This window comes from Oncorhynchus mykiss, chromosome 26 (genome assembly GCF_057628025.1).
Source record: "Oncorhynchus mykiss isolate SJ-2025 chromosome 26, ASM5762802v1, whole genome shotgun sequence".
NCBI lineage: Eukaryota > Metazoa > Chordata > Actinopteri > Salmoniformes > Salmonidae > Oncorhynchus > Oncorhynchus mykiss.
The window spans coordinates 4,888,846-5,362,248 of record NC_143047.1 but is presented as its reverse complement, the minus strand read 5'-3'; the positions used below and the strand labels follow the sequence as shown (position 1 = coordinate 5,362,248).

General features: G+C 41.8%; 2 protein-coding genes across 2 annotated transcripts in view; both read right to left on the bottom strand.

The window, feature by feature from the left end:
- Positions 1 to 17,767: 17,767 nt before the first annotated feature.
- Positions 17,768 to 418,002, bottom strand: LOC110506270 (protein kinase C-binding protein NELL1). Its single transcript, XM_021585706.3, has 20 exons — positions 417,828 to 418,002; positions 416,996 to 417,124; positions 354,430 to 354,580; positions 314,518 to 314,688; positions 268,316 to 268,412; positions 252,356 to 252,428; positions 251,334 to 251,416; positions 243,437 to 243,571; positions 228,966 to 229,068; positions 222,455 to 222,528; positions 216,437 to 216,536; positions 211,630 to 211,758; positions 126,866 to 126,991; positions 109,532 to 109,654; positions 70,834 to 70,929; positions 54,598 to 54,738; positions 36,729 to 36,922; positions 24,588 to 24,764; positions 21,846 to 22,070; positions 17,768 to 21,385 (listed from the first exon to the last, which is right to left on the bottom strand). The coding sequence occupies exons 1-20, from the start codon at positions 417,874 to 417,876 to the stop codon at positions 21,335 to 21,337; spliced, it is 2,427 nt and encodes an 808-aa protein (XP_021441381.3). The 5' UTR covers positions 417,877 to 418,002; the 3' UTR covers positions 17,768 to 21,334.
- Positions 418,003 to 470,863: 52,861 nt separating this feature from the next.
- The window catches only part of LOC110506269 (photoreceptor cilium actin regulator-like), a 6,670-nt gene continuing 4,130 nt past the window's right edge, over positions 470,864 to 473,403 (bottom strand). Inside the window, exon 2 of the mRNA XM_021585705.3 lies at positions 470,864 to 471,244. Coding sequence (XP_021441380.3) covers positions 471,124 to 471,244 — 121 coding nt within the window. The 3' untranslated portion in view covers positions 470,864 to 471,123. The remainder of the gene's footprint in view (positions 471,245 to 473,403) is intronic.

Below are 473,403 nucleotides of genomic sequence, written 5' to 3'. Positions count from 1 at the left end.
TTCCTAGCTACCCATTCTGAAACTAGCTGCAACTCTATGTTGTGTGTTGCAGTTATTTCAGTTGCTGTAGTAGCTGATGTGTATAGTGTTAAGTTATCCATAGACACTCTGGCTTTACTCATACATAGACACTCTGGCTATACTCAAAGTCAGTGGAATGTCGTTAGTAAAAAATTTAAAAAGCAAGGCGCCTAAACAGCTACCCTGGGAAATTCCTGATTCTAACTGGATTATATTTGAGAGGCTTCCACTAAAGAACACCCTCTGTGTTCTGTTAGACAAGTAACTCTTTATCCACATTATAGTAGGGGGTGTAAAGCCATAACACATACGTTTTTCCAGCAGCAGACTGTGATCGATAATGTCAAATGCTGCACTGAAGTCTAACAAGACAGCCCCCACAATCATTTTGTCATCAATTCTCAGCCAATCATCACTCATTTGTGTAAGTGCTGTGCTTGTTGAGTGTCCTTCCCCATAATCACGTTGAAATTCTGTTGTCAGTTTGTTTACTGTGAAATAGCATTGTATCTGGTCAAACACAATTTTTTCCACAAGTTTACTAAGGGTTGGTAACAGGCTGATTGGTCGGCTATTTGAGCCAGTAAAGGGAGCTTTACTATTTTTGAGGAGCGGAATGACTTTAGCTTCCCTCCAGGCCTGAGGGCACATGCTCTCGAGTAGGCTTAGATTGAAGATGTGACAAATTGGAGTGGCAATATCAGCTGCTGTTATCCTCAGTAATTTTCCATCCAGATTGTCATCCAGTGGCTTGTCATTGTTGATAGACAATCATTTTTTCAACTCTTCCACATTGACTTTACGTAATTCAAAAGTACAATTCTAGTCTTTCAAAATTTGGTGCTATACACTTGGATGTCTAGTGTCAGCGTTTGTTACCGGCATGTCATCCCTAATTTTGCTTATCTTGCCAATGAAAAAGTCATTCAAGTAGTTTGCAATCTCAGTGGGCTTTGTGATGAATGAGCCATCTGATTCAATGAATGAAGGAGCCGAGCTGGCTTTTTTCCCCAAAATGTAATTTAAGTTGCCCCAAAGCTTTGTACTATCATTCTTTGTATAATTTATCTTTGTTTCTTGATGATCTTTATGACCTTCCTGTGACATCGGGTGGTGTAGGTGTCCTGGAGGGCAGGTAGTTTGCCCCCGGTGATGCGTTGTTGAGACCTCACTACCCTCTGGAGAGCCTTACAGTTGTGGGCGGAGCAGTTGCCGTACCAGGCGGTGATAAAGCCCAACAGGATGCTCTCGATTGTGCATCTGTAGAAGTTTGTGAGTGCTTTTGGTGACAAGCCAAATTTCTTCAGCCTCCTGAGGTTGAAGAGGCGCTGCTGCGCCTTCTTTACGACGCTGTCTGTGTGGGTGAACCAATTCAGTTTGTCCGTGATGTGTACGCCGAGGAACTTAAAACGTACTACCCTCTCCACTACTGTCCCATCGATGTCGATAGGGGGGTGCTCCCTCTGCTGTTTCCTGAAGTCCACAATCATCTCCTTTGTTTTGTTGACGTTGAGTGTGAGGTTATTTTCCTGACACCACACTCCGAGGGCCATCACCTCCTCCCTAAGGGTTTGGAGGGCACTATGGTGTTAAATGCTGAGCTGTAAATGCTGAGCTGTAGTCGATGAACAGCATTCTCACATAGGTATTCCTCTTGTCCAGATGGGTTAGGGCAGTGTGCAGTGTGGTTGAGATTGCATCGTCTGTGGACCTATTTGGGAGGTAAAGCAAATTGGAGTGGGTCTAGGGTGTCAGGTAGGGTGGAGGTGATATGGTCCTTGACTAGTCTCTCAAAGCACTTCATGATGACCGAAGTGAGTGCTACGGGGCGGTAGTCGTTTAGCTCAGTTACCTTAGCCCTCTTGGGAACAGGGACAATGGTGGCCCTCTTGAAGCATGTGGGAACAGCAGACTGGGATAAGGATTGATTGAAATTGTCCGTAAACACACCAGCCAGCTGGTCTGCGCATGCTCTGAGGGCGCGGCTGGGGATGCCGTCTGGAACTGCAGCCTTGTGAGGGTTAACACGTTTAAATGTTTTACTCACGTCGGTTGCGGGCCGTGTCAGTGGCACTGTATTGTCCTCAAAGCGGGCAAAAAAGTTATTTAGTCTGACTGGGAGCAAGACATCCTGGTCCGAGACGGGGCTGGTTTTCTTTTTGTAATATGTGATTGACTGTAGACCCTGCCACATACCTCTTGTGTCTGAGCCAGTGAATTGTGACTCTATTTTGTCTCTATTTAAAAAATATATATATATTTTCAATGACGGCCTAGGAACAGTGGGTTAACTGCCTGTTCAGGGACAGAAAGACAGATTAGTACCTTGTCAGCTCGGGGGTTTGAACTTGCTACCTATACTTGACGCTGAGCTTGTTTGATTGCCTTGAGGAGGGAATAGCTACACTGTTTGTATTCGGTCATGTTTCCGGTCACCCTTCCCTGGTTAAAAGCAGTGGTTCGAGCTTTCTAATGAACTCGCTCACTGAATCAGCATATTCGTCAATGTTGTTGTTTGACGCAATGCGGAACATATCCCAGTCCACGTGACCGAAGCAGTCTTGAAGCATGGAATCAGATTTGTCCGTTGAACAGACCTGAGCACGGGAGCTTCTTGTTTTAGTTTCTGTTTGTAGGCAGGGAGCAACAAAATGGAGTCATGGTCAGCTTTTCCGAAAGGTGGGCGGGGGAGAGCCTTATATGCGTCGCAGAAGTTAGAATAGCAATGATCCAAGGTTTTACCAGCCTGGTTGTGCAATCGATATGCTGATACAATTTAGGGAGTCTTGTTTTCAGATTAGCCTTGTTAAAATCCCCAGCTACAATGAATGCAGCCTCAGGATATGTGGTTTCCAGTTTGCAAAGAGTCAAATAATGTTCGTCCAGGGCCATCGATGTGTCTGCTTGGGGGGGATTATATACGGCTGTGATTATAATCGAAGAGAATTCCCTTGGTAGATAATGGTGTCGACATTTGATTGTGAGGAATTCTAAATCAGGTGAACAGAAGGACTTGAGTTCCTGTATGTTGTTGTGATCATACCACGTCTCGTTAATCATAAGGCATACGCCCCCGGCCCCTCTTCTCACCAGAAAGATGTTTGTTTCTGTCGGCGCGATGCGTGGAGAAACCAGCTGGCTGCACCAATTCCGTTAGCGTCTCTCGAGTGAGCCATGTTTCCGTGAAGCAAAGAACGTTACAGTCTCTGATATCCCTCTAGAATGCTACCCTTGCTCTGATTTCATCAACCCTGTTGTCAAGAGACTGGACATTGGCGAGTAATATGCTAGGGAGTGGTGCGCGATGTGCCCGTCTCCGGAGCCTGACCAGAAGACCGCTTCGTTTCCCTCTTTTACAACTTCGTTGTTTTGGGTCGCAGGCTGGGATCCATTCCGTTGTCCTGGGTGGAAGGCAGAACACAGGATCCGCTTCGGGAAAGTCATATTCCTGGTCGTACTAAAGGTGAGTTGACGTTGCTCTTATATTCAGTAGTTCTTTCCAACTGTATTTAATGAAACCTAAGATTACCTGGGGTACCAATGTAAGAAATAACACGTAAAAAAACAAAATACTGCATAGTTTCCTAGGAACGCGAAGCGAGGCGGCCATCTCTGTCGGCGCTGGAAGTGAACCTTGTTGTTTGTTGGTGTGTTTGTTGGTGATGTGGACACCAAGGAACTTGAAACTCTCAACCCGCTCCGCTTCAGTCCTGTTGATGTGAATGGCGGCATGTTCGACCCTCCTTTCCTCTAGTTCACGATCAGCTCCTTTGTCTTACAGGTGACAGTTTTGATGCTCATCACTGTATCATGTATAAAAAGGTTGGCTGCACTTCACTAAAGACCCATAGATCTCTACATTACTCCCTTTTGTTAACAAGGCTCTACTTCATAAATGTCCATCTTATCTAACTTTGCTGTTGAAGTATACACACCTGAGTTGCCTGTTGCCTGTTCACATGATTGGTTAATGCTTGAGGTTCCTAGGGTCTCCACTGAGCTAGGTAAACCTCCTTTTTAGTTTTAATGCACCGTATTATTGGAACAAAATTCTAAATACATTTCATCTTGATGTTCTGGTGCCGTTCAGGCAACTTAAAATATTGATTGAGGATTTATTTGTGGATGTTTTTGTGCTTACCATGGCTGTTTTTGTATTCTAATTTTTGAACATCTACTCATTTTTTTTTAAACAATTTTCTACAATGCAGAATAATAGTGAAGATACCAAAACTATGAAATAACACATATGGAATCATCTAGTAACCAAAAAAGTGTTAAACAAATCAAGATAGGCCTCAGGCACCCCCATCTGGCGTTGTGTAGAGCACCTATTGTGCTCCTGTGGAATTGTTCCACAGCTGCTTTCACTTTGTCCACAGTGGGCTTCATGACCTGCAGAGCGTCTCTTACAATCAGGTTGATTGTGTGGGCAAGACATGGATGATGAGTACATTTTAAGATTTTCATGGCTTTGGTTATGTTAGCTGCATTGTCGCTAACACAACAGACCACTTTTCCATCTACTTGCCATTCTCTGGCCACTCTCAACAGTTCCTCTGCCAAGTTCTCTTAGGTGTGTCTGTCGCTGAACTCAAAGCAGTCCAGAAGAGAGGTAGACATCAAAAACATCTTCAATGAAGTGACATGTAACCGAAATGTAAGAAGAAGTTACCCTTGACGTCCAGCAGTCAGTGGTAAGGCAAACTGCAGTAGCTTTTTGGACTCTTTCCCGCACTGATGCCCATGTGCTCTCGTACAGTTGTGGAATAAGTGATTTTGAAAGGGTTTTCCTGCTTAGAATTGTGTACATTGGATTTAGATTCTTGCTATAATTTCTAAATCCTCTGTCCTCCACTATCAAATACAGCTGGAAATCGGTGGCAATCATTTTAGCCAATGCAATATCAATTTGGCCTTGTTTTTCTACAGACATAGACTTTGGCATAAACTGATCCATAGAAGACTGCGTTGCTGTGGTTCGCAGAGTAGATCTACTAGACTGAGTGGATTACATCTCCACGTGTGGAAGTGCTGGCTCCACCACATTCACTAGCAGGCCCGCTAGTTTCTCGAAACTCCGCTACAGCTAGCTTCACAGTTGGGTGCACAGTTGGGTGCGCATATGCCGGGGTGGGTTGTGCGTAGAACCCTCTTTATATGAGATTTTGTGCTCTAACACTGTGCTCTAACATGGTCTACATTATTAAAATGCATCCAAATGCTACTGTGCTTCCGACTCATTTTCCAGCTGCTGTTTTCCCAGCTGTCCTTCCTCTCTCTCCTCAGCTGCTAAGTGTGTGACTGTGAGTGAGTTGGCTCGGCCCTCCATCACGCATCTCTGGTTCATTGGTTGACACTGCATTTCTGATTGACAGGAACAACAGGTAGTCTGAGCAGATAGACAGAACGAATGTATGTGCGCTTGAGCATTTAGGTCTATATTATTATTATTATTATATATTATTTTTTTCGTCCTTTGAATTAGTTAATTATATTCATTTAAATATTTGGAATGTTCATATCTTATTTAAAAAAAAATGTTTTTAAAAATAGATTTGGCTCTTCTGATATGCGAGCCAGCTCCCAACGTTCACCTATAAGAGCCAGCTCTTAGAGCCGACTCGTTCGCGAATGACCCATCACTAACATTAACATTATGCCTAATTGCAGTTGCTGTACTCATAATATACAGGAGAACGATCGCCTTATGGCGAGGAAAGCTGTGCTGCAAGCCCAGCTTCAGACGCAATCGTTAGGAAAGGGTAATTTAAGTGTTGGGAATGTTGAAAACGCACCTGTGCCAACAGTAAATACCGATAGTAGTATAAATCCCCTCGCACAGTCCCCACAGCCAGACAATTTTCTCATGGCTTCAGGAGGGAATTGCTGTAGGAATGCTCAACCGGTGTCGCTCATTCAGCCAACAGAAACATTCAACCGGTTCTCTCCATTAAGCAACGATTCGGAGTCAGAGGACGAGCCTTCTCTGGTCTCTCCTCCCTTTACGGGGTCTGAGACGCCGAAGCCTCCCACCATTAGCTCTGACAAATTGAAAACACTAGTCATTGACGACTCCATTACCCGCAGTATTAGACTTAAAACGAATCATCCAGCGATCATACACTGTTTACCAGGGGGCAGGGCTAAAGATGTTAAGGCTAATCTGAAGATGGTGCTGTGCTGGCTAAGGCTAAAACTGGCAAGTATAGGGATATTTTAATCCATGTCGGAACCAACGATGTTAGGATGAAACTGTCAGAGGTCACCAAGCGCAACATAGCTTCAGCGTGTAAATCAGCTAGATAGATGTGTCGGCATCAAGTAATTGTCTCTGTCCCCCTCCCAGTTAGGGTGAGTGATGAGCTCTACCTTGAGTCTCACAACTCAATCGCTGGTTGAAAACTGTTTTCTGCCCCTCACAAAAGATAGAATTTGCAGATAATTGGCCCTCTTTCTGGGACTCACCCACAAACAGGACCAAGCCTAACCTGCTGAGGAGTGACGGACTCCATCCTAGCTGGAGGGGATGCTCTCATCTTAACTGCGACCATAGACAGGGCTCTAACACCCCTAGCTACACAATGAGATAGGGTACAGGCCAGGCAGCAGGCTGTTAGCCAGCCTGCCAGCATAGTGGAGTCTGCCACTAGCACAGTCAGTGTAGTCAGCTCAGCTATCCCCATTGAGGCATTGTCTGTGCCTCGATCTAGGTTGGGCAAAACAAGATGGCGGTGTTCGCCTTAGCAATCTCACTGAGATCTGACTGACTTAAGCCTGATGAATTTACTGTGTTAAATGAGGCCTCACCTCCTGGTTACACTAGTGACCATATCCCGCTCGCATCCCGCAAAGGCGGAGGTGTTGCTAATATTCATGATAGCAAATTTCAATTTACAGAAAAAAAAACTGCGTTTTCATCTTTTGAGCTTCTAGTCATGAAATCTATACAGCCTACTCAACCACTTTTTATAGCCACTGTTTTATACAGGCCTCCTGGACCATATACAGCGTTCCTCACTGAGTTCCCTGAATTGCTTTCAGACCTTGTAGTCATGGCAGATAATATTCACATTTTTGGTGACTTTAATATTCACATGGAAAAGTCCACAGACCCACTCCAAAAGTTTTTCGGAGCCGTCATCGATCGGCATGTCTCAGGACCTATTCACTGCCACAGTCATACTCTGGACCTATTTTTGTCCCGTGGAATAAATGTTGTGGATCTCAATGTTTTTCCTTATAATCCTGGACTATCGGACCACCATCTTATTACGTTTGCAATCGCAACAAATAATCTGCTCAGACCCCAACCAAGGATCAACAAAACCCAAAGACTCCTAGATGCCCTTCCAGACTCCCTCCACCTACCCAAGAACGTCAGAGTACAAAAATCTGTTAATATCGAAGAGCCCTCACTGCTGCTTGATGATCCTATCTTTCCAACTTAATTGAGGAAAATAAGAACAATCCAACATTTATTTTTGATACTGTTGCAAAGTTAACTAAAAAGCAACATTCCCCAAGAGAGGATGGCTTTCACATCAGCAGTGATGAATTCATGAACAACTTTGACAAAAAGGATCATGATCATTAGAAAGCGAATTACGGACTCCTCTTTAAATCTGCGTATTCCTCCAAAGTTCAGTTGTCCTGAGTCTGCACAACACTGCCAGGACCTAGGATCAAGGGAGACACTCAAGTTTTTTAGTACTATATCTCTTGACACACTGATGAAAATAGTCATGGCCTCTAAACCTTCAAGCTGCATACTGGACCCTACTCCAACTAAACTACTGAAAGAGCTGCTTCCTGTGCTTGGCCCTCCTATGTTGAACATAATAAACGTCTCTCTATCCACCGGATGTTTACCAAACTCACTAAAAGTGGCAGTAATAAAGCCTCTCTTGAAAAAGCCAAAACTTGACCCAGAAAATATAAAAACTGTCGGCCTATATCTAATCTCCCATTCCCTCAAAACAATTTTTAAACAACTGTTGCGCAGCAACTCACTGCCTTCCTGAAGACAAAACAATGCATACGAAATGCTTCAGTCTGGTTTAAGATCTCATCATAGCACTGAGAATGCACTCGTGAAGGTGGTAAATTACCTTTTAATGGAGTCAGACCGAGGCTCTGCATCTGTCCTCGTGCTCCTAGACCTTAATGTTGCTTTCGATTCCATCGATCAGTACATTATTTTGGAGAGATTGAAAACCCAAATTGGTCTACATGGGCAAGTTCTGGCCTGTTTTAGATCTTATCTGTCGGAAAGATATGAGTTTGTCTCTGTAGATGGTTTGTCCTCTGACAAATCAACTGTAAAAGTCGGCATTCCTCAAGGCTCCGTTTTAGGACCACTATTGTTTTCACTATATATTTTACCTCTTGGGGATGTCATTCGAAAACATTAACTTTCACTGCTATGTGGATGATGCACAGCTGTACATTTCTATGAAACATGGTGAACCCCAAAATTGCCCTCCCTGGAAGCCTGTTTTTCAGACATAAGGAAGTGGATGGCGGCAAATGTTCTACTTTTAAACTTGGACAAAACAGAGATGCTAGTTCTAGGACCCAAGAAACAAAGATATCTTCTCTTGAATCTGACAATTAATCTTGATGGTTGTACAGTTGTCTCAAATAAAACTGTGAAGGACCTCTGCATTACTCTGGAGCCTGATCTCTCTTTTGACGAACATATCAAGACTGTTTCAAGGACTGCTTTTTTCCACCTACGTAACATTGCAAAAATCAGAAACTTTCTGTCCAAAAATTATGCAGAAAAATGAATCCATGCTTTTGTCACTTCTAGATTAAACGACTGCAATGTTCTACTTTCGGCTACCCGGAAAAGGACGAAATAAACTTCAGTTAGTGCTAAACACAGCTGCTAAAATCTTGACTAGAACCAAAAAATTTGATCATATTACTCCAGTGCTAGCTTCTCTACACTGGCTTCCTGTTAAGGCTAGGGCTGATTTCAAGGTTTTATACAGCTAACCTACAAAGCATTACATAGGCTTGCTCCTAACTATCTTTCTGATTTGGTCCTGCCATACATACCTATTACACGTACAAGACGCATGCCTCCTTACTGTCACTTGAATTTCTAAGCAAACAGCTAGATGCAGTGCTTTCTCCTATGGAGCTCCATTTTTATGGAATGGTCTGCCTATCCATGTGAGATACGCAGACTTGGTCTCGGTTCCTCTCTAGGTTTCTTCCTAGGTTCCGGCCTTTCCAGGGAGTTTTTCCTAGACACCTGCATTGCTTGCTGTTTGGGGTTTTAGGCTGGGTTTCTGTACAGCACTTTGTGACATCAGCTGATGTAAGAAGTGCTTTATAAATACATTTGATTGATTGATTGATGTGGCATTGGTTTCAAATACTTAAAATCTCAAATCAACCATAAATTGTAAAAATTCATATACAACATTGATTTAATGAGTAAAACTAAAATATTGTCCTATGTACATTGTATAATTTATTGACAGTCCCTGATTAGCCCCATAGAGTGATCCAACATCGAACCATCTATGCCACCGTCACACTCTGGCTGATGCTTATTCAACAAAGTTGGCTAGCTTGCTAGCTACTTCCAGGCACGTGAGAGAATTCTAAATTGTATATTTTTAAAAAGTGAGGCATTAAAAGAAGAACACAAGGGGTTTGCTTTTTATATACTTTTTCTAGTAGGAATTTAATCAAGAACAACATTGTTTACAAGTTTACACTTTCTTTTTCTTTAATCAATCTCATGGATTTAAATAAGTTCACGTGGAGTAATTCAGTCCATGGAAACATTGTGCGGACGCGAATGTTCCGTTTGCATGGTGGATTTTAGCGTTGTACGACTTTTTGTATCACTGCAGAGCCTCCTGCAGTTGGATGAAGTTCCACCGTGACGCTGATCTGTGTTCAGTTTCGTGTTTTCCACGTTTAATGATTAAGAGCAGCTTCTCCCCGAAGCAAGTTTCTCTCTTGTTGAGGTGATGGGACATGTGACAACTGTTAAAACGGTTAATTTAATAACACATAAAGAAACAATAGAAAATGTATAGCTTTCTCACACCGTTGACTAAAAATGCTCAGGTCTTAAGGTGTGGAATGGAGAATCATTATTATTATTCACATAGTCTTACTCTTTTTACAGAATCCTCACCTTACACAACATTTACAGCAAAATAGAACACACCCAAACAATATAAGTAATAGTAGTCATGAAAACATGGCTAATGAGGATTATAATGATGATAAAAAACAAACAAATCTCATAATTTCAGTGTGTAACAACATTTACACACCGACTTAGAAATAGTTTTACAGTAGTCATTCAATAACTAACCAATCAAAAGGACAATCTTACAATCTTGGGGGCCATATTTGAACATAAGCAACCTGTTAAATTTAAACAGTTTCTCCGGCTTAAAAGGCATATCAGCCAATTCAAATCGTAGATGTACTTGTACATGACATAACGCTAAAATGTAGCTTGTCCCATTAGATGACATGGCACGTGTTAGCCCTATGTTAACCTCACCAGTTGGCAGTGATTATACCCTGGAACTACTTTTTCATCTGCCTATCAAAGATCTTAGACTTTATATCCACCAACTCAACGGTATTTCTTGAAATAGGTCAACCCTGCCGCTAGAGGGATATTTTAAACCTACAAATTCAAGGTTTACTTTTACTCCGTAACAAAATGTAATGTGTCAATATTGCATTGATGCATCCTTGACTAGGTTACTAGCTACTACTAACATTCAGATGACTTTGTCAAATAAAATCTATCTATTTAAAAATGACTGAAGACAGAAACAGATCATTTGTTTCCATTTCAACATATTTATTATTGAAACCAAAGTGCTGTAAAATATATAAATTAAAGCAAATAGCTTAGTACACACAAACATTTCATATGTTCAAATCAAAAGGCTAATGCACAGAAAAAGTCAGGTGCTTCACAAATTCAGAACCGCTGGACAGCAACATAATAAACTAAAGCACTGATCATTGGGAATGAGATCAGAATGACTGCTATGGCTTGATCCATTCATTTAAATAGGTAGCCTACGAAACAAAAACAAATCAAAAGGCCTGATTAACATGAAATCAATAACCCAGCTACATCTCGAGTCCCCGATGCCGACACATACAGAAATCAAAAGATTATTTAGTATTTCGTGTAGAAGCTCTGACAAAGGCCAAGAAGTCGAGAAACACTTTTCAGTGAGAAAACAGAACCACTTTGGGCAACAACTTTCTTTCAAAAAAATCTGTGTCCTACGATGCAATACTCATGATCATTTAAAGGAGAACCAAAACTACTTAGCCTACATTTGAACACCACCTCAGAAGCTTTGGGCATCTTCCCAACAAAGTCACCTAGTATTGGTACTTTAAGGGAATTAGGGACTATCACTCGAAGCCCACCTTTTCCAATGCATTATGGAAAAGTGTGCATCGAATTCTACTACAGTAGACGAGGAGCTAAAATGAGTATAACATCCTGGAATTTAGAAAAAAATTAAATCTCTCATATTAAACATTCTATTTTCACATACTGAGAATGTGTCATGCTTAACTGTGTTGTTTCCCGCTATTTGTTCATTTCGGTAGCGCATCCCCATATCTAATTGAACTGTTCTTGTCAAAGCTGGAATGTGTAAGACATCTGTGCATTTAAAGTAAACTTGATTTTTTAAATGACGCTTACTATTAAACGGCCACTCAAACGGCCTACTAAACAACTGAGACATAAACTGAACAAGTTCCACAGACGTGACTAATATAAATTTAATAATGTTGTCCATGAACAAAGGGGGGGGGGGGTCAAAATCAAAGTAACAGTCAGTATCTGGCGTGGCCACCAGCTGCATTAAGTACTGCAGTGCATTTCCTCCTCATGGACTGCACCAGATTTGCCAGTTTTTGCTGTGAGATGTTACCCCATTCTTCCACAAAGACACCTACAAGTTCCCGGACATTTCTGGGGGGAATGACCCTCACCCTCCGATCCAACAGGTCCCAGATATTGAGATTGAGATCCGTGCTCTTTGCTGGCCATGGCAGAACACTGACATTCCTGTCTTGCAGGATATCACGCACAGAACTAGCAGTACAGTTGGTGGCATTGTCATGCTGGAGGTTCATGTGAGGATGAACCTGCAGGAAGGGTACCACATGAGGGAGGAGGATGTCTTCACTGTAACGCACAGCATTGAGATTGCCTGCAATGACAACAAACTCAGTCCGATAATGCTGTGACACACCGCCCCAGACCATGATGGACCATCCACCTCCTGCTCCAGAGTACAGGCCTCGGTGTAACGCTCATTCCTTCGACGATACACGAATCCAACCATCACCCCTGGTGAGACAATACCACAACTCATCAGTGAAGAGCACTTTTTGCCAGTCCTGTCTGGTCCAGCAACGGTGGGTTTGTGCCCATAGGCAACATTGTTGCCAGTGATGTCTGGTGAGGACCTGCCTTACAACAGGCCCACAAGCCCTCAGTCCAGCCTCTCTCAGCCTATTGCGGACAGTCTGAGCACTGATGGAGGGATTGAGCATTCCTGGTGTAACTCGGTCAGTTGTTGTTGCCATCCTGTACCTGTGATGTTCGGATGTACCAATCCTGTGCAGGTGTTGTTACATGTGGTCTGCCACTACGAGGATGATCAGCTGTCCGTCCTGTCTCCCTGTAGCGCTGTCTTAGGCGTCTCACAGTACGGACATGGCAATTTATTGCCTTGGCCACATCTGCAGTCCTCGTGCCTCCTTGCAGTATGCTTGAGGCACGTTCACACAGATGAGCAGGGACCATGGGTATCTTTCTTTTGGTGTTTTTCAGAGTCAGTAGAAAGGCCTCATTAGTGTCCTACATTTTCATAACTGTGACCTTAATTGCCTACCATCTGTAAGCTGTTAGTGTCTCAATGACCATTCCACAGGTGCATGTTCATTAATTGTTTATGTTTCATTGAACAAGCATGGGAAACAGTGTTTAACCCCTTTACAATGAAGATCTGTGATGTTATTTGGATTTTTACAAATTATCTTCCAAGACAGGGTCCTGAAACTGTTTATTTAGGACACAAGTATGGGTATTTGGACAGGGCCAGTGTGTTTGTGTACAAGACTGAAAGAGGTAGCTCTTTATTAAAGTAGTTATTAATCTTAATTTTCAAGCTGTGAGATTCGAACCCTTGCCACAATCTGCAAGAATTACATAGACTAGGCACTTCACACAGAGAGCAATTTGACCAGTCACTCAACTACACATGATAGTTGCTTTAATGATGTTGCTGAACTGAAGTATGTTAAGGACGCTTCTATGAAGTGTTGGAACACGTCCAACTATGTCAATGATTTTAATTGGCTGATCTGTCACGTGCAAGTAAAACGATTGACATTTTTAGCCTGAGAAACGTTTAAAATTGAAATGGTTGCTTATGTTCGTAAGTATTGCCCCTTGGTTTTGAGTGGCAATTTGTTATTATTATTTATTTATTTTACAAATGTTCACTTTCCAAGTTTCCACATTTCTTTGTGTATTCCTTTCGCAGATTACATTTTAATTTGTACCAGAGGCCAGGACTGGTCTGATTGGGATTATGAGGTGGTTTATAATATTCACAAAGCTTTCTATCACAAACAAGACACCCAGTGCAAATTAATACCAACAACAAAATAAAAATAAAAACATAGAAATCGTGGTTGATACAAAGGGTACCATTTTGCAAACGTCAAACAACGATCAAGTTAGTGTCAAAGTGTGACTGTGACATTGTCATCAAATGTATTTCAAAACCATTGTTCTGCGACGTTTGTGGTGATTGTTCGTTCATCATGCAGATGCAATGGCGCACACAGTATCTGTAAGGCGGGCGCCATTTTGACAAAAGCACTGTTTTTTTACTCTGCTAAAATGTCACCAATAATTGTGCATCTCGTTATAGCGCAAATACAAGCAGAAGTCCACATCCATGATAAATATAGCTTCATGTGTACTCCTTGTAGAACCTAAATGACATCAGGGAGATCAGTGCCCATATGTAACGCTATAGATTGGATCTCTAGGATAAGACAACACATCCATTGCATCACTATACAGCAGGGCTGACCACAGATCAGGTGGGACAAACACATTGTGTGCTCAATCAGGATCAGTATTTCACAATAACACATGATGATGACAATAATGATATTGGATAGCAACTTCTTTGGCTCTTTTCAAAGAGCTCAAAAAGCTTTCTATTGTGAAGATGGAAAATGGGAGAAAAAGGGACCGAGAATGGGCAGAGGTATGAAAAATGTGGTTGTGAAGAAGAGAGGACAGAGTGAGGGTGTTGGAGGGTAGGTAAGAAAGAGAAAGACGGGGGGTGAGAGGAAAGAGTGAGACACTGTTACAGAGGGTGAATAGTAGGGATGGGGGGAAAAATCAATACGGTAGAGCAAGGCTATCCAACCTCATTCCTGGAGAGATACCCTCCTGTAGGTTTTCACTCCAACGCTAGTTGTAACTAACCTTATTCAGTTTATCAAACAGCAAATTATTAGAATTAGGTGTGCTAGATTAGGTTTGGAGTGAAAACCTACAGGATGGCAGCTCTCCAGGAACAGGGTTAGAGAGCCCTGCAGCACAGTATTGCAGTATTACTTTTGATGATATTATATAGTTTCTATGTATTGATTATTTTGCTAGGTAGTTAACGTTAGCTAGCAATAGTCGGCTGTACCTGCCACCAAAATCTGGCATTTTTCATTTATTTTTAAATGGTGATCCAAAATGTTTTCAGCACTTTTGTTTCTGTGACTGATCAAAACTTGTTTTCTCATGGCTCTTTCTTGTCCCTCTGCAAAAGCCAACGTCAGCAATAAGCCTATGTTTGCAATAAGTATCAGTATCAAATTGCAATTCATACAGAATCGTGATACATCGTGATACATATGGAATCACAATACATATCGAATTGGCACCTAAGCATCGTGATAATATCGTATTGTGAGGTTCCTGGCAATTCACAGCCCTAGTGAATAAAAAGAAAGAGAGAGGGAGGGGGATGAGAAAAGAGAGAGCTGCTGATTAGCAGCTCTCTCTCTCGCTTTCTCTCGCCCGATCGGAATACCTCACCATCAAATAACGACTGCATTACCTCTCAAGAGAATTTTCTTCGATCATTGTCATGACCATCTATATTCCCCCCAAGCCAACAACGCTACACCTCTCAATGAACTACACTGGAATTTTTGCCAAATGGAAACCGAATATCCTGAAGCCACATTTATTGTAGCTGGGGACTTTAATAAAGAAAATCTGAAGAAAGCGCAACCGAAGTTCTTGCAACACATCTTCTGTGCTACTTGCTCATCGAGCACGCTTGAAGATTGCTACTCCCTGATCTGAGATGGCTACAAGGCCCTCCCCCACCGTCCTTTTGGCAAACGAGATCATGCCTCAATTTTGCTCCTCCCCTCCTATAGGCAGAAACTTAAACTGTAACGACTGTTCAACATTGGTCTGACCAATCAGAATCTATGCTTCAGTTTTGTTTTGATCACGCAGACTGGGAAATGTTCCTGGTTGCCTCCGAGAATAGTAAAATTGTATACACGAACTTAGTGACTGAGTTCACCAGGAAGTGCATAGAGGATGTTGTTCCCACTATTAGAACTTATCCAAACCAAAACACGTGGATAGATGGCAGCATTCATGCAAAACTGTGACTGGGAACATGGACATGTACAAACAGACCAGCTATGCCCTCCGCAAGGGAAGGCCAATATAATCATCAAGGACTTCAGAGCCACGGCCTGTTCACCCAGTTACCATCTAGAAGGTGGATACAGTACAGGTGCATCAAAGCTGGGACAGAGAGACTGAAAAACAGCTTCTATCTCCAGGCCATCAGACTGTTAAATAGTCACCACAAGCCGCACAGTACCACCCGGTAATCTACCCTGCAACTTAGATATTGCTGCCCTATGTACGTAGCCATTGAACACAGGTCAATTGAACAATGTTTACATACCATTTTGTCCACGTCATACCAGTACCAGTCAAAAGTTTGGACACACCTACTCAAAGGGTTTATCTTTATTTTTATGTTTTTCCACATTGTAGAATAATAGTGAAGACATCAAAACTATGAAATAACACATGGAACCAATAAAGTGTGAAACATATCAAAGAGATTTGAGATTCTTCAAAGTAGACACTCTTGGCATTCTCTCAACCAGCTTCATGAGGAATGCTTTTTCAACAGCCTTGAAGGAGTTCTCGCATATGCTGAGCACTTGTTGGCTGCTTTTCCATCACTCTGCAGTCCAACTCATCCCAAACCATCTCAATTGGGTTGAGGTCGGGTGATTGTGGAAGCCAGGTCATCTGATGCAGCACTCCATCACTCTCCTTTTTGGTCAAATAGCCCTTACACAGTCTGGAGGTGTGTTGGGTCATTGTCCTGTTGAAAAACAAATGATAGTCCCACTAAGCACAAAACTGCGGTAGCTGTGCTGGTTAAGTGTGCCTTGAATTCTAAATAAATCACAGACTGCGTCACCAGCAAAGCACCCCCACACCATCACACCTCCTCCTCCATGCTTCACGGTTGGAACCAAACGTGCAGAGATTATCCGTTCACCTACTCTGAGTCTCACAAAGACACAGCGGTTGGAACCAAAAATTGCAAATTTGGACTCATCATACCAAAGGACAGATTTCCTAATGTCCATTGGTTGGGTTTCTTGGCCCAAGCAAGTCTCTTCTTCTTATTGGTCCTTTTGTAGTGGTTTCTTTGCATCAATTTGACTATGAAGGCATGCTTTACGCAGTCTCCTCTGAACAGTTGATGTTGAGATGTGTATGTTACTTGAACTATGTGAAGCATTTATTTGGCCTGCAATTTCTGAGGCTGGTAACTCTAATGAATTTTTCCTCTGCAACAGAGGTAACTCTGGATCTTCCTTTCTTGTGGCTGCCCTCATGAGAGCCAGATTCGTCATATTGCATATAGCTTCAAAGTTCTTCAAATTTTGCAGATTGGCTGACCTCCATTTCTTAAAGTAATGATGGACTGTCGTTTCTCTTTGATTATTTGAGCTGTTCTTGCGATAATATGTACTTGGTCTTTCATCAAATAGGGCTATCTTCTGTATACCCCCTACCTTGTCACAACACAACTGATTGGCTCAAACAAGGCACATCTGTTAATTTAAATGCATTCCAGGTGACTACCTCATGAAGCTGGTTGAGAGAATGGCAAGAGTGTGCAAAGCTGTCATCAAGGCAAATGTTGGCTACTTTGAAGAATCTCAAGTATAAAATATATTTTTTGGTTGAACACTTTTTTGGTTACTACATGATTCCATGTGTTATTTCATAGTTTTGTATGTAGAAAATAGTAAAAATAAAGAAAAAACTTTGAATGAGTAGGTGTGTCCAAACATTTAACTGGTACTGAACATTTATATACTGCATTATAGACAAGGCTCATCCTATATAACTACTTCTGTACACATCTTTTCTATTAATATACTGTCCATACTGTCTATACACAACACACTGCAACCTTAAAGGTCCTCAATGATTTCACTATTGCCCTTGATTCTAAGCAATGTTGTCCTGCTATTTTTATTGACTTTACGAAAGCTTTTGATATGGTAGACCAGGTATTCCCAAACTAGGGTACGCACAATGCCGTCGGGGGTACGGCAAACAAAAATGTGAATCACATTTTATATATTTTTTAATAGTTTTTGACTTCTCTTTCTTCACATTTTCAAACAGTCCATTTATATTTTCCAATGGGGCTATACATTTGAGTGAGTTTTTTTTCTCGCCTGAGTAGCCTCGTTTTCACTGCCAAAACCATTAAACTATCTAATGTTCAGCGAAATAACAACACAATGTCAAATACAGGTAGCCTAGTCAAATAATTAACATGCAATCACATTAAACATTACTCACTCGCGGGAAATCCCCTAATGGACCGTATGTAGCCAAACATAGCTGCTGCTCATGTTGGTATCTGTACTGATGGCGCAAAAGCCATGACAGGGAGACATAGTGGAGTGGTAAGCCGCATGCAAGCAGTTGCTCCCGACACCACTTGGGTACACTGCAGCATCCACCACCAAGGGAATGCCTGACAGCTTGAAAGACGTTTTGGACACTACAGTGAAAATGGTTAACTTTGTTAAAGCAAGGCCCCTGAACTCTCGTGTATTTTCTGCAATATGTAATGATATGGGCAGTGACCATGTAACGCTTTTACAACATACAGAAGTGCGCTGGTTATCAAGGGGCAAAGTATTTAAACATTTTTTGTAATTGAGAGACGAGCTTAAAGTTTTCTTTACTGACCATAATTTTTTACTTGTCTGACCGCTTACATGATGACGAGTTTCTCACACGCCTGGCCTATCTGGGTGATGTTTTTTTCTCACCTGAATGATCTGAAAATAGGATTACAGGGACTCTCCGCAACTATATTCAACGTACGGGACAAAATTAAGACTCTGATTAAGAAGTTGGAGCTCTTCTCTGTCTGCATTAACAAGGAAAACACACATTGTATGATTTTTTGTGTGCAAATGAACTCTAGCTTACGGCCAATGTCAAATCAGGTCTGGCAAGTAAGTTAAGAACAATTTCTTATTTACAATGACAGCCTACTGGGGAATATTGGGTTAACTGCCTTGTTCAGGGGTAGAACAACAGATTTTTTACCTTGTCAGTTTTCGGATACTGGCCCAACGCTGTAACCACTTGGCTACCTGCCCCCCGGATGACACAAACAACTGGATTCGTTATCCCTTTCATGCTCTGCCTCCAGTCCTAAATTTAATTTAATCAGAAGCCACTGCCAACTGCGGTAGACCATTCCATTCTTGTCAGTCGGCTAAGGAGTATTGATGTCTCTGAGGTACTTTGACCTGGTTTTGCTAACTATCTCTCTCTTTGCCTGTCACCAAAGTAGTACCCCATGGCTCAATCCTAGGCCCCACGCTCTTCTCAATTTACATAAACAACATAGCTCAGGCAGTAGGAAGCTCCCTCATCCCTTTATATGCAGATAATACAGTCTTGTACTCAGCTGGCCCCTCCACGGATGTTGTGTTAAACACTCTACAACAAAGCTTTCTTAATGTCTAACAAGCTTTCTCTACCCTTAACCTTGTTCTGAACACCTCCAAAACAAAGGTCATGTGGTTTGGTAAGAAGAATGCCTCTCCCCCCATAGGTGTGGTTACTACCTCTGAGGGTTTAGAGCTTGAGGTAGTCACCTCATACAAGTACTTGAGATTCTGACTAGACAGTGCACTGTCCTTCTCTCAACACATATCAAATCTGCAGGCTAAGGTTAAATCTAGACGTAGTTTGCTCTATTGTAAATGCTCCTCATTCACCACCGCTGCCAAACTAACCCTGATTCAGATGACTATCCAACCCATGCTAGATTACAAAAAACGTAATTTATAGATTGGCCGGTAAGGGTGCTCTCGAGCGGCTAGATGTTCTTTACCATTCGGCCATCAGATTTGCCAACAATGCTCCTTATAGGACACATCACTGCACTCTATACTCCTCTGTAAACTGGTCATCTGTGTATACATGTCGCAAGACCCACTGGTTGATGCATATTTATAAAACCCTCTTAGGCCTCACTCCCCTCCTATCTGAGATACCTACTGAAGCCCTCATCCTCCACATACAACACCCGTTCTGCTAGTCATATTCGATTAAACGGCCCCAAAACAAACACATCCCACAATCGCTCCTATTTTCAGTTCGCTGCAGCTAGCGACTGGAACTAGCTGCAACAAACACTCAAACTGGACAGTTTTATCTCCATGTCTTCATTCAAAGACTTAATCATGGACACTCTTACTGACAGTTGTGGCTGCTTCTCATGATGTGTTGTTGTCTCTACCTTCTTGCCCTTTGTGCTGTTGTCTGTGCCCAATAATGTTTGTACCAGGTTTTGTGCTGCTACCATGTTGTTGTCATGTCATGTTGCTACCATGCTGTATTATCACGTGTTGCTGCCATGCTATGTTGTTGTCTTAGGTCTCTCTTTATGTAGTGTTGTGGTGTCTCTCGTGTCGTGATGTGTGTTTTGTCCTATATTTTTATTTTATTTTAAATGTTTAGTCCCAGCCCCCCATCCACGCATGCTTTTGGTAGGCCATCATTGTAAATAAGAATTTGGTCTTCATTGACTTGCCTAGTTAAATAAAGGTTAAATAACATTACAAAAAAAAAGTTTATTTTCCAGACTCTGACATTGCACGTTCTGATATTTCTTAATTTCTTTATTTTAATATTGGGGGATTTGTCTGTGTTATCATGTATTACTGCACTGTTGGAGCAAGAAACATAAGCATTTCACTGCACCTGCGATAACATCTGCAAAATATGTGTATGCGACCAATATAATTTTATTTGAGGAAAAAATTGCGCTGGTAGCCACTAGATGCAGTTGTAATAAACAGAGAAGTTTATGTTTTCTTCCTACGAATGCTATGACCCCATCAAACATCCGATTCTCAGGACCACTCATGTGTCTTCTGTTTCCCTCCACAATGCCCATGTCACACAGGACTCATTAGAACAGATTGGTCAGGACCAGGCAGTAAATCAGACTGGGGGAAAAAGAACATTAACATGAATATGTTTTCTACACAGAAGATCATACAACATTTTTGCCTGATGATCTTCTGAACTTCCCAACACATATCAGATGCATTTCAGTCACTTCAAACCATACTTCCTTCACATTGAAATACTTTCAAAAGTACTGTCAGGCTGATTTCTAATAGACTGTCATAGCGACAATTAAAAAAACACTGTCCCTTGATTACATAATTTTCTTACATTGTGGAGTTGCAATTTATTTTTAATCAACATGGGGTTGTGAGCCAAAAAAGTTTGGGAACCCCTGGTATACCCACACGCAGGCACACAAACATACAGAACCCACTGATAAGGGTGCAAGTAGGGGGTGAGTGAGGGAAAGGTTATATGTGGGTTGGTCTCCTCCTGTAGTTGTGTAGCAGACAGATACACCATCTCTCAATTTGTCAGTGATATAGTGTTGCTTGAAGAACCAGTATGGACACACAGCTCTAGCCACTGCCCTAACCCAGGCAGAGTGTGTGCGTACATATGTGCGTGTTTGTGAGCATGTGTGGTAAAAGGTCCAAAGGTAGGGTCTTCAAACAGTGTGGCCAGTCTAGGATCTGAAGAAAGGAGCTATTGGAGAGGAGGAGAAGAGTATGGCTACCGAAAGAGGAGTGTTTAGTTGTTCTGAAGACAATCCAGCTCCACCGAGCAGCACACACTTCCATTCTGACCACGGCAGCGAATAAAAAGGGGAATATGAAGAAAAAAAAAGAGAAACAGGTAGTTAGTTCCATTCTTTTTCTGCATGTTTGCGTATGCTACCATGTGTGAGTAATGCAAGGTGAGGTCAGGGCCGGGATTCAACAAACGTTAAAAGGGCACTTACACTATAGAACCGACATGTGCAGCACTTACCATGAATGGTGCATTATCGGCTGTATAGTATGCTGCCCTATAATGCGCCTTGCATTGAATCCCGGCCTAGGTTAGGGTTGCATACTTTGTTCTTGCAGGTGACACAGCTGTGTGTGTTAGTGTTCCTGTACATACTGCACTTGCAGGAGGTGCAGGAAAAGCTTGCCATTCACTGTGTGAGTGTGTGTGTACATATGTATGTGCTTTTGCGTGCTCCTGTGTGTGTATGTGTGTCTGTGTCAGGTAAGAGATGAGTTGTTATTGTTGTCACCTTGCATTTGCAGGTGGTGCAGGGTGACCCTGGCATGAGCCATGTGGCACTGCTGAGGCGGGTGATCCCAGCGGGGTCCTGGCAGGTCTGCATGATGTCATAGGCAATATTGTCTGCCAGACAGGGGTCAGTGACGCAGTGCGGGCAACATTCGCCCTCCGCCAAGGCAGAGTACTTGCACGCCAACACTGGACACGCCAGGGGCCAGCAGTCCACCTCTCCCTCCTAGACAGACAGACAGACAGACAGACAGACAGACAGACAGACAGACAGACAGACAGACAGACAGAGAGAGAGAGAGAGAGAGAGAGAGGGAGAGAGAGAGGGAGAGGGAGAGGGAGAGGGAGAGGGAGAGGGAGAGGGAGAGGGAGAGGGAGAGAGAGAGAGAGAGATTGGAGGAGAATGGAAGAAAAACAATGGACAATTGTTTAGAACAGTCCCGCTGGTCCCTGAGATGACTACTATGGGGTATTGTAAGACCATATTGGACGGATAAAGCTAGAAGTACAGAGACAAGTGTCTAAGCAGCTCTCTGATGTGAATCACCTGATGGCTGACATAGTGGGATCAATACTATGGCTTTGATCACCGACATATACTTAAGCAATAAGGCCCAAGGGGGTGTGGTATATGTCCAATATACCATGACTAAGGGCTGTTCTTATGCAATACGCAACGCGGAGTGCCTGTATACAGCCCTTACCCATGGTATATTGGCCATATAGAACAAACTTCTGAGGTGCCTTATTGCTATTATAAACCGGTTACCAATGTAATTAGAGCAGAAAAAAATAAATGTCAGCCAACCAGCATTCAGAGCTCGAATCACCCAGTTTATAATATCAATTTAATATCACAGGCTCACACTGTAGATTCCCTGTCTCTCTTGTTGTGAGTCTCTTGAAGGTTTGGCCATAGCCTACAGTAGTGATACCTGCGTCTAAGGCCTTAGAATGTCTTTCTTCCTTTCTGATGACACTTGAAGGCTGGCTGGGCAAATTAGAGTGGTTGTCGGTGCCATGCTGATTCTGGGATCTGTGTTTTCACGGCAGCATCGCTTAGCTAATTGCACAGCTGTCAGAGCCCGCTAATTATCAGGTCCACCAGAATAAGGTAATGCACATGCACACACACACGCAAAGATGTCACAAACATTCACAAACGCAGGTGCACACACGCACGCACACACACAAAGCCTAGGCCACCAAAAATATAATTGTATTTCATATCGAGATGGTAACATCTGCTTTTTCTTCGGTTATCAGGCTCCTTTACAGCCCGTCTCATTAGCATGCAAGGATCTGCTTTGTTTCCTGGTAGCCATAATAATTAGCTGGGTGGTGCTCATGAAAGACACGCAATCAAGATCAGAGGAGTATTAGCTGATATATAAAACGACGCAAGTTTCGAGACTTGGAGCTGTACAGCTAAAGTGATTGCACAGATTTCTTGCCACTGCCTAAATGTTGAATATTTGGGGCATACAATCATCGCAGCTCTGCAGATTTTGTTGAGAGGATACAGAATCGATTGACCATTTGTTTTGGTATTGCCCTCCGGTAGCCCTGTTTCTGGTCTCAGGTTCAGGGATGACTGAAATAGCATAACATTAATCTAAAATTTGCCCCTAGAAATAGCATTATTGGGAGATCTGGAGAGACCTGGTCCGTCAATTACTAGCATTCTAATACTCTTAGTGAAAGTATTTATCTTCAACTCACAATCTGTGGATTCTATTCAAATCAAATAAATTCTTATAAGTCACATGCGCCGAATACAACTGGTGAAATGCTTACTTATTCGATTAGCTGAGGGTTTGGATGTGGAATTGGAGACAATTGGGAGTGGAGTTGTTGGGCTGGAATAGAATGACGGTCAAAGATAAAATAAAATAAAAATAAGTCAAAATAAAACAAAACAAAATGTAAGTTTGAATGACTGAGGGCCAGCATTGTTACAGCTAATGCCTGTTTGCCTGAGGCTGATGCCGCACAGGTGTTTGTACACATGCATATACACACGCTCTCATTCAAACGCACACATGTGCACTTACACACACACACATGTAAATAGTGTCAGACATGCACTTTTGCATTGTTGTTTTCTGTTTTCCTTTGTCTTTCTCTTTTGTTTATTTTGTTGGTGGCATTGGGGACGGGGCCTTGGGGGGGTGAGGGGCAAGAACATTTTTTATGACCAATTTTGGGGGGCCGGGGGCCATTGGGGGGTCTCGGATGGTTGAGGGGCAGCTCTCGCGGAACTGTGTGTGTTGTGGGGGGGCTGGTAGCCTGGCGGTTGGGAGCTTGGGAGATTGGGCCGGTGGCTAATAGTTTGCTGGTTTTTGACCTTGTGGAGAATCTGTCTCCGTATCCTTGAGCAGGGCGTTGACCCTGGTTGCTTCTGTGGGTATTTCTGGATGGGAGTCTGTTAGATAACTTAATGTAATGTAAATGTTGAGCGTCTTCACTGCAAGTAGATTGTATGTTTTAATATGGAAAAGAAAATATCAGAGGAGACGGGTGCGTGTGTGAACAAGAGAGTGTTTGTGTATAACAAAGTTCACAAGAAGCATACCAATGTGTGTGTGTGTGTGTGTGTGTGCGCATGTCTGTGTGTCTGTATGTGAATTCAAGCATGTGTATATGGATGCAAATGCCTGTGTGTGTGTGTGTGTGTGTGTGTGTGTGTGTGTGTGTGTCTGTGTGTGTGTGTGTGTGTGTGTGTGTGTGTGTGTGTAGATACCAGGCAGCGACACTGCTGGCAGCTGTAGATCCAGGAGTCTTTGCTGTTGTACAGTGTGTGTCCACTCTGGTGCAGACATTGGCTGGACTTTCTGGAGTCACACTCAGGACAGCAGAACAGGTCTGCCTCAGGGTCCACACAGTCACACTCTCTCCTCCTGCAGAAGGTGCGCCCGTCCTGGGGACAAAGTAAATGCATAGGAATACAAAGGAATGTCAAGGCCATGGCCTGGGTCGGTCCAGCAGTCTATGCCGATGACTTTGGATCATGTACTATGTACGCTGTGAGAATGGGTTTGACCCCAATTTTTTAAAAATCTAAATAGTTCTATAAGCAAATAATCCTCATTCCCAGCAGGTCTGGAACTTTGAGGCCTTTCTTCCAAATGTCTAATGAACTATTATAATCAGGCCAGTTACATCCACCCACCCACAAAGTTTGTAAGACTGCAGTTATGTTGTACAAATCGTAATCTTGGCTGGTTTTGCTTGTAAATACTTATACAGTTTGATTACTGACATTTTAATATTTTTCTAGTGATTGCTTAAGTGCACATACAAACACAGACACACAGACATGCACACACATTGGTATGCCTCCTACCCTAACTAACTGCCTACAGTCGTATTTAAACAGTTACACTCACTCTTCCTACAGAAGGTTATGACCTTTATAGAGGAAAATACACTTCATTGAGCAAGGCCATTTCCAACAATACTGATTACAATTTGTCATTGACGTTTTAAGAGGAGTGTTTTTAGGAGGTTATGGTTTTGTGTTGGATATCTGATCAAGGCCATGGGCGCAACTCTTTCTACAGAGATCCCAGGCTCTTTATCAGTGAAAACGTGATCCATTTTACCTGCCATACTGAGCCCTTGCTAGCTTGGTAATGAGCACAACAACCTTATATAATTTAAAAAGGCAAGTCAGTTAAGAACAAATTCTTATTTACAATGATGGCCTACCACAGCCAAACCCAGGCGACACTGGGCCAATTGTGCACTATGGGACTCCCAATCACTGCCAGACGTGTTACAGCCAGGATTTGAAACCAGGGACTGTACTGACACCTCTTGCACTGACTTGCAGTGCCCTAGACCTCAGCGCCACTCAGGAGCCCTCCTGAAAAGTCTGTGGCAAAATGCATAAATGTACTTTCATAATAAGTAGCCAATATTTTATCGGCATGTATTGTCTCACCACAGTAGCTAGTAACTCTCGTGGTGCTAATATCTAAGAGCTTTATTAGCGTTAGCCTTTTAATGTTATGGCTACGGATATGAGTAGCACCGCTAATTTTAACTATGGGTGGCTGACTAATGCCATGCAATATCATTCCCATTGTGTGCATTGTAACAATGTTTTGGAATAGCCTTGAAATTAGGCATTTTACAGCAATATGCTGCATTGTTTTATTGACCAAATAAATGCAGAGTTTGTAATGTTAAAAATGCACAGCTTTCAATAATGCAAACAACCTCCAATTCAATACAGAATAATATATTTTGGGGCAACCACCCTAAAAATCAGCCTTTCTAGGAGTTAAATAGTCCTAGTCTTTACCTGAGAAACGACTTAAGGTTGACTGGAATACCTCTGTGTGTAATGTAGTTTTATTCAGCTTGACATTATTCTCACTGCCTTAGACAATTCCAATTAATATCTGAGATTTTTCCCGGCAGGGTTTCCAATGCAAGGTTTACATGCTCATGCCTATAGCGATTGACAGCTAAGCTGCAAAAATGTTTACCTTGTTCCCAATGTGATTGATAACAATGTAAAATTGTAAACAATGGAAGGTACAAATATATACTTTGTGGTAGGCATATACTTAATACTAAAGCCTGGCAAGTGTAATGATAGGTCTATAATTAGCATTAGCTTGCACAATTCTGATAAAATCTCACTAGTTCATGTTTACTTGATTAGTTACCCAGTGAGCAAAGTTACCTTGGAAAGACATCTAAAATACATATTTTCCAGATGTTGAAAACTGTAAGGGTTTTCCTCCTCCTCTTCGTCTGAGGAGGAGAGGCGAGAAGGATCGGAGGACAAAATGCAGTGTGGTTAGAGTTCATGGATTTTAATATGAGAAACTAAACATGAACACAATTACAAATCAACAAACGTGGCAAAACCCGAAACAGTTCTATCTGGTGCAGAGAACACAAGGACAGGAAACAACCACCAGCCGACTGGCGGCTCTGGCGGATCATGGCCGACTGGCGCCTCTGGAGGATCCTGGCCGACTGGCGGCTCTGGCGGATCCTGGCCGACTGGCGGATCACACAAAAAAAGCTACCTAAATAAGGTTCCCAATCAGAGACAATGACTAACACCTTCCTCTGATTGAGAACCATATCAGGCCATACATAGAAACGGACAAACTAGACACACAACATAGAATGCCCACCCAGCTCACGTCCTGACCAACACTAAAACAAGGAAAACACAAAAGAACTATGGTCAGAACGTGACAGTACCCCCCCCCCCCCCTCTCTGGCGGCTCCTGGGAGACTGGCGGCTCTGGCGGATCCTGGGAGACTGGCGGCTCTGGCGGCTCCTGGGAGACTGCCGGATCCTGGGAGACTGGCGGCTCTGGCGGATCCTTGCAGACTGGCGGCTCTGGCGGATCCTTGCAGACTGGCGGCTCTGGCGGATCCTTGCAGACTGGCGGCTCTGGCCGACTGGCGGCTCTGGCGGATCCTGGCCGACTGGCAGATGCTCGCAGACTGGCAGCTCTGGCGGCTCTAGCAGCTCTGCACAGGCGGGAGACTCTAGCAGCTCTGCACAGGCGGGAGACTCTAGCAGCTCTGGACAGGCGGGAGACTCTAGCAGCTCTGGACAGGCGGGAGACTCTAGCAGCTCTGGACAGGCGGGAGACTCTAGCAGCGCTGGACAGGCGGGAGACTCTAGCAGCGCTGGACAGGCGGGAGACTCTAGCAGCGCTGGACAGGCGGGAGACTCTAGCAGCGCTGGACAGGCGGGAGACTCTAGCAGCGCTGGACAGGCGGGAGACTCTAGCAGCGCTGGACAGGCGGGAGACTCTAGCAGCGCTGGACAGGCGGGAGACTCTAGCAGCGCTGGACAGGCGGGAGACTCTAGCAGCGCTGGACAGGCGGGAGACTCTAGCAGCGCTGGACAGGCGGGAGACTCTAGCAGCGCTGGACAGGCGGGAGACTCTAGCAGCGCTGGACAGGCGGGAGACTCTAGCAGCGCTGGACAGGCGGGAGACTCTAGCAGCGCTGGACAGGCGGGAGACTCTAGCAGCGCTGGACAGGCGGGAGACTCTAGCAGCGCTGGACAGGCGGGAGACTCTAGCAGCGCTGGACAGGCGGGAGACTCTAGCAGCGCTGGACAGGCGGGAGACTCTAGCAGCGCTGGACAGGCGGGAGACTCTAGCAGCGCTGGACAGGCGGGAGACTCTAGCAGCGCTGGACAGGCGGGAGACTCTAGCAGCGCTGGACAGGCGGGAGACTCTAGCAGCGCTGGACAGGCGGGAGACTCTAGCAGCGCTGGACAGGCGGGAGACTCTAGCAGCGCTGGACAGGCGGGAGACTCTAGCAGCGCTGGACAGGCGGGAGACTCTAGCAGCTCTGGACAGGCGGCAGACTATGGCAGCGCTGGAGAGGAGGAAGGCTCTGGCAGCACTGGACAGGCAGGAGCACCTCTAGGGCTGAGACGGAAAGACAGCCTGGTGCGGGGGGCTGCCACCGGAGGGCTGGTGCGTGGAGGTGGCAATGGATAGACTGGACCGTGCAGGCGCACTGCAGCTTTTGAGCACCGAGCCTGCCCAACCTTACCTGGTTTAATGCTCCCGGTCGCCCTGCCAGTGTGGCGAGGTGGAATAGCCTGCACTGGGCTGTGCAGGCGAACCGGGGACACCATGCGTAAGGCTGGTGCCATCTACGCCGGCCCAAGGAAACGCACTGGAGACCAGATGCGTAGAGCCGGTTTCATGGCACCTGGCTCGATGCCCACTCTAGCCTGGCCGATGCGAGCAGCTGATATGTACCGCACCGGGCTATGCACCCGCACTGGGGACACCGTACGCTCCACAGCATAACACGGTGCCTGCCCGGTCTCTCTCGCCCTCCGTTAAGCACAGGAAGTTGGCGCAGGTCTCCTACCTGGCTTCGCCACACTTCCTGTGTGCCCCCTCCAAGACATTTTTGGGGCTGACTCTTTGGCTTCCATCCGCGCCGCCGTGCTGCCTACTCATACCAGCGCCTCTCCGTCTTCACTGCCTCTAGCTCTTCTTTGGGGCGGCGATATTCTCCTGGCTGTGCCCAGGGTCCTTTCCCGTCTAGGATCTCCTCCCAAGTCCATGTCACTAAATAGAGCTGCCTCTCCTGCTGCTGCCTGTTACCACGCCGCTTGATCCTTGGTAGGTGGGTGGTTCTGTAAGGGTTTTCCTCCTCCTCTTCGTCTGAGGAGGAGAGGCGAGAAGGATCGGAAGATCAAAATGCAGCGTGGTTAGTGTTCATGGTTTTTAATATGAGAAACTAAACATGAACACAATTACAAAACAACAAACGTGGCAAAACCCGAAACAGTCCTACCTGATGCAGAGAACACAAAGACAGGAAACAACCACCAACAAACCCCAACACAAAACAAGCTACCTAAATATGGTTCCCAATCAGAGACAATGACTAACACCTTCCTCTGATTGAGAACCATATCAGGCCATACATAGAAACGGACAAACTAGACACACAACATAGAATGCCCACCCAGCTCACGTCCTGACCAACACTAAAACAAGGAAAACACAAAAGAACTATGGTCAGAACGTGACAAAACAGGTTCATTTTCGTTTCTTAATGTAAGTTGAATATATATTTTTTTTTTTTTCTCCCAAAATGTTATTCCAATTTAAATAAAATAGGGCTAACTGAAGATTGCTTTATACAATATTTATTCTTTCTCCCAACTGTCACATGCACTTAAGTTTACCTTTTCAAAAGCTTTAGAACTGGTAGTAATCATGTTCAAAGGTTTTGGACCAACAGAAAAAATGACAGTAACAGTTACAGAAGCATGTGATATGTGCTTGTTTATCTACCTTAGTTGAATGCACTGACTGTAAGTTGCTCGGGATAAGAGCGTCTGCATGAAGGCGAAACTGTAAATGTAGAAGTCAACACTTGCAAATCACACTGGTTATTATTCTAATGAGTTGGTAAAGCTCTTAGTTCTGGTGCCGATCCTCATTCTTTCTTCTCTTAACACGTAGAATTTACCCAGAATTGGTCAGAATTTACCCAGAATTGAGCATCTGACCAATTAAACAAGACTTAAGTTCTGGTTTAACCGAAATTACTTATCAGCTATATAGAAATCTGGTGCCTGATGCCACAGTTGATGGATGACATGGCACGAAACCATTGGTTGATGAATGCAACCTCTGGGCAGGGGGACACAACCCACATGTGGTTGGTCCAGACCATCTGAACTAATCATAGACATCTATGTTTCACAAGTTTGTACAGCACAGTAGAGTACAGAACAGTCGAGTTTAGTTCAGTACAGTAGAGTATAGTACAACAGAGTACATTATACTGTACTGTACTCTACTTTTCTTTACTGTATTGCATTGTGATGTACTCTGCTGTGCTCAACTGTATTGTGTACTGTGCTGCCCAAACTTGTGAAACATTAATTTCTATGATTGGTTCAAATTTGGTCCAGACCAGATCTGAACCAATTATAGACGTCTATGTTTGGGCCTGTGGACGTTGAAATCAAAACCGGTCCGGACCAAATCTAAACCAAACATAGGTTCAGATTTGGTCCGGACGTCTGTGAACATTTTAAATCAAGGCCAGGGCAGACAGACCAAATTTCACACGAAAAATAACATTCATGGACATTCGTGCCGGACTGTGCTCAATGGGCAGTTAGCATATCAGTAGCACATCAGTTGCATGTCACACACAAGTGAGATCTTTGTGCTGGAGACCATTTTCAGATCAGGTGTTGGAGCCTTATAAAGAAATCCAGGCTGTGAGACCCACTACACAAATCAGGTGTTGAAAGTCGTGCAGAGAGCTGGGCTTTGGCTACAAGATCTACTGCAGAGACACAGAACCTGACAAATGCTGCAGCACAGATACCTGAGGCTAAACAGAGACAGCAGCCGAGGTACATGGACCTCGCTCGCAGTCCTCCCTTCATCCCTCTCTTTTCCTCTGTTTGTTGCCTGTACTTTTTGTCTCAAGTTATATAATATAAATTATTATTATTATGTCAAACTGTGTACTCCTCCTCTCTCTCCATTCGCATCTTTCAGTGTTACGTCATCTTCTTCTCCCTCTGTATTTCTCGGTGTCATACAACTTCTCCCCCCTCCCTCTATCTCGTGCTCAGTTGTAGTTCTATCTCACTGTCACTCCTACTCCTTGCTCTCTCCTTCAGTGACAATACTGCAGGTGTTTTTGATCTGAGCTGTGACATCCTCATCCACAATCAGATAGTACTTCTCAGGCTGGGATTAAATCCAAGGCTTGTTATGGAACTGCGCACTGGACAGCTGACAATTTGACTTTTTAAAAGGAATTCACACTTGAGCCGACAGGCGCAGCGTTTACCATGCAATCTCTGCAAACTCTGGAAATTGTGTTGCTAGACAACGCACTTTGGAATGAATCCCGGCCTAAGTCTCAGGGCATGATACAGACGATTTTATGAGAAGACCGATTTTCGGGATGTCTCAGCATCTGACAAACGTCAATCTAGCTCTGTCACCTTTCAACAAAAACGTGGAAGTGCGGCAGATGCGGAGGATTGAGATGAACCCAATGCAAAAAAACATATCTCTAGCTTAAGCTGACAGATTTTTATGGGGATTTCGTATTATGCTAATTAGATTTCCATGCGTGTGCAGACATCGACCTTAGCTAGTTTGCTACCTAGCCTAATTGAGCAGTCCTAATTTTGCCACTCTTCTTTAGATTTAGTATTATTCATTTTAACTGAAATCTCATTAAGTATCAGTTACATTTTTGTCATCTGAATAGATTTAGTCTAGTTATTGTCGAAGCAAAATTTGTCAACTAAAGGCCCTTTCATTTTAGTCACATTTAACTTATAGTAAACATCAATAATTGACTTCCATGAGCACAAACATACATAGCCTTGTCCTGCATCACATCCTATTCTCTTCCTAACAGCAGAAATATGACAAACATATATAAGAATAATATTATACAAGACATATCTGGCCATTGTTTTCCAAAAGTAGAATGGGAGCTGATGACTTTGAATGGAAGCTAATGACTGTTCTACCCATTGATGTGGTCGATTCACTAAACCTCGAGTCCGAATCAAGTCCCAAGCCCCCTGTCCTCGAGTCCAAGTCAAGTCACGCATCCCTATGGTTGAAGTCCAAGTCCCAGTGCTCGAGTCCTGGTCCAAGTGCTCAAGTCTGAGTCACTGGCTCCACATGAACTCAATAACGTTATTTACCCAGTCAGATATAGCATAGTGGCAAGAGAAATTGAGTCAATTAATTGTTTTCTATGCCTTTTCCCTTTTTATGTGCAACCAAATGTTTGCATATAGGCTACTGATGTTACCAGGGTCACATTCAGTTGAAAAACATTCTTGAACGTTGCAGATAGAAATCCCATGAATAGAGACGATGTTATTCCTTATTCATCATGTCAGAGGCATGTTTGTTTTATATAGCATATTACTACCTGAACATTCCAAGCCGTTGCCTCCCGCCGAACGCGTTCCACGTTGTTAGCTATAGACAGCTAATGAGGAAACATGACTGAATAGTGTAGCCTAAACAAATGATTAATGGTCCGGTCGGCAAGTAGCCAAGTTTTAGAACGGCCCACGATATGTTTTATGAAAGCACAATAAAATCAAAAACTTAGCGCCGATATTATGGGTCCTAACTTTTGAACGGTAGCCAAAAGGCTAGAATCAAGCCATTTTCTGTGAGGAAAAAAGAGGGAGACTTGGCAACGGTGGCTACATAGTCTGTATATGAAATGCAGTGTGAAAAGTGGGAGGGTTGAGCGTGACTATAAATTCAAAGGCAGACTACTTTTCTATAGTCTACACTAAGTAGAGAAAAACATAGCTAGACTGCTGTTTTATTATTAAACTCAATTCTGCTATTGTTTTTTATTTCCTAATGCAGCTTGTGTTTCTTAACCATGCAAATGCTAGCAAACTAGAAGGCTGGTGTGACTGGTTAGCTAAGGTGAAGCAAGGACCGCCTGAGTGATGTGTATAATTGGAGGCGGAGCCGAGTCTGTCAGCCCACACTCCTTGTATCAATCCAATTTATTTATAAAGCCCTTTTTACATCAGCAGATATCACCACTTCATTGCTCCAGACCAGTGCAAGGGGGAGTTAGAGCACTGATTATGCTTTTGGGTCCTACTGTTTCTCTGACTGACAATGAATGGGCAACATAAACCTACGACTTCAGTATTACTTACTAAAACTGTTGTTACACTAAGGTTTTTATTATTTTATTTTATTAGGATTATTTTGCTATTGCTGTAGTACTGTAGCCCACTCCTGACCAGTCACATTGTACAGTGCCTGAGTGGTGCAATGGTCTAAGACACTGCATAGAAGTGCAAGCTTGGTTGCTACAGATACTAGTTCAATACCCGTTCCGGCCTCGACTGGGAGACCCATGAGATGACAGTAGGTTTTTGATTTCCCTCCATCTAAAAACAGAAATAAAGAATTCTTAATAACAAAACAGATGTATTTACAAATTAGTAACAATGTCTCACCCCATGTTCAAGAATGGCCTTTATCGCGCTCATTTTACATTATCTGAAAACAAAATCATGTACAAAATAGTTATTTTTTTAAACAAAGCGATTATTAATAATTTAGAATTATATAAAAGCCCCTTGGATATTCTCACAGATATATTATTAACCCTGTTATTAGCAGGACAATATATATTGGTCATGGTTCCCGAGTGGCGCACAATGGGATTGCCTTGCAATTCTCCAGCTGTCTCCACTGAAAGCGCATGACGTTCCAGGCACGAGGGCAGGGGCCACAGGATGGGCCGTAGAGCCGCGCACAGAAGACGGACCTAGTCCATGGGGAAGGGAGGAGGAGGAAGGGAGAGGGGGGCTGGACCCCCAACCCGCCACACTGGGTAGCACAGAGCAATACTAAGGGGCGCACTAATAATGGAAACATTCCCGCTGTTCTTAGTGCCAGTCTGCACGTTCAAAATAAACAATGTAACTAATAATGCCATCTTTATTCTTACATTAATAAAATAATGATAAAAATAATCTTTCAAAATTATGATGTTTATTTAGTTATGGATCCATAATGAATTACTATGGGAATCAATATCACTGAATTACAGAAATATTGGAACAAAGTTGTCTAATGAAGGTAAACAAATTGTTGCTTACTGGAAAATACTCTTTCAAACACAGATGGTCACGTCGTACAGCGCCATTATGGCTATTAGCAGGTAGCTGGACAATAGACTTGCCTTGAAGGAGGGTAGGGGGAGAATTCTAGCGTCAAATGTATTTCTTAGTTAGGTTGGCCGTGATTGGTTGCAATTTCAGGTTAGTCCAACAGAAATAACCGAAATAACCCTCAAAATATCGTTATATATCATCAAGTTGATGGCACAGTCATATAGCCCGGCACCTACATTAAGCTGAGTAACACACTCATTCATTGCTTTGGATCAAAATAAATAACTACCAACATTCTTTCTGATAATCTTTAATAAATAAATGTTTTGGTTATCCTGACCTGGACACCATGTACAGTATTATAATAGCCCATTATGGGCTACTAACAGGGCAATATACAATACCTTTACCAACACCTCTCTGTATTTTGATACTTTGTGCTTCAAATCCTATTGCTTCTAACTTCAATATGCTACTTAAATAAATAAGACCTACACCACTTTTAACAGCACATTACTCAACACGAGTGAGACTCATGTCGCCTATGGTAGGCCTACAGTATATAGAAAATTAGGACGTGACTCACCGCCAATATTTACATATAGAGGATTGAAGGATTCTAAATTAAAACCGAAAGCCGCCTCATCGGTCTCCCGGTGGCGGCCGGCAAGGATATCAAACTGCACTAGGGACCCTACTCCCGACGGTCACGTTGTACAGCGCCATATTTTCCCTTCCACCCTAATGGAAACCCAGAGGGTTTTTTCATTTTTTCTTGGAATAGAAACACCATAATATTAATCAAATTAATTAAGCAACATTTCTTAAAATCAGTCCCATATAGTATGTTCTTACAAAAAAGGTTTTAAATTCTTTAGTACAGCCACAATTGAAGGCTTGTAAATGCTTCTCAAAGATGCCCTCTGGTGTTCAAACTAGCACTAACTAGCATTAATTGTACCAGTGGTTGGCACTTAAAGCTGTGCTGCAGTACATTGCAACTTTTAAAGGACGAACCACGGGCTCTGTTTGTTGGGTGTGAGGTGTCCTTTCCACTGATCAACATGACTGCGCTGTGCATCTGTGCTGCTAATATTAATTGTGCTTATCACTGAAAAGCTCCAAATCGCTACAAAAATGATTGTCCAGTCCATTTAGTAGTCAGATTTTAGTCGCATAGTAAATTTAGTCTCGTTTCAGTTAACTGAAATTAATGTATTATTTGTTGTTGTTTAGTTATATTTTTTTCTGGGTCTATTTAGTCAGTTAGAGTCTTGTCAATTGCCACTGAAAAATAGGTGTTTGACAAATATTTTTGTCACTATTTTTATTGACGAAATTAACACTGTAATTGAGGCTGCAGTGCAGGCGCTTTCTAATCCTACAGTTACAAATAACAACAACTCCATTCAGAATATTTAGGAGCGGCCTATCTGTTGGCTCTTGGTCGTTGTAGCCTATCCTTCTCCTTGAACTTTTCATTCCGTCATTTTAATTCCATCTTCAATTGATTAGATATTTCCTAACTATTGCCACACACAGAGGCTCTATGACTATAGCCTATTGCCTGATTTATGACTGGCCAACAACGACAACAAGCCACATGTGCCACTGTCGTGAAAAGCAAGAGCATCAGCAGAAATAATAAAAAACCTCACTCTCTACTGCAGCAGTCCCGTTCAGGTCTGTATGGGTCCTTCCAGACAAGTCAGTTACAATTACGCATACCCGAGAATCGTGACAACCATATCAGATCCAACCCAGACCCGTGACATTATTTAGAATTCTGGTCCGGACCCGCTCGTGAACTCCTCTACAGTACACGCCTCCCAACTGTACTGGGACCTGATAAAACCAGGGTGTCAAACTAATTTAGCAAACAATAGACCTCGATCCATCACTTTTGGAATTGTTTATGCTTCCTGACTGTCTAGTTTTTAGCTGACTGTTAGCAAGCTGGACAGAGTAAAGACACTATAAATGTAGGTCTATCTTCATTTCTTCTCAGTTCCGATTTTGTTGTAGTCATTTTAATGTTGATTAAGATTGTCATCGTCCCTCACCTGAAAAAACAACAGCAAAGAGTTTGAGTGTATGTGTGTGTGTGACAGAGTAGAAGTGTGTGTCGTTCTCTGTGTTCTTTCTCTGTCTTGACTTTATGAGGCAAATGTGTGTGATGTTACAGTGGGAACCCAGATGTGAGTGTGTATGCAGATAGTTGTGAGTGTGTATGCAGATAGTTGTTTCATCTATGTGACTGTGGATGTCTTTCTATATTTTCTTGCTTTGTTCCTGTTTACTACGTAGTAACCACTAACAAAGTAGTTGTGAGGTGGAGATGGGTGTATGTCAGAAAAGCTATATGTTGTATGTGTGTGTACACATGCATGCATGTGTTTGTGTTAACACAGTGATGTGTTAATGTGTGTTAATGTGAGTGCATTCTTGGATGAGCGTTGGCTCACATGTAGGTATGGTGTGTGTGCAGGAGCAGAGGGAGAAGTGTGTGTGTGTGTGTGTGTGTTAGCCCTATAGCTTGCAGAAGCAGAGGGAGCAGAATGTGTTTTGGGAAAGGGGAAAGGGGGATACCTAGACCAGTAGTACAACTGAATGCCTTCAACTGAAATGTGTTCTTCACATTCAACCCAATCCCTCTGAATCAGAGAGGTGTGGGGGGCTGCCTTAATGTGTGTGTGTTAGCCCTACCTTGCAGGAGCAGAGGGAGCAGCGGTCCAGGCTGAGGTTCCACTCCTGTCCGTTGTGCTTGAGGCCCTCCTCGTGAAGACAGTCTCCACTGCAAGCCGGTCCAGATGTGCACATACAGTCAAACCCACCCGGAAGGTTCACACACACACTGTCGTTCCAGCAGGTGTGTGTCTGTGTGGCACACTCATCAACGTCTGAAACGGAGAATAGCTGTTTTACCTATCAAAAACAAGAATGTGTGACTTTTTCGCTACACCATTTCCCCCTTTACTTTATCTCCTACCTGTTCTTCCAGTGTTTAGTTTAGCTGTTGCAAATGCAACACAGGAGTGTGCCCAGAGACCGAGCATATCAACATGGATTAAACCCTGCAACAATATTACAATATACGGAATGCACCTGAAATCTTCAAAGAAAAAAAAAAAGTGAAAATGTATTTTTTTTACCACCTTAACTACTAATTGCATTTTACCCAGTGACACCAGCGGCAGAGAGAAGAGAGAAAAAAGTACGCTCTGACCGGAACTTTTGTAAGTGGGACACATTATTTGCACAAACTAAATTAAATGATATTGACATCAGGGAGAGACACATACTGTAAAACATTTCATGGTGTTTCAACTAATTATTATTAAATAACTGCTTCCACAGCCTTTTTTTGTTTACTACATTTTTCTGTCAGTGTCAAACCTGAATTTAAATGTTTAAGTTGGTCCAAACTTAGCTCCAATTTAAAATGGCATGTTTTCTCAATTTATTTCATGTCTATTCAACTAGAAAAATTATGATTATTTCTTAACGAAAAAAGCCTGTTGAACTAGTTACTAAATAAATGATTAATTATACATGTCATACTAAAATTAACTTCAAATTCAAATAATCAAAAGAAAGCAGACAAATGACAAAACAGATCAAATATTTTTTTCATCAACTTGTATTTTGCAACATGCCATTAATAATTATCAGGCAACACTATAAGAAAAATATTCTCAGGATGATAAAAAGTCAGGTGCTTCAATAAATAAATGTACAGTTCATTTTGCTATCAGCTAAAATCACATTCAAATAACATGGCCGCAAAACATTCTAGTATTAGGCTAGACTTAACCTAATGAGTCCCACTCCGGTGTAATTTTGGAGTTCCCTCTGGGACTGGGGCTTTTTTGAAACAAAAATGTATGTAGAGTCATAATGGTTTGAGCTACAAACTATTAAAAGCTATCTAGGAAAAGCTAAGACTCCCGTGAACATGCACATGTGTAACATGTTTTGCTCTATAAGGCTCACAAGCTACACAAGAGTCATTAGGAGCTAAGGGGTTATTCTACATATATAATTTGAAATCCCAGAACATGTCTATAATACTGTAATAAGCTCACATAGCGGTCACAAACTCCAAACAGTTGTCACTGACTATTGGATATTCATTTTCTTGTACTTATAGCATCCACATAAGTTATTTTATTTTAGGTTTTTTGCTTTGGCAGACTTTTTAAAGTTAAATTTGTCAATAAAACTCATGAATGTAACTTTTATCCTCTTAAATGTAATGTCCCTTAATTAGGGGACCTTCAATACATTTTTTATTCAATGTCATCTAAAATAAGAAAACGCAGTGAGAGCTGGGGATCTTTGTTTTCCAGCCGTGTCATACTATCTTTGGTGTGACATGGTACCATATATGGGCATATGCCATTAAAGGGGGGGAAGGATCTGAACGAAAGTTTACTTAATTTCTACCCGCATGTCACATGTGCAACCAGAGGGGAAATACTCTGGACCACCTTTACTCCACACACAGAGACGCATACAAAGCTTTCCCTCACCCTCCATTTGGCAAATCTGACCGTAATTATATCCTCCTGATTCCTGCTTACAAGCAAAATCAAAATCAGGAAGTACCAGTGACTCGTTCAATATGCAAGTGGTCAGATGATGCGAATGCTACGCTACAGGACAGTTTTGCAGGACAGTTTTGCTAGCACAGATATGTTCCGGGATTCATCCAACCAGCTTCAATAAGTGCATCGACGACGTCATCCCCAAAGTGACCGTATGTACATTTCCCAACCAGAAGCCATGGATTACAGGCAACATCCGCACTGAGCTAAAGGATAGAGCTGCTGCTTTCAAGGAGCTGGACACTAATTCGGACGCTTATAAGAAATCACGCTGTGCCCTCAGACGAACCATCATATAGGCAAAGCGTTAATACAGGACTAAGACTGAATCCTACTACACCGGCTCTGGCAGGGATTGAAAACTATTACTGACTACAAAGGGAAACCCAGCTGTAAGCTGCCCAGTTACGCGAGCCTGTCAGAAGAGATAAATGCCTTTTATGCTCGCTTTGAGATAAGCAACAGTGAAGCATGCATGAGAGCACCAGATGTTCCAGACTGTGTGATCGCACTCTCCTTAGCCGATGTCAGCAAGACCTTTAAACAAGTCAACATTCACAAAGCTGCGGGGTCAGACAGATTACCAGGACGTGTACTCAAAGCATGCGTGCACCAACTGGAAAGTGTCTTAATATAATTTTTGCAGTGTAAACAATGGGAAGATGTGGTGTTTCTTAAAACTGCATTGCTGGTTAAGGGCTTGTAAGTAAGCTTTTTAAGATTAGGTCACACCTGTTGTATTCAGCGCATGTGACAAATAACAGACCCTTGGTCTCGACCCCGCCCTGTGCGACTGGGTCCTGGACTTTCTGACGGGCCGCCCCCAGGTGGTGAAGGTAGGAGACAACATCTCCACCCCTCTGATCCTCAGCACTGGCACAAGGGTGCGTTCTCAGCCCTCTCCTGTACTCCCGGTTCGCCCATGACTGCGTGGCCATGCACGCTTCCAACTCAATCATCAAGTTTTCTGACGACACTACAGTGGTAGGCTTGATTACCAACATCGACGAGACGGCCGACAGGGAGCAGGTGAGGGCCCTAGGAGTGTGGTGTCAGGAAAATAAACTCTCAGATGGACTACATAGACTAGGAAACAGCAGAGGGAGCCCCATCACGGACAAACTGAAATGGTCCACCCACACAGACAGCATGGTGAAGAAGACGCAATAGCGCCTCTAGAACATCAGGAGGCTGAAGATATTTGGCCGTTCACCTAAAACGTGCACACTCTTTTACAGATGCACAATCAAGAGCATCTTGTCGGGCTGTATCACCGCCTGGTCCGGCAACTGCACAGCACTCAACCGCAAGGCTCTCCAGAGGGTAGTGTGGTCTGCACAACGCATCACTGGGGGCAAACTACCTGCCGTCCAGGACACCTACAGCACCCGATGTCACAGGAAGGCCAAAACTATCATCAAGGACAACAACCACCCGAGCCAGTGCCTGTTCACCCCTTATCATCCAGAAGGCAAGGTCAGTACAGGTGCATCAAAGCCAGGACCTAGAGACTGAAAAATAGCTTCTATCTCAAGGCCATCAGACTGTTAAACAGCCATCACCAACACAGAGAGGCTGCTGTCAACATACAGACTCAAATCTCTGGCCACTTTAATAAAGGTATCACTAGTCACCTTAAATAACACCCCTTTAATAATGTTTACATATCCTACATTACTCATCTCATATGTACAGTTGAAGTCGAAAGTTTACATACATCTGAGCCAAATACATTTAAACTCTGTTTTTCACAACTCCTGACATTTAATTCTAGTAAAACTTCCCTGTCTTAGGTCAGTTAGGATAACCACTTTATTAATAATAGTAGAGACAATTATTTATTTCAGCTTTTATTTATTTCATCACATTCCCAGTGGGTCAGAAGTTTATATACAATCAATTAGTATTTGGTAGCATTGCCTTTAAATTGTTTAACTTGGGTCAAATATTTTGGGGAGCCTTCCACAAGCTTCCCACAAAAAGTTGGATGAATTTTGGCCCACTCCTCCTGACAGAGCTGGTGAAACTGAGTCAGGTTTGTTGGCCTCCTTGCTCGCACAAGCTTTTTTAGTTCTGCCCACAAATGTTCTATAGGATTGAGGTCAGGGCTTTGTGATGGTCACTCCAATACCTTGAATTTGTTGTCCTTAAGCCTTTTTGCCACAACTTTGGAAGTCTGCTTGGGGTCATTGTCCATTTGGAAGACCCATTTGCGACAAAGCTTTAACTTCCTGACTAATGTCTTGAGATGTTGCTTCAATATATCCACATCATTTTCCTACCTCATGATGCCATCTATTTTGTGAAGTGCACTAGTCTCTCCTGCAGCAACGCACCCCCACAACATGATGCTGCCACCCCCGTACTTCACGGTTGGGATGGTATTCTTCGGCTTGCAAGCCTCCTCCCTTTTTCCTCGAAACATAACGATGGTCATTATGGCCAAACAGTTCTATTTTTGTTTCATCAGACCAAAGGACATTTCTCCAAAAAGTAAGATCTTTGTCCCCATGTGCAGATGCAAATTGTAGCCCGGCTTTTTTATGGCGGTTTTGGAGCAGTGGCTTCTTCCTTGCTGAGCGCCCTTTCAGGTTATGTTGATATAGGACTTGTTTTACTGTGGATATAGATACTTTTGTGCCTGTTTCCTCCAGCATCTTCAGAAGGTCCGTTGCTGTTGTACTGGGATTGATTTGCACTTTTCACATCAAAGTACGTTAATCTCTAGGAGACAGAACGCACCTCCTTTCTGAGCGGTTTGATGACTGCGTGGTCCCATGGTATTTATACTTGCATACTATTGTTTGTACAGATGAACGTGGTACCTTCAGGCATTTGGGAATTGCTCGCAAGAATGAACCAGACTTGTGGAGGTCTACAATCCTTTTTCTGAGGTCTTGGCTGATTTCTTTTGATTTCCCCATGATGTCAAGCAAAGAGGCACTGAGTTTGAAGGTAGGCCTTGAAATACATCCACAGGTACACCTCCAATTGACTCAAATTGTGTCAATTAGGCAATCAGAAGCTTCTAAAGCCATGTCATCAGTTTCTGGAGTTTTCCAAGCTGTTTAAAGTCACAGTCAACTCTGTGTATGTAAACTTCTGACCCACTGGAATTGTGATACAGTGAATTATATGTGAAATAATCTATCTGTAAACAATTGTTGGAAAAATTACTTGTGTCATGCGGAATGTAGATGTCCTAACCGACTTGCCAAAATTGTAGTTTGTTAACTAGAAATTTGTGGTGGTTTGAATTTTTTTAAATGAATACAACCTAAGTGTATGTAAACTTACAACTTCAACTGTATATACTGCTCTATACCATCTACTGCATCTTACCTATGCCTGTCATGTCACTTTAAATAATGGCACTTTAATCATGTTTACATGTCCTACATCACTCATCTGATATTTATATACTGCTATATACCATCTACTGCATCTTGCCTATGCCACACGGCCATTGCTCATCCATATATTTATATTCAAATATTCTTAATCATCCCTTACATTTGTGTATAAGGTAGTTGTGAATTTGTTTGATTGCACTTGCATTAACATCTGCTAACCATGTGTATGTGACCTAAAATTTTTTTTGATTTGTGTGATAATTGTAACGCTTTTGGTCATGTATCAAGTGTTTGCAGAAAGGAGAAACTGTGATGTCCAAGTTGTGGAAAAGATCATAGTATGTATTATAAAGGTGATGAATATGTGACATGTTGAAATTGCGGTGGGAACCATGAAGTAACGTCTTTCGAATGCCCCACAAGGGGGAAAGAAAATGAGGTGGCCAAAGTCAAGGCTGTACAGAGCATTTCATATGCAGCAGCTGTGAAATGGTTTGAGGGTTTGAATGATGCACCAGAGGAGTTCATGATGGTGGATAGGCCTACATTACAGGCTGCAGAGGTTGCCTTTCACCAGCAGGATCCTAATATTTTAAAGGTTCTTAACCTTAGGTGGACTTTGTGTCCTTTATTGCTATGGTAATTAATGGCACTGCCAAGGTGGAGAGAAGGTCCTGGAAGATAGAAATCATAGTGGATGTGGCGGAGCGGTTCCTGGGGCTGAAAGATTTCTCAGCGAAGGAGTTACATGGAATATTGGCATGTGTGGACAATTAAAAGAAGGAAGAAGTGGGAGTTTTGTTTGTTTTGGCAATGTACTATTTTCATTGGGGTTTGCACTGGGGGACAGGGTCTGGCTCTCGACCCGAAACCTGCCCCTCCGCCTGCCCTGTCGGAAGCTGGGGCCGCAGTGTGTGGGGCCATTCAAAGTCCTGAGGAGAATAAACGAGGTGTGTTACAGTTTACAACTTCCTAGGTATTACCGTATTAACCCCTCGTTTCATGTTTCTCTCCTCAGGCCGGTGGTGGCTGGTCCCCTGCAAGAAGGTGAGGTGCCTGAGGTCCCTCCGTCCCCTCTGGACATTGAGGGGTCCCTGCCGTACACAGTCCGTGGCATTCTGGATTCGAGACGCTGGGTGAGGGGCCTACAGTACCTCGTGGACTGGGTGGGGTACGGTCCGGAGGAGAGATGCTGGGTTCCGGTGGGGGACATTTTGGACCCTTCTCTCCTGAGACATTTCCAATGCCTCCACCCGGATCGCCAGGCACCTCGTCCTCCGGGTCGTCCTCGAGGCCGGTGGCGGCGCACTGCGGGAGCAGCGTGTCAGGGGGGGGGGTACTGTCACGACTTCCGCCGAAGTTGGCTCCCCTGCCTGTTCGGGCGGTGCTCGGCGGTCGTCGTCACCGTCCTACTAGCCGCTACCGATCCCTTTTTCGTTTGTCTGTTGGTTTTGTCTTATTAGTTTCACCTGTGTGTATTCTGGTTTAATTAGCTTCCCTATATGTAGTAGTTTGACCCGCCTTTGTTTTGTGCGGGATTGTCTTTTGTTACGTGTGTAGATATTAGGTCGTGGTGTATTTTATTTTCTATACTGGACACCCTGTGGTTTTGGGGTTGTCTGGTATAGTGTCCTGCTGTGTTGGGCTTATCAGTTTGGTGTGCAATAGTGAAACACTTTACTCGATTACTCTCTCTCTGCGTCTGATTCCTGCACACACACCTAGTCCCGCGTGACAGACAATGTAGTTCATTCTGAATTTAACAGCATAAACCTAGACAAACAACTGTTTGGTCTTCTGAAATATATTCTTTAAGATCAACAACAGTAAAGACGTTCTTCTATGATGTGTGGCAAGAGCTCCCTTTACAGTTAAAAGCAGTTGATTATGTAAATTGTCCTCAGTAACTAGAATTCCTAGATTCATAACTGTTTGCATGCAAAGTAACAATGCTGGAACCTTGTGGTCCAGTAATTACTCAAAATGTAAATCATGTAAACATGCAGGCAGATGCATATCAGGACAAAAATCAATGAACATTACCCGTAATAACTCATATTGGGCAATTGAGCAATTGGGCAAATGTTCAATGGCTACAAAAAAATTTAAAAGTAGCCTGACTTTTAAGGTCTCACAACCTGTAAATGGTTTGTTGTTCAACATTACTTAGTGCACCACCACTAACACAATAAAGTGGAACAGACAACATTTTAAATACTTTGAATTTATGAAATAGACAATCATAATATCAAAGATATCAAATTCACAGTTATGCTACAAAACAAACTTCATAAGAGGTTTTAAAACTAGGTTCTATTTGACAAAAAAAATCCATGATGTACACAAAGGCATTGTTGGCAGAATAGATAGATGCAGTTCAATGCATAATTAATATAATGCACCAATACATTTCTTGGTATACCAAAAAATATTGCTATCAAGTTGTAATTCACAGCTGGCCTAACATTAGTACATCCTCCACCGATTCTGGAAGCACTGTTTCAGTTTCAAAGGCTGGGAATTTCACTAAACTCAAACTAGCAATGATCAAGTCAGTCATAAACTGGCTAATAGGCTAGAGTATCTCTTTATGTAGCTCTTTATTTCGCAACTTAAAAACACGGAGCCTCAAGTTAGCTAGCTACCCAGCTAGCACAGTTGATCTGGGCCGATTCTGTCTGAGAGTCGGGGCACTCGGCTGAGAGTCACACTCGGCCGACGTCAAGTGGCCTGAGTTTGGGCCGCCTTCGTCAGTATTACTTATGAGTGGGATGAAGGGATTGAGCTCGGGCCGATTCTGGTGTGAGTTATCTGGCCCAAATGTATCACTTGGGCCTCGGCCGATTCCGGTGAGAGTTATCTGGCCCAAATGTATTACTTGGGGCTCGGGCCAATTGGGGCTACTCTCTGGCAGATGATTACACAGGCTGATTTATATAATTTCATTATTTATAAATTTTTCCCATATTTTTCTCATTGTTTCTGTGATCCAAAAATAAAATTAACATTTAAATGAAATTGTGTAGTATTTTTATATTTTAATATTTTGATACTTTGTGCAAGGCAATTGATGAGCATTAAAAACTTTGTGGATGGAAGCTCCTGAGTGGCGGGCTAGGCACATGCATGCTGACACGGTCACCAGGTGTATGGTGTTTCTTCCGACAAAAAATGTTTATTTGTGGATGGGTATAATTTGTATGTATAAAATGTATAATAGTCATATTTAAAATGACCAAATTGGGTAATTTGTATACATTTATTTAAATTAGCATCTGGCCTTTTCTGGGGGGATTCTGGTAAGATGCTTTCAAAGTCGGCTGAATTCTGGTCAATGGAAATGGCCTGATGTACTTGGGCCGATTCAGGGTAGACATTCATTTTGATTCCAGGCTGATTCAATCAGTTCCGGGCCCCCCAGGAAGAGGGCCACTTCTGGGCCGATTCCTCATTGCTAGCTGGGTAGCTGCTGGGAGGCATGCCATGTAATTGGATGCAGATGTCATTTGGTTAGCTAGCAAAAATGTTGAATTGCTTTGCTAGCTAGCTATGTTGAACGACCGTTATCCAGTTAGTATATCTCGTGTTCGTACATTTACTGTGTCTATGTACTCCAATTTCAGAGCACTCTCGTCTGAGTGTGCTAGGGCGCAGAATAACAGATGAATTTACGAACACTCAACACTCACTGAATATGACCGGTGTCAGTAAACGTTGGCAAAAAAAAGTATCAGATACGAACGCTCTAGATAACATGTAAACAGCCTAACCAGCTTGGCTAGGGTGAGTAAAATGGCCAGTGAGGTGTTCTCTCATTTGTTTCTGGAAGTAGCTAGCAAGCAAGCCAATGTTAGCTTGGATGCTTGACTCCGTTGTGAGGTCAAAATGTTTGGATCAAACCTACTCATCGGCCAGAGCGAATTTAGAATGTGCGCTCTGAATGCAAAACGCTCTTAATTTACAAATGGACAATCTGACAGCGCAGTTGCAGTCACCAACACTCTGGATAACCTAACAGCCTAACCTGCTCTGCTAGGGTGAGTAATGTTCAGTGAGCTGTACTCTCTCACTTAGATGTTTGGAAGTAGTTAGCAAGTTAGCTTGGGTGCTTGACTGTAGCCTAACCGACACATACACACATAAGACAATATTGTTCGTAATTAGGGGGCATCAGCCAGCACTGCATTTGTGTATTGGTCAATTTCAATTGTACTGCATTTGTGAAGTCCATACGGAAAGGTCATGGACGTCAGTGCAATTGATAAAGAGGGGGAGGAGAGAGAGAAAGAAAAAGAGAGGCACACAGACACGCATACATACACAGTGGAGAGAATTTTCTCCGTATTATCATAATCTTCATGCACAATCTGTTTATTAAAACCACCCCTCCCTGAAGCATATGGTTAATACATGTTTATTCAGATTCAGCTTGGCCAGGCTCCCAGTGTATAATTAAACCACAAGCACGCCCACAAACAAATGTACTTCTGCATCCTAAATAGCACCCTATTCCCTATATAATACACTACTTTTGAGAATAGGGTGCCATTTAGGATGCATCCTGACCTAGGAGGAAATGTTATACACTCAGTCTGGGAGAAGAGAGGTGATAAGAGAAGTGGTGTAACGTAAGCAGATCCATACTGTCATGTACTGTCATGTTGTGTCTTGTCTCTGTCCTTTCCCTTCACCCTGTCTCCCTCTGCTGGTCGTTGTTAGGTTACCTTTTCTCCTCCTCTTTCCCCCAGCTGTGCCTTGTCTCCTCCTAACTACCCATTCACCCCGTTTCCCACCTGTTCCCTTTTTCCCTCTGATTAGGTCCCTATATCTCTCTCTGTTTTTGTTCCTGTCCTTGTCGGATTCTTGTTTGTTGTGTTTCATGCCTGAACCAGACTGTCGTCATGTTTGCTGTAACCTTGTCTTGTCCTGTCGGAATCTGCCGGTCCGTCTGAGCCTACCTATGTTTGGTAATTAAAGAAGCTCTGTCTAAGTTAATTCGCTTTTGGGTCCTCATTCACGCACCGTAACAGAAGAATCCGACCAAGAATGGACCCAGCGACTTCGGATCCTCTCCACTCAGCCGTCGGGATCCAGGGAGCGATGCTAGGCAGACACGAGCAGGAAGTGTCTGCTGCTCGACATGCCGTTGAGACCCTGGCCACCCAAGTCTCCAACCTCACAGAACAGGTTCACCATCTCCGCCTCGATCCACCGGCCACTTCCAGGGCTTTCGAATCTCCGGAGCCCAGAATCAATAACCCGCCGTGTTACTCTGGGGAGCCCACTGAATGCCGCTCGTTCCTCACCCAGTGTGATATTGTGTTTTCTCTCCAGCCCAACACTTACTCCAGGAGCACTGCTCGTGTCGCCTACGTCATATCTCTCCTTATTGGACGGGCTCGTGAGTGGGGCACGGCAATCTGGGAGGCAAGGGCTGAGTGTACTAACCAGTATCAGGACTTTAAGGAGGAGATGATACGGGTTTTTGATCGATCTGTTTTTGGGGAGGAGGCTTCCAGGGCCCTGTCTTCCCTATGTCAAGGCAATCGATCCATAACAGACTACTCTATTGAGTTTCGCACTCTTGCTGTCTCCAGTGGCTGGAACGAGCCGGCCTTGCTCGCTCCTCTTCTGGAGGGTCTCCGCGCAGAGGTAAAGGATGAGATTCTCTCCCGGGAGGTTCCTTCCAGCGTGGATTCCTTGATTGAACTCGCTATTCGCATTGAGCGACGGGTTGATCTTCGTCACCGAGCTCGTGGAAAGGAGCTCGCGCTCTCCGTCGCCCCCCTCTCCGCATCACTACCATCTTCCTCTGCCGGCTCGGGTGCTGAGCCCATGCAGCTGGGAGGTATCCGCATCTCGACTAAGGAGAGGGAACGGAGAATCACCAACCGCCTCTGTCTCTATTGCGGTTCCGCTGGTCATTTTGTCACTTCATGTCCAGTAAAAGGCCAGAGCTCGTCAGTAAGCGGAGGGCTACTGGTGAGCGCTACTACTCCTGTCTCTCCTTCAAGATCCTGCACTACCTTGTCGGTCCATCTACGCTGGACCGGTTCGTCAGCTTCCTGCAGTGCCTTAATAGACTCTGGGGCGGAGGGCTGTTTTATGGACGAGACCTGGGCTCGGGAACATGACATTCCTCTCAGACAGTTAAAGGAGCCCACGGCCTTGTTCGCCCTGGATGGTAGTCCTCTCCCCAGGATTCAGCGTGAGACGCTACCTTTAACCCTCACTGTTTCTGGTAATCATAGCGAAACCATTTATTTTTTAATTTTTCGTTCACCTTTTACACCTGTTGTTTTGGGCCATCCCTGGCTAGTTTGTCATAATCCTTCCATTAATTGGTCTAGTAATTCTATCCTCTCCTGGAACGTCTCTTGTCATGTGAAATGTTTAATGTCTGCTATCCCTCCTGTTTCCTCTGTCTCTTCTTCACAGGAGGAGCCTGGTGATTTGACAGGGGTGCCGGAGGAATATCACGATCTGCGCACGGTGTTCAGTCGGTCCAGGGCCACCTCTCTTCCTCCACACCGGTCGTATGATTGTAGTATTGATCTCCTTCCGGGAACCACCCCCCCCCGGGGTAGACTATACTCTCTGTCGGCTCCCGAACGTAAGGCTCTCGAAGATTATTTGTCTGTAGCTCTTGACGCCGGTACCATAGTCCCCTCCTCCTCTCCCGCCGGAGCGGGGGTTTTTTTTGTCAAGAAGAAGGACGGGTCTCTGCGCCCCTGCATAGATTATCGAGGGCTGAATGACATAACAGTGAAGAATCGTTATCCGCTTCCTCTTATGTCTTCAGCCTTCGAGATCCTGCAGGGAGCCAGGTTTTTCACTAAGTTGGACCTTCGTAACGCTTACCATCTCGTGCGCATCAGGGAGGGGGACGAGTGGAAGACGGCGTTTAACACTCCGTTAGGGCACTTTGAATACCGGGTTCTTCCTTTCGGCCTCGCTAACGCTCCAGCTGTCTTTCAGGCATTAGTCAATGATGTCCTGAGAGACATGCTGAACATCTTTGTTTTCGTTTACCTTGACGATATCCTGATTTTTTCACCGTCACTCCAGATTCATGTTCAGCACGTTCGACGTGTCCTCCAGCGCCTTTTAGAGAAATGTCTTTTTGTGAAGGCTGAGAAGTGCACTTTTCATGCCTCCTCCGTCACATTTCTCGGTTCTGTTATTTCCGCTGAAGGCATTAAGATGGATCCCGCTAAGGTCCAAGCTGTCATTGATTGGCCCGTCCCTAAGTCACGCGTCGAGCTGCAGCGCTTTCTCGGCTTCGCGAACTTCTATCATCGTTTCATCCGTAATTTCGGTCAGGTGGCAGCTCCTCTCACAGCCCTTACTTCTGTCAAGACGTGCTTTAAGTGGTCCGTTTCCGCCCAGGGAGCTTTTGATCTCCTCAAGAATCGTTTTACATCCGCTCCTATCCTTGTTACACCTGACGTCTCTAGACAGTTCGTTGTCGAGGTTGACGCGTCAGAGGTGGGCGTGGGAGCCATTCTTTCTCAGCGCTCCCTCTCTGACGACAAGGTCCACCCATGCGCGTATTTTTCTCATCGCCTGTCGCCGTCGGAACGTAACTATGATGTGGGTAACCGCGAACTGCTCGCCATCCGGTTAGCCCTAGGCGAATGGCGACAGTGGTTGGAGGGGGCGACCGTTCCTTTTGTCGTTTGGACTGACCATAGGAACCTTGAGTACATCCGTTCTGCCAAACGACTTAATGCGCGTCAGGCGCGTTGGGCGCTGTTTTTCGCTCGTTTCGAGTTCGTGATTTCTTATCGTCCGGGCTCTAAGAACACCAAGCCTGATGCTTTGTCTCGTCTCTTCAGTTCTTCAGTAGCCTCCACTGACCCCGAGGGGATTCTCCCTGAGGGGCGTGTTGTCGGGTTGACTGTCTGGGGAATTGAGAGGCAGGTAAAACAAGCGCTCACTCACACTCCGTCGCCGCGCGCTTGTCCTAGGAACCTTCTTTTCGTTCCCGTTCCTACTCGTCTGGCCGTTCTTCAGTGGGCTCACTCTGCCAAGTTAGCCGGCCACCCTGGCGTTCGGGGTACGCTTGCTTCCATTCGCCAGCGTTTTTGGTGGCCCACCCGGGAGCATGACACGCTTCGTTTCGTGGCTGCTTGTTCGGTCTGCGCGCAGACTAAGTCTGGTAACTCTCCTCCTGCCGGCCGTCTCAGGCCGCTTCCTATTCCCTCTCGACCGTGGTCTCACATCGCCTTAGATTTTGTCACCGGACTGCCTTCGTCAGCGGGGAGGACTGTTATTCTTACGGTTGTCGATAGGTTCTCTAAGGCGGCTCATTTCATTCCCCTTGCTAAGCTTCCTTCTGCTAAAGAGACGGCACAAATCATCATCGAGAATGTTTTCAGAATTCATGGCCTTCCGTCAGACGTCGTTTCGGACAGAGGTCCGCAATTCACGTCTCAATTTTGGAGGGAGTTTTGCCGTTTGATTGGGGCTTCCGTCAGTCTCTCTTCCGGCTTTCACCCCCAGTCTAACGGTCAAGCAGAACGGGCCAATCAGACTATTGGTCGCATCTTACGCAGTCTTTCTTTTCGTAACCCTGCGTCTTGGTCAGAACAGCTCCCCTGGGCAGAATACGCCCACAACTCGCTTCCTTCGTCTGCGACCGGGCTATCTCCTTTTCAGAGTAGCCTCGGGTACCAGCCTCCGCTGTTCTCATCTCAGTTCGCCGAGTCCAGCGTCCCCTCCGCTCAGGCTTTTGTCCAACGTTGCGAGCGCACCTGGAAGAGGGTCAGGTCTGCACTTTGCCGTTATAGGACGCAGACTGTGAGGGCTGCTAATAAGCGTAGAACTAAGAGTCCTAGATATTGTCGCGGTCAGAGAGTTTGGCTCTCCACTCAGAACCTTCCCCTTAAGACGGCTTCTCGCAAGTTGACCCCGCGGTTCATTGGTCCGTTCCGTATTTCTCGGGTCATTAATCCTGTCGCAGTTCGACTTCTTCTTCCGCGATACCTTCGTCGCGTCCACCCGGTCTTCCATGTCTCCTGCATCAAGCCCGTCCTTCGCGCCCCCGCTCGTCTTTCCCCCCCCCCCCCATCCTTGTCGAGGGCGCACCCATCTACAGGGTCCGTAGAATTTTGGACATGCGTCCTCGGGGCCGTGGTCACCAGTACCTCGTAGATTGGGAGGGGTACGGTCCTGAGGAGAGGAGTTGGGTTCCCTCTCGGGACGTGCTGGACCGTGCGCTGATCGAGGATTTCCTCCGTTGCCGCCAGGTTTCCTCCTCGAGTGCGCCAGGAGGCGCTCGGTGAGTGGGGGGGTACTGTCATGTACTGTCATGTTGTGTCTTGTCTCTGTCCTTTCCCTTCACCCTGTCTCCCTCTGCTGGTCGTTGTTAGGTTACCTTTTCTCCTCCTCTTTCCCCCAGCTGTGCCTTGTCTCCTCCTAACTACCCATTCACCCCGTTTCCCACCTGTTCCCTTTTTCCCTCTGATTAGGTCCCTATATCTCTCTCTGTTTTTGTTCCTGTCCTTGTCGGATTCTTGTTTGTTGTGTTTCATGCCTGAACCAGACTGTCGTCATGTTTGCTGTAACCTTGTCTTGTCCTGTCGGAATCTGCCGGTCCGTCTGAGCCTACCTATGTTTGGTAATTAAAGAAGCTCTGTCTAAGTTAATTCGCTTTTGGGTCCTCATTCACGCACCGTAACACATACATACAGAGTTCGGCAGACCCAGCTGAGGACTTTATTATGTGGTACATTGTGGTTTAGCTGGTAGAGCATGGAGCTTGCAACATCAGGATTGTAAGTTCAAGTCTCGTTGTGGTGGCCATCTATATATGCACACACTGTAAGTCACATTGGATAAAAGGCATATATGATTTATTTATTCACTTAAATTTGTTTGAACTATTAATTTTCAGGGAAACCCATATAATAATCAAATAACTCATTTAACAACAGTTGTAAACTGCCCTATCAGTACGTGGGAACCCAGGTGTAATTTGTTTTGTAAGGTATTCCATAACTGTGGTGCATTAAAACTAAAGGGGGATTTACCAAACTTTGTGGAGACAAGCGTGACTCAAGAGTTAACCAACCCTGCGAACGGGTTTGAAATCTCATATTTTGATATTTCAACAGGGAAGTGAGGTGTATGGTGGTAAGCTTGTGGAGCAGAGCTTCGTAAACAAGAAGGGAGTAATGAACTGATCTTCTGGACTTTAGTGAGGTCCAGCCGACCTTCCGAAACAGGGTGCAGTGATGAGTATTAAAACTGTCACCTGTAACAAAGTGAAGACACTATGGTAGACGACATCCAAAGGTTAAAGAGTAGAGGCTGCTGCATTCTGGTAAATGGCGTCACCATAGTCAAGAACTGGCAGGAAAGTTGACTATACAATCTCCATCCTGCTGTTCATGGAGAGGCAAGATCTATTTCTAAAAAATAAACCCACTTTAAATCTTAGCTTTTTAAGTAGCTCATCAGTATGTTTTTTATATGTTAGATCTTTATCAATTTGAACGCCCAGATATTATCAGCTTGAACCTGCTCAATGAGAGAACCATCCATTGAGTGAATGTAGCCCATCAGATATTTTTCTATGAATTAAAGAACATTTTTAGTTTTACCAGCATTATGTACAAGTTTTAAATCAACAAGGGCTATTTTGTAATGTAACAAAATCAGATTGCAGTTCTATCATAGCTTGATAAACAGTCGGTGCAATGATATACATGACTGTATCGTATGCATACACATGAATATTACAGGATTTAACCAATCAGAGTCTAAACCCTGTTTAAGCCGAGGGTGGGGGAGTTCTAAGAAGCTATTGTTGTCACATGTGCTCCCTCTCCTGCCTCTAGGCCACCAGGCTGCTTGTTAGGGCACACACCTGTCACCAGTGTCAGGCGCATAATGACATTCACCTGGACTCCATTACCTGCCCTATATATGGCACTCCCTATGGTTTCTTCCCCATTCATTAATGTTTCTGTTCATGTTCCATGTTGGTGTGCTGTTTGTATTACGTGTTTGTTTCAGTTATTTATTAAAAGTATTCACTCCCTGAACTTGCTTCCCGACTCTCAGCATACATCGTTACTGTCACGTTCGTCATAACGAGGAGACCAATGCGAGACCAATGCGTTTTAATGAAAAATAAACACTGAACAAACTATAAAAAACAACAAAACGAACGTGAAGCTATGAGACACAAGTACTGACGGGCAACTACACATAGACAATAACCCACGAAATACCCAAGGAATACGGCTACCTAACTATGGTCCCAGATCAGAGACAATGATAAACAGCTGCCTCTGATTGGGAACCAATCTAAGGCAACCATAGACATATAAACAACTAGATATACAACAACCCCTAGACCTACAAAAAACCCTAGACAATACAAAAACTACACAAACCACCCTCGTCACATCCTGACCTAACCAAAATAATAAAGAAAACAAAGATAACTAAGGTCAGGGCGTGACAGTTACAATTGTTTTAAAAAGGTCATACCAAGGATAATTTTGCTATTTGATATAATTTTAAGACCCCTGGAAGTATCAAAAAAAGAAATAATGTATTTGCCAAATTTTGGGGGGGCCTTACTGCTATTAGCCCATACAAATGCACCGAATAACAGATAGTCCCAAAATATATATCTGAGCGATTCAAGAAAGATCAGGAAACATGTTATATTATGTATTTAACCCCTTATTTTTGGCACTTGATTGTCTAAGCCCCCCCCCCCCGGCTTAGACTATCTGTTGGAATTGTTTTAAGGTCATACCAAGGATCATTTAGCGATTTGATTTTGTTCAGGAAACATGTTTATATATATTTTTTTTATGTTTGAGCATGCACCTCCACATGGGCGATGGGTACAGTACATTATACAGAGAGTATAATATGACTCAACAGTCACTGTTCTCTGCTATTAATTTCAAAAATAGAGAATGGACATTGGAATATTTACTCTGCCTATCATAGAATATACTATACTCCCTACTGTATCTATATGGGTGACGCATACATCTCAAACAGTAAGAAACAAAGTTCCCCTCTCAGGAAAAATTGTTATTCTAATATAAACTAAAGAGATATTCTGTACTAATTAACAGCATTCCATAGTACATTTTAGAGGGAGTGATGTTCTCCTGTGTATTCCTGACCATTGTATCTCTCCATGATCGATGCATCGCTACATCCTGAGGTATAGGGAGACATCATGCTCTTCTCATTGTAACAGAGATTGTGATTCACTATGTCAGCTGCTGCAATGCACTAAACAGTATTTTACATTGATTTCTATAGGCATGAATATTGTACAGTATGTTGTACTGTCATTGATTGTTACTCCGTGTCTACTATTTCTTTATGACTGCTGTGCAAATCAGATTCCATTCATTCATTAATTTATTCAGACTACACAACAAAATGCTGCAACATGCAGCAGAAAAAAAGCTGTATAGCCATGTTATCAGCCCCCTCCCCTGTAATATGTGACAATTAGCTTTTATCAAAAGCGACTTACAGCTTTACCAACTGAGCTACAGAAGACTAAGATGGACAGGAGCAGTAGCGATGGAGACGACCAACAGAAGTGGAATATAAGGGCTGCATACTAACCGATGCAGGAGCTCCCGTGGATCAGGTAGGAGCCATTGTCATGGAAACCGTTCCTGCACTCACAGTGGTACCAGCCCGGCAGGTTGACACAGCGGGAGTGATTGTGGCACTGGATCAGGCCCTCCGCACACTCGTCAATGTCTGGGGGAAACACACAGTATATCTGATGCCATCAACATTATTTTTCACAAAGATCCTATGAATTACTTAATTTTTATGTAATTCTATAACATGTGCACTTAAGGCAATCCTAACTGACTCCTGATTGTTACAATTCAGGGCAGGTGGGGCAGAACCTGTTTTGAGCCCCACCTTTTAAGCTAAAAAATATATTGTTGGGTTGCATGTTTTGCATGTTATTTTGGCATTAATACGTGTCACAAATCAGTTTCGCAAACAATGTAAAAAAAATAATAAAATGTCTTTCTTGAGTAAGGCAGCTTCAAAATCCAGCTATTTCATTCTAGCTCAGTGGAAAATATGGAGAATATGGAGAAAATATGGAGCGTTGGAGTTGGTAATGTTCTCTAGTTATGCCGTGATTGGCTCTGTGTTCTGTCACTCGCGGGGGCACTACATCACCACATAATCAAATCAAATTTTATTTGTCACTTGCGCTGAATACAAAAGGTAGACCTTACAGTGAAATGCTTACTTACGAGCCCTTAATAACAACCAACAATGCAGTTAAGAAAATGCCTAAAAAAAGTAAGCGATAAGAATAACGAATAATTAAAGAGCAGCAGTAAATAACAATTGAGGTAATATCTACAGGGGGAGTTCAAAAATTCAAGCCCCTTGGGTGCTGCCAAAGATTTACATTAGAAATGCCCATCCAAGAAGACTCAAGGTCATTGGCCAAAGATTAAATTATGTTAAATCACGCTATATCTACCGTAGCTTTGATCTACCGTAGCTTTTATTGGACTGTCAACATCATACTTTCAAAATCTTAGCTAGCAAGCAAGACAAACAGTTATCATCATGAATCAAGTCAACAATCTACTGGAAAATCCTTTTCAATCCTCGTCATATCAAGAGAAATGATAGATAAAACGTATTGGTGCTGTTTGGTCATTGGACTTAAGCATGACAAAACAAGTTGGTAATCTCAAATTCAACAATGAGTGGTTTGGAAGGAATCAGTGGCTAACTGCAAGCATTGCAAAGCAATCACTAGCCTGCTATTCAGTGGAGTGGGAGTTTGGTCCAAGTCTGTGTTTAATGGTCTCTTTTCCAAGCTTAAAAGGATAAACATTCACATGCAACACCATGGGCCAGAAAAGGTTGAATACATAGGCCATGCTGTCAATCCAGCATGACTTCAAAATAACTGGAAACTTAAAACTGAAAAATCTCAGACTTTCAGTCAGGAATTCAGTCCACTTTCTAGTGGGCTGACCTGAATTTCACTGATGTCATGATCTCCTTCTTAGCATACGTCATCGCTGCAGGGAATAATCAGATGGACCCTGACAAGGTGAGAGAGGTGGTGGATTGGCCTCAACCCACATCCAGAGTGCAGTTGGGGTTATCTTGGGGTTTGCTAACTTCTACCGTCGTTTCGTCCGGGGTTACACCATCGGACCACAAGATCATCCTCCCTAGCGGCTGATATCATCTGGGGAATAGATAGTCTGGCCATCGGACCCCAAGATCATCCTCCCTAGCGGCTGATATCATCTGGGGAATAGATAGTCTGGTCTGCAAGGTGCATTGTTTCCAGCCGGACCATGGGGGGGCTAACCGGATGTTTGTCTCGGACTCTGCCCATGCTCTGGTCCTGAAATGGGCACATTCCTCGAGGCTCACTTGTCATCCTGGCTCCCGTCAGACCTTGGATTTCATCCAACAACACTTGGTAGCCCACCATGGTTCCTGACGTTTCCGCGTTCATTACCCCCTGCACTGTGTGCTCAGAACAAGACTCCGCGGCAAGCTCTGGCTGGCCTCCTTTAACCACTCCCTGTTTCTCACTGCCCCTCGTCATATATCCTTGGACTTCATCACGGGTCTCCCTCCGTCAGATAGCAACACCACCATCCTTATGGTGGTGAATAGGTTTTCCAAAGCTGCCCATTTTATCCCCCTTTCTAAGTTGCCCTCAGCTAAGAAGACGGCACAATTTATGGTGCAGCATGCCTTCCGGATCCATGGACTTCCAGTCGACATTGTCTCCGATCATGGTCCTCAGTTCTCATTCCGGTTTTGGAAGGCGTTCTGCATCCTCACTGGGTTGTCGGCTAGCATGTCCTCTGGTTCTTTTTTTTGTGTTTTTGTTTGTTTTAATTTTTTCCCCTTTTTCTCCCCAATTTCGTGGTATCCAATTGTTGTAGTAGCTACTATCTTGTCTCACCGCTACAACTCCCGTATGGGCTCGGGAGAGACGAAGGTTGAAAGTCATGCGTCCTCCGATACACAACCCAACCAGCCGCACTGCTTCTTAACACAGCGCGCCTCCAACCCGGAAGCCAGCCGCACCAATGTGTCCGAGGATACACCGTGCACCTGGCAACCTTGGTTAGCGCGCACTGCGCCCGGCCCGCCACAGGAGTCGCTGGTGCGCGATGAGACAAGGACATCCCTACCGACCAAGCCCTCCATAACCCGGATGACGCTAGGCCAATTGTGCGTCGCCCCACGGACCTCCCGGTCGCGGCCGGTTACGACAGAGCCTGGCGCGAACCCAGGGACTCTGATGGCACAGCTGGCGCTGCAGTACAGCGCCCTTAACCACTGCGCCACCCAGAAGGTGTCCTCTGGTTTTCAACCACAGTCTAACGGCCAGTCGGAGCGAGCTAATCAGGACCTGTAGACGACTCTACATTGCCTCGTTTCCACCAATCCCACCACCTGGATCCAGCAACTTGTGTGGGTGGAATATGCCCACAACACCCTTCCCTGTTCTGCTACTGGTCTCTCGCCTTTTGAGTGTTTCCTGCGATATCAGACCCTGCTCTTCCCGGAGCAAGAGTAAGAGGTCAGCAGCTGGACCCTTTTTTCCCACTACCGTCTTGGGCAGAGGGTATGGCTTTCCACTCGGGATCTGACCCTCCAGGTGGAGTCCTGCAACCCCCCCCCCCCCCCCCCCCGTTTAATCAGCCCTTTCCCTATCTCTAAGGTCCTTAGCCCCTTTGCTGTTCGCCTTCTGTTGCCCTGCATCCTCCGTATACGTACATCCCACTTTCGATGTATCTAGAATTAAACTCCTGTCTCACAGCCCTTTTTCTCCTGTTTCCAGGCCCTTCCCTCTCCCTGTCTCATCGATGGCCATTTGGCATACACAGCGACATGCCTCCTGGGTGTTCAACCTCAAGCCAGCGGATTCCAGTACCTGGTTGACAGGAGAAGAGGCCTTTGGTCCCTGCCAGGAATATCCTGGACCCAGCCCTCATCATAGAAAATTCTAAAAATAAAGAAACTCTTGAATGAATAGGTGTCGAAACTTTTGACTGGTACTGTATGTTTTTTAAAAAGGCAGTAAATAAGGCTGAATTAACTGTTTCTCTGGCAGACAAGGCTCCACTGATATCCAGGTGTAGCGGTGGTAAGGATTCACTCCATGATGCTGAAAAGAAAGCTCTGCTTTTGGGACAGCTTCATGTAGGACTTAACAATTTCTGGGCACTGTTTGTTACCGTTATAGTGCAATTCATGTATTGTTGTGTTGTGTAGTGGCTTTGCTGGCATGGATATACTGTATATATATTCCCACCAAGATTTACGTTCGAAAATCACGACTGGTTACAATACAGTGACTTGCGAAAATATTCGGCCCCCTTGAACTTTGCGACCTTTTGCCACATTTCAGGCTTCAAACATAAAGATATAAAACTGTATTTTTTTGTGAAGAATCAACAACAAGTGGGACACAATCATGAAGTGGAACGACATTTATTGGATATTTCAAACTTTTTTTAACAAATCAAAAACTGAAAAATTGGGCGTGCAAAATTATTCAGCCCCTTTACTTTCAGTGCAGAAAACTCTCTCCAGAAGTTCAGTGAGGATCTCTAAATGATCCAATGTTGACCTAAATGACTAATGATGATGATTACACACAGGTGTATTGTATTTAAGTCTCCGTATAAATGCACCTGCACTGTGATAGTCTCAGAGGTCCGTTAAAAGCGCAGAGAGCATCATGAAGAACAAGGAACACACCAGGCAGGTCCGAGATACTGTTGTGAAGAAGTTTAAAGCCGGATTTGGATACAAAAAGATTTCCCAAGCTTTAAACATCCCAAGGAGCACTGTGCAAGCGATAATATTGAAATGGAAGGAGTATCAGACCACTGCAAATCTACCAAGACCTGGCCGTCCCTCTAAACTTTCAGCTCATACAAGGAGAAGACTGATCAGAGATGCAGCCAAGAGGCCCATGATCACTCTGGATGAACTGCAGAGATCTACAGCTGAGGTGGGAGACTCTGTCTATAGGACAACAATCAGTTGTATATTGCACAAATCTGGCCTTTATGGAAGAGTGGCAAGAAGAAAGCCATTTCTTAAAGATATCCATAAAAAGTGTTGTTTAAAGTTTGCCACAAGCCACCTGGGAGACACACCAAACATGTGGAAGAAGGTGCTCTGGTCAGATGAAACCGAAATTGAACTTTTTGGCAACAATGCAATACGTTATGTTTGGCGTAAAAGCAACACAGCTGAACACACCATCCCCACTGTCAAACATGGTGGTGGCAGCATCATGGTTTGGGCCTGCTTTTCTTCAGCAGGGACAGGGAAGATGGTTAAAATTGATGGGAAGATGGATTGAGCCAAATACAGGACCATTCTGGAAGAAAACCTGATGGAGTCTGCAAAAGACCTGAGACTGGGATGGAGATTTGTCTTCCAACAAGACAATGATCCAAAACATAAAGCAAAATCTACAATGGAATGGTTCAAAAATAAACATATCCAGGTGTTAGAAGTCCAGACCTGAATCCAATCGAGAATCTGTGGAAAGAACTGAAAACTGCTGTTCACAAATGCTCTCCATCCAACCTCACTGAGCTCGAGCTGTTTTGCAAGGAGGAATGGGAAAAAATGTCAGTCTCTCGATGTGCAAAACTGATAGAGACATACCCCAAGCGACTTACAGCTGTAATCGCAGCAAAAGGTGGCGCTACAAAGTATTAACTTAAGGGGGCTGAATAATTTTTGCACGCCCAATTTTTCAGTTTTTGATTTGTTAAAGTTTGAAATATCCAAAAAATGTCGTTCCACTTCATGATTGTGTCCCACTTGTTGTTGATTCTTCACAAAAAATACAGATTTATATCTTTATGTTTGAAGCCTGAAATGTGGCAAAAGGTCGCAAAGTTCAAGGGGGCCGAATACTTTGGCAAGGCACTGTAGATGTGTACTACTGGATTGTCAATATATGTATAGGCCTGTTATCACCAAATAATTCTCAAAAATAGAAAATAGCATTTTAAAAATCATCTGCAAAAGTTTCCGTAGGAACTACACAGTGTTTATGCTAGCTACACCCAGCTCTGCTGTGATGGTGTATGGGGCTGTCCCATTTGTATCTCCTGTCCCATTTGAGCTACAGTCATGACATTTTATATCTCTTCACGAGTAATCTAATGTAGCAGGTGTAAAAGAAACACCTGAAACTAGATCCCCTATATGCTGGTCTTGATGAGAAGGAAAATAACTTTCAGGGGAGGTTCTCTTCTGCACTGTTTAACCAATCCAGGAAATGTGGAGGAGGAGTTAAGATGGAGTATCTCCTTGTGAACATCCAAAAGCAGAAGTCACATCACAGGCTCTCTTTCCATTTCCCCTGAAAACCGGAACAGAGTCTACCTCATGAGCAACAAGTTTCCCATAAGAACCTATAAGCTCGGCGCATTACATTTTCCGCAAATTATACATTTTGTCCCCCACCAAACTTTGAACAATAATATCTCCTTTCCCTTTGGAGCTACAGTCATTAAATATTTTATCTCTGTCATTAATCCAAGCAACATACATTTGAAAAGTTGTAACTAATTTGCCCTAGGGTGGGCACTGGATCATTTGTGGAAGACAATTCTTTCCACAACACTACGATCATGTCACCTCAAGAGCTTCATTAAGTGAATGAATAGACAGGAAACATACACGTTGGCACTTTATCACACAATCTCTCTCTCTCCATTTCAATAGCCTCACAGGGAAAAATAATCTCTACATTACCATGTTATGAGAAAAAAAATGCTACATAATATACAGACAGCACCGTCATGGTACAGTATGTGTGCCGAGTGTGTGTACACAGGAGTACGCATTGGGGAATCACTTTGCTACACAGCTTTGAGTGATTCTGATCCAATCTTTGACTGAATATAAACAAATCAAACAGGAGGTAGGTGTAGCCTTATAACACTGTGGATGATTATTTAAATGTTATGGTCGCAAAGGCTATTGCAAGACAGAATCAGTTATTAGAACAGAAAGGATGTCATATTTAATGTCAAAGGACAACTATGAGTATCTGGGATTCAAAATATGCAATATTGTTACACTTGTAATGAATGTGTCAATTTGTATTTTTTTCAACAGAATGCTACTATAGGTTTTATATGCATTTACTGTACACGTCTAATGCTTTTGATTTAAGTGACATGCTATATTTTTTAAAGAATTATGAATAAGTTCTACAGCATAACATAAGTTATTATTTTGTTTTTTCATTAAACTTTTATTTTAATCAGGAGAGCCCATTGAGATAAGGGTCTCATTTTCAATGGTGCCCTATGGACAACAAATTCAAACAAAAAAATGTTTTAAACATACCAATAATAATACAGGTTACATTTTTTTTTACTTGACCACAATCCGTTTTTATAATTGAATCAAAACAATGCAATTCTCATTTAAGAAATTCAACAGAACGGGTTTGGTAATGTTTTTATATTTCAACAACAAAGTTAGGTAAGTCGGAAGCTTGTTTAGTAGAGCTTTGTAAACAAAAGGGAGTAGTGAATTGATCTACGGGACTTTAATGAGGACCAGCTAACCTTTTTATACAGGATGCAGTTATTCATATTAAAACAAATCATTTGTGATAAAGCAAAGGGCACTATGGTAGACGGCATCCAAAGTTTTAAGAGTAGTGGCTGCTGCATTCTAGTAAATTGTATTACCATTGTACAGTCAACTTTCCTGCTAGGTTTTGAGCATCTGCTTCCTGCTGTGTAGAGTGAGGCAATATCTATAAAAAGAAGTTGACTTTAACCATTTACACTGGTGGGAATAGACCTATATGGATAGGGCTACATTTTAATGTTTCTTACAGAAAATTATGAAAAACATATGCATAACCATGGTAGCAAATGAAAGGGAAAAGTTTGGAGATAATGCGGAAATTAGACCAAAAGGTGAAAACACAACAGTTCACCTGACAAGACGGAATCTAAAACATGAAACACTTGATTTTATGTGCGTTTTATATTTACTGTACTTCTCGCCACATTTGTTGATAAGGACATCTGACAATACTCTGGATGCATATGACTATTCCTGGAAAATGTAGGGTAGGTGTAGCATAAGACAAGAAAATTACAAAGGTTTGAGTGAGAGGACTAACTGGTGTCTCCAAGTTGCCACACACCTCTCCAAAATGTGCACAGTTCCTGAGCAATTTTAATGCACTTTTATGACCCAAAGAATAGTCTTCAACTATAAGGGATGGATCAAAATTTCCGGAATGGGTATTTGAGAATACACGGAGCTGGTAAAAATATGTTGAAAATTAATTCTGAAAAATTCTAAATAAATGATATTTAATTACCATAAAAATTCCATGAAAACTGAATAAATATGTAGGCTATAGCAGCCTATAGGTAAATAGTGGTTTGTTCCTTGTCTTCTCTCTCTTTGGCGGTGATGTGAATGATGAATGATGAATAACTGTAGTTGTGTGTGCAGAGGCCTGTCGGTTGAGCAATTCAAATCCGACGTAACAAGAACAGCCACAGAGAGAACTCTACCAGGGGTCGCTAAAATGATTGTCCTCAAAACAGTGTTATCGACTTGGGGCTCATGTTGGCCTATGACACACTTGAACTCGCCCTACTCTCTGATTGCTTAACTTACTGAAATGTACCACCTCTATTGCGTATGCAAACAAACTGATCCAACACATGAACCTTATCATCACACCAACAATCTAGGATCCAAATTCACTGCATGCCTGCCTTGATGTTCATGAAACTCCACGGGATCCCTCTTGCGCAGTGGAGCCCAGAACGATGTGACCACATGGTTACTGTGCTCTCCTTACACCACCACGAATCGAAGGGCGTTCAAATCACTTAAAAGAATCCTCATCATGATCTGTTGCCTAGTCCAACTCGTCACTTATTATTACAAATCGAAGATTATCACTTCTCACAATTGTGCTCGTTTGGTGAAGTTAGATCAAAACAGAATCAATATTTCGCAACATCCCAATGATGAATTCATATTTTACATAACTGAAATGGATATAATAGCATAAAGGCTAGCCTACTGTAACAACACCTCCTCAGTCATTTAACAGTGTGTGCAACTAAGCAGGACATACGCTTTGATTAAAACAAAATAGGGCGACAAGAAAGGCTAATAGTTTAACAACATCTCCTTTAATTTGCCCATGAAACAGTAATCCAGGAAGATCTAAATGTGTATTCCCATGAAACTGATTGAGATTGGTAATGCAGTTTGGACATTTCACCGGTAGCACATGAAGAATTCACGATTGACAGTGATGATGGCCTATTTTGAAATTAGGTATGTCAGACTTGGTGTTTGAGGGTGATAAAAATATAATTTTTTCTTCTGACAGTATGTGTGGGCTTAGGAAGACGTTTCAATTGGAGGATGCATTTTATGCAATGCCTATTCTACAATGATATTCAATAGGCTACATCTGTCGGTGTATACATTGATTGAGAAATAAGGACATCATTTAAATGTGTTGCACTCCCTCACCTAAAAAAAATAGCACTACCCCACTGCACATTGCAATTGATATTCCAACCCTGAGCACCAGCCTGCTCTGCTCCTGTGATGAAAATGTTTTTTATTCTGCCTAACCAATACTGTGCTGTGTTGGCCTACAGTGGCAGTTCAGGAAGAGTCAAATATTTGTTGTTGATTAATTAAGGACTAGTTTAAAAAAAATATATATATTGCATGCGGACCAGCCTATAGCCTATGTTCTGTTCAGTTTGAGAGGGTGAGCAGGTAGATGAGAAGGAGAGGAGGACCGAAGGTCAACTTTGATAGCTTGCTACTACTATACTAAACAAAAATATAAACGCAACATGTAAAGTCTTGGTCCCATGTTTCATGAGCTGAAGTAAAAGATCCCAGAAATGTCCAATACACACAAAAAGCTTTATTTATCTCAAATTTTCTGCACACATTTGTTTACATCCCTGTTCGTGAGCATTTTTCCTTTGCCAAGATAAACCATCCACCCGACAGTTGTGGCATGTCAAGAAGCTGATTAAACAGCATGCTCATTACACAGGTGCACTTTGTGCTGGGGACAATAAAAGGCCACTCTAAAATGTGTAGTTTTGCCACAGTGCAACTTTCAGCACCATCAGCTGTCCATTTCTGATTGATTGTGCCGCAAATGCTGCTTCAAGTTTCAGCACCACATTGTAGGTTACTCAAATCTGTCACATTGTTAGGTCTGTCGCTGTTAGGTCCACCAGAGCTGTAGCCAGATAATTTAATGTTAATTTATCTACCATAAGCTGCCTCCAACGTAATTTTAGAAAATTTACATCCAACCAGTCTAACAACCACAAACCACATGTAACCATGCCAGCCCAGGACCTCCACATCCGGTTACTTCAACTGCCTGGATCGTCTGAGACCAGCCACCCTGACAACTGATGAAGATGATGAGTATTTCTCTCTGTAATAAAGCCCTTTCGTGGGGAAAAACTCATTCTGATTGGCTGGGCCTGGCTCCCAAGTGGGTGGGCCTATGCCTTCCCAGGCCCATCCATGGTTGCGCCCCTGCCCAGTATTGTGAAATCCATTGATTAGAGCCTAATTTATTTATTTGAGTTGACTGATTTCCTTATATGAGGGAAATCTTTACATTTTTGCATGTTGCATTTCTATTTTTGTTCAGTATATAATTTATTTTAATAAAAACAATATGTTTCTTGTCCATGGTGCATTTATCAGAGTTATTGACCTAACAACGAGACAGATTTGAGTAACTTGTGGTGCTGAAACTTGAAGCAGCAGTCACGCCACAATCAATTGGAAATGGACAGCTGATGGTGCTGAAAGTAGGCAAATTTCAGTAGGCATAATTTGTTTCAACACCTGTGATCCCACAACCTTCTTGTACGCAGCCCTGTGTGCAATCAAAATTCCTGTAAGCATTCCATGTAATGGGGTCGCCCAGGGAGCCACAAAGGCTATAACCACCAGTTTACAGAATGAAATGCAGTTTCTAAAATAGCATATCTAAGGATCTGGTCTGTCCAAAAAGTGAGGGGGGAACGCTAAGGATGTTCTCTACTATCCACTTTATATTTTAATATTGTTTTGGGTATATTGGAGGGTCAAGTTTTTTTTCTCAAGCATTCAGGGAGAGTTTAGGTTAAATATATTTTGCTGAAGGGAGGGCCATCCATTTTCATTTCAGACATCCAATTTTCTCCATGTAACCCTTATTATAAATAACTTTCACTCCCTAAGGTACTTTTTTGTTGTTGGAATAACTAGAGGAAGCACACTTACAGTTGTTTGGTTTGGAACACAACCCTGCATCCCGCCATTACACAATTACTACTGTTTACGCAATCCCAAAATGGTCCATTAAAAATCGCAATCTAGGTCATGTTGGCATAATTTGAAAGCCTGTTCTATTGCTTACATGACTAGCTAAGTTATAAAATAGGATCTTACAGTGTTTGGCTTTGACAAGGCAATTCAGAGAAACAGACCGTAATTTTGGAGCGCATAGAAAGGAGTGATGAGCGCAAGTTTTTTAACAATAAACATAGGTTCATTCTGATCAAAACAACCCAGGGTATGACGACATGTAATCTTGTAACTGTACATCCAACATAGTGATCTTAAAAGCTTAAAAGCTTTTTATAATCCTGAACGTCTTGTCTTTCAAAAATACATTTGGTCATCTTAATTTACAGTGACAATGATCAGACAACAAAAAATATGCAAAGTTACCCAATTAGCGGGAGGGATGGGGACAACTTCTTGTCGGGATTGGTGTTGAACCTCAGAACGACTGTCAGTCAAAAACCATACAGTGCAAAGCTGAACTCTAACGCATGTCTGGTATGACCTACGTATGTACAGCCACTATGTTCCAATTTAGGTGCTTAATAGTGCCCAAATCGGCCATTTTTTACCTGTATACAGGTACGAGTGGAAAGGGTTGAATCTTAGCTTTTTAACAAGCTCATGAGTATGCTTTTTTAAAACGTTAAATCCTTGTCAATTCAAATGCTCAGATATTTATAGGCGGGAACCCAATCGATGAGAGAATCCTTCAATGAATAAATATGTAGTCCATCTAAAACATTTTTGCAAGAATTACAGGACATTTTAATGTGGTGAGAACTGAATATATGTTTTAAACCAACCAGGGCTTTTTGTAAGGCAACCAAGTCAGATTGCAGCTCTAACAACGGCTGGTCTACAGTTGGGGCAATGGCATAGATAACAGTATTGTCAGCATAAAGACTAATTACAAGTTAACAGATATATAAATAATATTGGTCTAACATAGTAAAGAGAAAAGGACCCAATATCAACCCCTGTGTTACACATTTCATGATATCCAGGAAACTAGACTTAACACCATCTGAAATCAGTGTCCTGTCTGACAGATAGTTCTCAAACCACTTAAAAGAAGCCTTATCCAGGCCTATTTCAGTCAACCTTGGAATGAGAGGCAGCACAATTATGTGCATTATCTAAGCAGTTTAACACATCTGAAACAAGCCTACCAGCTGAAATGGTGAAATGTCCAGGCCTAAAACCTTATTGGTGCACATTAAGAATAAAGTTTGAGGTGAAAAAAGTTATTGGCTGAAAGTTGGCCGGGGATTATACAACTTTGGAATGGCAAGATAATTTGGAAATTGTATGGTAGCTATCTACAGCGCCAGAAACTATTCAGACCTCTTGAATTTTTCCACATTTTGTTGGGTAACAAATTGGGATTAAAATGTATTTAATGTCTTTTTTTCCTTATTCGAGCTACACCAAACAATCTGTCAAAGTGGAAGAAAAAATCTAAAGAAAAGTTCAGATTAATGACAAATAAAACACTAATACACAGTATCTTGATTAGATAAGTATTCAAACCCCTGAATCAGTATGTGTTAGAATCACCTTTGGCAGCAATTACAGCTCTGAGTCTTTTTAGATACGTCTCTAAGAGCTTTGCACACCTGGATTGTACAATATTTTCCCATTATTCTTTTTAAAACGCATCAAGCTATGTTAAGTTGATCATTGCTAGACAGCCGTTTTCAAGTCTTGTCAAAGATTTTCAGGACGGTTTAAGTTAAAACTGTAACTAGGCCACTCAGGAACATTCAATGTTGTCTTGGTAAGCAACTCCAGTATATATATTTGGCCTTGAGTTTTAGGTTATTGTCCTGCTCAAAGGTGAATTTGTCACCCAGTGTCTGTTGGAAAGCAGACTGAACCAGGTTGTCCTCTAGGATCTTGCCTGTGCTTAGCTCCCAAAATGAATCCCTAGTCCTTGCCGATCATGAGCATATCCATGACATGATCGGGGCGGCAGGTTGCCCGGTGGTTAGAGCGTTGGACTAGTAACCGAAAGGTTGCAAGATCGAATCCCCGAGCTGACAAGATAAAAAATATGTTGTTCTGCCCCTGAACAAGACAGTTAACCCACTGTCATTGAAAATAAGAATTTGTTCTTAACTGACTTGCCTAGTTAAATAAAGATAAAATAAAATAAATGATGCAGCCACAATCATGCTTTAAAATATGAAGAGTGGTGCTCAGTGATGTGTTACATTTGGCTTCACATATCTTAATTGTAAAGGGTTTAAACACTGTTTCCCATGCTTGTTCAATGAACCATAAACAATTAATGAACATGCATGCACCTGTGGAATGGTCGTTAACCTTTCTGACACAGGCATTCCGCTAGCGACCCACCTGCTCTGACAGCTGATGCTTAAAGTTAGTGAGGGAGATATGAGTCTCTAGCTTCAGTGATTTTTGCAATTCGTTCCAGTCATTGGCAGCAGAGAACTGGATGGAAAGGTGGCCAATGGAGGAATAGGCTTTGGGGATGACCAGTGAAATATACCTGCTGGAGCGCGTGCTATGGGTGGGTACTGCTATGGTGACCAGTGAGCTGAGATAAGGCGGGGTTTTACCTAGCAAAGACTTATAGTTGACCTGGAAACAGTGGGTTTGGTGACAAATATGGAGCAAGGGCCAGCCAACGAGAGCACACAGGTCACAGTGGTGGGTAGTATATGGGGCTTGGGTGACAAAACAGATTGCACTGTGATAGACTACATCCAGTTTGCTGAGTAGAGTGTTGAAGGCTACTTTGTAAATGACATCGCCGAAGTCAAGGATCGGTAGGATACTCAGACTTACGAGGGTATGTTTGGCAGCATGAGTGAAGGATGCTTTGTTGCGAAATAGGAAGCCAATTCTAGATTTAATTTTGGATTGGAGATGGTTAATGTGAGTCTGGAAGGAGAGTTTACAGTCTAACCAGACGGAAGAAGTCTGTTGAAGCCCCCTCGGACGGTTAGGTCGGCAACACATTTCCATAACAGACTGACCAAGTGAATCCAGGTAAACGCTATGCTCCCTTATTGATATCACCTGTTAAATCCTCTTAAATTAGTGTAGATGAATAGGAGGAGACATGTTAAGAAGCATTTTTAAGCCTTTAGACAATTGAGACATGGATTGTTAAGTGTGGCATTCAGAGGGTGAACAGGCAAGATAAAAGATTTAAGTGCCTTTGAAAGGGGTATGGTAGTAGGAGCCAGGCGCACCAGTTTGAGTATGTCAAGAACAGCACCGCTGCTGTTTTTTTAATGCTCAACAGTCTCCCATGAGTATCAAGAGTGCTCCATTCAAAAGACAACCAGTCAACTGCCAAAAGCATTGGAGTCAACATGGGCCAGCATCTCTGTGGAACGCTTTCAACACCTTGTAGTGTCCAAATTGAAGCTGTTCTGATGGCAAAATGGGGTGCAACTCAGTATTAGGAAGGTGTTTTGTACACTTAGTGTATGTAATGCATTGTCATACAAAGTTTAAAGATAACATATTTACTTTGTAAACCATACAAAAACCATGTCTCTGTTGCTAACAAACAGTCATGGGTGGTAACTACAATTCACTAGAAAGGAACTCTGGGAAATATGCAAATAAGGTAGACTCAATTCTCAAGTTGAATTACAAGTTCAGTCAACCTAAAATTCAAAGTTGAGTGAACATACAATTCGACTTCAGAATGTACAGTTGAAGTCAGAAGTTTACATACACTTAGGCTGGAGTCATTAAAACTTGTTTTTCAACCACTCCACAAATTTCTTGTTGACAAACTATAGTTTTGGCAAGTCGGTTAGGATATCTACTTTGTGCATGACACAAGTTAATTTTCCAACAATTGTTTACAGACAGATTACTTCACTTATAATTCACTGTATCACAATTCCAGTGGGTCAGAAGTTTAAATACTGTACACTAAGTTGACTGTGCCTTTAAACAACTTGGAAAATTCCAGAAAATGATGCCATGGCTTTAGAAGCTTCTGATAGGCTAATTGACATAATTTGAGTCAATTGGAGGTGTACCTGTGGATGTATTTCAAGGCCTAACTTCAAACTCAGTGCCTCTTTGCTTGACATCATGGGAAAATCAAAAGAAATCAGCCAAGGCCCCAGAAGAAAAAAAAATTGTAGACCTCCACAAGTCTGGCTCATCATCAACGCCTGAAGGTATCACGTTCATCTATACAAACAATAGCATGCAAGTATAAACACCAAGAGACCACGCAGCATCATACCGCTCAGGAAGAAGGCGCGTTCTGTCTCCTAGAGATTTGGTGCGAAAAGTGGTGCGAATAGTGCAAATCAATCCCAAAACAACAGCAAAGGACCTTGTGAAGATGCTGGAGGAGACAGGTACAAAAGTATCTATAGTCACAGTAAAACGAGTCCTATATCGACAAAACCTGAAAGGCCGCTCAGCAAGGAAGAAGCCACTGCTCCAAAACCGCCATAAAAAAGCCGGACTACAATTTGCATCTGCACATGGGAACAAAGATCATAATTTTCTGGTCTGATGAAACAAAAATAGAACTGTTTGGCCATAATGACCATTGTTATGTTTCGAGGAAAAAGGGGGAGGGTTACAAGCCGAAGAACACCATCCCAACCATAAAGCAAGGGGGTGGCATCATCATGTTGTCGGGGTGCTTTGCATCAGGAGGGACTGGTGCACTTCACAAAATAGATGGCATCATTAATAATTGAACATGATGTGGATAATTGAAGCAACCTCTCAAGACATCAGTCACGAAGCTTGGTCGCAAATGGGTCTTCAAAATGAACAATGATCCCAAGCATACTTCCAAAGTTGTGGCAAAATGGCTTAAGGACAACAAAGTCAAGGTATTGGAGTGGCCATCACAAAGCCCTGACCTCAATCTTGTAGAAAATTTGTGGGCAGAACTGAAAAAGCGTGTGCGAGCAAGGAGGCCTACAAACCTGACTCAGTTACTCCAGCTCTGTCAGGAGGAAGGGGCCAAAATTCACCCAAATTATTGTGGGAAGCTTGTGGACGGCTACCCAAAATGTTTGACCCAAGTTAAACAATTTAAAGGCAATGCTACCCAATATTAATTGAGTGTATGTAAACTTCTGACCCACTGGGAATGTGATGAAAGAAATAAAAGATTAAATAATTAATTCTGTCTTCTATTATTCTGACATTTCACAGTCTTAAAACAAAAGGTGGTGATCCTAACTGACCTAAGACAGGGAATTTTACTAGGATTAAATGTCAGGAAGTGTGAAAAACTGAATTTAAATGTATTTGGCTAAGTTGTATGTAAACTTCCGACTTCAACTTTATGTAGGTTCAGCTATATGCCCAAATGTTGAGCAAACTCACAATCCTATTGCATCTGGTTGCCATACATTCAATCAACATATATTTTTTAACAGTGTGGTACTACAGTCATACCTGTCCCACAGTGACGTCCCGTAAAGCCTGGGGGGCAGATGCAGGTGTTGGGCGACACACAGGTACCTCCGCTCCTACACCCCTCCTCGCAGAATGCTGGAAAGAGAGAGAGAGACAGACAAAGTAGAGAGAGAGACAGAGAATGTAGAGAGAGAGACAGAAAGAGAAACAGAGAGAAGCAGTGAGAGAAAGTGAGGGAGAAAACAGGGAGAAAAGGGAGAAAAACAGGGAGAAACAGCCAGTGCAAGAGTTTAATTCTCACACATCAATATCACAAACACAATCCTACTCCTACTGTTCTATTTAACAGCTTTGGTTTTTGTGGCTCAAATGACCAGTCCCTCACTGTGCATTACCTCCACCACACACAACCGTATTCTCAAACTTTAAATGGGTAAGAAGCCCAGCTCGCCGGCTTGGCCCCGGGCATGGAATGTGAGCCGCCTAGTGGGCCACTTTTGCCAAGCAGAACTGCCGCACGCAAGCACAGGTGTAAACACATTCTAAAAATAATGCCCTCCAGCATTTTCCAAGGTCACCATAACTCTCCATGGGGAGGAATAGTTTTAACTTCTATGCATTATCAGTAAGGGGTGAGGCTTTGTGGTTCCGACTTTGTGTGTGTGTTGTCATGTATGTGTGTGAGAGAAAACGTGTATGCGTGTGCGCATGTGCATCATGTGTGTGTGGATGTGATCTTCACAACCCCCCAGGTGATGGATTGCAAAAGCACAATGTTGAACTAACTGTGACTTGTGCTGTGATTGTACAAGACGTGATCGCTCGTTCTCATTTTTGTATGGTTGGCCTTAGTAGAAAAGTTTGACAGTGTGCAGGTCTCCATTTCTTTCAGTAAGTTTAATTAATGACATGATTTTAAGGATGAGTCTAAATTGGCAAAAACTTTTATTTATAGTGTTGTATGTGTGTTTTACTTTGTGTGTGTGTGTGTGTGCGTGTGTGTGTGTGTGTGGGTGTGTGTGTGTGTGTGTGTGTGTGTGTGTGTGTGAGAGAGAGAGAGGCCAACACACTACACATAGGTCCCCTCGCTTTGGTTTATGAGTCCAATAAACATCCATTTGCTCACATAATGATCTCACTGGTCTCGGTATAAAAGCATGCTAAATATACAAACTGATACATAAGTGCAATAAATAACCACGCAGCACCGTGCCAAAACCCATTAGTGCTGTTAATTTGACTGGATCCCCTTATAAAGAAGTTATTTCAGGCACCTTATTTCAGGCACCTCATTAAGAGCCTGATTGTACTAATACACCTCACAATTAAAGAATGAATTAGACTGAGTCAATATAAGTGTATCTTCTTCTCTAATTACCATTTTATTGCAATCAGCATAAAGGATAAAGGGGGTGTAAGGGAGAGATTCTCCTCCACAGCAGCTCCAGTGGCCTTCAGCTCAACCATCCCAATGCCTAACTGAGACTGTTGCTGATTCACTACTTTTGGAGACATTCTTATAACCACAAATTGGCTATTTGACTTTCGATTAGAGTCCTAGATTGCCTTCCAGCACCGGGTGGTATAGGAATCATCCTGGCTCCTTGTTAACTGGCCCGTTCATGCTTGTTGAGCATCCAAGGATCCATTTGGGATGCGGGAACATCGAAGACTAAAGGAAATTCCTGTAATTTCAGGTTCCTCCAAATCCACCAAATGAATAACAGCATTACGATTCCACGCTAGGAAATTGAATTGACTTAATTAGTGCTGGGATGACTGTCGCACATCCCTTTAATGTGCTGTATTAAGAGATCGTCAGCCCTCTTCATAACGATCCTTCTCTAATTGGGGGCACAAATCTCATTAGGGGGACGAACGGAGCGAGCAAAGCCAAGCGTGACCGACTCCTCTGTTCAAATAAAATATGTCGGAGGAGAGCAGGGAGAGCATGGTCACATGTTATAGAGTGTTCCTGGATTCATTATCATGAATACAGTCATCAGTGCTAATGGAGGCGGTCATTTAGATAATGGACGTTAAGCACCTTACTCTTAGCCTACATGCTTTGGCGGGTGACACCTCAGTAGTGGTGTTGTCAGGAGGAGACCTACATGGTCTGAATACCTACAGTACCAGTCAAAAGTATGGATACACCTAGTCATTCAAGGGTTTTTCTTTATTTGTACTATTTTCTGCATGGTAGAATAACTACAAAACTATGAAACAACACATATGGAATTATCTAGTAAGCAAAAAAGTGTTAAACAAATCAAAATATATTTTCTATTTGAGATTCTTCAAAGTAGCCACCCTTTGCCTTGATGACAGCTTTGCAAACTCTTGGCATTCTCTCAACCAGTCACCTGGAATGCAGTTCAAGTAAATTTGTGGAATTTCATAATGCATTTGAGGCAATCAGTTGTGTTGTGACAAGGTAGGGGTGGTATACAGAAGATAGCCCTATTTGGTAAAAGACCAGTCCATATTATGACAAGAACAGCTCATATAAGCAAAGAGAAACGACAGTCCATCATTACTTTAAGACATGAAGGTCAGCCAATACGGAACATTTCAAGAACGTTGAAAGTTTCTTCAAGTGCAGTCGCAAAAAAACATCAAGCGCTATGCCGAAACTAGCTGTCATGAGGACCACCACAGGAAAGGAAGACCAGGAGTTACCTCTGCTGCAGAGGATAAGTTCATTAGAGTTAACTGCACCTCAGATTTTCCCAAATAAATGCTTCACAGACACATCTCAACATCAACTGTTCAGAGGAGACTGAGTGAATCAGGCCTTCATGGTCGAATTGCTGCAAAGGAACCACTACTAAAGGACACCAATAATAAGAAGGGACTTGCTTGGGCCAAGAAACACCAGAAATCGACATTAGACTGATGGAAATCAGTCCGTTGGTTCAATGAGTCCAAATTAGATTTTTGGTTCCAACCGCCGTGTCTTTATGAGATGCAGAGTAGGTGAATGGATGATCTCTGCATGTGTGGTTCCCACTGTGAAGCATGGAGGAGGAGGTATGATGGTGCTTTGCTGGTGACACTGTCTATGATTCATTTAGAATTCAAGGCACACTTAACCAGCATGGCTACCACAGCATTTCTGCAGTATTGCACCATGCCACCTGGTTTGCGCTTAGTGGGGCTATCATTTATTTTCAACAGGACAATGACCCAAAACACACCTCCAGGCTGTGTAAGGGCTATTTGACCAAGCAGGGGAGTGATGGAGTGCTGCATCAGATGACCTGGCCTCCACAATCACGCGATAGTTACAGTGAAGCATACAAAGACATTCTAGACGATTCTGTGCTTCAAACTTTGTGGCAACACTTTGGGGAAGGCCCTTTAATGTTTCAGCATGATAATGCCCCCGTGCACAAAGCGAGGTCCACACAGAAAGGATTTGTTGAGATCAGTGTGGAAGAACTTCACTGGCCTGCATAGAGCCCTGACCTCAACCCCATCGAATACCTTTGGTATGAATTGGAACGCCGACTGTCGGCCTATTTGCCCAGCATCAGTGCCCAACCTCACCAATGTGTGGCTAAATGGAAGCAAGTCCCCGCAGCAATGTTCCAACATCTAGTGTAAAGCCCTCCCAGAAGAGTGGAGGCTGTTTTGGCAGCTACGAGGCAACTAACTCCATGTTAATGCCCATGATTTTGAATGAGATTTTTGACAAGCAGGTGTCCCACATACTTTTGGTCATGCAGTGTATTTGATTTAGAATTTTAAGACCCCTTGAAGTATCAAAATAAAATATTGTGTGTAAAAACTGTATTTGACCTTACTGCTATTAGCCCATACAAACATATAGGACAACACTCACTACATGGAACAACATCCCCCCCCCCCCCCCCAAAAAAAAGGACGTTCGTTCTGAAGTGTCTGTCCTGTATCTGAGAGACAAAAGAGAGATCAGGAAACATTTAAGTATTTAACCCATTATTTTTTTGTACTTTTATAAATGTATTCAAATGCTATGGGGGGACCTTCAGATGAGTCTTGTGAGGCCTGTCGGCATCCTAGAGCAAAACAACTGACATGTATGTGTTCGTGAGAGTCTCATCTTTCCACAGATAGGACATAATATGCCAAACTGTTTGGACTCTAAAGACAATTTTTGTGAGAAGACCAATTTTCGGGTTGTCACATGGTGTGAAAAACACAGATCTAACTCTGTCACCTTTCACTGGAGACGCAGAAGTGTGATTTAAGAGGATATCTCTGGCTTAAACTGGCGGCATCATACGAGACAACCGGGTCAAATCGGTCTTATGTTGCAAAATTTGAAATTGTGTTTTTTGCATTGGATAAAATTATAGACTCAGAGCTACAAAACGGTATAGCATACACTACAGTTGAGGAACAATGGGAAAGTAACTTTGCTTTGAAAGTTGATAAACTTGTAAACTCACTTTTGAGAAAATGGCCTGGAGAGCTCTTCTTTGTCTACACCCATTCAGCATTGCTCACATCCTCTTAAGCTTTAGCCCCGCCCATCTCTTTAAGGGTTGATCTGAGCATTCTGTACTAACAGCAGCAGTCAAGCACCCAAGCTATTTTACTAGCTACTTCCATACATAAATGAGCTCACTGAACATTAGTCGCCCTAGGAGAGCTGGTTAGGCTATTATGTTATCCAGAGCATTGTTGACTGCAACTGTGCTGTCAGATTGTCCGTTAGTAAATTCATAGCGTTTCTGGCCGATGAGTAGGGTTAATCCGAACGTTCTGACCTCACAACGGCAGTCAAGCACCTAAATTAACTTGCTAACATTGGCTAGCTTGCTATCTATTTCCAGTCACATAATGAGAGAACACCCCACTCTAACCACTCTAACCATTTTACGAACTGCTGCTGGCAACAATTAAATTACACTTTTTTGCCGACGTTTACTGACACCGGCCATATTCAACGGGTGTTGAGCGTTTGATGAATTTACAGTTATTCTACGCTCTGGCACACTTAGACGAGAGTCTTTTGTTAAAACATGTAGCTAGCTAGCTAGGTAAACAATGAACCATAATCCCAACTAATGACGTTACTACCCTGCATGCATCTGCAGGTAGCTAAGCAACCAGGTTCAATATTAGCTAGCTGACATTAGGCTATAACTAGTCAAGCAAATGTCTCTGAGATAAATGTTATGTTAGATAGTGAGACAGCCAGCTAACGTTAACTAGCTAACAGTACACTAACTTGAAATGAAACCACTTTCTGTCAAAATTAGAAAGGTGTAATATGTGACTCGATTCAGGAAACCAGGTTTAAGTCGCAAGTCACGACTTCACAGGAGAGCTATCATTTTGCAACATGTTCATAAGTGTAGGGGTATTGTCAATAGTAATCTTGTGCACATTTACCTGAATTCTACTATTAGCTCTGCAACTTTAAATCCAAATCAGGAAGCCTATTGTGGCTAGCTCATCAAGTTATATAGATTGTGTTACCATGGATACTCAATTTTGTCTGTTACATACCCTGAATACAACAGGTGTAGTAGACCTTACAGTGAAATGCTTACTTATAAGCCCTTAACCAACAATGCAGTTTTAGTAGGTGATCTAAATCTTGATTGACTTCCACGATCAGTTTAAGAATATATTTCTTGAGCTCTACTTGACTGGGCTGATCAGGAAACCCATTTGGATTCATGTAAAAGCCCAGCCAGAGCCCATACTTGAACCTGATAGAACAGCTCTGGAGAGACTTGAAAATAGCTGTGCATCCAACCTGAGCTTGAGAGAATCTGCAGAGAAAAAAGTGTAGAAACTCCCCAAATATGTGACAAGCTTGTAGCGTCATACCCAAGAAGACTCAAGGCTGTAGTCGCTGCCAAATGTGCTTCAACAAAGTACTGAGTAAAGGGTCTGAATATTTATGGGAATGTGATTTATCTGTTTTTTTATTATAAATTATCCAAAAAAAAATCTAAAAAGCTGTTTCTGCTTTGTAATTATGGAGTATTGTGTGTAGATTGATGAAGGGGAAAAAACAACTTAATCAATTTTAGAATAAGGCTGTAACGTAATACATTTTTGAAAAAGTCAAGGGGTCTGAATACTTTCGAAGGCACTGCATGCAGAGAAAGAGAGCACAGAGAAGGCTATTGAATAAAACACGTCTCCGGATTACATCTTCAAACTAAGGGCATCCATGGCATCCGTGACAGAGACGGAAAATGTAAAAAAAAACACTTTTTAAATTCGAGCCGGCCAGTCACGATTGTTAAGATCTTTTTTTTTGCCCTAGGTGTTCCTTCATTACCTATATTATTCAGAGCTTTACTCTACTTTCTGCATCCCAGAACCTTGTTTGGAACTTGATTTTTCTCATCCATTTTTACCTCTCTGGCTGATAAACATGCCTCTATCAAGGGACTGAGTACCTACTTTTTGTATATAAAGCGGCTCTTCAGAGATTCCCCCACTACCTTAGCTCACGTATTAACTGGAGAGCCATACATTTTCAGATCCTCTCTCTGGACTGGTTGGGTCTCTACTTACCTGCGGAAAAATGCTTATAGATTTTATGCTCTTAGCTCACGCAATAGCCTTCAGGCCACCTTGAAATTTAATTTGATGTTCTCCATTGGACAGTTTAGTTTGAGTTTAAGGGAGTTGATATGTGAGAGTTGTATTTGTTTAGATTAATATTTACTGTATGTTCATAGGGCTCTCTTGCAAATGATGCCCACCCTGTGTAATTAAAAGTAACATAAAATGTTTTTGTTATTCACCCAATGTTCGTGGGTCTGATGGGTTTTTAAAACAATTTACGTAAAAATAGTTGACACTTAGATGTTGACATCAATTACAAGCAATATAGACAGCATACATGGTTAATATATGCCATTTACCTCTGCTTGATCACATTTATTTTTTTTGTATTTTTTTTAAATAAAATGTGATTTTTGTAAACAAATTATAATTGTCTCAAATAGAACCCCGTTCTATTTTAAAGTTCGGCAACTCCAACTCTCCTTGACACGCACACATTTATTTAGAAAGTTTTCAGATTTTACTCACTGTTTAAGTTTTAGTTTGATAAAAACATTCCTATTTTGTTTTTGTATGATTTAGTTTTAGTGTTATTAGTGCCCTATAAAATCAGTTGTCTAATTCTGTTTATTTTTTTCCCAAATTTCATTTTCCAAGTTTTTGCTCTTAAAAACCTGTTAAGGCAGACATATGCCCCCTTTGGAGAGATTGGGTACCCCTAGTAAACTGAAAAATTGCTAATATATGCAAATAAAAATTATTATTGGATAGAAAACACTCTAAAGATTCTAAAACCGTTGGAATTATGTCTGTAAGTATAGCAGAACTCACAGGGCAGGCATTCTTCCAAACTAGTTTTTGTGGCCATGAAAGTTGGAGCAACTTTGACGTCATGGCCCCCACCCTTCCCAACCGGTTATGATTCTGGGGAGACGTTCTATCTCTTCCGCTAGATGTCCTCTTTCAGTAGAGCTTTGAATCGTTAAAATCCCGCGAGAATTGACCCTATGGGAGTGAAATTAGTGCGTGCCACGAGGGAATAGGCTGTGCGTAGGGGCGCGAATTGGTCCCAGCCATTCCTTTGTTCCAGCACTCAAGAGAAGGGCAGACGATGGCCGATTGAATTGAAGTTTGTTTTGCGTGTCTAAAACATCATAAAGCTTGCTTCTGCACTTAGTTTGACCTGTTTAGTCGACATATAATATGTAATTTTGAAGTTTTGATGCACAACTTTTCCGGACCATAGGACGTTTTGGGTGCATTTCAGCTGATGTTATTAGCAGTAGCTAATACAAAGACGCAAGACTTGAAACCAAACAATGTTTTGGGTAAGTATGAAGCCTTCCAGAACATTCTGAACGAAGACCATCGAACGTAAGGGAATATTCATGCTTAAATCTGTGTTTCTGTTGACTCCAACATTAAAATGAAAAAGAAAAAAAAAAAAAAAAGAAAAAAGAAATGTAGCTTGGAACTGAGCGCCGTCTCAGAATATTGAATAGTGTGCGATTTCTGTAACGTTAAAAATAAATCTAACAAAGCGGTTGCATAAAGAAGCAGTGTATCTTTCTAACTATATGTAGAACATGTATATTTAGTCAAAGTTTATGATGTCTATTTACGTTATCTTGCCGCGCTACCTAGATTTCCTGCGGGCATTTGAGTAATTTCTGAACGTGAACTCACTGTAAATGGACATTTATGGATATAAATGGCATATTATTGAAAAAAAAAATATGTACTGTGTAACATGTCATATTACTGTCATCTGATGAAGATTTTCAAAAGGTTAGTGAGCGATTTATTTTTTAATCCTGCGTTTGTTGATTGCATGTTTTGGCTATTCAAATGAGCTGTGTCTGGTGGTGGTTTTACATATATATGTGCTATGTTTTCGCCGTAAAACATTTTAGAAATCTGACTTGCTGGCTAGATGAACAAGGTGTTTATCTTTCATTTGAGCTATTGGACTTGTTAATGTGTGGAGGTTAAATATTTTTAAGAATATTTTTGCGTTCCATGCGCCACCGTTTCAGCTGATCGTGGGAGGGTTGACTCCCAATTGGGAACCAATATCGTAGACAGGTTAAAGATCATTTTTATTTATTTATAGAAAACCCCCTAAATGTAATGTTCTAAGTCCACAACAATGCTTAAACCACATCAGGAAATGTTTAACGTCTCTGAAAAATCTAAGAGATCTACATTTTTCACTCACCTGAGCACCAGCATTGAAACTTGTTTGGCTACCATTTTTTCTGTAACACACATGTAGTTGCAGAGTTTGCAATTACACTAGTTTGATGCAAAAACTCCTGATATCATTATACCTGGTAGGAATAGGCTACATTGTAGTTAACATTTAATTGATAAGGTTTTTGGTTATGCTTTTCCATCTACCAGAAGACTGTTATCATTATCATCATTATCATCGTCGCTAATGGCTACACAAAGTGGTAGAATAACAAGCACACACACACAGACAGGGGCATTCCTGCATTGCCTCTTCAGAAAGTTTAAGAAAAATATGAATCAATGATGCATTTTGATTGTCTTTTGATAATCTTGGGCATATTAATACATTTTCTAATAAGTTCAACACATTTAGTGGATTTCCTACTATGTACAATACATTTGTTTTTGATTGTTTATGCAAACTAGTCACTTGTGAAATGCACTCATTCAAAATAACCTCCCAGTTCTCCAGCTCACTAGCTAGCTAACTACTACTTTGTGTCCAGTGGGGTTGTTACCGCTAAGGCAACAAGGGGATAAGGGGGTGACAGTCACTGGTTAAGGCAGTGACCCGCTTCCCTGTTCTGACTCCTCCACTCTATCTCAACTGGCGCAGGTACTTGTACAGACGTGTAGCTGGAACATTGGTACATAGTGGGATGCAACCCATCTGTCTAGACTGAAATAGTAGATAATTAGTCATAGTGATACACAAGATAGGCCTATTTGAAATATCACCATCTCCTGGCAGCATTTACCTACAGCCCAAGATGGATTACAAAGGAAGATCCAACTGTGATCTGCCCAACGATGCCTCTCTACCAGACAAACAATGCATTTTGTGCACGCTTTGACAACAACAACGTCGAGTCGGGTGTTAGGGCCATCACCGACCCAGAGGACTGGGTGATCTCGCTATCTGAGGCCGACGTGAGAATGGTGAAACGGGCATCGTCCTCTTCGTCTGAGGAGGAGTAAGGATCGGACCAAAGCGCAGTGTGGTAAGTGTTCATGATGATTTTTAATTAAAACTCAGAACACTAAATAGAAAATAACAACGTGAATTTACAAAACCGAAACAGTACCATGTGGCCCAAACAATAATTTTGCACGCCCAATTTTTCAGTTTTTGATTTGTTAAAAAAGTTAGAAATATCCAATCAATGTCGTTCCACTTCATGATTGTGTCCCACTTGTTGTTGATTCTTCACAAAAAAATACAGTTTTATATCTTTATGTTTGAAGCCTGAAATGTGGCAAAAGGTCGCAAAGTTCAAGGGGGCCGAATACTTTCGCAAGGCACTGTATAAGGCTTTTATAATAAAAGGTGCATTTTTCAGAAAATTATCTTCCCCAAACTTGAAACTCATGTGCTGCTTATGTATGACAGTTAGGCTCAACACTCTACAGCCTTTCGTAAAGCAGATTCATGTGCTTAATAAAAAAATAATAATATAATTTTTTTTCGTGCCTTATGCTGGGCATCATTCTCAAGAGATAATATATAATTCACCTGTGATAGGCTAATAGTCACCCATCAGACTATTCTTGATTTAATCTAGTCTTTACATATACAGTGCATTCGGGAAAAGTAAAAGTATTCAGACCCCTTGACTTTTTCCACTTTGTTATGACAGCCTTATTATGAAATTGATTTACAAAATAAATAATTCTCTCATCAATCTACACATATTACCTCATAGCGCTCAGTACCTCAGACTGGGGAGAAAGTTTACCTTCCAACAGGACAGTTCTTGGTCATCTCCCTGACCAAGGCCCTTCTCCCCCAATTGCTCAGTTTGGCCGGCGGCCAGCTCTAGAAAGAGTCTAGAATGAGTCTTGGTGGTTCCAAACTTCTTCCAATTAAGAATGATGGAGAACACTGTGTTCTTGGGGACCTTCAATGGAGCAGAATTTATTTGCCACCCTTCACCAGTTATGTCTCGGAGCTCTACAGACAATTCCTTTGCCCTCATGGCTTGGTGTTTGCTCTGACATGCACTGTTAACTGTTGGACCTTATATAGACAGGTGTGTGCCTTTCCAAATCATGTTTAATCAATTAAATTTACAACAGGTGGACTCCACTCAAGTTGTAGGAACATCTCAAGGATGATCAATGGAAAAAAGGATGCACCTGAGCTCAATTGAGTCACATAGCAAAGGGGTTGAATACCTATTTAAATAAGGTATCGGTTTTTTATTTGTAATACATTTGCAAACATTTCTAAAAACCTGTTTTTTTGCTTTGTCTTTATGGGGTATTGTGTATAGATTGATGTGGAATTGTTTTTATTTAATCCATTTTAGAATAAGGCTGCAACGTAACAAAATGTGGAAAATTTCAAGGGGTCTGAATACTTGTTTTTTTATTATTTTAGTTTGTTACTTTTTATAATTTTTTAAACTTTAGTTTATTTAGTAAACATTTTCTTAACTCTTTCTTGAACAGCGTTGTTGGTTAAGGGCTTGTAAGTAAGCATTTCACGGAATGGTCTCCACTTGTATTCGGCACATGTGACAAATGGAATTTGATTTGATTTTGATTTGTTTTGAGATTACATTTGCATTGATGTCAGAGTGGCATCAGGGTGTGTTTTTGAATTCAGACCTCGGTCGTCGACACAGAATCGGATGTTGCCAACCTTCTTCTTAACAAGGACAACCAGAGCAGCCCAGGGAGATGTGGATGGTTGAATACAGTCTTTAACCATTATCTTCACCTCCTCAATCACAACCTTCTTCATTGGGGATACTCAATAAGCCTTTTCTCTGATTGGCTGTTCATCTGTGGTTTGGATCGTGTGGGTTGCCTCCCGTGTTTGTCCCAGTCAGTCTGTACAGACCTTTGAACATTGGTACAGGAGATTATGTAAGGCTTCCTTAGTGGATGTGTCTGCATCAACCCTTTCCACAAGAGCCTTGATGTGGCTGTCCCTCAGATGGTCACTGTGGGGTGCTGCAAGATATAGCCCTACCACTGATGATCCTTCACAGCTGGGCTCGTCCCATCCGACCATGCCCTGGAGAAAAGGATGGTACTCCTGCCGTCCTTGATGTCATGCTCCATACATGCCTATGCAGACCCAGCACAATGGGAAGGCTAGGTGTGACTTGTGCAGTACAAAAGGTGTCCTCTTGGAAAGTGTAGAGCATCTTGGTATGTTCACAGGCAGAATGGCTTTGTCCTTCTGCCAAGACAAACGATTGCTCAAAGCGTAGGTTCAAATCAAAGTTTGTTTGTCACGTGCGCCGAATACAACAGGTGTAGACCTTACAGTGAAATGCTTACTTACAGGCAATAACCAATAGTGCAAAAAAGGTATTAGGTGATCAACAAATAAGTAAAGAAATAAAAACATCTGTAAAAACACAGTGAAAAACAGTAGCGAGACTATATGCAGCAGCGAGGCTATACAAGTAGCGATGATACATACAGACACCGGTTAGTCAGGCTGATTGAGGTAGTATGTACATGTAGATGTGGTTAAAGTGACTATGCATATATGATGAACAGAGAGTAGCAGTAGCGTAAAAGAGGGGTTGGAGGGTGGTGGGTGGCGGGACACAATGCAGATAGCCCGGTTAACCAATGTGCGGGAGCACTGGTCGGGTCAATTGAGGTAGTACGTACATGAATGTATGGTTAAAGTGACTATGCATACAGTATATGATAAACAGAGAGTAGCAGCAGCGTAAAAGAGGGGTTGGGGGGGGCACATTGCAAATAGTCTGGGTAGCCATTTGATTACCTATTCAGGAGTCTTATGGCTTGGGGTAAAAACTGTTGAGAAGCTTTTTTTGTCCTAGACTTGGCACTCTGGTACCGCTTGCCATGTGGTAGTAGAGAGAACAGTCTATGACTGGGCTGTCTGGGGTCTTTGACAATTTTAGGGCCTTCCTCTGACACCACCTGGTGTAGAGGTCCTGGATGGCAGGTAGCTTAGCCCCAGTGATGGGCCGTACGCACTACCCTTTGTAGTGCCTTGCGGTCGGAGGCCGAGTTCAGAGATTATTGGGGTTTCTTTATAAAGGGATTCTTGCAACAGAAGGAACAAACACCCTGTGTCCAACAATGTCTTGCACTTCACCCCCCGCACCATCACGGGTACTACGATCTTGGTCAGCGGTCATCTTCCCTGGTTATAGAGCGTTCAGGCAAAACTGTATTCAGATGGACTTTGGATCTTGCGCCTTTGCCTCCATCTGGTGGCCACATTTCCTGGTCCTTAGCATTCACCCGGTTCCAGTAGATGGTCTGGCCTGACTAGTCAGCTTCTATGAGGGTCCCAATCTGCACAAGCTCATCAACTGTGTGGGCTGTCCCTCTGAGACTGCTGACCAATTTCAAGTTACCATTTCCAAGTATCAGATTGACTATTTCCTCTTCAGTGTGACCAGGCTTCCAACGCATACACATAGCTCTGCAGTGAAAAGTTATGTCTTGAATGCGCTCTTTTTGATCTTGAATCCTGTCTTGAAGCCTCTTCTCCCCCTCTGCCTCATAGATTTTGGAGAAAAATGTCCAGAGGAATGCAGGCTTGAACCTCCACCAGATATCTTTACTTACTTGTTACTTATATTTCTAATTCTTATCTGTATTTTTTTAAACTGCATTGTTGGTTAGGGGCTCGTAAGTAAACATTTCACTGTAAGGTCTACTACACCTGTTGTATTCGGCGCATGTGACTAATACAATTGAATATGATTTTATCCCTGATGTCCTTACACAGCTCTCTGGTCTTGGCCATTGTGGAGAGGTTGGAGTCTGTTTGATTGAGTGTGTGGACAGGTGTCTTTTATACAGGTAATGAGTGGAGAACAGGAAGGATTCTTAAAGAAAAACTAACATGTCTGTGAGAGCCGGAATTCTTACTGGTTGGTAGGTGATCAAATTCTTATGTCATGCAATAAAATGCAAATGAATGACTTAAAAATCATACAATGTGATTTTCTGGATTTTTGTTTTAGATTCCGTCTCTCACAGTTGAAGTGTACCTATGATAAAAATTACAGACCTCTACATGCTTTGTAAGAAGGAAAACCTGCAAAATCGGCAGTGTATCAAATACTTAGACTACTTAGACCACTGTAGAACAGATATAGCCCTTGGTTCATTCCAGACCTGACTGCCCTTGACCAGCACAAAAACATCCTGTGGCGAACTGCAATGGCATCGAATAGTCCCCGCGATATGCACCTGTTCAAGGAAGTCAGGAACCAATACAGTCAGAAAAGGCTAGATTTTTCAAACAGAAATTTGCATCCTGTAGCTTTAACTCCAAAACGTTTTGGGACACAGTAAAGTCCTTGGAGAACAAGAGTACCAGCTGCCCACTGCACTGAGGCTAGGTGACACGGTCACCACCGATAAATCCATGATAATCAAAAATTTCAGCTTGCATTTCTCTACGGTTGGCCATGCTTTCCTCCTGGCTACCCCAACCCCGAAAATCACATTGTATGATTTTTAAGTAATTAATTTGTATTTTATTGCATGACATAAGTATTTGATCACTTACCAACCAGTAAGAATTCCGGCTCTCACAGACCTGTTAGTTTTTCTTTAAGAAGCTCTCCTGTTCTCCACTCATTACCTGTATTAACTGCACCTGAACTCATTACCTGTCGGTCTTGCTGTGGGTGATTCCCTGATCCACCTCTATGCAGACGACACCATTCTGTATACCTCTGGCCCTTCTTTGGACACTGTGTTAACTAACCTCCAAAAGAGCTTAAATGCCATACAGCACTCCTTCTGTGGCCTCCAACATCTCTTAAACGCTAGCAAAACCAAATGCATGCTTTTCAACTGTTCGCTGCCCGCACCCGCCCGCCCGACTAGCATCACTACTCTGGACGGTTCTGACCTAGAATACGTGGACAACTACAAATACCTAGGTATCTGGCTAGACTGTAAACTCTCATTCCAGACTCATATCAAACATCTCCAATCCAAAATCAAATCAAGAATCGTCTTTCTATTTCGCAACAAAGCCTCCTTCAGTCACGCCGCCAAACATACCCTAGTAAAACTGACTATCCTTCCGATCCTTGACTTCGGCGATGTCATCTACAAAATAGCTTCCAATACTCTACTCAGCAAATTGGATGCAGTCTATCACAGTGCCATCCGTTTTGTTACCAAAGCACCTTATACCACCCACCACTGCGACCTGTATGCTCTAGTCGGCTGGCCCTAGCTACATATTCGTCGCCAGACCCACTGGCTCCAGGTCAACTACAAATCTATGCTAGGTAAAGCCCTGCCTTATCTCAGCTCACTGGTCACGATAACAACACCCACCCATAGCATGCGCTCCAGCAGGTATATCTCACTGGTCATCCCCAAAGCCAACACCCCCTTTGACCGCCTTTCCTTCCAGTACTTTGCTGCCAGTCACGGGAACGAACTGCAAAAATCGCAAAAAAGCTGGAGACTTACATTTCCCTCACTAACTTTAAACATCAGCTATCTGAGCAGCTAACTGATCGCTGCAGCTGTACATAGTCCATCTGTAAATTTCCCACCCAATCTACCTACCTCATCCCCATATTGTTGTTATTTACTTTGCTGCTCGTTTGCACACCAGTATCACTACTTACACACCATCATCTACTCATCTATCACTCCAGTGTTAATCTGCTAAATTGTAATTACTTTGCTGCTATGGCCTATTTATTGCCATTTGCACACACTGTATATATACTTTTTTTTCAATTGTGTTGACTGTACGCTTGTTTATTCAATGTAACTCTGATGTTATTGCTGTTTCTGTCGCACTGCTTTGCTTTATCTTGGCCAGGTCGCAGTTGTAAATGAGACTCACCATGCCAAACAATCAAACATTGACTGCCTGATTTTTGTCATAGCACCATCAAAGGCATTTTGCAAGCATTGGCATTTACAGTCAATATACCGGAGAACATCTTATTGCCTAACAGCATTGAAATGTAACACCCAAAAATATCTTTCCACAGCCTTTAAGCGTGAAGCCAAATTATTTTATCCAACATTGTCATCTTTGTGGATCGGTTGCCTCGGGGACGGAACTGAGGCTACCTCAGAATGGGCACGGAGGTGGTTCATCCTGAGAATCTCCCATCTTCTTCATCCTGAGAATCTCCCACACACGGTGCATCAAAAGTTGCTGTTAGATCCCGTACTGGACTTCTTCTGGTCACAAAGGGACCAGACATGAAATCTAAAAGAAGCCCCTCTTCCTGCTCAAGGGGAGAATCCTCCCTCTCACGATGCATATCAACACAAGTTGTAGAAGCAGCCATGGATAAGCAATCATATATATATTTGTCCTTTTGCGGTCACCATTTTCTGTAACACATATGCATAAACCAAAAAAATACAGTTTATAACTGTGGCAATGAATGCCACAAAATCCACCTTTTTAACACACAGGGTATATTTTGCCTGGCAGCAAACATTTACTACAGGCTGGGATGCGTCCACTACCACATCTTCACTACCATCACTTGTTTTCTATTTTTTTTATAAACAAAATATCTTGCATAACCAAGCTTCACCTGCATAGTTATTTGCTCTTTATCAAAAAACAACAGGATTGGCAGACTTTCTTATTTTTCTCCATTAACCCAGCGGGTCAGACGCCAGGCACCAATCACACCAGTAATTCTATTCAGGCATTTAACCTGAACATCCGTCGTCACCCCTGAGATGACTCCTTTGAGTGGTGCTCGACTCCAAAGTTCAAAACACAAAACTTCTGTTTTCTGGATTCTTTTGACACTCACTACAATCTTCCTCTGTTCTTCAGAAATACAATGAATCAAAATAAGACCCCTCCTGGTTACTGACAGACAGACAATTTTCCCAGAGCATACTTCACCATTTTCGACAACTCAAAGAGATCTTCCACATATGCGTCCTTACTCAACAAACACATCCCAACAAGAAGTGATTCATTATCATTCATACACGTATCCACTCCAATTTCCTTTTTGTTCCAGTTTTCGATACTAATGTTGTTCAGTCAGATCATTTGTCTTCACCAAATTTGCTTGACACGCTGCTTGAATCGAACTGTTCATCCGCTTCCACCATATTTCTCCCCACGCAACCAGCTCTCTCAAAATTGGCTTGCAGACAAATTAATTTGGCACTTTTTGCTTGGCCACGCCTCCGACCGCACCCATACCTATAGCATGCTACAAAGGTCGAGACTGTGGTGGAGCTAATACATGGTCCACCAGGCACACTACCACAGCACAAACATGTGCATAGCCACTACAGTTGTCACAATTCAGATCCACACGTGTTTCCTGAACTCCGTAGATAGTAACGAAATGGTACACGTAGTTGATGACCGTGCAGCTGCCTTTACTGGATGACATGCCTTCATCAATCAAGTACTTGACTTGTTGTGGTATTCCTTCACAGCAGATACCAAACAAGCCACATTTGCGAGGAGTTAAAAAATAGATGGGACCTGGCTGCTCAGGGTCAGAAGAATAGTGCACCAGCAAACAACAAAAAATTACATTTGAGAAATGAAAATGAGTTGTCACCCCCCAGCCGTCCAGTCTCCATTGTCTGGACCTGTTCACTTTTCTATGAAATACAATAGATGGCCATAATCACCCCCAGAGACACCTGGCTAACTTGATGGGTAATGTTATCATCTGGTGAAGTGGTCTTTTGTTTAGACATGTAGCTAACATGCTAGCTGAATAATCCCAACCCATACAGTAGCAATACACACAGATTGTGATAGCTAGCCACCATGCATGTAATTATGGAGTATGAATCTGCAGTTAGCTAAAGCTAATGAACTTGGTTTAATGTTAGCTATGTTAGTTAGCTACAGTGGTTGCTGCGGGACTTGGAGGTAATTTGTGGTTTAGTACGGTACCCTGCGTCACTACTTCATTGCTCCAGTCCAGAACAAGGGGGAGTTAGAGCATTGATTATTCTTTTGGTTCCAAATGAATGGGCGACATAAACCAAATAGAAACTGATAATTGTGCACAACTTCAAAATTGAATTTCAGTAAACTGAATGATGAGGATGAAGAAGGTGATTGAATTTAGAACAATAGTGTAAGAATTGCTTTTCCTCTGTCCTGCACACCTGGAAAAATACACTTATTTTTTTGTTAATCCTCATCAGTATTACTTACTAAAACTTTTGTTATACTAAGGTTTTTATTCTAAGAGAAACTTATAGTACAATTAGGGGGTGGAAATGTAAGGATTATTTTGCTCTTACTGTAGTACTGTAGCCTACTCCCAACCAGTCATGTTGTACTGTGCCCAAGTAGAGCATCGGTCTAAGACACTGCATCACAGTGCAAACTGTGTTGCTACAGATGTAGGACAAAACACACATCACTACAAGAGAGACACCTTATCATTACAAAAAGAGAGACCTGAGACAACACAGCATGGCAGCAACACATGACAACAAAATGGTAGCAACACAACATGGCAGCAGCACTATATGGTCGCAACACAAACATGGTACAAAAATAGTTGGGCACAGACAACAGCACAAAGGGCAAAAAGGTAAAGACAACAATACATCACACGAAGCAGCACGTGTCATTAAGAGTGTCCGTGATTGTGTCTACGAAGGTAGAGCTGGAGATAAAATTGCCCAGTTTGAGTGCTTTTTAAATTAGATCTAGTAGCTAACTGCAGCGAACTGAAAAGAGGAGTGACCCAGAGATGTGTGTACTTTGGGGAACTTTAACAGAAAGACTGGCAGAATGGGTGTTGTATGTGCAGGATGAGGGCTGCAGTAGATAGGAGGGGAGTGAGGCCTATACAGAGAATATCAGTTTCCAGAAGAGTATAGAGTGCAGGGATGTGTCCTATAAGGAACATTGGTGGCAAATCTGATGGCCGGATGGTACAGAACATCTAGCTGCTCGAGAGCACCCTTACAGGCCATTCTATAAATTATGTCTCCGTAATCTAGCATGGGTAGAATTGTCATCTGAATCAGGTTTCGTTAAGGCAGCTTTGGTGAAAGAGGAGTGATTATGATAAAGGAAACCAAGTCTAGATTTAACCTTAGCCTGCAGCTTGGATATGTGCTGAGAGAAGGACAGTGTACTATCTTGCCATACTCCCAAGTACTTGTATGAGGTGACTACCTCAAGCTCTAAACCCTCAGAGGTAGTAACCACACCAATGGGGAGAGTGACATGAGAAAGCTTGTTGGACATTAAAAGCTTGTTGGACATTAAGAAAGCTTTGTTGTAGACCGTTTAACAAAAGATCCAGAAAGGGGCCAGCTGAGCATAAGACTATCATCTGCATATAAGTGGATGAGAGAGCCTGGATAAATGGATGAGAGAGCCTGGATGAGAGAGCCTTCCTACTGCTGGAGCTATGTTGTTGATGTAAATTGAGAAGAGCGTGGGTTCTAAGATCGAGCCTTGGGGTACTCCCTTGGTGACAGGCATTGGCTGAGACAGCAGATTTTCTGACTTTATACACTGCAATCTTTGAGAGAGGTATTTAGCAAACCAGGCCTTATAGAAACCAATACTCCTTAGCCGACCCACAAGAATAGAATGTTCTACCGTATCAAAAGCTCAATAAAAACAACAGATCAAGATTGCTTAGAATCAAGGGCAATGGTGACATCATTTATGATGCTTAATGTTGCATTGACACATCCAAGTGGAAACCAGATTGCATACCAGAGAGAATACTATAGATATCAAGAAAGCCAGTCATTTGATCATTGATACATTTTTCCAAAACTTTAGATAAACAGGGCAAGATATAAACTGGCATAACAGTTAGGATCAGCCGTGATGCTTGGGGCGGTCGTAGACCCAAATGGAGTGAGTGTCTCATCTTTCCACAGATTGGTTTTGACACTACAGATGTTTTTGTGAGAAGACAGATTTTCGGGATGTCTCACGGTCTACCAAACACCGCTGTAGCTCAGCTACCTTCCACCTCAGATGCGTAAGGCCGACCTAGGTGGATGCAGTGACCCTATCCTACTTTACTGAGGACTGAGAGAGATTCAAATAAAATTGTATTGGTCACATGCATCAAGTACAACAGGTGTACAGTTGTTCTTCCTTTAAAAGTTGTGGTGTGCTATGGAATGGAATGGCACGTTAGAGTGCATGACATCATAGTATTTTAATGTCAGCCATTGTTGCCATCAATGATAGTTCGTCCACCAGAGGTAATCTTTGAGAAGGTAAGTTATTGACATGACATGGAGCTGTAGGCCTAAGAGTCCTGTTTACTGTTGCTGCTTTAGGGTAACTTATTTATTGGCATAAAGGCCTACTTCAATATACAGTATATCAATCAATCATTCATTTTATTTGTGCATGTCTTCACACAGACATGGCATATAAGGGTGCAGTGAGATACCCTATGGGTTGGACGATACTTTTTTCTCGTCAATCATCATGAAAAAACATATACTTAAAAACTGAAAGTCAACCAATGTCAGCCTTTAAATGCTTTAGTATCCAAATGTTGGAAGTGCGTGTGGACAGCGGAGAGAAACAAAATGGTGCAGTTTGAGGCCGTGTGGAGGCGCTGGAGATGTGAGCAGGAGGGTCCTGGCAGGTGTCGTTTGTATGTGTATGTTTTGTATTGTCTAAAATCATAAAATATATATTTTTTTAATTGGTAAAATTACAAGCTTGCAACACATCTGATTATTCATTGTAAATAGGATTTATTTGATTTATTTTGTTTACGTTCTTCATTGTAACGTCACAAATAATTGAACACACACATGCAGATTAAGTTGGTCAAAACATTTCCCTATTAAAGACTGTCAGAAAGAATGTTGGTACTTACATATTTTGATCCAAAGCCATGAATGAGTGAGTCACCTCAGCTTAATGCTGACAAATAGCTACATAATAGGCTAAGCCGAAACAAATATATTAAATTAACTAAAGAAACTAGTACATTTTATAAATAAATGAAGTAGCTCAGGTCTTGAAAATATGGGCAACCTTTTCCCCCTCGCTGGACTCTTTCATTCAGTTTCTTCCTCACACCTCACAAAGAAGGACTCCGTGTTTCAGCAACTCACTTTATATAGAGGGGCTATCACTCTTTCACACTGTGGTAAATAAAGCCAGTTTGTTATTTTGAATGAATTCGTTCTGTTTTTAGATGGAGAGAAACCAAAAGCCCACCGTGCCTATTTTTCGAAAATCGCCAGTCCACTTTTCAAGTGTAATTGCGCCATTGTATTTACCCAAGTTCTCTCTCAATTAATTTTTTTGCCTGATGCAGGACTCTAGTGCCAGAGAAGAAGACTCTTGGACTCAAACATTCACTCCTCCATTAATTGATGAAAAGATAGTCAATTTGTGCCACAGTTTAGACTACCCATAGATAGGCGTTCTAACTCCTCCCTTGTCATAGTGTGGTGCAATCTTCCACCATCTACCCCAAATGGTTGCGGTACAAAACTTTAAATTGAGGAACCACTGTATCTCTCCTTCGGCAGTGAACTACTCTGGCCCGCTGGCCTCAGCTCCACTGGTGAGAGAGACTGGGACAACTATCCTCCAACCACTTACCCCATCCTAACCAAATCCCACTAAGAAGCAACAACAACATACAATGAATTTGCCCTGTTACATTATTCATAGCCTAGGAAAGTGCCGTCGTGTGTGTAACACAATTTTAAGACAGCAGGTCTAATGTACGAATCCATGGTCAATACTGTCCCGGCATTGTCTACATTTGGATGCTAACAGATAGCAACCAGATAGTCCATTGTCTACTGGTTGGTGAAGCTTGCTGTAATTTTGTGGTTGTGAAAGCCTGTGTCGGTGTAACAACTCACATTTTCTCTTCAATGAATAAGATCATATCATTCTCAAAGTCCTGTGCATGTGTTAAACGTTGTATTTGCCTGAGTGGAGTAAGGAAGCTATTCATATTAACCTGTGGAGACTGTCACCTCAATCACTGTGTATCACATTATATTCTGCCTTTATATTTTAACTGGTAAGTACCTAATTTCCAACTTATTTAGTCTAGTAAATAAAACCTTGAATGTATTATTTGTGGAATTGAGTTAATTTGCGAGCAATTTGGTTCTTGAAGTACCAGAGCTTGACGTCTGTTCAGAATGAGAATATAGTAAATTGATTAAAACTATTTTCGAAATAGGATTAATGATATAATGGTTAATGTTAACTACTGATGTAGTTAATTCAATAATTAATCTATGTCCAACCCTTAATGGTGCCCCTCTTAATCAAATAATTCAGATCAATTTATTGTGCATTCGGAAACATTCAGACCCCTTCCCTTTTTTCATCTACCACTTGGACAGCTCATGTCTTCCCTCTGGTGGCGAAAAGTTGATTGATCCTATGGCATTCTGCTTTTTCTTATGAAGCAAACTGACCTCTTTCCACACTTAATCAGCGTTACAATTGGAGTACATTACTTAAATGATTAAGCTACCAATTGGTAGTGTATGTATGATCACAGTTTAACCATCTATGCCCATTTTTGACAATTTACAAAACAATTATATAGTGCAGCTTGTTTGAACATTGACTCTAAAGACTGATCCTGTGTATCATAATGATCAATCACTGTTTTCAAACTGTTATTGTTGATCCATTACTCTTTCTTTGTTTATTCATAGGTGGTTAATTGTTAATTAATTACTTTGCATGTACTGCTTGATTTATTGATTCTTCATCAACACATCAATATTTTAACCATTTTAAAACAGCATGACCATTCCACTAATGGGGCAAAGGACATTTAAACACGTTTTCTGGACAATGTATCAAACTGAAGGACTCATGACATGTTGATCTAATCTTGAAGCATACTGCAAAAAACAATATCTTTTCCTATGCCATTAAAATGGTTATAATGGGTATTTTGCTGTAACATCAAAATGTATAGATTTTACCTGGGTATGTTTGTTAACTAAAGGCTACCCATTACATTGTAGGCACTGTTAAACTGTGTGTATAGAAGGAACATTCTGTGAACACTTATAAGGAAATCTCAGATGTATCTCACTGAACCTAAAGCAAAAAAATACAATAATTATTTTAATATATATTTTTTATACCTAAAAGAGTACTAAAATGAAACTCAAATAGTTAAATGATCCATAGTATGACCCTCTTATACTGAACAAAAAATATCAAATTCAAAATGAAAAGTGTTGGTCCCATTTTTCATGAGCTGAAATAAAAGATCCCAGAAATGTTCCATGTGCACAAAAAGCATATTTATCTAAAACTGTGAGCACAAATTAGTTTACATCCCTGTTATTAAGAATTTCTCCTTGGCCAAGATAATCCATTCATCTGAAAGGTGTGGCATATCAAATTGGAGTGGGTCTAGGGTTTCTGGGATAATGGTGCTGATGTGAGCCACGGCCAGCTTTTCAAAGCACTTCATGGCTACAGACGTGAGTGTTATGGGTCGGTAGTCATTTAGGCAGGTTACCTTGGTGTTCTTGGGAACAGGGATCATGGTGGTCTGCTTGAAGCATGTTTGTATTACAGACTCGGTCAGGGACAGGTTGAAAATGACAGTGAAGACACTTGCCAGTTGGTCAGCGCATGCTCGGAGTACACGTCCTGGTATTCCGTCTGGCCCTGCGGCCTTGTGAATGTTGACCTGTTTAAAGATCTTACTCACATCGGCTACGGAGAGCATGATCACACAGTCATCCAGAACAGCTGATGCTCTCATGCATGCTTCAGTGTTGCTTGCCTCGAAGAGAGCATAAAAGTTATTTAGCTCGTCTGGTAGGCTTGTGTAACTGGGCAGCTCGCGGCTGTGCTTCCATTTGTAATAGTTTGCAAGCCATGCCACGTCCGGGTTAGAGTCCCACTCCTTGAAAGCAGCATCTCTACCATTTAGCTCAGTGCAGAAGTTGCCTATAATCCATGGCTTCTGTTTGGGGCATGTACTGTACATCCAGTCACTGTGGAGACGACAACATCGATGCACTTATTGATGAAGCCAGTGACTGATGTGATGTACTCCTCAATGCCATCAGAAGAATCGCAGAACATATTCCAGTATCTGCTAGCAAAACAGTCCTGTAGATTAGCATCTGAGTCGTCTGACCATTTCCTTATTGAGTGAGTCACTGGTACTTCCTGCTTTAGTTTTTGCTAGTAAACAGGAATCAGGAGGATAGAGTTATGGTCAGATTTTCCAAATGGAGGGCGAGGGAGAGCTTTGTATGCGTGTCTGTGTGTGGAGTAAAGGTGGTATAGTGTTTTTCCCCCTTTGCTTGCACATTTAACATGCTGGTAGAAGGTTAAACGGATTTAAGTTTCCCTGCATTAAAGTCCCCGGCGAATAGGAGCGCCGCCTCTCGATGAGCATTTTCCTGTTTCCTTATGGCTCGTTGAGTGCCGTCTTAGTGCCAGCATCGGTTTGTGATGAAAACTCTCTTGGTAAATAGTGTGATCTACAGCTCATCATGAGATACTACCTCAGGAGAGCACAACCTTGAGACTTAATATTAGATTTTGTGCACCAGCTGTTACTTACAAATAGACACAGACTGCCACCCCTTGTCTTACCGGAGGTAGCTGTTCTATCTTGCCGATGTACCGAAAACCCCGGCAGCTGTATGTTCCCGAGAAAGCAGTATATCCTTTGAGGTGAGAAGTTATTTTCCGTCATAAGAGATGGTAGCAGCAACATTATGTACAAAATAAGTTAAAAGCAATGCAAAAAAAATGAACAATATAAGTAGTACAGTTGGTTAGGAGCACATAAAACGGCAGCCATCCCCTCCGACGCCTTTCTTTGACCAGCCACCCGGACAGCTGATGAAACTGAGGAGTATTGCTGTCTGTAATAAGGCCATTTTGTGGGGGAAAAAAAACATTTCTGATAGGCTGGGCATGGCTCCCCAGTGGGTGTGCCTGCCCAGTCATGTGAAATCCATAGATTAGGGCCTAATTAATTTATTTCAATTTATTGATTTCCTAATATTACCTATAACTCATTAAAATCTTTTAAATTGTTGCATGTTGCGTTATATTTTTGTTCAGTATAAAACAATTCCATAGCACCCCCCCCCAACATCTTACTCTCAATATTCAGGCAATCACACACACACATGCACAAAAGCACACACACACAAACGAAGCTCCTCTGATGCCGACTGAGTCCCAAATATTGCCGTATTCCCTAAATAGTGCACTATTTTTGACCAAAGCCCGATGGGCCCTGGTCCAAAGTAGTGCACTATATATGGAATACGATCCCATTTGGGAAGCAACTGCCATTCTGTAAGGAATAGGATCTGAGACGATGACTGCAGACACTTTCTTCTTTGCTCCACCGCAGCTAAATCCAAGAGCAGGATGAGGCTAAAAATAATTGCTTTGATAATTAGTACCACCTACAAAAACACATTTTATTTTTGAATTTTACAATTAATCATGCATGCTTTTTCCTCCTATGACCTTAAATGTTGAAAAAATATCAATATGGCCTCCAGCGCGGATGTGAACAGCACAACTTAGTGTTTTCCTATCTAGCACTTGCAGGGAAATGAGAACAGCATCATCTCCTATTCCGACACTCCACCTCTTCCTCCCTCACTCCATTTCCCCCAATGCAGCGAACATCATTACACTCAGTATCACACCACTAAGGCACGCGGTTAGACTATTCCAACACAGTCGCACATTGTTAGCAAAAATGGATGAGAAAAGAGCAGGCATCTCCCATTGTTCTCTAAGCCAGTGTTTAGGCCCCGCTGAAATCCTCTCTTTTTAAAAACCTATTTTGTGTACAACAAACCGGTCCTACAGAAAGAGAAAAAAGACCATTAACAAGATTAGGGAGCTCATTTTGCAGCTGACAAAAGGATTTACAATGTTGAACTATAATCTTTAGCTGGGCTCTGATTGAACTTCAGTGGCCCGTCTATTGTTGTGTGCTGGGGTTTTAAACAATGGTACACTTGCTGCTCCTCTGAGGATAACATGACAATGGAGAGAAGGAAGAAGAAAGAGTAAGGGAGAGATAGACAGACGGCGGAATAGAGACAGTAAGAGGATGGAAATAAAGAAAGGGTGATAAACTCCTCTCTGTCTAACATTTTCATTTGAGGAAATTATAGTTTCCAGAGACATACAGTAATGAATGCATGCGTTTATTTTACTTTTTCACAGTGGGAATCATACCCACAACCCTCACATTGCAAGCACCATGCTCTACCAACTGAGCCACACAGTACCAGTTTAAGCTTCTAATTTCTATGCATGTGGTGTCCTCTTGACCCTTTCAGGATCAATAACAGTAAACTATCTCCTGTGGTGGAGGCCAAGCTTTATGTGACCCAGCAATCATCTCAGTGACAGTGGGTATGAGGGGGAGGAGCAATTTGTGTTTATGCACAGACCAGCTGGCTGGTGTGTTTACAGGCATACTCAATCTCTCCCTATCCCAGTCTGCTGTCCCCACATGCTTCAAGAGGGCCACCATTGTTCTTGTACCCGAGATGGCAAAGGTAACTAAACTTAATGACTATCGCCCCGTAGCAATTACCTCTGTCATCATGAAGTGCTTTGAGAGAACAGTCAAGGATCATATCACCTCTACTTTACCTGCCACCCTAGACCCACTTCAATTTGCTTACCGCCCCAATAGATCCACAGACCATGCAATCGCCATCACTCTACCCTATCCTATCTGGACAAGAGGAATACCTATGAAATAATGCTGTTTATTGACTATAGCTCAGAGTTCAACACTATAGTAACCTACAAACTCATCATTAAGCTTGAGGCCTTGGGTCTGAACCCCGCCCTATGCAACTGGGTCCTGGACCTCCTGACAGGCCGCCCCCAGGTGGTGAAGGTAGGAAACATCACCTCCACTCCGCTGATCATTAAAACTGGGGCTCCACAAGGGTGCGTGCTCAGCCTCCTCCTGTACTCACTTTCTGTGTGAGAGTAGCAGGTGTAAGTATGAGGGGGCCATCTGGATCTGTAGAGACTGGAACCAGATGTCTGGCATTGATGATGGCAACCACTTCTGCCATCAGAGTAATGAGTCTTTCGTGACTTGAATGACCCTGTTGGAGGAACATAGAATCCAGGATTTTCCTTGCTATGCCAATCATCCTCTCCCAGGCACCACCCGTGTGAGTGGCATGAGGTGGGTTGAATATCCAGATGCAGCCCTGTTCTGCCAGGTAGGTATCCATGGAGTCATCATTGATTTTCAAGGGTTACTAAAGTTCCTTGCAGGCCCCAATGAAGTTGGTCCCAAGGTCGGAACGAATATGCTTTGCTGGGTCTCGGATCGAGATGAAACGCCTCAGGGTGTTGATAAAGCTTGATGTATCAAGTGACTCAAGGACTTCGATATGAAATGGCTCTCATGCTCATACAGGTGAATATGACAGCCCACCACTTTCTGTGGGCGAGGCCTCCTCTTGTCCGGCGAGAGGCGACTGTCAATGGACCCAAAACGGCCAGACCGACATGGGTGAACGGAGGTTCGGTGGAGAGACGATCAGCAGGAAGGCTGGCCATCTTATGTGCCTAAGAAGGACTGATGCTGTTCACGCACCTTTTACCACAAACTATCCAAACACTGGCTGTACGAATGCCTCTGTGAAAAGCCATCCCTGGTGTTGGGTCGTGGTAATGCCTCATCAGTAAAACTGCAACGTGATGCTTCCCCGGGATGATCAGGGGGTTATTCTCGTCATGTCTGAGTTTTGCTTCTGTAATGCTACCCCCCAACTCTCAGAAGGCAATCTTTATCGATGAATGGATCTAAGGCTCTCAGAGAGCTTTCTTTGGGAATTGTTTCCTGGTTCCTGATTCACTCAAACTATCTTGGATAGGTTTCCTCTTGGACTGTCCATATAATTATATCCTTTGACTGAGAAAATATGTCTGCTGTGCATGCTGTCTGACAGTAGTGCCAGCCCTTACAGTTGCTGTTTTTTTCTGCTGTAGGGTTGTTGAAGAGAAAAGCGTTTTTCCGGGAGTGGCGTCAGTTTTTCTTTATCCATATCCCTAGACCTTCATGTAGGCCCTAGGGATATGAAGGTTACATAGCTCTTTCAAAAACTCTCTCCATGCAACCCATGGCTCCTCCATTTCTGGAGGCAGGGAGGAATCCAATTCGCTGTTGGGCATTGTGATCTCCCTGACAACAGACTTGCTTTGAATGGTGATAGGGGCCACAAATCCAAGTGGGTCATACAGACTGTTCACAGTTGACAGCTCTCATCGGCCTGTGAAGGGCTTCTCATCTTCGGCTACCTTGAAGGTGAAAGTGTCGGTCCTGAGGTCCCAGTTAAGACCCAAGCTGCGCTGCATAGGCAGATTGTCTGACCCTATGTCGGGATCTTTGAGGTCATTTGAGTGATCTTGAGATAGAAATGCTTCCGTTACCTCCTTCTTGTTCGATGCAATCTTGTGTAACCTCAGATTAGAGTTGGCGAGAATCTTGTGTTCTCTTGAGCAGTGTGACTGCATCTTGGACTGTAGGAAATTACTTTAAGCCATCGTCAACATAAAAGTCATGTTCCACAAACTGTCCGACATCAGGATCGTAGTCTGGTTCTCCTTTTTGAACTGACTGTTTGAGGCCGTAGATATCCACTGCTGGAGAAGGACTGTTACCGAAGACATCATGCGATAGTCGTTGTCTTTAGATAAGCCGTTGTCCTGGAACCCCAGGAATCTCAGGAAGTTACGGTCTTCTTCTTTCACCAGAAAACACTGGAACATTTGTTGGATATCCACTGTCACAGCGACAGTTTCCCTACAGAAGGTTGAGGGATACTCCATCATATTTGGCACTAGAGTCAAAAACCACACTGATTTGACCAGGCTTCTTTGGGTGATAGACACCAATGTAGGTAGGTACCAGTGTTGTTATTCTTCTTTCAGGGGCGGAGCCACATCAGCATGACCATACTCAAAAATCTTCTCCATATAAGAGACAAAGCGAACCTTATGGACTTATAATATCTCTTCCAAGAAGGAGCATGATGGGAGCCTTGGGTTCGAGTTCTGGGATGAGGTGAGCAAGGGGTTTCAGGTGAGCATGGTGGACGGCTGCGTCTGGAGTTGGGATCTCAGATCGGTTGTTTGAGATCTCATTACACTCGATGAGAGTTGGCAGCTCAAGACTAACTTGCCCATCCATAGATTCTACCTTGTGCTCTTCGTCCTACTATCTCCATCACTCCGGCGCAGGTCTTAAGAGAGTAGGGAGAGCTGGGGCCTTGTACCCTGAAGATATCGAAGAACTCAGAACGAACCAATCTGTTGCTTTGCTCGTCGAGGATGGCATAGAATTTCACTGCTCTATCTCGGTAGCCTGTTGGGTAGATTTTGATGAGGCAGATCTTAGAGCAAGACCTGTCGGTGAGGTTTCCACTGCAGACTTGGGTACACTGAGACATTTCATCGGAAGGAGGTGTGAGCTATTCAGGGAGGTCTCGTTCGGCCTTGGCGGATCGAAGCTCCATCAGCAGGTCGCCCAACTCCCTCAGCTTTGGCTAATTCTTGTTGGAGTTCTTGGGGAAACTCTATCACTTCTGGCGAACTGTAGCATTCCTCAAGATTATCCCAAACCATCCTCAGACCTTGTTCTGGATGGTTTACATGAATGGGACGGATTATTTTATATCTTCACTAGACTCTTCCAAGCCACTTAACTAGAAGATCCATTTTGTCACCGTAGGTTAAGTCTAAGCCTCTGATGGCGTTGTGAAAGCCCTGTAGCTCTCCGGTTGGTCATAAAATTGGAGTAGACCCATGGTGATGAGCTCGCAACGAGCAAAGTAACTCACAAAGTTGGAAATGTATGGGTTCCCACTTTGGGTGTCTTCCCATGTACGCTTGTAATGTGGAGCAGGTGGATGACTTCCGTCATTGTGCATACTTCTTTGGGTCCCGCTGCTGTTCTGGCCTTCTTGAAGGGAAATTCTTGAAGGGCCTTGACTCCGGATTAGGGAAGTGGCGGTCTACAGCGGTAGTGGTGTCAACAGGTGGAGAACTGATCTCAGGCTTGAGACATTGCAATAGGGTCTTACGTGCGGGCTCTGGCCTGGTATATCCCTGTATTGTCTCGCCATCAGAGGACAGCTCTACTCCTGTCATTGGTTTGGGAGTGTCGTAGGATTTAGCTTGCTCTATGAGATACTCCTTAGTTCGCTGTGTGGGGTCGAGTTGGGTGGAGTCGAGCGTGAGTCTCCAACTACTTTTCCGACTGCCGAAATCAGCAGCAGCTTCTAGAGCCTCAGCCACTTCCTTTTCCTCTTTCAGCACATCCATAGATGCTTCTAATTGTGCTTTTTCTATTTTCATTCTCCTTTCTTTCTCCGCAAAGGAGAGGTGAACTTTTGCAGCTTCTCCTTTTGCCCTTGCAATGGGGGCTGCAGCTCCTATAGGTGAGCTGCTTGAATGGTAGGATGAGGCTGAAGCACGAGATCTGGTCTTGAAGGTGGATGCCTACTCCTCAGCCACAGTGTGTTGGAGGTTGTCTGTACTCTGACGCAATTGTTGTTGGCTTCTCTTGGCGTTGTGATGGGTTAGCAGTGTCTGTTGCTTGATCCAAATTGTGGTCCTGCCCGCTAGAGAGCTGTCATTTCACTATACTGTCCTCCGTATGTGTTACTGCATATTTTGACAGCAAGATAAATGCCTTCACATCAATAATCCTCAAAGCATGATCTCCATGTTCACAAGATTTATTGATTTGAAACAGCGTGAAACTGAAACAAAGGCCATAATTAACTAGATATGAACGTAACCTGATATTTTGTACACACTAACAACAAGCAAAAGCTAGGCTAACATACTGTAGCAATTAAGCTAGTGCTGTCCATCTATTCCACAAAGTAAACATACACATCCAAATTCCACAAATAATGCTCTGAAAGGAAAGATATATACTCACCGACTAAGCTTCCTAAGGCATACAATGTAAAGGATGGATGGAGATTGTAAGCAGACAACTGAAACAGAGCACTCTGAGCTCGACATGAGGCAATGGGTCAATTTTCTAGGTAAAGGAAAATACTCCAGATCAACACTAGGGGGAGCCAAATTCAAGGTAAGTAAAGGCTGCAGCTGTAAGAGCTGCAGATAAGTATAAGAATGAGATGGAACTGAATGCTTTTTACCAACTCAGTTCATGGACCACATACATCTCCATCTGTACAGAGCTGTCCTGGTCTGATCCTAGACATTATAGATGAAATGGAGGGACATAATTATGTCATATAGTGCAAATATGTTATTTGAATGAGATACAGTATGCATATATATTATAGGTAAATGTGAAATGTAGTATTGCACAATAGAAAATTGAATGGAATCATGGATACATAATGACACCTCTGGCTCCCATAATATGTCCACGTCTCCTCTATGACATTCATAGCTGTTCAAAATCGTTGTACTCATAGAAATAGAACCTAGCTTCTCAACAGCGTGCGCCACTACGCAAAATATGTGCTTTGTTTGTAACAAAACACAGGCAGGCCACAGTTTGTTAAGATCATCTGCTCAAACATTTGCCTACGAAACAAAACTGTGCATAATTCAAGAAGATCTAAATGCATATTCCCATAAACTACTTGGCATGCAGTGGATTAAGTTGGTACATACATGGTGCAGAATGTTATACGGTTTGGGAAAAGGCATCATGGAGAGGCTTGATCGGGTCACGCAGCCTCTGCCTTCTGAAATAGTATTCCATTGTACTCCAAAAGTGGATGAGTATTCTCTTTTTAGTTAACCACTTTACCTCCTCTATTCATACACCTCCATTGTTAGACACAGGGACGAGGCTTAGCTAGCTACAGTACTACTAGCTTACCTCTTTGTTAGCATTAGCAAGGATGTTATGTTAGCTGCATTACTACCAGTTTACCTCTATTGCATTAACATTAACAGGGGCAGCAGGTAGCCTAGCAGTTAAGAGCATCATGCCAGTAGCCAAAAGGGTGCTGGTTCAAATCCCAGAGCTCGCAAGGTTGGAATAAATCTGCCGTTCTGCCCTTGAGCAAGGCAGTTAACCCCCAACAACTTCTCCCTGGGTGCCAATGACGTAAAATGCGGAATACACATTTTGGTTGAATGTATTTAATTGTGCATCTGACTAGGTACTCCCTTTCCCTAGTTACATGCTGACCTCTTTTGTATTAGCAGGGACATTATGCTAGCTAGAATTCCTACCAGCTTAAATCTTCTGAACCAGGGAAACTCTGAATACACATTGACGTGTCACCATCAAGAAGTGCTACCAGTAACGCCACAAATGTTGCGGCTCATGCAGTGCAAGGGAAACAACTACTTCTAGGTCTCAGAGCGGGATATGTCTACTAATACTCCGATAATCATTTCACATCAGCTACCCAGTGACAGATAGCATTAGCAGGGACAGACTCGGGACCTAGCCCAGATCTGTGACTCATTTCTTAATTTCTAAGAGCACAGTGATGATGTATGTTCAGACTGAGGAGAGACGATTGGCCAACGATAGGGGCATCACACATTAATGAATTTCCGGAGGGACAGTGAAATTGGGGAATAATTCCTACAAGTCTGTTTCCATAGAATATGAATAGTCTAGGGAAGATGTAGCAATAGTTACATAATAATACAATACATTTGAAGAATATTTGACTTGATTTATTGTGAATACGAACATGGATATTGATCAGTTAGTGTGTGGTTGGAACGCTCTTTCTTTGAGCTGGTTGGAGTGCATTTCATATTCAAGTCATTGTTTTATGCATTTTTCTCTGATCAACAAACCATTTTCCCCCAGTTGGATCATTTGCATATTACTCATGACTTCCAGAGTGAAAAATGTGGAGGTGGCAGTAAAGCTGTTCGATGGCACTTTTTTAATCTTTTTTTATTTTTTCTGGGGCTGCTGTATGTCTGTTGTTGGAGACAATCCAGCATAGAAACAGTCTGGAAAGCACTTTGCAAATTGCATTGATCTCTCCGTAGACCTACCTTCCACCTGCCTCCCATCCTAATGCCTCTCAATTACAGAAGGACACGGTGAGGCGGTGGCAAGACGACAGGTGTGATACACGAACACACACACACACACACACACACACGTCTCACTCCCAAATAAAGAGAATTCCCTATATTCTACACTCTAATTACACACTGGTCGTCACGAGGGACAGACAGCGAGACAGTACTAGAGTGATAGAGTGAGGGAGTAGAGGAAGAGAAGACGTGTTCCTTTTCCTGGGAGACAGAATAAGATTAATAGGCCGAGTTTAGGAGAGGAGAATACAGAAAAAGGGAACAGGATGAGAAGAAGAGAGGAGAGGTGTTTTCCTTGCCTGAGACTCATGGTCGCCAGTTTATAAAAACACCCATACATTGCATTCAGAAAGTATACAGAACCCTTCCCCGTTTCCGCATTTTGTTACATTAAAATTGATTGAATTAAAAAAATTCTCATACACACAATATCCAATAATGACAAAGCAAAATCAGGTTTATAGACATTTTAAAAACAGAATTACCTTATTCAGAACCTTTGCTATGAGACACAATTATTATTATTTTTTAAAACTTTTATTTAACTAGGCAAGTCAGTTAAGAACATATTCTTATTTACAATGACAGCCTACCAGGGAAAAGTGGGTTAACTGCCTTGTTCAGAGGCAGAATTACAGATATTTACCTTGTCAGCTCTGGGATTCGAGCCAACAACCTTCCAGTTACTGGCCCAACACTCTCACCACTAGGCTACCTGCCGCCCTGAAATGTTTGAGATGTTTCTACAACTTGATTGGATGAGGTGAGGTCAGGATAGGTGAATCAAAGCTGGGACTGAGAGACTGAAAAACAGCTTCTATCTCAAGGTCATTAGACTGTTAAATAGCTATCACTAGCCGGCCTCCTCCAAGTACACAGCTCTGAACTTAGTCACTGTCACTAGCCTGTTACCTGAGAGGCTGCTGCCCTATGTACATACACATGGAACACTGGTCCCTTTAATAATGTGACACTGGTCACTTTAAATGGCTGGGGGCAGTATTGAGTAGCTTTGATGAATAAGGTGCCCAGAGCTGCCCAGAGTAAACTGCCTGCTACTCAGTCCCAGTTGCATATTATTAGTATATTTGGATAGAAAACACTCTGAAGTTTCTAAAACTGTTTGAATGATGTCTGTGAGTATAAAATAACTCATATGTCAGGCAAAAAAACAGAGAAAAAATCCAACCAGGAAGTGGGAAATCAGAGGTTGGTCGTTTTTCAACTCATTCTCTATTGAAGATACAGTGGGATATTGGTTATGTTGCACTTCCTAAGGCTTCCACTAGATGTCAACAGTCTTTAGAAACTTGTTTGAGGCTTCTGCTGTAAAGGAGGGGCTCATAAAAGCTCTTTGAGTCAGTGGTCTGGCAGAGTGCCACAAGCTCCTGACGCTCGTTCATGTGAGAGTTAGCTCGTGTTCCATTGCTTTTCTACAGACAAAGGAATTCTCCTTTATTGAAGATTTACATTATTGAAGATTTATGTTAAACACTTCCAAAATATTGATACTATACATCGTTTGACATGTTTCTACAGACTGTAACGGAACTTTTTGACATTTCGCCTGCTCCTGGTGAACGCGCTTCGTGAGGTTGGATTTGTTTACAAAACGCACTATCAAAAGTAGCTATTTGGACATTATCGAACAAAACAAACATTTATTGTGGAACTGGGATTCCTGGGAGTGCATTCTGATGAAGATCATCAAAGGTAAGTGAATATTTATAATGTTATTTCTGACTTCTGTTGATGGCACAATATGGCGGATATCTTTTTGGCTTGTTTGGTCTCTGAGCACTGTACTCAGATTATTGCATAGTTTGCCTTTTCCGTAAAGCTTTTTTGAAATCTGAGAGTGGTTGCATGAAGGAGAAGTGTATCTAAAGTTCCATGCATAACACTTGTATTTTCATCAACATGTATTATGAGAATTTCTGTAAATTGATGTGGCTCTCTGCAAAATCACCGGATGTTTTTGGAACTACGGAACATAACGCGCCAATGTTTACTGAGATTTTTTGATATAAATATGAACTTTATCAAACAAAACATACATGTATTGTGTAACATGAAGTCCTATGAGTGTCATCTGATGAAGATCAGCAAAAGTTAGTGATTAATTCTATCTCTATTTCTGATTTTTGTGACTCCTCTCTTTGGCTGGAAAAATGGCTGTGTTTTTCTGTGACTTGGCTCTGACCTAACATAATCGTTTGTGGTGCTTTCGCCGTAAAGCCTATTTGAAATCGGACACTGTGGTGGGATTAAAAAGAAGTGTATCTTTAAAATGGTGTGAAATACTTCTATTTTTCAGGAATTTTAATTATGGGATTTCTGTTGTTTTGAATTTGGCGCCCTGCACTTTCACTGGCTGTTGTCATATCGATCCCGCTAGCGGGATCTCAGCCCTAAGAAGTTTTAGTAATGTTTACATATTGTTTTACCCATTTTAAATGTATAGTTTGTATTCTAGATTATATGCACAATAATCGTTGAATAGGATGGCCTTCTCTAGAATACAGTATATACATATGAAATATAACAGTAGGTAAAACATTATTAAAGTGACCAGTATTCCATGTGTATGTACCTACACAACATATTCTATCCACATACTGTCCATAATGTCTATACATCAATATACAGTCGTGGCCATAAGTTTTGAGAATGACACAAATATTAATTTCCACAGTCTGCTGCCTCAGTTTGTATGATGACAATTTGCATATACTCCAGAATGTTATGAAGAGTGATCAGAGGAATTGCAATTATTTGCAAAGTCCCTCTTTGCCATGCAAATAAACTGAATCCCCCCAAAACATTTCCACTGCATTTCAGCCCTGCCACAAAAGGACCAGCTGACATCATGTCAGTGATTCTCTCGTTAACACAGGTGTGAGTTTTGAAGAGGACAAGGTTGTAGATCACTGTGTCAGGCTGATTGAGTTCGAATAACAGACTGGAAGCTTCAAACGGAGGGTGGTGCTTGGAATCATTGTTCTTCCTCTGTCAACCATGGTTACCTGCAAGGAAACACACGCCATCATCATTGCTTTGCACAAAAAGGGCTTCACAGGCAAGGATATTGCTGCCAGTAAGACTGCACCTAAATCAACCATTTATCAGACCATCAAGAATTTCAAGGAGAGCGGTTCAATTGTTGTGAAGAAGGCTTCAGGGCGTCCAAGAAAGTCCAGCAAGCGCCAGGACCGTCTCCTAAAGTTGATTCAGCTGCAGGATTGGGGCACCACCAGTACAGAGCTTGCTCAGGAATGGCAGCACGCAGGTGTGAGTGTATCTGCATGCACAGTGATGCGAAGACTTTTGGAAGATGGCCTGGTGTCAAGGGCAGAAAAGAAGCCAATTCTCTCCAGGAAAAACATCAGGGACAGACTGATATTCTGCAAAAGGTACAGGGTTTGGACTTCTGAGGACTGGGGTAAAGTCATTTTCTCTGATGAATCCCCTTTCCGATTGTTTGGGGCATCCGGAAAAAAGCTTGTCTGGAGAAGACAAGGGGAGCGCTACCATCAGTCATGCCAACAGTAAAGCATCCTGAGACCATTCATGTGTGGGGTTGCTTCTCAGCCAAGGTAGTGGGCTCACTCACAATTTTGACTAAGAACACAGCCATGAATAAAGAATGGTACCAACACATCCTCCGAGAGCAACTTCTCCCAACCATCCAGGAATAGTTTGGTGATGAACAATGCCTTATCCATCATGATGGAGCACCTTGCCATAAGGCAAAAGGGATAACTAAGTGGCTTGGGGAACAAAACATCGATATTTTGGTTCCATGGAAACTCCCCAGACCTTAATCCCATTGAGAACTTGTGGTCAATCCTCAAGAGGCGGGTGGACAAACAAAACCCCACAAATTCTGACAAACTCCAAGCATTGATTATGCAAGAATGAGCTGCCATCAGTCAGGTTGTGAACCAGAAGTTAATTGACAGCATGCCAGGGCGGAATGCAGAGGTCTTGAAAAAGAAGGGTCAACACTGCAAATATTGACTCTGCATCAACATCATGTAATTGTCAATAAAAGCCACTTATGAAATACTTGTAATTATACTTCCGTATTCCATAGCAAAATTCGACAAAAATATCTAAAGACACTGAAGCAGCAAATTTTGTGGAAATTAATATTTGTGCTATTCTCAAAACTTTTGGCCACAACTGTAGATATATATACAGTACCAGTCAAAAGTTTTGAAAACACTTACTCATTCAAGGGTTTTTCTTAATTGTTACTATTTTCTACATTGTAGAATAGTAGTGAAGACATCAAAACTATGAAATAACACATATGGAATCATGTAGAAAGCAACAAAAACAAATCTAAATATATTTAAGATTTGAGATTCTTCAAAGTAGCATCACTTTGCCTTGATGACAGCGTCGCACACTCTTCTCTCAACCAGCTAAGAGGTGTGCCAAATTAATTTGTGTAATTTCTTTCCTTCTTAATGCGTTTGAGACATTCAGTTTTTGTGACAAGGTAGGAGTGCTATACAGAAGATAGCCCTATTTGGTAAAAGACCAAGTCCATATTATGGCAAGAACAGTTCATATAAGCAAAGAGAAATGACAGTCCATCATTAGGTAGACATGAAGGTCAGTTAATCTGGAATTTTGTTTTTATTCAAGTGCAGACGCAAAAACCATAAAGCGCTATGATGAAACTGTCTCTCATGAGGACCGCCACAGGAAAAGAAGACCCAGAGTTTGCTTTGCTGCAGAGGGTAAGTTTATTAGCCTACAGGCCATAAATAGCAAGTACAAGTTCAAAACAGTTGAAGTCGAAGGTTTACATACACTTAGGTTGGAGCCAGTAAAACTTGTTTTTCAACTACTCCACATATTCTTGTTAACGAACTACAGTTTTAGCAATTCGGTTAGGACATCTACTTTGTACATGACACAATTAATTTTTTCAACAATTGTTTACAAACAGCTTATTTCAGTTATAATTCACCCTATCACAATTCCGGTGGGTCAGAAGTATACATACACTAAGTTGACTGTTCCTTTTAATATTAAACTTCTTGGAAAATTACCTGAAAGTGATGCCATGGCTTTAGAAGCTTCTGATATGCTAATTGACATAACTTGAGTCAATTGGAGGTGTACCTGTTTATGTATTTCAAGGCCTATCTTCAAACTCAGTGCCTCTTTGCTTGACATCATGGGAAAGTCAAAATAAATCAGTCAAGACCACATTTTAGACCCCAACAAGTCTGGTTAATCATTGGGAGCAATTTCCAAAAGCCTGGAGGTACCATGTTCATCTGAACAAACATTAGTATGGGACCACACAGCCGTCATACCACTCAGGAAGGAGACGCGTTGTGTCTCCTAGAGGTGAACGTACTTTGGTGCGAAAAGTGCAAATCAATCCCCATCCCATAAATCCCATCAATCCCACAACAGCAAAGGACCTTGTGAAGATGCTGGAGAAAACAGGTACAAAAGTATCTATATCCACAGTAAAATTAGTCCTACAATGTAGAAAATAGTAAAAATAAAGAAAAACCCTTGAATGAGTAGATATGTCCAAACTTTTGACGTGTGCTGTATATATAAAACAAAAGCTAGACAATCAGGGAGCATTGAAATTCCAAAAGAGATGGATAGAGGAAATTTTCTTGCACATTTTGATGGTGAGTAAATATAATACATTTTAAGTGTGGCCCTCCGAACCTCGGTCGAAGACTGAATCCGGCCTGCTGGGCAAAATGAGTTTGACACCACTGGTGTAGAGGGTTAGAAAGGGGCAAGGAGGTGAATGTGTTTCCTCTGCAGATGAAGAGAGAAGAGGAAAAAGGGAGGGGGCTGTGGATGTCCAGAGTATGGGGTAAGAGTACCGATGGAGCTCAAGAGGGTTTGAGAGAGGTATAAGAGGAAGAGGCATGGAGGATGAGGTCTTACCTGTGCAGATTGAGCCATTCCCTACGTAACCAGGCTTACAGGTGCACAGGTGGCCTCTGATGGTGTTGGTGCAGATGGCATTGTCGTCACAGGAGCTCTGCCCACTTGCACACTCGTCATGTTCTGAGGGAGAGATGCAGCAGGATCAGACTGTGTGGTAGTGTCTGTCTGTCTGTCTGTGAGCGTATAGACTACTTGGTTGTGTGAGAGTGTATTTGTATCATGAATGCATGTTTGTGTCATATGTGTTTGTTTGTGTCTATGTTTGCATGCCGAGTGTGCACGTGCATCCCTCCTGTAGGGTCAACGTCATATTTTCATTCAACAGTGTACTTTATATCTGAGCTGCTGTACCGATGGTCTGGTTTGAGCATTCAGCCTCACATAATAGGGAGTGGATTTGCACCACAGGCAGTGTATGATCAAACATGATCTGTAGCCGCTCATCGCTGCAAAAAAACAGCATCTCATTTACTCGCCTACTTCTGGTTATCCATGACAGGTTGTAACACAAACACAGCCAAAAGATATATTGAATGCAGTTAACGATTCAAACTTCGCCACACACTTGATCTTAAGCTGTGTACAAATCAACCGTGGTAAACTGTATGCGTTCCGGTTGAAATTCATTAAATTCAACTGGAGGCAATCCATAATGCTGCTTCTCATCTGCCGGACTAGGCTCCGGTAAGTGTAGTATGTTGCATGCCTTTGATTTTTTTCAATTCGTATGTTGCTTTGCCTTGCGGTCTCTGAAAAGGAAGTGGATTAACCAACGGAGATGGTGCAAATGTGTAGTTTAACTACAGTATTGTTGATATGACTCTCCTGTGAAGATCTGAAGGATCAGGTTACAGTGGTTCCGCTATAAAGCGCCTTTTCTCTCCTGCAGAGGGGGAGAGGGTGGTGAGGTTGTCCATTTTATGATGGTCATACCTGCAGGAACTCTCTCTCTCCCACTCTGCAGAAATGGAAGTGAAAAATATCTTTGTTACAACAGAGAGATTTTGTAGTACTGTGAAATCCAAGCTCGGATAATGAAACAATATTTCAGTTATCCAAACCGTTGGAATGGTCCGTGCTTACTTTTAAATGATGAACCACTGTTGACATCATTTAGCTAATAAAACGTTAACATTTTTTAGGAAGTTTAATTTATTATTAAATTAGACACTTATCGGACAACTTCAGTAGGCAGCTAACTAGATAGATTATTTAACTTCTTTGGGCTCATTGGGACACTAGCGTCCCACCTCGACAACATCCGGTGAAATTGCAGAGCACTAAATTCAAATTCAGATTTCAAAAAGGCCTTACGGCGAAAGCATACCATGATATTATCTGAGGACAGCGCCCCGCATACAAAAGCATACAAACATTTTCCAACCAAGAAGAGGCAGAACTAGTGATAAAATAAATCATTTACCTTTGAAGATCTTCCTCTGTTGGCAATCCAAAGGGTCCCAGCTACACAATAAATGGTTGTTTTGTTCGATAAAGTCCCTCTATGTCCCCAAAACTCAGTTTTGTTGGCGCGCTTTGTTCAGTAATCCACTTGCTCAAAGGCGGTCAAAACATGCAGACGAATACATCCTAATAGTACGGGTAAAGTTCATCAAAACATGTCAAACGATGTTTATAATTTTTATTTTTTTATTTTACTTTTATTTATACAAGTTTTTTCTCATTGAGATATTATCTCTTTTCCAAGAGAGACCTGAGAAACAGCTGGCCTAAAAACAACTACACTCTTCTATGATATATACATCGATCAATATACATCGACCACCAACGAAACTAGATCATCACATTTTAAAATGTTCAGGAGAGAATTCCAGGACAACGGTGCTAAGTATCTAAAACTATTTCTACCATGACCTATTCTAATTTTTGGTACTGTTAGAAGCAAATCAGAATGGGACAGGATGACCCCCAGTCTTCTCTTTAAGTTATTAAGGGATGATGATGTCGTGGAAATGTGAAGATACGATAGCTAGCCATTTTCTGTGCTAATATCTCTGGCTGTGGTAACAAGCTAGCTAACTTCAGCCTCACAACCATGCCTGCGACGCTAGTTTAAAGTGAGCTAACTAGCTACCTTAGACAAATAAGTCTGGACTGTCTCTGACACTGTTTCACTTGTTAGCTAAGGTTAGCTAAGTTAACTGGCTAGCTAAATTACCATAGCTAGATTTGACTTTTCTCCATCTGGGTTAATTTAGCCAAGCTATTTGGCAGGACTACCTCATGCTTGTATAGTGATTGATCGATTTAGCTAGCGTTACTTTACTGGCTTTCAACTTTGAACCTAAGTTTGAGGGTAAGTAAAACTGCGAAAGTCCTTTGTGTGTGTGGGGACAGAGCTCTGTGGAATAAAACAGATTTTCATTGACCCTGTGTAAAACAGCATCTACTTATCCCACATTGTCATTGATAACCAATAGTACAAACTTGAAACTTGAAAGACTTAACTTCACCAGAGGCTCTTAGAACCATGCAGCCACTTTGGGACAAAATACATTATATGCACAGCTACCATAGATAGTCTGGCCTTCATTTTACCATACTTGCATCATTAGTCATTTACAAAGATATTCTGTCATAGTGACCAATCTGAAACATCACAGGCTAGGAGCAGCTCATGGGCAAAGTTCCTTGCTCAAGTGCACAACAGTAGTAGGTAGTATACAGAGATATTGTCGCAGGTAACCTTCTGGCTGCCAGATCACTTCCTGCAGATTTCCCCAGAAGCAGCTTGGGAGTTTGAACTGATAACGCACTGGTTATCAGCCTGCCTTTCTAACCTCAAAGCTACTGCTGCCCAAATTAATTTAGCTTTATCCTTACTCCCTTGGCTTTGTTAAAACATTTAACCTATTTTATCATCCCTTCCCTCTTCAACGTTTGTAATTTAGAAATGTTGGTGAACCTGTCCCTTAAAATCTCTAGCGCTAGCGGTTAAGCCTAGCAATTAAGAGTGTTGGGCTGGTAACCGAAAGGTTCCTGGTTCAAATCCCAGAGCCAGCAAGGTTGAAAAATCTGCTGTTTTTCTCTTGAGTAAGGCAGTTAACCCCCATCAACAACTGCTACCCGGATGCCGAAGATGTGGAGGTCGATTAAGGCAGCCCCCCGCACCTCACTGATTCAAAGGGGTTGGGTTAAATGCGGAAGATGCATTCCGTTGTGCAACTGATTAGGTTTCCCTTTACCCTCTTGTAGCGAAAGCGATGGACCAGGAAGCGCTCTTGCTTTCAGACAACCCGACTATAGCCTGAAGTTAAAGAAAAACAGAAAAGCCTTATATGCAGTCAGTATTCTGTAAACGCCACCTTTTTTACACACGAAAGGAGGTCCTTGGGACACACATGTGAATACATAGGACTGTGGACACAGCAAGCAACACACCAAGCTTGAGCAGTAGCCTGGTCTTGCCAGATATATGTTGAAATACTTGTGTATTTTGCAAACTGATTGTTATAAGGTATTTTGCGGAGTACATTAACTTCTTATGGCTGTGGGGGCAGTATTGAGTAGCTTGGATGAATAAGGTGCCTAAAGTAAACAGCCTGCTCCTCAGTCTCAGTTGCTAATATATGCATATTATTATTAGTATTGGATAGAAAACACTCTAAAGTTTCTAAAACTGTTTGAATGATGTCTGTGAGTATAACAAAAGTCATATGATGGTAGGCAAAATCCTGAGTTGAAATCAAAACAGGAAGTCAGAAATCTGAGCTTTGTATGTATTCACCAGAGTCCCCAATGAAATCCCCTTGAGATATGAATGATGTTGCACTGCCTAGGGGTTCCACTAGATGTCAACCGTCAATAGAAATTATAATGAGACTTCTATGGTGTTGTGGGAGTGAATGAGAGCAGAATATATCAGGTGTCCACCATTTTGTGATCGCGCTTATTCCTCATGGTATTCACTTGCGTTCCATTGCTCACGAAGACAAGAAGGAGTACTCCGGTTGGAACTTTATTGAAACAATATGTTAAAAACATCCTAATGATTGATTCTGTACTTAGTTTGAAATGTTTCTTCGACCGGTAATATAACTTTTTGAAGTTTTTGTCTGATTTAACGCTGACCAGAATGAGAGTTTGGATATGTATACCAAACGCACTAACAAAAGAAGGTATTTGGACATAAATAAGGGATTTTTTCAAACAAAACAAATATTTATTGTGGACCTGGGATTCCTGGAGTGCTTTCTGATGTAGATCATCACAGGTAAGGGAATATTTATCATGTAATTTCTTGTTTATGTTGACGTCAACATGGCGGCTATTGTGACAAATATTTTTGAGCGCCGTCTCAGATTATTGCATGGCTGGCTTATTCCGTAAAGTTTTTTTGAAATCAGACACAGCGGTTGCACTAAGGAGAGGTATATATATAATTTAATGTGTATATTATCATCGACATTTATGAGGAGTATTTCTGCTGAATTATGTGGCTATGCAAAATCACTGGACTTTTTTGGAACTATTGAACGTAACGCGCCAATGTAAACTCATATTTTGATAAATATGAACTTTATCAAACATAACATACATGTATTGTGTAACATGAAGTCCTATTAGTGTCATCTGATGAAGATCATCAAAGGTTAGTGATTAATTGTATCTCTATTTTCTGCTTTTTGAAACTCCTCTCTTTGGCTGGAAAAAAATGGCTGTGTTTTTCTGTGGCTATGTGGTGACCTAACATAATCATTTGTGGTGCTTTTGCTGTAACATTGACAACGAGAATAGCTTTAAAATGGTATGAGATACATGTATGTTCGAGGAATGTTAATTATGAGATTTTGATGTTTTGAAAATGGTGCACTTACACTTTGACTGGCTGTTGTCAAATCGCTCCCATTAACGGGATTGCAGCCAAAATAAGTTAAGGAGACAGCTCAGTGGACCAGACAATCTAGTTTCTGGATACTCCAGGCATGGTGGGTTACATTTTTTATTAACTAGCCTGGCTGATGTGACCCACATGACTCTAGGCTATGACCACACTGGTCTGGAAAGAAGGCTGTGTGTTTTAATTCAATATTTGCACGTAAATTGTGCAACAGTGTTTGATTGGTTCTCTCAAATGTTTTTTTCATTGGGGTTGAGACCTCCCATTGAAGTAGAAGGGGGCGGCACTTGGGGGCTGAGTGTGTCTGTGCATGTGGGTGTTTGAGTGAGAAAGACACAGATGAGAGCATATCAGTAAAAGCACAGCCCCCTTTATTATTGACCCATTGTGCTGACAATTCGATAGTTAAGTGTTAGCCAGACTAATGATTAACTGCAATTTGAAAAGTAATTGTTTGTCTGCTTTACTACAGATTGCTCAGGACGTCTTTATTTTCAACTCGGACTGCTTGGGGAAACTCATTGAGAACTGGATTGCGGTCATAAAGGACACAAACCTTTGGTCTGCCAGCCGAGAAAAGCAGGCCAAGGACTTCTATTCGAAGTGCATGTATAGTTTGAAATGACCCTGCTAGTGGTGCCTCAGATGCTCATTCATTTTTAGCCTGAAACAATATGTTATTCACTAAACATTCTTCTCTCCAGATAGAAAAGGTGACATCGCTTTAAAATTTCTGCCAATGGTCCTCCCAACACCAGTCTACAAGATTGGTATGAAGACATTCCGACATTCCGACCCAGCTTCGAAGAGACCAGAATGTCCTTCATTGACTTTCAGCCTGTAAGTTTAAATAGTTGATAGGCATAGGATGTAACAGTTGTCTTCCTCCTCCTCTGACGAAGAGGAAAATAATTACCCACAACTCAAAAGTGAAACCAGGCTACCTAATTATGGTTCTCAATCAGGGACAACAATATACAGCTGCCTCTGATTGAGAACCATACCAGGCCAAACACAGAAATCCCAAAATGATAGAAAAAGGAACATAGACTGCCCACCCCAACTCACGCCTGACCTTACTAAAAAAAAGACAAAACAAAGGAACTAAGGTCAGAACGTGACAGTACCCCCAAAGGTGCGGACTCCGGCCGCAAAACCAGAACCTATAGAGGAGGGTCTGGGTGGGCGTCTGTCAGCGGTGGCGGCTCTGGCGCAGGACGTGGACCCCACTCCACCATAGTTTTTGTCCGCCTCTTCACCTGACTCCGTGGCCTCTTTAGAGTGGCGACCCTCGCCGCCGACCTCGGACTGGGGACCCTAGCCCTGGGTCCCAAATGGACGGGAGATTCCGGCAGCACCGGACGGACGGGAGATTCCGGCAGCACCGGACGGGCGGGAGACTCTGGCAGCTCCGGAGTGACGGGCGATTCTGGCAGCTCCTGACTGACGAGCGGCTCTGGCAGCTCCTGACTGACGGGCGGCTCTGGCAGCTCCTGGCTGACGGGCGGCTCTGGCAGCTCCTGGCTGACGGGCAGCTCTGGCAGCTCCTGACTGACGGGCGGCTCTGACAGCTCAGGACAGACGGGCGGGTCTAGCAGCTCAGGACAGACGGGCGGCTCTGGCACCTCAGGACAGATGGGAGCACCTGTAGGGAGGAGACGGAGAGACAGCCTGGTGCGGGGGACTGCCCAACCTGCCCAACCCTACCTGGCTGAATGCTCCCCGTAGCCAGGCCAGTGCGGCTAGGTGGAGTAGCCCGCACTGGGCTGTGCTGGCGAACCGGGCACACCATATTTAGGGCTGGTGCCATGTACCCCGGCCCGAGGAGACGCACTGGAGACCAGATGCGCTGAGCAGGCTTCATGGCACCTGGCTCGATTCCCGCTCTAGCCCGGCAGATATGAGGCGCTGCTATGTACCGCACCGGGCTATGCCTGCGCACCGGGGACACCGTGCGCCTCACGGCATAACACGGTGCCTGCCCGGTCCACCTCTCTCCACGGTAAGCACGGGGAGTTGGCTCAGGTTTCTTACCTGACTTAGCCACACTCCCCGTGTGCCTCCTCCCAATACATTTTTGGGGCTGCCTCTCGGGCTTCCAGCCACGCTGCCGTGCTGCCTACTCATACCCCCGCTGCCTCCAGCTCTGCCTTGGGGCGGTGATACTCTACAGCCTGTGCCCAGGGTCCCTTGCCGTCCAGAATCTCCTCCCATGTCCAGGAGTCCTGAGATCGCTGCTGCTGCCCGTTACCACGCTGCTTGGTCCTTTGGTGGTGCGTGATTCTGTAATAGTTGTCTTCCTCCTCCTCTGACGAAGAGGAGTAGTAGGAAGGATCGGAGGACCAATGCGCAGTGTTGTAAGTGTCCATAACGATACTGCCTCTGATTGAGAACCATACCAGGCCAAACACAGAAATCCCAAATTCTAGAAAAAGGAACATAGACTGCCCACCCCAACTCACGCCCTGACCATACTTAAACAAAGACAAAACAAAGGAACTTAGGTCAGAACGTGACATCGGAAGACTGATTGGGAAATTAGATGATAGCATTTGTAAACCTTGAATGAAAGGAACAGCATTCCAAAATATGTTATTCATAACTGCACACTCCAAGACATTGTTGTGTGAATGAACCTGTGAGCCCCAGCCCCAAATTAATGGAAGATGTAGGCATCAAACATGTTAATATTGATGTGTAAAGGGCTACGTAGTATACAAAATAAATTGTGTGTGATGGCATTGTCAGCGTACCTCCATCCTTTGTACAAGTTCTCATATTCAGTACTTGCGCCAGGTGGACTCTAACCAGACCCTAACCATTTGTGTTAGCTCTTGGGGACTGCCCACAGGTGTTTACAGTCAATTGTGGACAAGCATTGGAGAAAAGTACATTGCTTGGGGCACCGGATATGTGCTTCAAAAGCAGCCGGGTCAAGTGTTCAACCCAAGGTGCTGGGTTAGAAGCACAACCCAACCCTACTGGGTTGAATTAACCCAATGCTGTGTTTGACCAATATTGACCAAGCGCTGGGTTGTCGAAATGACCCAAATTGGGTAACAATAATTCATTTTGGAAAAATAATTTGAACCTTTTCATGTGACTTCCAAATATCTCTAAAGGTCGCCCCAGCATGGGTTTTTTTATGCATGTTATGTCAGAATGCGCTCACTGTTCCAAAATGTGATTGTTACGCAACAGCCAATCCGCACTGCCCTCAAACGCTGCCTGTTTTTATTTATAGGCTGTTTGAACTTATTATTTTATTTTCTAACAACAGTTTGAATTGAGGTGTGTTCTGCCTCCTCATTAATTCACATACAAGTAGGCTATTTCGCTTTTGTGGACAATGTATTTTTTAGGCATTACTGAGCAGGACAAACTTCCCCAAGCACTTCCCCATTGTTTCCAAAGTAAGTGGCTTATTACGTTATAATAGTTCATGTATGTCATGTCGCTGTATGTATGGGGCATAATATATTTGTGTGTATTCCTTATAACTGCGGACACGTGAGGTAACGTTACTAATTCCATAACTTTTATGGTGTTATACTCCAATTGTGCTTATGTATTTAGTTACATTCTTCTATTAGCTCTGTAAAACAATGCTAATTGCATCAGAAAAGTATTAGCTTGTGTTGTCTTTGGAAGCTACCCTAGCATTATGACCATAGTTTGTTTTCATTTGGTCTCTTTAGCATAGCTCTGTTCTGCCCTGCCCCCTTGTGGAGCTCAACAGTTATTGTTTCTTACTGTTATATAACTCAGATTTGTAACGGCTTTCTTCTGTGGACGAAGGATCGGAGGACCAAAATGCAGCGTGGTTAGTGCTCAACATGTTTAATAAGGACAATAAACGTGAACACTACAAAATACAAAACAACAAATGTGAAAAAAACGAAACAGTCCTATCTGGTGCATAGACACAAAGACAGAAGACAACCACCCACAAAACAACCAAAGAACATGGCTGCCTAAATATGGTTCCCAATCAGAGACAGCGATAAACACCTGCCTCTAATTGAGAACCAATCTAGGCAACCATAGACTTAGATTATCACCTAGACTAGAAAAACACCCCATAAAAATACAAAACCCCTAGACCAGAGAACACATAAATCCCCCGTCACACGCTGACCTAACCAAAATAATACAGAAAACAAAGATAACTAAGGCCAGGGTGTGACAATATTTGTGATTTTTATAACAGTGTTATTATGATACTTCTTTGTAATATTGTTTTATTGCTATATCCTGATATTGTATTCTAATTACTAATAATTACATTTGTGACCCGATTCAGAAAACTAGTCACGACTTCACAAGAGAGCTATTTGAATGTATATATATTTTTTAATCAAAATGCATTTTTTTGGACAGAAATGCCTTCCTGAACATGTATACTTTCACGTGCCTTAATATCAAACTTGTATGCCATCTGTAAATACAAATACAATTGTTAAATTACAAGCCTAGTTGGTTTAGCCACAGAAAAAGAGAGCAACATTCCTGCTAGCCATGATCGGCTAAGATAATGAGTGGGCTGGACATGCCGAGAGATGAGTTTGGATTAGTCTACCATATAGCACACATCTGTCTATTAGAGCTGGTCAGGATGTTTAAAAGATCATGTTGAACACGACTTTAAAACATATTTTTATCGCGTAGTAAAACTGCATAAACCTAATGTCAAGTTAAAGTGTACTGTTAGCTTGCTAATGTTAGCTGGCTGGCTCACTAGCTAACGTTATGTGTATACTCTCCACTTTCTGGAGGACCGAGTTATGAATCAGTGGAATTTGAGTATGATAGCTAGGAAGATGGAGAAAACGCCAGTCTGGATTACATCGTAAAACTAATGCAACCATGCATGGCATGAGACAGGAGACACGTCCAACCATGATGTATACTGGTAAGATTTCCACATATTATGATATTAACAAAAGACTCAACTCTAATTTTGACAAAGTATTTTCATTTCAAGTTACACTGGCTGGCTCGCTAACTAACATTACGTCATGCGTTGGGATTCACTGTTTACCTAGGTAGCTACAGTGCCTTGCGAAAGTATTCGCCCCCCTTGAACTTTGCGACCTTTTGCCACATTTCAGGCTTCAAACATAAAGATATAGAACTGTATTTTTTTGTGAAGAATCAACAACAAGAGCCCATGATCACTCTGGATGAACTGCTGAGATCTACAGCTGAGGTGGGAGACTCTGTCCATAGGACAACAATCAGTCATATATTGCACAAATCTGGCCTTTATGGAAGAGTGGCAAGAAGAAAGCCATTTCTTAAAGATATCCATAAAAAGTGTTGTTTAAAGTTTGCCACAAGCCACCTGGGAGACACACCAAACATGTGGAAGAAGGTGCTCTGGTCAGATGAAACCAAAATTGAACTTTTTGGCAACAATGCAAAACGTTATGTTTGGCATAAAAGCAACACACCATCCCCACTGTCAAACATGGTGGTGGCAGCATCATGGTTTGGGCCTGCTTTTCTTCAGCAGGGACAGGGAAGATGGTTAAAATTGATGGGAAGATGGATGGAGCCAAATACAGGACCATTCTGGAAGAAAACCTGATGGAGTCTGCAAAAGACCTGAGACTGGGACGGAGATTTGTCTTCCAACAAGACAATGATCCAAAACATAAAGCAAAATCTACAATGGAATGGTTCAAAAATAAACATTTTCAGGTGTTAGAATGGCCAAGTCAAAGTCCAGACCTGAACCCAATCGAGAATATGTGGAAAGAACTGAAAACTGGTGTTCACAAATGCTCTCCATCCAACCTCACTGAGCTCGAGCTGTTTTGCAAGGAGGAATGGGAAAAAATGTCAGTCTCTCGATGTGCAAAACTGATAGAGACATACCCCAAGCGACTTACAGCTGTAATCGCAGCAAAAGGTGGCGCTACAAAGTATTAACTTAAGGGGGCTGAATAATTTTGCACGCCCAATTTTTCAGTTTTTGATTTGTTAAAAAAGTTTGAAATATCCAATAAATGTCGTTCCACTTCATGATTGTGTCCCACTTGTTGTTGATTCTTCACAAAAAAATACAGTTTTATATCTTTATGTTTGAAGCCTGAAATGTGGCAAAAGTTCGCAAAGTTCAAGGGGGGCGAATACTTTCGCAAGGCACTGTATCTAGCTACACTTCTTACAAGAGACTCTCGTCTTAGTGTGTCAGAGCGCAGAATAACTCATGAATTTTTGAACCCTCAACACCTGTTGAATATGTCCGGTGTCAGCAAACGTAGGCAAGAATGCGTAATTCAATTGTTGCCAGCAGCACAGTTACAGTCACCAATGTTCTGGATAACATGAAAAAAGCCTAACCAGCTCTGCAAGGGCGGGTAAAATGGTCAGTGTAGGCTGTTCTCTCATTATGTGTCTGGAAGTAGCTAGCCAATGATAGCCAGTTAGCTTGAGTTCTTGACTCTAGTTGTGAGGTCGGAGCTTTCGGAACAACCATACTTATTGGCCAGAGCGTCCAGTGTGCACTCTGAACGAGAAACCACAGAGCTGTTCTCTCTGTCTTAGATGTCTGTAAGTAGCTGGCAAGTTAGCACAGAACGGTTGGATCAACCTTAAAGAGATGGGTGAGGCTAAGGCTTCACCCAATAGTACCAAAACATTGAAAGACAGTTTTCTTAAAAGTGAGTTTACAAGTTGATCAACTTTCAAAGCAGAATTACTTTCCAATTGTTTCCTCAAATACAGGGTATGATATACGATGTTGAGTCTCTACTTTTATCCAATGTAAAAAACTGAAATAAAAAATGTTGCTACATAATTCCGAATCCAGGTGGTGTGTCACATTTTATTCTGTACATTCAGAAACCACACACACAAACAGTATTGAACATTATTTGCCAATATCATTACTGGAACTGGACATCTTTTGTATGCTAGCGTACACCCAACAATTTTACTGGATGAAAACACAGCAAGAAAACACATAGGCCTCTATGGAATAGTAGTCTATTTTAGTGAATTATTGGTGGTGGTTGAACATCAGCAACAAAAACTTGTTTTAGAGGGGAAAAAAACTGCAAGAAAAGACTGACAACTTATGAATATGCATAACCCATATCCATGCAGTGATTGAACAACAACTGTATTTCCACCTCTAAAGGCATAGTATCATGGCAGGTCACCGGTCAAGTCACCTGTCCAGTCAGTCAGTCAGTGATTGAACAACAACTGTATTTCCACCTCTAAAGGCATAGTATCATGGCAGGTCACCGGTCAAGTCACCTGTCCAGTCAGTCAGTCAGTGATTGAACAACAACTGTATTTCCACCTCTAAAGGCATAGTATCATGGCAGGTCACCGGTCAAGTCACCTGTCCAGTCAGTCAGTCAGTGATTGAACAACAACTGTATTTCCACCTCTAAAGGCATAGTATCATGGCAGGTCACCGGTCAAGTCACCTGTCCAGTCAGTCAGTCAGTGATTGCTGCAGATGTGCTCAATAGTGCTTGAGCATATGGTACTCCCCAAAGCATGGTGAAAGGCAGAGGTGTGTCACAAGCTGAACACATGTACTTTGTAAACCTCCTGTGCTTCCTTCTCCTGGTGCCAGACAGGCAGATTTTGCAGTGCCTCCGTGTGTGACTACCTTGAACAGCAGTTTGAGGGACTTCACAGGGAAAATGCAGTGCAGTGAGGAGTAGGGGAGTGTCAGCAGCAGGGCGCCCCCCCAGCTTGAAGCACTCTGCTTTGCATTCCAGACTGGGACTCATCAAAGCAAACAGCAGGGCCAGGAGGGGTGAAATGGCTGGCGGCCTTCCAGCTACCAAAGATCTCCTTCACTTCAGCCACTGTCGGTCTGTCACCATCAACACCAGCATCTTCAAAGGGACCTGGGACTTTGTCAGTGGGCAAGGGGTCCTCAGATTCAGGGTTCTCAATGGCTACACGGGGGGGCAGCTCCTCATTGTCACTGTCACTGTCAGAAACTGATTCCTGATTTTCATACTCAGACTTATTGTCAGAATTTATATCAATCTCAAGAATATACACATTTGCGAGCTGTCTCCTTCTGAAAGACATTGCTAATGCTACAGCTTAGCCCACTAGCTACATACATAAACAACAACACTGAATGGCTCAGAGTGGGAGTCAGAGGTTATGTGATTGACTGCGTGCGCGCACCACTTGTATCAATAAATCATTATCAGAAAATGTTTTGTGTGGTAATTATTTATTTATTAACTGTTTTATTCACATGTTTTCAAGTACTGGTGACAAATCATGTATTCGTGGATATATTATAATGGACACAAATCATGTGTTTAAAATACTTCTTTGAAGATTGTACTGATTATGATGATCTAAGCTAATTCCACCTATGTGTGGAGCCATGTTTGTTGACATTCTGAGTTTCACTTAAAGTCTGTTGGACCAAAGATGTTATAACAAAAGGAGGTGAGGGAGGGTTCACTCATTTTTCAAGTAAACTTCTGGAAGTGAATGATGGGATGTGAACGATAGTAGACGACACACCACCTTCAATATGCAATACCGCAACAGACCAAACTCATCTTGTCTCCTCTTATTATCTATCGTTGGTTGATGCGAAAAAACAAACATGGCGGTGTGCACAAACTACCCATCTTCGGATTACTTTAGATTTCTAGTGTTTTTCTCAATTATTTAGATCAATTTTGAGCTCACCAATGATGTGATGAATTATAAATCGTAATTGCTATTAGCCAATTCATTTGTGGTTTCTGTCAGCCGAGAGTTATCGAAATATGACCGCTTATGTCACATCAGTCTTTCCTCAGTTAGCGCCAGGACAAATGTAGCCTACATTTTCCAGTTGGGATGATTGTGTTATGCTGTAGCTCTTCTGTAAATGTCTGAACACTGCATCCAAAAATAAACTGGTCACATTCAGGACATAACTTTGAAAGGACTGTATTTGTGCAAAATGTTTCTGTGAAAAAAAAACAGTGTGGCCAGCTCAAATGCATCAATCGAAACTGGATGTTCTAAATATGCATTTGAATCACACCGGTTTGAGCGTATGCTGCAAGGACCACTGTAGAATGATCCCACCCATTTGTTGGTACTTGTGAAAAGGTTAATTGCCATATTAGGCATAACTCAATGTCTACCTTTTAAAATAAGAAGTACAGTTGAAATCGGAAGTTTACATACACTTTAGCCAAATACATTTAAACTCATTTTTTTCACAATTCCTGACATTTAATCCCAGTAAAAAAAATCCCTGTTTTAGGTCAATTAGGATCACAACTTTATTTTAAGAATGTGAAATGTCAGAATAATAGTGGAGAGAACGATTTATGTCAGTTTATATTTCTTTCGTCATATTCCCAGTGGGTCTGAAGTTTACATACACTCAATTAGTATTTGGTAGCATTGCCTTTAAATTGGGTCAAAACGTTTCAGGTAGCCTTCCACACGCTTCCCACAAAAAGTTTGGGGAATTTTGGACCATTCCTCCTGACAGAGCTGGTGTAACTGAGTCAGGTTTGTTGGCCTCCTTGCTCGCACACACTTTTTCAGTTCTGCCCACAAATTAGGATTGAGGTCAGGGCTTTGTGATGGCCACCCCAATACCTTGACTTTGCTGTCCTTAAGCCATTTTGCCACAACTTTGGAAGTATGCTTGCGGGCATTGTCCATTTGCGACCAAGATTTAACTTCTTGACTGATATTTATATAATTTTCTTTCCTTATGATGTAATCTATTTTGTGAAGTGCCCCAGTCCTTCCTGCAGCAATGCACCCCCACAACATGATGCTGCCACCCTGGTGCTTCACGGTTGGGATGGTGTTTTATGGCTTGCAAGCCTCCCCCAAACATAACAATGGTTATTATGGCCAAACAGTTCTATTTTTGTTTCATAAGACCAGGGGACATTTGTCCAAAAAGTACAATCTTTGTCCCCATGTGCAAACCGTAGTCTGGTTTTTTTTTATGGTGGTTTTGGAGTAGTGGCTTCTTCCTTGCTGAGCGGCCTTTCAGGTTATGTCAATATAGGATTCATTTTACTGTGGATATAGATACTATTGTACCTGTTTCTTCCAGCATCTTCACAAGGTCCTTTTCTGTTGTTTGAACAGATGAACGTGGTACCTTCAGGCCTTTGGAAATTGCTCCCAGGGATGAAGCAGATTGTTTTTCTGAGGTCTTGGCTGGTTTCTTTTGATTTTCCCATGATTTCAAGCAAAGAGGCACTGAGTTTGAAGGTCGGCCTTGAAATACATCCATAGGTACACTTCCAATTGACTCAAATGATGTCAATTAGCCTATCAGAAACTTCAAAAGCTATGACATCATTTTGTGGAATTTTCCAAGTTGTTTAAAGGCACAGTCAACTTAGTGTATGTAAACTTCTGACCCACTGCATTTGTGATACAGTGAATTATAAGTGAAATAATCTGTCTATAAACTATTGTTGGAAAAATTACTTGTGTCATGCGCAAAGTAAATGTCCTAACAGACTTCCCAAAACTTTAACAAGACATTTGTGGAGTGGATGAAAAATTATTTTTAATGACTCCAGCCTAAGTGTATGTAAACTTCTGACTTCAACTCTATGTCCCTAAGGGAATAAGGTGCCATCTGGGGATTATTCTATGGGTGCATGCCAACTGGCACCCTATTCCCTACAGTATGTAGTGCCCCATAGGGCCCTGGTCAAAAAGTAGTGCACTAGGGAATAAGGTGCCATTTTCCAAGGCTGTAACAGTGCAAAGAGCGATTAGTTACCGCCATTGATTTGTCCGATTTCCGCCATTGAATTGTCTGACTGGAAAATCACTAATATTTTGGGAAATTCACATTTCCAAATGGCCCCACCTCCTCTGTCATTTCCTACATCCAGCATATCATTCCTCCTGTCCCTAGCATAAGTTGATAACATACTGGGGAAGCTATTTGTTTCAGAGTAGATTGAATTTGACCTCGGAGAGAGTAACTTGTCATTTTCTGTTCATGTGGTTTAACCAACTTAATGGACAGGAAATTAAAAGTAACTCTCTCTGAGGTCAAATTCCCCATACCCTGAAACAAATAACTTACACATCCACATTCCTGCTTTCCCTAGCAGAATTGGCTTACATTCTGACATGCTGAATGTAGGAAATGACAGAGGAGGTGGTGCCATTTGGACATGTGAATTTCCCAAAATACAAGTGATTTTCCAATAAGACAAATCAATGGTGGTAATCAGTTGGTCTTTGCGTTATTACAGCCTCGAAAACACTGTTGCTGATGAGCTATTCTGTTGATAATCTGCACACCATTATCTGCACAGTCTGTATCCCAAATGGTTACCTTATTCTCTAGTGCACTACTTTTGAAAAGAGCCCTTTGGTCCAAAGTAGTGCACTACACACCATAGGGAATATGGTGCCATTTGGCATGCAGACAGAATAATCCACCACAACAAAACCTAATTGGAGGCATTGCATACCAGGAGGAATGTGTTTGATTTCACAAAATCAGAGAGTATCGGAAGTAAACACAAGCTTGGCTTGTTTGAATCAGATTGAGAGCCCCAGCCAATGTCAACAGACAGTAGAGGTGTACACATTTCAAAAGGCCCAATCTATGATATGGTTTCACCTCACAGACTGTCAATCCTTGCATCTATAGCTCGGTCGATCTCATTTATAGAGATTACATTTCTCCAGCCCCACTCCTCAGATGTACAGCAAACAAAGTGGTGTGGGGGCCGGCCTCCATTTAGTTGTTTTTCAAATTCAGGGTTGTGTCTTAAACTTAATTTGCTAGTTTATCTGATACAAGCATTGTATCTCCAACACTCAGCAGCCTTGTGATAAAATCCCCCGCACCCTTCCTCTTGTGTCTTTCCCACCTTTGTAAAACGGTTTCTTGAAATCTCTTGACCTGACAGCCATAGTTTAACTACAGTGTGGAGCTGCGTCCGGACCCCTCTCCAGCTGAAGGAGAGTGTGTGTGGCTCCAGAGTACACAGATCTACCTGGGGTCAAATGGCTCTCACAATCACTTATGGTTTTCTGAGAGGCAGAGAGAGAAGGATGCTCAAGTCACCATGAGCTGCAATGTGTTGCTTCTCTCAGCCAGCACTGAGTAAAACTATAAAACTCTATGTATCAAGCTTCTCAGAATGTTGATGTAGGTTCGGCCCCCGGGTCCATCTTAATCCTTGTAATCTAAAAGTCTAAACTGATCCTAAATCAGCACTCCTTCTCTGAGAAACATTGTACTGCCCCTGATCTGTAGTTTTGTACAAAACTCAGATTAAACAAACTGACAACCCGTGAGAAGTGAGTGCACTCTGTTTACCAAGACACAATACTTGCCAACCTTGAGATCTCAAAATGATCAATAATTCTCAGGAAGTTAGGTACGAGGTGGTATGGAAAAACAGGAAGTGTTTGTGTGTTGGCCTACCCACATGTTCAAAGTTTTTGTGTATGCATATTTGACCTACCTGTGCAGGAGTAGTCATCCACTCTGATGAAGGCAGGTAGACAGTCACAGCGATGGCTGCCGGGGACATTCACACATGCTGTGTTAGCCTGGCAGTAGTGCCTCTGGACAGCACACTCATCAATATCTGAGAGAGAAGAACCCACACAGAGTAATTGTCAATCAAATATTTGTATATATATTATTTAATGGGTAGTGACCGTTGGAGGGTAGAGAGGGGGACAGAGAGTAGGGGCCAAGGAGGAATATAGAACTCTGTCACCAGTGGGTATGTGTGGTTTGGAGCCTGCAGCACTACAGTACCACTATACCAGACTCCGGCACAGGAGTTGTCAATATCTGAGGAAACACACAGAGCCTTATGGCCGAAATGAAGCGCTGTCGACACTATCCCTCTATGACTGTTCAATAAAAATACCAAAAAAGTGGAATTTCATCCCTGGGAGAGAAAGCGGCAGCGTCCCAAATGACACCCTCTTCCCTTTATAGTGCACTACTTTAGACCAGAGCCCTATGGGCCATTATCAAAAGTAGTGCACTATAAAGGGTGCTGTGGCATTACCCAGTTGGGTTTATTTTACCTTCATACAATGTAAAAGGCGGCAGGTAGCCTCGAGGTTAGAGAGTGATTATTTATAAACACTCTGAGCACGTGGAAAGGCACTAGTCTATATAAAATTATTATTATTGGAGTCATCAATATCTGAAGGAGTTTACAGTCATCCTATAATGGGAAAGTTTCAAGTGTCATGAAGAATATTGAATTTAGCACCAACAAATTGTATTGGTCACATGCATCGAATACAACAGGTGTAGACTTTACAGTCAAAGGCTTACATACTAGCCCATTCCCAACAATGAAGAGTTAAAAAGGAAGACAAATATTTGCTGAATAAAAATGGAAATAATAACACAATAAAAAAAGAACGCTATATACAAGGAGTACCAGTACTGAGTCAATTTGCAGGGGTACGAGGTAGTTGAGATAATTTACGTAATTTACAGTAGATGTGGGTAGGGGTAAAAGTGACTAGGCAATCAGGATATACACTGTGTACAAAACCTTAAAACTGATTCGGGATCGGTGTCCCTTCCATGGGATGGTTGAGCTAATGTAGGCTAATGCGATTAGCATGAAGTTGTAAGTAACAAGAACATTTCCCAGGATATAGACATATCTGATACTGGCAGAAAGATTAAATTATTGTTAATCTAACTGCACTTTCCAATTTACAGTAGCTATTACAATGAAAGACTACCATGCTATTGTTTGAGGAGAGTGCATAATTTTGAATATGAAAAGTTATTAATAAACATATTAGGCACATTTGACCTGTCTTGATACGACATTTTGAACAGAAATGCCATGGTTCACTGGACTTTGCACAAAATCTAAATTGCACCTGGGACGGGAATAATACATTATGGCATTTCTCTTACATTTTAAAGATGATGGTTCAAAAAAATTGAAAATAACAGTTTTTTCTTTGTATTATCTTTTACAGATCTATTCTGTTTTTTTCTCCTACATCCCTTTCACATTTCCACAAAGTTCAACGTGGTTTTTTTTACAAAAGGTACCAAGAAGGTGCATATCCTTGCTTCAGGGTCTGAGCTACAGGCAGTTAGATTTGGATATGTCATTTTAGGTAAAAATTTTTAAAAAGGGACGACAGACTGAGCAGGTGAATTCAGGTGAAAGCTATGATCGCTTATTGATGTCACTTGTTAAATACACTTCAATCACTGTAGATGAAGGGGAGGAGAAAGGTTCAATAATTATTTTAAAGCCTTGAGACAATTGAGACATGGATGTGTGCCATTCAGGAGATGAATAGGCAAGACAAAATACTTAAGTGCCTTTGAACGGGGTATGGTAGTAGGTGCTAGGCGCACCGGTTTGCATCAAGAACTGCAAAGCTGCTGGGTTTTTCATGCTCAACAGTTTAATGTGTGTATCAAGAATGGTCCACCACCCAAAGGATACCCATCCAACTTGACACAACTGTGGGAAGCATTGGAGTCAACATGGGCCAGCATCCCTCTGAAATGCTTTTGACACGTTGTAGAGTCCATGGCCCGACGAATTGAGGCTGTTCTGAGGGCAAAAGGGAAGGGGGGAGTGCAACTCCAACCAATATACTCAGTCAGTTATGAAAACTAAGGCAACCCCTATTACTAGCCTATTCAACCTCTTTTTCGTATATTTTGAGATCCCCAAAGATTGGAAAGCTGCTGCGGTCATCCTCCACTTTAAAGGGAGATACACTCTAGACCCAAACTGTTATATACCTATATCCATCCTGCCCTGCCTTTCTAAAATCTTTGAAAGCCAAGTTAATAAACAGATCACCAAATTAAATCTAGAATCGGCTTCCTATTTCTCAACAAAGCATCCTTCACTCATGCCGCCAAACATACCCTCGTAAAACTGCCTATCCTACCGATCCTTGACTTCGGCAATGTAATTTACAAAATAGTAAAATAGTCCCCAACACTCTACTCAGCAAACTGGATGTATCACAGTGCCATCCGTTTTATCACCAAAGCCCCATATACTACCCACCACTGTGACCTGTATGCTCTTGTTGGCTGGCCCTCACAACATATCTGTCGCCAAACCCACTGGCTCCAGATCATCTATAAGTCTTCGCTAGGTAAAGCCCTGCCTTATCTCAGCTCACTGGTCACCATAGCAACACCCACCCATAGCACGCGCTCCAGCAGGTATATTGCACTGGTCATCCCCAAAGCCAACACTTCCTTTCAGTTTTCTGATGCCAATGACTAGAACAAATTGCAAAGATCTCTGAAGCTGGAGTCTTATACTGTATCTCCCTCTCTACCTTTAAGCATCAGCTGTCAGAGCAGCTTACCAATTACTGTACCTGTACACAGCCAATCTGTAAATAGCACACGCAACTACCTCATCCCCATATTATTACTCACCCTCTTGCTCTTTTGCACCTCAGTATCTCTATTTGCACATCATCATCTGCACATCTAGATTTACAGATTTGAATGGTTGGAGAAAACGGAGGATGGAACAACAACATTGTAGTTACTCCACAATGTTACCTGACAAAGTGAAAATAAGGAAGCATGTACAGAATAAAAATATTCCAAAACATTCATCAAACTTAAAGTAATATTGCAAAAAATGTGGCAAAGAAATTAACTTTTTTTCCCGAATACAAAGTGTTATGTTTGAGGAATATAAAGTACAACACATTGCAGAGTACCATTTTCCATATTTTCAAGCATAGAGGTGGCTGTATCATGTTATGGGTATGCTTGTAATTGTTAAGTACTGTGGAGTTTTTCATGAAAAGAAAAACATAATTGATCTAAGCACAGGCAAAATCCTAGAGAAAATCTGGTTCAGTCTGCTTTCCACCAGACGCTGGGTGAGGAATTCACCTCTCAGCAGGACAATTTTGAAAAGAATAATGGTCAAATGTTGCACAATCCAGGTGTGGAAAACTCTTAGAGAATTACCCAGAAAGACTCACAGCTGTAATCACTGGCAAAGGTGCTTCTACAAAGTATTGACTCAGTGAAGTGAATACTTATGTAAAAATAAATATTTCTGTATTTCATTATCAATAAATTAGCAAACATTTCTAAAAACATATTTTCACTTTGTCACTATGGGGTATTGTGTGTAGAACGGTGAGAGAAAAAATCTATTTAATCAGTTTTGAATGCAGTCTAACATAACAAAATGTGGAATAAGTCAAATAGTATCAATACTGTCTTAAGGCACTATGTACCAATGTTTAAGTTAAAGGTGGGCTGCATTGTACAATCTGTACTGTATGGGGGCCCTATACAGAAGTCAGAAATGGTACAATGCTGTATTAAGTAAGTAGCCTTGCACAAACCTTGGCTTGTGCGAGCCAAAATGGTTAATGAGAGCAGGATCTCTTGTTTCTGTAGCCTGAGGCAGCTTGATGTACAATTACACCCCTAGACAGGATGCTAGTGTATCGCAGGGCCTTAACCCCAATCCATCTCCTCAATGGTGAGTGCCAAGCATTCGGTCCCATTTTTACAGAAATAGGAAAAGAGGCAGAGGGAGAGAGAGAGAAGGGGGTGGAGAAAGAGGGGGGGTGGGATGAAAGGCACACACCAATCCCGGGAAGGTTTTAGACAACAATATCCAGGTAATACTGTATCATTGTAGATTACAACCAGGCTATGCACATCATTTTCCCTCTGTTAATGTACGTACAAAGTAATCTTTATAAGCATTAAAACACAGATTGAGTTAAGGGAGCTATCAGAGGAGCTGGATGACTAGTGACGAAATGAAATTGGACATACACGAGAGGAGGAGAGTCGTACAGCTGTGTGTGTATGTGTGTGTCATATAGCAGTTTATGAGCACTAGAGCTGTCTCCTCCAGGATGACAGCTTTCCCACTACTTAAGGGACTCGGTATAATTCCTACACTTAAGGGATCTGCTCCTAGGTGTATTTCCATATCTTATCCCCCAATCTAAATAATATATTTGAGGTCGGGTCTCTCACCGCTCTCACTGCTACGATTTCCTCTCAAAGTATGAATTTATGTATGCAATTAACTTACCTCAAGATGCCTAGAGGTTTCAAGTAGTGCATAATGAGTCTGTGGGTAAGATGTACAGTATGAATAGGTTTAAAAATGTATATAATGTACAGTATTGCACCCTACTTTACTAAAATGTACTCTACTCAAGACTTCTTTTCAACATTCATTCAGAACGTCTGGAAAAATATGTATTTTAAACTTAATTTTGCTTCCTGGGACTATTCTAATTCACCCCTCACCTCTGTTTTGTCAGGTTTAATTTCAAATCGAAAGGGGATCTCTTTAAAACTCTTACATTTGTCACTTTTGTCACTCACTTTGTCAAACTCCCTCTCTCACCTTGTCTCTGTCTCTCACTTTGTCTTTGTCTCTGTTCCTCTCACTTTGTCCCCCCCCTCTCTCTTTGTCAATCTCTCTTTCTCACTTTGACGATCTCACTTTGTCAATCTCCCTCTCTCACCTTGTCTCTGTCTCTCATTTTGTCTTTGTCCCTCCCACTTTTGTGCCTCTCACTTTGTCTCCCGTCACTGTCGATCTCTCTTTCTCTCTCACTTTCTGTCTGTCTGTCTGTCTGTCTGTCTGTCTGTCTGTCTGTCTGTCTGTCTGTCTGTCTGTCTGTCTGTCTGTCTGTCTGTCTCTCTCTCTCTGACTGTTTCTCTCTCTGTCTCGCTCTCTCTCTCTCTCTGTCTCTCTCTCTCTGTCTCTCTCTCTCTCTGTCTCTCTCTCTCTCTGTCTCTCTATCGCTCTGTCTCTCTATCTCTCACTTTCTCTCTCTCTCTCTCTCTCTCTCTCACTTTGTCTCTCTCTCACACACTTTGTCAATCTCCCTCTCTCACCTTGTATCTGTCTCCCTCTCCCACCATGTCTCTGTCTCTCATTTTGTCTTTGTCTTTGTCCCTCTCACTTTGTCTCTTCCACTTTGTCAATCTCCCTCTCTCGCCTTGTCTCTGTCTCTCTCTCACAGTCTTTGTTTCTGTCCCTCTCACTTTGTCAATTCAATTCAATTTAATTTGCTTTATTGGCATGACAACAGTAACAACAATAACCATACATTGAACAACAGCAATAAGCATATAGTAGAGGACATGTGCAGGTTGATTGGTCTGTCAGACACTGTCCCTCATTTTATGGCAGGCAGCAATGTAGTGCTTTGCCAACCCACAGCTCTCTGCGTCCTCTCCCAACAGGATGGGTAGCATAATCTCATTAGAGAGGTCTTTGAAGCCTAGAATAAAGGTTTCACATTTGGGGAAATTACCCTAATTGTTTTATATTTTTTACATTTTGTCAGGAAATGCAGCTCTTTCTCAGGTTCTGCTGTTGTGTAGTGGTTGCACAGCCTTTCCTCTACAGGGAGCCAGGTTTTCCTTTGTCTACCCTTCTCAATGGCAAGGCTGTGCTCACTGACCCTGTACTTTTCAAGGTTTTTCTTAGATTTTGATCAGTAACCGTGGTCAAATATTTAGCAACGGTGTACTGTCGATTTATGGTCTGATAGCACTACATTTTGCTTTCTGCTTGTAATTGTGTTTCCCAAAAAGCAATGTAGTTTTGTTTTGACTGTCGTCCCACGTACCCTAGAGAGGTTAATATCCAAAACCCCACTGCCCTAACCCATCTGGTAAAGAGGAATACCTACATGAGAATGCTGTTCATCGACTACAGCTCAGCATTTAACACCATAGTACCCTCCAAACTCGTCATCAAGCTCGAGACCCTGGGTCTCGACCCCGCCCTGTGCAACTGGGTACTGGCCTTCCTGACGGGCCGCCCCCAGGTGGTGGGAGTAGGTAACGACATCTCCACCCCGCTGATCCTCAACACTGGGGCCCCACAAGGGTGCGTTCTGAGCCCTCTCCTGTACTCCCTGTTCACCCACGACTGTGTGGCCATGCACGCCTCCAACTCAATCATCAAGTTTGCAGACGACACTACAGTGGTAGGCTTGATTACCAACAACAACGAGACGGCCTACAGGGAGGAGGTGAGGGCCCTCGGAGTGTGGTGTCAAGAAAATAACCTCACACTCAACGTCAACAAAACAAAGGAGGTGATCGTGGACGTCAGGAAGCAGCAGAGGGAGCACCCCCCAATCCACATCGACGGGACAGTAGTGGATAGGGTAGTAAGTTTTAAGTTCCTCGGCGTACACATCACAGACAAACTGGATTGGTCCACCCACACAGACATCGTTGTGAAGAAGGTGTAGCAGCGCCTCTTCAACCTCAGGAGGTTGAAGAAATGTGGCTTGTCACCAAAAGCACTCACAAACTTTTACAGATGCACAATCGAGAGTATCCTGTCGGGCTGTATCACCGTCTGGTACGGCAACCGCTCCGCCCACAACCGTAGGGCTCTCCAGAGGGTAGTGAGGTCTACACAACACATCACCGTGGGCAAACTACCTTCCCTCCAGGACACCTACACCACCCGATGTCACAGGAAGGCCATAAAGATCATCAAGGACAACAACCACCCGAGCCACTGCCTGTTCACCCCGCTATCATCAAGAAGGCGAGGTCAGTACAGGTGCATCAAAGCAGGGACCGAGAGACTGAAAAACATCTTCTATCTCAAGGCCATCAGACTGTTAAACAGCCACCACTAACATTGAGTGACTGCTGCCAACATTCTGACTCAACTCCAGCCACTTTAATAATGGGAAATGATCTAAAAAATGTATCACTAGCCACTTTAAACTATGGCACTTTTATGTTTACATACCCGACATTACTCATCTCATATGTATATACTGTACTCGATACCATCTACTGCATCTTGCCTATGCCGTTCTGTACCATCACCCATTCATATATCTTTATGTACATATTGTTTATCTGTTTACACTTGTGTGTATAAGGTAGCAGTTGTGGAGTTGTTAGGTTAGATTACTCGTTGGTTACTACTGCATTGTCGGGACTAGAAGCACAAGCATTTCGATACACTCGCATTAACATCTGCTTAACAATGACAATTTTTATTTTTTGATGCAAGCCAGCAGGGTGGTATGCTGCTGGCATACCTCTCCGTCCATCCCTTTCCGTCCGTCCCCATCTGTCCCCCTCCATCCGTCCCTCTCTGTCCATCCCTCTCTCTGTCTGTTTCTCTCTGTCTGTCTATCTCTCGCTGTCTGTCTCACTTTGTCCCTCTATCTCGGTCTCACTTTGTCTTTGTCTCTCTCACTTTGTCTTTGTCTCTGTCTCTCTCACTTTATCCCCCCTCTCTGTTTGCCTGCCTGTCTCTCTCTCTCTGTCCATTTCTCTCTCTCAATCTGTCTCTCTCTGTATTTCTCCCTACCTCTCTCCGTCTTTCTCGCTACCTCTCTCCGTCTTTCTCGCTACCTCTCTCCGTCTTTCTCGCTCCGTCTCCGTCTCTCTGTCTGTTTGTCCGTCTCTCTCTCTCTCTGTCTGTTTGTCCGTCTCTCTCTCTCTCTCTCTCTCTCTCTCGCTTGCTCTCTGCTTGTGATGTAGGTCAGAAATAGGGGAGTAGGTGGCTAAAAATAATTTTGTGCTCCACTGCCGAGATCTGCTTGGGCTCTGGGAAGGCATATATGTGCCTGTATGTGTGTTTGTAGATGTCTATGTGTGTGCTAGCTTTTAAGGCGCTGAGGTTAGTGGAAATCTACCTTTATCTAACAGAATCATTGTTCCCTTTGGTTAACTGAGGCAGAGAAGACTGACAGTTTTTTGCTTTAATGAATTATGGTTGTCTGATTGTTTGGGCTGGCGATGGTAATATTTGCTCCAAAGGGTCTGGGAAAAAGTGATGCCACATGCTGGGAAGGGCCAGGTCAGGCTTGATCATTTCTTTTCAATCCAATCCCCAGATTGAAAGTTGGAGTGGAAAACCTATTGCAATCAGCGGTGGAGGTGGAGAGAGGGGCTGGTGTGTCCACACACACACACACACACACACACACACACACACACACACAGTAGCACACAATATGAGCAAAAATGAGCTATATTGTACGCAAAAATGTTTTTACATTGTATTATTATATACTAATAGAATTGCTCAGAAAAATAGATTTGGTTTAACAAGTAATAGTATTATTTTTTATGAGTTGGAAAACACAATGCGTGGATGTTCGACCATTCATCCATAGAGAATTCATCCAGATCCTTGATATCCTTCACTTCTGGACTCCCCTTTTCAATAACCCTTTCTTTGTAGATTTTGTTTTGTGCTTGGTGTTATTGTCTTGCTGGAAGACCTACTTGCGGCCAAGTTTCAACCTCCTGGCAGAGGAAACCAGGTTTTTAGCAAATATTTTACAGTAGGTATGGGGATATTTTCTGCTTATGCATTTGGTTTGGCATCGAAATAAGAAGGAGACCAAGGATCTGGAATGATTTTGTATGGAGGAATTTTCTAAGATCCCTCACAATGTCTTCTCAACTCAAAAAACATTTGAGAAAAAGGCTCAGTGCCATTATCCTCACAAGGTGAGGTATTAAAAGTGATTGAAAAAGGACTGTCAATCATTTTGCATTACTAGGTATAGCCTAATGTTAGCTAGCTAGATAATATTGAACCTAATTGGTTAGCTTTAGCTACCTGAAGATTCAAACTACAGACTTTCATGCAGAGTGGATAGCTATCACAATCCATGTGTACTCTAGCTATGGGTTTTGATTATGGTTCATTGTTTAGCTAGCTAGCTAGCTACATGTCTAAACAAAATACTGCACTTTTCCAGATTATTACATGATACATCAAGTTAGCCAGGTGTGTCTGGGGGTGATTACATGTCAATAGGGATGCATTCACATAGCTAGATGTGGCTGGGGAGTGGTTATATAATTTATTTCACATGACCCAAATTAGACAAGTGTGTCTGGGTAAGCATATTCTAATAATTATAAAATATTTGGACAATATTTTTATCTGGACACTTTGTGTTTTGATATTGCTACTATGCAAGTAACCATTTCACTGTACTGTTTACACCTTCTGTATCCTGTGAATGTGACAAATACATTTGTATTTGATTTGACACAGTGACGGCAATGTGAAGCACAACATGACCTGCACCAAAGTCAGATTAGGACATAGGCCAAGGACTATAGATAGTGTATTTTTACTTAGAGTGTTTCCTTATTCTAGGCTACTACCTATATTTGTAAACAACAGCTGGTGCACAAAATCTAATAGTAACCAAGTTTCAAGGTTTTGCTCGCCAGAGGCAAAGTATATGATGATAAGCTTTAGACCACACTATTTACCAAGAGTTTTCATCTATATTCTTTGGATCTGTCTATTTACCACCACAAACCGATGCTGGCACTAAGACCGCACTCAATGAGCTGAATACGGCCATTAGCAAACAGGAATACCCTAATCAAGAGGCAGTGCTCCTAGTGGCCGGGGACTTTAATGCAGGGAAACTTAAATCCATTTAAACTAATTTCTACCAGCATGTTAAATGTGCAACCAAAGTGAAAAAAACTCTAGACCACCTTTACTCCACACACAGAGACATGTACAAAGCACTCCCTCGACTTCCATTTGGCAAATCTGACCATAATTATATCCTCTTGACTCCTGCTTACAAGCAAAAACTAAAGCAGGGAGCACCAGTGACTCGGTTAACAAAGAAGTGGTTAGATGACGCAGATGCTAAGATACAGGAATGTTTTGCTAGCACAGACTGGAATAAGTTCTGGGATTCATCCGATGACATTGAGTAGTTTACCACCTCAGTCACTGTATGTGACTGTATGTACATACCCCAACCAGATTCAACACATTACAGGCAACCTCCGTACTGTGCCTAAGAGTAGAGCTGCGGCTTTCAAGCGTATAGGAAATCCCACCATACCCTCCTTGAACCATCAAACAGGCAAAGCATCAATACAGGACTAAGATTGAATCATACTACACAGGCTCTGATGCTTGTTGGATGAGGCAGGGCTTGCAAACTATTACAGACTACAAAGGGAAGAACAGCAGCGAGCTACCCAGTAACACGAGCCAATTAAACAAACTAAATTACTTCTATGCTCGCTTCGAGGCAAGCAACACTGAAGCATGCATGAGAGCAACAACTGTTCCGGACGACTGTGTGATCAGGCTCTCCGTAGACGATATGAGTAAGACCTTTAAACAGGTCAACATTCACAAGGCCACAGGGCTATATGGATTACCAGGACGTGTACTTGTAATTGTTAAAGACTCCAGCCACCCGAGTCATAGACTGTTCTGTTCTCACTGCTACCGCAGCACCAAGTCTAGGTCCAAAAAGCCATATGACTCCTGAACATCTAATCAAAGTGCTATCCAGACACCTCGTTTATGCTAATGCTACCCTCTGTTCACTATCTATGCATAGTCACTTTAACTCTACCTACATGTACATATTACCTCAATTACCTTGACTAACCTGTGCCCCCGCACATTGTCTCTGTATATAGCCTCTCCACTGTTATTTTACTGATGCTCTTTATTAATTATCAATTGTATCGACTTCAATTCTTACACACACACACACACACACACACACACACACACACACACACACACACACACACACACACACAGGGATGTCACTAGAGGTTTGTGGATAGGGGGGATAAGCCTCTTTTAGGGAGGTCTAGGCATACTCCCCCAGGATTTTTTTCAAGCCCCCAAAACGTCTTTTCATCATGTATTTTTAGAGTAACAACGGGTGTAAAATCTATCAAAATAAGGTTATTTTTGGTCAATGTTGGCTAAAGTATACCTGTCACATAGTTTGTGTTAGACACTGATCTAATATGACTTGGTTGAATTCTATCCAAATAAAGAACGGAAAGTCCACTCTGTCCCCATCCATCCAACACCAACAAAAGGCACAAACATGGCTGTACTATGTAGCCAAAATACTTTTGGGATTTTATTTGGAGAAGGAGAGAGAGAGATTACCAAACCTTCCATAACAATGCCATTACCTACAGAGAGATTAATCTGGAGAAGAGTCCCCTAAGCAAGCTGGTCCTGGGACTCTGTTCACAAACACACCCCACAGAGCCCCAGGACAGCAACACATTTAGACCCAACCGAATCATGAGAAAACAAAAAGATAATTACTTGACACATTGGAAAGAATTAACAAAAAAACAGAGCAAACTAGAATGCTATTAGGCCCTAAACAGAGAGTACACAGTGGCAGAATACCTGACCACTGTGACTGACCCAAACTTACGGAAAGCTTTGACTATGTACAGACTCAATAAGCAGAGCCTTGCTATTGAGAAAGGCAGCGGTAGGCAGACCTGGCTCTCAAGAGAAGACAGGCTATGTGCACGCTGCCCACAAAATGAGGTGGAAACTGATCTGCACTTCCTAATCTCCTGCCCAATGTATGACCATATTAGAGACACATATTTCCCTCAGATTACACAGATCACAAAGAATTCGAAAACACACCCGGCTTTGATAAACTCCCTATCTACTGGGTGAAACACCACAGTGTGCCATCACAGCAGCACGATTTGTGACCTGTTGCCACAAGAAAAGGTCAACCAGTGAAGAACAAACATCATTGTAAATACAACCCATATTTATGCTTATTTATTTTCCCTTTTGTACTTTAATAAGTGGACATGGCTGGAAGACTTGCAAGCCTTTTCTGAACCATTGTCTTACGCAACCAGGAGTGCAGAGGATGCCTTGCACTACATGACCTTTCACAAGAGCAGCTGCTCCCAGGAAATGTGAGGGCAGCCGAAGGAAACATATCATCATTCAGGAGGTTATGCACAGCAAGCATATCTTTGGGAGGACATCCAGCCTCTCTTTTCCGGGTAAGAAAGTTTCTGGCCACCAACATCTCTTCTGTTTTAACATTAGTTACCCTTAGTGCTTGGCAAACTCAGTTTAGCATGCTGTATCTATGAAGTTTTTTGAGTTGGGGCTGCATGCCTGTCTGACTTTGAGCAGACCTGTATCTGCAGTAGAGCATCACTGGTCAAGCTCACAAACCATCCTGTCCTAGCAGGGGAGCAACAACTCTCTTTTCATTGTTTGGGAACATGAAAATTCTGTGGTTAAACCCAAGGAGGTCTCCACCACAAAATCTCCCATTTTTCTTTGTTTGCGCTTTCTTGTTGCATCTGCCTCTGGAATTCTGTGAATGTCACAGAGTGCTTTGGTTCTGTCATAAAGTTCTGTGGCAAATGCATCTGTGTGTTTGCCTATCAGTGTCACATACAGCTTGTTTGCCGAAACGAGCTTCTGCCAGGTCTACCGTCTCTTTCTGGAGGAACTTGTGTGGTCCCACAGTTACAGAAAGAAGGGACTGAAACATCAGTAGCAAATACATAGTGGAGAACTGATGAAGCTTTGTTCTCAGACCAACAGCCATGAGGGATCCAATGGCAGATAGACAATCAAAAATAGCAGTTAAAGTGTCCAGGACTGCATTTATGGACCGCAGCTGGCATGCCCAGCGAGTGTTTGAAAGCTGTACAAGTTCAGCTGATGCTAAGTTTGGACTCAGCTTCAGTGATTTTTGCAGTTCGTTCCAGTCATTGGCAGCAGAGAACTGTAAGGAAAGAAGGCCAAAGGGGGAATTGGCTTTGGGGGTGACCAGTGAAATATACCTGCTGGAGCGCGTGCTATGGGTGGATGCTGCTATGGTGGCCAGTGAGCTGAGATAAGATGGGGCTTTACCTAGCAAAGACTTATAGATGACCTGGAGCCAGTAGTTTTGGTGACGAATATGAAGCGAGGGCCAGCCAACAAGAGCATACAGGTCGCAGTGGTGGGTAGTATATGTCGCCTTGGTGACAAAACGGATGGCACTGTGATAGACTGCATCCAATTTACTGAGTACAGTGTTGGAGGCTATTTTGTAAATGACATCGCCAAAGTCAAGGATCGGTAGGACAGTCAGTTTTACGGGTATGTTTGGCAGCATGAGTGAAGGATGCTTTGTTGCGAAATAGGAAGCCGATTCAAAATTTTATTTTGGATTAGAGAAGCTTAGTGTGAGTCTGGAAGGAGAGTTTACGGTCTAACCAGACACCTAGGTATTTGTAGTTGTCCACATATTCTAAGTCAGAACCGTCCAGCGTAGAATGTTTTATTGATTTTCTCACTGAGGTAATGGAACATCATGCCACTGTAAGAAAGAGTACAGTTAGGGCTCGTCCATCTCCATGGATTGATGATGAACTGGGTGAGGCTTTTCTCAAAGAAATATGGCAAAAGTCTTAGCAGCCAAATCTAAACTATAAATTGATTAACAGAATTATAGAACACTATGTAAATATGCAGTTAAATCGAATCGTTTTATTGATTCTAAAAATGATTCTAAAAAGGTATGAATACAGTTAAGGGCTTACTTGGCACATCTATCTCATCACGCCCATCTAGTGTGGAGGTTGGTGGGAGAACAATAACAAAACCAGCTGATATTGCCAATCAAACACCCATTCTTCCAAACAAACTATTGTCCAATGGATTGACAATCATATTATGAGCAAAACCTGCTCTTTCAGTCTACAAATGGCATCAGTACAGGAGGTGTTAAACCTATTGAAGTCATTACCGGATGGTAAATCTACAGGTTATGATAATATGGAAAAAATTTTACTTCGCTATGCTGCTCGCCAGATTGCAGCTCCACTGAAATACATATTTAATTGGTCACTGGAAAAGGGGATGTTTGCAAATGTATGGAAGCATGCTAAACTGTATCCTGTTCCCGAAAGACAGCAAAGAACCCATTACTCCTGCCAAAAGTCAACCAATTAGTCTACTCCCTTCACTCAATAAGATATTAGAGGGTATTGTGAGTAGACAAATATGGGAGTAAATAGAAAAGAATGATCTGATTACAGCCAATCAGCATGCTTATCGCAAAAACCATTCCACTACCACTGCATTGGTTGATATGACTGACCAGTGGCTCAATGCTAATGGCAGGTTTGTGGGTGTACTATTTTTAGATTTAATTGCAGCATTTGATTTAGTGGATCATTAAATTATTTTGACAAATTTAAAGCATTATGGTTTCAAAGAAGGTGCATTGAATCAGTCATATCTAACTGACAGGAAACAGTCCACCTATATCAATGGTTCATTTTCTTCCACTTATGCTTTAACTGTGGAATACTGCAGGGCAGCTGCCTTGGGCCACTTCTGTACTTAATATATACCAACGACCTTCCTTATGCCTTAGCTGAAACTCAAGCTACTATATTTGCAGATGATACTACCATTTATACAGTAAGACAATCGGTTCAACAGGTACAGCAAGCTCTATAGTAGATTTGGAAAATATCAGGGAGTGGGTTTGCCGCAACAAACTTGTTTTAAAGACCAAGAAAACCAAAGTTATGTTGGTCTGTTCCACCAGGAAAAGGCCAACATAGCATGGGATAGATACAATTAAGTACGGGAGGAGTACAAATTAAGGAAGTGGCAGAAACCAAACTACTGGGAGTGCAGCTAGACAACTGCTTATCGTGGTCGTCTCAAATAATTAATCTATGTAATAAAAAAAATCATACAGCATGCATGATCAGAAGTATAGCTAAATATTTACCAGGAAAGATTCTTAAGGAAATAACACAAGCATTAATTGAGAGTCAGGTGAACGACTGGGGAAATGCATCAGCAAGTGAAATTAGGAGGCTGCAGATTGAACAGAACAAAGCAGCAAGGATTGTTTTCAGGTGGAGATACGGTTCTTCTGTTATGCACAATCAAAACTCTACATGAGTTTTTGCTAAAAACTCTACATGGAAAGCAGAAAGCTATATTTTTGTGGACAGAGTCTACCCAATTGTATTTCTCAAACCAGCATTGCTGAAATGACCTTTTCTGTGTACCAAAACTTTAGTGTGGGAAGCTAATCAGCTTCACTTGTCTGGGCCCAGTGTCTTTGTCACCTAAATCGCTCTCATTTCTGGAAGGAGTTGCTGCAGCGGCTTGGTTACTTTCTTTCTCTGGATCTGTTTGTTGTCCCTCTCGCTCTGGATCTTTTTCATGTCCCTATTTCTCTGGGCATGCTTGCTCTCTCTCACTTATACAGCTCACATGTTGATCTCTGCCTTGCACAGAAGCCTCTCTTTCTGCATGGCCCTTTAAGATATAATGAAAATCATTTATTTATGTCTAACAAAAGTAAGACATATGCTGTCATATGCTGTCATAAGCTTAAACATTACTCACTTTTTTATCACTAACCTTCATCAGACATGCTCCCTCAGCCCTGTCAGCCTCCAGCCTCTTTCCCTCATTCTTGTCGGCTGTCTTTCGACATGTATTGTTAGTAAACTAATATTTAAAATAACTCAAGGCTTAATAGCTGATTAATCAGTTTAAGTTTTAATTTGTTTATTTGAACAGGTAAAATCTTAATTACTCACTGGATTGGACTTCGGCAGAGCTGCTGGCACTGCCTCTCTTGAAGAATGTCTGTATATCCATCCATCTAACATTAGTCGTTAGCTAGCCTACAGTTGAGAAATTGAGGATAATACAATGACATTGTGATCAACACTATGTCACCTTTTCTACACATGACCTACTGATAATTATTTTTCGATGGCCTACTGAATGAAAGTAATTGAGTATGAAAAGATATATGCATGATGTTACGTCATCTGTCTCATTTATAGCCGGGCACAGAGAGCAAAACTACATGAAACACAACGTTAATTAGATATCATTGCCACATAACTTATGTTGAATTTAAAAGACACCGTTAACGTTACCGTTAGCTAGCTCGCAACATCTGTTACGCTGTAACTTACAGGCAGCCTCACATAAAAACATATTGGTTAACAAAGCTTTGATTATGACCAGTCTATAGTAGTGAATACTCTCTCTCTCTCTCTCTGTTCTAACTTACCACTAAAGCCCCCCTAAAATAGGCCTAGCAACGTCCGGGCACACACGTACACACAGGTTTTCAAACTTAAGAACCCAGTTTCTACATTTGAATATAAAAATTGATTTTATCAAACAAAACTTTGCTACATTTTATTTAGCAATCTCGGATAGACAGTGAGTGCAAGGTAAAATATCTCCTGTGATACCTGTAAACTAGTATCGCCCCCCTTTTGAAAAGCCTGCCTTCGAGAGTGGGAATAAGGAAGTATGGATCCCTTCTTTACAAAGCCAGGAAAAATTATTCAATCTATATATCCTGCATTTCGGAATTTGGGATCTATTGTCCCACAACTGTCCCAGAGTCTGATTGGGCTATTTCTTCCTCAACAAGCTGACCAATAGGATAGGTCTACTTTTCTGCTGTCAGGGATAATAGATTGACATAGGCTCATAGGCAGCGTGTCTATAAAGCTAGGGGAAGCTAAGCTTTCCCTAAGTAAATTTAATTAAATTGCCGAAATTATATATTCTAAATAGCCTTCTTCTGTTAATACAGAAATAAATAAATTCATAAAAATAGGCTACTAAAAGATAATTAGCTTCCCCTGCCTTAAAAAATGTAAGAAATGATGTTGTTTTATATCACATCACCTACAGTCGGAAGGTAATGCAGGCCACGCAATTTGGGCAGCACGCTGCAAATACCAAACAGATCATTTTTGAGCTGCGACTGTCAGTGAAGTAGAGAGGCACAGCCAGGCATATCACAATATTTAAAAATTCAATCATGGGAAAACATAGCTAGGGAAGCAAATGGCTAATGCTCTAATGAGGAGACAATGAAAAGACTAGTCTGTCTTTTAGTTGAACGAACAACAGTAGGCCTATAGCCTATCTTATTGGCACCAGCAGAGAGCATCGTCCATATCCCCAGTGAGTGCGCACTGCACATATTCACTCTTTATCATCTTTGGATCAGTGCCACAGTTTGTTTTTGGACAATAATTTCATCCTCCAGTTCAGATGGACGTCATATTCTACTTGTGTCTTCCGTTCTCGTAGGCCTATTACATGGAAAAACATTGTTTTTATTGATTGTTTGTCCGTGTCAGCAGAGTAAACTACTGTGTAATTTGTCATATTAAAAAAGATCCTGCTAATGTCTCCAGTCATATGAAGGTTAGTAGAATTGCATAAAATGCATTTTTCTCTTGCAAAGAAATAATAAATATATCTGATATAGCCTATAGCCCAGGCCACGACACTATACACACTTTTTATGTGAACAGTGATTGAGTTATATTATTAGCCTAACTTATGATTTTCTTTCCAGGTAGGCCAGTTCTGGTTCTAAAGTATAGAAAATAGCAGATCCATACCACATTGGGTGAGGCGGGATGCAGGAGAGTATGTTGAAACTGAGGTTAAAAATAAATAAAAATATATATATACGAAATATATACACGAGGAAAAAAATATATATACAAAGACAAAGACAAAGACATCTGACTGCTACGCCATCTTGGTTGTACAATCCAATCTACTCATTACATTACGTTTAGTAGGCTATAAAAACATTTATTTGCTTCCCCAAACTTGAAACACACACTTCGCCTAATCATTGGCTACCGATTTTGCTGTTTGTTACTTGTCTTATTGGATGAGGAAAAGTAAATGTGGACAGTTATTCTAACATCTTCAAAGTGTGCGGAAAGGACACACATCATTGCATCTTTGACTTGCATGTTATGTTAAGAACAATTACCACAATCGAAATGTGAAATGCAAATTGTAACTTTTTTCTTCTCAATTCCTATGGCTGGATGCTGCTCGGGCCTGATGGATGTTTCCCAGCCTTGTCATCTGTCCCTATCCGAATGGCCTGTGCTACCTGGAACTTGCCTGCCAAGGAAGTCGTCTCCATCTGCTTCTCTTCCACCAAATTGTAATGAAGTAGACAGAAGATTGTTCCAACCTCCGCTGGTCCCATGTCACAAGTCGTGGAAACTGAAGGCAGCAGCATGCTAATAAGCAGATGGGAGTGACAGAGAGGAACGGAGCAGATTTGCATAATGAATAGCTGCACTGGTGCCAGATCTACCTGCGCCTTCCTCGCTGGGATTGCCTTTGTCTGTGACGGTGGGGATGACCACAAACTTCGCTGACTCCAGCAGCGGCTTCATCGTCGAGTTCGGCTCCTTTCCCTCTCTCTGGATCTGATGTGGCACTGCCTGCTGTGGGAGGTCTGGACCTAGCAGCATCCGTCTGCTATCTTGTTTCTCGTGAAAGATTCAACTAATTGTGTCAGGGGTAGGAATGAGTGGAGTTCTTCATTCCCTTCTCCAGCCTTTGTATTGGGCAGTTCAGTGGTGGGTAATCAAATTATATTTGAACAAATGTTATTAGTCACATGCGCCGAACATAACAGGTATAGATCTTACAGTGAACTGCTTACTTACAAGCCCTTAAACGACAGTGCAGTTTCAAAAAATAGGGATAAGAATAAGAGATAAAAGTAACAAGCAATTAAAGAGCAGCAGTAAAAATAACAGTATATACAGAGGGGTGCCGGTACAGAGTCAATGCACCAGTTAGTTGAGGTAGTATGTACAGTTGAAGTCCTTTTGTTCACCTGACCTAGAATTCCTTACAACCAAATGCCTACCACGTTATCTCCCAATATAATTCTCTTAGATTATAGTCACAGCCATGCATAAGTGCATAAGGAAGTACATTGGAGATGTTGTACCCACTGTGGCTATTAAAACCTACACTAACCAGAAACTGTGGCTAGATGGCGGCATTCGCGCAAAACTGCAAGAGAGAACCACCGCATTCAAACATGAAAAGATGGCGGGGAAAATGGCCGAAAATAACCAGTGTAGTTATTCCCTCCGCAAGGAAATCAAACAAGCGAAATGTCGGTATAGGCACAAAGTGGAGTCGCAATTCAACGGCTCAGACATGAGACGTATGTGGCATAGTTTACAGGCAATTATGAACTACAAAAAGAAGACCAGCGACATCACAGACACTGATGTCTGGTCTCTAGACAAACTAAACACTTTCTTTGCCCGCTTTGAGGATAATATAGTGCCACCGCCGAGGCCCTCTACCATGGACTGCAGGCCCCCCCTCTCCTCTGTGGCCGACGTTAGTAAGACATTTAAACGTGTAAATCCTTGCACGGCTGCTGGCCCAGACGGCATCTCTAGCCGCGTCCTCAGAGCATGCACAGACCAGATAGTGTGGTCTACAGCTTATAATAAGGTACTCTACATCAGACGAGCAACACCTCAAGAATTCTTTAATATTAGACATTGCGCACCAGCTGTTATTGACACATATACACACATCCCCATCCCTCGTCTTACCAGACGTAGCTTCTCTGTCCTACTGACACATGGAAAATCCCACCAGCTCTATTTTATCTGTGTCGTTGTTCAGCCACGACACGGTGAAACATAAGATATTACAGTGTTTCATGTCCTGTTGTTTTGATAGCCTTGATCGTTTATCATCAGTTTTGTTTTCCAATGATTGCATGTTGGCCAATAGAACGGATGGTAGAAGCGGTTTATTCACTCACCTATGAATTCTTAGAAGGCAGCCTGAACTCTGACCCCTTTTTCTCCATGTTTTCTTCATGCAAATGATGGGGATTTGGGCCCGCATATTCTTTGCTTCAGACTCATTAAAGAAAAAATCTTCATCCAGTTCGAGGTGAATAATTGCTGTTCTGATGTTCACTAATGTTGGGAAACTGTTCTGATGTATTCTCAATGACCGAATACAGACCTTCCTCGCACAACATACACTGTCAGCAAAAAAAAACAAATGGACTCTCTACCCAAACACAGAACAGAACAGATACACACATTACACACACTAATAAAACTGTATGTTCATCAGAAAAGCAGAGGAAAAGTATTTGCATGTTTTGTTCATTTTAAGAATGATTTTTAGTCCATTGATTAAATTACAAAACCCTCCAAAGCAGTGTTGGGGGTAAAGTATGACATCATAAAATGTATTTACTTGAACAATATGTATTAAAAGGAACAATAAAAGAACAGAGTTTTTTGCACCTTTGACACAACTACAACAACATAACCAACAAAAACTCCTGCAGCTCTGTCGGACGCTGGGTAGGTACACATAGCTAATCTCTTGGCAGTAGTACTGTTGAATACTTCATCACTGACCTCAACCCAGAGTCTCTTAGAGAGTTCACAGTCATTCCACTGACAAAACTATCAGATCAGAGCAAAATCACACTCTACTTGAAAGGAGCTTTACTCAATCAAGAGGCATCAAAGCCAAAGGAACTGAATAATATTAAGAAATGCTATAGATGGAATGAGAGGAGTGTGGAAATCTACCAAAAAACAATTAGGTAAAAACAAATTCAATCCCTTCTAGACAATTTTCTTGGACAACATTTTTCACTGTAACAGTGAACGTGTAAACCTGACTGTAGAAAACCTAAACAGTATATTTGACCTCTCAACTTCCCTATCAAATCAAAAAATGTCAAGCAGACAACCTAATAAAATTAACAACAATGGCAAATGGTTTGATGAAGAATGCAAAAACCTAAGAAAGAAATTGAGAAACCTATCCAATCAAAAACAGAGGCCCAGAAAACCTGAGCCTACAGCTTCACTATGGTGAGTCACTAAAGCAATACGGAAATACACTACAGAAAAAGAAGAAACAGCACGTCAGAAATCAGCTCAATGTAATTGAAGAATCCATAGAATCTAACCACTTCTGGGAAAATTGTAAAACTCTAAACAAACAACAAAACAAAGAGTTATCTATCCAAAATGGTGATGTATGGATAAACCACTTCTCCAACCTTTTGGCTCTATAACAAAGAACAAACAGCAAAAACATGTACATGAGCAGATACAAATCATAGAGTCAACTATTAAAGACTACCAGACCCACTGAATTCTCCAATTACATTGAATGAACTACAGGACGAAATACAAACCCTCCAACCCAAAAAGGCCTGTGGTGTTGATGGTATCCTAAATTAAATTATAACATATACAGACCACAAATTCCAAATGGCTAAACTCTTTAACATCATCCTCAGCTCTGGCAACTTCCCCAATATTTGGAACCAAGGACTGATCACCCCAATCCACAAAAGTGGAGACAAATTTGACCCCAATAACTACTGTGGGATATGCATCAACAGCAACCTTGGGAAAATCCTCTGCATTATCATTAACAGCAGACTCGGGCATTTCCTCAGCGAAAACAATGTACTGAGCAAATGTTAAATTGGCTTTTTACCTAATTACTGTACAACAGACCACATAATCACCCTACACACCTTAATTGATAAACAAACCAAAACAAAGGCAAAGTCTTCTCACGCTTTGTTGATTTAAAAAAAGCTTTAGACTTAATTTGACACGAGGACCTGCTATACAAATTGTAGGAAAGTGGTGTTGGGGGAAAAACATAAGACATAAAATCCCTTTACACAAACAACAAGAGTGCGGTTAAAATTGGAAAAAAAACCATTACTTTCCACAGGGCTAGGGATGAGACAGGGATGCAGGTTAAGCCCCACCCTCTTCAACATATGTGACCCGATTCAGGAAACTAGGTGTATGTCGCAAGTCACGACTTCACATGAGAGAGGTTTGAACGTAAAACATTTTTTTTATATCAAAATCTGTTTTTTGGCAGAAATGCCTTCTCGAACATGTGCCTTAATATCAAACTTGTATGCCATCTGTAAATACGAAAACAATTGTTCAAGTATGAGCCTAGTTCGTTTAACCACAGACAAAGTGAGCAACCTTCCTGGTAGCCATGATTGGCTGAGATAATGAGTGGGCTGGATTTGTCAAGAGATGAGATTAGATTGGTCTACCATATAGCACACGTCTCTCTATTGGAGTTGGTCATTATGCCTAGGTAATCGTGTCAAACGTTGCTTTTTTAAAAATGTATTACATGGTAAAACTGCATAAACCTAATGTAAAGTTAAAGTGTACTGTTAGCTAGCTAATGTTAGCTGGCTGGCCCTCTAGCTAACGTTATGTGTATGCTCTCCACTTCCTGGAGGACCGAGTTTTGAAATCAGTGGAATTTGAGTATGATAGCTAAGGAGATGGAGACAACACCCGTCTAGATTCCATCGTCAAGGGCACCATGCATGGCATCAGACAGGAGGCACGTCCAACCATAATGTAAACTGGTAAGATAGTCTAGCTAGCTACATTTTCTATTATTACACATTTCTAATTTTGACAGGAAGTGGCTGGTTCGCTAGCTAACGTTGTGTATGATCTTATTCTTCATATCTCACACACATTTCTCACACACATTTGCTTGACTAGTTATAGCCATAGAACCTGGTTGGTTAGCTACATGCAGATTCATGCAGGGTAGTAATGTCATGAGTTGTGATTATGGTCCAGTGTTTAGCTATCTAGCTAAATGTCTTAACAAAAGAATCCACTCTAATTTTGACAAAGTATTTTAATTTCAAGTTAGTGAACTAGCTAGCTAACATTAGCTGGCTGGCTCGCTAACTAAAGTTACATCATCCGTTGGGATTCATTGTTTACCAAGCTAGTTACATTTCTGAACAAAACACTCTCGTCTTAGTGTGCCAGAGCGCAGAATAAGTGATGAATTTTTGAATGCTCAACACCCTTTGAAAATGTCCTGTGTCTGTAAACATCGACAACAAAGTGTAATTAAATTGTTGCCAGCAGCACTGTTACAGTCACCAAAACTCTGGACAACCTGTAAACTGCCTAACCAGCTTTGCTAGGGGGTGTGAAATGGTCAGAGTCAGGTGTTCTCTCATTATGTGTCTGGAAATAGCTAGCCAATGTTAGCTTGGGTGCTTGACTGTTGTTGTGAGGTCAGAGCTTTCGGAACAACCCTACTTATTGGCCAGAACATCCAGTGTTCGCTCTGAACGCGAAAGGCTCTGAATTTACGTACTGACAATCTGACAGCACAGTCACCAACGCTCTGGATAACATACTGTAACAGCCTAACCAGCTCTGCTAGGGCGAGTACTGTTCAGTGAGCTGTTTTCTCTCTCTTAGATGTCTGGAAGTAGCTAGCAAGTTAGTACAGAACGCATGGATCAACCCTTAAAGAGATGAGTGGGGCTAAGGCTTAAGAGGGTGAGAACAATGCTGAATGGGTATAGACAAAGATGGGCTCTCCAATAGTAGTACCAAAACATTGAAAAGCGGTTTTCTTAAAAGAGAGTTTAGAAGTTGATCAACTTTCAAAGCAGAATTACTTTCCCATTGTAGTGTATGATATACCATTTTGTAGCTTTGAGTCTCTAATTTAATCCAATGTAAAAAACAGAACTTAAAATGCTGCTACAGAAATATAGGTTGTATTTACAATGGTGTTTGTTCTTCACTGGTTGCCCTTTTCTTGTGGCAACAGGTCACAAATCTTGCTGCTGTGATTGCAAATTGTGGAATTTCATCCTTTCACAATGTCGAGATATTCACAAAAACTGTATCCATGTGCATACTATCCTATAAAACTCCCCTGCAGAGAGGAACTATGACATCGGTGATCGGGAGTTCCCGGTGGTGTAGGGGGCATTAGAGGAGTGGAGACACTGGCTGGAGGGTGCCAAGGACCTGTTTCTCATCCTCATCGACCATTGGAACTTGGAGTACATATGGAGAGAGAGGCGGCTGAACCCGTGCCAAGCAAGGTGGGCCCTTTTCTTTACTAGTGGGCCCTTTTCTTCATACCGCCCAGGTTCAAAGAACATCAAAGTCGATAACCTGTCCCAACTCCACGATTCGGGAGAGGTTCTTGTCCTGAGTGGTCCCGTCATACCGCCCTCCTGACTCGTTGCTCAGGATGTCTCCCACTACGTCAAGTCCTGCTCGCATGTGCCCAAACCAAGTTTTCCTGGAACACACCAACTGGAAAACTCCTTCCCCTCCCCATGCCTCAGTGCCCTTGGACCGATCTGTCGATAGATTTTGTCACCGATCTTCCCCTGTCTGATGGTTTCACCACTGTTATGGTTGTTGTTGACAGATTCTACAAATCCTTCTTTTTTATCCATCTCTCTGGTCTCCTTACTGATCTCCAGGTGCTATGGCCATCCGGGGGATCTTGTCTCCGACCGTGGTCCCCAATTCACGTCACATGAATGGAGAGACTTCATGGAGAAGCTGGGGCTCACGTTCAGTCTCACATCCGGGTACTGGCCTCAGTCCAACAGGCAAGTGGAGAGGACCAATCAGGAGCTGGAGAAGTTCCTGAGGAGTCACTGTCAGGACCGGCAGAGGGAGTGGGCCTGGATTCTTCCCTGAGATGAGTACCCCCAGAACTCACATCCACCTGGTTGTCTCTATTCCAGTGGATCCTGGGGTACCCTGGATCTGTGGACCCCGAGCCAGACCGAAGTCCCTGCAGTGGATGAGTGGTTCCGGCAGGCAGAGAAGATTTGGGACTCCAATGCGCCGTCTGGTGCCAAAAGGAGCAGGCGGACCGCCACCACAGTAAGGCACCCATTTTCCATCCTGGTGATCACGTCCGGCTAACCACCAGGAACCTCCCGCTCTGCCTGAGCAACCGGTTAGTGGGGCCATTCAAAGTTCAAAGTTCAAACTTACCGATTACAGCTTCCCAATGACTACGAGATCTCACCTTCTTTTCACGTTTCCCTCCTCAGGCCGGTGGTTCCTGGTCCCCTGGCTGATGCCGTCCCCCATGACAACCCTCAGCCTCCCCTGGACATTGAGGGTAGTCCCGCCTATGCCGTCAGATCCCCCCTGAACTCTTGACGTCACGGGGGTCGAATCCTTAGGCACATCTGGACTTCATCACCTCACTGACTACTTCCCCCTTTATATAGTGCTCTGTTGTCAGGCAATATTGTTTGTATCCATGTTTAGACACTTTCTTGTTTTGTATTGTTCAATGTTCATCATTAAACTCACAAACTGCACTTGCTTCCTGGCTCCCTGTCATCTACGTTACAGTCCCAGGATTGATGCTTTTTTGGTCAATGGGAAAAGGTGAGCTTCAACCAATTGTAGCTTATTTCAATACATTATATATTCAATGGGAAAAGAAGTGTCAGATCCTTGATGTTTATATCAATATTTTTGCCGTCAATGGGAAAAGACGGGTGTCAACCAAAGCATGCTTATGTCAATATATTGCATTCAATGGGAAAAGATGAGCATCACAAGGTTGCATTCAATGGGGTAAAATTTTACTCATACTATTGATGCCTAGAGTCTAGATGCCTAAGTGAATGCATTGCATTCAATGGGGAGAGATTAGCATCCCAATAAGGATGCCTATGGTACTTGACACTGTCCTTCTCCATCCTTTCTCTCTTTCTCCCTTCCTTCTCTTTCCCACTCCCTTCATCTTGTCACTCTTTCTCCCTCCTCTCTCACTCCTCATTCCTTTCTCTCTCTCTCTCCCTCCCCCCTCCATTCTTTCTCCCTTATTTACCGTCTCCCCTTCCCCCTCATCTCTAGCTCTCCTACCTCCACAGACAGGATAATGACTAGTGAGTATGCCTGTTGTGGTGATTGTATTACCGCCACAGCGGTGGTCATGAACTCAGTCACCCTTTGGTGACGGTTCTCTCCAAGTGTTGATGCTGCTGATGGTCATTAGTCGTTTACCAAACTTGCTAACTGCCTGGTACTCAGCACTCTATTGTCTCTCTAGTCACTCTGACATCAAAGCAAATGTAATCCAAATCTACTCAAACACTTCATGAGAGCCCATGTTGCGCAACATCTATATAGGCTTTGCAATTGCGCAAGAAAAGGGATGACCTCTATAAAAAAGAGGAGGATCCAATCAGCTTTCTATAGGCTAGGCCTATATTTATTTCTCAACTTTCCTAATATTAAGCACATTGCTTTTCTTTACAACAGGAGTGTAGCCTACCTGCCTGGCATGAAAATGAACCACGGGAAAGGATACTCCATATGCTATTTCAGTGCATAGATGACATGTATTTTTTCCCCTGCCCCTGTTTCGAGACAGGTGCGTGATAATGGTCCATTTTACATCAAAACAAATTTGAAACATACAGTACCAGTCAAAAGTTTGGACACACCTACTCATTCAATGGTTTTTCTTTATTTGTACTGTTTTCTACATTGTTGAGGATATGGCAGACAAACGCCCCCTTTGGAGAGATTGGGTACCCCTAGTAAACTGGAAAAAAAATCTTTCAAAAATTGTTAATATATGCAAATAAAAATTATTATTGGATAGAAAACACTCTAAAGATTCTAAAACCGTTGGAATTATGTCTGTAAGTATAGCAGAACTCACAGGGCAGGCATTCTTCCAAACTAGTTTCTGTGGCCATGAAAGTTGGAGCAACTTTGACGTCATGCCCCCACCCCTCCCAACCAGCTATGATTCTGGGGACACTTTCTATCTCTTCCGCTAGATGTCCTCTTTCATTAGAGCTTCAAACCGTTCAAATCGCGCGAGAATTGACCCTATGGGAGTGAAATTAGTGCGTGCCACGAGAGAATAGGCTGTGCGTATGGGCGCGAATTGGTCACAGTCATTCCTTTGTTTCCAGCACTGAAGAGAAGGGCAGACGATGGGCGATTGAATTGAAGTTTGTTTTGCACGTCTAAAACATCATAAAGCTTGCTTCTGCACTTAGTTTGACCTGTTTAGTCGACATATAATGTGTAATTTTGAAGTTTTGATGCGCAACTTATCCGGACCAGAGGACGTTTTGGGTGCATTTCAGCTGATGTTATTAGCAGTAGCTAATACAAAGACGCAAGACTTGAAACCAAACGATGTATTGGGTAAGTATGAAGCCTTCTAAGACATTCTGAACGAAGACCATCGAAGGTAAGGGAATATTTATGCTTAAATCTGTGTTTCTGTTGACTCCAACATTACGTGGAAATGTAGCTTGGAACTGAGCGCTGTCTCACAATATGGAATAGTGTGCGATTTCTGTAACGTTAAAAATAAATCTAACACAGCGGTTGCATAAAGAAGCAGTGTATCTTTCTAACTATATGTAGAACATGTATATTTAGTCAAAGTTTATGATGTCTATTTTACGTTATCTTGCCGCGCTACATAGATTTCCTGCGGGCGTTTTTGAGTAATTTCTGAAGGTGAACTCACTGTAAATGGACATTTATGGATATAAATGGCATATTATTGAAAAAAAAAAATATGTACTGTGTAATATGTCATATTACTGTCATCTGATGAAGATTTTCAAAAGGTTAGTGAGCGATTTATTTTTTAATCCTGCGTTTGTTGATTGCATGTTTTGGCTATTGAAATGAGCTGTGTCTGGTGGTGGTTTTACATATATATGTGCTATGTTTTCGCCGTAAAACATTTTAGAAATCTGACTTGCTGGCTAAATGAACAAGATGTTTATCTTTAATTTGAGCTATTGGACTTGTTAATGTGTGGAGGTTAAATATTTTTAAGAATATTTTTGCGTTCCATGCGCCACCGTTCCAGCTGCACGTGGGAGGGTTGATTCCCAATTGGGAACCAGTATCGTAGACAGGTTAATAGTGAAGACATTCAAACTATGAGATAACACATTTGGAATCATGTATTAACCAAAAAAGTGTAAACAAATCTTAATATATTTTATATTTGAGATTCTTCAAAGTAGTCAACTTTGCACTAATCACAACATTGCACACTCTTGGCATTCTCTCAACCAGCTTCACCTGGAATGCTTTTCCAACAGTCTTGAAGGAGTTCCCAGATATGCTGAGAACTTGTTGGCTGCTTTTCCTTCACTCTGCGGTCCAACTCATCCCAAACCATCTCAATTGGGTTGAGGTCGGGTGATTGCGGATGCCAGGTCGTCTGATGCAGCACTTCATCACTCTCCTGCTTGGTCAAATAGAACATTTCACAGCCTGGAGGTGTGTTGGGTCATTGTCCTGTTGGAAAACAAATGATAGTTCCACTAAGCGCAATCCAGATGTGATGGCGTATCGCTGCAGAATGCTGTAAGCCTTGAATTCTAAATTAAGGGTCACCTCCATGCTTCACGGTGGGAACCACACATGCAGAGATCATCCATTCACCTACTCAGCGTCTCACAAAGACACGGCGGTTGGAACCAAAAATAAAACAAATTGGACTCATCCGACCAAAGGACAGCTCTCTAATGTCCATTGCTTGTGTTGCTTGGTCAAGCAAGTCTCTTCTTATTATTGGTGTCCTTTAGTAGTGGTTTCTTTGCAGAATTTCGAAAGTTGATGTTGAAATGTGTCTGTTACTTGACCTCTGTGAAGCATTAATTTGGGCTGCAATTTCTGAGGCTGGTAACTCTAATAAACTTAGCCTCTGCAGCTGGGTCTTCCTTTCCTGTGGCGATCCTCATGAGAGCCAGTTTCATCAAAGCACTTCATGGTTTTTGCAACTGCACTTGAAGAAAGTTATTTTTATTCTATTGTGAGATGGGTTTTTTAATTGAACCTTTATTTAAGAACAAATTCTTATTTACAATGACTGCCTTGTCCAGGGGCAGAACAACATGTTTTTACTTTGTCAGCTTAGGGATTCGATCCAGCAAACTTTCAGTTACTGGCCCAACACTGTAACCACCTAGTGGCAATAAATAATAAAGTGGCAATATTTCGAGAATAAAGTCGAAATTTCATTTCATTAATAAAGTGGTATTTTCGAGAATAAAATGTAAATTACATTTAGTGAATAAAGTGTCTAATACTTTTGAGAATAAAGTTTTTTGTTGGGTGTGTTCACGTAGCCTACTAGCCTATGTTCGTTAGAAGAATAGTTGCCATAAGGAAGAAATACTACTGTTAATAAAACACCATCGATAAGGTAGTTAATAGTTGCCATTAAGCACATATTCTTTGCAAGGTGTTCATCTAGGCTACGCAGAAGAAAGATGTAGCGAATTAGGAGAACAGACTGACAGGGACTCTTTGCGTTCAGTGACAGTGACAAAAAAGTTTAGTGTTTGTGCTCATAACGCACCATGGCCGTTACATGAATGTATGAGACTATATGTAACGGATGTGAAATGGCTAGCTAGTTAGCGGTGCGCGCTAGTGGCATTTCAATCGGTGACGTCACTTGCTCTGAGACTTTGAAGTAGTTGTTCCCCTTGCAAGTTATTTGACCATTAGAATAATAACCGTAAGTGTGCAGTGACGTGTGCACTGTTTGAATGAGTATATTCGATCAGATTGATGACCATTTGTTTGTTTTGCCCCTACTTTTTACTGCCCACACACACAACCCACCTGTCTCTTCCTATGTATGCAACCACACTAGAGAGGGACCTCCTTCTGATAATAATCTGTGGCACTGCCTTTTTCCAGGTCCTAATACTTATAATAATATGCTTATTATCTGCTAAAAGAGAAAGGATTTCCTTGTTGCTAAAGCCAATTCTAAAGTATAGTTTCACCATTTAATCTACTTGCAGGTATTTCAACGATGGCATGCACAGCAACTGAGAGCCAGGGAGACATGCACTTAACCAAATCCCTATGTTAATCTCAAAATATACTTATTTCTCCAAATTAAATTTAGAATTTATTCTTGGAAGTTTGCCACTTTATTCTTGAACTATTACCAATTTATTCTCAGAAAATTGCCACTTTATTCTCAAAACATTGCCACATTCTGAAAATATTGCCACATTATTCACGAAATATAATTTCTAAGTTGTTCTCGAAATATTTCAATTATATTCTTGAAATATTGCCACTTTGTTATGTACCATTGTGCAAAAAGATAATAGTCCAAGTCCCACCTTCCGTCACAGTTTTTTTCTTCTTTTTTTCCCACTTGGCCTTACTGTACTACTCTTCCATAAGCAGCAGCATGTGTGATTAATCAAACAAAGTGAGTGCAAAAAAGGGTTAATGCAGATAGTTTGTGAAGCTATTCAGTGAACTATTTAGCAGTGTTATAGCTTGAGTGTAGAAGCTGTTCAGGGTCCTGCTGGTTCCAGACTTGGTGCATCGGTAACACTTGCCGTGCTGTAGCAGAGAGAACAGTCTATGGCTTGGGTGGCTGGAGTCTTTAACCATTTTTAGGGCCTTCCCCTAATATCGCCTGGTATAGAGGTCCTGGATGCCAGCGAGCTTGGCCCCAGTGATGCATTGGACCCTACTCACTAACCTCGGTAGAACCTTATAGTCAGATGCCAAGCAGTTGCCATACCAAGCGGTGATGCAGTCAGTCAAGATGCTCTCAATGGTGCAGCTGTCTAACTTTTTGAGAATCTAAGGGCATTTGCCAAATCTTTTCAGCCTCCTGAGGGGGAAGAGGTAATGTCTTGCAATCTTCACGACTGTGTTGGTGTGTTTGGACCATGATAGATCCTTAGTGATGTGGAAACCGTGGCAATTGAGACTCTCGATCCGCTCTACTACAGCCCCATCGATGTGAATGGAGGTGTGCTCAGCCCTCCATTTCCTGTAATCCACTATCAGCTCCTTTGTCTTGCTGACATTGAGGGAGAGGTTATTGACCTGGCACCACAATGCCAGTTCTCTGATCTCCTCCCTATAGGCTGTCTCGTTGTCATTGCTGATCAGGCCTACCACCGTTGTGTCATCAGCAAACTTAATGATGGTGTTGCAGTCGTGGGTCAACAAGGAGTACAGGAGGGGACTAAGCACGCAATGCATTGACAAAAGCATCAACAGGCTGACACTCATCTTTTCCCATTGACTGCACATTTACTGACATAAGCATCAATTGGTTGACGCTCATCTCTTCCCATTTGCACTGCAAAGCCTGCTGGGAGCATGGCCAATTGACAATATTGATGTCAATTGGTTGAAGCCTACCTTTTTGCAAAAACATCACAAGATGATGCTTTGATTCAAAAATGGTCTGATTGAGCCGAGAACGGTGTAAGAATGCATCATTATTTCCCATTGTTATTTCTCTCAAGTGAGGAGTTTGCCAGCCCGAGCATATGTTGACTGTGTGTGTGTGTGAGTGTGTGTGTGTGTGTGTGTGTGTGTGTGTGTGTGTGTGTGTGTGTGTGTGTGTGTAAATGCTCATTCTAAATATACTGTAGGTGCCTAATGAGGGCGGGGTCTTAGAGAAAGCACTCAGGTCTAAATTCTCTAACAGGTACATATCATAACTATTAGAGGATTTAGACCTGAGTGCTCCCTCAAAGCCCCCACCCTCATTAGGCACATACAGTATATTTAGAATTAGCATTTACACGCACACACAGACACACACACTCAGTAGTCCAGCAAAATGGATGAATAGAGAGATGAGAGAGAATGAGAGGGGGAGGGAAAGGGGAAAGAAATTGAGGAGGAGAGGTGAGGAGGACAAAGCCAATGGGAAGAGAGGACAGTTGAATGAATCATGTTCTTTTTATCTTCTATGTTGTGTGGATACGTGTATGTGTGTGTGTGTGTCTGTGAATGTGTTTGTGTGTGTGTGTGTGTGTCCTGGGCATTTTATAGGGAAGCAGCAGCAGATGGTTGGCCTAACTAAGGGTACTCTGGTTTCTTGAAAGGGGGATCCATTTCCAAACCTACACTAGAGAGGGACCTTCTCGGGGTGGTGAGTGTACATCCTGATTCACACTGAACCTCTTCCCCTAATTAAGGCTGGCCCTCTATGGATCCACCTGAGCTGAGAGCAGCAATGAGATGAGAGAATGAGTGGAGGTGAGAGAGAAGCAAGTTGCCTAAATGTAACATTTTCAGGGTTCTTGTGTCATTGAAGTATTCATTTTGACGAGCCTGAAGTCATAATTAGGCATTCCTGCCAGAATCAGTCAAATTCGACGTCTGAGGTAAGTAGGACACACACTAAATAAGGCAGTGACATAATGATGTCTTACGCACATTTCACATTTTCATTATGACACACACTTCTGTAGGAAATTAAATACACCCACACGCCGCATCTCAAGTGCACACTCATTCCCAAGACAGCCATCATTGTTAAGTAATCAACCCGGTATCATTTACAGCCACAAATAATCAATTTAGCACAACATGACACAAGACAAATTGACACCGCTTAGCACTGTTACGAGGTATCCAAAAAGATCACACGCTACTAGAAGGAACATCTCCTGCTGTCAAAATGTGCCAGTTTTAGACTCGTTCCAGAAAAGATGGCAACAGATATGGTGACAGATATTCAGTCGTCTCATATCAGTCAGTCAGACGAAAGTCCTAACTTGGGTGCTAAGTGCTAATGGTACGATTGACGGCGAACCTGCACTCTGCCAGCTGCTATTTACGCCCCCAAAAAGCACTCCCTGGAAAATTCCAGGCCTCGTAATTCATATCATCATCAGTTCCGAGCTGGTACATCCACTTTTCCAGGGGACCTGGGGTGTGGCGTGAGCGTGGTTTAAGTCTAGATGGAGAGATTTATCTGCTTTTAAAAACAAGTGCTAGGGTGAAGATATTGTGGTAAACCAAGTAAATGTACAGTATAGGGCCTTATACAAACTGTTGTATTTTATGCCAAATTCGGAATCGTTTTTTTAGCCAAATTCCATTTTATCGGTTTTATTTTCCCAGATTTTATATAGTTTCACTCTCAAAAATCACACTTTAAAAAAAATATAAAAACTAACACAATTGGATGTTCAAAGTCCACAACACTGCTTAATTCACATATCTTTTCATTCCAGTCTCCACATTTATCTCCTCACATTCCCTCTCCAAACTCTAATTCATTCCATATGCATTTTCTGCTCCAGGTATCTAAATAGTTTATTCCTCAGTTTAATCTTCAAGGTATTTTAACCATTATATTTTATAATATACAGTGGGGAGAACAAGTATTTGATACACTGCCGATTTTGCAGGTTTTCCTACTTACTAATCATGTAGAGGTCTGTAATTTTTATCATAGGTAGACTTCAACTGTGAGAGACGGAATCTAAAACAAAAATCCAGAAAATCACATTGTATGATTTTTAAGTAATTCATTTGCATTTTATTGCATGACATAAGTATTTGATCACCTACAAACCAGTAAGAATTCCGGCTCTCACAGACCTGTTTGTTTTTCTTTAAGATCCCCTCCTCTCCTCCACTCATTACCTGTATTACCTGCACCTGTTTGAACTCGTTACCTGTATAAAATACATCTGTCCACACACAAAAACAAACAGACTCCAACCTCTCCACAATGGCCAAGACCAGAGAGCTGTGTAAGGACATCAGGGATACAATTCTAGACCTGCACAAGGTTGGGATGGGCTACAGGACAATAGGCAGGCAGCTTGGTGAGAAGGCAACAACTGTTGGTGCAATTATTAGAAAACAGAAGAGGTTCAAGACAACTGTTAATCACCCTCGGTCTGGGGCTCCATGCAAGATCTCACCTCGTGGGGCATCAATGATCATGAGGAAGGTGAGGGATCAGCCCAGAACTACACGGCAGGACCTGATCAATGACCTGAAGAGAGCTGGGACCACAGTCTCAAAGAAAACCATTAGTAACACACTACGCCGTTATGGATTAAAATCCTGCAGCTCACGCAAGGTCCCCTTGCTCAAGCCAGCGCATGTCCAGGCCCGTCTGAAGTTTGCCAATGACCATCTGGATGATCCAGAGGAGGAATGGGAGAAGGTCATGTGGTCTGATGAGACAAAAATATAGCTTTTTGGTCTAAACTCCACTCGCCGTGTTTGGGGGAAGAAGAAGGATGAGTACAACCCCAAGAACACCATCCCAACCGTGAAGCATGTAGGTGGAAACATCATTCTTTGGGGATGCTTTTCTTTAAAGGGGACAGGACGACTGCACCGTTTTGAGGGGAGGATGGATGGGGCCATGTATCGCGAGATCTTGGCCAACAACCTCCTTCCCTCAGTAAGAGTATTGAAGATGGGTCGTGGCTGGGTCTTCCAGCATGACAACGATCTGAAACACACAGCCAGGGCAACTAAGGAGTGGTTCCGTAAGAAGCATCTCAAGGTCCTGGAGTGGCTTAGCCAGTCTCCAGACATGAACCCAATAGAACATCTTTGGAGGGAGCTGAATGTCCGTATTGCCCAGCAACAGCCCCAAAACCTAAAGGATCTTTGTAAGTAGGAAACACTGCCGATTTTACAGGTTGTCAAGTCTCCCCACTGTATCTACTGTGCATAATATGTTACTTTTACACACATTTTTGTTCCCTTTATTTTCTCTCCACCATCTCTCCTCTCTCCACATCTACTCCATCATTGCTGTACAGTCTCTCCCAGTCTCTTTCAAAAAACGTTCCTCAAACATTTACATTGTTTTCCGCTTTAATATCAGTATCTCCAAGGTTTCTCCTAGTCTTTTCTCCAGTCTCTCTTCACAGTTTCCACATCTATTATACCTCCATAGTACTGTATCTCTTACATACTATTTTCCATACTGTCTGATTCCAACAGTGTCCTGTATCTCTGCGTGTTCTAGTCTCAGCCTCTCTGCCCTCATCTCTCTCTCATCACATCCACCTATCAGCCCCTGATAAACTGTGACATGCTGAACCACACTTAGAATTTATACACATTCCAGACGCTGCGAGCGCGTGACATTCAGTGCAGTTTGAAGGACAACTGAGGAAATGAGAAGGATATAATGGAACATGCCAGAAGCCTAAACAGCAGTCAGAGGCACTCTTTTAATGTGATCTGCTTGAGCGCTTCAATATTAAGAGCAATTAAAAAAAAGTGGCAGTGACTGCACGAGGCGTCACATGCCTGATAGCACCAAAATAGCTGCACATCCACATCCTACACAAACAGCAAAAAAGGAACTGACAATCGCAGATAAGCTCTTTTCCAGAAATCCTGGTAGGAAAATTCCCAGTTCCTGCTCATATCAGCCCCAGCATCTTTCCACAGCCCTGCTCCTGCCTTGTGCCATGCTCTGCTCTCCCAGGTCCTTCTCCCCAGCCCTGTTCCAGTGTAAGAAACCTAACAACCATCGGAGAGATGCCAAATACTGGACTGAGCAGAGTACTGTGTAAGCTTCCTCCGGTATGGTCTGTCGTCTGAGATCAAGATACACCCAAAACACAACCACGGCATACGCAAAAATAGATACAGCCTTGTGCCCTAGCCCCTCTCCAAACCCCAGAGGTGAGCCCAAGTTTTCCCCTGTGAGACAGCTATATTTGGAAAAGGCTGGGAGGAGACGTGGGAGCGTATCCAGTGGGGCACTGGGTCAGCCATTCATCTCATATTTTTTTCCATGTTCCACTTGGCACACTATCAGCTGCAGGAGAGAGTGTGGGAGTGTGCACAGGATCCATTGTGAGCAGGTGTGTGTGAATGTGAAGCAGGTGTTAGTGTGAGAGAGAACGATGGAGGCAGAGAGAGAGAGTGTGTGTGTGTGTGTGTGTCATATGTCATTACTGCGCTGTACCCATCTGTACCTTGGTATAAGGATACAGAGCTCAAGGGAGGGACAACAACTCACATTTACAATGGGGGAAAGGAGAGAGAGAGAAAGAAATAGAGAGGGAGAGAGAGAGTGTGTTTGAGTTTGGAGAGAGAGGGAGAGCGAGAGAGAGAGAATGGAAAGCGAGAAAGAGGGAGATAAAGAGAGAGAGTGTGAGAATGGAGAGACACAGAGAGAGCAGAGCCGTGCACATACCTTTCAGGGGGCAGCTGCTCAAAATACCCCCTTCCCTCCCAAATAAAAGATGAAAAAAGAACATAGACTTTCGTAAATCATAACTAGAGCTCTAGAGATTCATAACATACCAACTGCCCGTATACCCAAAATCTCAACATTTATAGTTATATTTATTTTCTGCAGAAGCAACACATTCACTCATTACACATGGTAGTGCCAGTGATTCCTAAGCCTACTAAGAGACGACGAGCAATGATTGTTGATGACTGATTAACTAACTGCACGCCGCTCTGGATAATCTGCTAAATGACAACAACAATTTTCTGAGATTCAAGAAATTATGAAATTAGCTAGTTTGATGTGCAATTTGTCACATTTACATTTTCTAAGTAAAATGACAAAGGAATTCATAAAAATAATTAAATCCACCGATCCGCAGTGGGCACTTTTTCATAAGAGCGCAAAAGAGCCTGAAAGTGAGAATGGAGAGACAGAGGAAGTGAGAGAGAGAGAGCACGAGACAGAAACAGAGACACAGAAACAGTGAGCAATTAGAGTGACAGAGTAGATATCTAAGCAAGAACCTCCAGGAGAATACTCCTTCCCCGTGTGGATCAAACTCCTAGTGGGAGAGACACTGCCTAGTGAGAGAGACATTGTGATTAAGTGAAAGTATGATGCCACTTTAATTATCTATTAGAATAGCGTTCTGCTGCTGAAAATGTTTCATCATATTAAAAGACTGATTCTAAATTGTGCATGGGGCAGGATTCATTTGGCGCTATTCTCTATTCACTGATCTAATTTGGTTTCCCTCCCTCCTTTCTCCATTCGCCGATGTCTCCAAGGGAAAGAAGTGGCACTTAAAAAACATCTTTATCTCTCTGTCCCAACTACGGCGGAGCGAGGAAAAAACTAAAACTCTCCTTCTGTTAAAAAACATGCTTCTGTTAAAAAACTATCCAAACAATAAAATGGTTACTTTTAGCCTCTATCGCTAAACTGTATTTGAACAGAGAGAGAGTGAGAGAGAGAGAAAAAAAATCTGAACTCAGGACAGGGCTACTGTATGACTTTTGACAGGAGAGATGCCTTTTTAACTTTGAAACTAGAATAGTCCCAGTGACAGTTTCACCGCTATGAATTGCCGTTTTAAAGGGCGACAAGACATCCTGATTTGGCCTCGTTTTAGATTTGGTTCATTAAGAAATGCTAGCAGCCATGACTGAATTCAAATGTGAGTAGGTTTCGTTGTGTTTTGATGTTAATGTCTCAGGTGGGAAGAGTTATCCAAGTAATTTAGCCAATTAGCTTAGCAACTGTGGCAAATGTGGTTTGGCTTTGGATAGCCTATGTCTGGGGATAGTTAGGGACCGTCAATAAATAACACAATGTAAATGGGACAATATTTCCATGTTGCACATATTTTAGTTGTCCCATTAAATAATTGCAATATTTGTATATGAATTTCAAAAATGTCTAGTTGGTTTGAGGTTTTTAAGTAATCGGAATTTGGAGCTATTGATCTTTTAAAGGGGAATGGAAACACTTTAGGAAGTAAATCTAAGCAAAGAGATGTATCCAATCCACTAATCCTAAACATGTGCATTTATCATAAAAACAAATTTATATTTAGTATTTTGATCGTCAACTAGGTTTATTTGAGCTATAGTCAGTGCCATTTTAAATTGCCATAGTAACGACTGACGCCAGTACGTCACTGGCAGAAATCAGAAAATTGTCTGTGGTATTAAGTTTTCGCACGGAGAGTGAATCAAAGAGAGTGAGGTTAGGTGTGGACAACGGAGATAGGAATTCAAACATGAACTGTATAGCGCCGGGCTGTATGAATTGGCATTAAAAAAAATCCATCTCCCCAAGGATCCACAACTTTTGAAGAAGTGGCTCTATGTCCCGAAGAGAAAGGACGTTCCAGCTCAAGCTAGCAGGATCTGCAGACAGCACTCCGGGGAGGCAGACGTCGCGATAAAAGGCACTTTCGATGCGGCAACCGGGAGTTTCCGAATGGAAAGGAGTCATAGGCCTACGTTGAAGCCCTCTGCTTGCGCCTCTATTTTGAATTTTGAGGGTTATGGAGTAGGGGTTACTGACCGACCATCATCAACATCGCTGACTTCGGAGTCAAGCAAAAGCCAGACTGAACGGAGGAGGCAACACGAGTGAATGGAGCCGTACAAATGTGCGCAACCGCAACATTCAAACGAGGCTACAAAGAAATCTAATGCGTATGAGTTTACGTTACCAGTCATGAGTCATGACTGTTGTTGACTAGGCTAGCATTGGACACTGGACAACGTTGTTGCAACTCTAGTTGAAGGTAACTAGCTAATTGCGTCTGAAGTGTTTTGTGTAACACCCCCCACCAGCAAATAACACTAACAAGCAGATCAACTGCAAAATTGCAACACAGTTTCTCTGTGTAGCTAGCTTCCACCTCAGATAGTCAAGTGCCCTAATACATTTTGTTGACAGATTTGTTTTTGGAATGCTTAGCTAGACTCATTTAGCTAGACTGACATTGACATAGCTAATGTTTGCTGAAAAATTAATGTCCTTGTATTTACTGTATGTGTATGTGTGTGTTGACAAAGTGTACAAGACAGGTTGCTTGTTAATGCCAACTGATATATTTGGGTTCAGTTGTCTTAACACAACGTTTGTTGGTTTTAAGGATGAAATCTTCATCCCTGAAAAGGTTGTCATCCCGGAGGAGACTGTGCAAGAGGAGGTACATGCAAATTCATGTTATTTCTAAGGCTATTGTTTATTACAAGACACAATCTGTCATCCCTGAGGCCATTTTGGATATAGAAAGGACAATATACTGTATATGCACCCGAATGGCGCAGCAATCTAAGGCACTGCATCTCAGTGCAAAAGGTGTCACTGAAGTCCCTGGTTTGAATCCAGGCTGCATCACATCTGTCTGGGATTGGGAGTCCCATAGGGCGGTGCACAATTGGCCCAGCGTCATCCAGTTTATTTAGGCTTCCCTAGTTAAATAAAGGTTAAATAAAAACATATGCAGTGATTCTTGAATCTGACTATAGCCTAATAGATGCCTTAATTGTTTTCTACCAACAGGAAATAACAGTTAGTCAGTGGTGTAAAGTACTTAAGTAAAAATACTTTAAAGTACCATATAAGTCGTTTTTTGAAGTATCTGTACTTTACTTTACATTTATATTTTGCTTAACTTTTACTTTTACTTCAATACATTCCTAAATAAAATAATGTACTTTTTACTCCCTACATTTTCCATGACACCCAGAAGTACTTGTTACATTTTGAATGATTAACAAGATAGGAAAATGGTCCAATTCACGCACTTATCAAGAGAAAATCCCTGGTCATCCCTACTGCCTCTGATCTGGTGGACTTACTAAATACAAATGCATCTTTTATAAATTATGTCTGAGTGTTGGAGTGTGCCCCTGGCGATCCATAAGTGTTTATAACAAGAAAATGGTGCTATCGGCTTTGCTTAATATAAGGAATTTGACATTACATTTGATACTTAAGTACATTTAGAACCAAATACTTTAAAACTTTTACCCAAGTAGTATTTTACTGGGTGAATTCCACTTTTACTTGAGTAACTTTCTATTAAGGTATCTATACTTTTACTTAAGTATGACAATTGGGTACTTTTTGCACCACTGAGGTTAGTTCAGCATGCCAAGCTGACCCCTGGGTGCAGTGTTATGTGCTGGAGAAGAGGTCAACTGGGACCATCACTAAAGATCTCAGGGTCTTTACAACAATATTATGCAAGTATAAACACCTTGTGACCACGCAGCCGTCATACCGCTCAGGAAGGAGATGTGTTCTGTCTCCTAGAGATAAACACAATTTGGTGCAAAAAGTGCAAATCAATTCCAGAACAACAGCAAAGGACCTTGTGAAGATGCTGGAGGAAACAGGTACAAAAGTATCTATATCCACATAACATGAAAGGCCGCTCAGTAAGGAAGAAGCCAATGCTCAAAAACCGCCATAAAAAAGACAGACTACAGTTTGCAACTGCACATGGAGACAAAGATTGTACTTTTTGGAGAAATGTCCTTTGGTATGATGAAACAAAAATATAACTTTGTGGCCATAATGACCATTGTTATGCTTGGAGGAAAAGGGGAGGCTTGCAAGTCAAAGAACACCATCCCAACCGTGAAGCACGAGGTGGCATCATCATGTTGTGGGGGTGCTTTGCTGCAGGAGGGACTGGTGCACTTCACAAAATAGATGGCATCATGAGAAAAGAAAATTAGTTGAATATATTGAAGCAACATCTCAAGACATCAGTTAAAGCTTGGTCGCAAATGGGTCTTCCAAATTGACAATTTTCCCCAAGCATACTCCCAAAGTTGTGATAAAATGGCTTAAGGACAACAAAGTCAAGGTATTGGAGTAGCCATCATAAAGCCCTGACCTCAAACCTATAGAAACATTTGTGGGCAGAACTGAAAAAGCATGTGCGAGCAAGGAGGCTTACAAATCTGACCCTGGTTACACCAGCTCTGTCAGGGGGAATGGGCCAACATTCACCCAACATATTGTGGGAAGCTTGTGGAAGGCTACCCGAAACGTTTGACCCAAGGGAAACAATTTAAAGGCAATGCTACCAAATACTAATTGGTTACTAGGATTAAAAAGGTTACTAGGATTAAATGTCAGGAATTGTGAAAAACTGAGTTTAAATGTATTTGGCTAAGGTGTATGTAAACTTCCAACTTCAAATGTATAACTGACCAAATTATGAAAGACAAGAATTATACTTTTGAATTCTGTAAAGTCAGTGTGGGAGAGGTAAAAAAAAAAAAATGTTTGTTTATCAACAATGACAAGCCAACAGGGGATGACAATCTGAATGGAAAATTATTGAGGATAATAGCGGATGATATTGCCAGTCCTATATGCCACATTTTCAATTTATGCCTACTTGAAAGTGTGTGCCCTCAGGCCAGGAGGGACGCTTCACTGTCTCAAATAGTCGACCAATCAGCCTGTTACCAGCCTGTTACCAACCCTTAGTAAACTTCTGGAAAAAATTGGGTTCGACCAGATACAATGCTATTTCACAGTAGACAAATTGACAACAGACTTTCAGCACGCTTATAGGGAAGGACACTCATCAAGCACAGCACCTACACAAATTACTGGTGATTGGCTGAGAGAAATTGCTAATAAAATGATTGTGGGGGCCATCTTGTTAGACTTCAGTTTAGCTTTTGACATTATTGATCATAGTCTGCTGCTGGAAAAATGTATGTGTTATGGCTTTACAGCCCCTGCTATAATGTGGATAAAGAGTTACTTCTCTAACAGAACAAAGAGGGTGTTGTTTAATGGAAGGCTCTCAAACACAATCCAGGTAGAATCAAAAATTGCCCAGACTAGCTATTTAGGCCCCTTACTTTTAAAATCTTTACTAACGACATGCCACTGGCTTTGAGTAAAGCCAGTCAGTCTATGTATGCAGAAGACAACACTACACACGTCAGCTACTACAGCAACTGAAATGACTGAAACACTTAACAAAGAGCTGCAGTTATTTTTGGAACGGGTAGCAAGGAATAAGTTAGTCCTAAATATTTCCCAAACTAAAGCATTGTATTTGGGACAAATCATTCACTAAACCCTAACTACATCTCGTAATGAATAATGTGGGAAATGAGCAAGTTGAGGTGACTAAACTTCTTGGAGTAACCCTGGATTGTAAACTGTCATGTTCAAAACATTGATACAACAGTAGCTAAAATGCGAAGAAGTCGTTCCATAAGCACTGCTCTGCCTTCTTAACAATACTATTAAGGCAGGTCGTACAGGCCCTAGAGCCCAGAATAGACTATCAACCTCGCGCAATACAACAGAGCGATAACTTTATTGAACTCTATTCCACATAAGGTAACTGATGCAAGCAGTAGAATCAGATTTTAAGATACTTGTAAAAATACACCTTATGGAACAGCGGGGACTGTGAAGAGACACACAAAGGTACAGACACATGCAAATGTGTACATTGTGATATTGTTCTATGGTGGTATTAAACATTTTGTATTGTAGATATGTAGTGGTGTAATAATGCTATATGATGTAGTGTTTTATTTTTTGTTTTATTTGTGTTTGGACCCCAGGAAAAATGAATGTTGCCTTGGCAGCAGCCAATGGGGATCCCTAACAAATACAAATGTGAATCCTCTCCTTGTTTCATTGGAACTTGTAAAAACACCTTAATAGCCCTGTAATTGTTTCAATTACCATGTACCCAGTTCGCTTTGAAAAAAGACATCTGCCAAATGGCATATATCATTAAAGTCTCCTTTGCCAACTAGCCGCCCAGTGTAGTTACCATTCCTTTCCAATAGATGGCAGCCAAAGCTAGTTGAAGTTACTTCTCTAGCGACAGGGACACAGGGTTAGTGCACGTTGAAAGTAGTGTTATCTTCATTGCAAGTTTCGTGAACTGGCGATAAACTGCCAGCCTGTACGCTGTGCAAACAAAATCATAAGAAAAGTAGTATGATACCGAATCTAAATCACAATGTATTTATAATGAGCATGCCCCATTATTGGTTAGAATGAGATTACATGAATCATGATGCTGTCTGCGATTTGAACTCCAGCCGTCTAATCAAAAGGTGAATGTATTACCATCATGCTATATGATGCCGATTATATATATTGAGCACCTACCCACTAGTGATATTAACCTTGAACAATCTATAATCAAGCAAATTTCAGCAATTATTTAACTGGCATACCAGCTGCTGACTGGTCAAGTAACAGAACATGTCCAAAGATTTGCAAAAGTTAACCCTGCTACTGGGTTATCTTCAGACGACTACCCTGAAATGTTTGTGCATCATAGAGCAGAACAACTGACACCTTTGTGTTCCCATTTCAATATTAGTGACATATTAGTTTGTAGTGGCAGCGGTTCGGTCTGGACAGTCTGTTGTGTTAGACACCTCTATGAAATTAGGAAGTCTGCGACAGAGTTCAAATAAAATGTTTTTTGAAATATGCACCAAAATGCTTACTTATAAGCCCTTGTCCAACAATGCAGTTCAAGAAATAGAGTTAAGAAAATATTTACAAAATAAAAAAATCTAACAATCAAAAAGTAACACAAAAAGATGACTTAACAATAATGAGGCTATATACATGGAGCACCAGTACCGAGTCAATATGCGGGGTGTAATGACTTGCCCTTTTGGGTGAGGATCATAGGTGCCCCCCCCCCCCCCCCCCCTCTCTCCCACCACAGTTTTATGACTGTCTTAAATACCTGCAGGAAAACTCATTCTCCCACTCTTTTAGAAAAGGAAGTTAAATCCCTTTGTTAACAGAGAGAGAGAGATGTACGGTAACATCAAAAGGTTTAATAATGAAACAATATTTCTGTATTCCAAACAGTTGGAACGGTGATGTAACTAAGGACAGTAGAACAACATAACTGTATCTCTGAGTGTGTATATTTCCCACGGACTAGATTCACATCTAGATGTTGTGGAATTTATATGAAACTATTTGTGAGAAAATGTAATGTGAAATTAGCCTTCTAAACGAGATAATTGTTTGTCATATGAAGTCTTAACCACGCCCACATGAGCACAGAAATTATGACAAAAGGGGGGAACGCCACTTTTCCCCGAGTGCTTAAATAGGACTTGGTTACCACTCTAGGCAGAGTTCCTCTGTCCAGTGTCTGTGTTATTTTGCCCATCTTAATCTTTTCTTTTTATTGGCCAGTCTGAGATATGGCTTTTTCTTTGCAACTCGGCCTAGAAGGCCAGCATCCCGGAGTCGCCTCTTCACTTTTGAGGTTGAGCCGGTGTTTTGCGGGTACTATTAAATGAAGCTGCCAGTTGAGGACTTGTGAGGCTTCTGTTTCTCAAACTAGACACTCTAATGTACTTGTCCTCTTGCTCAGTTGTGCACTGGGGCCTCCCACTCCTCCCTCTATTCTGGTTAGAGACAGTTTGCACTGTTCTGTGAAGGGAGTAGTACACAGCGTTGTACGAGATCTTCAGTTTCTTGGTAATTTCTCTCATGGAATAGCCTTAATTTCTCAGAATAAGAATAGACTGATGAATTTCAGAAGAAAGTTCTTTATAATCAAACCCGCAAATGCTGATGCTCCAGATACTCAACTGGTCTAAAGAAGTCCAGTTGTATTGCTTCTTTAATCAGAACAACAGTTTTCAGCTATGCTAACATAATTGCAAAATGTTTTTCTAATAATCAATTAGCCTTTTAAAATGATAAACTTGGATTAGCTAACACAACGTGCCATTGGAACACAGGAGTGATGGTTGCTGATAATGGCCGATGTAAGTTCAATGTGGATATTCCATAAAAAATCTGCCATTTCCAGCTACAATAGTCATTTACAACATGAACAATGTCTACACCGTATTTCTGATCAATTTGATGTTATTTTAATTTACATTTTTTTTGTTTTTCTTTTAAAAAACAAGGGCATTTCTGACCCAAACGTTTGAACGGTAGTGTCTTTCCCGCTTTTTATCCTTCCCCACCCCTTTCCATTGTCTACCAAGCCATCATATTGGGTTTAGTCCAGTAGGGACTTCCATTGCATTATGCAGTAATCAATGTGTAAGCTATTCTGTTTGTGTGTTTATGTAATTCTGTGTCATTATTTAGTTATTTAGTAAATAAATAAGTAAGCCAATTTGTATATCGCTGATTCATCATTTATGCTAGGGTTTGTACAGATTGAGACTCATAGAAAGTAACAATTAATTAATGTCTGATTGATTACTGAAATATAAGAGACCTTTATCTTTAAGAGTTAATTCGGAAAACGGTAACTCGTTAAATAAACTTTTTACGTGGTGCCCCAATATTGCTAATGAGTTAACTGTTACAGGATTAATTAAATCATCGTAATAATTAAACATAGTTATTTGATAAAACAATCGTCATAACATTAATGACACGACAGGGGGTACAGGTTAGTCAAAGTAATTTGTAAAGTGACTATGCATAGATTATAAACAGCAGTTAGCAGCATTGTAAAAACAAAAGGTGGGGGGGGTCAATGTAAATAGTCAAGGTGGCCATTTGATTAATTGTTCAGCAGTCTTATGACTTGGGGGTAGAAAATGTTAAGGAGCCTTTGGTCCTAGACTTGTGCGGTGTAGTGATTGTAGTCCTTGGCAATTTTTTAGGCCTTCCACTGACACCGACTAGCATCTAGGTCCTGGATGGCAGGAAGCTTGGCCCAGTGATGTACTGGGCCGTACGCACTACCCTCTATAGCGCCATATGGTGAGATGCTGAGCCGTTGCCATTCCATGTGGTAAAGCAAACGGTCAGGACGCTCTCGATGGTGCAGCTGTAGAACTGTTTCAGGATTTGGGGACCCATGCCAAATCTTTTCAGTCTCCTGAGGGGGAAAAGGTATTGTCGTGCCCTCTTCACAACTGTCTTGGTGTATTTGGACCATCATACTTCATTGGTGATGTGGACACCAAGGAACTTGAAATTCTCGACCCGCTCCACTTCAGCCCCGTCAATGTTAATGGGGGCCTGGCCTGTTCGGCCCTCACTTTCCTATTGTCCACGATCAGCTTCTTTGTCTTGCTCACATTGAGGGAGAGGTTGTTGTCCTGGTACCACACTGCCAGGTCTCTGACCTCCTCCCTATAGGCTGTCTCATTGTTGTTATCAAAACTCAGGATAAGACCCAGATGCAGACAGCTAGAGTCACAATATTCATTGACCCAAACAGGGGGCAGGCAAAAGACAGGTCAAAGATAGGCAAAGGTCTGTAATCCAGGGCAGAGTCAATAAGGTACACAACAGCAGGCAGGCTCGGGGGTCAGGACAGGCAGAGGTTCGTCAACGGGTCAGAGTCAAGGCAGGTACAGAATGGCAGGCAGGCCGAATGGTCGGAACCGGGGAAATAGGAAACAGAACTTAAGACATCAGGGAGACGAAAATCACGATGATAAAACCTGACAAGACAAGACGAACTGGAAACAGAGAAGCAGAGAACACAGGTATAAGTAATGAGGAAGACGGGCGAAACCTGGAGGGCGGTGGAGACAAGCACAAAGATAGGTGAATCAGATCAGGTGTGTGACAGTTGTTGGTGATCAGGCCTACTACTGTTGTGTTGTCAGCACACTTAATGATGGTGTTGGAGTCATGCTTGGCCACGCAGTCGTGGGTGAAGAGGGAGTACAGGAGGGGACTAAGCACCCACCACCTAGGGCCCCTTACCACCTGGGACCAACATCAGGAAGTCCAGGATCCAGTTGCAGAGGGAGGTGCTTAGTCCCAGGGTCCTTAGCTTGGTGATGACGACTGCCGTGAAGCTTGAGGATGTCGTACAGTCTCACCTTTCGATGGTGGTGACTCATTTGTTTTTAAAACCATCTCAAATGGTTTGGGTTTTACAGATGATTTTGTGACGATTTTCTTCTTGGGAACCTTTCATGTGTAGAAAAAGACCGCTTTCACGAGCCCCATGTAATGGAATAGGCTCAAACTTTATATTGGCAGAAAGAACTACAAAATAAACGGTAAGTCTGTAGCATAAACACATGGGGAGCTATTCGATATACAAAATGTCATCAACATATGATGCACGGGTGCGTCAATTGACTTCGGGTGATGCACGGGTGCGTCAATCGAAAAATATTGCCCCATGTACATTGTGTAATTTACTGATGGTCCCTAACTAGCCTCATAGGGATATTGAATGTCAAACCAAATTGACCATCATGGGCATTACGATCAGGCAGCTGAGTTCCAAATTAATGATTACTTGGGTGCTGCCAACTGTGGGCATGTGGTCAGGAGACTGCCTTTATGACCAGAATTATCCTATTTACACTTTGCAGTACATTTTTACAAGGGAATAAATGTTTCTGGCCCATATTGATGCCACATAGGCCATTTTCAAAAAAGTTGCTTTCTAGGTGCAGTCACGCTATAAATCTTCTTCAGGATCGGTGTCCCTTTCACAGGACGGTTGAGCTAACGTAGGCTAACGCAATTAGCATGAGGTTGTAAGTAACAAGACAATTTCCCAGGACATAGACATATCTGATATCGGCAGAAAGCTTAAATGCTTGTTAATCTAACTGCACTGTCCAATTTACAGTAGCTAATACAGTGAAAGAATGCTACTATGAGGGGAGTGCAAAATTTTTAACATGAAAAGTTATTAATAAACAAATTAGGCACATTTACGCAGTATTGATACAACATACTGAACAGAAATGCAATGGTTCATTGGATCAGTCTAAAACGTTGAACATACACTGAATACATCTAGTGGCTAAAATCAAAATTGCAGCTGGGCTGGAATAGTACATTATGGCCTTTCTCTTGCATTTCAAAGATGGTACAAAAAAACTACAAAAAACGTAGTTTTTTTCTTTTACCAGATTTATTGTGTTATATTCTACTACATTCCTTTCACATTTACATAAACTTCAAAGTGTTTACTTTCAAATGGTACCAAGAATATGCATATCCTTGCTTCAGGGCCTACGGTACAGGCAGTTAGACTTGGGTATGTCATTTTAGGTGAACATTTAAAAAAAGAGGCTAATCCTTTAAGAGGTTTTAAGCTTATTCAGCCTTTGTGTTAGTTCTCGAAACCGAGCCATTTAAGTTATTAGATGTGAGTTACTGTCTAGTATATTCCTGGCCATGGTGTTTTATTTATCCACACACACACACACACACACACACACACAGCCGTGTACTCCATCATTATGATGGCATGATGAATAGGAGACAGAGAAACGAAGAGAAAGATCTCCCCTCTGCCTTTTTGTCGCTCTATTTCATCATGGGAATCACCTCATTTAGACTGAGCACTGCTCCATTCATCTGTTATTGTTTTTGGCAAAATCCATTTCCTCCCTGCACCATGTGTGCATATGCGTCATATAGCTACTCACAACAAACAATTCTGAATAGGGTTTGTGTGTGTGTGTGTGTTTGTTTGAATGTTTGTGCGTGCATGTATTCTTGCATGCGTGCATGCATGTGCGGGCACACATGCATGCACGCATGCAAGAATACATGCACGCACAAACATTCAAACAAACACACACACACACACAAACCCTATTCAGAATTGTTTGTTGTTGCTGTGAACAATTCAGTATTCTCCCTTTAAAAAAAATATCTACATTGGCCATGCAAATTATAATGTAAATTGTCATTTCTCAAAGTAACATCCTCACCACAAAGCATAGAAACACTGGCAACAACTCCTCAACTCTTGTATGCATTCATGTGTTGTGTTGTGTTCCCTTCCATGTCAGGAGAGTGAAAGTCCTTGACAGGGGAGGTTGTACTGGAAGCTTAAGGAGATAACACATGATAATAGACACACACACAGACACACACACGTGCAGGGAAACACACGCACACACACATCTAATGACATGATGACATTTCATAATTAAGCCGGATCAATAACAATATACACAGAGATTATTCCCTACGTAGAGCACTACTTTTTACGGGCCCTGGTCATAAGTAGTACACTACATAGGGAATAGGAAACCATTTGAGACGCAGAGAACTGCCAGTGTATGGGAATCTTTGGAGGACGGTATGAAAGCCATGGCAGGCATCTCACGGTAATACGACATGACAGCCTTCACCTTGGATGATAGAGACAGGAAGAAAACTATAAAAATGCTTATAAATATCTTATAAAGCCACTATGGGGATGGGGAATAGGAGAAGGCAGGATGCGGGGAGGGTGTGTGTGTGTATATTTGTACCACTGTGTGAGGTTTACCTGTATTTTTACTGGTTGTATATTGCCTGTGTGTTCTGCGTGTGTGTGTGTGTGTGTTGTCAACGGTCGAATGCTGTTGGGTGTGTTACAGTTCTGTTGCAGGGGCTAATATCACGCTACTCAAATGGAATAGAGGAGTGTGTGTGTGTGTGAGTCTGTCACTGTGTGATTTTTATCTGTGTTTTTACTGGTTGTTTTTTAATGTGTGTGTGCGTGTGTTTGTGTGTGTATGTTGTCAACAGTTGAATGCGGTTGGTTGTGTTATCACTCTACTGGAGTATAGGCATGTGTGTGTGCCACTGTGTCTGGTTTACATTGCCTTGCAAATGTATTCACCACCCTTGCCGTTTTTCCTATTTGTTGCATTACAACCTGTCATTTAAATGTGTTTTTATTTGGATTTCATAAAATGGACATACATAAAATAGTTCAAATTTGTGAAGAAAATGAAAAAAATATATCTAAAAATAAAAAATGGAAAAGTGGTGCGTGCATATGTATTCACCCCTTTGCTATGAAGCCCCTAAATAAGATCTGGTTTAACCAATTACCTTCAGAAGTCACATAATTAGTTAACTTCTTAAGGTATAGGGGCAGCATTTTAACTTTTGGATAAATAGCGTGCCCAATTTCAACTTCCTGCCAAGAATATATGATATGCATATTATTAGTAGATTTGGATAGAAAACACCCTGACGTTTCTACAACTGTTTGAATCATGTCTGTGAGTATAACAGAACTTATGTAGCAGGCAAAACCCAGAGGACTAACCATTCAGCAAATTTATTTTTTGAGGTCTCTGTCTGTTCAGTGATTTCTCATTGGGAAACGATATTTCTTAGGCACTTGTTTGCAGTTCCTACTGCTTCCACTGGATGTCACCAGTCTTTGGAATTTGGTTGAGGTTATTCCTTTGTGCAATGAAGAAGTACGGCCATCTAGGAACTGGGTAACACTGTTGAGAGTTGCGCAAGACTTGAAAAGTAGCATTGGTTTGTTGTCTTCCTGTATTGAACACAGATGGACCCGTCTTCAATTTGATCGATTATTAACATTTCAAAATACCTAAAGTTATATTACAAAAGTAGTTTGAAATGTTTTGGCAAAGTTTACAGGTAACATTTGAGATATTCTGTAGTGAGGTTGCGCAAATTGGAAGCTGTTTTTTTTCTGGATCAAACGCGCCAAATAAATGGACATTTTGGATATATGTGGACGGAATTAATCGAACAAAAGGACCAATTGTGATGTTTATGGAAGATATTGGAGTGCCAACAAAAGAAGCTCGTTAAAGGTAAGGCATGATTTATATTTTATTTCTGCGTTTTGTGTAGCACCTGCAGGGTTGAAATATGCTACTCTTTGTTTACTGTTGTGCTATCATCAGATAATAGCTTCTTATGCTTCTGAAACATCTGAAACTTTGAACATCCCACAGAGCGCCATTAAATCCATTATTAAAAAATGTAAAGAATATGGCATGACAACAAACCTGCCAAGAGTGGGCCGCCCACCAAAACTCATGAAACGGGCAAGGAGGACATTAATCAGAGTGGCAACAAAGATAGCTCTGAAGGAGCTTGGAGTATCTGTCCATAGGACCACTTTAAGGCACACACTCCACAGAGCTGGGCTTTACGGAAGAGTGACCAGAAGAAAATAAGCAAAGATGTTTGGTGTTCGCCAAAAGGCATGTGGGAGACTCCCCAAACATATGTAAAGAAGGTACTCTGGTCAGATGAGACTAAAATGTAGCTTTTTGACCATCAAGGAATACGCTATGTCTGTCACAAACCCAACACTTCTCATCACCCGAGAAAACCATCCTCACAGTGAAGCATGTTGGTGGCAGCATCATGTCGTGGGGATGTTTTTCATCGGCAGGGACTGGGAAACTGGTCAGAATTGAAGGAAGGATGGAATGGCGCTAAATACAGGGAAATTCTTGAGGGAAACCTGTTTCAGTCTTCCAGAGATTTGAGACTGGGACAGAGGTTCACCTTCCAGTAAGCATGTTGTGTAAATACAATTATAAAACCCCCACAAAAATCTATTTTAATTCCAGGGTGTAAGGCAACAAAATAGGAAAAATGCCAAGGGGGTGAGCACTTTCGCAAGCCACTGTATCTGTGTTTTTACTGTTTGTATATTTGCTTGTTTGTGTGTGTTTGTGTGTGTGTGTGTGTGTGTGTGCATGTGTGTTTCCCTGCTGTTGACACACAGAGAGATGATGACGACAGCGGTGGTCTCAGCCCACTGACAAGCTGGCTGCTAGTTGGCAGCTGCTGCCACAGAGTGAAGGGGTGCTAAGTAGAAGGTATCAGCAGACATCAGCTCTGTGTTTGTGTGCGTGTGTTTCTGTGTGTGTGTGTGTGTGTGTATGTATGTATGTGTGTGTGTGTGTGTGTGTGTGTGCGTGCCACACAGCTACCACAGCTGAGTGGCAGTGTGAGTGGGAGAGAGGCCTTGCTGACTGAGCAGGCCACACTTCACTGAGCTGTAGTATCAGACGTAAAGACAAAGATAATTTTGGCTAATGCCAACAGCCTAGGGTGGGGAAAAACCCACACAAAAATCCACACAAAACACAATTCCTTTGTTAGTATGATAATTATATAATGTACCTTGCTGAACAATGGGCTTGGAGCTAACATTACGTGTATGCTCTCCACTTTCTGGAGGACCGAGTTGTGAAATCAATCGAATTCGAGTATGATAGCTAAGGAGATGGAGAAAACACCTGTCTCCAGATTACAACTTCAAACTAAGGGCAACCACGGCATCTGACAGGAGACGCGTCCATCCATGATGTATACGGCAAGAAAGGTAAAATAGTCTAAATAGCTACATTTTCAGATATTACATGTTTCTTATTTTGACAGAAAGTGGTTTTATTTCAAGTTAAAGTGTACTGCTAGCTAGTTAGCTAACATTAGCTGGCTGGCTCGCAAGCAAATGTTACGTGTATGATCTTATTATTCATATCTCAGAGCTATTTGCTTGACTAGTTATTGCCTAATGTTAGCTAGTCATGCCCTGGCCATAGAGAGTCTTTTGTTCTCTATTTTGGTTGGGCCGGGATGTGACTGGGGTGTGCATTCTAGTTTCTTTATTTCTATGTTTTCTATTTCTTTGTGTTTGGCCGGGTGTGGTTCTCAATCGGAGGAAGCTTTCTATCGTTGTCTCTGATTGGGAATCATACTTAGGCAGCCTTTTTTCCTTTCGCATTTGTGGGTAGTCGACTTTGGTAGTTGCACTATAGCCCTAGTAAGCTTCACGGTCGTTTCTTTGTTTCTTGTTTTGTTGGCGACATTCATATAAATAAAGGAAAATGTACGCTCACCACGCTGCACCTTGGTCCGGTCATTTCCACGACGACGACCCTGACATAGCTAGCTAACATTGAACCTGGTTGGTTAGCCAACTGCAGATACATGCAGGGTAGTAATGTCATGAGTTGGGATTATGGTTCATTGTTTAGCTAGCTAGCTATATGTTTTCATAAAATACTCATCTGAGTGTGCCAGAGTGCAGAATAACTGATGAATTTACGAACGCTCAACATCCATTGAATATGGCCGGGTTCAGCAAACGTCAGCAAAAAAAGCATAAATTAGTTGTTGCCAGCAGCACAGTTACAGTCACCAACGCTCTGAATAACATGAAAACAGCCTAACCAGCTCTGCTAGGGCGAGTAAAATGGTCAGAGTGGGGTGTTATCTCATAATGTGTCTGGAAGTAGCTAGCAAGCTAGCCAATGTTAGCCAGTTAGCTTGGGTGCTTGACTGCAGTTGTGAGGTCAGAACGTTCAGATTAACCCTACCCATCGGCCATAACATCCAGTGTGCGCTCTGAACGCTCCGAGAGCGAAATGCTCTGAATTTACGAACTGAATATTTGACAGCACAGTTGCAGTCATCAACACTGGATAACATAAAAGCCTAACCAGCTCTGCTAGGGTGAGTAATGTTCAGTGAGCTGTTCTCTCATTTGTGCCTGGAAGTAGGTTGGGTGCTTGACTGCTGTTAGTATAGAAAGCTCGGAACACTTAAAGAGATGGGTGGGGCTAAAGCTTAATAGGGTGTGAACGGTGCTGAATGGGTGTAGACAAAGAAGGGCTCTCCAGTAGTAGCACCAAAAAATTCAAAGGTAATTTTCTCAAAAGTGAGTTTACAAGTTTATCAACTTTCAAAGCAAAATTACTTTCCCATTGTTCCTCAACTGTAGTGTATGATATACCATTTTGTAGCTTTGGGTCTCTACTTGTATCCGATGTAAAAATACAATTTCAAATTTTGCTACGTAAGACCGTAAATAAAGAAAAACCCTTGAATGAGTAGGTGTGTCCAAACTTTTGACTGGTACTGTATATATTTTTAAAATATATTTTTAACCAATCACAAGTGGGGTGCCGCCCCTAATTCCTTTGTGGGCGAGCCGCCGCTGATTTCAACCCAAGATTCCAATGACTTTCAAAGCTATGTTGACAGATGACATTGATAGAATATTAGTTCAACATATTTTTGCCCAGGGGGAATTTTACTGAGATATTTCTGTGTCTGTGTAATTGCGTGTTGGTTTAGTGACGTATTTTAGGTGAGGCTTTTTAAGCCCCCTAAAAAACAAGCAAACAAATGAAAGACAAGGCCCGCTCCATCAACTTGCCATGTTCAGTCAGTATTAATCCTATTGCTTTCCTAACCTTTACGCTGTTTATCCTAGACTAATATAATGGCCTTTCTTCCTTTGATGGAACATTTCGCCTGATTAAACATCTCCCAGAGGATTTGGGAGGGCTCCTCTGCATTTAATTCCCTAGTAGGCCACATTATTGATCACAGGAGGTTCCCACCTCAGCTTGGTGCCTCATTTAGGCCCCTTTCATTGTTTTCAAGTAAAAAGCATGACACCAACCTGGATGAACAATGTGGGTTGCATCTGGGGCATGTTCAGTTTTTACAAACTCTCTCTCACACACAAACACTCACACAAATAGGCATGCAGAAGGACAAGTACACGCGCGCACACCACACACACACACACACACACACACACTGGATACTCTCTCTCTCAATCCCCCCCATATCGGCATTGACCCCCCCCCCACCCCCTTTCCTTCATTCTCAGCACAATAGCTAAAGAGACAGAAGTCCAAATGTGTGTGACAGGCCCGAGGAGAGCCCATTGTTTGAGCATTAATACAGACACTGTCAGCAGAGGCCATCAGCCCCTCATTAACGTCATCAATAAACCTGACAATCACACAGACACGGCTAAAGAAGCTGAGAAATTACTGTTCAAAATGGAGTACAGCCATTGACTATGATACCACAGATTGTCAGACTACTCCTTCCGAATATAATTTGTTTGTTCGTTTATCCTTCCTTCCTTCCTTCCTTCCTTCCTTACTTAAATTAATCACTGATCTGACATGGCTTAATTGGTGGACACAAAGCAGTGGACGCCTTGCTATGGCCTAACCAATCATGTTAGATCACTAATTACTTCAAGGCAAGCTGTAAAGAAGGATGTATTTCTAAAGTCTTACATTTTACATTTCATTAACCTCTTGGTGTTAGGGGGCAGTATTTTCATTTTTGGAAAAAAAACGTTCCTGTTTTAAACAGGATATTTTGTCAGGAAAATATGCTAGAATATGCATATAATTGACAGCTTTGGATAGAAAACACTCTAACGTTTCCAAAACTGTAAAGATATTGTCTGTGAGTATAACAGAAATGATGTTGCAGGCGAAAGCCTGAGAAAAATCCAATCCGGAAGTGCCCCAGGTTTTGAAAGCGCTGCGTTCCAATGACTCTCTATTCAGCTGTGAATGTACCATCAACGAGCTTACACTTTCTACGTATTCCCCAAGGTGTCTACATCATTGTGACGTAGTTTTACGCATTTCTGTTGAAGAATAGCCGTAGGCGGCCACATTGCGTAAGTGGTCACATGGTGGCTCCGAGAGAGATTCTCGCGTAAAATACAGAGGTAGCCATTACTCCAATCGGTCCTAGTGAAAAACGAATTGTCCCGACGGATATATTATCGAATAGATATTAGAAAAACACCTTGAGGATCGATTCTAAATAACGTTTGCCATGTTTCTGTCGACATTATGGAGCTAATTTGGAATATTTTTTGGCGTTGTGGTGACCGCAATTTCCGGGCAATTTCTCAGCCAAACGTGAAGAACAAACGGAGCTATTTCGCCTACAAAAATAATATTTTGGGAAAAAATTAACTTTGGCTGTCTACCTGGGAGTCTCGTGAGTGAAAACATCCGAAGTTCATCAAAGGTAAACGATTTAATTTGATTGCTTTTCTGATTTCCGTGACAAGGTTGCCTGCTGCTAGCAAGGCATAATGCTATGATAAACTTACGCAAATGCTTGTCTAGCGTTGGCTGTGAAGCATATTTTGAAAATCTGAGATGACAGGGTGATTAACAAAAGGCTAAGCTGTGTTCCAATATATTTCACTTGTGATTTTCATGAATAGGAAGATTTTCTAGGAAGATTTATGCCCGTTGCGTTATGCTAATTAGTGTCAGATGATGACCTGTCTTTGAACAGGTCCCTTGTCTCAGTCTCCATCCTACTTATCTTAAATGCAGGTGGACGTTTTAATCCTAACATTAGAGCATTAATCCTAAACATGACCCTGAATTAGTGTCTTGAGACAAAAGTTCAAGTTCAAAACTTGTTTAGGGATAAATATTCCAACTTGGGATTTGCATAGGCTCTTGAGGAACTGTTAGCCTCAATGAAGCAACAAAACTATCAGTGTTCAACCTTAACTTTGGCGCAGGCGGAACGCTAGCGACCCACCTCGACAACATCCGGTGAAATTGCAGAGCGCCAAATTCAAATTACAGAAATAGTAATAATAAACATTCATGAAAATACAAGTGTTATACATTGGTTAAAATATTAACTTCTTGTTAACCTCTGAGCACGGAACCGGTAGCGGGCTGAAATTCCACAACATACGGTGATCGCTACATAAATAGTCATATTAAACATTCATGAAAATACAAGTGTCTCACATGTGTCGAAAGCCTAGAATCTTGCTAATCCAACTGCGTTGTCAGATTTAAAAAAGGATTTACTGCGAAAGAATACGATGCGATTATCTGAGGATAGAGCTCCGTAAAAAACAACAATTTCAACCAGCACAGGCGAAACAAAATCACATACGGCATTAAAATAAATTGTTTACCTTTGACGATCTTCGTCTGTTTGCAATCCCAATGCTCATTGTTACACAATGAATGATCTTTCGTTTCATAAAATCCGTTTTTATAGCCTAACACGAAACATTTTGTGAACCGCTTGTGTTGTGAATTCAGTCTCATTCCATTTCCGATGACACATTCCAGCTAAATAACCGACACAAAATGTGACTTTTCTAGTCATGTTTGGTTTCATTGCAATCAACTGGTTTGTTTGTAACACAACCAAACCTGATGGGCCATTTCGCGGGACTGAAAGTATTGACTGAAAGAAACCGATTTGAAGACAACAAGTAATGACATCACTGTGCACCAATGATATGACCACTGTTTCGTTGATTGACTGTATTTTAACCCAATGACCACTGATCGTCTTGAAATCTAGCTGGGTAGATAGCCAATGAGCTGAGGTAAACGGCAATATGCAATGGTTGTGTGTTGGAAGACCAACCCCTGTCTTAAACACCGGTGTAAAGAGAGTAATTCGCTATTGAAGGAGCTACTCATTTTACGCACAGCGTTGTTTTGGTAAACGCTCAGATTCAGCTGTTTATATATCAATCCGTATGGCGACTAAGTCAGGGAAAGCTAAATCTAAGTCTAGATATACAGATGTACACACAATTTTAGAAGAAATTGATCGGAAAAGTGAGACAGACATTGTTGTAGGACGATTCATTTAGCGATTCCCAAGTGGAGGAATATGTTTTGAATGGAGAGGACACCGTTGTAGCCACTGTGTATAATCTGTAACAGTGCCTGCAGAAGAGCAACAATGTCACCATTTTGGACTGGTAAGTTCTTCTCATGCTAATGGCCTTGTTTGAAAATAATAATATAAAATATTATTTGTGATTTTTTTTTTATTTTAGAAGCAATATATAAAAAAGTAATATAATGAGATGTGATGAAATTATGTAATGAAAAGTGATGAAATGTGTCTGCCGCCCCACCCCAACCCACATGAAATAGCCTGAGGCTGTTGAGGGGAGGGCAGGCCCACAACAATAGCCAAAGTGAAATGGAGACAGTAGATACAGCTGGTCTGTTGTAATATAATAAAACAGTAGATCTAGCTGGTCTGTCATAATATAATAGAGACAGTAGATCTAGCTGAAATTTCATAATATAAAAGAGACAGTAGATCTTGCAGGTCTATTATAATATATTCAACCTTATGTTCCCTGTACTCTATATATATATATATCTGTTTATTATACCTCAGCAGCACAATATTGTGTAGAGCTTTGGCAAAATGGGTGATGTTATATCCTTCCTGTTTGGCCCTGTCCGGGGGTCTCATCGGAAGGAGCCACAGTGTCTCCTGACCCCTCCTGTCTCAGCCTCCAGTATTTATGCTGCAGTAGTTTGTGTCCGGGGGCTAGGGTCAGTTTGAAATATCTGGAGTACTTCTTCTGTCTTATCCGGTGTCCTGTGGGAATTTAAGTATGCTCTCTCTAATTCTCTCTTTCGGAGGACCTAAACCCTAGGACCAGGACTACCTGGCATGATAACTCCTTGCTGTCCCCAGTCCACCTGGCCTTGCTGCTGTTCCAGTTTCAACTGTTCTGCCTGTGGCTATGAAACCCTAGACTGTTCATATTTACTCTTGAGGTGCTGTCCTGTTGCATCCTCTACAACTACTGTGATTATTATTATTTGACCCTGCTGGTCATCTATGAACGTTTGAAAATCTCGGCCGTGTTCTGTTATAATCTCCACCCGGCACAGCCAGAAGAGGACTGGCCACCCCTCATAACCTGGTTCCTCTCTAGGTTTCTTCCTAGGTTTTGGCCTTTCTAGTGAGTTTTTCTTAGCCACTGTGCTTCTACACCTGCATTGCTTGCTGTTTGGGGTTTTAGGCTGGGTTTCTGTACAGCACTTTGAGATATTAGCTGATGTACGAAGGGCTATATAAATACATTTGATTTGATAGAGGACTGGGAGTCTTCCAAATATTGAAAGTGTGTAAATAGTTACCCATGTTATTTTGTAAATGTATATATTTTTTTCTTCAATTTTTTTTTCTCCATATTTTTTCAAATTTTTTTGGGGGGTGTGTTAGAATACCATTTTGGCATTTTGTATATAGTTATTTGTTTCAAAATGTATACCTTCACCAATTTGGCCACTTGGGTACATTTGGGCTACTTGTGTGTGACATCCGGGTGACTTCATGATAAATGTCATGTAGCACACTCATTTTGGAACAAGTACAAGTACTTGAACAAGTACTGTCGCCCTCTTATATTTTTCACTGAAATTGTCCCCATCATCCTATCTGAATGTTTGTTTTATCTTGTTCATTTTAAAGATGATACAACAATAAAATAAAAAACATATGTTTTTTTTCATTGTATTATCTAAACATGATCTGTTGTGTTATATTCTCCTACATTCAATTCAAATTTACGGTAACGGCAGATTTCCTCCTCTTCGTCTGAAGACTTCAAACTTCACCAAAGTTCTAGTGCGCCTCTTCGCCCGCCTCCGTGGCCTCTTTAAAGCGGCGACCCTCGCCACCGACCTTGGACTGGGAACCATAGACATGGGTCCCGAATGGACGGGGGATTCCGGCAGCGCCGGACAGGCGGGAGACTCCGGCAGCGCTGGAGTGAAGGGCGATTCTCGCATTGCCTGGCTGACTGACGGCTCTGGCAGCTCCTGGCTGGCTGTTGGCTCTTGCAGCTCCTGGCTGGCGGCTCTGGCAGCTCCTGGCTGGCTGGCGGCTCTGGAAGCTCCTGGCTGGCTGGCGGCTCTGGCAGCTCCTGGCTGGCTTGCGGCTCTGGCAGCTCTTGGCTGGCTGGCTGACGGCTCTGGCAGCTCCTGGCTGACTGACGGCTCTGGCAGGTCCTGGCTGACTGACGACTCTGGCAGCTCCTGGCTGACTGACGGCTCTGGCAGCTCCTGGCTGGCTGGCGGCTCTGGCAGGTCCTGGCTGACTGACGGCTCTGGCAGGTCCTGGCTGACTGACGGCTCTGGCAGGTCCTGGCTGACTGACGGCTCTGGCAGGTCCTGGCTGACTGACGGCTCTGGCAGCTCCTGGCTGACTGACGGCTCTGGCAGCTCCTGGCTGACTGACGGCTCTGGCAGCTCCTGGCTGACTGACGGCTCTGGCAGCTCCTGGCTGACTGACGGCTCAGGACAGACTGGCGGCTCTAGCAGCTCGGGACAGACGGGAGACTCTAGCAGCTCCGGACAGACGGGAGACTCTAGCAGCTCAGGACAGACGGGAGACTCTAGCAGCTCAGGACAGACGGGAGACTCTAGCAGCTCGGGACAGACGGGAGACTCTAGCAGCTCGGGACAGACGGGAGACTCTAGCAGCTCGGGACAGACGGGAGACTCTAGCAGCTCTGGACAGATGGGAGACTCTGGCAGCGCTGGAGAGGAGGAAAGCTCTGGCAGCGCTGGACAGGCGGGAGACCCTGTAGGCAGAAGACTGAGAGACAGCCTGGTGCGGGGGGCTGCCACCGGAGGGCTGGTGCGTGGAGGTGGCACTGGATAGACCGGACCGTGCAGGCTTACTGGAGCTCATGAGCACCGAGCATGCCCAACCTTACGTGGTTGAATCCTCCCCGTAACCCGACCAGTGCGGCGAGGTGGAATAGGCTGCACTGGGCTGTGCTGGTGAACCGGTGACACCATGCGTAAGGCTGGTGCCATGTACACGGCCCAAGGAGACGCACTGGAGACCAGATGCGTAGAGCCGGCTTTATGGCACCTGGCTCGATGCCCACTCTAGCCTGGCCGATACGAGGAGCTGGAATGTACCGCACTGGGCTATATACCCGCACTGGGGACACCGTGTGCTCCACAGCATAACACGGTGCCTGCCCGGTCTCTCTCACTCTCCGGTAAGCACAGGAAGTTGCCGCAGGTCTCCTACCTTGCTTCGCCACACTCCCTGTGTGCCACCCACAATACATTTTTGGGGCTGACACTCGGACTTCCAACCCCGCCGCCGTGCTGCCTCCTCATACCAGCGCCTCTCTGCCTTCACTGCCTCCAGCTCTGCTTTGGGGCGGCGATATTCCCCTGGCTGTGCCCAGGGTCCTCTCCCGTCTAGAATCTCCTCCCAAGTCCATGAGTCCTGTGTCTTCGGGCCGCTGTTGCTGCTGCCCATTACCACGCCGCTTGGTCCTCTGTTGGTGGGTGTTTCTGTAACGGCAGATTTCCTCCTCTTCGTCTGAAGAGGAGTAAGGATCGGACCAAGATGCGGCGTGGTAAGTGTTCATGACGAATTTTAATAAGAAAAGCTTGAACACTATGAAATACAAAACAATAAACAATAACATGAAATAAACCAAACCAAAACAGTCCCGTGTGGCACAAACACTGACACAGGAAACAAACACCCACCAACCAACAGTGAAACCCAGGCTACCTAAGTATGATTCTCAATCAGAGACAACTAACGACACCTGCCTCTGATTGAGAACCATACTAGGCCGAAACAGAAACCAAACATAGAAACACAAATCATAGGCTGCCCACCCCAACTCACGCCCTGACCATACTAAATAAAGACAAAACAAAGGAAATAAAGGTCAGAACGTGACATTTACACAAACTTCAGAGTGTTTTCTTTCAAATGGTACCAAGAATATGCCGCTTCTGTGCCAGAGCTACAGGCAGTTAGATTTGGGTATGTCTTCAGGCGGAAATTGAAAAAAGTAGGGGGGTAGCTCTAAGAGCTATTAACTCATGCCTCCACACCAGGGTTCTCCAGGTACCTGTTGCTACATTGAATCAGTAGAGGTTCCTCCAAGAACCCTCAACTAACCAAAGGTGCAAATATGAACCACTGACTAGCAATGGTTCCTTGAGGATCTCCAGGGTTCCTCGCGTCACCACTAATTCTAAGAGCGTACAAGCATCCTACTCCACTCTGCAATTTTCCAGAAAACACACAATGCATCGCACATAGTCCTTATGAGGCAATGAGTATAACAAGGTACCGGCAACACCCTGTATGAACTGTTTAAATGAACAACACAACAGCACTTAAAATAGAAAGTGAGCAGTCTAACGAACACATGATGTTGTTTACCATTTAACGCATGATGCATCGCTAATGAGTGGGGCCTTGGATACAGATTTGTTCTCTTTCCGGTTAGAAACCGGCACGCAAAAGGAAAATGACAGTGATTAGTGCATGCGTTTTGAAAACAAAGCAGCCAAATGTGCGGTAAACAAAAAAACGACAACTAAATATAACCACCCTTTGATAGTTGATAGCCATTTAGCTGCGTCTCGGATGCCTCTGACTCTCTGAACTACACATGTCCCTATGACTCTCTGAACTATGTTTCCATTAACTTCAACCTTAGCCCCGAGGGGGAATTGTTGCTGGGCTGACGATGACAAGAACTAGCAACATATGCACAACATTAGGAATTCGTAACCTTAGGCAACTTAGGCTACGTAACCTTAGTCACAGAGGGTGGATTCACAGGGAGGAGGTGGGAGAGAGAGTGATTGGAGTGAGAGGGGAAGGGATGGGAGAGTGGGAAAGATGGATAATATAGAGGCAGGCAAGAGAGGGGATGGGAGTGAGGGATAAGCAAGGACAAGGTATGGGAGAGAGGTACGGCGGAGAGGGACAGGTAGGATCGAAGAGAGGGATGGAATCCTCCTCACTTACACAGAGATACAGTAAATAACAGAAAAGGGGTTTTGGGGGACAGTTCTGGGCATGAAAATATTAACCCTTACTGCAAACATGTAGACCTACAGTAGCTCCAGTATACTGTAGATGTGTGTGTAGTTCTAGGGGTCTGGAAGCTGTTCAGTCAGTTCAAAGCCCCTGTGATTGTTCTCAGTCCTATTGTTAGCCCTCCTTACCTCCACGAAAGTACCAGAGGGAGGGGGAAAGAAAGAGAGAAAGAGAGAGGAGGGGTGAGACAGGGTGAGAAGAAAAGTGGAATGACAGAGAGAGCGTGAGAGAGAGTAAAAACGAAAGAGAGAGAAAAAAATGAGTTTGATGAGGAGAGATGCTGAGGAAGTGGAGCAGTAGAGATATTTTGCTGCTACCACTGTGTGAATCATTCATTTTCCTTTAGATTTAATAGTCTCAGTAACAAGTAGCTGGTTGCCCTGTGTGCAAATATGAGCTCTCTGTCAGAGGCCTTTACTGTTCCAAGTACACTGTGTGATAGGGACTCCCTAATAAATGAATAGCACTAAGGCACACGAGCCCACACATGCACACATTCACACACACATTGATAGACATAAACAGACACATACTGTACACGCACACATACATGCACGTATGCACACACACATGCACACACAAACACTTGCATGCATGCAAGCACACACACACACCTCCGCACTTGAACGTCTGAGGGCATCACATTTTCAGGAGCTCAGTAGGAAGTGCTCACACTCCCCTGAATATGTGTGAAGATTGAAGTTCCCTATCAGACAAAGCAGTTGAAAACTACACAGGCAAGGCATCCCAAATGATGCAATATGCATCAAACAGGATATACATTTTTAATCCGAGGAAAGAAAGTCAAAAGTGCTTTTGAGGACTATTCTACTTATTTTTGGCACTGTTCAAATCTCCTCTGTGGAGTTCAAATCATTCTCGAATTTTGCACTGCATTTCTATCTCTCTCTCTCTTTATGTATCCATACGTACAGTATCTCTCTCTCTGTGTGTCTGACATGTATCTCTTTCGCTCTCTCTCTCTCTCTCTCTATGTATCCCTAAGTAGCTCTCTCTCTCTCTATGTGTCTTATACAGTTTTTTTTTTTTTTTTTAACTAGGCAAGTCAGTTAAGAACAAATTCTTATTTTCAATGACGGCCTAGGAACTGTTCAGGGGATTTGAACTTGCAACCTTTCGGTTACTAGTCCAACTCTCTAACCACTAGGCTACCCTGCCGCCCCTTTGCTGCTATAATAGCTTCCACTCTTCTGGGAAGGCTAGATGTTTGGGACTTGCTTCCATTCAGCCACAAGAGCATTTGTGAAGTCAGGGACTTATATTGGCCGACTAGGCCTTGGTCGCAGTTGCAATTCAAATTCATCACAAAGGTGTTCGATGGGGTTGAGGTCAGTGCTCTGTGCAGGCCAGTCAAGTTCTTGCACACCGATCTCGACAAACCCTTTCTGTATGGACCTCGCTTTGTGCAAGGGGGCATTGTCATGCTGAAACAGGAAATGGCATTCCCCAAACTGTTCCACAAAGTTGGAAGCACGGAATCGCCTAAAATGTAATTGTATGCTGTAGCATTAAGATTCCCCTTCACTAGAACTAAGGGGCCTTGCCCGAACCTTGAAAAACAGCCCCAAACCATTCTTCCTCCTCCATCAAATATTACAGTTGGCACTATGCATTGGAGCAGGTAGCATTCTCCTGGCATCCGCCGAAACACAGATTAGTCCGTCGGACTGCGTGATTCCTCACTCCAGAGAACGCGTTTCCACTGCTCCAGAGTCCAATGGCGGCAAGCTTTACACCACTCCAGCTAACACTTGGCATTGCACATGGTGTTCTTAGGCTTGTGAGCGGCGGTTTGGCCATGGAAACCTATTTCATGAAGCTCTCAACAAACGGTACCTGTGCTGACTTTGCTTCCAGAGGCAGTTAGGAACTCGGTAGTTAGTGTTGCAACCGAGGACAGATGCTTTTTATGCGCTACGGGCCTCAGCACTTGGCGTTCCTGTTCTGTGAGCTTGTGTGGCCTACCACTTTGTGGCTGGGAAGTTATAGCTCCTAGACATTCCAAATTCACTTACAGTTGACCGGGGCAGCTCTAGCAGGGCAGAAATTTGATGAACTGACTTGTTAGAAAGATGGCATCCTATGACGGTGCCACATTGAAAGTCACTGAGCTCTTCAGTGAGGCCATTCTACTGCCAATGTTTGTCTATGGAGAATGCATGGCTGTGTGCTCAATTTTATACACCTGTCAGCAACGGGGGTGGTTGAAATGGCTAAATCCACTCATTTGAAGGGGTGTCCACATACTTTTGTATATATAGTGTTTTTCTCTTCTATCTCTATCTCTCATTCTCTCAATTTTTCAATTCAATTCAATCCAATTTGCATTATTAGCATGACATAACAATGTGCATATTGCCAAAGTGTACTTTGGACATTAAGTGATTTATTTACAATATTAACATAATAAAAAATAAACAAATAATAATAATAATCAAGATTGTCAACGGGACAATAAGTAACAACAATATTCAAGGACAATCATTAACAACAATATTCAAGGGTAAAAATAACCATACAATGGACAAAAACAATAGCATATAGGACATGTGCAGATAGGTCTGTCATACACTGTCCCTCATCTTATTGCAGTCAGCAATTTAAAGCACTGCCAACCTACAGCTCTCTGCGGCTTCCCCCAACAGGACAGGTTTGGGGGAAGCATCAGAGAGGTCTTTGAAACATTGAATAAAGGTTTCAAACAGTTTGCCATGGTGTACTGTTGATTTAGGGTCAGATAGCAGTGCATTTTGCTTTGTTCTTGTGCTTGTGTTTTCCAACAGGTAATGTAGTTTTGTTTTGACTGTGTTGTAATTTAGTTTATTTTGATTGATTGGATGTTCTGGTCCTGAGGCTTCAGTGTGTTAGTAAAACAGGTTTGTGAACTCAGGACCAGCTGGATGAGGGGACTCTTTGCTTTGCTCAGCTCTTGGCATGCAGGGCTTGATAATGATATGAGAGGGGATACGTGTATTTTAGATGTTTCCAAAACTTAATTACTATTTTTGTAGTTTGTATTATTAGTGGATATTGGCCTAAATCTTCCCTGCATGTATTGTTTGTAGTTTTCCTCTGGAATCTTACAGAACTCAATTGGGTGTTTGTCCCATTGGGTAAAATATTGTTTTGCAAGTGGACCTCACTGCAATTGGTTCAATGAGACATTCAATTCATTTTAGCCAGGTATTTCAATTTGAATGATTTATTTAATGGCTTCTGTGTGCTTTCTCAGTTCATTCCCTGCCTCACTGAGTGTCCAGTTGAGCACATTTTTTACACAAGTCATTTGATTTATTAGGATCCCCATTAGCCGACGGCAATGGCGACAGCTAGTCTTACTGGGGTCCGACACATAATGAAAAAGACATTACAGACAGACAATTTACATACATTTAAAAACATTAACACGTAGTGTGTGTGTGTGTGTGTGTGTGCATCTATCAGTTACACATAAATGTCAGTACATACACACACCAAGTAGGTCACATGGGGAGAGAAGTTGTGCAGTGAGCAGAGTTGGGAAGTAAACGATTACATGTAATCTGTTACATGTAATGTAATGGATTACAAAAACATGTTAACTGTAATCCGTTACATAACCAGCAAAAATATTGTAATCAGATTACAGATACTTTTGAAAAACTAGATGATTACCTCGAGGACTACTTCTAAATTCAGAAAGGATGTTTGCGTGACACTCCTCTGTTTTCTCAATGTTCAAATTAGCATTGAAAAAAGGCGCAAGTTTAAGTTTGTTCCACCTGAGCGAGTCTGACCACAAGTCAGAGAACACTATGATGATACATCAAATGTGTTTGATGGATCACGGGAAAAGAGAAAGAATAGGCTTTCGTAGGCTACAGTCCAAGCTATGTCTTCCAATGGTGCGACTGCTGTTGGCATTCAAAGATTATCCAACTTGAATAAATGCTTAGAGGTAAGGATGACAGCAGTGGTGTGGTCTACGGCTATACTGATATCACTTATTATTGACATCTACATAGTGCGTTGATGTGAATTGCACTACTGATCTCTCATTTAGGTATTTGCACCTTACGGATTGTAGTTGCTGGGGAGGCTCTCAAAGGTTTCCTAACTGTTATAATTTCTATTTGGCCCTGTTTATCAAAAGGTTTTGGCTCAGGTTATGGATGTGTCACTGCAACTTTAAAGTCCCTAAATTATATCACCTTTGCCCTTGATTCTAAGCAATGTTGTGCTGCTATTTTTATTGACTTGGCCAAAGCTTTTGATACAGTAGACCATTCCATTCTTGTGGGCCGGCTAAGGAGCATTGGCCTGCATGACTGTCGTCCCAGAAGGAATCCTCTTCTAAAGATGATGCACAAGAAAGCCCGCAAACAGTTTGCTGAAGACAAGCAGACTAACGACATGGATTACTGGAACCATGTCCTGTGGTCTGATAAGACCAATATAAACTTATTTGGTTCAGATGGTGTCAAGCGTGTGTGGCGGTAACCAGGTGAGGAGTACAAAAACAAGTGTGTCTTGCCTACAGTCAAGCATGCTGGTGGGAGTGTCATGGTCTGGGGCTGCGTGAGTGCTGCTGGTACTGGGGAGCTACTGTTCATTGTGGGAACCATGAATGCCAACATGTACTGTGACATACTGAAGCAGAGCATGATCCCCTCCCTTCGGAGACTGGGCCTCAGGGCACTATTTCAACATGATAACGACCCCAAACAGACCTTCAAGATGACCATGACCAAAGGTGATGGACTGGCCAAGCATGTCTCCAGACCTAAACCCTATTGGGCATCTGTGGGGCATCCTCAAACAGAAGTTGGAGGAGTACAAGGTCTCTAACATCCACCAGCTCCGTGATGTTGTCATGGAGGAGTGGAAGAGGACTCCAGTGGCAACCTGTGAAGCTCTGGTGAACTCCATGCCCAAGAGGGTTAAGGCAGTGTTGGAAAATGATGGTGGCCACTCAAAATATTGACACTTTGGGCCCAATTTGGACATTTTCACTTAGGGGTGTACTCACTTTTGTTGCCAGAGGTTTAGACACTACTGGCTGTGTGTTGAGTTATTTTGAGGGGACAGCAAATTTACACTGTTATACAAGCTGTACACTCACTACTTTACATTGTAGCAAAGTGTAATTTCTTCAGTATTGTCACATGAAAAGATACACTCAAATATTTACAAAAATGTGAGGGGTGTACTCACTTTTGTGATATACTGTACTGATATACCTGTTCTGAAAGGCCCCAGAGTCTGCAACACCACTAATCAAGGGGCACCACAAAGACCAAGGAGGTCTCCAAACAGGTCAGGGACAAAGATGTGGAGAAGTACAGATCAGGGTTGGGTTATACAAAAATATCTGAAACTTTGAACATTCCACGGAGCACCATTAAATCCATTATTAAAAAATGGAAAGAATATGGCACCACAACAAACCTGCCAAGAGAGGGCCGCCCACCAAAACTCACGGACCAGGCGAGGAGGGAATTAATCAGAGAGGCAACAAAGAGACCACAGATAACCCTGAAGGAGCTGCAAAACTCCACAGCTGAGATTGGAGTATCTGTTCATAGGACCACTTTAAGCCTTACACTCCACAGAGCTGGGCTTTACAGAAGAGTGGGCAGAAAAAAAGCTATTGCTTAAAGAAAAAAATAAGCAAACACGTTTGTTGTTTGCCAAAAGGTATGTGGAAGACTCCTCAAACATATGGAAGAAGGTGGGGAAGAAGGTGGGGAGATGAATAGTTATGCACGCTTAAGTTTTCTTTTGTTTGTCTTATTTCTTGTTTGTTTCACAATAACACATGTTTGGAATCTTCAAAATGTTGTGTAAATGAAATGATACAAACCCCCCTAAAAATATATTTTAATTCCAGGTTGTAAGGAAACAAAATGGGAACAATGACAAGGAGGTGAATACCTTCGCAAGGCACTGTATCTGGTATTCCCTTAATAATTTTACACACATTATACAGTGCTGACATAGTTGATATCTTTACCATGATTTTTCAGTTTAACATGTCTTATGTTCAATCAGGAGTTAAATTAACCTAACACTCAATGAAGTAAAAGAACAACAGTTAATAACCAGAGTTAAGTGTGTGTCATTTTTACTCTGTGTTACTGTGTTGGGTAAAACACTCAAAACCATGCCCATCATTATCATATTTCCCAGCATGCTCTATTGCAGGTTGATTTTCAGAATTTGTTGTTTCAATATCTGTATTTTCATTGGTTGATTAATCTTATGTTACATAAAAATAAATAACACATTTTTCTAATCTAATCCAATCTGTTAACAGTTGGACTTTTTCCACCTATTACTGAGATATTTGTTCCAGTTCACATGATTTATGTTGTCCCATTAGAAAATCTGGCAGTCATTTTGAATGCAGGTTCCAGATTTTAATTGTTGGATATCCTCACTGGCTGGATTCCAATAGGAATTATGCATCACTTTGCAGCCAGCGTAATGTGACTTGCAGGCCTGATGTGCCCTGTAAACACAGGCTTTCCTAACATCACTGTGTTTGGGTATAACTAGGCCATCAAAAAAAGGCCTTATGATATAAAGAGTTTAATTTTAAAGGCTGATGGAACCATTCATAGAGGGTTCTAGGAAAAACACTTGGAACTCACTCTCCCGGATCCGGGATAATTGTCATCAACTGAGTCTAATTAGCATAACGCAACGGACAAAAAATATTACTTGAAAATATTAATATTCATGAAATCACAAGTGAAATATATTGAAACACAGCTTAGCCTTTTGTTAATCAGCCTGTCATCTCAGATATTGAAATTATGTTTTACAGCCAAAGCAAGACAAGCATTTGTGTAAGTTTATCGATAGCCTTGCATAGCATTATGCCTAGCTAGCAGCAGGCAGCTTGGTCACGAAAATCAGAAAAGCAATCAAATTAAATCGTTTACCTTTGATGAGCTTCGGATGTTTTCACTCACGAGACTCCCAGTTAGACAGCAAATGTTCATTTTGTCCCATAAAGATAATTTTTATAGCCGAAACACCTCCGTTTGTACTTCACGTTTGGTTGAGAAATCCACCGGAAACTGCGGTCACGACACAACAAAAAATATTCCAAATTAGATCCATAATATCGACAGAAACATGGCAAACGTTTTTATGATCAATCCTCAAGGTGTTTTTCAAATATCTATTCGATAATATATCAACCGGGACAGGTGGCTTCTTAGTAGGAAAGAGAGAAACAATGGCCGCATTTGTCTTTTACGCACAAAACACTCTGAGATCCTCCAGCTGACCACTGACGCAATTTTGTCGTTCAGGCTCATTTTTCAAAATAAGAGCCTGAAACTATGTATTGTGACATTAGACACATTAGGGAAGCCATAGAAAAGGGAATATGGTTGATACTGTATCTCATTCACTGCTCAATAGTAACGCATAGGAACGCAGGGCTTTCTAAATAAGAGTCCCTTCCTGATTGGATTTTTCTCAGGCTTTCGCCTGCAATATCAGTTCTGTTATACTCACAGACAATATTTTTTACAGTTTTGGAAACTTTAGAGTGTTTTCTATCCTAAGCTGTCAATTATATGCACATTCTAGCATCTTGTCCTGATAAAATAGCCCGTTTACTTTGGGAACGTTATTTTTCCAAAAATGAAAATAGTGCCCCCTAGTTTCAACAGGTTTTTAAAGATAAAAGGGTTGTTGGTATAGCACTTCATATACATTTCTAGGAAGAATCTTTAGTATGAAAAGGTTATTTGTAGAATTCTTCATAGATGGTTTTATGAGGAACCTTTGGAGGGTAATGGGTTCTAGGCATAATCCTTCATGGGTTCTACATAGAACCATTTACAGGGAGAACTATGGAGAACCCTGCATAGAAGGGTTCTAGGTAAAACCTTCTGCAAAGGGTTCTACCTACCACCAAAAAGGGTTCCCCTATGGGGACAAACCGAATAACCCTGTATGGTTGTATATAGCACCTTTTTTTTAAGAGTGTAAGTAGAGTGTAAGTCTCTCTGTGTCCCTACATATACTGTATCTCACCTTCTCTCTCTCTCTCCCTCTCTCCCGCTCTCTCTGTGACTCTCAAGGTGACTCTCAAGGTGACTCTCAAGAGGAAATGAAACATTAAGAGAGATTTTCAATTCACAGCAGCTAAAAACAGCCGAGATCCCTTGGCTTCTCACAGAGCACATGTGACAAGTGATGTTCCCCATCTCACCTTGTCCCCTTTCAACAAGTTTACTGCCTGCCATTTCTCTCTCTTCTCTCTCTGTTTCTCTATTTCTCTCTCTTTTTCCCTTTCTGTCTCTCTCTCTCTCTCTGAGAGATTGGGTATAAATATAGAGGGGAATAGAGAGATGAGGAGGGGTTAGAAAGAGAGAGACGAGGTGGGGATAGAGCAGGGAAAAGAGAGGAAGAACGAGAAGGGGAATATAGTGGGAGAGAGATAGTGAAAGATGCAGTACAAAATCGGATAATTATTTTTCCACAAATGATGGGATTGGGAGAGAGAGGGTAGAGTGAAAGAAAACCACTACATCCATCTTTCACAAGCCTGGTTACACGCTACATACATTTTAGAGAAAGATAATAGTAACACATTTTACAGGAACCTTCAAAGTATACCCTATAGTAAATAAGACAGTCTAGTCAAGAACAACCACTAATATGTCCAATTTAAAGTAGCTTACCGTCTCAGATAAAGACAACACTACATACATTGTCTATTATGGACGGTAGGTGGCCTAGCATTTAAGAATGTTGGGCCAGTAACTGATAGGTTGCTGGTTTGAATCCCAGAGCCGACTTCGTGAAAAATCTGCCGATGTCTTGAGCAAGGCATTTAACCTTAATTGCTCTTGTAATTCCCTCTGGATAAGTGTCTGCTAAATGTAAATATCCTTGCTACTTGTTACAGCAGGCTAACAGAAAAATACATATCAAATTGTAATACTACATTCTAGAGCTATATCACTACACCTCTCTATCTCATACTAAATGTGTGTATTACAAACTGCAGGACCCTAACCTATATTCTTTTTGCAGATTAAATAACCAGACCTCCCGACCTCTCCCACACAGAGTTGGGTTAGACTACAGCCCTAAAAGCACTAAATAAGCACTAAATAAACTTCAGTTAGTGATAAACACGTCTGCTAGAATCTCGACTAGAACCCAAAAATTTGATCATATCACTCCAGTTCTCTGGCTTCCTGTTAAGGCTATGGCTGATTTAAAGGTTTTACTTCTAATCTACAGTATCAGTCAAAAGTTTGGACACACCTACTCATTCATCGTTTTTTCTTTATTTGTACTATTTTCTACATTGTAGTGAACACATAAGAACTATGAAATAACACATACTGTATGGAATCAAAAAAAGTGTTAAACAAATCAAAATATATTTTAGATTTTAGATTCTTCAAAGTAGCCACCCTTTGTGGGAGAGATCTTCGTGGGCTATACTCAGCCTTGTCTCAGGGTAGTAAGTTGGTGGTCTGTTGATATCACGGCGCCACAGTGTCCCCCGACCCCCCCACTCTCAGCCTCCAGTATCTATGCTACTCCAGTTTCAACTGTTCTGCCTGCGACAATGGAACGTGCTACCTTGTTCTGGACCTGCTGTTTTTGACTCTCCTTCTGTCTCTCTCACTCTCTCTCTCCCTCTCTCTCTCTCTCTCTCTCTCTCTACCGCACCCGCTGTCCCGACCTCTGAAAGCTTGAAAAGCCAACTGACTCCTGAGGTTCTGACCTGCACCGTCTACAACCCCTGTCATTATTATTTGACCCTGCTGAACATCTTGAAGAACAATCTGGCCTTAATAGCCATATACTCTTGTAATCTCCACCCAACACAGCCAGAACAGGACTGGCCACCCCTCAGAGCCCGGTTCCTCTCTTCCTACAGTAGGTTGCCGCCTTTCTTTTGAGTTTTTCCTAGCCACTGTGCTTCTACATCGGCATTGCTTGCTGTTTGGGGTTTTGTTTTAGGGTGGGTTTCTGTATAAGCACTTTGTGACATCTGCTGATATAAAAAGGGCTTTATAAATACATTTGATTTGATTGAGTATAGTGTATACTGTTACAAATTAATGATAGCTAAACTTTTCTCATCAAAACAATTCTAGTAGCCAGAAATGGCTCTGAACTACCAAGGCTTTCGAGGAGGCTTTGCAAAGAGAAGTCTGGAATTACAGATTGTGGAGAGCGAGAGATGTTCAGATACCAAACAACATCTCATGATAAGTAGAATATCTTGTTTTTGTCTTTTAACTGATGTGTTAATGTATGTAGGCTTCTCAGAGTTAAGAGAGCATCTGGCAGGTAGTGTGTGTGTGTGTGATGTTGAACATATTTGTATGTGTTTTTGTTGTTGAGATATTAGGTGTGTGTGTGTTGTTGAGTGTGTGAGAGCCTCCCCGATTCCCTCTCTAATTAGAACAGAAGCAATAGAGCAGACACAGAGCAGGCGAAGGAGTGGAAGAGAGATGGCAGCACTCCTTTCACTCATCCTCTCATCTCTGGAATCCTCTACTCCACAGCATCCCCCAATCAAAGAGTCAAACAGCATCGGTGAACACATTGTCTGCTTCCCAAATGTCACCCTATGGGCCCAAGTCAAAAGTAGTGCACTAAATAGTGAATAGGGTGTCATTTGGGCTCAGCCGTCTATACCCCCCTCTCAACACTCTGATAGGCTTGACAGTGGATTAAAACCGACATCAAATATGTTTATGTAAATCATGCATTCACTGAAAGAATGGTGTGGCATGTTCTCAACAGAAAACGTTCCAATACTGTCTGAGACAAACAAACCAACATCCACCTAAGCTGGATCAATGAGTAAGCCAGCTAACTGTCCTACATATTCTGAAATAACTGCATCCTTTCAATAAATATTAGCATTACAATTGACATGCTAAAAACCAATATACATATGTAGATGTCCTAATCAACCAGATAATCAAGAGTTACTAGTGGCTGTTTTATCAAAGTTAGCTGGATAACTTAATAATTATCCTTTCTGGAACATCCCACAGCGGTGTAACTAGAAAACAAATCAATCATGCATTCGGTTTAAAGAATGCTCAAATATCATAGAGCATACTGTATCAAGACAGTATGATCATATTAGGGCATACTGCAATAAGACAAAACTGAAACATTTGATCTGAGGCTTTGAAAAAATGGGTGAGTTTTATTATGAAAGCTAAAATATAACTACAACCCACTTGCTCAGCTGACAGAACAAATTATAAGGAAAGGTGTATCCCAACAGTGATACACCGCTTTTACTCCAATCACATTTAATAAAATCACTTTTGCGAGCAACTGTGGACAATATAGGCAACATTTTCCCCTAGCAAAGACACCTGTGCTGTGAGCTAATTGCACAGTAAGTGTTTTTTTCTCATTTACCTTCAGCCTCATTCTGAATGTCGCAAAATCCTTGTATATCTGCACAAACCTCAACGATATACAAATTGGCTTAATTATTTATTTACTAACTAACTAAATAATCACACAGAATTACATAAACACACAAACAGAATAACTTACACATTGATTACTACATAATGCAATGAAAAGTCCCTAGTGGACTAAACCTGATATGACATCTTGGTAGACAATGGAAAGGGATGGGGACAGATAAAGAGCTGGAGAGACAGAATGGATTTACTACATAAGGTTGAGTGAGAACTATGCTCATGGAAATGCTAATATTTTGCACATGAACGGCCGCTCATTCGAAAGAGTTGCAATGTACATATTTACCTGTGCATGTCTTTGCTGTCTATCCATTGAAAACTCTCAATCCGTCTGGTGAGTAATTCAACAGGAAGTCTCTGGTTTGTCCACCAGAGATCAAAGTATTTTGTAGTTGTGGCTCTGCTATAATGAACACGTTAGACGTACCAATGGTCATTTGATAGGGAAATGTTCTTTAGAATGGATATTTCAGAGTACCAACCGGTGGTTCTCGGTCGAGGTTACTAAAGTGCTTAAACAGCTGCAGACTGAATGTTCCTGTGTAGTCTTCATCTTCTTCACAGAAAGTTTCAGAGTTTCTAACCATTTTGTACCTTTCAGTTCACTCCGTTTGTGTACTGGTCTTGTCGAGTCTAACGATTCGTGAAGTCCGGTTCACACCATCTGCCTGCATGGTCTTGTAGAGTTTTTCTTCTTCTCTGTTGAAAGTTTCAGAGTTTCTAGCCATTCTTTACCTTTCTGCTCATGTTGTCCTTCATATGAAAAACAATTCTCAGATTTAGAAGGCTAACATCACATTAAATCTTCTCACAAATAGTTTTTTTAATATTTAATCATATAAGTTCCCCAGCATTCGGGTGTGACCCTGACAACTGGGAAATATATTCATTCAGAGATGCAGTTATGTTGTTATACTGTCCTCCATGAGATCCCAAAACACAACTGATCTGACATAATTGTTCTTTAAGTACCCACGGACCATTCCAACTGTTTGGATTACAGAAATATTGTTTCAGTCCGCACTTTTGGATGATGGAGTTTTGTCGGAAAGAATGTCTTTGTTCTCCATATATTCTCTCCCTCAATACTCCAATGTATGACCATCATAAAACTGTGGAGAGAGAGGGGGGGGCAGGGGACCTGACACCTTTGATCCTCACCCAAAAGGGCAAGTCATGACACTATGTACATGACATAATCAGGTAACCGTTGTTAGTTAAGATGTTTGATTTAATGATCAAGCCCTATTGACTGCATTTGAATAATAACATTAATAATAGTGTGTAATAAATAATATGTAACATAAGGCTCAAATCTCATAGTACAATAATTTTGACCAGAGCTCTATGGGTCTTGGTCAAAAGTAAGGCACTACATAGGGAATAGGGTGCCATTTGGGACACAACCATGCTGTCATGATATTGACACTAAGTGTTATTCAATTATTACATAATTAACCGGCATATTATGCATGATGTTAAAATAGATGATGTTAAGTATTGCTGTAGAAGTCATCTACGTACCTTGTACCTACCTTGTAACACAAATTTACCCTGCAACGCTAATTAACCCTGTAACACTGGATCTTAATATCAGACGCAAGTATAGACATTACTATATTCTGCATTTCAGCAGAAAAAAAGATGACAGATAAAATAGAGAATCAAATAGCTTGATGGTCCATCATATGAGCTATCGTAAAACAAATCTTTGCGCTATTTCATGCGGAAAATGACTAGTCTTAAGGGTTAAGATGAGGTGTTACAGGGTTAATTAGTGTTGCAGGGTACATTTTTGTTACAAGGTTAAGATGTAGACGACTTGATCAAGCTTAGACACACACACACACACACACATTGTTTTTCTCCACTAAAATACATGTTTGAGGCTCTTGGCTTTTGTATTGAAACAGATGTAACTGATGTACCCGATGAATGCATTTCACTACATCAAACAGCAGTATCAAACCTATTCCATTCTACCTGCATGACCAATTAGCGCTTACCTGTGGAATAGAAAATCACTTTCCCTTCTTTCCTGCCTCCCTTCCTTCACTCTCCTTTTCAGGTACACAGCACAGAGAGAGGTTTACTCTGAGCAATAAAAACACAGAGTTTTTGTTGTTGATTTCCCTAAATTATGAATGATAACAGAGCTTCTCTCACGGCTTTGATCGTGTAAACACACGATAAATCGATGGGCACTTGCTTTAGTGAATGCACTGGGAGGCTGGATGCAGACTGCAAAGAACCCATTTCTCCTGCCAATAGTCAACCAATTAGTCTACTCCCTACACTCAGTAAGATATTGGAGGGTATTGTGAGTAGACAAATGTGGGAGTACATGGAAAAGAATGATCTGATTACAGCCAATCAGCATGCTTATCGCAAAAACCATTCCACTACCACTATATTGGTTGATATGACTGACCAGTGGCTCAATGCTATGGATAATGGCAAGTTTGTGGGTGCAGCATTTGATTTAGTGGATCCTGAAATTATTTTAACAAAATTAATGGATTATGGTTTTAAGGAGTTAACATTGAATTGGGTACAGTCATATCTAACTGACAGGAAACAGTCCACCTATATCAACGGTTCATTTTCTTCCCCTCGTGATAAACGGTGGAATACCACAGGGCAGCCTCCTTGGGCCACTTCTTTATTTAATATATACCAACGATCTTCCCTATGCCTTAGCTGAAACTCAAGCTACTATATTTGCAGATGATTCTACAATTTATGCAGCAAGACAATCGGTTCAACAGGTACAGCAAGCTCTACAAGGAAATTTGGAGAATATCAGGGAGTGGGTTTGCTAAAACAAACTTGTTTTAAACACCAAGAAAACCAAAGTTATGTTGGTCTGTTCCACTAGGAAATGGACAAAACAGCATGGGATACATTTAAGTATGGGAGGAGTACAAATTCAAGAAGTGGCAGAAACCAAACTATTGGGAGTGTAGCTAGACAACTGTTTATAATGTTCGTCTAAAATAAGTAATCTATGTAAAAAAAAAAAAAAAGAAATATTAAAACAGCATGCATAATCAGAAGGATAGCTAAATATTTACCAGGAAAAATTATTCAGCAAATAACAAAAGCATTAACTGAGGGTCAGGTGGACTACTGTTCTGTGGTCTGGGGAAATGCATCATCAAGTAAAGTTAGCAGGCTGCAGAATGCACAGAACAAAGCAGCAAGGATTGTTTTAAGGTGGAGATGTGGGTCTTCTGTTGCAGTCATGCGCAATGTTCTTGGTTGGTCATCAATCGACAAGATAATTCAAAAAAACTTGCTTTTTTAATTTCATAATATACATAATTTAAAACGGCCAAGTGCACCTCAGATTGCAGCCCAAATAAATGATACATAGAGTTCAAGTAACAGACACATCTCAACATCAACTCTTCAGAGGAGCCTGCGTGAATAAGGCCTTCATGGTTTAATTGCTTCGTAGAAACCGTTACAAAAGGACACCAATAAGAAGAAGACACATGCTTGTGCCAAGAAACATGAGCAATGGACATTAGACCGGTGGAAATCTGTCCTTTGGTTTGATGAGTCAAAATTTGCGATGTTTGGTTCCAGCCACTGTGTCTTTGTCAGAGAAGGTGAACAAATGACTTCCGCATGTTTGGTGCCATCTGTGAAGCATGGAGGAGGAGGAGGTGTGATGGTGTGGATGTGCTTTGCTGGTGACACTGTCAGTGATTTACATAGAATTCAAGGCACACTTAGCCAGCATGGCTTCCACAGCATTTTGCAGCAACACGCCATCCCGTCTAGTTTGTGCTTAGTAGGACTATTGTTTTTTTTTCAACAGAACAATGAACCAAAACACACATCCAGGCTGTGTAAGGGCTATTTGACCAAGGAGAGGGATGGAGTGCAGTATCAGATGACCTGGCCTCCACAATCATCCGAACTTAACCCAATTGAGATGTTTTGGGATGAGTTGGACTGCAGAGTGAAGGAAAAGCAGCCAACAAGTGCTCGGCATATGTGGGAACTCCTTCAAGACTGTTGAAATTATGCTTTTCAGCGAAAGCAATCCAAGCGTTTGTGTAAATTTATCGATAGCATAGCATAACATGATGTACACTCAGCATCAGGAAGCTTGGTCACGAAAATCAGAAAAGCAATCAAAATAATAGTTTACCTTTGATGAGCTTTGGATGTTTTCACTCATGAGACTCCCAGTTACACAACAAATGTTCCGTTTGATCCATAAAGATTATTTTTATATCCAAAATACTTCCGTTTCTTTGTCGCGCTATGTTCAGAAATCCAGAGGAAAGAGCGGTCATGACAACGCAGACAGAAATTCCAAATAGGTTCCATAATATCCACAGAAACATGTCAAACTTTTTTATAATCAATCCTCAGGTGTTTTTATATCAACCGCAAACGTCTTTCACAGTAGGAGAGGGAAAAGCAATACCTATCCAAATTCTGTTGCGCGAGCAAAACTCATGTGACCACTTGACGCGATGTCATCGTTCTGGCTCATTTTTCTAAATAAAAGCCTGAAACAATGTCTTGAAGACCTTGAGGAAGCGATAGGAAAAGGAATCTGGTTCATATCCCTTTAAATCCAGCAAAGGGAGGCTAATGGAACATGGAGTTTTCAAAATAGAAGCCACTTCGTGTTTTCATTTTCCTCAGGGTTTCACCTGCAATAGCAGTTCTGTTATACTCACAGATAATATTTTGACAGTTTTGGAAACTTTAGAGTGTTTTCTACCCAATAATAATAATAATAATAATATGCATATATTAGCAACTGGGACGGAGGAGCTGGCCATTTACAATGGGCACCTTTTCATCCAAGCTACTCAATACTGCCCCTGCAGCCATAAGAAGTTAACCGTAATTGCTCCTGTAAGTCGATCTGGATAAGAGCTTCTGCTAAATGACTAAAATCTAAATGTGATCTGCTTTTGACATACAGAGCTGTTTGCTGGCCCAGGGAGGTTTTGGGAAAACTCCAGGCCAATCGATCATCCCCAAGTAGTCCACTTGGACCAGGGAAAATATTGTAATAATGCTATTTTAAATATAGGCTATATAATTGATTAGAAAACAAATGGATTCCTGAAGCCGTTGGTGAAGTATTTTTTATATATATTTTTTTATCATGCATGACGCACACATACAGTATAGCATATAGATAATCTGTCGGGCAGAAAGAGTGCACAGCTCTCAAACAGCTGGTTGTTGAGTCAGATCTTATTTTTGTTTGGGCCAATAGCTTTGTTAGCACTGGCAGTAGCTTTGTCTGCACTGGCCTGTTGTGCCACTGTCAGTTAAGAACAAATTCATATTTACAATGATGGCCTACACCAGCCAAACCTGGATAATGCTGGGCCAATTGTACACCGCCCTAAGGGACTCCAAACCACCGCCGGTTGTGATACAGCCAACTTAACTAAGAATTACATTTGACGATACAATTTCCCCCTACCCTCCTTGGCAAGAGTCTTTTGTCCTGCCAATATCCCATAATGGTGCTGAATAACATGACCGTGATCTTGGAGCTGGGGGGAAGTGCAAATAAAAAGTAGATTAAATAAACATCTGCATTTTGAATGTCTTTTATCATGTTATTTTATTAATGAAGCATAAAGATGTTGATGAATAACTGTTAAGGCCAAATTGGTGGATTTTCACACCTACAGCAGCCGGGCTATGAAGAGTAGCTTGTCAATTCATAAACCATGTGCCATGGAATGTCTTCCCAAACTATTTTGCAATCTATATGGCTCTCCGACATTTTGCGGTTGCATGTGGTCTTGAGTTAGAAACTTAACACTTTATAGTACCTAAGCATCGAATACATTACAAATTGGGGGATTTTCACACCTATAGTAGCCAGGCTGTAAAGAGTCGATTGTCCTGCCAAAACAAAACATTGTTTGCATGATGGGCTACACCTGCTACAGTATAACAGTACTACAGTGAAAAACAAGAGTTTGAAAACCTGTTTATTATTTATTGTAAACACAATGTCACAAGTAAATTGTATCTACCTTTCCAATTACTTTTAGAGTTTACAAATGTGTGCTTATCATGTAATTTTTAGTAAGTAAAATGCTACAGTCCAGTTACAGCTTGTTTTGATCAAGTAGAAACAAAAATAGATGTACATTTTTTGGGGGTGTGTGTGCAACACAGAGGAAAAGCAATGATCACACTATTGTTCAGGAGGAATGGAAAATGTAATGTCAATTCATAAACCATGTGCCATCAAAAATCTCTTCCCAACTATTTTGCAATCTATATGGCTCTTCGGCCAATAATTCCATTTAGAGGATTGGAGGATTCTAAATGGTTTGTTCAAAAAAATAACAATATTTTGGAGATGATTTTGTTGTCAAATAACCGAAAGTGAGCGATTGTAATCTGAATAAAGGCCAAAATAATATTTATAAATCCCCCAAAATATATTTATATTTTAAGAGGGAGAGAAACCAAAAGCCTAACGTGCCTATTTTTTGGACAAGGACATCCCGGCCGGCCAAACCCTCCCCTAATCCGATGACGCTGTGTCAATTGTGCATCGCCTCATGGGTCTCCCAGTCGCAGCCGGCACAGCTATCGAACCAGCATCTATAGCAACGCAGTTTGTCCTGCAATGCAGTGTCTTAGACCATTGCGCCACTTGGGCGGACCGACCCACAAAGTTTTTAATGCTGATCATTTGCCTTGCAAAGTATCAAAATACAGAGCGGTGTTGGCAAGAGTCTATTGTCCTGCTAATAGCCCATAATGGCGCTGTACAATGTGACCAGTCGGGATTAGGCTAAAGTGCTAAAGTACTACAGTAATAGCAAAATAATCCTAACATTTCCACACCCTAACTGTAGCCTAACCAATACCCAAACGGAGATTCAGTGAAAATAAAAATCTTATTGATTTATCAAGGCCAGTCCCCATGCTTGTCTCAGAGCAGCACTGTCTTTACCTCTAAATGCTGTTTTTCCCCCCTTCCCACTTGCCTCTTCAATTAATTTTGAAATAATATTTTCCAGTCAGCAAAAATGTGTTTACCTTCATTAGCCTACTTTGTTCCAATGTTTCTGTCATTCAGTGATATTTATTACCATAATAAATCTTTATGGATCCATATGGAAAATGACATGTGCAAGAGACGGTGGTAATATTTTCCCTTTAATAGATTATAATACATGGTGTCCAGGTCAGGATAACCAAAACATTTCTTTATTAAACACTATCAGATAGAATGTTGGTACTTTTTAGCAGACACTTGCTTATATTCAGTCAACACATATATCTTTAGAATATCCTGGAATATAACTGAACATTTGAATTTCTCTTAGAATAAAACCTTAGCATAACAACAGTTTTAGTAAGTAATACTGTTGAGAAGTAACAATAAAATAAGTATATTTTTCCGTGTGTGCGAGTGCAGGACAGAGGAATAGCAATTCTTACATTACTGTCCTAAATTCAATCAACTTCTTCATCCTCATCATTCAGTTCATTGAAATAAAATTTTGAAGTCGTGCACAATTATCAATTTCTATTTGGTTTATGTCGCACATTCATTGTCAGTTAGAGACACATTAGCGCCTTGGGACCCAAAAGCATAATCAGTGCTCTAACTCTCCCTTGCGCTGGTCTGGAGCAATGAAGCAATGACGCAAGGTATCATACTAAACCTCTAATCTCAAAACTTTGGTTGAGCAACCACTCTGGACAAATGTGTGAAATACTTGATAATGTGTGTGATATTAACAGAGAGGTACAGTATATTTTCTGGATGATTTAAATATTGACTGGCTTTTGTCATGCTGCCCACTCAAAAAAAGCTTCAAACTGTAACCAGTGCCTGCAACCTGGTTCAGGTTATCAGTCAATCTACCAGGGTAGTAACAAACACCACAGGAATGAAATCATCAACATGTATTGATCACATCTTTACTGATGCAGTATCCAAATCCATCGGATGTAGTCATCACTTTATAGTAGCCATATCTAGGAAAACCAAAGTTTCAAAGTTTGGGCCTACTATAGTGTATAAGAGGTCCTACAAGAGGTTGTGTAGTGAATCTTGTGTTGATTATGTAAATAATATTACATTTTGCTGGTCTGTGGTGTGTAATGAGGAGCAACAAGACGCTGCACTTGACACATTTATAAAATTGCTTATTCCACGTACTAATAAGCATGCACCCATTAAGAAAATGACTGAAAACGTTTGAATCCCCTTGGATTGATGAGGAATTTTAAAAAGTGTATGGTTGAGAGGGATGAGGCAAAAGGTATGGCAAATAAGTCTGGCAGCACAACCGATTGTCAAACGTACTGCAAATTGAGAAACCATGTGACTAAACTAAATAAAAATAATCTTTAATATGAAACACAAATCAATTATATAAAGATTGATAGTAATAAGCTTTAGAGCACCTTAAATTACATTTTTGTCAAAAAGGCAAACTCGGCTCTATCTTTAGATCAGATGGCTCATTCATCAAAAACCCACTGATATTGACAACTACTTTAATGTTAATTTTTCATTGGCAAGATTAGCAATGTCAGGCATGACTTGCCAGCAACAAACGCTGACACTACATATCCAAGTATATCTGAAAAATTATGAAAGACAAGCATTGTACTTTTGAATTCTGAAAATAAGTGTAGAATAGGTACATTTTTTGTTGTTGTCTATCAATGACATGGTACCGGGGTTTGACAAACTGGATGTTACAAACCCTTAGTAAACTGTTGAAAAAAATGGTGTTTGAGCAGATTCAATGCTATTTTACAGTAAACAAATTGACGACAGAAGTACATGTAACAAGCAGGGAACTTACACAAATGACTGACTGTTTTGTTAGACTTCAATGTGGCTTTTGACATTATAGATCAGTCTGCTGATGGAAAAACAAATGTGTTATGGATTTACACCCCCTGTAATATTATGAATTAAGAGTTACATGTCTTACAATATTCCGGTAGAATCAGGAATTCCCCAGGGCAGCGGTTTAGGCCCCTTACTTTTTCAACTAAGCCAGTGTGTCTATGTATGCGAATGACTCAACACAATACACGTCAGCTGTTACTGAAACGACTGCAACACTTGGGATATGTGGGACGCTAGCGTCACCTGGCCAAAAGCCAGAGAAAATGCAGAGCGCCAAATTCAAATAAATTACTATAAAAATCTAACTTTCATGAAATCACACATGTAAGATACCAAATTAAAGCTACAAGTGTTGTGAATCCAGCAAACATGTCAGATTTCAAAAAGGCTTTCCGGGGAAAGCAAACGATGCTATTATCTGAGGATAGCACCTCCGTAAACAAAAGAGAGAAAACATATTTCAACCCTGCAGGCGCGACACAAAACGCCAAAATAAAAATATAAATCATGGCTTACCTTTGACACGCTTCTTTTGTTGGCACTCCAATATGCCCCATAAACATCACAAATGGTCCTTTTGTTCGATTAATTCCGTCGATATATATGCAAAATGTCCATTTATTTGGCGCGTTTGATCCAGAAAAACACCAGTTCCAACTTGCTCAACGTGACTACAAAATATCTGTAAACTTTGCCAAAACATTTAAACACATCAAACAACTTTAGGTATTTTTTAAAGTAAATAATCAATACTATTGAAGACGTGGTGATCTGTGTTCAATACAGGAAGAAAACAAACTGACGCTACCTTTCTGGTCATGCGCCTCTACCAAACAGTACACTTGTACTGACCCTTGTTTTGAACAGGGCTACTTCTTCATTACACAAAGGAAAAACCTCAACCAATTTCTAAAGACTGGTGACATCCAGTGGAAGCGGTAGGAACTGCAAGAAGGTCCTTTAGAAATCTGGATTCCCAATGAAACTCATTGAAAAGAGAGTGACCTCAAAAACCCCCACATTTGAATGTTTTTTACAGACATGATTCAAACAGTTTTAGAAACTTCAGAGTGTTTTCTATCCAAATCTAAATCCAAATCTAATAATATGCATATCTTATCTTCTGGGGATGAGTAGCAGGCAGTTGAATTTGGGCATGCATTTCATCCATACATGAAAATACTGCCCCCTGTCACCAAGAAGTTAACAAAGAACTGCAGTTTTTCAGAATGGATGGCAAAGAATAAAATAAAAAGCGTTCTATTTGGGACAAATCATTCACTACACCCCAAAGCTCAACTAAATATTGTAATGTATAGTGTGGAAATTGAGCATGTTGAGTTGACTAAACTGCTTGGAGTAACCCTGGACTGTAAACTGTCATGGTCAAAACATATTGATAAAACAGTAGCCTTCTTAACAACACTATCAGCAAGGCAGGTCCTACAGGCCCTTGTTTTGTCACACCTGGACTACTGTTCAGTAGTGTGGTCAGGTGCCATAAAGAGGGACTTTACAATTGGCTCAGAACAGGGCAGTAGAACTGCCCCTTAAAAGTACACGGGGAGCTAACATTAATGATATGCATGTCAATCTCTGATGTCTGAAAGTGGAAGGGAGATTGACTTAATCACTTCTTGTTTTTGTAAGAAGTGTTGTATGTTTTTGTAACAAGCTGAATGTACCGACATGTCTGTTAAAAGTACTAGTACACAGCCATGCATATCCCACAAGATATAACACCAGAGGTCTCTTCAAAATCCCCAAGTCCAGAACAGACGCATGGAGGTGCACAGTACTACATAGAGCCATGACTACATGGAACTCTATTACACATCAGGTACGTAACTGATGAAAGCAGTAGAATCAGAATTGAAAAAAGCAGGTAAAAATAAACCTCATGGAACAGCAGGGACTGTGAAGAAACACAAACAAAGGTACAGACACAGGCATACGCACACAAGCGCTAGCACACACACTCTACACACAGATATTTTTTATAATTTTGTATGGTGGTATTATACATTTTCTATTGTAGATATGTAGTGGAGTAATAATGTTATATGATATACTGTTTTATCCTTTGTTTTATATGTATTGTAAGTGTTTTAATGTGTTTGGACGCCAGGAAGAGCTAACGGGGACCCCTAACAAATACAAATATATACAAATACTGAACAAATACATTTTGCTTCTGAAATGTCCTACTAAACCCAGAGGTAGTTGAAACTTTCATGATCCAAGCTCTGTTTCAGGCATCTACTGTATGGAATGGGCCAGGCATCTCACATATCCACGTCCACTCAACCATAGAGATCATATAATTCCCGATAATTCAGGAATCGAGGTACAGATCTAGGATGAGCTTCCCCTCCTCCAATCCTAACCTTAACAATAGCGGGATAAAATGCTAAACTTACCCAAGATCAGCATGTGCAGGGGCAACTTCACTCTACTCCTAAGTCCTCTTTGCCATAAAGAAATACAACTTCTACATACACAAAACAAGCTCTAAGTCTACCCGTTATATACCCATCCAGAGTCTTCTACCCAAAGACCCAGTCAAATAGTTCACAGCCGCCTACCTTCACAGTATGTTGAGTCCCCGTGGATGGAGGCAAAGCCGCTCTTGCACTCACACTCGGCTCTGGTATTCCGGTTTTTACACTCTGAATTTTCCCCACAAATGAGTCCCTCTGCACAGAAGTCGTAGCCTGGGAGAGAGGGGGACAAAGTTCTGTCTCAACAATCTGGATTTGACCGAGATCACACAGGGTGCTGACAGTGGGGTAGAAACTATCCGTACAGTAGATGACTCAGTTGTTTCCTCTCTCGATCTGAACCCATCTATCCCTTCATTCCCAGAAATGACTAGTGCAAGTCCCACTCTCCGTGAAACCCCCTTCCAAACCATAGTGCTTCAGGATCCAAATGTGCTTCTTAAAGAAGATGTGTAGGGATAGACTGCTTGTGGTGAAAGCAGATATTAACAACACAGTGTTTGTCTTTTTGTACGTTTGTATGCACCTAACACAGGGAGAGAGAGGGGGTGTCTGTTTGGGTGTCTTAGACAGGAACTCTCACAGGTAGCTACTGAGGAGATGCTGGTGGTAGGCAGGGACAGGAACTGTACAATGTATTTTACAAAATATATAAATGAGGAGAAGGCTTATTCAGGCTCAGTGGGGGTGTTAAGGGACATCATTGAGCAGTTTGGCTTAGTGGATGTTTGGAGAACTCGACATCCCAATACAAGACAGTATACAAGGATGAAGGTCTTTGGGGTTAGGGTGAGTGCAGATCAATAGGTTGTTGGACGCTACCATTCTCCCGGTGGGTTTTTCGGATCACCAGAAAACCATGGCTCTGCGGTTCATTTCACCAGGGCCTCGGCAGCCATCCTTTTAGAAGTTCAATGTAAAGCTCTTACAAGATGCAACTTTTTGCTCAGGTTTGCAAACTTTTTTGGAACGGTGTGGTCAGTTAAGAGAGGAGTACGAGTCTTTGAGTCAATGGTGGGATATGGGAAAAGTCCAAATTTGGCTTTTCTGTCAACAGTATAGAGCTCTCTCATCCTCAGAGGCTAGGAGAGTATTGAGGGAACTTCTGCATAGTATCAGTGAAGTGGAGGTAGAGCTGGTAAGGGTGGCAAGGCAATGTAGGCTTCTAGGTTAATTTAGCTGAATTACTTAAGGACCTGGGCAGATTTTTCCAGGTTAAAGCAAAGGGAGAACTTGCAAGAGCTAGGTTACCATGCTCAAGAAGATGGATGCTCCCAGCTCCTTCTTCTTTGGTTTGGAAAGACAGAGTGATGAAGCCAAGGGAATCCATTGTCTGAGGTTGTTGGATGGACTGGACTTGTTTTACATGTTGGGTGAGAGCGTCGGGGTAGGAGAGTTGCCAATGAGCTGCCGTCCTGCCCAAAAAAGTGGATGTGTGTGAACTTAAGAACTGGAGCCCTGTGGCTTTGCTCTGTGCGGACTAAAATATGTTTTCAACGGTCCTCGCTAACAGACTGATATCGCACCTGGACTCTACAGTACACAAGGACCAGACATAATGTGTACCAGGATGCTCAATCACGTACAACTTGTTCTTAATCAGGGACATGTTGGACTTGTTGAGAGTTTCTAATATGAACTTTGGACTGTTCTCTTTAGACCAAGAGAAGGCTTTTGATAGAGTGGACCATGAGTATCTTTTCAATGTGATGTCTGTGTTTGGGTTTGGGGATAGGTTTTTGGCTTGTATGAAGATGTAGTATAATGGGGCGTCATGTATGGTCAAGGTGGGAGGGGGGCTCAGTAGGCCAGTCTGAGTGAGGCTGGCATTAGATACGGATACCCTCTATCGGGGCAGTTATAAACACTAGCCATATAGACTTTTTCAGGGCCTCCTGCGCAGGAGACTGCAGGGAGTTTGCTAGACAGGCATGGGTGTGTTGACAGGCATAGCAGTGTCAACGTATGCATATGACATTTCTGTGATGGTCAGGGATGGGCAGGATATGCAGTCTGAAGGTGTGCGAGGGAGCTTCATCAGCTAAGGTGAACTGGGGCAAGAGCAAAGCTCTGTTATGTGGTGCAAGGAGGGATAGGGGCCCCCCTCTGCATCCAGTGGTTTGCAGTGGGGTTGTGAAGGGCTTAAAGGGGTGTACCTGGGCTTGGAGAGGTGGGTCAGGAATAACTGGGAGGGGCTGTCACAGGCAGTGGTGTCAAGATTGGCCAGTTGGAGGTGTCTCCTGTCCCAAGTGTCATATAGAGTGAGGGTGCTGATAATCAACAACCTGGCGGCATCCTTCCTATGGCATAAACTGGATGTCCTCAACCCCCCTCAGGCCATCACTGGCTGAGGGTGGCAGTGTTGTCCACAAAGGAGGACAGGGCCTGGTGGAACTGGAGAGCAGGGTGGCTGCCTTTCGATTAAAGTCGGCGCAGAGACTGCTGTTCCATACTGATGTTGGCTGGAGGGAACCAGCGTGCTTGCTGCTGAGGAGAGCTGGCGGATTAGGGTTGGGACCGGCAGCTGTTCCTCATGAGGCTGGAGAGGCTGAGTACAGCAGGTCTCTGATTTTACTCTGTGGTGCTAAGAGCCTGGCAGCTGCTAAGGCCCAAACGAGAAGGGGGTGTGGAGCCTCGGCTATGGGAGGAGCCTATCTCCCACAATCTAGTCATCCTTTTGAGATCAGTTCAATCGGTCACCCTGCAAAAGCAACTGATGGCAGCGGGTTTAATAAGGCTGGGCGACCTGCAGCTGCTGGGGGTGGAAAACACAGGAAGTCCTGGCACAACAAACAGGACTAACATCTCTTAGGCTGCTGGAGAGATTCCTGGGGGAGGTCCAGGAAGCACTGTCTGAGCCGGTAAGGGAGGTGTTTGAGCAGCCAAAGGGGAAGGGGCCACCAATGGTTCCGCCACTGCAGTTGATGGCAGAGACTTTAACACTCCAAGCCTGGGGGAGTTTGAGTGGGTGGTAGGTAAAACCCTCTACAACCTCTGCATTAAGGTGAGGAACATTAGGAGCCTAACAGGAGTGAAGGCACATCAGTGACAGGGGATATGTGCGGCGGAGAGTATGGTGGGATTTAGATGGAGGCTCTACAAACCCCCAGTAACAAAGAGGTCAGGGGACATCCAGTGAAGGGTTCTACATGGATCCCTGGCCACTAATAACTAATGGCACGGGTCGACCCTGGAGTCAGACAGGGGTGACCTTCTTTATCACGAGTGAAACTGTGCATCATATGTTTTCTGCCAGGTTAATGCCATTGATGTCTCGGTTGGAATGTCTGTGTAAGAGGTTGGGGGTGGAGTTTACTGTCGGGATATTTATAATTGGTACAGGTATTCGAATAAGGAAAAGGCAAATGTGTGTTGTTGATTTTCTGTTTGCTCAGGCAAACTTGGCTATTTGGCTAACAAGGAGGAAGAGGGTCAAAGGTGGGGGATGACAGACCCTTTACTATTATTTAATGGGATGGTCTCTGTGCGCCTTAGGGTGGAATTTGAGTTCTATAAAATGGTAAAAAGTGGGGAGATGTTTCAGGAGATATGGTGTGTCGCGGAGGCAGATAGCTTGGGAAGATGGGTTGGATATACAGTTGAAGAAGTGGTGAGGTTTTGGTTATTGTGATGTGTGATGTTGTTTTGTATCGTGGGGTAGAGGGCAAGGTGAGTGTGCAGCACAGGGGATATTTGTTTCTCTCTCTGACATGTTTTTCTTTCTTTATCCCTCTGTCTTTCCTTCTCTGCAATCTCTCTCCTTCGCTCTGCATATACTCTCTCTGATATTTTTCTCTCTCTCTTTCTCCCTCTCTCTTTCTTTCTCTGTCATATTCTCTCTTTCTCTCCCTCCCTATCCCTCTTTCTCAGAAGAGGTCTTACATGTACAAAGAATCAGAACTTGAGAGGTGGAAGTTTGGCTGACGCCATGAGGGAGACAGAAAAGGAAATGCACTTGCAGGCCTACAGCGTGCACACACACATTCCCCAATCCCTTTTCTGAGGGATTTAAACCTTTCCATTCAGTGCAATGGAAAAGGTAGAAAATGCTGACTTAATGACTAGTAGGTAATATCCAATATAACAGGCCTCATTCAACTCATAAGGAGATAATGGCAGGTTATGAGTGGAAGATGTCCTGAAAAGGAAAAGACTCCGCTCCTCTGCACTGCACTGATGTTTATCTGAATGGCCAAAATACATAGACCAAACGATAAGTCTTGGTTTAACAAATCTGAATTTGTTCAGTTGAAATTGACCATATTCATCTCCAAGGTGCGCATATTTTTTCCACATATCTCTCTTATTCACATCATTTCACAGTCGCCTGCCTCTAACTGTTTCTGTGTATTCAATCTATTTACAAAATTATCTATGGATATTTAGCTAATATATCCTTTCGCTTTCAAAATGGTAGAAATTATGCAAATTGGCATGGCGAGAGCCGGTCTAAAGCAGACAGAACATTTTGCTCTGAACTCAAGCCAACAACGGATAAAATATTTGTGCAGGACGTAAAGAGACAAATAGAGCCATTTAAAAGACCCTGTTCACTACATAGGGCACTACTTTTGACCAGAGCCTTATGGGCCCTGATGAAAAGTTATGCACTATACAGTATAAGTGCACTATACAGGGAATATGGAGCCATTTGGGACACAGGCATTGACTCCACTCAAACAAGCAGCAGGCCAGGATTGGCTCTGTTAGCTTCTCCATGCTCCCTTACGGGTTGTAAGGGTGGGACCAATGATAAACGGCAATGAGGAATGATTCAGACTAATTAAATGTTGGGTAGCAGAAGATGATAGCTCGGCCAATGAGAAACTGCAAGGGGAGACGGAATGAGGGCTGAAACAGTAGCAAGCGACTTCAAAGGTGAAGGACCAACCTTTGCAGACATTGCAGCACCTGTTGTCAGGTAGGATCTGTTCCTTGAGGGTGCAGTTGAGCTCCGGACAGTTCTCTGTCACTCTCACCATCAGCCCATTCTGCAAACACAACCCAAATACACACATTCAAGCAACTCAAATCAATACAACTTTATTTAACCCCCCAGGGGCAATTAACATTAGATTATAATTAGCATGTTAGTGATAGGTTGATTCCAATAATTACATGATGTCAACAAATTATTGACTTTCGTAGCATATAGCAAAGCACAAAGCAAAGGATAAACACAGACCCTTTTTGAATATGACCAGGAAGGGTTAGGGTGCAATGCTAATTGTTTAATATTAAATGTACAGCGTTATCTTGTATGTTAGTTGGTTGTTTGAATAAATTAGTGCGCTTGCATCCTTGTAGCAGAAGGATAATTATATTTTACACTGCTCCTCGACACTTGCAAAAAGAGAAACGCACTACTACAGAATATAGGCACAGTACCCACAACATGAATGTAAATGCAGAGAGACAGGGATATACACAGATTCACAAAGAAAGGGAGAAAACTCAGGCTCTCCTCTCTATAAATCCCTCTTCCTCATCCTCCCATGGACTTTTGAAATAAATAGCCATGCGCACAGTTACATTCGTCAACCTGTCTCAGTTTCCGCTCCTCCATGGTCCCTGTGTGCCTCTCAAGGTGTGAAGCATTGACTCAGACCTCTTAGACACCTCTCTATTTCAAAGTTACTTCGAAGTCACCCCCTTCCAGGTGCTACACCAACTGGGTTTGTTTCCCAAATATCCCACACCATATTTCCCACACCATATTCCCTACATAGTGCAATATTTTTGACCATAACCACATGGCCCCTGGTGAAAAGTAGTGCACTGTGTATAATATTTATTTATTCCGGATCCCAGCAGCAGCAACGCTTTCTGTGGTCCAATCACAATTACATACAATAAAACAATACATAACATAACATACTATGACATACTACTCTACCATAACATATCTACAACCAAAAATCAATAATACAGCAGAAAAACAATATTAAAATGTATGGGTATGTAGAGTGTGTCTTAGCATGTTTGAGAATGCAATGTGTGTGCCTGTGTGTGTGTGTCTCTTCACACTCCTGTAAGGAATGACGCAGGAGATGAGAACCAGGTGCGGGGAGTCAACATTTAATCAGGAAACAGACACAAAGACCAGGTGAAGAACAGCGTCAGCACATGGGTACAAAACGACAACTAATGCTGCAGCAGGGAATAGAGTGGGGAACAGACAGATATTGGGAAGAGGTAATTGAGTCAAGGTGAGTCCAGTAATCGCTGATGTGCTTGATGGGGAAAGGGAGGTGTGCGTACTGATGGTGGCAGGAGTGCGTAATGCTGGGGAGCCAGGCGCCTTCGCACGCCAGGGAGGGAGAGCGGGAGCAGGCGTGACAACTCCATGCTGTTCTGATTTTACTGCTTGACTGAGTTACTTGATGTGGGCAATGATGTTGGGTGATTAGGCCTGGCTTGCAGTCTGCGTTCCAATTCATCCCAAAGTTGTTCAATAGGGTTGAGGTCAGAGCTCTGTGCAGGCCAGTCAAGTTATTCCACACAGATCTAGACAAACCATTTCTGTATGGACCTCACATTGTTCACGGGGGCATTGTCATGCTGAAACAGGAAAGGGCCTTCCCCAAACTGATGCCACAAAGTTGAAAGCCGCCAAAAATCCAGTGTTTCTATGTCAAACGGTTTTGTTATATTTCAGTCTTCTGTGATGTATATAAAGTGTAATAATGGGATGTAAACACAAACTGTAATACATTTCAACTCTATATTTGACATGTTACAGATGTCTCCTTTTTTAAAGCCCATAACCATGTGTGAGGTGTATACTTTTGTTTCAAACTAGATTTGTTTAAGACAACCAAGTAACACTCTGTGGAACCCTGATTTAGCCCAATGCAGTATAAGGTTAAACAGCCACTACAACCTCCAGCTAACTTACACGACTAATAGCTACAAATAAAGAGGAGTGAGAAGGGCAACTTTCTAAATGTAATGTCCAAATTTCCCCTTTAAGCTCTCTGTTTGCTGCAATTTGATCAAGGGAAGTGTATACACCTACAGTACCAGTCAAAAGTTTGGACACACCTACTCTTTCCAGGGTTTCTTAATTTTGACTATTTTCAACATTGTAGAATAATAGTGAAGACATCAAAACTATGAAATAACACATACGGAATCATGTAGTAAGCAAAAAAGAGTTAAACAAATCAAAATATTATTTATATTTTATATTCTTCAGTAGCCACCCTTTGCCTTGATGACAGCTTTGCACAATCAAAGCATTCTCTCATCCAGCTTCATGAGGTAGTCAACTTGAATGCAATTCAATTAACATGGTGTTTCTTGTTAAAAGTTCATATGTGGAATGTGTTTGAGCCAATCAGTTGTGTTGTGACAAGGTAGGGATGGCACACAGAAGATAGCCCTATTTGGTAAAAGACCAATTCCAAATTATGTCAAGAACAGCTCAAATAAGCTAAGAGAAAGGACAGTCTATCATTAATTTAGACATGACGATCAGTAAATTCTGAAAATGTTAGGACTTTGAAAGTTTATTAAAGTGCAGATGCAAAAACCATCAAGCACTATGATGAAACTGGCTCTCATGAGGACCGTCACAGGACAGGAAGACCCAGAATTACCTCTGCTGCAGAGGATAAGTTCATTAGAGTTACCAGCCTCAGAAATTGCAGCCCAAATAAATGCTCCACAGAGTTCAAGTAACAGACACATCTCAACATCAACTGTTCATAGGAGACTGCGTGAATAAGGCCTTCATGGGTGAATTGCTTCAAAGAAATCACTACTAAAGGACACCAATAATAATAAGAGACTTGCATGGGCCAAGAAACTCAAGCAACGGAAATTTGACCATTGGAAATCTGTCTGAAGAGTACAAATTTGAGATTTTTGGTGAACGGATTATCTCCGCAAATGTGGTTTCCAATGTGAAGCATAGAGGAGGAGGTTTGATGGTGTGGGGGTGCTTTGCTGTTGACACTGTCAGTGATTTATTTTGAATTCAAGGCTTAACCAGCATGGCTACCACAGCATTCTGCAGCGATACGCCATCCCATCTGGTTTGCACTTAGTGGGACTATCATTTGTTTTTCAACAGGAAAATGACCCAAAACACACCTCCAGCCTTTGTAAGGACTATTTTTCCAAGAAGGAGAGAAATGGAGTGCTGCATCAGACAACCTGGCCTCCACATTCACCTGGCCTCAAACCAATTGAGATGGTTTGGGATGCTCAGCATAGTTGGGAACTCCTTCAAGGCTTTTGGAAAAGCATTCCTCATGAATCTGGTTGAGAGAATGCCAAGAGTGTGCAAATCGGTCATCAAGGCAAAGGGTGGCTACTTTGAAGATTTGAAAACATAAATATATATTTTGATATGTTTAACACTTTTTGTGGTTACTACATGATTCCATATGTGTTTTTCATAGTGTTGATGTTTTGATTAGTCTACCATGTAGAAAATAGTAAAAAAAAAAAAAAGAAAAACCCTTGAATGAGTAGTGTGTCCAAAATTTTGACAGGTACTGTATATTATTGAACTGGCTAGTTCTCCACTTTAACAACCATGGTAACAGATGATGGAGACTGTAATCACTGTCTGAAGGAAAGCTAGCTGCACAGAACAGATTACCACTTTACAGTCTAAAGGGGGCCTTAAAACCTTTTTCCTCTCCGGCTGGCTAGTCTCATTGTAACCAAAGACTAAAGTAAAACACACATTTTATCTTTGAAAAATGCCTTTTAAGATAAATGGCAGCATTTATTCCCTCAGTGGAATAATTACATTAATTATAGTCTGCTGCCTGCTCCTTAAATGTAATCTGCGACCCAAATTGCAATCTATTCCCAATAATATATTACTTTTGACCACGCCTCATAGGGTCCTGTCGAGGGATCGTATTGGGACACAGCCCTACTCCTTAGATTTACCCCTCAAACACTTCAAACAGCCCTTTGTTTGTATGTTCATACATTACTCTCAAATACCCTCATATCTCACCCATGGAAGAGAAAGAAAAAAAGAAAGATTGAACAGTGTTGTGACTTTACATTCATTAATCTGACTTATTTATTTAATCCACTAACTAATTGTTACCCAATTAAATGAATCATGTAACAACTAACTCATTAGGAATTTGTGGCGCCATGGAAGAGGTTGTTTAAAGATTTACCATCTCCCAAATGAAACTCTATTAGGTATATATCTATTTCATCGATAAACAGTAATTTTATTATTCATATCATAATTCTGAACAGTCGTAACCATCTGCATAAACCCCAACCTTGCTCATGATTCAGTTCTACACAAATTGCTATATTTATTTATTTAAATTAATATTATTATTTACTTAATCATAACACAGAATAAACTTACACCCTTTGCAAAGGTCCCGAGCGGACTGACAAAATATGACGGCTTGTTACCACATAGATGGAGAAGGGGGTAGAGAGAGAGAGAAAAAGGTACACTTAACGTCGAGACATTTCAGAACTATTCTCACAGTAGCATTAATCATATAGTTTGCACACGAACTGGCGCCCGTTTGAAATAAGAAATCATGAATGTATTTACGTGTGATTGCCTTTGTTCGGATGGAGCGAGCACTCCTTAAGAAGTGTGGCCTTTCAGCGGCAAGCTGTATGGCTATGATTGTCTGAAAGGGGTCTCACCTTTCCCGTCTTCTACGGTTGTTCACTCTGGAAGATAGCCAGCCATGTCAACGATTCCCATTGGTGATGAGAGTAAAATACTATGGTGATTCGGACCACTATGGACATGAGCTGCAGCTCGCCGTCTCTCTGGTCTAAAATAAAATGTGTTTATTTCTTCACCTCGTGTTGAGGTGTGGAGCTACCACCTGTAGCTACCACCTCATGTTTCCTGGTCAAATTCTATTTTCGTTACCAAGGCTTTTTATGCACTCTGGCCAAAGGGGACGGCGCCGTCCATCTGACAGTCACTCCAACCTCATTCGGGGCATGGCTACTTACTTATGTACAGGTTTACAAGAGATATATTATCTTATACCTCCTAAAATCACATGCATATCTTAACTGAAATACATGAATGATTTTTCATATTATATGCACAATGTATTGGATGGGAACTTGACAGATAAATGGGATATACTTTCCGAGGAACAGTATTTCGTCGATACAGTTAATGACATCACACAATTAAAAGCAATATTACATTTGTTTTCTATAGCTCCCCACTGACCATCCCCCATATTCTTCTGTAATAAATATTGTTCCACTATCCACGTTTGACCGTGTTAGAGTTTCAGCGGGGAAAGACTGAAATTCCTTTGGTTGATACTAAAGGCGGAGAAAGAGCCCTCCTTCTCCTGTGATTTACAACAGGGTGTAAACTGTCACACCATCAAGTTCCCTTGTCCCTTCTACTGTGGGTGAGAGAAGGTCTGGTTATTGTCAATCATTGCCAAGCTAATCTGACCCATTGTGATCCTCACAGTACAGTCATGACAATATATTGTGTCTGGACTCAGAGAACTAATAAAGCCAGTTGGATAATTAAATAACACAGAGATCAATCTACAGAACCGAGTTGTACAACTTGCTTGTTACGATACCAGTATCACAATGATATGATACTCGATTTTAAATGGCAAGAAGGAAAACATGAAGCAAACTCAACTCTTTGAAAACCTGCTTTATGTCAAATATCGTATACACAAATTTGACACTTGGTGACACGTAATGCTGTTTGTTTCTTTGTTTCCAACATTAGGACCGTTTTCCTCAAGAAATTAAGTCTGCTTCAGGTTTTGTTTACTTGCCATGAATATCATGATACTTCACAGTACTTCTGAGTATCACAATACTTCACAATAGTTCTGAGTATCACAATAATGGTATTGTTACAACCCAAATGCTGTTAGTCAGGGAAGGATGGATCCGTTGTTACCTTGCATTCTGTGCAACTTTTCATTAGCAGACGCTGGCCCTCTGACAAAGTTTGGGCCATGTAGGTGCATTTTGCTGTGGGGAGAAAGGAAAAGGACATTATCATTGGTGATATGTGAGTATATATACAGTAAAGCAATTCTGGTATTAGGGTTGCAACATGCCGGTTACTTTTCTAAAATTCCCAGATTTTCTATACATTCTGGTTGGAGGATTCCCAGATTTCCTGCTTTATTCTCTCCTGATTTCAGCCATATTCCAACCAGGATTTCTGTTAAACCTGGGAATTTTGTGAAAGTTACTTGAATTGTGTAACCCTATCTGATATACTAATTAGGAAGGCCTATGTGACATTTCGTTGATCAATATATTCTCAACCCATTCTCTCAAAGTATTCTATTGAGTCCGTTGACAAAATTATAATCAAAAGGTGCACCATATTTAAAGGGATGGCTTAAGAGGAAAATGTACTTAAAATGCTATTGAATGACAAAGCCATGAGACATTTTGGCTAGCAAGTGGGAAGGTTTTCAGCAGTTGAATGAAATTTATTCAGAGTGTGCAAGGTTCACACCTGAAGAGCGCATTAAGCACATGAATTAAGTCTGTACACCAAATACTGAGAAGTGCATAGGAAAGGTGTGCGTAGTGTAGGAAAGTCATACATTCTGAAGTCGGGATCTGGCCCTAAGAGCTTTGCACACCTGGATTGTACAATATTTGTCCATTTTGAAATTCTTCAAGCTCTGTCATCTTAATCGTTGATCATTGCTAGACAGCCATTTTAAAGTCATGCCATAGTTTTTCAAAACGATTTAATTCAAAACTGTAGGCCACTCGTGAATATTCAGTGTCATCTTGGTAAGCAACTCCAGTGTAGATTTGGCCTTGTCCTGCTGAAAGGTGAATTTGTCTCCCAGTGTCTGTTGGAAAACAGACTGAACCAGGTTTGCCTCTACGATTTCGCTTGTGCTTATAGTTGTATTCCATTCAAAAAACTCCCTAGTTCTTGCCGATGACAAGCATACCCATAACACGATGAAGCCACAACCATGATTGAAAATGTGAAGAGCGGTACTCAGTGATGTGTTGTGTTGGATTTGCCCCAAACATAACGCTTTTTATTCAGGACAAAGAGTCCTTTGCCACAATTTTTGTAGTATTACTTTACAGTGCCTTGCAAAAGTATTCACCCCTTTGGCGTCTTTCCTATTTTGTTGCATAACAACCTGTAATATAAATGGGTTTTTATTTGGATTTCATGTAATGAACATACACGAAATAGTCCAAATTGGTGAAGTGAAATGTAAAAAAATTAATTGTTTAAAAAAAATAGGGGAAAAAACAGAAAATTGGTGCATGTATATGTATTCACCCCTTTTGCTAGGAAGCCCCAAAATAAGATCTGGTGCAACCAATTACCTTCTGATGTAACATAATTAGTTAAATAAAGTCCACCTGTGTGCAATCTAAGAGTCACATCATCTGTCACATGATCTCAGTATATATACACACCTGTTCTGAAAGGCCCCAGAGTCTGCAACACCACTAAGCAAGGGGCACCACCAAGCAAGCGGCACTATGAAGACCAAGAAGCTCTCCAAACAGGTCAGGGACAAAGTTGTGGAGAAGAACTGATCAGGGTTGGGTTATAAAAAAAATATCTGAACATCCCACGGAGAACCATTAAACCCATTATTAAAAAATGGAAAGAATATGGCACCACAACAAACCTGCCAAGAGATGGCCGCCCACCAAAACTCAGACCGCCCACCAAAACGGACCAGGCAAGGAGGGCATTAATCAGATAGGTAACAAAGAGACCAAAGATAACCCTGAAGGAGATGCAAAGCTCCACAGCGGAGATTGGAGTATCTGTCCATAGGACCACTTTAAGCCGTACACTCTACAGAGCTGGGCTTTACGGAAGAGTGGACAGAAAAAAAGCCATTTGCTTAAAGAAAAAATAAGCAAACACGTTTGGTGTACGCCAAAAGGCATGTGGGAGACTCCCCAAACATATGGAAGAAGGTACTCTGGTCAGATGAGACTAAAATGTAGCTTTTTTCCATCAAGGAAAACACTATGTGGAAGCAAACCCAACACCTCACATCACCCCGAGTACACTGACGTGTCTTTACTATCAGTAAACTGAAGACAGTTTTTATCAAAGATTCTCTGTAATTAGTGTTACGCGATTAGACTGATATGTGATATACGTCATGCAACCGTAATTACTAGGAAGTCGGGGCACCAAGGAAAAATATTTAGATAACTTTGTAATCATTTCCTAAAAAACCTTTTCAGATATTGTATCTGATCAATTAGTCTTCAAATTAATTAATTATTTACTTTACCTCACATTAGTCTCATTCCAAACATCGTAAATTGTTGATTATCTGCACAAACCCAGTCTTCACTATGAGTCATCCATACATTAATTGTCTTATATAATTTATTTATTGCTAACTAAGTAATTCACAGAAATGCATAAACAAACAAATATGGTTACATGAAATGATAGGAGAATGTGCCCTAGTGGGCTAAACCGGCATTTCGGCTTGTTAGACAAAAGGGGAGTGGGGGTCAACTTAGAAGTCACGACAGAGTGATAATCATACCAATTGAAATGCTATTCCTTTGCACATGAACGCTCACTCATTCGGGAACAATTGCAATCAATATATATATTTACGCTCACTGTGTTATCTTGATCGCTGGTGAAATGTTTGTTTATTTTGAAGAATTGTCCGTCTCTCTCCCTCTCTCTCTCCATCCTGGTTATATGGGATAGTTCAGAGTGACATTCATTCATTTGTTATAGAGTGGATGTTTCGGCGGTTGTCGTTCTTCGTGTTCAATGATACTGAATTCCTAGCTGCAGACTAGTAATTAATATCAAAGACTTGTTCTTATTCTGTCAGTATCGATAGTCTAAGAGTTTAACCACGTGGTATGGTTAAAAGATTCAGCAATGGTCTACAACCCTTGTCTCCTCTAATGGAGAAAAACATGGTCTGCAACCTTTAGCCATCTCGTAATTGAGGTAAGCTCGGTCTGCTGATCAAAAACCAGAGTGGAGGTTTTATTCGGAAGGGTCGAAAAAGGGCTGTCCCAGGAGGCCTAACCCTGACTGGGCTCAGGGACGGTCCTCTGATTTAGTTCAAATCAAAAGGGAATTTTATTTTTCTTCATTAAACAGTCCAAAATCATATTACACAATTATACAAACAGTATCATGCTCACTCATTCATCTTATTCAACAATTAGATGTAAACCTAATATCTGAGGCTATTTTATAAACAGCATTATGGTAATGTGGCCACAACGTCTCCCATGAGCTTCCCCAAGTTGTAACAAATGGACCAGTTCGTAGCTGGATTCATCACCGATCTTTTATACTTTCTTCGGAACATGAAATTTGTTCGTACCTCAAGTTCTGTGAGGTGGAAGGAATTGCTTTGTTCTCTATGAAAATGTACTCTCTCTACACTGTGTGTCCATGAGGAGATCCTCAGGAATTTATGACATCTCTCTGACCACAGCAACCTAGTTGAAGGAGGAAAGGGGGAGGCAGGGAGAGGGGGATGGGGCTTGCTATACCCAAAGAGGCCAACGTCATGACAACACCATCCCCACAGTGAAGCATGGTGGTGGAGGCATCATGCTGTGGGGATGTTTTTAATCGGCAGAGAATGAGAAACTGGTCGGAATTGATGGATGGTGCTAAATACAGGGAGATTCTTGCGGGAAACCTGTTTCATGTTTTCTAGAGATTTGAGACTAGGATGGAGGTTCACCTTCCAGCAGGGCAATGACCCTAAGCATACTGCTAAAGCAATACTCGAGTGGTTTAAGGGGAAACGTTTAAATGTCTTGGAATGGCCTAGTCAAAGCTCAGACCTCAATCCAATTGAGAATCTGTGGTATGACTTAAAAATTGCTGTACACCAGCTCCACCCATCCAACTTGATGGTGTTGGAACAGTTTTGCCTTGAAGAATGGGTAGCAATCCCAGTGGCTAGATGTGCCAAGCTTATAGAGACATACCCCAAGAGACTTGCAGCTGTAATTGCTGCAAAGGGTGGCTCTACAAAGTGTTGACTTTGAGGGATGAATAGTTATGTACGCTCAAGTTTTGTGCTTTTCTGTCTTATTTCTTGTTTGTTTTACAATAAAAAAAATATTTTGCATCTTCAAAGTGGTAGGTATGTTGTGTAAATCAAATAATACAAACCCTCCAAAAATATATTTTAATTACAGGTTTTAGGGCAACAAAATACGAAATATGTCAAGAGGGGTGAATACTTCTCACAAGCCACTGTAAAGCTTATTGAAAGGAAGTGTAAGAAGAGTCTGTTTTATTTGCGCTATTTCTATGTTTCCATTTTAAAGTTTTGTTTTTGTGTCTTTTACTTTCGGTTTTGTACACCAGCTTCAAACAGCTGAAAATACAATGTTTGTGGTTATTGAAAATATATTTCACAATGGTTTGGATGGTACAATGATGCTCTCCACTATACTTCCTTGTTCAGTCATATATATTGAAATTAGGCAGACTATTAGAATTTTAGCAACCAGGAAATGGCAGAGTGATTTCTGCATACTGCATCTTTAAGTGCATGGTTGAAAACAGGATTCATGTTTTGGAATATTTTAATTCTGTACAAGCCTCATTATTTTCACCCTGTCATTTAGGTTAGTAATTGTGGAGTAACTAATGTTGTTGATCCATCCTCAGTTTTCTAATTTCACAACTCTGTAACGGTTTTAAAAACACCACTGGCCTCATGGAAACTCTGAGCTGTTTCCTTCCTCTCCAGCAACTGAGTTAGGAAGAACGCCTGTATCTGTGTAGTAACTGGGTGTATTGATACAATATCCAAAGTGTAATTAATAACTTTACCATGCTCAAAGGGATATTAAGTGTTCTGCCTATTTTTACATATCTACCAATCTGTGCCCTTGTTTTTGAGGCATTAAAACATCTCCCTGGTCTTTGTGGTTGAATGTGCTTGAAACGCAATACTCGATTGAGGGTCCTTGTATGTGTGGGGTACAGAGATGGCTTATCCATTAAAAAAAATAATGTTAACCACTGTTATTGAACACCAAATGAGTCAATGAACTTATTATGAAACCAGACAACTGGTCCCTATGGCCAGGCTGTGCTCATTGTGTCTGTACATAGTGTTTTCCTCAGTTTTCTATCCGTTACAGTGGTTAGATAGTCTGCCACCGTGTACTGTTTGTTTAGAGCCAAATAGCATTGAAGTTTACTTTACTGGTTTACTGGTTTCTCCAATAGGTGATGCATTTTTTGTTTTTATTTGTAATCATTTGGTTGGGTCAGATTTTCTGAGTGCTTTCTTGAGGCTTTGTTTGATTGGACCAGCAACTGAGGGGACTCTTCTCTATGGTCACCTCTTGCAGTCGAGGGCTTTGTATGTAGGGGGTCACTTGTTTTTTAATGATTATAGCATTTGTTGGCTCTTTTTTGGATATTGAGAAGAAAAGGGAATTGACCTAATTCTGCTCTGCATGCATTGATTGGAGTTTTTCTCCGTACTCTGAGGATGCTCTTACAAAATTCTGTATGCAGCGTTTCAATTGGGTGTTTGTACAATTGTTCAAATTCTTATTTTGTAAGCGGACCCACATTTCGCTGCCATATCGTGCAATTTGTTATATTATTGATTTGAATATTTTGAGCCAGATGCTAATTGGTATGTCTAATTTAATATATATTTAATGGCATAGAAAGCCCTTCTTGCTTTGTCTCTCAGTTCATTCATGGACAGGTTGAAGTTCAAGGTGGAGCTCATTTTTAGTCCCAAATATGTGTAGGTGTGTGTGTGTTCTATATGAGTAGAGCCCAGTAAAAATGGGTATTGATTGAGGGACCTTACAGATAATTGTATGTGTGGGGTACAGAGATGGGGTAGCCATTAAACAAGTCATGTTAACTACTATTATTGAACACCAAATGAGTCCATCCAACTTATTATGTGATTTGTTTAGCACATTTTTACCCCTGAACATACTTAGGCTTGTCATAACAAAGGGTTGAATTCTTATTGACTAAAGACATTTCAGCTTTAAATGTTTTATTATTTTTAAAAATTCCACTTTGACATTATGGGGTACTGTGTGTAGATCAGTGAAACAAAATCTACATTTTAACAATTTAAAATTCAGGCTGTAACACAACAAAATGTGAAATAAGTCAAGGCGTATACTGTAAATGCTTTCTGAATGCTTTCTGTACCTATAATTAAAGGTCCAAAGAAAGTACCGTACAGGGTACTACCCTTGTGACAGGCATTTATACCCCTTTAGGAACAAATCTAAACGTTTTTTCTATGTGCCACACTTTAAAACAATAAAAACTCCACTGGACACACTGTCCCTATTCTCAAACTATACACAGCCTAGCTCTTGACCCATGTGAGTGCCGTGCTCTAGCACATTGTCTCCTCACTCTGTGGTCGAGGCATGATGACAGTACTCACGTCTGCATTTCTTGCAGCAGGTGCCCACCACATGCACGGGAAGAGAGTCCTCTGAGCAGTTGGCAGGGGGACAGAATATCCTGCGACACTCCACCACTCCATTCTGAAGAGACAAAAGATTACCCTAAAACAAACAGATAGCATTACAGAGCTCTAACATCCCAGTGTGTGCCCGTGTCTGTGGCACTGCCAACAAGATGAGTGTAAAACAGACAGACAAAAACATACTGCATTCAAAACTCATGTCCTTATGTATCAGTCCTCATCTGTTATTTATGCAAATCACATAATCAAACTCTATCATAAAAACCGGACTCTGTAATAGGCTCATAGCAGGAAGTCATGGTCTCTCTCTCTTCTGTGATTTAAGAGAGAGTCCCAGGCCACACTGTCAGTGTTTAATCTACAGTCTAAACAGTCTGCACCTCCACTAAGCAGCTTTACAATAGCACTGCCATCTCTGCTAATGGGACACATTATTTCTCTCTCTCTCTCTCTCTCTCTCTCTCTCTCTCTCTCTCTCTCTCTCTCTCTCTCTCTCTCTCTCTCTCTCTCTCTCTCTCTCTCTCTCTCTCTCTCTCTCTCTCTCTCTCTCTCTCTCTCTCTCTCTCTCTCTCTCTCTCTCTCTCTCTCTCTCTCTCTCTCTCTCTCTCTCTCTCTCTCTCTCTCTCTCTCTCTCTCTCTCTCTCTCTCTCTCTCTCTCTCTCTCTCTCTCTCTCTCTCTCTCTCTCTCTCTCTCTCTCTCTCTCTCTCTCTCTCTCTCTCTCTCTCTCTCTCTCTCTCTCTCTCTCTCTCTCTCTCTCTCTCTCTCTCTCTCTCTGCTAAAACACAGCATTTTGTTTTTTCACCAAGTATGTATTTAAGTTTGTGTTCATCATTAAAGTTATCTAAATCATCAAATTGTGGTAGAATTTTGGGAAATAATGAATTTCTTATGTCAAAATATCTGTCACAGTTTCAAAGAAAATTCAGCTCTGTCTCGTCTTGGGGGCTGTCACATTTGCTCCTTGGTTCCTTCCCCGAGCGTCATTGCTTCGGTTTCTGGTTCGTGTTACTTGTTTTGGATTATGTTGCGGTTTTTTCATTAAAACACTCACTCCCTGAACTTGCTTCCCGACACTCCGCGCACGTTGTTACAAGGGCAGAATGAGCACAGCCTGTCCTCTCTGGGCAGCCAGGTTTGCCTGGGACAACCAGTCTCTATGGCCTAGCTGTGCTCACTGAGTCTGTACATAGTTCGTGTTTTTCTCAGTTTTCAATCTGTTACAGTGGTCAGATAGTCTGTCACCGTGTACAGTCTGTTTAGAGCCAAATAGAATTGAAGTTTACTTAGATTTCTTGTGGTTTCTCCAATAGGTGATACATCTGATCCCCCCCAAATCCACAAAAGTGGAAACAAATTTGACAATAACTACCGTGGTATATGCATCAACAGCAACCATGGGAAAATCATCTGCATTATTATTAACAGCAGACTCCTACATTTCCTCAGCAAAAACAATGTTCTGAGCAAATGTTAAATTGGCTTTTTACCAAATTTTTACTAAATGGATTGACAGCAGTGTTGGGGTAAAATGTTCAACATTATAAAATCCATGTACACAAACAGCAAGTGTTCAGTAAAAATATGATAAAAAAACACCAATTTCCTTCCTCGGGGCCAGGGGGTGAGAGAGGGATGCAGCTTGAGCCCCACCCTCTTCAACATTTATATCAATGAACTGGTGAGGGCACAAGAACAGTCTGCAGCACCCGGCCTCACCTTACTAGAGTCTAAAGTTAAATGTTTACTGTTTGCACATGGTCTGGTGCTTCTGTCCCCACCCAAAATGGGCCTGCAGCATTAACTAAATCTTCTACCAGACTTTGGCCCAGACAGTTAATCTCAGTAAGACAAAAATAATGGTTTTCCAAAAAAGGTCCAGGTGCCAGGACCATGAACACAAATTCCACCTAAACATTGTTGCCATAGAGCACACAAAAACGATACATACCTCAGCCTAAACATCAGCACCACAGATAACTTCCACGAAGCTGTGAACGATCTGAGAGACGAGGCAAGAAGGGCCTTCTGCTCCATCAAAAATAACATAAAATTTGACATTCCAAATAGGATCTTGCTAAAAATATAAAAATACCAAAAATTCACAACATTTGACAAACACCTGCAAGAAGTGATTCTCAAACCTTCCATAACAAAGTCCTCACCTACAGAGAGATGAACCTGGAGAAGAGTACCCTCTGCCAGCTGGTACGGGGACTCTGCTCACAAACTGGCCCCACGACAGCAACACAATTAGACCCAACCAAATCATGAGAAAACAAAAAGATAATTACTTGGTACATTGGAAAGCATCAACAAAAAAACAGAGTACACACACAGAGACAGAGAGAGAGAGAGAAAGAGAGAGAGAGAGAGAGAGAGAGAGAGTTTTAAATAATCCCACAACACAATAAAAACACAACACTACAAAACCATAGTTACACATCAATTAAAAACACAGCACCAAATCCTCCTCCACAGTAACTGCACACAACAGACTCTGAATACCCCATATACTCATAAACTGATCAATATTGTTAACCAGTTTGTAAATGGCAAACTCAACCAGCAGCCTCACTGCCAACACTCCCTCCAGCATTCCCACCACATCCACAGACCCCTGTCCCCGAATACTGTTCTTTCGGGTATTCCATATTGCTAATTTAGCTGCCCCTAACACAAAATTAAGCAAAATAACTACACCCCTTTGACTAAACCTGTACTTTAGCCCAAATATAAACAGTTGGGGAGAGGAAACCTCTACCAAAGCTGAGAACAAAGAAGTGATCAGGTCAATCATCCCAACCAACCTGGGACACTGTATAAACAGATGTGCCAGAGTTTCAGACTCAACGATCTGCTCCTGCTCCGCATCAGATGACCCAGCTTAGTACACCCCACACCTAACAGACATGAACGTAGGCTGCCTGAACCCAGAGTACGGGACTGGATGGCAGTGTGGTAAAAAGAGGTTCTTCAACAAGCCACATCCCTGGTGGCGTGCCGGCCTTACGGGACTTGACAAGAACTCTCCAAGCCTGCATAACAGACTCATAAAATGGAGTAAGGCTAGACAAATCACCCCCCTCCAACTTTAAGAGGTAAAGGTGCTTGTCTAAACCCAAACAGCCTACTCTCCTCATCAATGTGTTCGCTGTGTCAACCAATCTAGAACCGTCACTGTACAACAGTCTCTGGGCTGCTTGAAGCCGGAAAGCCATGATCCTGGAAGAAATGTCCACCAGGCCTTGCCCACCATCGTGCAGTGGCAGGCTTCTGAAGCTCTTGTATCAGGTGGCTGTAAAATCATTAGTCTGCCACAGGGTAGAGGCAGCAAGATTATTAGCTACCAGTACCCTTCCCCTATAAAACAGCTGGGGTAGCACCCATTTCCACGTTGACAGTCTGGCACACACTTTCTCCACTACACCCTCCCAGTTATTTTTCTGAAATACATCAGAGCCTAGAAAAAAAACAGTCTTCATCCCATCTCTGCCCCACTGAAGCCCCCATGGTAACCGTGGAGCGGACCCCGTCTGAACAAAAACTGTCACATCATCTGCATACGCAGACAGTGCTATCATGGGACCTTTCATTACTCCTGGCACAGAGAAACCAGTAAGCCTCGCTCCTAAAAAACAAAGCATTGGTTCAATTGCCAGACAATATAACTGCCCTGAAATTGGGCATCCCTGCCTGATGCCCCTTTTGACAGGGATAGGGCAACTCAAACCACCCCCCACCTTCACCCCACATAAGGCTCCAGCAATACAGTAAACTCATCCAAGACAAGAACACATCACCAAACCCAAAGGCTTTCATTGTTTTGAACAAGTACTGGTGATCCACATAATCAAAGGTCTTCTCCTGATCCAAAGAAAGTAAACCCACATTTACATCAGACAGTTTACAAATGTCTAAAACCTCTCTTATTAGAAACAAGTTATCAACAATACAGTGGTCAGGTACACAGTAAAACTGATCCTTGTGGACCAACAGCCCCAGATACTCTTTCAACCTGTTTGAAAGACATTTAGATACAATTGTATATTCTGCGCACAGCAATGCAACAGGTCACCAATTTTTTATAAGAGCCAAATCTCCCATTTTTTGCAACAATGAAAGCACCACACATTGACAGGATAGAGGAAGAGAACCCTCATTAAAAAAGATTCACAAACCACTTCATAAAAATCCACCCAAATAGACCCCCAAAAGTGCTTAGAAAACTAAGATGGTAAACCATCGATTCCAGGCGCTCGGCCTATTGAGAGCTGCATTACTGCTGTGGACAGCTCCTGCAAAGTAATGTTAGAGTCCAAAGCAACTCTCTGCTCAATTGAGGAAGTCCATTTAACAACGGTTCAGTACACAGAGAATCACAATCCTCCGCCTTATAGAGGGCAGAGTAAAAATCCACGGCATGTTGGCACATTTCACTGTCATCCGTGGTCACCTTCCCATCAGGGAGAAGAAGGCAAACCATCTGTTAACGTTGCAATGTTGACTGTCCTAGGTTTAATAGAAAAGCGCTAGGAGCATCCATATCCTTGAGGGTAGCTAAACGAGACCTAATCAAGGCACCATTCGCTCTTTCATGTAGAAATGACATCAGTTCATGTCTTTTGTCCTGTAAGTTCATAACTAGTCCAGGGTCATTCTGAGTGAGCAACTTCAATTCAATAGATTTGATGTCCTGTTCAAGGGCCCTGATGGTCTCTTTAACTTCAATACGAGACAGGGCAGTATACTGTTGACAAAACAATCGTATTTGGGCCTTCCCAACCTCCCACCATTGTCTCAAGGACTCAAAATTCCCTTTTGTAACCCTCCATTTTTCCCAAAACAACAAAAACCTTTCTCAAAACATGACATCATGTAACAACTTAACATTAAAATACCACTGGACAGGACAAGTGAATATCAACAGTAACAATATGGTGATCAGAGAAACCCTCAGGAGTAATTTAATTTCCAACCCTACTACAGTATTGCTTAGAGACATAAAACCTGTCTAACCTTGCTGCACTGACACAACCTTCATTAACATTTAGCCATGTGTACTGCTAACTCTTGCATTCCTTACTCTCCACACATCAGAAAGCTCAACCTCAGTTAATAAACCAGACAGACAAGTGGCTGACCGCAGGTGAGGTTCTTCAGCAGTGTGATCAACAGTAACATCCACTGTACAGTTCCAGTCCCCCCCTAAAACAACACACCCCTCTTGGTCACACTGTCTTAAGGTTTCCTGTATTTGATCAAATACAGCAATACGCTCTGTACCCTCATTAAGAGCATAAACATTAAAAAAACAAAACATAAAACCCAAAACATCCGCCTTGACCAATAAAACCCAACCCTTGACAATCTCTATTGTAGATACCACAGTCACCCCTAAACCTGAGGAAAACAAGATTGCCACCCCAGCACTGAAATTAGTACCATGACCATGACTGCCCCTCCCACCACATACCCCAGTCAACCTCATTAGCCTCATCACTATGTGTCTCCTGTAGAAAAACTACATTAAGCCTTTTCTGTTTTATTATTTCTAATACCCAAGCCCTCTTATTCCTGTCCCTTCCCCCATTAATATTGAGAGAGCCTACCATTAGTACCTCCATATGGAAAAGCAGAAGAAACCACAGAGAAACCAAAAAGAAAAAAGACACCCTATGAGGCATGATCATCATCATTGTTAAATGTTCTCTTAACCTGACCACATTTCCCACTACCTTTTGCTGCTGTGACAGCTGAAACAAATTTAATCAAGCAAAAACGCTTCTTCTCACTCAACTGGTCTAACCCCACCGTCTTCTGTAACATCACAGCTGACCTCACAAACTTATCAACATCAAAAAAATCTGCCAATTTGACAGATTTCCCAAAAGTCTGATCCAGGAACCCATTTACCTCTTCTTGATTGTAAATTGAGTCGTCACCAGCTGCTATCTTATCAATAGAGATATCCTTCTCCCGATCCTCCTCAACGGAGGCCACAGACCCCTGACTCCCTTCTACCAAATCCCTCTCAACAGTCCCCACTTGCAATATTTTTCTGCTGCATAACATTTCCCCCTGGTACCAGTTGCTACTCCGTGCCCTCAACATAGACAACTTGTTCCTCAGCAACAAGTGCTTGTGGCTGCTCTACCGCTGTCGGCCCACCGCTCCCTACATCAGTGGGCCCAGGCGTTACGAGGACCACCTGCGATCTTCCCTCTGCCTTCTCCCTTTTCGGGCAAGCATGTCGCTTATGGCCAACATCACCACACTCAAAACACCGTTGACTACCCGTACTAGCATGAGCGATATACAGTCTGTTGTCATACCTGACTTTAAACGATAACTCCAAAGTCTGCTCCGGTGAGTCCAAAAACATAAAGACCTGTCGCCGAAATGACATAACCAGTTTCAAAGCTGAGTGTTCGCAACCCAACGGGACAATCTTAATTGAACTTGCGAACTTCCCAAACCGCAATAACTCATTGGGAATAAACGGCGGTACATTCTAAATCATTACCCTTGTTGACGGAGAAAAAAGCGACGTAACTTGAATAAACATTCCTTTAAGAATTACGCCATGCTCAACCATACGATCAACAAGGCGCTCTTATTTAAGAAAAAACACCAACGCTTTATTCATCAGTGACGAATAAGCAACATTCTCATATCCTACCTTCTCTCGTACGGCAACCAGAAACTCCTCCACAGTGACAGTAGCTTCAGCAACACACCTAAAACCGTGCCAAAGTGACCGGGACGGCGTCCCCATGTGGGTCGAAAAACAATATACTTAATTCTACCACAACAACTACATTTAAAAAATGAGAGCGAGAGAGAGAGAGCGCGAGAGAGACTGTTCTCCATATTAGGTTATATCCTATTTTAGTATATTACATTGTCTAATTATATCATATTGAAACCTATTCCATTGTCCTTGTTGTGGACACAATTAAGCCCATTAGCTGTGGGAGGAAAAAGAGAAAGAATATTTTTGGGGTCTTCCTTTGACACCGTCCAGTATGTACACAACCGTTCAAAAGTTTTAGAACACCTACTCATTCGTTTAAAAAAAAGTTGTACTATTTTCAACATTGTAGAATAATATTGATCTTATCAAAACTTTGAAATAACACATATGGAATCATGTATTAACCACAAATGTGTTAAACAAATCTAAATATATTTTATATTTTATATTCTTCAAATAGCCACCCTTTTCCTTGATGACAGCTTTGCACACTCTTGGCATTTTCTCAACCAGCTTCATGAGGTAGTCACCTGGAATGCATTTCAATTAACAGGTGTTCCTTCTTAAAAGTTAATTTATGGATTCCTTTCCTTCTTAAAACCTTTTGTGACTAGGGGGCAGTATTTCATTTTTGGAAAAATAACGTACCCCAAGTAAACAAGATATTTTGTTAGGACAAGATGCTAGAATATGCATATAATTGACAGCTTAGGATAGAAAACACTCTAAAGTTTCCAAAACTGAAAAAATATTGTCTGTGAGTATAACAGAACTGATATTGCAGGCGAAAGCCTGAGAAAAATCCAATCCGGAAGTGCCTCGTGCTTTGAAAGCTCTGCGTTCCAATGCGTCCCTATTGAGCAGTGAATGGGCTATCAACCAGATTACTTTTTTTACGTATTCCCCAAGGTGTCTACAGCGTTGTGACGTAGTTTTACGCATTTATGTTGAAGAATACCCGTAAGCGGCTACATTGTGTAAGTGGTCACCTGATGACTCTCAGAGTGACTCTCGCGTAAAATACAGAGGTAGCCATTATTCCAATCGGTCCTACTGAAAAACAAATTGTCCCGGTGGATATATTATCGAATAGATATTTGAAAAACACATTAAAGATTGATTATAAACAACGTTTGCCATGTTTCTGTCGATATTATGGAGCTAATTTGGAATATTTTTCTGCGTTTTCGTGACCGTAATGTCCGGTCGATTTCTCAGCCAAACGTGAAGAACCAACGGAGTTATTTCGCCTACAAAAATAATATTTTGGGAAAAAATGAACATTGGCTATCTAACTGGGAGTCTCGTGATTGAAAACATCTGAAGCTCATCAAAGGTAAACGATTTAATTTGTTTGCTTTTCTGATTTCCGTGACCAAGTTACCTGCTGCTAGCTGGACAAAATGCTATGCTAGGCTATCGATAAACTTACACAAATGCTTGTCTAGCTTTGGTTGTAAAGCATATTTTGAAAATCTGAGATGACTGGGTGATTAACAAAAGGCTAAGCTGTGTCTCAATATATTTCACTTGTGATTTTCATGAATAGGAATATTTTCTAGTAATATTTATGTCTGTTGCGTTATTCTAATTAGTGTCAGATGATGACAACGGTCCCGTTCACGGGATGTGGTGTCACTAGAGGTTAATGCATTAGCCCTAATTTGGTAAAATACCAAGTCCATATTATGGCAAGAACAGCTCAAATAAGCAAAGAGAAATGACAGTCCATCATTACTTTACGACAGAAAGGTCAGTCAATATGAACAATTTCAAGTTTCTTTGAAAGTTTCTTCAAGTGCAGATGCAAAAACCATCAAGCACTATGATGAAACTGCCTCTCATGAGGACCGCCACAATAATGGAAGACCCAGAGTTACATCTGCTGCAGATGGTAAGTTCATTAGAGATACCAGCCTCAGAAATTGCAGCCCAAGTAAATGCTTCACAGAGTTGAATATACAGATCTCATCAACTGTTCAGAGGAGAATGTGTTAATCAAGCCTTCATGGTTGAAATGCTGCAACAAAAAAAAAACACTACTAAAGGAAACGAATAAGAAGAAGAGACTTGCTTCGGCCAAGAAACATGAGCAATGGACATTTGAACGGTGGAAATTGTGTCCTTTGGTCCGATGTCCAAATTTGAGATGTTTTCTTCCAACCGTCCTGTTTTTGTGAGACGCTGTGTAGGTGAACGGTTGATCTTTGCATGTGTATTTCCACACCGTACAGCATGGAGGAAGTGGTGTTATGGTGTGGGGGTGCTTTGCTGGTGACGCTGTCTGTGATTTACTTAGAATTCAAGGCACACTTAACCTCTCTAGGGTAGGGGGCAGCATTCGGAATTTTGGATGAAAAGAATGCCCAAATTAAACGGCCTGCTACTCGGGCCCAGAATATATGATATGCATATAACTGCTAGATGTGGATAGAAAACACTCTAAAGTTTCCAAAACTGTTAAAATAGTGTATGTGAGTATAACATAACTGATTTAGCAGGCGAAAACCTGAGAAAAATCCATTCAGGAAGTAGTTTTTGGGGGTTTTGTAGTTTTCTATTCAATGCCATTACAGTATCCATTGACTTAGGACTTCATTTGCTGTTCCTATGCCTTCCACTAGATGGACCCTAACGTGACAGAGTTTTTTCAGGCGCATAAGCATTTCTTGTTTACCTTTTATATTGTCAACGTTATTGTCCGGTTGAAATATTATAGATCATTTAGGCTAAAAAACAACATGAGGATTGAATATAAACATCGTTTGACATGTTTCTATGAACTTTACGGATGCAATTTGGATTTTTTTGTCTTATTGAGTTTGAGCCTGTGGATTACTGAAGAAAGGTTTTTGGAAATAAAGAGACTTCATCGAACAAAAGGAACATTTATTGAGTAAATGAATGTCTTCTGATTGCCACCATATGAAGATCATCAAAGGTAAGTGATTAATTTTATCTCTATTTCTGAGTATTGTAACGCTTCTGCTTGGCTGGTACTGTTTGTAATAATTTGTCAACTGGGCTATGTTCTGGGCTAGGTATGTTCTGGGCTAGGTATGCTTTCGCCGAAAAACATTTTATAAATATGACATTGTGGTTGATCTAACAAGAAGTTAATCTTTAAACCTTTGTGAAATATGTTTTGTTTTCAAAATTGTTATAATGAACATTGCTGTAATTGAATTTGGCGCTCTGCAACCTCACTGGATGTTGGCCAGATGGGACGCTAGTGTCCCACATACCCTAGAGAGGTTAACCAGCATGGCTACCACAGCATTCTGCAGCTATATGCCATCCCTTCTGGTTTGGGCTAAGTGGGACTATCATTTGTTTTCAACAAGACAATGACCTAACACCCCCAGGCTGTGTAAGGGCTATTTTAACCAAAGAAGGACAGTGATGTAGTGCAACATCAGATGCCCTGGACTCCACAATCACCCAACCTCAACTAAATTGAGATGGTTTGGGATGAGTTGGACCATAAAATCAGACAACAAGTTCTCAGCAAATGTGGGAACTCCTTCAAGATGGCTGGAAAAGCATTCCAGGTGAAGCTGGTTGAGAGAATGCCAAGAGTGTGCAAAGCTGTCATCAAGGCAAAGGGTGGCTACTTTGAAAAATCTCAAATCTCAAATTATTTTTTGGTTACTTTGAAGAATGTCAAATATAAATTATATTATTATATACAGTGCCTTGCGAAAGTATTCGGCCCCCTTGAACTTTGCGACCTTTTGCCACAATTCAGGCTTCAAACATAAAGATATAAAACTGTATTTTTTTGTGAAGAATCAACAACAAGTGGGACACAATCATGAAGTGGAACGACATTTATTGGATATTTCAAGCTTTTTTAACAAATCAATAACTGAAAAATTGGGCGTGCAAAATTATTCAGCCCCCTTAAGTTAATACTTTGTAGCGCCACCTTTTGCTGCGATTACAGCTGTAAGTCGCTTGGGGTATGTTTCAATCAGTTTTGCACATCGAGAGACTGAATTTTTTTCCCATTCCTCCTTGCAAAACAGCTCGAGCTCAGTGAGGTTGGATGGAGAGCATTTGTGAACAGCAGTTTTCAGTTCTTTCCACAGATTCTCGATTGGATTCAGGTCTGGACTTTGACTTGGCCATTCTAACACCTGGATATGTTTATTTCTGAACCATTCCATTGTAGATTTTGCTTTATGTTTTGGATCATTGTCTTGTTGGAAGACAAATCTCCGTCCCAGTCTCAGGTCTTTTGCAGACTCCATCAGGTTTTCTTCCAGAATGGTCCTGTATTTGGCTCCATCCATCTTCCCATCAATTTTAACCATCTTCCCTGTCCCTGCTGAAGAAAAGCAGGCCCAAACCATGATGCTGCCACCACCATGTTTGACAGTGGGGATGGTGTGTTCAGCTGTGTTGCTTTTACGCCAAACATAAAGTCTTGCATTGTTGCCTAAAAGTTCAATTTTGGTTTCATCTGACCAGAGCACCTTCTTCCACATGTTTGGTGTGTCTCCCAGGTGGCTTGTGGCAAACTTTAAACGACACTTTTTATGGATATCTTTAAGAAATGGCTTTCTTCTTGCCACTCTTCCATAAAGGCCAGATTTGTGCAATATACGACTGATTGTTGTCCTATGGACAGAATCTCCCACCTCAGCTGTAGATCTCTGCAGTTCATCCAGAGTGATCATGGTCCTCTTGGCTGCATCTCTGATCAGTCATCTCCTTGTATGAGCTGAAAGTTTAGAGGGACGGCCAGGTCTTGGTAGATTTGCAGTGGTCTGATACTCCTTCCATTTCAATATTATCGCTTGCACAGTGCTCCTTGGGATGTTTAAAGCTTGGGAAATATTTTTGTATCCAAATCCGGCTTTAAACTTCTTCACAACAGTATCTCGGACCTGCCTGGTGTGTTCCTTGTTCTTCAAGATGCTCTCTGCGCTTTTAACGGACCTCTGAGACTATCACAGTGCAGGTGCATTTATACGGAGACTTGATTACACACAGGTGGATTGTATTTATCATCATTAGTCATTTAGGTCAACATTGGATCATTCAGATATCCTCACTGAACTTCTGGAGAGAGTTTGCTGCACTGAAAGTAAAGGGGCTGAATAATTTTGCACGCCAATTTTTCGTTTTTTGATTTGTTAAAAAAGTTTGAAATATCCAATAAATGTCGTTCCACTTCATGATTGTGTCCCACTTGTTGTTGATTCTTCACAAAAAAATACAGTTTTATATCTTTATGTTTGAAGCCTGAAATGTGGCAAAAGGTCGCAAAGTTCAAGGGGGCCGAATACTTTCGCAAGGCACTGTATATCCATGTAAGTTCCTAGGTGATGTGGACACCAAGGAACTAGAAACTCTCGACCTGCACCACTTCAGCCCTGTCGATTTTAATGGGGGCCTGTTGTATTGCTCACATTGAGGGAGAGGTTTTTGTCCTTGCACCACACTGTCTGGTCTCTGACCTCCTCCTTATAGGCTTTGTTGTTGGTGATCAGGACTAACACTCTTGTGTCATCAGCAAACTTAATGATGCTGTTAGAGTCATGCTTGGTTACGCAGTCATGGGTGAACAGGGAGCACAGGAGGGGACTAAGCACACACCCCTGAGGGAACCCAGTGTTGAGGATCAGCTTGACAGATGTGTTGTTGCTTACCCTTACCACTAGTGGGAGGCCCGTCAGGAAGTCCGGGATCCAGTTGCAGAGGGAGGTGCCCAGTCCCAGGGTCCTTAGCTTTGTGATGCACTTGGTGGGCACTATGGTGTTGAACACTGACCTTTAATCAAATAACAGCATTCTCAAATATGAGTTCCTTTTGCCAAGGTGGGAAAGGGCAGTGTGGAGAGCGATTGAGATTGCATCATCTGTGGATCTGTTGGGGCGATATGCGAATTGGAGTGGGTCTAGAGTTTCCGGGATGATGTGAGCCCTGACCAGCCTTTCAAAGCACTTCATGGCTACCGACGTGAGTGCTACGGGGCAGAAATCATTTAGGCTGGTTACCTTTGCTTTCTTGTTTGAAACATGTAGATATTACAGACTCGGTAAGGGAGAGATTGAAAATGTCAGTGAAGACACTTGCCAGTTGGTCAGTGCAAGCTTTGAGTACATGTCCTGGTAAACCATCTGTCCCCGTGACTTTGTGAATGTTTACTTGTTTGAAGGTCTTCCTCACATCGGCAATGGAGAGCGTGATCACACAGTTGTCCGGTAAAGCTGGGGCTCTCATGCATTCTTCAGTGTTTCTTGCCTTGAAGTGAGCATAAAAGTCAATTATCCTCGTTTGGTAGACACTGGGCAATACTGGGCAGATCGCGTCTGGGTTTCCCTTTGTAGTCCATAATAGTTTTCAAATCCTGCCACATCCGAAGAGCGTCAAAGCTGGTGTAGTAGGATTCTATCTTAGTCCTGTATTGACACTTTGCCTGTTTGATGGTTCGTCTGAAGGCATAGCGGGATTTCTTATAAGTGTCCGGATTAGTGTCCCGCTTCTTGAAAGCGGCAGCTCTAGCCTTTAGCTCGGTACGGTTGTTACCTGTAATCCATGGCTTCTTGTTGGGAAATGTATGTATGGTCACTGTGGGGACGACATCGTCGATGCACTTATTGATGAAGCCGGGAACGGAGGTGGTATACTACTCAATGCCATTGGATGAATCCCGGTGCATATTCTAGTCTGTGCTAGCAAAACAGTCCTGTAGCGTAGCATCCTCGTCATCTGACCACTCCCATATTGAACGAATCACTTGCACTTTATGCTTTCATTTTTTGCTTGTAAGCAGGAATCAGGAGGATATAATTATGGTCAGATTTGTCAAATGGAGGGCATGGGAGAGCTTTGCATGCATCTGTGTGTGTGGAGTAAAGGTGGTATAGAGATTTTTTCCCCTTGGTTGCACATGTGACATGCTGGTAGAAATTAGGTAAAACTGATTTAAGTTTGCCTGCATTGAAGTCCCCGGCCACTAGGAGCACCGCTTCTGGATGAGCATTTACTTGTTTGCTTATGGCCTTATACAGCTCGTTGAGTGCGGCCTTAGTTCCAGCATCGGTTTGTGGTGGGAAATAGACGGCTACGGATAATATAGATGAGAACTCTCTTGGCAGATAGTGTGGTCTACAGCTTATCATGAGTTATTCTACCTCAGGCGAGCAATACCTCGAGACTTCTTTCAAATTAGACATCGCACACCAGCAGTTATTGACACATAGACACACACCCCCGCCCCTCGTCTTGCCAGACGTAGCTGCTCTGTCCTGCCGATGCACTGAGAAGCCAGCCAGCTCTATATCCATTGCGTTGGACTCATTAAATAAAAAAATATTGTCCAGTTTGAGGTGAGTAATTTCTGTTCTGATATCCAGAAGCTCTTTTCGGTCATAAGAGATAGTAGCAGCAACATTATGTACAAAATGAGTTACAAACAATGCGAAATAACAAACCAAATAGCACAGTTGGTTATTAGCCTGTAAAACAACAGCCATCCTCGCTGGCGCCATTCTATGTTTTATAATGTTATCTATTGTTTATTGCCCCTCATTATCATTATTTGTATGTTTTTTATCTTGTGAATTGAACTGACATGAATATCCCAAAAACACACAAATTGACTAGTGTGAGGTGAAGATACAAAGTCATTGTATCTGTGTGATGGGGTGGGATACCCACCATGCAGACGCAGTTCCTGCAGTTCTCTGGCTCCACCCACAGCTCTTTGTCTCTGTAGTCCACACCGTTGGCACTGCACGTCCTGTCACAGCGGCAGCCCTCCAGCTGGGTCAGCCTGGACTCTGCATAGTTCAGCTGGAGACTCACACACAAGCACACACAAACGCACACACACAGATACATACACATCATAGTCCATTTCAATATTGCAGCACTATAGTCCACTTCAACCAGCAAGAAGAGCAAGAGGACAAAAAAATGCAAGAACAACTGGCTACACAGAGAAATTGACATTGGTGTTTGTTTAGCCCCCGGTGTTTCAGAATTAAATCCATTATTAATTTCTAGTTGTCCTACCTTTATTCTACACTCTACAAAATTCTGGGAGGTTTGGATGACCCAATTGCTGGGTTGCAGCCATTATGTCACTTAGTTGGGTTGTTTTCTTTAAAAATATTAAGGTTGGGTTGTTGATGCTGGCTTATTCATTCTGGTTTGTTGAGATATGACACTTTTGTAACTTTAATGAGGCTTACACGTGTATGAGTTCTTTAAGAGCTTTTGCATTTTGTACCATTGTGTTACATTATGTAAAAATGAATGTTATTAATGTTATATTAAAAGATTATAATGTGCAAAAATATTGAAGGGAAATATTAATTTGTAGTGTACAAACGTAACATTTTCTCTCACGGGTGGCAAAATAATACATTTCTGAAAGCCACGCCCATAATAGGTCATGCCTCCTGAAAATAACCTATGGAATACCTTAAAAAAAGACACAGCTGCTAGGTGAACTCAGCATGAAAAGTGAATATAAATCCAGCTGATAGCTAAATTAACAAATTTTGGGGTAATACAAACAACCAAATATGTTGGGTTATTAACGCAAACCAACTGGCTTGGTCAAAATAACCCACTGTGTGCTCTGTTCAATTTCTACCCAGGACCAGCATTTTCTGGAGTGTACCCTCAGCATATAACTTACTAACACACAGTGCTTATGAAAGAATGTGCTCCAATGATTTAGGTTAAGTCCCAAAAATGGGCAATGGTCAAAGTAGTGCACTAAAAAGGGAATATGGTATCATTTGGGACACAAGCACATATTTTGTATTTATTTATTAGGAATGACCATTAGATGCGGCCAATGCAGCAGCTACTCTTCCTGGTTCCCAAACACATTAAGGCACTTACATTACACATTAAACAAAATATAAAACAGCACATCATATAACATTAATACACCATATTCAACAATATTACATTGCACGTGTCTGTAGAGTGCATGTGCTACCGTGTGTGTGCGTATGCGTGTCTGTACCTGTGTGTGTTTTTTTTCACAGTCCCCGTTGTTCCGTAAGGTGTATTTTTATCTGTTTTTTTTATCTGATTGTTCTACTTGTATCAGTTACCTGATGTGGAATAGAGTACCATGGCTGTATGTAGTACAGACCGCATGTATTTTGGGGTATGCATGGGTGTCTGAGATGTGTGCTAGTAGTTTAAATTGACAGCTCGGTACATTCAGCTTGTCAACACTTCTTACAAAAACAAGTATTGATGATGACAATCTCTCTTCCACTTTGAGCCATGAACGATTGACATACATATTATTAATGTTAGCTCTCCGTGTACACATATGGGCTAGCCGTGCTGCCCTGTTCTGAGACAATTGTAATTTTCCTAAGTCCCTGTTAGTGTCACCTGTCCACACAACTGGACAGTAGTCCAGGTGCGGCAAAACTAGGGCCCATAGGACCTGCCATGTTGATAGTGTTCTTAAGAAGGCAGAGCAGTGCTTTATTATGGACAAACTTCTCCCCATCTTAGCTACTGTAGTATCAACATGTTTTGACCATGACAGTTTACAATCCAGGGTCACTCTAAGCAGTTTAGTCACTTGCTAAATTTCCATATTATTCATTACAAGACTTAGTTGAGGTTTAGGGTTTTAGGGTTTCCCAAATACAATGATATTAGTTTTGTAAATATTTAGGACTAACTAATTCCTTGCCACCCATTCTGAAACTAACTGCAGCTCTTTTTGAAGTGTTCCTTTAGCCTCATCCCTCTCAACCATACAATTTTTACTCCAAGGTGTCTGAACAGTTTTAACAGTAATTTTCTTCTTGGGTGCATGCTTATTAGTAACTGGAATAAAGCAATTTCATAAATGTGTCAAGTGCAGCGTCTGGTTGTTCCTCATTACGCACCACAGACCAGAAAATATTATTTACATCATCAACATAGGAATCACTACAAAACTTCTTGTATGACCTATACACTTTGATTTTCCTAGAAATGGCTACTATTTGTGATCACTAAATCCGATGGATTTGGATACTGCTTTAAAGCAGATTTATACAGCATTAGTAAAGATATGGTAAATTCCTGTTGATGATTTCACCGGGGTAAGTTGACTGATGGCTAGCTAGCTATATACATGTCGAAACAAGACTCCACTATGCAAGAAACCATTTCCCTTTACCGTTTACACCTTCAAACAATCTAGAAAGAAATGAAAAATATTGTTTATAAAGTTGCTTTTAGTTGCTTGGTTTGCTAGCTTAACAGATACGGAATTAATTTTTAAACGGCTGGGTTTATTGGTGTTAAAATGCACCAGTTCTGCTATTTTGGACCCCCAGGCTGCTGATGTCATGCAGCCTGTGTTTTTTTTGTTTATACTTTTTCATAATGGCAACAAGTTTAATGTCAGACGACAATAGAATGTTCATGATGTCACTGCGACAACTTTATATAGGCATGTCGATAGAAGTAGTATAAACCAGTCTTTAGTCTAGTCTTTGGTTGTACACTACCGTACTCACAACTTAGCACATGCAGTGGTGGAAAAGGTACCCAATTGTTACATGAGTAATACATGAGTAAAAGTAAATATACCTTAATAGAAAATGACTCAAGTTAAAGTGAAAATCACCCAGTAAAATCGTATGTGAGTAAAAGTAAAAAAGTATTTGCTTTTAAATATACTTAAGTATCAAAAGTAAATGTGATTGCTAAAATATACTTAAGCATTAAAAGTATAAATCATGACAAATTCCTTATATTAAGCAAACCAGATGGAACGATTTTCTTTTTTATCTTTTTTTTACGGCGAGCCAAGGGCACACTCCCACACTCAGACATAATTTACAAACAAAGCATTTGTGTTTAGTGACTCAGCCAGATCAGATGCAGTAGGTATGACAAGGGATTGTCTCTTTAAGTGTATGAATTAGACAATGTTCCTGTCCTGCTAAGCATTCAAAATGTAACTGGTACTTTTGGTGTCAGCAAAAATGTATGAAGTAGAAAGTATATTATTTTTTTTCTGGAATGTAGAGGAGTAAAAGTAAAAGTTGTCAAAAATATAAATAGTAAAGTACAGATACCCCCCAAAAATGACTTAAGTAGTACATGAAAGTATTTTTACTTAAGTACTTTACACCACTGTGCACATTACCTCACATGTGAATCCTTAAAGATATGGGTGGGGCTTAAGAGGATGTGAAAGAAAATGAATGGGTGTAGACAAAGAAGAGCTTTTCAGTAGGTGTACCAAAACATTCAAGGGCCATTTTCTAAAAAGTAGGGTTACAAGTTTATCAACTTTCAAAGCAGAATTACTTTCCCATGTGTTCCTCAACTGCAGTGAATGATATACAATCTGAGTCTCTACTTTTATCCAATGTAAAAAACTATTTCAAATGTTGCTACATAAGACTGAATCGAGGTGGTCGGTCACATATTACTACAACCGTATTTAACATGAGTTCCTCTCTTAGCTTTACAGGAATGTGGTTCTGAATGTAGACCACAATATCGCATTTCTGTAAATGTTATCACAATGTATTGCTACCACTTTATCATCAGTGGTATTATCTAAGTGAGTTTCAGAGATAGTCAGAATATGAATGTCATCTGTTACTAGCACGTTTAAAAAAAATGTATTTAACCTTTACTTAACTAGGCAAGTCAGTCAAGAACAAATTCTTATTTACAATGATGGCCTACCCCGGCCAAACCTGGACGGTGCTGGGCCAATTGTGTGCCGCCATATGGGACTCCCAATCACGGCTGGATGTGATTCTGCCTGGATTATTACGTTATTGATTTTGTGAACCTTGTTTCTAAGGCTACATATGTTAATGTGGGCTATTTATGCCACTTTTTGGGATGATTTACTGTTTTTAATGCTTTACTGGGTAGTTTATCAGAAATATACATGCTAATTTCTTTTAAATTTGAACTGATAGTGCAGGATGAGCTGCACACTTCCTACTAGGTTACACCTCCTCAGTGCTAACAGTATAACTCTGGTTCATAGGCACATTATTATTGCATACAATATCTGTAGGATCAACAGAGGCATTCAGGGCAGTTAAGGGGACATCAATTAAAAAATTAGTTAAATTTTCGCCTAAAATGACATACCCAAATCTAACTGCCTGTAGCTCAGGCCCTGAAGCAAGGACATGCATTTCTTGGTACCATTTGAAAGGAAACACTTTGAAGTTTGTGAAAATGTTATAGGAATGTAGGAGAATATAACACATTAGATCTGGTAAAAAATAGTACATCATCTTTGAAATGCAAGAGAAAAACCATAATGTATTATTCCAGCCTAGGTGCAATTTTGATGTTGTCCACTAGATGGCAGCAGCGCATGTACAACATTTTAGACTGTTCCAATGAACCAATGCATTTCTGTTCAAAACGTTGTATCACGACCGACCAAATGTGCCTAATTTGTTTATTATTAACTTTTCAGGTTCAAAACGGTGCACTCTCCTCAAGCAATAGCATGGTTTTCTTTCACTGTAAAAGCTACTGTAAATTGGGCAGTGTTGTTAGATTAACAAGCATTTAAGCTTTCTGCCAATATCCGATATGTCTTTGTCCTGGGAAATTTGCTTGTTACTTACAACCTCATGTAAATTGCATTAGCATAAATTAGCTCAACCAACGCAGGGGACCCACCAATCCTGAAGAAGTTAAATTACTTACATTTTATCTTCCAACGCCCCTGGGATAATGTACATTTGCTGCAGCATTATGACAACTAAGTGACACAATGATAGGGATTAACTGAGCTGATCTTGGTCATTGATGCCATTGTCTCAACACAGTACTGAAATGCGTGGATAGAGTCCAGGGGCCAAAATTATTTGGATGGACTCATTCTTGTAGAGCATCTTCTGTTCCAGAAAGTGTCAAAGTAATCTATAAACGTGAATCCAGCAGAGCTACAGTAATCTTTTAGCCAGGTGTATAATGCCAGTATCCTGCTGAATCTTTCACACCCGCAGCCTAACAACGGTAAATAATAATTGGCAGATTTGTGGAATCTTTCAGTGCTAAAATCAGTTCTTCAAAAAACATTTTCAGAAGTTCCGAGCTAGCCCTCCTAATGTTGTTTGACCCTACACGGATGACGACAGCATCAGTTCCTGGCATCTGTCGTCGAACGGTCGGAAGCAGCCTTGTAATGTCCTGTAGTTGTGCTCCAAGGATAGCACATGGTTTTTGTAGAGGGAACAATGATGTTTCTAACCATAGAACAGCCGATGATGACAGCTGCTGCAATGGCTGAGGAGGTCCGGCCATTCTTTGCCTCAAGTGTTTTTGCAAACCCCTTGAGGACCGAAGGGCGGTGGGGCCCAATGGACCCGAACCGTTTTTAGTATCCATCGTGGATGATGAATGGGCAGGAGCCTCAGACAGCCTTACGGACAGATGAGGATGGGAGCTCTGAGGATCGCAGGTAACTCCGGATCCGATCTCGAATCTGAAGCCTCCAGGGAAGAAGGTGAAGCTGTGTCTGGTCTAGGAGGCCCCCAAAGCCAGAGGACGCTGTTTGACTTCCATATCTCCATGGCTGGTTGGTTGGATTGAGAACAAGAACATCCACCAAGCCATCCAGGAGCATCCTTCTAGCTCCATTCTCCAGGGAAGGGGGAGACCCCTTCAAGGAGGGATCCCTGCAGAGTACAGGCCAGTCGGCTGTGGAGAGCCGACACGGCAGTGACACTTCCACCAGGCCAGAACGGGCATCCGTCTACTGGGGTAGAAGAGAAAGTAGGAGGATGTGGATTCTCCAGTAGCTTATATAGGTTCACTACTTGTTTGCTAAGAGTAGCCAATTCATCCCTGTAGTCCTTTGCAAGCAAAGGAGAGAGTTGCTACATTGAAAGTTTGGGCAGTCCACATTGTCCCGGAATAAAGCAAAATAATCACAGCTCCTGCAGTGTTTTAAATGTTTGTTAGCATCCTCCATTTGAGGCTGCTGGCTAGCTAGACTAGATAAGCCTCCATGTCTCTCCTCCATCACACAATTCATTGTAATTCTTGTCAAATTTGAGCCATGCACTTTGGATACAGGAGCTGTCAAAAAGCACATTATTTGAAACACAATTTCAAAATAATATGGTGATGCTGCAAGGCCAAGTTCAGTATTTTGCAACTTGATGTTAGATAGTTCCTCACCCTGGAGTCCCCTCAGTCTATGGAGGAACTATCTAACATCAAGTTGCAAAATACTGAACTTGGCAAAATAGTGAACTAACATTACGTTTTTAAAATTCGGATCTTCCTGTTTTACGGGACAACTACAGGCTGGCTTCCATAGCACCAGCATCATAGGTGTATGATGGGACATACCGTGTGTGTGTGTGTGTGTGTGTGTGTGTGTGTGTGTGTGTGTTTGTGTGTGTGTGTGTGTGTGTGCATGAGTAGCATACGTGCATGAGTTTGTACTCAGGGAAAATATATTGAAGCCGGAATAAAATAGACTACACTTGCAGTATACTCAAGCCAAGATATGACATGCAACAATATTGTCGAAAAGTGTGTGTGTCATCCATTTCATGTCATCAACAGCACAAAACATGCATATAGGCTCTGAGTAAGCTCATTTGCAACCCCTCCAATCTCTTTCTCTCTCTCACACACACACACACACACACACACACACTGCTAATTCATGCATGGAACTTCTATTCTCAGCTCACTCTCCTGACACTGCATATTATACAGCTAGCCGGGCACCAAGAGGTTAGCAATTATTCATCCACCACCTCCATCACCCTCTTCCTTTTCATCCCTCTATCTCACCCTCCCTCGTTCATAGCCACGAGGGGAGGAAAGTGCAATTTCTACACGCTGCGTTGCTGTGTAAGCAGGGAAGTCAGACAGGCTATGCCCCAAATGCCACCCTATTCCCTATATAGTGCACTACTTTTGACCAGAACCCTATTGGCCCTAGTCAAAATAAGGAATAGTGTTTCAATTGGGATATTGACCAAGTGAGAGCTTCGGGTCTATTATAATGAATAAGGAGGCAGTTATTTACATTGGGATGATTCCAAGCCTAGGTCTGGCTGGTGGGCTGTCCTTGCTTCACACACACACACACACACACACACACACACACAAGAGCACACACACACACATGCTTGAGTGTCGTGCTGAGAGGAACATCATGTTCAGCCCCTGTTAGTGTCCCACAGGGCCAAGACGGCTGCCATTTAATGACACCACTGTGACCTCTGATCATACCTACCCTGTGTGTGTGTGTGTGTCTGTTGTATGACCTCTGATCATACCTACCTGCCCTTTGGAGAAGGAAGAGAGGGCTTTGATTCAAGGCTTTGTGTGTGTGTGTGTGTGTGTGTGTGTGTGTGTGTGTGTGTGTGTGTGTGTGTGTGTGTGTGTGTGTGTTTGTGTGTGTGTGTGTGTGTTTGTGTGTGTGTGTGTGTGTGTGTGAGCGTGTTCATGTTCCCAGACTAAGGTCTCTCAGGTAGAATGTTGGGACATAAAGCATCACACCACATCACTTATAAGGTCGCTTGTTTGAGGTTAAAGTTTTTTTTGAATGGGTGGTCACTCTCACCTTTAGGGTCATCTTGGCCAGCAACTCCTGAAGGTCCATGATGCCTTGCACCAGGCTCAGGAAATCACTGCATGTCGGACAGGCTCAACAGGAGAAAAGGATGGACAAAGAAAGACAGGAGTGGGAGAGGGGATAATAGAGAAAAGGACAAGAGAAAAGGAATGAGGTAGAGAGGAGGCAAAAGAAGAGAAAAAGAGAAGAGGTACATTTATACAAATTTTACTAAAACATTGTTGCTCAAAATATAAGATGATAACCAAAGCTATAGAACATTTTGTGATTGAACTCATCACCTTGCACTTCCTATCTTGCCACGTGGCAAGGATTGTGGGTAATTTTCTTTTTTTGTCTTTTACACAATGTTTTATGCATGTTTGAAGAAAGAAAAGTTGACTTCTATAATAATATTAAGCAGCTTGTTGTCCTGTATCTAATAGAGCTGTATTGGCTTCTCGGGTGCGGCGCGAGTACTGGTTCACAAAAGTATCGATGAGGGGAGTGACAGACTATGATTGCATGCCTTATTGATCAGCGACAGAGACAGTAGTATCGCCACAAGTGCACAACACAAGCCCTGCATCTTCAATTGTTTGACAATAAAAAGGAGGGAGGGAGAGAAAGAGAGAGAGGGAGGGAGGTTTGAAAATGTAATTTAAATGACAGAGAAGACAAATGGAAACGGTGTGTGTGTGCCTGCGTGTGTAGGTGTGAGAGAAAGAGGGAATGAGAAAGAGGGAAATGAGGGAGAGAGAGAACAGAAATGGAGTTCCACTGGCTAATGATGAGAGATTAATAAGAGTGACAGAGACTGGAGTATAGCTAACGAGACATTATAGGATGCCAGCTCCACTTTCTCTCAGGACCTCTTCACCTTTCAGACAAAACGAAGAAGAGGACAATTGTATTCATTACTATCAATTGTATTCATTACTATCTAAAAAGCTTAACTGATCCTAGAGTAGGACTCTTACTTTTATAAATAGGTGCCCAGAGCTAAGGGTAGTAACAGTTACTATACTTACTGCGATTAAGGTTGGGACATTGTGTGATGTAGCCGTTTGGAGCAAAAATTAATTTGACGTCCTGAATGGTACCCTGTGAGGAAGGTGAGAAAGAAAAAGAAAAAGAAGGAGAGAGAGAGAGCGAGAGAGCGAGAGAGAGAGAGTGAGAGAGAGAGAGAGAGAGAGAGAAATATAAAAATTGAAGGGCTAATAGTGACTAATAAGAAACTGCATGGGTCTAACTGGTGGTAACAGTTTTATTTGATTACTTTATTATTTAATGCCAAGTCATCATCTCATCTCTATAGAGCTGCTCTCTGAGTAAATAAGGCATACTTCAAAGTAAATAAGGTATACTTTTATGACTGCTGAATACCAACTATCAATCATTTAGATATGTATTTTCAGGCTCTCAAAAAAACTCTTTCAATCACTCTCGATCGAGCGTTCTCTCTTCTCTGCTCCCTAGAGTTCACAGGAGGTTAGTCCCCATGTCTGCTCCGCACAGAACGGACAAGTTTAAGCAGCTGTGCAATGAATTATGGTCAATGTAGTTAATTACCACATTTTCTGCGCTAAACTATGTAGAATATTGTCCTACTACTCCCTACTACATAAATCAGATTAAGCTTGAACTGTGCTATCTCTACAGAAACGGCACATTGAGGTCACAGAAAAAAAAAACATAATTAAATGAAATTCAAATAATTGAACCAACTTTGGTCAATTATTTGTTTAAAAAACAAAAAATAGCAGAAATGTTGGTTAATCACTCAGCACTAGTGTATGTATTTGTGTGTGTGTGCAGGGGCGGGCGGCGGTTCGTCTGTGTGTTAGTCACTGTGATGGTCCAATGTGGTCTCAGAGCAGTTCATATTATTCTGTATATAAATCCGAGACACTTAATTTATACTGAACAGAAATATAAACACAACATGGAACAATTTCAATGATTTTACTGAGTTACAGTTCATAAAAGGAAATCAGTCAATTTAAACAAATGCGTTAGGTCCTGGGCATGGTTGGCCTGGGAGGGCATAGGCCCACCCACTTGGGAGCCAGGCCCAGCCAAAAATAATGAGTTTATCCACACAAAAGGGCTTTATTACAGACAGAAATACTCCTGCCCGGGTGGCTTATCTCAGACAATCCCACAGGTGGAGAAGCCAGATGTGGAGGTCCTGGGCTGGTGTGGTTACACGTGGTCTGTGGTTGTGAAGCCGGTTGAACGTACTGCCAAATTCTCTAACACAACGTTGGAGGAGGATTATGGTAGAGAAATTAACATTCAATTATCTTGCAACAGCTCGGGCAGGACATTCCTGCAGTCAGCATGCCAATTGCACACTCCCTCAAAACTTCTGTGGCATTGTGTTAATTTTAGAGTGACCTTTTATTGTCCCCACCACAAGGTGCACCTTTGTAATGGTCATGTTGTTTAATCAGCTTCTTAAAATGCCACACCTGTCAGGTAGATGGATTATCTTGGCAAAAGATAAATGCTCACTAACAGGGATTTAAGCAAATTTGCACAAACAATTTGAGAGAAATAAGCTATATAATAAGCTATTTGTGGATGTCCATCATCCATTTAGTATGATATTTTACGAATTACAATTCGTATGATATGTTACAAATTGCAATTGTTTCAATATGTTACAAATTCCAATTTGTACAATATGTTACGAATTTTCAATGATATGCTACGAATTCCAATTTGTTGTGGCTAAGGTTAGCCAGGTGGGTATGTGGCTAACGCTAATGTCATATAGCTCTATGGGTTAGGGGTTAAGGTTAGGGTTAAAGTTAGGAGTTAGTTTAAATGGTTAAGGTTAGGATTAGGGGAAGGGTTAGAAAAAATACTAAGTAGTTGAAAAGTGTCTTAAAAGTAGTAACTAAGTAGTTGCAAAGTTGTTAATTAGCTTAAATTGTCCATGATGAGACTCAAACTCGTAACCTTTGGGTTGCTAGTGTAACAGATTAGCTTGTGTCCCTCTCCTCGCCCCTACCTGGGCTCAAACCAGGGACCCTCTGCACACATCAACAACTGCCTCCCATGAAGCATCGTTACCCATCGCTCCACAAAAGCCACGGCCCTTGCAGAGCAAGGGGAACAACGACTTCAAGGTCTGAGCGAGTGATGTCACCGATTGAAACGCAATTAGCGTGAACCACCGCTAACTAGTTAGCCATTTCACATCGGTTACACTAGATGTTCACGTTATGCGCTCACCCATCCACCCCGACCAACCACCCTCCCTTTGTTTTGCCTTAAGTAAAATTCCATCTCATGTAAGCATACCATACACATTAACCTCAGGAGGCTGAAGTAATTTGACTTGACACTCAAAACCCTCACAAAGTTTTACAGATGCACAATTGAGAGTATCCTGTCAGGCTGTATCACTGCCTGGTACGGCAACTGCACAGCCCACAACCGCAGGGCTCTCCAGAGGGTGGTATGGTCTGCCCAACACATCATCGGCGGCAAAATACCTGCCCTCCAGGACACCTACAGCACCCGATGTCACAGGAAGGCAAAAAGAATATCAAGAACAACAACCATCCAAGTCACTGCCTGTTCACCACGCTATCATCCAGAGGGCGAGGTTAATAATATTGACATATTTTGCATTTCTCATCTCATAGGTATTCTGTGTTCTGTCCTATTCTACTGTATCTTAGTCTATGCCGCTCTGACATTGCTCTTCCAAAAATGTATAACTTCTTAATTCCCTTCCTTTACTTTAGATTGCGTGTATTGTTCGATATAACTTGATAGACATTATTTCACTTGCCACACCCTGATCTGTTTCATCTTTCTTTTTGCTTGTCTCCACCCCCTCCAGGTGTCACCCATCTTCCCCATTATACCCAGTGTAATTATACCTGTGTTCTCTGTTTGTCTGTTACCAGTTTATTTTGTTCGTCAAGCCTAGCAGCAGTTTTCCCCTTGCACTGGTCTTTTTCTAGTTCCTGTTTTCTAGTTTTCCCAATTATTGACCTCTGCCTGCCCTGACCCCGAGACTGCCTGCCGTTCTGTACCTTATGGACTCGAATCTGGATTACTGACCTCTGCCTGCATTTGACCTGTCATTTTGCCTACCCCCTGTTCTGGTAGTAAACTTGTGTTACTTCGACACTGTCTGCATCTGAGTCTTCTCCTGAAACATGGTAGTACAAACGGGCCTTGACTGACCCAGCAGACTCAGACCAGCTCCACAAAGCTGTCTCCCTGCAAGAAGCCACCATACGACAACATGAGGAGTTACTTCAATGTCTTATGGAGGGACTACATACCCTGACAGAACACCATGACCAGGCGTTTGATACATTGCTGGAGCAATTCTACAGATTCCTCACTTTGCAGAGGGTCACACCCGTTATCTCCCAGCCTACCCCACTGTCCCGAGAACCCTGCTTACCTCATCTGGAGCGCTACGCTGGAGATTCCGGATTCTGATGGGCTTTTCTCCACAAGTGCTCCCTCATTATCGAGTTGCAGCCATCTTCGTTCCCCTCGGACCACATGAGGAGAGCGTACATCATAACCCTGATGTCCGGGAGGGCGTGGGAACAACAGTCCGCCATCTACCTCAGTCTGGAGGAGTTTGTGGAGGAAGTTCGGAAGGTGTTTGATTCTACTTTGTCTGGGAAAGAGGGTGCTCATAAGCTGCACCAGCTATGTAAAGACTCCTCTAGTGTGGCGGCCTACGCCCCTTCCCAAGGTTCCATTCACGTTCCCAGCTGCTGATCGAGCAACACCATTTCATCGCAGCTTGCATCTTTGTACCATCCTGACCCATCCCGCCAATTCGTGGTGGAGGCCGATGCTTCGGATGTTGGAGTGGGGACTGTTCTTTCCCAGTGTTCTGCCCTGGACCTCAAGTTACATTCCAATGCCTTCTTCTTCCATTGCCTCAACACCACGGAGAGGAACTACAATGTGGGGAATCTTGAGCTTCTTGTGGTGAAGATGCCATTGGAGGAGTGGAAGAACTGGCTGGAGGGGGCAGAACATCCGTTCATTGTGTGGACAGACCACAAGAACCTCAAATATCTACACGCCGCCAAGTGTCTCAATTCCAGGCCAGCTAGGTGGGCCCTGCTTTTCACCCGGTTCAACTTCTCCCTCTCCTACCGACCAGGATCCAAGAATGTTAAGACTGTATATACTATAGCCCTGTGGCTACACCCCCGGAAGCCGAGACCATCCTTCCCATCTTCTGCTTGGCGACGGCACTTGGCTGGGGAAAAGGGAGGCAGGTTCATGAGGCACAGCGTTCCAGATAACCGGATGTTTCTTCCTGACGCTGTCTGCTCCTCAGTCCTGACTCCTCGGTCCTTGCTTGCCATGCGGGCTCCCATTGAACCTTGGCCTTTGTGCAACAATGCTTTTGGTGGCCTACCATGTTTCCTGACGTCTCCATGTTTGTCGCTGCATGCACAATCTGTGCGCAGAACAAGACTCCCCAGCAACCTCTGCCTGTTCCTCACTGTCCCTGGTCTCACATATCGCTGGACATTGTCACGGGTCTCCCCCTGTCTGATGGCAACACCAGTTTTCCAAAGCAGCCCAATTCATTTCACTCCCCAAATTACCCTCTGCCAAAGAGACGGCCCAGTACGTCGCTGTCGTCGTACCTTCAGGTATCGACAACCGGACCGCCACCGGTATCGTCTCGGGCAGATGGTATGGCTGTCCACCCAAGTTCTGTCCCTCCGGGTTGATTATTGTCCCATTCCCCATCTCCAAGATGCTGTTCGTCTTCTTTTGCCCTGTAACCTCCGTATACGTCCCAATTTTCATGTGTCTAGGATCAAACCAATCTCACAGCCATTTGTCTCCGGTTTCTAGGAAACAAATAACATCTGCTAAACACGTGTACAGTTGAAGTCGGAAGTTTACATACACTTAGGCTGGAGTCATTAAAACCCATTTTTCAACCACTCCACAAATTTCTAAATGTCTTAGTTTTAGCAAGTCGGTTAGGACATCTACTATGTGCAAAACACAAGTATTTTTTCCAACAATTGTTTGCAGACAGATCATTTCACTTTATAATCCACTGTATCACAATTCCACTGGGTCAAAGTATACATACAGTAAGTTGACTGTGCCTTTAAACAGCTTGGAAAATTCCAGAAAATTATGTCATGGCTTTAGAAGCTTCTGATAGGCTAACTGATCATTTGAGTCAATTGGAGGTGTACCTGTTGATGTATTTTAAGGCCTACCTTTAAACTCAGTGCGTCTTTGCTTGACATCATGGGAAAATCAAAAGAAATCAGCCAAGACCTCAGAAAATAAATTGTAGACCTCCACAAATGTCTGGTTCATCCTTGGGAGCAATTTCTAAATGCCTGAAGGTACCACGTTAATTTGTACAAACAATAGTACGCAAGTATAAAAACCATGGGATCACGCAGCCGTCATACCGCTCAGCATGGAGACACGTTCTGTCTCTTAGAGATGAACGCACTTTGGTGCGAAACGTGCAAATCAATCCCAGAACAACAGCAAAGGACCTTGTGAAGATGCTGGAGGAAACAGGTACAAAAGTATCCACAGTAGAAAGGAGTCCTATATAGACATAACCTGAAAGGCCGGTCAGCAAGGAAGATGCAACTGCTCCTAAACCGCCATAAAAAAGGCAGATTTTTACGAGGGTTAAATGTCAGGAATTGTGATAAACTGAGTTTAAATGTATTTGGCTAAGGTTTATGTAAACTTCCGACTTCAACTGTATGTGATATAATTTTATTAGAATTTTATTTGTAATATACATCTACAATGCATTCATTAAGCTTGAATGAGAGCAACACCTGTGTCACTTTAGAGAAAGACCTCGGCAAGAGGAGAGATGAACAACAGAGTAGATCAAACGTGCCCACGCACACAAACACACTACCGGTCATGCTCAACTCTGGCTTTGTTGCTGGCACACACATAGAAACACATGCCACAGCGAATAATCAGACAACATCAGTGATGAGTGTGGAATGGAAGTGAAAGTGTTTGGCCAGTGATGTGGCTGTCTGTCTCTTGGGAGTTTATGGGAGTCCTGACCATACATTGCCTCTATTGATCAGCAGCTAATACAGCCTGAAGCGAGAGAGGGAAGGGTGGAGGGGAAAGAGGAGGATGTTTGTAAGAGAGAGCAAGAAATAGAGAGAGAGGGGGTGGGGGTTGGGGGTTTGTACGGAAGAGAGGGAGAGAAAAGGAGAGCTAAAGGCCACACAGTGCCTCGACAACCAAGACACCTCAGGCAAAGGGGACATTCCCTCGCCAATGCGATGCGTCTATTTCAATTAGCTCTATATTATACACTGCTCAAAAAAATAAAGGGAACACTTAAACAACACAATGTAACTCCAAGTCAATCACACTTCTGTGAAATCAAACTGTCCACTTAGGAAGCAAAACTGATTGACAATAAATGTCACATGCTGTTGTGCAAATGGAATAGACAACAGGTGGAAATTATAGGGAATTAGCAAGACACCCCCAATAAAGGAGTGGTTCTGCAGGTGGTGACCACAGACCACTTCTCAGTTCCTATGCTTTCTGGCTAATGTTTTGTTCACTTTTGAATGCTGGCGGTGCTTTCACTCTAGTGGTATTATGAGACGGAGTCTACAACCCACACAAGTGGCTCAGGTAGTGCAGTTCATCCAGGATGGCACATCAATGCGAGCTGTGGCAAGAAGGTTTGCTGTGTCTGTCAGCGTAGTGTCCAGAGCATGGAGGCGCTACCAGGAGACAGGCCAATACATCAGGAGATGTGGAGGAGGTCGTAAGAGGGCAACAACCCAGCAACAGGACCGCTACCTCCGCCTTTGTGCAAAGAGGAGCAGGAGGAGCACTGCCAGAGCCCTGCAAAATGACCTCCAGCAGGCCACAAATGTGCATGTGTCTGCTCAAACGGTCAGAAACAGACTCCATGAGGGTGGTATGAGGGCCCGACGTCCACAGGTGGGGGACGTGCTTACAGCCCAACACCGTGCAGGACGTTTGGCTTTTGCCAGAGAACACCAAGATTGGCAAATTCGCCACTGGTGCCCTGTGCTCTTCACAGATGAAAGTAGGTTCACACTGAGCACATGTTACAGACGTGACAGTCTGGAGACGCCGTGGAGAACGTTCTGCTGCCTGCAACATCCTCCAGCATGACCGGTTTGGCGGTGGGTCAGTCATGGTGTGGGGTGGCATTTCTTTGGGGGGCCGCACAGTGTGCTCGCCAGAGGTAGCCTGACTGCCATGTAGGTACCGAGATGAGATCCTCAGACCCCTTGTGAGACCATATGCTGGTGCGGTTGGACCTGGGTTCCTCCTATTGCAAGACAACGCTAGACCTCATGTGGCTGGAGTGTGCAAGAGGAAGGCATTGATGCTATGGACTGGCCCGCCCGTTCCCCAGACCTGAATCCAATTGAGCACATCTGGGACATCATGGCTCGCTCCATCCACCAACGCCACGTTGCACCACAGACTGTCCAGGAGTTGGCGGATGCTTTAGTCCAGGTCTGGGAGGGGATCCCTCAGGAGACCATCCGCCACCTCATCCGGAGCATGCCCTGGCGTTGTAGGGAGGTCATACAGGCACGTGGAGGCCACACACACTACTGACCCTCATTTTGACTTGTTTTAAGGACATTACATCAAAGTTGGATCAGCCTGTAGTGTGGTTTTCCACTTTAATTTTGAGTGTGACTCCAAATCCAGACCTCCATGGGTTGATACATTTGATTTCCTTTGATAATTTGTGTGTGATTTTGTTGTCAGCACATTCAACTATGTAAAGAAAAAAGTATTTAATAAGAATATTTCATTCATTCAGATCTAGGATGTGTTATTTTAGTGTTCCCTTTATTTTTTTGAGCAGTGTATGCGGAGACTATTAGATCACAATGCCTCTTCGGGGTAATAGTGTAGCCCTACCGTAGACAATATGTGCATCATACAAGATGATTGATTCATGTAGAAGTGAATGCAGACCTTCTGGCAAATGATGAATGCAATGTCTCTGTTCGAGTGTGTGTGCATGAGTGCATGTGTGTTCGTGCAAATATGTGTGTCCAACTCGTGGAAATTCCACTCTTGACCACTGGGGGTATAAGGCCCTCTCCCTTCCTTGATTTGGCAAATCTGGCCACAACTCCATTTTGCTCCTTTTTGCCTACAAAGTTCAAGAGAGAAATTCCTGTGGTCAGGTCTGTAATGTTGGTCTGACCAATCATTCTCCATGCTCCATGACTGTTTTCATCATGTGGACTGCAATACGTTCCGGGACACCTCTGGGAATAACATCAATGAATACACCAAAAATACACCAAAATACATAGATGATCTGATACCGATGGTGTCTTCAAAAACTTACCCAGATCAAAAATCTGAACAACCCGACAACAACCCGGATCAACAATCCCAACATTTCGGGAAACTGAAGGAGAGATATGCTGCTTATCATAAGGTTTTTCTTTTCGTTTCTTAGTCAAACTTGTGTTCTTTTTTTTTCTTTGTGTTCTGGAACATAGCCCCGTCTTTCATTTTTGTTCATTGATTTCACCTGTGTTCCTTTCTCACCTGGTCTCATCAGCTCCCTATTTAGTTCAGTTATTTCTGTTTGAATGGTTGTGAGGTATTGTTTGTTTTTGACTTCCTACCTGTGGTTGACCTTTGCCTGCCTGTGACCACAATTCCTGCCTTCTGCGAAGGCGTAATAAACATCTGCCGCGCACTGCGCTTGAAATATTATTGATATCTCATTGACTCTTGAACCTCAGAAGACTGAAGAAATTTAGCCTGTCCCCAGGGGCCCTCACAGTGTTATACACACGCACCATTGAGAGCATACTGTTGGGCAGCATCACAGCCTGGTACGGGAACTCCACCACAGCTGACTGCAAGGCTCTACAGAGGGTGGTACGCTCAGCCGAACGCACCATTGGTTGCACACTGCCTGCCCTCCACAGGACACCTACAACACCAGGTCTCCCTGGAAGGTCAAGAACATCGTCAAGGCCCCCCAAACCTCCTGAGCCATGGCCTGTTCTCCCCGCTTCCATCACTCAGACACAGGCAGTATAGGAGCATCATGACAAAAACTGTCAGACTGGCCAATAACTTCTACCCCCATACCATCAGGTTGCTGAATAGCCAACACTAGGCAGCTAGCTACCTGCTCCCCCTGTCCCCCTTCTGCCTCAGGACTGCCTACCCCCTGTTTCCCCCCTAATGACATTCCCTCTGGGACACTCTTCCCCACCCCCATGGACATTTACCCTGCCCCTACACCACAATGGACATGTATCATTGTCACAGTTGTAAATATGTATATATTATTATTGTTTCATTCAGTTCTCTTATTGACCTGCATTGTCACTGTGCCCTGCAATTAAATCTGCAACCCTGTGCAAGAGACTAATAAACTAATCTAATCTCTCTATCTCCTCCTCAACAGTATTTACTCTGCCTCCACCCCAATGGAGATTTATTTATTAATCACTGCCACAGTTGTTAATATGTACATATTGTGGCGTACAGCAGGTCAGCCACCAGGGGGAGACTCGTCAAGGCCTGATGACAGACGGAGTACACATCACTAGGCAATGGCTACATCTGCTGGACGTGCCAGGTCTCGATGGGCTCTCCAGCCAGGACTAATTGGGGTTGATTGGGAGTTGGTGAGTAATCAAGGGCTGATTGCTCACCAGCTGCACAAGTCCCATAAAGCTGCCAGAAGAGCAGCACACAGGGGAGAGAGTGGGGGAAGAAAGGACTCCTGTATAGTTGGAGACGGTTACAGAGGTAACAGGAGTGAGTTCAGTTTTTGATCCCCACAGGACACAGCAAGACCTGGAGCCAAGAACACAGAATCCCGGAGAGGATCTCAAGTGGGAGACCTATTATTTTCTTTTGAACTATTATTTTAATAAACACCTTTGAAACTGAGCTAATCCTACTCTGCCTGTGTCTGATCTGTGTAAGCGTTTTGACCCAACCCCCTGGTCTGCCACAATATATAGTGCTAAACTCAGCTAAAAAATAAATGTCCCTTTTTCAGTTTCCAATGCTTGTTCAATGAACCATAAACAATTTATGAACATGCACATGTGGAATGGTTGTTAAGACACTAATAGCTTACAGACGGTAGGCAATTAAGGTCACAGTTATGAAAACTTAGGACACTAAATAGGCCTTTCTACTGACTCTGAAAACACCAAAATAAAGATCCCCAGGGTCCCTGCTCATCTGTGTGAACATGCCTTAGGCATGCTGCAAGAAGGCATGAGGACTGCAGATGTGACCAGGGCAATGAATTGCAATGTTCGTACTGTGAGACACCTAAGACAGCACTACACGGAGACAGGGTGGACAACTGATCGTCCTCACAGTGGCAGACCACGTGTAACAACACCTGCCTAGGATCGGTACATCCGAACATCACACCTGCGGGACAGGTACAGGATGGCAACAGCAACTGCCTGAGTTACACCAGGAACCCACAATCCCTCCATCAGTGCTCAGACTGTCCGCAATAGGCTGAGAGAGGCTGGACTGAGGGCTTGTAGGCCTGATGTAAGGCAGGTCCTCACCAGACATCACTGGCAACAATGTTGCCTATTGGCACAAACCCACCGTCGCTGGACCAGACAGGACTGGCAAAAAGATCTCTCCACTGACTAGATGCGGTTTTGTCTCACCAGGGGTGATGGTCGGATTCGCGTTTATCGCCAAAGGAATGAGCGTTACACCAAGGCCTGTACTCTGGAGCGGGATCGATTTGGAGGTGGAGGGACTGTCATGTTCTGGGGCTGTGTGTCACAGCATCATCAGACTGTGCTTGTTGCCATTGCAGACAATCTCAACGCTGTGCATTACAGGGAAGACATCCTTCTCCCTCATGTGGTACCCATCCTACATGCTCATCCTGGAATGACCCTACAGCATGGCAATGCCACCAGCCATACTGCTTGTTCTATGCGTGATTTCCTGCAAGACAGGAATGTTCTGCCATGGCCAGCGTAGATCTCAATCCCATTGAGCACGTCTGGGACCTGTTGGATCGGAGGGTGAGGGTTAGGGCCTCACAGAAATGTCCAGGAACTTGCAGGTGCCTTGGTGGAAGATTTGGGTAATATCTCAAAGCAATAACTGGGAAATCTGGTGCAGTCCATGAGGAGGAGATGCACTGCAGTACTTAATGCAGCTGGTGGCCACACTGTTACTGTTACTTTTGATTTTGACCCCCCCCCCCCCCCCCCCCCCCCAGGGACACATTATTCAATTTCTGTTAGTCACATGTCTGTGGAACTTGTTCAGTTTATGTCTCGGTTGTTGAATCTTGTTATGTTAATACAAATATTTACACGTTAAGTTTGCTGAAAATAAACGCAGTTGACAGTGAGAGGACGTTTCTTTTTTTGCATAGTTTATTTCTATTTCAGTTGTTTTTTGTTACCATTTTCATTATATTATTTCACTTAGTCCAGTATGTTGGAGCTCGAAGCGTAAGATTTTAACTATTTTTCTGTGAATATTAAACACGAAATATTAAATCTAAATCTCTCTCTCTCCCTCTCTCTCTCTCTCAGCTAGTGACAATGGTGTGGAGAAGCATAGCCTCTGGATGCATATCCCTAATGGAATCCTATTCCCTACGTAGTGCACTATGCAGGGAATAGGATGCCACTTGGGATGCACCATGTTTATTTAAAGTCATTATCTCACCCTCACGAGCCACTCTACTCCCCTTGATGGAAGAAACTACCACTAGTCTATTCACCTGGTATCTTCTTTCTCTATCACACCCGTTCTGTATTTATTCACCTTGATCTCTCTCAATTTCTCTTGTTCTCGCAATTGTTGTTCTCTCTTGCTCACTTAATTTCTCTCGCACCCTCTACCTCTCACTAAAATATCCTCTCTCTTTGTATATCTTTCTAGCCTCTCTCAATTAGTATCTTGCTCTCTCTACATTTCTTACCATATCTCCTGCTGGAGGAGACTATAGCGTCTGTTTTTCCCATTTTCTATCCGAGGAAGCAGAGGAGAGGAGAGAATGGCAGCAGAGAAGAAAATGTAGAGAATGGCAGCACAGGAGAGGAGAGAATGGAGAGAATGGCAGAGGAAAACAACTACAGAAGGGGGCAGAATAACAACTGGAGAAGTGTCACAGCTCCCCAGGCTACCTGAGGCTTCAGTTACCCTTAACAACCACAACAATAACAGCCTCGCTTCATCTCCCAGATAAACATTTGGACTGTTTTTAATAAGCATTAAATTCAGGGATGGACAGGGACTAGACATCGTTCTGGGCACTTCTTAACACAATGGCAAATTTTCTATTTCTTGAGGCCCCCATTATCAGTCAAATAATGATAATTCTGTGGTCAAACCACAATTTAGACAGTCCCAATGGGCTAAAAATCAGCCAATCTGGCATTTTCCGGAACTGCCTTATGGCTATGGTTTAGATACTGTATCTGATCATATAGAGAACTACTCCAAGATAACATTATTGTAACCCTCTCTATACTGCAAATGCTGACAAGTTTTTTTTAACCTAAATCTGTTTTGTACACTGCAAAATGTAGACATTGCAAAATGTAGACTTTGTTCTTACTTTTTTAAAGTAAATCCAACTATTTGATTTTAGAGACAACGTGGGTAATGGATTAAGACTGCATAATTTGGCCTTTATGCTTTAAAAAAAAAAACAGCATGAGCTGTGAATAAGTTGTTGTAATAAATAAATACAGTACCAGTCAAAAGTTTGGACACACCCACTCATTCAAGGGTTTGTCTTTATGTTTTACTATTTTCTACATTGTAGAATAATAGTGAAGACATCAAAACTATGAAATAACACATATGGAATCATGTAGTAACCAAAAAAGGGTTAGGGTTAGATTTGATTCTTCAAAGTAGCCACCCTTTGCCTTGAAGACAGCTTTGCACACTCTTGGCATTCTCTCAACCAGCTTCATGAGGAATGCTTTTCCAACAGTCTTGAAGGAGTTCCCACATATAGCACTTGTTGGCTGCTTTTCCTTCACTCTGCGATCCAACTCATCCCAAACCATCTCAATTAGGTTGAGGTCAGGTGATTGTGGAGGCCAGGTCATCTGATGCAGCAATCCATCACTCGCCTTCTTGGTCAAATAGCCCTTACACAGCCTGGAGGTGTGTTGGGTCCTATTGAAAGACAAATTATAGTCCCGTTAAGGGCAAAAGAGATGGGATGGCGTATCGCTGCAGAATGCTGTGGTAGCCATGCTGGTTAAGTTTGCCTTGAATTCTAAATAAATCACTGAAGTGTCACCAGCAAAGCACTCCCACACCATCACACCTCCTACTCCATGCTTCACGGTGGGAATCACACAGAGATCATCCATTTACCTACTCTGCGTCTCACAAAGCGGTTGGAACCACACATTTCAAATTTGTAATCATCAGACCAAAGGACAGAATTCCACGGGTCTATTGTCCATTGCTCATGTTTCTTGGCCCAAGCAACTCTTTTCTTATTGGTGTCCTTTAGTAGTGGTTTCTTTTCAGCAGTTTGACCATGAGGGCCTGATTCACACAGTCTCCTCTAAACAGTTGATGTTGAGATGTGTCTGTTACTTAAACTCTGAAGCATTTATTTGGGATGCAATTTCTGAGGCTGGTAACTCTAATGAACTTAACCTCTGTAACAGAGGTAAGTCTGGGTCTTTCATTCCTGTGGTGGTCATCATGAGAGGTAGTTTCATCATAGCGCTTGATGGTTTTTGCAACTGCACTTGAAGAAACTTTCAAAATTCTAGAAATGTTCCTGCTTAACTGATCTTCATGCCTTAAAGTAATGATCTACTGTCATTTCTCTTTGAGCTATTCTTGTCATAAAATGGAAATAGAGCATTTCTTCTGTATACCCCCCTACCATGTCATAACACAACACAACTGGCTCAAATGCATTTAAAAGGAAAGAAATTCCACAAATTAACTTTTAACAATGCACACTTGTTAATACAGTGATTCCAGGTGACCACCTCATGAAGCTGGTTGAGAGAAAGCCAAGAGTGTGCAAAGCTGTCATCAAGGCAAAGGGTGACTACTTTGAAGAATCTCAAATATAAAATCATTTGTTTAACACTTTTTTGGTTACTACATGATTCCATATGTGTTATTTCATAGTTTCACTATTAATCTGCAATGTAGAAAATAGTAAAAAATAAAGAAAAACCCTTGAATGAGTAGGTGTGTCCAAACTTTTGACTGGTACTCTAGGTGTGATTGAATTTCCTGCACATTTCCTGCAACAAATCAATCCTGAACACAGCAAAACAAATCCCCTCCTCCCTCATCCACAGTCACACCTAGAATGATTCTAGTTTTCTAGGCCATCTGTCTCAGATCTTTCTTCCCATCAACTCTAACTTAAACGCTGCTGCACCTTAGACTGGAGCTAGACAGCTGCCGCTTCAACTGCCTGAATATATTTTTCCTAGATGATATAGAGCAGTCTTTAAACACATATTTTTTCTTCCTTAGAGAAAGAGAAGAGGAGTTCTTGATGCTTTGCCTGGGCCCAGTAATTATCATACAGGTGGAGAGAGCATACTACACGTTATGGGTACTACAGATGCTGTGGATAATAGAAGATGACACGGGTGTGTCCCAAATGAATGCAGGCACTGAGGCTGTGGGTGGCCTGGGAGGCATGGGATAATCTATTCAGGATCTACCCTGTATTGCTGATCAATACATGAGATGAAATGAAGATAGAAAAGAGGTCATCGACTGCTCAGCGGGCGGGTGTAAGATGTAGGAATATCGGTCCGTTGATCTCTCTCCACCTCTCTACGCCTCCCTATTTTTCTCTTTCTGTCCCCACTCCCCTTCTTCTTTCTCCCTACCACTCTCTCAGTAATAAATCTATGTTACCATATCATGGTGTTGTTACTGATGGTGATAAATAGAGCCCAACAGTGGAGGTGTCATGATATCCCATAAAACTTAGTGGTCAAACTTAGCGGCCGTTTTTCCACCTTTAATCTTTCCATTAAGGGCTGCGTTTCATGTAAACTTACCTTGGTGTGAAGTTTTGATAACCATGTAAATCTCTCTTGGACAAAGTGATTTTTATCAATATATTCAACTATTTCTACTCTCAAATTCGAAAATGCTAATTAGCATCAAAGTAGACATCATGCAAAACTACAAATCCTCACAAGCTCCTGCATGTCATCTCTAGCTGATACCTTTGCTAACAGGTATTGTGTCAATTAAAAATCTGCACAAGACAGTTCACATAATTGTCCATTTAAATAAATATTGCTCTTTTATTCTTTACTACATTTAGCTAACATTCGAAAGTTAATCTAGAGATTCTTACCTTTGCCTCGATTTGGCTCGTCCAGATCATCATGGCATTTGTAGTTGTTTATGGTAGCCACATTAGAAGCTAATTATCAGTTCATTTTGGGGGAGTACATACGTGTGAATATATTGATAAAAGTGTACCTTGTGCTAGTTAGACTTACACAGATATCAAAGTTTCATGCCAGGGTAAGCCTACACACAACACAGCCCCAAAATCATTGTTTCTAAAATCCCTTATGAGATGATTTCTCTGTTTGACCTCTAGGCTTTATGGGTATTATGACTCATAGTGTGGTACTCTATTGTGTACAAACACTTTAACATTGACAGGGATGTTTTACGAGCATAGATGTGTAGTAACGGTAGAGTAGTTTTACCTGATAATCACTAGATGACCATGCTACAAAGGACACATTTGGCTAGTGAGCAAGTACTATTTGTTATTAATTCTGGGTAAGTCTAGTAAAATCACATTTTCAGAGAGAAAGCATGGTACTGCCGTCCATAGAATGACAAGATAGTGAAGACTGTGTTACCTTGAAGAAGCAATGCATGCTTTTTATATGGTTACAGTGATTGTGTATATGGTGGTGAAAGGTTTGTTTTACCTTGAAGAAGCCGTGCTTGTGGCTATGCTGACCCAGCCACACTCCACTGCCCAGGGTCAGATCCATCTGAGGTGGATCTATCACTCGCTCGTAAATCCTGCCAGCAACAAACAATCAACAGATAGAATGTCAGATTCTGAAATCTCACACACACACACACACACACACACACACAAACACACACTTCAACGCTGAGGAGGGAATGTGTCTTGCAGGTTCTTGCTCGACTGCTTTTTTATGGATATTTTTGCGTTAATAATGACTTTGTTTGCTCAGAATGTTTGCAATAATTACGCCAACGATGAAGAAGAGGAAGGAAAGGGGGACTCCAAACTAGGCTGAAAAGACGGGCTACACGGCATCCTCTTCCTTGTGTCCTGATGGCTAATGTCCAATCACTGGAAAATAAACTTTGAGAACTGAGAGAAAGGCTTCAATCGCAGAGGTCTATCAAGGCGATTGAAGCCTTGCTCTGAGATCAGAAAGTGTATTTTACTGGGTGTTTTTCTTACAGAGACATGGCTTACGGACAAAACACTCAACTCTGCTATTCAACCAGACAGCTTTTACATTTTCGGTATGGAAGAAAGGAGGTCTCTGGTCAGAATAGGGGGAGGGGTATGTTTCCTCATCAACAAATCCTGGTGTATCGTAGTTGAAAACATCTCGAGCTCCTGTTCATGCGACCTGTACGCAACAGTGGCTCAGCAACCTGGAGAGCGATGACCAGAGAGAGGGATAAAATGGCAAGATTTAGAGAATCTGTCCACAACAACCATAATAGTGGTGAAACTATCAAATGGAGGGAGATAAGTGACGTTTCCCTGCTAGAACATCTCGGGGAGATTTGGTTTGGGCACATATTGAACAGGTGTTGGCATAGCGGGTGACATCCTGCGCCAAGGTGGAACCCTAGTACTTATCGGAGATTGATTGAATTGTGCGGGGGATACCTTGGTGTCCAGCGGTGAGGGACGTGTGTGCCCAGGTCAACAGCCAATCTCTTACCCCCTTGGGGATGTAGATGCGTTCAGGAGGGCAGGTAGCAGAAGTGGAGCCTGCCGGATGTACACATCTATGTCCCAAAACACGGGGCCAATGATACAGAAGGACAACATGATGGGTTGGAGGGCTCTACCGGACTCTCAATAGATGTGGAACCACAGGGTATGGGAAAGCAGGTCTTTCGGCATCCTGGTGCCCAGGCAGTGATTTTCATCCTTGACCAGGACTTGATGTGGTTATGACGTTGGAGCCAAGGGAGGCCAAGGATGACTTTTTGTACGGGTGTGGTGTTGATGAGGAAGGGAAGGCTTTCCTGGTGCGTGGGTCCCACGGTTGAAGGTGAGTGGTGCTGTGATGTGCATGATTATGCCGGATCCCAATGGTCGATTATCCAGGGCTTGGACGGTAAAAAGGAGAGGAGAGTGGGTACAAAGTTATGTTCAGGGTGGAGGCCAGGGCCTGGTTGATGAAAATCCCTGTGGGCCAGCCAGCCAGTGAACTGGAAACCAGAAAGGGTTTGGTGGAAAACAATGATGATGGAATACTAACACCTACCCTGGGAGACATAAGATCATGGGGCCGCTCCTCTGCCCTAGTGGAACTCGGGTTGGGACTCACCGGACACCGCTGAAGCCGGTACCCCTGAACAGAGTCATGAACCTCTCATAGGAACCCATCTCTAACACTTTTCTGATCAGCATGGAAATGGCTGTGGCAACCTTGGACTTCTCGGTGGTGGGGATTCCCGTCTGATGGGCAAAATAGAGGGAGCACTGGAGTAGGAAGCGACGGCATTTCGATGGGGTCCCATCATAGTTGTTCGGGAGGAACAATCGGGCATCGCCTCCCTGGGCAGACTGCTGGGTAGGCTTTTGGGACTGCTGAAATGGCTGAAAGACGCATCGAGACGGTGGAGGAGGCGGAGGACGTCTTCTGTAGTGGCACACAGTTGAACCAGCTGATCGTGGTGTTGGCGGAGTAGGTATCCCTGTTCACCAACAGTCAGAGACTTTTTCTTCTGAAAATTCCATAATTACTGAGGCAGTATTCTATGAAGTATACACAGTGAGTCAGAAGGCAGGTGCAGAAATATATATTTTTTATAATAAGACAAATCAGATGAACAAAACAGGCGTGGTTAGCAGATGTTATTGCAATTGTAGCGAAATGCTTGTGCTTCTAGATCCGACAGTGCAGCAATATCTAACATGTAATCTAACAATTCCACACCTACCTAATACACACAAATCTAAGGAATGGAATAATAACATTTAGATATACATATATGGATGAGCAATGACAGAGAGGCATAGGCAAGATGCAATAGATGGTATGAAATACAGTATATACGTACATATGAATTGAGTAAGGCAAGATATGTAAACATTATTAAAGTGGCATTATTAATGGGACAAGTGATCAATTTTTTTGAAGTGGCCAATGATTTCAAGTCTGTATGTAGACAGCAGCCTCAATGTGTTAGTGATGGCTGTTTAACAGTCTGATGGCCTTCAGATAAAAGCTGTTTTTCAATCTCTCTGTCCCAGCTTTGATGCACCTGTACTGACCTCTCCCACCTGGATGGTAGCGGGGTGAACAGGCAGTGCCTCAGGTGGTTGTTGTCCTTGATGATCTTTTTTGCCTTCCAGTGACATAGGGTGCTGTAGGTGTCATGGAGGGCAGGTAGTTTGCCCCCGGATATGCATTGTGCAAACCGCACCACCCTCTGGAGAGCCTTGCAGTTGTGGGCGGTGCAGTTGCCGTACCAGGCGGTGATACAGCCCGACGGGATGCTCTCAATTGTGCAGTTGGAAAAGTTTGTGAAGGTTTTAGGTGACAAGCCACGTTTCTTCAGCCTCCTGAGGGTGGACCATTTCAGTTTGTCCATGATTTGTAGGCCAAAGAACTTAAAACCTTCCAACTTCTCCACTGCTGTCTCGTCGATGTGGATAGGGGGGTGCTCCTTCTACTGTTTCCTGAAGTCCACGATCATCTCCTTTGTTTTACTGATGTTGAGTGTTTACCCGACACCACACTCCGAGTGCCCTCACGTCCTCTCTGTAAGCTGTCTCATTGTTGTTGGTAATCAAGCCTACTACTGTTGTGTCATCTGCAAACTTGATGATTGAGTTGGAGGCGTTCATGGCCATGCAGTCATGGGTGAACAGGGAGTACAGGAGAGGGCTGAGTACGCTCCCTTGTGGGGCCCCAGTGTCGAGGATTAGTGAAGTGGAGATGTTGTTTCCTACCCTCACCACCTGGGGGGCCCATCAGGAAGCCCAGAACCCAATTGCACAGGGCAGGGTTGAGACTCAGGGCCTCAAGCTTATGATGAGCTTGGAGGGTACTATAGTGTTGATTGCTAAGCTATAGTCAATGAACAGCGTTCTTACACAGGTATTCATTCCTCTTGTCCAGATGGGATAGGGCAGTGTGCAATGTGATGGCCTAGTGAAGTGGGTCTAGGGTGACAGGTAAGGTGAAGGTGATATGATCCTTGACTAGTCTCTCAAAGCACTTCATGATAACAGAAGTGAGTGCTACTTGGGTAGCTGAACAATGGTGGCCATCTTGAAGCATGTGGGGAAAGCAATAGGGAGAGATTGAATATGTCCATCAACACACCAGCCAGCTGGTTTGCGCATGCTCTGAGGACGCAGCTAGGGATGCCGTCTGGGCCAGCAGCCCTGCGAGGGTTAACACGTTTAAATGCCTTATTCATGTCGGCCACGGAGAAGGAGAGCTCACAGTCCTTGGTAGCGGGCCGCTTCGGTAGCACTGTATTATCCTCAAAGCGGGCAAAGAAGATGTTCAGTTTGTCTGGAAGCAAGACGTCGGTGTCCGTGACGTGGCTGGTTTTCCTGTTGTAGTTTGTGATTGTCTCTTAGACCCTGCCATATACATCTTGTGTCTGTTGAATTGTGACTCCACTTTTTCGCTACACTGACGTTTAGATTGTTTTATTGCCTTGAGGAGGGAATAACTACACTGTTTGCATTTGGCCATATACCCAGTCACTTTTCCATTGTTAAATGTGGTGGTTTGCGCTTTTTCACAGCCATTTTTACAGTTTCTGGTTAGGGTAGGTTTTAATAGTCACAGTAGGTACAACATCTCCAATACACTTCCTTATAAACTCCAAATAAAATAAAATCAAAAATCAAATTTATTTGTCTCATACACATGGTTAGCAGATGTTAATGCGAGTGTAGGGAAATGCTTGTGCTTCTAGTTCCGACAATGCAGTAATAACCAACGAGTAATCTAACCTAACAATTCCAAAACTACTGCCTTATACACACAAGTGTAAACGGATAAAGAATATGTTCATGAAGATATATGAATGAGTGATGGTACAGAACGGCATAGGCAAGATGCAGTAGATGGTATCGAGTACAGTATATACATATGAGATGAGTATTGTAGGGTATGTAAACATTATATTAAGTAGCATTGTTTAAAGTGGCTAGTGATATATTTTTACATCAATTTCCATCATTAAAGTGGCTGGGGTTGAGTCAGTGTGTTGGCAGCAGCCACTCAATGTTAGTGGTGGCTGTTTAACAGTCTGATGGCCATGAGAGATGCTGTTTTTCAGTCTCTCGGTCCCTGCTTTGATGCACCTGTACTGACCTTGCCTTCTGGATGATAGCGGGGTGAACAGGCAGTGGCTCGGGTGGTTGTTGTCCTTGATGATCTTTATGGCCTTCCTGTGACATCGGGTGGTGTAGGTGTCCTGGAGGGCAGGTAGTTTGCCCCTGGTGATGCGTTGTGCAGACCTCACTACCCTCTGGAGAGCACTACGTTTGTGGGCGGAGCAGTTGCCGTACCAGGCGGTGATACAGCCCGACAGGATGCTCTCGATTGTGCATCTGTAGAAATTTGTGAGTGCTTGTGGTGACAAGCCGATTTTCTTCAGGATCCTGCGGTTGAAGAGGCACTGCTGCGCCTTCTTCACGACGCTCTCTGTGTGGGTGGACCAATTCAGTTTGTCTGTGATGTGTATGCCGAGGAACTTACAACTAACTACCCTCTCCACTACTGTCCCATCGATGTGGATAGGGGGGTGCTCCTTCTGCTGTTTGCTGAAGTCCACAATCATCTCCTTTGTTTTGTTGACGTTGTGTGAGGTTATTTTCCTAACACCACACTCCGAGGGCCCTCACCTCCTCCCTGTAGGCCATCTCATCATTGTTGGTAATCAAGCTTACCACTGTAGTGTCGTCCGCAAACTTGATGATTGAGTTGGAGGCGTGCATGGCCACAAATTCGTGGGTGAACAGGGAGTACAGGAGAGGGCTCAGAACGCACCCTTGTGGGGCCCCAGTGTTGAGGATCAGCGGGGTGGTGATGTTGTTACCTACCCTCACCACCTGGGGGCGGCCCGTCAGGAAGTCCAGTACCTAATCTCACAGGGCGAGGTCGAGATCCAGGGTCTCGAGCTTGATGACGAGTTTGGAGGGTACTATTGTGTTAAATGCTGAGCTGTAGTCGATGAACAGCATTCTCACATAGGTATTCCTCTTGTCCAGATGGGTTAGGGCAGTATGCAGTGTGGTTGAGATTGCATTGTCTGTGGACCTATTTGGGCGGAAAGCAAATTGGAGTGGTTCTAGGGTGTCAGGTAGGCTGGAGGTGATATGGTCCTTGACTAGTCTCTCAAAGCACTTCACGATGACGGAAGTGAGTGCTACGGGGTGGTAGTCGTTTAGCTCAGTTACCTTAGCTTTCTTGGGAACAGGGACAATGGTGGCCCTCTTGAAGCATGTGGGAACAGCAGACTGGGATGAGGATTGATAATATGTCCGTAAACACACCAGCCAGCTGGTCTGCGCATGCTCTGAGGTGGTGGCTGGGGATGCGGTCTGGGCCTGCAGCCTTGCGAGGGTTAACACGTTTAAATGTTTTACTCACGTCGGCTGCTGTGAAGGAGAGTCCGCAGGTTTTGGTTGAGGGGCCGTGTCAGTGGCACTGTATTGTCCTCAAAGCGGGCAAAAAAGTGATTTACTCTGCCTGGGAGCAAGACATCCTGGTCCGAGACGGGGCTGGTTTTCTTTTTGTAATCCGTGATTGACTGCCACATACCTCTTGTGTCTGAGCCGTTGAATTGTGACTCTACTTTGTCTCTATACTGACGCTTAGCTTGTTTGATTGCCTTGCGGAGGGAATAGCTACACTGTTTGTATTGGGTCATGTTTCCGGTCACCTTTACCTGGTTAATAGCAGTGGTTTGTGCTTTCAGTTTCACGCGAATGCTGCAATCAATCCACGGTTTCTGGTTTGGGAATGTTTTAATCGTTGCTATGGGAACGACATCATCAATGCACTTTCTAATGAACTCGCTCACCGAATCAGCGTATTCGTCAATGTTGTTGTTTGACGCAATGCGAAACATATCCCAGTCCACGTGACCGAAGCAGTCTTGAAGCATGGAATCAGATTGGTCGGACCAGCGTTGAACAGACCTGAGCGCGGGAGCTTCTTGTTTTAGTTTCTGTCTGTAGTTAGGGAGCAACAAAATGGAGTCGTTGTCAGCTTTTCCGAAAGGAGGGCAGGGAAGGGCCTTATATGCATCGCAGAAGTTAGAATAGCAATGATTCAATGTTTTACCAGCCCTGGTTGCGCGAACGATGTGCTGATAAAATTTAGGGAGTCTTGTTTTCAGATTAGCCTTGTTAAAATCCCCAGCTACAATGAATGCAGCCTCAGGATATGTGGTTTTCAGTTTGCAAAGAGTCAAATAAAGTTTGTTCAGGGCCATCGATGTGTCTGCTTGGGGGGGGTGGGATATATACTTCTGTGATTATAATCGAAGAGAATTCCCTTGGTAGATAATGCGGTCAATATTTGATTGTGAGGAATTCTAAATCAGGTGAACAGAAGGACTTCAGTTCCTGTATGTTGTTGTGATCACACCACGTCTCGTCAATCATAAGGCATACCCCCGCCCCTCTTCTTACCAGAAAGATGTGGTGTGAAATCAGCTGGCTGCACCGATTCCGTTAGTTTCTCTCGAGTGAGCCATGTTTCCGTGAACCAAAGAACGTTACAGTCTCTGATGTCCCTCTGGAATGCTACCCTTGCTCGGATTTCATCAACCTTGTTGTCAAGAGACTGGACATTGGCGATTAGTATGCTAAGGAGTGGTGCGCGATGTGCCCGTCTCTGGAGCCTGACCAGAAGACTGCTTAGTTTCCCTCTTTTAGGACGTCGTTTTTTGGGGTCCTGGGTGGAAGGCACAACACAGGATCCGCTTCAGGAAAGTCATATTCCTGGTCGTAATGATGGTGAGTGTATGTTGCTCTTATATTCAGCAGTTCATCCCGACTGTATGTAATGAAACCTAAGATTACCTGGGGTACCAATGTAAGAAATAACACGTAAAAAAACAAAATTCTGCATAGTTTCCTAGGAACGCGAAGCGAGGCGGCCATCTCTGTCGTCGCCGGAATCAGTGTTTTCGTCGATATTATTCTCTGTCCCAGTCCGTGTGATCAAAACAATCTTGAAGCATGGATTCCAATTGGTCAGACCAGCATTGAATAGTCTTTAGCATGGGTACATCCTGTTTGAGTGTCTACCTATAGGAATGGAGGAGCAAAATGGTGTCGTGGTCAGATTTGACAAAAAAGGAGGGCGGGGGAGGGCCTTGTATGCATCATGGAAGGTAGAGTGGCAGTGATCCAGTTTTTTCCTTTACGAGTGCTACAGTCAATATGCTGATAGAATTTAGGTAGCCTTGGACTCAAATTTTCTTTGTTAAAATCCCCAGCTACAGTAAATGCAGCTTTAGGATATATGTTTTCCAGTTTGCAAAAAGTCCAGTGAAGTTCCTTAAGGACTGTCATGGTATCTGCTTGAGGGTGTATATAAATGGCTGTGACAATAACCGAGGAGGATTCCCTTGGGAGATAATATGGTCGACATTTGATTGCGAGGAATTCTAGGTCAGGTGAACCAAAGGACTTGAGTTCCTGTATGTTGTTACAAATACACCTTGAGTCGTTAATCATGAAACATACCCCTTCTTCTTCCCGGAGAGATGTTTATTCCTGTTGGCTCAACGCACAAAGAGAGGCTTCAATTAAAAAACACCCCTGTGTTCTGTTAGACAGGCAACTCTGTAGCAGGGGGTGTAAAGACATAACACATACCATTTCCATCAGCAGACGATGATCAATAATGTCAAAAGCCCGACCGAAGTCTAACAAAACCGCTAGTACAATTGTTTTATCATCAATTTCTCTCAGCCAAACATCAGTCATTTGTGTAAGTGCATGCTTGTTGAATATCCTTCCCTATAAGCGTGCTGAAAGTATGTTGTCAGTTTTGTTTACTGTAAAATAGCATGTATCTGGTCAAACACATTTTTTTCCAAAGGTTTCCTGAGGGTTGGTAACGGGCTGATTGCTCAGCTATTTGAACTACAAAAGGGGGCTTCCCACAAGAATGGGCTTTAGGTGAAGGAAGTGAACCTGTAGCCATATTACTTCAACAGTATTTGACATGAGATCCTCTCTAATATTTACAGGAACGTGGTACTGAATATAAACAGCAACACTTTGAAATGTTGCTACATAAGTCTGAATCGAGGCGGTCGGTCACATATTACTACAACAGTATTTAACAGTATTTAACATGAGATCCTCTGTAAGCTTAACAGGAATGTGCTTCTATATATAAACATACATGTTATAACCATGAATTGCTACTACTGTATCATCAAAGGTATTATCTAAGTGAGTTTCAGAATAAGAATGTCATCTGTTACTTTGATGAACCTTGTTTCTTAAGCTACATATGTTAAAGTGGGCTATTGTAAGCACTTTTCTCGGATGCTTGATTGTTTTCATTGCTTTACTGGGAAGCTTAGCAGAAGTAGACATGCTTGTGTTATTAATACTAGTGCAGGGTGAGCTGCACACAGTGGACTTCCCTACTAAGGTTTATATTCACATGATTACTGCACACAATACCTGTATTATCAGCAGAGGCATTCAGGGCAGTTTGAGGGACATAAGTTAGGTAATAAGTAATGGTAGGGATTAACTGAGCTGGGCTTGGGTCATTGATAAGTCATTGTCTCAACGCAGCCTTATAATGCTGTGAAATGATCCAGCAACCCAAATTATAAAACAAGCTTTGTTTCCAGAAGGTATCAAAATTGTCAATAAATGTTAAACCAACAGAGCTGCAATAGTCTCATGTTCAATTTTGGAAGGCTAAAAATAAAATGTAGGGATCGCACAGGGCCATATATTACGGAGCGTTTGGTGGTGACAAGCAGAGACCGAATCAGTTCTTTAAAATCCATCCATGCACAACTCCAGCACCGTCATTAAGTTTGCAGATGACACGACAATGAGACAGCCTATAGGGAGGAGGTCACATCTGGCCAGGTGAACAACCTCTCCCTCAACATCAGCAAGACAAATAAACTGATTGTGGATTACAGGAAACTGATGGCCAAGGACGCACCCATCCACATCGATGGGACTGTAGTGGAATGGGTCGAGATCTCCAAGTTCCTCGGTGTCCACATCACTAAGGTGTTAATATGGTCCACACACACAGTTGTGAAAGGGGCACGTCAGCATCTCTTCTCTCTCAGGAGTCTGACATTATTTTGGCAAGGGCCCTCAGCTCTTCAAAAAGTTATACAGCTGCACCACTGAGAGCACCTTGACTGGCTGCATCACCGCTTGGTACTGTAACTGCAAAGCACCTAACAACAAGACGCTACATAGGGTGGTGAGTATGGCCCAATACATCACTGGGGATGAGCTCCCTGCCTGCCAGGACCTCTACACCAGGCAGTGTCAGAGGAAGGCACAAAAATGTTTCAAAGCCACCCAAGCCATATACTGTAGTACCAGTACACCTAATCTGGAACCAACAGGACCCTGATCAATGTCTACACCCAAGCCATAAGACTGCTAAACAAGACTGCTAACTCTTAACTCTGCATTGTTGGAAAAGGGTATGTAAGTAGGCTTGGGCGGTATCCAGATTGTCATACCTTTATACAGACCTTGTGCCATACCGGTATATTCGGTAATACTGGCACTGAACACAAAGGCCGCTATTGTGTTCATTTAAAATAACATATAGATTACCAACTAAATGCTAACCAGCGCATTGCAAACCTTTTATAGTCTGCTCATAATGTTATATAAGTAACAAAACAATTAAACTCATCTGATGCATTACTCCATCCCTATCCTTCTTGGTCAAATACAGTGGCTTGCGAAAGTATTCACCCCCCTTGGCATTTTTTGTAGTTTGTTGCCTTACAGCCTGGAATTAAAATGTATTTTTGGGGGGTGTGTATCATTTGATTTACACAACATGCCTACCACTTTGAAGATATTTTTTATGTGAAACAAACAAGAAACAGAAAACTTGAGCGTGCATAATTATTCACTCCCCCTCCCAAAGGCAACACATTGTAGAGACACTTTTGCAGCAAATACAGCTGCAAGTCTCTTGGGGTATGTCTCTATAAGCTTGGCACATCTAGTCACAGTGATTTTTGCCCATTCCTCAAGGCAAAACTGCTCCCGCTCCTTCAAGTTGGATGGGTTCCGCTGGTGTACAGCAATCTTTAAGTCATACCACAGATTCTTAATTGGCTTTGACTAGGACATTCCAAGACATTTAAATGTTTCCCCTTAAACCACTCAAGTGTTGCATTAGCAGTATTCTTAGGGTCATTGTCCTGCTGGAAGGTGAACCTCCGTCCCAGTCTCAAATCTCTGGAAGACTGAAACAGGTTTCCCTCAAGAATTTTCCTGTTTTTAGCGCCATTCCATCATTCCTTCAATTCTGACCAGATTCCCAGTCCCTGCCGATGAAAAATATCCCCACAGCATGATGCTGCCACCTCCATGCTTCAATGATGTTCTCGGGGTGATGAAAAGTGTTTGGTTTGCGCCAGACATAGAGTTTTCCTTGATGGCAAAAAAATCTCAATTCTAGTCTCATCTGACCAGAGTTCCTTCCATATGTTTGGGGAGTCTCCCACATGCCTTTTGGCGAACACCAAACATCTTTGCTTATTTTCTTCTGGCCACTCTTACGTAAAGCCCAGCTCTGTGGAGTGCTATGGTGGTCCTTGGAGTATCTGTCCTAAGGACAAATACTCAAATCTCCGCGGTGGAGCTTTGCAGCTCCTTCAAGGTTATCTTTGGTTTCTTTGTTGACTCTCTGATTAATGCCCTCTTTGCCTGGTCCGTGAGTTTTGGTGGGCGGCCCTCTCTTGGCAGGTTTGTTGGGGTGCAATATTCTTTCCACTTTCTAATAATGCATTTAATGGTGCTCTGTGGGATGTTCAAAGTTTTGTATATTTAAAAAAACAACATTACTGATCAGTACTTCTCCACAACTTTGTTCCTGACCTGTTTGTAGAGCTCCTTGGTCTTCATAATGTCGCTTGCTTGGTGGTGCCGCAGACTCTGGGGCCTTTCAGAATAGATCTATACTGAGATCATTTGACAGATCATGTGACATTTTGATTGCACACAGGTGGACTTTATTTAACTAATGATGTGACCTCTGAAGGTAATTGGTTACACCAGATCTTATCTAGGGGCTTCATATCAAAGGGGTGAATACATATGCACGCACCACTTTTCCGGTTTTTATTCTTTAGACTTAAAAAAAAAAAAAAATATTTTTTTCATTTCACTTCACCAATTTGGACTGTTTTATGCATGTCCATTACACGAAATCCAAATAAAAATATATCTAAATGACAGGTTGTAATGCATCAAAATATTAAAACGCCAAGGGGGTGAATACCTTTGCAAGGCACTGTAGCCCTTACACCGTCGGGAGGTGTTTTGGGTCATTGTCCTGTTGAAAAACAAATGATAGTCCCACTTAGCCCAAACCAAATGGGACGGCGTATCGCTTCAGAATGCTGTGGTGCTGGTTAAGTGGTTAATTGTGCCTTGAATTCTAAATAAATCACAGACAGTTTCTCCAGTAAAGCACCCCCACACCATTACACTTCCTCTCCATGCTTTACAGTGAGAAATACAAATGCGGAGATCGTCTGTTCACCCACACCATGTCTCACAAAGACATAACGGTTGGATCCAAAAATCTCAAATTTGGACTCTAGACCAAAGGAGAAATTTCCACTGGTGTAATGTCCATTGCTCGTCGCGGTCCTCATCAGAGCCAGTTTCATCATAGCTCTTTATGATTTTTGTGACTGCACGCACTTGAAAGAACTTAACAAAGTTGTTGACATTTTCCTGATGGACTTTCTTAAAGTAATGATGGACTGTCATTTTTCTTTGCTTAATTGAGCTGTTCTTGCCATAATATGGACTTGTCTTCTGTATACCCCCTCACAACTGATTGGCTCAAATGCATTAGGAAGGATAGAAATCCATACATTAACGTTTAAGAAGGCACACCAGTTAATTGAAATGCATTCCAGGTGACTACCTCATGAAGCTGGATGAGAGAATATCAAGAGTTTGCAAAGCTGACATCAAGGCAACGGGTGGCTATTTGAAGAATCTCAAACCCTTTCTTCGTTACTACAGGATTCCATAAATGTTATTTCATAGTTTATGTTTTCACTATTATTCTTAAATAAAGAAAATTGTAAAAAATAAATAAAAACCCCTGAATGAGGCGGTGTTCCAAAACATTTGATCGGTATTGTATGTGACCCGTTTCAGGAAACTTATGTCACCATTTCACAGGAAAGCCGTTTGAACATAAACTCATTTTTATTTCATTAAAATGCATTGTTTTGCACAAATGCCTTCTGGAACATGTGAATTTTCATGTTCCTTAACAAATAACTAGTATGCCATCTGTACATATGAATACAATTATTTAATCACGGGCCTGGTTGATTTAGCCACAGAAAAAGATGCAAACTTCCCGCTAGCCACGATGAGATGGGCTGGAAATGCCGACAAATGAGTTTGGATTGGTCTGCCATGGAGCACGCTTCTGTTTATTTGAGCTGGTCAGTATGTCTAGGGAATCCTATCTAAGTCTGAATTTTTATATGCATCACGTAGTAAAACTGCATAAGTGTTGCTCTCCACTTTCTGGAGGACCAAGTTTTGAAATCAGTGGGATTTGGGTACGATAGCTAAGGAGGTGGAAAAAACACCTGTCTCCAGATTTAATCTTCAAACTAAAGGACACCATCACATCCAACAGGACACACGTTCATCCATGATGTATACAACAGGTAAGATAGTCTAGTTAGCTACTTTTTCAGATATTACACTTTTATTTTGACAAAGTGGTTTCATTTCAAGTTAAAGTGTACTATTAGCTGTCTAAAGCTAGCTGGCTGGCTCGCTAACTAAAGTCACATGTATGATCTTATTATTCATATCTCAGAGCCATTTGCTTGGCTAGTTACAGCCTAATGTTAACTAGGTGACATTGAAACTAGTTGGATAGCTACCTGCAGATTCATGAAGGGTATTAATGTCATAAGTTGGGATGATGGTTCATTGTTTACCTAGCTAGCTAGCTAGCTAGATGTCTTAACAAAAGACTCCACAATGCAATAACCATTTCAGGTGCGTTCGTAAATTCAGTCTGGCCATCTACTCTGATTTCAGAGCACTCTTGTCTGGTTGTGCCAGAGCGCAGAATAACTGATTAATTTACGAATGCTCAACACGCGTTGAATATGGCCGATGTCAGTAAACAAGTAAAAAAGCGTAATTAAAGTAAATCTGCTAAGGTGAGTAAAATGGTCAGAGTGGGGTGTTCTCTCATTTGTGTCTGGAAGTAACTTGCAAGCTAGTCAATGTTAACAACTTACCTTGGATGCTTGACTGCCATTGTGAGGTCAGAATGTTGGGATCAACCCTACTCATCCACCAAAGCGCCCAATGTTCGCTCTGAATTTAGGAACCGACAATCTGACAGCACAGTTACAGTCATCAACACTCTGGAAAACATACCAGCCTAACCAGCTCTGCTAGGGCGAGTAATGTTCAGTGAGCTCTTCTCTCAATTGTGTCTGGAAGTAGCTAGCAAGTTAGCTTGGATGCTTAACTGCTGTTGCTAGTACAGGATGCTCGGATCAACCCTTAAAGAGATGGGTGTGGCTAAAGCTTAAGAGGATGTAAACAATCCTGTATGGGTGTAGACAAAGAAGAGCTCTCCAGTAGTAGTACCAAAACATTCAAGGGCCATTTCCTCAAAAAGTGAGTTTACAAGTTTATCAACTTTCAAAGCAGAATTACTTTCCCATTGTTCCTCAATATCCCATGTTCTACGTTCTATGATATACCAGTCTCTATGTTTATCCAGTGTAAAAAAATACAATTTCAAATGTTGCTACACATGTTGCTACACATACAGTACATGGTAGACCGCCCAAGCCTACCTGTAAGTACACATCCACAGAAGATGCCATTTCCATCGCAATTCACAGAGACGTAACATCTGCAGACGAGGAACACCTACATTGCCTACAGAGAGTATTCATACCCCTTGCAGCACCACCACAAAGCATAATATTTTACCTCAAACACTGCAGCAGAAGCAAACTCCTTTCTCCGCTACTCTTTCATCTGCATGTGGCTACAATACATAGAGTTTCCCAGTGAAGCGTGGGGGAAACTGTGATGCCAGCTGTATCCTATTGTGTGATTGTGTTAATGAGTCTGTTATTTAAGAATGTGAAACTATGTTGTGTATGTAAAATATTGCTAACTATGTGATTGTGTTCATAAGTCTGTCATTAAATGTGTATGTTTACTGCTTTTGATTAATAATGTATAGCTATAAAAAAATATACATTTGTTCATATGGAAGAAAATCATATATTCAGTTATGACCTAAAATCAATGTTGTTCACATGGGCAGAATATTGTCGTTTAGGACTATTTACATTTGTTTATCAGGGCTGAATGCTAAAAACAACCTCTATTATGTATTGTTGTTTAAAAAATATTTTTTCGTTTGATCTAGTTTTACACCATCCATTAACACCAAACGTTGACTATAGGTAGAGTATCTCATGATAAGCTGTAGACCACACTACCTACTCAGGAGAGTTTTCATCTTCATTCTTTGTAGCTGTTTACATACCACCACAGTCTATCAGCATGTTAAATGTGCAACCAGAGGAAAAAGAACTCTGGACCACCTATACTCCACATACAAAGACGCATACATAGCTCTCCCTCGCCCTCCATTTGGCAAATCTGACCATAATTCTATTCTCCTGATTCCTGCTTACAAACAAAAATTAAAACAGGAAGCACCAGTGACTAGATCAATAAAGAAAGTGGTCAGATGAAGCAGATGCTAAGTAACAGGACTGTTTTGCTATCACAGACAGCATTGAGGAGTACACCACATCAGTCATTGGTTTCATGAATAAGTGCATCGATGACATTTATTCAGATATGGCAGTTCAAAGAGGATAGTTTCAAAGGTAATACATTTGGCCTAGTTATTGTTCATTTAGCGGCATGAATTTGCATTCATTAAATCTCTTAAAATAGCCTATACTCTTCTTGTGTAATGTACAGCCTACTGTACTGTTTATCTGTCTGGACTGACTGCCTGTCTTGGTGAGAATCTTAAGTTAATAAATACTAAAATTGTCTTCTTCAGTTTGTGTGCATAACCTAATACTGCCTTTTGGGATTCATGGGAATGTAATATTTTCATATATTCTAATAACATTTTGCTAGTTCAAAATTGTGTGATACCAAACACATTTCATGGCAGTATATAATAATACAAAAAAATTGACATTGTATTTGAACCCCGTTTTAAATATCGTCAGCTGATTCAGAAAAGAATTTTTAGAATGACCGTAAAGTGAACAGCTGTTGTGATAGCAACATTTTTCAGGAATGTTTCATTTGTTACGAAAAGGATAGTGAAAACTATACAGGGTAAAAAAGCTAGCCTATAGAATGTTTTAAACATGTTCAAAAGCAAATAAGCTTAATTTCCTTGTAATTAATATTATTCAATGGCTTCACCTAAGTGTCCTCTCCTGCCAGGGTTGGGCAGCAATTTACAACGTTCCAATGTTATAGTCTTGTGAATGTCTCATGCATATTTCTTTATTGAAAATGGGAACAATGGGAGCGATGAGAGGGGGAAATTATTTGAATGTGAGTGTCCAAACCCGGCAGGGAAGCATTTTACAACATTCCAATGTTCCAATGTTAAGTCTTGTGAATCTCTCATGCATATAGTTTTTTATTGACACATACTGGTTTCAAAACAAAATGGACTACATTCTCCTTCATATTATAAAGACATGAGGTGAGCATCAACATAGTTTTAGATAATGCCCTTGACTTAAAGATGAACCTCGGATAGATCTTTAGTATAATAGCCTATACAGTCAACTCAAAATATGGTATTCTGTTGTCCTATATTAAAATATAATTTTTAGTTTGTTAAATTGTAGGGGAAAAGGCAGACATTTTATTGAAACATTGGATTTATGTGGTCCATATTTCATAATCATTTAAGTTTTTAGTTAGTAGGCCTATCCATGTGTCTCTCACCACTCAGAAAGCATCCTCACTAATGTCAATACCAACACTGATCATTTTGACTTTATTGAATTGGAATGTTGTGAATAATAATCATGACAGAGAGCCCAGTATAGCCTAATCCTTTAATCATGAACTATTGTTATTGTGTGTCTTTAAAATCACAATGTTTCCATTTCTATAGTCATGTGACAATCTTTTTTAATTGAAATGTCAGCCTTACCAGATACATTTTCTCTGCATTAAATATTTTATTTTCATAACTGATCAAAATGCAGTATGCTATAATCTATATATAATATTCTGCCCATATGAACTGCTTTTTTTTTAGATTATATAAAGAAGGCATGACATAATGAAAAGGATCAAACAGAAACAACATTGTTTCAAATTCTTTAATAAAAGACCCATAAACAGAAATAGGCTATACAGCTGGCTTTCACAGTTCCTCCGCCAGATAGACCTACAAAGGAAGCTCAACATATCTCGATGAAATTTGCAAATTAATTGAAAATTAAATACGCACTCATACCCAAGCCAATAGTTTGTAAAAGCACCTTTGGCAACGATTACAGCTTTGACTCATCTTGGGTATGTCTGTGTCAGTTTTTCACGTCTGGTACCCTTCCTTGTAGATTTTCTCAAGCACTGTTAAGTTAAAATGGGGAGCGGCGATGAACAGCAATCTTCAAGTCTTTTCTCAGATTTTCAATGGGATTCAAGTCTGGACTTTGTCTGGGCCACTCAAGGACTTTCACATTCTAGTTCTGAAGCCATTCCAGTGTTGCTTTTGCTGTCTACTTGGGGCCATTGTCCTGTGGGAACGTAAATCTTCATCCCCGTTCTAAGGTAGTTTGTACTCTGACGTAGGTTCTCAAGGACTTGCATGTGTTTGACTCCATTCAATGTTCCCTCTATCCTTACCAGTCTCCCAGTTCCTGCTGCTGAAAAGCATCCCCATTGCATGATTCTGCCACCACCTTGCTTCGCAGTAGGGATGGTGTTAGATGGATGAAGAGCGGTGCCTGGTTTTCTCCAGACATTTCTTATCAGACCAAAGAGTCTTTTACCTCAGTCGTTCACGTGTCTATTTTCAAAATTCCATAAAGCTCAGATTGTCAATGTAAATAGTCTGGGTGGCCACTTGATTAATTGTTCATCAGTCTTACATGCTGACCACACTACTCATGTTGCGTGTTATTCAATCATTGCAACCACAAATTTGGCATGCCACCCCTGGTCCTCTGCAAATACTACCACTACACCATCGAGAGCATCCTGACCTGCAGCATCACGAACAGGTACGGGAATTGCTCTCTCCACGACTGCAAGGCCCTCCAGCGGGTGTTGAAGATGGCCCAATACATCAGTGGAACTGCGCTCCCACCCATCCAGGACATCTACTCAAAACAGTGCCTAAAGATGGCCCACAGTATCATTAAGGAACCTACACACCCCAGCCACGAGCTGTTCATGTTCACTCCCTTACTGTCGGGCAGACGGTATAAGAGTATGAGGTCTGATACCAACAGGCTCAGAGACTGTTTCTATCTACAAGCCATCAGACTGCTGAACACTTGAACTGGACTGACCACCTGCCCTGATTCTCCGAACCTTGGCACATATTCACTCACTCATGCACAGACCAACACAGACATATCACATTTTATGTTTGTATTCTTATCTTTTCTTATTTCTTATTGTTGTTGCATTGTTGAGAAAGAACCTGAACGAAAGCATTTCGTTGGACGGTGTATACCACGTGTATCCCGTATAAACTTGAAACTTGAAAAAACACACACGAGTGTGCGGCTGTTTTGGGCAGGAACACTGATCCAATAAGGGTGAATAACACTGATCTAATGTAATAGTTGAGAGGAGAGAGTGTGTACATGTCTGCTCCCTTCTCTCCCTCCAGGGGAAATAGGAGAGTAGAAATGTGGAGCAGAGCAGCTCCCCTCAAGCATGACAGCCAGTCTCACCCCACAGCTTCCTACCACACTCTATTGATATCTGTACCCTAGCTCTGTGCTGGATTACTGGTTTGTCTGCTGACTGGAGACAAACTGAGTTTGGCATTATCAAGCCAAATGTCCAGAGCCATTCAACTCCACGTCTCCTTACCAGTCACCTGGAGGTTGTTAACTAGAGCTGTGAGGTCCCTGACAGAAGCCGGTCTCTTCTGGGCTTAAAGGAGCAGTCCATCAGTTTTCACCTTTAAAACAGACCCCCAGGGATACATGGCCAAATAATGATTTGTAGGGAAGACTTGGAAGTCCATTCCATTTTGACAGTGACCTGTCAGCAAAATGATACGTTTTGAATGTGTATACCATAAAAGATCTTCAACAGATATGGCTAGTCAGTCTGAGCTAGTTCTTTTTGTTTCATATCCAGGAGTAAGAATGACCAGATCTATGAACAGTAGAAAATTACAATTAGGTTTAGGAACTCTTTCACCTGTAATGCACAGTGAAAACCTCTTAATTTGTGTGTGCACGCTCACGTGCGTGCGTGTCGCAGCAGTAGTGCGATGCTGCTAATTGCTGCTTCATGTTTAGGAGTCCTATGAGCCCAATCACTGTGGTTGTGAATGTACAGTATGTAGAGAATAGTTGTATCGAAAGTAGTGGACTAAATAGGGAAGAGAGTATCATTTGGGATGCACACCTACGGGATATCCCCTGCTACCTGCCCCTCATCCAGTGAAAAATAATTGTTTATTGTCACTCTTTTTGTCACCTATGTATTTGTATGCTATAAATGTGGAAGTAAAAGCCCTGTGCTCTGTCTTTATCTCTTTCTGTCATTAAATGCAGACGGATTGTGTCCACCACAAGCAGGTAAAAAATGTTTTGTCATGAATCTTGTTCCGGAGGCAGCTCTGCAGAGTGGTCACAAGCTGGGACAGTCACAATTATAGGCTGATTAGAACCTAGTACTGTTTCCTTATGCAAACCAATTCAATAATAATCCTAATGGTAAAACTTTACTTGACACCCACATTATGACATGGGTGGGTCTAATCCTGAATGCTGATGAGTTAAAACCGCATTCCAGCCGGTGTCTATTCCACAAGTTACCACGGGCTAAATTTATGATGTTAAAATGCCTATTTACTCTGTTCCATCTGACTATGCTGTCCACTGTCTCATCAGCCAAGCCAGGCAATTTATAAACATGATCTCCACTATAAAAAGCCTTTAGACATTATCTCACATTTCTTTTAGACTAACCTTACATTTTCAACAGGGGAGTGTAAACCTTGCTGTCTGTCTCTGATATTTGCAACCATATTTCAATATTCAATTTCGATCTCCGCTGTCCCGTAGTAATGAACGGGTTGGGAGTCTTGAAGACAGAGACAGGCATGCAGCTTTTCTCAGCCAGTCGAAATCATGAATCAGCATCATTTTTATGGATATATACAAAGAAATATTAATAAAAAACAGGTTAAACGAAATGCAGAGAGTTTGCCGTCTTTCCAGCTTCTGTTACCTGTGTTGTTGGCTAGCTCCTCTGGACAACAGTGTTCTGACGAGAGAGCACATTTTCTATGCCAGGTGAAATTGGGCATCATTAAGCTATTTTTATGGATGTATCCAAATAAATGTCACTAGAAAACAGCTTAAACAAATGCAACTGCTGTGTTGTTATTCTGGCTGCACTGTTTAATGTGACTGTAAATTAGCCGAAGTTGGCTAGCTAGCAAGCAAGGGATAAGAACGCTGCCAGCCAGTATGACAATAGAACATTTAGAACGAATGACTGGCTATACATAGATACAGAACAAAAAATAATTAAATAAAGGTGAAATCAAAATAAAAATCAAATATCTGCAGCATTTCACAGAGAGTTGGAATAATCACCCTTTAAGTACAGAGGCTAACCTGACACCTCACCAACAGTGGCATATCGGAATGCTCTAAACACCTGTGTACATTTTTGTTTTTGCCTTAGCACTACACAGCTGATTCAAATTATCAAGTCATCATCAAGCTTCAAGTGGTATTTGTGTCTAATAATGACAGTATCTTCTATTGTTTGTCCTCGTGTGTCTGTTTCTCAGCATAAAGTACTCTTTGGCCACTTAATGTGGACACCAGTTGAGAGCACACACACAATAACAGTCTTTCTCCTTCACTTCATCCCTCTCCCGCTTCTCCCTAAATCCTCTAGGTTATATCAGCTTTGTCGTTGAACCCCTCCCGCATCTGAAATGGCTGACACAGAGGGCTCAGCATGATCATAGGTGAGAGGTCAGGTCAACAGGAAGTATTATTAAAGAGGTGCTTTACATTGAAATACAGATAGAGATGTAGTAGTTCCAGAGTTAATGATCCAAGGCCAGTTTTGCATTTCACCTCCTGATGATTATGATGACTGACCGTGTTAGAATAAAAAACAAGGCTTAATCATGCCCTCTCTATTCATCTGTCTCTCGTCTTCAGGTATGTTTTGAATTAAGAGAGGAAGCCAGCCCTGTCATCGCCACCTCACCCGCTCTTAAGATAACCTTCGGGCCAACTGGGGGCCCAAGGCTGGTTAGGAGACACCGCTAGAGACACTAATATTGTGATGAACTGAGAGAATATTAGGGTAGCACTGTAATTCATTAATCATATGCTGTCTGCCTTTGTTCTTACCTCTTTCCCTTTCTGTTCATTTCTACACCTCTCTCCCCACCTCCTCTTTCTTCCTTGTTTTATAATGCACACCATATGTGCATTGAAGTGCAGATTGAACTTGTATTTATAATATAATATTACAATTATCATAATTACAATGCATGTATTATGTATTTATAACATCTGGATAATGAACTTCTTTCAATAAAGTGTCTCACATTCTCCACTGGTTGAACTTAAGTAGCTCATTGAAACACTACCCTGTGTACTCAGGTTAATGCAGATGAAGGGAGTTAGATATGCATCGTTTTTTTTCTTTCTGTATATACAGTGCCTTGCGAAAGTATTCGGCCCCCTTGAACTTTGCGACCTTTTGCCACATTTCAGGCTTCAAACATAAATATATAAAACTGTATTTTTTTTGTGAAGAATCAACAACAAGTGGGACACAATCATGAAGTGGAACGACATTTATTGGATATTTCAAACTTTTTTAACAAATCAAAAACTGAAAAATTGGGCGTGCAAAATTATTCAGCCCCCTTAAGTTGAGCTGTGTTGAGCTGTGTTGCTTTTACGCCAAACGTTATGTTTGCGACCTTTTGCCACATTTCAGGCTTCAAACATAAATATATAAAACTGTATTTTTTTGTGAAGAATCAACAACAAGTGGGACACAATCATGAATCAAAACAATGTTTTGCATTGTTGCCAAAAAGTTAAATTTTGGTTTCATCTGACCAGAGCACCTTCTTCCACATGTTTGGTGTGTCTCCCAGGTGGCTTGTGGCAAACTTTAAACAACACTTTTTATGGATATCTTTAAGAAATGGCTTTCTTCTTGCCACTCTTCCATAAAGGCCAGATTTGTGCAATATACGACTGATTGTTGTCCTATGGACAGAGTCTCCCACCTCAGCTGTAGATCTCTGCAGTTCATCCAGAGTGATCATGGGCCTCTTGGCTGAATCTCTGATCAGTCTTCTCCTTGTATGAGCTGAAAGTTTAGAGGGACGGCCAGGTCTTGGTAGATTTGCAGTGGTCTGATACTCCTTCCATTTCAATATTATCGCTTGCACAATGCTCCTTGGGATGTTTAAAGCTTGAGAAATCTTTTTGTATCCAAATCCGGCTTTAAACTTCTTCACAACAGTATCTCGGACCTGCCTGGTGTGTTCCTTGTTCTTCATGATGCTCTCTGCGCTTTTGACGGACCTCTGAGACTATCACAGTGCAGGTGCATTTATACGGAGACTTGATTACACACAGGTGGATTGTATTTATCATCATTAGTCATTTAGGTCAACATTGGATCATTCATAGATCCTCACTGAACTTCTGGAGAGAGTTTGCTGCACTGAAAGTAAAGGGGCTGAATAATTTTGCACGCCCAATTTTTCAGTTTTTGATTTGTTAAAATTTTTAGAAATATCCAATAAATGTCGTTCGACTTCATGATTGTGTCCCACTTGTTGTTGATTCTTCACAAAAAAATACAGTTTTATATCTTTATGTTTGAAGCCTGAAATGTGGCAAAAGGTCGCAAAGTTCAAGGGGGCCGAATACTTTCGCAAGGCACTGTATGAATTACAAATCAGCAGCAGGAGTGGTAAACACTGTTGAAGTGTATAACTGTAATACATACATGCAGACACAGCATCATTCAAAGAATGGAGTTTGATACACCAGGTTTTGAATATGACTGAAAAAATAATGTCTCATAGATTCATACCTGAACCACACGTTTATTTGCTATTCAATGTTCAGGCTATGATGTGGGGATCCTATGCATTGTAATAACTACAGTACATGTATATAGGACTTGCATCCTTGGCACAATAAAGTTATTATATTCTACTCAATCAATAGGCTTTATTAATGCCATTCAGACTTGAAGTTGATACAACAACTAAGATAGCTGATCATAGATTCCTATGAATATTAGTTCAGAACCTAAGGTTTTGGGGGCCATACACAGATTGGCTACATACTGTAGCTAGCTACACATCCATAGGCATACAGCTATTTTTATCCTCCATTACACAATAAGCAAGTAAATAGTTAGCTAACATTAGCTATGTTACTTAAGATGCATTTCACAGCAAGGCAAGCTTACACAATTGTATATTCAATTTGTAGTAAATCTTTTAGCTAGCTAGATTCTTTACATCCACATCCGCTGGTTTTCTCAGGAGTCCCTAAAACATTAAACAACATGAATTACAATGTCATGCTGTACTCATGTCATAACACCAGCTAGCTAGCTGGCTAATGTTAGCTAGTCAGTTAACCTGCTAAATCTCAATTTTCGTAAATTAACTTAATTACAAAAAAATATGCACAATCATTTGTCTCTACATTAACTAAGATATTCCTCTCAATTGTAAATGTTTAGCTTGACTCGTTATGACTTTATAACTACTTACATCTGCTTCCCCTGTAATGTTTTGTCAGCCATCTTTTATGAAGAAAGCCATCAGAGATGGGTGGCTCGTGTTAAATTCGTCATTGGAACCACTCGATATGATTGGTCATCTAAAAACCTTGGGACCCAAATGCATGATGAGTGCTCTAACTCCCCCTTGTGGTGGTCTGGAGCAATAAAGCCGTGACACTGGTACCTCTAAGGCCCGCGGTGGAAGCTAGCAACTTTTAAAGGAGGAACCACTGTACTTCACCATCCGCGCATTTTATTGGTAAATTACAAGGTAGTGTAAACACTGTGTTTTTTAACGATCCAATACATAATATGGTACACTTGTCTGAATTAGATTTTAGTCCAGAAAGGCTAGAAAAGTGAGCAAGATCTTCAATGAGACTGTGTAGGGATCCAGATTGTGGATTTAAGAAAAAACTAGAGATTGTCTGTTCATTAATCCGGAGCGTTCAGTACACGCTCTGGCCGAGGAGTAGGGTTGATCCAAGCGTTCAACGGCAGTCAAGCACCCAAGCTAACTGGCTAACGTTGGCTAGCTACTTCCAGACACAAATGAGACTCAGAGAACACCTCACTATGATAATTTTACTCATCCTAGCAGAGCTGGTTAGGTTGTTTTCATGTTATCTAGAGTGTTGGTGACTGTAACTATGCTGCTCTCAACAATTTAATTACGATTTGTTTTTGCTGACATTTACTGACACCGACCATTTTCAACGGGTGTTGAGCATTCATCAGTTTTTCTGCACATCAGTTATTAAGCACGAGAGTGATTTGAAATCGGATTACATAGCCAGAATGAACAATATCCAATGAAACGCACAGAGGCACTGAGTTTGAAGGTACGCCTTGAAATACATCCACAGGTACACTTTCTATTGACTCAAATTTTGTCAATTAGCCTACCAGAAGCTTTTAACCTCTTGGAACAAAAATACGCTTCAAGAGGTTAAAGTCATGACATAATTTTCTGGAATTTTCCAAGCTGTTTAAAGGCACAGTCAAAGTGTATGTAAACATCTGACCCACTGAAATTGTGATACAATGGATTACAAGTGAAATAATCTGTCTGTTAACAATTGTGGGAAAAATTACTTGTGTCATGCACAAAGTAGATGTCCTAACCGACTTGCCAAAACTATAGTTTGTTAACAAGACATTTGTGGAGGGGTTGAAAAACGAGTTTTAATGACTCCAACTTTAAACTTCAACTGTAGCTAAGAATGATGTGAATAATCAAGTCAATAAACATTGGGTAGTAGGTTAGATAGTTAATAATACTGCCTGGCAAGTTTGAGTTATTAGTAGCCGACTAACGTTAGGTATCTAGCTAACTTATCAGTACCTACTGCTGTAATGCTATGCGGTTAGTAAGGATAGAGTAACTAACAAATTGTCAGCTAACATGACATTTAACTTATTTGAAAAGTCAGTACTTTATTACATTGCTCAACATTTTCTTAAAATTGTTCAGAATTAGGTAAAGCAATGAATTTGTATCTACTTTCGTCGGACTTCGGCTGCATATTTCCTGCTATTTTCTTCAAATCTGAAAATGTTGTGAACCCACCACCATTTTCGGAAGAATTGCATTATGGTCCATAAAAGCACATTAATAGTGTATGTATACTTTGTATTTTTGTGAATTTATTATGACATCTGGGAACTTTTCAAACTAACTATCAAACTAACTATATCCATACTATGACCAATAAGCATATTATATGCTCAATTAAAGTCACAAATAGTATGGTTAGTGCAGTTAGTATGACTATTCGAACACACACTTGTTCCTCCGTTGACTGATAGTTTTCATTTTCATCCTCCTTTATAACAGTATTATTCTTCATACTTCTGCACTTTAGATCAAGTAATTCGGCTTTCATTGTTTTATTATCAAACCACATCTGTAGTGTCTTATAGGGAGTCCACGGTAGTTTTCAATATCCTATTTTATTACTATAATCCATTCCTGTTTTAAGGCATCAACCTCCCCCAGTAGCCCAGGCAATAGATACATTTTGTTGAACATGCTTCTTCTGGAGACATAGTTATAAAAACATCTCCCTCCAATGTTCCATTTTTAAATTTAGACGGAGGCTTCCCTTCAGTTTTGCTTGCAGAGCTTGAGGAAAGGTTTTCCCTTGTTCACTTTGGTGTATCTGATCCTTTTTCGAATCCATAAAAATGCAGAACAATAAATAGTTCAAGATTCTCTATATTATCCAGAATGTTTGTTTCACAGTCATCAGCTAATCCTCAATTTTTGTGATTAATTATTGGGACAAGCTGTGCCTACCACACTGCCACCTGCCACGTCATCAACGAACACACCCGTATTGTTACTTGAGTAAAGAGTAAATTCTCTCTTGCTATCTACGGGTAAGATAGTCTAGCTAGCTACATTTCCAGATATGACACATTTCAAATTTTGACAAAGTATTTTTCATTTTAAGTTAGTTTACTGTTAGCTAGCTAATGTTAGCTAGCTAACGTTATGTGTATGATCTTATTATTCGTATCTCAGAGCAATTTGCTTTGATAGTTATAGCCTAATATTAGCTAATTAACATTGAACCTTGTTGGTTAGCTATCTACATATTCATGACGTCATGAGTTGGGATTATGGTTCATTGTTTACCTAGTTAGCTAGCTACATGTATTAACAAAAGACTCCACAATGCAAGTAAACATTTTGGGTGCATTCGTAAATTCAGTCTGGCCATCTACTCTGATTTCAGAGCACTCTCGTCTGAGTGTGCCAGAGTGCAGAATAGCTGATGAATGCTCAATACCCGTTGAATATGGCCGGTGTCAGTCAACGTTGGCAAAAAAAGCGTAATTAAATCGTTGCCAGCAGCACCAACGCTCTGGATAACATGAAAACATCCTAACTAGCTCTGCTAGGGCGAGTAAAACGGTCAGTGGGGTGTTCTCTCATTTGTTCTGGAAGTAGCTAGCCAGTTAGCTTGGGTGCTTCACTGCTGTTGTGAGGTCAGAATGCTCGGATCAACCCAACTCACCGGCCAGAGCGTCCAGTGTGCGCTCTGAACACTCCGAGAGCAAAACGCTCTGAATTTACGAACAGACAATCTGACAACGCTCAGAATTTATGAATGCACAGAGGGCACTCTGGCACTTCAGATTGAATTCACGAACACACCCTTCAATAGAATGTCACTGCGACAACTGTTGATAGATGTAACGTTAGCTGGTAAATTCAGAATAATTGAGGAATTTACGTGAGCTCAACACCCGTTGAATCTTTTGTAAATTGATGCCAGCAGCACAGTTGCAGTCAACAAAGCTCTGGATAACATAAAAACAGCATAACCAGCTCTGCTAATATCCATCATTATTTATTTGAGTTGCGCGCCCTCCAGTTTCACCGGAAGTTGTCCCGCTAGGCTCTAGTGTGAGTAATGGTCAGTGAGCTGTTCTCTCATGTGTGTCTGGAAGTAGCTAGCAAGTGGTCACATGTATTGTATTGCATATCTGATGATCTGCAGACCATGTCACCTTTTTCTTTCATTACTCTAGTTCCATCAAAGTATGCATTTAGGTTAGTGGCACAATCAATAGGACAACACAATTGAGATTAAATATTGAACAACACACCTTCATGAACACAAGGAAGAATTTCCTGATATTACACAACACTGACAGCTAAGTTATGGGGGTTGAGTGCTTTCTCTGCAGAGGTGCCGGTGTGCGAAGATTGAGGAATGGTGTAACTGTACTTTGCCTCTCAGTGCCTGGTCAGCATCCCAAATTGCACCCTTTTCCCAATTTAGTGCACTACTTTTGACAATGACCCATAGGGTTTGGGATGCAGCCCTAGTCTCTCTGTCAAAGTGCTCTGTGTATTGAGGAGGGTGCAGCGCTCCCAGACATTTTAGCTGGTGCAGAAATCTCACAAGCAGCCACTTCTCTCAAAAACGGAATCTGTCAGTCTCTGCCTAATGCCTAGAGGACTGGCAAAGTGGTGCACTATGAGAAGGCTTTGCCTTTGCTCTGCCAGTCATTCAAATCAAAAGGGGACGACAACACTGAAAGATAGTTATGGATAGTGTTTTGGAAGGAGGCAGTCATGAATTCACTAAATGGAATGTTGCTTTACCCCAGGTAGTATTTTACTTGAACTTTTATGTCTGGAAAACAATGATAACACTAATGTTTATCGCAGAAACCTGGGAAACAGGACTGATGGGATTCAATAGAGGTGTTTACTTTGGCAAAACAATCACTTTCCCTTTAACTCGTCATGACTGAAATGTTCACAACTTCTACCTCTCCCTGTGTGACTGTATTGTACAGAATAAACATGATCCATAGATCTCAGAACATAACATTTATATCATATTGTTGGACAGTGCAATTGAACTCCAGTCCTGGAGGGCTGAATGAAGTACTGCTGGATGTCTTTTCTACCCAGTAGTAAATTGATTCATGTCACTGATTGGCCAGAGAGTTTACTCAGTTGGTGTGCCAGATCTGAATCAGTCCCTAATTAGGAGAGAAATAAAAACAAAAAACTGGATGAACTCCAAAACTGTTTAGGCCCTGGAATTGAATATCCCTGCTTCGGCCATGGAACTATTTTCTATTTCTGCCACACTGGTGGGATCAGGTTTCTGTACTAGATCCCAATGAGAAAATAGCAACAACAAAAAAATGGCCATCTGAGGACCAACACATCTTCATTGAAGACGTGAAGGAGAAAACTAGAGCACATCCTATAAGATGTGTCAGATGTATTACGTTTAATTCCCCACCACACTTCTTCTTCTCCATATCTATCTCTGTACAACCACATCTTTAATTACTTCACCTGACTGCTTGTCTGCTCCTGTCCTCTCTTGATTACTGGATCATTTCTGCTCTGTGCTAGCTACTGTAGCCGCAGATAAATGCTGTGAATTTGGGGACGATGGAGGGGCTGTTGTGTGTGCGTGCATAGGGATTAACAGAAATTACTAAATACAATTACAAATAAAGTTACAAAATAACCTAAAGACCAACGTATCAAAAGAAATTACAACATACAGTGCCTTGCGAAAGTATTCGGCCCCCTTGAGGATCTCTGAATGATCCAATGTTGACCTAAATTACTAATGATGATAAATACAATCCACCTGTGTGTAATCAAGTCTCCGTATAAATGCACCTGCACTGTGATAGTCTCAGAGGTCCGTCAAAAGCGCAGAGAGCATCATGAAGAACAAGGAACACACCAGGCAGGTCCGAGATACTGTTGTGAAGAAGTTTAAAGCCGGATTTGGATACAAAAAGATTTCCCAAGCTTTAAACATCCCAAGGAGCACTGTGCAAGCGATAATATTGAAATGGAAGGAGTATCAGACCACTGCAAATCTACCAAGACCTGGCCGTCCCTCTAAACTTTCAGCTCATACAAGGAGAAGACTGATCAGAGGTGCAGCCAAGAGGCCCATGATCACTCTGGATGAACTGCAGAGATCTACAGCTGAGGTGGGAGACTCTGTCCATAGGACAACAATCAGTTGTATATTGCACAAATATGGCCTTTATGGAAGAGTGGCAAGAAGAAAGCCATTTCTTAAAGATATCCATAAAAAGTGTTGTTTAAAGTTTGCCACAAGCCACCTGGGAGACACACCAAACATGTGGAAGAAGGTGCTCTGGTCAGATGAAACCAAAATTGAACTTTTTGGCAACAATGCAAAACGTTATGTTTGGCGTAAAAGCAACACAGCTGAACACACCATCCCCACTGTCAAACATGGTGGTGGCAGCATCATGGTTTGGGCCTGCTTTTCTTCAGCAGGGACAGGGAAGATGGTTAAAATTGATGGGAAGATGGATGGAGCCAAATACAGGACCATTCTGGAAGAAAACCTGATGGAGTCTGCAAAAGACCTGAGACTGGGACAACAACAAGACAATGATCCAAAACATAAAGCAAAATCTACAATGGAATGGTTCAAAAATAAACATATCCAGGTGTTAGAATGGCCAAGTCAAAGTCCAGACCTGAATCCAATCGAGAATCTGTGGAAAGAACTGAAAACTGCTGTTCACAAATGCTCTCCATCCAACCTCACTGAGCTCGAGCTGTTTTGCAAGGAGGAATGTGAAAAAATGTCAGTCTCTCGATGTGCAAAACTGATAGAGACATACCCCAAGCGACTTACAGCTGTAATCGCAGCAAAAGGTGGCGCTACAAAGTATTAACTTAAGGGGGCTGAATAATTTTGCATGCCCAATTTTTCAGTTTTTGATTTGTTAAAAAAGTTTGAAATATCCAGTAAATGTCGTTCCACTTCATGATTGTGTCCCACTTGTTGTTGATTCTTCACAAAAAAATACAGTTTTATATCTTCATGTTTGAAGCCTGAAATGTGGCAAAAGGTCGCAAAGTTCAAGGGGGCCGAATACTTTCGCAAGGCACTGTACATTTGCAAAGTATTATTTTTCATTAAAATACATTAGCAAGCAGCCAACCACAACATTCTCAGTTATGGTTATAGAAACATTTTACTTGCTATGACTGTGATGTGTTTTTTAACTACCATAGTTGAATTCACTGCCTGTAAGTCGCTCTGCACAAGAGCGTTTGCTGAATGACCAAAAGTTAAATGTGAAAATGAACAACTGCAAAGCACACAGCTTTTTGGGGGCCTTGTTTCAGGCATGTAGTTCACTAGACTAATACTCAGCATGGTTTGCAAGTGTCCATTTTTACATTTACATTTTGGTCATTTAATTGTGCCATCAGGCTGAAAGGGGGGCACAAAATTGTGAACTGCTATGAATCAATTAGGTCCTGTTTTATAGGCATGCTGCCTATAAAAGCTTCATAAAGCCTTAATAAATCCTTCATAAACACTACATAAATGCATTACAAATAATCTATAACTGTATGTCATGCTTTATAAAGGGTTCATAAATTTGCCATAACTGTGTGATATAACCACCGATGTAAAATGTGACATAAACCTGTGCTTTATAAGTACTGCTTAATAAAGGGCTTATAAATCATATTAAATCCACCCATACGTAGAAATGCATTTACTCATGACTAAGTGTACGCAGCATTTGTGTATTGGAGTCAATTTTAATTCTTAATTTATCTACCATTTCTATCATAGGCCACTGTAATCGATGGGGGCTCTGGGCGGTACCATTCTACTCATCTGATGATGGTGCACATGATCAGATTTAAACTTTGAAGACCGAGATAGTGTTTCTCTTTCTGCCTTCAATGACTCTATCTAAGAGAAACACTATCTAAGGGCAGAGATACGGGCGAAAGCTGATGCATTGGTCCAGAGCCAGGTGGCATTGGCAGAGATTCAGGTGGAGAATGACGCGTTGAAGAGGGCGAGGAACGAGATGGAGTCCCAATCCATGACAGGCACACCTGTGAGCTCTGGAACTCCACCTCCGACAGGCAGAGTCAACATACTTGGCAGGTTCGTCAGGTTGTTGGTTCACCCTGACATTACCATTCCTCTTCTGACAACAGAACTTCACCAACTGCTCACCAGGCACAGCAAGGGCCGTCCGGACCGTTATGCTGTTCTGCTATTCCAAGGATGTGTAACCGAAGAGAGATACCATGAGTGGACACAGAATACCAACTGGTATGGATCCTGAGGCAAATGTGGCTTACCAGTGAACCTCTGGGTGTTCATCCTAATAAACAAAATGACCTCATGCAACCATAAAATGTTGGATAAAGCATATACTGTACAGTACTGTATGTCTTCATCGGCATCTTTATGCTTTCGTTAATAAAATAATGATAAAAATACTCTTTCAAAATGCAGATGTTTATTTCGTTATGGATCCATAACAAATTTATATGGGAACAAAGTAGGCTAATGAAGGTAAACAATTTGTTGCTTACTGGAAAATACGCTTTCAAAATTAATGGAAGAGACAGAATTCACTGGTCTTGATAAATCAACAATATTTGTATTTTCACTGAATCTCTGTTTGGGTATTAGTTAGACTACAATTAGGGTGTGGAAATGTCAGGATTATTTTGCTCTTACTGTAGTACTGTAGCCTACTCCCGACCGATTATGTTGTACATTGCCATTATGGGCTATTAGTAGGACAATAGACTATTGCCAAGAAGGATAGTTGTGGGAGAATTGTATCATCAAACGTATTTCTTTTTTAGGTTGGCTGTATCACAACCGGCTGTGATTTGGAGTCCCATAGGGCGGCACACAATTGGCCCAGCGTCATCCGGGTTAGGGGACAGTTTGGCCGGCCAGGATGTCCTTGTCCAAATAATAGGCACAGTGGGCTTATAGTTTCTCTCCCTCTAAAAACAGAAGTAATTATTTTGGCCTTTAGAAATATTATTTTGCCCTTTATTTGGATTACAATCACTCACTTTAGGTATTTGTAAACAAAATCATCTCCAAAATATCAATATTTGCGATTATTATTATTACTATTAATTTATTTAGAATTACATAAAAGCCCCTTAGATATTCTCACAGATCAGATTTGCCCTAACGAAAAATGCCCCTTAGACATTCATTTAGAATCCCCAATCCTCTAAATCTAATTATTGGCGGAGAGTCACGTCATTTAATTTGTTTTTTTAGATATACTGTAGGCCTACCCGTAGAGCGACATGAGTCGCACTACTGTTGAGTAATGTGCTGTTAAAAGTGGTGTAGGTCTTATTTATTTACAAAGCATATTGAAGTTAGAAGCAATAGGATTTGAAGCAATAGCCTACCCGCATGTGGTCAACTATTTCACCACCATTTCGCACTGCTCTGAGACAAGCATGGGGACTGGTCTTGATAAATCAATGAGATTTTTATTTTCTGAATCTCCGTTTTGGTATTGGTTAGACTACAATTAGGGTGTGGAAATGTTATGCTCTTATTACTGTAGCCTACTCCCGAACATCACGTTGTACAGCGGCACATTTTTATAATGGAAACCCTGAGGGTTTCATTGTTCATTTTTCTTGGAATAGAAATGCTATAATATTAATGAAATGAATTAAGCTACATTTCTTAAAATCCATCCCATATACTATGTTCTTACAAGAAAATATTTTACATTCTCTACATGACACAACTTTTACAGGAAGATCCAGTGTACATGCTTCAAGCAGACCACCATAGTCCCTGTGCCCAAGGAAGCAAAGGTAACCTGCCTAAATGATTACGAATGACCAAGTGTCTGGCTTTATAGTAAGTACAGGGTCATATGATATAAAGCATTTATGCATGTGTTATGAATGACCAAAGGAGTCTGACTTTATAGTAAGATATAGAGTACAGCGTCATATGATATAAGGCATTTATGGATGTGTTATGAATGACTGAAGGTGTCTCACTTCAACCTAAGTATTACAGGACACTACATGAAGTGTCAATTAATAGGTTATTAACGTTCTTCTGATTTATGAAGGTTCTCTCATGATCAACAGGTTACTGTAGGGTGTGAGAGGTATTTAAATGGGTTGATGGACCTGCAAAGCTTGCGTTTGTGTGTGTGAGTGTCAGAAACAAGATGATTTAGAGTAGTCCAACCTGAGACTACCACACCAGGTATTCCTCTTCGGTTCCCATGCTGGAGACCAGGGCTTGATTACAACCTGTTACAATGGTGCCAACATTTTGTGGCTGATCTTTCAGCGGGGGAGTGGGTGGTGGTGTCAAATACCTGATTGGGCCCAGCATCGTGCGGTATGGCAAATTTTTGTTGTGTGTGTGTTCGTGTACTGAGGAACAGTGTGGCTTCAGAGTGAAACACTCCACAGAAACGGCCAACTGCTTTCTTTTGGAAAATGTGAAGTCCAAGATGGTCAAGGGGGGCGTTGGTGGGGCTTTGTTTCTGGACCTAAGGAAGGCTTTTGATACTGTTAACCACGAGACTTTCATCACAAAATTGTCACAAATTGTCCAAGTTAAACTTTTCCCCCGATGCCTTGAGATGGATGAAATCATACCTTGAAGGCAGAACTCAGTGTGTCAGAGTGAGCAATGAGCTGTGACCCACTCTTAGCTATGATGTGGGCATGCCCCAAGGATCAAAACTGGGGCCCCTGCTGTTCAGCTTGTACATTAATGATCTGCCTTGTGTCTAGACTGGGTCTGAAGTTCAAATGTATGCAGATGATACAGTGATATATGTGCATGCAAAGAGCAAACAACAAACTGCACAAGAACTCACTACTGTAATGGTCCAGGTTACAAAGTGGCTCAGTGACTCGTGTTTGCATCTCAATGTGAAAAGAACTGTCCGCATGTTCTTCGCAAAGAGGGCAACAGATGCTACTGAGCCAGATGGCTATGTGTCAGGGGAGAAGCTACAGGTGCTATCTGATTTTAAGGTAATTCAAAGAACCAAATTCAACCTAGCTAATTTCCAATTTATACGAAATTGTTTGACTACAGAGGTAGCAAAACTGTACTTCAAATCTATGATACTCCCCAACTTAATGTACTGCTTGACTAGGTTGGCCCAAGCTTGCTGTTCAACGTTAAAACCCATTCAGTCTGTCTACAAACAGGCTCTCAAAGTGCTTGATAGGAAGCCCAATAGTTTTCATCACTGTCACATCCTCAGAAAGCATGAGCTCCTGAGTTGGGAAAATCTTGTGCAATAAACCGACGCATGTTTTGTATTCAAGATCCTAAATGGCCTGGCTCCCCCTTCACTCAGTATTTTTGTTAAACAGAAAACCCAAACCTATGGCAGCAGATCCAAAAGGTCCGCCATGAGAGGTGACTGTATAGTAAATCCGCTTTCTCTGTGAGAGCTTCCCATGTATGGAATACACTGCCATCAGACACAACTAACTGCACCACCTATCACACTTTCACAAAAAAGAAGACATGGCTAAAGGTCAATCAGATTTGTTAACATAATCCTTGGCTGTGTATTGCCGCCTTCCATGTTGTCTGTTGTCTATAGCTTGTGAGGTGTGGAAACGCTTTTATGGATTTTGTCTTGTTGCTTTTGGTGCTATGTTGCTCTGTCTGTATGCTGTGTCTTGATTGTCTGTATTGTAATTGTTTTTAATAACCTGACAAGGGACTGCGGTTGAAAATTAGCCGGCTGGCTAAAACCGGCACTTTTACTGAAACGTTGATTAATTTGCACTGTCCCTGTAAAAAGAAAATAAACTCAAACTCAAACATGTAACTTGGTTCCAGAAGAAAGACACTTTACATTTCTTTAGGTTGAGGGTTTCATCAAGGTAAGTGTTTACTGGTGTAACGTCGTCCCCAGCCTATTGCACGCACAGCACATTCAAGCCTGGGCTATCAACCAAAAAGAAAGGAGGACCAAGGCACTCTTCATATAATTAATTAAAATGCCTTTATTAGTATGGCATAATCAATAGAAACAAAGTTTTTTTTTAACCGACGCGTTTCGGCTGCATGGCCTTCATCAGGGAGTACTACTCCCTACTCCCTGATGAAGGCCATGCAGCCGAAACGCGTCGGTTTAAAAAAAACTTTGTTTCTATTGAACATGCCATACTAATAAAGGAATTTTAATTAATTACATGAAAAGTGCCTTGGTCTTCCTTTCTTTTTGATGACCAATTTACCCCTCTTACCAAAGAGCACCTTCTATCTACCAACATTTACTATTGTGTACCTTAGTAGCGCTTCCCTTCCTCCTCTTTCCCCTGGGCTATCAAGCATTCAAAGTTGGCCTTGGTGGGAGTGACCGTAGAATTATATATGAGTGACCTTACTGAGTAAAGTAATTGTCATTGTCACCACTTAAGACAGTCAAAAAGTCATAATTATTGCTAAACCCTGCCCATTTTTCTTAAAATTGTATTGTAAACCTAACCATAACTAATGAAGGCCAAGTATGATGCGATGGTCCACCAGACCTTCCACACATTTGGTCGGAAATGTCTGGAAACAAGATTAGGCGTAATGTGACTAACATGACATCACTTTGGAGCATATGCCATCCTTGAGCACAACATATTACCCTTTATAAATCACATGTTTATATAATTTTTGACATAGTGGGTTATGTCTCATTATGAACCCTTTATAAACTATGACATACAGTTATAGATGCTTTGTAACAGATTTCTATAGTGCTTATGAAGGCTTTATTAAGCCTTTAAAAGCTGAACGTCAAATAAAGCTAACCAGAAAATACATATTTAGTTTAAAAAAAATACAAATTACAGCTCTCTTATTACAAAGCACCTTGGATTGTAGTTCAGGAAAATGAAATACAAATCGCAAAATACTTAAAGATTATTGAAATATGTATTTTAAAAACATAAATACTACCTACCTATCTGTGTGTGTGTGCATGCATGTAAAACCGACGTCACTCCCAAACCTCATCCCTCTCTGATCTCATTCCTCTTTCTTTCCGTCCAAACCTCATCTCACTCTCTTCTGCTCCCAGACCTCGGCTCATTCCTCTTTCCTTCCTCCCAAAACTCATCTCCCTCTCCTCTTCCAGGACCTCATCCCTCTCTACTCTCCTCCTCCAGGACCTCATCCCTCGCTACTCTCTTCCTCCAGGACCTCATACCTCTCTACTCTCTTCCTCCAGGACCTCATCCCTCTCTACTCTCTTCCTCCAGGACCTCATGCCTTTCTCCTCTCCTCCTCCATGACATCATCCCTCTCCTCCTCACCAGGGAGCCAGGCTGGCTGAGGCTGCAGGATATGGGATGGTTTTGTGTTAACTCAGTTCGTCAAGGCAAGCAAGAGGCCAGCAGTGTCCTTCTGACCTGGCATGTGGCCCACAAAGCAAAATCAATGGAAGAAAAAGGGTTTTAAACTCAAAATTCATTGACATTTAAAGTTTTCCTTCATTAGGCTCTGCATAAGGCCCCCTGTCTTTTTCAGGAGAGATTGCTAGTGTAGGAGGAGCTTGATCTTGTTGAAGTTGTTCTACTGAAGTTGGCGATTGGTTGCGGACCTGAGGCAACCACATGTAATTTGTTATATCAGTGCTTTGTATTGTGCTCTCTGTCAAACGAGAGCTTCACAATGGAGCCTGTGTACCATGGAGCATGAGTACCAGTTTGGACAATAGAGCTCCAAAACTGGGCATTTATTAATATAGCAAGCAAAGAAGTGTTCCATGAAGAATTCCCAAGGACAACTGGTGCCAATGTTATGGATGAAATCACATGGTGTAATTAATCATGTTTGATCTCATTATTATTCTTCGTAGTTGCACCTATATTTTGTGACCCAGCTATTGCATCAGTGCTGTAGAAATGAAGTAATTCTAGTGAACACGATGCAAGCACAGGGCGCAGCAGGTGGTTATTGTAAAGGACCACAGGAGGAGGCAGGTAGCTGGGTCCAGGGCAAGGCAGAAGGTCATACACAGGGGGTCCAAAAAGGCAACAGTACAGGCAGGGAAAAGGCTAGTAACGTCGTCCGGAAGATCAGGCAATAGGTTGATAACAGGAAATCCGATAGGCTAAAGTACAGGCAGGGAATAGGCAAAAGGCATCTTTAGTGAGGCAGGCCAAAGCTATCATACACGGGAGGATTAAATTACGAGAAAAACAGAGCTTCGAATAGAAGTGTGTCACAAAACACACAATAACTCACAATGAAGGGGTGCAAAGAACTGAACTAAATAGTGTGTGATAATGACATACAGGTGTATGAACAGGTGATCAGAATTCAGGTGATTGGGATCTGGAGAGTGAGCTGCATTCAGGGGATCTATGTGTTTGAGAGCGTGAGCCGGAATGTGGTCTGGAAAGTGAGCTGCGTTCAGGGGATCGACGTATTTGAGAGTGTGCGTTGGAAGCAGATGTTACAGAAATGAAGCGTGCTTGCTGCTCTAAAGAACATAACAGTGACTATAAATCCCTAAACCTGGTCCACCAACAGTCACACAGAAATCACATTACAGGAACATTTGTGCCCAGTATGTGCGCACACACGCACGCACGCACGCACGCACGCACGCACACGCACACACACACACACACACACACACACACACACACACACACACACACACACACACACACACACACACACAGCCTTAAGTGTCACAGATTGAGGTTTTCATTTATCCAACGCCTCATTATCCTGTGTAATGTCTCCTCTCTCATCCTTATAGTAGTTTTGTCCAGGCAGAGCTGTGTCCTTTTCCTCTCAGACGAGCTGGTTAGCAGGTGAAGATAAAGCACCACATAGACATCTTACACCCCACTGATTTCTTTAATGAACAAAGCCCAATGTCATACTGTGCTTGCTCGAGACAAAAGCGGACTATGGTATTACCACCATTAGGGGATCTTTCAGGTGGGGAATGTTCCAATGTCTCCTCCAATGTATGCTATACCTCATTACCTTAATGCTTGTAAAAAGCAGATCATATTTTACCACCTAAGTAGAATAGTATACAAATATGCAGAAGGGGATAAGTGTCACTTAGTGCCTTGCTGGTATTACCTCAGCACAGCGTAACTTGTTAGCTACCTCAGATCAGTCAAGCTGCTTCAGTTTGGCAAAGTATACTTCAACCCAGTCTAGTTTAGTCAAGCCTACCCCAATCGAAAACCATCCCAGAGCATCTCAGCAAGCCAGGCTGAGTTTAGCCCAACCATGCATGGCATGGTTCAGTGCAGCTCACAGCAGCCTAGCATACTGATACTGATCTGATGCCGTCTGCATCCCTGAACAGTGGTGGTGGTGGTGTGTGTAATGAATGGTAATTCACAGTAATAAAAGGCTGACCTCGTCATGCCACAGGGCCTGCAGGCATACCACTCTACCACCCACTTCAGAGGGAGAGAGAGAGAGAGGAAAGGAGATACATAGCCGCTGCACTATAATTCCATCCATTCATTCATTAAAATTCATTCCAATTCCGGTACATGTGTTCATGTACTGTACCTACAAATGATTATGATTATGATTTCAACCCTTGCCTGTCCTGACTCCGAACCCACCTGCCTGACCACTCTGCCTGTTCTGAGTACCAGCCTGCCTATCCCCTTGTACTGTTTTTGGACTCCGATCTGGTTTCTGATCACTGCCTGGCCTGACCTCGAGACTGCCTATCGTCTGGTACTGTTTGGACTCTGACCTGGTTTATGAACTCTCGCCTGTCCCCGACCTGCCTTTGCCTACTCCTTTTGTTTTAATAAATATCGGAGCTCTACCATATGCCTCCTGTGTCTGCATTTGGGTCTCACCTTGTGCCCTTATAATATGAAGGCTAATGGTACCTGTCATGGAAATTCAGTACTGAGAGAGACTTGGTCATTTATTTAAAGAATCATCTTTAGTAAATTTGGATTAATTATTGCAATAATAAAACCGTCAGCCCAACAGTCTTGATCTGACTGTTAGGCTGAGAGTCTAAATCATACAGACAATGCACAGTTTATATAGCCAATACCCAGAATGCTTGGTTCCACCCCTCCCATATAGATTGAGTGGCAACATAAGCCACTTTGGGCTCATCCTGTCTTTATCTACCTCTGGCGTTATCTTAACCCCCGACCCTGGCCTAATTGTCCAGGCCAGGATGTCTAAGAACCATTGAGGCCTTTGTTCTACTCCTCTCTATCCCAGTTACAACAACCCCACATCCTGTCACTGGAATGTCAGCTGTAGGTTTTATCGCCAGGAAGATAGAGTGGACACCATAAAACTCAGCATTAGCAGGACAGAAATATCTCACTGTTTAAGTAAATAATTGTTACACATCCAACGAATAAGGTGAATACATAATTTCTGTCACACACCCTAGCAACAGTAATGTAAAGAGCACATATTTGGTTGACCCTATTTCATTTTTTTCATTCAATTCAGTCTGGTATGAGAACGGTAACCCCTATCTGCGGAAAGCTGAGTATCTTGGCTATTGATCGGTGCCTTAATCTTTGGTATGACTCACTACCATATATGGGCATACAAATTCATAAGGGCAGGCCGAGCCGATGACCTCATTTCAAGATGGCTGCTACCAACAATCCGGTTAGCGTTGTGAAGAATGAACGAAAAAAAACACGGATCATGAGGATATCTTATTTTGTCTGACTGTGACCTATCATTTTTGATAACCAGCACCGAGAGTCAAAATGTTTATTTTACACAATGTTTTCACAAAACAGCAAACATCTTACAAGGTGAGCTTCGATTTGGTCTGTGTTTGAGCTATCCCTACATGGGGGGGTATCAAATTAATCCTTAGGGTAGCAGGAACAAATCTAGCCTATTGCCAATGTTATCTGATGATGGATGACTTAATGGCAACATCGAATGTCCACAGAGTGACTATATCTTATATCAACAATATAATGTTGCCTGCAAAAGTGCTGTAGGCATCCATATCCCCTGTATGTCCCCCGACACCACCACAATGTTTGAGAGAGGTTGGTGTTGTAGAAATGTAGTTTTTATAGTGAACAATAACTTTTAGGCACATCCGCTGTGCAAAAACATTGCAATTACCACATTAGGACTTTGGAGGGGTTGAAAGGAAACTTGAATGTACCCTGGAAACCCCATAACACCACCACAATGTTTAAGGGAGATTGATATGGTGGAAATTGTGTTTTTATACTGAAAAAAATAGCATTTACGGATTGAAAATGTGTACTATTTTTCTCATTTACAGACATGGACAGAGGTTTAGGGACACTTGGAAACGTCCCATGAACAAACATTACACCACCAACTAAAACATCTGCCCATTTCTAGTTGTTAATGTAGGTCTATCAATCCCATTTTTTTCAGATGTTTTGGAAGCCATCTGATGTGTTTCCAGCACTAGCCATCAATAATCCACTTATACCTTTCCAAATAAAATAAAAATATATATTTTTTTGATTTTTCATTCTGGGTATTGGCTATATTTGTGTGTGCTTGATCTTGTGTTTTCTGAACTATGTAACTCATCTATCTGCTTGATCATTTCCTCATAATCTCCCAGATGTCTTCTTTACGAAAATATACCACGTTTTTGCATGTCAGAATCATGCAATTACACATGACTAGCAGTTAGTTTTGGGTATGTCTATTTAGGCGTAAATCTACATTTTGCCATTACATTTAAGAGGTTAATTTCACATACTCAAACCTCAATCGTCTGGATATATCTGGTGTACTTAAATCTTAAAGCTAGAGATGTTGTCCTACTAACCCATTAGTTAAGACTCCTTATGTCATGCGTATAAAGGCTTTGTTATAATGCTTTCTGAATGCTACATAACACCACTGTAAGTAAAGTGATACCAAACTTTAAAAAAAGGATGATTCCGCATCTCAATTGAGAAAACTATGATTCATAGATCAGATATATATGGATTAATAATGTAGAGACGTCTGTGTTGCTAGCCAATCAAATCAAACATTTTTTGACATATGCGCCGAATACAACACCAATACCATGAAATGCTCACTTACAAGCCCATAACCAACAGTGCAGTTCAAGAAGAGTTAAGTTAATAATAAAAAGAAACACAAGTCTCTGACCATTTTTTGGGCCTTCCTCTGACACCACCCATTATATTGGTCCTGGATGGCAGGTAGCTTGGCCCCAGTGATGTACTGGGCCGTACGCACTACCCTCTATAGCACCTTAGGGTCAGATGCCGAGCAGTCGCCGTTCCAGGCGGTTATGCCACCAGTCAGGCAGGATGCTCTCGATGGTGTAGCTGTAGAACTTTTTGAGGATCTGGGCACCCAATCACCTACACTGATTGAAGTTGATTTAACAAGTGACATCAATAAGGGATCATAGACTGACCAGGTGAAGCTATGTCATAGAAAGAGCACGTGTTCTTCATGTTTTGTATACTCAGTGTACACACACGTACAGATGGATGTTGTGTTGTAGATATATGGTAGTAGAGCAGTGGCTGGAGGGCACAGCCTTAATGAGTTGTGTAATATGTTGTGTAATGTAATATCACTGCCTTAATCTTGCTGGACCTCAGGAAGAGTAACTGTTGCCTTTGCAGAAGCTAATAGGGATCCATAATAAATACAAATGACAAAAAAAATTCCCAACCCATGTTTTGACAACTGAATGAGAACTTGCCTTCCCTCCCATTTGATCAAGGCCAATTGCATGTGATTGACAACTAAGAGATATGCTAACTGTGGATAACAGTCGTACAAATTCAGCATGGCTGGCTAGCAAAGTGATTCACATTTCTTGGTAGCTAATCAAATGACACCTGCATCTCTAGCTGTAGTCACTGAAAAACATCCTCCCAGCAGATAGCTAGTTAAGCTCTGTGTTTTTAGTTAGCTAAATAAATATCTATAAAAATAGATAAGCTAGCCTATTAGCCACGTTATGACTGGCATTTGTGTGTTTTTGTGCAAGATTTTGAGTAATTGAAACTGAAACGAAGGGCTGGAGGCAGCAATCAATATACCAGGCCAGCTGTGCTTTACAACCTAATATTCCTTGGACTACCAAGAAATGTATTGGTGAATTATCTATATTAATCATGTGTTGAATTGCATCCCTCTATTCTGCCAACAATACCTTATTCTACGTCATGGAAATTTGAGTCAAATAGAAATTATTTTTAAAACCCTTTATAAAGTTGGATTTGTAGCATAAACTGGGAATTCAATATTTTGTACTGATATTATGATTTACTGTATGCTTCTGTTACGGATTCCCCCGATACTGCTGCTCATTCCGTTGTCCAGTTCCGGAGGTCTATGTCACCGGTCTTCTAAGCATCACCGAACTGGATCATTACCACCAACCCCGGACTGTCTTGTCTATTTACGCACACCTGGTTCCCATTCCCCCTGATTAGTATGAGCCCTCTGTTCCCCATTGTTCTAGTTGATTATTGTTCCATGTCCTTTGGTCTTGTGAGTACCTGTGCTCTGTTGTATCGGCTTGCGTGTTATCATGTTAGTGTGCACTTGTTATTACGGGTCTCGTCCCGTGTATTTGTTATAGATTTAACACCTCACTCTCTGTTTGGGTTACAGTCCTGTGTTATATACATCACCGTTCAAAAGTTTGGGGTCACATAGAAACGTCATTGTTTTTGAAAGGAAACAACATTTTTTGTGCCTTAAAACAACATCAAATTGATCAGCAATAGAGTAATGTTAATGATGTAAATGACTATTGTAGCTGGAAACGGCAGATTTTTTATGAAGTATCTACATAGGCGACCAGAGGCCCATTATCAGCAACCATCACTCCTGTGTTCCAATGGCATGTTGTGTTAGCTAATCCAAGTTTATAATTTTAAAAGGCTAATTGGTCATTAGAAAAGCCTTTTGCAATTATGTTAGCACAGCTGAAAACTGTGGGGGTGATTAAAGAAGAAATAAATCTGTCCTTCTCTAGTCTAGTTAGTCTAGTATCGGGAGCATCAGCATTTGTGGGTTTGTTTACAGGCTCAAAATAGCCAGAAACAAATAACTCGTCAGAAGCCTCACAAGTCCTCAACTGGCAGCTTCCCTCTTGAAGTTAAGGGGCACTATTTTTATGTTTGGAAAAATAACGTTCCCAAAGTAAACGGCCTATTTCTCAGGACCATATAATAGAATATGCATATAATTGACAGATTAGGATAGAAAACACTCTAAAGTTTCCAAAACTGTCAAAATATTGTCTGTGAGTATAACAGAACTGATATTGCAGGTGAAACCCTGAGAAAAATCAAACCAGGAAGTGGCTTCTATTTTGAAAACTCCATGTTCCATAGCCTCCCTTTGCTCCATTTAAATGGATATCAACCAGATTCCTTTTTCTATCGCTTCCTCAGGGTGTCAACAGTCTTCAGACATAGTTTCAGGCTTTTATTTTGAAAAAAAGAGCCAGAAAGATAACATCGCGTCAGGTGGTCACATGAGTTTTGATCGTGCAACAGAGTTTGGACAGCTATTGTTTTCCCCTCTCCTACTGATAGTATTTGGGATATACAAATAATCTTTATGGAATAAAAGGAACATTTAATGTGTAACTGGAATTCTCGTGAGTGAAAACATCCGAAGATCATCAAAGTTAAACAATTCATTTGATTGCTTTTCTGATTTTTGTGACCGAGCTACTTGATGCTAAGTGTACTTAATGTTTTGTTGAGCGATCGATAAACTTACACAAATGCTTGGATTGCTTTCGCTGTAAAACATATTTTCAAAATCTGAGACGACAGGTGGATTAACAAAAGGCTAAGCTGTGTTTTGCAATACTCTACTTGTGATTTCATGAATATAAATATTTTTAGGAATATTATGTGAATGTGGCGCTATACAGCGGTTGTTGATGACAATTATCCTGCTAAAGGGATGGGTAGCGTCAAGAAGTTAAAGAGTACCCTCAAAACATCAGTCTCAACTTCACCAGTGAAGAAACGACTCCGGGATACTGGCCTTTGAGACTGTAATTGAAGCATTTTGAAGTTAGAAGCAATAGCCTACAACTATTTTAGCACCGTTTCTCTTTGCTCTGAGACAGGCATGGGGCCTGGTCTTGATAAATTCTTATTTACAAGGACAGCCTATTCCTTCCTCGCCTTTGGGGAATTGAACCCCGGTCTCCCGTGTGCCCGCACGACATCGGGATTCTTTAACTAAATAGCCCAGCACTTTAACCTACTCCCGAACGTCACGATGTACAAGGAACCCAGAGGGTTTTTAATTTTTCTTGGAATAGAAACACCATAATATTAATCAAGCAAAATTTCTTACAATCAGACCCATATACTATGTTCTTACAAAAAAAGGTTTTAAATTGGCTAGTACATCCACTATTGAAGGCTATCAAATGCTTCTCAAAGATGCCCGCTGGTGGTCAAACTAGCACTAACTAGCATTTATGGTACCAGTGGCTGGCACGTTACAGAATTCTGCGGCAACACGCAAGCTGTGCTGCAGTACGCTGCAACTTTTAAAGGACGAACCACTGTAGTCATACAGCAATCCGTAAAGCCAGCTACTTGCACTGTAAAAAATACATGTCATTTTACAGATTTGTTTTTCTTCATAATAATAAACAAATTCTTGTACAATTAAAGTAATAATATCTAATTGTTTGTTTACCCTGTAAAATAATGGTTTATTTAAATTATAACAAATTATTGCATTTTTCAATTTTTTTAAGGGAAATTATTCTAATTTTACAGATGGTAAAGTACTTTAAGTTAACTGTAAATAAAATAGCTACATTATTTTATATTAAAGTTTAACAGTAATTCTATAGAAATATACAATACAAATGCAGTAATTTCTGATTAAAGTAGGTGGTTTAAGCTGTAAATCAACTTGACAATTTCATAAAAATACACCCTAAATCAGGGATCATCAACTAGACGTAATCGCCACATGACGATTATTTTCTTGAGCAGATGGTCATGGGGCAGAACATAATTAAGCAATAAGGCCCAAGGGGGTGTGGTACATGGCAAATATGCCACAGCTAAGGGCTGTTCTTATGCATGATGCAACGCGGAATGCTGGGGTATATTGACCATGTACCACAAAACCCAGAGGTTCCTTATTGCTGGTTAAACTGGTTACCAACATAATTAGAACAGTAAAATAAATGTTTTGGCATACCCGTGGTATACGGTCTGATAAGCCACGGCTGTCAGTCAAACAACATTCAGGCTCAAAGAACCCAGTTTTTAATTACAAATTATTTGTAGACTGCAAATTGACAGCAAAAAGCCCAAACTGATATAATGTTTGACTAAAAGACAATCATTTCAAACCTTTCTATCATGCGTGGGAATACTAGGGGAAATAGTTTGTACATTAAAATCCATTGGAGCTTATTTCCTGGTGTTTTTAAAGTATGTTATGTCCAATAAAGGTTCATCTGTTCTTTTGCATTGTTATCATATGCTAAAGTTGAACACTGACAGTTTTGTAGCTTTAATGAGACTTTTGAGACTCTCTCTCTGTGTGTGCGTGCGTATTTGTGTGCATAAGTATGTGCATGTGTAGATATGTGACACAAATACAGATACCTACAGTCTACAGCTTGCCTCTTATCCCATACTGTCTGCAGCCTGTCACCAGAGTAACAATAGGTGTTAACAAATATTTACCTTGATGAGCATACAGAGCTTATCAGTTGTGTCACTTCTCGGAGACACTGGTGACACTCGCTGAATGCTCAAAGGGAACGTGGCAATGGGAGAAGGCTGGGAATATCACAGCCTCTCAACGTGTGTGTGTGTGTGTGTGAGAGAGAGAGAGAGAGAGAGAGTGTGTGTGTGGTGGAAGCTGTGGTGCTTGTGTGTGCATATGTATATGTGCGTGACTTACTGCATGTGCACGAGTGAATTAGTGTACGTGTGTGTGCATCCACCTGTGAGTTACTACAGTGTTAGTTCACAGCAGTATCAGGGGTTTCACCTCTGATAATATCTTGCTAGCTATGACGCCATTTTAGGCTAAAGGTGACATGAGTGTTGCCAGTTATAAAAACACCTCTTCACCTCTTTTGAGGTTCAAGCTAATGCTTCCATTGCCTGACTTTCAGTCTGTATTACTGATTGTACTTGTAGGTAGTATGGAATTTACTTGTAGCACTCATGGTGATGGGCAGGTTGTATGCTACCCAATATGCGTGTAAGCGTACGTGCACCTACATGTGTTTATTCCTGTGTGTATCTTTTACCTGTTGCAGTCAACATGCAGCAATAGGTGTGTAGCGCTGATGGAGAGGGCTATCTTGTGCCACTGGCCGTCGGCTAGTCGGTAGGGGAAGGACTCTGAGCGAGGCTTGCCTTTGTAGCTGTAGTGGTATCGGATCTCCTCCCACAGGCCACTGCTCTCCAGCTCAAAGTAACTGCAGTGGAGGAGAGGGCAAAGGTTATAGGTAGAGTTCAGAGATCATTGAAGCGCTTAAAGCCCCTGAGCAATATGGAGAAGGATTTAGCTTGGGGATATGAGGTGATGCAATGGGGGAATGTGGTGTGATAATATTCAACATACATACATTCAACTGTATGCAATATATTTGTAAAGGCAACAATAATATATTTAACCAAACCACACCATTACAGTCAGGGGTAATTGGCATCTTGGAGCTGTTTGTTAACATAATGCCAGCATTAAAACATGTGAATAGTCTTTAACACAAAAAGCAAGAGAAAACCAAGCCAGATAATAACGCACACAGCAAAATAATAATACAAATAATCTAAAAAACATTCAAGGTTCGACTGACAAGAGATGATGAAAAAAGAGAAAAGAACAGGAGAGAAGAGAACCAAAGAAAACAGAAAAGGTCGGAAGAGAACTGATGAGAAGTGTCTGCTGCCTGTCTGAAGAAGAAAATGAGGAGAAAATTAAAAAAGGACAGCAGGAGAGGTGCAGAGGTAAAGCAGAAGAGGGAGTGAACTCCCAGAGGAAAATGATGTAGGAGTGTGTCTCTAAAGATGTCTGTCTCTAAACCTGTCCAGCATTGCACACACAGGGAGGAGTGGCACCATAAACCTTCAATTGGGCGTAATGACCCAAGCCCAGAAATCTCCTTACCCCCATACAGCCCCTGCCCTTCCCAAACTGTCACTCGGGCACTGATCAGCCACGCTAAATTAAGATCCAGGCAGCCACAGCCAGCACCCAGGGAACCGTAGCCAGCCAGCCGTGACATTTCTGTTTCCTCAAAAACTGCTGCACACTGGCCCCTCGAAACAACCCCCAGCTTCCTGTTTCCAACCCCCAGACTCCACCACACATGCAAATGCACATATGTACGCACACACACCACATACGCACATATACACACACACAGTGTCCCAACTCACGCACACACACATCAGCCCAGCCAGGTCCCATCCATATTCATGCCCAGTGAGGGTACAACCAACCCACTCTGTAGAATACCAAGTAAGGCTCCGTTCTGGGAAGCTGGATTTATCCCTCTCCCAATTCTCAGTTCGTCGAAAAACTAAGAACAGCTTGTGATAACTTTACCAAACAGCACTGGCATGTGACATGCGGAAATATCATGTATATGGCCATGGTTTCAATGGGCTGTGGATCAAATGAAGGGACATTAACTCAAATGTGGCGTGAATTAATGAAGTTGAAAACCCTTAAAAGCATGTGACTGCGTCACAAATGGAACCTTATTCCCTATATAACACACTATTTGTGCCATATGGGCTCTGGTCAAAAGGAAGTACGCTTAATAGGAAAGAGGGTGCCATTTGGGTGAACCTGTTCCCACTGCAATGTTCAGGAGCTGTTCAAGAGAAACAGACAGACAAACAGGTACAGACAGACAGTTGACAGCTTCAAAAGCCTTCATTGCCTCTTATTAAATCACACCCGGTGCAACTATGTAAACCGTGACGTAACCCATGCCAGTGGACAACCAACCAACACCCACTCTTCAATGTTTAAGAGCCACCATTAAATCAACACATCCACTCTGTACCCAGGCAACTGCCACCTCTAAGTGATCACCAACCTTGTTGCTGGGCATTACAACGAACATTCACATGCATCCAAGTCTACCAACATTTTCATTAGCGGCTGGAATCTTTTCATAAATGGATTAATCAAAACCAGAACCTCCCTAATCCAGGTTTCTGTTGTCCCTTTACAATATGAGCTGTTTGTGAATAGAGTATATTCATACACAAGGCCAGTGGGCTAAATTTGGGATGTGATGTCTTAATTACGGGATGTGATGCCTTATTAACCAGATTACAACCGGGTATAAACGCATTTTTCGCTATCAAGACGTCTTGGGAAAGATATCATCTTTTGCTTATCTGGTTGCTACACAGACGCTAGCAAAACTTACTACTTCTTAGAGATAGGAGTCCCGTCAACGGGACAATTGTAAATCATGTAGCGCCATGTGTCATGATCACAGATTTTGTCTTATATTGGCTGAAAGCTTAAATTATTGTTAATATAACTACACTGTCCAATTTACAGTAGCTATTATTGCAAAAAAAATGCCATACTATTGTTTGAGGAGAGCTCAAAACAACAAAATACTTTTTTTTCACCGCGACAGGTTTGATAACCAGTATACAACCTGACTATGATGTCATAAAATATGTTATCTCTGAAACCCAGAATGGAAATCTCGCGGCAGCTACTTGATTAAATTCTGGGGGGAGATCTACGAGAAAAGATACTAGAACGAGGAGCGGAAGCAGGGTGGTAATTGACCCTAGAGATCTTCTCAGGTCCTTTCTTAATATACTTCCATGTCGCCTTAATCAACAAACTATATCTTACCTAAAAACACTTTCTAAACGTCAAATTTTTAGCATGAACAGATTATTGCATGAAATGTACGTCATGATTATCAGCCAAAGAGCTGATTCCAACTGACTTTCTTCAACTCACCCTACTTTTAAGATGTCGAAAAGCTGTTGCGTAACATTTTGTTTGAACAATAGCCGGAGAAAAGAACACCAAATTAAGTTGTATCAACTGCCCAACGACCAGGTTGGCCGTAATCGTTGGTAGTGGAAAGACATAGGAAGAGAGATCATGATACAGAAAGCAGTGAAGCATCTAGTAAAGAGGGCCAAGCTAGGAAGCAAGAGTAATGATGTGTTGGAGTGGAAAGTGGTGATAGTGTTTGATGAGACCACAGGGCTTCACTTACACCCTATCTGACTAAATAATGCCGTAGAGAAAGAAGTGAAATTAGCTTGGGTCATTGGAAATGGTAGACTGTTAATATTGTGTGGTAGCCAGGCTCAGCAAGAAAAGATTCTGAAAATGTAAAGCTTAATGGAAAAATGATTAAAAGCCATGTCCCTGGTGCTTATGCTAGATTGAGGGGAGTCATCACTGGAGTCCCAATATCTATGTCCAGAGATGATCTGAAGGGAGGTAGAGTGATTGAGACCAAAAGGTTGATCAGTAGGAAAGAGGGTCAAAGAAGTGAAAGCTTATCAGTGATTCTGAGGTTTGAGAAAGTCTTGCCTGGAAAAGTACAGATAAGATTCCTTAGTTGTCCCATATGCACTGTGGTGTTTTAAAAGCCAAAGAATGGGACATGTAGCTGCTCAGTGTAAAGGAAAGAAAAGATGTGCCAAGGGTGGAGGGGCACATGATTATGGTGAATGTGAAGGTTAAGAGCTGTAATTGTGGGGGAGAAGATATAGGATCAGTCAGGATGTTTCATATGCAGAGGACGGAAAACAGATTGGTAGAACTACAGTGCGGACTGATGGAGCCTACATGGATGTACCTGTAGTAAGTGGACCTACTGTCGGGGCTGGTGCTTCAGATGGTTCTGGCATGGTTTCGAGGCCCGTTCAGAAATCTTGTGCTCATGAATGTGTGGCGTCAAAGGCCGCTTTTATTTGTAAGGTTATCAGTAGGACTTGGGTTGTGGAAAGCAGAAATTACAGGTTGAAGGTTGTTGTGGAGACTACAAAAGAGATATTGGGGGTAACAGATGTTAATGTTGAAATGGTTGTTAACATGCTGAACAATCCTAAGCGTGGAGTGTTTCAGCATGATATACTGTATCATGCCAGAAACCATTCTTGACGTCACACACTTTGAATACTCTTGCTTTGACAGGTCCGGTAAGATGTCATCTATTGTTGGGATAGGAAAGTAACTTATTTTTAGTGCTTGCTTAGTTGTCTGGGGTCTACACATACAGTTGGAGTCATTAAAACTAGTTTTTAAACCACTCCACAAATTTCTTGTTAACAAACTATGGTTTTGGCAAGTCGGTTAGGACATCTACTTTTGTGGATGACACAAGTAACTTTTCCAACAATTCTTTACAGACAGATTATTTCACTTATAATTAACTTTCACAATTCCAGTTGGTCAGAAGTTCATATACACTGAGCTGACTGTGCCTTTAAACAGCTTGGAAAATTCCAGAAAATGATGTCATGGCGTTATAAGCTTCTGATAGGCTAATTGACATAATTTGAGTCAATTGGAGGTGTACCTGTGGATGCATTTCAAGGCCTACCTTCAAACTCAGTGCCTCTTTTTTTGACATCATGGGAAAATCTAAAAAAATAAAAAAAAATCTAAAGACACGTTCTGTCTCCTAGAGATGAAAGTACTTTGTTGCAAAAAGTGCAAATCAATCTCAGAAAAACAGCAAAGGACCTTGTGAAGATGCTGGAGGAAACAGGTACAAAAGTATCTATATCCACAGTAAAACAAGTCCTATGTTGACAGAAACCTGAAAGGCCGCTAGGCAAAGAAGAAGCCACTGCTCCAAAATCGCCATAAAAAAGTCTAACTACGGTTTGCAACTGGACATGGGGACAAAGATCGTACTTTTTGGAGAAATGTCCTCTGGTCTGATGAAACAAAAATAGAACTGTTTGGCCATAATGACCATCATCAGGAAGTTAACCCACTGTTCCTAGGCCGTCATTGAAAATAAGAATTTGTTATTAACTGACTTGCCTAGTGAAATAAAGGTAAAATAAAATTACACGCACCTGGTTCCCATTCCCCCTGATTAATATGTTATACGGTGGCAATAAAAAGTACGTGAACCCTTTGGAATTCTGCATAAATTTGACATAAAATCTGATCTTCATCTAAGTCACAACAATAGACAAACATACTGTGCTTAAACTAAAAACACACAAATCATTGTATTTTTCTTGTCTATATTGAATACATAATTTAAACATTCTGTAGGTTGGAAAAAGTATGTGATCCCCTAGGCTAATGACTTCTCCAAAAGCGAATTGGAGTGAGGAGTCAACTAACCTGCAGTCGAATCAATGAGACAAGATTGGAGATTTTGGTTAGAGTTGCCCTGCCCCTTAAAAAACAGTCAGAAAATTTGAGGTTGTTATTCACAAGTTGCATTGCCTGATGTGAACCATGCCTCGAACAAAAGAGATCTCAGAAGACCTAAGATTAAGAATTATTGCCGTGCATGAAGCTGGAAAGGGTTACAAAAGTATCTCTAAAAGTCAGTCAAAGGTAAGCCAAATTGTCTATCAATGGAGAAATTTCAGCACTGTTGCTACTCTCCCTAGTAGTGGCCGTCCTGCAAAGACGACTGCAGGAAGCTGGAGTGCAGAGTGCAGAATGCTCAATGAGGTTAAGAAGAATCCTAGAGTGTCAGCTGAAGAAATACAGAAATCTCTGGAAGATGCTATCATCTCTGTTGACGAGTCTACGATATGTAAAACATTAAACAAGAAAGGTGTTCATGGGAGGACACCATGGATGAAGCCACTGTTGTCCAAAAAAACCATTGCTGCACGTCTGAAGTTCGCAAAAGAGCAGCTGGATGTTCTGCAGTACTATTGGCAAAATATTCTGCGGACAGATGAAAATAAAGTTGTGTTGTTTGGAAGGAAGGAAGGAAGGAACACAACACTATGTGTGGAGAAAAAAAGGCACAGCACAACAACATTAATAACCTCACCCGAACTGTAAACCATAGTGGAGGGAGCATCATGGTGTAAACCTCTAAATAATACACGGGACTAGACACATAAAACAAGTGCACAAATACACGTCGCTTTGAATCCCATGCAACAGCACATACCTGCCAGCAGCATACCACCTTGCATCCCCCTGCTGGCTTGCTTCTGAAGCTAAGCAGGGTTGTTTCTGGTCAGTCCCTGGATGGGAGACCAGATGGTGTTGGACAGCCAGTAGGAGTCACTCTTTCCTCTGGTCTAAAAAAAATATATCCCAATTCCCTAGGGTAGTGATTGGGGACATTGTCCTGTGTAGGGTGCTGTCTTTCAGATGGGATGTTAAATGGGTGTCCTGACTCTAATGAGGTCATTAAAGATCCCATGGCACTTATTGTAAGAGTAGGGGTGTTAACCCTGGTGTCTTGGCTAAATTCCCAGCAGCCTCAAACTGTTTTATTTATATTACCAGGTAAGTTGACTGAGAACACATTCTCATTTACAGCAACAACCTGGGGAATAGTTACAGGAGAGAGGGGGATGAATGAGCCAATTGTAGGCTGGAGATGATTAGGTGAGTCACCTCATACAGTCACCTAATCATCTCCAGCCTACAAATGAGAATGTGTTCTCAGTCAACTTACCTGGTAATATAAATAAAACAGTTTGAGGCTGCTTTGCTGCCTCATGGCCTGGACAGCTTGCTATCATTGATGGAAAAATACATTTTTAAGTTAATCAAGACATTTTGCAGGAGAATGTAAGCCTATCTGTCTGCCAATTGAAGCTCAACAGAAGTTAGGTGATGCAACAGGACAACAACCCAAAAGACAGAAGTAAATCAACAACAGAATGGCTTGAACAGATGAAAATACGTCATGGAGTGGCCCAGTCAGTCCTGACCTCAACCCAATTGAGAAGCTGTGGCATGACCTCGAGAGCTGTTCACACCAGACATCCCAAGAATATTGTGGAACTGAAACAGTTTGGTAGAGAGGAATGGTCAAAAATTCCTCCTGACCATTGTGCAGGTCTGATCCGCAACTACAGAAAACGTTTGGTTGAGGTTGTTGCTGCCAAAGGAGGGTCAACCTATTATTAAATCCAAGGGTTCACATACTTTTTCCAACCTGAAATGTGAATTTACACAGTGAGTGTGTTCAATAAAGACATGAAAAATTAAAATTGTTTGTGTGTTATTAGTTTAGGCAGACTGTGTTTGTCTATTGTTGTGACATAGACGAAGATCAGATAACATTTTATGAACAATTTATGCAGAAATCCAGGTAATTATGAAGGGTTCACATACTTTTTCTTCCCACTGTATATGTGCCCTCTGTTCCCCATTGTCCTTGTCGGTCATTGTTACCATGTTCGTTGGTCCTGTGAGTACCTGTGCAGTTGCATTGGCTCCGATGCCACGTGTATTTGTGCACTTGTTTTACGTGTCTAGTCCCGTGTATTATTTAGAGGTTTACACCTTGCTCTTTTGTTTGGGTGGAGAAAATAAAAATCCCTATTAGGTATTCCTGCGCCTGTCTCCAATCATTAGACAATGTGACAATTACCTTGACTTGTTTTACTGTTCTCACTTGACATCTCAGCAGCTCTACATATCTCCATATATGCATATTTGTCTGTCAGGTTATCCTCTCTTAGCAGTCTCTCTCTAAGATGTAAGTTGTATGTGAACAAACAATTCTATCACAGATCAATGAGTCTTTAATATCACCAAAATTGCATGTACTAGGACTTACATATTTATAATACCTCTCAAAAGTCTTGTAAAATGTTTGGTTGCAATGCATGTCTAATGCATCAATAAGCTACTTCACTGTCCTCCTCGCCGACATTAAACACATCGTCTCACAGAGCTCCCAACCCCCAGTGGTGGAAAAAGTACCCAATCGCCATACTTGAGTAAATGTAAAGAAACCTTCATAGAAAATGACTCAAGTAAAAGTAAAAGTCACCCACTAAAATACTACTTGAGTAAAAGTCTAAAAGTAATTGGTTTTAAATGTAATTTCTAAAATATACTGAAGTATCAAAAGTAAAAGTATAAATAATTTCAAATTTCTCATATTAAGCAAACCAGACGGCAACATTTTCATATTTGTTTTTTAATTACGGATAGCCAGAGTCACACTCCAACACTCATACATAATTTACAAACAAGGTATGTGTGTTTAGTTCATCCACCAGATGGCAGTAGGGATGACTAGGGATGTTCTCTTGATAAGTGCGTGAATTGCACTATTTTCCAGTCCTGCTAACCATTCAAAATGTACTTTTGGGTCTCTGCGAAAATATATGAGTAAAAAGTATATTTTCTTTATGAATGTAGTGAAGAAAAAGTAAAAGTTGTCAAAAATGTAAATGGTAAAGTACAGACACCCCCAAAAACGACTTAATTATTACTTTACTCTCCAATGGATAGTAGAACATTTTTTACTTTCACAGTCTCCTCTGCATCTGCTAGTGTAAAGATTCAGGTAGAGTGTAAACTCCTCTTTCCACGATTTCCAGCTCTTCACCAGGTTGTTTGTGTCCAAGCATAATGTTGATGGTGGTTTTAATCCAATTGCACTCTCCATCTTGCAACACGGTTTTTCTCTGCCTTCAGCTGCTTTGGAGGCCTTCTTGCTAGCTAGCTACTTAGCTTACTTAGCTAGTCACTTACAAGTTTGATACTCAGTCTCTCAATGGCAAAAGTTATTTTTCTGCCGACAACTTGTCTCCGCTGTCACCATGTTTCATATCTGTTTTGTCTCATATCTTAGACTGTACAGAATGGATGGTTAAAGCATTTCCTCTGCTTAACTATTATTCATTAATGGTCAACATTTCAGCACCAATACATGCGTGCTGGTCACTGAAGTAGGAACAAGTATTGCACACAGTGTCCCCACTGCAACACATAACAATAATATTGTTAGGACCTGGAAAATCAATACCCGAGCCGATTTGGATCTAAGGTTGTCCAGATCCAACCCGAAACATATCAGAGATGAGAGAGACCCAAATGGATCTGAAACATAAAGATTGTTTTGTTTTTTTTCAAGCGCAAGCCAGCAAAAATGTTTTGACTTGTCTGGTAGTGATGTTTCACATCTTCATTTTCTTCTTTCTAAAATAATGGATTTATGGTTAACAGCTTAGTATTTTCATAATGACATCTCTATAGTTAGATGGAGAATATTATTTAGGTATTCAGAAATGTTTACCACATATTTGAGAGGGAGGATTTTTTACGTGATGATTGCGTGCCAGACTGACAGCAGCGCATAATTCGGTTTAGTCCGTAACTAAGGCTTTAAAGTGCGACCAAACATGCAATCAAATATTTAGTTGTGCGACCGAGAGTTTTATTTTGGGAGCACCGTGCAGAAAATTATTCAATCCATAACAATATTTCGCTTCAACACTCTTCTCTACAATGCTCAAACAAGACAGGCTATAAGAAATCAACCAGATATTAATTGTTGTGATTAGGCTTTGCTTTACCTCAACCTCCGATAGAGTCCTCTCTTGTACTCCTGCGGCTGCCTAGGCCATAAACAAAGCCCCGACAGCCGTCGCCTGCCACTGATCAGGCACACAGACAGTTGTGCCTGTTTCTCTCAGTATGCAATCAACAGATACTTCCAAAACAACAAGGATGAGGAAATGAATCCACATATGTTTTCTCTAATATAATTTTAGTTTGTGTGTCTTTATCTAAGCAAAGCGCAAGTTAGTTCATCTAAGGAAGTTGGCATGTGCCTAAATAATGCTAATTGCTAATGCTAATCTCTCACTAGCTAGCTAAATGCTTTTTATCTAAATGCACTAGCTATGACAAAGCCAACATTAGCTCTAATACAGGTTTCTACCAGTGGTTCTGTAAATGGAAGTAGCTGAAGTTTCAATCCCGTGAGGGTGAAATACAGTCAATAGACAGACTTGTCGGGGATTGTTTGGTGAGTAATCTATTTCTTTTTAGCCTTTATTTAACTAGGCAAGTCAATTAAGAACAAATTCTTATTCACAATACAAGCCAAATCCAATCCAAACAAGCCAAATCCGGATGATGCTGGGCCAATTGTGCGCCGCCCTATGGGGCTCCCAATCACGGCCGAATGTGATACAGCCTGGATTCGAATCAGGGACTGTAGTGACGCCTCTTGCACTGAGATGCAGTGCTTAGATCACTGTGCCAGTCGGGAGCTCAACATATGGCCTCCAGTAGAATCTACACAGTGGTGAGAAAAGCATGGAGACGAATTTATCAGAGAAAGAAGGTGCCAATAGCATGGCTAAGCAGTCTAGGTAAAAAATAAAATGGAAAAAAGATGGACAAAATGAAGCTGAGTATTGAAAAAGGAATGATTAGTAAAGTTGACAGCTTGCGTATATATTTAGATAAAGCCATTCAGGATTGTCATACAGCTTTGCTTACTCAACTGGAGAATAATAACAAGCAGCTACAAGACCACATAGCTCTTGAAGTTGGACGTCTGGAGTCCCGTATAGAATTTCTAGAATCTGGGAGAATAGGCGCTGCCAAAACAACAAAGTTTGACCCAGACGTGTCTATCATAGTGGCAGGACTGCCTAATTTCCAAAGTAAACCAGTTGATATCGGTAGGCCTAGGCTGTGAAACAGAGGTGATTGTAGTTGAGAGGACGAGGGAGAGAGGGAAAGGTCCCGGGGTTGTGAAGGTGGAGTGTCGGTCCGTAGAGGAGAAAGTGGCTCTGTTACGGAAAAAAACTAAATCTGCGAGATCATCCTGATTATAATAAAGTCTTCCTTCGATCAGCCAAGTCCCACACCAATCGCCTCACACCGATCGCCTCACAGAACTGAAAGGACTATTTTGTCACTGGAAGCGGACAGGTCATGAAACAAGATCAACCAGAGGGACAACGCGGACAAGGACATGGGGTGGACAGACCTACTACATACTGAGGGGCTTCCGATCCCCTACGAGATTTTATTTCAATAGCGCATTGGAATGTTAATGGATGGACTACCTTGAACAATAAATGATGAAAAATAATACTAAAATCCTTCAACCCAGACATTATCTCAATAAATGAAACGCATTTGCGTCTGCAAGTAACTATCGATATGGACACGACATAAAAACTCATGTGAAAGCCCCCAGAGGCGCTGGGAGAGTGGGAATATGTGTAAAGTCTGATATGATGAAAGCATATACCATTGAAATGATCGATAAAGCCTTAGAAGGAATTATTGGTTTGCACTTTGAACATATGGAGTCAGATTATTGTTTTGTTGTGATTTCATGCTATTTGCCATCTGAATGGTCCAAATGGGGTAGAGCATCCTCCTATAGTCATTTGTTAAGTCAAGTATACCTATATACAGAAGCAGATGCTATTTACATATGTGGGGATCTTAACAGTCAAATTGGGAGGCTAGATGACTATATAAATGATATTGAGTGTTGCTTTGGATGACTTTGTTAATTATCATGGGGAAACCCTATTATAATTCCTTCGTGACTCTAAAATGTGTATCATTAATGGAAGGATATGCCCCATAAGCGATAACTTTACATCCATATCTGGCAAAGGAAAACCTCCACGACTGTCTAGAAACTTGTTTGGAATTTAAGGTGTTATCTCCTACACAGATGGTTGAAGACTTCCTGATCAATTCTCTTTCATTCATAATGCTTTCTGTTGGCCATGAACTTTCTCAACCAGGTATTGTTGTGCATCACACAGGGCAAAATATAAATACCCCGCATAGGCCTAAATGTAAGAAAAGAAATGTGCCAAATGACTTTCTATGTTCTGAAATGGCATGTACAGCTCTGGTGGACCTCATCAAAACTCTGGAAAGATGTCAAGAAACAACATTTGATTTAGATGTGTGGTATGAAAATGTTTGTGATATTATATATTCTGAAAGAGGGAAAAAATGTACAAGCCAAACAAGCCTAATTGGAATGATGAGTTAAGGGATCTATGGTCAGTAATGCGCAAGGCTGAGCACTTATTTTTACAGTGAAAAGATAGGAATACAAGAGAACAGTGTTGGAAGGAATTTAAGAAAAAACAGCATGTGTTCTCAGGTAGTGAACATGTGGCATAGGAAGAATTTTATAAAGACATATGTTCCCTGAGAACTAAACTGGAGAAATAAAATGTTAGAACCTTCTTATATATGTAACTTAAATGAGGAGTCTGTGGCAGACATCAAGTGATTGATCCTGCAAAAAATGGGAAAGTGTTTGTCATTGATGAACTGCCATATGAGGTTTTAAAATCCCCTAAATTAATTGATGTCCTTTATGATTTGCTTCAAATTTGTTTTCAGTACAGTATACTGCTATCCATTTGGTATAAGTCTATTGTGAATCCCATTCCCTAATCTTCAAAAATTGACCTGAGAGTGCCACTGAACTATAGAGGCATAAGTGTATTAAGTACGGTTTATAAATTATATTCATCCATCCTTAACAATAAACAAATTACATTTTTGGAGTACCAAAACATTCTGGTGGAAGAACAAAATGGTTTTCTTAAATGGTTTTCTGTACAATAATTAGAAATAGATAACATGAAGAGAAGCCAATTTTGCATATTTCATTGATTTCCATAAAGCGTTTGATTTTATAAATAGAGATCTTTAAGCCTACAGTTTGTTAAAGACAGGGGTTGATGGGAAATTTTATCACGCAATTAGTCTCTTTTCAAAGCACCAATTACTTGTGTGTGTGTGTTAATGAATATCGTTCAGATTGGTTTCCCACACCCTGGAGTGTAAAACAAGGAGATGCCTTATCACTGACTTTGTTTATAAATGATTTGACAAAAGAAATTAAACAGTTAAATATTGGAGTAAAATATGATGGTGAAATGCGTTTATATGCTGATGATATTATTTTGATGGCAGAAACTGAACAAGACCTGCAGAACATATTATTATGTGCAGGCAATTGGTGTAAAAGATGGAGACTCATGATCAACCAGACAAAAACACAGATAATGCATTTTAGAAAACCAGCTACTAAGAGAAGTGTTTTTCAGTTTTGTTTTGATGAAGAGATTCTTGAGTTTATTAGCATTTATAAATATTTGTGAATTTTTATTGATGAACATATTACCTTTCTATTTAGCGGGAGTGTGGGTCTCAAAATGAACATGTCCATAACAGAGCATTAGGTTACTCTTTAGGTGTCCAGAAGTTTAAACCTATACTTGCAATAACTGGGGACATGGGCTGGGAACACTCTGAAGTGAGATAGAAGACATGTATGGTGAGACTTTGGAATAGATTGTTGGATATGCCAACTGCCAGAATAGCTAGTAAGGTTTTTCAAAGGGATCTATCCATAGGGGGAGCATGGATAACTGTTTGACATTTTTCAACAGTCTGACTGTGAACATTTGTATGAAGGGAGACATAGATATGATTAAAAACAACTGTTGATGATATATGAAAAACAAATGGGTGGAGGAGATTAATCATAAACCCAAATTGAGAACCTTTTGTTTGATTAAGGATGAATTTGTGAGTGAGAAAAAAATGATGTCTAACCTAACTAAACACATGAGATTGCTATGTGCACAGGTAAGATCAAAGATATTGCCTCTGCGTATTGAAACAGGTCGGTATTGTGGTGAAATGTAAGAGGAAAGACTATGTAATTATTGTGACCTCGAAGAAATAGAGAATAAAACTAATTTTATCCTCTATTGCCCTTTCTACCACGATATACGCTTGCTCTTATTCCAGAAAGCATACCAGATATACCCTGGCATTATGTGGCTGAGTGATGAGGAGAAATTTAAACGTTTTTTGTCCATTGTGTATTTCCATTTGCGGAATATTTAGATGAAGCTTGGAATAAAAGAAAAAGGGATACCTATAATTAAATAGTACAAATATTTAGCTTCTATGTGGTTAATGGTGTGTGTGTGAATAAATTGTGTATAGGCTTGTCTACCATATGAATCTTCTCTTTGTGTCAGACTGGGTTAAAGTGGCTTCTGTATTTTTTTCTGTATTTATTTGTCTGTATATGGTATGTATATATGTGTGACGACTGTCGTCGGTGGAAGAAGGTGAGGAGCAAGGTGCAGTGTGGTAAGTGTTCATGATTTTTTATAATAATCAAAACTGAACACTGAATAATAAAACAACAAAGAAACAACCAAAACAGTTCTGTCTGGTGCAGACACACAAAGACTGATAACAAACACCCCCGAAACACAGGAGGAAAAAGGCTACCTAAGTTGATTCTCAATCAGTGACAACTAATGACACCTGCCTCTGATTGAGAACCATACTCGATCCTGACTAGTTCCTGATGTCTCCCAGTCCCTGATGCTGAAAAACATCCCCACAGCATGATGCTGCCACCACCATGCTTCACCGTAGGGAGGTTTTCTCCAGACGTGACATTTGATATTCAGGACAAAGAGTTCAATTTCTCATTGTCTGAGAGTCATGTGCCTTTTCCTGGCCACTTCATCATAAAGGCCTGATTGGTGGAGTGCTGCAGAGGCGGTTGTCCTTCTGGAAGGTTCTCCAATCTCCACAGAGGAACTCTGGAGCTCTGTCAGAGTGACCATCAGCTTCTTGGTCACCTCCAAGACCAAGGACCTTCTCCCCCGATTGCTCAGTTTGGCCAGGTGGCCAGCTCAAGGAAGAGTATTTTTTATTCCAAATTTCTTACATTTAGTAATGATGGATGCCACTGTGTTCTTGGGAACCTTCAATACTGCAGACGTTGTTTGTACCCTTCCCCAGATCTGTGCCTCGACACAATCCTGTCTCGGCGCTCTACGGACAATTCCTTCAACCTCATGGCTTGGTTTTTGCTCTGACATGAACCTTCAACTGTGGGACCTTATATAGGCAGGTGTGGTCCTTTCCAAATCATGTCCAATCAATTCATCTTACCACAGGTGGACTCAAATCAAGTTGCAGAAACATCTCAAGGTTGATCAATGGAAACAGGTTGCACCTGAGCTCAATTTAAAGTCTCATATCAAGGATCTGAAGACTTGTGTAAATAAGGTATCTGTTATTCACTTTGAATACATTTTCAAAAAATTAGAAAAACCTGTTTTCACTTTGTCATTATGGGGTATTGCATGTAGATTAATGCGGGAAATGTTTTAATTTATCCATTTTAGAATAAGGCTGTAATGTAACAAAAATGTGGAAAAAGTCGAGGGGTCTGAATACTTTCCGAATGCATTACTGTGTACACTGAGTATTCAAACATTAAGAACACCTGGTCTTTCCATGGCATAGACTGACCAGGTGAATCCAGGTGAAAGCTATGAACCCTTGTTGATGTCACTTGTGAAATCAACTTTAGTCCATGTAGAAGAAGGGGAGGAGATAGGTTAAAGAAGGATTTTTAAGCCTTGAGACATTAATTGTGTATTTGTACCATTCAGTGGGCAAGACAAAACATTTAGGTGCCTTTGAACGGGGTATGGTAGTTGGTGCTAGGCGCACCGGTTTGTTTCAAGAACTGTCCCAAGAGCAGGTGTCCTACCCCCTACAAAAAAGAGCTGGTGTCCCTAATGTTTTGTACTCTCAGTGTATATCAGAGGTGGGACCAAGTCACTATTATTCGAGTCACAAGCTCAGAGTCCCAAGTATAGCGGGTTAAGTCTCGAGTCAAGGCACAAGTTTTAAATCTAGTAAAAAAAAATTGAATCATGCAACAACTTGTTCAACTTCAAATCTTTGTCTATTTATTGAGGCTACCAGACAGCCCTTGGTCCTATGTCTCATGAGCTGAAATAAAATGTTATAGAAATGTTCCATACGCACGAAAAGCTTTTTTCTCTCATATTTTGTGCACAAATGTATTTACATCCTTGTTAGTTAGCCAAGATAATCCATCCACCTGACAAGTGTGGCATATCAAGAAGCTGATTAAACATCATGGTAATTACACAGGTGCATCTTGTGCTGGGGTCAATAAAAGGCCTCTCTAAAAATGTACAGTTTTGTCACACAAAACCATGTCTCAAGTTTTGAGGGAGCGTGCAATTCGCATGCTGACTGTCCACCAGAGCTGTTGAAAGATAATTAAACATTAAATTGTCTATCATAAGCCGCCTCAAACGTAATTTTAGAGAAATTGGCAGTATGTCCAACCAAGCCAACCACAGACCACGATTTGTTGACGTCAACATTGTGAACAGAGTGTCCCATGGTGGCGGTGGAGTTATGGTATGGGCAGGCATTAGCTACGGACAACGAACGCAATTGCATTTTATTGATGGCAATTTCAATGCACAGTGACACTGTGATGAGATCCTGAGACCCATTGTCATGCCATTCATCACCTCATGTTTCAGCATGATAATGCACGGCCAAATTCCTGGAAGCTGAAAATGTCCCAGTTCTGGCCTGCACACTCACCAGACATGTCACACATTGAACATGTTTGGGATGCTTTGGATTTTCGTGTATGACAGCGTGTCACGCCAATGTCCAGCAACTTCGCACAGCAATTGGTGAGTAGTGGGACAACATTCCATAGGCCACAATCATCAGCCTGATCAACTCTATGCGAAGGAGGTGCATTGCGCTGCATGGGGTAAATGGTGGTCACATCAGATACTGACTGGTAATTCTGATCCACACCCCTACCTTTTTTAAGTTATCTGTGAGCAAGAGATGCATATCTGATGTCCCAGTCATGTGAACTCCATAGATAGGGCCTAATTAATTTATTTCAATTGACTGATTTCCTTAAATGAACTGTAGCTAAGTAGTGATTGAAATTGTTGCATCTTGCGTTTATATTTTTGTTCACTATAATTGTAACATTTGGACCTTGTAGCAGTTGTAAGGGCATGGAATCAGCAGAAGGCAAGGCAGGTTGATGTACTCAGTGTAGATTTATTTACAGGTCTTAGTGATCCAATGATGAAAGCGACAGATCATAGACAATATACTAGTAGATTTATACACGGGCAATAGCCCAAAACATATGTATCAGGCTTTACATGTCCCATCTGACCAGACACTGGTAGAGGGCAAGACTGTACAGCCTCCCTTTGAGAAACCATATTGAATCTGTCTAACAGGAGTGTGGGGCGCAGGCCACAGAGCCTATTTCTTTGCGTACTGAGGCACGCATACTCCTATTACGCACAACAAAACATAGGACACAGGCACACAGAACTCCAACCTTAACCTGTGAAATATGAACAAAGGAAAACATACATTGAATTAAATAAACAGAACTTTTACCTCATGAGTCTTGCGTTCATGTGCACTATTAATGACATCGCGACCACTCAGAGCATGGTAAGAAATGGTTGGCTATTAAATGTAAATGTATTGTAAGCCTAACAGACAGAAATGTAGATGTGTTGTAATAAACAATATGTGGATGGAATGATGACACGCAATTATTGTAATATTAGATGGAATAGAGATTTACTACACAGGACCTATGCAGTTAAACAGGTGAAAGCAAGAGAAAACATACATTTAAAAAAAAAACTGTCTTCGCCACAGTAATAATTCATTTTAACAACAATTTACAAATGCAAGCTTCTTAAATAGGTAAATTACCAATTTCAAGCAATTGTTCCGTACCAAAGGACCAGTAGGCATATGCTAGTAATTGTTGCCCCATTGCTGGTAAGCTTGCAAAGTAAACAGTTAATAGTCTTGATTTCCAAACAATTTTTGGAGCTGCAAATGTATTTGTTAATGGCAATCCTCTCTCCCTACAATTTTATGTTTGTGCTGCATTTGATCCTACAGCAAATCAGCAATCTGTTCGCTAGCTACCCGATCTGTGTTGATTGACAGTTTGGTGATCCAATCAGAGTGCAAAGCGTGCGTTTCACTAGCCAATCTGTTGCATGTTTTTTTTGCATGTGCGAAGCTGCGGCTACTGTCTCCGGCTGTGTGTAGAGTAATCCACGTAGACCCTGTGCCACAAAATGAGTGACAAAACATTACAACACCTGGCCAAATAATTTTAAATCTCAAGTCAAGTCATTTTATTTTTTATCACGTCAAGTCTCAAGTCATCAAATTCGTGACTCGAGTCAGACTTGAGTCCAACTCATGTGACTCGAGTCCACAACTCCGGTGTATGTGCATATTTACAACTAGTTTTAAATGATGTACAGTTGCTGCAGTTAAAAGTGATGTGTAAACAAGGATACTTGTCCGTAAAATGACGAGTGAGTAACAAGGATAAATGTCCATTGGGGGGTGAGGGGGAGGGTAAAATGTCCATAGGGGGAGCAGGGGGTGGTAAGGATAGAAATTCCAGGGGGCAGGAGGGGGACTGGGGTAGCAGGTAGCTGACGAGTGGTGGCTATTCAGCAGCCTGATGGTCTGGGGATAGAAGCTACTGGCCGGTCTGTCAGTTTTTGCCATGATGCTCCTATAATTTCCAGTGCTGGAATGGAAAATATTGATAATCCGGAGTTGCAATGCAGCAATTGTTTTCTTTCGGAGGATTACAGGAATGAAGTGGCTATCCTTAGCAAGCAAATTTCAATGATGATCGAATTTATGAGGAAATCGTAAATTGGAACTTTGTTGTTCTCAACTCCTGTGGTTGGACGCTGCTCGGGCTTGATGGATGTATCCTCGCATTGTCATCTGTCTCTATCCAAATGGCCTGTGCTACCAGGAACTTGCCTGCCAAGCAAGTTGTCTCCATCTCCTCCTCCATCTTGTGGGGAAGGAGATGGAGAACAGCAAGAGGATTGTTCCAATCAGCGCTGGTCCAATCTCACAAGTAGTGGAAACCGAAGGCAGCAGCACACTAGATTGTCTGCAATCGATATGAGGAATAGTTTCACCGCACTGGTGCCTGATCTACCTCCACCTTCATCGCTGGGACTGCCTGGGTGTGCAACAGCTGCGCTGACTCCATCTGCGCTGACTCCATCTGCGCTGACTCCATCTGCGCTGACTCCATCTGCGCTGACTCCATCTGCGCTGACTCCATCTGCGCTGACTCCAACAGCGGCTTCGTTGTCGAGTTTGGCTCCTTTCCCACTCTCTGCATCTGATGGGGCTCTTCCGGCTGTGGTAGGTCTGGACCTATTGCCGGGAGCTGTGGGCATACGCTATCCTGCTTCTCATGGGCCTGTGAAAGGTTCCATAAATTGTGTGAGGGGTAGGAATGGGCAGATTTCTCCATCCCCTTCTCCAGCCATTGTATTCGGCAGTTCAATGGTGTGAAATGTTTATCCCTGGAGCAAACACGTTGTGGTATTCAGGAGCATAAGTACAGGACATCAAGAAGCTACCCCCAAACATTGTTTACTTGCATCAGGAAATTTGAGTCTATCATAGTTCATGTGGGATTCAATGACATTATGAAGGGCAGATCAGAAAAGCTGAATATGGATTTTAAAGAACTGATTGGGTCTCTGCTTGACACCAACAAACTCCTATTAATATATGGTGCTGTGCCCTCCCTAAATCGTGGCATTGAACGTTTCAGCAGACTTGTAGCCCTCTATAACTGGATACGTGACTATTGCACCTCTGTGGGTGGAACATTCATTGACAATTTTGATACTTTCTGGAAGGTATACCTTGTCTTAATGCATCAGCAAATCCAAGGGGCGTTAGTAGACACAATGTAAATAACCTGATTTATGTCCCCCTAACTATCCTGAACCATACTAGAAAGTGTGTGCCCTCAGGCCTGGAAGGAAGAAAAAGTAATTCCACTACACAAGAATAGTAAAGCCCCCTTTACTGGCTCAAATAGATGACCAATCAGCCTGTTACTAACCCTTAGTAAACTTTTGTAAAAAATAGTTTGACCAGATAAAATGCTATTTTACTGTAAACAAATGGATAACCACATTTCAACATGCTTATAGGGAAGGATATTCAACAAGCACGGCACTTACACAAATCACTGATTATTGGCTGAGAGAAATTGATGATAAAAATATTGTCGGTGCTGTTTTGTTAGCCTTCAGTGCGGCTTTTGACATTATTGATCATAGTCTGCTGATGGAAAAATGTATATGTTATGGCTTTACACCCCTTGCTATATTGTGGATAAAGAGCTACCTGTCTAACATAACACAGAGTGTTTTTAATGGAATCCTCTCCAACATAATCCAGGTAGATTCATGAATTCCGCAGGGCAGCTGTCTAGGCCCGTTCCATTTTTCAATCTTTACTAATGACATGTAAGTAAAGTCAATGTGTCTATGCATGCGGATGACTCAACAATATACACATCAGCTACTACAGCAAGTGAAATCAATGCAAAACTTAACAACAGCACTTGATGAAAACCTCTGGAGCAGGTTTTCATCAAGGATATCTCTATACTTTGCACCGTTCATCTTTCCCTCAATCCTGACTAGTCTCCCAGTCCTTGCCGTTGAAAAACATCCCCACAGCATGATGTTGCCACCACCATGGTTCGCTGTAGAGATGGAGCCAAGTTTCCTCCAGATGTAACGCTATGGCATTCAGGCCAAAGTGTTCAATCTGTTTCATCAGACCAGAGATTTCTGTTTCTCATGGTCTGAGTCTTTAGGTGCCTTTTGGCAAACTCCAAGCAGGTTGTCATGTGTGTTTTACTGAAGAGTGTCTTCAGTCTGGCCACTCGACCATAAAGGCCTGATTGGTGGAGTGCTGCAGAGATGGTTGTCCTTCTGGAAGTTTATCCCATCTCCACAGAGGTATCATTGGGTTCTTGGTGACCTTCCTGACCAAGGCCCTTCCCCCCGATTGCTCGGTTTCGCCCGGCGGCAAGCTCTAGGAAGAGTCTTGGTGGTTCCAAACTTGTAACATTTAATAATGATGGAGGCCAATGTGTTCCGGGGGACCTTCAATGCAGCAAACATGTTTTGGTACCCTTCCCCTGATCTGTGCCTCGACACAATCCTGTTTCGAAGCTGTATTGGATTTTGCTCGGCAATGTCAGCTGTGAGACCTTACATAGACAGGTGTGTGCCTTTCCAAATCATGTCCAATCAATTGAATTTACCACAGATGGACTCCAATCAAGCTATAGAAACATCTCAAGGATGATCAGTGGGAAACAGGTTGCACCTGAGCTCAAGTTCGAGTCTCATAGCAAAGGGTTTGAATACTACAGTACCAGTCAAAAGTTTGGACACCTACTTATTCAAGTTTTTTTTCTTAATTTTTACTATTTTCTACATTGTAGAATAGTTGTGAATACATCCAAACTATGAAACAACACTTATGGAATCATGTAGTGACCAAAAAAGTGTTAAACAAATCTGAATGTATTTTAGATTCTTCAAAGTAGCCACCTTTGCCTTGATGACAACTTTGCACGCTCTTGGCATTCTCTCAACCAGCTTCACCTGGAATGCTTTTCCAACAGTCTTGAAGGAGTTCCCACATATGCTGAGTACTTGTTGGCTGCTTTTCCTTCAGTCATCCCAAACCATCTCAATTGGGTTGAAGTCGGGTGATTGTGGAGGCCAGGTCATCTGATGCAGCACTCCATCATTCTCCTTCTTGGTCAAATAGACCTTATACAGCCTGGAGGTGTGTTAGGTCACTGTCCTGTTGAAAAACAATTAATAGTCCCACTAAGCGCAAACCAGAAAGGATGGCATATTGCTGCAGAATGCTGTGGTAGCCATGCTGGTTAAGTGTGCCTTGAATTCTAAATAAATCACTGACAGTGTCACCAGCAAAGTACCCCCACACCATCACACCTCCTCCTCCATGCTTCACGGTGGGAACCACACATGCAGAGATCATCCGGTCACCTACTCTGTGTCTCACAAAAAATATAAAATTTGGACTCATCAGACCAAAGGACAAATTTCCACTGGTCTAATGTCCATTGCTCATGTTTCTTGGACCAAGCAAGTCTTTTCTTCTTATTGGTGTCCTTTAGTAGTTTCTTTGCAGCAATTCAACCATGAAGGCCTGATTCACGCAGTCTCCTATGAACAGTTGATGTTGAGGGTCTGTTACTTGAACTCTTTGAAGCATTTACTTGGGCTGCAATTTCTGAGGCTGGTAACTCTAATGAACTTATCCTCTGCAGAAGAGGTAACTCTGGGTCTTCCTTTCCTGTGGTGGTCATCATGAGAGCCAGTTTCATTTTGTACTACTGCACTTGAAGAAACTTTCAACGTTATTGAAATGTTCGGTATTGACTGACCATCATGTCTTAAATTAATGATGGACTGTCGTTTCTATTTGCTTAATTGAGCTGTTCTTGACATAATATGGACTTGGTCTTCTTACCAAATAGGGTTGGCTTCTGAATACCAACCATACCTTCTCGCAACACAACTGATTGGCTCAAACGCATTAAGATGGAAAGAAATTCCACAAATTAACTTTTAACAAGGCACACCTGTTGATTGAAATGCATTCCAGGTGACTACCTCATGAAGCTGGTTCGAGAATGCCAAGAGTGTGCAAAGCTGCCATCAAAGCAAAGGGTGGCTACTATGAAGAATCTCAATTATAAAATATGTTTTGGTTTCTACATGATTCCATATGTGTTATTTCATAGTTTTGATGTCTTCACTATTATTCTACAATGTAGAAAATAGTAAACATAAAGAAAACCCCTGGAATGAGTAGATTTGTACAAACTTTTGACTGGTACTGTAGGAAATGAAACTATTAAATTTTTTTATTTCTTTAAAAATTTGCTAAATGTTCTGAAAACCTGTTTTCACTTAATGATTATGGGGTATTGTGTGTAGATTGATGATGATAAACATTTATTTAATCCATGTCAGAATAAGGCTGTAAAGTAACAAAATGTGAAAAAGTCAAGTGGTCTGAATACTTTCCGAATGCACTGTATAGTTGATGATCAGCATCCTCACAAATGTATTCCTTTTGTCCAGGTGGGTGAGGGAAGTCTGCAGTGCAATGGTGATTGCGTCTTGCATGAATCTGTCAGGGCGGTAGGTGAATTGGAAAGGGTTGAATGTATCAGGGAGGGAGGAGATGATGTAGCACGTCATGATGACTGGAGTGCTACGTTTGGTAGTCATTCAGTTTAGTTACTTTCCCTTTCTTTGGAAAGAGGCATGCTACTGGAAATCTTGAAGCAGGTGGGGATAACGGCCTGAGCAAGAGAGAGATTGAAAATGGCAGAAAACACATCTGCTAGCTGGTCTGCACATACTCTCTGAGGACGCGGCTAGGAAAGCTGTCTGGGCCGGCAGCCTTGCGAGGGTTCACATGTTGAAATGATTTATATGCGCCCTATGTGGAGACCGTAAACACATAGTCCTCATTGTCGTCAGGGGCTCTCCTCAGCGGATCAGAGTCGTTATGCTCGAAGAGGGAGACAAAAGTGTTTCGCTCGTCCAGTAGAGTGGCGGTGCTGTCCACGACTGGCTTTCTTTTTGTCATTAGAATGATGATCGTTAGAAACCCTGCGACATACACCTCATGTCCAAACCCCTGAATTGTCCACACTTTGTTTCTCGTCACCTTGATTGATCTGGTAAGTTGTATTTGTTCTGTTTAACCATACGCTTGTTCCCGGTATTCATCTCTTCTTCAGTTTCCTGACAAGGTTGCCGTCAATCCACGTGTTTTATGAGACCTTGACCTTATCTCCAGAGGCTACCAGAGCACATTCCAGTCCATGTGAACAAAACAGTATTGGAGCATGGATTCTGATTGGTCAGAACAGCGTTGTACAGACCTAACCACCGGAACTTCCCTCTTGAGTCTTTGTTTGTAGATGGGGAGGAGCAAAATGGAGTCATGGTCCGATTTGCCTAAAGGAGGACGGGAGAGGGCCTTATACCCGTGTCGGAAAGGTGTGTAGCAATGGGCAGCAGTGTAATTTCCTTGAGTTGGACAGTCAATGTGTTAATGGTAATTCTGGAGCACGGTCCTCAAATTACTTTTGTTAAGTCCCCTGCAACAATGAACACTGCCTCATGATACAGTTTGTTCAGGGTCCAATGAAGATCCTTGAGAGCATGTTTGGTGTCAGCTTGGGGTGGGATGTACACAGCCATGGCGATAATCACTGAGAACCGTCTTGGAAGGTAAAAAAGATTTGATGACCAAGTATTCCAAGTCAGGAGAGCAGAAGCTCCCAAGCTCCCATTTCACCTTTATTTGCTTGATGAACTGTAAAACCCACTGGTTATATATAATCTGTTTGGATGTCGGAAGAAAGCCAAGTCTCAGAAAAACAGAGTAAGTTGTAGATTCTGATGTCCCTCTGGAAGGAGATCCTCAAGTTAATTCACTAATTACTAAAGGTAATTAAGGAAGGAAGGTCGGATGGACGGTCGGATGGACGGTGAGTACACAGAGATTCATATTCCAATAGTTCTACCGTCGTGTATGAAGTAATACACAAAACAAACTGAATAAGACAATGTTAGAAAAACAGAAAAAGTAGAAACCTGTAAAGTTTTGTAGGCTAGGCTACCATATTAATCGTCGCCATCTTGGGTATTTTAAATGACTGGAGACTTCGGCAGAACCTTTTTTAATTCCGCAAATGATCAAAATGACAAACTGAGAATCTCAGATCAGTAAACATAACTTTTTATCTTGAATCCATCCATGGCCTAGGCCTAGGTGTGTGGATACCATTATTGTTATACAATATGAGGAGGATATTATAATCTTAAAAAATCTTTCCAGTTTCACCAACCCACCCAATGATGCGCAGCTCTCTCGCCATGCGGTCATGCCAAAATACTATCTCTCTCTTGTTTTACTTTGTAAAACAGTGTTTGCTCAATAAGTTCATTTGAAAATTGATCAAATATTTTGGTAGCCTACAGCAGACAGATTAGAGTCTTGCATGCTGGGTACTGACAGATTTTCTGCGCGTTCCCGACTGTAGCCTATCCCTTAATATTGGGCTACACACAATCCATAGCTGGGCAATTTTTTAAAGAAGCTATTGATCCTCTGTGGCAAAAACATAGGGCTACTCACGGTGTAGTAGGTCATTCTTTATTTCTGAAAAGACAACATTCATTCTATAACTTTGGCAAATGTATTTCAATTCATCATGGGTGCTGCAGCACCTCTAGCACCCTTCCCGTGGCTATGATTCTATAAGTAAAAATATATGAGGAAGTACTGCTGCATGTAGGCTATCAGTCAAACAGACCGAATATTTATGATGATGTAAATCAAGTGCTACTCAAATGTTATGCTGCTGTGGCAGTACTGTTAAATTTGGTGGCTTGCTTCACACACCAGACTGTTGACCACATTTCAAGCCATGCGTGTTTGGATACTGGTCCCTGTGACCAACGGACAGATAGGGGTGACTTAATGACTTGGGGGCAGTGGGTTCAGAACTGTATTGAAAAAAAACACCCAAAAGGGCACTTGGCAAGTGTGAGGGCAAAGAGTCAGGTGTGAGGGCACAGGTAGACCCCTATCTGTGCATGTGCCTGCTACAAGGGCAGGCAAGCATAAAATGTCTGTTTTACTGTAAGCTTAGGGGCCTTGCTACATTTCCATTTTCAGTATGGGGAAAGTAGTCTTTAGAAAATGTGTCAAGCTGGGAAGATAAGGTACTGTAAGTAAACCATTTTTCCTCACCGACTTTCCATCCATTTATCGCCTAGCCAGGCCCTAAGCCAACCCTATTCCTCACGACAGTGAGAGAGCCAAGAGGACCATTTTTCAAAGAGCCAGTTCGTCTTTTATACCAAACACTCCCTCATCCACCGTTGTACCTTTTCACCAGGAAACACACAGCTACATCAACTCAGCATGTTCCCTTCAAAAAAGAAACGTTGCCCAGGCCCAGGAGGGAAGGATGTAGGGAAGGATGGAGGGAGGGTGAGAAAGAAAGTCAGAGACCAAATTGTAGTCCAAATGGCAGCCTTTTTTCTATATAGTGCCCTAATTTTGACCAGAGCCCTATGGTCCCTAGTGCAATATAAAGGGAATAGTGAAATTTAGGCCCCAGAATTCGACAGCTTGACAAAAGGGCCAAGAAGTTGAGAGGGGGAGTGAAAAACCGGGGCTGCATCCCATCTAAAGTGGCCAGAGAGGCATTGAAGAGATGGCTTTGAGTTAGCTCATCACACACAGACAGACCATCAGAAGCCTCCACTGTTTTACAATGAGTACTGCTCTGCATGGGGACCTCTGAAAACTGCTTGCCAAGCAGAAATGGCCCCTTTGTTCTATTCTATAGCTTGGTAGAAAAAAAAAATGTTATCTCCAAGTCCCCGATGCTAGAATATAAAGAGAAGCTTGGCACTTGCAGTGGAGGATGCCGAGGATGCTTTGATTGTGTTATGGCTGACTTAAGAGTGAGATGAGGGAACAGAGAGGGGGAGAAATTTGGCCAGAAAGATGCCCATTTAGTAGTTTAATGCATGGTTATTTTAAATGAAGGGCTGTGGTTGCATCCAAAATGGCAGCATACTACTCAAATCAAATCAAATTGATTTATAGCCCTTCGTACATCAGATGATATCTCAAAGTGCTGTACAGAAACCCAGCCTAAAACCCCAAACAGCAAGCAATGCAGGTGTAGAAAACCCCAAACAGCAAGCAATGCAGGTGTAGAAGCACGGTGGCTACTACCTACATAGCGATCTACTTTTGACCAGAACCCTATCGGACATAGGCCATGTCATCAAAGACGTTATAATGTTGTGTTTCAAATGTAATTTCCACTCCCAACAAGAAAAAACAGTAAAGTTTTGAACTTGATCTTTGAACTTCTAAGTAAATGTTATGTAAATAGTGGATAGTATCCATTTACAATGCATTCGGAAAGTATTCAGACCTCTTGACTTTTTCCAGATTTTGTTACCTTACAGCCTTATTATAAAATTGATTAAATTGTTTTTTTTCCTCATCAATCTACACACAATACCCCTAATGACCAAAAAAAAAACATTTTTTTTTTGTTTTTTTTTGCAAATGTATTAAACATAGAATACTTTGAAACACCTTTGGCAGTGATTACAGCCTTGGGACTTCTTGGCTATGATGCTACAAGCTTGGCACATCTGTTTTTGGGGAGTTTCTCCCATTCTTCTCTGCAAATCCTCTCAAGCTCTGTCAGGTTGGATGGGGAGTGTCGCTGCACAGCTTTTTTCAGGTCTCTCTAGAGATGTTAGATTGGGTTAAAGTCCGGGCTCTGGTTGGGCCATTCAAGGCCACTCCTTCATTATCTTGGCTGTGTGCTTAGGGTCGTTGTCTTGTTAGATGGTGAACCTTCGTCCCAGTCTGAGGTCCTGAGCACTGGAGAAACTTTTCATAGAGGATTTCTCTGTTCTTTGCTCCATTCATCAATCCCTAGATCCTGACTAGTCTCTCAGGCCATGCCACTGAGAAACATCCCCGTTGCTACCACCATTCTTCACCGTAAGGATGAAGCCAGGTGTCCTCCAAACGTGAGGCTTGGCATTCAGGCCAAAGAGTTCAATCTTGGTTTCATCAAACCAGCAAATCTGGTTTCTCATGGTCTGAGAGACTTTTGCTGAGGAGTGGCTTCCGTCTGGCCACTCTACAATAAAGGCCTGATTGGTGGAATGCTGCAGGAATGGTTGTCCTTCTAGAAGGTTCTCCCATCTCCACATAGGAGCTCTGTCAGAGTGACCATCGGGTTCTTGGTCACCTCCCTGACCAAGGCCCTTCTCCCCCAATTGCTCAGTTTGGCCAGGCAGCCAGCTCTGGGAAGCATCTTGGTGGTTCCAAACTTCTTCCATTTAAGAATGATGGAGGCCATGGTGTTCTCGGGGACTTTCAATGCTGCAGACTTTTTTTGCTACCATTCCCCACACACAGTTGCACACATTTGCACACACACATCTCAATACTATACTGAACAAAAATATAAACAACATGTAAGGATTTGGTCCCATGTTTCATAAGCAAAAAATCTCTCTCCAATTTTGTGCACAAATTTCTTTAGATCCATGTTAGTGACCATTTCTCTTTTGACAAGTTAATCCATTCACCTGACAGGTGTGGCATTTCAAGAAGCTGATTAAACAGCATGATCACTACACAGATGCACTTTGTGCTGGGGACAATAAAAGGCCACTCTAAAATGTGCAGTTTTGACACACAACACAATGTCACAAATGTCTCATGTTTTGAGGGAGCGTGCAATTGGCATGCTGCCTGCAGGAATGTCCACCAGAGCTGTTTCCAGAGAATTGAATCTTAATTTCTCTACCATAATCCACCTCCAACGTCGTTTTAGAGAATTTGGCAGTATGTCCCACTGGCCTCATAACCTCAGAGCACATGTAACCATGCCAGCTCACGACCTCCACATCTGGCTTCTTCACCTGCGGGATCGTCTGAGACCACCCACCCTGTCCTTGAAGCCCTTTTTCCCACTTATGTGAAATACATAGATTAGGGCCTAATTTATTTATTTCAATTGACTGATTTTGTTATATGGACTGTAAATCTTTGATATTGTTGCATGTTGTGTTTGTATTTTCGTTCAGTATATCTACCATCTACCTTTTCTCCCTACCTACATGTACATATTACCTCAATCAACTCAACTACCTCGTACCCCAGCATATTAACTTGATAATCCGATTTCCCTGTTGTCTTGAAACCACCATCGGTTGAGGATTCATATGAACCAGAAAGGATCGTCTGTAGCCGGACCTAGTGACCTTTTGGGTTGTTGTTTCGGGCTAATGTTAGCTAAGTCACTAGCATTTGGAAAATGTAATTGGAGTAAAATTGAGTGTACCGTAGGCCTACGCATGTATCACTTGAAGAATCACCTGAAGAGAGGACCGGGAGATGGACTGGGAGATGCAGTAGAGGAATGAAGTGCAGAGGCACTGTATTTGGTGAACTTTCTGGTGCCCAGAGCTGCTGAGGCATTGTGAAGGAGATCTCTAGTGGCCACACAACTCAGGCTGGTTCACAAAGTAGCCCTCTACAAGATCATCACCAATCTTTATCAACCATCTCCTTTCCTTTGATGGACCATGAGCTGTCCTTCTCCATCTGCAAAAACCCAAGCCTTACTCATGATTCAGTACTACACAAATTGGTTTAATTATTTATTTTCTAGCTAACTAAATAATAACACAGACTAAATATACACACTTAATACACGAGAAAAAGTCCCATAGCGGACTGACAACATATGGTGGCTTGTTACACAGAAAATGAAGAGGTTGGAGGAGAGACAGTGAGAAAATGGGACACTTATCATTGATACATTTTTTAACTATTCTCGTAGTAATCATATACTTTGCACACGAACCACCACCCGTTTGAAGTAAGAAATCATGAATGTATTTAACGCTACATGTGAATGCCTTCATTCGCCATCTATCTCTGTCGAAACCAGCCCTCCTTAGGAAGGTTGTTGGCCTTTCAGCGGAAAGCTTGTATGGCTCTGATTGTCCGAAAGTGGTCTCCCCTTTCTCTTCTTCTAGTGTTGTTCACTCTGGAAGATAGCTATCCAGCCATGTCGACGGTTCCCATTGGTGATGAGCGTAGTAGGATACGTTGATTTGAAAAGAGTAGTACAGTAGGATGATTTGAAGAGTAGTAGGATGGTCCCACTTAGTTTCATTTTTCTAGATATTTGACTCAAGACAGGTAATTAGCCGCACCATTGATTGTCCGAGAGGGGAGTTTTCTCCTCTCTCCACCTCGTGTTGATAGTCAGAGTTTGAACCACTTTACATGCGCAGCTACAGCCTGGCGATGTTCTGATCTACTCTGGAAGGTGAGTTTAGTTTCTTCACCTCATATTGAGGTTCAAAGTTCCAACCATTTCAAACGTGTAGCTAGGCTCCACGCTTTTATGGTCTAATGTTAATCTCAATACCAATCCTTTTATGCACTCTGGCCGAAGCGGACGGTTCCGTCAGTCTGACACGCTCTCTGACCTCACTCGGGTTGTGGCTACTAACTACGCACAGTTTATACCACATTCATATCTTAACAAAAATACTTTCATAATTTGTCATATTTCATATACATTAAGGATGGAGACTTCATACCTGTAGTTTAAATAGTTTTAAGTCACAGTATTTCCTTTATAATCTTTTTAATGACGTCACAAAATATAAACCAATATGACATTCGTTTTCTATAGATCATTCTTATTTTAGAAATATTGTTCCAGTATTCACTTTGAGTGTCGGCAGGAAAATACTGGAGGGGAAAGAAAAAGTTATCTTCTCCTGTAATTTCTGACAGGGTGTGAGCTGTCAAACCGGCAGCAGCTCCCTCCTCCCCTCTTCTGTGGGTGAGAGAGGTCTGGTAATTGTCATCCATTGCCTAGCTGATCTGACCCATTCAGATCCTCACAGGACAGTCATGACATCATGCACTCAAAGATTTGGCCTCTATTGGTTGACCTACCCAAGTATAGCTACAGTAGGCTACTCATGATGTATTGCTTGTTTATTTTTTGCTTTTGAAGAGCTTTGAGATTATGAAAGCGCTATAGAAATGTGATCAATTATTATTACATGAATGTGCCGGTGAAGCACAGGAAATTGATGAGGAGGTGTGGTTAAAGGGGACATTTATTAGTACAGAACAACAGTTTATTTATATTTTTATTAAACGTTTATTTTGATAAGGAATTCATACTGAGAGTAGGGTCTGGATAAATACATCAAACATTTATACAAAATTACCAAACATATTAAGAAAAACAAACACATTTATCAACATAGAGGTCTCTGAGTATTTCTCTGAACTGACCAAGGGGGTACCAGAACATCTAATTTCTGAGATCTCTGTGAGTTGTTTCACATAAAGCGAGCAAAACAACTAAAAGCAGCTTTACCCATCTCTGTGGAGACTGACGAGGCCTCCAGTGCTATCCAAGCCTGTGACCGGGTTTGGTAATTTGTAAGTCAAAATTGAATTCATGATGATAGATACATAAAGAGGTTTCTGCATGAGTGCTTTGTAAATAAACACAAAAGAGTGCTGCTCTCTCCTTAAACACAAAGAGGCCCAACCCACTTTCTGATACACAACACTTGTGAGTTCTGTAACCAGTAATAAGGGCACAATGGAAAAAACAATGGAAAACAGCATCTAGTGATTTAAGTTGAACCTTTTCATACATGAGTTCCCGTTGCCCCAGCTTGAGTTGTTTTATGCACGAGATGTCAGAATGTTCCAAAATGGGATTATTACGCAACATGACAGTTAACACTCGCTGCTTGCTAGTTATCTATAGGCTATGTTTCAACTTGTCAATTTCAAATTCACATTTTTTCCAACAAGTTATATTTTCTAACAACAGTTTGAATTCAGGTGTGTTCCGCCTCCTTATTAATTCACATAGAAGTAGCCCATTTCAGCGTTGCGAACAATTTATGTTTGAGGCTTTACTGAGCCAACAAACTTCTCTCTTCGAAGAGAGCCCACACACTTCACTAATGTTAGCACAGATCAAGTATGCAGATATGTGCGCAGTCTTGTACGAATTGGAACATTTTCTGGCTGGCGCTCTCATTTGCCTTCCTTGTTGTTCTCCTTACAAATAATAACTTTGGACATGTGTGCATTCCTATCAAAGTAAGTTCCTTATTTTCTGTATATGGTGTTGTCGTTTCTACTGTTTGGAGCATAATGTATTTACAGTTTTATTCACATGTTTTAAAGTTCTGGTGACATATAATGCATTCTGATTATTGCATAGCTTGTAATGGACACCTATGATGTGTGTAAAATACTTTTATGAAGGTTGCAATGATTATAATGAGCTAATGCTAAGCTGTTTGCCAGCTATGTGTGGCGCTATGTTTGTTGACATTATACAATGCATTCTGAGTGTCAAGTAAACATCTGTCAGTCCAAAGATGTTATAACGAGGTGAAGGAATGGTTCACTCATCTTTCGGATAAACTTCCAGAAGTGAATGAATGGAAGTGAATGATTGTAGACGATACACCCCCTTCAACATGCATGCTATAAACAGACCAAACTCATCTTGTCTCCTCTTATTATCTTTGACTGATGTGAAAAAAACAAACATGCTGGCATGCGCAAGACCCATCGTTGGATTACTTTTTGATTTTTAGAAAGTGTTTTACTCAATGTTTTCCATCAATGGTGATGTGATTAATTATAAATAGTAATTGCTATTAGCTAATTCATATTGTAGTTCCTGTCAGCTGAGAGTTATAAAAATATGACCGCTTGTAGACTACATTTTCCAGTTTGGGTGATTGTGTTATGCTGTAGCTACTTCTGTGAATGTCTGAACATTGCATCCAAAAATAAACTGGTAACATTTGGACAAAACTTTGTAAGGAAAGTTATGTTTCTGTGAAAAATGTTTCTGTGAAAAAACAGTGTGACCAGCTCAAATGCTGATTGTTGTGTCAAATGAAACTGGACGTTCTAAATAAGAGTTCTAATCACACCAGTTTGAGTGCACACTGCAGGGACCACTGTAGAATGAATGAAACTAGCTAGACCCATTCAGGCTGTAACCGTTCAGGTAGAAACTAATATTGTATAGCATGAACATTATAATCAGGTCAACACAAATAAACCGAAATGGAAAATCAGTAGAACTAGAAGAAAAGAGAGGTGTTGGGGCCAACACCAGTGTGGAAATTACTAATTTAGGCTAGTATGTTAATAACGTTAGCTAGTAGCAGTGCATAGTGCTGTGACAAGAGCGCTAACTATGGCCACGTGACTTAATCAAAACATTTTTTGCAGCATTTCTCCTACCGTGTTTGCCACTGAACTAAATGCCTGATATTGTCATCATCAGACCCTGTAACAGTTTAAACACAAGCCCTGGTATTTACAACAAGTAGCTAACTAGCTAATTAGGCCAATCTTAAATATGAAGTTGTCGCTCAATAGCAAGCAAGTAACGCTGTAGCTAACATTAATGTTCAAACAGTTATAACTTCTAGTCCAACTACAGCACATAGCTAGCTAAAGTCACGGCAGGCCGTAGGCTGCAGATCTGTTGCAAAGAAGTAATGTTATAATGAAAGAGTCGATCATTTAAAGAACAAAAAATACTTACATTTGAACACCACTGCAGAAGCTTCGCTATTCGCCATCTTTCAAGTTGTTTACTTGACGAGATCTAGCTATCAAAATTCACAGCCCTACTCTTCCAATGCACTGTGGCTGTGAAATTCACACAAAGTATGCAGCAAATTCTACAAGATGAAAAGTCAAATTATTATAACATCCTGGCATGTAAAGCATAATATATTGTTAAATAAACCACATAGTTTTTTCCCGCTATTTGTTGATTTCAGTAGCGCATCCCCATATCTAATTAACACTAGCATCGCAAAAATAACCATTATTGTTTTTGTGAAGGCCTTAGGTAGAATTTATTAGAATGTACATTTTTTCAAATAACACAATAGCATTTTCATTAGTTTATGATACTGTAGGCTATATGTAAAAACAAAAAACACGAAATTCAAGTGTTCAATCAATTTTTTTCATGGAGTGTCTTTGTTGCAACTATGAATCAGAATGTGTTGGAACACAGTAACAGCTTATTTTTATAAAGACAAAATAAAGACAAAATAGAATTTAAATAACCCAACCACCAAGACCCACAATCAAGACACGTGGTCAAATGATCAGTAGCCTAAACAAGCGCCAAATGGACTTAATAAATAGTGAACCTTAGCACAAAACAATAATGCCATTATTGAATATAAATGTTGATATGACAGCAGTCAAAAAAAGTCAATTATTGTCAGCTCGTGCTCTTCTGCATCGTCATGCAATGGCATCAGTTGGATTTAATTTAGCCATTATCCCTTGTCCTAACAGTTGACACAATTTTCATAACATTCACCTGCTTGACACACTTTGACAAACCTTTGTTTGGTTGTATTGCGTAAAAGTCTCCGGTTTTGTCTTTGTGTCCTGTCTTCTTGTCGATCTTCAGCACCATTTTATTGTTGTGGAGTACAATGGCTGTGCAGGTGCCTTATTTTGCACAGATGGAGGGAGCTCCCTTCTTCCTTTGTTCATGGTGTTCTCCAATTACAATGAAATTAAGAAATTGTCCATGGTGACAGTTCTCCCCTTGCCAACATAAGGTTCCACAAGCCTCATCAGCACATTCTTCGACACTAGCTCACTTGCTGTGCTGCCTGATGTGGACCTTTTCCCAGATATTGAAAGCCATTCAATATGTACAAATCTCCTCTCACTGTGTAGCCTACTCCACGTAGGCCAGAGTAGACTGATAAGACACTGTTTTAAGATAAAAATTAGAATGGATCAATACAATGAATGGCCCGCCCTGTTCTTCATTCACAATTGGTGATCACATAATTATGCATGATTCGCTTCCTCTATCTCATCAACTCACCCATTCTCCCCATCATACGTTAGTTTATTTATATTATCTGTTAATAAGTGTGAAATTCGTTTCGGTATAGTTTAGGTTCAAGGCAATTATCTGGGTGATTATCAGCAGGGCGGTGCACAATTGGCCCAGCGTTGTCCGGGTTAAGGTTTGGCCGGGGTAGGACTAGTTAAATAAATAAAAACGTTCAACGTTCAGAAGAACGAGTGGATCAGGCCCTACTGTTGGGAGAAGGAGATGTCCTCCTAAAACTGGTTATAACTCCAGTTCTATTTGATATTAAGATGCTTACACCAACAGTGTGTTTATAGACTTATTTAAGAAACTTCAAGGACGGAGGGGGGCATGACTTAAACAAATGCATGACTGCTTTAGTGGTTCTAGTGTTAATGGCTGTGATAAATGGCTGTGATAAAACTGTGAAAAGTGTGTGTGAAGTGAAAAGTGTGAGTGAAAAGAAGGAAGCATGTAATGAATCCAAATATTCCAAAACATGCATGAATGCAAAAAGGCACGAAAGTAATACTGCAAAGAAATGTGGCTTTTTGTCTTGAATTCGCATTGCTCTGTTTGGGGCAAATCCAACACAACACTGAGTACCACTCTCCATATTTTAAAGTGCGGTGTATGTTATGGGTATGCTTGTCATTGGCAAGGACTGGGAAGATTTACAGCACTCTAAATAATCCTGTGTAGTTTGGTTGACCCAACTGCTGGGTTGTAGGCATTGGGTTGTTTTCTTTAAAAACTGCTGGGTTATTGATGCTGGGTTATTGGTGCTGGGTTATTAAGATATGACTAAGCGGGTCAGATCAGGAGACAGGACGCGTGGTTTACTAGGGCCGTGGCTTTCATATATTTTCAGTTATTTTTAGCCACCCATGAGAGTAAATGTAATTTATGTGAACCTGTTCTGTTGTATAGTTGCCGGGTTAATCGAAAATTAAAATGTTTGTAGCTTCAATGAGGCTTAGGGAAGTATATGAGTTCCCTAAAAGCCTATGTAACTCCTGTACCGTTTTATCATATATACTAAATAATCCTGATAATACTGTGTAAAATGCACAAAAAAATTAGAGGAAAATTCAAAGAATGTAAACTTAAAGGGGTAGTTAAGGATTTTGGCAATGAACGCAAAGACATAAAAATGGTATCCACGATCTGTCTCTGAGGAAGTACATAAAGGCTGCATTGCCCAAATCTCGTACTATCCTATTATCATGAAGAACAGGAACTACATTATTTTATTTCACCTTTTTTTAACCAGGTAGGCTAGTTGAGAACAAGTTCTCATTTGCAGCTGCGACCTGGCCAAGATAAAGCAAAGCAGTTTGACACATGTAACAACACAGATTTACACATGGAATAAACAAACATACAATCAATAATACAGTAGAAAAATCTATATACAGCAACTGGAGGTAGGATAAGAGAGGTAAAGGCAATAAATAGGCCATGGTGGCAAAGTAATTACAATATAGCAATTAAACACTGGAATGGTAGGATGTGCAGAAGATGAATGTGCAAGATGAGATACTGGGGTGCAAAGGAGAAAGATAAATAAATAAATACAGTATGGGGATGAGGTAGATTTGGATGGGCTATTTACAGATGAGCTATGTACAGGTGCAGTGATCTGTGAGCTGCTCTGACAGCTGGTGCTTAAAGCTAATGAGGGAGGTAAGAGTCTCCAGCTTCAGATATTTTTGCAGTTCATTCCAGTCATTGGTAGCAGAGAACTGGAAGGAGAGGCGGCCAAAGAAAGAATTGGCTTTGGGGGTGAACAGTGATATATACCTGCTGGAGCGCGTGCTACGGGTGGGTGCTGCTATGGTGACCAGTGAGCTGAGATAAGGTGGGGCTATACCTAGCAGAGACTTGTAGATGACCTGAGTCAGTGGGTTTGAGTCAGTGGGTTTGGCGACGAGTATGAAGCGAGGGTCAGACAACGAGATCAAACAGGTCGCAGTGGTGGGTAGTATATGGGGCTTTGGTGTCAAAACGGATGGCACTGTGATAGACTGCATTCAATTTCTTGTGTAGAGTGTTGGAGGCTATTTTGTAAATGACTTTGCCGATGTCGAGGATCAGTAGGATGGTCAGTTTTCCATGCTTTGTTGCGAAATAGGAGGCCAATTCTAGATTTAATTTTGGATTGGAACCATCCAGAGTAGTGATGCTGGAAGGGCGGGCAGGTACTGGCAGTGATCGGTTGAAGAGCATACATTTAGTTTTACTTGCATTTAAGAGCAGTTGGAGGCCACGGAAGGAGAGTTATATGGCATTGAAGTTCATCTGGAGGTTAGTTAACCTCTCTAGGGTATGTGGGACGCTAGCGTCCCATCTGGCCAACATCCAGTGAGGTTGCAGAGCGCCAAATTCAATTACAGAAATGCTCATTATGAAAATTCAGAAAACAAAACATATTTTACATAGGTTTAAAGATGAACTTCTTGTTAAACCAACCACAGTGTCATATTTATAAAATGTTTTTCGGCGAAAGCATACCTAGCCCAGAACATACCTTGCCCAGAACATAGCCCAGTTAACAAATTATTACAAACAGTAACCAGCCAAGCAGAAGCGTTACAAAACTCAGAAATAGAGATAAAATGAATCCCTTACCTTTGATGATCTTCATATGGTGGCAATCAGAAGACATTCATTTACTCAATAAATGTTCCTTTTGTTCGATGAAGTCTCTTTACATCCAAAAACCTCTGTTTTATTAGCGTGTTTTCCTCAGTAATCCACAGGCTCAAACTCAGTCAAAACAACCAGACAAAAAAATCCAAATTGTAACCGTAAAGTTCATAGAAACATGTCAAACGATGTTTATATTCAATCTTCGGGTTGTTTTTTAGCCTAAATGATCTATAATATTTCAACCGGACAATAAAGGTGTCAATATAAAAGGTAAACAAGAAATGTATATGCTTACTCCCTCATTTATAAGAATAGAAGCCTGAAACGATTTCTAAAGACTGTTGACATCTAGTGGAAGGCATAGGAACTGCAAATGGAGTCCTAAGTCAATGGATACTGTAATGGCATTGAATAGAAAACTACAAAATCCCCAAAAAACTACTTCCTGAATGGATTTTTCTCAGGTTTTCGCCTGCTAAATCGGTTGTGTTATACTCACAGACTCTATTTTAACAGTTTTGGAAACTTTAGACTGTTTTCTATCCAAATCTAGCAATTGTATGCATATCATATCTTCTGGGCAGGCCGTTTAATTTGGGCATGCTTTTCATCCAAAATTCTGAATGCTGCCCCCTACTCTAGTGAGGTTAACACAGTGTCCAATGAAGGGCCAGAGGTATACAGAATGGTGTCGTCTGCGTAGAGGTGGATCAAAGAATCACCAGCAGCGAGAGCGACATCATTGATGTATACAGAGAAGAGAGTCGGCCCGAGAATTGAACCCTGTGGCACCCCCATAGAGACTGCCAGAGGTCCGGACAACAAGCCCTCCGATTTGACATACTGAACCCTATCGGAGAAGTAGTTGGTGAACCAAGCAAGTCAATCATTTTAGAAACCAAGGCTGTTGAGTCTGCCAATAAGAATGTTGTGATTGACAGAGTCGAAAGCCTTAGCCAGGTTGACGAATACTGCTGCACAGTAATGTCTCTTATTGATGGCGGTTATGACATCGTTTAGGACCATGAGCATGGCTGAGAAGATACAGTGAGACTCTAAATGGTCGGTAATCTGTTGGTTAACTTGGCTTTCAAAGACCTTACAAAAGCAGGGTAGAATATATATAGGTCTGTAGCAGTTTGGGTCTAGAGTGTCTACCCCTTTGAAGAGAGGGATGACCGCGGCAGCTTTCCAATCTATGTGAATCTCAGACGATACGAAAGAGAGGTTGAACAGGCTAGTAATAGGGTTGCAAGAATTTCGGCAGATAATTTTAGAAAGAGAGGGTCCAGATTGTCTAGCCCGGCTGATTTGTAGGGGTCCCGATTTTGCAGCTCTTTCAGAACATCAACTATCTGGATTTGGGTGAAGGAGAAGTGGGGTTTGGGCAAGGTGCTGTGGGGAGCGCAGGCTGTTGACCAGGGTAGGGATAGCCAGGTGGAAAGCACAGCCAGCCGTAGAAAAATGCTTAATGAAATTTATCGGTAGTGACAGTGTTTCCTAGCCTCAGTGCAGTGGGCAGCTGGGAGGAGGTGCTCTTATTCTCATGCTCTTATTTAATCTCATGGGTGGCCAATAAGATCTAGTTGAAAGCCATGCCTCCTGAAAATAACCTAAGGATTACATAAAAAAAGACCCAGCTGCTAGGTCAACCCAGCATGACGGTAAGAAATGCCCAACTGATGGTTAAGTTAACCCATGTTTGTGTAATACCAACTACCAAACCTATTGGGTTATTCACGTAACACAACTGGCTGGGTTAAAACAACCCACTGTCGCTGGGTTAATAAATAACCCATATTGGGTTGTTTTTAACACAGCATTTTTAGAGTGAGGATAAAACTAAATGGAATGGAGCGAAGCACAGGCAAAATCCAAAAGGAAAACCTTTCCACCAGACACTGGAAGACAAATTCACCTTTCAGCAGGACAATAACCTAAAACCCAAGCCCTAATCTACCCTGGAGTTGTTTACTATGACAGTGAATGTTCCTGATTGTACGAGTTACAGTTTTGATTAAATCTGATTGAAAATCCATGGCAAGACTTAAACATGTTTGTATAGCAATGAACAACAATTTGGCAGAGCTTGAATCATTTTGGAAAGAATAAAAGGTACATATTGCACAATCCAGGTGTGCAAACTCTTAGAGACATAGTTCCACCATTTTAGTGGACCAAAAGTCCAAAAATATTTGGTTCCATATTCATAGCACACAATGATTACATCAAGCTTGTGACTACACATTTGTTGGATACATTTGCTTCTGGTTGTGTTTCAGATTATTTTGTGCCCAATATAAATGTATGGTGAGTAATGTATTGTGTCATGTTGGAGTCACTTTTATTGTAAATAAGAATATAATATGTTTCTAAACACTTCTACATTAGTGTGGATGCTACCATGATAATGAATAATCCTGAATGAATCATGAATAATGGTGAGTGAGTAATTTCACACACATAAATATCACACCCCCAAGACATACTAACCTCTCACCATTGCAGTATGAGGGGAGGTTAGCATTTTTGATGGGTATGATATTTATGCCTCTGTAACTTTCTCCGTCATTGTATCATTTCAAATACACAGTTCTGGAGTATAGAGCCAAAATAACAAAACATTTGTCACTGTCCCAATACTTCTGGAGTTTACTGTACAGTATATGTGTGTTGACTGTGATAAGGGCACAACTCACAAACAGACACACACGCACAGACACGCACAGACAAGCACAGACACACACAAAATAAAGAGATACTGTAATGTACATTTGTGACTTTGAACTATTTGAAACGGCTGGAGGGGGAGTTAATTAAGGTTTACACAACATGTCAGTGTGCACTATGTACAGATGCTGGATTATCAATGACTGTCTGTTCCTCCTTCAAGTGTGATTTCCTTCCGTCATTTGCCAGTGTGAGCGATAAAAACAAATAGGCAACACATTTTTTCTGTCCAAATTATGCAAGTACAAAACCATGCAGTCAGCAAGTTACACATCTCCCACTCCTTTCCCTACATCATTCACATGAGCAGAATAATCTGACATTGATATTTTCAACAGGCTGAACAAATTTGTCTTGCAAAGGATCAAGGGATGAATGCGACAAGAAGTAATGTGTGGGTTCAATTCCAACAGGGCCCATTCAGAGTCACAGCTGGGAAAGTTAGTTGACGATAGTGGTGGCACAGAGAAAGTAGCTGCTGAAAAGGCAGTAATAAAAGGATTAAAGATGCATTACCTGTGTTCAGATTCATGGATGGAGAAGATGACTCCTGACGTGGAGGACTTCTGCTGGATGGAGGCCAGGAAGGTAAATTCACTTTTACTCCTGAAGAGCTGCACCACCTTCTCTGTGATGTGGGCCGGCGCGTGGACTGCTCTGCCCACATCTGGGGGATGAGAGAGAAAGAACAGCAATCAGGGAACCGCATGTTCGCTGCTTTCACAGTCGACGAATCGACATCCTGTCTGCCTGCTAAGGTTCAGGCTTCACCAAGTAGGGGAAAAGAAGACAGAAAAGTGATTGTGTCCCAAATGGCCACATGTTTGCAATGTTGTGCAATACTTTTGACTCGGGTGAATAGGGTCATTTGGGACACACAGAGACACACAATGTCTGAGGCAGGGCCTGAAACACTGCTAACTGCTAAATTTTTGCAAGAGTTATGACTGCAGTCCCTGGTTCGAATCCAGACTGCATCACATCTGGCTGTGATTGGGAGTTCCATAGGGCGGCACACAATTGGCCAGTGTCGCCCAGGTTTTGCTGGGGCAGCCGTCATTGTAAATAAGAATTTGTTCTTAATAACCTCTCTAGGATAGGGGGACAGTCGCGTCCCACTTGGCCAAAAGCCAGGGAAAATGCATAGCGGCAAATTAAAATAAAATAATATAAAAATCAAACTTTCATTAATTCACACATGTAAGATACTAAATTAAAGCTACACTCGTTGTGAATCCAGCCAACATGTCAGATTTTAAAAAGGCTTTTCGGCGAAAGCATAAGATGCTACTATCTGATGATTGCACAACAGTAAACAAAGAGTAGCATATTTCAAACCTGCAGGCGCTACACAAAAAGCAGAAATAAAATATAAATCATGCCTTACCTTTGACGAGCTTCTTTTGTTGGCACTCAAATATGTCCCACAAACATCACAAATGGTCCTTTTGTTCAATTAATTCCGTCCATATATATCCAAAATGTCCATTGATTTGGCGCGTTTGATCCAGAAAAAAACAGCTTCCAATTTGCGCAAAGTAACTACAAAATATCTCAAAAGTTACCTGTAAACTTTGCCAAAACATTTCAAAATACTTTTGTAATACAACTTTAGTTATTTTTAAAAGTTAATAATCGATCAAATTGAAGACGGGTCTATCTGTTTTCAATACAGGAGGATCACAAACTAACGCTACTTTTCAAGTCTTGCCCAACTCTCAAAAGTGTTACCCTGTTCCAAGATGGCCGTACTTCTTCATTGCACAAAGGAATAATCTTAACCAAATTCCAAAGCGTGGGTGACATCCAGTGGAAGCGGTAGGAACTGCAAACAAGTGCATAATAAATATTGTTTCCCCATGAGAGCTCATTGAACAGACAGTGACCTCAAAAATAAATAATTCTGAATGGTTAGTCCTCAGCGTTTTGCCTGCTACATAAGTTCTGTTATTCTCACAGACATGATTCAAACAGTTTTAGAAACTTCAGTGTTTTCTATCCAAATCTACTAATAATATGCAAATCGTATCTTCTGGGGATGAGTAGCAGGCAGTTGAATTTGGGTATGCTTTTCATCCGGACGTGAAAACTCTGCCCCCGGTCACCAAGACGTTTTAACCAATTAAGCTAAATAGCCTCCTCGTTGGTCAAAGTAGTGCACTATATATAGGGAATAGGCTCATTTGATACAGTGGCCATGTGTGAATACTAGTGTTCTAAATAGTAGGCATTTAATAATGTATGCAACAATAGTTTTATAGTATATGAAACTTTGAAAATTAAGTATGCTTTAAATGCCAGGATGTTATACTCATTTTGGCTTTCTAGTAGAAATTGCTGAACCCTTTTGAGGAAGTAAATCATCTTTTCAGAGTCACATGTGTTTGAAACCAGCTTATATTCAGCTGATAATCAGATAAGGAGACTTGCTGTACCTAAATGAACAAATGGCGTGAATCAACACAGTTTTGCATTAGATTACACATTCTAATGATGGGTGAGCTTAGCTAGTATCTTGAAATTTGTTGTCTACCGAATTTGTTTTTTAGGCTATGTTCTAAATAGTACGTAGTACAATTACTACATAATAGGGCTACAGTGCATTTCGGAAAGTATTCAGAAAGTATTCATTTAGTCAATTTTAGAATAAGGCTGTAATGTCACAAAATGTGGAAAAATCAAGCGGCCTGAAAACTTTCCGAATGCACTATGTGTAGTTTTAGTAGGTAGTAGTTCAGATAGATTTTGGATATGGCCAGTGTGTCCCTCTACAGAGTGTCTACTGCTATGGTACCCTGATGGGAGGATGAGTCAAGGAGAAGAGAAGGACTCCTGCCAATGTAGTGAAAAACTGTCTGAGACTGATGGAGTCCCTCCTTTTTAGGCCACTGTCTGAGTCACCAGCCTCACATACGAATCCAGCTGGCCAGACACTAATGTATCACTAATCTGAGGTGTCTCAGAGGAGGAGTGCTGATTTAGGATCAGTTTAGCCTTGAAGATGACAATAAATAAGATTAAATGGACAGGGGGGGAGCTGATGCTAAACCAGCTTGATACATACGGCCCCTGGTCCTTTAGTCAATGAATGTCTGTGAGACAAGAAATCTAAACAAGGAATCCAACTCTGAAAGAATTGTAGAGTGAGACAGTGTCAGATTGAATATATTGTAATCCCACCACAAATGTCAGCCAGTTTGAACGTGTGTTAGGGGAATTTTTATCAATAATGACTAATTATGTATACATTTCAATCCGGACTGACTAATCAGAATACTATTATGTTACTGTATATGTACTAATCAGAATACTATTATGTTACTGTATATGTATGGATTTTCTTTTTAACCCTAGTACTGAATATAATGTGTGTAAATATAATCAAGAATTAGAACAATGACTGTCTGTACCTTGGTAGAAATGAATGAACTTATAGCCAGACTGGCTAGAAGGCTTATCTACACAGGCTGGCCTTGGCTCGGTCATAAATTATCTTAATAGGGGGAGACGATGTGAGAACCATACAGCCATTGTACTGGAGCGGAGATGAGACGGGCTAGTACTAAAACTAATGACATCATTTTCAGTTTATAACCTATGGTAAAATGTATAATGGGCAGTACTCTCGTGAATAAACGCTGCTGGTTGACTTTAAGACTGGGCTCTGTCCATTTTATACAAATAAGAGTCATACAAATTCTTATGAATTGACAGAGTGTTTAATTTTAATTGGTTATTAAAACAGAGGAATTTAATTCCTGCAACAACGTGATTGCAAACATTTCCTCACATACAATCCTACCTCACAAAATGGTCCCACTACATCTCCCTTAACCCCTTACACTTGTGGGAATCGGCATATATGGATAGGGCTAAATTGAAATTGTCCCATCTGCTCCCGCTCCCCCTCTCTGGCGCTCGAGGTCGCCAGACTGCTTATCATTACTCACACCTGTCACCATCGTTACGCACACCGGTGCTTCGTCGGACTCACTTGGAATCCATCACGTCATTTATTGCCTCCCCTATATCTGTCACTTCCTCAGTTTCATCCCCGGGTCTGCATTGATGTTGTTTTGTTTCTATTATCCAGAAGCTGGTCTTGTTTAGTTTCATGTCTATTTATTATTAATTCCTCATGCTGTACTTGCTTCCCACCTCCCAGCTTCTGTGGTTACGGAACCGTTGAAATGTTTGTTACAGAATAAAAATTAAAAGCACATGCATAACCATGATAGCAATTAAAAGGGAGAAGTTTAGAGATTATGTGACAATTAAAGATGACAGAAAGTTCACCTGACAGTCACACCCTGACCATAGTTGGCTTTGTATGTTTTTATGTTTTGTTTGGTCAGGGTGTGATCTGAGTGGGCATTCTATGTTGTGTGTCTAGTTTGTCTGTTTCTGTGTTTGGCCTGATATGGTTCTCAATCAGAGGCAGGTGTTAGTCATTGTCTCTGATTGGGAACCATATTTAGGTAGCCTGTTTGGTGTTGGGTTTTGTGGGTGATTGTTCCTGTCTGTGTTTGCACCAGATAGGGCTGTTTTGGTTTTTCACATTTCTTGGTTTTGTTAGTCTATTCATGTATAGTTTCTTTATTAAAGAACCATGAATAATAACCACACTGCGTTTTGGTCCGCCTCTCCTTCGACACAAGAAAACAGTTACAGAATCACCCACCACAACAGGACCAAGCGGCGTGGTGACAGGCAGCGGTAGCAGGAGCAGCAAAGTATGGACTATACTTCTTGGGAGGAAATAGACAGGTGGGCGGTCGACCCAGGGAGCGTGCCGGAGCCCGCCTGGGATTCGCTGGAGCAGTGTGAGGAGGGTTATAGAAGAATGGAGTTGGAGAGACGAGCACAGCGACGCGGACGGAAGCCCGAGAGTCAGCCCCAAAAATGTATTGGGGTGGCACACAGGGAGTATGGCGAAGCCAGGTAGGAGACCTGCGCCAACTTCCTGTGCTTACCGGGGGGCTAGAGAGACCGGGCAGGCACCGTGTTATGCTTTGGAGCGCACGGTGTCCCCAGTGCGGGTGCATAGCCTGGTGCGGTACATTCCAGCTCCACGTATCGGCCGGGCTAGAGTGGGCATCGAGCCAAGTGCCATGAAGCCGGCTCTACGCATCTGGTCTGCATCTGGTTTCACATTTCTTGGTTTTGTTAGTCTATTCATGTATAGTTTCTTTATTAAAGAATCATGAATAATAACCACGATGCGTTTTGGACCGCCTCTCCTTTAACACAAGAAAACCGTTACACTGACACAAGACTGAATCCTGTTTTGATGTGCATTTTACATCCAGTGTGCTTTTGCAGCATTTGTTGATAATGAAATCTAAAAAAAAACACTGATATATTTAGTAACATGAAAATAATATTTTTGGAAAATGTGGGACTTTTTTGTATTTATTATGGATCCCGATTAGCTAATGCCAAAGCAGCTACTCTTCCTGGGGTCCAGCAAAATTAAGTCAGTTTATACAATTTTAAAACATTACAATACATTCACAGATTTCACAAAACACTGTGTGCCCTCAGGCCCTTACTCCACCACTAACACATATTTACAGTGCCTTGCGAAAGTATTCGGCCCCCTTGAACTTTGCGACATTATGCCACATTTCAGGCTTCAAACATAAATATATAAAACTATTTGTTTGTGAAGAATCAACAACAAGTGGGACACAATCATGAAGTGGAACGACATTTATTGGATATTTCAAACTTTTTTAACAAATCAAAAACTGAAAAATTGGGCGTGCAAAATTATTCAGCCCCTTTACTTTCAGTGCAGCAAACTCTCTCCAGAAGTTCAGTGAGGATCTCTGAATGATCCAATGTTGACCTAAATGACTAATGATGATAAATACAATCCACCTGTGTGTAATCAAGTCTCCGTATAAATGCACCTGCACTGTGATAGTCTCAGAGGTCCGTTAAAAGCGCAGAGAGCATCATGAAGAACAAGGAACACACCAGGCAGGTCCGAGATAATGTTGTGAAGAAGTTTAAAGTCGGATTTGGATACAAAAAATATTTCCCAAGCTTTAAACATCCCAAGGAGCACTGTGCAAGTGATAATATTGAAATGGAAGGAGTATCAGACCACTGCAAATCTACCAAGACCTGGCCGTCCCTCTAAACTTTCAGCTCATACAAGGAGAAGACTGATCAGAGATGCAGCCAAGAGGCCCATGATCACTCTGGATGAACTGCAGAGATCTGCAGCTGAGGTGGGAGACTCTGTCCATAGGACAACAATCAGACGTATATTGCACAAATCTGGCCTTTATGGAAGAGTGGCAAAAAGAAAGCCATTTCTTAAAGATATCCATAAAAAGTGTTGTTTAAAGTTTGCCACAAGCCACCTGGGAGACACACCAAACATGTGGAAGAAGGTGCTCTGGTCAGAAGAAACCAAAATTGAACTTTTTGGCAACAATGCAAAACGTTATGTTTGGCGTAAAAGCAACACAGCTCATCACCCTGAACACACCATCCCCACTGTCAAACATGGAGGTGGCAGCATCATGGTTTGGGCCTGCTTTTCTTCAGCAGGGACAGGGAAGATGGTTAAAATTGATGGGAAGATGGATGGAGCCAAATACAGGACCATTCTGGAAGAAAACCTGATGGAGTCTGCAAAAGACCTCAGACTGGGACGGAGATTTGTCTTCCAACAAGACAATGATCCAAAACATAAAGCAAAATCTACAATGGAATGGTTCAAAAATAAACATATCCAGGTGTTAGAATGGCCAAGTCAAAGTCCAGACCTGAATCCAATCGAGAATCTGTGGAAAGAACTGAAAACTGCTGTTCACAAATGCTCTCCATCCAACCTCACTGAGCTCGAGCTGTTTTGCATGGAGGAATGGGAAAAAATGTCAGCCTCTCGATGTGCAAAACTGATAGAGACATACCCCAAGCGACTTACACCTGTAATCGCAGCAAAAGGTGGCGCTACAAAGTATTAACTTAAGGGGGCTGAATAATTTTGCACGCCCAATTTTTCAGTTTTTGATTTGTTAAAAAAGTTTGAAATATCCAATAAATGTCGTTCCACTTCATGATTGTGTCCCACTTGTTGTTGATTCTTCACAAAAAAATACAGTTTTATATCTTTACGTTTGAAGCCTGAAATGTGGCAAAAGGTCGCAAAGTTCAAGGGGGCCGAATACTTTCGCAGGGCACTGTACATGACTAAATCTATGTATATGTATAGTATGTTATTGTATGTGTGTGTGTATGCATGTGTCTGTGCCAATGTTTGTGTCGCTTCACAGTCCTCGCTGTTCCAAGTAGTTTTTTAATCTGTTTTTTTTTTAATCTAATTTTACTGCTTGCGTCAGTTACTTGATGTGGAATAGAGTTCCATGTAGTCATGGCTCTATGTAGTACTGTGTGCCTCCCATAGTGTGTTCTGGACTTGGGGACTGTGAAGAGACCTCTTGTGGCATGTCTTGTGCGGTATGCATGGGTGTCTGAGCTGTGTGCCAGTAGTTTAGAGAGACCGCTCGGTGCATTCAACATGTCAATACCTCTCAGAAATAAAAGTAGTGATGAAGTCAATCTCTCCTCCACATTCAGCCAGGAGAGATTGACATGCATATTATTAATATTAGCTCTCCGTGTACATCCAAGGGCCAGCCGTGATGCCCTGTTCTAAGCAAATTGCAACTGTCCCAAGTCCTTTTTGTGGCACCTGACCACACGACTGAACATGAGTCAATGTGCAACAAAACTAGGGCCTGTAGGATCTGACTTGTTGATAGTGTTGTTAAGAAGGCAGAGCATCGCTTTATTATAGACAGACTTCTACCCATCTTAGCTACCTCTGCATCAATATGTTTTGACCATGACAGTTTACAATCCAGTGTTACTCCAAGCAGTTGAGGTTTCGGGTTTAGTGAGTGTTTTGTTTCAAACATAATGCTTGCCACCCACTCTTATTCCTTGCCACCCACTCTGAAACTAACTGCAGCCCTTTGAGTGTTGCAGTCATTTCAGTCACTGTAGTAGCTGACGTGTATAGTGTTGAGTCATCTGCATACATAGAAACTCTGGGTTTACTCTAAGTCAGTGGCATTTCGTAAGTAAAAATTTTAAAAAGCAACAGGCCTAAATGGCTACCCTGGGGAGTTCCTGATTCTAACTGGATTATATTTGATAGGCTTCCATTAAAGAACACCCTCTGTGTTCTGTTAGACAAGTAACTATTTATTCACATTATAGCAGGGGGTGTAAAGCCATAACACATATATTTGTCCAGCAGCAGGCTAAGATCGATAATGTAAAATACTGCACTGAAGTCGAACAAGACAGCCCCCACAATAATTTTATCAATTTCTCTCAGCCAATCATCAGTAATTTTTGTAAGTGCTGTGCTCATTGAGTGTCCTTCCCTATAAGCATGCTGATATTCTGTTGTCAATTTGTTTACTGTAAAATGGCATTGTATCTTGTCAAAACAAAACAACCATGTGCAACATAAGACAAAAAAAATCCAAGGGTTTGCGTGTGAGGCCTAGTTAGTGTTTCCAAGTAGCCACACATCTTCCAATGCACTTTTCGGACTCAAAGAAGAGTCTTCTTCTATAAGGTGTTTTTTTTTTAGCTCATCGAGCTGTGCTGTTGAGGAACTAGAGCAAGCACACTTGTTGTTGTTTACGCAATCCAAGAACGGTCCATTATAAATCACAATCTGGGTCAGGTGGCCATAATTTGAAAGCTTGTTCCTATTGCCAACATGTCTAGCTAAAATAGAGTGCATTCAGATGCGTGGTGCACAGCAAATTTTATTCACAATACAACAAACATAGGCTCATTCTGTTCAGGACAAGTCAGGGTATAACGCCATGTCATCTTTTAACTATACATCAAACATAGTGATCATCAACATTGACACTGTATACTACATGAGTTTTATGATATGGAAATATGAAGTGCACATTTTAACTCAAGTGTGTTTGGCTAACTTGTATGTTATCAAAGCGATATTATCATCCTCAACGTCTCATCTTTAAAAATACATTGTCCTCTTATTAATTTACAAGCGTTTACCTCAGACAACAAAACATTTGCAAAAGTTGCCCAGTAAGCAGAAGGGATGGGGGCAACTTCCTGTAGCGCAGGAACTGCTTACTGACTGTACACTAATGTTACTGCATGAATGTAGCGGGTTTACTAACGAGTTAGTTCTATTAGCTATGCTGACTATGACGTTACTTTAGCTAATATGGTGAAAACGATGTAGGCTGTGTGTAGTGGTTTGGCTTGGAAAGGTTTTATCCCCTGGTCACACACAGCTGATGGTTGTGCATTGAAGTCCACAAGCAAGGGAAGAGATGAGACTAGGAGAGCACATAGATGCGAGAATGAATACAACCTAGCTGCTATGAAAGTGAACTGTGTTTATGCATGATCAGGGGGTGTAATCATTCCGTCGAGGATAAAGATACCTGAATCAGTCCAATAGAAACTCTAGTTTGCAACTGTTGGACTAATGATTGCACCCTATATCAAGTGGTATTGAATGTCACTGTCTGTCCATGTGTCACCTCCAATTTGTCTCTCGACTTGTGTGAACCTACGTTGTAAACTTTAATTCAAAAGGCTAAGTTTTAGCAACCTCATGATGGGTGAGGGGAAATCTTAGTATCATGTATTAGCTTAAAAATATTTATGTTACATTGAACTGGTGAAAGGAATATGAATGAGAGTCATCCAATACGCTTTAATAAAAATAAGGCCATGCTCATGATGAAAAAATCATCCTCCATCATCTTAAATGGCACTGACCGCCACTGATGGTTGTCCGTCCAGTGCATGATGGAGTAATCTGCTTTATCACCCCATTTCCATGGAAATGTCTGTCTGCGTTTGTTGCAACCTGTGTGAGCTTGACCTGAATTTGTGTTGTTGCACAGCTAAAAAGATAGTGGTGAAATCCCAAATTGGAATTCATTTTAGTCATTAGTTTGACCTGCTGGCCGCAATGAATTCTACAGCAGGATTAATACGCCCTCCGACCACCAACTGTCTATCATGTGGGCTCAGAAAAATAAATCATCATTCTCAAGGCAGCATAAAGTAGGAAAAAAGTGTTTAGAGATGTTAAATGATCAAATGGGTCAATAATGAATGCAAACAAGTGATTGCACTCTGCTCAACACTCAAACTCAAGAACGAATCCTTTCGATGGCTGCTGCAGTTTGCGAACAATAGCTATTGAGCAAATCTCCCTTGCCGCAAGTAAACAATTGCATTCTGGTGCTAGTCCGGTTGCGAATGCAATACACCTCTTTTTAACACTAGAACTGCCAAAATTTTGCAATAGCAGTGGGGTGTGGATGAAATAGCCGAATCGACTATTTGAAGGGGTATCCACATACTTTTGGCTATTTTGTGTATATGAGAGCCCGGGAAGGCAGTGGAAGCCACATATTCCATCCTATCCAAGCACGTATCCGCCTGTCCCTGAGGTGCTAACCTCTTTTCTACAGCTCCAGGCAAGCCTACTGTGGAGGGAGTGAGAGGGGGACAGCCAAAGACTACAGCTGGGTCTGGAGCTGCATTGGGGCTGGGGCTGGGGCTAGGGAAGGGGTGGGTAAAGGGCTAGGGGGGTTAGTGGCTCGCTGGCACTGAGGCAGAGAAGGGTGCTGTGGCTGTGGAGGGTACTGGAGCTATGAATGGGGCAGGGGTAGGGGCTGGGACAGGGGCTAGTGGAGGGGCTGGCTAGGGAAAAGTCTAGGGATGAGGCTCTGGGCCGGGGCTAGGGAAAGCACTGGGGCAGGAATTAGGGAGGAGGTTAAGGGAAGGGGCTGGGTCTAAGGGGGCCTGGGTATGGGCTCCGGGCAATGATTCAAGATAGTGATAGGGTCTAGAGGTGTCACTGAGATTGGGGGTCCTCAAATGGCAGCTTCATTAAATAGTACCCACAAAACAACAGTCTCAATGTCAACAGTGAAGAGGCGACTCCGTGATGGTGGCTCGGAGTCGCAGAGTTGCAAAGAAAAAGCCATATCTCAGACTGGCCAATAAAAATAAAAGACTAAGATGGGCAAAATAACACAGACACTGGAAGAGAAGGAGCTCTGCCTAGAAGGCCAGCATCCTGGAGTTGCCTCTTCACTGTTGACATTGAGACTGGTGTTTTGCGGGTACTATTTCATGAAGCTGCCAGTTGAGGTCTTGTGAGAAGTCAGTTTCTCAAACTAGACACACTAATGTACTTGTCCGCTTGCTCAGTTGTGGCCCGGGGCCTCCCACTCCTCTTTCTATTCTGGTTAGAGACAGTTTGTGCTGTTCTGTGAAGGGAGTAGTACACAGCGTTGTACCATATCTTCAGTTTCTTGGCTATATCTTGCATGGAATAGTCTTCATTTCTCAGAACAAGAATAGGCTGATGAGTTTCAGAAGGTATGTCTTTGTTTCTAGACATTTTGAGCCTGTAATAGAACACACAATAGCTGATGATCCAGATACTCAACTAGTCTAAAGAAGGCCAGTTGTATTGCTTCTTTAATCAACACAAAAGTTTTCAGCTGTGCTAACATAATTGCAAAAGGGTTTTCTTAATGATCAATTAGCCTTTTAAAATGATAAACTTGGAATAGCTAACACAATGTGCCAATGGAACACAGGAGTGATGGTTGCTGATAATGGGCCTCTGTACGTCTGTGTAGATATTCCATAAAAAATCTGCTACAATTGTCATTTACAACATTAACAATGTCTACACTGTATTTCTGATCAATTTTATGTGAAAAAAATGTTGCTTTTCTTTCACAAACTTTTTGATCGGTAGTGACATTTATTGCTACTTTGAATTACTGCAAGTGTTCTTAGCTAGCATAGCTAGCTAATGTTTGCTAGCTAGCTACTTAGCTAGCTCAAGTTGACACAAGACATTTGTCTGCACTGAATTGCTCGTAAATATCTTGCTTTTCGACCTAATAAAAATCACACAGATAATAATTGTTGTAAAAATACAGTGCCTCCAGAAAGTATTCACACCCCTTGACCTTTTCCACATTTTGTTGTGTTGAGATTTTGTTAAATTGAAATTTTGTGTCACACAATATCCCATAATGTCAAAGTGGAATTATGTTTTTAGAAACGTTTTTAGAAAAGCTGAAAAGTATACAACCCTTTGTTTTCGCAATCTGAAATAAGTTCAGGAGTAAAAATATGCTAGCATCCCACCTGGCCAACCTCCAGTAAAATTGCAGAGCGCCAAATTCAAAATACATATAACTGTTATACATCGGTTTAACAATTAACTTCAAATTAATCCAGCCACTGTGTCAGATTTCAAAAAGGCTTTACGGTGAAATCATACCATGAGATTATCTGAGGACAGCGCCCCGTGTAAAAAAGCATACAAACATTTACCAGCCAAGTAGAGGAGTCACTAAAGTCAGAAATAGAGTAAAATTAATCACTTACCTTTGATGATCTTCATATGTTTGCACTCACAAGACTCCCAGTTACACAGTAAATGTTCATTTTGTTTGATAAAGTCCCTCTTTATGTCCCAAAAACTCAGTTTTGTTGGCTCGTTTTGTTCAGTAATCCAATGGCTCCAAGGCAGTCACAACAGGCAGACGAATACATACTAAAAGTACCGGTAAAGTTCATCGAAACATGTCATACGATGTTTAGAATTAATCCTCAGGTTGTTTATTGTCTTTATAATCAATAATATTTCAACCGGACAATACCGTTTTCAATAGAAAGGAAAAATAACAAACCAGGTCTGCAAAGTTCCTCTGTCCTCTGACCAAAATGGCTGTTTACTCATATTTTTTTCAAAAAAAAAGCCTGAAACCATGTCTAAAGACTGTTGACATCTAGTGGAAGCCATAGGAACTAGAATCCGATTCCTAACCCATTGGATTCTCTGTACGCATTGAGTTGAAAAACAGCCACATTAAAATAATTCCACTTCCTGGATGGATTTTTCCCAGGTTTTTGCCTGCCATATCATTTCTGTTATACTCACAGACATTATTTTAACAGTTTTGGTTTCTATCAAAATCTACCAATTATATGCATATCCTAGCTTGTGGGGCTGAGTAACAGGCAATTTACTTTGGGCATGCTTTTCATCCGGAGGTGAAAATACTGCCCCCTACCCAAGAGAGGACAACAAGTTCCATTGACTCATCTGTGTTCAATAATAGTGTTTAACATGGTTTTGGAATGACTACCTCATCTATGTACCCCACACATACAATTATCTGTATGGTCGCTCAGTCGAGCGGGGAACTTCGAAACACAAATTCAATCACAAAGACCAGGGAGGTTTTCCAATGGCTCGCAAAGAAGGGAATCTATTGGTAGGTAGGTTAAAAAAAACACACACAAAAAACAGACATTGAATATCCCTTTGAGCATGTTGAAGTTATTAATTACACTTTGGATGGTGTATAAATACACCCAGTCACGACAAAGAGACAGGCGTCCTTCCTAACTCAGTTGCTGGAGAGGATGGTGACTTTAAAACAGTTACAGAGTTTAATGGCTGTGATAGGAGAAAACTGAGGATGGATCAACATGTTGTTGACATAATGACATCATAATGTAAGTAACCTAATTTATGTTCCTCTAAATGCCTCCATCAATCCGACAGCTATTGTCAGCAGTAATCATGTGCCGATGAACCTGAGTTATACTATTAGCACTGATATGATTTGCCCTTCTAGGAAGCCCATTGTGAGCAGTTCACCCTGCACTAGAGGCTCAAGTATAAATATCATTGTCATGTCTATCTCTGATACCTCTCCCAGAAAAGCATCTAAAACAATCAAGAATCCCAGAAAAGCGCAAAAAGTAGCCCACATTAACATACAGGTATGTAACCTAAGAAACAATATTCAAGAAATTGATAACTTACTCTCAACAGAAAACATGAATATACTGGCTATATCTGAAACTCACTTAGATAATACCTTTGATGAAACAGCGGTAACAATATATGGTTATAAAATCGACTGAAGAAACAGGAATGCCAATATTGCTGTTGATATTCAGAGTCATATTCATGTAAAGCTTTGAGAGGAGCTCATGTCAGATGCTGTTGATGTAATATGGCTACAGGTTAATTTGCCTAAACTAAAGCCTATTCTTGTGGGAAGTTTCTATAGACCACCAAGTGCTAACAATCAGTATCTAGATAATATTTGAGAAACGTTTGATAATATAATGAATCTGATATCAGAGAGGTATATTTTCTCGGTGACAATGATATTTTCTGGCTTTCTTCAAGCCTTCCACTCAAGAAAAGGCTTCAAACTGTAACCAGTGCCTGCAACTTGGTTCAGGTTCAACCTAACAGGTTTTTACAAACAGAATAGGAACTAAATCATCCACTTGTATTGACCACATCTTTACTAAATGCTGCAGAAATCTGTTCTAAAGCAGTATCCACACCCATCGGAGGCAGTGATAATAATATATTAGCCATATCTAAGAAAAACAAAAAATGTCCCTAAAATAATGTGTATGTGATCATAGAGGAGGTTTTGCAATGATTCCTATGTTGAAGATGTGAAAAATATTTGTTGGTCTGACATGTGCAATGAGGCACATCCTGAAGCTGCACTTGCAGCAATTATGAAATTACTTCTTCCAGTTACTGACAGGCATGCACCCATAAAGAAACGGACTGTTAAAACTGCCAAATTCCCATGGATAGATGATGAATTGAAAAACTGTATGGCTGAGAGGGATGCCAAATAAGTCTTGCAAACACAGTAAATTGAGAAACCATGTAACTAAACAGATAACAGATAAATGATTGAAAGAATGATAGTAAAAAGCTCTGAAATACCTGAAATAAAATTCTAGGCAGAAAAACTAACTGCATCCTTCGTTAAGACTGATGGCTCATTCATAACAAAAGCCTTTGATATTGCAAAACACTTTAGTAACTTTTTTGTTGACAAGATTAGAAAATGTAGGCATAAAATGCAAACAATAAATGCTGAGCCTTCATATTCATGTATAACGAACAAAATAATGAAAGACAAGGACTGTAGATTTGAATTCCGCAAAGTTAGGGCAGAAGATATGAAAAAATATTGATTTCTATAAATTAGGACAAACCACATGGAACCGACGACCTGGATGTTAAATTACTGGGGTTGGTAGCGGAATACATTGCAACTCCTCCAGGCCTGGAGGGAGGCATAGGTCATTCCGTTGCTCAAAAATAGCAAAACACCGGTTAATGGTTCAAACAGCAGACGAATCCGCATGTTATCAGTGGTTAGCAAACATTTTGAAAAAATCATGTTTGACCAAATTAAATGTTATTTTGCAGAAAACAAATTAACAACAGTCTTTCAGCATGCTTATAGGGAAGGGCACTCAACATGCTCGGCATTGACACAAATTACTGATGATTGGCTGAAATAAATTGATAATACAAAGATTTTGGGAGCTGGTTTGTTGGACTTCAGTGCAGCCCTTGATATCATTGATCAGAACATATTGCTGAAAAAACCTAGGTGTTATGGATTAACATCCTTTGCCTTATCATGGATGACAGTTACCTAGCCAATAGAAAACAAAGGGTTTTCTTTAATGGAAGCCTCTCTAATGCAAATTAGTTTGAGTGTGGTGTACCGCAGGGCAGCCGGCTTGGACCACTATTGTTTTCTGTGTTTAATAATGACCTTCCACTGACCTTGAATAAAACCTGTGTTTCCGTGTATGCTAATGACTCAACAGTATACACGTTGAATAGAGCTCCAGTATGTTTTAGAATGGAACTAGAACTAGCTATCGGCTGGTAGTAAATATCAAAAAAACTAAAAGCATAGTTTTTGGAACAAATCACTCGCTCAACCCAAAACCTCATCTGGATCTATTATTGAATATTGTGGCTATTGTACAAGTTGAAGAGAGTAAACTTCCGGGTTTCACCCTAGATAGCAAGCTATCATAGTCAAAACATAAAGACTCAATGGGTGCTAAAATGGTAAGAGGTCTGTCTATGATAAGGCATTGCTCTGCTATCTTGATATCTCAGCCAGACAGGTCCTTCAGGCCCTAGTTTGGTCGCACCTGGACTACTGCCCAGTTGTGTGGTCATTTGCTGCAAAGAAGGACATAGGCAAATTACAGTTGGTCCAAAACAGAGCAGCACATATTGCACTTAGATGTTCACTGAGGGCAAATGTCAATGACATAAATGTCAATCTCTCCTGGCTCAAAGTGACTGCATCGCTTTTTGTCTTAGTGTGAGGTGTTGAAGGTAACGAACTGTTTGTTCAAGCAGTTGGCACACAGTTCGGAAACTCATCGGTATCACACAAGACATCAAATCAGAAGTCTCTTCACAGTCCACAGGTCCAGAACATAGGCTGGGAAACACAGTATTAAATAAAGCTATGACTAAATGGAACTCTATGCCACCCCAGGTAACTCAAGCTAGCAATAAAAACAGATAAAAGAACACCTTACGGCATGAAGGGGACTGTGAAGACACACACACACACATTTTAATTAACGTTTTGTGTTCTGCATTGTATTATGTATGTGATACATGATTGGGATACGTCTGTAATGTTGTTGTCTTGCCTGACTATTTCAAGATGGAAGCACCAGCTTTGAGTTGCTCTGAATGGCAGTGTCTGCTGAATGGCTAAATTGTAATGTAGTGCTATGTATGTATATTTATGTATATTATGTATTATGTACATATATTATGCCAGCAGCACACCACACTGCTGGCTTGCTTCTGAAGCTAAGCAGGGTTGGTCCTGGTCAGATGGGTGACCAGATGCTGCTGGAAGTGGAGTTGGAGGGCCAGTAGGAGGCACTCTTTCCTCTGGTCTAAAAAATATCCCAATGCCCCAAGGCAGTGATTGGGGACACTGCCCTGTGTAGGGTGCTGTCTTTTGGATGGAACGTTAAACGGGTGTCCTGACTCTCTGAGGTCATTAAAGATCCCATGGCACTTATCGTAAGAGTAGGGGTGTTAACCCTGGTGTCTTGGCTAAATTTGCTTTCACGGTAACCTGCTTTCACGGTATACTTTCACGGTAACCTAATCATCCCCAGCTTACAATTGGCTCATTCATCCCCCTCCTCTCCCCTGTAACTATTCCCCAGGTTGTTGCTGTAAATGAGAAGGTGTTCTCAGTCAACTTACCTGGTAAAATAACTATAAAATAAATAAATACAAATATTATGTGTCATGTTGTTTCCTGTTTGGACCCCAGGAAGAGTTACCGTTGCCTCGGCAGCAGCTAATTGAGGATCCTAATAAATACTAATACTGAAACCGAAAGGTACAGAGCTAACATTGTTAGCGCAGAGGAAAAGTCATATTTGAATAGAAGTGTGTGGGAGTATGGAAGGTCTACGGAAAACACACACAAACAAGATAGATTTTTACTGAGAGCCTCTCCTAGGCTAGCTGCATGGGCTTCTGTTTGAAGAAATCCAACTATTTAAAAATTAATAGATAAAAATAATTGATAAAACATGAATGAAGGACTTTATTTGAGACTTCCTGCATGGGCTAGATTGAAAATTATGTTCAGATGACAAAACACTTATAAGTTGCATTTGTTGGGTGGCATCCGTTGACATGTATTTAAACCGAGCCGTAAGACATAAAAAATAAAACAGCTGACGTCTTTCACATTGTGTGTTTGTATGTGTGTGTGTGTGGCTACTGTAAATGGGACTTATATGACACTGTTTCCTTCAGGGTTGCGAGTTGATTGTTCTCTCTATTATATGGGAATCCTGAGTGGTGCCACAACCACAACCGGCCATGATCGGGAGTCCCATAGTGCGGCACACAATTGGGTTAGGGAAGGGTTTGGCTGGGGTAGGCTGTCATTGTAAATAAGAATTTGTTCTTACCTGACTTGCCTAGTTAAATAAAGGTAAAAAATATTAAATAGATTTTACAGTATCTCGCTTACTCTGCAAATTAACTTTTTCATTGTCGTGCTGATGTGCTGTTTGTTGCGACTTGGCTACCTGTCAAACTTGACATGTTTTACTTTTAATAATTGTTTAATCAAAACTCTGCATTTAACACACTTACCAACATCTTAGTATTTTCAGGCTGTAAGGACCTCGACTAATACAACGCTCTCCATAAAACTACTAAAGGAAAGTGCTAATTTCCAGCGTAGGAGTCTGACTCCAATTGTTGGCCAGTACATGCTGTAATTGTATGTTTTGTATCCTCCACGACTACAGACACTGGGGACACGAGGGTACACCGAAAACTAACATGCAACCAGGCTGGCTGCGTAGCAAGGAACAGAAATCGATCTGCAACAGATAGACGACCAAGACATCACCCTGCGCTTTTATTTTGCTCTCAAATTCAATGAGAGACAGACAACAACATAGTTGTGAGGGGGATGGTGGGGGCGTCCATGGCCATGGTAGCATGGCCACGGAGGGAGCTCATGTGCTATTAAATGTGTAACATATGACATGTTAGTCATTGTCACGGGGAAAGGCCTGATGGGTAACTTAATTTGTGAAAAATGTATTGAACTTGATGCAGCTAAAGAAAGGATTATTACTCTTCATGAAGAAATATAATGTTTACCAAGCGCCTTGAACTGAATAAGGATTCTATGAGACTATTGACATCTTTAAATGCTTCATTTCAAAACATCCAAGATGATCATTATGGAACCTTCATGGACTATGATTAATTTCCGCCACTGCACCCCTCTACTAGCTTGAATGCCTGCCATCTTCCCCCACGTCCAGACTTAAGACTTTCGCTTTGGGCCCCTGTACCAGCTGTCTTCTGTGGGGGGCTTGGGTGTTCCCTCCATGGCTGTGGATACCCCTCCAGCTACCTCTCCCTGTCTTAGTCAATCAACTGCCTTGGCACAGCCTGGACCAACGCGGTCCCCCTCCGTGGGCCATACTCTCTTGATCAGAGCTCTGTCCCTTTAGCGGTTGTGGCCTACACGCAGCCGGCGTCTCAGCAGGCCTCTTCACAGGTGAGTTCTGTGGCTCTGGCATCGCAATCTGCTTCGAGACACGGCAGAGACCGGATCATTCCAGTGATTGTGATAGGGAGTTCGATGGTGAGGCATATATCTGTACCACAAAGACTGTTTTCCTGGGCCAAAATTGTAGGATATCACCAGGTTGCTTCTGGAGGCTGTGAGCCAGTCAACCGGGACTGATATTGTCATGGTTCATGTGGGGTCAAATAAAATTATTAAGGGCAGCTCAGAACAGCTGAAGAAGGATTTTAAATAACTGTTTGGGTCTCTACTTGACACCAGCAACATCCCATAATATCTGGCCCTCTGCCCTCCCTAAATCGTAGCATTGAATGGTCCAGCAAACTTTTAGCCCTCCATAACTGGTTACGAGACAATTGCAGCTCTTTGCGTGTAACATTTATTGTCAATTTTGATGCCTTCTGGAAACAAAGCTTGTATTATAAGGATGAGATCTACCCAAATCATTTGGGTTCCTGGATCCTTTCACAGCATTATAAGGCTGTGTTGAGACAATGACTTATCAATATCCCAAGTCCAGCTCATTTAATCCCCACCATTATGTCGCTGAGTTGTCATAATGCTTTAGCAAATGTACATTATCCGAGGGGCGTTGGAAGACAAATGTAAATAACCTAATTTTATGTCCCTCTTTACAGCCCAGAATGCCTCTGCTGATCCTACAGCTATTGTATTCAGTAATCAAATGTCTATGAACCATAGTAATTATGTTAGCACTGAGGTAGTGTACATTAGTAGGACATACACTGTGTGCAGCTCACCCTGCACTAATTAAAATAACCTGCGTATGTCTACCTATGCAAGATTCCCAGTAAAGCAAGAAAAATAATAAAGCATTCCAGAAAAGTGCTAAAAATACCCAACATTAACATATGTAATTCAACGGTTCATGAAATCAATAATTTGCTCATAACAGATGACATTCATATTCTGACAATCTATGAGACTCACTTAGATAATCCCTTTGATGATACAGTGGTAGCAATACATGATTATAACATTTACAGAAAAGGCAGATATGTCAATGGGGGTGGTGTTGCGGTTTATATTCAGAACCACATTTCTGTAAAGCTTAGATACTGTTAAATACTATTGAAATAATATGGCTACATGTTCACCTGCCTCACTTAAAGCCCATTCTGGTGGGAAGCTGCTACAGACCACTAAGTGCTGAGAGTCAGTATCTGGCTAACATGTGTGAAATTACTGATAATGTATGTGATATCAATAGATAGGTATACTTTCTGGGTGATTTAAATATTGACTGGCTTTCATCAGGCTGCCCACTCAAGAGAAAGCTTCAAACTAGTGCCTGCAACCAGGCAATTATACATGTGTAGTACCCGTATGGACATACATTTGTCTTATGTTATTGAGTTTGTCCATAAGGCCCATGTTTTGTCCATTTGCCATATTTGATCATAGGAAGTCCGCCAGAGCACAAAAGTCAGTGAACCATGTCCAAATGGCATATGAAATATCCAAATGGCATACATAAGTACTAAAATTACTAAATCAGGATGTTATGTCCTTTTGCCATTTAAGATGTCGGCTTCCAAACCCAAAAGTCATTGAACCATGTTCAAATGGAAAAAAATAAGTAATGAAAGTACTAAATCAGGATGTTATGTACATTTGCCATACATGATCATAGGAAGTTGGCTTACGAACACAAAAGTCAGTGAACCATGTGCAAATGGCCTATATACTGACCAAATTATATATATATATATCACTATGTTAAGCCCTGAATCAACTTAGAAGGTCTATTTGTCATGTTTGATCATAGAAAGTCAGAATTTATTGTTGGTGTTGATTCAGCATGTCCATTTCGTAATCGGAAGTCCTTATGGATATACATTGGCAAAGGACACTGTCAACTTGTATAAGAGCATGTTCACACTGACAAAACAGCATATGTGAAATGGACGCTGTCCAATTGATCGTTGGTGTTGATTTCAGCTTGTCCATTTGGTGATGGTAAATCCCTCATTAAATACATTAGAAATGTACACCATCCATTTGCAATGCATAACAATGGGTATTTACCATCACCAATTGGACATGCTCTAATTTACTTCAGAAATGCCCAATTGACTGGCTCGTTGAACTCGGGATGGTCGAGCAGTGATAGTAGTTCCTCTCCATCGCTCGTTGGTGTTGATTTCAGCCTGTCCATTTGGTTTTCTCATCAAATATATTGGAAATGTACACTGTTCATTTGCAATATGAAATGTACAATGCTAATATATTATTCTGCCATGAAGTCAGCCAGCCATCAGTCAATAAGATATCATACTGACACCAAATTCACTGTGTACAATGCTTTTAGAAGCCAACTGTTATGGTCAAAACATATTGATACAACAGTAGCTAGGATGGGGATAAGTCTGTCTATAATAAAGTGCTGCTCTGCATTCAGAACAGCATTATCAACAGGTCCTACAGGCCTTAGTTTTTTCGCACTTGGACTACTGTTCAGTCGTGTAGTCAGGTTCCACAAAGACTTGCAAAAAAAAATTGCAATTGGCTCAGAACAGGGCAGGATGGCTGGCCCTTGGATGTACACAGAGCTAACATTAATAATATGCATGTCAATCTCTCCTGGCTCAAAGTGGAGGAGAGATTGACTTCATCAGTACATGTATTATTAAAATGATTAAAAAACAAATACACCTCATGGAACAGTGGGGACTGTGAATCAACACAAACACATGAATAGACACATGAATACAAACACATGATAACATACGCACATGTACATATGGATTTTGTGTTATAGATATGTGTTAGTAGAGTAGAGGTCTGAGGGCATACAGTAAATATGTTGTGAAATCTGTTATGAATGTATTGTTTTTTATGTATAACTGCCTTAATTTTTCTGGACCGCAGGAAGAGTATAATGGGGATCCATAATAAATACAAATCATTCTCCATTATGCTCTCAAGGAGCTACACGACTTAATCTAGGGGTAGGATAGGAATAGGATTCTATTTAGGAAGCATGCTATCCCACTGCCGCCTGCTTTCATTTGGATACATGAGGCCTACTTGGCAATAATAGAGGTATTAGGTTCTTTATAAAGTCCTGCTGTTCAAGCCTAATGGAATATTCTGGGGGATCCATTCATATTAGAACTCAGAACATATACAGTGGGGAGAACAAGTATTTGATACGCTTCCGATTTTGCAGATTTTCCTACTTACAAAGCATGTAGAGGTCTGTAATTGTTATCATAGGTACACTTCAACTGTGAGATACGGAATATAAAACAAAAATCCAGAAAATCACATTGTATGATTTTTAAGTAATTAATTTGCATTTTATTGCATGACAAAAGTATTTGATCACCTACCAACCGGTAAGAATTTCAGCTCTCACAGACCTGTTTTTTTTAAATTTATTTAAGAAGCCCTCCTGTTCTCCACTCATTACCTGTATTAACTGCACCTGTTTGAACTCGTTACCTGTATAAAAGACCTGTCCACACACTCAATCAAACAGACTCCAACCTCTCCACAAAAGACCAGAGAGCTGTGTAAGAACATCAGGGATAAAATTGTAGACCTGCACAAGGCTGGGATGGGCTACAGGACAATAGGCAAGCAGCTTGGTGAGAATGCAACCACTGCTGGCACAATTATTAGAAAATGGAAGAAGTTCAAGATGACGGTCAATCACCCTCGATCAGCCCAGAACTACATGCAGGACCTGGTCAATGACCCGAAGAGAGCTGGGACCACAGTCTCAAAAGAAAACCATGGGCAACTAAGGAGTGGCTCAGTAAGAAGCATCTCAAGGTCTTGGAGTGGCCTAGCCAGTCTCCAGACCTGAACTCAATAGAAAATCTTTGGAGGGAGCTGAAAGTCCGTATTGCCCAGCGACAGCCCCGAAACCTGAAGGCTCTGGAGAAGGTCTGTATGGAGGAGTGGGGCAAAATCTGCTGCAGTGTGTGCAAACCTGGTCAAGAACTACAGGAAACGTATGATCTCTGTAATTGCAAAAAAAGGTTTATGTACCAAATATTAAGTTCTGCTTTTCTGATGTATCAAATACTTATGTCATTACTTAAAAATCATACAATGTGATTTTCTGGATTTTTGTTTTAGAATCTGTCTCTCACAGTTGAAGTGTACCTATGATATAAATTACAGACCTCTACATGCTTTGTAAGTAGGAAAACCTGCAAAATCAGCAGTGTATCAAATACTTGTTCTCCCCACTGTATGTGACAAATTTCAGGAAACTAGGCATATGTCGCGGGTCACTACTTCACAGGAGAACCGTTTGAACAAAAACTATTTTCATCAAAATGTTTTTTCTTTTAGCAGAAATGCCTTCTCGAACATGTGAACGTTCAAGTGCCTTAATAACAAACTTGTATGCCATCTGTAAATATGAATAAAATTGTTAAATTGAGAGCCTAGTAGGTTAATTTAAACCACAGAAAAAGTCAACCTTCAAACTACCCATGATTGGCTGAGAGAATGAGTGGGCTGGACATGCCGAGAGATGAGTTTGGATTGGTCTGCCACATAGCCTGCTTCTGTCTATTTGAGCTGGTCAATATGTGTAGGTAATCCTGTCTAATGCGGCTTTTTTTAAATGTATTGTGTAGTAAAAATTAACAAAAGACTCAACTATGCAAGACCCATTTCAATAGAACATCACCGCAACAACAGTTTCAGAGCATTCTAGTCTGAGCGTGCCAGAGTGCAGAATAACTGATGCATTTACAAACGCTCAACACCGGTTGAATATGGCCGGTGTAAGTAAACATCGGCAAAAAAGCGTAATTAAGTAGGTGCCTGGAGCACAGTTACAGTCACCAATGATCTAGATAACATGACAACAGCCTAACCAGCTCTGTTTGGGCGAGTAAAATGGTCAGAGTTTGGGTGGGGGTTAAAGCTTAAGATGATTCTTAAGGCATTGCACACAGTCAGTGTGAACCAGAGTGACTTGACACAAAAATGGGCCAAGCAACGGAAACGACACAGGAAGTCTTATTTAATGAAAGGGATTGCAGTTTGCCGCGAAGAATTCCTCCATGTATACGGGTAAGAGTCAAGCTACAGTTTCAGATATTATACGTTTTTAATTTTGTCAAAAAGTTGTTTTCATGGCAAATTAAAGCTGACTATCAGCTAGCTAGCTGACGTTAAATGGCTGGCTTGCTAGCTAACATTACGTTCATAATCTGTGTGTAGTAATGTCTAAGAATGCCATTTCGCATTGCTTGTTAAAGCCTAATATTAGCTAGCTAACATTGAACCTATTTGGTTAACTTTAGTTAGATATGAATTGATCTCATAATCACAGTCGGTTGTGATACAGCCTGGAATCAAACCAGGGTCTGTAGTGATGCCTCGGGCACTGAGATGCAGTACCTTACACCGCTGTCCACTCGGGAGCCAAATTATGCATGAAAAAATTATATTACATTTTACATTACATTAATTTTTCATTCATTTATCCTAATGTCCTTTTGTTGTTTGCAGGTGCACTATCCTTCTGTGACATGGATCAAGATCCCACAGCTGGTTGGACTGGAGGATGGTAAGGTGCTGGTGGAAAGCTGTAACACCTGACTCTGTACATCAAGCCACTGCCACAGTTCAAGCAGTACCAGCACTTCAGGTGAATGTCATTTTCATTGCATTGTATGAGGTTATTCAAACTTGGGAGGTGAATTGATGTTGTACAAGGTTGCAATGTCTTAATTTTTTTTGTTATTTCCTGTTTTACAGCTTCGACTCTCTGGAACCTGGTGTTGTTGTCGCCAAGGAGAGTTCGGACTCAGTCGGGACCAGGTTTCAGCTGCTGCGCAACACTGACATCCTTCCTCCCATAGATGGTCTGTCTGTACAAGCACCACCTGGACTGGACACTGCTAGACAAATTAATTTTTTGGAGAAGATCAGGGAGTTTTGCGACAAAGAGGCTATGGACATCACATGTACTGCACCAAAGTCAAGGGCAGGAGAGGAACAGGCTCTCCGAAAATAGATTCCCTTGTTCATGTGTGGTTCGGACGGACCAGTCATCACCACTATCCAGTGGTGGAAAAGGTACCCAATTATCATACTTGAGTAAAAGTATAGATACCTTAATAAGACAGTTACTCAAGTAAAAGTGAAAATCAGCCAGTAAAATACTACTTGAGTAAAGTCTAAATATACAGTGCCTTGCGAAAGTATTCGGCCCCCTTGAACTGTGCGACCTTTTGCCACATTTCAGGCTTCAAACATAAAGATATAAAACTGTATTTTTTTGTGCAGAATCAACAACAAGTGGGACACAGTCATGAAGTGGAACGTCATTTATTGGATATTTAAAACTTTTTAAACAAATCAAAAACTGAAAAATTGGGCGTGCAAAATTATTCAGCCCCTTTACTTTCAGAGCAGCAAACTCTCTCCAGAAGTTCAGCGAGGATCTCTGAATGATCCAATGTTGACCTAAATGACTAATGATGATAAATACAATTCACCTGTGTGTAATCAAGTCTCCGTATAAATGCACCTGCTCTGTGATAGTCTTAGAGGTCCGTTAAAAGCACAGAGAGCATCATGAAGAACAAGGAACACACCAGGCAGGTCCGAGATACTGTTGTGAAGAAGTTTAAAGCCGGATTTGGATACAAAAAGATTTCCCAAGCTTTAAACATCCCAAGGAGCACTATGCAAGCGATAATATTGAAATGGAAGGAGTATCAGACCACTGCAAATCTACCAAGACCTGGCCGTCCCTCTAAACTTTCAGCTCATACAAGGAGAAGACTGATCAGAGATGCAGCCAAGAGGCCCATGATCACTCTGGATGAACTGCAGAGATCTACAGCTGAGGTGGGAGACTGTCCATAGGACAACAATCAGTCGTATATTGCACAAATCTGGCCTTTATGGAAGAGTGGCAAGAAGAAAGCAATTTCTTAAAGATATCCATAAAAAGTGTTGTTTAAAGTTTGCCACAAGCCACCTGGGAGACACACCAAACATGTGGAAGAAGGTGCTCTGGTCAGATGAAACCAAAATTGAACTTTTTGGAAACAATGCAAAACGTTATGTTTGGCGTAAAAGCAACACAGCTGAACACACCATCCCCACTGTCAAACATGGTGGTGGCAGCATCATGGTTTGGGCCTGCTTTTCTTCAGCAGGGACAAGGAAGATGGTTAAAATTGATGGGAAGATGGATGGAGCCAAATACAGGACCATTCTGGAAGAAAACCTGATGGAGTCTGCAAAAGACCTCAGACTGGGACGGAGATTTGTCTTCCAACAAGACAATGATCCAAAACATAAAGCAAAATCTACAATGGAATGGTTCAAAAATAAACATATCCAGGTGTTAGAATGGCCAAGTCAAAGTCCAGACCTGAATCCAATCAAGAATCTGTGGAAAGAACTGAAAACTGCTGTTCACAAATGCTCTCCATCCAACCTCACTGAGCTCGAGCTGTTTTGCAAGGAGGAATGGGAAATCATTTCAGTCTCTCGATGTGCAAAACTGATAGAGACATACCCCAAGCGACTTACAGCTGTAATCGCAGCAAAAGGTGGCGCTACAAAGTATTAACTTAAGGGGGCTGAATAATTTTGCACGCCCAATTTTTCCGTTTTTGATTTGTTAAAAAAGTTTGAAATATCCAATAAATGTCGGTCCACTTCATGATTGTGTCCCACTTGTTGTTGATTCTTCACAAAAAAATACAGTTTTATATCTTTATGTTTGAAGCCTGAAATGTGGCAAAAGGTCGCAAAGTTCAAGGGGGCCGAATACTTTCGCAAGGCACTGTATGTAAGCATCAAAAGTAATCGCAATTGCTAAAATATACTTAAGTATCAAAAGTAAAAGTAATTTAAATGTACTTATATTAAGCAAAGCAGACATCACCATTTTCTTGTTTTAAAAATGTACGGATAGCCAGGGGCACATTCCAACACTGACATTATTTACAAAAGAAGCATTTGTGTTTAGTGAATCCACCAGCCCAGAGGCAGTAGGGATGACTAAGTGTTCTCTTGATAAGCGTGGGATTTTGACCATTTTCCTTTCCTGCTAAGAATTCAAAATGTAATGAGTACTTTTGGTTGTCAGGGAAAATGTATGGAGTAAAAAGTATGATATTTTCTTTAGGAATGTAGTGAAGTAAAAGTTGTCAAAAAATAGAAATAGTAAAGTAAAGTACAGATACCGCAAAAAACTACTTAAGTAGCACTTTAAAGTATTTTTACTTAAGTACTTTACACCACTGCCACTATCTTCAGTGCCTCTACTCAAATGACTCTCTCCTAACACACATATGTTGCTGCTACTATTGTTTTATTTTCCTGCTGCCACTTTACCCCTGTTTGTATGCATATAACTACCTCATCTATCACTGATATTGTTATTGAAATTGTTCTTGTACATACTGTATATTATTTGATTTACATTGGCACCATCCATTTCTGAGAGTGCTACTATGCAAGTAACCATTCGGCTGCACTGCTTACACCTTCTTTAGAGACCTATTAACTTGGCAACATGTGGCTGGGGGTTATAGCATTTCTTTCACATGACCCATCAATTTAGATAAGTGTGTCTGGGTAAGCGTCATCTAACAGGCACTTTCTGTATACCTGGAATCTTTCCTTATTGCAGGCTACTACTTTTACCATTTTAGTCTTAATCTTTACTACACTACTCAATGTTTAGCTGGCACATGACCTCATGTGAATCCTTAACGAGATGGGTGGGGCGTGAACAATGTTGAATTGTTCCTTTAATGCAGTGTATGATATACAATTTTGTAGCTCTGAGTCTCTACTGTTAGCCAATGTAAAAAATACAATTTCAAATGTTGCTACATAAGACCGATTTGAGCCAGTCGGTCACATATTGGTTATTTGTGATTTCCTATGCCAACACAGGCAGGCAAAGCCAAAATCCTTGCTCTGGCCAATCCATTAAAACAACATCTGATTGGTCCCAGAAACCGATGGTTTGGTTCAGAGCCAGAACACAAGTGGGTAAAGCAGCATTTAGAAAATTCATCTTTGGCTTTGACATTCTGATTGGTTAGAGACTATTCAATCGCAGATTACTTTGTTTTGTAGAACACCTCTCGCTTGCTCAGAAATGCACACTCTCTCTCTCTCATCACTACAGACCCTGGTTTGATTCCAGGCTGTATTACAACCGGCTGTGATTGGGAGATCAAATGATTTCTAACTAAAGTTAACCAAATAGGTTCAATGATAGCTAGTTAGAGAGTCCCATAGGGCGGCACACAGTTGGCCCAGCTTCGTTAGGGTTTGGCCGGGGTAAGCCATCACTGTACATAAGAATTTGTTCTTAACTGACTTGCCTAGTTAAATAAAGGTTACATTTAAACAAATGTGTACATGCACACACACAGGGGGAAATAGCTCCATGAATATGAGACGTGAAGTACATTTGCTGGAGCCCTGAGTGCGTTATGCTAGTAGCAGTATCAGTCAGGCCTCTCATAGGTCCACCGGTGGGAGCCTTACCCACTCACTAGGATACCGCACTTCAACAGAGCTCACACACACACAGTGAGAGATCCTCCTTGGCAGAGCTCCACCCCGCCTAATTACTTGCTCTCACTCTGCAAGCTCACTCCCAATTCAGTAATACCACAGAGGATGTTTCTTAATCAGAGAGTAAGGATGTCTCAATGGTATTAAGTATACCCCTTGTACCCTACTTTTGACCTGGGCCCATTACTATGGGCCTCTGGTCAAAAGGAGTGTACTGTGAAGGGAATACAAATAGTCTAAAATGACACACACACTTATAAGCACAATTTCACCTAATTTCATATTACATGTCTGTTATGGAAATTCCATGTGTGAGATATTTCCAGCAGCTATTCATTATCCTTTAAGGGGGATTTACCTATAGCTGTAAATTGTCTTAACAAATTTGACTGTGTGTCTGTTCGTGTTTTGTTCGTGTCCAGTGTTAATAGAACTGAGAAGCTTGGCCACCGAATCTGGCTTTGCCAATAAGCCCTTTAGATACAGAATAGGGATATCAGTGCATTTCATGGATTACAATAGCAATCTCCACTGACATGTATACTGCTGCGGGAGCCTAAAGAATATCAACTGTCCTGCCATTCCATATGAACACCTAATCCTGAAGAGTCAATCAAAGGAAAATATTCACAAGGTTTTATCTTCTCTGTGTTGTTATTTAATGACTGGCTGTGTTATTATTTAATATATGGATCAAGCATAAGCATTGATTCTGATCTCATTCCCAATGATCAGTGCTTTAGTTTATTATGCTGGTGTCCAGCAATTCTGAATTTGCGAAGCACCCATGCAATAGCCTTTTGATTTGAACATTTGAAAAGTTTTTGTGAGTGTATTTTTTAAATTTGAGTTAATTTAAACAGTATCACACAAAGTTTACACAAACCTACTCATTCCAGGGTTTTTCCTTTTTTGTACTATTTTCACCATTGTAGAATAATATTGAAGACAACAAAACTATGAAATAACACATATGGAATCATATAGTAACGATAAAAGTGTAGCCACCGTTTGCCTTGATGACAGCTTTGCACACTCTTGGCATTCCCACAACCAGCTTCATGAGGTTGTCACCTTTAAAGCATTTCAATTAACAGGCGTGCCTTGTTAAAAGTTAATTTGTGGAATTCCTTTCCTTTTCAATGCGTTTGAGCCATTCAGTTGTGTTGTGACAAGGTAGGGTTGGTATACACAAGATTTGGTAAAATACCAAGTCCATTTTATGGCAAGAACAGCTCAAACAAACAAAGAGAAATGACAGCCCATCATTACTTCAAGACATGAAGCTCAAATTTCAAGAACTTTCAAAGTTCCTTCAAGTGCAGTTGCAAAAACCATCAAGCGCTATGATGAAACTGGCTCTCATGAGGACCGCCACAGGGAAGGTAGACCAAGAGTTACCTCTTCTGCAGAGGATAAATTCATTAGAATAACTGCACCTCAGATTGCAGCCCAAATAAATGTTTCACAAAGTTCAAGTAACATACACATCTCAACATCAACCGTTCAGAGGAGACTGGTGAATCAGGCCTTCATGGTCGAATTGCTGCAAAGAAACCACTACTAAAAGACACCAATAATAAGAAGAGACTTTCTTGGGCCAAGAAACACGAGCAATGGACATTAGACCTGTAGAAATGTGTCCTTTGGTCTGATGAGTCCAAATTTGCGATTTTTGGTTCCAACCGCCGTGTATTCGTGAGACGCAGAGTAGGTGAACGGATGATCTCCGCATGTGTGGTTCCCACCATTAAGCATAGAGGAGGAGGTGTGATAGTGCTTTGCTGGTGACACTGATATATTTAGAATTCAAGCCACACTTAACCAACATGGCTACTACAGCATTCTGCAGTGATACACCATCCCATCTAGTATGCGCTTAGTGGGACTATATTTTTTTTTTTTACTTGACAATGACCCAAAACACACCTCCAGGCTGTGTAAGGGCTGTTGGACCAAGAAGGAGAGCTTTATCAAATGACCTGGCCTCCACAATGACCCGACCTCCAACAACTTGAGATGGTTTGGGATGAATTGGAACACAGAGTGAAGGAAAAGCAGCCAACAAGTGCTCAGCATATGTGGGACCTACTTCAACACTTTTTTGGTTACTACATGATTCCATAAGTGTTATTTCATAGTTTCGTTGTCTTCACTATTACTCTACAACTTTTGACTGGTACTGTAGGCTACAATGTTCTGTGAATGTCTCACAAAATCATCTTGTTGTCCTGCATTTTTTTTTATGTGGTCAACCTACCAGCTTGAGTTAGAAAAAAGAACCAGCGGGAAATTGGCTTCCATCAGCTATTCATGTGCATAATGATGACCTGTCTTTTTTCCCTGCCCTGTTCCTTTCCACTTGGTAATGGGCCATTCTAAATCTAAACTGATTTGACATATTAGAATAGACAAGATTAAATTGAGGACAGTCTGATGGGTAAAAATATGATCACTTGAGAGAACAACGTATGCAGGCTGAGGCAAGGAACAGAACAAGTTTTTTTGCAAATTTCTCAATTCATCAATAGCCTATAGTCGCATCATGAAGCCAATATACTTTTTGATTTTTAAGACATTCTAAGATTTGTGTCATTCATTACTAAAGCTGCCACATAACTCTAAATCAAGCATATAGTACCTGTTTCAAATGATCACTTTTATGCTCAACATAGCCACTTGGAATGGGAAAAATGTCCTTTACAATGTCCTTTCAGCTAACTTAAATTATATTCTCTTCCTATAAAATCATATAATATGAATAACGGCACAGGACTTGCTAAATGAACAAGCCCACAGCCTATGGCATGGTGCATTGCCAGATAACATTGTTGGGTTCTGAGAATATGAAATATACTTATTCATGTCACTGAGGGAGAGAGGGTAATGTATAACAGTTACATTATGTCAGGATATGTTATTGTTAGCCATCAGGGATCCTCTGGGAGGAGAAGAGACACAGTCTGGTACCAGTCACCATAACAGCCATGAGTTGGGGAGGAGTGAGCGCTTTGGGATAGAGGTCAGGTCAGATGAGGTGAGGAAGAACAGATATCACTAAGGTTCTGTCTAGCAACAGAGATGCATTGGCTGTTCAGATGTGTAGGTGGAGACTCGGCATAGTTAAATATCAGTGTGAATATGTTATCGTCTAATGCAGTTGTATTGATCCTCTGGGAAGAATACACTTGGTTTAAGCTTTCATAGTGTCCGTCAAGTTTTTACTCTGAGAATTAGAACCTAAAAACATACAGTAGGCCAACTCATATTTTGTTTTTCTGAAATACATTTTCCTCATGCCATAATATTTCTTTAGACCTGCCTAAAATGAATGAATTTATTGTTCTGCTGAATATTAAATTGCTTTATTACACTTTTTTTAAATGTATATGTTCCTAAGGCACGCATTAGCGGCTTGTAAGCATGTTGTGTGCGTGGAGGCCTGGAAATGCTAAACGTGTTTATGTTAATTAATGGTCAATTACAGTGAAACCGGCAGGCTTTTGCATAACAATAACCGTCTGACAAAATATTATGATTGACACAAAATTGAGTCTTGAGGCTCCAAATCCAAGTCTACGAAGTATAGTCTCAAATCATCCAATTTGTGACGTGAGTCAGACCAGAGTCAAAGTTGTTACTCAAGTCCACACTTCTGCGAAATCGACCTGTCTCATCTCAAATCTTTTGCTAAGATTTGATATGTTGGATCTTGGAAACTCCAGCTAAACCATTCAGATCAAGCAAGCTTTGTTTTAAAATTGATAGGAACATCTCATCTCGTCTGTTAGATGTAAACTGGGCTTAACATCCCACCCACCGTAAAATAATTGACACGCGCAGCTTCTTAACACCCCTACTGTAACGCAACAACTAGCAAGCAAACTCTCTAACCCAGAGAGAAACAACAGACAAACTGTGTCTCCAAACGTACGTTGCTGCAGTATGTTGCTGTATTCTCCCCCGACAGACACAGATACAGAAATAGAAAAAAAAAGAACACGGCAACACATACACATGAGCTTCCCTCCTCCCTTGTCTGAGCAAATGGAGCATCGATTCACCGAAATTAAACCGAAAGAAAGAGCAACAACATCGCACACGGAGGATTGGATATGCAAAACTGTCGCTGTACGCAGGAATTATTTGTGTATGTTCCCTCAACAGAACTCGCCTCCAGAGAACTCACGTGACTGAATTCCGAGAGGAAGAGCTACAGAGTTTAGTGATTCATATACTCTCCACATCGTTGATTATGAAGTCAGTGGATTAATTATTAAAATCAATGGCACTCCAGATGTTTTTCCCCTTGCTTTTATTGCCAATAAAAAACTGTTTTTGCTTTGTTATTATGGGGTGTGTAGATTGATGAGGTGAAAAAGCAATTTTAATCAATTGTAACGTAACAAAATGTGGAAAAAGTCAAGGGGTCTGAATACTTTCTGAATGAACAGTAGGGTGACATTTGGGACGCAGACTCCGTCTCCTGTAACCTCAACTAAACCCAAATGACGGATTGCCTTGAGGTGCCCCAGATCTCTGAGAGGCTTTTAATCCAGCTGACTTTCATCTAGTTTTTGAGGCGTTTGTTCAATGTTTGCAGACGGTCAACAATACATTACCTACAGTAATGTGCACAGAGTTACAGATAAAGTACTGTGATGCAGACTTAATATGTGTCCAAAATGGCACCATTTTCCCTGTATAATGCACTACTAGTAGTGTACTATATAGGGAATAGCGTGCCATTTGGGATGTAGACAGTCACAGTACTGTAAATACTACATTAAGGATACTGTTCGATGCAGTGACTCATCAACTGCCTAAGAGAAGAGTGGGAAAGGTAGAGCAATCTTTCTACGCAGTATGAGGCACAGGTTTTGGACAGGTTTTTAATACTGGGAAAAGAGAGGAAAGACAATTCAGCCTCTGATCCCCATCTCAGAATTAATTTCCCAATGGCATGCTGCTACAGTAACACAACTATTTATTCCTACCAGGCATGTTGACTGAAGTGAAAAGAGGAACACATTCAAATAAAATAAAATGTTATTTTTCACATGCTTTGTAAACAACAGGTGTAGACTAACAGTGAAATGCTTACTCACGAGCCCTTCCCAACAGTGTATAGAAAAAATAGAAATAATAGATAAATATTTACAAGGAATAAATTAACAATGAGTAACGATAACTTGGCAATATACACTGCTCAAAAAAATAAAGGGAACACTTAAACAACACAATGTAACTCCAAGTCAATCACACTTCTGTGAAATCAAACTGTCCACTTAGGAAGCAACACTGATTGACAATAAATGTCACATGCTGTTGTGCAAATGGAATAGACAACAGGTGGAAATTATAGGCAATTAGCAAGACACCCCCAATAAAGTAGTGGTTCTGCAGGTGGTGACCACAGACCACTTCGCAGTTCCTATGCTTCCTGGCTGATGTTTTGGTCACTTTTGAATGCTGGCGGTGCTTTCACTCTAGTGGTAGCATGAGACGGAGTCTACAACCCACACAAGTGGCTCAGGTAGTGCATCTCATCCAGGATGGCACATCAATGCGAGCTGTGGCAAGAAGGTTTGCTGTGTCTGTCAGCGTAGTGTCCAGAGCATGGAGGCGCTACCAGGAGACAGGCCAGTACATCAGGAGACGTGGAGGAGGCCGTAGGAGGGAAACAACCCAGCAGCAGGACCGCTACCTCCGCCTTTGTGCAAGGAGGAGCAGGAGGAGCACTGCCAGAGCCCTGCAAAATGACCTCCAGTAGGACAAAAATGTGCATGTCTGCTCAAACGGTCAGAAACAAACTCCATGAGGGTGGTATGAGGGCCCGACGTCCACAGGTGGGGGTTGTGCTTACAGCCCAACACCGTGCAGGACGTTTGGCATTTGCCAGAGAACACCAAGATTGGCAAATTTGCCACTGGCAATGCTAGTGGCAAATTTGCCACTGGCAATGCTACACCTCATGTGGCTGGAGTGTGTCAGCAGTTCCTGCAAGAGGAAGGCATTGATGCTATGGACTGGCCCGCCCGTTCCCCAGACCTGAATCCAATTGAGCACATCTGGGACATCATGTCTCGCTCCATCCACCAATGCCACGTTGCACCACAGACTGTCCAGGAGTTGGCGAATGCTTTAGTCTAGGTCTGGGAGGAGATCCCTCAGGAGACCATCCGCCACCTCATCAGGAGCATGCCCAGGCGTTGTAGGGAGGTCATACAGGCACGGGGAGGCCACACACACTACTGAGCCTCATTTTGACTTGTTTTAAGGACATTACATCAAAGTTGGATCAGCCTGTAGTGTGGTGTTCCACCTTAATTTTGAGTGTGACTCCAAATCCAGACCTCCAAGGGTTGATACATTTGATTTCCATTGATCATTTTTGTGTGATTTTGTTGTCAGCACATTCAACTATGTAAAGAAAAAAGTATTTAATAAGAATATTTCATTCATTCAGATCTAGGATGTGTTATTTTAGTGTTCCCTTTTTGAGCAGTGTATATGAGGTACCAGTATCGAGTAGATGTGCAGGGGTACGAGGTCATTGAGGAATACAGTTGAAGTCGGAAGTTTGCATATACCTTAGTCAAGTACATTTAAACTCAGTTTTTCACAATTATTGACATTTAATCCTAGTAAAAATTCCCTGTCTCAGTTATGTCACCACTTTATTTTAAGAATGTGAAATGTCAGAATAATAGTGGAGAGAATTATTTACTTCAGCTCCTATATCTTTCATCAACTCCCAATGGGTTGTTTACATACAGTCAATTAGTATTTGGTAGCATTGCCTTTAAATTGTTTAAGTGTTAGGGTGCAGTATTTTCATTTTTGGAAAAAAAAACGTTCCTGTTTTGAACGGGATATTTTGTCAGGAAAGGATGCTAGAATATGCATATAAGCTTTGGATAGAAAACACTCGTTTCCAAAACTGTAAAGATATTGTCTGTGAGTATAACAGATCTGATGTTGCAGGCGAAAGCCTGAGAAAAATCCAATCCGGAAGTGCCCCAGGTTTGGAAAGCGCTGCGTTCCAATGACTCCCTATTCAGCTGTGAATGTACCATCAACGAGCTTACGCTTTCTACGTATTCCCCAAGGTGTCTACAGCATTTTGACGTAGTTTTACGCATTTCTGTTGAAGAATATCCGTAGGCGGCCACATTGCGTAAGTGGTCACAAGGTGGCTCCGAGAGAGATTCTCGCGTAAAATACAGAGGTAGCCATTACTCCAATCGGTCCAACTGAAAAACGAATTGTCCTGACGGATATATTATCGAATAGATATTTCAAAAACACCTTGAGGATGGATTCTAAACAACGTTTGCCATGTTTCTGTCGACATTATGGAGCTAATTTGGAATATTTTTCGGCGATTTCTCAGCCAAACGTGAAGAACCAACGGAGCTATTTCGGTCTACAAAAATAATCTTTTGGGAAAAAATGAACTTTGGCTGTCTACCTGGGAGTCTCGTGAGTGAAAACATCCGAAGTTCATCAAAGGTAAACAATTTAATTTGATTGCTTTTCTGATTTCCGTGACAAGGTTGCCTGCTGCTAGCAAGACATAATGCTATGCTAGGCTATGATAAACTTACACAAAATGCTTGTCTAGCGTTGGCTGTAAAGCATATTTTGAAAATCTGAGATGACATGGTGATTAACAAAAGGCTAAGCTGTGTTCAAAAATATTTCGCTTGTGATTTTCATGAATAGGAAGATTTTCTAGGAAGATTTATGTCTGCTGTGTTATGCTAATTAGTGTCAGATGATGACAACGGTCCCGTTCACGGGATGGGGTGTCACTACAGGTTAACTTGGGTCAAATGTTTTGGGTAGCCTTCCACAAGCTTCCCACAATAAGTTGGGTGAATTTTGGCCTACTCCTCCTGACAGAGCTGGTGTAACTGAGTCAGGTTCGTAGGCCTCCTTGCTCGCACATGCTTTTTCAGTTCTGCCAACACATTTTCTAAAGGATTGAGGTCAGGGCTTTGTGATGGCCACAACAATACCTTGATTTTGTTGTCCGTAAGCCATTTTGCCACAACTTTGCTTTGGGTCATTGTCCATTTGGAAGACCAATTTGCGACCATGCTTTAACATCCTGACTGATGTCTTGAAATGTTGCTTCAATATATTCACAGAACTTTCAAATCCTAATTATGCCATCTATATTGTGAAGTGCATCAGTCCCTTCTGCAGCAAAGCACCCCCACAACATGATGCTGCCACCCCCGTGCCTCACAGTTGGGATGGTGTTCTTCGGCTTGCAAGCCTCCCCCTTTTTCCTCCAAACATAATGATGGTCATTATGGCCAAACAGTTCTATTTTTGTTTCATCAGACCAGAGGACATTTCTCCAAAAAGTACAATCCTTATTACCATGTGCAGTTGCAAACAGTAGTCTAGTTCATTTATGGCGGTTTTGGAGCAGTGGCTTCTTCCTTGCTGAGCGGCCTTTCAGGTTATGTCGATATAGGACTTGTTTAACTGTGGAAATAGATACTTTTGTAAATGTTTCCTTCAGCATCTTCACAAGGTCCTTTGCTGTTGTTCTGGGATTGATTTGCACTTTTTGCACTAAAGTACATTAATCTCTAGGAGACAGAACGCGTCTCCTTCCTGAGCGGTATGACGGCTACGTGGTCCCATGGTGTTTATACTTGCGTACTATTGTTTGTACAGATTAATGTGGTACCTTCAGGCAATTGGTAATTGCTCCCAATGATGATTCAGACTTGTGGAGGTCTACCATTATTTTTCTGAGGTCTTGGCTGATTTCTTTTGGTTTACCCATGATGTCAAGCAAAGAGGTACTGAGTTTGAAGGTTGGCCTTGAAATACATCCACAGGTACACCTCCAATTGACTCAAAAACTGTCAATTAGCCTATCAGAGGCTTCTAAAGTCATGCCATCATTTTCCAAGCTGTTCATAGGCACAGTCAACTTAGTGTATGTAAACTTCTGACCCACTGGAATTGTTAGACAGTGAATTAATCTGTCTGTAAACAATTTTTGGAAAAATACTTGTGTCGTGCACAAAGTATATGTCCTAACTGACTTGCCAAACCATAGTTTGATAACAATACATTTAGGGAGTGGTTGAAAAACTAGTTTAAATGACTGCAACCTGTTGAGTCATCCGCATACATACACACTGGCTTTACTCAAAGATGATATATGTCATTAGTAAACGTTTAAAACATTAAGGCGCCTAGACAGCTGCCCTGGGAAAGTCCTGATTCTACCTTGATTATGTTGGAATTGCTTCCAATAAAGAATACCCTCTGTGTTCTGTAAGAAAAGTAACTCTTTATCCACAATATAGCAGGGGATGTAAAGTCGTAAAACATACACTGCCGTTCAAAGGTTTGGGGTTACTTAGAAATGTAAAAAGAAAATCCCATAAAAATAACTTAAATGATTGGGGACACTGCACTGTGTAGGGTGCTGTGTTTCGGATGGGACGTAAAACGGGTGTCCTGACTCTCTGAGCTCATTAAAGATCACTTATCGTAAGAGTAGGGGTGTTAACCCTGGTGTCCTGGCTAAATTCCCAAGCTGTCCTTCATACCATCATGGTCACCTAATCATCCCCAACTTACAATTGGCTCATTCATCCCCCTCCTCTCCTCTGTAACTATTCCCCAGGTAATTGCTGTAAATGAGAATGTGTTCTCAGTCAACTTACCAGGTAAAATAACGGTAAAATAAAATATAAAAAGTGGTCAGATGAAGCAGATGCTAAGCTAAATGACTGTTGTGTTAGTACAGACTGGAATATGATCCGGGATTCTTCCGATGGCATTGAGGAGTACACCACATCAGTCACATCAGAAACCCTAGACCCACTCCAATTTGCATACCGCAATAACAGATCCACAGATGCAACCTCTATTGCACTCCACACTGCCTTTCCCCACCTGGACAAAGGAACACCTATGTGAGAATACTATTAATTGACAACAGCTCAGCGTTCAACACCATAGTGCCTTCAAAGCTCATCACTAAGGTAAGGATCCTGGGACTAAACATCTCACTCTGCAACTGGATCCAGGTGGTAAGGGTAGGTAACAACACATCTGCCACACTGATCCTCAACACAGGGGCTCCTCAGGGGTGCATGCACAGTCTCCTCCTGTACTCCCTGTTCACTCATGACTGCGTGGCCAGGCACAACTCCGACACCATCATTAAGTTTGCCGATGACCCAATAGTGGTAGGCCTGATCACCGACAATGACGAGACAGCCTATAGGGAGGAGGTCAAAGACCTGGCTGTGTGGTGCCAGGACAACAACCTCTCCCTCAACGTGATCACAACAAAGGAGAATATTGTGGACAACAGGAAAAGGATGACTGAGCGAGCCCCCATTATCATCAACGGGGCTGCAGTAGAGCAGATTGAGAGCTTCATGCTCCTTGGTGTCCACATCACCAACAAACTACCATGGTCCAAGCACACCAAGACAGTCGTGAAGAGGGCACGACAAAACCTATTCCCCCTCAGGAGACTGAACAGATTTGGCAGTAGTCCTCAGACCCTCAAAAGGTTCTACAGCTGCACCATCGAGAGCGTCCTGACTGGTTGCATCACTGCCACCTATGGCAACTGCTCAGCCTCCGACCGCAAGGCACTATAGAGGGTAGTGCGTACGGCCCAGTACATTACTGGGGCCAAGCTTCCTGCCATCCAGGACCTTTATAACAGGCGGTGTCAGAGGATGGCCCTAAAATTGTCAAAGACTCCAGCCACCCTAGTCATAGACTGCTCTCTTTGCTACACCACGGCAAGCGGTAACGGAGCACCAAGTCCATGAGGCTTCTAAACAGCTTCTACCCTCAAGCCATAGGACTCCTGAACATCTAAACAAATGGCTACCAAAACTATTTCCATTGCCACCCCCTCTTTTACGTTGCTGCTACTGTTTATTATCTATGCATAGCCACTTTAATAACTCTACCTACATGTACACATTACCTCAATTACCTCAACTAACCGGTGCCCCCACACATTGACTCTGTACCGGTAGCCCCTGTATATAGCCTCGCTATTGTTATTTTACTGCTGCTCTTTAGTTTACTTTTACTTATTTTGGTATTTTCCTTAACCTCTAGCGTCGAGCAATCCCGTATCCGGGAGCGTAATAATATCCTCAAGCTCATTACCATAACGCAACGTTTCCTATTCATGAAAATCGCAAATTAAATGAAATAAATATATTTTTAACAACGTGTTAACAACACTGTCATCTCAGATTTTCAAAATATGCTTTAACCAAAGCTACACAAGCATTTGTGTAAGAGTATTGATCCTAGCATAGCATTAAGCCTAGCATTCAGCAGGCAACATTTTCACAAAAACAAGAAAATCATTCAAATAAAATAATTTACCTTTGAAGAACTTTGGATGTTTTCAATGACGAGACTCTCAGGTAGATAGCAAATGTTCATTTTTTCCAAAAAGATTATTTGTGTAAGAGAAATCGCTCCGTTTTGTTCATCATGTTTGGCTAGGAAAAAAAACGAAAATGCAGTCACTTACAACGCCGAACTTTTTTCCAAATTAGCTCCATAATTTCGACAGAAACATGGCAAACATGGCAAACGTTGTTTAGAATCAATCCTCAAGGTGTTTTTCACAATTCTATTCGATGAAAAATCATTCCTGGCAGTCGGTTTCTCATCAGAGTCAAACGGAAAAATACTGCAGCTGGAGATTACGCAATAATTGCGACGGAGGACCCCAAGCGACCACCTGGTAAATGTAGTCTCTTATGGTCAATCTTCCAATGATATGCCTACAAATACGTCACAATGCTGCAGACACCTTGGGGAAAACGTGGAAAAGGTAAGCTGACTCCTAGCTCCTCCACAGCCATATAAGGAGTCATTGCCATGAGGCGGTTTAAAAAAATGCGGCACTTCCTGATTGGATTTTTATCTGGGTTTTTTCTGTAACATCAGTTCTGTGGCACTCACAGACAATATCTTTGCAGTTTTGGAAACGTCAGTGTTTTCTTTCCAAAGCTGTCAATTATATGCATAGTCGAGCATCTTTTCGTGACAAAATATCTTGTTTAAAACGGGAACGTTTTTCATCCAAAAATTAAAAGAGCGCCCCCTATATCGAAGAAGTTAAAACTGCATTGGGCTTATAAGTAAGTGTTTCACTGTAAGGTCTACATCTGTTGTATTCAGCGCATGTGACAAATAAAATTGCATTTGACAGCCATGGAGATCTCATACATAAAATATTAAATGTTTGATGGCTTCCATCAGTTTCAGTGACAGGGAGCACAAAGCCATAGACTTGAATGTCTTATTGCCTTGTCTTGTCTAGCTAAGCCATGAGATGTCTGCTGACAACCTAGTCCCCATAGTTAGAATGGTCTTCCTCTGTCAAATCTGTGCCAAATGCAGCCCTGGCTTGCTCTACTCTGCAGTCTGAGTTGAAGCGATATAAATAGCTCAAACTTGGATGCTAGAGAATGAGACCCCACTGGAACCTCTTGCCTGCTATTCACTACCGGCCAAGAGGGTAGTGCTTAGGGCTTTCGCCACAGAATCCACATGTAATATGGACTTTGTAGGTGGTGGAACTGTCATCAAAATTCCCTACCTCTCCATGACAGTATGACAGATAGCTTTATACATCTGTTCAGTTTCAGGGCTTTAGAGTGCGAACATTAAGTCACATTTTGTGACTTTGACTTGGCTGTGCGAGTTCAACGTTGGTACGAGCTGCATGCTCTACCTGGTCACCACACTCAAAAAACATGAATTGGTCAAACAATAAAGTGCATTATTGATTCCAATAATGAGTGTATGCAATACCCCTCTGCCTGTTTTACTGAGGCCTGCTACTGTCACTCCCTCTTCCCCCCATGTGCACCCCGAGTAGAGGGAAAGAAAAATGTATAACATTTTATCATGCAATTGTGGGAAAACCACAGTTTTGGCAGCAACTACTGTTGTCATCATTGAGGAGGGCCTCAGCTTTATGTAGTTAATTTTTGATTTCTTAAATCTCAATATTGAGCTAAAAGCACAATGTTTTTTCAACCAAAGTATCTGTGTCTTTGAGATACGGAGTGTGTAAAATGCCCACCGGGCATCGCAAGTACATAAGCATCATTGGGTAGTACAGCTACTTTTAGGCTATTACAATTACTGTTAGATTAATACATGACTACTAGTAGTATGCCAACAGTGGACGTGCTGCTTTTCCCTGGTAGTTTAGCAAACAACAACAGCGAAAGACAAGTCTGATTTTCGACGATGATAGAACTGATTTTGTTACAAAAAGGTCCTCTGGAGAGCGCCTGCTATTTGAAGTAGGGATAATAGCAGACCAGCATCAGGGCAGCATGGAGGGTTAAATATGCAGTAGTGGTGCAGCAGTAGCTAGACTTAACGTTATAAAAACTACATTCAAAAGTGTGTTTTATTAAATTAAGAATGTCAGGTGTCATGATATATCCTTGTAGGTAAAGATGTCACGAAGATAATTGAATTGAGACAAAGCTTTTTCATTGTTAAAATAGGCCCCAAAAATGTAAAAATGTATGTTAATCAAAGCAATCTATCAAATAACTCAAAGGGGTTTCTTTAATTGAAGCTTCACTAATGTCAAATATGTAAAGTGTGGTGTACCGCAGGGCAGTTCTCTAGGCCCTCTACTCTTTACTATTTTTACCAATGACCTGTCACTGGCATTAAACAAAGCATCCTTGTTCATGTATGCTGATTATTCAACCACACACACATCAGCCACCACAGCTAATGAAGTCAAATAGTAAAACCTGTTATGGCTGCGATCCCCGTACAGGGACCAACATCAGGGGAAATTTCAGAGTGACAACTAAAAATACAACTTCGTAACATTAAACATTCTTGAAAATGCAAGTGTCTTACACCCTTCAAAAGATTAGAATCTTGGTAATCAAACTATGTTTTCCAATTTAAAATAGCTATTACAGAGAACAAATCCCATGCTTTTGTTTGAGAAGAGCAATCAAGAACAGAAACATTTTCCGCCATGACAGTTTTTACACATTCACATCTGAAGGTAAAATTATGACTTACATTCTGATATCTTGCTCTTATTTCTCTTCCTGAGTGTCCCATTGATCAAATGAAGTGCCGTTTTCTTTGATAAAATCCATTTTTATAGCCTAAATCTAAACATTTTGTAAACAGTTTGTGCCGTGAATTCCATCTCTATCATTTTTTTACGGAGCATTCGGCGTGATTCGCCCCTGTAAACAATCATTTATCTAGTCATGGTGGGTTTCAGTGCATTCCTCTGGATGTTTGCAACACAGTCAAAATTGTTTGTTTTTTTGCGGGGAGAATTGACCGAAGTGAGCTGATTTGAAGACAACGATAAATGACTACCTTACGCACCAATAATTTTAGAGAAGCTTCATTGATTGACTATATTTCTGCCCAATGACCACTGATCTTCTTGAAATCTAGCTGGGTAGATAGCCAATGAGCTGAGGTAAACGCCAGTATGTAATGGTTTGGGGTTGGACCACAATTCCTTGTTTATAATCGTACGCGCAGGCAACACCATTCTCGCCTTGATGATCAGAGGAGTTGCTGTAAGGCTTTTTACGCGCAGCTGTATTTCGGAAAGTTGTAGTTTCAACGATTTCATTGACGATATCATGGCGAATAAATCATGTAAAGCGAAGTCAAACTCTGAAGTGAAAGTGAAAAAGTGAAAGTGAGAGATTTTTTTTTTGAGGAATCTTGGAGCGTTATGATTCAAACGAACTGAGGAGCTGTTTATGCAAGGACAGGACGTACTTCTGGACGGGTAAGTGCTAATGCCGTTTTATGAAATATAAATATAAATATATATATATTCTTTTTTTGCAATGAAATGTGTAGTTTGTTTGTGTGTGTGTGTTGGTTTGTTTGGGTGTGTGTGTGTGTGTGTGTGTGTGTGTGTGTGTGTGTATATATATATATACACAATGGCCGGAGTTGAATGGAACACCTTAGTGACTGTTCCCTCTGTTTATTTTATGTGATGATAAAAGGCTCATACAATACAAATATTTTTCTTTCACAGTGATAGCGACTCCGACTGGGAGCCCCCGGTGCCAAGCTGCCCACTCTACCTGTGCCCCCAGTGGTGTTCATATGCCACAGTTCATTACTGCAGGCATGACTGTGCCTCAGGGCCAAAAGGGCACAGCATGGAGGCTTCGTTGTGTTCTGCGTCGCATGAAATGCACCACTTGTTCAGTTTGCCTCTGCTTTACATCAGAAAGAGACTGCTATGGGACATGGCACTGGCAGCAAAATATTATGACGGGGACTTAAGGGGTGTTCTGTTTTTTTTTTAAATAGTTACTTTCTAATATTTTTGTAACATTTTTTGTGTGTGTGTGTGTGTGTTAGAATTGCTTTTTGATATGTTGTATATAGTTATTTGCACTGTTGTATATAGTTATAGGTCATTTCACCAATTCGGCCACTTGGGTACATTTGGGCAACTTGTGTGGGACACCTGGGTGACTTCATGCTAAATGGCATGTAGCTCACCCATTCCTGAAGTTATCAGTCTGATAACTTTGCACACCTACAATTGCCCTATTGTGTTATCAATCAAAATTATATCCAGCATCCTATCTGACTGTGTGGCTATTCTAGTACATGTGAAAGATGATGCTACAACAATAAAAAACAGAATACGTATGCTCTTTCTTTCTCTTTTCTTATACCAGATCTACTGTGTTATATTCTCCTACATTCAATTAACATTTTCCACAAACTTCAGAATGTTTCCATTCAAATGATATCAAGAATATGCATATCCTTGCCTCTGGGGCTGAGCTACAGGCAGTTAGATTAGGGTATGTCTTCAGGTGGAAATTGAGAACAATGGGATGCAGCCATAACAGGTTAAATAGTGTTTTGGAATGTGTGGAATAAATTGGTCCTGAACATCTCTAAAACTAAGAGCATTGCATTTGGTACAAATCATTCCATAAGTTCTAGACCTCCGCTGAATCTGGTAATGAATGGTAATGAACAAGTTACGGAGACTAAATTACTTGTCGTTACCTTGGATTGTAAACTGTCATGGTCAAAACATGTACAGTACCAGTCAAAAGTTTGAACACAACTACTACTTCCAGGGTTTTTCTTTATTTTTACTATTTTCTACATTATAGAATAATAGAGAAGACATCAAAATGAAATAACACATTGGGAATCATGTAGTAACCAAATCAAAATATGTTTTATATTTGAGATTATTCAAAGTAGCCACCCGTTGCCTTGATGACAGCTTTGCACACTACTGGCATTCTCTCACCCAGCTTCATGAGGTAGTCACCTGGAATGCATTTCAATTAAGGTGTGCCTTGTTAAAAGTTAATTTGTGGAATGTTTCCTTCATAATGCGTTTGAGCCAGTCATTTGTGACAAGGGGCGGTATACAGAAGATAACCCTATTTGGTAAAAGTCCCAATTATGGCAAGAACAGCTCAAATAAGCAAAGAGAACCGACAGTCCATTTTTACTTCAAGACATGGTCAGTCAATCCGGAAAATTTTGTCAAGTGCAGTCGCAAAACCATCCAGCGCTATGATGAAACTGGCTTTCATGAGGACCGCCACAGGAAAGGAAGACCCAGAGTTACCTCTGATTCACAGCATAAATTCATTAGAGAGTTAACTGCACCTCAGATTGCAGCCCAAATCAATGCGTCACAGAATTCAAGTAACAGACATCTCCACATCAACTGTTCAGAGGAGTCAGGCATTCATGGTGAAATTGCTGCAAAGGAGCCTCTACTAATGGTCACCAATAAGAAGAGACTTGCTTGGACCAAGAAACATGCGCAATGGACATGAGACCGGTGGAAATCCTTCCTTTGATCTGATCAGTCCAAATTTGAGATTTTTGGTTACAACCGCCATGTGTTTGTGAGATGCAGAGTAGGTGATCTCTGCATGTGTGGTTCCCACCATGAAGCATGGAGGAGGAAGTGTGATGGTGCGTTGCTGGTGACACTGTCTGTGATTATTTACAATTCATGGCAGATCTAACCAGCATTGTTACCACAGCATTCTGAAGCGATATTCCATCCCATCTGGTTTGCGCTTCGTGAGACTATAATTTGTTAGTCAACAGGACAATGACCACACCTCAAGGCTGTGTAAGGGCTATTTGACGAACGAGAATGATGGTGTGCAGCATCAGATGACCTGGCCTCCACATCACCCGACCTCAACCCAATTGAGGTGGTTTGGGATGAGTTGGACCGCAGAGTGAAGGAAAAGCAGCCAACAAGTGCTCAGCATATCAAATCAAATCAAATTTTATTTGTCACATACACATGGTTAGCAGATGTTAATGCGAGTGTAGCGAAATGCTTGTGCTTCTAGTTCCGACAATGCAGTAATAACAAGTAATCTAACTAACAATTCCAAAACTACTGTCTTGTACACAGTGTAAGGGGATAAAGAATATGTACATAAGGATATATGAATGAGTGATGGTACAGAGCAGCATAGGCAAGATACAGTAGATGGTATCGAGTACAGTATGTACAAATGAGATGAGTATGTAAACAAAGTGGCATAGTTTAAAGTGGCTAGTGATACATGTATTACATAAGGATACAGTCGATGATATAGAGTACAGTATATACGTATGCATATGAGATGAATAATGTAGGGTAAGTAACATTATATAAGGTAGCATTGTTTAAAGTGGCTAGTGATATATTTACATCATTTCCCATCAATTCCCATTATTAAGGTGGCTGGAGTTGAGTCAGTGTCAGTGTGTTGGCAGCAGCCACTCAGTGTTAGTGGTGGCTGTTTAACAGTCTGATGGCCTTGAGATAGAAGCTGTTTTTCAGTCTCTCGGTCCCAGCTTTGATGCACCTGTACTGACCTCGCCTTCTGGATGATAGCGGGGTGAACAGGCAGTGGCTCGGGTGGTTGATGTCCTTGATGATCTTTATGGCCTTCCTGTGACATCGGGTGGTGTAGGTGTCCTGGAGGGCAGGTAGTTTGCCCCCGGTGATGCGTTGTGCAGACCTCACTACCCTCTGGAGAGCCTTACGGTTGAGGGCGGTGCAGTTGCCATACCAGGCGGTGATACAGCCCGCCAGGATGCTCTCGATTGTGCATCTGTAGAAGTTTGTGAGTGCTTTTGGTGACAAGCCGAATTTCTTCAGCCTCCTGAGGTTGAAGAGGCGCTGCTGCGCCTTCTTCACGATGCTGTCTGTGTGAGTGGACCAATTCAGTTTGTCTGTGATGTGTATGCCGAGGAACTTAAAACTTGCTACCCTCTCCACTACTGTTCCATCGATGTGGATAGGGGGGTGTTCCCTCTACTGTTTCCTGAAGTCCACAATCATCTCCTTAGTTTTGTTGACGTTGAGTGTGAGGTTATTTTCCTGACACCACACTCCGAGGGCCCTCACCTCCTCCCTGTAGGCCGTCTCGTCGTTGTTGGTAATCAAGCCTACCACTGTTGTGTCGTCCGCAAACTTGATGATTGAGTTGGAGGCGTGCGTGGCCACGCAGTCGTGGGTGAACAGGGAGTACAGGAGAGGGCTCAGAACGCACCCTTGTGGGGCCCCAGTGTTGAGGATCAGCGGGGAAGAGATGTTGTTGCCTACCCTCACCACCTGGGGGCGGCCCGTCAGGAAGTCCAGTACCCAGTTGCACAGGGCGGGGTCGAGACCCAGGGTCTCGAGCTTGATGACGAGCTTGGAGGGTACTATGGTGTTGAATGCCGAGCTGTAGTCGATCAACAGCATTCTCACATAGGTATTCCTCTTGTCCAGATGGGTTAGGGCAGTGTGCAGTGTGGTTGAGATTGCATCGTCTGTGGACCTATTTGGGCGGTAAGCAAATTGGAGTGGGTCTAGGGTGTCAGGTAGGGTGGAGGTGATATGGTCCTTGACTAGTCTCTCAAAGCACGTCATGATGACGGATGTGACTGCTACGGGGCGGTAGTCGTTTAGCTCAGTTACCTTAGCTTTCTTGGGAACAGGAACAATGGTGGCCCTCTTGAAGCATGTGGGAACAGCAGAGTGGTATAGGGATTGATTGAATATGTCCGTAAACACACCGGCCAGCTGGTCTACGCATGCTCTGAGGGCGCGGCTGGGGATGCCGTCTGGGCCTGCAGCCTTGCGAGGGTTAACACGTTTAAATGTCTTACTCACCTCGGCTGCAGTGAAGGAGAGACCGCATGTTTTCGTTGCAGGCCATGTCAGTGGCACTGTATTGTCCTCAAAGCGGGCAAAAAAGTTATTTAGTCTGCCTGGGAGCAAGACATCCTGGTCCGTGACTGGGCTGGATTTCTTCCTGTAGTCCGTGATTGACTGTAGACCCTGCCACATGCCTCTTGTTTCTGAGCCGTTGAATTGAGATTCTACTTTGTCTCTGTACTGGCGCTTAGCTTGTTTGATAGCCTTGCGGAGGGAATAGCTGCACTGTTTGTATTCGGTCATGTTACCAGACACCTTGCCCTGATTAAAAGCAGTGGTTCGCGCTTTCAGTTTCACACGAATGCTGCCATCAATCCACGGTTTCTGGTTAGGGAATGTTTTAATCGTTGCTATGGGAACGACATCTTCAACGCACGTTCTAATGAACTCGCACACCGAATCAGCGTATTCGTCAATGTTAAACGTTAAATAAAGTTCGTTCAGAGCCATCGATGTGTCTGCTTGGGGGGGGGATATATACGGCTGTGATTATAATCGAAGAGAATTCTCTTGGTAGATAATGCGGTCTACATTTGATTGTGAGGAATTCTAAATCAGGTGAACAGAAGGATTTGAGTTCCTGTATGTTTCTTTCATCACACCATGTCACGTTGGCCATGAGGCATACGCCCCCGCCCCTCTTCTTACCAGAAAGATGTTTGTTTCTGTCAGCGCGATGCGTGGAGAAACCCGTTGGCTGCACCGCTTCGGATAGAGTCTCTCCAGTGAGCCATGTTTCAGTGAAGCAAAGAACGTTACAGTCTCTGATGTCCCTCTGGAATGCTACCCTTGCTCGGATTTCATCAACCTTGTTGTCAAGAGACTGGACATTGGCAAGAAGAATGCTAGGGAGTGGTGCACGGTGTGCCCGTCTCCGGAGTCTGACCAGAAGACCACCTCGTTTCCCTCTCTTTCGGAGTCGTTTTTTTGGGTCGCTGCATGGGATCCACTCCGTTGTCCTGTTTGTAAGGCAGAACACAGGATATTCTTGGTCGTACTGATGGTGAGTTGACGCTGATCTTATATTCAGTAGTTCTTCTCGACTGTATGTAATGAAACCTAAGATGACCTGCGGTACTAATGTAAGAAATAACACGTAAAAAAACAAAAAACTGCATAGTTTCCTAGGAACGCGAAGCGAGGCGGCCATCTCTGTCGGCGCCGGAAGTAGACATGCTCAGCATATGTGGGAACTCCTTCAAGACTGATGGAAAAGCATTCCAGATAAAGCTGGTTGAGAGAATGCGTGTGTAAAACTATCATCAAGGTAAAGGGTGGCTACTTTGAAGAATCTCAAATATAAATATATTTTGATTCAACACTTTTTTGGTTACTATATCATTCCATGTGTAATTTCATAGTTTTGATGTCTTCACTATTATTATATAATGTAGAAAATAGTAAAAATAAAGAAAAACCCTTGAATGAGTGGGTGTGTTCAGACTTTTGACTTGAACTGTGCCGACAGAGATGAACTTCCGGCGCCGACAGAGATGGCCGCCTAACTTCGCGTTCCTAGGAAACTATGCAGTATTTTGTTTTTTTACGTGTTATTTCTTACATTGGTACCCCAGGTAATCTTAGGTTCCTTTACATACAGTCGGGAGGAACTACTGAATATAGGAGCAATGTCAACTCACCATCATTACGACCAGGAATATGACTTTCCCGAAGCGGATCCTGTGGTTTGTCATCCACCCAGGACAATGGATCGGATCCCAGCCGGCGAACCTAAACAACGTCACTGTAAAAGTGGCAAACAAAGCGATCTTCTGGTCAGGCTCCGGAGGCAGGCACATCGCGCACCACTCCCAGGCATACTACTCGCCAATGTCCAGTCTCTTGTCTCCAGAGAGACATCAGAGACTGTAAAGTTCTTTGTTTCACGGAAACATGGCTCACTTGAGAGACGGTGCAACCAGCTGGTTTCTTCACGCATCGTGCCGACAGAAAAAAGCATCTTTCTGGTAAGAAGAGGGGCAGGGGGGTATGCCTTATGATTAACGAGACGTCTTGTGATCATAACAACATACAGGAACTCAAGTCCTTCTGTTCACCTTAGAATTCCTCACAATCAAATGTCAACCACATTGTCTACAAAGGGAATTCTCTTCGATTATAATCACAGTACATATTCCCCCCCAAGCAGACACATCGATGGCCCTGAACAAACTTTATTTGACTCTATGTAAACTGGATTTTAACAAGGCTAATCTGAAAACAAGACTCCCTAAATTCTATCAGCATATCGATTGTGCAACCAGGGCTGGTAAAACCCTGGATCATTGTTATTCTAACTTCCGCGACGCATATAAGGCCCTCCCCCGCCCTCCTTTCGGAAAAGCTGACCACAACTCCATTTTGTTGCTTCCACTCTACAGACAGAAACTAAAACAAGAAGCTCCCATGCTCAGGTTTGTTCAACGCTGGTCCGACCAATCTGATTCCACACTTCAAGACTGCTTCGATCACGTGGATTGGGATATGTTCCGCATTGCGTCCAACAACAACATTGACGAATACACTGATTCGGTGAGCGAGTTCATTAGAAAGTGCATCGGCGAGGTTGTACCCACAGCGTCTATTAAAACATTCCCAAACCAGAAACTGTGGATTGATGGCAGCATTCGCTCGAAACTGAATGTGCAAACCATTGCTTTTAACCAGGGCAAGGTGACCGGAAACATAACCGAATACAAACAGTGTAGCTATTCCCTCTGCAAGGCAATCAAACAAGCTAAGCGTCAGTATAGAGACAAAGTAGAGTTGCAATTCAACAGCTCAGACACAAGAGGTATGTGACAGGGTCTACAGTCAATCACGGATTACAAAAAGAAAACGAGTCCCATCGCGGACCAGGATGTCTTGCTCCCAGACAGACTAAACAACTTCTTTGCTCGCTTTGAGGACAATACAGTGCCACTGACATGGCCCGCTACCAAAACCTGCGGACTCTCTTTCACTGCAGCCGACGTGAGTAAAACATTTAAACGTGTTAACCCTCGCAGGGCTGCAGGCCCAGACGGCATCCCCAGCCGAGTCCTCAGAGCATGCGCAGACCAGCTGGCTGGTGTGTTTACGGACATATTCAATCAATCCTTACCCCAGCCTGCTGTTCCCACATGCTTCAAGAGGGCCACCATTGTTCCTGTTCCCAAGAAAGCTAAGGTAACTGAGCTAAACAACTACCGCCCAGTAGCAAGTGAAGTGCTTTGAGAGGCTTGTCAAGGACCATAACAACTCCACCCTACCTGACACCCTAGACCCACTCCAATATGCTTACTGCCCCAATAGGTCCACAGACGACGCATTCGCAACCACACTGCACACTACTCTAACCCATCTGGACAAGAGGAATACCTATGTGAGAATGCTGTTGATCGACTACAGCTCAGCATTTAACACCTTAGTACCCTCCAAACTCGTCATCAAGCTCGAGACCCTGGGTCTCGACCCCGCCCTGTGCAACTGGGTACTGGACTTCCTGACGGGCCGCCTCCAGGTGGTGAGGGTAGGTAACAACATCTCCACCCCACTGATCCTCAACACTGGGGCCCCACAAGGGTGCGTTCAGAGCTCTCTCCTGTTCTCCCTGGTCACCCACGACTGTGTGGCCATGAACGCCTCCAACTCAATCATCAAGTTTGCGGACGACACTACAGTGGTTGGCTTGATTACCAACAACGACGAGACGGCCTACAGGGAGGAGGTGAGGAACCTCGGAGTGTGGTGTCAGGAAAATAACCTCACACTCAACGTCAACAAAACAAAGGAGATGATCGTGGACTTCAGGAAACAGCAGAGGGAGCATCCCCCTATCCACATCGACGGGACAGTAGTGGAGAGGGTCGTAAGTTTTAAGTTCCTTGGCGTACACATCACGGACAAACTGAATTGGTCCACCCACACAGATAGCGTTGTGAAGAAGGCGCAGCAGCCTTCCTCAGGAGGCTGAATAAATTTGGATTGTCACCAAAAGCACTCACAAACATCTACAGATGCACAATCGAGAGCATCCTGTCGGGCTGTATCACCGCCTGGTACGGCAACTGCTCCGCCCACAACCATAAGGCTCTCCAGAGGGTAGTGAGGTCTGCACAACGCATCACAGAGGGCAAACAACCTGCCCTCCATGACACCTACAGCGCCCGATGTCAGAGGAAGGCCATAAAGATCATCAAGGACAACAACCACCCGAGCCACTGCCTGTTCACCCTGCTATTATCCAGAAGGTGAGGTCAATACAGGTGCATCAAAGCAGGACACCTGTCATCAGAGTTACGCGCACAATGACACACACGTGGACTCCATCACCTCTTTGATTATCTGTTCTTTATATGTCACTGCCTTCGGTTTCTTCCCCAGTCGTCATTGTTCCTGTTTCATGTCGGTTTGCTGTTTGTGTTTATTGTTATGTTAATTTATTTATTAAATGTATTCACTCCCAGAACTTGCTTCCCGACTCAGTGTTCATCGTTACAAGTGACCTGCGACATACAGTGCCTTGCAAAAGTTTTCACACCCGTTCGCATTTAAAAAAAACAGAATTGCATTACAATCTGTAATTTAAATGGATTTTAATTTGGATTTCATGTAATGGACATAGACAAAATAGTCCAAATTGGTGAAGTGAAATTAAAAAAGGAACTGGCTAAAAAAAATGTTTTTTTAAATTAAGGGGCACCAAGGGGCACCACGAAGACCAAGGAGCTCTCCAAACAGGTCAGGGACAAAGTTGGGGAGAAGTACTGATCAGTGTTGGGTTAAAAAAAAATATCCAAAACTTTGAACATCCCACGGTGCACCATTAAATCAAATTTTTTTTTAATGGAAAGACAATGGCACGACAACAAACCTGTCAAGAGAGGGCCGCCCATCAAAACTCACGGACCAGGCAAGGAGGGCAATCATCAGAGAGGCAACAAAGAGACCAAAGATGACCCTGAAGGAGCTGCAAAGCTCCACAATGGAGATTAGAGTATCTGTCCATATGACCATAAGACCACTCCACAGAGCTGGGCTTTAAAGAAGAGTGGCCAGAAAAAAAGCCATTGCTGGGCCTTCCGGGTGGCGCAGTGGTCTAAGGCTGTGCCACCAGTGATTCTGGGTTTGAGTCCAGGCTCTGTCGCAGCCGGCCGCGACAGGGAGGCCTATGGGGCGGCACACAATTTGCCCAGCGTCGTCCGGGTTAGGGAGGGTTTGGCCAGCAGAGAAATCCTTTTCTCATCAAGCACTAGCGACTCCTGTGGCGTTCCTGACCAGGTCGCCAATTGTACCTTGTTTCCTCCGACACATTGGTGCGGCTGGCTTCCGGGTTGGATGGGCATTGTGTCAAGAAGCAGTGTGGCTTGGTTGGGTTGTGTTTCGGAGGACACGTGGCTCTCGACCTTCGCCTCTCCCGAGTCCGTACTGAAGTTGCATCGATGAGACAAGACTGTAACTACTACCAATTTGATACCACGAAATTGGCAGAGAAAAAAGGGGTAAAAGCAACAAAAAAAGTAATTGCTTAAAAACAAATAAGCAAACACGTTTGGTGTTCGCCAAAAGGCATGTGGGAGACTCCCCAAACATATGGAAGAAGGTACTCTGGTCAGATGAGACAAGGAAAACGCTATGTCTGGCGGAAATCCAACACTTCTCATCACCCCGAGAACACCATCATGTTTTGAACTGAAGGAATGATGGATGGCGCTAAACACAGAGAAATTATTGAGGGAAACCTGTTTCCGTCTTCCAGAGATTTGAGACTGGGATGGAGGTTCACCTTCCAGCAGGAAAATGACCCTAAGCATACTGCTAAAGTAACACTCAAGCGGTTTAAAGGGAAACATTTAAATGTCTTGGAATGGCCTAGTCAAAACCCAGACCTCAATACAATTGAGAATATGTGGTAGAAGATTGCTGTACCCCAGCATTCAACTTGAAGGATCTGGAGCAGTTTTTCCTTGAGGAATGGGCAAAAATCCCAGCGGCTAGATGTGCCAAGCTTATAGAGACATACCCCAAGAGACTTGCAGCTGTAATTGCTGCAAAGGGTGGCTCTACAAAGTATGGACTTTGGGGGGGAACAGTTGAGTTTTTTGTCTTATTTCCTGTTTGTTTCACACAAAACATTTGCATCTTCAAAGTGGTAGGCATGTTGTGTAAATCAAATTATACAAACCTCCCCAAAATCTATTTTAATTCCAGGTTGTAAGGCAACAAAATAGGAAAAATGCCAAGGCTGGTGAATACATTTGCAAGTTTCCTGAAACGGGTCACATGTACAGTATGTAGCTAGTGGGCTAAGCTGTAGCATTAGTAATGTCTTTCAAAAAGGAGACAACTCACAAATGCGGAAAAAAATGCAATTTTATAATTCTGACAATGACTGAATATGAAAATCAGGAATCAGATTCTGAAGAGCTGCCCGCTCGACCTTGTATCCATTGAGAACCCTGAATCTGAGGACACCTTGCCCACTGACAAAGTCCCAGGTCCCTTCGAAGATGCTGGTGGTGATGGAGACAGACCGACAGTGAATGAAGTACAGGAGGTCTGTTGTAGCTGGAAGGCAGCCAGCCATTTCACCCCTCCTGGCCCTGCAGTTTGCTTTGATGAGTCTCAGTATGGAGTGCAAAGCTCCTTGCCATTTCCCTCTGAGGCAGAGTGCCGTTTCTGACAGAAGAGATGGTGGGAGACATAGTAGAGGAGACCAATCGCTACACCAGGAGAAGAGCGAGCTAGGAGTGAGGGGTAAACTCTGAATAGGTGACAACCACAATAAGTAAAATGTATACCCTCCTGGTGACAGTCCGAATGGGAATAGTAAAGAAGAGCTCCCTAAGAGAATACTGAAGCACAGATCCAATGTTTGCCACCTTCTTTTCCCAATACCGCTTCCTAGTTCTGCTGCGTTGCCTTCGTCAACAATGCTGCTGCCAACCTAAATGACCCGTTACACAAAATAATTTATGTTCTTACCAACCTGACATCAGCATTTGGTCGGGTCTTTGTGCCATACCATGACTTACGCATTGATGAGTCCCTGATGTTATGGAAGGGTAGGCTGGATTTCAGTCAATATATTCCCTCCAAAAGGCAAAGGTTTGGGGTCAAGTTCTTTGTTATGTGCGACGTGAAGACATGATTTGTCCAGGACATTATAGTCCACACATGGTCCACCCCTGACATCCATTTTTATGAGGGTCTTGGGGTGTCCGGGTCCACGGTAATGACCATGCTGGTGAGATAATTACTTAACAAGGCATTTTTTTGTAATTGGAAGTACAGTTCACATACAGTTCCATTATATGCCTTTAGAGATGAGGGGGTGGAAATGCAGTTCTTCAATCACTGCATGAATATTAAATATGGGTTATGCATATTCATAAGTTCTTGCAGGTTTTTTTCATCTAGTAAAAAAAGTTGTTGTTTAACCACCACTAATACTTCCATAAAATAGATAATTACATATAGGCCTATATGTTTTCTTGCTGTGTTTTCATCCAGTAAAACAGTTAAGGAGTGTACGTTCAAACAATATGTTGCGAGCATACAAAAGCCGGCTTCAATCATCAGCTTGAAAATGTCCAGCTCCAGTTATGATATTGGCAAATAATGTTCAAGACTTTGTGTGTGGTTTCTGAAAGTACAGAATCAAAAATAATTATTAGGAATTAGAATACAATATCAAGATTTAGCAATAAAACAATGAAAGTAACATAACACTGCTATAAAAATAATAAATTGCATTGACAAAATCACAGATCATGAGTTCTATAACGTAAGAAACAGTAACTGTTGTGCTCCACAAGGGAAAAGGGCAGAACAGAGCTATATGCTAAACAGGCCAAATGAAAACAAACCATGGTCATAAGGTCAAGGTCTCTTCAAAAGACAACAAGCAAATACTTCTAACGCAATTAGCATTGTTTTACAGAGCTAATAGAATAATGTAGCTAGCTACATAAGCACAATTGAGTATAACACCATAAAGGTTAAGCAATAAGTACCTTGTGTGTCCGTGGTTATAAAGAATACACACAAATGTATTATGGTCCAAAGATAGTGAGCTACAGTAGAAACGACATACAGAAACTAAAATAACGTATTAAGGTACTTACTTTCATAGAAACGCACACGTCCAAAGTTATCATCATGTAGTAAGGAAAACAACAATGAAGGCAATGTGGGGACCAGCCAGAAAATGTGAAACAGTTTGTGCAGGTCCTGTTCTGACAATGGGGAAGTGCTTGGGGAAGTTTGTCCAGCTCAATAAAGCCAAAAATTATAATTGTCTACAAAAGTGAAATGGCCTACTTTTATGAGGAGGCGGAACACACAATTCAAACTGTTGTTCGAAAATCATTTGAGATTGACAAGTTTAAAAGTTTAAACTGCCTAGAAATTAAAAACTACTCAGAACTGTAATTAATACAGTATGCATGACTGATGGTGAACACTGTATTTATCTTATTTATCTTATTTTTTTAACAACTAAATTAGACAATCAATGCTGTGTTATCTGATTGATGAGATGTTGATGAGCCGGGTCTTTATCTCCATTTGAGGAAGTAAAAACAAAATCAATGAAACTGTGTTGACTCCCACACTCGACGGTAATCTTCTCAATGTTTCAACAACTCTTGAGAATAAATGTGAGGAAATTGGAAAGCAATTCCACACTAAGTGGTCCTGGATATGAAACAATAATAAAGCCCCTTATTTCAAATCTAAATCACCTTTTAGGGTTTTGGTTTATTTAAATGTTGTAGGCCTAGATATAAACAGATACAAACTGACTTGCAGGACCAAAATGTGTTTTTGTTTTACAATTAAATTGTCAAATGCAATTTGCCATGTTTACGCTGTATGCTTTACTGTAGGTATCGACAAGATTGGAGTGTTGACTATACATAATACACAAGTGTCCTCGGTTGCAACACTCACTACCGGGTTTCCAAACTGCCTCTGGAAACAATGTCAGCAAAATAACTGTTTGTCTGGAGATTCATGAAATGGGTTTCCATGGCAGAACAACTGCACACAAGCCTAAGATCACCATGCGCAATGCCAAGCGTTGGCTGGAGTGGTGTAAAGCTCGCCGCCGTTGGACTCTAGAGCAGTGGAAATGCGTTCTCTGGAGTGATGAATCACGCTTCACCATCTGGCAGTCCGACGAACTAATCTGGGTTTGGAGGATGCCAGGAGAACGCTACCTGCCCGAACGCATAGTGCCAACTGTACATTTGGTGGAGGAGGAATAATGGTCTGGAGCTGTTTTCCATGGTTTGGTCTAGGCCCCTTAGTTCCAGTGAAGGGAAATCTTAACATAACATCATACAATGACATTCTAGACGATTCTGTGCTTCCAACTTAGTGGAAACAGTTTGGTGAAGGCCCTTTCCTGTTTCAGCATGACAATTCCCCTGTGCACAAAGAGAGGTCCATACAGAAATGGTTTGTCAAGATCGGTGTGGAAGAACTTGACTGGCCTGCACAGAGCCCTTACCTCAACCCCATCAAACACCTTTGGGATGAATTGGACCGCCAACTGTGAGACAGGACTAACATCAGTATTCGACCTCACTAATGCTCGTGGCTGAATGGAAGCAAGTCCCCCCAGCAATGTTGCAACATCTGGTGGAAAGCCTTTTCAGAAGAGTGGAGGCTGTTATAGCAGCAAATGGGGGAACAAATCTATATTAAAATGGCCATGATTTTGTAATGAGATGTTCGACAAGCAGGTGTCCACATGAGTATAATTAATTTACAGGCATTAGCTATTGAAAGTATTATTATATATTGTTTTAACCTAAATCAAAAACAGTTTTTTAACAAAAATGCAACTGACATCAAAAAGCACTAATCGCTCAGCACTATTTAAAGAAGCTTAAGTAATAGCTAACGCCTGTAGATTGATTATACCCATGGGAGGAACATAAAATCAACACTCCAATCCTCCCGATACCTACTATGAACCAAATACTGGTATTTTAAAACTGTTCTCAGCAATACTGTCCCTCTAACTTGAATTAGTATTATATTATTAATCAATACATATTAAACCTTTACTGTATAATACATAATGCTTTTTGAGGTCGGTTCCGTTTCTGTTCAGGTAAAAAAAAAAAAAACGGTTTCAGATTTCAATGATGATACTTAAAATTATTTTAGTGCGTTTTTATCAAAATTATAAAGGCAAATATTGAGAACATTCAATTGCCAAAACATTCCATTATCTTCTAACTTTTTAAAATGTGATAATAGAAAATAATTTTATTCCTTAGTAATCATAACCAAAAATAAATCAACAATTTGGTTAATCGCTCAGCACTATTCCATAATGATGAAATTACCCTACACACAGCCATTTCATTGAGTGCGAGTATTCAGTTAATTGGTGTGGCAAATGTTTACATATCTCGGCAATTAGCTCAGCATGGACGCTAATATCAATACAAGCACTCTCATAGTCCAATGTTCTCATTATTATGCAACCACCAGCAATGCAATCTGCGCCAAAATAGTTCCACAGAACAGAAGGAAAGAAAAACAGCGAGCGTAAGCATCTCTCCCTTGCTCTTTTCACTTCTCTCCCAAAGGCACCAGGTAAGATTAGACAAAACTAGATGAAGACCTTCCTGGGGAGATTCCATTGATCTGACTAGTTTATATCAGGAGCGCCAGCGGTGACACATTTTTCCTTCACCCGTAATGTAGGGTCATAAAAGTCTAGCTCCCCATGCCAACACATGACATCTGTTGTTTATGTATCACTGGCTAACGCTAGCAACCAGGGGACGGGGTGAGACTAGTCCCGCAGCCATGAAATAGGTCTGCCAACCCAGCAGCAGCCAGATCTGTGCCTCTCTCCCTCTCTATCGTCTAACTCTCTCAGCCTCTGTCCCTCTCCCTCCCTCCACCCTGACAGTCTGTTCCTGTCATCCTCATCCAAAACTCCACAGCACTAATATGTAAATAGTGGCCAAAGGATCATATATCAGGCTTTGTGCATTGTAGGCTGACTTGTTGAGATTGCAGAGTTGCTGCTTGATATTGCCTTGTCAGCTGCCCGCTGCAAGCTCTTATTGTTTTTGGAAATGGTCTTCTTCTTGAGTGTCAGTGCTCTAAACTCTTAGAATTAGTGGTAACTCGAGAAACCCTGGAGATCTTCAAGTAATCCCTGGGGTTCCTCAAGTAACCATTGCTAGTCAATGATTCATATTTGCACCTTCTGTTAGTTGAGGGGTTCTTTAAATGGTTCAAGGAAGAAACGGGTTCCTGGAGGAACCCTGGAGTGGAGACGTGGCTTAGTGGGGGCATGGCTTTAAGATATACTGTATTTTTTGTTGTTGAGTTTTTGTTCTGTTGTGTTGTCATCACATGTTACGATTGAAAACAGACAGTTTTGTAGCTTCAATGATGCTATCAGAGGTGTTGGAGTTCCTCAAGAGCCTATGCAAATCCTAAAGTTAGTTACCACTTTCTTACTGAAAATGTTCATGGGCAGAGTACAAACTGCCTAATGAAGACCTAAGGGTCGAAACGTTGTTATAAATACATATCACCTGGGAGCATGAGCAGCAGTGTCACGACTTCTACTGAAGTCAGTTCCTCTCCTTGTTCGGGTGGCGTTCGGCGGTCGACGTCACCGGTCTTCTAGCAATCGCTGATCCACCTTTCATTTTCCATTTGTTTTGTCTTGTTTTCCCACACACCTGGTTTACATTCCCTCATTACTTGTTGTGTATTTAACCCTCTGTTCCCCCCATGTCAGTGTGTGAAATTGTTAGTTGTAAAGTGTTTGTGCACTCTGACTGGTTCGCGCCGGGTTATTTTGTACCCATATTTTGTTGTTCTGGGTGCCGTTGGTTTTGCATATTAAAACTTTTTGAGGATAGGGGGCAGTATTTTCACTTTGGATGAATTGCGTGCCCATAGTGAACTGCATCCTACTCTGTCCTAGATTGCTAATATATGCATATTATTATTATTATTGGATAGAAAACACTCTGAGGTTTCTAAAATTGTTTGAATTATGTCTGTGAGTATAACAGAACTCATAGGGCAGGCAATCTTCCAAACAAGAAGTGAAATTCTGAATGTGGGGCAACTTTGACGTCATTGCCCCCTCCTTTCCCAACAAGATATGGATCTGGTATCACTTCCTACGCCTTCCACTAGATGTCCTCATTCAGTAGAAAATGGAATGGAGTATTTGCTGTGAACTTTGACCGAATGGGAGGGGAAATAGTCAGTGTCCTGACAGAATGCCATTTTCCTGTGGCGCATTTCTCTGTGGGTGCTACCGCTGTTCCATTTGGCTCCAGCTGAAAACGTATGATCCGGTTGGGACGTTATTGGATATATATGATAATAACATCCTGAAGATTGATTCTCTACTTAGTTTGACCAGTTTATTCGACCTGGAATATATCTTTTGGAAGTTTTCGTGCGAGTTATCCTGGACCAGCAGTCAGTTTTTGGGCACGTGAGCTGAAAGTTATAGCAAATGCAGCTACTTGGACACTAGTATTGGACATTATAGAACAAAACAACGATTTATTGTGGAACTAGGACTCCTTGCACTACATTCGGATGAAAGATCATCAAAGGTAAGGGAATATTTATGTTGTAATTTCGTATTTCTGTTGACTCCAACATGGCGGAGAAATACTTTTACGTCTGAGCGCCGTCTCAGATTATTGCAATGTTAGGCTTTTTCCGTAACGTTTTTAAAAAATCTGACACAGCGGTTGCATTAAGAACCAGTGTATCTTTAATTATATGTAGAACATGTATCTTTAGTCAAAGTTTATGATGACTATTTCTGTTATCTGGCGTAGCTTTCTATAATTCCTCCGGATATTTTGGAGGCAGTTCTGAACATGGCGTCAATGTAAACCGAGATTTGTGGATATAAATATGCATATTATCGAACAAAACATAAATGTATTGTGTTATATGAGTGTCATCTGATGAAGATTTTCAACAGGTTAGTGATTCATTTTATCTCTAATCCTGCTTTTGTGACTATCTTTGGCTGGAAAAAATGGCTGCGTTTTCCCTTTGATTTGGTGGTGGTCTAACATAAATATATGTTGTGTTTTCGCTGTAAAACATTTTAAAAATCGGACATGATGGGTAGATGAACAAGATGTTTCTTTCATTTGAGGTATTGGACTTGTTAATGTGTGAAAGTTAAATATTTCTAAAGAATATTTTTGAATTCCCTGCGCCACCTTTTCAGCTGAATGGGGGGGTTCCCTGAGGGGAACTACTTGCCATAACAGGTTTAAACCTCTTTGGGATAGGGGGCAGCATTGGGAAGTTTGGATGAAAAGCGTGCCCAGAGTAAACTGCCTGTTATTCAGGCCCAGAAGCTAGAATATGCACATAAATATAATTAGTAGATTTGGATAGAAAACACTCAAAAGGTTCCAAAACTGTTAAAATAATGTCTGTGAGTATAACAGCACTCATGGCAGACGAAAACCTGAGAAAAATCCAACCAGGAAGTGGGAATTCTGAGGTTTGTAGTTTTCAAGTGAATGCCTATCGAATATCCAGTGTCCAGTCGGTGTCAACAGTCTTTAGGAGTTGTTTCAGGCTTCTATTGTGAAAGGGGAGAGAATAAGACCACTCAGAGTAAGTGGCTCAGCTGAAAGTCACGAGTTGTTTATCACACGTGGCCGTGAGTGCGAGCTCCGTTCCCTTTCCTTTCTAATGAAAGCAGTATTGTCCGGTTGAAACATTATTGAATATTTATGATAAAAACACCCTAAGGATTGATTAGAAACATCGTTTGACATGTTGCAATTTCACTGTCTGTAGGCCAGGGATTCCGCTAGTGGAACTCCCTTCCCAGAGAGGTTATGGGGAAAAATGCAAACTTACAAAACCCACTAATATTGCCAACTATTTTAGTTATTTGTTCATTGGCAAGATTAGCAAATGTAGGCATGACATGCCAGCAACAAACACTGACGCTACACATCCAAGTATAACTGACCAAATTATGAAAGACACAAGCACTGTGAGTTTGAATTCCGTAAAGTGAGTGTGGAAGAGGGGGAAAATTGTTGTCTATCAACAATGACAAGCCACCAGGGTCAGACAACTTGGCTGGAAAATGACTGTGGATAACAGCGGATGACATTGCCACTCCTATTTGCCATTTCTTCAATCTAAGCCTACTAGAAAGTGTCTGCCCTTAGGCCTGTAGTGAAGCAGAAGTAATTCCACCACCCAAGAATGGTAAATCCCCTTTACTGGCTCAAATAGCCAACCAATCAACCTGTTACCAACCATCTCTTCACAAACCCCAAGTCAAGAACAGACTATGGGTGGCATAAAGTACTACGTAGAGCCATTGCTACATGGAACTCTATTCCCCATCAGGTAACTGATGCAAGCAGTCAAATCAGATTTTTTTTTAATGGATAAAAATTCACCTTATGGAACAGCGGGGACTGTGAAGAGAGAGACAGACACACACACACACACACGCACGCTAGAACACACACTCACACTGTAATATTGCTGTATTATACATTTTGTATTGTATATAACATTATTACACCACTATATGATGTACTGTTTTATATTTTCTTTCATGTGTGATGTAAGTGCCTTAATGTGTTTGGACCGCAGGGAGAACAGCTGCTGCCTTGCCAGCAGCTAATGGGGATCCCTAATAAATATAAAGGCAAACGCAACGCATTGCGCCAATAGGGTTAACCAACTTGATGGGTATTGTAACATTGTATAGTGTGTATCGCCCGTGGTTCGACTACTCAGCCCCCTCATACGTACGGCCTGTGCGTTATGATGGCCTCACGGCTGCCATCCCACTTCTGACACCAACGTAGCAAACAAGAAGGGCAGGGAGGTGAACCTGGGTCACTGCTGTGAATGGCAAGCACCCTACGCATTGCACCAAGAGAGTTTACCCACATGGTTGGAATTGTAACATGGTTCATATAGCCAGAATCGTTACAATACATTGGTGATGTAATGATGATGATTAGTTCAGCATCTGTTACCAACAGTTTACCTAAAATATTCTGGATAATCTTACAACCACTAGTCAGAGCTTGGGTAACCTACATCTTACAAATGGAATTAGTTTACCAAACGTTCTCATGATTCCACGCCCAATAAAATATTTCTGCAATTCACTGATAAATAAAACAATGAGCTATCAATTAACAAACACATAGAGAAAATAATTATACATTACCTCGAAATAAGAAGGCTTTGCTATTTTTGTGAAGCCCTGCCACTTGGGTAATTCCAAATGTTGCATTTGCGAAGTCAAGTTCATTGATGATATCAATCTGGTAATCGGGATCTATTCCAAAACCGAAAACTGTAGGGGGGAAATATTATTTAGCCATTGTCACACATTGGGTGCACAGTTACACACATCATCCCACCTACACGATGTGTATAACGTACAAGGCACTTCTTTAATAATTGAGTTTGAGCATCAAACTTCAGCCTCTGCGTGATACAACGAACTGCAACACAGTCAAATACATGGGTATTGAATTCATGCGATTTCAAAGCACCTTCACCTCGGTACAGTGGCAATCACATCGGAGACAAAGCGCGTAAATTGCATGGCACTAGACATCATATACCGTATAATGGCAGATTACTTTAAATGAAAGTCTATATAATACAAATATTGGACTTATTGTTGCGCTGGAACAAATTGACTGCTGCATCGACCTGTGTGACACCTGTCATTTGTGTAGGGATTTATGCGCGTTCTACAGATGTGGTCTGACAACAACATACCCTACGTTTTAGGAGATGATAACTGCTATTATTCTGTACTATAAAACTAATTCCAAAAATATGATTTATAAATGAGGGGAAATTGATACAACATTTTTTATTCATAATAAAAAAATCTACAAGGGACAAACGAACAAAAAGCCGATAGAGGTGCTTATCAGGCTATGGAGGAGGAGAGGGTGCGCATTAAACAACTATGCTGACAGAGCTGATAATGATACCTAAAACAATAGGTAAACTAACTGCACATGTCCCCGTGTGACACCTACCTGGTTTCGCAATGAGCACTACGGATAACAAAGCCACGTAAATATCCATGTGTGTGAAGTTGCACTGTACAGTTTCCTCAGAAATATCCTACGTCGAGCGCTTCGCTGGCAAAACACTTGCTCGAGTCTGTCTCCCAAACTGTGCTCGTCTCACCGGTGCTGGGTGCAGTGGCTCGGAGCGTTCCACATCATGGAAATAGGGGTTCTGTCGGTGAGCACGTAAATTCTCTTGAATTTACTCTAAATACTATTGCCATCCATTCAATAAGTGATATTATTCACAAAGCTGGAATAAATCCGCATTAGCCATCCTTCTGAATTGAAATTAATCTATAGACGATATTTTTGCACAGCGAAATTAATCTTAATCCTCCCCTTCAGAAACGATAGACACATCCAATTCTGGAGTGAAAGGTTTTTGAAGAAAGTCAACTGGGGGACCTGTAATAAGAGTTGGGATTCTAACAAGTAGGCTATATGTAATCACATAACACATAGGCTATGTATCATCATCTCTTACATAGCCTTTGCTATTTTTTGCAGATAATCAGATGCAGCATTTTGCACAACAGAATAGACCTATGATAATAAACCTAAAATGAATTGAATCAACCGGATTTCTTTAACCAGCTCATAGTCAGGTCCTCATGTATGTCTTTTATTCGGGACTTCAAGCTGTTAAACAGCATTCCAACCATAAATCCCGACATGTGTCCATCTCCTTTATCTCCTCCCTTCCCTCTAACTCGATCAATCTCTCTCACCCCTAGGATACTGAGGGCTTTTTATAAGCATGGGTACTCCAACCTACCTTCCTCCTGGGAGCTGTCTTTGTTGGATACCATTAATCACGCTCCTTGCTTCTCCAATACAGCTAATAATCGCATCCCAAATGGCACCCTTGTGCGCTACATTTGCCCTGTGGGCTCTGATCAAATGTAGTGCACTGTGTATGGAATAGAGTGCCATTTGGGAGGCACACAATATGTGTAGTGTGTATATTGTGAGGTTACCTGCATTGACAAGCCATGCGCTGACATTGAAACAATAACATTTAGTCAGCGATTATGGCATTTATCCACGGCATGGACAGGACCTTCTTTGTGTGCACAGTAATGCAGTCCGAGCGCAAGGGAGAGTAAAGTTCTCGATATGATGTGTGTGACGAGTGTACGTCTACTAATTAGTAACTATAAAAAAAATGATATATCAAACTATCCTTGCAGATTCATCTCTTAAAATCCAATTTTATTGTATTGTGCAGTGCACATATTTTCAAATACCCAGGTAATGTTAATTTCGGTGTTTTTGTTACACAGTTAGTGAAAATGAAAGATAACTACCCAGCAAACCAAAATTGGTTCCGTGAAGATTCCCAGAACATTCCTTAGGTTGTGGCAAATGTTCTCATAACACAACAAAATACCCAGTTGTGCTGGTGATTATACAAAACATTCACCTTATGTTGCAAGAATGTTCTCAGAACACATTTCGGCTGTTCTCTACCTGTAAACTTAATGAGAACATTTGGGGAATGTTCTGTGGTGGTTGTTAAAGATGTTGTGCACAACATTTTAGTGAATGTAAGGAGAACATTCCAAGGATATTTATTTTAAAACCTTTTCCAAAAAAACATAGTTTACCAAAACATTATTTTAATTTTGGGGGGGATGTTATTATCCTAATGTTAGGGTTTTATATAAGTATACTGAACAAACATTTAACTCAACATGTAAAAGTTCCATGTTTCATGAGTCAAATAAATGATCCCAGAAATGTTCCGTACAAAAAGCTTATTCCCCTCAAATGTCATTCACAAATTTGTTTACATCCCCTTTTCCAATATAATTAATCCACCTGACATGTCATATCAAGAAACAGCATTACACAGGTGCACCTTGTGCTGGGGACAATAAAAGGCCACTCTAAAATGTGCAATTTTGTCACACAACACAATGCCACAGATGTCTCTTTTTTTAGGAAGTGTGCAAATGGCATGCTGACTGCAGGAGTGTCCACTAGAGCTGTTGCTAGAGAATTACATGTTTATCTCTCTACCATAAGCCACCTTAAACGTAATTTTAGAAAATTTGGCAGTACGTCCAACCGACCTCAGAACCACTGAGGAGTTTTTCTGTTTGTAATAAAGTCCTTTTGTGGGGAAAAACTAATTCTGATTGGCTGGGCCTGGCTCCCCAGTATCTGCACCCCTGCCATCCAAGGCCCACCCATGGCTGCTAAGTCATGTAAAATCCATATATTAGGGCAGAATTAATTTATTTCAATTGACTGATTTACTTCTATGAACTGTAACTTAGTCAAATACTTGAAATGATTGCATGTATGTATAGAACTTAAATGGCAATCTTAGTTTATGTTCTGGGAATGTTCCTGCTTTGCTGGGTAGATCTTTGATCATTCACTGTCACGACTTCCGCCGAAGTTGGTGGCTCTCCTTGTTCGGGCGGCGTTCGACAGTCGACGTCACCGGCTTTCTAGCCTCCACCGATCTACATTTCTTTTGTCTGTATTGTACACACCTAGTTCCCATTATGTTTTAATTATTTCCCTATATAACCCTCTGGAGCCATCATGGTTTTGTGCATGTTTATTGTTGTCAGTTGTCTCGTTTATGTGATTCTGGATTTTCATTCTCCTTGTTGGAAGATTATTTTTTAGTACTATTGTTACTCAAGTTACAATTGTTACTCATCTCTGTATCCTGCGCCTGACTCCGCCTTACCCACATCACCTAGACTCTGACAGAAACATGCACCTTCAATGGAGTCAGCAGGTGCACACAGCCCTCCTCTGCCTATGGAGGAGATCGTCCATCAGCATGCGACTATGTTGCAAAGTGTAGGCACAGCCATGGATTGTGCGCTGCAAACCATGGAGCGATGGGAGAGAGGGGGTTTTCCAGCAACCCCATCATCATCACCCCAGCTCCCACAACAACCCACACTGCTGTCCACCCCTCCTTCACCTGGATCCAGTGGGATTCGGCTTGCGCTCCCGAGGGTATATGATGGAACGGCTGCCGGGTGCCATAGGTTCCTACTCCAGCTGGGGCTCTACCTGGTCACCGTTCACCCAGCTCCTTCGGGGCGCGAGAGTTTAAACGGCCTCATCTCCTGTCTAACTGGTAGAGCACTCAAAAGGGCCAACGCAGTCTGCGGAAGGGAAGGACCAACGTTGGACAATTATGAGGATTTTACCCGCCGCTTCCGGGCGGTTTTCAATCATCCACCTGTATCATCTCAGACAGGGGATGAGGAGCGCACAAGACTTCGCTCTGGACGATCAAACTCTGGCCGCAGGTGCGGGATGGAATGAGCGGGTCCTGATCGACCACAGGTGTGGTCTACGCGAGGACGTTCGTAGGGAGATAGCCTGCAGGGACACGACCCTTACCTTTGACCAGCTGGTGAACCTATCCATCAGGCTGGAAAACCTGTTGGCGTCCCGCGGAGGTCCGGATTGAGGTCCATCAGCTCCATCCCCTAGGCCCTCAGATCCGATGCCGATGGAGCTAGGAGGTGCTGCTATGAGGAGGACTGGGGGGAGGCATTCCCTGCACCACCTGTGGACGCAGAGGGCACACTGCTGGTCGGTGCTGGGGAAGTTCTCCAGGGAGTCGAAGCAGCAGGCAGGGCACTGGTGGATAATCCCAGGTGAGTAGGCAGAGCTTCCTGTTTCGCACATGTGTGTATGTATAGAATTTCCTTTGTTTTCCCCGCATTCCCAGTACAAGGCGCTAGTAGATTCAGGTGCAGCTTGGAATTTTATTGATAATTCATTTGCAATTAGATTAGGGATCCTCCTTTTGAGTCAGGACTGATCAGGGAGGTCACAGATCCACTATGTATCATAAGGAGAGAATTAGTCTCTTTTCATCTGCGTTTCCTGTGGTGTTGGAGCATCCCTGGTTGGCCAATCACGACCCCACTATTTCGTGGAAACAGAGGGCTCTCAAGGGATGGTCACGTCAGTGCTCAGGGAGGTGTGTAGGTGTTTCCATAGGTGCAACTCCAGTGAAGAGTCAAAACCAGGTCTCCACCATATACATCCCCCCTGAATATGCCGATTTGGCTCTCGCCTTCTGTAAAAAGAAGGCGACTCAATTACCACCCCATCGACGGGGGGATTGTGCGATAAATCTCATGGTAGACGCAGCACTTCCCAGGAGTCACATGTATCCTTTGTAACATGAGGAGACGGCGGCTATGTAAACATATGTCTCCGAATCTCTGGGACAGGGATACGGCCCTCCACATCACCTGCCTTCTCGAGTTTCTTTTTTGTGAAGAAGAAGGATGGAGGTTTACGCCCGTGTATTGACTATCAAGGTATAAATCAGATCACAGTGAAGTACAGTTACCTGCTGCCTCTCATAGCCAGTTTTAGAGTCATTGCACGGTGTCACACCCTGACCATAGTTTGCTTTGTATGTTTCTATGTTTTGTTTGGTCAGGGTGTGATCTGAGTGGGCATTCTATGTTGGATGTCTAGTTTGTCTGTTTCTGTGTTTGTGCCTGATATGGTTCTCAATCAGAGGCAGGTGTTAGTCATTGTCTCTGATTGGGAACCATATTTAGGTAGCCTGTTTTGTGTTGAGTTTTGTGGGTGGTTGCTTCCTGTCTTTGTGTTTGTTGCATCAGATAGGGCTGTTTCGATTTTACCACATTAATTGTTTTGTATTAAGATCATGTTGAGTTTTCCTATATTAAAAACATGAACTATAACCAATCTGCATTTTTGTCCGTCTCTCCTTCCCAGGAGGAAAGCCAATACACACGGGGTGCGTTTCTTCACAAAATTGGATCTCAGGAGCGCGTACAACCTGGTGCGTGTCCGGGAGGGGGATGAGTGGAAGACGGCATTTAGTACCACCTCTGGGCACTATGAGTACCTTGTCATGCCGTACGGGTTGATGAATGCTCCATCAGTCTTTCAATCCTTTGTAGACAAGATTTTCAGGGACCTGCACGGGCAGGGTGTAGTGGTGTATATAGATGACATTCTAATATACTCCGCTAAATGCGCCGAGCATGTGTCTCTGGTGCGCAAGGTGCTTGGTCGACTGTTGGAACATGACCTGTATGTCAAGGCTGAGAAATATCTGTTCTTCCAACAGTCCGTCTCCTTCCTAGGGTACCGCCTGTCTGTGACAGGGGTGGAGATGGAGAAGGACCGCATTTCAGCCGTGCGTAATTGGCCGACTCCAACCACGGTAAAGGAGATGCAGCGGTTTTTAGGGTTTGCCAACTACTACCTGAGGTTTATCCGGTGCTTTGGTTAGGTAGTGGCTCCCATTACCTCTTTGCTAAAGGGGGGACCGGTGCGACTGCTGGGGAGGACAGGGCTTTTGTTCACCTGAAGGCTCTGTGTACCTCGGCTCCCATGCTGGCTCATCCTGATCCCTCTTTGGCATTTATAGTAGAGGTGTACACGTCCGAGGCTGGGATAGGAGCTGTGCTGTCTCAGCGCTCAGGTGCTCCGCCCCTGTGTTTTTTTTCCTGAAGAAGCTCAGCCCGGCGGAGCAAAACTATGATGTGGGTGATTGGGAGCTGTTGGCAAGGCTCTGATGGCATTGGCTTGACGGGGCTAAACACCCTTTCCTTATTTGGACTGACCACCACAATCTGAAGTACATCCGGGAGACTGAACCCTCGTCAGGCAAGTTGGGCCATGTTTTTCACCCGTTTTGTTTTCACCCTATCCTACAGACCAGGTACCCAGAACGGTAAGGCAGACGCACTGTCCCGGATGCATGACACAGAGGAGCGGTCCACAGATCCCACTCCCATACTTCCTGCTTCTTGCCTGGTGGCCCCAGTGGAATGGGAGGTGGACGAGGACATCGAGCGGGCGTTACGTACAGAGCCCACTCGGGCTTCTGTACGTTCTGTCTGATGTCCGTGATCGTTTGATCTGTTGGGCTCACACGTCACCCTCCTCTGGTCAACCTGGCATCGGTCGGACAGTGCGCTGTCTTAGTAGGAAGTACTGGTGGCCCACTTTAGCTAAGGACGTGAGGGTTTATGTTTCCTCTGGCTCAGTGGGCGCCCAGTGCAAGGCACCTAGACACCTGCCCAGAGCGAAATTACAACCCGTACCCATTCCACAACGGCCGTGGTCACACCTATTGGTGGATTTTGTGACGGATCTTCCTCCGTCACAGAGAAACACCACAATCCTGGTTGTTGTGGATCGGTTTTCTAAGTCCTGCCGTCTCCTTCTTTTGCCCGGGTCTCCCTACGGCCCTACAGACTGCGGAGGCCCTGTTCACCCACGTCTTCCGGCACTACAGGGTGCCTGAGGATATAGTTTCTGATTGGGGTCCCCAGTTCATGTCTAGGGTCTGGAGCGTGTTTATGGAACGCCTGGGGGTCTCGGTCAGCCTCACCTCAGGTTTTCAACCCGAAAGTAACGGGCAGGTGGAGAGAGTTAACCAGGATGTGGGTAGATTTCTGCGTTCCTATTGCCAGGACTGGCTGGGGGAGTGGGCGGTTTTCATCCCCTGGGTAGAGATGGCCCAAACCCTCTCCTCTACCTCCTTTTTAATGTGTACTAGGTTTTTCAGCCGGTCCTGGCACCGTTCCATCAGAGCCAGATTGAAGCATCTGCGGTGGACGTTTTGGCGCTCGGAAGAAACATGGGACACTGCCCATGTGCGCCTGCAACGGGCTATCAAGCGGCAGAAGGCGAGCGCCGACCACCACGACAGTGAGGACGGATCGGGTCTGGCTCACGACCCGAAACCTACCCCTTCGCCTGCCCTGTCGGAAGCTGGGTCCACGGTTTGTGGGGCCATTTAAAGTCCTGAGGAGATTGAACAAGGTTTGTTATCGGTTACAGCTCCCTCCTGACTACCGTATTAACCCCTCGTTCTCTGTGTCTCTCCTCAGGCCGGTGGTGGCTGGTCCGCTCCAGCAGTCTGAGGTGCGGAAGGTTCCTCCACCTGTGCGTGTTTATTGTCAGTTTATGTCAGTCTCGTTTATATGATTCTGGATTTTCGCTCTCCTTGAGTAAAGTTACTATTGTTACTCATCTGTGTCCTGAGCCTTACTCCGCCTTACGCACATCACCTAGACTCTGACATTCACAATCCAAGATGGTTTGATGTTTAAAAAAACTAAGATTACTGCAGTATATCGACAGTTAGCAAGGAATTCTCTTGACTTTTAACCATTAAACTCTGAGATTGAAAAGCCCACGGCCACATCAATAGCACAAAAGTAGTTGTGACACCACTTTGGCAAACTCGTTCAGAATATGACTGGGAATTTTACAGGAGTGTAAAAAATGATATTATTTTAATTGGAGTCACTAACCATGTTACCATCCACAATTTTTACGGGAGAAAAGTCATAGCTATAAAAATAAAATAATGACAGCTGTGATGGTAAAATGTTTTGAATTCCGATAGAGAATTTGATCGTTGGATATGGTAGGATCTTTTTTGTCTGTAAAATGAATTGTTAAATAAATGCCAGTAAAAAGGCCTTTATGTGCAAATACCGATATAATAACCATATAAACCCGGCAAAAAAAGAAACGTCCCTTTTCAGGACCCTGTCTTTCAAAGATAATTCGTAAAAATCCAAATAACTTCACAAATCTTCCTTTCAAATGGTTCAAACACTGTTTCCCATGCTTGTTCAATGAACCATAAACAATTAATGAACATGCACCTGTGGAACGGTCGTTACGACACTGACAGCTTACAGACGGTAGGCAATTAAGGTCACGGTTATGAAAACTTAGGACACTAAAGAGGCCTTTCTACTAACTGAAAAACACCAAAAGAAAGATGGCTAGGGTCCCTGCCCATCTGTGTGAACGTGCCTTAGACATGCTGCAAGGAGGCATGAGGACTGTAGATGGCCAGGGCAATACATTGCAATGTCCGTACTGTGAGATACGGACATTGCACAGGGAGACAGGATGGACAGATGATCATCCTCGCAGTGGCAGACCACGTGTAACAGCATCTGCACAGGATCGGTACATCCGTACATCATACCTTCGGGACAGGTACAGGATGGCAACAACAACTGCCCGAGTTACACCAGTAATGCACAATCTCTCCATCAGTGCTCAGACTGTCTGCAATAGGCTGAAAGAGGCTGGACTGAGGACTTGTAGGCCTGTTGTAAGGCAGATCCTCACCAGACGTCACCGGTAACAACGTTGCCTATGGGCACAAACCCACTGTCGCTGGACCAGACAGGACTGACAAAAAGTGTTCTTCACTGTTGAGTCGCGGTTGTCAGACCAGGGGTGATGGCCGGATTCACGTTTATCGTCGAAGGAATGAGCGTTACACTGAGGCCTGTTCTCTGGAGTGGGATCAATTTGGAGGTGGAGGGTCTGTCATGGTCTGGGGCGGTGTGTCACAGCATCATCGGACTGAGCTTATTGTCATTGCAGGCAATCTCAACGCTGTGCGTTACAGGGAATACATCCTCCTTCCTTATGTGGTACCCTTCCTGCAGGCTCATCCTGACATGACCGTCCAGCATGACAATGCCACCAGCCATACTGCTTATTCTGTGTGGGATATCCTGCAAGACAGGAATGTCAGTGTTCTGCCATGGCCAGTGAAGAGCCCGGATCCCATTAAGCACGTCTGGGACCTGTTGGATTGGAGGGTGAGGGCTAGGGCCATTCCCCCCAGAAATGTCCGGGACCTTGCAGTTGCCTTGGTGGACGAGTGGGGTAACATCTCACAGCAAGAACTGACAAATCTGTTGCAGTCCACGAGGAGGAGATGCACTGCAGTGCCTAATGCAGCTGGTGGCCTCACCAGATACTGACTGTTTATTTTGCCTTTGAGCCCCCCTTTGTTCAGGAACACATTATTCCATTTCTGTTAGTCACATGTCTGTGGAACCTGTTCAGTTTATGTCTCAGTTGTTGAATTGGTTTGGTGAAAATGAACACAGTTGACATTGAGGACATTTATTTTTTTGCTAAGTTTATAAACATCCGCATCTGTCTTTTTTTCATAATTTGTTTTACGAAAGCATAAAGATGTTGATGAAGAAATACTGTACTGCAGTTTTGAGTTAGAAATGTAACACTCCACTACTCAACTATATTTCAAATTGGACAGAGTGAATGGGGAAATGAGCAGATACATTGTGTAAGGTGCTGTAAAATAAAAAAACTAATTATTTGCTCGTCGTCTCAGCGAAGGCTAGAAATAGCTAATAAGAACCTTGATAGTGCTGCTGCAAGTTTTATATATATGTTTATTTTTTAATTGTTCTTTGTGTGTATGTGTATGTATGTAGGATATGTATGCATGCATGTATACATATATGTATATATATATATGTGTGCATGTATATATATATACAGTACATGAGTCAATAAACAGGTTATTTACCAATACCCTAAAATGCACAAAAATTACAAGTGTTTCCAATTGTAGGATATTCTAAAATGATTTCCTGTCAAGGTTGTTTGCTACTGGGGGAGAAGTCAGGTGCAGGAGAGCAGAGAGTTGTGAACAGGCGCACACTTTATTTAGGCAGAGGCCTCCAGCCAAAGGTAAAAAGTGCAAGGCGCGAAACAGTCACAAAAATAAGCAAATGTTTGACAATTAAACATCCTTCGTGAAATACCATTGAATACAGGGGAGAACCAGCCCTGCGTGTAACACGTAACAAGGAGAGGTGACAGTTCCATGTATGGTGGCGCATAGAAACTAAAGTCTGCTTTACTTAAATTTGTAGTGACAAAATACATTTCAAGAGTTAGCCATTCCTGTGGGCAAGTAAGCTATTTTGTGCTTCTGAGGTAATATGGTAGTTTTTGCATGAGTTCTTTGTAAATGAACAGAAGGCAATGTTGTGTTCTCCATTACCAGAGATGGCCAGCCTACTTTCTGAGACAGATCACAGTGATGTGTGCAAAATCGGTCACCTGTAATAAAGAGCGCTATGATAAACAGCATCCAATGGTGTTAAAGAAGTGGCAGCTGTGTTCATATAGATTGTCACCATAGTTTAACGCTGACAGGAAAGTCGATTGAACAGTGTTTTTCTTACTCAAGCGTAAGGCACAATCTATTTCTGTAGAAGAAGCCCAGTTTAATGATCAGTTTCTTCGTTGGCTCATGTACATGTGTTTTAAATGGCAACTTGTCATCAATCTAAATGCCAAGGTAATGCTACAGGGTACCAAGACTATCCTCAGGAATAAAAAAAAAGCGCTTTTACCCATTGCTATATTCAGGACTATAGAGCAATGTTTCTTGCTGTATGAGGTAGAAATGTCCACATCTTTCCCGATAAATCAGTGTGTTAGCAATAGTTAGTACAAAAGTGCTTCTCTTTCAACTACACTCATCTTATCATTAAACTATAAAAGTAAATGTTCTTTTTGTGTGTAATGGCCTTCAAAATGAAGATTCCACCTTCTTTGAAATGTTCTATCACAAAAAGGTCACAAAAAAGCAGGCAGTTTGAAATGTAAACTTGTAGACTTTAACTACTTTTAATGCACCTTGAATTCATTCCACTTAAACTGCGCCAAAGTCTAACCTAAAACATTTAATTTCCAATATTGTTTCGCGAGACAGCAGGACAATTTGCTCTTCCGGGATGGGTATTCACGTATTACCTGCACCCCAAATATTAAGAGAGGGTAATTTTCCCCAAATGTCTATTTCCTGCCATTCAACAGCATTCTGGAACTAAGGGGAAATTTCCTCCCAATACGGTTGGTAAGGCAATAGCTTTCGCATTCCTATGTCTTAGCTGAATAGCTGACATATTACTATGCCGTAGGCAAACGACCCAGCTCTGCTCAAGTGAAAAAATAAATACACCAGCATTCCGGCCTCATTTTCATTATAACCGAACAGCAGAGTCTGTGAATTGAACATTTGTAGTTCCACAACTGGCTGTGCCAGCCTACCCCGCGGATGACTAAAGGCAGCTGTGTCTTCCTGATTAGGATAACAAATTCAGTGACCTTCACGGGATTCCATTTTACAACTCTGCCATGCAGGCTGGGCTTTAAGCAATGACATTTTCCATCAGCAGAAATGAAAGGGACTTGCAGCATCGGAGGAAAGAGGGCCAACAGTTTGTTCCCTCACAACGCCCCCACTGTCTAATTCCTCCAAATGGACAAATAAATAATGACTTCCACACACTTGCAGCACTCTGGAGAGGGATACCACATTGATGACCGCTAAAATGACCTCGGGCGGCAGGGTAGCCTAGTGGTTAGTGTTGGACTAGTAACCGGAAGGTTGCAAGTTCAAACCCCCGAGCTGACAAGGTACAAATCTGTCGTTCTGCCCTGAACAACACACTGTTCCTAGGCTGTCATTGAAAATAAGAATTTGTTCTTAACTGACTTGCCTAGCTAAATAAAGGTAAAATAAATAAATTACTAAATAAAAAATATAATTTCTGCCCATAACCGAGGCAATCACAGATAAATTCATCTGATCAGGGCATGTCTTGAGGTGAAGATTCAGTTAAATCTCAGTGGTAAACACACATGCTCAACTCTACAGTAATGTATTGTGTTGTTTATCTGTGGAAGCAGGCTTGTCTACCTTCCCCTCTCTCTGGGGCCCTGCCATTGGCTCCCATTCAGGGATGTAGTGCTGCACACACTGGCCTGATTTGGAGCTCCAATCCCAGCCGCTGTGGGAGAAGAGCATCGCCCCCAGAACACACACTGTGACACTGGAATAAACAGCGGCAGAAACATGAGAACAAACACACAGTGTAACACACCAACTGGTGTAAAAAAACAGACGCACATACATGCATTGAAACACATACACTCAACAACACACATAAAAACAACAACAAACGCATGCACACGTACACTGTCATACATTGCAAAGTCTAAAACAGCAAGTACACATTGGCTGTGTTAAAATGGCACCCTATTCGCTATTTGGTGCACTATTTTTTACCCAAGCCTTATGGTTTAACCTTATGGTTAAAACTAGTGCACTACATAGAGAATAGGGTGCCATTTTGGATGCAAACTCTGAACTACTGTGATTGAACATCTATATTGCTTATAGGCTGGAGCAGGGGCACTACTATTATTTGAGAAGGTCCAATTACACACATTTCCTAGGTGGTAAAGGTCCAGATTGATTGATCAGCGTAATAACAATCCCCCACTTTGCAACCCAGGCATCACCACACTTTTCACATCTCCTCTTGTTGGTGGAGAGAAAGTTTTGTAACCCTCATACTACCAACAACTCTTTCCGGGTGAATCCAGGTGAAAGCTATGATACCTTATTGATGTCACCTGTTAAATACACTTCAATCAGTGTAGATTAAGGCGAGGAGACAGATTAAAGAAGGATGTTTAAGCCTTGAGACATGGATTGTGTATGTGTGCGGGTGGGTGAATGGGCAAGACAAAATATTTCAGTGTCTTTGCCAGGCGCACCAATTTGAGTGTCAAGAACCATGTCTATCAAGAATAGTCCACCACCCAACGGACATCCAGCCAATGTTTCCTCCCAAAAAAATTCACCACTGAGCAAATTTAAGGTATTCTGAGAGCAAACATGAATGTTGTCAAAATTCTGTGCAACTTACTGTGAACACTGAGGCTGTACCCACTTTAAGTTGGTTTTAACAATGGCCAAGTAGCCTACTGTGGCTATTTGATCATAATGTAGGCCTACCAGAGTGGCCTACCATCAAAAACAATGGAATAAAATGCCTCCAATTTACTCAGTGCCAAAAAAATGATATTCAGCCTACAGTAGCAGCAAACGAGTGGTGTTCAATATAGGCCTACATTCCATGAGACTTTTGAAAACGCTGGGCTTGACATTAACCTGTTTATCCACTTGTCCTTCAGACAAGGAGGTAACTGAAAATGTTGTGTTTGATGCAAGTAACCACTTTCTAAAAATAAAATTAATTATTATTCCCATACCATTATTGCAGAGAATCAGACAAGTTATGCTACTGGCTTCTTATCATATTCAATACTGTCTGAATCTACAACACTGTTCTTTAACCTTACTCGCTTTTCAGAGAAGGATAGAAATGCACAAATGTTTTGCTCTTGTAGGAAGAAACAACTCCCCACCCATTGTTGGGCTAATATAACTGGGCTAATAACTCACTAACTAGCGAGGAATATTAACAAATGTGCACATGCAGCTTTCGCTTTGAACTGAAAACAAGTGCATCTCCTTGCAACTGGCTGGCAAGTAGCCTAGTGGTTACAGCTTTGGGCCAGTAACTGAAAGGTTGCTAGATCGAATCCCAGAGCTGACAAGGTAAAAAAATCTGTCATTCTGCCTCTGACCAAGGCAGTTAACCCACTGTTCCTAGTCTGTCATTGTAAATAAGAATTTGTCTTAGCTGACTTGCCTAGATAAATAGCTAAAAAAATTCATGTAGACACAGTCCGTTTCAAAGTGAATGGCAATTCCAATTTGCATTTAGGCACACTGCACCTCTGATTGGTTATGGCATACTGGTCTGTGTAGAGTATGGAACTGAGTTGTTGGTTTCAAGAAAAAAAATTGCATAGTTAGTTTTAGCATACAAAGTCTTGCATAGTTTGTTTTGTTTCGGTATGTTACATTGAAAGTGGCTAATATTGTGAAACATTGATAGTGTTAACTAAAGTGGAAAACTCTAGAAAGTTCACTCTCATGTATCTCTTGACACAACTGTGGGAAGCATTGCAGTCATCATGGTCCAGCATCCCTGTAGAATGCTTTCGGCACCTTATAGAATCTATGCCCCGAACAATTGAGACTGTTTTGATTGCAAAACTGGGTGCAACTCAATAAATTGAAATTTGGTAGTGTGTGGGTAGTTTCCCTGTTGTTATGTCATTCACTAACAGACCTGTCATACATTTCCAGTTGATCAACTAGCCCTCAACTAACTAGATAAGTTAGGCTAACCTATCTAAATTTTGTAGGCCTCGACCCCATGGGGCACACTTTGATATTGTTGAGTCACTCATGTGTCATATGAACACACATAAGAAATGCAAAATGCTTAGATTTTTTTTAAATTACCTTTCATATGGCAACAAATCTCTCTCCGTCCCATGTGTAGAATTTTGGGAAAATAGCTTCAACCCTCATACTACCGACTTGGATCATTATTCAATTCTTCATGACTTTGTCAATAAATGTATCAATGTGTCTAAGTCATTGTCTAGTGTTTCTTTTCTTTTTTCAATATGGAATTTCAAACAAAGGTCCTATTACAGTAGAATATGCAGAATAGGTGACACCAAAGCACTAGCATTTTTTAATCTTGGATTTTCTGGAGATACAGTAATAAGTTATCCATACCACCAGAGGGCGGAGGGGAACCTGTAAATCTGGTTAACAAAGTCTGTCAATGGTATAAATACTTGATAGAACTCCAATACAGCACTTAGAGACGTTCTGAATCTACACAGAGAGCTGTATTAGTGTATTCTCCAAAAGTAGTTGTTCTATGTCAAGTCTAAAAACAATGTTTAAATCCTGGTTTCTCTGGAGATAACAAGTTATCCATACCACCAAAGGGTGGAGAGTGACCTGTATCAGTGATTTTGATCAGGAAACAGATCACCTACAGAGATAGAGCACCTTATGTACTCGACTATGGTTACAAATGGTTATACTGTAACTAGGTATGACCCTCCATATATATTTACTTGCAGTCAAAACACCTCAGAACTCTGCTTACAGAAACCCTCAATGTACACATAGTGCTGTATTGGTGTGTATTCTTCGATAAAAATAAAAAAATATGTGGAAAATGTTATATAAAGTTAAGTGGTTCCTCTCATTGGTGTAGTCATAGCCCTGCCTCCTATATTTGTATGTCATAGGACTGTTCCTTCTCACTTCATCTGACCAGACCTCTACCCACATTCCTCACTCCTCCCTAATCCACGGCTATACAACCTTATCAGTGGCTGAAGCCAGACTGTTCCTCTTTGCCTCTCTCCATAGGATACATGAAATTTGACAATAACATGTTCTGACAGAATGTAAACTTCCTGCACTCTCCTTTCTCACTCAGTAGATTGCCAATAAGTCAGTTTGTCAACTGACTAGCTCTGCTAAAGCTACCCGGTCAACTGTAAGTGTTGTTATTGTGAAATAGAAGTGTCTAGTAGCAACAACGGCTCAGTCACGAAGTGGTGGCAATACAAGCTAGCAAAACTGGAACACCGAGTGCTGGAGCGCAGAGCGCTTTAAAATTGCAACACTAACTACAGAGTTTCAAACTGCCTCTGGAAGCAACTTCAGCACAATAACTGTTCGTCGGGAGCTTCATGCATAGGATTTCCATTCCCGAGGAGCCTAAGATCATCACGTGCAATGCCAAGCGTCAGCTGGAGTGGTGTAAAGCTCACCACCATTGGACTCTGGACCAGTGAGTTGGGTTCTAACTTGAAATATTGAAATATCCCTATTCATGTTACCATATAAAGACTGGTATCAATGTGTGCCCCATTCACGATGGATTGGTGATAAGAAGATGGACTATGTTATAAAATGCTGTGGCTTAGTCCTAACGGTTGGGCTCAACAAATCACCTATGTGGGGCTCGCTGACAAGCTCCATTACTGCAGTAATTAAATAATAAAGTTTACTTGCTTTGAAGGAACTTAAGTCTCTATTTTTGATTACAATAATTCCACGACACCCTTTCCTCAGCACTTTGTTGAATTACCTTCGGCAGCGATTACAGCCTAGTCTTCTTGGGTAAGACCCTACAAGCTTGGCACGTCTGTATTTGGGGGTTACTCTCCTATTCCTCTCTGCAGATCCTCTCGAGCTCTGTCAGGTTGGATGGGGAGCATTATTTTCAGCTCTCTCCAGAGATGTTCGATCAGGTTCCAGTCCGGGTTCTGGCTTGGCCACTCAAGGATATTCAGAGATTTGTCCCGAAGCCACTGTCTTAGTTGCGTGCTTAGGGTCATTGTCCTGTTGGAAGGTGAACCGTTGCCCCAGTCTGAGGCCCTGAGAGCTCTGGAGTAGGTTATCATCAAGGATCTTTCTTTACTTTGCTCCGTTCATCTTCGCCTCGATGCTGACTAGTCATCCAGTCCATGCCGCTGAAAAACATCCCCACAGCATGATGCTGCCACCACCATGCTTCACTGCAGGGATGGTGCCAGGTTTCCTCAAGACGTGATGCTTTGCATTCAAGCCAAAGATTTCAATCTTGGTTTCATCAAACCAGAGAATATTGTTTCTGATGGTCTGAGAGTCTTCAGGTGCATTTTGGCAACCTCCAAGTGGAATGTCATGTGCCTTTTAAAGAGTAGTGACTTCCGTCTGGCCACTCTACCATAAAGGCCTTATTGGTGGAGTACTGCAGAGATGGTTATCCTTCTGGCAGCTTCTACATTCTCCACAGAGGAACTCTAGAGCTCGGTCAGAGTGACCATCGGGTTCTTGGTCACCTCCCTGACCAAAGCCCTTCTCCCTCGATTGCTCAGTTTGGCTCTATGGACAATTTTCATGGTTGGTTTTTGATCTGACATGCACTGACAACTGTATTGAGAGGTGTTTGCCTTTCCAAATAATGTCCAATCAATTGAATTTACCACAGGTGGACTCCAATTAAGTTTTTGAATAATTTCAAGGATGATCAATGGAAACCGGATGCACCTGAGGTCAATTTCGAGTCTCATAGCAAAGGGTCTGAATACTTATGTAAATAAGGTATTTATGGTAAGCTTGTTTTAGCTTTGTCATTATTGGGGAAAAACATTTATTTAATCAATTTTAGAAAAGGGCTGTAACGTATTTCCCGATTCAGGAAACTAGGCATATGTTGCTGTTGAGCCTTTTTATCGTAAAAAAAATATTTTGGGTGGAAATGTTTTCTCGAACATGTGAACTTATGTATGTGCCGAATACTTTCACAAGGCACTGTATGTAAACTTCTGAACCACTGGAATTGTGATACAGTGAATTGTAAGTGAATTAATCCGTCTGTAAACAATTGCTGGAAAAATGTATTGTCACACATAAAGTAAATGTCCTAACCGACTTGACAAAACTATAGTTTGTTTACAAGAAATTTGTGGAGTGGTTGAAAAACGAGTTTTAATGACTCCAACCTAAGTGTATGTAAACTTCCGACTTCAACTGTACATGTAAGGGATAACGTTTTGTACATTATCTGGAAATAATGGATGGCTTGGTAATCCCCGAGGTTATTAGTTCCAGATAATGTACACAGCGGAGGTGTTTATCTCATTTATACGATGGTTACCAAAGAACACAAGCACACATTAACTGGTCAAAATTACATATTTTTATTGAGATTTACATTTTGATAAGTAAACTCATACAATTTCATCCTTCCACTAAACCTGGTTGTTAGTTCGGTTAGGTGGCTAGAGAAGCGGACTTGTTGTTCATTCTATTTGTTTGATTGCTATGCAGGCTGGCAATGTTCTTATCTCTTGCTTGCTAGCTAGCCAACTATGGCTACACAGTCATGTCAACTCTGCAGATAGAATAACATCAAAGAAGCTGCATTTGCATTTGTTTAAGCTGTTTTCTAGTGACATTTATTTGGACACATCCATGGGTACATACATAGTGCCTGTTGAGGGATGACACCCACACAAAGTCAATTGCATCTAAATAAAATAACAATAAAAGTTTTAAAATGACAAAATGTCATATATTTTTTATGTTGTTCATAGTTGCAATATTACTTCCTACATTTAATGTAAATATTTTTTTTTTAGTGGGGGAGAGGGGGGTGTAGAATTGAGTGGATTTGGGCCATTGCTGGGCTAATTCTGGCGTTAAAATGGCAGCTTTGGCTCAGTTCAGGCTGCCAGATCTGGCCCAAATGACTCGTGCCTAGTCTGCACTGTCATTTGTTTTGGACTCAGGCCAGACCCGGGCCAGCAGTTTTAGATTTGGCATGCCAGAATCAGGCCAGATGAGGTTTGAGCTACCTGGGTATTTAACTTATGGAGTCAGATAATTCATTTAATGGGCTATTGCTTAGTCTTATTACGAGTCACATGCGAAGTGTATATAGTATGCATACAGTATATGATAACTATTACCCCACTACACTTCTGCCTTTAACACTTGTACTTGTCTTTTCTCATTAGCACTGCTTTAGGTAATAGCTGCTTTATTGGAGAAAGTTTCTGCTTACTATGATGGGACAGTAGTGGAGAAGGTGGAAAGTTTTAAGTTCCTCGGCGTACACATCACGGACAAACTGAAATGGTCCACCCACACAGACAGCGTGGTGAAGAAAGCGCAACAGCGCCTCTTCAACCTCAGGAGGTTGAAGAAATTTGGATTATCACCTAAAACCCTGACAAACTTTTATAGATGCACAATCGAGAGCACTCTGTCGGGCTGTATCACCGCCTTGTACAGCAACTGCTCCGCCCACAACCGCAAGGCTCTCCAGAGGGTAGTGTGGTCTGCACAACGCATCACCGGGGGCAAACTACCTGCCCTCCAGGACACCTACAGCACCCAATGTCACAGGAAGGCCAAAAAGATCATCAAGGACAACAACCATCTCAGCCACTGCCTATTCACCCCGCTATCATCCAGAAGACGAGGTCAGTACAGGTGCACCAAAGCTGGGACCGAGAGACTGAAAAACAGCTTCTATCTCATGGCCATCACTAACATAGAGTGCCTGCTGCCAACATACAGACTCAAATTTCTGGCCACTTTCATAAATTGATTTTATAAATGTATCACTAGTCACTTTAAGTAACACCACTTTAATAATGTCTACATATCCTACATTACTAATCTCATAAGTATATACTGTATTCAATACCATCTCCTGCATCTTGCCAAAACTGCACGGGCGATAGCTCATCCAAATAGTTATATGTACATATTGTTATCCATCCTTTTACATTTGTGTATAAGGTAGTCTTTGTGAATTTGTTAGATATTACTGCACTGTCAGAACTAGTAGCACAACCATTTCACTACACTCGCATTAACATCTGTTAACCATGTGTATGTCACCAATACAATTTGATTTTATATGATATGAGATTGTCATACTTTAGTGTAATGCACTAACTGTACATTGCTCTGGATAAGAGCATATGCTAAATGTCTAAAATATCAAATGTTTGAAATTAACTTTATATATCTGTGCTAGTTATTTAAATGAATCAGAATGCTCCACATAAATTGCTAGTTGTCACAGTGCAACCTTTGAGTCATTGCTATGAAATAGCGCTCTTTGTCTCGATGCAATTAACCCTCACTGAATAATGAATGTCTCTTGTTTGACATTTACATGAAGTCACTTGATCGCGTCCTTGAGTGTTGACTCCTTCTTTTGTTTCAGCATTAACCGAGAATTTAACTCCTTTCGAGTATGCAGTGAATTCACAATTCCAAGCAGTAGACTACATTTTGATTGGTTGGCCTAGAAGACAACTGTTCTACAGTATAGACAAAAAAATGGAATGCTGGGAATACTTACTGAAAGTACTGAATTGTCTTGTAAACTCATGCAGTGCTGTGAAACAGTTCATGAACCCCAACGATAATTATGGAAATTCCATAAGTTTATCATGATAACCTTGGGGTCAGGTTGGGGTCAGGCCCAATATAGGCTACACACCCAAGACGGAAAGAGGTTGGGCCATCCTAAAAACTTTTTCACAGCACAGTATAGGTATTCAATTAACCAATCAGTCAGTCTTTACAAAGGCATGTAATTGTCCCAGAATAAATATCACAAAACACATATTATTGTAAAGGGGGAATTTGTGTGGGAGTGTGTAAAGCTGCCTCTTGGGCACTCTTAACACAAGAGCATCGTGGGTTTCAAAACAAAACTTTCAAAATGAATACTCAAGCGCCATCTACTGGACTGGCCATACTATCAGACCGAGTGGAATAAAATTGCCCATAAATGCTGTTCTAAGATCTGCAGTTTCACCCACCATCATAGGATTTCAGGAGGGTAAGCTGACCCTATGCACACGCACTGGACTATATATACACATCATTATAGCCCACACTCACACAACCTACATTGACACTCCCACACAAAACCCACACACATTCACATACACTACATACCCACACACACACATGCATACCGACACAACACAAACACATATACACGTTACACACACACTTTTATCTTAATCACTGTCCAGTAATATAGTCAGGTGCAGCAAAGAAAGAGCTAGCAAAGCTGCAGCTTGCTCAAAACAAGACAGCACGCCTTGACCTTAACTGCACAGACAGAACTAACATAAACAACATGCATGATAACCCATAATTACAAAGTAAAACAGAAAAAAAAAATATATCACATTTACAGAATTATTCAGACCATTTACTCAGTACTTTGTTTAAGCACATTTGGCAGCGATTAGAGCCTCGAGTCGTCTTGGGTATGACGCAAGCTTGGCACACCTGTATTTGGGAAGTTTCTCACATTCTCTGTCAGATTGTATGTGGAGCATCGCTACACAGCTTTTTTCAGGTTTAAGTCCAGGCTCTGGCTGTGCCACTCAAGGATATTCAGAGACTTGTCCCGAAGCCACTCATTCGTTGTGTTGACTGTGTGCTTAGGGTCGTTGTCCTGTTGGAAGATAAACCTTCGACCCCAGTCTGAGGTCCTGAGCACTCAGGTTTTCATCAAGGATCTCTCATTTTTCCCTCGATCCTGACTAGTCTCCTTGTCCCTGCCACTGAAAAACATCGCCACAGCATGATGCTGCCACCACCATGCTTCACCGCAGGGATGGTGCCAGGTTTCCTCCAGACCTGACGCTTAGCATTCAGGCCAAGGAGTTCAATCTTGGTTTGATCAGACCAGAGAATCTTGTTTCTCATTGTCTGAAAGTCCTTTAGGTCCCTTTAGGCAAACTCCAATCGGGCTGTCATGTGCCTTTTACTGAGGAGTGGCTTCCATCTGGCCACTCTACGAAAATGGCCTGATTGCTGGGGTACTGCAGAAAGGGTTGTCCTTCTGTAAGCTTCTCCCATCTCCACAGAGCAACTCTGGATCTTTATCAGAGTGACCTTTGGGTTCTTGGTCACCTCCCTGACCAAGGCTCTTCTCCCTCAATTTCTCAGTTTGGCCGGGCGGCCAGCTTTAGGAATTGTCTTGGGGTTCCAAACTTTTTCCATTTAAGATTGATGGAGGCCACTGTTTTCATTAGTGATCTTCAAAGCTGCAGAAATGTTTTGGTACCCTTCCCCACATCTGTGCCTCAACACAATCCTGTCTCAGAGCTCTACATAGAGTTCCTTCAACCTCATGGCTTGAATTTGTCTCTGACATGCGCTGTCAATTGTGGGACCTTAAATAGACAGGTGTGTACCTTTCAAAATCTTGTTCAAGCAATGAAATTTACCACAGGTGGAATCCAATCAAGTTGTAGAAACACCTTAAGGATGATCAATGGAAACAGGATGCACCGGAGCTCAATTGCGAGTGTCATCACAAAGGGTATGAATACTTATGAAAATAAGGTATTTACATTTTTTATTTTAATACATTTGCAAAAATGTATAAAACCTGTTTTCGCTTTGTCATTATAGGGTAATTGTGTGTAGATTGAAGAGGATTTTTATTTAAATATTTTTAGAATAAGGCTGTAACGTAACAAAATGTGGAAAAATTCAAAGGGTTTCAGAAATATATAAATATATTTATATAGGAATAGTGTGTAAAAAGTATTTTTTGTTGTTGTCTTTCCTTTACAGTTGAAGATTACATACACTTAGGTTGGAGTCATTAAAACTAGTTTTTCAACCACTCCACAAATGTCTTGTTCACAAACTATAGTTTTGTCAAGTCGGTTAGGACATCTACTTTGTGCATGACACCAGTCATTTTTCCAACAATTTTTTACAGACAGATTATTTCATTTTTAATTCACTGTATCACAATTCCAGTGGTCAGAAGTTAAACATGCACTAAATTGACTGTGCCTTTAAACAGCTCGTCAAATTCCAGAAAATGATGGATTTAGAAGCTTCTGATAGGCTAATTGACATCATGTGAGCCAATTGGAGGTGTACCTGTGGATGTATTTCAAGCCTACCTTCAAACTCAGTGCCTCTTTGCTTGACATCATGGGAAAATCGAAAGAAATCAGCCAAGATCTTAGAATAAAAATTGTAGACCTCCACAAGCCTGGTTGATCCTTGGGAGCAATTTCAAAATGCCTGAAGGTACCACATTAATCTGTACAAACAATAGTACGTAAGTAGAAACACCATGGGTGTCAGCGTATGCACTACTGGTGTTGAAGTCAGGTGCAGGAGAGCAGAGAATTGTGATCAGGCGCACTCTTTATTGGGCAGAAGCACAACAAACGGACGCAACTGCATCAAACCTCCAGCCGAAATGCAAAAAAAGAGAAATGCGCAAATTACAGTCACAAAACGAAGGTTAATAATCAAACCTCCTATGGGTTAACCAGTTGCATCTCTAGGGGCGCTATTTCATTTTTGGATAAAAAACGTTCCCGTTTTAAGCGCGATATTTTGTCACGAAAAGATGCTCGACTATGCATATTCTTGACAGTGGAAAGAAAACACTCTGAAGTTTCAGAATCTGCAAAGATTTTGTCTGTAAGTGCCCCAGAACTCATTCTACAGGCGAATCCAAGATGATACGTCAAACAGGAAATGAGCAGAATTTCTGAAGCTCTGTTTTCTAATGTCTCCTTATATGGCTGTGAATGCGACAGGAATAAGCTTAGACCTTCTGCCGTTTCCCCAAGATGTCGGCAGCATTGTGACGTATTTGTAGGCATATCATTGGAAGATTGGCCATAAGAGACTACATTTTCCAGGGGTCCGCCCGGTGTCCTTTGTCTAAATTTGTGCGTAATCTTCAGGTGCGGGCATTTTCTCCTGGGATTCAGGAGAGAAAGCACACTTCCACGAACGATATATCATCGAAGAGATATGTGAAAAACATCTTGAGGATTGATTCTAAAAAACGTTTGCCATGTTTTCAGTCAATATTATGGAGTTAATTTGGAAAAAAGTTTCGCGTTTTGAGGACTGAATTTTCGGGTTTTTTTGGTAGCCAAATGTGATGTACAAAACGGAGCTATTTCTAATACACAAAGAATCTTTTTGGAATATCTGAGCATCTGCTATCTGACTGAGAGTCTCCTCATTGAAAACATCAGAAGTTCTTCAAAGGTAAATTATTTTATTTGAAGGCTTTTATGTTTTTGTTGAAATGTTGCGTGCTGGATGCTAACGCTAATGCTAACGCTAAATGCTACGCTAGCTAGCTACTTTTACACAAATTATTGTTTTCCTATGGTTGAGAAGCATATTTTGAAAATCTGAGATGACAGTGTTGTTTACAAAAGGCTAAGCTTGAGAGATGGCATATTTATTTCATTTCATTTGCGATTTTCATGAATAGTTAACGTTGCGTTATGGTAATGAGCTTGAGTCTGTATTCACGATCCCGGATCCGGGATGGGGAGATCAGAAAGGTTAACTTGTTATGGCTGGGGGCAGTATTGAGTAGCTTGGATGAATAAGGTGCCCAGAGTAAACTGTCTGCTACTCAGGCCCAATTGCTAATATATGCATATTATTCGTAGATTTGGATAGAAAACACTCTGAAGTTTATTTTATACATTTATTTTCAAATATTAGTTTGGTGATCCCTTTCCGTAAAAACCAAGACTACTTTGCTTCCGAAAGGCCAAAAGCATGACTTTGAGATAACCCGGCCTACAAGACCCACTTTCATCACCGCCCTCTCCTGAGTCTGAGGGCCCGGGGACTCACACTTTACCCGTGGCTGCGGCCTGGCCTGGCGGCGCTGAAATGAACATTCTCGAAGCCATCAAACTACTAGGCTCTGAGATAGTTGAAATGAAAACGGAGGTGGTTGCTACGATTGAGGCCCGAATACAGGAGGTTTCTGATACTTTAAAAGCAGATTTAACCATCCTGCGGAACGAGACGGTGCCAGCAATGACATCACTAAAAGCAACAACGGCGTCGCACACTACAACGATGGCAGCACTGGAGACCTCCGCTACCAATGTCTCTGACTTAACTACATCCCTGGAGGCTGACGTGAAACGCCTAGCTGCGGATTTGAAAAAGGTGAAGGAGAGCTGTGTGAGTTTAGAGGGATTCTCTCGCCGCAATAACCTGAGACTTGTAATGGTCCCAGAGTCAGCGGAAATGCCTCACGCCAAGGATTTCGTTTCAGGGCTGCTGAAGGATGTTCTTCCCTTAGATGAAAAGCCCCCGATTGATCGTGCCCACCGGTCGCTGCGCCCAAAGCCCCGGGATGGGGAGAGGCCCCGTGACATAATTCTTTGAGTGCACTTTTTTCATGAGAAGATGGAGATTCTCCGACGAGCCCGCAATACCACTCTGGGCTTTCAAGGACAGAGCTTCTCGACTACTAGAGGACCATTCAGGTGTAAAGTATGGACTGCGATCTCATGATGGTAAAGACTACACATATGAGGCTCCGGATGAGGCTATGGCTCACATTCAACATCACAGTCTTGAACTAGCTTCCAGTTCAGCAACTGTTCCGTGCGAACTGTGGATAGTAAGTAACCCACCTGTGGTACAATTATGTTTAGTTATAACAGGCTAGTCTTGTATAGTTGGCAAACCCATTCAGGCTTATTTGATGTGATCTAATGTTTTGATCATCTAGTGTGCTTGCCTTACAAGAATTCAGTCATTAATTTCATTATATTAAGGTTTTACTTAACTCCTGTGTTTCTAGGCTGTCTTGCTCACCTATTCAGTTTGTTTACATAGTGTCTCAGTGACTCAAAATATTTTTGGTAATTTGTTTACTGCATCCATTTGCATTGACCCAGTAAACAGTAAATACTTCCCGAGGCTACACGTTTTTTGGGGTCTCACTTAAATTGTAAAAGTTTTGAGCGTAATTTATGCCCAGCAAACGTTCAACACGTAGTTTTTTGGTTTTAGTTGTAAGCAGTCTCAGCGTCAACTAGACAACTATTATTATTATTATTATTGATTGTCTTATTACGATTTCCTTACTTCAAATTAGGTTTTTGGCTGAGAGCGTTGAAACATTTTATTTATTTTCTCTTTCAATGCCTGTTATAAGACTGGGAATATAATTATACACATCTACAAGTGGTACCTTTTGTAATTTCGTTTACACAAGGGATTCACCTTTATTTTTTAAAATTAAAAATCTCTCTTTTTGCTGTTTGAACCACTAACAAAACGCGACTTTAAAGAGCCGGACTGTGGGTTTAGGTTTAAGGCCGCACTCTCACAGACATACTGTGCGAAGAGAACATGTTCTATTTAGGCTTGTACCTCGTTTGGGGAGGTATTGTCTGGTGATTCGGGGAGGTTGAATTGTTCAGTTCTGTCTTTTTAGTTTTTTTTCTGTACTTTTTCCAAACATCTACCACCATACATTATTACTCTGAGACAAGTTATTCTGGGGTTTTTGGGCGCTCATTGCTTTTCCATTCTATGCTCTAATAACAGGGTTGAATAACGGGAATGCCCAGAGGGGCCGAAATAATGCGATCAAGTACATTTCATGGAACATCAAAGGGGCTAATAACCCGGTGAAGCGTAAAAGGGTGTTGACACACTTAAAGGGTTTGAATGCAAATGTTGCACTTCTACAAGAGAATCACTTGAGGACTGGTGAGCATTTTAGGATGCGTAAGGACTGGGTTGGTCAAGTGTTCCACTCTAACGTTCATAGTAAATCAAGAGGTGCTGCCATTTTGGTTGATAAAGCTACTCCCTTTGGAGCTTCTGAGGTTCTTGTTGATCCTAAGGGGCGATACATCATAGTAACCGGTAAACTGTTTTCTACCCCTCGTTTTGGCTAGTGTTTATGCTCCCAATTGGGATGACACAAGCTTCAATTCTTCCATTTTGTCTGCTATACCCCCCAAAAATTCTCATTACTTCATTTTAGGGGGGGATTTCAACTGTAAAATGTCCCCAGTTCTTGACAAGTCCTCACGAACAACTACAGGCCCATCTAAATGTGCCCTACTTTTTCAATCCTTTCTTCAGATATATGCTATGTTTGAGGCCTGGCGTTTCCTACATCCTACAGATAGAGAGTATTCCTTTTATTCTCATGTTCATCAAACATACTCCCGGATTGATTACTTCTTTTTGGACCAAAAACTTCTGCCTAACGTTCGGCAGTGTACTTACGAGAGTATTGTTATTTCTGACTCTTTCTCTTATCGGAAGGATTAATGTCATTAAAATGAGTGTTGCCCAAATTTTTGAATTTATTTCAAAATCTTTTTTTATTTCACTGGATCAAACATTCATGCATTTTATTTGGGATGGAAAGGTACCACGGATTGGTAGAAAACATTTACAGAAGCCTAAGTCATTGGGGGGTTTAGCTCTACCAAATTTTCAGATATACTATTGGGCTGCAAATGTCAGAGCACTTCTGTATTGGCTGCAGACCGATCCTACTGGCTCTAGACCACTCTGGGTCCAGATGGAGTCTGAATCGTGTAAACCTGCTGCACTTTCCTCTGTGTTGTGCTCATCTCTCCCAGTGTCCCTAGGCAAAAGGGGTGTCAACCCAATTGTAAAGCAGTCCCTTAAAATTTGGAATCAGTTCCGTTTAGCTTTTAGCCTCCGAGGCTTTTCTCTATCAGGCCAATCAATCAGAACATTTTATTTCCTCCATCTTTGAATGATGGGGCTTTTGGCGTCTGGCACTCAATAGGCCTCTCCTCACTAGCCCAATTATTTTTTGATGATACATTTGCCTCTTTTGCTCAGCTCCAGGAAAAGTTCAACCTCCCCCAATCACACTTTTCCCTCTATCTCCAGACTAGGAACTTTGTCAGAGCTAACACACCTGAATTTCCCCGTAGGCCTGCGAATACAGCTATAGAGAGCATCTTGGAGCTGAACAAGCTTCCTAGGGGCGCAATTTCTGATGTATATGCAATCATTCATGACTTACAGAACCATTCTTTGGTGCCTTTAAAGACTCTATGGGAAAAGGATTTGCGGGAGGAACTTGGGGAAGACACCTGGGAATCTGTGCTGCACAGGGTGCACTCGTCCTTGTTTAGCATTAGACACAGCCTCATTCAATTCAAGGTGGTTCACCGTATCCACTGGTCGGGGGCCAAACTTGGAAGAATATTCTCTGATTTTGATCCTAACTGTGTCAGATGTAAAATGTAACCAGCCACACTGTTGCATATGTTTTGGGGCTGTCATAAACTGTCAGGTTTCTGGGAATTAATATTTAAATGTTTCTCTGATATATATAACACTGTTATAGATACATCTCCCCTTACAGCCCTTTTTGGAGTACTGCCCATAGGTACACCCCTGTCAAGAATCCAGTCAGACACTGTTGCTTATCCAACTCTTTTAGCTAGACGGCTAATACTACAGAACTGGAAGATGGCAGCTCCCCCATCTTATAAATATTGGGTGAGAGATGTGTTGTGCTCTCTGAAACTAGAACAAATTCTATTAAATTCACGGGGGAACCCCAAACTGTTTAATGAGACTTGGGCTCCATTCTCACTTCAAACAGTCCATTCTCTGATGGCACTCCTATTAAAACCAAAATACGTCTGTATTTGACCCCCCCCCTCCTGTGACTTAAGGGTTGGATGAGCTTTTCTTTGTGTTTTGTCTGGGGGGGCATTAAAGTTGATGTGTTTATTGATTGTGACCTGCGGATGCCTTGTTCATCTTGCCCGGGCAGAGACTGAAGTGTGAGCTTGTCTTTCAGTTATTTTTATTTTTTTACATTTTGTTCACGCCTACATAAAATGATTATTTTTTAATTTTTAATTTTAAAGCATTTTAAACTTGTTATTTTTGGTCCAGTGGATGGTCGGTCAGTGGCTGTGACTGTCTGTGAGTGGTTGCATTTCCCCACCCCTATCCCTTGACAATGGTGAGGTGTTTGCTCTGTCCCTGTACCTGAATGCCCTTTAACCTTTGTAGCCTTCTGCCTGGTGTGTTTAACTTGTCTAAAGTATGGTATCTTTAAAGCTTTTAAAAAAAAAATGTATTATTAGTATTTTTTTCTAGTTGAGTATATTATTTATATTGCTTTGTTTTGTCTTGTCTGTCTGTGTGTGTGTAAAACTTAATAAACAGAGTTAAAAAATATATCAAAAAATAATAAATAAAAAACGATTGATTCTATACATCGTTTGACATGTTTCAGACTTTTCGTCTGCACCTAGTGATTGGGTGTCATGAATTTGGATTACTGGGCTAAACGCGCATACAAAAAGGAGGTATTTGTACATAAATTATGGACTTTATCGAACAAAACAAACATTTATTGTGGAACTGGAATTCCTGGGGGTGCATTCTGATGAAGATCATCAAATGTAAGTGAATATTTATAATGCTATTTCTGACTTCTGTTGACTGCACAACATGGCGGATATCTGTTTGGGTTGTTTTGGTCTCTAAGCGCTGTACTCAGATTATTGCATGGTGTGCTTTTTCAAAATCTGACAAAGCATTAAGGAGAAGTGTATCTATAATTCCATGCATAATAGTTGTATCTTTTATCAATGTTTATTATGAGTATTTCTGTAAATTGATGTGGCTCTCTGCAAAATCACCGGATGTTTTAGAACTATTGAACATAATGCGTCAATGTATACTGAGATTTCTTTATATAAATATGAACTTTATCGAACAAAACATACATGTAGTCCTATAAGTGTCATCTGATGAAGATCATCAAAGGTTAGTGATTACTTTATCTCTATTTCTGCTTTTTGTGACTCCTCTCTTTGGCTGGAAAAAATGGCTGTGTTTTTCTGTCACTAGACACTCGCCAAACATAATCGTTTGGTTTGCTTTCGCCGTGAAGCCTTTTTGAAATCGGACACTGTGGTGGGATTAATAACAAGAAGTGTATTTTAAAAATGGTGTAAAATACTTGTATGTTTGAGGAATTTTAATTATGGGATTTCTGTTGTTTTGAATTTGGCGCCCTGCACTTTCACTGGCAGTTGTCATATCGATCCCATTAGCGGGATCTGAGCCGTAAGAAGTTTTTAAGTAATCCTTTGAGTTATGTAACCATAGCAACCGTAACATACTGTATCATACTATTTTGAGTGTCCTGGATTTGCATTCACAATGTTACGTCTAGTCTATGAGGCCAGGCTGGAGGGTGGAGCGGCATTGTCATGCCCTGTTCACAACTGTGTTGGTGTGTTTGGACCATGATGGGTCTTTAGTGATGTGGACTCTGAAGATCTTGAAGCTCTCAGATGTAATTGCTCCCAGTATGGCTCATAGTGTTGTTATTGCTGGATTCGAGAGTGGTTGTTTGGCAGTGCGGAGGTTGAGCATTTACATTTATCCGGGTTACTGTGGGTTTGAGCCTTGACAGCTCACGGGTACACAGTTTCCAGGTTACTGCAGGATTTCTGTGAGTTTGACCCTCGGCTGCCGTGGTTAATTGACTCTGGTCGATGCTATGCAGGCAGGGCTTTCGAGGGCAGGCTCGATCTCCATTTGCCCGTTGGGTGTGATTTGAGGTTTTTTTCAGGTGAGTATGACTCCCCATAGTCTGTTATACTGAGTGACTGATGAAGGGAACATTAGTTATATTCACAACTGTATATTTGTGTCATCGTCGCAAATCCAATGCATTTTACTAAATGCATTATCAGCCAGTAAAAACAGTCTTTGGCTAGCTTTTGCTACAGCCAATGTCAATGAGTGTTAGCATTCTAGCCAACAACTGCTCCATCCAAAATGTGTACTTTGGAACTATCACAATAAAATATAATCTTAATGAATGTTCAAACAACAATAGTAACAACATTGTAAGCCAACGAGAAGCCGAACATTTATTTTTTGGTTTAGAAGCAAATACAATTTGCCCAATTTGTTGGCGTGGTCGAGGGAAATTCCTTATTATGAGGTGAATATTGACTCGTATGGTGCTCTTATGGCAGCCTAGGTTGATTGCTCTGCAATAGTTTTAGTTTTAAGTGTTTATTAATGTGAATTATTCTTGAATAACCTTCTGCTTTTGCGTAGCTAATCAATTACTGATAATTTTAATCTAGTCACTTTGAACCTGAATGTGGAAACCAGGTAAGACATTTTTGCCATCAACAAGGAATGTTTTGTTTTGAATTCCTGCATTGAATACCTGCATTGAACACCTGCATTTACCTATTATCTCCTGGAGGACCACCAAGTCCAGGAATGGGGGATGCTCACATATTGTACTCAGGAACATTCCTTTGTGGTTTCAAGAGGATTAAACAAATACTTAATAAGGAGCTCAAAAATGTACTTCGTGAAATCCATCTGAAAAAATTCAAACATCATGGACAGCAAGGTGGTACATATCTCTGCCTGGTATGGCAACAGCTTGGTGTCTGACCATAAGGCTCTACAGAGGGTAGTGTGTACGGCCCAATACATCACAAGGGCCAAGCTTCCTGCCATTATCTGAGCAGACACCTGCCTAATGTTGCTTTCATCCTCCCACTTGACATTTTGCCTTGGATGTTTTTGGACTACTGCCAAACTTGAACTCCACTTGGATTGACTCTTTTGGACTCTCCCGCTGCCTGGTGTAGCACTTGCCACCCTCCCATCTTTCCACCAGCCTGTACTGGAAACTACATCCCCTCTAAGGTGCTTGTCTCCTGGCTATCATACTCATAACAGGGCTTCCGTTGCATTGCTGTTTTGATGGGCCCCAGCGTTTAATCGCATTGAGTAAGTCACCACTCTCTCTTTGCTGTTGTTATGTTAACCAGTTTTGTTTCTTGTTTATATTTATTGTGAGTCCTAGTGCTGGTTTTTAGTCAGTGTTTGGGTTCTGGCTTGCTGCCTATTACTGTGACGAGCTACAAACTGTGCGATTCAATCTAACTAAAGTGGATTGATTGACTTTTTGCCAATTCCTCGCCAAACTATTTTGTTTGTGTGGAATTTAACAGAATTTTCAAAAGATGGCAACTACCACTACAGGGAAACTTACTTTATACAGACTGGCAGCAACAACCTTCAAGAGACTACAGTGAACGTTTCATCCCATGTAGCAGCTTCACCTATTTAGCAAAGTTCCGGGATAGTATTGTGGAAACTGTCAGCTTTTTGTGGAATATATGTCTGTGCTCTACATCCAGAGTAAGCTAATTGAGACATTGCAGGGTATCCTGGATAGGTCCAGGATAAGACCTTTTCCTTTTCTACTCCTTAGCCTGGTCTTTATACCACTGCCTCGCTACGGTGTTGCCACTGACTGGCCAGGGATGTCCTGCAGAGACCCCTCCACATTGAAGTCACCTCTCCACTCCCCTCCCATCTCACCCGCCCTCCCCATCCTATCCCGACCTCCCATCCTGCCCCCCCCCAACCACACCACCCTTAGACCAAGGACACTTTATGAGGAGCTGATGGATGCCACGGTTATCAATCCTGCATCCCAGTGGAGGCACGTCATACACCGTAAGCCCAGCGCAAGGCAGCGATCTTTGGTGAACGGAGATGAAATGGCTTTGGGGGATCCCATCCTGCTGACCAACAGTTTCACACACCTGCTTTCAGAGATCCCTATTCCTTCATCCTCTACCCTTTCTCCCAAGGGTCCAGCTCAGGGGGTCTCTACCACAGGCCTACCTCCTGGGCTCCCTCGCACATCAGGCCTCGATAGTGTCTGAGGCTCCAGCCCCCCCATGCTGAGAGGGCTTCTATTGATGTACTGTAAGTCCTCCGACCCCCATTTCCTGTCGGTCCTCAAAGAGGCTCAGAAAAAGCCGGACATCCACGGCCACTCACCTATCTCCGGCCATGGTGAGACACATCTTGGAGAAAAGACCCTGTGCTACCCGGGGGGCTATGGTGAAGGATATCACAGGATTTCTTCCATCCGTCCTGCCAAGGGCTGCTGATGTCGTAGGGAATGTGGGATCAAATGACATCAAAAAGAGCTAATGAAACAGGATTTTATTGAGCTGATCATCACCCGAAAAGGCTTAGAAAAGCATCCAATTAATGTTGGTCCTGTGCCATCGCTGGGTCACAGCTGTGAAAGATTCAGCAGGCTCTTAGCACTTCATATATGGTGTAAAGACTACTGTAACTCTGTTCTGACAATTTTGTCATTTTTTGGAAACAAAAGATGCTCTACAGGGAAGATGGACTCCACCCAAAACATTTAGGATCCTGGACCTCTTCATATTTCAAGGCTGTTTTAGAATATTGACTCAGAGAGCCTCCCTCAGGTAATACCTCCCATCCTCTCTAAGCATTATCGTCATACTGTTGTCTATACTGCCAGGGGTGTTGACAGTTGTAATCTTGTATGCATTCATTTGAACACTCTTAGATCTGCTATTGTTAGTTCTGAAGAGGATCCCATGGTGGTCTGCTCACCCAGTGGTTTTAGTTCAAATGTGAATTCCATAAACTTTTATACCCTCTTGGTTGTCAAGTCACATAGAGGGCTTGGGCTGTTGCTTGATAGAAACCAAAGCCCACGTAAATCAGTTTATAACATTCCATCAATGTTTATTCTGAGAGTTCCTCATATTGACATCGGCTGCAGCCTTAGGCCATATGGTGCTAACCTTGGAAAATAAATTCAAATGTATTCTCTTTCCTCTATTACTAATAGGGATATTTCAAATGGTGCAGTTCTATGCAATCATGTAGCCATACCAACTATATCAATATCAACCATCAGACAGGGCCTGCAACCGCTTATTGAACGTAGTGTGTTTGAGTTGGAGTTTCCATGTGACTTTACAAATTGTAAAGGTCTTGGGTTGATGCATCTGAACATGAGGAGCTTACTTCCTGAACTGGATTACATCAAGATCTGGGCTATAAAGACAAATCCGGATATTCTGGTATTGACTGAAACTTGGATCTATCGGTACATTCTGGACTGTGAGGGTTATCATGTTGTTGTGGAGAATTCGAGCCAAATACTAAATACAAAGACTATTTAATGATATAATAGAAACATCTTTAATATACAAGCAGCAACAGGGGAGATCTACCTCTGATTTCACAGGGAAGAACTCAAGGAAGAAATGGTTACATGGTGATCATACAATCATATTGTTTAAACAACAGTTCTTGCAATAAAATCAACAGTTCTGGAACACAATGGCCTTGAGATAGGTTGCAGACAGACCAGGAATCTATGAAAGGCATAATATCACAGAACATATCCCTTGAGAAGTTACAAAAGCTCACCCCAAATTTTGACAATTCCCCCTTTGACGCCATGAATATCACCATACATGACATATTTGAGCTGTTGTCAGGCAGAATCTAAAACCTTCCAGTTTCTGGGAAATTGGCATTTTAGACAGAACGGGGTACTCTGAAAGTGTAATTTAATAATAACAATCCAGAGATAAGGGAGGTTCGTAGGGATTGGGATCATTTCTAGGCCAGTAGGCATCCAGAATAAATGGTGAAACAGGGGCGAGTTCCGTCAGGTAATTCGTTAACCTCAGTGGTCATGACAATCTGGTGGGGAGGAGATACTTCTGTTTCACACAATCTCATCAGTCATGAGAACAGGCAGAATGATAGCATAAGGACTCCAACCAGGCCCAGGAGACCTTGCAACATGAGAGTTCCAATGTTCCCAAGGCTATTTTTCACCCATGCAAACAAATCCCAAATCCACTAATTTTCCTGCTTGTTTACAGTAGCTACCACCTGTCTGATAGTGAACACAGATGCAGCAACTCCAATGAAGGAATCCAGAAAGTGAGTACAATACTCAGCCCCCAGCACCACACAAACGCCCCCCTCATCCGTTAGAAGAATTTCCAAAGCCAATCTATTTTGTAAGACCATGGAATGTGTAGCCACAAGTTCAGCAGTCAGTGCTTCCAAAGCAGTGGCAGTAGCACTCCCCATTCTTTCTACTTCATTGTCTAGTTCTCGAATGGAATCAAGCGTAGTTGTCATGCCATAATTGATAATGCAGAAAATGCAGAGAAAGTAATGCAGGGAAAATAACCAGCTACAATGGTTATCCTACAAAAATGGGAGAAAGGGTGATTTGGGGGTACTGGGGTAGCACGCATAGCAGGAATAACATCAAATCACATTTTATTTGTCACATACACCTGTTTGATGTTATTGCAGGTGTAGCAAATGCACAGCAGGATGCTGACCAATTCGTAGGCAAATAATAGTATGCTTTCTGCCTGCACTCATACATAGTTCAATTTACTGAGGAAGTGGGTTTAGCATACACTCTGATATTCTTAAGTTTATAACGTTTTCCCAACAACATGTTAGGGTGGAATGTTCCATTAATTTGAATGTTATTGTAGACAGAAAGGTTATACTTACAAGGACTTTCCCCCAACTGGAGACTAGTTCGATTTGATATATAACACAAACAACCAGGGAGAAAGTAGGCCAAGGTGACGGGTTGCATGGACAGAGAGGTGGGATTATTAAAATCAAATCTTTACACCCTGTCCTCCACCCACTCAAGCTTCTTGTCTGTAAGATTACCTGCTTTGGTCCACATCAATATTTCATAAGCCCCTAGGGGAGTAGCTAAGAATGGCATAGTTTCAGCACTGTCTGGTAACTGTTACTTCCGGTGGCGACAGAGATGGCCACCTCGCTTCGCGTTCCTAGGAAACTAAGCAGTATTTTGTTTTTTTTACTTGTTATTTCTTACATTGGTACCCCAGGTAATCTTAGGTTTTATTACATACAGTCGGAAGGAACTACTGGATATAAGAGCAACGTCAACTCACCATCATTATGACCAGGAATACGACTTTCCCGAATCGGATCCTGTGTTTTGCCCACCACCCAGGACAATGGATCAGATCCCAGCCGGCGAACCAAAACAACGTCGCCGTAAATGCATCGCGCCGACAGAAACATGCATCTTTCTGGTAAGAAGAGGGGCGGAGGGGGTATGCCTTATGATTAACGAGACGTGGTGTGATCATAACATAGAGGAATTCAAGTCCTTCTGTTCACCTGACAGAATTCCTCACAATCAAATGTTGACCGCATTACAGAGCTATTTCGCCTACAAAAATAATATTTTTGGAAAAAAGGAACATTTGCAATCTAACTGGGAGTCTCGTGAGTGAAAACATCCGAAGCTCATTAAAGGTAAACTATTTAATTTGATTGCTTTTCTGATTTTCGTGACCAGGTTGCCTGCTGCTAGCTAGTCAGAATGCTATGCTAGGTTATCGATAAACTTACACAAATGCTTGTCTTGCTTTGGCTTTAAAGCATATTTTCAAAATCTGAGATGACAGGGTGATTAACAAAAGGCTAAGCTGTGTTTCAATATATTTCACTTGTGATTTCATGAATAGGAATATTTTCTAGTAATATTTATGTAATTTGCGTTATGCTAATTAGTGTCCATTTATGATTACGCTCCCGGACCCGGGATGGGTAGTATCAAGATTAACAAGGCTAATCTGAAAACAAGACTCCCTAAATTCTATCAGCATATTGATTGTGCTACCATGGCTGGTAAAAACCTGGATCATTGTTATTCTATCTTCCGATGCATATAAGGCCCTCCCCAGCCCTCTTTTTTTGAAAAGCTGACCACGACTCCATTTTGTTGCTCCCAGCCTATATAAAGTGCCTTGCGAAAGTATTCGGCCCCCTTGAACTTTGCAACCTTTTGCCACATTTCAGGCTTCAAACATAAAGATTTTTTTGTGAAGAATCAACAACAAGTGGGACACAATCATGAAGTGGAACGACATTTATTGGATATTTCAAACTTTTTTAACAAATCAAAAACTGAAAAATTGGGCGTGCAAAATTATTCAGCCCCTTTACTTTCAGTGCAGCAAACTCTGTCCAGAAGTTCAGTGAGGATTTCTGAATGATCCAATGTTGACCTATATGACTAATGATGATAAATACAATCCACCTGTGTGTAATTAAGTCTCCGTATAAATGCACCTGCACTGTGATAGTCTCAGAGGTCCGTTAAAAGCGCAGAGAGCATCATGAAGAACAAGGAACACACCAGGCAGGTCCGAGATACTGTTGTGAAGAAGTTTAAAGCCGGATTTGGATACAAAAAGATTTCCCAAGCTTTAAACATCCCAAGGAGCACTGTGCAAGCGATAATATTGAAATGGAAGGAGTATCAGACCACTGCAAATCTAACAAGACCTGGCCGTCCCTCTAAACTTTCAGCTCATACAAGAAGAAGACTGATCAGAGATGCAGCCAAGAGGCCCATGATCACTCTGGATGAACTGCAGAGATCTACAGCTGAGGTGGGAGACTCTGTCCATAGGACAACAATCAGTCGTATATTGCACAAATCTGGCCTTTATGGAAGAGTGGCAAGAAGAAAGCCATTTCTTAAAGATATCCATAAAAAGTGTCGTTTAAAGTTTGCCACAAGCCACCTGGGAGACACACCAAACATGTGGAAGAAGGTGCTCTGGTCAGATGAAACCAAAATTGAACTTTTTGGCAACAATGCAAAACGTTATGTTTGGCGTAAAAGCAACACAGCTGAACACACCATCCCCACTGCCAAACATGGTGGTGGCAGCATCATGGTTTGGGCCTGCTTTTCTTCAGCAGGGACAGGGAAGATGGTTAAAATTGATGGGAAGATGGATGGAGCCAAATACAGGACCATTCTGGAAGAAAACCTGATGGAGTCTGCAAAAGACCTGAGACTGGGACGGAGATTTGTCTTCCAACAAGACAATGATCCAAAACATAAAGTAAAATCTACAATGGAATGGTTCAAAAATAAACATATCCAGGTGTTAGAATGGCCAAGTCAAAGTCCAGACCTGAATCCAATCGAGAATCTGTGGAAAGAACTGAAAACTGCTGTTCACAAATGCTCTCCATCCAACCTCACTGAGCTCGAGCTGTTTTGCAAGGAGGAATGGGAAAAAAACTGATAGAGACATACCCCAACTTACAGCTGTAATCGCAGCAAAAGGTGGCGCTACAAAGTATTAACTTTAGGGGGCTGAATAATTTTGCACGCCCATTTTTTTAGTTGTTGATTTGTTAAAAAAGTTTGAAATATCCAAAAATGTCGTTCCACTTCATGATTGTGTCCCACTTGTTGTTGATTCTTCACAAAAAAATACAGTTTTATATCTTTATGTTTGAAGCCTGAAATGTGGCAAAAGGTCGCAAAGTTCAAGGGGGCCAAATATTTTAGCAAGGCACTGTATATGGCAGGGAAAGATAATCTTACAAAACAAGAACGTAAATCCTTAATTAAGTAAGAATTCCAACATAGTTATAAAACCAGCGGATAAATGATCAAATATTGTTATATTAGATAAAACACAGTACCTCAGAGGCTAAAAGGCAATTGAGTAATTCTAAACATAATAGACCACTGACTCATTCATTGCAGCAGGAGACCCAGAGACAAATGAGGCAGATTATAGGTGAACTTTATGAGAATAATTACATTACAGACAAACAAACGTTTTACCTATATGGACCAGATACGCCCTAGACAATTGTATTTGTTGCCTGAAATCCACAAACCTCCTGAGACTTGGACAATTCCTTCTGAGGTTCCATGTGGTAGGCCGATTGAATCGGACTGTGGTTCGGAATCGTATAGAATAGCGGAGTGCTTAGATTATTTCATAAATCCTCTGTCACGGAAACATCAAAGCTTCATTAAAGACACGTATGAATTTGTGACAAAATTTAAAGAATTTTCAACCTCAAACTTTTTTTTTCAATTGATATTGACTCCTTGTATACTACCATTGACAACAACTTGGGTCCTAGAGCAATCAAAAACATTTTCCATAAATTTCCAGATCTAAGTAGACCAGATGGGGCTTTATTACAATTACTGGAACTTAGCCTAACAATAAATTACTTTGAATTCAACTCTAATTGGTTTCTTCAAACCCATGGTAAAGCTATGGGGAAGAAGTTTGCCCCGTCATATGCAAATATTTATATGGCGGAATGGGAACAATCAGCCTTCCCCAAATGCATAAAGCTTCCAATCTTGTATTTACGGTATCGAGATTATATATTTGGGTTATGGACACATTCCCTCTCAGAAATTATGGAATTTGTGAAGATTTTGATTACACATCATCCGTCAATTACGATTAAACACAATGTTCAGCCGGAATTAATATATTTTTCATAGAGGGTAGTGATAACATGAAGGAATTAGCAACAAAGCTTTATTTTAACCCTACAGACATTCATTCCCTCTTACATAAATCCAGTTTTCATCCAAAACACACCTACAGAGGGTTGATAAAGTCGCAGTTTATCAGATTTCACAGGATTTGTACACAGAGAAAACATGTTCTTATGGCTGAGATCCCGTTACCGGGAGCGATATAACAACAACCAGTGATATTACAGGGCGCCATATTCAAAACAACAGAAGTCTCATAATTAAAATTCCTCAAACATACATGAATCTTATATTGTTTTCAAGGTATTCTTGTTGTTAATCCCACCACAGTGTCCGATTTCAAATAGGATTTACGGGGAAAGCACCACAAACTATTGTTAGGTCACCAACAACTCACTAAAATACACAGCCAATTTTACCAGCCAAAGAGAGAGAGAAAAAGCACATATAGAGATAAAATGAATCACTAACCTTTGATAATCTTCATCAGATGACACTCATAGGACTTCATGTTACGCAATACATGCATGTTTTGTTTGATAAAGTTAATATTTATATCAGAAAATCTGAGTTTGCATTGGCGTATTAGATTCATTGTTCCAAAAACATACAGTGATTTTGCATAGCCACATCATTCAACAGAAATACTCATCATAAATGTAGATGATATTACACGTTATACACATGGAATTATAGATATACCTCTCCTTAATGCAACGGCTGTGTCAGATTTAAAAAAAACTTTACGGAAAAAGAAACGCATGCAACAATCTGAGACGGCGCTCAGAAGTAAAAACACCACAGCCGCAAAGATGGCGTCAACATAAACAAGAAATTACATGATAAATAATCCCTTACCTTTGATGATCTACATCAGAAAGCACTCCAGGAATCCCAGGTCCACAATAAATGTTTGTTTTGTTTGAAAATGTCCATTATTTATGTCCAAATACCTTCTTTTGTTAGCGAGTTTGGGATACATATCCAAACGCTAATTCTGGTCAGCGTTCTATTGGACAAAAACTTCAAAAAGTGATATTACCGGTCGAAGAAACATTTCAAACTAAGTACAGAATCAATCATTAGAATGTAGACATATAGCTTCAATAAAGTTCCAACCGGAGTACTCCTTGTCTTCGTGAGCAATGGAACGCAATTGACTACCACAAGGAATAAACATGATCAGAAATTGCTGACTGCCAGACACCTGACTGATTCTGCTATCATTCACTCCCACAACATCATAGAAGTCTCATTATAATTTATATTGATGGTTGACATCTAGTGGAACCCCTAGGCACTGCAACATCATTCATATCCCAAGGGGATTTCATTGGGGACTCTGGTGAATACATACAAAGCTCAGATTTCTAACTTCCTGTTTTGATTTCAACTCAGGATTTTGCCTGCCAATATGAGTTATGTTATACTCAGAGACATCATTCAAACAGTTTTAGAGTGTTTTCTATCTAATACTAATAATAAAATGCATATATTAGAAACTGAGACCGAGGAGGAGGCCGTTTACTTTAGGCACCTTATTCATCCAAGCTACTCAATACTGCCCCCCCCCCCCCCCCGCCCAGCCATAAAAAGTTAAGGAGGTTATAGGAATTATTTTTAAGGCTCTCAGACCCAGAGGTTACTTGAAACGTTTCCTCGGTACTATAAGGGCAGAGGTGAACACTATGTTTGTAACTGAACCTATATATGGGAGGACTAGTAATGATGGATGTATTATCCCATTTGTCACCACATATTCAGTCTTCTATGAAGTTTAACTTCATAGTGAAGGAACATTTTAAACAGACAAAGGAGGATGTGGAGATTCTCCAACAGTTGAGTAATATCAGCGAAATAAACATTTGCTGGTACACTCTGTATTTAGGGAGAAGCCAGTGTGGAGTGGATCACATTTTGGACAAGTAAAATACATTCAGAATAAATGGTCGGGTCTAGGGGCTCCAGTATGGGAGGTATTCCATTTGAAGACCACCAACATTGTATATGGAATTGAATGTCTACAATGTGGAAAACGGTATATTGGAGAAACTAGGAACTCCTTGGAAGCCAGACTCAAACAACATCTATATCATATACTGTAAGTAAAGAGGCAGTTAAAACCACACTATACACCCACTTTAGATCTCACCCAGTAGCTCAGTTAAGAATAGCAGGGTTTGAATCGAACCATGGGTGGTCGTTAAAACACAGACAGACCAAGGAACGATGTTGGATAGAACATTTGGGTACTTGTAATACCACAGGCTTTAAATTAAAAGTATTAGAGACCTTAACCTTTCTAAACCTGATCTTAACACTAACCTGAACCATCCTAACCCCAGCTCACCCTAACTATAACCTTAATCCTAACCCTAACCTCAACCTTAACCTGAGCCATCCCAACCCTAGCTCTAACCTTAACCATAATCCTAACCCCGATCCTAAACCTAACCTTAAGCCTCATCAAAACCTCAATTCTAATCCCAACCCTAACCACAATCCTAACCTTAACTCCACCTCAATCCCTAACCCTGAATTGTGACCCTGATACCAATCTTAATTCTAACCCCAACCTCAAGCTTAACCCCTTGGACTCAAAAAGTGGGTATCAGGATTCCCACAGGCCTGAACGAAAAGTATGAGAGAATCTTAACCCTTCTAACCCTAATTCTAACCTTGACACTAACCTTAACCATTCTAACCCTAACCTGAATCTTAAACTCTAACCCTGGCTCCATAAAGAGGTATCCCGAGGAGCCGGGTAATTAGAGAGCATGTGTTGGCGTACTGTCTGGGTGTTTATCCTCTTAGAGGAAAATTATATTTTTACCTATTCAGGTATAAACCAAAACCCCTTCATCTGGGGAATATCTCCTAATTTCCCATAGAATAATTATGTATTCCTAGGAATGGCTCATTCTAACCCTTGGGACTTCTAATCTTACCTGCAATTTACCCAGAACCTCTCAGACACTCAAAACGGAAATGGTTCCCCAAAATGCAAGGGGCTCCACCCCACGCAATTCCCCATAGGAATCAATGGAGAAGGCCTCTACCAACCCAAACAGGATAAAGACCTTTCATTTAAATCAACTCCCTTTCCCGTACCACGACTGAGTGCACATTTTGGCACATTTTTGCCTTTAATCTCCCTGCTACCTGATGAAGCCAAGTAAGGCAGAAACGCATTGTGGCTGAGATACCGCTAGATCCGCTGTGTAGCTGTAAGGAAGGCAGGACCCACACGGACGTCAGAGCTATCTCCTTTTGGCTACCTATTTACTCTGTACTTTTCTCTTCCCTTACTTTGAGTTTTACACAGGGACACATAACATGGAAGATTCACGACGACTCTAGCGCTTCTACCATGTCGAAAGCGGAGAAAATAGACACGGACACTTTCAACCTTGCGAGGCACATACCGCAGGAGATAGGCACTTTAAGGTCCACTTTTGACCCCCAATGGCATCACGAAACGGGCCCGAACATTTCGGCGGGGCAGAAACATGTATTTAAGCCCTCTACATATTTTAAGAGGAGACATATAGAGGGGCCAGACAAAAAATCTTTAAACCGGCAACCGAGTCTCATTGCAGATACGTCGTCTCCATCACGTACAGAGCCACATTTTCAGTCTCCAACACACTGAGAAACTCATCCCACACCGGGTGAATTTTACCCCTATGGCGACCAATATCTTTACCAACCTACAGAGACTCATGAGGCTCAGCAATCCAATCACAACACCCCAACATCATCTAATATCGGATGGACCAAATAATCGCTGGATGACCTCCCCAGATGGCAGCGGGACCCACAGCAACTCTCACACCATGGGAGTCCAGGATTTTCCAGACAACTCGCTCTTCGCAATGCCACATCTCAAACCTTGCCCAACACGTTCACTCTTCTAAACGGAATACCACCACTGCTCACCACTCCAAAGGAGGGACAGAGAAGACGTCAGCCTTCCAGACTAGAATCCTTCCCATCGGGATAGGAAATACCACTACCGGACCACTTTTCACAGGCACCCACATTTTTCGGGAGCACAATAAACTTTACGAACCCTAACAATCCATCACTGCCACCTGGTACTCCACAACCTTATGATCACCAGCATAGGAACCTCCCAACGAAGTCACCCACTTTGGGACCCCGACCCTGTCCAACGTTCACCTCCAGACATTCCAATGGCTGGATCAATCCACCACACTCTGTCGAGCAGCCCACCCAGCGAAGAGCGGAACCCTCACCGATTCAGCACCACAGGAGTGATGCCTCCACAGAAAAAGAGAAGCCAAATGGAACATCATGTTCCCACCACAACTCTGACCACGCTGGACAACCTGGTCTCACCAATCAAAGACCAGCCGGACCCGATGAACTTCACCAGGGAGCAGGCTATTCCCACCAGCCTCAACACTACAGCCAGGATACTCTCCAAGCTCATCAGAGCCAGACATCATTTGGAGGAAATTAGCTACTACCTCTCAGGGAGTAACCTACCTCTGGGCTACATGCACAAAGCTAGAATCTTAATTGTGGCTTTCACTCCATCAGGAGCCTCTGACACTGGAAGACCTCTCATCGGCCTCCACACCCTGGACAAAACAGAGCCATGAGATTCTACAACGACACTACAGGGCAGAGGAGGTAAAAAATGTACTCCTCACTCTTCAACATATCCTCATGTACCGACTGGCAGGAAGCCTGGTACCTTAGTATACAATGGGCACAGAAGCTCCTTAGTGGACCACTTGGACTGCCTACTCCAGGACATCAGAGACTCACTCCCCAAGTTGTATGGGACCTGGTCAACCAGAGACCTGAGTCAATTTAAATCACCACTCACTCGTTGCCCAACGGGTAGTGAAGAGGAGGAGGATAAGGAGACACCAGCCACCAACACCGGGACAACATCACCACATCCACGACCCAACAGACGCCTCCTCTCTCTGTTAAGGTGGTCTCTGAGCTTTCTTTACCATCCCAAACCCAGACCAGGGTGTTACGGCATGAAATACAGCAGGAGAAGGTTACAACTCCGCAACCATCTACCTCCATATACTTTTCCAAGTCAACATTATCATACCAATCATCATGACCTACAACTCACCAAGCTGTTGGGTGGCGACCCGAATTAAGAAGAGGCCACTCTAAAAGCAACTACTTCCTCTCCACACACCCATCTTGGCCTTCAAAAGGAATACCATCCTGAGGGATACCTTGATACGCAGCCATCTCTAAAGCTCTCACAAAGAACCAAAGAATCTCACCGGGACCTACAGTCTTATGATGGATCCCCACATCCCTTTGGATATTAATACTACTACCACAGGCTGGATCATCACCCAAACTTCAACAACAAGGCACTCCTGGAAACATATTACACATACACAACCCAAACCTCACATACCATTTTAAATGAAGAAGGACCGAGACTGGGACGGAGATTTGTCTTCCAACAAGACAATGATCTAAACATAAAGCAAAATCTACAATGGAATGGTTCAATAATAAACATATCCAGGTGTTAGAATGGCCAAGTCAAAGTCCAGACCTGAATCCAATCAAGAATCTGTGGAAAGAACTGAAAACTGCTGTTCACAAATGCTCTCCATCCAACCTCACTGAGCTCGAGCTGTTTTGCAAGGAGGAATGGGAAAAAAATTCAGTCTCTCGATGTGCAAAACTGATAGAGACATACCCCAAGCGACTTACAGCTGTAATCGCAGCAAAAGGTGGCGCTACAAAGTATTAACTTAAGGGGGCTGAATAATTTTGCACGCCCAATTTTTCAGTTTTTGATTTGTTAAAAAAGTTTGAAATATCCAATAAATGTCGTTCCACTTCATGATTGTGTCCCACTTGTTGTTGATTCTTCACAAAAAAATACATATCTATATTTATATCTTTATGTTTGAAGCCTGAAATGTGGCAAAAGGTCGCAAAGTTCAAGGGGGCCGAATACTTTCGCAAGGCACTGTATACCCACCCCCAACGGACAAAAAATATTTTTCCTCCAACTACTCTGGGGACCCCGACCCCGGATTCAACATAGGCCCTTCCTTGCCCTGAATGAGACGGCCGGTTAAGATAGAAAGACTGATCTCCTTTGGGACCTCTCCAGGTCCCTTTGTGCAGACCAATTGGCCAACATTTCCCCCCCGTCCAATGAAGACTCACGTACCGCGCTGGACGACTACCTGCCCCAGTTTAGAATTGGATTGGTAGTATGTCCAGTAGCGCGTGTTTTCTCTGCATTTGGTGCAAGTTTTTAATAATGTAAAAAGGTGCTTTGGTAGGTAGGCAGTGCCGCTGGAATAATCTTCGAGCCAGGAGATCCCTGGGGTGCTCAGATGATGTCTGGTGGAGCATTGGATCCCACAGAGTAACATTTCACTGGGGGACCCCACACCCCATCATACTCAGCCTGGACAACCAAACCACTTTTTGACCTTTTGACTACGAAAAAATTCACTGTCTAGGGATGACATACCACTGGAACGCTATGATCCTGGCAGGGAGTATGGGTCACTGCCACTCCAACCACTGGATTACCTAGGACTACACTTGGTGCGGATGCATGACAATCGTATAGGAGGTCCCCTCCTGGGGGTTTTGGTCTGCTAAAAGTGTGACAGACTGACATGGCTGGTATGGACAAGTTCTATGACTAACCACTCGACATGGACACATGGTAACCAACTGAGGGCCGGACGTGCATAAGGTACGCAGCTCGAGGGCTTTTGCCTGATCCTACGCCGAGTTTACCCAAACAGACCAGCTGGATTTGACTGGACATGGGATAATTCAGAGTTAGGATCCTGGAAGGGAATAACTCTTAATTCTACTTAAGATTGAAAACATCCAGGACTACAGACAGACGGACACGGAGTAAATACATAGACAACGTGGAGAATAAAAGAAGGATCCGATGAGGAGTAACTCCTAGGTTGAACTATGCTTTCCACATCTGTTGATATACTTTGAAAGACCTACCTAACCCTGACCCTAACCTTAACCCTAACCTTAACCATTCTAACCCTAACCCTAAGGACAGACTGTTTTAAGCCCAACCAACACACAGCATTTCTACAAGTTGGAAACCATGGGGTCTACAACTTTGGTCAGGTGCGCCCGGACCCCCCTGGCCCGCGTGTCAATGCTGTGGAGTGCACCCATTCCCTTTCCCCCCCTTCGGCTTCCACGTGTCAGAGATGGAAGTGGATCAACTGACTCAAAACTAGAAACTAACCCTAACCCTTTCCCGATTCTGGGTCCGTATCCCTATCCCCCCATTATATCCCAGTCCTCCACCCTCAGACCTTTCCCAGACTCCCTGTTCCTATTCCCCCAAAAGATACAGAACCCCAGATTATACCCATTATCAGTACCTTTCTCAGACATAAACAGACTCCTTCATCGTAGACTTAAAGTCACTTTCAGTCAAATACAACGCATATTCCCCCAAACACAACGCACATTCCCCCCACTTCAGGAATTTAGATCCATATCGGCTTTCCACAGAAACTCCAACCTTAGGGATCTCTTAATTCTAGCAAAATGTTCCAATAAACTCACTCCCAAACCACCCATTGAAAAACAGTGTTAAAAACAACTTCCACATATTCAAAATACATATGCACAAACCTCCAGTCCTATCCTACAACTCATGACCATTCAAAGCACCAACATTGTCTGTCATAACATGCACATTATGCCACAACATTGATATAGGAGAAATCGGTCACAGTCTTGACACGCCTCAAACAGCACCTCTACACAATTGAAAAAAACATATTACAAACACACCTGGTCAAACATGTTCAAATCCACCCTACAACCTCCCTACGCATTACCGGTCTGTAGATGTGAAAGACTCCTGGACCACAGGCCAGAGAAAAGCAGCCTGTCACGCCCTGACCTTAGTTTTCTGTGTATTATTTTGGTCAGGTCAGTGTGTGATGAGGGTGGGTATGCTTGTTTTACCGGTCTAGGGTTTTTTGTATATCTAGGGGTGTTTGTTAGTCTAGTTTTATTATAGGTCTATGGTGGCCTGAATTGGTTCCCAATCAGAAACAGCTGTTTATCGTTGTCTCTGATTGGGAATCCTATTTAGGTTGCCATTTTCCATTTGGTTTTGTGGGTTATTGTCTATGTGTAGTTGCCTGTCAGCATTTGTTAGTTTGTTTAGTGTTCTTTCCTTATTCATTAAAATAAGTATGTATTCATATCGGGCTGCGCCTTGGTCTCATCGTTAAGACGAACGTGACACAGCCGAATTTCAAAACTTAGTACTTTGTCTCCACTTGGTATGAATGTTAAGGAGTAGTATAAAACACTGGGAGTGGGTGGGGGCATAATAAAGAGAGCTGGAAAGGCCACCGACACGAGGAGGAAGTTCAAATAACAAATGTATTTGATTGCTCAACCTGATTTTTGTCTTTTTATATTTCGTACTGAATGTTATTATATTATGCAATTTAGCATGGCATTTAATCCCATCGCCCACCCCCCTTTTGGAGGGAGCGGGATTTCTAATGATATAGTTAATTATTTGTTTAATTATTGAATTGTTTAGGTACTTAACTGATCTATGTTTTATTGTGATTTTATATTAAATTTGGTTTAAAGTTAAACACTTTACTCCCAGGTTTTTATTGATGATTGTCTTCCTCCTGTTTTTTTTATTGTTGTGAGTGACCCCTCGGAGCTCTTGCCCTGTCATGTCCTCCCACTTTCTCCAGACCGGTCAAATGTACAACACAAAAACAGGGCAGAAAGTTGCAACAGGCCCGTGCAACCCAAGGTTTGATACCAATATAAACATTAACCCTGACCCCTAAACCTACCCCCTAACCCTACCCTCTAACCCTAACCCCTCTCCAAATCTACCCTGCAGGTGCAGTTTGACGGGGAAGAGGATCCGTCAGATAAACAAACCAGCTTCGGACACTCTGTGGACACCCGGCCCCGTCTCGCTCCTACTGATCCAACCACTTGAACAACATAGCTACAATAACTCACTGGCTAAGAATGACACCCTATGGGGTTCCACGATCCTGGAAGGGAGTGGCCTCACTAGTTATTGCCATCTGAACCACTGAGTATGAAGGACTGACACCTGGGGTGGATGCATGACAACCTTAGAGGAGGTTAGACTTCCGGGGTTTTTGTTTGCTCAATCTCTCAAGGCCGACTGACTGACATGCTTGGGATGGACACATGGCAACCGACTGAGAAGCTGGGTTCCTGGAAGTATGTATCTATGAGGACGATGGACGGAGTGCACGATGGACGGAGTGCATGACAACCTTAGAGAAGGTTCACCTTCTGGGTTTTTGTATGCTCAAACCACAAGAACTCAATGACAGACTGTATTGGTATGGACACATGGCAAGCAACTGAGACATCGGACCCGCACAGGGTACACAACTCAACCTCGTTGCCTGATCCTACACCAAGCATGCCACGACAGCACCAGCTAGATGTGAATACACAGCAATCGCTTCAGGGTAAGGGTCCTGGAAGGGAATTACTCTTAAACTAATTGACGAACGAAAACATCCAGGACCTAACGACAGACGAACACGGGGTGGATTCGAGTCATATGACTTGGACCCGAGTCACAAATATGATGACGTGCAACACAACTTTGACTTTAACACCAATGACGCGTGACATAACTTTGACTTGAGCCTTTTGACTCGAACTGACTTGATATCCTCCCCAAGCCCAAATATAAAAAATAATGCTATTTAAAAAAGTGTGCAGCTCATAAACTCTTCATGTAACGGATTACAGTTTGAATCGGAAATCAGCCAATCAAATTGTGCCAGCTGAGAAAAAGTTGCACGTGGCATTGCAGAGGAACGGCGGCGGGTGAATTCAGATGGAGCCCTTGGAAAGATGATTCCCAAAATTCTTATTTTCAGGTATAAAGACTACGCTGTATCAACAAAAAATGGATTGCAAAACATGCGTGAAGAAATTGACAGACGGAGGCGCAACAACTTTCAACTTTGTTCAACATTTGAAGCTGCACAAAGAAAGGTCAATCGTGGCTAATATTGCCGACAGCTATATAATTTACAACTTTGCTAGTGTAGCATGTAGGCTAATGGAACATTAAATCAATGAGCCTCCACACAGTCAGTTAATGCGGAAACGTGATCATTGCACCCAAGATTGAGCTACAACTGACTGATGTTACTGCTGTTCCTAAAACCATTGACATAGTACGCCTACTCTTACCAAACATAGAGAGAGTGTGGGTGTGTGTGTTAAGGTTGGGCGATTGTGTACAAGCCTACATCGCCCAATTGCGCCCCCATAGCGATCCTCGATGAGGGATAGTTTTTCTCATGGCTACCCATGTATTTCCATGGAAATATAACGTTTAATTTGATGTTATTATACTAATATTATTACTCTTGTAAAAATATGAAATGTATTACATTTGGTGAAGAGCACATTGCCTTGTTTAGGACTCGGAACTCAACGTTTTCGGACTTGGCACTTCACATACTTGTGACTTGTAAAACAATGACTTTGTCCCACCTCTGGGGTGGTCACTTGGCTAATCAGCAGGAGAAGATGGTTCTGAGGGTGACATTCTCTCCGATGGCCTTTTTTCACAACCGTCAACACTCGGACACATAACCTCACACAAACCGATTGTCATCAACCTTAGTAGAATTCCACCACATTCGGATAGATACTTATCCAGGAGCACAACTTCATCACATTACTGGGGTTTTGGCCAAGTCCACCCCAAACCCCAACACCAAATTGGTTGTGCTGTCCTTGGGGATAAATAACAAAGACCAGGAAAGGAAATCAACACCCATAAGCAAACTACAGATACTTCACAACAAAGCCACAGTCATGTATCCCAATGCCACCATCTACTGGCCAATCATCAACTTCTCACCCAACCACACACGTCAACAGAAGGACATGCTGAAACATATCAACACATGCATCACCAATGCCCTTCTTGAAATACACCACACAGAATTCATCACTGAAAATCCTGACGACATACATTGGACACTAGCTACAGCAGCTAAAATACTGAAACGGTAGAAGAGGGTATGTGCATAGTGCAGCCCCTCCACCAACACACTAATATTATGAATCTCTCCACAGTATTTGTTTTATCCTTTTCTGAGACTCGGTTGCTGGAGAAGGGACTGGCGTTTGTCCCGACACCGATGCATTTTGACTATGGGGACCTGCAAAGGGACATCCACAGGTTTCATAGAAACCTGAAGTTATTAGACCATTTTGACTACACTGATTTTATTACTCAACCATTCACTGCAAGATCCCAATGGGAACCCCCACTAAAGATGTTATCACAACCAATCAGAAAACGTATTAAAACCAACACACAGATTATCAGAGATTTACATAGCTCTACTATTACAACCACACATAACATTACACAAAAAGAAAGACTAGCTATAACCAGGCTAAGACAAAAAAAAACATAACAATTAAACCAGCAGACAAAGGCTCCAATATAGTGTTAATGGACAACCATAAATATCTCTTGGAAGCCAATCGTCAACTTTCCAATACACAACACTACACTCCCATCCCCAGTCCCACACAGACACAAGTCAGACAGATTATAGCAGACCTCTGTAAAAATAAATTAATCTCAAATAGACAAAGAATATTTAGATGGACCTGATATACCGAGACAGAGACTTTTTTTTACCAAAAATTCACAAAACACCAGAGATGTGAACTGTCCCTTTTCGATCAATTGTCTCAGATATTGGCAGTGAGTCATCTCCAGCAGCTGAATTTATAGATCACTTTCTCAATCCCATCTCAGAATAGCATGCCAGCTACATCAAGCACACATATACCTTCATAGACACACTTTGTACCATTCCAGTCCCAGCACACACATATATTTTCACCATAGATACAGACTCTCTTTATACAAAGATATACAGTACATCCCTTCGGGGATGGCAGCAGTGGGAGCCGCACTCCGAAGATATCCAGATAGATGGAGACCAGACAAACACATTTTACAGCTACTTGAACTGGGGAACTACAGATCCATAGGAGAGCAATGGGCAAAACGTTTGCTCCAGCCTACGCCAACATATACATGGCAGACTGGGAGACCACAGCTTTGGACAAATCTCCACTGATTCCCACATTCGTAGACATCTTGAACCATCATCCTACTATTACAGTTAAATATGTCATACACCCACATAGGATAAACTTCTTAGACACTACCGTTTTCTTTCCAGACACTGAAGCAACCAACACCAAAGTTTACTTCAAAGAAACAGACACACATGCATTACTCCACCGATCCAGTTTCCACCCCAAACATACCTTTAGGGGTATTGTCAAATCACAACTCATCCGATTCTACAGATTGTGTACTCAACAGACGGATTTTAATATAGCCACACACACGTTGTTTGAGGCATTGAGGAGGAGGAGTTACTCAAAGCGGTCACTGAGATACATCAAAGCTGACATGCTAGCAAGCATCATCGAAAATAAATTTTCTCTCCCTCCTAACTTTAACCCACGTGACCCTGTTCCTGATCCTAACCTTAACCCCAACCCTAATCCCAACCTTAACCTTAACCCACATAACACATAAATACAGTACCAAGACCCCACAACCACCCAAACCCTACACGGCCCACTTCAGACCAAAACAATTCATTTCAAACTCATACAGCAAGACCTCCAGTTTTAGACTCCATTTCACTCTACACTCAAAATGTAATTCATATAATCATTTGCACATTTTGCAAGAAACACTACATTGGGGAAACCCAGTATACAATAGAAAATAGACTTAAACATCCATACAATATCAAACGGACCCATCTACACACAGAACTAGTCACTCATTTCCAGAATCACGCCATCACTTACCTCAATATATCAGGATTACAGTCGTGTTCTGGGTGGACCAGTGGGCGGCGAAAAGCAGTGGAATGCAGGTAGATAGGAGACCTACAAACAATTACACCCAGCGGTCTGAATGAGTGTTTTTAACCAGTTAGATAGGACCAATTGAAAGAGAGAGCACTTGTTTACAGGGTTCTCAAGGCGTTGGAAGAAGGATGCACCATAAAACAAAAAACACAATAAATAAAGTTTGTTTGGCTTTTCTTATATTTAACAGATGCATGCTTATTTATAGTAGTTTTATTCCTTTTGTTTTTATGTGTTTGAATTTGTTTTGACAATTTAGCACTTGATGTCATTACACTTATATAGATATGGGTTTATAACTGTGTTTGTAATGTATTATTAAAGCATCTATGCCTTGACCCCTTGTATATTTTAATATCTTGGTCCTAGATAACCACTGTGCCCGGCCCCCCCTGGCTCGCGTGTCAATGCTGTGGAGTGCACCCATTCCCTCCCCCCCTTCAGCTTCCACGTGTCAGAGATGGAAGTGGATCAACCAACTCAAAACTAGAAACCAACCCTAAACCACTTTTAGCCTCTGAAGAAGCATTATATATGCAAAACGTCAAGCCTTTTTTCCCTTTCCTTTTGTTTGATACAGTGAACTTATTGCAATTAGCTTTTGGAAGTTTTAATAATAAATTCAAATTTTAATCCAGCTCTTGGGAGGAAAAAATATACAATTTAAGAACCAACAACCGAAGACAACCTAAGAAGACAATCCAGAAATCAAGTTGACAACGAACAACACAAACTACCTGGGTCGCTCCCAGCCAACACAAAAAGGATAATGAATCCATAAAACCTTAAAGGAATTCACCACTTCAACGGTACAACAGTCAAATTGGATGTAACATCCACCTGTGTTAATACACCTTTTTTTCAGGTTTCATCACCCACAGAAGGCGATAAGCATAATCCAACAACTATCATTTGTTTGTGACTGAACAATAGCTGGGTTAAATATGCTTAGCAATAGATTCACTTTTTTGAACACCCTTCCTCAGGAGGGGTAGACAAACACCCACACTACAGTACAAAACACCATGCACTCAACACACAACCAAGACCGATACAAGCCATACACCACAAACAAATCATTGAACATGCACTCAACACTCAGACATTTCCAGTGGGGATGATGAAACAGGTCACTAAACTTAGACTTCATTAAACCATCATCCCCCATCAGAGACAAAGCAGAAAGTAGCTGACAATACAACAAATTGGATATCAGCAAATATGCATATCAAAATATTCCCCCCACATATCTTAATATGCATATCTTGCGTGAACACTACCAGACAATACTAAACACTCTATCCCCTACAGCAGTGGTTCCAAAACGTATTTTATAAAAAAATATATATATATTTAACCAGGTCGGCTAGTTGAGAACAAGTTCTCATTTACAACTGTGACCTGGCCAAGATAAAGCAAAGCAGTACAACACCAACAACTACACAGAGTTACACATGGAACAAACAAACATACAGTCAATAATACAATAGAACAAGTGTACAGTATGTCAGAGTTTATAAAACATTTCCCCAACTGAAAATAAAGAAATCTCAAATAGCTGGCTATGATTACACATATTTCATATTCCTTATTTCCTTCATTGTAATTTTGTTTGATAATCACACTTTATAGTTAATAATAACCAAATGTATGTAAATGATGCACCATCCTTAAGTGCAAATTAAATAGTCTTATTCCATGTTTTTTTTAATCTGTATCAAAGGCAAAACATTCATCTTTCAGTGACCATGTACTGTATGTCTGGAAGGAACTGTACATCATGATTGTTTTATCACAATATGTATTAAGTGTACTGTATGTTGAGCAAATTGGTAAAAATAAAAGTCTTTGTGTGCATTTGTGTTTATATAAATTGTATTTTTATTTTGCACGCACATACACATACAAACACACGAATGCACACACAAACAAACTGCATCGAAAAGAACGTAATAGATAAAACGTCTATGAAGAAAATTAAAGGGAGGAGTAGGTAGTGGTACCACCCGGTAAAGAAGCTTTCTTGAATTCGCACTTGCTCTCTTCCCAGTGTAAACAAAATCTTAAATCCTCTGTTTATCCGTAATCTGACTTGGTCTTCTACCAACCAGGCCCCTTATTCATAATGTAAGGCCCTGACCCACGATGCACAGGTCCGGGTGCGAAGCAGAGTGGGCATTCCCTCTGAAATCTGATTTGCTGTCCCACGACTCGTCTTCTCTGCTTGGCTCGTCCTCCAGCCTAAGGGAGTAAAGCGAAGAAGTGGTTTGAGGATTAGAGAAATGGGACAGGTGTGTCAGCAACCAGTTAGCACCGGCTAAAAGAAGCTACCGTGAGTCATAGAGAAGTAATGCATAAGCTATTAGCTAGTTTTGCCTACTATAGTCTACATGGAGACAAATAGACGGCATACAAAACCCCAGTGTTATGATTTCCCAGTGGCAAGATCAGAATAAAGAACACAGAAATACCGTAAAATACATTGTAATTAAAAATGGCACGGTCAGGGTACTTGAATTATTTTGTAATGCTATTTTTTATTTAGCATCAGTTTTGTATCTGCTGTAATCTCCTTACGGCTCTTCCATTTTTAATACAAAGCTCCCCTCTCTCCTCTCCTTGACCTTATTTCACCCTGCCCTCTCAACTTCAAGCCTTACAGAAAACACTGCACTTGGGGATTTTTTTTACAATGTTTTGATTTTCAAATAGTTCAGGATTTATGTGACCTGAAGTAGTTTTCGAGTGTCTTGTAATTTTGACGGCCATATTGAACTCAAGTGACAATAATGGTTACGTATAATCTGAAACCATAATTTCATAATAGCTCAACGAAACCAGTAGGAGTCAGGAAAAAAAAATAATGATGTGCTCATAGTGTCTTAATTATCCATTAAATTAGCCCTCTATTATTTTTTTAATCAGACTGAATTCACAAAAAGAGTCAAGGCTGCACTTTGAAATACCATTGCAATGATTAAATACTTCCTCTAATCATATGTTCAACTTCAGGTATGAGATAAAATAATAAAGGTGAAAATCTGAAGTGGAAATCTGTTAACTTCTTTAACATGCCCACAATTAGCTGACTTAAAGACGTCCTTCAGTGATTTTTCCTGTTGAAAAGTGATATCCCAAGTATACAGTAAAGTACACACACTAAAGGGTAAAAAAAAACATGTTTTGAGTAAAATAGTTTTTTTAGACAACTGCAAACTTCAAAAAGTAGGGCATTCAGGGACTTGGTCTGATGAGAATTTGTGATGTCATCTGCCTTTTTTTTGCACATTCAGTGACAAAATGAACTTGTTTTTTACATTTCTGTTTTTACAGGATTTTTGTTACATTTTACACAGATTTTACATACTGTACATGGTATGTTTTTACACAGTTAAATAACAAAGACAAGGGGCAATTGAAAGCCACCCCACCTCCTAGCCCTACATTGCCTTTTGTGAATTAAATCAGGTGTTAAATGAGGTGAAAAGGAGACTGGAGTATGAGGCATAGATCTGGGGAAGGGTTCCAAAAAATTTCTACAGCATTGAAGGTGGCCTCCGTCATTCTTAAATGGAAGAAGTTTAGAACCACCAAGTCTCCTCCTAGAGCTGGCTGTCCAGCCAAACTGAGCAATCGGGGGAGAAGGGCTATGGTCACTCTGACAGAGTTCCTCTGTGGAGATGAGAGAAACTTCCAGAAGGACAATCATCTCTGCAGCACTTCACCAATCAGGCCTTTATGGTAGAGTGATCAGACGGAAGCCACACCTCAGTAAAAGGCACATGACAGCCCTCTTGGAGCTTTCCTAAAGGCAACTAAAGGAATCTCAGACCATGGGAAACAAGATTCTCTGATCTGATGAAACCAAGATGGAAGCTTTTGGCTTGAATGACACCGTCACGTCTGGAGGAACCCTGGCACCATCCCTACGGTGAAACATGGTGGTGGCAGCATCATGCTGTGGGGATGTTTTTCAGTGGCAGGGACTGAGAGACTAGTCAGGATCGAGGAAAAGATGAACAAATCAAAGTACAGAGAGATCCATGATGAAAACCTGCTACAGAGTGCTCAGGAACTCAGACTGGGGTGAAGGTTCACCTTCCAACAGGACAATGACCCTAAGCACACAGTCAAAAAAATGCAGGGGTGGCTTTGGGACAAGTCTCTGAATGTCCATGAGTGGCCCAGCCAGAGCCCGGACTTGAACCTGATCGAACATCTCTGGAGAGACCTGAAAAAAGCTGCGCATCAACACTCCTAATCCAACCCGACAGAGCTTGAGAGGATCCGTAGAGAGGAAAACCTCCCCAAATACAGGTGTGCCAAACTTGTAGTGTCATACCCAAGCAGACTCGAGGCTGTAATCGCTGTCAAAGGCGCTTCAACAAAGTACTGAGTAA

What these genes read in the sequence shown, in the direction of transcription:
- LOC110506270 (XM_021585706.3), bottom strand. Translation starts at nt 417,876, where the DNA reads ATGGATATTTACGTGGCTTTGTTATCCGTAGTGCTCATTGCGAAACCA. An exon ending in GGACTCAACATACTGTGAAG is followed by an intron (nt 126,992 to 211,629) that starts GTAGGCGGCTGT and finishes CTTCTCTCTCAG; the next exon opens with ATATTGATGAGTGTGCTGTC. An exon ending in GAATGGCTCAATCTGCACAG is followed by an intron (nt 70,930 to 109,531) that starts GTAAGACCTCAT and finishes CTCTCTTTCCAG; the next exon opens with CATTCTGCGAGGAGGGGTGT.